The sequence below is a fragment of the Daphnia carinata genome, chromosome 3 (genome assembly GCF_022539665.2).
Source record: "Daphnia carinata strain CSIRO-1 chromosome 3, CSIRO_AGI_Dcar_HiC_V3, whole genome shotgun sequence".
Lineage (NCBI taxonomy): Eukaryota > Metazoa > Arthropoda > Branchiopoda > Diplostraca > Daphniidae > Daphnia > Daphnia carinata.
The window spans coordinates 9546366-10090098 of record NC_081333.1 but is presented as its reverse complement, the minus strand read 5'-3'; the positions used below and the strand labels follow the sequence as shown (position 1 = coordinate 10090098).

The following is a 543733-nucleotide window of genomic DNA, read 5'->3' as shown; positions in this document are numbered from 1 at the left end:
ATTCAAAAAATGTTTGCTCTTTAGCTTTTTATTTGTTAATTCACAAGATTCGGTGGGCAATTAAATGAAAAATCGGTTCCATGTAAAAATTTGTTTATTCATTCTATCTATTTGGGATTCTTGCATTCTAAAAGTGTCAAAATAACTCTTAAACGATAGTTTCATTTTTCTTTCGCAAATTAATTGGCCACATGTTTACAATTCGTACGCCAAGTTGATGTTGAGAGTTTTCTCAGCATGAGACACGTCGGTTTCCTTTCTTGAAGCGTAATCTTTCACCTAGAAACCAGACATAGGGTAGAGTTTCTCGATGTATGAATTATCTTCGCAAAAACATAGTACCTGATCTTTCGTGATTTTTCCAACGCCGAAGTAACGAGACTCGGGATGTGCAAAGTAAAGCCCAGATACTGAAGCAGCTGGTTCCATAGCCAAACTGTCGGTCAATTTGATTCCAGTTCTCGGTTCCGCTTGCAACAGTCTCCACATTGTCAATTTTTCCGTGTGATCGGGCTGACTCGGATAGCCGGGAGCCGGACGAATTCCCTGCATAGCAATACGGTCATCAAGTCAGTGACTGGGCCCACTTTGATAAAATATTTACCTTATACTTGATGCTGTGCAACTCGGATGGTGCCAGCCTTTCTTCAGAACAGTAGCCCCAGAGTTCAGTGCGGACGATCTCATGCAAAGCTTCCGCAAAAGCCTCGGCAAAACGATCGGCCAAAGCTTTTGTCATAATAACATTGTAGTCGTCGTTCTCTTTTTCAAATTTGGCGCACAGCTCATCGCACCTAATAAGATTACAATGGTTACACTAAACAGGAGGACGATTAATATCAGCGACGAAATTACCCGAATCCTGCTGACACGGCAAACATGCCTATGTAATCTCGAACTCTAGATGCAAGAGGAGCTACAAAATCTGAAATGCAAAGATATGGCTCTTCTCTATTCTCTTTTTCGGATTGCTGCCGTAAACCGCAAAGGCGAGCAAGAGGCTCATCGCGTGGCCAATCATCATCTTCATAAACCATGATATCATCACCACAGCTGTTGGCTGGGTAGAACGCCAATACCTGCATAAAAAGATGATAACGCAAATTGGTTACCACGAGCTGGGGAAATAAAATATGTCTTTCATCCGCACTCCTTTGGCATGAAGTAATTTCTCATCAATAATCCTCTTTAATAGCTTTTGAGCATCATCGAACACCTTTTTAGCTTCGGGTCCTGAAAAAATCAATCAATTAATCAATCAATCAATTCCATACAACAATCTTTTGGCAAAGTACATAACGAGCCACCAATCAAACTTACCAACTGCTTCATCCTTGAAAATTTTTGGATACCCTCGGTTAGGGTATTTCCCTCGTAGCTGCCAAACATCAAAGAAAGGTTTCCAATCAATGTAAGATACAAGGCTTTCGAGATCGTATTCCGAGAAAACTTTGATCCCCAAAAAGCTTGGGCGCACTAAAGCAGTTTGGGCACTTGGAGAATTATGGAACTGGCCAATATTTATTCATCGGAACTACCTGGCGTGAATTGGTTTGTAAAATCCAATTTTAATTGATGAGCTCTGGCTACCTCCAAACTGACATATTTGCGCTCACGCAAAGTCTCGTAGTGTAGCTGTCTAACGTCTTCGTAGTCTTCTTTTATTTCCTCCATGTATTCCTGTACAGCGTTTTTGTCTAATAGTGCAGAGCACTGCGCAATCATGAATTAGGTTGTGTTTTAATAGAAAACGAATTCTTTTTTTCAATTTTACCACAACGACACTACGAGACGCATCGAGAACGTGAACAACAGGATGTTCGTACGCCGGAGCAATTTTGACAGCAGTGTGAGCTTTGGAAGTGGTAGCGCCTCCAATCAGTAAAGGTACTTTCATTTTTAGGCGTTGCATTTCCTTGGCCACATGTATCATTTCATCCAAAGAAGGTGTAATGAGTCCAGAAAGACCGACGATATCTGACAAAATACATAATTATCATGAATTAGTTGCTTTCTTACGAACGACAATATATACATATATTTTTTACTAACCTGCTTTCTCTTGAATGGCTCGCTCCAAAATTTTATCGCAAGGGACCATGACCCCCATATCAATAACACGGAAATTGTTGCAGCCAAGAACGACTGCCACAATGTTTTTTCCAATATCATGGACATCGCCTTTGACGGTGGCTAGGACGACAGTGCCGGCAAACCGATCCTAGAGAATATAGTCAATACTTCATTTTGTCATTCTAGGTCCTCCCAACAACCACTTGTGTTACGTTCTCTGAGGCGATTTCACCCGATATGGCTAATGCTGCCTCGCGTTCTTTTTCCATAAAAGGAACCAAATGGCCGACAGCTTTCTTCATAACCCTAGCTGATTTGATTACCTAACACGAATACGCATTAATTGTTAGTATATTTTTAACATTATAGATAGAGATTTAATAGTCGATTTTACTTGAGGTAAAAACATTTTTCCAGCGCCAAACAGATCTCCAACAATTGACATCCCTTTCATCAACGGTCCTTCGATTATGTTAAGTGGACGTGGATACTTCTCCGTATTTAATCGTGCTTCCTCTGTGTCTTCAACAATATGTTTATCAATGCCCTATTAGAATGACAGTGCTGATTAAAAGACATTTTATCTCGATAAAGAAGATAAAAGTTACCTTCACAAGAGCATTTTCAATGCGTTCTTCGACAGCTTTCGACCTTGAGTCGTCGATTTCCACAGTCTTTTCTCCTTTGACAGCAGTTTGAGCAAATTCCAATAGTTTTTCAGTTCCCTTTTGTAAGGAATGTTTCGTCAGAGAGATGGTATGGAAAAAATTATAAACAAATGAGTTGTACATGAGGATCTTTGTTCCACAAAATGGCCTCACAGAGTTGCAGCAATTTGGCGTCAATGTTATCGTAGACTGGAAGATTGCCAGCATTTACTATACCCATATCTAAGCCGGCTTTAATGGCATGATACAGAAAAACGGAATGCATTGCTTCACGGATTTGTTCCATTCCACGGAAGGAGAAGGAAATATTAGACACACCACCGCTCACTCGACATCCGGCGCACTCTTTCTGTAAATAACAATACTCAATTAATAAGGTACATCTTGATGCAGTTCAGTTAAAAGCATTTTTACTTTGATTCTTCTGCAAGCTTCAATAAAGTCAATTCCATAAGTATTATGTTCTTCAATACCCGTAGCTATCGTTAAAATATTTGGATCGAAAATGATATCGTTGGGGTTAAATCCAACTTTATCAACCAACAGTTTGAAAGACCGAACACAAATTTCAACTTTACGATCAGCGTCTGCGGCCTATAATATACGAAACTGAGTTTAGGAAACATGCTTTCATTTTTAACCTTGTTAAAGAGGAATTACTTGACCAAGCTCATCGAATGCCATCACCACGACGGCAGCACCAAATTTCTTGACAATTTTGGCTTTGAGCATGAAATCTGCTTCACCCTCTTTTAACGAAATGGAATTGACGATACATTTTCCTTGGCAACACTTTAATCCCGCCTCAATCACTTTGAAATTAGAGGAATCAATACATAAAGGAACCTAATAAAAGAAATGGTTTGACGATAATCACGAACAACATTTCCTTGTATCTATTCTTACCTTGGATATATCAGGCTCTGAGGAAATCAAATTTAAAAAGCGAGTCATGGCCGCTATGCCATCTAACATACCCTCATCCATATTCTAAAAAATCGATGTTTCATTAGAATTTGGGAAAGGTGTATAGTACATAGCAACATCTACTTACAATATCAAGAATTTGAGCACCATTTTCTACTTGTTCTTTGGCGATTTGCAACGCTTCCTATAGAAATAATTAACGCTATAATCTCATTGAAAGTAAAAGCAACTCTTTAAACACGTATTGTTACGTCGTATTTGCCATCCTTGATCAACCGCAAAAATTTGCGCGAACCGGCGACGTTACAGCGTTCACCAATATTAACGAAATTGGTATTTTTTCCGATGCGGAAAGGTTCTAATCCCGAAAGCTGCATACAACTTTCATATGGATTAGGGTTTGGCTTGCGAGGTGGATATTCTCCAACGACTCTTTTTATTGCTCTGAAAATCGTAATTTTAGAATATTATACAAAAAGAAATACAGTCACACTAATTTATCATGTGTTACCTAATGTGATCGGGCGTAGTTCCACAGCAACCACCGATTATATTTACTAGACCGTCGCTAGCGAAATCTCGTAAACTTTCCGCGGTGATTTCGGGCGTTTCGTCATAACCACCAAACGTGTTCGGTAGACCTAAATAAAGCAAATCAAAGTCGTGATGACGTTGGCTTGGAAAAAAACAAACAATAGCAACCAATTACCAGCATTCGGGTAGCAAATAACGTACGCCGGTGTGCAACGTCCGATCGTTTCGATGAAGGGCCTCATCTCTCGGGCACCTAGTGCACAATTTAGACCTATACTGTATCTCACAAAAAATTTTGTTTTTTCAATGAATAGGGTATGTGGAAATGTGAATTACAAAAATTATTACCATAATGGATTAGAATGTGACACGCTGATGACGAAAGCCTCGCCAGTTTGTCCCGACAGAGTTCGTCCGCTTTTATCAACGATTGTTCCAGAGACCTATAGAATGAATTTTTTTTAGAAATCATTAGGATAACAACGATCCACTATTTAATAGGATTACCATAACAGGAACACGACTATATTCCTTTTCGAAAAGGTTTTCGATGGCGAAAAGTGCTGCTTTCGCATTTGCCGTGTCGAAAATGGTTTCAACTAGAAGAATATCTGCGCCACCATCCAGTAGTGCTCTGGCCTGAGTTGTATACGCGTCCACCAGCTCATCAAACGCTATGTAAACCAAGGTCATGTTACATAACAAAGATTCACAGTGGGGCAATGTTCGATTGCTAACATGGAAACGAGCTTAAATGTCAACAGAAAATGATATTTTCATACTAATATTTCGGAAATCTGGACGCTCGACTGATGGGGAGATGGACAAGGTGCGATTAGTTGGGCCAAGTGCTCCTGCGACCCAACATTGCTTGCCAGTCTTTTTTTCAAAATCGTACACTGCCCGAGCAGCCAACTTTGCGGATTCAAAATTTAGTCTATATGCCCACTCCTCCAGACCGTAGTCAGACTGGGCGATCCATGTACCGCTGAAAGTATTGGTTTCAATAATATCAGCCCCTGCTTCCAAATATGCCTTAAAATAAAAATAAATTTGTGTAGAATTAATTTTTTTCCTATAGCAGGCGATTTAAAATATTTACATAATGGATGTCGTAGATGATTTCCGGCCGAGTGATACTGAGCAAATCATTGTTCCCTTTCAGGTTTTTTTTGTTGTCATTTAACTCAGCATTCCGAAAATCTTCCTCTTCCAAGCGATGCCGCTGGATCATGGTACCCATAGCACCATCAATAATAAGAATACGCCGACCGAGTTCTTCCTCCAGACGGGCACTTTTCTCCGCTGTGAAACCAATTGAAGGAATTTTTAAATTTTTAATCTCGACAACGGGAAGGATGCGTCGAAGCAGTTTCGTGCATGGCAACACATTTTTATTATTATTATTTTTTTTGTTTACAAAATATTTGTTGACCTTCACAGCAGGAACTTCACTATGGTCAAAAAGTATAATGGAGAGGTAGGAGGCTAGCGATGATATCAAAGTGACTTGAAAAACAAACAGTTTCTACAGGGCCGATCGAGGTCGCTGAGGTAGCGTAAACAGCCAAGAGCTAAATTTACAGACGGCTGTGCAGACGTATTAAACAATCTTTACCATCATCAAATGAAGCCAAACAAACTGAAAAATCAATGTTACAATTACTTACACTTCCAGCTATTCGTCTGATTCGAGGAAATGGTCATTTTCGTGGTAGATGTTGGTCTTAAGCACGAAAATGGATTGTTGTTGGATGTACTACCGTGGACCCGGTCGACGTTGAAGTGAGACCGACTGTATACACTGTCACCGACTTTATGTTTTCATTCATTTCACGTGGAGCGAACATATCGCACCACCTATGAATGACATCGGGAAACAACTGATGCATCCAACAGGTGGCAGTAACATTTCTTCTGCTTTTTGCTTTTCTGTAAGGGTCCGGGAATTTCACCATCCCTTCGGCGAAACATTTACAATCCAGAAAATTTCTAGATGTCCAGTTGCTTAGATAAACAGCCCAAAGGGAGGCACGCCAGTCCCAAGAACTCGTGAGCAGAAGATAGTTGGTAGCCTTAGAGATCTTTGAGCCTTAACTCTTGTTTCGATCATGAGGCTGCGCGGTTCATACAATCACGTGACACATTGGCGGGACATTCCGCTGTTGAGATTTTGTGCCACGACATAAAGAAAGAGCAACCGGTTTCTTTATTGTACTGCCTCATCCCTTCACGTCGTCATCTCTCGCTCGAAAACCTGCGAGTGTGTGGTGTGTAAACAGCAACTAGAAGTAGGGAGAGAGTGCCCGACGGGGCACTAGCATCATTACATGCATTGAAAGAGTTCATTCTCTTGCCGTGTGCTACGTCATCGAGAAGGATAAAAACATTGCTCTTCCTGCAGATGAAAACGCTCACTTGGATTTTGAGGTGAACGACAGAGGTGAGTCAAACTTTTTTCACTCAGAATAGCTTTAAAGTGAACACATTAGAAAATTCTTGAATCGACAATCAGTCCACAAATAGAATTCTTTCACGGCCATTTCATCAACGCAAAATAGATATTGTGTAATGTTACCAACTGTAGAAAAGGCATTTGCTTCCTTTTCGTTATCTGTTGCAAGGAGGGCACAGTAGATTAAAACGTTAGGCAGGAACAGTAGATAAGAACGTTAGACAGGAAGAAAGAAGATCTGATAACGCAATCCTGTTTAGAATGTCGATCATTTGATCTCTGTGTACAACGTGGGCGGATTTGATCCCAGCCAAAACGCGAGTAAAAGAATGTGACCGCATTTGAACTTAACAACCACCACGAGGCAAGTGATATTGTTGTAGAATAGCGATTTTGTCCGAAAGATGGCTGGCAGTAGATCGATCATCACTTTGACGAATTCTGATATCGGCCTAGAAATTTTCTTTTTTTTTTAGTTTGTTAACCTTTGTTCTATTCATTCTTCTCTGTATCGTCCCAAAGAATCAATTTTTAGAAAACTAACTTCATTTTATCGCCTTTTTTGTTTTCATGATCTTGTACAACTTGAAGAGGAATGCTTTCAACTTTCAACAGATATGAAAGGGGGGTGACATAGATGAGGCTCATGTTTTTATGAAATCACTACAGTGGCACCTTAGTACTTTCATAGATAAACAGTATCTGGTCCACAGTTGGTGTACTTTCGCTACACATTCAGATGCAGCTTTTCCGCCAGCTGCCACATATTTTAATGCGCGATGGAAATTGCCACGTTCGAATGTTACAGCGCGACAGTGGTCATACCCAATTCGATTGCCCCCTCGAAAGGCTGAAAATTGAGACTAGTGTAATGAAACTGGTTTGTATGAAGACGAGTAAACAGGTTTTCACCGACCAGAATTCTTAAGGAAATGATGTCATACCAGCGCATTAATTTTTAAGGAAACCTCACCCACGGCGTTGTGTCTTTGTTTGGTGTTAAAGTGATGTAAAATAATACGGAAACCCTTTTGTATAGCAGGTGCTGATCAGCAGTTGCTGCCAAGCGTTACGGACCTTGATATTTTGCCGGGAGAAGGAGAAGAGCAGTTTCATCCGACTGATGGTTCTATAAAAGAACAGCAACATAAAGAACCTTGAAGTTTCATGCATGGGTCTATTTCGTCGTTTTAAAATGACACCTATGAGGCGATGCGGTCTGTGGATGGTGGCTATTCAGGTGAGCAATATCTTTAATTGTAGCTAATTTGATGAAACGTTGTCTTTTCTTAGTAGTGGCCTCTCATCGGCCCTATGTGAACTAAGTTTCCGATCGTGTCCTATGAGGTCATGAGATAAGCTATCTTGTTAGTTCACCTACGAAATCTTACGAAGTTCACTAACAGATAACAAATGTAGCTAAATATTTGTGTAACTTTATCCCGTTGTTAGCTTTTCACTTTTTGCGATGGAATCATGTCAGCTCATTGCGTGCTAAGGTCCGTTTGAAAGAATCGGTTCGATTGACCAATAACTATAAAACTTTTTACGTTCTTAAAGCTCGTGTGTACTTGAAAAACCAAACAACCAACAAAACAGGAAAACAGAAATACCCGAAAGTAAACAGAGCATGTATGCCATCTTGTGACGGGAATTTGAGTAAAGGAAAAATGTGGGATTCGGCCTGTCCGGAAGAGGACCTTTCCGATGTGGGAAAACGAAAGCCTTCGTGACTGATTAGTCGTCTATATTTATATGTGCGCTGTACGATAGACACTCGTGACCCAAGCTTACTTCACAACAGCGTGGATAAGTCAATGTGGTGGACGTGACATTGTTCTCATAGGCACATGGGCTGCTCGGATGATCAATAAATCATCGTAGCCTGTCGTTCCGAATTCAAAGTTGCCAAACCAACTTTCTATATATAACTTGGATGAAAAAGCAAAAACAATTGCACAAAAAAATATGTTTCTGAAGAAGAAAACTAGGACGTGAATGAACTTTAGGGAACCGTGGCTTTTCCGAATGTCTTTCATAGTTTCTCCCTATTTCTCACATTCTTTTCCTCCGCCTAGCTCCTGATTTTGTTATTATTGGAAAGCACTCGCTGACGGCTCTCTGAAGCGTGGAAAACAAACATGAAGCCTGTTTTTATTATTTCAGTCTAATTGCCCTTAACAAGCTGTAAGATGTCAAACGCATTACTAGCCTAAAGCACGGCTCAGTCACCACCCAACTGGAAAACGTTCCTGGAAGGCGATCGATAAATAATCATATTATTTTGTTTTCGCTAGGTTGTGATGATCATTGGGATCATGAGCGTCTATACTTTGCAGCCCGGATGGCCAGTTTTGACATCGTTATACGCATCCGGGGAAGACTCCTACACGGACGTCATGGATCCCATAATTTTACCTGCGCTTCCCGAAATCTACACGCTGGTGGATGACGATCGACCGTATTTCACGCTCCTACCCAATGGATTCAGTTGCTTTACTGCCGGCACTGATTTGATGAAAAGCAGCACTTCCAGTTCTAATAGTTGCAACTGTTTGGCGGGCTATTACGGACGTGATTGTGGCATACCGGAACCCGTCTGGTACGCTTGTCAAGCATTAAACAATTGTACTGATTTCAAACCCCGGAAGACGCCACGTCGAATCATTCACGGGCTAAACATCAATCACGAACTCGAGTTCTTTCAAGTCCGGTTGGAAGAAGTGGGCGACGTGTTGGATGTTATCATCGTTGGCGAATCTAATCTAACTGCTGGAGGCGATCCGAGCCCTTTGTACTTGCTGCCGGAACTGCGCAGAGGGTACATGGGCGGTTTCCAGCACAAAATTATCCACGTCTTCATCGATCATTTCCCACCTGAAGGATTGACAGATGGATGGTTCGCAGACACGTTTATACGTGATTACATGGGACAGGAAGGCCTTAAACGCATCAAAGGTTGCTTCCTGTTTTGTTGTTTTTCAATTCATTTAATCTTATACGGATTTCTTTTTAAATATTTCCACGCGTTTAGGTATTCGAGATGAAGATTTGTTCCTGTTGCTAGATGCCGATGAGATTCCAGACCGGAATGTTTTACTCTTTTTGAAACTATACGATGGTTATCCGGAACCCATTGCCTTGACATTACGTTGGTCCATTTACGGTTTTTTTTGGAAACGTTCCGTCAGTGGATCGCCATTCGTTGAAGACGTGACACATATCTTGGCCATTTCTACAATGCGGATGATTCGTGAAGTTTATGATAACAAAGTAATGAGCCTCCGCCGTAATTACCTGACGACAGAGCCACTCTTAAGCCGAGTGAAAGCCTATATTCTCAACGGCCATTCGGTCATGGAATGGAATATCGGTCGTGTTGGAGCCTATGCCGGTTTCCATTGTTCTTGGTGCTATAATGCGGAAGGAATCAGACTCAAACTGACGTCGGCTCAAAAAGACGATAAACCACGTTGGGGTGATTACCCCGAAAAATTAGATCTCGGATACATAAACGGATTGATTCGCGATGGACGTTGGTTCGACAACACGAAGCCATTTTTCCTAGCCAAACCGGAAGAGGATCGTCTTTATGCCCCATCCTATATTTTAAAGCATAAAAATCGGTTCGGTTACCTGTTGAATCTTCCATCAGCTGGTAACAAAACGATACCTTCCTAATTTATTTGACGATCGTTTTGGAAACGCCGAAACACATTGTTTTTTTGCTATTTTTGATTTCGAGTGTGATTTTTTACAATATTCCATTTGCCGACGAAGCAGAGAAAGAAAAAATAAGTGTACCTTTGATTGGAGCCATTAGTCGGCTCTCTTTGGCATATGCTTGATATATTGTTGTCTGTTATTATTTTTTTTTTTTCTCAATAAGATATAAACTATTACGTTTTTTTTTTCAAGCTGCCGGTTTCAGCTGTGTTTCATTATGTTCGCAATCTACACAGCAGTACAGGAACCTCCTCCTCAGCGTTGCCTTTGTTGTCCTTGAGATGTTGCCAGAAAATTATCTCCTGCATTTCCTTTATGCACTGCTGCGTTCGAATATTCAGCGTGAGTTCATCATGGCGCCTGTTCTTTTATAAATCACAGAGAGAGAGAGAGGGAGGAAAAGAGAATGAAGAAGAAGCTAGAAAAATTGTTGGATTTCGAAAATCATTGTGAAATCCAATCAGCCCCTACAGCGCACCGCGTCTGAATTCATAAAGGCCCACAAAATTCGAGCGAACATAGTTAGCATAACAATGTGACAGAATTACGGTAACACAAAGTTGGCGCTATTCAGTTGAAAATTGTGTTAAAGTTTAACTTTGCGCTGGGAGGGGAATAAGAAAAACAAATTTGACAGGTCAAGGCTAACCCGTAGATTGATCTGAGATGTAGAGAAACGATACACGAGATTCAAGTCCTTGGAGCCCACAGGTAGAAGAACTATTGTCAACAAGAAAAACCAGTTGCCATCTCCGCCACACGGACCAAAAGGGAAAGCTTCACGTTATTTTTCTTTCTTTCATTTAATTTTTACTTTCAAAAGTTTTTTTTTTCTTTTATTCTAATGTCACGATAGCATGAAAATCGAAAGCGACGTAAGCGCCTCTATCGGGAATTATTATGTAGCTTCCCTGCGGGGTTCAACACATGAATAGCCAACGTTGAAGCTTTCAAAGCAGGTAATCGAGTACACAAGAAGACACAAATTAAAATCGTTCTGTTACAGCCAATACTTTCAAATTGAACCCGACGAACTGTCTTAAAATGCCTATGTTTCTCAACGAACAGTAACTTGAGGATTCTAAATGCATCGCAAGTCTCTTAAAAAAAAACACAGCATGTTTCGGGAGCGGCACTTGAATGTTTGGCATACGAAACGAAGGGAAACCTGCCCGAGACTGATTAGCATTCTACCGCCCACTTTTGCAGCAGAAATGTTTTTTCGTATGCTAGATGGAAAGTTTTTTGTTTTGTTCTATCGTGAATAATAACAATATGCCGGTAAACAAAAATAGGGGAATTCCACTGCCGGAAAACAAAAGAGAACTCTGGTGGCAATCTGTGAAAACAAAACTATCGGTAGTTTTTTATTTTTTACGTTTGTCTATTCCAAAACCACACAGCCAACAAGAGAAAAAGATGTCGGCCATTTCCCATCGGCTGGGAAAAAAGGGAAAGACAATAAAAAATATGTATCTGTTCTAAAGAAAACGTACTGCTGGCCCATTATCCAACCCAGACACTACGCCCGCAGGGTTTTTTCTTTCTTTTACAAGCGTATTTCCCACCGCCTTCTTCTTTGCCTTCCACTGTTCAAGTTCAAGGCCAAGAACAGCAGCGCCACCGCCAAAATCACCAAACAGCCAGTGTGTGTACTGAGTATTTATAATCCTAGCGAAAACAGCTTTATTATACCCTACTACGATTACGAGATCCATTTTTGTGTGTCTGTATCCCCTTGTAGAAAATGCATCTCTCTATTGTACAGAGAATAAAACATGTTTCGATGCAGTCTAGAGAAAAAATGTCGGTCTATCTCGTATTCGTTCCTAAACGTATGGCTCCGTGTATGGAAGTCCATGGCAACATCTCAAAGAAACTTGTATTTTTGTGTGTGTTTCCCATATGATTGCCGCCATGTTTGTTGCCAAGTGCAACCAGAAAGGGAGAGTGAATAAAAAAGGTGAAAATAAAAAAGCAAAAGTGATGATGAAGTAGACGCCGAAGGCAAAAATGGCAAGAAATAAAAGAAAGAAAACACGTCAGACAGGGATTTGGAATTGTAGACGAAAACGCGCGAAGTTACTGGGGTTCTTTGGAGGCAATCTTCGTTTCTTTTTCTACGTTATTTACGAACACAACAACTGGGAAAGAATTATAAAACTATCTTTTAAAAAAGGAACTAAAAAACATTGGCATGGACACGGATGTGGTTTTACACTTTTTTAACACAGAACGAAGGACAGGGGAAATGAAAGAAAATGCGGAATAAAAATAGAGAATAATAACAAACGAAATGGATGAAAGAAAGATGAAAGAGAAGAAGGCCCGAGGCAGGAGCCACCGACCGAAACAAAAGAACATCTTGCGAATTTGTGGGAAACGAAACACGTCAAGCGCCGTGCTGAAAGTACACAGAATTCAGTTTGACTGGTGTTTTCTTTTTCATTAGACTCGAATTAAACGTAAAATCCAAGATGCTGGCAACAACAAAAAAGAATGTTCCTGAAAATAGGGATTAAAAAAAAAAAGAGTGGCACCAAAAATGTAAATATCTTGTCTGGTAGCGCATGCCCCGTTTGGTGGCAGCACTTGCACTAGAGGGAAGGGGAAGCTTGGATCACCCGGCTCCGCAGTTCGAGAGTGTGTTCGAGAGCGACAGTGGCCCCCCAAGCTCAGGCCAGACTTGGTCACAAGAAAACAAAAGAGTCAGTTGAAAGTGATCGTTTTTGTTTAATATTAAGCTAAAAATTCAAATGAAATCACAGTGTACTAAACAAACTCGATACCAAAAGTGTTGTCATTAGCAATTTTTAGAAATTAACACGTAAAACAAACTTGTAAAGTGCCTATCGAGTTTTTCTTGTGTCGTAGCAGCAGCAGCCAATAAAGAAACAAAAATTTACTAGATCGCTGAATTGAATATTCATCAACAACATAATACCTAATACGTGATTTTACCAACATTGTTTGACTAATTGCGTGGTGAGTAGAAACTGACAACTAAATGGCTGGCTTTGAGTGCTGTCCAGAAAATTGAAGTTGCCATTATTTTGACATAACAACCTGTTGCCAACTTGAAAACAATCACATTAAACACAAACAAAAAGGAGTAAAGAACCTATTTGAAAATTGAATGAGTGAAGTGTTGTTGTGTGCGCTTTGGACCGACATTGATAAGATTAAGGAGACGACGAAACAATAAAAACAATTTCAACGTTTCGTGTTTTCTGAAGCAACTAGAGATAGCGAGAAGCTTCCGACGAGAAATGGAAAGCTGGGCAGAAGCTTTGGTAAGTAACAACAATCGGTACCTTTTCGACTTTTATGACGAGGCTTAAAAAAAGGGAACCCGACCCTTTAGCTCTTGAATCAGATAAGAATTTTTCGGGGTGAAGGTAGTGGGTAACTTGGTGCTCTTTGTCTGTTGTGTGAAAAAGATGGCCGCGAAGATATTACGTTAGACAATTTACCGTCCTTAAGAATTTATCCCTCGCTGTTTCCACTCTAGAAATGGCCATCGATTACTACCGTGAACTTGAACCTGATACAGTTTTCTGCCAGGACTAGTCACGTGTTCAGTATCTATCATGCCCCCCTCGTTCTCTCCGATTATTGATTTGTTTCGTTTTGTTTTTTATTTCCTCCTTCCTTTTAGAAAAAGGACAAAGTTTTCTTCTTGAAACAGATAAAGTCTTCACTAACAAAAGTTAGAAAACGTGAACAATGACGTCTAGTTTTCACTCGTGTCATTAAATTTGATAAGTCTAATGTTACCCTTTTTTTTTGTCTGTTTGACTACGGGTTGTTTTTCGACATTGTCAGCGTAAATTGAATAGATCCAAACGTAAAGTAACGTGATAATGGTGTAACAAAAGATAGCGTAGATCCCCATACAGTTCTTTTTGTTTTTAAATCTTTTGAATAACCGTCTGATAATATATTTTACGAGGTCAACAGGTAAGGTGTGTGATGCGTTTTTCGCTAGCAAATAAAAAAAAAAAGAGAGAGAAAACGACTAGACCAAAAGTCCGTCGTGCCTTTTGGTTTCAATCCCGCAGGCTATACCTATCTTCCTTATTTTGTTTGGTAGCTTAACAATAAAGCCGGCCGAGTTCTTGAAAACAAATGTCGGTGTAGCTCTTCGTTTCGCCTCGAGCAGTTGCGGTGAGGAAGTCATCTTTAATAGGAAAAAACAACAACAAGAAAATCAAGGTTACGGGAGCCTGTTCCGCTCCCTTAATGTTGATAGTGAACGCTCCGCTAGATTTGCAAAAAGTGAAAATGTCGAGTAGTAGTGGTAACATCTGTCATCTAGCGATGAATAGAAATTGTGATCACCAACCGGATAATGTAATAAATAGCCGCCGTGCGTTCAAAATCGACAGGTAATCCTATTGTCGACTAGCCAGAAGCCATAGCGAAATAGTTGGGTGCGCTATGCAAAGGTTAATTTAATCTTTGAGACGAGACGAGAATGGTCTGCCGTTTATTTTCGGTTGATACATTCGAGACGGCGAAATATTTTGCAATCCATCTTATAATGTAGCAGTGTCTGTGTTGCAGTCCCAACAAAACAATGGGGAATTTTAGCGAAAAAAAAAATATCTATTGCCTAAGAGACATGGTTGTTATATTTGCATGTCTGTTCCCTGCCTTTCCGTGATATTACAGCCCGTTGACGTGATGTTTTGTGCGTTGCCAAACTTCTTTCCCACCCATCATTTTTTTTTGTTTACGAAATGCTATCACTACCAAATGAACCCAACGTGGTGTGTACGTGCCCCAACGTCCTATCTAGATTCTTTTAGTCGAATTGTTGGTGCAAAACATTTCTCCGACAGATTTTTGTGGCACGATAGGTATACGCTAGCGCCATTTTGATTATCTATACGCGTTGTTGGTGGCACAATGAGCGTACAAATTCTCATCATCTGCCAAGATGATGACTTGCCAAATTAAAAATGAACACACTTAAAAAAAACGTTGTTTACTTGACTTGCTAGTCTCGTGATTTTGTTGATCTGATTTTTTGTTTTCCCTGTCATCTTTTTTTTGTGTTGCCAACCGCGTACCTGACGAACTAGTCCTCATCACGTTTAGACATTTCTCTTGTTTTGTTTTTTTTCTGGCGTGGATGATCAAACGCGTTCAAATTTGGAGTATATATATATATATATATATGAAATTGTCATTCCATGTCAGAAATATCTCCGAAAGGCATCTGCATTTCTAAAACGAAGGCACTGGAACAGGAAAAAAAAGTTATCCGATTGCGAAGACAGATGAGGTTCGTGAACTACAAAAATATATATTTTTTTTGGCTTTCGTTCTTCTTTTTTTTTCACGAAAAATAGATGCCGAGTCATGCCACGTGCGTTAGATTATAAGAGCTCTTGCTACCATAGAAAATAGTTTACCTACTTAAATGTAAATGAATTCAGGTTGAATGAATTATTTGACGGCCTAGGGCAGCTTATCTATTCCTGTTTCCACTATCACGATGATGGATCGGAGTAGGTCTTCTGTGCTGATGCAACCAAGTCATGGGTTCCCCTCTTTGCTCAAATATTTTTAGACTACCCAAAATAATCGAGCAATTTCCCTTTTTTAAGCAGAAATGTTTATTGAAATTCTGCTTACTCCATTACGAAACGAGAGCCTGAAAAATGTGCTGACTGAGTGTCGCTCATTCAACGTTTCTCTTACCGTAGATATGATGCAACGACGCGTCGATCCCGTACAATGTGCTGGCACCTGACTTTATTTCCACCTCCCCCCCCCATCTCTTTTTTTTTTTTTTAGGTCTCTAGGTCGTCGGGTACGACCGACGTTAGATGTATACTGACTCTATGGGGATAAGGGAAATAGTGAAAGGAGGGGGGGGGGTTGAAGAGGGGAGGAATGAGTCGTCGGTATTCAAGGGCGGCGATTATTGATCGTCTGTGTCGTCGACGCGAGCAAATCGTTGGTGGGGCCCTAAGATTCGAAGAAAAACCATTTGCTCAGACTGGTGAGAACAGTAAGCGATTCATCAGGAGTGTGTGTGTGTGTTTTCGATTGGTTTTGTTCCTCGTCGTTAGGTGCTGTTGATTGAGGAGGAAAAAAAAGACGAACAAAGCAGCACACGGTTTTGATTAGTGTTGCCGAATATGTGTTTTCTTTTTCTTCTTCTTTTGTGTGCGTGTTAACTACGGAATCTCGTAATGACTTGATATCTTGTTCTTGTGTTACGTAGGCCATGATGACAACGACGGAGCCACTTTTGCTCCGCTCGGAAGTCAAGAAGGAGGAGTCGGACCTCCATCACCACCACCACATGTGCGGAATGGACGACTGTTCGCCGGCCGATAGCTCGCTCTACTCACCCACCACTACTGGACTACAACTGGAGGTAATTTATATCCATTGTTCATTGCCCTCATTTGTCTTGTTAACGCGCACAATGAAAAAAAAAAAAGAAAAATCGGGAATCTTTTTTCAGCTCGCGATTTTTAGTGTTTGGAATAAAAAAGAAAACTCGTGCGCCTTTCTTGTTTAATCCAATAGTAAAACTTGTGTGTGTATGTGTGTGTGTGGTAGGTTATATAGACGGGGGAGTAGGGGACACTTACTAGCAAAGCGCTCAAGAATCCCCGGATTTGTTTTCTCTGATGTTTGTAAGGGCCTCGGTTTATTTTTAATCCGACAGCTGAGAAAGTTATTCCGCTCTTCTCTTTAGATGGAATTTTTCTAAAATTTAACAGAAGATCTTTGGGTTTTCTTCTATTTTATTTTCCGCCGAAAACAAAATGCCGTATATTCTCGTGACCAAGCAACTGAAAATAGCCGGAGGAGAAAAACAAAAAACAAAACATTGTAGAGAAAGGCCTTAGAAAAAGTCAGTGTTCGTTGGCCTCATTTGAATCGGAAAGTGACGCCTCCTCGCTCACGTCTTCTTGTGTTAATGTTCTCCCTGTATCGTTGCCTAGCGTGACTACCCACAACAGGCTTATCACCCGATATATGGATTCCTCCCTTTTTGTTTTATCCTTTCTCTTTTTCTCTCTTGAAAAAAACAAACAAAAAAACAAAACAAACAAAAAACAAACTTGTGAATACAAGAGTTAAATGTCATTTTGTATTGCGATGAACTACGCAGCTGGAATTAAGCCAAGAAGATGAGGCAGCCAGCGGAGGATTGGGCATCGCATCGGCCTTGACTGCCAATCGTAACGGATCCTATCAGTCGACGACGTCGCCATCGATCGCCCGTTCCCTCTCCAGTCCCGACGAGCTCCTGGACAGTCCTCCTCCTCCTCCGTCCGATCACCGCCGTTCCTCCATTACCGGCAAGCAGCAGCAACATTTCATCTGCTCGTCGACGACCAATCGAGGCGCCGCTTCGGCACCCAACAATTTGGCCGCACGGTCCATCCACCGCATCCAGGTTAGACTCTAGGATCGATTCCTTTTTCTGGGGTTGAAAAGAAACAAAAACAAACAAAAAAAAATTACATGTCGTCTGCCATTTCTTGGGTGGTGGAGTGGAGAGGGACGGTTGTGAGCACGGATCGATGTCCGACGAGTAGAGAAGTTGGGATCTCTTTTTTTTTTTTTTTTTTCTCGTGCGTATTTTCTGCCTCTAGACTGATGTTGTCCTCCATTGCACGTAACAAATTCCTTATTGGGCCATCGCCAAGACACGTGGATGTCTACTCACGAAATATCAAGACAGATGACTTTGGGAAAATCAAACTTTTTTTTTCTTGAGAATAGAATGAGTCAATCGTCATCGTGACGAGCACATGTCTCCGGCTAAATGTAGTTTTTTTTTAAGGGGAAAGGGGGGGGGGTAGTCGGTTACGTGATCAATTAAAATCCATTTACAGTTAATCATTCAATTGTCAACAGGTTTGTTTTTTTGTTTTTGTTTTTTGTTTTTATACCTTCCAAGAAGTAGTAGTATCCGTACGAATACAAACACGGCATGTCTGTTTGTTGTTACGTTAGATCATCGATCCGGAAACGCGAACGCCATCTTGGGTGTAGGGGCTCTTGGCAAGTTGCAGCGTGAATAATGGGTTCACGCTAACGAAGAACAATGGGGAGTTTTTTTTTTCAGGGTGGACTGTTAAATGGTCATTGGTTGAAAGAAAACACTCGAGAGAAATGTTGCGTTGTTTTGTGTGGGCCAATTTACACATTTTTGACAAGAAAGTGTTTACTTGTTTTGTAAAAACAAAAACAAGAGACGTAATTGTTGTTGTTGTTGTTGTTTGGTGGTTTTAGGAACCAAATTTAGCAGCCGAAGAGACTGACATTTCAACCGACATATCGCCCTTGTCGAATGGACTGTGCCGTTCGATCTCCCGTTCCTATTCGAGTCCAGAGCCAGAAGATGGTGCCGATTTGGATGGTAAACAGTACGTCCAATGTTCTTCCACAACGGCACCAGTTGCCGATGAGTTCCCCAATCGCCACCGAACAGCTCAGGTATTTATATGTGAATAACTTTCTGTTTTGTTTATTTTCTGTTTTACTTGGCCCCATATTCTTTTCTGAAATGGCATCTTTTAAAAAAACAAAACAAAAAACAACTGAGATCCAAAGTTGGAGCCTTCCCTATCTATTGGGGAAGGTGGGGATAGAAAAATGGTGTTTTGAGCTGTTTCCATGCGCTCGCCTGCCCGTCTTCTTCCTATTTTTAGATGGCATAATGTGAACGATGTAGTTTATTTGCTTGTCCCTATTGAGGCGAAATTCCTTCTCTAATATTAGGTGATGTCTTCATTTTCGTCACGTTAAACCAATGACCTTTCACACTTCATGTGCTTGTTAGCGGGGTGCATTTGAATATGAGGGAGGGTGCATCTTTGGACCGGTGACAATCGCTAATTGGCATTGTCCCGCTTGTGGCAACAGCAGCGTTCTCTCTTCCCTCCTCCATGAGTTGGGCAATCTCAGTATTCACAGTTACGTGTACATTGGGGTTTTATTTTTTTGCACTTTGTTTTCTGTTTTCTTCTGTATAGTTGGGTGTTCTAGAAAAAAAAATGAAAATGCAGTAATAATAAAAATAGTTGGATGAGAACCAGGAACTGGCAGCTGGATGATCATAACACACTACTTTCGGGGGGTGGGTGGGGATGTTTTGCCGATCGCTAGGACCTATTGTTTATTTTTAAGCATCTCTCTCGTCTTCGTTGTTTTCTTCCTAATGGTTCCCGACTTGTCTAAATAACATATTTGATTTCACAAACGCAGAACGATAATTTTAAAGACGAAGACGCTCCTAAACGGCTGTGCCTCGTATGCGGCGATGTGGCGTCGGGTTTCCACTACGGAGTAGCCTCGTGCGAGGCGTGTAAAGCCTTTTTCAAACGAACCATCCAAGGTAATATTACCTCATTCTAGTCTTCACTTTTTTCGTGTGTCCATCACTCCCTCGTTAAAGCTCTGATTACGAGCCGAAGAGGATCATCTTTTATTTTCATCCGAGTAGCTTTTACTCGTCTTCGTTAGCTTTAAATACAGCAAACAAAAGCTGCGTGAGATGAGCTTCGATTGTTGCCGGAGACTATCCGCTCTGTTTTATGTATTCGAAGCGAGCAAATAGAATAAGTTTGTACAGTTCGATTTTCGATGAAGAAATTAAAAAAGAAATAGGAAAAATCTCATGATGAGTTTTTTTTGGGGGGGGTCCTCGTTTGCAGGGAACATCGAATACACGTGCCCGGCCTCGAACGATTGCGAGATCAATAAACGCCGGAGGAAGGCCTGCCAGGCCTGCCGTTTCCAGAAATGCATCCGGATGGGCATGCTGAAGGAGGGCGTCAGGCTGGATCGCGTTCGCGGTGGAAGGCAAAAGTACCGGCGCGTGACGCCGTACACAACAACCCCAACTTCGGCCAATTCTGGAACGCATGCCGGATCGACCGATACCAACAACGTCAATCCCCACCCCGTCAAGAAAGTATCGCTCGAAGGTATAAAGTCGATATTGCGATCAATGTTCCGTGAACAAGTTGTATTCACGATGCCCCTCGCGTTTTTTTTTCTTCTTCTCTTCATTTAATGCAATTCCAGATAATAAAATTCTGAGTACGTTGGGACAGTGTGAGCCCGAAATGTTGACGACGATCGACATGATATGGCCCGAAGGCGAGGCTTCCAGTATGGAACCTTCCTTGCGGATCCTTTGTACGTTGAGCGAATTGTACGACAGAGAATTGGTTGCTGCCATTGGCTGGGCTAAACAAATTCCAGGTGAAATATATTCAATATTTTTTTTCCTTGGGGGGGGGGGGGGGGGGCTTGCCTAGCGATTGACGTGTCCAGAATACTTGCAGCCTTCTGAATCCAATTTCGTTTTTTTTTTTTTTTTTCTAATGGAAAATTGTCTTCTCTGATAAAACACGGACAGGATTCCTGGAAATGCCTCTCAACGATCAGATGAGGCTGTTGCAGACGAGCTGGCCGGAAGTACTGAGCCTGTCGCTGGCCTTCCGCTCCATCCCGATGAACAGTACCAATCCGAAATTGCAATGGTCGGCTGACTTTAGCATGAACGAAAAGGAAGCACGCGAATGCGGCATGGAAGAGCTCTTTTTCCAGGTTAGTTTCCATCGCATGAAATCTCTTTTCCCAACGCACGCACCCTTAAAAGAAAAAGAATGAAAAAAATAATGTATATAATATATATTTTTGCTTTTCATTTCACGCAGTGCGTGCAAATAGCCCAGAGACTAGAACAGTTATCCGTGACCCGTGAAGAGTATTACCTCTTGAAGGCTCTAGTGCTGGTCAACTGTGACGTTCGAGTGGAGAGCATGACACACGTGAAGAAGTTGAGGGAAACCGTCCTAGCTGCCCTAGCCGATTGTTCGACTGCTTTACGGTATTGAACTTACGAAATTTGTTTTGATTTAGCATACGTAATTGATGTTTGGCATTGGCATTTTTGCAGACAAGGAAATGGAGCCAACCAGCAAATGCAGCATTTGCTGCTTTGCATGCCGTGCATACGGCAAGTTGATAGCTTGTTGCGACGATTCTGGGCACTTGTCCGGCGTGACGCACGAGTTCCAATGAACAAACTCTTTTTGGAAATGTTGGAATCACCCTTGAGATGAACGGATTTTGTCGGAGGTCCAAAACAAGTCGAAAGCATAAGAAAGAGGGAAATGAAAAAAAAACACCCACGATAACTTCCCTCTACATAATCATGGTGTTATCCTTTTTTCTAAACGAAAAAGGATAGAAAAGACAAAAAAAAAATGTATAGTTTATATATACACTTTCGCATGTTTACAGCAAGACATATACACACACATACACACAAATGTTGTTACCCCTTCCCCCCTGTTGTTGCTGTTTTGGGGAGCAATATCTTCATGAGTGTTGCACGCACAGATGCACTTGCTTCGTGCCGGTCTCTCACTTCATGTCTGTGTGTAAATACCTTTGAGCTCTGCGGCGCGTTCTCAAAAAAAAGTAAAAAAAAAAATTATTAATAATAATTACATGTGATGGTAAACAAACGTTGTTTAATCTGCAACAAATAATAATAGAAAAAAAAAATAATAATAAAAAAATCAACCCAGCATCTCCCTTGCATCGACAAATACTGAAACCAATCATCATGACACCACCCATATATCCCCCCACCACCTGAAATTGTTGGCGCTATACAATAATGAAGTTATTACCACGGGCTATGCAACAGTGACTGATCTGACTGATTTCCCCTTTTTCTATTTTTTACACTCGTGTATCTTGGTTGTTTCAAAAATCACCCTTTTCGACTCTCTTTATAATGCGTCTATTTATTTTATACCACATTTATGCAGTTGTGTGAGTGTATGTGTGTGTGTGTGTGGGTTTTATTTAAATACTGTCGTAGTCGAAATCGTTGCGCGTGCTTTAAACTTTCATTTTTTTTTCTCACCTTCATCTCATCATAATAAAAATGTGAAATATTCAAGGAAATAAGGAAAAAAATAAGGCGCCGTCCGTCTTCTCTCTCCCTGTCGTTTTGACTATTTGTTTGTGTTTCTTCTTGTTTTTATTTGGATTTAAAAAAAAAATTGATGTTGTGTGGATGAATTGAGAATTATTTGTGTTTCACAGCCTCGTCATTTGTTATTTTCCTTACAGAAAACTGCTGAAGCCTGAGGGAATCGTGAATTTCATTTGGGGTGGGCGGTCTGCCCGTTTTTTTTTTTTCATAATGTAGAGGTCGCCGTTTACTCGGAAAATCATCCAACCCGCTTGGATTGGATGGTAATGGCTCCAGGAAACTGACAACCTTGCCGCCAAAAGTAGAGGGAACCCGCCGAGAAAATCGCAAATAGGTGGCCAGTAGCTAGTCGTTTCCTGTCCGTTGACTTCCAGTAAAGTTTCCTCAAAGTACTCGAGTCGCTTTTATAGCCACTACTTTTTGTTCCAGACAACATTAAGCCATCACAAAATATGCTACTATTTTACGATGTACATGGAGTACCTGCAATATGATGACAAATATTTTACAAAAACAATTCAAAGACGACAAAATACATGCTGGCTGAGCAGGCACTAGGTGGCTGTCGTGCTGTCTCACGATAAAGATGGGCGTCTCGCCGATGTACTTTCAACGTCATGGCTGTTCCGTTTTGTTGTCTTCGTTTTCTCCCAGCATAAACGATATGCCTAAGGCAAATCGTAGTGGCCAATTGTGTGTCTGCGTGATCAGCAAAGATGGCTCTGTCGATAAATCAATACCGGCTTCTGCGCGACATCTAAGCCCCCTTGAGCAAAAGATTGTCGTGAGATGGGACGATACAACCAACGACGGGAGACATTTTCCTAACCAGAAAGGGTTGCTCATTAAAATTGCGTGTGTGGTTTCATGGATTTCCGTTTCAAATGCACTCGTCCTTTCTGTCAAGTTCGCCAACTATGTTGGCATGCTAGACGATGTCGAACCCCGCAGCAATCTTGTTCCTGGAACTGGCATACACGTGAGCAATATGAAACGTGTTACGAACCTAGATTGGGTAGTTTATTTATAGTTTTTTTCCCACTAAAGAAGAACAACAGCCTCTATTTTTGTCATCTAGTTTTCCGCTGTTGTCTTCTTTCGATGGCGGTATGATGATATATCGATGAGGAAACGGTTACTTGACAATTCAAAAATAGACGTTGCCAAGATACTGTTGTTTACGAAGATAGTAAATTCATTAGCCTTGCAGTTGTAGACACACAAAAAAAACAATGTTTTCTTTCGAGTTTCGAATTTCGATTTTGGAAATTTTGGAGCTTCGAACCCGTGGTTAGAATAGGCTTAATGTACAGCCCGTAGTCGTTTGCATAGCGTCTGCTTCAGTCCGGAAACTAAGTAAGGAAAGAATAGCCTTACAACGTGCTAGGAGTTAAACGTAGGGTTGACGCGGTTTTGTTTTAACCTAGTTGAACTATTTGGTTGACAGTTGTAACTTGCTGCGACTCCTCTTGTTGGACGCGATACCCTATACTATAGCATTTAGCCAGTATGGGAGTTCCAGCTTTTTTTAGATGGCTGACTCAGAAATATCCTTCTGTTATTTGCGATTGCATCGAAGACAAGGTAAACATCGTTCGCTGTTTTGTAACAATACATACCAACGCATATTAATAGCCTGTACAACTGTCGATCTTGATAGGTAAGAACAACGCAAGATGGAACACGATTACCAATTGATTCTTCAAAGCCAAACCCGAATGGTGTGGAATTTGATAATCTCTACCTTGACATGAATGGCATTATCCATCCTTGCACCCATCCTGAAGACAGGTTAATTCAGTGGTTTTCTGTAAGCATATTGGTTTGTTCAATTTATTCACCTATTACCTCCAGACCAGCTCCAAAAAATGAGGATGAGATGATGGTTGCCATTTTTGATTGCATCGACAGAATGTTCTCCATTGTTCGGCCAAGAAAGTTGCTATACATGGCCATTGACGGAGTTGTAAGTCTGCCTTTTCAAACAACTGAAAGTGTGATGGTTCGATCCGTTTTTTTTTGCTTAGGCACCCCGAGCTAAGATGAACCAACAGCGTTCCCGCCGATTCAGGGCATCCAAAGAAATTGCAGAGAAAGTTCTAACTATAGCCAACGTTCGCGAAAGTCTTCAGGCAAGAGGTGCATACGTTCCTTCAGAAAAAGACAAAGGGGAGCATTTTGACAGCAATTGTATTACACCGGTAAAATTCGATTTATTTGGTATTAATTATCTGACGTTTACTAGTTTAATGGGCTTTATAGGGCACACCGTTCATGCATCGACTGTCAGCGTGCCTCCACTATTACGTTCACGATAGGCTACGCAATGACCCAGGATGGAAAAATATTGGGGTCATTCTCTCAGACGCAAACGTACCTGGGGAAGGGGAGCACAAAATCATGGACTATATCAGAAGACAGAGAGCACAACCCAGCCATGATCCAAATACGAGGCATGTGTTATGTGGGGCCGATGCCGACCTTATCATGTTGGGTCTAGCGACACATGAAGCTAGTTTCACAATCATTCGGGAAGAATTCAAGCCAAACAAACCTAGACCTTGTGAAATCTGTAACCAATTAGGTATTTTTTTCCTTATTAGTTTTCATCCGTTGAATTCTCAAGTAAAATTGTTTAAAACTTGATTTCATCAAGGACACGACCTGACTGATTGCCAAGGGGCTGAGCGCGAAAAATCTGGAGAACACGATGAAATAGGTCCAAACATAGCGGCCGAACAGAATTACATTTTTGTTCGGCTCTACGTCCTTCGCGAATATCTGGAAAGGGAGCTGAGCATGCCTAACTTGCCGTTTGAGTACGACCTAGAGCGAGCCATTGACGATTGGGTCTTTATGTGTTTCTTCGTCGGCAATGACTTTTTACCTCATCTCCCATCATTAGAGATCCGCGAAGGGGCTATTGATCGGCTGGTTAACCTGTACAAGGATTGCGTGTACAAGACCAAGGTAAGTTCATGTTCAAAGCCACTTTGCTTCGCTTAAGAGATGAATTTGCTTATTTGTATCACAGGGATGGGTAACGGATAGTGGTTTTGTAAATTTGGAGCGGGTTCAAATTATCCTCGCACAACTTGGCCGCGCTGAAGATGAAATATTCAAAAAGCGGCAACAGGATGAACTTTCATTTAGGTATGGCATATAAAGCTAACATAGGCGAAAAAAAGTATTCTTAATTTGTGAACATTCATTTTACAGACAGCGTATGAGAAACAAAAACAGGAGATTTGGTGGGGGTGGGGGAAGTCGTCCAGCATTTTTACCTCAGGGCCAGTTTGCTCCCCGTCCGGTTGGCAGAGAATTCAACAACCCCAGCATCACCAACGCACACCAAGAAATTCAACAAGGTCGCCGAAATCAAGTGCAAAACACACAAGCTGCCATCGAGCTGAGAGCAATGTTGCGTTCATCGGTAGCTACATGATAATCTCTAGTTTTTAAACTTTGCAAATCTTAATTTCAAATCGTTACAGACGGAAGAAGTCGAAGTCGTAGAAAAGGTGGAAATTGTCCAAAAAACAGGTGCCTCTAATTTTGCTAACGGCCAAGGAGGTGGAGTCAAACGCAAAAGGGAGGATGACGACGAAGACGATTTTAGCCATGACGAAGTACGTCTATGGGAAGATGGTTTCAAAGAGCGATACTACGAGAGCAAGTTTGCTGTGTCGCCGACTGATGAAGAATTCCGTTCAAAAGTGGCTCTGGAGTACGTAAGAGGCCTCTGCTGGGTACTCCAGTACTACTATCAAGTAATTCAAATCTTTCAAGCAAACAAGAGAATGTCTTGACATATAATTTCTCCTCTTTAGGGTGTACCATCGTGGAAGTGGTACTTTCCGTACCATTATGCACCATTTGCATCTGACTTTCAGGACATATTGTCAGTGAAAACAGTTTTCAAAAAAGGAACAAAACCTGTAGGATAGGGATCATGTTTTTGAATCGTACTTTTCGGAAATTTACTAATAAGAAATTGTTATAGTTTCGTCCACTAGAACAACTGATGGGTGTCTTCCCTGCTGCTAGTCGTTCGCATGTTCCTCGGCCTTGGGCAGAACTGATGGTGGACCCCGTAAGTCTCTTTATCAATTTTGGTTTATAAAACAAATATTTTCGTCGCATTACCCCCTCTCATCATTCTGTTTTGTTCGTTTCCCTTTCCAGGAATCGCCAATCATCGATTTTTATCCGGAAGACTTCAAAATCGATTTAAATGGAAAGAAGTTTGCCTGGCAAGGTGTAGCTCTTCTTCCGTTCGTTGATGAAAAACGGCTTAAGAAAGCTGTGAAATCTCTTTTTGATGAGTTGACGGAAGACGAAAGTAAGTCGTATAAAAGAACGTTTTTTTATGTGGTTTTTTCATAACTCTTTGATTCGCTTAAAAGAGCGGAGGAATTGCCTTGGGGAGAACCAATTCTTCGTAGGAAAACATCACAAAGGCTACGATTTTTTGCGAGGTCTTGCTAGCGAGACTTCTTCCGGAGAAGAGTTGCAAATGTATCAGATGGAGCCGTCGTATTTCGGTGGCATTTCGGGCACAGTTCTTGTTTCCGATAAATGTGTTGGTGCTGGAGAGTAAGCTGTTGTTGAGTTTAAAAAAAAAAAACAGCATTTAACTAATTCTTTAATTTTTTTTTTTTTTTTTTCGTAGAGCTCTTGAATCTCCAGTACGAGGATTGGAGCCCATTTATGATTGCCATGTTGTTTGGTAAATTTCATTCTTCCTTTTTACGTGTTCTTGTGTTGAAATTACTAACAGGTATTCTTGACTCTTGAAAATAGCTTAGATTACCGCGATCCTATGCCAGACGATAGTGACTACAAATACCTTGCGTGTCGCCTAGCTGGTGCCAAGTGAGTAGCAATGAGAAATTTTCGAAAAAAAAAAACTAGTTCTAAATAAATTCCTAATTTCCGTAATAGAGCTCCTGCTCCATCGCTGAAACCGCAAGATTTTGATGAATCAAGTAATGGACCTTGGAGACCGCAAGTTGGTATGTCACGCTCAACTCAAAGAGGAAGTCTCCATACGGCTGGCCATCGAATGTTAGGGTAAGTTTTCACATTGACCTCTCCTTTGAGAGTCTAAAAAAGGGAGGTTTTCTGATTTTTAAAATTTATCTTATTGGATCAGACATCACAGTCGACCAAGACCCTATACTCCTTCACCATTTCCACCAAGAGGACCTCGTCCAATGGGAGGACCTATGGCTTCAGCGGCAGCGTATTTTGATTCTCCGGATCAACACCAGATGTCACGCGGAGACCATCGTGGAGGTAAAATAAAAAATTTTTTCGTTTTTCACCTTTTTTCTAAATCCCCTGGTTAAGAACAATTGTCAAATCATCGTGTGGACATCGAAATTGGCCCGTAGGTACAGCGTAGTTGACATGTAGGTTGCCGGAATATCTGCGAAGGATTGTGAGGTTCGTTGGAGGAAGGGGAAGGGCGAATTTCCAGGGAATTGTGGCTAACTACATGGGCGTGCATCACCCCTTCAATTGGTGTTTGCTGTAGGTCCCATACAACCCAAAGAATTTTTGTTATGTTTTACTTTTCCCAACCTTTTCACGAGTTAAGGTATGAAAAGGGAAGGCAGAGCTACCTACTAAAGTATGCCCACTTAAGGTCATCGCAGTTTGAGATGTGCTGATTTTTTTCCCCCATTCTTTTGTCGAGCCCTTCATGTTTTTGGTTAAACTCGTGTTCATTGGGTTTTTAAAAAACCGTACCGTGATTCTATTCAAACTCGATGAACGGAAGATAACTGTCAACCCTCCCTTTTAACCCGTCACAAGTCATAACACATCTTCGTCCAACCTTTTTTTTTCTTTTTTCAAACTCTTTTCTTTTTCCTTTTTCGAAATGTCGTCAATCGAGAGGGTCTATTCATGGCGTTGAGAAAAGGTGGACAAGAATCGAAGAATCACCTTGGAATGTGGGCCGGTTGTTTTTCTTTCAGATCTGACAAATCACGGATCGGGCCATTCCCATAGAACACTCATCAAAGAGCGTTCGACTAGGACAGTGGGGTTTTTTCTCTACGTTCTATAACTGAGATATTTCAAACGAAAGAATAGCGCCTAAGAGAAGGAACAAACGTGAAGGGAATGTTGTTTTTATAAGGGATGTGACGATAGTTGGGTAGGGACTTTTACTGCTGCGTGTGGACTAACTGTTTGATGTTGTGGCTAAGAGAAATGGGCATGACGCAGCAAGTTAGATAGTCCAAATAGAGAACAATCTCGATTTGTGAATGTTGGGGCTATCAAGCACGTTCATCTTCAACATCCCTTTTTTTAAAATAATATTCAATTCGTAGTTTGAGAAACTTGTGCAGTTTTTGGTCTAGTTGGCTATTTCTTTTTTTCCTTCCCGTATGTAGAAAGGGTGAAAAAAAAATGAAATCGATGTTTTTGTGTTGGTTGTTTTTTTGTCACCCAAGTCAATCGGCTATCCATTTGGGTTGGAGGGAGAGAGATAATTTGTCTATTGTGCACGCGACTCCCTTTACCACCTCCCCTTCTATTTTTTTCCTCCGCCGTTGTGTAGAGGCGGCGAGGATGCGCTGCTCTATTATGATGCGCAACGCCCCATTTAGCGTGCGTGGTGGCCGTCGCTTTTGAAAACGGGCATGATTGGCACTGATTGTTGTGTCGTTTGCCAAGTTACCACCACCACGTCACTTATACATGAACGACGAGCAATCGGGTTCTAAAATACGCGGGTTTATCAAATCAGTTTGCGGTTTTTTAAACATATACGCAGACGTTTCTGACGTTTCATTTCAAATCGTGAACAGCACGACCGCAATGCTGTTTCCGACATGTAGTGATGAAAAGCTGATTTTAAAAAATCGTTTTTTAAATGATAATTCACGTGGATAAATTGTACTACCTGCTCGAGAGGAATTGGAGAAGGAAATCAAAGTTTCATTTTTCAAGGCTCTTTGGACTGTTGGTTGCATTCGTATGTGTCAACACGGAACAAGGCGTAAGGCCAAAGAAAAGAGGAACCGGTTATGTACACTGCTCCCAACAAAGGCGACCGATAAGATTTTCTTTTTTGTGTGGAGCATTTCTGTGTGTGCGTGTCTCTAAAAAAGACAGAGGCAGACAGACAGACTCGGGAGGAGTAGCAGCAGCAGCAGCAATTGTGTACGGTTGAGGGAACTAAAGAAAGCGTCACGTTTCGCTTCTTGAAGCCAACGACGAGCAGCTCCTCTTCTAGGAGATGGAGGCTGGTATATATATGACGACGAAACTGCTGCTGCTGCTGCTGCTACTACCCTCTTTTTTTTCTTTTTCTCGAGGAGCGCGCTCACACGCACACAAGACCCCCAGAAGAGCCAAGCCCTCTTGAGAAAGGAGTAATTCAGGTGGCCTTTCTCTCTTCCCGTCCCCTCTGCGTCTCCCGCACGTTACCCGGGCAACGGGAGCACGTCGCGCACATCGTTTGTCGAAAGCACTCGCCACTCCAAGATCCACTCGTGCCTTCCTTCTTCTTTTTTATATGTGACGTCGATCCTTTTTTTATTTTTCGTTACCCGCCAACTAGACGAAGCGATAGAAAGGGCGAGTTTCGTTCATTTTGATTTTTTTTTTCTCTATCAGCCAGTCGTCTCATTTGCCGAGATATTCTCTCAGCTTCTTCTTGACTATCTCGGCTTTTTAATCATTCATCGATTGTCTCTTTTTCAATCCTTAAAACGCACTCGGTATTATCTGTTCCATTGACAGTCCTCGAATGTAGTTTTATCAATCACCATCTTGTTCACGAACACCAATCCACCAATCAGCTTGATAGTGTTTCGTGAGAGACACATCACTAATTGAAGCCTTTATTCGATTACGGCGATTTTAATTTTCAACGCCAAGAGATTATTTTGCCACAACTAGTTTTGAAGAAAATTTGTTGTATGCCAGTTAGTTATTGTAGTTCGTTCTTCACGCTGCTAAGTGTTGACTTGATTAATGATAGGCTTGTTGTATTATTTCGCGTAGCTGTCACAAACTTGTTCTGCTTTCTTCCTTATCCCTTGCCTTCATCATTTTTACGAATTCCGCCCGTTTTTTTTTTTTCGTGTTAGGGCGAACACAATTGCATTTATTTTATTCCGTTTTTTTTTACGGTGAAAAAATACGACAGCGTTCGTCGTCACCGTTGTTTGAAGTTGGGCCGCGTGTTTGAAGTAGTTTCTAAAGTAAAGTGTCGACGCATTTTTTATTTATCTGTTTATTTTTCTCGTATTTTTTTGGGTGATGTCGAGTGACTTGTCATCGCGTTAGAGGCCATATTCTCGCTCTTTTTCGATGATGATTGCTGAATGAGTCGCTCTGTACATACACCACTCCAGTTGTCACGGAACTTGTCACGTCCATACTGCGTCCCAGCTGCGCGAACGGTCTTAAACTTATGCGTTGGCGGTTTTTTTTTTTTTTTTTAGACGTCATTCGGATCGTATACTTGTAAATGTATAAAAGGGCGCGCAAACTGACAAGTTTACTGTTCGTGTGTAGGGAAAGGAAAAAAAATATAAGGACGAACAGTTGTGATGACGGAGACGAATTATTCAGGGCCGGAACCCCCCTTTCAGTCTTTCTCTGTATGCGTTTATGACAAGGGAGGATATCTTATGTTTAAGCATAGCAATGGGATAAGAATATATTGTACTATAAAGTTTTTCTTGATGCCATGACCATTTAAATCTTCCTACGTATCCTTCTGATGTGTCGGAATGGACAAAAGACGTCGTCGTACAGTGGCCTCTCTACTCGAGGATGTGAGAGAAAGAATAGAATAACGAGAAATATTGAATATTATTTTCCCCTCCTTTTCGTTGTCCACACACAGTTCTCGGGAATTGTTTGGTTGCAACTGTTAGAAGTGTCTTTGAGCTAACTGTATTATCCGACTGTGGAGGTCACTCGATGAACCTGTAACCTGAAGTTGCTTTTGCGCCAGAACCTGCGTAGGTACATGGGTGTGTGCTGAGAACTGACAATTACCACAGTTCCTCTTGTTGGCACACACACACACACACACACTGACAATTTTTTTTTTTTTGTAGTACAGTTAAGTCCACCTTCTTGTTAGTAAAAAAACCTATTGGTCGGGAGGGGTGCACCAATGCACAAGCAAAAGAAGAGAAAGGTGTCAGGTGATGGGTTGTGTGTACGCACCCTTGTGTTATGCACTGCTCTCTCTCTGAAGGACGGTTCGAGTGCCGTTTTTTTTTCTTCTCTCTTCAACATTGCCAATTTGTTTACTCAACCACTCTTATCTTTGCTCACGAGGTCTTGACAAAAACATGAAAGATGTAAAGAGGGCGAGGTTTTCTTTTATTCTCACCCATCCATTTCACTCAATGGGATTTTTTTTTGAGGATATGGAAAGGGATGACCTGTCTTTGAATGTTTGGTAGGAAAAAAAATAATAGAAAATTCATGTTTACGTTGACGATGGGAGCGAATATTCGAATGATGCGTGAAAAGACTGAGCCCATGAAAAAATCCTGGGAAATATTTTCGTCTGGGAACTGCGGGAAAACAAAAACCGGGGATCGATGAGAGAAATCGTGAAACATGTCGACTGTGATAGATTTTCGCAGTCTAATAACTTGCAGTTGTAGTGATTCGATATGTATCGCCATCGAGTGTGTGCAGGAATGATCGTTTGACTGGTTTCGAATGAGAATCTAGCCCACTGCACTATTTCATATAAAGGAATTTTACATTATGTAAAAAAGGGGGGAGTTCGAATGTGGGGGAATTGCGTTCACGAGTGGGGCCCCAAAAAGTGTGTGGTAATGAGGGTGGGAAAGCAAAAAAAAACGCAGGGGTTGGCTACTGTGGGGGAATGTATGAGGTCATCGTCAATAGCGAAAAATAAATTTGAATACGTGTGTGTGTGTGTGAGAGTGGTATATATGCTGTTACCTTCGGATCTCCAAATATGTTGGTTGGTTATTGAAGACTTTTCATTTCTTTTGTATGTCTTGAGTGTGTTGTCTCTCACGTCTGGAGAGAATTGAGTGGGGGCCCTTCGAGAGGAAGGGCTAGTTTTGATGGCTAACAATGGGTCAGTCGACCGGAGATGTTTTTTTTTTTTTTTTTTTTTAAGGAATGCCCTGGCCAGTGTGTGTACCCCGCCCAGTAGCGAATTCCACTGCTAGAGCTGCTGCTTTGCTACGAGTAGTAGCGCAAGTCACCTGAGTAAACGCTGTCTCTCTCTCTCTCTCTTCTTCCTTCCATTCGATCGTGCCCTCTTGTTCGCTTGTTGTGTTGACGAGGAACCTTTTCTTTTCCTATTTCCACCTTTGCTGTGTGTGTGTTGTTATTTATCCCGCACTCTTCGCCCCTCCTTTACGCCGTCCGTCCAGGGACGCGTTTGTTGTATATTTTTTTAAGGTGACCCTTTTCATCATTCCTCTATTGCTTTATATTCATCGAATAATGTCTTGATACCACAGCATAAAAAAAAATAGAGGGAAAAAGAAGTATCGGTCAGCTGAACCGCAGTGAAATATCTTTTTTTCAACAGCTGTTCTTTACTGTTGAATCGTTAGCATAATAGGACTTGCTTCTTCTTCGTTTTCTTAAGATTTTTTTTCCCTTCCGTTTTCGGCCCGAGTGGTGGACGTAAAAACGATGGGGTGAGAGAACAGAGGGGAGATATTCTCGTGTGGCTCTTTTGTTGATTCTATTTGTATATCTTCCTCTTCTTCGTGTGGCTCTAACCTCTTCTTTACCTATTTGTCGTCACATTCCACGCGTGCCTGTCAGCCGCTTAACAACAGCATTATAAGAAAGAAAGGGAGAGAAATAAAAAAAAAACGAACGAGAGAGAGTGAAAGAATTGTTAAATACTCTATCGGCTCTCAATCGGATGATCACTGTTCTCTTCACCTTTTTTCTAGCGTCCTAGCTTCTTTTTTTATTCTTACAATCTCCCATTTTGGGTTATCCTCCGTGACCGGGACGAACTTGTTCATCTCGTGGTCCCGCTGCATTCAAATTAGAAAATAATAATAATTGTTTGCTTCTTAACAGGAATGTCTTGAAGTGTGTGTTAATTGACCAATATTGAAGTGTCAGTTTTTTATGTTTTTTATTTATATTCCGTTTTTGTTTTCTTCAGTTAAATTTTTATTCTTTCTTTTGTTCAAGAGGTTTGCCTCTTAACTTGGCCTTCATCCTTTTCCTCTTTTTTTTCCTCTCAGTTTTTTGCTTCTAGTTCCCTCTTGAAATCGCGTTTGCGTCGTCAGCTCCGTGACTGTTACATCGGGTCACATCCGTATTACGCATAGGATCCACTCTGCTCTACTAATGCTTTTTTTTTCTTTATTTGTTTTGTTCCACGGGGGCTCTTCTTCCTCATTTATTGAAGTCAATCGACAAATTCCTTTCGCAATTTGATTCGATATAAGGACGGCCCCTTTTTTTCCTCCTGAAAACGAGAGCGTCATTTTCATTTCTCGTCCGTTCTTTTCCAATCTGTAAAAAAGTGACCCGTTTTGGGTGATCTCAATCCGTGGCGGTGTCTGTTTTCGACGATGGATACGTGAGCCAATGATTAGTTCATTGGAAACGGCTTAAGCCGTACGAACTCGCGACATCGGCTCGTCTGACGAATTCTTTATTCCTCATTTTTTACTCTTTTTCATTTCGATTATTCAGGGCGAGGTCGAGGTGGACACGATGATTGGAATCGATCAAACGATCAAGGTCGATCGGGTTGGGGTGCCGGTGGAGGAGGCGCAAGCTATCCTCCTCCAAACGACTACCATAGACAACAGCAGCATCACGGACGCGGCGGATACGGCTACGATCAACCAAACAGGTAGGCCATTGTCATCCTTTGTCCAATATATTTTCGATTGTCTCGCATCTCGCATCGCAAAGAGGAGGGAGAGCCGAGATGTGCTCACTTTTAATCTTGTTTGTAAAAAGAGAAGCCCCCGGCGGAAAATCTTGTCAAAAGATTAGAAGTTGCTGTAATTCAGTAGTACTTTTATTTTTGATGTCCGTGTGTGTTTTTTTTAATACTACATACGAGATGGTTGTGTGCACGTGTCGATGCGCCCGTCATCATCATTCCAGTCGGTGGAGGGTTTAAAAAAAAAAAAGATTGAGGAATGACAAAGGTTTCTGTTGTCCCCTCGTTGTAATGAACGTGATTTTCTGCATCTTTCAATTAATTCAAACCGCGCCTCCCTTTTATGATTGTGTGTTGTATACAATAATCACTGAGCTAATGGGCTTGCGGGGGGGGGGGGACGATTGAGACAGGGTACCGACACAAAAACTTCCCACAGTTTGACAGCGACATTTACAGTGCGTCTAAGGTAGTAGCAGAGAAAGATAGACAAAATGATTTGATGGGGGAGTCAAAAGAGAAAACATAAAAGCCAAAAAAGGGGGTAAAAAAAAAGATGGGCGACACGTTGCGCAGCGGGGGAGGAAACGCTGCTGTGATAAGTCACGTTCTAGTTTTGTTTTTTTAATCGATGGAAAAAAAATGCCGTCGTTTGTCACCCGAATTTGTTTTAGCGTTTTTCCTTTTCTGTGACTGGCGATGTGTGCGTTTCTCTGGAATAAAAAATTAGCGTCGGGCAATGACCAATTATAAAAGCTTAATTGAAATGGGAAGTTTTAGTTTAAAGATTTTTGACAAAATCGATCGAGCGGACGCTTGGGAACTGATGCGTTGACGAACCCGCATCCGATCCGGGAAGTTCTGTATTTTTCATCAAACGTGTCCTTCTTTCCCCCCCCCTTCCGTTCACCCTTTACACTAGAAAAAAAAAATACTTTTCTTTGGCTATTTGCTATCTCAAACGTAATCAAAGACACGCGTGAAAGCCTCCACTACTATTTTCGAATTTTCTTTTTTGTAGAACATTTCCGATTACGTTTTTTCCATTATTTCGTAATTTGCAAGATTTCCTTCCGTTTCCGTCGCTAGATTCAGTGGTCCACCTGCAACGAGTAACATCCGCGGCGGAGGCATCAGTAATCATTACGCTCCTCGTCCGCGCGGCGGCTTTCAGCAGGGACCTCCACAGCGACCTCCTGGTCCTCGGGTAAATGTTAATTTTTGTTTTACTTTTCTTTGTCTCGTCTTCCTCTTGTTTACAACACGACGAACGGTAGATAGTGCTTGTCGACTCCATCACACGTACTAGAAATAATGTCACGTACGTGTTTCACTTTTTCTTTCTCTCTTTTAAACGTTATTATCAAACCTCGTGAACTCCCACTTTGTTTGCGAATGGGTGAGTGACAGTATAAGCGCAGATTGTCATAATTTTCCCTCCATGTCTCGAGAGTCACTTCTGTCCAACTCTTTCTAATCATGATCTTTTTATGTTTTCTTTTGTGTGTGTAATGCACCGAACAGGGGAACGCTCCGTCATCAGCTGGATACGGTTACTACACTTCCGGTTATCAGGGGAAAAGATTTTAAAAAGTAAAGGTTAAAGCTAACTTCATCGCGTCGTTTGAATTTCATTGAATAAAAAAAAAAAGAATACAAAAAAAAAACAAAGAGAAATGACTTAACGCAATGACAGTGACAAAAATTTAAATTCGATGTAATGTTTAAATTCTGCGTAATAACATACACTTAATTTTCATACTCGTCGTTGATCGGATTAATGTTGATTGAATTATCCATTCCCCCCCCCCCCCGTGTTTTCCGAGCTGTTGCCGTGTCTTGCGTCAACAATAGTCCCGTGTCAACAGCGAAAGTCCTGATGGCTGTTTGGATTAATTCGAATAAAAATAACGACATTACTTGAATATTTTTTTCCTTTTTTCGCTACGCACTCAATTCAAGTGCGATATCTATCACGACTATGTACTGTATAGACTGTGAAACGCGTTGAATCACGGAAAGATCTCCGATTCGCTCGACTGAATCGTCGATTTGATATTGTGCCGCTTAACTTGAAAAAAAGAAGTTTCAATGTAGAGTAGGGACGGAGCTCTCAGAAGAACGGAAACAACATAAAGGCAAGTTTGAAAAATTGATTTAAAAAAAAAAGCCACCTTTTTTTTTTGCTCCCTTTTGTGATTACGTCAATACAAAGTATACACATCAATATCGATGGTTATACGCAGAAGGATATGCTAGTTGTCTAGCAATTTTTTCCACCAAGTAAACATTGTAGGGCAGCGGCAAAATCCCCATCCCCCCCGACCATCTCGCAGCGGGGCGGCCCTATATGTAGACGTACAGCGTAATTAAACATTTGATGGAACAAGAAGGGACGCATAGCGTCAAGTTATAGGCCGTCGGATGGCTGACTGTTGAAAGAAACCATGGCAGCGGATATAATCATTGGAGAACGATCTCCCACCCTGTACAATATATATATATATTTACTGTATGTGAGTGTGTACTAAACGGGATGTGTGTGTATACACGGAACGTATATAAGATATATATATATATATTTTTTCGTCCCCTTCTTTCTGCAGCGAGGGTGAAGAGTTTATCTAGTGTCCAGTCTTGTAGAAAAATAGATTTCGCAGTCCATCCGCCAAAGAAAATAGAATTTGTTGTGATGGGGAGAGAAGAGGGTGACTTGGAAGTCCATGAGAACCGAGATGATTAGCTGCACGATTTTTCGGTGCCGCGGGAATTCCAGGAAAACTTTTTCATCCATCGCCATTTGAAAAAGAAAAAGAATACGAATGAAATGAAAAAAAAAAGAAAGAGTCTCCCTTCACCTCTTGAAACGTAAAGAAAGTTTTTATCGAATGGTCGCATCTGTTTGTGCAGTGACCAAACGTGGGAAGCCACATACGTCCCCCTCCTCCTCCTCCGCCAGAAGAGATATCAGGCTTGCTGACGCACTTCTTTTTTTCTTTTACCCCCCGAATCTTCTTCATTTTCAAAGAATCGCCGTGGCCAGCGTACAGAAGATTCAATAAGATAAGATGACATCTTGCCACACACCCCCTTAGTCTATATAGGCCCTGTAAAAACGAAAGACTATCATGGCGTCGGATCTTTGCCTTCCACACATTGACATTTTTCATCCTCTTCAATTTTAGGCCTATTATCGAAAGACACGCGTCGTAGATGACACTGCGCAACTATTTTCTGTTGAAATGCAGATACCGACAATCATCCAGTTTCCAATTACGTCACCGCCCTACTGCCGAGTCAAGAGTCGACTAATGGCGTCCTCGAAATCAAGCGTAGCGTTAAAGCTATCGAAATAAAAAGGTTTCAGCTTATATCAAAATAGTTTAAAAATAATAATGGCTCATCGTTGTTTCGTCTGAAGAATCTGACGAGAAAAAACAAAATTTGTGTTGTAAATAGATAATAAATAAAATAATAAAAAGCAGAAAAAAAAATAGGTAGAGGCGAAATCCGCACGCGCGGATGTCTAGTGTTCGTTAACTGTGTCTTGTCAACTGTGAACGCACGCGCTCCCCAATCCCGTTCGCCTCCCAATGGGTACAATAACGATGATAAGCGAGCGTGCTGAACGACCCTCGGCCAGGTAGGGGGACTCTCTCGGCTCCTGTCTCATCGTGTCCTAATTTCATCTCTTTTGCTTTTTGACATCGATTTAGCTGTACACACACACATGTCCTGTTGTTGCGCGACACACTCGCCAGCTCGAGGCTGAGTATATACATTTAAGTACTTCATACGCCCAGATGCTGGTACTTGGACTTGCACAAATATGTGAAGGATGAATGCAAGAGTCTCCTTGCTAGGGTATGCTGCTGGAGAGCACTTGTCGGTGAAATGAGGCATTATGGGAATTTTTCTTTCTTTCTTACTCTATCCACTTTTCTTTTCGATAAAAAATTCTTCCTCTTTTCTACTTTGATCTGGCGACTGACGAATTCAACTTCTTCGAACGTCGATCTTTATCAAAGGGCGGATCCTGGGGATCCCGACGCCCTGTTTACGATGCCGCAGATGCTGCGGGTTCTTCGTCTTCGTCCATGGTCCAATCAAGTTTAAAATGATGGAGTGGCAAAATGTCCTCTATTGTGTTCAATCGAGTCGGCTGAGTTCAGAAGAGCTCTCTTCAACAGAGAAGCGTATAGGGGAGGAGTGTATATATTTAGAAAAAAAAAGAGAACGGATGAAAAAAAAAAGCTGTTAGATACAGGGTAGGACGAAACGTATGCGTATCCCATGGGTTAGTAGGTCTGCCAGCCAGTCAGATCTCTCTGTGTCTTCCTCCTCGATCCTTCGAGTGGCCACTTGAGCATCGACAAAAAAACTCGGAATTGGCAACTGCGACGACGAAACCGTTGGTGTACATGCTTCCCATCTGCCGGCCGCAATCCTGCCGATTATTTTCGTTACTAGTATATTTACTTACCATAACTTAATCTCCCTGAATTTGGTCGACATACTTGCTGCATCGATGGCCCTTAACGCCTTTTCTTTCTTTCCAGGACGATATCAAGTGGGTGGAAAGTCTATACATCGTCGTCGATGATATTGAAATTGTAAATACTTTTGAAGTCCTCTTGTGATTGCAACTGTGGGTGTAGGGAGCCTCACGTCACGGTGTAGAGTTGAGAAAATTAGTACAGGCACAACTTGATATCGAACAATAAACGACGGGAAGGCCATCTGGCTCGTATTTTTCGTTCGGGATGATTTTTCAATCGTAATTCTCACGGGGTGGAGGCACAAAAGACCGGGAAAATAAAAAAAATCGAATGCCAATGTTAAAGAAAACAACATTTTCGGGGATGTGTGGGAGGTGAGGGGTCGGATGGGGTAGGAAACGAGAGTGGCATAGATGTTGACTGTGTCAACACTGTCTCCTCCATCAGCAAGTAAACAACAGCAAGGAGAATACATTTCATTTTGAATGGCCTACTGTACATCCATCAGAGTTCATTCGCTTTTCCAGACGTCTTCCGACGTCACTTCTTTTTTCTAGACGGTAATGGAGGACGGGAGCTTGGTTAGTGTTTGAAATGGCAAATTTGATCGTGTATGATTTTGATTTCGAATAGAAACTACGTCTTGCGAAGGATTGAAGCTTATAGATCGTCAGAGAACAGGCACACACAAGAATAGAAAGGCTAAAAATGCGAAGAATAGATGAAGGTTTTAAAGGAGAAGAGGGGGGCGTCTATATAGACACAACGGATCGAGCCTGTTTAAGTCGACAGCAGTACGGCTCTCGCTAATCTGTTTAGACAGCTAAGTAGAACTGCTGCCGGATTGCTCGAGAATCGAAGACACTTGAGATAGATCGAGTCGTTTTTTTTTTCTATTCTCTCTTTAAAAAAAAATACTTTTTCCCTTTTTCATCGTTTCACTCCCTTCACTTTAGTTATATACCTCCTCTGTTGTGTGTAAGAATAATAACAATAATTTCGTATGTCATGCCTCTTTGTCCGGAACGGAACTGGTAACATACCATATACGGAGTACGCCTTTAGCTACTGTGTGCTGCTTGTAAATGTTTATTGATACGCCGACGAGTATAAGAAATCTTTTTGTGGCATGATCCAAGTTCTGTAACTGATGACCAGGACGTCGGCAGCAGGTCGATTATTACACCAACGAGTTCGTCCCTCTCGGCCAAAGGGAAAGAGAGGGACAGTTGTCGGCTCTTACGTTTGCGGTGACCCCTCCGCCTTGTTCCGCATAGCGTTTTCTATAGCAAACCCTTCAATACATAAAAATTAGAGGATAAGGCAGAAAGAAAAGGGTGCAGGGCTAGTGGTGGGTGTCACTTCAAGCTGACCGCGACGGACTTGATTTGTTTCGGATGGCCCCTAGCTATCGACACTGTATTTATTCCTTTCATATGGTAAATTTTTCTTTTTCTCCCCCCACTTTTTTTTTTATTGAGAGTCCAATAACGTGCCCTCCATCCTTTCGGGATATGGCGTCGGTCTGCTTGTGAATGGTCCTCAAACCAGTCATATCTGGCGATTTTCAACTTTGTGCTTCTGTAACTTGCCACGAAATACCTAAAAAGCCAACGGGCTTTTATATTTTTTATATTTCGTTTTTTTTTTATTGTAAACGTATTTGGTATGTTCCAGCAATATTCTTGAATGTTGGGAACGGTGTAATAGCCATTACAGCTACCTTTTGTCGCTCCTAATAATCTACAAATTGTCATCTTTTCTAGTACGATAAGAAAGCAGCTTACGATGTCATTTCAACATTTCTGACGCATAGTGATCCATAATAAATGTCGGGCCTGTCCGGAATCCGGAAGGAGGGCAAGGCATGATAAGCAACCGGATATTGCTTGTTCTCTAGCTCTCAGCCTCACTCTCATCCGTTCCGAGGGTTAATATAATATCGATATAACGCACCGGATAAGTGCTACTGGTAAACATCCGAGCGTCACGCCTGAGCCGAAGATCGACTGATGCATATATAGTTGAAGTTCTGCCTTTACCTCCCTCTTGCCCTTTACACGTAAGCAAAAATTCACACTGCATCAGCAACGCACGTGTCTATCACAGCAGCACCCCTTTCACCATTGCTTTTTTTTTTAACCCCCACTGCCTTAATTTACACAACGTTAGCGCTTATAATGATGATGATGAATTGACGATGCGCTGTTTGGACAATCACGCCCCCATCGTAGACGGCGGAAGGGATCAATGTTTTGTCATATTTCCGTTTTTATCGAGTCGTGTGAAACTAAGAATAGTTCGGTGGAGGTCTGAAAGAGATAGGGGGAGGTGGAGTGATAGACTAGACTAGATAGGCTTAGGCTGCCGAATAAAATGATGTGTGTATTTCAAAGTTAGCATATTTATGTGTAACATAGTGACGACGTGTTTGCCAACGGATTGGAAAAAGTGGGGAATGCACGAGAGATGAACGGATGAGGAGTTTGATGTTTTTTTTAAATAAAGCCATCGTGTACGGCAAACTTGGAGAGGGGAATAAGTTGAAACAACAGCAAACAGCTTATACCAACGAGTAAGCTACTGAAATATGTAAATAGAGTTAGAAGAAGATGAACAAGTATGACGATACGCAAAGAAGATAATTCGGACCATTGATTCCAAAATATTTGTAAAAAAAATATTACAACATGAATGAAAAGTAAATTCGAATAAAATGCCACACTAAATCGAATCGGATAAAACGGGATCAAATAGCAGGGAATGCGAGAGTGAGAAAGAGACCACTGGCTGAAATACAATCGAATAAAAATGAAAGCAAATGACGCCGCAGACACCGAATTATAACAACACTGGAATAAATCGGAATGAATAGTTCAAAGAAAAGAGGGGAATTTTTTTAAAGGTATTCATCAACGTAAATTGTATTTACCAACGAGCATTGTGTAGCGGCAGGTAAGCACTCAAACTGTTCTGCTGCTGTTGAGCTTGTTGCATTTGGGCGTGATGGTGATGATGCTGGTGATGATGATGGGGATGATAGGGATGCAGCGAGGAGGACTGAGTCTCCATCAATGCCTGGCGATGAAAGCCGAGCGAGCCAAGAGCCTGGCTGGTCAGATACATGGCCGAAGTGCTGGGGTGGTGCTCGGCGGCAGCGGCCGCGGCTGCGGCGTGGTGCAGACCCACTTGCGACTGGGACAGGTGAGCCGCCAGGTGGTGATGGGGGTGGTGGGGGTGATGAGTATGATGACCGGGAGCGACGCCCATCAGACCCGAGGAGGTCGGTCCGGGACTCGGCGTGCAATCGTCGTCGCGGCATCCAACGGACGACGGCGACGGCTGCGTTCCCAAAGTGGTGCTGCACGAGTTGTCGCCGCCGCCGGCCGACGAGGCGCCCAACGCTCCACCTCCGTTGTTGCTACTGCTGACCAAAGCCGATCCGTTTTCAGCTTTGCACTCTTTGTTGACCAACGACGGCACTGACACTCTCTTCGGAGAATTCTGAATTTTTCGTTAAAGATGGAAAATTAGACACCGCAAAATGTTTCACGCTAATTAAAACCAAATACAAAAAAACTAGTTCCATTTGAAATGAAACGATACGGTCGACTGCTTTCGTGGTTTAACTAGCGTTTAAACTACTTAAAGCTTTGACATAGCGATTGAACCCTTTCACGAACGGTAGCGTCGATGAATAGAGCCTGGTGTTTCACATTTAGTGGCATCGGTAGTCAACGATAATATATCTATTATGAAACGCTAATATGCCGTCAGGGATTCCCCCTACGTCGTATCGTTGAAAGATATGAGAAAATCTGCCCGTTTCCCATGAACCGACGGGACCCTTCCATTTGCATTCGGTCAAGCGGAATCCCCTCGCTCCCTCCATGTCAGGCCTATACGAGCGTACACAGCAGATACGTGCACATCACTTTGGGGGAGAATCAGATGGGGGTGGACTAAACAAGAGATTTTACAAATCTTTTTACATGTCCGGTGTGTTTTTCAATGAACTTTTTCGTCACTCCCCTTCCTTTGGTTGAACTTTTCAAGAAAAACTATTACAATTCAAAATATTGGGGTTTTTCGTGGGAAATCCGTTTGCTTTGCGGCGTATGCGATTGAAAAATAGATGAGATCGTAATGATTGGATTATCTGCGATTACCCCCTATAGGCCTTTACATTCTATTGAAATGAAATGTTGATTTACCTGTTGATGTTGAGATCCGATATCGGCCATGGCCTTCTCTTTGGCCTGTCGCTTGCATTTGTAGCGGTGATTCTGGAACCAGATTTTCACCTGTATGATTGTTTAGGAGGGAGGAAGAATGAAATGGTTAAATCTCGCCAGGTCACTAGCTGATAGAGAAATGTTTATGGTAGAAGAAAATATTACGTACCTGAGTAGGAGTCAAATGAATGAGCCCGGCCAGATGTTCTCGCTCAGGAGCTGATAAATATTTTTGCTGTTTGAAACGCCTTTCCAATTCGTAAACCTATTTTTTGAATTTTGAATTCACTCATTAGGATTCGATGTGGTTTCTTTGGAAAACACTTCACACGTAGACTCTTTCATGTCGTCACACTCGATTATGACTAGTCACGCTGTCACACACGGGAGCCAGTCACTAGGTAAAGATACACATAGCTGAGATGGCCTATCCTTATGATTAATTATTATAGTCACGTATCAATATTGGCTTTGCTGACATCGTTCGATATCTCCAAAGACAGTTCAACAAATGCAGCAGCGTCTTGATTCTACAGCAGCTGTCGTATAATTACTCAGCAACATCGCCCAAGTCTCTAAGTCATTCACCGTTTAGTTTACAGCCATTCATGCTCACTTAGTTGTTTGAAACTCAGGAAATGAACACTAGGCCTCAGGCGTAAGCCATGCAAATTGATAGGAAATGACTTGACCTGAGCTTGCGTGAAGAGAACTCGTCGCTTGCGTCTCTGCGCGTGAAGCGGGAATTGAACGCCGCACTGCTTAGGCTCGCTGCTCATTCCGCAGGCCGCGCCGATTCCGGACATTGACATGTTCATGTTCATGCCGGACATGTTCATGCCAGTCATGTTCATACCGGCCATATTCATATTGACGGATGGTGCGGTGGAGCTCATCAGACGACTCACTGCGTAGGTTTGCACAAACAAGCAAATATTTGAATATTGAAGATGTCAATAATTCTATTTCGTCTAAACATTTCGGAACTTACCGGTAGAAAGGGTGTAATCAGTAGCGAATCGCGGATCCCCGCTGCTAGTGCTGTACCAAGGTGCGGTCGGAGCACGGACGTCTCCTGACACTCCGTAGGCCGAAGCGGAGAATTCCGATGCTCCATTAGTGTACTGCGATCCGCTCGTTGTCGTAAAAGCCGACGTCGTTGCCGGAATGTGACCGCCGCCTGAATGCGGTGGTGGTGGATGAGAAGAATGCATTCCCAACTGATGCACGCCAAACGGAGTAGAGACTGGCACGCTCATTGACTTGTTGTTATTAGTGCTGTCCGTTAAATTGGTTATAGAATTTAACAACAGATAAGATTCTGTTCCAGTGCTGTTGGGTTGATGAAGTTGTTGCAGGTCCGAATTGGGGGTATCTTCACCGATGGAATATGGTTTTAATGGACGAGGAGGCAGAGCTACCGTTTCATCCAGTGGGCTCAAAATGTCAGTGACTGAGAAATTTGTTCGGTACTTGGGACTCACGGACATGACATTGGCGTTGGGATTTCAAAATTTGCTCCAGTGCGGTGCAATGTTGAGTTTACTGCTAAAAACACTTGTAACGGTAATGGAGTTTACGGAAATGCCACCAAACTATCGCGAATGTTAAAGTTGCGGCTCAATCGGCGGTGTAGATAACGATGCGAATGGATTGGGAAATGAAAACACTCTGGCGGGCGGAAGCGAGCAGGAGTGCGTGGCTAGCTATAACGCCGGAGTGGCTCTCTCGGCCAAAATCAAGGGCGATTAGGAGATGACTGATGATGAAGTCGAGAATCTCTCGACGTCGGTCAAGGATGTTTTCGCCAATCTTTCATCAATCGACACAGAGTCGTTCACCGACACACACGAACCTGATTACTAAGAGGTTCTTGAAATTTTTTTTGCCTCTCTTTGCTTCCTGACTTTTCCTTTTTTTTTTTTTACTTAATTCAAAGAGACACTCGACCGCAAAGTGTCGGGAGGGCTAGCTCTCAGGCCGGCCAGGGGAGAGAGAGAAAAAAAACAACACACGGTAGCGATGGGCGACGAGAGGCCGATGAAGAAGTCGCTCGAAGAGTTGAGGGCGCTAGAGAACCGGTCGCGAAGGTGGTCAAAAACGGTGCGAAGACGACGAGAGAGCGAGATGAGAGCGCGTGAGAGTCTGGAGAACGATGAAAGAGAGAGAGAGAGTCTTGCTTGCTTAATGTTGATCAACAAGCCTGAAGAGGATGATGGGATCACAGGTCAGTTCAATCACTTGTGTCGCACTCACCCAGCAGCAGCCACTTCCTCAAATGCCTCTCCAAGAGCTCCTCGGCAAATCTTTGAAGCATGGCACTTCACCCTATACCAAGCCCAAGACCCCGGCGACGACCAAGGGCGTATACTTCAACAGCCACTCCATTGGACCCTCTCCACGTCCAACCAATTCACGCGCAACCGGGCTCGATCCCCCCTCCAAAACGCAACCATTGGTTACTCGCTCAGTTGGAGGGGAGGAGCTAGATTCCGGCGGCGCCGCCAATCGCGCTCCTTTGCTTCCGCGCTGTCTCTTTCTCTCTGCTCTTTTACCCACCATGTATAATTCGTGTTTTTTGGCTCTAGCGACGATGCACGCAAGTTTTCGTGTAACAGCAACGTCGAATTCTTTTTTCTTTTTTCACATTTCCTCAAGATTACCAAATCAGTATTTTTGAAGAATGTCAATACTTTTCATCGATATCGCATTCATTCTCTGATCAGAGATTGCACTCGAAAACCTGACAACTCACCCAAAAATTCCATAGTGCCCATTTTTTGCACCAACAGTTCAACCGGCGGAATCCTTTTTTCTTCTGCATCCGAAAGAATCAATCGCAATGTAAGAACTTCGTTGTAGGAGAACTACCGTGCCACGAACATATTCACTCTTACTCGTACAGCCTAGTATTAGGCTACTGTTTTCAAATCAGTGAATCTCATACGAGGAAGGCTAGTGTGCGACTGGGTGTCCAAGAACCCATCTTTCTTCTAGGCGCTGTGTCCAGTAAAGAAACCAGTAGCACCCCGAATGAGAGGTTAAGAAGATCGCAGGGCTGGTTTTAATTAGCAAGCTGGCATTTGAACTCTTGGCCTTCTACTGACGGGAAACAAGCATAGTGAGAGAGAATGAGTGAGACTTGATGATGTTGACTCGCAAGCAACTCCAGTGACCGGTCGAGTAGAAGACGCCAACGCAGCTAATTGCTGCTATAGAACGAGCGAATAACATCGAACGAGACAGCTAGTGCAGAGGCTTCCAACTATGGTTGCTGCAAAACCTTGCTTGTTAGTTTAGTGGTTCTTAAACGAATGTTCCAGTGAAACTAAAAGTCGAAAAATCATTGAGTTTAGGACTACTAGACAGAAATTGTTGTGTAAACCGATTTACTACCGACTGGTACAAAATTAAGGCGTACGGTAAAGATTTCTGAAGTCAAACTTATGAATTTGTATTCAAAAAGTTGTCACTTCAAATGGTTGATTTTGAAAATAAGCCAGACAAAATAATAAGCCCGACTTTTCCAAAAATTTTTATTTTTACAAAATCTTCAATATCGTAATGAACAGATGTTCTTTAGATTGAAAATACATGAAAATCGTGAAAATAGACTTGTATTCTACATGAGATTATAAATTTCTGCAATAAACTGTAGCAAATGCTGGCGCGCTAGAACGATACAGCGCATTGATTCTACAGCCTCATCTTCTACATATTTAAGAAAACAACGGCATTCACGGGAAAACTAGTCATTTTTTGAAATCAGCGTTAAATTTTGAGTATAAAGTGAAATTTTTGGTGGAATTCCAAGGGGTATATTTTTTTACCAAATGGTTGGTCTTGAAAATAAGCCCGAAAAAATCAGCCCGACTTTTTTTGTTTTTTAGGTTTAATTCAAAAACTATACGGCCAATTGAAAAATAAACTTGATTTCCGTGACCAACATTCAATTTTCAATCGAAACCATTTATTTTATGCCAAATTTGAAATTTGGCCAAAAATGAAAAAGTGAGAAGGCTATAGCCTTCTCATTTTTGTCAAAATCGGCAAAAAACGACATCTCTTGGAATTCGATAAAAATCACATGGGATAGCCAAAATTGAACGCTGAGTTCAATTATGTAAGCGTTTTTCTCCTTAAACCAGCCGTTTAAAAAATATACTAAAAAAATGTACTGTTTTGGCATGTTGCAATACGCTGAATCGAAGACTTATAGCGCGCCAGTACGCTACAGCGCTAGCGTATATCAAAGTTCTTTACCAAACCATAATCTCTACGTAAAAACAAAGCTCATTTTAGAGTTCCCTGTTAAATTTTGAATTTTAGTTACGTATAGTTATTAAGATATAATGATATTATTTTGTATAGTAAAGAATTTTTAAGCCCGACAGCCCGAGAAAAATAAGCCAAATTTTTTGTTTTTAAAGTTTAATTCAAAAACTATAAAGCCAATTGAAAAATAAACTTCATTTTCATAATTAGCATTCAATTTTACATCGAAATCGTATATTAAAAGCGAAATTTGAAATTTGGCCAAAAATGAAAAAGTGAGAAGGCTATACCCTTCTCATTTTTGTCAAAATCGGCAAAAAACGACATCTCTTGGAATTCGATAAAAATCACATGGGATAGCCAAAATTGAACACTGAGTTCAATTATGTAAGCGTTTTTCTCCTTAAACCAGCCGTTTTCAAAATAAACTAAAAAAATGTACTGTTTTGGCATGTTGCAATACACTGAATCGAAGACTTATAGCGCGCCAGTACGCTACAGCGCTAGCGTATATCAAAGTTCTTTACCAAACAAAACCCCAATCTCTACGTAAAAACAAAGCTCATTTTAGTGTTCCTTGTTAAATTTTGAATTTTGTGTCATGTATAGTTATTAAGATATAATGCTATTATTTTTTATAGGAAAGAATTTTTAAGGCCGACATCCCGAGAAAATAAGGCCGACTTTTTTGTTTTTTAAGTTTAATTCAAAAATTATAAAGCCAATTGAAAAATTACCTTCATTTTCATGATTAGCATTCAATTTGACATCGAAATCGTATATTAAAAGCGAAATTTGAAATTTGGCCAAAAATGAAAAAGTGAGAAGGCTACAGCCTTCTCATTTTTGTCAAAATCGGCAAAAAACGACATCTCTTGGAATTCGATAAAAATCACATGGGATAGCCAAAATTGAACGCTGAGTTCAATTATGTAAGCGTTTTTCTCCTTAAACCAGCCGTTTAAAAAATATACTAAAAAAATGTACTGTTTTGGCATGTTGCAATACGCTGAATCGAAGACTTATAGCGCGCCAATACGCTACAGCGCTAGCGTATATCAAAGTTCTTTACCAAACCATAATCTCTATGTAAAAACAAAGCTCATTTTAGTGTTCCCTGTTAAATTTTGAATTTTAGTTACGTATAGTTATTAAGATATAATGCTATTATTTTTTATAGGAAAGAATTTTTAAGCCCGACAGCCCGAGAAAAATAAGCCCGACTTTTTTGTTTTTTAAGTTTAATTCAAAAATTATAAAGCCAATTGAAAAATTACCTTCACTTTCATGATTAGCATTCAATTTGACATCGAAATCGTATATTAAAAGCGAAATTTGAAATTTGGCCAAAAATGAAAAAGTGAGAAGGCTATAGCCTTCTCATTTTTGTCAAAATCGGCAAAAAACGACATCTCTTGGAATTCGATAAAAATCACATGGGATAGCCAAAATTGAACGCTGAGTTCAATTATGTAATCGTTTTTCTCCTAAACCAGCCGTTTTCAAAATAAACTAAAAAAATGTATTGTTTTGGCATGTTGCAATACACTGAATCGAAGACTTATAGCGCGCCAGTACGCTACAGCGCTAGCGCATATCAAAGTTCTTTACCAAACCATAACCTCTACGTAAAAAAAAAGTTCATATTTGTGTTCCTTGACAAATTTTGAATCTTATTCATACATAGTTGTCTAGATTTAATTGTATTCATTTTATAGGAAAACAATCGAAAAAACGGTAGCAAATGCTGGCGCACTAGTATATTGTAGCGCAATCTTGCTTCAGCCCAATATTTTAAATATAAAAAAAAACAGCGGCTTCCCCGAGAAAACTACTTACTTTTCTTGAATCAGCGTTAAATTTTGATTATAAAGTGAAATTTATTATTTAAAAATCATTGAGTTTAGGACTACTAGAAATAAATAGTTGTGTAAACCGATTTACTACCATCTGGAGCAAAATTAAGGCGTGCGGTAAAACTTTCTAAAGTCAAACTCATGAATTTGTATTCAAATCCGGGACACCCAAAATACATCCCACAACCAGGAATGACAAACAAAAAAGGAAGAACAACTCCATTAACAAGGCTAAGAGTTCACAAACGATAGATGGAAAAATAATGGAACGCTTGCTGTTTAGATTGCAACTGGAATGGAGGGAAATAATATGGTCAGTCGTCAGATGCGCATCACGGTACAAGTAGGTAGCAACAACTTTGGTGTGAAAGAAAAACCAGCACGCTTTAAAGTGAGTGAGACAAAAATTAAATTGTGTGATACAGAAATATTGCATTTTCAACACGCCATACATGAAGAAGGATGGCAAAGGCAGCAAAATTTGTTACAAGAACCAGACGTTTAGTAGCGCAACTACTTTGGTTGAATCTCCCGAAATTCCCATCGATGGTAATTGTTGGCAGCGTCACACGGAAGTAGCGTTAGGTGGTTGTTCTGGGGATGGACGGCCAAACATCGTTTTAGCACCTTGTGCAACAACGTTTTCGACGCCTAAAAATGACATTCCATTAAAATAAAAGAATCCTGCCTCTCTTCTAACGAATTCGACAAATCGATCGGAATGCTTACTTCGTCATATTCCCAGGGCCCATCAACACTTCCAAGCCGACAAACAACTAGTTTTACACCCTGGCTGTCGGCATTGACACAGCGCTCACCTACACCCAATTGCCCTGCTTTGTTCAGGCGGAATAGCTACCGTCATAATGAACATGATTAGAACATACCGGCCTTTCCATTTCTAATCTTCTATCGATTACCTGATTGTTGCCAAAGCCATGACAATGAGATATGCCCATCAGACTAGGCGGCTGGTGGCCCATAGTATCCAAACATTGACGAGCAGCTGTATTACGAAGCTAAATGACAAAAAATGGCTCTTTATACGTATTAACGCATTGAATGTGTGGGTGGGTAGCCTTAAAATTGTAAATGCATTATCACAAAATCGATAATTCGTTTTTTCCTAAATTACTGGAGTAAACGCCATCTGGCGATTAAATAAACAAAATAGAGGACGTGTTCGACCTACCTCACCCCAATGCACATTGGGAGGAAGTTCAGGGTATTTGTCTAGTACGTCGTATGCCACTTCTTCCATGAACCATGCAAAGCTCTTGCAATTGAGTCTTTTCTTCATTTCCAGCTGTTGGGTAATGTTACCCATGTCAAGGAAGCGAGCCATTGGTTCACGAGTGTAGAAGAATTCTTTGTACTTTTCGTCAAACCAAACTTCGATTACCCGCTTGTAATTCTGTAGAGAAAAACATTTCGTTGATGAACCGTAGAGTCATTTTAGAGTTAAAATATAACATAAGAATTACGATGGTGATGAGGGAGCCTTTTTTGTTCGCTGCTAGCTTTCCGAAAGTATAAGGCATAAAACCTCGATAAACATGTCCGACACGCGAACAAGGAACCCAGAGGATTTTACCTCCACACTGCCAAATCTAATAAGAATAAAATTTCATTGAAGTTAAGTTCAACTATCCTCTTTTTTCAATTAAACATTTTTTTTACCTTAAAGGAGAGCTCAAAATTTTCTCCTCCCCACACTAGGAGACCAGGATCGTAACCTCCAATCTCAAGGAAATATGATCGGTCAATAGCAAAAAGGCCTCCAGCGTGAGTTGGAGATCTTTTCGATAAAGGAATTTTTTTAAATTAAAGTTTATGACAACTGAAGAGGCATTGTATGACGTATTCAGTAAGCTGTACATTACTTGTAGGGTTCACTGTTATAGGTTCTTGTCTGGGCTTCTCTTTCAGGTACTTCATTTTCCTTGTACAACATGCCCCATTCAAAGATGCCGCGGAAATTTGTATCACCTTGATAAACTGGTCTATATTCGAAGTTCTCGTGATCGATTCCGTCAATTAGCGGGACAGTCATTGTAGTTCTATTATTTATACATATAGATAAATATTAATTATTTATGAGGCCATGTTTTTGTACTAATACCTGTCCAAATATATAGGGTAGAGTAGAGGGGGAAGCCAATTAAGCCCCACTTCACAGTGCGCATCAAGAAAGAGAACAACTTCTCCTCGAGCTTCTTCAGCTCCTCGTGTACGTGTTCGAATCAATCCTTCACGTTCCTTATTACGTATTAGTCGGACTTTTCCATTGTATCTCTCTATGAAATCCTCCAGTTTTCGTTTTAAATGAGCTAAAAGATAAGATGGTAATAAACAAAACCTACAATCTTTGTTACTCTAATCTCATGAAATACCTTTCTCACTGTAATCATCAACCAACAAAACTTCTTCAAGAAATTGAGGTGGGGAACGATCAATCACAGATTGTACTGTTCGAAGAAGGGTAGACCATCCTTCATTGTGGAAAACAATAACAACACTGGCTTTGGGCAAATCTTCTGGGTAACTCCAATGTTTGCATCTATGAAGAAATTTTATATTTGAACTAGTTAAGAGAATTTCTTTAAATAAATGTACTGAGGAGTTCTTGTATCACTAATTGTTCTAGAAAGGCTGATTTCATCTGAGACCACCATGTTCATGCCAAACTCAGAAATTGATTGACTGGCCTCATTTCTTTGATCAGGAAGCAGTACATGGGGTTTTCCTCCTTCCCCAGGGCCTGATTTTGGTTCTTCTACTGGTGGCTCAAAGTTCCCCAATTTGTCAGCTGTGAAGACAGATAGCTTCTTTGCCTGATGGGATGGTGCCTTTTTCACAGAGAGGATTACTCAATAAAATGTTTGTATTTTGTTCATACTTCTGTCCTGACTTACTTTCTGGTGATCATTCTGTGAGTTCACTGCATTTGCAACTGGGTTTCGATTAGCAAAAAACAGCACACATGCTACCAATAACAAAACAGTTAGAAGTCTCAGCAACCTGGAGCGTCTTAGTTGAATGATATTCATTATTTATGACACCTATAGAGGCAAAATTTTTCATTATTAAAGCACCAAGAGTACTGAAGCGCAGTTTAAACGTACATAGCACGCTACTGCTTTACAGAAAAATATTGACCAAAAACCAATCAAAAACCTTTTTGTTTAAAAGAATTTAAGGGTGCAATCGTGTATCTTGCAATGAATAGCAAGCTATTTAAATGAAGAATAAACCGTGTGGCTCCCTTCTCCACGTCACAAGGTTTTATTTCGAAGTAAAAAGGGGCAATGTTCCTAACAACCGGTGCTGCATCTGTGCCTTATAAACAATGCATTCACGTATGTCGAAAGGTGGGTACCTGACCAGGCGCTGTCAAACTCAAAACTATCTGTGGCTAAAAGAGACACCTATCCATGCGCACAGAAACTTCCATGGATGAAAATCGTAGCTCTAGTGGGGACTGCTTTTTAAAATTTTGTGTAAATTATTTAAACTCAAAGTTGTTGCGATAAAACCACCTTGATTCCTTTTACTCGAACATCGATAAGCTAATGGTAACACAATAGTTTATTGGAAAAAAAATCAAGCAAAAAAAGTCTGACTTAACGGAAAAAAGAGAGGGTTTTTTACATTTCCTTCCAAAACAACTGAAAAATAAACTTGATAACCGTGAACAGCATTAAATTTTCAATCGAAATCATTTATTATATGCCAAATTTGGAATTTGGCCAAAAATGAAAAAGTGAGAAGGCTATTTATATTTATACCCTTCTCACTTTTGTCAAAATCGGCAAAAAACGAAATCCCTTGAAATTCGATAAAAATCACACGGGAGAGCCAAAATTGAACGCTGAGTTCGATTATGTAAGTGTTTTTCTCCTTAAACCAGCCGTTTTCCAAATAAAATACAAAAATGTACTGTTTTGGCATGTTGCAATACACCGGATCGAAGAAGTTACTAGCGCGCCAGTACTCTCAATCGAAGTCGTGTATTTTATGCATTTCGATTTAGCTATTGGTTTTCTCCTTAAACCAGCCGTATTCATATATCATTCTATATACTTAAAGCTGAATGCTATTCCGAGAAAATTTAATTTATTTTTTTCATTAAATCAACCGTCTTGGAAGTGAACCGATTATTTGTGCTGCATCGCGCTTAACAATTTCTAACAACCAAACGGGAACAGAACACTTGCTAGGCTACTAAAGGGGTATCACGGAACGTATTGTAGAATGAACACATGCAAACATGTAAAGAAAATTGATCGCTGTTTGGGAATAATGGCATTAGGTGAACTATTGATAACCGGGCCATGATTTTACCCCCAAATTCTAGATAGTTTCTGGCCATCTAAATAAGAAAGGATTTTGATCTAACATCAATGATTTTATTTTGCGAATAAAGCAAGGTTTTGTAAGAATTGTTTCTGAACACTCACATATTAAGGGAAATCCCTGGATTGCATTGCATGCTCACATACTCATAGACACGATAGAGGTTTATCTCCCTAAAACAAAAAAAAAAACAAATGATTTTAGGGTTTTAAAGATAACTAAGTATAACTTTCAAACTTACTGGGTACTTGGAACAAACTTCTTTTAGAAGATTTTTCAAAATGTCCTTTTGATGTCCTTGATTTTTATCAAGAACAACTGTAGGAATAAATGTCACGGATGGGGTCAAATTGTGTGTTTCTTCTCCATAAGCTTTCAATAGCTCACTTCCTTCTTTACTCTTTGAACAATTTTCAATTTCACCCCAATTTGCATTCACATCATTTGCACACTGTTACAAAAATTCAAAAGCATCATATACATAAACCAAAATAAAAACTTACAGTATCAGTTCTGGAAAATTTTTATTACACTTTCCCCTGCAGACTGTGGGTTCCTGATATTATTGATTAGGCAAGAAGCAAACCTAAGTTGCCTTGATCTATTTGTTATGTATTTGATTCCACAAGCATGTATCTTGTTTCCCACACATTCTAGTTCAAAATGTTGACAGGTGAAAAAAATGCCTGTTGAGTTCTCTGTAGTCTGCAATTATGAATTTATTTAAATAACTTTTTTTACCGTTGACAAGAGATTACTTTATTACCTCTGCTTTTCCATAAGGAACCAATCTGAAATCAAAAACTTCAGGTATTTTTTCAAAAGCTGGGACTAGTTGATGCTTGATAAAATGTTTACTATCTGGGCACATAGACTCATAATACACTTCAACGAACACATGATCATGTTTTAATTCATCTTCCTGAAACAAAATATTAAGTTTAATTTTATAATATTTGAATCAAATGATTTGCAAAAATTTATATATACTCCACCTTTATGTCCACATTTGAGTTGTCTGAAATTACGGAAATCATCCGCCAAAGGCCAAAGATTGCGAGGCAAAATAACATCCCGCGAATGATAAAATAAACCACTCGACGTTGTGCCATGTTTTTCGGTCGGATATCCTGCATTTAAAATGAAAACGCGTTCGAACACTATGAAAGAGCAATCGTATCTCATCTATTATTGCTAACTTTATTGTAGCTGGGCAGTTGCGCTGCCCCAACACAAGTAAATTTTCTTTGGATGTCAGTTTACCATGATTTGGAAATTTGTCACAAAAAAGAACTATCAGCTGACAGAGGTAAGAATGACATCTAGTACGTAAAGTAGTCGACAAACTAGTAGCCATCTGTTACCGGGAAAAGTAACGAAAAGAAGCGTTCTATTACACATGGCAGTTTGGTTGGTGTTAAATCTTGCAATCTTGCATGCCGCATTGGGTTAACGCATTGAGTAAGAAAGATATCTTTTTTATTCAAGTAAAGAGGATAGTTCCAGATTCGTTCTTCTATTGGTAACCATTGTTGTGTGCCTGTGTTCTATTATTATTTGTTTTTGCCAAAAAAAAAAAAAGTTTTGAAGTTCAGTTTAATGGTACAGATACTTTTGGTGCCTAAGAAATGACGACCTTTACATGCATATCGTGTCATGTGGCTTTTAAAGAGCCGAATGTTCAGCGTGAGCATTATAAAACGGATTGGCATCGATATAATCTTAAAAGAAAAGTTGTGGACTTGCCGCCCGTGACTGCTGAAGGTACATAATTTCTTCCTGGTTCTGTAGATTTTCACCTGTTTAGCTTTATAGGAACAATTTTGTTTAGTATTTCAGCAACGTGTTTTGGAGCAAAGAGCACATGCAGATCAACAAGAGGCAACAAAAGGCCTTACTCTTTATTGTAATTACTGCAAGAAAAAGTTTGGTTCAGAAAAATCTTATGAAAATCATCTGTTATCAAAGAAGCACCAAGAAAATGTTCTTAGCGGAATAAAGCATGTTAATGTGAAGCCTGAGGCTGCTGGGGACAAAATAGATATTGAGGAAGATATTGAAGATGATTCAGACGAATGGGAAGATGATGATGAAGCAATTCCAATAACATGTTGCCTTTTCTGCAATCATAAAAGTGATACAATGGAAAGTAGCTTGAAGCACATGTCATCCCAACATTCCTTCTTCATACCAGACTTTGAATTTATTATTGATTTGGAGGCAATATTAACTTACCTTGGGGAAAGAGTTGGACAAGGTCACATTTGTATGTGGTGTGGCCATCTTGGGAGGCAATTTCCATCAACTGAAGCAGTACAGAAACACATGATAGATAAAGGGCACTGTAAAATGTTTCATGAAGGGGAAGTTCTGTTGGAATATTCAGATTTTTATGATTACTCCACTAGCTATCCAGAAGGTGGAGATCCAAATGAAGAAGTAGAACCTAATGTCATCAATGATTCAGGCTTTGAACTCGTTTTGCCGTCTGGAGCAACGATTGGACATAGATCCCTTAACCGTTATTACCGGTACGATGACCTAGCATTTTTCTTAATTGTCAGCCTGTTATTTGAACTTTTCTTTTAAAAATTTTAGTCAAAAGTTAAATCCTAACCCAAGACCAATCCCCACGCGTCCAGCCATTCAGCATGGAAATTACTTCAAAGCCCTTGGCTGGACGACATCCACCAAGGAAATTGTAGAAAAGAAAGCGAGAGACATAACATTTATGCGGAAAATGTTCTTGAAAAACCAGCTTGGCGTGAGCGTGAAGGCCAACAAACTTCAGAAACATTTTAGAAGACAGGTCGATATGTAGAGCGCTAGTTGGATGTGTCACTTCGTCGCTGTTGAAAATATATACGTTTGAGAAAAATTTTTATTCGTTTTGTTGAATACAAATTATTTGTTGACAACAAAAGTTGTGAAAGTGTTAAAGGATTGCTGAAGGAATTTCAATGCAAAAAAGGTCTTTTCCACGGGCTTCTTGCAGCTCCCATTTTACTAGTACTTTGATCTAAATTAGAAAAGCATTATGAGAAAATAGCTATGGCAGAAGACACATGGTTAATACTGTATGAAAGACAAGTTTAAAACTGGATACTTGAATTTACACAAATCCTCGGGAGATAGCTGTTAATCACTCTTAAAAGCTTACATGGGAAAAAAAACAATGTATCAATTACCTTAGGGTAGGCTGTGCTTATTGGAATGGTAGCTGTGTAAGTATAATTTTGCCCATTACTTAAGGGGCAATCTAGACCAGAATTTTGACAACTAACACCAAATAATCATAAAAAAGTAAATATATTAAGCATGGTGTAATTTAACTTTGTGGCTGACTTACGCATCAGTCTGTGGTAGAGGAAAAGGTAGAGGTACTAAAGAGTAAAACACTGTTATTACTAACATGTAAATGAACTATCTTGCAAACTTATTTACCTCCTCCAATTATTCCATGGACACTAGCCTTGGTTTTATCAGTGTCTTCCACTTGATATTAAAATAGACACTCTCATGAAATAAATCTTTTTGGATAAAGGCAAACATGGGACAACTTACATGCAGTGAAAACAACTGTCAAATTGGCATTTTGGCCTGACCTAAGTATGCATATATTGCTGTTTTCACATCCAGAAACTGCTACTGAGCGAACCTTTCCACACACAGATCCTGTTGTGGCAAAAATTTTAAAACTGTAGGCCAGATGGTAATTAATTGAGTATACCACAATCTTTGTAAATCAAGGCCTGTGTTGTGAGCACAGTGGAGACTAGAAATAGGAAGCTAAAGGATTTCACTGCAGTCATTGTTATCGAATGAGTGGTCGGAAAGCAATTGATGCTCGAGAAAATAATTTCTTCAAATGTGACTCAATATATAGCCTGATAGCGGACGTTGTGTACCAGTTTGCCTAACAATACAATGTGTACAATTACCAAGGCTTCAGCAGTCTAACATAAACGCTGCGTCGGCATTCATACTTACGCCGTCAACCAAACAATGAAACGCGTTGCCTTCGACGATGAAATCAAAAAACTAAATTTTCAGATTTTGTCCAAAAGGTCGTTTTGTAACAACTGTAGCAGAAGCTAACAACGACTAATGCCACATGCAATGCTACTGCTCTATTTCAGATTTAGGGTTTGCCTGGTTGCATTTTAAATACGATTAGATAACTAGGAACCACTACTTCCGCGAACGATAAAAATTTTTAAGCCATGACTAGTGAAAACAGAAAATTAGCATAGTATATATTTTTACTTTAGAGAGGGTGTTTTCAAGAATTAGTGGCCTCTGGCCTTTCCACAGCGTTGTCGATGATGAGTTGTTCGATGATGAATCTATCCTTGTCTTGCTAGAATCACTAGCATGCCCACGAAAGCGCCAGTGGGAGGTCGAAAATTATATAACGTTGACATTCAACGTTTAACTGTCATATGCCTTAAGATACCAGCCTTAAGATATTCGTCCTCCATGATTGAGGACGAAAGCAGACGAACTCGTTGTAATCTGGCCCAGGCCGTATCTAACCGACCGCTAACAATCACTTATCTCATTCTCGATGGTACCATTCAGTGGATCTCCAAGCTGTCAGTGCGCTGTAATAATTGTCTTAAAATCAGAAATGGACATCTATCGCAAGTAGAAATCTATCTATTAAATCATTAAGTCAGATAAACCAGGAGAAAGAACAGAATGTGCATCTCGTCTGGTATTGTTCATCGCGTATCTTCAGACTGCAGCGATTTCAGGCCAAATTGCATTTGTTGATTGTGCGAAAATTTTGCGATACGGTGGATCAAAAATACGTACTTTGATCGTAAGCTGACCTCATTCTTTAGCTGCAATTCTGCAGTCTACTGAATGAAATTGCATCCTGTCGTTGGCCACTTGAACATCCGACCCCAAAAGAACATACCACTCAAATGCATCGATCGACTATGTGGAACGGACTGTCCAACGCAATTTCTAGCAAAAATGTCGAGTCCAAAAAACATGTATTCGAATAGTTTTTGTTTTAAGGGGAGGGGAGATTTGAGATGGGGGAACAACAATGGATAATGGAGGTAAAGAGAAAATCAAGAGGAGCGTAAGAAATGCAAATAAGATGGTAGCAAAAATGTTGGTTACATATGATCCGCACACGATATAGCAAATGTTTTTGTCGAGAAAATGACATAGGGTGTATGTAAAAATAAAAAAAAAGAGAAACGTTCACACGTCAAATCGCGGCGGAAGCTCGATAGACCGTCATGATCAAAATCTGTACATTATACACGATTTTCCATTATGCTAAGACAGTTCCATTCACTTATTTTTCGAATATTTTTATGCTTTTTTTTCGTATTTTTTTTAATATGCGTGTGTCTAATTCCTTGAACGCGCCTATTGCGGCGTGCACGCTTCCGGAAACAACAGAAAAAAACCCTCGATAACGTCGTCAACAACAACAAAAAAGAAAAAAAAAGGCACTTATTATTGAAATTGGGCAAAAAGAACATAGACAGTTATATAAGAATTTTTACATTTAAAGTCCGAGAAAAAAAAAACATTTAATAAATGGTTGGTTCACGGGAAAGTTGAATAACTGATAATTAAAAAAAAATGTGCGCCGATTCCCCTCTTTTCGTTTTGTCCCCCCTCTTCCACCACAAAAAAAAAATTGGTTGAGGAAATTGTTTTCGGTGTTATTTCTTAAAAAGGACAAAACAAAAACAATCATTATCGCGTTTGAGGTACAGCGAATTCGAAAGACCATTACAATCGCGCCATCTGTTGAGGCAAAAAACGATCGTTTTTTTTTTGTATGAAATGAAGAATTTTAAAAATGCAATATTTGAAAATATCCTCTAAAAAAATATTTGTTTTGCCGGGCAACTTTGAAAAGAAAAATTATTATAATAACAAACTGAAAAAAAAAGGGGGGGAAATGAACAAGAATAAACCCAATTGAATTATTCTGATCCGTTTTGGTTTGGCAATAGATTGGCCACTGAACTCGGTATTGTTTTTAGTTAATTTTTTTTTAAAGGGGGTTTACGAGGCACAGGAAATAAACGGGCTGATACCACACAAACATTTTGATATCTTAATGCCACCTTATCGTTCATCACACGCACCGTCTTGCGACAGCGCGACGACACAAAAATGACATACGGGAGAGAGATAGAGGGAGGAAAGATTGAAAGAAAAAAAAAATGACACCAAGGCACTCGGTGGTGAATGGACCGCAAACGATATAAACATTTTTCAGGGATTTTGATATATATATATATAATATATATAAAAAGAAGGATCGCGAAGTCAATCGAAAATGAGAGGGAAAAAATTGGCTTTGGCATAATGCAAAATTCACATAGCCGTCAACTAAGGGTTTCAATGTTTTTTTTTTTTGTTTGTTTTTGTTTTTTGGTTGTTGTTTGACGGGTTTGTCAATCTAAAAAAAAAAAAAGACGTCACTTTATAAACTGGGTTGAAACGATCATAATGCCGCATTGTTTGATGAAAGGTAGCATTTGGTGTGTTTGTGTGTATGTAATCTCAGGGTGAATTTTTTACTCGTCATCCTTCTTGTCCGGTTTGAGATCGACCATGGCGTGCAGTTCCTCCGCTGTGTACCTATTTGATGCACGGGATAAAAATCACGTTTGAATGAAACTGCTTCATTTAACAATCAGCTAAGGTAATGAGACTCACCCTAAAAGATTCTGAAGATCGCAAACAAAACGGTAGACATATCGCTTGCCAGCCGTCTTGTGAATGATGTTCTTGTCGTAGTAGTAACGTAGACCACGCGACAATTTCTCATAATTCATTTTGGGCTTGTTCTTGCGGATGCCCCAGCGACGTGCCACTTCGTCCGGATCGGATAGCTTAAATTCCCAGCCGTCGCCCGTCCACGAAATAAAGCTCTGGCACGACTTGTCCGTCAACAACTCGAGCAAAAATTGCCACAACTGGATCGGTCCCGATCCAGTGAAACAAGGGCCGCTCCCTGGTGGTCCACCTGTCAGGCGAGATAAAAAAAAATAAGGAATTGAGTGATTTTGTTACATACAGAATCAAATCACATGTTGCTAAATACCTTGGTAGGCGGCCAACATGGAAGCTTGAATGACTGGCTTGGATTCCGGTGAGCCCATTGTCGGGCTGTGACTGCTGAGTTGGTGCATGTGCCCACCCAGGACCGGATCGTTGCCTCCCCTTTGGGGACCCATTCCGCTGTGGTTGTTCATGTACGCCGCCGGATGGTGCTACAAGTTTTCAAAAAACAATGCGAAAACAAAAACAAAACGAAACAAAATAAAAAAAAACTAGTTAGACACAACAGTTCGTTTCATTAAATGTTGGATGATGATGATGTATATACCTGTGCCTGCATGCCGTTGTGGTGACCACCGACGAGGTCGCCAGGCGGAACCCAAGGATCATTGGGACCGCCTCCTCCGCCAAGGTTAGGTACTGTCTGGAATGGGCTGTGTTCGCCGTATGTGGGATGTCCTCCACCGGGAGTAGAGGCTCCGTAAGGATCCGAGACGTAACCTCCATCGTGACCGGGATACCGTCCTACGAACAAAAGAAATCAATTTTATTTAAACGAGTGAAATCCGAATCGTTGCGGATGACGACACACGCGCACAAAAGAGTTTTTTTTTTAAAGAGAAAACCCACATCACTTCTTTTCCTAATAAATCCCACCCATAGTTTCCCTCGCTCTCTTTCTCCGAAAAGGAAAATTTTTGTGTACGACAGAGGCTAAAAAAAAAAAAAAAAATCTGACGTAGATTTCAATTCCTTTCGGTAGTTCTCAGAAAGAAAACTGCGTGTCCGGGGTAATCATCGTGATGGAAAACTCACCGTCAACAGGTGGCCCGCTGTTGATTCCCTTTATTTCTTTCTTTCTATCGCTCATCAGAAAGGGTCGGTGTAAAGCTTTCGATGCTGTCGGTTACGGCCGGTTGAACCGGCTAATAAAAAACAAAAAAAAAAAGGGAACCTTTTCCAACTGCCATTTTTCAAGTCTCTATTGTTCTTGGTGCGCACCCTTGTTAATGATCCACTCGGCGGGTGTAACAGCGAACCACCCGTTGTCGATTGCCACGTGGCAACGCTGCTAACTGATTATTATTTCATTTCGTTTTTTGTTTTGTTTTTTCAAAACAAATTTCTGTTTGTCTGTTTTTCGCTTTTCTTTGTTTTCAACAATCATCAAAAAGCAACTAAAAGAAGAGGAGGGAAAACATTGCTTTTATCGCTACGTCCACGCGAAGCGAATGGTTGGCAGACCCCTCATTTGGATAAAAACCCAGCGAGATTCGATAAGTCACTGAAAAAAAAAAGCATCTAATCGCGCATCCATTTCCGCCTGGCGTTTCAACTGACGCAACCGGGCAAACCACCGCGTGCACACACACACACACACACACAGACCAAGACAATTTTGAAACAAAGAAAAAAGGAAAAAAAATGTTTGTTTCCATCGACTGATGGACGAATGTTACCTCGTCCATATGGCTGTTGTTTCATGCTGCCGCTGTACGGCTGCTGTTGTTGCTGTTGCGGCTGGTTGTTGTGCGCCGGCTGCGGATAGAAATCGGGCGCGGGTTCCGGATGATGCAGGAAATGATGCTGATGATGGTGTTGCTGGTGTTGTTGTTGCTGGTGCTGTTGTTGCTGGTGTTGCTGATGATGATGATGGAGGTGGTGCTGCTGCTGTTGCTGGTGGTGTTGTTGCTGGTGGTGGCCGGCGTTGGTCACCGAGTCTAAATTCTGGTAATCACCTTCTCCGTCACCGAAAGCCACACCGACTCCAAAAGGCGAATCGACAACCTCTTGGTGCTGCTGGTGCGCATGGTGCTGCTGGACCACGGCGGCCGATCCGGACCCGGGAACCATTTCTCCCATTCCGGTCTGCATAGGGTCGCCCAACGAGCTGTACCCACCTGCACAAATCGGAAAAGAAAAAATTGCGTGAAATCGAAAATGTCTTAATCCAAGTCGATTTTTTTTTTAATGCAGTTATTTTCGGTAGTTAATTGACTGCATAAAATGAAATGATGAATCGCTTTTTTCTTATAGCCATACATGAAAATTTGATTGAAATCCCTTTCTGAAAAGGAAAAAAAAAAGGTTTTTTCAAGCGTCAAACTTTCGAATTCAAAAAGTATCAAATAAAAATGTAACAAACAAAAAAAAAAAGGAAGGTCGCGTTGAACGATGATAACATGAATGATAATATGAATGTATACAATAAAAAAGAATGGGAAAAATCAGTCGCCGGAAGAGGGAGGTTTTATATCGAAGAACACAATCTGAGGTCCACAAACACACACAGACACAAAGTCGAATGAATGGTGCGTGTACAGTGAGCTCGGGCCGACGATTATTGATCAATGAGCTCTACGTAGAATTGACACACGCACACCAACAACTGCGTCCCCCCCTCCCCCAATCGTCCCTAAAGAAGAAGAAAAAAAAAAAAACGAAATCCCTTCCATTCATGAGTCAAAGAATGACTTGATTCAAATGAGAGGAGGGAAAAAATGAGGTGCTCGGCAGCCGAAGCGAAGAAGGGCAGGCTAGAAGTTCTGTATGCCGCTCGATGGGAATCCGAATAACAACAATAGGCTAGGCATAATAAGGTTTGAATTCGGGCGGGACAATGGACCCAAAGAAGAAAAAAGATGGCAGACGACTAGACAGAGAACAGTAAGAAAGAGAACTTCCATCGTATTACAGTGAATGAATTCGATCGGAAATAGCGAAACACAATTAAATGCGGCACGATCCATCTCGGCTGCATTTTGATGGCCAATGCTACCGATGAATAATAATAATAAATAAAAGGAGGTTTCATTCTGTTTCACGACAAATTTGGGATTTCCTTTATGTGTGTGTACGTGTGGAAAACTTGTAATGATGTAGCCACGAAACAAACCAATGAAAAAAAAAACCAACAACAAGAAAATGGTCGGCACGCACATCAAGTACAACATCTTGGGTGTCGAGATAAAACGATTTTTTTCTTTCGGATGAGCATCGTCATCTCTTGAACAACAACAACAACAACAAAAAAAAAAGAGACCTGGCGCGCGTCTTGGGCCATTCTCACGATACAGTGACCCGTTTCACACCAAAGTTCTCGACCCGAAGAGCGACCCCTCTCACGCTCGTATCTTATTCGAAAATTAATATAAAAACAAAAAAAAAAAAAAATCCAGCAAGCAGCTTTCAACCGAAATGGATGATGTCGTTTTTTTTTTTTCGTAACGGACTTTTGAAATTTTATTCATTTTTTTTTTAAGTAAAAAAATAAAATCATCAATTTCTCACCGGTTCGAAAAATAAGAAAAACTTGAAGAAAAAAAAAAAAAAAAAGAAAAGTTAATGGCACCGCCAACAGAACAAGAATTCGTCTTATCCTTATCCAATTCAAACAAGACGCTTTAAAAACAAAAGACAAACAGTTCAAGTCAAATAAATCATTAAAAATTCAACCGAAAAAAAAAAAAATAAATAAAAAGCGGATCGCCGAATAGAAGACATTCCAGCACATGTCACCTGGCCGTTATCTGCTGGTTAGAAAACGTTTGAACAACGAGCCCACTCTCCGTGCAAACAAGTTAATATTGACAGAAACGTGCGCGCGCGCGTTCCGAGTGACAACCCTGTGGCATGTGGATGGAGTTAAGGTCATCGTGGTGGCTCAGTTATCTTTTGTGATGCAACAAACACACGGCCAAAAGAAAGGGATGAGAAGGGGAGAGACGGCCAGAAAACACATCTGGGTGCGATTTTCATTCACAAAGGTCTTGTCAGGATGGCCGTCATCACTGAGTTGACACACGAAAATAAATTTTGAAAATGAAAAAAATAGAACGTAAAAGAAAAGGAGGGTGGACGCAACAAGTGATCCAACTTGGATTGAATGATGAGTGTCGGGTGAGTGTGTGTGTGTGTGTGTTTTTTAATGTCGCCCTATTAAATATACATTTGATGCTTTCAAGGACACGAACGGAATGAATCCGATCCTGCCGCAAGTGACGGGCGAGTAGTGGCGGCGTCGGCGGCGGCACCGGAAACGGCTCATTCACATCCCGCCCCACCGTGAAACCCCTCAAACAATACACACACACACACACACACACACACATGTATACACGCAGAAAAAGAGAGAGAGAGAAACAAAAAAAAAAAAAAAAAAAAGAAAATATTAAAGAAAAAAAAAAGTTAAAATGCAAAGACAGAAAACCGATGTTACCGTTTTGATGAATCGAAAGCGATCGAATGTCAACACACACTCAATTACCGATTGACCTATCGAGAGTGTATCGGTTGTCTATCTCTTTTATCTCTGCCCTGCCAGATAGAGTACCATCCCCGAAAAAAAAAAAGAAGAATAAACCGAAGTAATTTAATCAAGCGCCCCTTCCAAAAAGATATTCGAAACTGATTTTGCTACACACAAAATAAAAAGGGCAGCACTGCGATCGCAATGACGGCGAGTACCACTACATTCTTATGAAAGAAACAATGTAAGAGAATTGTCTTTCTCATTTATGATTCTTCATTCAATCCCACATATCCGAATGTTAAAAAAAAAAAATCGAAATCAAATAAAGTTTAGCAAAATTTTGGGTGGGGTCGAAACAGCGTACGGCAACACACAACAACAAAAAAACCTATGATTACCGCACGAATCACGTTATGATTGTACATTCAATGAAATGATTATTGCCGTGTTGAGCGGCCGTCACAGAGCCCAGCGGAAATGGCTCTTTCTTTTTCTTTTCTTATTCTTTTCTAGTCAAATAAAGAAAAAAAGAAAATCTGGTGCATGCACACGGGCCTCTCTAGTTTGGTCTTTGGATTTAAACGCAAACGTCCGAGTCCCGATCTCCCCTTCCATTCACTTCCGGCCAGTTTTTTTTTTTTTGTTCTCTCTGTTTGTGGATGTCTATATACAAGCGAATGTAAAAATTTTATTTCATTTTCTAGTGTCTTTTTTTTTTCTTTCTTTCCTTTCTTTCGCTAGTTTGTGGAAGGTGCGTGTTGTGTGTATACCTGTCATGTCAGAGTGTGACCTGCACTTCCTGTCCGGATTTTTTTTTTTTTTCTTTTTAAAAATTTGATTTCCTCCCCCTTCTACTACCCCCTTCTCTTTTCTTGTTCTTCTTCTTTTTCCTCTTTATTTAAAAAAAAATTTTTTTTTGAAAAACAATATTCGTTGATTCTTTCTCATTTCTGGTTAAGAAGAAAGCGTTAAAGTGATCAACTCCAAAATGAAGCCACTTGTTGATTGAATGAAAACAGCGTTGCAAAAAAAAACGATCTACCTGCAAAACAATAGCGACGGCCTATTTTTTGTTCTTGTTGAACTGCAAATGAATAAATCCGTCGCACAATTCGCCCTTCCCCCGTTCGCACTATCCGAGTTTGTTTTTTTTCCCGCTGGCGTCGAAAAACAATTGCAATTGCTCCCAAAAATCGATTTCGTTCTTTTTTTTTTTTTTTTTTTCTTCTCTTTTCAATTCCAAAAAACTTGGAGGAGTAGACAACAAAAATGTTTTCGTTCACATTTCACAGGGGAATCGAGTGGAGGCCGATGTGCGTGTCACTATAGTTGGTGCGCCAGCGCGCTGCCCGACAACAACAACGACACTGATGCATGGCTCACGCACGTAACCGCGCAACAGTTCAGGGCCGAGCGCACGCCGAGTCTCAAATCGACTTGTTGCTTCGTTTTCTTTCTTTCTTCTTCTTATATGTACACACACACACACACACACACACACGTAAACCCGTACTCTATGTATATAATTTTTTTTTCTTCTTCTTCTTTACAACCCCAAGAAAAAAAAAGTATTTTTCTTTTTTTTTTTTTTACAGGGAAATAAAGAAAAAATAAAATAAAAAAAAAAGTCTCCCCCCCCCTCCTCCCGCTCGTTGAGAGCCTAGAACAATTCAACAACCTTCCGAGAAGGAGAGAAGCCCGAGGTTGCGAGCCCTCCAGCCAATGGGAATGAAGAACGAGTAGCGCCGCGACGCCTCGTCGTGTCGCAAACAACTAAGTTTCTCGGTCGGACGGCAAAAGGCACGCCGGATGGCGAGAGGAGCATAGAGGAAAAAAAAAAACAAACGCCATGCCCTTTTTGTGGGTGGGTGGGTTGAGCTCCGTAGTGGCAGCCGCCCACTTCTCTTTCACTGCCGAATTCAGCCCCAAGAGAGAGAGAGAGAGAGAGAGAGAGAGAGAGTAGACGCGGGCGTGCGGTCATACGGCGAGGCGGGTGCGCACGATCCCGAGAGTTCTTAGCGAAAGGGAACCTCCTTCTTATATACATTAGTCAATGGGGGCCAAGTGGGTGGTGGTGATAAGCAATAGACGTGAAAAGAAAAGAGGCGAAATGAAAAGGTTGCGTGTCTCTCTCTTTGGTCGTCGAATGGGACCGGCCGAACTGGAACTCACGGCCCATCTCTGATGATGGAAACAAGCACGCGCATCATGTCTTTCTTTTCGCTGTGATATTATTATCTAGACGGAAAATACATAAAAACATACAATTGGTTCGCTCTTCAACTCTCTCTCTCTCTCTCCCAACAACTCAATAGCCATGGCAATGCGCACGCAAATGGACTCGCTAGACTGGAACCAATCACCATACAGGCTACATGCGCATCTAGTGAATGATCAGTTGGAATTCAAAATAAAAAAAAAAAAGGAACACATCACAACGTAGATTTTTTTTTTTTAAGTTGAGGGATGGATGGGAGTCAAGTTTGTTGCATAATCCCACAGTAATATTTATAGACCTTTTTTTTTTGCTTTTGCCTTTTTCATTTGTGTGCTATTCCAGGTGGATGTCGTGTGTGCCTATGTGTAGGTCTTCCATCAACTTCACGGCCATATTCCCTCATTTACTTGTGACGCCAACCGGTGAACCCCTTCATTTTCTTTTTTCCATCTCTTTTTCCTTCTTATTAGCTCGCCTGTCCTCCATTGTATAGCACACATCAGGTATTTTTTTTTTTTGGCAAAAAAAGAGATGTTTGTTGGATTGCAACAAGTTTTTTATTTTTTATTCTTGTTCACGCCGCGTTGATTTTGAAGGGAAAACGAGACAAAGAAGAAGAGTCTTTCTCTTTTTGGAGAGGGGGGGGGGGGAGGCTATTATTTATATTCTGCATGCATCACGATGATTGAATCAAACATCTTTCTTTTCCACCCTTTCGTGTTGCTTTTGTTATCCATTTTTTTTTGTTTTTTTGTTTTTTTTTTCTTTTAAAATTTGATTTAGCGCATCCGAAAATATTAGACGCGCACATTCGATGGCTGCAGAGCACAAAACCCGACACACTCGGAAACTCTATAAACTTTTACGACCCAGTGTTGTTGTTTGTTGGCATGAAAAAAAAATCACTGCCAAAAAAAAAGAAAAAGAAAAAAAAAAGAAGAATACATACAGAGAGCTGACTTCCGGTCCGATCTCTCAATGTTAAAAGCTGACTGACGAGGAGGGGCGTCGGGGCGGGTCGTTTGCAAGGTATATACTACACACACACACACACACACACACACACACAAGGTTGATGAGGTGGTGTTGAATAGGGGTGGCTGGCAGGGTGGATTTAATGATGGCGACCGCAATAGCCGTGCACACACGCATCAAGGCTGGCGGGCAACGGTACTTGACGTCGCTCTATGCGCATCCACACACATTGTGCATTAAGCTCCCAGTGTGTGTATGACCGTGGCGAATTTTTTTTTTTTTTTTTTTTTTTTTTAGAAATCCGATGATTCATCAAGTACTACACTTGAGGAGGAGGATGGATTTTTTTTTCGGTTAGAATTATATTCAAATGAGAACAAGAAAAAAGAAATGAAAAAGAACATTTCTTTTGTGGAAAAAAATAATATTTCGTTTAAATTTTTTTCCCTCCAATTGTTGGCGCAATTTTTAATAAATATTTCCACTCTTGTGTTGTCATTCTTTTCATTTCATTAAGAGAAAAGAAAGAAAGAAAAAAAGAAACAGTCAAGTAAAGGACAACATAGAAAAAGAGAGGGGGGGACGGTTGGCGCTCTCTGCCCTGGCAAATGCCAACTTCCTGTTTCCGGCCCGCCTGCAATGGGACACTCTCCACGCCTGCTTTTGTTTCGACAATCTAACTACTCTCTCTTCTCCTTTTTTTTTTTTGCATGACTATAGAAGAGTCTCTTATTTTAATTTTAAACTCTAATATCCATTTTGACACTTCTCTCTTTCCTGAAAAAATTATAATAAAAAAGAAAAAAAAAAACCCTCTCCTTGTAACAACCAGTTGTTTGAGAACTGGGAGTTGTACTGTCTGAAAAGGAAGAAGAGCGTATGGGGTGGAGGGGGGATACGCATACAATGGCGGCGGCGAAAAAAAAAGAAGAAAACAAAAATGAGATAATGCGTAATACCGCTCTCTTTTTCTTTCCGAGGGTCTCTCTTATTTATTTCTGTCTCTTTGTGTGTGTGTGTGTGTGTCGCCCGTTTTTCGGGAATATCGTTCCGCCGTGCTGCATCGCTTCGTATTCAATTGTAACACACACACACACACACACCAGCCGCGTATAATTGCGATGAGTTATGCGACGAACGAACGACGGCCTCTTTTCAATTTCTTTTGTTTCATTTCAACTATTTCTTTTTTGTTTTTTCTTTTTGAAGTTAGAAAGAAAAAAAAAAGAGGGCACTGATTGATGGATTGATTGGGTCTTACCTTCTAGGTAGGATGTGACACCGTTGGAAGTGGATGAAACGGCCAATCTGGATGGATTCATCGACGACAGGACGTTGTTGAGTTGCTGTTGTTGTTGCTGTTGGGAGATGGGCGACATCATTTTGAGTGCCGGAGGCGTGGGCGGTGTAGGCGGAGACACTGGCTGGATGGACGAGCCGATCACTGAAAGTGGAGATGATCCAGTCACCTGCGCACCGGCCGATCCAGCAGGTGGCTGTGCCGTCGTCGAAGACGAACCGGCCGGCGTCGAGGCGTTGGACGGTGAATTTGAAACACCGCCGGACGACGACGAAACGGCCGGCGGTGGCGGAGGCGGCGGAGAGAATCCACCACCTCCTCCTCCCCCTCCTCCTCCGCTGTTGCTGCTGTTGTTGTTATTGTTGTTTTGGCTATTGCCGGTATTGTTATTAGCACTGCTACCGGCCAAAAAGTCTCTCAAATCCGGGACCGGTACGCAAATGGATTCATAAAAATTGGCCGGCACACTGCCCAGCGCTGCCCGTTCAACGTCTGCAAAAGAATAAGGACATCCATTTAACCAACAATTCCCTTTCTTTCCAAAAATGGACGTTTTAGAATATGAATGGATGTTACGGTAAACCACCATTTCGAAAAAAAGAATAAAATGAAGTAGGGAAAGGAGCAAAAGACAATGAAAAAAAAAAAAAATAGATGGGACGGAATGATTTTTCTTCCTTACAAGAACTGTGACGTTTTGAAACGGCTTGTTGCGCAAGAACAAGCGGCACGGTGACACGTCCAAATGATCGTGTCCCGCGTGCGCTTCACGTCCCACAAAAATTAAAAGAGACACACACACACACAGAGAAAGAAAGATAAAAAAAAAAAATAAAAATAGGGAAGCTTCATCGCAATCGGCGACAGAATTTAATGATGGTATAGTATAAAGCAGACTTGATTATATGGCCGTGATGTGTCATACTGTATAGCCCTACTATAAAAACGTCTGGCCATTCGGGAAGTTCTCTTTTTTTGTGTGTGTGTGTGTTTGTGTGTCTGTGTATTACGTGTCTCTTTTTTTTTTTTACCTCTCTGTTTCTTTGGAATTTTACAACTTCTTTTCCAAGTCCCGACCGATCGCGGTCGGGATTCCCGCGCGCTCCATTCCTTTTTTTTTTTTTTTTTTTTGATTACCTAACACACAGACACGCATTGACTTGTTGCCTATGCGGTTATATAGAATTTTTACTTTTCCCGACGTCTAGTCATCGGGAAAATAAAAAAGACAACAAGACAAAATGTCAATTCCGTGATTGAATCATTTCGACATTTCACGGAGAAAAAAAAAAAAAAAAAAAAAAGTCTTTCTTCCTACTATAGTCTATCGTGAATGTAATGAAGTGTCTAATGAGTGCGTTACCTTTTTGAAGAATCTCGAGATGCTCCCAGAGGATGTCGCCCATGAAAGGAGGCGTTCGGGCCAGAAAGTTCTCCTTGCCCATGGCGCACATGTCGCGGCCGCGCATGCGAAAGTGCTGCAGCACTACACCTTCCAGCGAGAACTCTTTGATGGCCCAGTTGAGCCAGCGCGAGACGTCGCTTTCCGACCACAATCGAGGATCTGTTTGTTACGAATTCAAACGTTTCACACAACAAGAAAAACAAGACAAGTCAGATATTGTTCCATGTGTGGTCCACCAAATGGGTTTAAGCAACCACCAGAATAGAAACACTGATAGCACTCCACGCACCCTCAACTTGATACACTAGATTCTTAAAAAATAAAAGAAACAAAAGATGACAACCACAACAACGACACACACAAACAACAAACTGGCGTTGGGATGTAATCAACAATAAAAAAAAAAAAGTACGTTGTGCTGTTGTTCGGTCCTCATCGACGACTGAATCAAAAGAGCAGCTGCCACTCGGGTTTTTATTGGACGATGCTAGCGCCGTATGCCCTCCTCCCCCGCTCCTCCTCCTTTCGCTTATTAACAAGGAGGGGATAGAGGAGGAGTAAGCCCAACAGAGAGACTAGGAGGAACGTTTTTTTTGTGTGTGTGTGTATGTGTGTGTATGTGTTTGTGCTATGTAGGTCATCCTACACACCAACCCGTTTAAAAAAAAATATATAAAAAAAAGAGGCAGCACCGGCTCACGACGCCGCCGCTACGCTAATCGTAGCGTCCAAGTACATTATGCATATACGGAGGGACTGGGCCGAGCAACAAGTCGACTACGTAAGTCTGTTAACTCTAACAAGAAGTTGTCACACAGAGGGAGAGAGAGAGAGAGAGAAAAGAGAGGCGGCCACCGGATGTGAATCGAAATGGCGACAAGTCACGAGATCGAGTCATTTCTCGATGGTTGACAAAAAAAATATTAAAATTGCAGTTTGTTAAAAGCAAAATAATTTTTTTTTTTTAAAGAAAATGCGAGGTCGATCTACGCGTTTGTGTGTGTGTCGTTTGTTGTCGCGAGTCGATTGTTTCCAATCAAGGCGGGACCATTAAATGAATAGTAAATTGAAGATGGGGCGTTGTTTTTTTTTTTTGTTTTGTTTTTTTTGTTACGAGATTTGAAATCCCCCAAAATTTTGTTTTAACAAACGAAAAATAGAAAATTGCGTGTTTTCTAAGTAAAAAAAAAACAAACAAGTGGATTCGCTCGGTTGCTTTTTCTAAGATACCATCAAAAATTATAAAGTTGGAATATTTTCATTCATGACACTATCTCATTCTTTCTCTCTCTCCCCCTCTTCTACTCTTGGTCCGCCGTGTTGTTCCACCTGGTTCGTTCCAGTTCGGTCTCCACCAGTTTGTTTTTTATTATTATTTTTTTAAGAAACATAAAACTCATTACTTGCCCTATTATAATGCCGTAAGGAAAAAAAAATAGACAGCCAACCCCCTAAGAAAAAAAAAAAAAACTATATACATTTACAAAATCCGATGCAATCGGCAGCAAGACCGGAGAGCCAAGGAGGAAAAAAAAAAAAGAAAAATAACAAAAATAAATAATGCCCAACTGATTGAAATCTATTATTCCAATAGAGAATGGTATGCCGACATGTAAACTTTCGGCTGCCGCTCGCGTTCGTACATCAGCTCCTGCAGCAGCCACACTAGCAAGTTAAAAAAAAATAAAAAAAAGGAGGGGGGGGGGGAATGTCGACGCACGTGAGCGTGACGGCTGAAAATGCCGGCGCCTCGGTGGCAACCGACGCGCCGGAATCCCTACCTTTTTTTTTTTTTTTATTTTTCTAGACTTCCCCCCCCCCCCTTTTTTTTTTTGTTTCTTTTTTGTTTGACCACTACATCGCAACATAACCTTAGGGCGGTATATATACAGAGAGAGAGAGAGAGAGAGAGAGAGAAATAAATAAACGTGTGACGTCACTGTTCGGCAGCGCAACGTAGACGAAACTATTCCAAACATTGAGCCAATGATTTTGTTGTTACTCGGTTCGGTTTAAGCCGGAGACCTTTGGAAGGCTGCGATTTAAAGGGTGCAATCAAACACGTACGATCACGAATTCTAATGACTCGGTGAGAGATACGAAAAAAAAGAAAAGGTGCGGTTTAGAGGAAGAAAAAAGAAAATTGAAAAATTGTACGAAAATGAATGTGTGGAAATATATCCGATTATCTTTTTCTATGAACATATATCCACCTCGACTGTGGTCAAGCGTGCCTTTAATTTTAAACAAGAATTGAAGGAACGTCCTCGCTTCTTTTTTTTTTTCTATTTCTAGTTCGATTTTGTTCCCCCCCCCCCTTATTTTCGTTGTTCAACTTCTCCCAATATTTTGGCTTGCGCTCGGCACACCTGAGGCGCCGACATCCCTCCCCCTCTCTTCTCCCTTTTCACCGGTCCTTCTACTATTTTTTTTTTTTTTCGCCCGTCATTATATTCGTCGGCAGGTGTCAGAGAAAGAGGCACGTCAACATGTAGACAGCTACCTTACTGTATGGCCACGTTGGCTCGAATTAAAAAAAAAATATATATATATAAGAAATAATTTAGCAATACATGTAGAATCCACTTTGGGAAACGATGTTACAATTCGAGAAAAAGGTGCTATATTAAATAATAATATATATCGAATCGACTGTACTCGAAAACGGGACGGGTCAAGTTCCCTTTTACGAGGATGATTGGATTTTTCGATGCTGACGGACTTGGCTGATTGAATATTGCCCGGAACCCCGTCAAATGTGATGAGAGCCCCATAGCTGCGTGGCTGATTAACTTTCCTACGCTCACCTGATGTCTCTTTTCTCTGTCCCTTCTTTCTTTTTTTTTTTTTTTTTTTCTCCTATCTGTCCTTCCCTTTCCCTTTCTTCATTATCTACACCTGAAAGCTTTTTTGGACATGATGCGGCATCCTTAATAATCGTGCGGACAAGTGCTCTCTACGGGTCAACCATTTCTCATTCTTCCCTTCCCTTTCTTTCTTTGACGAACTATAGAAAAAAAAAAAAAAAAAAAAAAAGATGAGAGACATTGATGAGATGTCGAGGTCCGGCCACTCGAATGAACGTGTCCAAGAGATTCAGTTCACGACACTGTGTGTCATTATATTAAAGGACAGCAAAGTAGCAGCCCCGTAGGCGCATTCTATTCTAATAAAAAGAAAATGAGGATAGATAAGATAAGATTTTGAAAAAAAAAAAAATAAAATAAGAGACGCGTTATCGCACCATCACCAACCCCCCCATTGCGTGTCATAAAAGGTTTAGAGATCATACGCGAGAAAAATACCCCCACCACGATAAGTTCTAGATTACCGCAGTTCCAAACATTTCTCCCCCCCCCCCGCTCTTTTCCTGACACCTAACAAAAGAGAACAACCCTGTAAAAAATTATTGAAGATGAAACCAAAGATATGATGATGGTGCGTAGGCGAAAAACGGCCCCCCTCAATGGAATACAAGACCAAATAGAGGGGCGGTTTGTGTTCACACCGCAAGCGGATGGACACAAGACGAATTCAGTTGTCATAGGTAAACTGCTAATGCCATATCTATCCCGTATGTATAGTACGACAGAAGAAGAAAAAAAAAAATGAAGGCGTTAAAGATAATAAGACGGCCGATAAATACAAAAGAAAAACCAACCTCCCTTTATCTTTTAAAAATATAAAAAAGAAAACTCTTCGCTCGGAGTTGAAACCAGCCGCTTGCCGCAACAACAGGTTTTTCACAGTACTTGGCAAAAGAGGGATCACCGATTTTTTTTTTTTTTTCGAAAAATAATCATAATAATAATAATAATAAATTGTGAAGTAGCGGCTACGTAGCGTGTCGTGTTTTCAAAAAAAAAAAGGAAAATGGAAGAAAAGAGCATAAACGTGTTATTACCTTTGGGGATGCCCAGACGCTCCTGTTCCTTCTCCCACGAAGCGAACGAGGCTTTCAGAGCCTCTGTCATCTTCTTGTTGGTGCCCGGCGTTAGCGGTGGCACCTGGGCCGGTATATCTATATAATAGAATGGTTGTTTTTTTTTTTTTTCCAAGAAAAAAGAGGGAAAAAAAAAGAAATTAGCATCATAATAACAACGTCTTTTTTTTCTTCTTGTTCTTCGGCTATCTTCAATAAGAAACAAAAAAAGACAGGTGATGTTTAAAACAAAACAAAAAAAAACTGGTCACAGCTGCTTTGTAGCACAAGCCACACGCTCTGACGTACTTTTAAAATTTGAATTCGAAACGTCTCTCTTTTTCAGAAAAGAAAAAAATAAAACAAAATATAAACGTTTTCCGAGGAGACAGAAGGGGTGATGATAATAATAATCACAAGTTTAGATGGGAGGTAATCAACAGTCGAGTTGTCGAGACAAGCAAAAGTTAATTGACGATTAAGAGAAGTGAGGGGAGAAAAGAAAAGTCCAACGGTCCATTACACGCCTGTTATGTATTCCCTTTTCTTTTAAGCCCATCTTTTTTTTTGTTTTGTTTTGCCTGCATTAAAGACTTAAGAATTGGATATCTCTCGTGGAACACGAAAAAAAAAAGCAATGGATAAGAGGGGAGGAAAAGTGGGTTTCAATGCTAAATGAGCTCAACCGTAAGTATTAACGAGATAGGCATAAGCGTCCAAAGCCACACACACAACACCCCATATAGCAGCCACAGCAGCAGGTTAGCGAACTATTTCCAAACTCCCCCCCCCTCCTTTTTTTTTTTTTTTTGGAACATATAGTACAAACCTTCTGGATCATTAGTTATTTTTTTTTCCCCATCTTTTTCTTGTTTAACCTTTTTTTTTTTTACCCTATGAAGAAAATGGGGGGGAGAGATGAAACCCCGTCATACACACCCCCCTCTTTCCCTTATACACACCCAAGTGTGTCGGAGGTGTACCGCTGCGCTGACCACCTGATATAATTTTCAGGAAAAAAAAAAACCCTCTCGTTTTTTTCTTTTTTTTTTTGGCTGCTGTTGCCCCTTTTATTTATTTTTTTTTTTTTTTTGAAGCTGGATTGTTTCCTAGGACTGCCAGCTGACTCTTTGTTAGACTACCCCACTCTATCCACAGTCCATTCTCGGGACAACTTGTGTGGTGTTGGCACCGCCACATGGTGGCCGGCGCCGCCACACCGACAGCTGAGAGAGGAGGGGGGTTCTCTTTTCTTTTTTGGCACATCATCAAAGCCATCACTCTTCATTTCGTTCTCAATTTGTTGCTGAAAAAACCTTGCTTTGCATTAAGTCGTTATCCGATAGTCAAACGAAAAAAAAAAAAAAAAAAGAAAAAGTGAGAGCGTGAGAGAAAAAAAAAAAATCAAAATGGGTTGCGTTCCCATTTCGATTTCATTTCACGTGTGTGTTACCTTTGCAACGGACGCCGTTGAGGGGCTTCATAGTTTTAATGCCCATCATAATCAACCTCGGGTGACAGTCGATGTACATAATCAGCCCGATCAACGTCGATGATGATGGCGGCCAAGACTTGAAAGAGAATCGTGTCGAAAGATGACGATCTTTTGATTGTTCGTTTCCCGTCAGTCGATTTGTTTTTGTTTTTTTCAAAAATAATAAACGGGGGATGAAAAATCAAAAAATGTGCGTTCGAGACGATCAAGAGGTACAGATGAGAGCACGCCACGTGATCGCGTAATCAACAGGTGCTCACGCGTAAGGCGTCGTTCGACGTCGGCTTCGCTTGACCAACAACGTCCTTGACGTCTAGTTGCGCGTTGACAACAAAAAAAAAAACTTGCAATTCACGCGAGCCACTAGCCACTCAAGGTAACAAGCCGAGAAGGATAACCTTCCCCTCGCAAAACAAAAATCAAACAAGTAGCACACACGTTAATGTTTCACACCGTACACATTTTTTTACGAATCAAACTCGTTGCACTCAAACACAAAAACAACAATCAATGAAAACAAAACAAAAATTTGCTTTGAAATGGGCAGCGAATTGTCGTTTGTCACTTGTTTTTTTTTTCTTTCTTCTAGTTCGCTTCTCGTCCGGACAATGACAAAGAGTCAAAACCAAAACAAAAACACACACGTTCTAATAAGAGAGAGAGAGAGAGAACTGAGCAAAAAGCGATGGTCTCTAACTGCGATGCGTTCAACTTTACGGTTGATGAATGACTGGGCTTCTCTCAAAGTTTACTAGAAAAGTAGAAAAAAAAGGGAGAGGGGGAAAGAAAAAAAAAAGATGAAAGAGAAAAATAGGAAAAAAAAAAAATATAAATAAAAAAAAAAAAAAAAACCTGCTTGGGCTTCTTTCAGTGGCGCACGGTGGGCGGGGTCTCCGTGGCGGAAGAAGGTGGTGGGTGGTGTAGGCGGTGCCCACCCCCATCGTCCAGCCGCGCAGTTTGTTATAGAACATATCCACAGAAACAGAGGGAACTCGGTCCCAAGGTTAAAGCCGCCGCTAGGTGGTGCGTCTCCCATTAAACCCCCCCCCCTCCCTTCCATTCAACCCACCTCCCTCCTACCCGAAATGACTATTTCATGGAAATCGGTCGTGTAGGTGTCTTTGGTACGTTTATTATTTTTATTTCGGTTATTTTGAGGGGAATTTTATTTTATTTTTTTTTGTTTTAAATGAAAAAAAAAAAAAAAAGAAACGACGGATTGATACGAAGGTTTCGCAACTCTTACCGCCAATTGATTTTAATTGACATCAAGGTGAATTTCGGTTTGATGCTGTCAGCGGCATAAAAGAAGAACGAAAATTCACTGACTACATCATCGACCTCCGAATTAGCGGCGAATGCTCAAAGGTAGAAACTCTACAACATTGTCCAAATGAATAAGATAAAAAAAAAAAAAAAAAAGAAATAAAATAAAACGAGAGAGACCGCCACGATCTTTTAAGAAGAAAATCCCCGTTTTATAGAGCTATTGTTGTATCTGTCAGTCGTGAAAGATTTTCATCATCGTCTACATAATCGTCACGCTGGACAGATTCTATTCATCCGCAACATCTTTCGCCCTGCCATTCATTCACAAAACGCCATCACGTGTCCATCTCTTCGTCCCTCTTTATTTATTCATTTTTCTTTTTCTTCTTCAATAGATCAATAGGTTCTCTTTGAATGAGAACGAAAAACTATAAGGACCAACCAGGAAATCTTTCATTTACATCCGTGCTCGCTGCCGCTTTGATTTCAGAAAAACGTCTATACATGCCAAGTGGTTAGTGCCATTGAACGACGCAAGAACGAGGGCATTTTTTTCCGAGCGGTTTTCTTTTATTTTTTTTAAAGCGCATTAGTGGATCCTGGATTCAAGTAACTCGCGCGATGTCTATCAAGTGGAATCAACTAAAGATTAAAACTGACAAAGACTGGCGAACACACACACACACACACACACACAAAATGTATAGGAAGCCGGAGGGAAGCAACGATTTAAATAGCCAGCGGGAATAGCATTCATTTTTTTTTTTTTTTGTGGACAAAAGAAGGTAAAAAGGATTTTTTTTTTAGCCCGGAGGCAGTCACGCGGGAGTCTGCTGGCTATATAAAAAAAAAAAAAAAAACTAGTAGTGCTATTTATTTTTTTTTTCTGCCACTTCTTCTTTCGTTTCCCTCTTCATCGGCGTCTTCGCATAGAACTCGATGACACACGCGCCGATTTTCTGCACTTAAAATCTATTTTTTTTAATAAATCGAATATTAGCGTAATCTACAGCTAATATATCGACTTGATTGGCCAAATACAAAATGAGATGCCCATCGCAAAACAAAAGACGTGCTTAGATGTTTCCCTCTCTATTATCGTTTGTGTTCCGAACAAAATGACGGATTGAATGTTGTTTGTTATGCGTGTAGATATGTGTGCGTGCGTTCTTTGTGTGACCGAGCGCAGTCTAGAAGGGGATATATAATATTCACTCGTCTATGTACACGCGTGTGTGTGTGTGTGTATATAGAAGGAGAGAGAGAACTCCGCCGCCGGAAGTTGGGTCACACAACTCAGTCGGGAGAGAGCTAGAGGGGGAGCTGGAGGCGACGACGTCCAGTTTTTCAGGACAACCCAAAAAAAAAAAAAAAAAAAAGTTCCTCTTCTTATATATGAGCCTTTGACCCTCCATTCAAGCGCGCCCCCTTCTCCTCTTCGAATTATACACCTACACCTTGGGCGGCTCTCCGGAGGGGGAAATAAATATATAAGAAAAAAAATAAAATAAAATGTACAAAAATATATATATATATATATAAAAAAGGGAGTCTTCTCCTGTTTTTATGAATGGTCGTAGTGGTTGGCCGTGTATAGTGCTGAAGAAGGGAGGAAGAAAAAAAAAAAAAAAGAGAGAACCCCTGAGGAGGAAGTTGTTGGGGTTTGGTTCATTCATTCCTCTCCTTTCCCCGTTTCTGTATAGACTCGGCATGTATACGACGCTTTGCTTTTTCGGGCTACTCTCTTCTTAGACATCTATACACACCCAACGTAGTAATAGTAGAGAGGCTATACCCATCCCTCGTTCAACATGTAGATGCCGCTTAATTTCTTCTTTTTTTTTTTTTTTTTCACGTCCGTCCCTCCTGTTTGGAAGATGGGGGGAAAGAGGGAATGTGTCTTGTTCCATTCATCCGCTTTTTTTTTTTTTGCCTTTCTCTCTTTAGAGATAGGGAGCTAACCTTATATTATTTATATACAGACACCCATAGGAAAAAAAAAGGGAGGCTCATTCATGATTCCGGACAATCAAATCCGGTCTACGAGTGCCTTCACAGAGATAAACGTAGTCACCGAGGGGGAAAGAATAAAAATAAAAATTGGAATCTTCCCCTTCGTACTCTACTTAAAAAATACAAAAATCTTTTGTTGTTGCAGTAACAAAAAAGTCGAGATCAATCTGTTATTAAATTGAAATTTGAAAAAAAAAAGGGCGCGGTCAACTTTCAGAATAAAAACTGAAGAGGGTCACGTGACCTACGGTCGTCCCCTATCTTTTATGTCGCTTTCAAAGTGAGGCCTTCTCAATCAAAATCCTCAAGAGGAACAACAAAATTGGAGCTTCAACACAAAAGAAGCGCAAAATAAAAAGGCGAGCGATGAAATTTGTGTTATCCTTAAAAAGAAAAAAAAAAAAAAAAAAAAAATAGCGGAGTGCGGGTCACGAAAAATGCCCCCCCCCCCTCGCATAGCCACTGGTTTGTGAATGCCCTTCTTATAAGACAAATAAATACAAATTAAGAAAAGGAGGACTCGACGATGATACGGGTCATACGTCAATGATCCCATTGAACTCTTTCAATCTTTTTAAGGAGGGGGGGGGGAGCCTTAATGAGAACGATATCGTTTTAAAAAGCCTTTTTGGAGAAACACACAAAATAAAAAGGAGGGGGGGGGGGTTCTAAGAAACTACCGTTTCAAAGAAAAATGTGTTGTTTTGGAGGAGAGACAAGAGATTACAAAGGCATCGTTGGCATTCTCTGTGTGTGTGTGTGTGCTTCTAGTTAAACAGATAAAAGAAGCAGTCATCATCGACGGTTTGCTGGCTCGAGAAAGCAATTGTGACGATGAAGCCAAAAAAAGAAGTCAGTTAACTCGAAAAGATTGGAGAGATGAGCGATGGCTGCAACACAAAAAATCAAAAAGACGGGAGCTGTGCCCTTAACAGCCACGGGTTTAGGATAAGAACCTCTTTCTCGACTGTCTCTCTCGCTGATGATCTCAATTGATGGTTCGTTCCCTCTCGAGTTCGCTGCTGTCTGACACACGAGCCTCTCATCCATTTAACTAATGGCGGGCGATGATGGTGGCCCGCCGCGAGATAACAAACTAGGAAAAAAAAAAAAGAAAACCCCATCGACATTGTGTGTTTGTTAACGTATGGATGAAAAGCTATAGCCTTTTTTTTTTTTCTTTCTGCTTTCATGTTCTTGATTTTTTTTTTATCATCATTTCCCAGCAACAGCAGCCCGACCGATGCGGGCCCCTTCTCCCTATTTTTGGTGTATTCAAACCCCCCCAGATAAATTCATTATCTTCTTTATTCTAGTTAAGCATTTTTTTTCTTCTTCTTTTAACTAGAGAACAAAAAAATTCTCCCTCCTCCGCATTTTTTTTTTATCGGCTCATCCATCAGTTCCAAATGAACTATGGAGTCGCCAAAATCGCCCCGACATGTGAGAAAGAAGGCGGAATGAAAACAAATCGGTACCCCCCCGCAAAAGATTTTTTTATTTATTATTATTTTTTTTTTTAAGTTATAAAAGAGTTGATACCTATCCGACAAATCGACTATTGAAATGCTAATGGATGTCACTTTCGGGAGGTTTTTCGTTGTTGATGTTTTCCGCTAAGGTAAAAGAGCCACGGCTATCGACTGTCGCTAATACGATGCGCGCGATGCCCAGGTGTCAAAAGACGTGCCACACCATCGCACCCTTTTTTTTTTTTTCAACGCTTGCCCTTTCTCTCTCTCTGTTTCTTTCAAAAGAAATATTGAATATATAACACGGTGGCGACAAGTTTCGTTCAAATATAACAGTTCGAAAACAAAAAAAAAAAAAAAAATGAGTAAGAGAAACATTCAAAAAATTGACAACAACAAAAGACAGGACGTCAAGATTTCCCCATTTTTTAAAAAACGAAAATAACAAAAAAAAAAAAAAGTGGAGATAATCATCGTCGCGATGCAAATCAGAACGGGAATAATAATAATAAAAAAAAAAGAACAATGGCGGCTGGCGACGCCTTCTCTTTTTTTTTTTTTTGTGTGTGTGTGACAAATGCATCCGTCAAGTTTTTGAAGCCGGGCGGGACAAAAAAAAGCTTTTCCGACAATAGGAATGAAAAAAAAAAAAGCCGCGCCCAGATTCAACCTGTTAGTTTTGTCTCCAATTCTTTATTTTTATTTGATTTTTTGAAGAGTTAAGTCACATTTAAATTTTAATAATAAAAGAGGAAAAAAAAAAAAAATCCCGTTCGTTAAGGGTGGATTCATGATCAAACCGAATGTTGGGGCTGTTAAAAAATAAATAAAAATAGCGGTGCACCTGACTGTAGACGATAATTCGGTGCACCTGCCTGACTAAAAAAAAACCCTCTTCGTTCTCCGGCTGCTTGTATAGTCATAATAATAAATGCAGAAACAATTAAAGCTATATTGTATTATATAGAAAAGAAAGAAAGAAAGAAAGAAAAAAAAAGGAGGAGGGATATGCGCGGAAAATCATTCGAGCGAGTCCATCCGTGACTCGGAAAATGCGGAACAAGAGAACGAAAGAGAGAAAGAGAGAGACGAGGTTCGTCCCAATTATATGATTTTCAGGTGGGGACGGAACAACGCCCGGCCAACCTACATGTTAGGAAATAAAGAAGGAAAACACTAAAATAAAAAGGGGAAGTTATTTTTCCAGTAATTCCAGTACACGACGCATATTTTCGGATGATGTATAGTCGGACGACAAAATGAACCATCGAAACACGATCCGTCTTGATTATTTACACGCGTCTAAAAATCCGCAGCGGTGACGGATTAGAACCGCACCGTTTTATGATTACCTCAAACAACATTCTTTTTGGGGATGTTATTAAAAAAATAATAATAATAATAATAATAAATAAAAGAGTATTAAGAAATATAAGCGCAACGATAGAGAAAGAAAAAAAAAAAGGAGGTCGAGGCCCGGGTCATGACAACAACAAAAAACAATAAAGTTTTCTCTTTATCAGAGAGAGAGTAAGAGAACGGAAGTGCTCCTTTTTTTCGATTCAAATCCCCCCCCCCCCTCGTCAGTAGCCAATAAGAGACTTGAGGGAAATGAGTTATTTGTCGAATACGTTTGCTAACAATTCGGCATTAATCCGCATCATAACATTCCCCCGTAACCCCCCCCCCCCCCCTCCCTGTCTAAAAAAACAAACAAAAAGATAAAAAAGAAATAACAAGAAAAGCCTACAATAAAAATGGTGACATATATCCAAATGATTGCAACACACGTATTATTTTGCTTTCCGCTTTCGTGACGTTTAAAAATTTCCCCGACAGTAGACGAGAGGGGGGGGGGAATTATGAATACTGTAGAAATTATACAAGATGTCTTTAAAAAAAAAAACGGGGGTTAAAAAAAAAAAGAAAGAAAATAAGAGCACACGGGGGTGGCATCCGGTTCTTATTGCGCCCTACTCTGTTCGCATGTGTGTGTTGTTATATAGACGAAGGAGACCGGTGTAGGCTACACGCGTACAACCCCTTGCCCCTATGTCTTTCGTTTCTCTTCTCTCTTCCTAGATGAAGTAACGTGGGAAAAAACCTTACAATGCGCCTTGAAAACTCATCCAGCAGAAAGCGACGGACTAGCCTCAGCAGCAAGCACCAAAGTCGCCACCCTAACCGAACGTCGTCTCCACCTGACCCGCTTCCGGCCGCCGTCTCCCTCCCCCCTCTTTCTCCCCCCTCTTTCTCCCCCCTTTTTTCTCTCTCTCTCTCTCTCTCTCTCTCTACTACTTGTGAAGAATATTTATAAAAATGAAAAGACACCCCCCCCTCCTCTCTTCTCTTTGCAGTCCTACCCCTCTTATTCTGAGCCTCTCTCCGGTGATTGTTATAGACGAACAGATCATGCTGTAATTAGAGATTATATATCCAGACGGGGGATGATGGAAAGGATCCTGTCACACCAGACAATGAAGTCCCCCCTGTCTTTTATTTTTCTGATGTCAGCAGTTAAAGGGAATCATCATCATAAAAAAAAAAAAAGACAGTCGGAAATGTAGTCTAATTCAATAGGCCAATTGCTGTAGGCCTACATTTCTCGAAAAAATCCGCTATTGCATTTAAGAGTATAAATTAAAAAAAAAAAAAAATGCAGTACCTTTTTAAAACGAAACGACAAGTGGTGAATCTCAATAAGATGGTAACTGGATGTCAACCGGTGAAAACCGAAAAGAGCCATACACGATTGGCACACGCAACTTAGGGGGGGGGGGGAAAATCAAGAGTGTGGGGACTGTATCGTTTTGAGAATGCAGCTCATCGAACACGGACGACACGGCGTGACTGAAGAAAGTCAAGCAAAAATCTGGCAGAAAAAAACAAGAAGAAATGTAACGAGCTCGAAAGCTCGGGCAGAGAGTTTCGAACGAGTTTTGGTTGGCGAGAAAAGAGCAGAGATGATCAACTCCCAATGGTGAAGCAGTTAGTTATCAGCATAGAACGGAAACCGCAGTTTTTCCACTAGTGGTGGTGGTTGTTGTTGGTAGCAAAGCGGTGACAAGAGAATGGGAGACCCACACACATCTCTACAATAACACTCGTTATTTTTCTTATTTTTCTTTCTTTTAGTTAGCAAACGTTCGCCTCCAAGATCGACGCAATCGCTAAAACATAAGAAACACTGCGGCTAGATCGAGTTGATCTCATTCCTATTTTTTTTTTCTTCTTCTGAAGTTGTTGTTGTTGCCCCTCGACGTGACGCTTTGTTTATTGGAAGATTTTGTTTTGTTTTGTTGTTGTTCTCACCAAGACCCCGAAATATTACTGGTCCACAGCGATAAGGTGGCCGTCTAACCACTACCAAACGAAAACTTCTTTTTCTTTTCGTTATTTTTTTTTTTTTTCTTTTAAAGATTGGAATGGGTTTTCAGTTTAGATTTAAGTTTGTGTGCAGCACAGTTTAAAGAAGCGTTTCAGCTGTAACGGTTTAAAACGGCCAGCAATTATTGGATGGAAAAAAAAATAAACAAATAACAGACGTTGGCACGTTTTCTGAACAAAGTCGAGGACATCATAACTTCGTGGGACGATGAGGAGAGGGCCACTTTTTTCAATCAGTCGACCATTTCAGTGACAGTCCCACCATTAACCAAACTGCATTCTGATTGAATGATTTACAAACCATATTGCCTAGCGCATAATAACGAGACTTGTAGGCCTAAATGGTTTTCTTTCTGTTACGAACTTAAATCAAACGAATGTCTCCCTCTTTTTTTTTTCTTTTTAAAACAACATGCCGAAAAAAAAAATGAGGAGAAAATGAAACAAAATGTGAAATCAAAGAAGACGCTTGTTCTTCAAGCGACGGGATGGAACATAACTTGATTGGGCGATCCAATTACAGTTGCCAATTGAGCGAGCCTCTTGATTCAATCAGCGCGCTGATTGAATAAAGGTGATGAGAGCCGTTGTGAATATTCAACAAAGGAGAAAGATTGAATCAAGCAAATAAAGAAAAAAAAAATTCAGTGGATGTCGCAAGAAAATGAAATCAAAAGCGAAAATGGAATTTGAAAAACATTCCAAATGCGGAAGGGCCCGTTTGAAAATTGCGACACAATTCTCTTCACATAAACAGCCATCTATTGCTAAACTTATTAACTATAAGAGTTGCGACGAAATGCAATCGTCGCGGATGAAAATATTCGGGCCAGCACGAAACTGAACGAACGAAAAAAAAAAAACGCTGGGCAGCAAGGTCGACGATGATGGTGATTCGGTCGATTGATTCAATTGGCCCTCAACGAGTCACTTCCTCATTTTCGGATTTTTTCTTTTTCCTACCATCTCTCTTCCCTATTTTTTTCTTTCTTTTTTTCGTTGAAGGCAAAATACACAAACAGAAGCTCGCGGGGTCGTCTCTTTTCTCCCCCCCCCCCACCCCCTCACTACGAGCCAAGGGCGCGCGGGCTTAACAACTTGTTGCTTTACGGCGGTACCGCCACTATGTAATTGGATCAACCTCCAGTCAGCCGGAAATAAATCTTTTTTTCTTTCTTCTTTCGACCTTTTTTAAAAAAAAAAACATATTTTCTCCGCTCTACACACTTCACGAGAATATGATCAAAACGATCAAAGATGGCGCCATATTCAAAATGACCGATTTTCAAAATGAAATCCAAACGTTCGAGACCAAAGACAAGAAAAATGAATGAAAATCACTTACCTAATGAGCTTTCCGGATCTGAGAGATCGGATAGAGATGGCACTTTCTGCATGGGTCCGGGTTGAGGAGGATTGTTGATGGCCGATCCGTTGACGGAATGACTGTTGTTGTTATTGCTGCTGTGGCCGTTGCCGGTGCTGCTGGATTTGCCGCAGAGCGGGACTAGCGCCTCGTCTTGCGACTCCTGCTTCACCCGTACCTCCATGGCGAACGTTATCTATATAATTAAAAGACAGCGAAAAAGAGGGACACATGGAATAAGAGAAACGTGAATAACAGGCAAACAGAGAGATGGCGATAGATAATCATTAAAAAAAAAAGAAGAAGAAGAAAGAAAGAAAAGATTGTTGATTGGATTTCAATCAACGGCATCGCATGGATTCGCGTTTCCGGGAGCCCTGATGGAATGATCCGTGTTCCAAACGACGTTCGTCATCTCGTCTTTTTTTTTAATTTTTTTTTTTCGGCTAACGTGCCTATCATTTCATCAAATAAAGAAAAGGGAGAGAGAGACGAGTGGGGGAGTTAGAAAGGTTGTTGCTCGGCGATTCCGGCGGGCGGCGCGAATCTCATATCCTATGACAGCCAACAGCCATTTTTTTTTTTTTCGATCTTCAAAACAGAGAAGATCGAAGAGAATATGGCAGACGAAGAAGAGCTTCATCTCCCCCATTCCCCATCGCCTTTCATAGTGCCTCGATTCGATTCAGATCTTTCCCGTCTTGAATTACTGAGCCCGGGCCCGTTTCATGTAAAAAAAGAAACTGCAGTCCATTGGCACGGGCATCTTCTTTTCTCTAAGACATTGGCTTTCTTTTCTTTCTATGTCTGCCTGTATTGGTTTGTGCGATCTACCGGACACGTAGTCTCTCTCGTCTCGATTTTTTTTTTTTCAATTCAACTCCCCCACCAACGTATCATCTATCGTTTTGTACTCCCTGAATCTTCCTTCTACTTTTGTTTCGCCCCGATTTTCTTTTTCTTTTGTTGTTTTTCTAATAAGGTTTCACTTCTTTTTATCGCCTCATTGAGCCCGATCTCCATCTTCTTGTTGACTACGATTTCATGCACATGTTCCGAACGCGCTCGTTGGAATGGGAAATGTGTGCATCGGTACAAATTTCATCATTTCGTATTTCTATATACCGTCGTTAGATGGCGTTCATCAAAACTTCATTGTTGACCGCTAGATGACTCTACTTTTTGTACAAATCATTCAACAATCCCGCGGCCACCCTCGGAAAAAAAAAGAAGTAAACGAGTAATACATACAACACGAACGAAATGTTTGTTGTAACCGCGCGCTTCTCTCTCTCTCTCTCTATAAACGCCCGTGTCGACTCGACACCTTTCTGGCCTCGTTCTCCCTCCCGCACTCCCCTCTCCCTTTTTTTTTTTTCGCACCCATTTTGTTATGATTTACTTTTTTTTTTTCCTCCCTCCTCCCCCGTCTTTTCTCTCTTCACTCTCTTTTTCGGTTCTACTTCTTCTTCTTCTCCGCTTCGTTCCAAGGACTTGTGCCTAAAAACATTCTCGAGTTGACGACACGATCCAATAAACATCAGCAAACGATCGCAATAGCGGACCCTATCAAGAGTTCAAGCGAACTTTTTCCCGATATTTTTGTTTTTAAACTTATTGCAAAGAGTTTTTCCCCTTTAGAATGGCAGCGATAGATTTTTTTACGTCATTTTTTAGGGGGTTTTGTTTGTCTTACCTTACGTCGTCGTGTTCCGACATTTTCATGGCCTTTACCGTTGGCGTTATTGCTCATGATGCTGCTTATGTTGTCGGAGGCGTGATAGAGGGACGCTTCCAGTTCCATTGTCGTCATCCGGAAAACTGGCCGCCAAACATAGCAAAGAAGAAAAAAAAAGACATGTTAAGTTATAGAAATGATCGTAAGAAATGTGTTGAGCAAAAACGAAACAGGAGGCGATTGAATTTGATTTGCAAACGATAGCGAAATGTGGAGTAAGCCGATTCAGCGAATCCATTCGAGTTGATTCAATCAATTTTTTTGTCAAGGTCAAGCACAAGTCATCGTCATTCAAACACAGTTTTTAAAGAGCAACAAAAAAAAAATTAAAGAAAATTGAAAAAAAAATGCTGAGTGAGTGTCGAAGATATCTGAGACGCGAACTTTTTTCTCTTATCAGACCATCTTCTATGACCAGTAAAATCGTAAAAAGAAACTCCGTTGTTTTTCCATATGCAAAATTTTTGAATTTCTCATTAAGGGATGAACCATCAGCTCCCATTTTTTTTTTCAAGCCAAAAAAAAAAAAAAAAAAGGGCGAGTCGTGGCAATGCGCGTCATAGACACCCAAGTCCGAAACGGAAAGCCATTCAAGCGACCCGCGCGCGTTTCGCCTGCGAAGGGGCGGCCCGCTCAAATCGGCTCGGAGCTTCTTATTCTATTTATAAAACGACCAAAGCCATGGAAGAAGAGTAAACTTCGCACTACCCAAACGCATCTCTCACGCTGGCCTCACCTCATGTTTCTTACACTTATGGCAGCCATTTCTCGCACTGCGCGTGTAAAACTGTGACTCACGTTCAGACTTTTCAGACTTGAACGCTGGGGGTGCGCTATTGTTCTCAAAAAGAGGAAAGCTAACGAACAATTTATGTAGATTAGAGGCCATAAGAAAAAAAAAAAAAAGAAAGAAAGGGGGGTCATCTCCTTTCATCCGGAAGTCGGATTGACACGGTAAACACACAGGGTCAATTACTCTGAAAGACGATTAGTCAAATGTTATCGATAATCCAATAATAATAAGTACAGAGTGGATGACCTCCCAGGGACTTGTGGGGGGTGAGCCTCTTTCTCACGTTGTCTTTTTTTTTTCTTTCTCTTTTGTGTGTGTGTGTGTGTGTGTGTGGGATGGGAACAACTTCACCCCCCTCATCTCCTTTCACTTGTTTAACTACCAACAGGTTCCGTGGGTAGTGGTGGTGGATAAACCCCCTGCAGCATGAACCAGAAGCAACAGATGGCCAGCGTATGGCTCTATGTGTGTGTGTACCGGGGTCAATTCTTAACACTATACGCTGCATCCCCCCCCCCCATATCAAATTAAATTTTAAGAAATAAGGTCACTCTCTTTTCTGTGTCATCTACTTTTTTTTGGTGCTTTTAGCTTTCCATTTTTTTTTTTTTTGCGTAGCAGTTGGCAAAAGTGCTTTTAAATGAGCGAATGTTAGAACTGTGATAATTAATTATTTATCAACGCATTAGGCGAAAGAAGTTGGCTCCAGTGCCGTGAATGTTTTAAACGATTAAAGGCAGACAGTTCACGTTATGGGGGGGGGGGGTACATAAAATTAACACCTGCAATTGGGAGGAGTTTTAAGTTAAGTGGACTGGTCCGTCTTATCGCATAAAAATGTAGACGGCCACACCTTTGAACCCTTTGATGATCTAAAGGTCATTACCTTTTTTTGAAAAAAAAAAAAGATTACGGCTCCGTCATTTCCGCTCTTGATTAAGATCAAAATGAGATGGAAGGAGAAACTACTGTTAAAGAGTAAATTTCGTTTTCTTTTCACATTTCAATCTGCATCTTTGAATAGGGGTGTAACACAATGAAACAAGACAAAGATCACGTGACTGGGCACGACGACAGGAGCCTCTCTCTGTTTCTCTCGTAGACTTTCAATTACATTCACAAAATAGCAACCGGAAGCCCTGGATTTTCAAACTGTTGACGGTTGTACATGACAAGGTAACGAGAATAATAGTCCACCCTCCGGTGGGGTCAACAAAAAAAAAAAGCTCAGAGAGAGAGAGAGAGAGAGAGAGAGAGAGAGTTCATTAATGTCCTAAATCGACCGCATCCGGTCATCTCGAGAGCAAAGGGCTTTAAATTTGAAAATTTTCCCTTTATTTTTTATTTTTTACGAGGAACCAAAAAAAAAAATAGAGATGAAATCATTTGCATAGTAAGCAGAAGGACCGTGAGAAGAAACTATTGCTCAATTACATTATAGGGTCGTATACATAAGCTTTTCACGTGTGCTCGCTCACACACATGGGGTTGTTTCATAACACTCACCTGAGGCACCTCTTCAGCTACCTGTTCTCCCCCCTCCTTTTGCGTCGTGCAATCATCCACCACCTTAACACACACACACACACACACACTGACCCCTTTGGCCGGAGAGCAAGAAAAAAAAAGTGAACAATCACGAGATGAATGGAGATGGGGGGCGACTCGAGGAGAGTCTCTTTCTCTATTCACAAAAAAAGAAAATAGTAAGAGGGGAGGGAGAGCTCCATTAAAAAGCAACGACAGTAACTTTTATAGAGATCCCATTTTTCGAAAAAAATAAATAAAAGTAACAAGACTTGAAGTAGAATTTACAACAGTAAAAAATAAAATTCGTTATAAATAAGAAGGAGATAGAAATCGGGTGAAGAAGAAAAGATGATTTTGCTCCGTGTTCAGAATATGTTAAGAGTTCTAGAGATGAGCAGCTCTTCTTTCTGGGAATGGATTTGATGAGACACTCTCACACACAAAAGATCTCTTTTTTCTCAACTGAAAGAGAGTGATATTTTTCGGTTATAACGTTGCCAATCTCAAATTACCCATCGTATTATATGGCACTCTACCAACCCCCCCCCTCCCCCTCTCTCTCCCTAAAAAAAGGTTTTTTTTTGGCACCCCCCTTTTGAAATTCGAGTCTCTTGGCCAGCAACTGAAAAGCGTTCAGACCGTTCAAAATGAAAAGAAGAGGCCCGACAACAATCAAAAAGGGGTGAATCTTGCAAGTATTAAAAAATTAAATAATAATAACAAGAAGAAGAAGAGCAAGTAGCTACATTGTTGTGTGTGTGTTCCCACCCTTGAATACACTTTTATTATTGTATTCTTTAATTCACCGGTGGCTCGGTGAGGGGGGAAAAAATAAGATTTTTTTACGTGTGTAAGGACCAAGGGCGCAGCCATTACAATAAAAAGCGACCAGCCTCGAGGCGTTACGAAAAATGAAACACTGATTTCCCACGACATCATAACCGCCCCCTCGAAACATAATAATAATGGCAACAGGAGAATTTGAAATAACCGCCGTATTTGTTTTTGAGTGGAACCTTTCGAACTCGTGACGAAATGCAACGTGTGCTATCAACATAAATACACAACGATAAGGTTTTCAAAAGGGTAACATGACGTCAAGAACAACGTGTCGTAATATTGTCACCCACACTTGTAGAAACCGGCCATGCTAATTGCAAAAAAAACAACGTGGCAATCAAGTGAGAGAGAGTCTTACCTGGTGAAAATGAAGTGCGTTCGACGAACGAGATAGTTGAAAACGATCAACAACACAAAAAAAAGAGTGGACACAAAAAAAACAAACAAAAACACAACGGCGATTTCTAGAGTGTCCACATGTGTGTCGATGACGGCGAGTGAATACACGTCCACTCAGGCAAGAGGAAATTTTAGTTTTGATCTGCTGTTCACGGGCTGGAACTGAGCACACACGCGGGGGGGAGGTTGACGTTTCGTCAGTACTGCTCGTGCATTTGCGTGGCCGTTGCCATGAGACTCCTCTCCACTGTATGACTATATGCCTCTTCTCAGTTGGCTGTAGCTCCTCCCATTTTCATTTCTTCCCTCTTCTTTTTTATGAATGAAACTGAAGGGGCTTTTTTTCTTCTTCTCGTCCGTTTACCCTCTTCCAATTTTCAACGACATCTAGCGAGTAGTTCTGGCAACTTAAAGGAGGATCGTATTTCACCCTAATGCCGGTTTTTTTTTCTTTTCAATCGCGAGGCCATTTGTCGGTCCCTCTCTCTGGTCCTCTTCCACATACTCGAGAACAACTTGTAGAAGTGATTTACTACGTGATAAATCCGTTGAATTAAAGATGCCGACAGTTACATAAGCATTAGTCGGCCTTGGTTTGAGACTTGAAACCTCTATTGCTGTTGATTCGAGGAGTGTCTCGAAACGGTTGGCTAACTGCCATCAATACCTTTCAAATGACATTGAAATCATGAGGCTTGTTTTATTTCTCAGAGCTATAATTAAAAATGCGGCATTTGTTTCCCCTTTTTTTATTATTATGTCGCCAATCGCAGGCGAAGTTTTTGTTTCAAATCCGGTAAAAGAATTAATAATACACAACATGGCGGCGAAAATGAGAAGATCGTCTGCATCGTTAAGACACATTTCTTCACGCTCGTGTTATTTGGGTTCACCACAACCCGCCATTCAAAGAGTTGGCTGTGAGTGGTCGTTCGTGAGTGGGTATCTGGTAACAAAAAATCTTTTGTTTTGTTTTTAACCCCTCGTTTTTTCCTTTTTTTTTCATCAAGTTCCAATCGTCGTTCGTAAACTTAAAATGGCGAGCCAGGCAGCCAGGCTACTGAGAAGCAAAGCAAAACCACAAGTTGTGACGGCAAGTACATCATCGTCAGCAGCAGCATCCGAAAATAATCCATCTGGTGCCGTTTCGCCCCTGCCCAGTCCTGTTTGCAACAACAACAACAACAACAACACGTTGGCGAGATGGCCCTTGTCCAAATATGCTAACTTGATCATCAGCAAAAAGCCGGGCGCTGGAACGTGGCACGAGAGAACGGCTGGAGACCCCCACGACATGTGGATTCAAATTACTCAAGTGAGATTTTATGGTGATCTTCCTATAGCCTTTTTTTAAATTCTTTTAATAACCATAACTTGTTTTTGTTTTTTAAATTTTCAATGCAACCATATTTGATTCTTTGGTATTCATTACAGCGCCATTACATTCAAATTGTCCACGATGATATGTTGCTCGAGTGCATCAACTTGACGGAAGCCCAAGGAACGTGGAGGGCAATTAAGTAACCAACTTTTCCAATCATTTGATCACTTTTAAATATTTCTGAAAAATTTGCATTCCATTTATTAAGACGTGGACCTAACATGCTGTTTTTCATTTCCAATACCAAGGTGAGTCTCGGGTTGTCAAATTTCCCAGCCCTTTTGTTTGTTTGTTTTTTTTCCTCGCTTTTGCTTGTTTTTAATAAATGATCATTGAATTCGGTCACGCACCAGGAAACTAGCCGCAAATTTCGTATTCGGTTTCTAGCCAACGACCAGGAAGAATCAACGGCTGTGGCTGACGCCTGCGCTTGTCACCTGTCCCGTTTTTTTACTTTACACGACGCCGATCGACAAGGTCAAAACGACGACCATCATGAACCTACATGCGCCATCTCGCTCCAACAATTGGCCGCAGCCGTTTTAGATCCTCAACATTCTAAATGGCCTTCAGGTAATTTGCATTCATCGATTATTGATTTCTAGCTAACTCAAAAACTGAACTTCTTTGACGCGTTAGATTATGCGGATATTGGTAATTCCCTTGAACTGGTACCGGACCTCGTCCGCAGCTGCCTAATGGATCCCAATTTCCCTAGTTTGGTGGAAGCCGTGGAACGGTCAATGAAGACGTTGATGAACTCTGACTGCGCTGCGGCCAAGGATGTAGAGTAAAAACCGTTTTATTTCACCATTCCATTTTTGAATTGAAATAAATTTTTGTTTTTTAATTTGTTTTAATGCGTTGATATATATAGAGAACGTGGAACACGAATTTTTTTTTCTTTTTTATATTTCTTCTCGTTTCTCTCCATGTGAACACCTGGCCATGTTTGCACGAAAATCAAAAATTAAAAAAAAAAAATATATAGATTTAATAAAAATTGAAGAAAAAATGGAAGGAGCGGGAGGATGCGGAGGTCATGAAAGTATTTGAACAAGGAAAGCAGCGTATGTATTTATTTAAATTAATCCAGGTTTCAGCTTTGTCCACGACAGCGAAACTATTGAAAGCAGAGAGGTGGAGGGGGGGAAAAAATAGCGCTTTTTCTTTTTTAGTAGGATATATCATTAGATATTATTAGAAGACTATAATATATCAGAAGAGAGAAAAAGAGAGTGGGAACGACCCGCCATTGTATTAACTGCAAATACCGATCTGCGTTAATGTTATCTCAATTATTATTTTCTTTTTAATTCTTTCTGAAAAAAAAAATCACACAGGAGGGTCACGTTGAGGTGACGAGTCTCAAAAGAATCATCAGGTTTAAAGCGCGGCAACTCCCCGAAAAAAAAAAAAAAATAGAAATAACAAGACATGGCTAAATATTTTCGGGGGTTAGGAGAAAGAGGACAAAGGACAAAAGATTTATTTCTTTTTTTTTTTTTGTTTGTTTGAAAGGTAAATCAGCAGCGTCAGGGGTTAGAACTAGACGAACAAAAAGACGACAAAAAAAGGTAAATGAATTTGTGTATAAAAATGAAAAAAAAAGCCACAAGTGACGTTTTTCCCTCGTAACGTCAAGACAAGTTCTAATACAATTGTCACGATGTTACTCCCCCACCCGATTGAAGAAGAACAAAAAGATTTCGGTGTGTGTGTGTGATAAACAGTTTGGCCACTTTTTTGCATCTCCTTTAAGTAAAATGTTTCCCTTTTTTTTTTTTAAATATTTGATTTTGCATGTTTTTCTTAAATGTGTGTGTGTGTGTATGTTTCTCTCCTTAGCAACGACTAGACTTTTGCCCTGGACGCGCTCACGCCCTTATTCTCTTCTAAAAAAGAAACTGGCCTACGTTTTAACCGCACGCAAACACAGCACACACACACACGAGGAGACAGAGCAGGGGGAAAAAAGAAGGAACCTAAAGTGAAGGTTAAGTCAATTAGGACACGGTACGTGTGTGTGTGTGCATTGGTGGGGGGTTGAAGAAGAAGGAGGGAGTTCCGGCGAGGGAGAGTCAACAGAAAAGAGGGAAATAAGAAGGAAAATAACAAAAGAAAAAAAAAAATTATAGAATAAATGGTTTTTAAGACTCAGAGCCAGTCGACGAAAGATATGTTAGCAGTAAAAAAAAAAAAAAAAAAAATAAAGTTAAAAAAAAAAACAAAGGCAGTGAGTTCTTTTTTCTCTTCTTTTCATTTTTTTTAAATATATGCATCGCCCTCGTATTTCTCTCTGTCGCTCGTTGTCTCCACACGCTAAACCGGTCGGCGATTGGTTCCTTCTGAATGTTTTTTGTTTTTAGTCTCGTAGGCTGAACAATGAAAAAAAAGTCTTTTTCCCGAGAGGACCCTATGACGTAGTTGGTAGGTATAATTATGGTAACACAAGAGTGGTGGTGGCGGCTGCGTTGTTGATATTCCGATTGCTAAACAAAGTTTGCCTCGTTGTTTCGTTTTTTCTCGTTCCGGTGGCTTCTAAATTCGTTTTCTCTTTTTCCTTCTTTCTTTTTTTTTAATTTCTTCTTCTTTTTTTCTTCTTTTTACAGATCAGATTCGCCGTAAAGCGCTGTGGAGAAGGACATGTAGTCCAACGCTCCAGGTGAACCGTCCGTGCCCTTGTACGGCTGCATGCGCTGGATGCAGTATTCGGCCTGGTCGGGTGGCAATTCACGACGCAACTCATCCGGCAAAATGAAAGGTTTGTCACCAGCCAAAATGCGGAACGAATCAATCACCTGTTGCAAAAAAAAAATGGCGGTCAATCACGAAAAGGAGGAAAATGAAATTTTGAGGTTGGAAACCTGTTCGGCCGTGTCCGAGTCGGTGGACTCTCGGGTCATAAAATCGAGGAAAGCGTCGAAAAGAACGTAGCCGCTGTTATTGGGATCAACGATGGCCATGATGCGTTGGAAGTCAATCTCGCCCTGCTTGTCCTTGCCCAGGGAATATCCCAAGCTGACCAGACATGACTTGTACTCATCGGGCTTCAGGTGACCGACGCGGTTCTTGTCAAAGTGGTTAAACGAGCTTCGGAATTCGTTCAACTGCTCCTGCGTGATACCTTAAAGCGAAAACATTGAAAAGGACTCGGGTCAGAACAAACTGGAACGAAGAAACATCGTATTCTACAACGCCCGCGTATTTAAAAAAGATTATGCAAGGGTTCAACGATCTTTTGCTTGTCTCGAGGTAAACATCCGCCCACACGAGTCAGCAATTTCTGCGACAATCCATTAAATTTATGGACTAAAAATGTTTTTTTTTTTTAAATACACACATTTTGGGTGATGAGCTGGTCAAAAGTTGGCGTTTCCGGCCGATAAAAAGGCGCAGAGTGCAACGTTTAGACTTTGATACCTTTAGAATCGCGCGTCAAAATCTGGTTTTCAACTTCGTTGATGTTGCGGTTGATGGAGGTGAGCAACTGCTCCCAGCCAACTCGCAGCGTCTCCATCGTGTATTGCGTGTAACGGTTTTCGAAGACCATCGATTCTTGGATGCCCTGGTTGAGCTTCTCCAACTCTTCCATGTGCGACTTGTAGGCGTAGACATTCTGCTCGTATTCCTTCAAACGCACCAACTGATCCTCCAAAGAGCCCTAGAAAAACATAAAATCAGTTAAGATCAAAGGCGAAGTCTTTCAAATGATGAACGACAGACCTGCATTCCCATAGCGATAGAGGCCACGGCGTCCATTTGACGCTCGATCCATGGTCCGACAGAGTTAGCCTTTTCGGCAAATTGGCGACGCATAAGCTCGTTGTTTTGCTGTTTACGCAACTCTTGTTGCAGAGTACCGTCCCTTTGCGGAACCAACTGACGGACTTCCGCCCACTTGGAAGTAATGTCCTATAAACGCACACCGCAAAATAAAGATTAAAATGAGAACAAAATCGAAATATAAGGAATAAAATAACTAAAAGGGGGAAAATTATAAGGAAGCAGAAGAACTAAGAGATGCACAAATAGCCACCCATAGGCCCTACACCAACAAGCAAAACACTTTTTTTTTTTTTTTTTTTTTTACCTTGGGTGATGATTCATCCTTTTTTTTAAATAACGGGGATTTGCAGCAAACAAAATAAGAGAATATTTGTTTCAAGAAAATTAGTTAGTTTGGGTCGCACACACACACACACACACAAAATGTTCAAATCAATTGACCCAGTTTAAAAAGCGTCATTTCAAGCGTTGGTAATAAAACAATAATTTCATGTTTTAACAAAGACATTAGAATTTGTTATCGATATACCGAATTGTCAGTTCATTTTTAATGAGGAGATTTTAAAAAAATATATATTTTGCTAGAAGGCCATTTTACCTTGGCCGTAAGACTGGTGTACGGGTTATCCAAGCCGCCGGGGATGCTGTGCTGCTTGGCAATCGATTCAACTTGTTGAACCAAACCAACAATTGATTGGTATTCTTTGTCGGCCTCACCAAGAGTGGCTTTGAACTGTTCATGGGCATCGAGCAAGCCCTGGATTTCTTCCATCGTGTGAACGATGAACATATCCACCAAATCCTCGCGTGCTCCATCCAACCAGTTGTTGAAAGGCTACCATCGCGAACATTGTTTTAAAATCAAACAAAAAAAGACATACGATAAGCTTTGACAAAGAAGAAGCCTTAAAATAAGGATGATTCTTTCTTTGTTTACCGCGGCCCTCTTGGCAAACTCCAAATGAAGTTGATCAATCTTTTCGAGCACTCGTTCGGCCTCCTCCAAAGCTTGGCGACGCGACTGGGTCAGCGATCCTAACCGATCCCACTGGTCGCAAATAAGCTGACAGCGGGCGTTAACCGTGGCCGTGTCGTGATAATCCAGCGCACTGAAACAAACAATAAAAAAACAAACGTTTTTTAACGAAAATTAATGGACCATCGAGGGGGATTGAAAATACTTGAGCTCTTGCGCGATGGCAGCAATTTGCTCGACGCGATCCTGGTGAGCAGCCAAGTCGCTTTCGAAGGCTTCGTGCTTCTTCTTCAGAGCCTTCAGTTCCGGCAAGCGGCACGAGCGGAAATCCTGTAACAAATGAAAACGAAAAGAATGGACTTGTAACGTAACATAAATCAATTCAATGTGAATGTTATACCTGAGAGGAAAGCATCTCTTCCTTGCCTTGAGTCCATCCCTGATGGATATCGGATTTGTGCTTGAACTTCTGGGCCAAATGGTCCAAACGTTCCAGTCTGAAAAAACGAAAAAAAAAAAATTTGAATTTTTTGTAGCCACAAAAGAAAAAGATAATTGGCAAATTCGAGAACTTCTGACAATTGAGCCGCACGTGACTGTGACGGTGCTAGGCCAGCGCACTTTGTCCGCGAGAAAGTTAGTTAGCTGGAGGGCACGTACGTCATAAGAGAGTCAAGCGGTTAGGTGTTTTTACCTCATCATTTCAGAGAGGAGCCACTCCTCAAATGATTTCTCGCATCCTTCCAAACCTTTCCAAGCATTGGCGATATCCTAAACACACACACACACAAAAAAAACTAACTGTTAAAATAGAGTTTCAATTTAAAAAGGTGTAAAGTTCCATGGCACAGAGTACCGCAAAGGCGTCACATTCGTGAGTGTGTACTTACCGAAACCATTTTGCCTTCGGTGGGCATGTAAGCAGGTCGATTGGACAAACGCAACTTGGTCTGCAGCGTGTTGAAGTTGGTCTCCAACTTGGCCTTCTGTTCAACACGGGGAGGCTTGTGCTTGCGGCGGTATTGTCGGTACTCGTCCAATTTCTTCTGCACGCCGGCCAACGAATTGTCCGTTTGACGGGACTCGAGCCACGGCAGAGTTCGTTTGATCCATTCCAGAAGCTACAAACAATAATTTAAATGAATTCATTTTCGCCCCACTGATAGAAATATAATCTAAACTTACGTCGCTGGCCAGACGCTCATATTCTTCCATGAGGCGCTCATTCTCCTGGTTAACCTTGAGCACTTTGCAGATGCGATTAGCTGCGGTTTCCGCCTGTCAAATAATAAGAGTATAAAGTGACATCGTTATTCCGTTAACGAGACCGTGCGCGAGGAAGGTCTCGGTGACGCACACTCTTTCTAGACACGAAGGGGAAAAAAATAAAAAAGAAGACGGCACATGTCATGCACAGTCGCTCGCACGGAACCGACGTGAACAACGCAAAAGCAAACAATAGATATAACCCATGCACTTTTTAACGGTATCATCTGGCCGAAAATTCCTCAAACTGAAAAATTGTCGTGTCCACATCAAGGACTTTTGTTCTTTAACATGTTTTTCTTCTAAACAAAATGCGCCGATAATTTTGTTGTGTGTTCAAAAATAAAATATAAAAATATGGACATCGGTTACGGTCAGTCGGGAATGGAGAGCCAAATTTACCTTAATTTTGCCGGCAAAGCAATGATAATAAGAAGACACGTAGGTCATGATGGCACGCTCGTCAGGCATTGCGGAATTGCACAGGTCTAGATTTGTCATTTGTTTAAAATTAACATCCCAATTTTTTTTTGTTTTGTTTTTTTGAGATTTGGGTTTGTTTTTAAACGGGTAAAGATGGTAGTTGGGTCAGTTTGGTATTAAATGTTTTGCGGGACGAACGGGCATGCGCACCAGGCATCAACAGTGAATACATAGAAAGGAGAGAAAAAACGATAAAGCATTCTGATTAGTATAGTCACCTTTCGTAATCCATCATCTCAGCTAAACGTTTGCATACGCACAAAATGGGAAATAAAAGTACGTAAAAAATGGTTATCAATTGTTTTAGTTCGAACTGTCGTTACATGTCATGCTGATGTTAATTCAAGACAACTGCTTTTAGTTCCAGTCAAAGCTCTCTTTATAAGGCCCGATTGGATCCAATAGTGTGAAAGAGAGAGAAATGTTAATTGAATTTTTCTTAAAAGCTCGTCTCTCTTTCTCCACATACGTTTGCGTCTATTTATGTCAGCCCAAAAAAAAAAAAGGGGGTGTTTTTCATGCCACGATCTGAGGTAGCATTTTTTTTTTTTTTGTTCCAGGTTCTAACCTGCTGGGCACCCTGGAAGGCGTGGTAGTAGCACGAAACGTACGTCATGATTGCACGCTCATCCGGCTTGGGGGTGTTGATCATATCTGTTTTTTTCATTCGAGAGACTTATGTTTTCGTATATATACTTTTTAAAGATAAGGAAAAAAAAACTATGTGCGCAAACATTGCGTTTCGTTGATATCCTAATCTCTCAGTACCAGAAAAATTCATAACTTCAACGATAATTCCAAACACCTTATTTTTTTTTTTTTTTTTTTTACTGGTCGTTATTGCATCAATTTTCAAACGGTTCCACGATTTTTAGAGTTTTATCTTTTTTTACCTTCAGGGTCCAACATGCGGGGGATGTCCAGATACTTCTCAGCCACATCAAAAGCCAAGTTAAGATTTTCCAAAGGATTATCCTAATAAAAAGAAAAAAATGTCGTCACTGACGAGACTAAAAATAGCTAGAAATACCACCAAATAAAAAAAGGGGGGGGGGGGGGGGGGGGCAATTAGAATTGACAAGGGCGTACCTTGGACAGCTGGTTATAGTTGGGTATTAGATCGGGACGGTGGCGGTGAATCAAGGCACAGAAGGCAAGGCCATCCTTGAAGCTGCATCATTTCCGACAACAACCGAAAATAAAAAAAGAAAGGGAAAAGAGCGGAAACGTTATGTCTTGAAACATAACGGTTCATTGAACAAAAACTCGTTAGACCAAACGCCGTTTCGTACGGTCCGTAGCCAATTCACGGTATAGTTGTGTTTTTAAAAAAAAAAAAGCTCGTTATGATGAACGAATACCTAAGGTGGAAGTTTTGGACGTTGACGTTCTTGTAGGGCGCCGTCTTGCGCTGGCACCAAAGCAAGAGGCCCTCTTTGGCCGTCATCTCCTCGACGGAAATGTCTTGGATGGCGAAACGCAAAATGATGGTCCAAATCATGCCCAAAGTCATCTTGGTGTTGCCGTCAACGATTTCTGTTAAATAAAAATTAAACATATGAGATGTCTGTGTGATATTTACGGATAAGCAAAACGTACCTTCAGCTCCGATGGAAACGAGCTTGACGCCTTTGCTGGCGATGAAATCCAGCGCCTTGTTGACGTTGGCGATCTTGTGGAAACGCATTTTGCCTCGGTCGGGTTTGGGCAACGTTTCACCGGAGATCACCTCCAGCAAGAGCATCAACTTGAGACCGTTGCGGAAATCATCTTCGATGTTTTCGATTCCAGTGCCGGCTTTACGAAGGTGAGAATTGCACCAAGCTGTAAATGTCTGAAAATAAAATTTAAAAAAAAAAAGCCAATCATTATTTATATTTTTATTTTGGGTGATGGTCCGTTCACGAGTCTCCGCTTATAGACTGTTCCAGTATACACAAGTGCAGTCGTTTAGAAAACACTATAAACAAAAGTAAACAAAATAATAATATAAAAAAAATATTCAAAAACACAACGAACATTTAAAAAAAAAAAAAAAGAGGCCTGTCAAAACAAACGTCTCACGAGTTGATCGTCGTAGAATAAAAAAAAAACGAGAACAAGAGAATATATTTTTTTTTTGTTTTTAGTCGCCGGCGAAACGTGACGGCCGTTGGAGAGCAATCAAGAAAAAAAAAAGCAACACAAGATTGTCTTTTTCGAAAGAGGAGGGAGAGCCTCGGGTTCTAAAAAACACAAAGCGTGAAGTTACCATCTGGCCGGTCTTCTACCACAGTCCCATCTCTGAAGTATAACGTATTTAAATGCGCTAAGCAAAGACGTAATCTCTTTTACCTTAGGCACTCTGTGCCACTAAAGTCTCGCCATTTGTTATATTCCGACGGTGTACGCACACATTTGGTTTTCTCTTTCTTGTTTAAATACAAACCTCGTTATGGATAAAAACATACGCACGCAGAAAATGAATTTTCTTATTCGTTGCTTTTCGTGATCATCTTTCCGGTCGAAACCGCATCTGAGAACCCGATACTTGGGGGCTTCATCTAAGAGCAAGATTCATTCATTCCTTCCAGACAAACCCCAACACGTTTTTTTTTGTTCGTTTTCTTTTGTGCTCATCGAAACCGCACACGGCCATATCTTTCTTTTTCTCATTAACAGATGATGGAGATTCCATCAGCCAGATACGTATTCTTTTGTTGTTTTGGAAAAGATAAATAAGTACAACAGAGTACGCGCTACTTGATGAGGAAAACGAGTCTCGTTCGAAAATAGAGTTACCGCTCCCGCACCACGTCTGCTCTGTGTAGAGGAAGAAGCTATTTTCGTGTAGTCCCGAAAATTTTCTCAGTCCACTCCCCGACCTGTGCGCAAAAGCATAAAAAGAAGGGCTCCTTCTTAAAAAAAAAAAAAAATAAAATCTTTTTCTTCTTGTTGTTACGAGTATATGGAGGAGAACGGAGAGCCATTTCTAAGAATAGTATTCGTGGGGTCCGAAACCGGAACACCATTTTCACGACAAATCTTTCGCCAGTTTGCCGCATCGTCCAGCGGTGACGTCATATACGCCTTTGTCTGACCCCCATTCTCATGTTATTATCCTATTATACGGCTATTGGCGAAAACGTTTGTCAAAAAATAATTCCATAAACTATATAACCATAATTTTTTTTTTATTCTTCAAATTGGATAGCGACCGTGTGGCCACCAGGTAACGACCCGATTCGAAACCGTCTTTTAAATTCAACATATGTGGGGAGGGATGCACGTGTTAAGGCCAAGGCAACAAGTATTTGAGACGTAATCATGGAAGGACTCACATCAGTGGAACGATTTTCTGTTCGTCACAGTCCGACGGATGTGAATCACCCCCACCCCCCCAATCTACGCAATCAAAAATTATTCTACTACTACTAGCCTTGATTCCGGCAAACCATCCCAAACTGAGTGTCACCAACTGGTTCTCGGCAATGAGGTCGACCACCATGAAAAAATACTACCTCTTTCAACCGGTATTTTTTTTTTTTACATTTTTCATTTATTCGTCATTGTCTTTTCGCTAGAGAGGCTATGGCGAAAGAATGGGAAATTGCTATCGACGTGATGAGCATGTTAAAAGCTTCTTTATAACTAGGACAGGTTTCATAAAAAAACGAGGAAGAAAAACTGCCCCCTATTGGTCAATAAAGCGACATATGGAGGAAAGCGGCCGATCCAGGAAGTGTTTTGTGACATACAAAATAAATAAAACATCTGTTTATATATCAATAAGAGAACAAATCAATCACCACATTCCTTTTTTTTTTGCTCTGTCTAGCCCTTGAAAAAAACCACAGTGGTACTGTTCGATCCGGTTAAGCAATGAATACAAGAAATCGATTAAAGAATGTGGGTGAAAACTGCCACTTGCAAAGAAGGAAATTAAGTATTCAAGGTCTAGAAAAAAGCGTCGCGAAATGTTATGACATTCATCGTTCGGGAGCGGCCGAAAGTAAATCGGGAGTAAGTAAAAAGCACAGGGAGCAAAAGAAGTGTCAGCAACCTGAGCTAAATCTGGGCTAAGTTTAAACACACTGTCCGTGAGAGAGCGCGCGCGCCAAGAGCGGGATTTTCTTGAGAGAGAGAGAGAGAGAGAGAGAGCAGGCGCTCCGGAAAACGGCGGCTCTAGCCCCTTCTTTGGGCACCGGTTCTTTTCTGATTTCAAAGGCGTCGGGAGGAGGGATTGGGGGTGGGGAGGGAAAAAAAAAGGGGTGCGGGTTGGCCTTTTAAACTGTCTGCTTTCGGACGGTTAAAATTCTGTGTAACACGAAACCGCTTCAATGATGCACGACCCGGAATTTTTGTATTATTTAATTGAATATCTAAAAAAAAAAAAAAAGGAACAAAAATCTGTAGGTGTTTGTCGGGAATGAACAAACACCGGAACTTGCAAGAAGAACGCCTACGAAACGAAAAACATCCTTGTTGAATCAGGTGAAAACGCTCACATGTTTTTTGTTGTTTTTTTTTTTCAAAAATATTCCCTTCCCCCTCTTTTTTTGTAAATTGTTTATCTTCTTAAATGAACTGGGTCAAACTGTATCGGAAGTGTTGACAAAATTCATAGGAAGTTGGAATTTGCCAGACTTGGATAGCAGGAAATGACGACCGTTGCACCATTGCGTCCAAATGGCAAGCCGAGTATGCGGGGAGAGTGTGTCGGTGGAAAAACAAACATCTATTTTTGTTCCATAGCCCGGCACGGAGGTATTATATGCTGGGAAATGTTGCACGATCATATTGAGTTGGTTCCTACCGTTGTATTTTGTTTTTCCTACCGTGTGTTGTCTATCCCCGTAAATGAAGCTCTAAAAAGACTCCACCACCATTTTCCCCTTGTTTTGTTTTTTATTTCCTCCCTTTTTTAACCTAACGGACAAATAACTTCTGGTCACATTGCCACAACTGGAGGGAATGCAACCAGGCAAACATTTATATGTCTGTGAAAAAATCTGGGGGAAAAAAAAGCTGGCGGTTTCATGATCGTAAACACACTATAGGACGAACGGTCGCAGTGTCATTGATACAAACAAAAAAACACAGCCATTTGCTATTATTCTAATGTAAAGCTATTGTCAAGAAAACTACAATAGAATATTTGAACGCTTTGTTTTGTTTGTTCTTTACCTTTCGTTGTTGTTTCTCCCAAGCCGGATCGAGTAATCCCTCTCTCTCCCATTCTTCCTCTTGCTCCATATAGTCGCCGTTGTTCATCATGGTCGTCATTTCGACCATCTTGCTCGAAACAGAACAGTAACTTTTTTCGTCTTCAATAAAGGGCTGGATGCCTCTCGAAAGATTGAGCTATTTCCAAATCACACGACGTTGGGCCCTCACTCCGTTTGGATGATGATGCTGAGACTTGAGAGTTGTTGGTGTCTCCCCTTTTTTGCAACGAAAAGTTTGGCGTCAGTATTCGTTAACAAACAACCAAACAAACGCTTTGCTTAAAGAAAAAAATGTGTAACAAGATGGATTGTGTGAGGCCTTACTAGGCGACTGTGAAGAGAGAATCGCTTTAACCAGATATTCGTTTTTTTCACCGGTGAGAACAAGATCGACGGCTGCAAACCGGGCCTCGACTGGCTTCCTCCTGCTTCTCCCCGTCTGCAACGATCGAGTTGTACATCGTTGCCACGCCAAATTCAGACGACGGACAATCTCGGCACTTACTACCGCCGCCTCATGTTAGGCAAGGCGCAGAATACCCCCAACCCATTTTAGTTTGAAATCTAATGCCAGCCATGTTTTTTTTTCGTTTTTTTGTTTTTTGTTTTGTTCTTTGTTTATTTTTTGTCTATTCGTTTATTATTTTCGTTTTTTTAATTCTTTGAATATTTCTCCATTTTTGTACTAGTGGAGGAGTGCTACCTCAATTCTCGTTATACATGTGGCCCACACAGCAGCAGACGTCGTTTAATCACCTTGACGTTTTCTTGTACCCTTCTTTTCTCGCTGGATATTTGGACTGCAGAGACGTCGCGACGAAGCAGCCTGTCCAACCGTATCGTTCGACTCTGGCCAGGCATTTTCTCGGGAAATGCTTCTGCTTGCCAATTTCAACTCTTCGTCGACTTATTTTCGTGCCACAGTACCGGTCGTATGGTAAACTGCATGCTCTTCCATGTTAATACATCGCCTACAGACGGTTTCATGTATCGTTGTGGGGCGGTCAAGGAACTAGAAACGGCACATCTATTCCCACGGATGATAATGCCCTTATGTTTCCGCCTTTTTGCTGCCATGGTTACTAACTTCTCTTTCTCGATTGCCATGTATCCAAAGCAATTACGTTATTTTATGCAATTATTTAAAATGTGTTCACTGTCATGAGCTTAAAGTGCAGCCCCTCGTGCCGTGGAATGCACGATAACCAGTAAACCAAATACAATTTTGGTGCAGCTTTATCAACCACAAAGTACAGATAAGAGAGGAACGTAGGATCCTCCGTCTGGGCCATTTAAGTAGCTTAAGCTTTTCAATCAAGATAGTAGAAGTTTATCGTTCTACGCTTAAGACGTCTTGCATAAATATTAAATTATAATTTGGTAATGCTTGCATGCCACACATACCTCCTCTAAATGAGAAAAGCTTTCATTAGTTCTACGCCAATTGAATTCGTTCGCGTTCCTCTTACTTCCTATCTATTCTAAATCGGGTGGGATGACTTCACCTCTGCACAACAACGCCCGTTTGTCCGGCAAGCTTCTGCCAAAACAGCTCCACCAGCAAAGGACAAAAAAGAAAGTGAAAATTGAATATTTTGACCTGGTTCGAAATCCTCCAAACGAAAACTCGGCACATACAACACACAGCTATGCTGATAAATTAGAACAAATAAAATTATCAATGCACGACGTGTTTAGTTTGTGATTCCGTCAGGTATTTTTGTGGTTGTTTACCTCCTCTCATTGTTGACTACACGAACGGGGGGGAAACGTTCTTTTTTATTGCAAGGCTTTTCTAGAAGTAAGTGACAACAAAACTGGAAAATAAGGAGAATTCTTGCTGGCCTTCTAAAAAATTTTTCAGCGAACAATCTTCATTAGTGGGAGACAAGATGTCGCTAGCCATTAGCTTCCAGTCGCCAACACACACCAACTAAAAGAATGGGGAGAGGCCTCGTCAGCTTTCTTGCGCCTAGTGCGTCTAAAAATAGATTTCTTTGGCGCTACTCTTCATTCGTTTCGGATGAAAATAAACGGGCCAACTATCACCATCTTTGCTATACATATCAAAGAGATACGTCCCACGGCGCCTGTCTCTTCATTCAGTGCCGTGTCGGTGGAGCTTTACGCGTCGCCCTTATTTCTCCGACCAACAATTACAGACGCCACACGAGGTAGAAGCACTGTAAATTATGGCTAAGGCGTTCCGTATCTGTTTCTTCACGCAGTACAATTCAAAAATTAGGTAAACACTGCAATCCTTCGTTCGCTTGCGACAATCGGTGCAACCGAAACAAGGAAAACTAGCATGGGAGGGGTGACTTTTGGATTCTTGCGTTAATAAACCATTTCTTTCCTTTACTAGCAATGCCGTTTACAATGCCGTTTCGGGTTTTCTATCAGTCCCCGACTTCCTCGTTAAAAGAAACGTAGACGAATCGAATCGTTGGCGTCCCCTAACAAATAGGATCTCCTTGCGCTGATACCGTATATCTGTCTTTATGTTACGAAAACGGATAAGCCGAATGTATAATGAACGACAGACTGGCGAATTTTGATTCCTCTCCACTCTTGATTTCAATGACCGACCGAGAACCTTGCTTATTTGGACGTATTTCAACAACCTATGCGCCTACCAGCCCGATAACCTCTGTAATTAAAAATGTATTTCCAACATTACAAAAACTCGATAAATACACATTAAAATGCTTTCTACTAAAAAAGGAAAAAAAATGTGAGAACGAGGTGAGAAAGATAAAAGCGGTTGTCTAGTAGGAGCTTTGTAATGGTTAAAACGGCAATTCATAACTTAGATAGAGACCCCATCTGTGTACGAGATCCCGAGTTCCTACCCGGGTCCGCAGTGGGTTTCAGCTCTAGAGCTTTTTCCTCTTTTAATGAATTTTTATCATTTGTACAAACATAAAATTCTTTTACGGAGAAGTAGAAATGCTGCACTTGGCTATTGGAGCAGAAATACAATATGTTATCCACTATGAGGGTAAAACAATGATCACTTTCTCCCCAGATGGATTGTGGTATGACCAAAATGGGAAGGAAATTAAGTCCAAGAGAAAGCCATTTAACTGTTTGTCGTTCAATGAATCTTTCGGAAAAGAAAAAGATCTCACCGGCAGTGGTTAAGGGGTTCATGAACATTTTTCTGGTTATGACTCGTTTAAATCCATTCTATTTCGGGTTTCACACAAGTCTGCGATAAAGTGTAAAATCCTCGGGACGAATTCGACAGTTCTCACTTTAACCTAGAGGCATAAAAGCGGGTTGATACAACATAACCACACAAAATGCAACCTATTTATAGTTTTTACTTTTCCAGTGGCATGTATTTCAAAGTCAGGTGTTCTGTATATGACCAATGGAACGGCGGCCAAGTTGAGACCGAGCGTTTGATACGTATGCCTCACCAGGACATCATGGAATTTCTTGACTTCATTCAGTTCTACAACTAGGCTGTCTTGGTCATGGATGCTGTGATAAGATAAGCTTGGAAATTAAAATTGTCGACGAAAGGTACAGAACATAAATGACTAACCATCTCCAAAGGTCTTTGATGAAATTCACAGAATACTGACATTGGATTGTGTCTGGCTTTGCCGGAAGGCCATATAGAAAGTTCACTTCTTTATTTTTTTGGGACTCATTTAGAAAGCCTGACCAAGCTGCAATCATCCACTGCATTTCTTCAGGAGGAAATGAAACTTCGTGAATGGCGGAAGAAAAAACTGCGGTTAGACATTCGTGAACCTTGTTTCGAACAGGTATGGGCCCTCTTGCCAAGAGAACTGGTAAATAAGCAGCTCCTTCAACTTTTGAGTCTACAGCTGCATGAGCTGAAAAAAGGATGCCTGCAGAGAAAATACTATGGTCAGTAGGTATTGATTGGAACATGGAGAAGTTAGAGAACTTCACCTTCATATACAAGCCGAGGGGTATTTAACTGTATGTCTTCAACTTTAATATGAACTGGTGGGTTTTCACCTTCAAAGCCTTTAAAATCAGGTTTTTCCAAAAATGTTGCCTGTAACGTGACAGGCTGAGTGAAGGAGTGAACTAGATGTCGAGATAAAATACGTCCATATCTTGGAAATGTGCCTGGCTTTTGGTAGTTGAAGTTGTTTAAGTCAGCAACACGATAAATGCTCCACATTTTTTGTTTCAGGTCTGCAAGATATTATGATAGATTAAAAGGTAAGTTAATGGGTGTGACAAGTTTTGTTTACCATCATACACTTCAAGGTTATTTTCATCCGAGCGTGTTTCCAACACTTCAACTTGGGTTCTTCTTCTTTTTGCAGGAGTCTTTCTACTTCGAACATGAGAAGCATTTTCGGTCTGATTGCCGGCTTTGCTCGCCGTGGTGTTGAAGGGTAGTAAAATACTGCTTTTCCGTCGACTCATGGTGTGCTCCAGGTTCAAAATAAAAGAAACTACATGCTCTGCACTGTTTAAAAGCACGAAATTAAACTAAAATGGCAAAATATGAAAATAAAATCTGACTGTGTTGACGCTGAAAAGCATTAGACACAAACACTAGCAGTCAAGTTTTTAAACCAAAAGGCGCTTGGTGCTTAGTTGTCGCTTTTAGACGCACCGGTTTTCTTCATTGGACCTCTGGTGGTGGTTTTTACCAACTTTTTTCTCATTTTGAATCTGAATTCAAGTGCAACTGCTTGTCACCTTCCTAAGATTAAAACAACTTTTCATCTCACGCAATATAATTTTTGACTAATAACTATTTGCCAGTTTCATGGAGTCAAAGTAAAGGAGTAAAAGAAAGTAAAATGATGTAACGTTCCGCGCAAACCAATGTTTTTTCCGCAACAAATTTACGTAACTTCAACACATATGTTCGTCTGCTAGAAATTACTGAAAGAAGTGGTCTTCAATCCTTTTGAAGAAAGGACGTTTAATCAGGAAGTCTGACAAATAAAATTGACTTTCGCATTAGTTTAGTTGTGAAATTCAGAAATAAAATAGTGCGATAAAATGGCCTATCGTCAAGCGAGTGCTTTTCGAAATTTAGAGCTATTGGTCCAAAATTGTTTCACCAGACGACAACTTAGCCGGACAATTGTATGCATTTCTATTAGTCTTGGCGAAGAAGATGATGTAATCGTATCAATTTATTCTTTAGATTGAACGCAATCTTCACCTTCTGAATGGGAACTCACCTTCACATAGCAAGCTACGAAGCATTCTCCAGGAATGGCATCTTCGTTTTAGTGAAAATCCTCCAAAAGGTTTTGAAAAATATTTCAAACCAGGAAACACACCCAAAAATGCTTCAAAAGAGACTCCCAAAGAGGCTCCAAAAGAAAGCCCAAAAGAAAATCCAAAAGAAACACCAAGGGAAGCAACAAAAGGTCCATTGAAGGATGGCCCTTTCAGCAGAGGGCCTGAACCAGAAAAAAGATTTTCTTTGAAGTATGACTTTAAATTTGAATCAGGGGGAAAGTAAATATGCCTTCCACTATTCACTGGATGCCATGTACGCCACATGTGGATATGCTTTCTGTGCCGTAGTGGTTTGGTAGCAAAAAAAATAAATTTTCTAAATGCATAGTGCAGCTTAGTATAACTTGAGATCCCATTTGCTTACTGTAGCAATGTTTTTTAAAAAGCAGGATAATCATGTTTTATCATATTTCATTTTTGCAGAGATGGTCGACCGGGTGGTGAAGGGGGCAAGGAAAGATATATGATCTATGCCGCAATCGGCACAGTGTGTGTACTGGGTGCCCTCACTTTCCTTGAATTAAATAGTAGGGAAATCACATGGAAAGAATTTATCAATAGGTAATTTATTCTTTGCATCCTATGTAATATGAGCGCTGGCACGTGAGACATTGTCGGTGGTGGAGTAGGAAATTATTTCAGTCTCACCCCGATCTTTAAAATGCTTGATAGGCCAGCGTTATGTGCTAATACCTCTTAGGATCAATATTTAAGATTCGATGTTAAAACAAATTCGCCGAAATGGCTACCTATTAATATTTTTCGTTTTCTTATAGCTATCTCTCTAAAGGAATGGTGGAAAAATTAGAAGTTGTCAATAAAAAATGGGTTCGAGTTCGACTACCATCAGGAAATAATGTAGCCGATGGAGTAATTTTAGCGTTTTGCATAATAGCAATTTAAAAAATACGACTTAACTCAAACTTTGTCAATATTAAACAAAATCTTCGTAGAGTACTCTGTGGTTCAACATTGGAAGCGTGGATTCATTTGAAAGAAATTTGGAGAATGCCCAAATTGAGTTGAATATAGAACCCCAAAATTTCGTACCAGTTATTTACAAGAGTGAAATGGACGGCAGTACCGTGAAGGATTTAATACCAACGTTGCTCATTATAGGTAAAACAACCTGTGTAATGCAACTGATAAATTTGTTTGCAACTTAAATCCCTGTGCAGGGTTTTTGATTTTCATGCTTAAACGTTCGAGTGAAATGATGGGCGGAGCAGCCGGTCGTGGTAAAGGCCGTGGCGGTGGCCTATTTGGAGGTGTGATGGAATCGACTGCCAAACTTATCAACCCCACCGACATCAAAATTCAGTTTAAGTAATTAAAAAAAATTACAGTTTTTTTTTTTTTTTATTTTTTACGTGTATAAGCAGAATATTATTTTCATTACAGGGATGTTGCCGGTTGCGAAGAAGCCAAGATCGAAATTATGGAATTTGTGAATTTTCTGAAAAATCCCCAGCAGTATCTGGATCTAGGGGCCAAAATCCCGAAAGGAGCAATCCTTACTGGTAAAATTACAGTTATTTCAACTTTGTTTCGGCAAGGAAGGAAAAAAACGCCCAATTGTCCTTAGGTCCTCCGGGAACTGGTAAAACGCTACTGGCGAAAGCGACGGCCGGCGAAGCAAATGTTCCGTTTATCACAGTATCAGGATCTGAGTTTTTAGAAATGTTCGTTGGTGTCGGACCATCAAGAGTAAGACGTGCCTTATGGTCCTTTTTATTACAGTTTATTGTATTTTTGCGCAAAACAATTCCTAGGTCAGAGATATGTTTGCCATGGCGCGTAAACATGCTCCTTGCATTCTCTTTATTGATGAAATTGATGCAGTTGGCCGTAAAAGAGGAGGTCGTAACTTTGGAGGTCATTCAGAGCAAGAAAATACGCTTAATCAACTACTGGTTGAAATGGATGGTATTTACTCGTTTCTCAGTGTAGTGAAGATCCATTGAAATTAACCATGGAAATTCTTTAGGCTTCAATACGACAACCAATGTCGTTGTTTTGGCGGCTACCAACCGTTTGGACATTCTGGACAATGCTTTACTGCGCCCGGGGAGATTTGATCGTCAAATTTATGTCCCAGCCCCAGACATTAAAGGTTTGATGCATTCGAAACTGAATGTCCATGATTATTTGTTCATCTTTTCGTCGTTGTGATAGGTCGAGCCTCAATTTTCAAAGTCCATTTGGGTCCACTAAAGAGCAACATCAATAAGGACGATCTGGCTCGTAAGATGGCGGCTTTGACTCCGGGATTCACAGGTGCCGACATTGCAAATGTCTGTAACGAAGCCGCATTGATTGCCGCGCGCGATCTAAACGAATTTATTGAACTACGTCATTTTGAGCAAGCCATCGAGCGTGTCGTTGCTGGTATGGAAAAAAAAAGCAACGTACTTCAGCCGGAAGAAAAGAAAACAGTTGCCTATCATGAGGCTGGACACGCTGTAGCCGGATGGTTCCTTGAACATGCCGATCCACTCTTAAAGGTATTTAACAGTCAAATGAAAGAGCAAACCACGAATAATGTTGACGCAATGCTTTCTCGTATCTGCTCTAGGTTTCCATCATCCCTCGTGGTAAAGGGTTGGGTTACGCACAGTATTTGCCCAAAGAACAATATTTGTACACGGCGGAACAGCTCTTTGACCGCATGTGCATGACACTGGGCGGTCGAGTGTCTGAACAGATATTCTTTGGTCGCATCACGACTGGTGCACAGGATGATTTGAAGAAAGTAACACAAAGCGCTTACGCCCAAGTTGTTCACTACGGTATGAACGCAAAGGTCGGCAATGTCAGCTTTGATATGCCACAACCAGGAGAGCAAGTATTGGAGAAACCTTATTCCGAAGAAACCGCACAAATGATTGACAGCGAAGTACGTGTCTTGATTGATCGAGCGTACAAGAGCACCCACGATCTCTTATCGTTACACAAGGAGAAAGTTTTGAAGGTAACTCTTTTTTTCCGATACATTTAATAGCATTTCGCCCAGTCAGCTAGTTGAATCTAAGGAATGATTCGTTGCATTATTCCGTTCTAACAACACAATTATTTAAATATCTTCTATCCCGATTCGCTAGGTTGCTGAGCGTCTATTGAAACAAGAAATTCTCAACAGAGAAGACATGATCGATTTACTCGGCCCTAGACCGTTCCCAGAAAAGTCGACGTATGAGCAGTTTGTTGAGGGCACGGGTTCGTTGGATGAAGACACATCTCTTCCTGAAGGGCTGAAAGGATGGAATAAGAAAAAAGAGGAAGAGAAGGCGGCCAAGAAATCCGAAGGACCATCGTCAGCCTAAACACAAACATCTTGCCTAACAACAACGCTGCACCAGGTGCTGACATGTCCCTTGCCAGAGCCTATGTTCACGTGCCAACGTCAACGTTGAATGCTCTTCTAATGGAAAATCCAGCACCGACCAGTCAAAGTTTGCTTTCATCGTTACTTTGCTGGAATTTCTCTAGTTTTTGGGAGTATCGTCCATCGTCGTTGTGTTGCATTATTAGATCCTTTTTTAGATCCAAAAACGGAATTTTGTACAGCAAACAAATCAAGACAATACAATGAGAATCTTAGGTTATTTTAATATTTTAGAAAACATTTCTTTTCGTATCGCTTAAATTGCTGTTTAAAATTTTTGTTTGTTTTGGCTTTTAGGTGATGATTGTTTCCACTTTTGAAGGCGGCAGAATCGTGCCAAAAACTGTCGTGGCTTCATTAGTGGTAATGTGCTAAACGCTTGGTTTCAGGGCACAATTACTGCGGAAACAATAAGAATCGCGTTTCGTTGCGGTTGTAACGTCGTAGTGGCTCGCCAGCACGCCGTTGCAACCCCACCTATACCGTGAGAATTGTTCGTAGGTATAATTAATGCGACATGCTAGCTTAGTGCTTCCTAGGAAATTTTTTCAGCTAATTTGATGAGACGCAAAGATTGGATTACTACAATCGCACAAGTGAAGAAGGTACAATCATGAAAGGTACACAAGAAAACACCGGAAAAGTCAAAGGAAATCCAATTAGATAACCAAAATTGAAGTTCCTCTTTTTTCTTTGCAAACTGAATGTTGATTAGCAAGTCTGCATGATTGTAGTATCCCGGCCGGCCCCGTTCAGTTGAAGAGAATAGGGTAGGTGTCGATCGACTTTGAAAGTATTCCCTATTGCTGAATGACGCATTTTGGCCTCAACCTTTCACATTTTTGTTGAATTGACGATGCCCAGCATTTTTGTCATGCGGCGCCGACATCCGGATTGAAAATGCAAAGGAAGAGAAACGTGACTAGAGAACCGGAAAAAAGGGGGAGCTGTCACTCAACTTTTCCAGACTACAAAAATTCCTCGTTAATGATTCGATCCACTTTCTTTGACTTCATCCTTCATTTAACCATTTTCTTCCTTTTGTTTTGCCTGTGAGCGATGACGGTCTTCCGCTTCTGCCTATCGTGCAAAGTTAGCCTATAAGAGCTGTGTCACAACGCCGAACTTTTTCAAATATGGTCCAGTGACGTCCAAAAGAGAGAAAAAAAACTTGGCAATCAATCGAGTGGATTACGACACCTATCCAAGGCTAGGCCAAGTTTCACTCTAAGGTTGCTAGTAGAGTGGATGCCAGGTCCTTTGGCCACCAAAAGCGAGAGTATTTCGGTGCTCTATGTTAATAATGGGGCCGATGCGAAGAAGAGGCAATGAGGTCGTGTGTGTGTGTTGTTGTCTGCAAACAGACCAGCTGGTAGCCCGTAATGCTCCCGCTGTCAAACTTTCAACAACCTTGCATGAGCTCGGTGGAATGACTTGTTTTTGTCGCTTGAGTAGACCGAGGTGCCTTTTAAAATCTGAGTGTAGTTTTCGATTCGTCTATGCCTCGCATATCGATCAAACCTGACAGTTGCGCCCAATCCTTCGGCGCCATATGTTACTGAGTTCTTTTTTTTTTTTTTGTATTATTATTTTCTTCGTTGTCTTTTATTTGGCGTTGCTTGTTTGCTTTTTTGTCAGCAAGGATAAGAATATGTCGGCCGTTGGCGATACATACATCAACATAAGCAGTATGGACAGCTTAAAAAAAAGACTGAGAATGGCTAAAGTTGAAAAAGGAGAGATGCTTCTGCAAATAGATATTCATTTTGGATCATAGAGGAAAGGAGCGCAAAAAATATTGAAAACTAAAACAAAATAAGCATCCAAAATAGAAGACAAGATGAAGAAGAATCTCGCCCAAAAGAGATGAAAAAAAATATTGATCTGATGCCAAAGAGCTTGTTTCCTCCGGTTTTTAAAAATGTATCTATCGTGAAATACCATAGAGGAAAAAAATAAGGAGTTTCACTTTGCAAAAAAAATAAAGCGTTTGATCGGGAACCACAAGAGAACCTTGGGAACCGTTAATCTCATTACGTACGGTACTTTCCTCAACCAGTTCTTCGCTTGGCATCAGTACCAATAACGAGATTCGTTTTTTAAAAAGCTGACCTTCGCCTCAAAGGTCAAAGCTGCACGTAGGCGGAAGGAAAATCACGATAGTTTAATCTCGTGCTGTTATAGGCGAATTGATTGCAGTCCGGTGTGGAAGATGGATCTTTCTTGCTCTATTTCGATGATTAGCACAAACAATAAAGAAATGAAACTCATCTTTCCCTTTCTGACGATTAAATAATAACTTTTGTTTTTTTACGCCCGCATATCCCGATCCAGCAAGCGTCAATGACGAGCCAACCAAGATATCACGCGCGCGCAATCACTCTCTGCTAGCCTTTTCGATAGTGAGAGGAAATAAGCGGAAGAGTGAGCTGTGGGCGGGAAAAATACTTCGCAAGTTCAACTCCCGAGTACAGTCGTATGGGAAATGACAGTCGGTGTTGTGCTGCCGTCTGTGTAGGACGACCCTTCCCTCTCTTAATCCCCTTCCCTCCCTCTGTACTTTCGTTCATTTTGGCTCGTGCGTGATCGGGATGTTTTCGCTCTTGCACGTGAGCGCCTTACAGTGCCACTTCGTTATAACAACACGGATGAAAAACGTGGCCAATCTGAAAATTGTCTTTCGTTTATTGTTGCCTTTCAAAAGTTCTGGTGTGTGTGCAAATAGATAGGAATCAACAAAGAGGAAATCACGGATAAAAGAAAAATTTTGGTAAGCAATTCCCATTGAACAACGCTGTCTATAGGATGCAGAAAGATGTGGATAAAAGATAAAGCGCTCTATAACGTGCAGTGGTGTCTACCCAACCGTGCGCCCCATCGCCTACTCCCCAAAGATTTTAAAATATGGGAGCAGAGCGGAATATAGAAGAGAACTTAAAAAGCATGAGGCATGTAAAATGGATTTGATGTTGCATAACGACCCAAAGTGTGTACGTATATAACATCGGAACAGCAGACAAGAGAGATTTTTCCCCGTCTAGACTTCAGAGTTATTCACGCCGCTTGATTGTCAATGACATGGGTCGTAAATAAGAACAAAGCATAAGAGGTGGAGGTCGATATTTGTTAACAGAAATCTGTTAGAAGATGAGCCTTTGTGAGTATCTAAAATAATCAACGGGCTAGATTCAAAATTCATGAGCGAGGAAATCTAACAATGGAAAAGGTTTTACTGGGTTTCCAACTTGTCTACTATCCAAATATAAATAAACATAAAACCGAGGAAGACGAGAATATATGCTTTATGCTTTTGAATAGCATTTTACTGCTTACTGCTCTGAAACATTGAGACAAAAGGGCTCTCCTTCTCCTAGTCGCGTTTCTCAGTCGTAATGAAAAGAAACAGGATAGAACTCAACAACATACACGTTACCAAATTTTGGGGTGGATCGATAAGCTTTCATAACCAACTTTTATCTTTTGCTGTAAACAAAAGTTCCACTGGATACAAAATGTGTCTGGTTGAGCGGCAAACCACCGTTTCCGCGCTAAAATAGCAATGGATTGTATATTTAAAAAAACGGCCTTTCTGAATGAGGTAATGTCATTAAAGGCATGACAGAATCCTTGGTTCCCCCACTCACATCTAAATAAGAAACTGTACCGATCTCACAAAATCAAAGCAATTTCCTTGTTCCCCTCTAAGTTGTTGTCTCCTTTTCTTTGTATTCTGCTTCGAGGAACTGTCATTTGTCTCCTTACTTACAAGATCTGCGTATCTCAAAGTTTTACTTAATAGTTGTTTTGGGAATAAAACCCAACTTGTAGTTGACTTGAAAGTAAAGGTCACCGAGATACAGAGTAGAAACAAGCGAATGATTTCATTTCTCTTAAGGAACAAACGATATTGAGACGATGGTAGAAAGACCGGGATTGGATGGTGTCGAGGGTAATATGGTCTCCGTCTTCGACATCGCTGGTGGCATCTTACAAACCTAATACTGTGCTCCGACGTTCCAAGGACAGAAAGGCAACATTCTATGTGGACTCTCTATTATTGGCAACTTCAAAAATAGCTAAAGCTACTCACGCAAGAACCGAAATAAAAATCGACTACAAAATAGAAAGACAACAAACACGAAATAGGAAAACAGCCTCATCCCGATGTGGAAGGTGACCTTTACAAACATTATTCAATGCTAGTCGAACTAGGCCGTGTAACTTTCTCCGTCTGGTAGGGAAGCGACGCAGGTCATTCAGAAGGCAATAACCGGGAACTAAATAAGTACAATGGTTTCGTGACTTGATTTTCACGTGTGCGAAGTGTGGTAAAATTATTAAAGTATGTATACTGGAAATCCGAGTCTTATCGTCTTCAACGAGAAAAATTGATTCAGACGGCACATCACGCAGTTGTACAGCTACACCGGAACAGACGCAATTTCATTAAAATGTCTTTCTTTGCACCAGAAACAAGTAAAAGGAGTGAAAGTGAATGCTCACAAGCTAGCCAGAAAATCTGTAGAAACATTTGGGCAGCCAGTGACGCCGTGAATGCAACGCCAAGTTAATTACGATAGAGTGCATGTTGGGATTGTTCCCAGGGTGATTACGTTTTGGCGTGATTGATCACGTACCGGGTAATAACGTGGGATGTGTTTTTCTTATAATACAAATTCAATGTTCATCACAACATTTTCTTCAACACTTTATTGCCCCCGTTACGATGGAGCAGTCAATCGAGCAAGAATGTTTTGTCGTAGGAAGTGAATATCAACAAAGTTCAACCTGTTTGTCACACTCTATGTCACCGTACACCGATAGAAGATGAATGAAACTGAATAGCAGGCGATATTGATTTCTATATTGATTAAAATGTTACACAAAGTTAGAGACAGAGGGGAAGAAGGTGCTGGGTACACATTTTATGGTGGTAGAAGACACACCTGATGTGGGAGTAAACATACTGCTGTTAACATCGACCCAATTCATTACAAATGTCATTATCATTGTTAAGTTGAGTCATCTTTTTATGTGGACATTCGCATAGGCTTGTCACTTTTCTTTACTGTTCCCTTTCGTTTCCGTTTCCCAATGCCACGTTTAGATTACCACTCGCTATGCCAACACACACTAGACATTCGAACCAAACCTTGGCTGGCTTTTGGACCACAATGTAATCCTTAAAGTATTTTATCAGTCAGCAAAACTCACAGTGTGGTTTTAAAAGCCACCTTACAGTTTTATGAAAACTATTGATAAGATTGTAGACTTCGCCCGACCAAATGCTTCAATGCAGCTACTATGAAGTTCAGTCGGTGCGTAAAGTGCATTAAGTTTTGTGCTCCAGAGTCCATACCTCAAATTGGAAGGGAAAACATTTGGGAACAAAGCCAAAACCCCAAAATCGATCCACTCTATGGTGTAGCCTAAGTGTAAGTGTAAACAAAACTGCCGGGACGCGAGTTTTCTATTTACGGTGCATTTAATCCACTCCAACTATTTACCCACCGAATATTTTGGCGTCTGCCAAAAGTTATGTTAGCTATTTATGCACCCAAACATTTCAAACATTTCCATCCTGACAAATCATTACACATTCTTTTCATTATGGAGTTCTAAGAGCATCCAAGTTAAATGGTGATTTATAATAATTTTTTTTTTAAATTGCAGGACAATGAGATCGACTTCTAACAGAACAATTTACCTATTACAACCCAACGTATTTTTCTCATTTGTGAGCTGGTTTTGAGAGCCATAACCGAGTGTAGACGTCGGTTACCATGGCGATTATGTTACTTCTGTTGTTGCTGCATGCAACGCTGAGCTCAGCTAGTGCAACAACGGAACGGAATCACCAGTTGTACGTCAATGGCGACCTGAAGCAGGTGTCTCAGCCACAACCATTCGTGGTTCAAACCACCAGCATCAGCAGTGGAGATAGTGAACGACAATTCTGGCACTGGTTGCACAAACAACAAAAGCAATCAGAGCTACGTCATCATAAAAGCAGACGATCCAGACGGTGGAAAGATGTGGCAAACGGCGAAGAAGACGAAATCAACCATCCAGCCATAGTGGAGAAAGATGAAATGAATCATTCCGCGCCACTGTTAGAAAATCGATCTACTCACGACGATGAAAGTCATGACGAAGAAGTACATAACGGTATCCATGTGGCCAGTTGGCGTTGGGACGAGATTGGGATCTACATCACGTTCACCACTTTCATCATCGTGGCCGGTTTGGCCAAAGTGGGTAATGAATCTTTTTTTCTAGCTTTCACTTCTTTGCGACCAATTGGTTACCGTATAGCACAAGGGTTTTTGTAATATCCGTATAGTGTTACAAAAAAGGGTAGATTTCTCCTAGTCGACAAAGCCAGTGAAATTGAAAGTGTTACTCTGAACCAATAATTCAATTCATCATTTTTTTCACCAGTTATGCAAATGGAAAAGGGATTGTAGTTGATGTTTTCAACGGCGAATCATTATTTTAATTGTGTAAAGATCACATATTATACATATTATGCAGTTTCTTCTGATTCAATGTAAGGTTGTCGTCTGCCCCGATTTTGGTAGCCCTTTTGTTTCATGCCACAGTCAGTCAATTCCTACTGGAAGGGAAAAAAGCAAATTAGCTTTTATGAGTACCAAAAGTATCAAAGTTGGGGATATACCTACATTTTATAGTTCACTGCAAACGTCAACGGAAATAACTGTTGCATGATAACGGCTCCGTTGGTACATTGTACTGTGTAGGAGTTTCATAACGAGTATCTTAGTGCATAGATAATAAAGAAGGACAGGATATGTATTTTTTAAATCCTTTTCTGACAATCATTTTTTTTTTACGTTTCAATTTCATGATTCGATGGTATCTTCATTCGGCACATGCTATTCGTCTCTTTTGTTACCAGCTTTCCATCACGCACACGTCATCTCGTCGAGAATTCCCGAGTCATGGTGAGTGGCCAGTACTGGTTTTACTTTGCTTTTCCTACTATTAACAGACTAATTGGGCGACGACTCGTCTGATGTTTCCAATTGAGTTCATGCCGTACGAAAAGAGACACGAATTGCAAAATGTTGCGATACTTATTGATCTTTGTCGTCATCGTGTAGAGATTTGCTGTCGCGGAATCTTACGTAATCCCTCTTATCGTGTATCAAAGTACATTTTATGTCTAATCTATTGTAATCAACGTTACTTCTATACATAAGAACTAAAAGCATTTTTTTTTTTCGACGTGATTTACATCTTCCATAGCCGTTTTTTCAAGGGTTCCAAATTTACAAAAAAAAGGAATTGACAAATCAGAAATTATTGCCTGATTGAAAAATAAAGATTGTGCTTTTTGATGGCTTTGAAGATACGCTTCAGCTGTACTGGCTCAGTTAGGGGGCCGTACTTAAAAAGTTTGCCATGAAATCGATTCATGTTCATCGATAAACTTGGGAAGGTCGTAAATATTTGATAAACGATGAACAAGACGTGCGGCACCGTCTTATTCCGTAGCGCAGAACACTGGACAGAGTGCGAACGGCGCTCTGTATAAATAAAAGGATCTTTGTTGATACTAGTACCCACAATTTGTTATTATGACAGCACGTCGCCAATGTCCATGTTTTTGTTACTCAATTCAGCGATGCGACTCTATTGACCGTTCGTTTGTCACGTTCTTTTCTTGCATTTCTCGTGTCCGTCTCGCTTCCTTCCTTTTTTTTTTCATTCAGATGCATCCACTGTTACATGTTTCTTATTGTGTTCCTTCCCGTTTTCTGCTTACAAGGCTAGACATAAAATATAATGTTTGGATCTACTTGCATGTAACGCGGGGATTTTCTACACAATTCGACCGAGCAGCTTGCTGATTCTTCTCGGGACCGCTGTCGGCGGAATTCTCTAGTAAGTCACATGCTGAGCTTTCATCCATCCATTCCTTTTCTCTTTTTTTTTTCTTATTTTACTGACCCTTTTCTTGGAAGAAAAGCTTTTTGTTGGGCTGCTGCTTGCAGTGCAATAACTTAACAAAAAAACTCGTCTCATTTGTCTGTCTCATTTTTCTTTTCTTTTTGCTATTCTACCAACCCTACGTCCATCCCGATTGGTGCAACTATGTCGTTTGACCCAACGCAACAACAAATGGCTTCCCGACGTACATAAAACTATGGCATAAATTACTGACAACGAAACAGTGCTGCCGGAGTTGGCTTATGTGAAGGAGTGAGGGGCGCAACACGAATCCCAGGCTGTAACCCAGTTTCCAATTCGGACAGCGACGAAGCTTTCAGATTCCCAACATTCACGCCGAAACTCTTCTTCTTGATTCTACTACCACCGTGAGTTTTCTTTTAATTTTTTTTTTTTCTTTGCGTTGTTGTTTATGTTGAGGCCGTGTAGCAAAACAAATAAGTGTATGACACGCCATGCAATCAATCCGGGAAAAGTGCAGACAGCTGCAGCAGAACTATATATGGAACACCCTCCACCACCATCCCCACCAAAACAAAAATGAAAAGCAGGCTCAGAACATGTATGAAACTATTCCCGATAATGTATCGTCGTTGGCAACGTGCCATCGAACTGAGTTCATCCATTGAATCGGATGATTGAGCCATTCCTTTTATGATTCATCATTATTGCTATTTTGATTTATTTTAGTTAGATCTGTTTAGGCTTTTGTCGCATTCACATATTTGTTTGATCTCTCGCACCAACATCCTACTCGTGTTATATATATACATATAGTATCATTCTGGAATCGTCCTATTCGCTGTACGACCGAGCCTTTGCTGATAATGTCGGGACAGTCCTCTTCTACGCAGTCATTGTGAGTTTGCCTTTTCCTTTTTGTTCTTGCTCTAAAAACTCGGTAGAAAGGATTTAAACATGAATAGAAAATCCGAATCAAATTTTTTTTTACTATTAGCTAGTCTTCTGTCCTCTTACCACCCAATAGTTCCCTATACGTCTTCGTCTTTCCCGTTTAGTAGTCCACTGTGTTTGTGTCTTGTGTGCAAGAAAATCTAGAGAGAGAGCGGCAGACACGCAATAGCGGGCACCAGTAGCGGTGAATATGAACAAGTAACAGTGACAGCCTATCGTATGTCGAAGAGAGTTGAAAGTACTGATGGAAACATGCCATCCAATTACACGATTCATGGCACAGAGACGGGGTAGATCAATTTACCCCCAACTCGATCTTGTGTCTTTTTTTTATCGACTTTCGGTGAGGTTCAAAAGGCCACACAGTTCTCGAAGCCGCTACTGGTGTTGGCTGTTGCGGTCGTGTTTCACGCACGACGTGCTGACAGGGGCGCCTATTAGCGTGTGATGATTTATCGTGATCTTCTTTTTTTTTTTGTTTGTTTCTCTTATCTGTTTCTTTTTCCCCTCTTACTATTTCTTCTTTGTTAAAATTATGTTTTTCCGTTTCATTTCATCCCCGACCGGATAACAGGGGACCATCTTCAATACCTTCCTAATTGGTGAGTGTTCCGTTTCAACTTCCTATTTCTTTGATTAGATCAAAATTTAAGCTTGAAAATTTTTACACAGGAGAAGTCAGATTTTTTAAAAGCCAATTCTTGTGTAGTGGGGCATAACGAACAACAATTTGAACACGATGTTGATGTAAAGTAGGCACGCGATAATCGTTGGCCTTTTCTTTATCACGCATGTCTTGTCTGTTTTATGTCAAATGTCTTTTCCCGCTGATCGATAGGGGTCTCTTAAAGAGCCAAACGTTTCGGCTTTCCTTTGCCAAAAAAGAGGGAAATAGAAATGAGCTAACCTTTCCACGTCAGGAGCTATACATAGCCGATTCATGGGGTCTTACACAGTTATTCGGTCGTCTTATCCTCTCTCTCTCTCACAGTATATGTCTCTATCCTCGAAATCTTTTTGTTGGTCTCTTTTTTTTTCGTTTGGTTCCGATCGGACGAAAGCCAGTAGAAGATAAAAAAACCTTGCAGTTGCTTCGAAATTGACAGCACACAATCCCAGACCTGCTGTTTCGTTATACACAGTGTAGTTTAGTAGGCACAAATTCCTTCGTGCAAGGGGAAAAAAAAAATAATATAGACCGTTAAAAAGACTTGGAGCTCCGCCGTGAGCAATCGTAAACGACTCCTTTCCTCGAGCGCACTTATTGACTTGTTTAGCATCGCGTTAAAAAACTTAACTTGAAATAAAGTAAGCTGGATCAAGTTAACCTGTACGTTAAAGTAGATTTCCCACAATTCATTTCATGAATACAGTTTAAGTACAAACATACCATTTTGAAACAAACAATCGTAGCTGATAGATAATAGAGTACATAGTGTCTCACTGTTCTTCACTATTTTCATGACGTATTATTTTCCCTAGATAGTGCTTTATTAGCGCAACGATTTAGTCACAAAGCGTCGTTTTAATGATGTTTTGTTCTTTGAATAAAAAAAAATTAAAGGATTCTCGTTACTCGGACTGGTGACAATTGGTTGGATCGGAGCTGTCCGCGTACCCGAAGAAAGCAATGTTGAGTGGTGGGCGGGCCCGTTTTACACTCTAAAGGCCACCGACTGCCTAGTCTTTTCGTCTCTCATCTCAGCCGTTGATCCCGTGGCTGTTCTGGCCATTTTTCAAGAAGTTGGCATCAATAAAGACCTTTACTTCCTCGTTTTTGGCGAGTCTTTGCTTAACGGTACGTACTAGCGCTTACCATCCAATTGAGCTCTTTTCCTTTTGCATGCCAACGGATCGAGTGAAATGACACGCAAGAGAATCGCCTTTTTTTCACTCTGTTTTTGTTTGCTACTTGGCCGTTGTCACGTCGTTTTGGATGAAAGCCCGGAAATCATTGATTCTGCAAGCAAGACGAAGGTTAATGATAAAAAGAAAGGTGCAACTCTCAAGTGTGAAGTGCCCGGAAGATGAAGGCATCAAAAGAAAAGAACTGTCTTTGTTCCTTTCCGGGTTATGTTCAATCATTTCCGTCAATAGGTGGTAGCAAACTATCGCGGGACCATGTCCCTGCGGAATGTTTCATTCCTTAGAAAGATAGATATGCCGACGTACTGGAAAGAGAAAACTCAACGAGATTATATTCGTCTAGAGAATTTTCTTGTTGAATGACTTGTTTGATTGTTCCCAATATTCAATTCTTCTTCATGTGAGCTGATGCAGTCTTTTTTCTCAAGCTATACCAGAATGTGTTGTACGTGTTTATTGATCTTGGCTGCTACATACTTCTATGCCGGGTTAGTCTGCCCATCCTAGCATGGCCAGAGTGATTATCGATCCCTTTCTTGACGCGTTCGAATCACGTGACCCAATACAGGGATCCGTCTGTGAAAACGCTACCGATATACCGTATGTACCTCGTTTTATTGCTAATTGTAGATGCTGTGACCGTTGTCCTCTATTCCATGATGGTCGTCTTTGCCCAAATGGAAGGCAATGTTGCTGGAGGACAGTATGCCCTAGGCATCGTCTCCTTCTTCACCATAAGTCTTGGCGGACTTGGTATCGGCATTCTCTGCGGACTGCTGACGGCGCTCATTACTCGTACCACGTCCGAAGTTCGGGGTATGCTCGACATTCGTGCTTGTTTCATCGCTACTCAATTTAACATACGTCTGTGTTAATTCTTATGTCTTCTCGTTTTTTTTTCCTGAATTTGTATGGCGTTAGTTGTTGAACCTTTGGCTGTACTAGGAATGGCTTATTTCTCTTACCTATGCGCAGAATTGTTCCATTTTTCGGGCATCATCAGGTAAGGTTATATTCTACCAATTTCTTATGGACTTTGAACATGTCTTGACATTAACGGGGTGGATTGTCTTGCTTAGCTGTATCGGATGTGGCCTTGTTCAAGCCCATTACGCCTTCGCGAATGTCTCGCACAAATCTTACACGACCGTCAAGTATTTCATCAAAATGCTCAGTTCTACCAGTGACGCCATCATCTTCCTGTTTTTGGGCATGGTGCTGGTCAATGACGTCCACGAATGGCACACTGGTTTCGTCCTATGGACTCTGCTTTTGTGCCTCGTTGTCCGATTCCTCGGTAATCATAGCATTTCTATGGCCTAAAAGTTGGATCATTTGGAATTAATCCTCGAAAATTACGTTTCCCGATTCGATCAATGTTCCTTTTTTGTCCTCCGTTTTTTAAGGCGTGTTTATCCTGACTGCCATTGCCAATCGATTCCGGCTCAAGCCAGTCAACTTGCAAGAGCAATTTATCATGGCTTATGGAGGATTGCGAGGAGCTGTCAGCTTCTCGTTGGTGGAGATGCTTCTGCCTAGCGTCATCCAACCCCGTCAGATGTTTGTCACAACCACGTTAGCTGTTATTCTCTTTACTGTCTTCGTACAAGTAAGCTTTTTTTATCCGATAAAATCTAAACTAAAGTAATCGATCCGATAACGAAAACCTAGGGTGGGACCATTAAGCTCTTCGTACGGCTTCTTCACATTCAAAAAGATAGCAAAACTGTCAAGTATCTAATGAACGAAATGAATGAAACGGTTTGTAATATCACTCCAATTTGAATGTGTTCGTTTTTATCCTAATTATTTACCATTCTATCTTTTAGATGTTTGATCACTTGTGTGCCGGAATTGAGGAGATCTGTGGTCATCGTGGCAATAATTTTTTCAGGGTAACGCACTATTTTTCAAAGCTTCGACATCTAAAATACTAATGTTTCGGTACTCTCGAGTTACCAGGAGAAAATTGAGCACATTGACGAATTATACCTGAGACCCATCTTTACGCGCAGCACGGACAAGAACAGCTTGCAGCGTTTGTTCGAAAAATTGACTCTATCGTAAGTTAGAATTCTTAATTTTCATCCAATCAGGCTAGGAAATCACTATTTTAAAATGTGTGCCATAGGGAACATGCGGCAAACATGTACGCTGGAACTGGTGAGCATACAGGCTTTACTCCAGTTGCCAGTACGGCCAAAATTGAGGAACGAGCACCGGAGGTTGCTCCGACGGCGAAAGAACCAACATCTCCTTTGCCAATTAGTGACGATGTAGAATTTTCGCCGTTACTGTTTCAGCCACCATTGCCTGGTCAAGTGGTGAACCAATTCAAAAAACCGATGAGAGGTAAATACCCGTTGGTGCGGCAAAGCAGCGCACCACCCGGCAGCATGATGCCAGCGCGGGCTTCCACTCCAGGGTCTTACAATCCGATGCGGCCTTACAACGAAAACGTGCCCGGACTGTCAGAGTTCCCTGATGTTCAGTTGCGCATTAAGGGCATTAAGGGAAGACAATCAAGACCGAACAGCGGTGAATCGACCAACAGCGGTTCCCTCGATCCAGATGCGACTGCTCACGCATTCCGCAAAGCTCTTCGCACCACTAGCAGCAATCAATACAAACGGGTACATTTTGCATATTTTCACAATTTCGTCAGGGAATTCTTACATAGAGAAATACCTCATTTTGTATTCAGGTCTACCAGAAACACAATCGAAATCTGATTGGAGATGATGATTTACCAGAAATCGAAATGGCACTTCGACGACGACTATCTAGCGTGTCAAGCCCTATGCCAACTGGAGGACGTTTCCCCCAGGCAGTTTCTTCCGTTTTCAATTCTCCGCTGTCCAGCCCAGAATCACCGAGTTCTCCGAAGTCGATAAGCAATGCCGGTGTTAACCCAACGTCCAGTTTCGACAGCGGAACCTGTTTTCCATTTTCAGGTAATTGAATTCTATGATAAAAACACGATATTTTTCGTTCATCGTGTGGTTGGCTCTCCGCCAGTGAGTGGAGAGACAACAGCACGGCCTCAAGGTGCTAAAAAGGAAAATCGACGATCCACATCCCCGACCAGAAATAGCCAACAACAGCCGTCTGAATATGCCATTGAAAACGAAAAGTCTTCAGTCAGTGGAGTGAGCAAGCGACCGAGATTAGAAAATCTGAGGCCTTCTGGCTTTGCTCCGTTGCGAGTCATCGCCGAGCGCGATGGAGAGCACAGTGCGTCCAGTTTGAAGATCCTAGACATCGAAAATGGTGAAGACGGACATCCTCTAGATACGAGCAAAAGTAGCCGTCCTGCTCGACCGGGTGCTAGCAGAGAAACTGGAGTGTAGGACTATAATTTGTCTTTCCAAATGGGATTTCACACGTTGAAAAATCAATAATATGATATATAATATCTACAAACTCTTCCTCATTGATACGCCATTTTATGAAGTGCATTTATTTTTTAGGTCTAGGTATTAGAACCGTCTACGCCAATAAAGAAATTTTACAGTGTATACAAGTATTTCACGGTACACCTGTATTGAGGTAATCTTCTCTTGTTCATTATATGGTTGACATTACTGCACTTTTTGGGCTGGTGGAATTGAAAAACACCGCCGATACAGCACACATTTGAAAGTTTGGTTATGCAAGATACTTATGGTTACGGTTTATTTTGTTATGTTTTTTTTTTATGAAACGGCGCCATACCAGGAACATGCCTCACCACCGTTATTTGATTTTCCTTAATTGCATTATGGTTGTTAATTCTTTTCTAGAGAATAAATAATACAGTGACATGACGTCAATAATAAACAGTCGTCATATCAGGATTTTTCTCGTTCTTGACTCATCAATTCACCACATTGTTTCCTTTTTTCGTATCACTCTTTGGGAGAAAGGAGGCTGGGTTCGATCCTTCCCTATACTACCATCTATTGGCACGTCTTTTGTGGGCGTATTTTATTTTTGTGGGGATGTTAGCATTCGAACATAAATCGCCCTGAGTCTTTTTTTCCAACGTCTACGTAACTGTCACTGTCCCATAGAAGGAGGAACTGAGAAAGGTTCCAACAGAAGTGCATTTAGGAACGAGTTGTGTTTCAGGACGTGTTGTGTTTGAAATAAAATGGATTGACGTTGCAAAGATAAGTACAAGAAAGCTAAGAAAGTAGCTTATAAAGGAAATACAAATAAATTTAGAACATGATATTATTCCAATTGTAAAATAAAGAAGAGGGGAAACCCCCGTTGGAAACACCACCTTTGTAAAAATGTAGGTTAACGTTCTGAATTGGAATCATTTCATGGTCTACTTAACCGCCGTGCTACCTTGTTGCATAATAATTTATTTTTAATCACTAAGACCATGTACGTCGACTAGTAATACCCTATTTTTTTCCTAAAAATTCTATAAGGGATTATGGGCATTAATTAGTTGTCATGATTTTTTTTTTCTCGGTGAAGGTTAGCCAAGGTTTGCTCGACGAAAGGGCGTGGTAACAACTTAACAAGGAAATGTACTGGTAAACTTTTACGACAAGTTTAAAATGCCAGGAGGGAAATTCAAAATCAACAGAAGGGAAAACTTTTATCCTTTATTTTTACTTTTTAATTAACAATAAAGGAAACAGCAAATGTCTAGGACATCAAATGTTTTACTCTCGTAGAAAATTTTTTTTGATTTTATGTCATTCACAATTTTAATCATTCTATTATGTGCTGACTTCAATACTGCACTTTCTAAACGTTATTTACATTTGCAACTCTTCTGGCAACTGTTGTTACCAATGGACTAATTTAGCCAGGGTGGTTTCATAAAGGGTGGTTAAAACCTTGTACGTTCATTATTCTGAGGCTTCTCCAAGGCGTCCAATGTCGTAGCAATGACAATCATCGTAGCTAAAATAGGAATTGTTCTTTGCTCTGTTAAAACAAAGGTTCTTCCATTTCATCTTGAAATTATGCTTCGAACGCATGACGTGCTAAATGTTGTCTGACTGGATTTGCAATACCAAGGTTCTTTTGCATTAACAAACTCCTCCTTCAAGTCTCTGTTAAAATCAAGATTGTTACTTACATGCACTTCAGTTTGGACCATTTGGGCGACAAGCTGAAAGTAATCAGCAGGTAGTTTTCGTCTGGCTCCCATTAGAGCTGCGTATCGCAGAAACGGCTGAAGCTAAAAAATTTTTTCAATAGTGGATTGTGTCTATAGATTGGACTCCTTAAAGAGACAGCAGCATACATTTGGTAAGCAAAGAACAATTTTTTTTTCAATAAATACGTCGGTCTGCAGGACCAATGTGTCAATAAGTACACTCTACTGCTTGAATAGTGATTGAATTGGACAATGTTAATGGCCTAGTAACGCAAGTCAAAATGATGTGCCTAGAATCCCGAATTTTTTCTGTTTCAAGCCAAAACAAACCATGGCATGTATTTGACGAAAGTAAGGGAACACAGGGAGGAAAACACCTAGACGCTTAGATTTTGTATGATAACTCTAACAAACAATAAGCTATACGTTCTGTGGTACCCTAACTGCTTGGCGAATAACCTCATCCCGACCTTGGGAGAATTTTGTATGCTGTGAAATAGCACGAGTGCAAACTGAAAAAAAAAAACTCATATGCTGTTCACGTAAAAGACTTAAAAAAAATTATGCGTAGGTGGAGGTGTTATATCAATGGCTGTGTAATATCCAGGCATTTTTTGTTTTACACTTTCCGGCAGTTCCCTGCGTTACTAGACGTTAACTGGTTGTGACTCAGTGAAACGTACTGAATGTGTTCATTTGCTTCCTGTATGATTTCTTTTTTTATTTTGCATACTGGAAGGTTATTATGTGAAAACGTTGGGAAACTTTTTCTTATGAGGAAGAAAAACAAAGGGATTTGGAAGGGGGAAAGTTTAGTTAGCTGCCATAGTGGGGTAAACGTCTAACAGCTTGAAAGAAATTAGAACCTTAAAAAGGAAGAAATTGATAGTATCCATACTTTAATCTCAAAGTTAGATCGAATAAACAAACTCGAAAGTTGTAAAACAAGTCCGCTGTTTCATTGCTACGTCTGTCACATTGCCTTTGCATTATGGTAATATTGATTGAGTCCCATACCCCCTTTTTTGTAGGTCGTCGTAGGCTGTCGGGTTCAAAGCTTTCGTGTAAAATCGTTCAACATTTAAATTACCACTACATTCTATAGGTATGAGGCCCTTTCCTGTCACTAGCGCGAAAATCGCAAGGACACATTGAACACTAAAAATAACTATGCATTTGTCTTTTTACTTAACCAACAGGCTTTAGAGTGAAGAACTAGGACTAGGCTCCGTAACAATGTCGAAACTGTTTCTGCTTTTATTACTCGGTGCCATGTTAGCGGCGCCCGCTGAAACGGCATTGAATCAATCAGATGATGAGCACGCTAACTATAATACGAGGCAGATGCTTGTGGTGCCGATCTTGGAAGATAAACCTGGCCACATCAATTTCATAGCTGAAACAAAGAGTCACCCGACGACTTACGCCGAAGGGAATCACGGTGAAGGGAAAAAACATCATGGAATTCACGTGGCTGATTTTCGCTGGGACGAAATTGGAATCTACATCACGTTCACTGCTTTCGTTATTGTGGCCGGTTTGGCCAAAGTGGGTAAGAGAATCATTCATTTTTTTCTTCTCTTCTGTTCGGCAAATTATTCATCATTGCTGGATAAAAGGAAAAGATTTATATTTTTCTAGCTTTTGCTGGCAGAAAAATATTTCTGTTTTCAATTGATCCTATTGAATTGCCAAGATTCAGTAAATCAAATGGTTTAAATTGAAGCCAGCGAAAATTTTAGTAAAACAAAAACCTATCACATTATTGTTCCAAAGATACCATAATATTTTATACATTCAGACCCTATATACTTTGAAATAGCCTTCTGTCATTCTGTTACAACATTCGCCATGCTTACAACATTCATTTTATTTTGCCCACAGCCTTCCATCACGCACACTTCATCTCGTCTAGGATACCCGAATCATGGTGAGTGACCATTCGAACTTGTTTCATTTTTTAAAGGTTTTTTATTTGGCACAAAGAGTGAATGATGTCTGGGTGTAGTCAGTGCTCATAAGGTAGGGTATTTAATAAAAGGAGGCAGATGTCGACCGCAGGGCCAGTGGGCTTTACTTTTCCAAAACTGTAAAATGTAGGGCAGACAATCATTTGTTACTTGTCGTCCTTAGCTTGTCCTTATTTCAATTTCCATTACCTTGATACGATGACTCTAATATTTAATCCGATGAGATGTTATTCCCTTCGTTGATGGTGGCATCCTTGACATTTACTTTCACTTTAGTCCCAAAGTCGAGAACACAACGAATAAAATGAAGATCAATCCCGAAAAGTGGCGTTTCATGTCATGATCATCCCACAAGTTCCTGAGGATGTGAGGTTAGAAAATCAGTGCCATGAAGTCGGGATAGTATGTCTTGAAAAGCTGGAACTCTAAATGAAAGCCAAGGCAAACCTTATTAGATCCCTTCCCTTCTTTATTCTATATTTATTATTTCATTACAAAGTTATGAGAAGTACGTGGAATCTAAAAGAACGTGATGATCGTCAGATGTAGTGCTTGGAATTTGTTGCGCAATATGATAGCACGGTAAATTCTATGAGCATAGTTTGAATACATTGTAGGCCCAACCATTCCATTTGGCCATCCAATTTTAAGGGGTGCTTTTACGTTTACTGCCTTCGTGCGTGCTCTTGTTGTTTGTGTCTGTTGTCGTGCATCTTCCTTGTTTTGTTCGAAGCTCACAACTGAGCATGAAGTCTTATATATGTTTTCACTTGCATGTAACGCGGGATCCCATACACACTCGACAAATAGCTTGCTGATTCTGCTCGGGACAGCTGTTGGCGGAATTCTTTAGTACGTTACATCCTTTTCCCTTTTTTCCTTTATGCTGTAGTCTTAGTGTTTTTCAGCCAGCTCTCTTTTGAGTTGAATGATGGCGCATTAAATGCCATTTTCTTTTATTATTATTTTTCGTTGTAATTCTGCTGACTCTATTCCTACTCTCACACTTTGTTTGTGTGCGGAATAGTAGAAAACATCAAAACTCAAAACTTTATGTGGATTTACTCATGAATTATTTAATCTAATATAGTGCGGCCGGATTTCAAGGCTCAAGTCAACAGGCTGGATTGACCGGCGAGGAAAGTTTCATGTTCCCCACGTTCACACCGAAACTGTTCTTTTTTTTTCTACTGCCTCCGTAAGTAATCTTCGGAATCGCTTAAATTTTTTGATCGTGAAACCTTATTCACTTCTGCTGCGCGCGTTATTCCAAGTGAACCTATGCTGACGCACTTAATTAACTTGTAAGTTTTGTTAATGGCACCCATCTTGTCGTGATTTTTAGCATCATTCTGGAAGCTTCTTATTCGCTGTATGACCGAGCGTTTGCCGATAATACTGGAACCGTCCTCTTCTATGCGGTCACTGTGCGTTGCTGTGGTTTTTATTTTTATTTATGTTCGATTTTTTCATGCTCATTCTTTCGTCGACCTTATTGATTTCAATCGGTTAATCGTCGCAACGATAGGGCACCATCTTCAACACGTTCGTAATAGGTATGTTTATTTTCTGCATTTTGTGCTTTCTACTTTAAAATCAACGTTTGTTAGGACTGTGTTTAATCGGTTTGGTGACAATCGGGTGGATCGGTGCTGTCCATATCTCCGAGGGAACCAGCATGGCATCCTTGACTGACCATCTCTATACGTTAAAGCCCACTGACTGCTTAGTGTTTTCTGCGCTCATCTCAGCTGTTGATCCTGTGGCAGTTCTTGCCATTTTTCAAGAAATCGGCATTAACAAAGACCTGTACTTCCTTGTCTTCGGAGAGTCTCTTCTTAATGGTAAGTACACATTTCTTCATTTTGCAAACATCGCAATGTCACTATAGATTGTCAGTTTTGAGTTGTCAACATACATCGCATAAACCTTAGTTACAAACTATAGAAAAAAGAGGACTAATAGTCTGAAAATTCTTTTTCGTCCTACTCAACGTTCCCTCGCATCGAACGTTACCCGCAAGATATTACGTATGTACGTATGTATCACGTCATGTAGTAAAACATCTTTGCGTTAATGAAATGATTTATTAAATCCGAGTCATTTCCTTAACAAACGCGTGGACTGTTCTTGTTAATTACAGACGCCGTGACCGTCGTTCTCTATGCGATGATGGTGGCCTTCGCTCAAATGGAAGGCAATGTCGGTGGAGAACAATATGTTCTTGGTTTCGTCTCATTTTTCACCATAAGCCTGGGTGGCTTCGGAATAGGAATCCTCTGCGGATTGCTGACAGCACTCATCACTCGCACCACGTCCGAAGTTCGCGGTATTCTAATTTACACTTACGTTTTGAATGTCGGTCGTATTCGCGAAGAATTTTCCATCCTAATCCAAACTTTTCATCCTCATCTGTTATTTATTTGATTACTTTTCTGTCAATTTCGATAGTTGTTGAACCGCTAGTTGTATTTGGAATGGCCTATTTCGCTTACATGGGCGCAGAGCTTTTTCATTTTTCTGGCATCATAAGGTATATAAAGCATGGCAACATAAAGAATTGCAGAGAGCCTGCCGTTCTAAAATGAATTGGATTTTGTTTTATTTACCCACGTCTAGTTGTATCGGTTGTGGCCTTGTTCAAGCCCATTATGCCTTTCCCAACATCTCGCGCAAGTCTCACACGACCGTGAAATACTTTATCAAAATGCTCAGTTCAACAAGTGACTGTATTATTTTCCTGTTTTTGGGTATGGTGCTCGTCAACGACGTCCATGAATGGCACACTGGTTTCGTCCTTTGGACCCTTTTGCTGTGCCTCGTTGTCCGGTTTCTTGGTAGGAACAGAGCCTGCTCTTCGTTGAATGGCCTACATCTATCAACCGTTTGTTTTGTTTTTTTCTTTATTTGGTAAGGTGTTGTTATGCTCACTACCATTGCCAATCGATTCCGGCTTAAACCAGTCAACTTGCGTGAGCAATTTATAATGGCTTATGGAGGATTGCGAGGCGCTGTCAGTTTTTCACTAGTAGAGATGCTTTTGCCGAGCGTAATTCTACCACGTCAAATGTTCGTTACGACCACTTTGGTTGTTGTTTTATTCACCGTCTTCATACAGGTAAACATAAACCATTTATAGAATCATTTCATTAGACACAAAACTAAGCGTGTTTTCTTCTTCTATTTTGTACAACTAGGGCGGGACCATCAAACTGTTTGTCCACCTCTTAGACATCAAGAAAGACAGTCAGTCCGTCAAATATCTTATTAACGAAATGAACGAAACGGTTCGTAATTGCATTGAACTATTCAAACTACTTTGTCTAATCATTCTGTATTAATTCAACAGTTGTTTGATCACTTGTCTGCCGGATTTGAGGGGATCTGCGGTCAGCGGGGAAATAACTTCCTCAGGGTAAAAAAATAAATAAATAAATAAAATTAGAAGTAGAATTTTTGAAATTTACCATTCTCGTTTTAACGATGGGGACAGGGGAAAATCGAACAGATTGACGAGAGGTACTTAAGGCCAATCTTTACGCGGCGCTCGGAGAAGGATCCTCTGCAACTTTTGTTCGAGAAACTGACTCTATCGTATGCTAAAAGTTATGAATCCTTTGAACTTGGTGCGCTAGTGTTGCTTTATTCATAGGGAGCATGAGGCGAACATGTATAACATAGGTGGTAAAACGCGTGATTTTGCCACCACTGAACTGCCCGGAACAGACGAATCGCTCATGATTTCTGAACTTATGAAAGAATCAACAACGTCTCTATCTTCTGCGGGCAGCGTTAGAATGTCATCCTTACTTCAAGGAGCATCAACATACCTGGGCCACATGAAACAGCAAGAGAGAAAATCCTTGAGAAGATTTGTCGATGCCGTTGGTATGTTGCGTCAGAAGAGTGCCCCGCCTGAGAACCTGATCCTTCCACAGGTTTCCAAATCCGCCTCACGGCGTTCCGTATCCCTGGATCCAGAGGTAACGGCGCATGTATTCCGTAAAGCTCTGCGGACCAACAGCAGCAATCAATCACGACGAGTACGAAAATTTTTTTAAAAATTATTGTCGAGAAATCAACCCATAATTTTGTACCGTCTTTCAGCTTTTTGAGAAGCGAAATCTCATCAAAGACGATGATTTGCCGGATCCATCCAAATGGATGTCTATTCGGCGAAGGGTATCGAAAACTTCCGACACCCTGCAGCCTGGTGATCGTTTCGCACAGACTGTTTTATCTGTCATGAATTCTGAGTTGCCCAAACCAAAAGGACGTTTTGCCCAAACTGTTGGCACTGTAATGAACACACAACGGTTCAAACCCGGAACATCAATTTCGCCATTAGCTACCTTTAATGTATCATCGTCGAATTTCGATAATGGAACCAATGGTCAACAGCAACTGGACACATGCTTTACTGAAAATGAATGTTCATCCACATTGGAGTCAAATAAACAATCTGGATTAGGGAATACCACGGGCCTTACAGCTCCGCTGGAAGTTATCATTGAGCGTGATAAAGAGCGCAGTAGGTCCAGTACTCATACGCAAGATTCAGAAAATGACGAAGAACAAGGGGCTCCACTAATCATGGCTAAAGCTGCTGCCAAGGGAGACACCGAAGTGTAATATTTTATAAATTATTTGCCCAGCAAACGTTGTGTAGAGCAATTCAAAAGGGACGTTTTAAAACTGAAATGATAACACTATACGAAATTTTCCCGTAAAATTACTTTAGAAGGATATTCAACTGACGGCTGCATGCCGCGTGAGTCGGCATTGACGGTGTTTATAAAAAGTTTTAGTTTGCCATATTTTGGTATTATTTATGTTTCTGTACATTAGAAGTTTTAGAATGCCGCATGTACTGCTTTTGTGAAACTTCTTAAACCTTATCATTATCCAATCTTATACAATATTATCAAATATACTTGAAAAATAAAGCGTGTGGGTTGTTAAACGCATAAAAAATATTTAAATAATATAACAATAACGATTCGAAACCGGAAAATCAGCATGGCAGCCGCGGACTATTCCGCAACGCCATAGTTAACTTAAATTAATATTCTACATGAACTGTCTACCTGAGAGGAGGGACACCCAAAGCAAAATTTGGTTGGGATGTGCGGTCCTGGCACCGTGGTTATCTTTGTATTCTGTCGGTCCCGGGTTCAAATCCCGCCACCTCCAATTTCCAAGCCCTCCCTTCCCTCCATGTTCTCCTCCGACCACCCTCTCCTCCCTCCCACCCCTCCATATCATCGTTGAAGATTCGCAAGATTCTTCGTCTCATCGGATTCCGCAAGATTCTTCTACATCCTCGGATTCGGACATCATCAATACCTTCAAGAAAAAAAAAAAAAAAGAGCCCTTGAAGAAAGAAGAGCCTACTATATAGGGGCTAAAAATGGCACACTAAAAAAAACACACATACACGTACAAAAACACGACACTATACAGACGTTTCATATCGATCTGTAGTACCGTTCACTACATGTTGAAGATCGACCCACAAACTGAAAGTAGAGAAGAGGTAATCGTAGCTTGTAGGTTGTTGGTAAGTCTCCCCATGGCCACTAGGCTTCATGGATGCAGGCAGCTAATCATAGAGCTATGTGACCCTCTTCCCGCACGTTTTTGTTAACTTACTGTACGCGGTTAGTAGGTAGGCAGGCTAGTGTTAGTTGTAATAGTGAACGGTAGATGTCGTGCTTTGTTTTCCTAAGAGAATAAAAGCAGAATACATAGGATTTCCGGTGTGGGCCATGTAGATGTAGCAGAGCTCTGCCAACTATTGGTCATCGACCAAATGTCAAATGTCAACAAATATAACTCTGTTCTATATTGGCTAAAATAGTAACTTTGTATTTCCCCAGATCTATTTAGCGTAGTCAAGGTTTATTTCTTTGGACGTGGAGATTATTGGTCGGGAAACTGTAAGGGCATGGAGGATATTCCATTGCGGGTCTCCATGGAGGATAGAACTTTCGATCATGACGAGAGTGACTATCTTTTAAGCGCTACAGAAGAAGCAAACGTAGCATTTCGAAGAGGACGCAGACGAAAAAGAAACACTGGAATGGAAAGGTAAAAATAGTTACCCCATAAAATTTCGCTTTTAAAAAAAGGTAGCCTGATACAGTGTTTATGATGGTTAACATACCCAGAGTGTAGATCTCTAACTAAATGGATATTAGCCTAGAGTAATTAGTTTTTAAATTAGCTTCAAAAAAGAGAGCTTCAATATAACTTATGCTTATCCATGTTTACTTTCAGTTACCTCAACAAGCTCTACCGTTGCTGCCACAGGGCAAAGGAGCTAAATTCACGAACAGTATGGATTGGCCACCATTCGCAGCAGGCTAAGGATACAGCAGAATACTACCCACCAAATGGAATTCGTAACCAAAAATATAACTTTTTCACTTTTCTTCCAATGGTACCATCTTTGTTTACTCAACATGCTTTTAGCACTGATCTATGTCAAAGAAGTTTAATCATGAATTTCTTTATAGGTCTTATTTCAGCAATTTAAATTTTTCCTCAACCTCTACTTTCTCATAATGGCTATTAGTCAATTTATTCCAGAAATTAGAATAGGATATTTATATACATATTGGGGTCCACTGGTAAACATACTTAGCAGTAAAATCAATTACTTCTGATGAAATGTTATGAAAGTATCACCTTACTGCTTTTCAGTGTTTTGTATTGTTGGTAACAACAATCAGAGAAGCCATTGATGATTTTCGCCGAGCTCAACGTGATAAAGAAATCAACTGTCGTCTGTATAAAAAACTAGTGTCGTCAGGTTTCGAACTTATTCCTAGTTCGAAAATTAAAGTTGGCGATCTTATTTTTGTTGATAAAGGTACGTGTAAAACTGTACACTAGATGTATTGTGCTATTATTCAAAAATATCTCAGCAAAACTAACTATCACACATGGTTCAAACCGACTAGATGAAAGAGTTCCTGCTGATATGGTTCTCTTAAGAACTACGGAAAAATCTGGATCATGTTTCATTCGAACGGATCAATTGGATGGCGAAACAGATTGGAAGTTGCGATTGGCCGTGGCAGACACCCAAAAGTTGGCGTTTGATACTGATTTGTTCCAGTTAAACGCGTCCGTTTTTGCTGAAAAGCCTCAAAGAGATATTCACACTTTTATTGGAACTTTCAAAAGGGTATGTTTGAACGTTCAGAGTATAATGACTGTATTTAATGTGCTTGATGTTTCTTGTTGCTTTCGGGGGATGTTTCATTTGAAATGTAATCAGAATGATGACCCACCCGTAGAAGACTCTTTGAACATTGAGAACACGTTATGGGCCAACACTGTTGTGGCGTCAGGAACAGCTCTAGGACTTGTTGTATATACCGGAAAGGAAACAAGAAGTTCCATGAACAATTCACAGCCCAGGAGTAAGGTTGGACTGTTAGATCTTGAAGTAAACCAATTAACTAAGGTATGCTGTATCTAGTTACTATCGTTATTAATATTAACAGCTAAAGTACAATCAAAGACTTACATTTTTTGTTCTTTAAGATTTTATTCCTTGCCGTTGTCGGACTTGCCTTGCTCATGATGTGCTTGAAAGGTTTCCAAGGCCCCTGGTATCGATACCTCTTCCGTTTCGTTTTACTTTTTTCCTACATTATTCCAATTAGGTAATTGAACTGTTTTATCTCCGATATTGTAATTCTAACCTTTTAGTGTTCTTAGCTTACGCGTAAATTTAGATATGGGTAAGGCGTTCTATTCATGGTCAATCATGAAGGACAAAGAAATTCCTGGAACCGTGGTACGCTCAACGACCATACCGGAGGAATTGGGACGAATTTCGTATCTTCTTTCAGACAAAACTGGAACTTTAACAGAAAATGAGATGGTATTTAGGAAATTACATTTGGGGACGACCGCGTATGGCACCGAAACGTTTGACGAAATTCGCACTCTTCTAGGCCAAGTAAAATCGAAAAATAAGCAATATTTTTTCTGAAGCCAATTCAGTGCAACTTTATTCGTCAGGCATTTAGCCATACCAATAGTTCTACGAGTATAACACCTGGGCAACCAAGCAGTGGGAAGATGCGCAGGACAGCGATAACGCGAATCGTCGAAGCGGCAAAAGCTATCGGGCTCTGTCATAATGTTACACCTATTGTCGACGGAAATCAATTGGTATGGGTTTTTAGATTTAGTTTTGATCATGTTTCCCTCTTCTCATATTCATTTACACTGCAGATTGACAGCAAAATTAACTATCAAGCCTCTAGCCCGGACGAAATAGCACTCGTATCGTGGACAGAAAGTGTGGGCCTTACGCTAATGGAACGCAACACGACGACCATGACACTGAGAAACCCACATGGTACACTAATGAACTTTACTGTATTGCAGGTAAGCTAAGTGATTATTTATGAATTCTTTGTCTTACTTTTCACTGTTTGCTAAGATATTTCCTTTCACGTCTGAGACGAAGCGCATGGGAATCATAATCAGAGACGACCAGACAGGCGAAATAGTATTTTACATGAAAGGAGCCGACACGGTGATGAATCGGATTGTGCTGTATAATGACTGGCTCGAAGAGGAATGTGGGAACATGGCCAGAGAAGGATTGAGGACGTTGGTGGTCGCCAAACGTCCGCTGACGGATGAGCAGTATTCTGAATTCGATTCTCGGTATCAGGCAGCTAAATTAGCATTAACAGATCGTGCTGCTCGCGTTGCAGCTGTGGTCGAAAGTTTAGAACGTGATATGGAGTTGTTAGCCGTAACTGGGGTCGAAGATCGTTTACAAGTAATATTTTTATCGCTTCCAGTAAAAGTATAACAGTAACTTACACATTTTTTCTAGCAAAATGTGAAGCCATCGCTTGAGCTTTTGCGAAATGCAGGAATTCGAATATGGATGCTGACTGGGGACAAACTGGAGACTGCCATTTGCATTGCACAGAGTTCGCGCCTTGTCCCTCGTTCCCAAAGTATTCATGTCTTTGGTAACGTAACGTCGCGTACAGACACTCATCAAGAATTGAATGCCTACCGTCGTAAAACCGATTCCGCTCTCATTATTCGAGGAGAATCGCTAGAGCTATGTTTACAAGTAAGTTCCTTCAGTTAAGCTCCCACAAGTGTGCACTCTCCAAATAATGGTTTTTGACAAAGTTTTACGAGCACGAATTCATGGAACTGGCTTGTGCTGCCCCAGCCGTTGTGTGTTGTCGTTGTACTCCGACTCAAAAGGCCTCAGTTGTGCGTTTAATTCAGGAACATACAGGGAAACGTACGGCTGCTGTAGGTGATGGTGGCAATGATGTCTCCATGATTCAAGCGGCTGACACCGGCATTGGAATTGTTGGGAAAGAGGGCAAACAGGTACGCACATATCGGCACAACCAATACATGTTTAATAATTTCCTAATGCGATTGATATAGGCATCTCTGGCTGCGGATTTCTCCATTCCACAATTCAGCCATATAGTTCGCCTATTGTTGGTTCATGGTAGAAGGTCCTACAAGCGATCGGCCGCTCTGGCTCAATTTGTTATCCATAGAGGATTAATCATCTCAACGATGCAGGCTGTCTTTTCTTCCGTGTTTTATTTTGCATCCGTCTCCCTCTACCAAGGCTTCTTGATGGTCGGTTATGCTACGGTTTATACCATGCTGCCCGTGTTCTCCCTAGTTTTGGATAAAGACGTCTCCTCTAAAATTGCCATGACATACCCAGAATTATACAAAGAACTCGCGAAAGGAAGATCTTTAACCTACAAGACTTTCTTTCTTTGGGTTCTGATATCTATCTATCAAGGTAATGACATAATCACAGCTTTGTACCATTTACAAATCGAAAGGTAAATCTTACCAACCCAAATCATAGGCGGTGTCATCATGTATGGAGCTCTGTTATTGTTCGACGATGAGTTCATTCATATTGTTGCCATCAGCTTTTCAGCGTTGATTCTCACTGAGCTCCTTATGGTTACCCTAACAGCAAGGAAATGGCATGTAATCATGATCCTTGGCGAACTTGTGTCACTTGCTCTCTACGTAGCTTCACTTGCGTTGTTCCACGAATTCTTCGGTAAGTTTAATCAATAAAACTCAGTTTTTAGATTACTAATGAAAATTCATAAAACTCTACATAGATTCGCAGTTTATCCAAACAGCCGATTTTGTGTGGAAAGTTTGTGTTATTACCGTGATATCCTGCTTGCCACTATATATCTTGAAGTGTCTACATAAGAAGTTCTCGCCGCCCAGCTATTCAAAATTAACCTAGTCAGATGCGGTGCCTTTTCTTTTTCAATCCTGCCTACTACCCTTGTATTGTCGTCCGCAAACGTTTTTTAAGAAGGGACATTCCAGGAAAAATACGTTGGAATGAATACAAATCCTATACCAGTCACTATCCACTTTAATGTTATGCCATGTCCAGATAGGCAATGGCTGTACTGGAAGGCTTCCCAAGTGTACATGTTCAATCTAATATAAGAATGAAACATATTAGGGGTGTCCATTGCGGATATCAAACTGAATTTCCCGACAGGGATTTTGTCTAGAAGACTATTGCAGTACACCCTCGACCCCCGGTTTTAAAGATATTTATCCAAAAAAATAGCGCTAGCGGTAATAGGAAAATATATTTGAAATAACGAAGAGAATTACCGTGGGAATTTTGCGCCAGTACGCTACAGCGCTAACGTGACACATACGAAACCATAAGCTCTACGTGAAAGCAAAGTTCATTTTCGTGTTCCTTGTTAAATTTTACATATAATCATATATAGTTATCTAGTTTTAGTGATATAATATTTAACTAGGGAAAGTCGGGCTTATTTTGTCGGGCTTAATATTTCTATTCCACCTACTTTTATATTTTACATTACTCAAAAACCATAAACTCTACGCAAAAATAAAGTTCATAATCGTGTTCCTTGACAAATTTTGAATTTTATTCATATATAGTTATTAAGATTAAATGATATTATTTCTTATAGCAAAAAATTTTTAAGCCCGAGAAAAACAAGCCCGACTTTTTTGTTTTTTAAGTTTAATTCAAAAACTGTAAAACCAATTGAAAAATTAACTTCATTTTCATAATTAGCATTCAATTTGACATCGAAATCGTATATTAAAAGCGAAATTTGAAATTTGGCCAAAAATGAAAAAGTGAGAAGGCTATAGCCTTCTCATTTTTGTCAAAATCGGCAAAAAACGACATCTCTTGGAATTCGATAAAAATCACATGGGATAGCCAAAATTGAACGCTGAGTTCAATTATGTAAGCGTTTTTCTCCTTAAACCAGCCGTTTTCAAAATAAACTGAAAAAATGTACTGTTTTGGCATGTTGCAATACACTGAATCGAAGACTTATAGCGCGCCAGTACGCTACAGCGCTAGCGTATATCAAAGTTCTTTACCAAACCATAATCTCTACGTAAAAACAGAGCTCATTTTAGTGTTCCTTGTTAAATTTTGAATTTTAGTCACGTATAGTTATTAAGATATAATGCTATTATTTTTTATAGGAAAGAATTTTTAAGCCCGACAGCTCGAGAAAAATAAGCCCGACTTTTTTGTTTTTTAAGTTTAATTCAAAAATTATAAAGCCAATTGAAAAATTACCTTCATTTTCATAATTAGCATTCAATTTTACATCGAAATCGTATATTAAAAGCGAAATTTGAAATTTGGCCAAAAATGAAAAAGTGAGAAGGCTATACCCTTCTCACTTTTGTCAAAATCGGCAAAAAACGACATCTCTTGGAATTCGGTAAAAATCACATGGGATAGCCAAAATTGAATGCTGAGTACGATTATGTAAGTGTTTTTCTCCTTAAACCAGCCGCTTTCAAAATAAACTAAAAAAATGTACTGTTTTGGCATGTTGCAATACAATACATCGTAGACTTATAGCGCGCCAGTACGCTACAGCGCTAGCGTATATCAAAGTTCTTTACCAAACCATAATCTCTACGTAAAAACAAAGCTCATTCTAGTGTTCCTCGTTGAATTTTGAATTTTTGTCATGTATAGTTATTAAGATTCTAATGATATTATTTTGTATAGTAAAGAATTTTTAAGCCCGACAGCCCGAGAAAAATAAGCCAAATTTTTTGTTTTTTAAGTTTAATTCAAAAACTATAAGGCCAATTGAAAAATAAACTTCATTTTCATAATTAGCATTCAATTTTACATCGAAATCGTATATTAAAAGCGAAATTTGAAATTTGGCCAAAAATGAAAAAGTGAGAAGGCTATACCCTTCTCACTTTTGTCAAAATCGGCAAAAAACGACCTCTCTTGGAATTCGGTAAAAATCACATGGGGTAGCCAAAATTGAATGCTGAGTACGACTATGTAAGTGTTTTTCTCCTTAAACCAGCCGCTTTCAAAATAAACTAAAAAAATGTACTGTTTTGGCATGTTGCAATACAATACATCGTAGACTTATAGCGCGCCAGTACGCAACAGGGCTAGCGTATATCAAAGTTCTTTACCAAACCATACTCTCTACGTAAAAACAAAGATCATTTTAGGGTTCCTTGTTGAATTTTGAATTTTTGTCATGTATAGTTTTTAAGATTCTAATGATATTATTTTGTATAGTAAAGAATTTTTAAGCCCGACAGCCCGAGAAAAATAAGCCAAATTTTTTGTTTTTTAAGTTTAATTCAAAAACTATAAGGCCAATTGAAAAATAAACTTCATTTTCATAATTAGCATTCAATTTTACATCGAAATCGTATATTAAAAGCGAAATTTGAAATTTGGCCAAAAATGAAAAAGTGAGAAGGCTATACCCTTCTCACTTTTGTCAAAATCGGCAAAAAACGACATCTCTTGGAATTCGGTAAAAATCACATGGGATAGCCAAAATTGAATGCTGAGTACGATTATGTAAGGGTTTTTCTCCTTAAACCAGCCGCTTTCAAAATAAACTAAAAAAATGTACTGTTTTGGCATGTTGCAATACAATACATCGTAGACTTATAGCGCGCCAGTACGCTACAGGGCTAGCGTATATCAAAGTTCTTTACCAAACCATAATCTCTACGTAAAAACAAAGCTCATTTTAGTGTCCCTTGTTGAATTTTGAATTTTTGTCATGTATAGTTTTTAAGATTCTAATGATATTATTTTGTATAGTAAAGAATTTTTAAGCCCGACAAAGGCTTTCGGGCTTAAAAAAGCCCGAGAAAAATAAGCCAAATTTTTTGTTTTTTAAGTTTAATTCAAAAACTATAAGGCCAATTGAAAAATAAACTTCATTTTCATAATTAGCGTTCAATTTTACATCGGAATCGTATATTAAAAGCGAAATTTGAAATTTGGCCAAAAATGAAAAAGTGAGAAGGCTATAGCCTTCTTATTTTTGTCAAAATCGGCAAAAAACGACATCTCTTGGAATTCGGTAAAAATCACATGGGATAGCTAAAATTGAACGCTGAGTTCGATTACGTAAGCGTTTTTCTCCTTAAACCAGCCGTTCTCAAAATAAAAATAAATTTTGGAAAATTTACGTAAAAACAAAGTTCATTTTCGTGTTCCTGGTTAAATTTTGAATCTTAGTCATATATAGTTATCTATGATAATATATAGCTATCTAATGATATTATTTTTTTAAACAGGAAAATAAATAGAAATTTTAAGCCCGACAAAATAAGCCCGACTTCACTAATTTTCTCTTTTTAGAATATTTTCGCAATAAACAGATTCTTAGATTGGAAATAAAAGAAAAATCTTGAAAGCTGACTTTGTATTTTGCATGATACCGTAAATTTCTGAGTTAAACGGAAAAACGGTAGGAAATGCTGGCGCGCTAGTACGATACAGCGCAATGATTCCACATCCCAATATTATAAATATTTAAAAAATCAACTACTTTTCCGAGAAAACTAGTAACTTCTATGAAATCAGCGTGAAAGTGTGTGTATAAATAAAATACGAGCATTTATTTTCGATCCCTTTCCTTTATTTGAAAACAGACTTTTTTGTTTTTTTTTTGTTTTTACACACGTGCTGCTATAACGAAAAAAAATTCCAAAGCCATATTGAACTGCGGAAGCATGTACAATCAGATCGCGATCTAGTCATAGAGGGTAGTAGTTTCACATACAGTTATAAGGTTATGGGGGAGAGGGAGGATAAGGTTTTATAGTATAAATAGATTCATGAAGGAAAAAGGGGGAGAAATTTTTCCAGACGAGTAAAACATCCGCCAAACGTAGAACCGTCAATGCATCCAAAATAAGATACAGACCAGAAACATCATTACTAAACAGCAGTCACATGAAAATTTAGTTGGTACGGTTTGAATCTTTTCTAATAACGAGTGCGCTTTTTGCCATTGAATTAAGCATAATGATAACCACAGTTCAAGCATCGTTTTATCCCGTTGAGATAATACGTCTTGTAAGCAACATGAAAATACATTTATTGAATGACTCAGCAAGAGTGAGTCCATGACTAGATTGCACTCACCCAGCCCAAGGGATTGCCCTTCTCTTTTCAAATCACCCATTTTGTTCTGACACAAAACGGGAACAATAAGATACACAGAAGGACAAGCCTGGCACAACTTATTTACTAAGTTATATGGTAAACTGTCATAACTGGAGATCCGAGAAGCATTTAAAGTACATGCACAGAATAATTTATACATTAATAACGCGAAGAACGCATTGCGTTACCGCTTTTGAATTATTGACAGGTTACAGAGGTACAAACACTTAAAACATTATGAAATTAGGTCAAAGATGGCACTAGCGCACGGGGTCCCTCAAGCTCACCATAACGGCAAGCTTTACGGCAAGTATTCTCTCATATTTATATTTTGCTCTGTAAAGTGTTTTTTAAAAATGTAAAAAAATGAAAGAAGGATTTGGATGAAAAAAAATGTAAGTTGCTCATGAAAAAAACCATTGGAATTACACTTGTCTTTGGCTGATAGCTGTATAGTCGTCCTTTACGGTCGATAAAATGGAACACAACGCACACACAAATATTACTGACCCTTGATTCTACTGGATTATGTCAGCGAGCCAGCAATCCGATTTTGCTCCAAGAACTGGATGTCACGCACGACGTACAAGGAAATAAACACAAATGTCAATATCATAAGTTATTACAGATGATGTGATATGCTGAATCTAAGAAGGAAAGGGTATAAGTACGATTTCAAAGAACAACAGAAAATGAAATCATTTTTCGCATTGAATAAATACATATGCTAGCCCTTAATATCGTAATAGGGAATGCTGGGGGCAGTCCACCACACTTTCAAAACTTGAATCTTGATTTAAGAAAAAAAAAACAGACAAAGGAATAATGGGAATGTGGAGATCACACGTCGTTCACGACCTACCAAGCTGCGTTATTGACGGGAAAGGAAATAATTCAGCATAATGTTTGAATATAGACGAATGGTTGACATTTTAAGTTGGTTTAGAGAAAACACTCGAAGTTCTTGAACACAAAACGATGAACAACATTCAAAAACAAAACAGCTGTCTGCTCCGCTTGAGGTGGTACACGAGACTGTTCAGAGCGGCATCTTAACAGAATGGTTCAAAGTAGGTATTACCTGTTGACCATCTGGCGGTAAAATAGAAATGAGATCGCACAATTAGAAACACGTAAGGGCCTCGTTGGTCCAATGAAACGAGAACTTTCAGAAAGTCATGAACGCTATTTAGATTAAGAAGGTGAGATTATCTCAAACGAGCTACTCTGTAAAAAATCATTCTGGACATGAGTTACATAGAGTACGATCTAGGATACTTGCTACCACGATGACGACGATTAAGCGGCAGAGCCATCAACAGCAAGAAAAATAGACAGCTTAATCCGAATCACTGTCGGAATCTTCGGGTTGTTCAGCGGCTGGTGGCAACTGCTGACCAATGCTATCAGTGGCGGTAGCTGCTACGTAAGCCGCTGGTCCAGGCCCACTAGTGTGATCAATCTCCACCACATATTCATGCCTAGCTAAATAGCGCACATATTTTTCTGGTGGATCACCCGTGCTAACTGCCAAGGAGCGAAGGGTAGTATGGGAAACGTTAGTGGCCGGCATAGTGAACTCGACGAAGCAGTGGCGAGCCAGAGTTTCCGGCATTTGGTCGTAGGACGTTAAGTTGAGACGACAAACAAAACTGTGCGTAGTGTAGGATCCTTCGTGCAAAAAAAAATTAATAAAACATTACATAATGTATACAGCAGCCGAGAATTATGGTTCGATATATAAATGAACCGTTACTATTTTTTATTGTATGAGAGAGCAATTAGACTGAAAGCCTACCTTGTCCTTCCTTGGGGAGACGAGGCATTCGCCAGACAATAGCCCGGTGGTGATGCTCGTATTTGGCCGAGCCGGAGGTGACTTCAATGAGAGTTGGCTCTAAGGTATCTACGGCGCCCAAGAAGCGTTCGATGCCCTTGATCTTGCCCATGCGTCGATGAGAGGACTTGACCGATCCGTAGCGGAAGTGCTTTTCCACCCGGAACATGTAGATCCAGGATTCGGGGAGTGGGAAGCGGATGGCGACGTCTTCGCAGGGGATTTGGCCGTACTTGCGGCTAATATAGCCGGGCACCAAGACGTCCGATTTCAGTTCCACTTTGTTGCCGGAGACGCTGAAAGTGGTGCGCACTTGGAGTGGAAGCTCGCGGTTCTTTGGTGGCCGTACGCGGAAGCGCAACAGTTCGATATAGCACGCATCCGGAGGCCGGAATCTGATAAAATGACACATCAAGGAGGTTCAATCAAACGAAACAGATAGGTTTTGCTTTGGGTGGGCTTTTACTTGACAGTCCGAGTGTTTTCAAATTCAGCTTGATCAACGCAATTGTGGAATTCCACATCTTCCAGCCGGATCCACTCTTCTGTGATGACTGGAATAATATCGTGACGTCCGACTACTTCTTTGCCTTGTCTGGGCAGGTCGTTGACACCCAATTCCACATCGGGCAATCCTTACGAAGCAAATGCAGAGTTTACATAAATTCTTAAGTTAAAAAGAACAATGAGGAGCATACCCGAGAGGAAAGACAGGACGAAGACGCGAACTCGAGCTATCTGTCGCAACACTCGGCCCATTTTATCTTGTTCCACGTAGAATTCGTCTACTGCTGTCATCTGAACTTCATCCGTTTTGTATCCCACCTGAGATTTCTCTCGCGGCACTGTCAATTTGAACAGAGCTTCCTCTATGGCAGAGCTGAACTCTTTTAGTTCTTCATAATTGGTTGTTCCGAGCTTCAGCAGTTCAGATATCTGTACTTAGAAGAAAGCGAATGAAATAATCAGAGCCGCATCAGATATGTAATTTCGACTTACGTGTGGAGCGTGCTCGACGGGAATGCCCAATTTGCGGAGATCGCTACCGAATTCCTTGACGCCGTTGTAGTCGCCTTGGATGGCATAGGCGGCAAATTGTTGCAATCGACTAGTAAGTCGCTCGGCCTTGGTTACCTGGCCCGGTCGAATACCTGGCCGTTCCTTGTAAAACACGTACTGTACTTTGACGGTGAAGATTTTCCCGTAATGATCAAACTGCTGTGCACCTGTAAATCAATCAATCGCTAGTTACGTATTGGTTTATAACTCTAGTTACGTTGCGTTTACTAATATCGGAGACGGAATAGCAGGGTTGGAGCTGAAGTTCCTGGAAAGGTTCTTTGTCGTCCTTATTGCTGTAGAGTTGTATCACGGGCAGATCGTTATGAACTCCCAATTTGACGAAAACCTTCTTCCAGAACCTGTTTTGGTATTCATTCGAAAAAAAAAAAAAATGAATAAAATTCTGAAAAAGAAAACTTTACTCGGTACATGTGCACTAATTTACCTCTGACTGGTGATCTTTTTCTTATTCGGCTGTCGCAATTGCATCTCCCATACTTGACCTTTGTACTCGATACGCGGAAATACTTCCAAAGGTACCGACTGATCTTCGTCAAAGAGTGGTGTTACGGGGGAATCTTCAGAGTCTCTACGTGGTGCCGTTGATTTCCTCTCAGGAGGCAGATAGGGTTCGTCTGTTGAATGGAAAACTCCATTTGCATTTAATGAATTTTGCACAGTAATAACAAAAAACAAACTCACATGATGTTGGTACGGGCACCTGCTCGGGAATCAGGAATGGATTAAGACTTTTTGGAGGAGAATAATCATCACTGCTTGCAGTCTGGATTGGAATTCTCGGTGGCGGAGCTAAAGCAGGGGCTAAAGCTAATCCTATTTTACCATCCATAAAGCCTTCGCTGCGTGGCCTATCAGAAAAGAAGCAAAATAATTTATACGTGTCTTTTTTTTTCAAATGAAATGTCGACGTATTATACTTACTTAATAGAGAGAGCAAATTCTGGTTGTTCTTCATCGGAATCGTGTGAAAGTTCACGATGAGATGATGGAAAACGTGGGCTTCCGTGTGGAGGTGGTGGAGGCTCCGTTAGAGCCAAAAACGGATCAAAACCTTCACTCGCTCCGAAACCTAATAAGCTGCTGGATTCCGGTGTTCCAGTTGCAGTACCCCAAACTAAATGAAGAGAATAAAAGTTATGTTAAACTCCTTTCAAAGCCCACACTTTCCAGTGAACCGATGATTGTTATAGATGAATGTAACTCACCAGAACTGCCTTTGGCGCTGCCACCAGCCGAGAATGGATCGAATGGATCGCTTTCCACCATTAGCGTGTCTTCTCGTCCGACACTCTCGAAACGAGATGAGAATGCGTCGAACTCTTCGGGTTGATCGATGCATTCTCCACGCATGGGGATCGTGATTGGCTCCGACTGAATAGGGCTTTTAATGTCTGAGTACACCAATGACGGTGCTTCTTGCGGCTGTTGATAATGCTTTGACAACGAGTCCTGTTCGGTAGTTTGCACTGGCTCGGTCGGCTCGATCACTAATTCTTCCTGGAAGAATGATGGTTGACTTGTAGCCGGAGCCATAACAAACGGTGATTCCGGAGCAATGGGGCAGGGTGGAGCCTGATGATCAAGATCAACGAGAAAGGTACTTTCAAAGACGTCACCGGCCAGCAAATCTTTCTCTTGATCCACCTTCTTCTCGAATAGTTTCAAAATATCATTATTTGTGCGTGTCCTAGGCTTCGGAAGTCCTAGCAAATCAATCTCTTCCGCAGGAACAGCTTCCGTTGTCACTTGTTGTGAACTTGCTGGTGTCGGTGAAAATGCCAGCGCTTCCAATTCAGATGTGGGAGACGGCTCTCCAAAAATACTAGCAAAACCTTTGTCAGCTGATGGTGGCGGTTGTGCCGTTGAGGCGCTGTTCGGAGCAACGGGCCTTGGAGGCGGTCCGGAGGGTGCTGGCCTAGATGGAACTTGCTGTGGTCTCTGCGGAACAGCCGGAGAAGAAGGTCGTGATGTCGGACGTGGTGGAGGAACAGCTGGATGATCACCCAAATGATCATAATGTAGAAGATCCACTTCTGCGTTTTGCGTAGGACTTGGGCACGGCGATGGTGAAGGAGATGGTGAATGTGAATGTATCATGTTTGGATTGTATCCCGGTACTGGACTCGGAGCGGTGGCTCTCAGACGGTCCAATAAATGTTCGGAAGTGGCTTGCATTGCTCCCGTAACAGACAATATCAGCTGTTGAGTTTCGTGTGGAGGAGATGGTCTTGACGGTGGTCTAGGTGGCGGAGCTGGTCTGGCAGGTTTCGCACTGCCGAGGCTCTCTGGTATAGGAGATGCTCCAGGTGACGGCGTAGCTACTTCCAAGATGTCGCTGACCAATTCTTCAGGAAGTGGCTCATCGGCTTCCAGCAAATCGTCCATCAAGGGGGAGTGATGCGACATAGACGACGTATCTGGCAGATCGTACGGACTAGCCATATTGCTTTGCGTTTGCATGGCACCGCCAGAACTCAGCCACGCGAGACTGTCAACGTGTTCATTGACCGCTGTATCAGATTCTGTGATGGATGATGCGAAAGGGTTGTACACCGAACTAGCGCTGGGTTGTTGCGGGACATCATCCATCAAAAATGGATTGCTAACAGCGCTTACATTGGCCGGAGCCATGTCGAAAAATGGATTCAAAACTGCTGAAGAGGCTGGAGTTGCTGTTGATGTCGCAAAGGGATTTATGTAACCAGATCCCAACTGGGGGGCCGGATTGATATCATCCATCATAAACGGATTGGCTGCCATTTTTGCTTAATTGAGACAGGGATTTGAAAAGCTTTCAACAGTTTAGTTTAAGATTTTCTCAACTGCTGAAGTGTCAAACGGATCGATTTCGTCGTTAACTGGCGAATCGTCAACAATCACGAATGATGTCACCTGTAACTGGGTTGCAGCCGGAAGCACCGATGGCAGATTGGCAACTAAACTGCCAGGAGCGGAAATGTCAAATGAGCCGACAGCCGAAGTGTCAAATGGGTCGATGGCAGAGGTATCGAACGGATCGATGGCAGATGTGCCGAATGAATCGATAGCGGACGTGTCGAAAGGATCAGCACCAGAAACCTGTGAAGGACTGTCAAGCTTGGGCACCGTCAGCTTCTCCTTCTCGGTTGGACTCTCGTCAAGAAAGAGCGCGTCAAACGAGTCTTGAGCTTGAAGACTTGGCACTGTCGGATTGGTTGGGACTGGTGGGCGAGCCGGAGCACTAGACGACCGATCGATTGCAGCAGCTATAGCTGCAATAGCCGCCACCGAAGGGGGAGGTGGAGGACGCGTAGGAGGAGCAGCAGGCCTCGATGGAGGTGGTTTCCTAGAAGGAGTACGGGTTACGACTGGATCCTTGTTCAACACTTTCTCGATGGCACTAGTGTCGAAGGGGTCGTCCTCCTCTTCTTCTTCTTGCGGAAGTGGTTGCTTGGCCAATGACTCGTAAGCTAGGGCTTCGAATTCGAAATCCTCTTCGTCGATAAGTTCTGGCTTTTTCTGCTGGACAACTGGACTTGGCTTGGGAGGCTTCACAAAGTCGTTGTCAATCGGATCGGAGCTATCTGGAATAACGTCGAATTCAGCGAGGATGTCCTTCAAGCCGGCTTCGCCACTTGCAGGAGGTACTTGAATGTGCGGTGTTTGTTGCGCACTGCTTGAACTCCCAGTATGATTAGCCAATGGCGTTGCTGTTGCAGAATTTACGGTCTGATTCTGATCGTATTCGTTATCGTCGAAACAACAAAGTAACTGGATCTCAGTGGGAGGTTGAGCGACTCGTTGTCGGTTGGCAGTAGACAATTGATGATGTTGTTTTTGTTGTTGATCAGCAGCGTTGGCAGCGGTCAGGATCTCAACAGCGGCTCCGATGCTCACAAGGGCCTTCTTCTTTTTGATGACGGGAAGTGGACCGACGATCTTCTCGACGACGGAAGTATCGAACGGATCGTCGCCTGGAACTTCGAGCGTCGGACTGTCGGGGACGTAGGCGAGTTTCAATTCGCCACTGGTGACGACGTCGACGTACTCGGTGTTGAAAATGTCCTCCTCGTCGTCCTCTTCGTTCTGTTCTTCAAACTCTTGTCCAAGTTCCTCGAGCTGGGGATCGACAACTTCTTCAGCTACAGCTGATGACTGTGCCGCTGCGACAGAACGGGTTTGATCAGCTTCAGCTTCTTCAGCGTTTAGATCTTTGAATTTGTTGCCCTCCTCAAAGCCAATCCATTTAGTTTTGAAACCAGTCGGTTCACTATTATTAGCGCTGGGGCTTTTACCGGCTGCTGTTGCTACGATTGCCTTGGCTTCTTCAACAGGAGTCGGTGTCTCGGGTTTCTTGTTCCTCTGGTAATAGCTGGTTTTCTTAATCCGTCCCAAATCCTCTTGTGTCTTCTGTAGGATCGTATCAACACCTGTCGGAAATAATGAGTCTGTCAGTTTGCAAATTGCACCTCTTTGGGCTGTCTTTCGTCTACGATGACGTCTACGATATGGTACAATTACCCCCAACAAACTCTTCGTGATACGCACTGAATAATCTGTCAATCTTTATTTGGCTTTTAAAATTGCTTTAATAGATGAAAACAAAGAGCTGTTGTTACCTGATGTGAGAAGTTTGAATTTTTGCCACTCTTCGCTATCTTTCTTGTCAGCACCAGGCTCTGTGGATGAGGTAGCTTCGTTCGCTGCTGTGGGCGAACCGTTTTCTTCAGCTGATGGATCGCAATCTTCTCCAGAAGCGGCGGCTTTGGCGGCGGCTGCGGCGGCGGCGGCGGCCTTGTCTCGACGGTACTGTTCAAGGATAGCCGGATCAAACAAATCGTCCTCTTTTTCTTTGCCTTTCTTGCCTTTGATCTTCTTCTTCAAGCCCTTGCTTAGTTTGTGCATATTCTCCTAGGGTCAATGCGGGAGCTAGATACAAAAGAAACGCAAAGAAGAAGACATTGTAATCAGTACACTATTGGAAGGCAATCCATTAATTTTTCGCAGCTACTTAGTGTAATCTCTTAATGCACATAACGGTAAATGGAGGAACAGGGACAGCATTGGGGCCAACGCAGAAAATCTGACTGTACAATCCGCGCTCAAAATCCAATTGATAAAATTCTTGTATTCATCGGGGTTGACAATGGTGGAATATCGAGCATGTCTTTTTTCCCTAGCTTTATCGATTATTTGATTTACTCTTTGAGTTTCAAGGAAGAAGGGATATTGACTTTTATTCGACAACTGCAATAAATGTTTCCTACAAAAAGTTGACGAAATGCTCGCCAAGATTTCGGACACGACGACTCCACAGCGAGCTAGTCTTGGTATTGATCGTATGCAACCCTTTCACCCATTCGTCCTGAAATTCAGGCTGTTGTCACGTGAAGCTGCCTTTGAAGAAGAAAACCGACTTCAAATAGTTTTCCCACTCTAGTATAGCTCAGAAAAAATACCAATAAAAATTTACATTTTGTGACGCATCCGCTGCATCCATGAAATATTAACCAATCGCTTGTTGACGTGGACTTCTACGTGATCTCTTAGCTTACTGCAAGCTAAAACTGAATTCGATTTCTTTTTTTCGCAATTTACTGCTTGATTGGTACGTGACTTTATTTCTTTGCCATTTGGGTGTCGGACCCTTTTGACCGAAGGAAACGAGTAAATCCTGCACGAGCTCGGATAAATTTCGACGCGGACAAAGAGCGTTGTCTGTTCAATTCCTAAATGCACCCACATCTGTTGTAAATGGCAGCTGGTGACCAAGAAGAGCCCTCATTTTCTACTTACAGATTTGTCAGTTCCTCAACATCAAGAGTCTCGTTTTAGAAAGAGAGGGAGAGAAAAGGACGAACAAGAGAAACTTGGACCGAAACTTTAGTCCCGGATGTTTCCTTGTTAGGATTAACGCAACACGAGTTACGTTTAGACCAAGGATAAAACAAAGCAAACAAAAAAAGAGAAAAATCAAACACGAATCAAATTAAGAAGAACGCTTTTAAGTTTGAACGAAAAGAAGGCAAGGCCCTGAGGCGAGGAAACAACAGAACGAATTGTGGGATTGGAAATAGACGGAAATAGGCACGCGCCGTGAAATGTTATGGCATCTCCCACATCCTGGAAATCAAGCTTCGTAGGAACTGCTAGTTCTTGTAACGGAGGGGAACGTCAACTCCCGCAAAGATTGTTCCAACCACGAGACACCTGCACAAGTGTTGGGTTTCTTTCGGAAGCGACATCCAAACAAACGAATCCGGCGCAGCAGGGTGAAATGCCCGTTCACGAGGGGAGGGTAGTCGGTCGCTTGTCACGAGCTGGCAAGCTTGAAACTGCTGTGGGTTTAAAAAATGGAAGGAATAACAAGTAAATAGAGGACCCCTCCTGCCTCCCCTCCCCAAAAAAACTACGGAAACTGAAACAGATGCGGCAACACATGTCGTATCGCGAATAAAGAACGCTTCACTGCCGACATATACCTAAATATACAGGCTACGGGCCGCATAGGAAACTGGAATGAACTATTGCTATTTACTCAGATTGGTCACATATTTAATCGATTCGCAATTTGAGAAAGAACGGTGGCATGTTGTAACGCACTTTTAAACCTGCCTGTCTTCACGGCGATAGGGAAAAATGTCGTCGGAAATGCTGGAACAGTTAGTCTCCTTTTCCAATCGATAAGCTTATCGGCGACAGCAGGCCCTATGACGCCGGTCGAAATGAAGCCCCTGTTATTTTGGGGGAAAGGCCTGGGGTAGCTTTAGCTCTACTATAGGCTTCTTCTTTCGACTGTTCTGGCACCCAGTCTACCTACTCATCAGAGACTAGAAGTGCCCCATCGACCGCTTTCTAGATAGATCCGGCGGCATGGTTGCAGGAAGAGAGAGATCCCCCCCCCCCCCCCCCCCATTCCCTGGATCAATACTACGGCACCGGTTTTGCGCAACCGCGTTCCAACAACGTCATGCCGCTCGTGAAGTTGATTTCCGTCTATGGCTGACATGACATTTTGCGAAAGCAGTGAACCATCGATAATTAAAGCGAGAACTTAAGATTCTTTTTGTACTGATTTTCGAGGGATCATGAATATTTGGATGCGTGTTGGTACTCCCAAGGGATGCTCATTGATGAGTCATCATTTGGTACACAACGTTGGATTTTATTCCTGAACTTACTTTATAAGATGTAAAATAAATACCTAGAGCTCCTGTGACCATGTTCAACCTTCTTGTAGCTTATGATCAATCAGTCATGATCGGATGGTGCTGTTGGTGATGGTCATCAGTGTTCACTACGACGAATGACGACGTGCAGTGCAACAATGGATTTTATTTCAGTCTTAGTGTTTTTTTAGATAAAAGTATTTATAAAGCAGAAACACACAACTGGTAATAACAGATGAAATGGCAGTACACAAACTTTCTTCTTTTTTGTTAGGAGTACGGATCGTGCGTGTTACGACGATCGCTGACACGCGAAGACTCGGAACTGACAGATCAGGAACATCCCGATCGGCTTCGTTCGAGTTTCCGCCGCCAGGAGGAGTCTAGGCACAAGGACGATTTTCCACGTACTAAAGAGCTGCCACTCCGACGAGAAGCTCCTCCTTTCGACGCCCACGTCGGACGTAGGGTGACGTCCTAGACTACGCGAGGGTAATTTTTCTATGAAACTGTTCGTGTCTCCATGCCAACCAAGTGTTACAGATAACCATGGTTTCAATACTCGTTGCATTTATCAATACATAACTGTTTTTTGGGTTACCCCGACAATCGACAAAGCGATCGTAAAATCCGTGTTGAGTGCAGAATAGCCTCATAAATTAGTATGGGTCGGTTGTTGATGACGAGTCGCCAAGATAGTAATTCCTTCTGCGTGGCTGTAGGCGAATAGATGTGTTTCTTACTCGAATTTCTTGTAAACAGTAAGTTTAATGAATGACCATTCAATTTGATTGTTGCAACAGTCGATGAAGAAGAACGCTTACTGTTTCGACCATCAAATGTCACGTTACGCTTTAACACGAAAAAGATCTCGCCTGCACTGTAGCAATGCCTTCTAGCGAAAAGCTTGGTAATTTCCAAAAAATGTCGTGATGTATTCCCGTTAGATCGCGCATGTACTTGACTGATTTCTCCTAGAACAGGTAAAGAAAAAAAAAGTTAAGCCCGAAAAAATAAGCCCAACAAAATAAGCCCAACTTTTGCGTGATCTGGCAACGATCGAAACATCCAAAATCATCGTAAATGGCACTCTTGCACTTAACAAGAAATTAAAGAGACCCTGGACAAGATAGATTTAATGATGCTGTATCTTCAATAAACTGTGAGGGAGAAGTGTTGGACAAGCCTCGGAGTTCGTCGAGAGAACTACATCTTGACCGTGGTAGAGGGTCAATTATTATGTCTTAATCTAAATGACATCATTGCAGGCTTCTATCTTGTCTTGTATTTGATCAACCTCCACTGCCATCTGATAGAGCATCAAACGAGTATTATCGGATTCATTTGATCTCGGATCCATTATCCGTTTTCTAACCCAACTGTCTTGTCTCCATCGTGAACTGATCTCGTTTCTCTTTCCATGCTCTTATGGTCATGGCCCAGCCCGGCCTTGGTCTTACCACTTTTACCAACCGCTCTACTGCCGCTGTAGTTGAATTCATTTCAGTCTCGCCAAGAAAGTTCAGAGAATCATAAAGAGGTACACGAATTTGAACATCAAGTAACATCCGTTTATGACGTGATTTCCATACTGGAGGTATATATGATAAGATAAGTATGTATTTCTCATTTAACTTTTTTTTTTTCTAGTTAATTTTATCAGCACAGCGCATCTACCTATGTTTTCACACAGGTATAAAGGATGAAAACAAGAATAAAAATAAAACGAAGAAGCAACTGGAGAACACCATATAACACACTGATAAGAGAAAACAGCAATAGATTAGGGTTATGAAAAGGTTTTTATTTTTAAAGAGCAAGGGAATGTAACGAATAAATGTCAAATTATGCTATACGTAAAAAGAGAAAGAAAGAGGGGGAAAATATTGCCGTGATTTTGATAACGGGATAAAGAGATAAAACACAAGAAATAAGAAACAAAAGTTGCGGTTTGTTGAGCGAACCGGTGCGCTAGGATCTCCACTATCTCACAAACAACTCACATGCAACTGGAAGTAATGCAGGACGACGAGAAGGGAGGCGGGCTTCATGAAGAAAGACGAAGGTGAATAAAAGAAGATTCTCCATACAATTATCTGAAGAATCAAACTGTAAGACAATGTAGATCACTAGAAGAGAAGGGACAAATACCGTTGTATAGGGATTAAATGTAAAAACACGAAACCTGAACTGGGTTAAACAAAGAGATGCAACACGCTACTAATCTGATTGTTATTACCATTACGAATACCACAATTATTACTATGAGATCAATGGAATTGCAGCGATGCATTCCTTTTTCATATTCACAACAACTCTGCGTACTTATAGCTTGATTAGGTTACAGGGAGGGTAAAAGGGAGAAACTGCATGGAAACACACAATGAAGAGATCAACTTGATATATGGTATATGTCAATACAAACACAAATTACTTTCCTAAGTTTGTTCACGTTGGCAGTTATCAACTGTCGAACTATTGTCCTCTCCAAGAGAAAAACCTAGATTGATGGGTTACAGCTACACAGCGTCATTTTCGGGAGACGTTTCTCCCTTCCTGTGAATATCTGTTGTCCGAAAAGACAGCGCAGTGTAGGCAGAGAAGCACAAACAGAAAGGAAGAAACACATGGCGAACATATAACGCCATTTTTTTTTTTGGCAGCTGAGGCTATTGAATATCGACAACTAATTCCAAGGAAATCCAAACGATGTCCAAGCTAGTAATAGATGAAGCACTTAATGATGCGAAAATAACACGAGCTTCAGTTTGATGTCTTCTCCTTTGTATTGGTTATCACTAGATCTACTGCGTTGATATGGGTAATTCTTCCTCGTCCTCCGGGCTGCTACTGGCTATTTCTTCGCTCTGTAAAGATAGTTGGGAAAACGTTAAATTATATTGGGACCACAGTTTTGAACAGAAATAGCTTGCGATTAATCATACCGGCGCTACCACAGAGCTCCGGTTACTGTGGACGTCTAAATCCATGCCAAATGGTGCGACGGAAAGCAAATTGGAATTGGCCAATTCTGTGGCTTCCACGTCGTCGAGGTTGCTATCCAATTCAGCCAGAGAACTAAACATAAAAAGAAAAATGTGTGTAATGCATCACATTGCTAGCAACGAAATGCCGTGTCTGATGTTTGTTTTGCGTGTTACATTTAGTCGATGGTGTGTAACACGAGAACACCGAAGGAGAATAGAAAGGCTACAGTTGAACAGAAAAAACAACAGAAAAAGTGCGACGATTGCGAACAGACTAAGGCAAACATGAACGGTGGAAGTCGTGAAGGATTGGATGTGTAGAGAAATAGGATTTTGGGGGCATAGCGAGTGAAAGCAGAACTATCGCGAAAAAAAGAAGATCAATACTCCACCAATGCAAGTCTACGTTTCTGGATGAGGAGAGAGTGAGTATATGTAATCAAAATTGTAAATTAATTTGCACCGGCCTTTGGTACTCTTGGCTTCGGCTTGCTAACGAAATAACTTTTCTTTGAAGTATTTTTAGTCTAAAAATTTTGGCATTTATGGAAGTTTCTTTCGTCATTCCATGTTTTTATTAAATATCTGGCGAAGACCCAATATCACATCAATATACCCTTCCTCCTCCCTCTCTAAGGGCAACAGCCAGCGATATACACGCTTGTACACAGCCAACGGAATCGATTGCGTAGAATGCCTACTGCCAACTGGCCTTTGGCATACAAAAAGATCGAGAGGGATTGGGCAAAACAGAACAACCTTCGTGAGAACATTAAACAACAGGGAGATGGTCACGACACAGACTTCGATTGCCCAGGCAACATCTTAATGCTGCTATATTCATGCGCATCACATTATAATCTTACATCGGTTATGGCTCTGAGCAGCTTTGTACCGGTCGACGAGCGGCTGCGTTCGACGGCAGACGATTAGTTTTAATGAAAACAATCGATAATTGATTGCGTGTACACTGTCTCACAGACGCTTTCTCGTAGTTGCATCCAAGCATTTCAGCGTTTTTTAGTTCTAAAAATGAGCGTTGAATAACAGTAAATGCTAACCATAAGTCAACAGTGGATCGTTAGGATTTCCTTCATCTCCGCCGTTTTAAAGAGTGGAGGGGAAAGCCTCACCAAGTCGGATAGGACACTGCAACCAATCAATATCGTGCAAGGGTAGATATGCGCATTTCTTTTCTTTCTTCTTCGTAGAAGAGAAGAGCGAAACGGAGAAGGTCTGGCCATAAAAACATTGAATCCAAAAGTCAATCTCTGGTGAGGCCTACGGAAACACACCCGATCTACCGACGATTGAAGACTACGCTGCTCCTCGCGGAACGTACACGAATGTACTTTTTTCCCCCTTCTTTAATGACCGCAAGTGCATCTGTATCTTACGTAATGATACCGGATTGATGGTAAAGCCTAACGCACTAACATCGGAAGACAAGACTAGGGGACGATAACAACGAGCGATCGACGACGTGATAAATTAATAACAAAGCCATTTCTGGCTGCTTGGCTCCGCAAAAAAGCAAGAAAAAGATAACGAAAAATACGAGTTGGCTGGAGAAAAGTGGTGGAGGGACTGAAGCAGGAAAAGGTGTAGACTGCATCGAAACGTTTTTGGTGAATATTGAAAGACGTGCGCAATCACCTCGACTGCGAATGTCTTTGACAAATCGAAACAGATGCCTCGTCATCGTCGGCGGGAGGAGATCGATCCTCTTCCAACTCAGCTTCTTCGATCTCCCTTAACAGCGCCGTCTCACTGCTAACGGAGTCCTTACGAACCGGAAGGCCCAAATGTTTGTCTACATCATCCTCGTCGGGCGTTCTTTCGCCTATCCTCGTCCCAGACGCATCCTCCGTCGCTTGAACCTTCACAGTTTGCAGAGTGTGTTCCTTTATTGCGCTGGTCTTGATTACTTTAATGGCTTTAGCTTCTTTAACAGGTTCGGGAAGCTCTTCCACGTTGACCCATTGGCTGGATTTGGGAATCGCTGGCTGTGTAGGCTTTGTTTCGCAAGGTGTAGATAGCTCAGTTCCATTCTTTTCCAACACTTCCTCACTCTCTTGTCGGAGTCGCTTTCGTGAGTTCTGCATAAAGACCTGTTCCGAGAATGCTTCCCAATTGCTGCAAACGCTGCCCACTGTCACTTTAACAGCAGGAACATTTGATGCTAAATCATCAACAGATTCTTCTCGTTCCGGTTTCGGTAGCGATACGATGATTTTCGGCGTTGTGGGAGGTCCTGACGGATCTTCCGCAACAACACTATCCGCTCTGGCGATTTTGACGTAATCACCAATGGAACTCGGACCGAAAGAGATGGAACAACGAGGTCGTTGAATGGGCGTGGTCTTGACTTCACTCGTTCGCATCCGGACGGGAGTTATGACCGGAGCGATAGGCCGTTCGATTGGCAACGTTGTCGGAACGAAAGGCAATTCTTCTTCTATTGAATCTTGATGAAGAAAGCTTATGTCTTCTTTTGGGGAATCACTAGATATTGGAGCTAAACCTGGCACGGCATCCAATTCCGATTCTACTAGGTTGTCGCCTGATTCGTTACCCGCATCTAAGACGTGATGTTGGAACCCATCGGCCTCGTCCAAATCGTCCCCGCTTTGACCGGAATCTCCCAAAGATCGGCCAGGTGAAGAATCGCGAGATGGCAACGGAAGGCTAAGCATCCGACTTGCCGATTCTTGTTGCTGGCCGTTTTGATTGCTGGTCATCATTGATTTTTCGTCGACAGCTTCAAGATCTTGGTCCTTTAACTTGCTCCTCCCACCACGCTTTCCAAAGAGGACGGAAAGAACGCTCCGTCCTTTATGGCCGTCCTTCCTGTCCATTTTTTCCGGTTGCGAATGATGCGGACTCTCATCTGATAAGTCTCCGCCTTTCATTATTTTCGCATTAAATTCACGGGCTGGTTGATCCGTCGCTTGAACATCTTCGGCTCCTTGATTTGATCTCAGACTACTACCTAGCGATGTCCGCCGGCTCGGGAACGGAGATGAAGGAGACGGTGAAGCGGATTCGAAACGTCTGGATAGAGCCGGAGAAGCTAGCGGAGAACTCTGAGCTGACGAGTCGGATTGAGGAAGAAAGCTCTGAGGAGGCTTAGGGCACGGCACAGGCTTGGGCATTTGACGTCCTGATCGTATCGGAATTGGCGAAGCGGTTACAGTAGAAGCCTTTGAAGGCATCGATACGATATGTCCGTTGCTACGCTGTGACGGCGGGCTGGCCGTGTCCTCTGAGGACGATCTAGATTTCTTTTCTGGGGACAATTCGAACGTCGACATATGAAGGATAGGCCAAGTAGCTGCAAACTCAGAGACAGGTTGGTCTGGCCAATTGGTCGGAAACTCAGCTACCTCCTGCTTCTCATCGTAGGCCATTGCGCTCGACGATGGGCTATTACTCTGTATTGTTTGTTCGTTAAAATGGTTCCGTACGATGGGCAATTCAAACACGGAACCAGAGGAGTTGGATAAATCGTCTGCTTCTTCTTGATCCCGTCCCTGTAATCGACTACAAACCGATTGGACAACTTCGATTATTTCGCTTTCTTGACGTGTCATCTGTTTGGGCCCGCAAAACGATGTTTCAACTAGCATTCGATGTGGCGAAGGCGAACGATGTCGTCGATCGGGTACTGGAGTGGTGTGGTTGCTCAGTAAACGCAAGCCCGGGCTGCTTGGTCGTGACCGGGGTTCCGTTGCATATTTGACCGGGATGGTTGACTGCTGACGGGCCGGCTCTCCAGCATTCACAACCTTTTGATAATTAACGGGAATATCATCATTCTTGACGGATGATTTATTGCCGCAGAATGATGTTTCAACCATCATCGGAGAAGGAGATCGCATGGTTCGAGTTTCCGGATCCGGAGTCGGACAATTACGACTCAACATATTGCTGGGACTAACCGGACGAGATCTCGGTTCGGTTGCGTACTTGACCGGAAGGGCATGTATTGAAACTTCTGTAACGTTAGGCTCATTTTCCTTGGTAAGTTGATCATCTGGTTTCGCTCCGGCCACGGATTCCTGGTGGATTTGCTTGGGTCCGCAGAATGATGTCTCTACTCGCATTCGGTGCGGTGAGGGTGATCTAGCTGTTCTGTTGATTAAAATAGGCGAATCCGTTCGGCAAACAGATGCTGAGATTACAATAGCGTGCTGGGCATTCGGTACTGGACTTGCTGGTCTAGAACGTGGCTCTGTCGCATATTTGATAGGCCGCAAACTTGTTGTCGCTTCTTGGCCGCCGGTTTCTGACGGCTTCATCGAGAAACTACTAGGAGCTCTTGGAGCTTCACCTAGACTGGGAAGATCCTCTTTACTATCTTTTCTCACTAGATGTCTCGGGCCGCAAAAGGAGGTCTCGATCATTGGTGATGGACAACGACCACCTGGTAAAACCAGAGAATTACGGCGGGAATCTGTCGGAACGGGAGTTAGGCTGAGATAGCTTTTGCTCGCCGTCGGACTTGCCGGCCGAGAACGAGGTTCCGTGGCATATTTGACGGGCTGTGACTGGATGGACAAAAGCGAGCCAGTACTAGGCATAGGGCTGGGCCCTCTGGGCGCCACTTCATCATCAGGCACTTTCATTTGCATATGGCCGCAGAAGGAAGTCTCTACCAATGTCCTATGAGGAGACGAGGAACGTCTTTGGCATCTGGGGGAGGCTAGCCATCGCGAAGAACCCGGGAACTCACCGGCGATGGTCAGACTCGTCCCCGGCGACGGAGCTGCTGAATTCCAACCCATAGGACTAGTAGGACGTGATCGAGGCTCCGTGACGTACTTAAACATGCTAGCACGCATAAAGCCTGGGGATGACGGAGTACCAACAGGCGAGGCGCATCTGCTTGATCCATGTCCTAACCACGTAGAGGGATTGAGAAGTGATGGACGTCTGGAAGCATCAAAATCTTGAAGCTCTTCGTCCTCTGCAGTCTCTCTTGCCGCAGCGGAGGCCAGCGTTTTCGGCCCACAAAACGATGTTTCCAATTGCATTCGATGCGGAGATGGGGATCGACGGCCGGAGAAAGCCGACAGGAACGACATGCCGGAGGTGGCCGAAACGTTAGATGAGATGGAAGACAACCGTGTTTCTCGACATGGAAATGTGAAGGGATCCGTAGCGTTGTTGCCGTTGTTTCTCCCCATGGATCCTCTTCGTTCCAGTGGGTTGCCGGGATGTTGAGCTTCGCCGACTTGTTGTTGCCCAGTATCCCTCCTGCTGGCTGGAGTCGACTTCCCCGTTGCTAGAGAGATGAATTCCTCGAAAGTCTTTCCTTGCTGCAATCCGACGAGTAAGGGATGCCCATCTCTTCGGCCGACGATCGAAGATCGACGTCGGCCGCTCCTTCCAGGAAAGCCGACGTCAAATTATCAGCGGCCATTCCATCCAGGCCGAAAAGTTCCCTCTCGGGTGTCGAATCACCACTTTCCGCCTGCGACGGACTGCTGGCCTGCTCGACGTCGATCCTCGGCGTTGTCGGCGTTTGTGCGGTGGACGTGGACGCCGAGGCGTCGTTGGTGTTGTCCGTCTGCTGATTGCGTTCTTCACAAATTTCCGGCATCGGCTGATAGCCTTTAGATTCCGGGCTGGAGAGATCCTCAAATGAATCTTCAAACGATGCAAACGGAGCCGGTCCTAACTTTTTCTGCCGTACTGTCTTGTTGGCCATAATGCTCGTTTAAAATATTGTTCAAATACGAGGTCAAACGGTTAAGCACTTAAAATTCACAATCACTCTAACATCCCCCACGTAAAAGTCGATGTCATAATGAACGATACACTACGCGATGAATATTGTTTCGACACGTTGTCCTGAAGTCTTCAGAGCTGAATATATATCCGTATGTCGAGTCATGGCAAAAAGACGAATGAACAGTGGTTGACGGGTTTCGAAGACTCGTGTCACACTACCGACATATCGATCGATTGCCCATGGCCCTATCACCTATTTAGTTGTCCTTCAGCTTTTTCTACCCATTCTGTCGTACGTTCCCTTATGTTGACGCTGAAAATCGACCTAGGCTTTGGGGAGCCATCGCTAAAAGTGGCGTCGTCCTCGTTCAGGCACACTGTCCTTTCTACTGCACTCGGTCACTGGCCTGTTACCGTAGAAACGCGGACATACAGACACTTTCTGCACAATACGATTCTGCTTGAAACTGATAAACGAGCAGAAATGCCGGTCTCTGTTTTTTAAGGCAAATTAAAGTACGAAGTCGACAAAATGGTGGCGAACGATGCAACACGAAAAAGACGATGAAGAAGAAGAAAAAAGAAAAAAATAAGGAGCGGGGGGAGGGGACCCGTCGTTGATTTCCGGGCTACAGAGCTTTCGCCTCCACACAGCACGCCTTACGCCAACACTGAGGCAGATTTGCAGGTCGTGGCATTGATCGCCGCATCGTCCAACCCCCTTCCTTGCTCCTCGAGTCCCCGCCATGACAGAAGACATCGCACATCCTCTCTTGCGCAGCTCTTCCATCAGACGGCTTTGTGTACAAGGGAAACTAAAAATCGGGGAAAAAAACAATACGACACAAACAGTTATCTTGCTTTTTCAAAGCCAAATACAATTCTATACATAATTTAACCTTTTTGCGTTCGCCTCGTTTTGGTGATCAATCAGTTAGCTTTTCTTTGTTTTGGTAGCCATTTTGGACAGCGTACAACCGTTGCATGTTTGATGCCATTTTCCATTTCCAACATTTACTGCTGTGTTCACCAATCTAAATACAATAGAAAAAGCGAAGGATCAATCTGCAAATAATCTTTCAGCATATTTTGTGTGGTTGCCAGTAAAAAGGGGAAGACAAGAAGGAAATAGAATCGATTCCCAGAAAATGTGTATGATACAGTAGCAAAAAGAGAAGGAAAGGGCGCATACACAAAAAAATTGCAACAGCAAAGTCCCACGCGTTACCTCAGGTGCATAGTTTGGGAGACTCGAACAAGGAGATAAGTGAAGGATAAACAAGGAAATAACAAAGGAAGAGAAGTCACGACATATGCAATTTCAGTGATAGGCAACGGTAAAAGAAGGGGATTCGAGAAACAGTTTTTTGAGGCGGGAGGATAACGAATGAAAAGAGGCAGCAGCCCACATACGAGCTGTAATTCGTGGAGTAAGAAGTAACGAACAATTTGACCGTTTCGTAGGGTTACGCAGGAAGGAAATTGAAGGGAGAAGGACGCCCTACTATAACCGAAGGAAACAAAGAACAAGCAGTCTCCCATTTTATTAAGTGTTCACTGGGTGGGTTTCGAAGAAGATCGCAAAATAACAATAAAAAAGGACAAAAAAAAAACAACAAAATCTTCAATAATTAATAAGGTCAACAAGGGGTTGGGGACCAGGAGAGAAAGACGGAGCTATTTACTACTACTGGGTAACTTCTATTAAAAAACGACCGATTTCCTTGACGTAGTTAGAAATGTCCCCTTCCCCTCTTCTTCAACGGAAATGTCTTCACTCTTACTGGTATAACTACTTGGTAGGTCCGAAGGTTGATTGACTTCATGCTATCGAAGGTCAGCTGCACCGGAGTTTATCGGAAGGGATTGACATAAAATAAAGAAAACCGTGTGGCGACTGTCTCTGAGCTAGCCCATGAAATCCTGTTTCAACTAAATGCTTTTATTTGTCTGGCAAACGACCGGTGTCTACTCTAGTGAAGAGACAACATATGTGGCTCTCTTTACACCGGCTTCAATAGTCGGCACTGGCAGGGCGAGTGTGCTCTTTGCGATGCACACCTAACTGGGCTCTGTAGTTTGTTATCGAAGAATTCGAGAAGATGCGAAACGGAAATTAACCGAGCGCTGTATGCGTCAACGAGGTGTTTGAACCCAAAGTGGAGCTAACTTCCGGGCAGTAGGAAAATTTTTCGAAATAGCAAGGCGGCTCTACTTCCTCGCTGATGCTATGTAGAGGCCCCGGATCTGGCGGTGTCAATTCCACAGATTCGCCTGTGAATTCTGATTCGAAGTATCGGGTGTCTGTTTCACTCACCACTTGCGGCTTGAACGGTGGTGGAATCTGCGTATAGGAGGCATGGTAAAATCGAAACATTCAAATACAAATTGCACGTCCAGGTACCTTCCGTTGAACTAGATCTGTCCAAGAAATCGGTAGGAAAAATGGATGTTGAGTGATTTCTTTATAGTCTTCCGGGCCACCTCCTAATCTTTTATGTGGATCCTTAGCTAGAAGACCGCCAAGAAGATCTTTCGCTTCCTGCGACAGTGTTCGGGGGAATCTAACTTCTTCCAAAAGAATGCGTTCAAACAGAACGTCGTGATCCCGGTCGTAAAACGGGAGGCGACCGCACATGAGCTCATACATCACGACACCCAAGCCCCACCAATCTACTGCCCTCCCGTAGTCGTTGTCTTCAAGCACTTCGGGGGCAAGGTACTCGGGTGTTCCACAAAAGGTTTTGGTAGTCCGTCCGTAAGTGATATCTTCTTTACAAAGTCCAAAGTCAGCTATTTTGATGTGTCCATCTTTATCGAGTAAAAGGTTTTCCAGCTGGTAACAAAAAATTATTTCGTAAATTAAACTCCAAGAAACAAAACAATTTTTCTATCAGATTCTTACCTTAAGATCCCTGTAAATAATGCCCTGTTCGTGGAGGTAGCCCAACGCGGAAACTATTTCCGCTCCGTAAAACCGCGTCCGATCTTCAGAAAAGATTCGCTCGCGCGAAAGATGGAAGAACAGTTCACCGCCATTGACGTATTCCATTACGAAACATAAACGTTCCGCCGTCTGAAAGGAATATTTCAACGCCTGTTTTGAATTTTAAATGAATATGAATGAGAAAGGGTGAAATATTATTGAATGAAAAATGTTTTACAATCAAAAAAGGATGGTTGGTGGTTTGAAGCACGCGGTTTTCGGTGAGCGTGTGCGCCACTTCGTCTTTCGCAATAATGACTTCCTTTTTCAAGATTTTTATGGCAAACAAGTGCCCAGTGCCTTTTTCTCGGCAAAGAATCACTTTTCCGAAAGTGCCTTTACCCAGCATTTTGATAAATTCAAAATTTTCCAAAGTCTATTTGAAACAAATATTGGGGGTTAAAAAAAAGTATAACAGTAGAAATAGAAATAGTTAAAAATGGTTAAACCATCCTCACTATTAATACACCACACATTTTTCTGTCTTCAAATACGTACCACTTTCTTTTTCCCTGAATGATGAGGACGATTAGACGTTCCAGTTACAAGAAATTTCATTTGAAATTCATCATTCCCTGCATCGATAGGTGAAGAAACCAGTTTGTTGGACAGCGATAACGGTGATGAGGAGCCCTTTAGATCGTTTTCTTCAGAAACGGCGGACATATCCACATCATTGCTATCAGGGTCTGTATGAAGCCGTTCAGCAACATGCTCAATAGCAGCCATCCATTCTTCCCTAGAGTCCAGTAACAAAGTTATTCCACCATTATTGTTAGTTCATGTACAAAAAAACCGCCATCTATGTACATATATTTTTAAGATTAGGTTTTGACCCTTCACATACCTTTCTTTTTCAGACTCAACATGAAAAGTCCTTTCAATTACAGTCGTCCATTGCAGACCTCGAATCAGAAAGGTGAATGGTTTTGGGCGATCCTTTGGTATCATACAAAAACAAAGTAATGATATTTTATAAGCTATTGGTTAGTAAAATGTTTTACTGCTTTCATAATTTGGCATCCTTTTACTGTGAAATTGTTCAAGGGTTCAGCAAGACTGATGCTTGGCTCAGGCTTGTGTTTGAATCCTAATAATGACCCATCATCTAGCAGCACAAAGTATCTTTGACGCCAGTTTTTAATGTGTTCTCCTACGAAAACACAATGAAAGTTAAATGTGAATGAGAATGCAAATTATATGCCACATCAAGAATCTGTGTGAAAGCTGTGCGTAAGTTTCTGTAGCAGAGTTTTCTCAATTTACCTCTTTTAAGCAGCCAGCCCTCCTTTATGGTAGAAGGAGTCTTTGCTGGTGCCACAGACTCAGCCATTATTTCAATATCTAGAATAGAAGTAAAAAGCCTTTGCAAGTTTAACTGTAATAGGATCACAACAACTGGACTAGTGAAAACAACAATATGGACATTGTTGTGTGTCGAAACGATTATTGGGAGTAATGGAGCGTAACTTTTATGGAATGGCAGTACGAAATGCTAAGTATGAAATTCAGTTACCGCAACTTTTACGTGTTTAACCATCAAAATATTATTAATGTCCCCAAATAAGAAATTTTCCAGTTGTTTTCACAAGTGCGTGATTTCCCTCGTTGGACAAGTTGCAAGAATGCGAAAGACCGAGCAGTGCCAATTTATACAGCGGCATTCCCATGAACTACTGAAACAAAAGAATGTCGCACATTGGCGCCAAGCTCGAATGGCCTGTTTTTATCAGAACTTTAAAATACAGCATAAAAAGCATTTCCTCTTAACAGTTTGCGTTTTAGGACATGAAAACAGACAATGTTACTGTCTAAGTTTGTTTTACGTTGGGTCTTTAAATCACATTTAATTATTAAAATATTGAATCCGCATTCAGCCTTCGTCTACCACAAATTTTTTAAATTTAAAAGTATGATGTTTATTGTGGTAGTAATAATTAGGTTTCCTTGTACCATGAAATTCTTTTAACTGACTTGCTATTACTATTCAGTATGATACGTAGTCGCTTTTATTTTAAAGAATTACTGTGCGAATAATCTAGAAATGATTATGTACGCTAAATGAATGGTTCGAATCCTGGCAAGTACAGAAACAATTTACCAGTGTAATTTATGTTTTGATGGCCTGTACGATTTTTCGTATGTTAGGAATCGTAATTATAGGCTTATTAGATTTTTCGTGGCTTATAAGCAAACCTAAAACAGAGTCGACAGAACCATGTTGTTTTTCTTTTAAACCTTCGGAACGTGAACGTGAGATGTCTGTTATTGGCATAAAATTCCACGAAAATATGAAGGATATTTCCTGTCCCTTTCCAACAACTAGTTCGAACAGGTTAACTCCAATGATCCAGCTTCCGACCCGAATCCCAAACTCCCCCGTCCCAATCCTATGTCCTTCTCATGTTCTACCGTTATTGATATGGCAACTTTCTCTGCGTTTCGACATTTAAGCTATAATTTTCGTCTGCTTTGAACACGTGTGTACTGATTTTTCGTCAACATAGTTGGTTTGCCAGGTGAATTAAAATATTATGTGTTGTTAATTATAGCTGTGTGATATAATATCACTCCTATACGAGCCATAGTTGATACAAAATGCAACTGTAACTGGTAGGAGTCTAGTTTTTAATGAAATACGCTCGCCGTAGAAACAAGAAATATCGTTGCCAAACAGTGGTTTACGCATTTGTTTTCTTTTTCCCAAATACAATTAAATTTATTATTGTTTGTGTTTTTGGTTTTCAGCAGCAATGGGAGAAAACAATACCCCTCCTGTTTCACCACGTGAACAAGGGCCTAATGAATCTGACGAAGAAGGCATTGGAACACAGAATGAAGACGATGACTTTGAAGTGATTGAAGTGTATGAAGGAAATGAAGATGAAGAAGATGTGACAGATGGGGAGTGGAGGGAAGAGGGTGAAGGAGAAATGGATGAAGCTGATGTACCTGATGATGCAGTAATAACATTTAAACAGCACTCTGGTAAGTCTTATCACATGTGGTTTGTAGCTTTCACGAAGTCAATTTTTTTTCTTTTTAGGTTCTGTATTTTGTTGTTCAATTGAACCAAAAGAAAGTAAACTTGTTGTGTCTGGTGGTGAAGACGACAAAGCTTTTGTGTGGAATATTTCAGATGGGGAGGTTGCATTTGAGTGTGGCAATCATCAAGACTCTGTTACCTGTGCCCTGTTTAGTCATGATGGCTGCTATGTTGCCACAGCTGATATGGGTGGTTTCATCCAAGTATGGAAGGTGGCAACTAAATCTGTGGTTTGGACATTTGAAACAGGAGACCTAAATGTAAAAATTAGCTTTTCTATAAAAAATAAGCACCCTTAAACATGCTACATAATTTTGTATAGTGGCTAGACTGGCATCCAGCATCCCATATTCTATTTGCTGGCACTGTTGCAGGTGAAACTTGGTTGTGGAAAATACCATCTGGAGATTGTAAAACGCTACCCGGCCATGGAGAGCGAAATGAATGTGGCAAGATTCTTCCAGACGGTGACAAAAAGACCTAATAAGCTATTTTCTATGGTAACTAATTAAATTTATTAAGCAGGTAGGCGTATAGCTGTGGGTTACGTTGACGGTTCCGTGAAAGTATTTGATTTGAAAACCTTGGCTGTTCTTCAACATTTAAGTGGAGGACAAATGCACACTAATGCTGTCTCCTCAATCGATTGCCACCGAGACAATAACTTGATGGTTTCTGGATCTCTCGATTCGACAGCAAAACTTTATAACACTCAAACTGGCAAGGTATTTATAAGTGCCGCTATTATTCTTCTTAAATGAACTTAGATTCACCTAAAACATGCATGCCTCTGCAGCTTCTCTGCACCCTGTCCTGCCAGGGCGTTGGCAGTTCCGAAGAAGAGAGTTCAGTGGAAGCAGTTTCGTTTTGCCCGGAAACATCTGTTAGCCTTGTCGTCACAGGCACGCTCAACGGGAAAATCAGTTTTTGGGATATACCAACTCAAATCGAAAGGCAGTCGTACGATCAGGCGGCCGGAGTGGTGAAACTTGTGTGGCATCCCAAACAGTCACATCTGCTTTTCTCCGCCGGCTTAGACGGAGTGGTTCGATTGATTGATTCGAGAAGTGGCACTCTGGTTCGTGAGTATACCGGCCACACCGCCAACATCTTAGACATCGCCATTTCATTGTGAGTCAGTGTAATCTGTAATTGCTTTTCCATTATTTTAACGTTGCAATTGTTTCTCGTTCAGCGATGGATATCACTTGGTTACATCCTCGGACGACCAAACTTGCCGGGTTTTCGAGGTGAACGTTGACCAATAAGTTGTGCCTTTGAACCATAGCCAAATTCTTCCTCATCGATCGTGGCCGAAGATTCGTGGCTGACAGTTACTCTACCCGTGCCCTTTTGGTATTCAAGGTTGTTTGTGTGTTTCCCAAGCTCTCGGGCTTCTTATGTAATTATCGAAAGAAAAGCCGGAGAGGAAGAAATCCATCTCACTTGAAACATTTTTGTGTTGTCCTTTGAGTAAAACTTCGGATGTTCAGCCAAAACAGGTAGCGTACCAGGGGCCAATAGGCTCCTACCGAATTGACCAGTGTATTTTTGTCGCACAAAATGCCTGATACACTGGCTTAAAATGGGGCGACGATGACAGAGATTGATGAAGATACTTGCGAAACGTATTGTATACAAGATATGGATTAAGACATATGGGCTATAACAGGAGCAGATATAGTGAGAGGAGCTTGTCTGGAGCAGTTTTCTTGGAGAGCGGAAAGGATTGCAGAGTCAAAAGCGAACGGTTAATGAATGTTTTCAATTATGTCGTTACGTGAGTGGGAATTACAGGCGATAATAACCACAGCGTATATCGTATATATATAATATGTATAAATAACATGGCGGAGACATAAGGTACACGTGTGTATAGTCAAATCACAAACGGACTGTCTGCACTTCGCGTACCATATCGATTTGTCCTCAAATCCTGATAGCATTTGTAGCCGTTTTCAGGGCTAGAAAAACAGTATGTTCAACTGGCAGGCGACGGTTCACAGCCAAGTTACTGTACGTGTCATTCTTAGTCCTCGTTCTTCATTTGTTCTACATTAAAATTATGACCACTTAACAGTCATACCCGTCATTCTAATCTCGAGCCTTGCAAAAGGGTGGCTTTAAAAATTAGAAAATATCGTTCCGGGGCAGTGAGATGGAGAAGAAAAGGTGCACTCGTTCTCCCTTTTCTTCCTCTATCTAGCTATATAGTATAATTTATTTCCTTTTTTTTTTTTTTTTTTTAGATTTTTTAGTTTTTATTCTTCCATTCAATGGGCAGATTTCCTTGGTTTTCGTCTCTACACTTTGATGCGGCCGAGCTGCGTGTAGATTTTGCCGGTGCATTCACACGTTGCCCGACAGTGTCTCTTTCGGTCGAGTCCTTCCTTGGAATTGTTGTGACAAAGCCACTGGTTCCACGTTGTGTTTAGCTCGCGACAGTTGACCCACAAGTCGGCGTATGAGCAGGAATTGGTGCAAAGTTTGCGCAACTTGCAGGATCCCTTGCAGCGGCCGCAGGACGGGCCTTTCTTGTATGGACGGCCCAGACGTTCCATATAATTCCCTCTGTGTACAAATAAATTGATGTTAATCAATTACACCAGTAATTCGAAAAATCTCTAGCAAAGTGGAAAAGGCTAAAGAAAACTCACATCGGGCAATAATTACAAACATAGTTGTAAAAGTATTTCGGATGTTTGATCGACGACCTTCCGCCAGATCTTTTGGTCGTCCTCGACCGTTTGTCAGGTCTGTATGGACATTTGGTGAAACCGCAACCGACTTTGTGCGTTGCCGCCCACACCATCTGAGTGTAGTGGCCCACCTCGAACAGATTGTTCTGCGGCGAGCCGTACGTAAAGTTGTGTTTCTCCAGGAACCACGTTTTAGTGGCGAACATCCTAAAACCAAAGGTGAGCCACATTCAGTGATCATTTTTTGTACTCCATCAATCAAGTCGGTTAAAAAATAAAATGAAATAAAATAAAAAGGGAATCCACCGAGCATGTACCATTACTTACCATGGAACTTGATGAGTCGATACGAATATGTTCTGGCCACAAGATCCGAAGTCGTCAACCCATCGGCCGGTGACATTGTCGTGGATCAGGAATTGGCACTGGTCCGCCCAGCGTTGTGCATCTCTTGCGGCTTCAGCGTGCCAAGTCTTCCTCGGTTACAAGAGCCGCCATCAATGGGGGAACATCAAATCCATCGTTTTGTTTCATTTGCCAATGGTTGGGTTAGCACATTTTCCCGCCACAGCCGAACGTGATGTGCCATTTGTAAACGACGACATTGTAAAAAAAAAAAAATGAAAAAAGAAAAAGAACGTGATCAGATAGTTAGTCACTCGTGTGTCGCGCCCTTCCATTCATACACAGGTGTCTCCTTTATGCAACAATAGCAAACCTTGAATTTGAGCTAGACAAATTCGCTTGACCTGCCCTCTCCCTTTTTCGCTTCGGATGGTATAAAAAAGAACAAAACGAGTTCTTTCTTTTTTGTTTTTTGCCGATCAGTGCAACAAGCAAAAAAAAAAAAAGATATCCCAACCAAAATGGCAAATCATTGGGGCGGGCAAATCAAATGATGCTGATCGTTGTTGACGCGTTCCTGAAAATCGAGGCCGTCTAATCGCGGCTGAGTCAGATGTAACCAGCGTGTGGTTCGCGTTAATGATAGTGTTTTCTTTGATCTTGTTATACAATTGTACATGAAGGAGGCTACATGAATTAGCGTACGAAAGCCAATAAAAACCAGCTTACCATGGCCAACATGTCAGCAGCTGGAGGATGGACCCGTGATCGGAAGAAATTGTGATACATCACGATCTTCTTCTGCGTACTTTGGTGTACTGGGTTCAGCATTTTCACCGGCACTTTATCGCCAAAAAATTTGGGTCCTAAAAATGGGAAAAACTGTTAAGTCATTGACCAAATTCTGAATGGCTGACAAATGTTAAGGAGAGCTGGTCTTGCATTAAGACCGTGCATCAATAGTCTAACGATTCCTGCTTTTCCATCTGTTTATTGGTCTGTTCTCTTTACGTTGCTCACTAAGGTGATGTGACTGATTGCAGGAACCGATAGGAAACGCCAAACCTGTTCGTCTTTTAAAAGCAAACAGCCATCAGGCTTGGCATCTGCTTGATATTCCAATTTGTTTTGTTTCCATTTTGTTCTTCTTGTTGTTGGCTGTCGACAAGCTCACCGATAAGCTTTTCTTGCTCGTGTTTGTCGTTTTGTTTTGATCGACGTATAAAACGTGTAGCAAAGCTCTGCCATGTATAGGTGTTGCGTCACCCCATTTTTTTACGTGAGCGAACCCAACAGGTGCTCCCAGTGTCAAAAAGATAGAAGAAAAATGAAGAATATAAAGTGAGAAATAAGAAAAGGACGACATAATACTAAAAGTCGTACAATCTCATTTTGCATCTTTAAGGTGTGTGCATGTTTTTTTTTCGTTTTCTTTTTCGAGTGGGAGCCATTGGTTTTCCGCGGGTCACGTTTGTAATTCAACAGCTGATGTGTTTTAGCGTGACTCGTCGTTTGCAATCGACTTTTCCGCCTTCGTGTCTTTCGATCTCTTTTTCACGCTCGACTAATCGAGTAGTGTGTGTTGGCGAGGCCAAACACACGACCATGTTGTTGATACAGTTCCGCTAATTAATACAACGAGACTGGCCCCTTGAGCGACGGAAATAAAGCGAAACGCAGTCAAAAAGAGAGAGGGTGGACCGCAAGAGGCCAGCAAAAAAGACGTGGGAGTGAGAAACAAACTAGATCTCCTTATTGACCCAATTGGATGCAAATGGAAGGTGGCCAAGTCGAGATGTGACTAACGAGCACAGGACACACCATGTGGCTTCCCAAGTCCGGCAGTCCAGCCGGCCGCCCTTCCCGTTTTCCTTTTTGGCAGAGTTTCGCCAGCTTCGGGGGGAGATGTTTCATTTTGTCTAACGCCAGACTGGATTGATTTCAGCCGCGTGAATCATGAAGTATTTCCCATCGTGTGGGGCTCGTTTCCCCTCTTCTTCTTTACATTCCATCTCCAATGGCCGACTGCCTGGCCGCTTTTATTCACTTTCTGACAACTTGAGCAGCCAAAACGTTGTACGTATGATAAATCTCGTTTTTTTTTCAGCGACCAAACACGTTTTACTTTTAGAAGACTTTTTCAAGTAAAAAAAAAAAAATGGCAAACAACTCTAAGCGGCCGCAATAAATTCACGTATGGCAGAGAGACAGAGAAAGGATGGCATCGTTACGAGCCCCCAATATACTGTTTTACTGCATTCCGTTTCGCCATGACTAGACATGCGCTAAACTACAAAAAACGCCAAAAGAAAAAGAAACAAAACTGCGTGATCAGCAGTTGGGGTTTCTTGTTTGGTCACCGCAACGCGTAGCTCACGTCGCGGGCGAATGGTCAAATGACAATATCATCAGCGGGGCTGATGCGTCCTCTTTTTCGCAGCCAGTTGGGGTCAGTGGCTAATCGTCACTTGGTAGCAGCGCGTGATTGGAAAAGCGGTCTCCACTAGTTGCGCTTGTGCCAATGAAAGTGGGGCAAGTTCGTGAGCGTCGATGCTATAACAACAATAACAAGAGCAGCAAGTGGCCATCTCACTGACGCAATGTTGCCATAACCTTCATCATCATCGTTCTGCCTCATTCACATTAAACACCTATTTCTTTTCATTATTTTTCTTCAAATTAAAGGCGTTGATTGCGTGACCGACACTCTTGATAATACTCATTTTTTTTGTTATATAGGTCATCGTCAATCTGCGGTGGCTCGTTCCACTTTTTCTTTCTTTTTGAATTTTTTTTTTGTACAACACCAGCGAGCAAACGTGCGCGGGGGTTCGTTGCGGAATCCCGCGCGTTAGGGTGGTGGCAAATGAACGTGGAATTTGAGACCACCCGAGACTCGCGTGCCCGTTCAGGTCTGTCGCATATGAAATGATGCGACAGCAACGGCTGCTCCCGATGGATCGGGTCCAGGAATGCGATGTCAAATCACCAAGACACGCCTGTCATTCTTTTTTTCTTTTCTCTCGCTGCAATTCGCAACATATCATTTAAATGTGCTACTCCTCCCTTTCCCAAAGGAGGCAACGCGCACAAAAAAAAAAAAGAAAAGAAACAAATAACTAAATTCTTGAGAATTTCAAACGAGAAGACCTTTGGTGGTGGTTTACTCTTTTTGTGTGTGTGTTGCCTATTTTGCTGCGGTTGTTTCGTGTTTCTTGCTGTCCTTTTTCAAATTCGCTAAACCGGGACGTGAGCCAACCTAAACCTGACCTAGTTTCGTTATCTCACACTAGACGTTTAGTAGACCAAAGAAAACGAAAATGGCAAAACGGAGAAGGAAAAAAAAAATGGCAGCTATTTTGCATTATTTTTATTATTCTTTCTTCCCTTATCTTTTTTTCAAGTCGACTAAATCTATTATGGCTGGTTTCGCCCAGTGCGAAATATAGCTGGCCAAATCAAGGTCGAGCAAACCGCCTCTGTTTTGGCCGGCAGTGCCGAATTTTAAAGAAAAATGTTTTCGCGTTCTATTGACTTGCCATTGCGACTGCGGACGAAAAGAGTCTCAGATTGAATTCTAATATTCTGTCGGCGTGAACGCGTGTTAAATGTAGGACGTGATGACGTAAAACTGTGGCCATGCCAATATCTTTCTAAATGACTCTAGAAAATGTCTAATGTGACGGAACGCCACCGTGCTAGTTTTCCTTTCATTCTAACCAACGTAATCCCGTATCGATTCGTGGATTATGTCAACATCCGCTTCGACTCTTAATATTCAAAGTCATCCCTATTCAATTTCCAGTTAAGACCGGGACGGTATACAAGCGCATACAATCGCCACGCACGGTGACACATGCTCGATTGCTATATAGTGGACGTGTAAATATAGTCCACGTATAGTATATACTGGAGGAAAAGCGGTAGGTTGGGGGTGTATCCCTCTGGGTTATAGTTTCGGATAGAATTAGCAGCTAACGAGATAGTAAAAAGAAAAAAAAAAAGAAAAAGTGTCGCGAAAAAGGAAGTAGGGAAAAAAAAAAGAATGTGCCAACAAGATGTTTGAAAAGATCTCCTTTTTTTCTATTTTATTTTTGTTGTTGTTGTTACTGTTGTTGGTAGCCTTTTTCGACTTGTTTCTTTCATGCGTCGTGACGTTATTGGCCAACAGGGGCAGCTGGGTGCCAGACGAAGCATTTGAAATGAAAAAAAAAGCCCCGTATGCGTGACCTAACCAAATAACATAATTCGAAAAAGAAAAGGCGAAAACGAAAATGCAAATTTAACTGGTGTTGTCACTCTATCAAACGAAAGAGAAGCGGCATAGGCGTGAAAAAAAATACATATATTATTTAGTTTCACGCTCTCGGGACGCAACCCGTTCTATTTCAGTGTGCCTCGAAATGCTTGTTTTGCCATCTGCCTCAACTGTGTCGAGTAAAACAAAAAGAAACGAAAAAAAAGGAGGTTGAAAAATGCGTGGATATAAAGTTGTATCGAGTGATTCAGAAGCCAAAAAAGAACGGGTCGCAAGTTATTGGAATCTCAGGTTTTGTTAGAAGAAAAAACGACCCGTTACTAACACACAACACACACACCTTTTTTTTTTTTTTACACACTATGACCGTGTCAGACGGCTCGTGGGCGGGGTAGTCCAATCGTCTGCGCAATCAAAGTATATAATCTCGTAGAGAAAGTCTTCAATTTGAATGGTTTTTTGACTGACGTGACGTCTGAAAGAGTAGCCCAAAACGTAACCCACTGGCAAGTGGCGCAAGGCGATCAAATGTATACCGTCTCTGCGCGCGCAATGACACGGCCATGCGTTTCCTTTTCTTTTCTTTTTTTCTTCTTCTCTTACTAAAAAGAAGAAGGGAGCTTTCTACTGTCTTCTGGGGTCTTTTGGTTTTTTAAGAGCTAGCCAAAAAGATTTACGGTCGTACGAAATGCAAGGCGAAAGTTATCGGGGAGAGGCGAAAAAAGAAAAAAGGACAGCGAGAGCGCTACTCTCGATGTACACGTCTCAATATACTAAGACGCATACAAGACAAACAGACATGGAGGCAACAAAAAAAGAAAAACGAGGCAAAGAATAAATCAGAAATTCGAATTGTTGATGAGCGTGTGTGTCGTGTGTAATATTTGAAAATTGTATAATTCGTGTGCGCCCCCGTGGAAAGGAGGCTCGTTTCAACGGGAGCCAAGTCGAGACAAGAAGGCGGTAGCCAATAAAGTAGCAAAAAAGTTTCCCTTTTTTTTTTTCCTTTTAAAAATTTTAAATCACACGTGCAGTGGAAACTTACTGCGGTCGTTGCGCCAAGCGTTGGCCGAATGCATGGCCGACAGCGAGACGTAGACGAGAAGTAGCGCGACGTAGGCGGCCGTTCGGCTCGTCACTTTATCCGTTGTCGCCCGCATCGTCGTCGTCATCATCATCAACATCGTATCGTCGTCGCCGGTCGTTAAAAGTTCATGACTTCTTCGCCGTCGTTTCTTCTCGTGTTCTGTGGCGACGCTCAAGTTGATGGGCAGCGGCAAACCGGTCCACCATCCGGAGTCAACGTTCCTCGATGAAACGTGTGTTAAACTGCTAAGCTTCTTTTTTTCTTTTCTGTCCTTTCTTAGCTCGTCTTTTTTTTTGGGGGGGGGAGATAAGACTCACGACACACGATCAACTACACACAGCCACAAAGACACACACGAAAAAAGGGGTGCGGTTTAGTTTTTTTTATACACAGGCGGCAGAGACAATTCAAAGTCGTTGGCAATTTATTTTTCGACGCACGAGACTGTTAGGCCTAATGACCTAATGGGGAGCCGACAGTCCAATGTGTCTCCGTTTCAGCTATTAGCAGGTCGTCGAACTTGAATATCTATCTTGTTTACGTTTGTTTTATTTTGGATCTTCGTTTTTTTTTTTCTTTTCGGTTGAAATTTCTTTTTCGGGCCTTTTTCCTTTAATTTCTTCAGTCTATTGCGCCCACCCGGCTTTTGTCCACCGATAACACGCACACTCGCTATAACACAGCTCGACGATGAAACAGAGAAATTTAAAATGTAAAAAAGAAAAAATGGAGGTGTTTAAACCCAAGGCTAGCGCACGTTTCGTTCAGAAATTGAATTCAACTTGTGAATGAATTTGTGTGTGAGAGAGGAATGGTTATACAAAGATTTTTGTTGTTTTTTTTTTTTAGATAAATAGAATCACACACGAGAGTTTCAACGTAGACAGGACAAAAAGGGAGTCCTATCGTTCGTGATGAACCAAATCGAGAGAAGAAAAAACGGAACCGGTCGCCGTCAATGAACGAACCGGAGAATTTCAAAGCGGTTGTTTTTTTTTTTTTCTTTAGATTTTCTTTCTTTCTCGTAGCTAGAGCTGATGCCGGTGACGAAGAAGACAACGGAATGGACAACGAAGGGGAAAAGGAAGAAGAAAAAGGAGGGAAATCCGTGAAGTGATGCTCGTGGTTGCTCTCTCTTGATCACGAGAGAGCTTTGGCAACTGATCCGCGAAGAGCTTTAGCGCGCCGTTTAAAAACCCCTCGCCTCTCTCTCTCTCTCTTTCTCTACACTCCTCCCCTCTGCTCCCTTCCCCTCTCTTGTACACACACACATGCACAGACACACACACACACACACGCACACACACACTACGGCTCCTTGTGTCTCGCAGTTTCCCGGTGCAGACCCGGCGACGGCTATACGGCTTCGGGTCACGTTCATCCATCCCGCCGTGATTCTTTTCCCGAAAAACCACCTCTCTCTCGCAAGCAGAAGCATCTCGTCATCAGCTTTTTTTGCAACACCCTTCCTCCCCCTCTCAATGCTTACATGTAATGTGTGTGTGTGTGTGTGTGTGTGTGTGTGTGTGTGTGTGCCTATACTTGCTAGTTTGCGTTATACAATCAGGAACAATGCCATCTCGTGAGTTCGGCCAAACGTTACTGCACATTTGAAAAATGCCATCCAATCACGCGGAAATAAAAACGTGCAATCGAAATTGGGATCTCCGTGAAAAATGTGTTCCTTTTGTTTTCAATTTTATTATTTTTTTCCAAAGCCCAATCTAATTTGAATCCCCACAAAGATTATTTTGCTTGATTTCTTGTTCTTTTTCCTTTCCTCTCGCTGATGATTGGGCAGATTGCCATGACCTCGACAGTATATAAGTTCTTATGAGACACAGTCAATGTCTTATTGGTGAATGCAAAAAGAAAAAAAAAAGAAAAGAAAGACAAGAAAACACAAAAATTCGGGGCGAGAAAAAGAAAAGAAACAAAACCAAACAAAACAGCATGAAAGCCAAATCCATCCCGACAGTCCCGCACGTTCGCATTCGGTTAGATGGGAAGGCGTTTGATGCGTGGCCGGGTGGCCGGGTGGCATCTTCGGCCATATAGTAGCTACAAGAACAGACGCAGTATATTAAGCGTTGTCTTCGCTCCACGTTTGTATGAATTTGGGAATGAATCAGCTGATTGTCACCAAAATAACGAATGAGTGAACGAACCCGATAACCTGTTGTCTCTGCGCATCGCCAACTCGGGTAGGATCTCCCAGCTGCCTCTCTCTCTTGTTTTCTTATTCCCCATTTCTTTGTGTGAGCGTGTTTCTTTTTCACATCTTTCGTATTCGGAATGAAAGATTTGTAAGAAAAAAAAAAGAAATCCGGCCATAAAAAGCGTTCAGCAGGCCCAACCCGGAATAGCAGTGCATGTCCTATTGTACGTAACCAAACTGTTGTTACAAAGGATGGTTACATAGTATACGTGCTATCGTTGCGAGAGCCAGTTGGAGCTGATCAAAAACGTATGTTGAACAAAAAGATGCCGATTCACGCCACTGTTTGAACACAACTATGCATCATGTAAGTTTGTAGGCCTATATGGCCAGCGTATGGCCTGGACGCGGTTGGGGCCCATCCAACCCGCAGCATCATCGCCAGCACGGTCCACGTATATGGTCCGATTCCATTAAGTTTTCCCTATTTAAGGTGCGCTAACTCAGCAGTGTATATATACATGTCTAGCGGGCATTCGCTCGCATTCGCCTCTATCACCCCCCGTATGTGTCTACCTTGAATGGGCCTTTCGTTCGCTCTATGTCGATTTGAATGTTGGCTATCACATTTTTTTTCCCCTGTTGTACGCGTTTACGTCAGATGTGGCTCAGTTTGTACGGGCGATCGCCATGTCCATTTTGCGTGCATTTCGTAATATAATATATCCAACGTACAATGTTTATGCATTTGTATGAGTCGCCTTTGAACCTTGAGTGCCTTACAATGTATCACATATCAGGATTTGAGGAAAAAAACGAATGAAATGACTCATATTATTATAATTTTTTTTATTCTTTTTTAAAATATTTATTATTTATAATTCCCACTGTGTGTATATAGATTCCTCCTTTTTTTTGTGTGAAAAAGAGACGCAGGGATCTGGTCCGACTGCGATGACTCGTTCGCGAGTCGCGTCTCAGTATATACGCCACCAAAAGATTCCCTTATTAGTCCACTCTTCATCATTCTTCTCCTTTTTTTTTTTACTCTTTCATCTTCTCCTTGATTTAATATTCATTTAAAAAACCACAGTGGGCACGCCTATCGAATAAATCCCCGAATGTGTAGTATCCTTAACTGGCCCTATTGATGTTAGTTACACGGGTAGTATTGTTTTTTTGAAAAATGCCCGTGAATGCCCGAATGGACCACCGGGCATTCGCCATTAAACAGAGCGGGCGTTTCAAATATACTTTTAAAAATTTTAAATGAATGAAAAGAACTACAAATTAGAGTCTGGACTCATTTAGAGCAGTTTCTCTTCAGCACTTTTGTCTTCCTACGGACCCTGTAATTGACCAGAATATGCGTATTCCTCTTACACAATGACGCCATCGTTGAGGAAAACAATAATAATAATTGACCGTGAATCGGTGCCAACGCGGCGACTTTATTTGTTGTTGTCTTTGTGTGTCCTTTTTTTTATCGCAGCTTGTTGGTTTTTTTTGTGTTTGTTTTGAATTCTAACAGACGCTTTCGGCAACGACAGACAGGCAGGCTCCGAAATCTGCGGCGCGTATCACATTCTAGCAGCATTGTTGTCCTTTTGGTCTATACGCACAGATTATCTATAGGTAATAGCGTTACGTGGCCGAGGTTGTTTTTTTTTGCCTTTTCTTTCTATAGACTGCACCGACGGGGCGGCAAAACAACGAGCCATAGACGGCCATTACGACCGCTGTTGCACGATCGGCGCGGCACGGCTTCTTCTTCAGCGGGATCCAGAGATGTTTCATTCAAACAAATTGCTCTTTGTTCGCATTTTCGGTAACGTCTTTTTCTTTTTTCTTTTTTCTGCTTCGTGTTATTCCTCCACTTTCGTTTTGACGTTTCAAAAGAAGACTCGTATCGTCCGTTTGAAAACTGTCGTATAGGACAGCGCCATTGTCATCGCTGTTTTCTCCCTTTTTCTGTCTTGTAACATTTTAAACGATTATCGTCTGTCTAGCGGGTAATTTTATTCACATGCTGTATTAAGACCCTAGAAAATGTAAAACAGTCGAGAAAGTCGGACGTTCGAAATCCTTCCTTTGCCCACTTGCATTTTTTTTTGTGGAGTGTTCCCACATTTTGAAGAGCGGAAGAACATATCTCGGCCTATTAGCTAGAGCATCTTCTTACCGTTTTTTTTTTAATTGCCAACTTGACATTGCGCCTGTTGTGGTAGATGCCAGCCACTTGGAAGAGAGAGTGAGACGAGTCCTTGGAGTCATGGTAACAAACGTCTTATCATCTCTCTTCCCGAAATGTAAAAGAGTGTCAAGTATAAACGCCAACAAAAGCACGGAATGAATTTTTTGCCTTCTCCCCGCGCTTTTCCATTCAAGTTCTTTCGGATGTTAGATTACCAGCAACAATTCGGCTATAGAGACAACAGACGAGCCCGTCGGGATAATGAACACATCAAGTTATTTCTTTTGACCTTATCGCACAAAAAAAAAAAAAAGAAGAGACATAAACCAAAACGACTGCAGCAATCGCGCATTATATAAGGAGCTGGATAGATGGATACTCTTTTGCATCACTACGTGTCGCTTATTGTGTGCACGTACGCAACACGGGCAAAAAAGACTATCGGGAGTATATATATATATATAATCCATTAGGCAAACGTAAACGGCTGTGGACGCAGACTATAATGCCAATCGACGACAAGCTAAACAGCGCACCACCTAAACGGCTCGCCATTGGACATCTTCCCTTTTTTTTTTTTCATTATACGACCGAGATAGTGGCAGAATGAGTCGCGGCATCGGCGAACCAAAGACACTCCGCCTCGTGTTATACGGCGCCATCATCGGGATTTCTTTCCTCCGAAAAGAGAATAAGAAATTACACATTTCAAACTCCCCCTGTTTGAAAACTCGATATACTGGTATGTAGCCATTTCGTGTTTGAACGTTTGTTGATGCCAGTAGAACAAACAAGCATTGTGAGTACTATAGAAAATCGAATAGCCTTTGGGGCAAGGCGCGATACGGTTCTTTATTTTTTTGCGGGAGCACGTCTGACGTGCGAAATGAGGTCGCGTTTAGAACGCCGAAAGTGACCGCGAAAATGAACAGTTGCCGATAGAAAGGACAACAAAGCAAATGTGGTTTTCTTTTTTTTTTTTCTTGGCACCAATGTTTTGTTTTGAACGGAATAATGAAAAGGAGAAAGGGGCGCAGTCATTTGATTACGCGCAAACACGTCATCAATTGAGCGTCGCCTCGTTTTCTCGAAGATTGGTGGCTGTCGTTCGCTCGTCAAACCCAACTCGTTTCATTTTCGTGACGGACGCCCGGTGACAGAGACGGATCACTTCCATCTGAATCGTTCACTATAAGGCAGTCCCTCCGTTGCGCTTATTACATAATAAAGCGTACTCAGAGAGGCGGTGGCAAAGCAATTCTTTCGGTAACAAGGTACGCGCACGCAAGGCAAATCTTTTTCTGATGCCCTCCATCAGTCCACTTTGATTGTTTGACTTCCCCAGAGCTTGAATAGCTTTGGGGAAGAAACAATTCAGCTCTCTTAACAGCAAAACACGTTCGTTCAATTCGAACTAATGTCCGATATATTCCAAGAACTGAAAATGAGACATTAAAAAAAAGTTATTAGCAAACGAAAAAGGATAACACCTGTGTACACGTATATATACATCTGATATGTATAAATGTGTTGGTACACATGTTGGAACGGTGGTCCCCAGATGCGCTCACGCAACAACAGTCGCTTTAAGATTTATTTGCAATCAGTCTCCCAATTCACGCGACACCTACGGGAGTCCGCTTCGGGAGTCAGCACCTGTCACGTGCGTTTGCTCCGGCTGAAGTTAGCCTCTTATGTCGATGCAGACTGTACCATAAAGCTTTACCCTGTGTGACGTAAAAGGCGATACGAGCAGTCGATCGAATGATGTCAGGAAAAAACCAAAACACGCAGCCAAAATAAAACGGATAACAAATCGAAAATCGATCGCATCTGTCCTGAAAAAAACTCGTTTATGTTGTTCAAATCACGATACCATCCGAACGAGAAACAAATGAATCATTCGTTTATATCTATCGAGTTTTTCCAAGTACGCTGTTATAAGCTAATGAAATTAATTCTTTGCAATCCCGTCAATGACCAAAACGAAGCTGATGGGAAAAGAAGGAGTCATCGGCCAGTAATTCAATCTTCTCGTGTAATCAATTCCAAAACCGTGCTGCTGAATAAGAAAGTATTACATCTTGTGACTGTGCGCTGGGAGAGAGTTCAGTCCCGTTGGTCATCACCTGAAAATGCACCAAGGCGAGTTTTCTCGGGTTCATTGAATGCTGATGAAAATGCTCAGCGTGAAGATGGCGGCTGCTGATGAAGCTGAACGCAGGGGTATATATATGTGTAAGAAAAGAACGCAGCCAAGTAAGACGACGAGAAGTATGTAACGAAAAGAAGAAGATATAGTGGCCACTAGAAAACGTTGCAGCTTCTCCCTTATTGGCGGTTTTTTTTTTTTTTCGGTTGTCAAGGTGTGTGTTCCAAAACGGCACAGAGCAACGCATAACAGGCAAGCATTGGCTATATGTAGACTGTATAAAGAAGAAGCAAAAAGCCCTTCCCAGGTCGTTTCTGCCAGCCCATAAAAAAAAAAACCAAAAAGGTTACCTTAGGTTGCGTCTTTCTTTCCTTCTTTTTTAAAAACTTTAAACTCGTGTTTCTTTTTTTTCCCGTTGGCCAACTGTTGTATTTCTATCTCATTCACCTTCTCGATTTCAGGGCTCGTCTCCTACGAGCTCCGTGGCCCGCTGATATAACCAAAAAGCTGCAAATATTCATCACGCCATCGTTCCCCAAAAGAATAAGCAAACGATACGCTATATAATAACAGATGGATGTAGGATTGTAGGTTGCACATCGTTTACCCAGGAAGGAGTACCTATCGTCGATATTATACAAGGTAAAAAATATAAGCTTTTGCAATGAAAACGAAGGTTGGTCCAGACATCGCTTTATTTTATTTATTTTTTTTTTTTTCGCTTACTTGATGCCGGTGCACAACAAAAACAATTTCCAAATGTGGATTTTCTGCTGGTCCTCATTCACCTTCCACAAATCACTCGAGTTGCATAACAAGACGACGTGTGTGTGTTGCGTCTATTTTTTTGTTTCTTTTTTATCTTATGTTGCACTGTCTTGATCTTCGCTATTGTGGCTGCTCCTTATTTCTTTTTTTTTGTCGTTTAAATTCCGCTCCATCTTTCATCCGCTCCCAGCTTCACTTCTACCGCCCATCCTTATATTCTATAAACGCTCACACACATTCATAATAACTTGTAGGTACACGTACCTGGATTTATATTTATATAGACTCCATTGATGCATTCGTTGATTTGGGTGCGGATATTTTTCCGCGCCTTTTCTTTTCTCCACAGTTGCTACCTGGACACGGGCCATTCATTCATAACATTTTTTTTTTTTTCAGATCCCCACTATATAGCGTGTAGTAGTATTCAACAACCGGCTATAAGAGTGTTTAGCTCTCTTTAGTGTGCCTCTGTGTGTGTGTGTGGGTCTCAATGAAGGTGTAAATGTCTTTTATCTGCACGATTGCCAGGTGAACTTAGAGTCTTAAAAGATCTCCGTGTTTCTCTTAAAAAAAAACAAAAACAAAATGTGTTTTTTGGTGCCGTTCGTGATGAGTCATCGTCGTTGGCGAGCCAATAGAAAACAAAAAATGAAGTCTGGAGAAAAAAAAATGTTTGGAATATATTTTGAGTTATTTGTCCTGTTTTCTTCCTTTGCTCCGATCTTCGAACGCCTACTCCTTTTATAATCGTAATCGTTTGATCGTAACGGGACTCTCTCTTGCCATCCTTCCTTCCATCCGTTCTTATGTGTTGCACAGTTGTATATTTCTAGAATGTCCATTTTATAAATAAAAATATTAAAATCCCCTTCCATCTGTATATATGGTATGCAATACTTTTCTCGAAGTATTTATGAGCATATAGCCTTTCACGCTGCCGGCTTCGTTGACTCCCTAGCTAAGGTGTACAGATTTTATTTTTTGAATCGTAAAAAAAAAAAAAAAAAATAGAAGAGAAAAGCGCAAATAAATAAATAAATCAATAACAATGGCCAAGAAAAAGAGTTCCCATCTCTTTTTGGAATCAATATCGATATATGCGTCATGATATACCCTGCTCTCTTTGTTTATTCCTTCCGATGTATATTCTCAGATAAGCGGCGGTTGCCAATCAACTGTTAACCCTTAAACATAATTTTTCAGGTTAATCAGGTAAAAAAAAAAAAATTATATTCATAAAAAGGCATAATAAAAAAATAAATTCAGAAAAATCAGAGGATCATAAACAGATATGCTTACATGGAAATACTCGTTTTTCTTTTTCTTTCTCCTTCAATAACTTTTGTGTGTGTGTGTGCTCGATTGTGGGCCCAGGTGGTGTATTGAGTGTCCAATCGGTCGCTTACGCGTTTAGTTTCGGATCCCGCTAACGGCGGCGGCTCTTGGTGCATTTCAAATGGCAGCGGCGATGGTTTGTGCGCATCAGATGATGATACATCGTGGACTCTCCCCTTTCTTGTCGTGTCTCGTTGCAAATAAATCACGCGCAACTGATGTGCTTTATTTACAACGTCAGCCCGTATAGATCGCGAATATCAAAAGCAAGTCTGTGTGTGTGTGTGTGTGTGTGTCGCTCCCTTTTGCTGTGTGATTATCAGCATTCCCCCCACCAACCATCCAGCAGCCATCATCATCCATTTCAAATGCGCCGGAAGGATGTATTCTTGTCTCGTGACCGTTTACTTCTCTGTAGTGTCACTCCCATTTCTTTAGTTATTTTTTTTCCCCTTCCTTTATTTTCCTTGTTTTCTTTTTTTTATTACACGAGGATAAGTTTTGATGCAGTGACAGGTCACGTTGTGTGTGTGTCTATTCCCGGCCGTTCATTCATCTTTCGGTCCAGACAGCCAGACGAGAATATGTCGCAAAGCGGGAGGCCATTCACCCGGGCCTTTCATTCATCGTGTTTTAGAAACATAATATCATAACAACATGTTGTTTCCTTTTTTAAATATATTTATAGTCTTTTGCTATTTAGTTGCTGCTGAATAAACACGAAAAGAATATTGAGCAATAACCTGCCATTCAGCAGGAAAGAAACTTGTCCATCCAACATTTTTTGTTTTTCATTTGTCTTTTTTTATATATCGTGCGGGCCCACAAATAATAACACTAATAAAAAAAAAGGCTCGTGGTCCGCTTTGTTTGCTATACGTAATAGCCTCATTACACTCTGTGCGTGCAAAAGTTATCGTCTCCAACATTGGTCGTCTGGTCGGCGTCTCAAGGGCAACGGTTTTCTCTTGTCCCACCTTTCGGGAGTTTGCGGACGGCGTTTTTCTTTTCACGACGAGGAAGCAAAAGAAAGAGAAAAAAACGAAAGAAATTTATACGCACGCACGCACGTGAATAAAGAAAAGAAAAAGATTCAGCAAAAGGTTGGGCATCGTCAAAAAGTCTACGTTTCTTGTGTTCATCCTTATATGATCGTAAGAGGGAGAGGGCGAATAAGGGAAAAAAAAAACAAGAGACAGGTTTGAGGAAAGGCCAAGAGCAGCTCGCAAAAGCAACAAGCAAAAGGCAAAAACAACGTCCCTTTTTTTCCCGAACGCGCCTAAATAGTCTTATCATTTTTTTTTTGTTTGTTTGTTTGTTTCCTTCTATTTTCAAACAATTTACACAGCCGAAGATTGTAGGATGCCGAACGGCATAGCGGAAAATAGCCGGAGAAAGATAAGCGAACTTCCCACTGATAAAAATGAATAGAACGTTAGAGAATCTCGATTTGTTTTTAAGAAAAGAATTCTTATCGTCCCCCGCGAACATCTCATTGTTATAACTCTTTTGTCTTTCCCCGAAATAGAAGAGATTCTCAACGAAAATAGAAGATCGAATCAAAACAATTACTAGGAATTGTGGCGAGGGAATAGGAATTCTTTCGCATATGATGAAAAAAAAAAATGAAAACGATGTCGAGTTCTTATTGAAAAAGAAAAGAACCCAGGTCGGTTGTAGTCATCGCTGTTCATTTAGTTATTCTTCAACTTTTATAGATTTGTGTGTTAAACTGTGCGTGAGATGGAGGGGTGCGGCCAGAAAAAGAAAAAAAAAAGGGTCTATTTTTCTTTTCGGCGTAATTCCGGTAGTTTTGATTTTTAAGAGGCTAGACCAATGTGCGAAACATTGTCGTAGGGTCATATTATTTTATGTCAATAGGCGGAAACACAAATTCACAGTCGAACACCAGGAGAGCTAAGAAAAATAAAAAAGAACGCGTGAGAAACTGCCTTTTCATTCGCACTCAGCACACGCATTTGAATCCACACCAGACTTTAGGGCAAGAAAAAACAAGGAGACTCTAATGTGCTATTAATGCCCTATTAAAAACGTATATAGACGAGCGTTCGTAAAAATCAACGCGGTACACAGATATTCGTGTGTGGAACCGAGAGAAACGAAAATGGCTACTCGCTGGCCTTTTTCAAGTGCTGATTGATGTTTGCCAAATGAAAATGTTACTTTCAGATGATTTATGAAGCAATATCGAGCTCTTTATTCCTGTTTTTCTTTCGAATCTAAAACTGATGGATGTGCGGATATGCCCAGGGACTTTTTTTTTTTTGACGGCTGTTTTCTTCATTGCCACATCCGTTTGTTTGACTTTTGATTTACGTCCCTTTTTTAATGATTATTTTCTGAGTTTTCACACGTTTTTTTTTATATTTCTTGAGTTAACAGAAAGAGAGAGAGAGAGAGAGAGGCAGGGTTTGGCTGTAGCAGGTCATCTTTAACTGAAAAGCCATTGGTATACCAGAATGGTCACGCACCGACTAGTCCTGGTTCCCTTCCCCCTTTTTTTCTGAATGAAACACGACGGCTCTTTAAAAAAAAAAATAAGAAAAAAGGTCTTTTCCTGCTTCGGCTGTTCTTTTCTACGAATGAAACTAAAAAGAAAAAAAAAGATATTCATGAATCCTCCATTTTTGGTCCCATTTCATCCCGTTTTGTTTTATTTCAGACAGTTCGGGGAAACACCGTCCCAATTAGGTAAAAAAATAGGAAATTCTGAGAAACGCGACGTAAGCAAAAACTAATTTCTTATTTAGATTGGCAATGGAGGTGGTGTTAAATGATTAGACACGGATGATGTGCTTATGCGTTCATCGGCAAATAGTTGCTGCGCATCGTCATTGCGGAATCTAATTTTATGTAAACACCTGGACCGGTCGTCATCATCTTTAGTAACGGAAGCATTGACGAATCGAGATGGGCTAGTGTGAGGAGGACCTTTTGTGTTTTTCCTACATCGTGTCCATGACCCTGGTGACTCGTACGCCGCGTGTTTTTTTTTTCTTTCTTTTTGGCCGTGTCGTGATGGTTCATTCATTCGAGTCGCTCCTCCCGTAACACGAACACCTGACTATGTCTCCCATCTGTCTGGCGGTCCTCTAATGCCATATTTGCATACAGGCCATTCATTTTTTTTTTCGTTTACTTTTCTTTCTCTTTTACCCCCTTTTTTCCCACCTTCGCCCCTCTTGGCAAACCCTCAAACACCATTTAAAAACAAAAAGAAAATAACGGACTTTTAAATCAATCGAGGATGGCCAACTGATTTGAATATCGACTCGGCATTTTCCCATTGCTGGTCTCAATTACAACAATAACATTATCCGTTCATTTTTGCCAAGCGTGTTCTTGTTGACTGGCGGAATTTATCGCATGTGACACGTTTCTGCGTACATGCAGTTCATTTCTTGTTTTCATCTAACGGAATGCAGTTACTAACTGCAGGTATGCACACACACACACACACACAGTTGTATTCGTCCTGCTGAGTCAATGGTACGGGGGGTATGCATTTTTAAAAGAAAAAAAAAAAGGGGGCAGCTCTCCATAAACGCTTGTAAAATAGCGATCCGCTTGACACGTTCGTCAAACTGTTGGGTATTTTTCGTTTGCATTGACGGATTGGCGAGAAAATGAGACGCGCATATTTTTGCTTCCCCTACGGTGCTTTTTGGCAACGCTTCAAACCACGGGCCGGAAGGTGAAATAAAAAGAAAAAAAAATCTATAACCAAAATAAAAATAAATAAATAAATAAAAGAAGAAGAAGGTGATGCCCGCGCCGTGAATTCCAAACAGCCGTACCAAATAAAGAAACATTTGACGGGTCGAAAGAGAGTGATGCCATCGCCAATGTAATTATTCGCACGTATAGACACAACGCCCGCCATGTCTTCTCGACCTTTTTGGCACATCCCACGCAGGAGGGGTCGTGTTTCAATTCAAACGTAAAGAGTCAACCCCCAAGAAGAAAAGAAAGGAGACGTACGTATATACTGTTAACATCTACCAGTATAAATAAACGCAATATAATATCAGCCGGTGCACCAGACACCGCGTGTGTGACTGTTTAAAAAGGAAGAAAACTATATACACGCGCAGTTATATAAATAAATGTGTCTGCCGGAAGATGTTTCATTCAATCTTTTTTTTTCTTCTTTTCTCCCCGGCGAGGGAGTCCACACACACCAAAAAGAAGAAAATAGCACGCCCAGGTGATTATCGTATGCAACAGGTGCGTCGTACCCAGCGCTAGGGCACACCGAAGACACGGTTCCGTAATTTTCTGTGTCGTGTTGCTGACTCAAAAGAGCAAAAGAAAGAGGAAGAAGAAGAAAAAAAAAAAAAAAAAGAGGCTGGAACGACATGGAGTGAAATAAAGGTGGCGGCAAAAGGACGCAAAAACAGTCGGTTGGACACATGATGGATGAGCGAGTTCTTTGGCTAATGTTACGTTACCTGTGAAGCCCCTTCTCTCTCTCTGTGGCTGTCTTGTCGTTTTCTTTCTTTTCTTTTATGATTATCGATTTGACCTTAAAGTTTTGGCAACAAAATGTGGGGGATGGCCGTTATTCGCCCTGTATTTTTGTGCAGCTTGACAGTAAACGAGGAAGGTTATACCTTCCGGTCAAGTATAGATATAGATATACGCGAAAACTTGAAACGATGGCCTCCGTCTTATCTTTTTATTTGGCCTTTATTTTTTTGAATAATTTTTTTTTTTTTGGTTTTAATTTTCTTGTTGTCAAATGTTAAATGTCACTCAAACGGTTTTATTTGGAGAGACAGCCAGTGGTGGGCCCCACCTTTTTATCTCCTTAAAAAGAAGAGTAGAACAAACCTATGAAACATATAGTCTAATGAATTTGGACTGTTTAACCTCTTTTTCTTTTCCTCTTTTTATCTGATTACCATTTTTTAAATTGAGTCTGCCACGGTACCAATCAAGGCATTAGTTTTTTTTTATTTTCCCCCGTCTGCGCTGCCAAACGTTATTCTTTCCATTTTCTTTGCTTATCGATGTATCGAATCTGTTTGGTGTGAAGCCACACAAATCAAGAGCGAAATATGCAAACACGTTTTCGCGTCTCTACGAATTAGAATAATAAGCCAACGCGCTTTTGTTATGTGTTCTTTCTCCCTCTCCGATAACGTTATCACAGCTAGCCAAATTGAGTTTGAAACGCGCGCGCAAGGGCTCATGGACGCGTAGCAGATCTTTACCGTGCTCCATGCATATTCATCGAGCCCGCAAATACAAAATGGAGCCCCGAGACAGAAAGAAACAGCGCGACGGATGATTGAAGTTAAAGGCGAACGAAATGGACAATTGATGATCAAGTTCCCCGCTGATCACGACACACCTGCTTCACAAAAACTCACACAATAATTTTAATTCACCTTCTCTTTTATAAGGTCTACATATCCTCATTCATAAGGTCTGTCGCTACGCAAAAGAGAAAAAAAAACCGGCTTCGATCTTATCAAAACAAGGACAACCGAATAATAACGACGACGGAATGGCTGTGTATTTCCGACGTACGGGCCCTTCACGAACCGGCACGTATTTTTAACGTTTAAAAAAAAAACCTATTCTTTGGGTGTTTTTTTCGTTAGTCTTTTATGGCCGTCGTCGATTCATCATGTGCACAGCAACAAGCACCACCCTCCAGTTATCATCAACGAAGCGGCACCGTCTATATTACGTTATTCGGCAGATTTGAACTCCTTTCATTGCATTCCTCGCCCAGAAATGTTCCATTGTCCTTTCTTCTCTCCTATCAGAAGGTGAGGGATGTTTCTTTCGGCTCTTAATCGCTCGTTACATCTCGAACGTCGATAAGTATACAGAGAAGCGGGATAAGGAAGTCCTTTTCACTATTTTGAAATGCGCGCCCGACTACTCGATCATCATCTGCTGATGTTTTGCAGCACCGTCGTCGGCGCGATGAAGCAGCAGAACAGGAAGGTCTGCAATGTTTGTAACGGTGGCTTTCCTAAAGATGAGAACTGACCCCGATTTAACGCCCACTCACGCGGCCCAGCTTGTCCGATACGCACTAGGCATCACTCGACTATAAATACCTAAATCTTACGGTCGTGATGAATAATAGCCGTGGTCCCGCATTTTACCGACCGTCTGTGTGGTCGAACGTTGGGCTGGCCCCGACCAGTTGTCAGTTAATAATTCGCGAGCTGCTACTGTCAGCCGGCCGGCTGATGGACGCATTTTTTTTTCTCTCGTTCTGGCCGTGACAGTTTTCGCACAGATATTTCGGTCAAGGTCTCTAGATATTACAAAAAAAAAAGATCTCTTTCTCTTTTTGCTGTCCTTCTTTTTATTCGAACGACGAGTCAAGGTTGGCAAATCGCGTGCGAGAGATCACATTCAGAAAAGATTGCGCGTCGTACTCTTATCTATACGAGAAACCAATGTCTGTTGAAGCGCGCGATGTGTCCAGACGAAGTGAAAGTCATTTGTTTCATTGCACGCTCGTTTTTCATCCAAAAGTCGAAAAGAACAAACAGAGAAAAAAGCAGTTCACGGAAAACAATAACTGAACACGCGGCACGTACATAACTTGCGTCCGAAAAAAAAAATGAATCCATAAATCAAGCGATCGATGACGCTTTTATGCGCCCATAAATTCATTGACTCCATTTAACCCAACGGGACATTCTTGGCATCGTCATCTAACAAAAAAATCACCGCAAGACCACCGTTCAAAATAAGAAAACTTGTTATTTTCACATATAGACACGTTGTGAAAATGCGTTCGTTCCGTTTCTCTTGATTGAGGTAGAAAGCAAAGGGGGGGACTTGGTGTTGAGTCATCGAAATCAGCTTGATGAATTTCATATGAAATGGATGCGGCATTGCTTTTCACGAAGAGGAAAAAGAAGAAGCATAGAGGGAGAGAGAGAGACAGAGAGAGAGAGAGAGAGTCATCAGCGAATGAGGGTAAATGGCCAAGATAAAAGATCGCCATGACGGATATTCGAATTCTTGTAATGGTGCGGCTGGCCAGCTTTTACCGGACATTTTAGTCATCCCTGGCGCTTATCTTTCGTTGCCGGCCGACCGGACGGCTGGAATGTAATTAGATCAGGCAGCAGCAGGAGCAACGGGTTGATACTGTTGCTGTTTTCGTGAATCATCATGCTCCCGCCGGCGTCGCGTTCTTCACCTTCGGCCGTTCGTTCGGTGAGTCATTGGTGTGTGCGGCCTCGACGCAACCACAGCACCGAAGTAGGAGAGAGTGCCTGGGTTTGCAATATTTCTAAGAGAGAGTAATGTATTCCTCTTTTTTCGGAGGGGCGTCATAAATCTATAGTCGTGTGTCATTTTCCTTCGGCAGAAATCAACGCTTCATGAAATTTAATTGACCTAAAGTGTTAACATCCGTATGCCTCGCAGTTGCCAATACACTTTTTTTGGGGGAGATGATGGCGTAGTTATGCTCCTCTACGTGAAATCGCCTTTCTTTTTCTTTTCCTAGAATTTTGTTTTATTAGATCCGTGGCAAAACAATAGCAAAGTTGTGTAAGAATAGGATCATTTGTCTAAGGCAAGGTTCTTATTGTTTCATATATGTTTCACATAGAGAAATAAGCAGTAGAACATTTAATGTACGCCCCGTTCTTTTCGATAATTCAGAAGTACAAATGTCATCGAAAGAAGTCAATACGAACTACAAGCGTTTAAATATCACGAATTTCAGCTAGAGAGTGTTTATACTTACCTTGTTTGGCCGTTCATACTTGTGATCAATCAAAGAATCAAAACAATTAAACCTGTCATTTGGTAAACTACATGTAGCGCGTTATCTACCTGTTATACGAATGATTATACAATATTGCGCATAATGAGAAGAAATATTCATCCCATACAGTTAAAGCCTCTACTTGAGCTGGCTACAAATTTGGTAGTGTTGTTCAGTTCTACAAAAGGAATCCAAGAGAAAGGTTTTTTTTTTCTATAGTTGATTATACAATAGCAGAAGAAAAACACAATAGAGGAAACTGAAAATTCATCGAGCTGTATGACCCCTACATTTCCTTTACGGGAAGAGAACAAATGGTTCCAAATTCGAACTGCCACAATCAACCTACACACTGCGACCTGTACATGTCCTGCTTCGTCGTATAATTTACGTAATTTACTTTGTCTACTGCGTCCCTGTTTGCTCTAATTAACCTTGGCACTTCGAAATCCATTCATCGTTTATCCTTTTCGCCATTTTTTTTTTCCAGCGTTAAGAAAAACTTTTAAATTGATCTTCACGAAACCAAACAAACGTTTTTCGTGGAAAGAGAGACTGCAAGGCCGCTAGCGATATATTCTTGATAGACTCATCATCGATTTAGGTTTTTTGTTTTTCAGGAGGCACGTTTAACCTCCTTCTCTCCCCTTCTGAAATCATTCACCATTGGTCTGTTATACCTTCATAGAGTGATAAAAGAAAATAAAGGCAGTAAGGAGGAAAAGTTTCGAATATATATTGCCGTGAATGAAGGACCACCGCGAACAAAAAGCTGCGAACAAAAAAAAAAAAAAAAAAAATGGGCTGCTGCTATATACGCGTATATGCTGAATGGCTGTGTATATATGCTGACGCCGATCTCTGGAAATAGCGAAAGGCGGTTGCACGCAAGCGCTTATTATCCGCTGAGTTATAGCCTGGCTTGAAGGTGTGACCCAGACCGGTCAGCGATGAACCTTGGAAGACCAAACTAATAATAATGGCAATAATAATAAAAGAAAACGCGAAAAAAGGGGGGAATAAATAAAGCAAACTAAGTAAATAAAATTTTTTTTAAAAATGCGAATTTTTCAGAAGTCAAAGAAAGCATTGGCAACTGTGATTGCTGGACGCGATGTTGCGTGCAATCGTGTGGGCACGTATGAGATGCGAGCGCTTGTGCGTGCGTCTCTTGTGTGGTCCATCTACTCACATGCTGGGCGAAAAGGAGTATTGGGAACGCGTCTCGGATTAGATGTGCTGGATTTCATTCAGCATCACTTGCTGATCGTAAAACAAGCCCCCCGGCAGAGGGAAACCCCTTCCCTAAAGAAGAAGAAAAAAAAAGAACACGGACATTTTAGGTTGGGATTTGAAGAAACAGGAACGAAAATAAAATAAGAGAAACAGAAAGGAGAAATAAAACAGATGTACGCAAAAGATTAGAAGAGAAATGACAGAAAAACCAAGACCAGTGGAAATAGCCATTCATGAATCGTTTTGCTAAAAATCTCCGCCGAACAGCTTTTGTTTCGTCTATTGACGATTAATGATGGCCGTCGTGCTGTAGCCCCTGCACGGCGTGCGTGCTTTGATTAAGCACATGCAGAAGTCTGCGTTCAAAAACCGATCGAAGCAGTTGGGCTGCCCCCATCATCAACTAAGAAAAGCAAAATTAAATTAAAAGAAAAGGATAACATAAAAATAGAAAAGAAGAAAGGTCTCTATACAAATCTGGATGTGTTACCTGTTTCTCACCTGTTTGCCATGCTGGCTCGGCTTGATTCGCCGACCGATTCGTGTCGACCTGTCATTCTTCACAGTCACAGACCCTTATTTATATTATCATTATTATTTTGGTCGCTTGTCTTTTCCTCCCGCCTTCACGATTCTTGACGATAGGGCTCCATCAAGTGTTATCTACAAGATATACATACATACAGCAGGAGAACCTGTATTAAAAAAAAAAAAACAATTCTCACTCTTGCTCAACGCTCTGGCTTTCCAGTTTTCTGGCGCTATATAGCTGTTAAATATTTGTCTGTTTTTGGTCACCTCCTGGGCGACTGCAGCTCTCCATGCGTATGACAAGTCTGGTTTCCTTTTTTTGGCCTTCTATAGGCTACGGCACAATGCCACATGTGACTCACGCTGAAAACAAAGCCAAATCAAAACAACCAAAGAAGAAGAAAAACAGAGCAAAACAACCAACAAAATCAAGGTTGCGCAGGCAGAATATGTAGCAGCAGAAGCAGCAGCTGCTAATAGGTATTCCCTGCTCTCCTTTTTCACACACTCACACACACACACAAAATCTGTTTATGGTGCGAATGCGTGAGCTTCAGTTGTCTCGTGAATGCTTTTATATATATCAGCACGTTTCCCCTCTCGGCACTAAATTTATCAAGTTGATTATATACGCCGACGGGCACGCATCAAGTAGCTGGCTTGTGTGCAATGACTGTCAAGCTGCAAAATCCTTAGCAGGTCTTCACCTGTTGAAATGCTCGGCAAGTTTACTTCTCCTTTCATTTTGATTGCTGGTGTGTGTGTGTGTTCTGGTTTTTCCCGCAAAAGAATATAATGAGTCGCAACTAGCCCCGTGCATTGGTGTGATGATGTTGGCTTTTTTAGATCGCTATAGTACATCCCAAAAAAGGTCCATTTTGGCTGCTGGCCTTCGTCTTGCCCGTCAAGTCATATCCGCGAATCCTTGCGATGCAATCCACTGGTCGTAAAAAATCAACCGGATTCGTCAGCCAGCCAACGGGCCAATGTTCCTATCGTCTTCATCTCGACTCGGACCGTCTCTTGAAACCGGACACGAGCCACACACATACCCACAAAAAAAAAGGGGGGGGGGGGGGAGGGTTCTGTCTGTGTTGTTGTCTAGTCTAATTATCAGAGAATGGCGATCTAAATGTTCTCCTTCTCTGAAAGCTCGTTGACTGTCGAGTCTTATTACTATTATTTATTATTCTTTTTCTCTTCTTTTCCGTACAATTTAAACTACCTCTCTCGTCTTTTAGTTCTTTTTATTATCTAGCCGGTTGTCCAATTTCAAATATGGGTTGATGGGTGGAGCCGCCGGATGGGAAATCGGTTCCATTCGGGCGGTCGTAAAAAGAATCGAACAGCGGCCGACTTGCCTTTCGAGAAAATAATGGAATGCAAAATCTAAGACGAGGGCCAGTTTGCTTTAGTGGACAGCAGCTTTCAACCTATAGAAATGGACATAATACTATAAAAATAGGTTCGACAATTTTTTTTCTAATTCAAGACAAGGTGATGGGAGCGACCAATGGAATAAAAAATGCCAAAGGAAAAAAAAATCAAAAGGTATCTAAAAAGAAAAAAAAAGGATATACACAGCGGTATAAGCACAATCACACACCTGGCGGAGCTGTTGGCCGCGAAGGTGTGGCCACCATCGCCAGACTCAATTGGCCTAATGAGCACGCGCGCCCTATAGCTCTGCGTCTTTTAGTTTCCATCCCCTTTTACGTCCTGTGTAGATGAAAGCCTTAATGTGAAACACATTCAACAGGGCCCTGACATGCGGGATAGCGAAGGCACGTGTGCGACGAGCCCCGTGCTAATCTGTCGATGACACCCTCTTCCAAATACGTTCGAACGCTAATATCCATCGCCTGCCGGCCAAAGAACGTTCATTTTCTCTCCTTGTTTGTTTGTCGTTCTCACATCCGCGTCTCATCATGTTGGTCGGGAGTCGAGAAAGAAACCAACAAGTTTCTGGTGTCGACTCGATGACTCACCCGTGTCGTATTTAGTCGGACCAACGGCTACGTCACGAGAAACATAAATTGGCTCGGTTTCGTCTAATGTGCGGCATGCAAATTCAGATACGCCGCTCCAGTCCGATCGTCGTGATAAACATGTCAGCCATTCATTGGAAGATGCTTCTCAAACTAAACATTGTTGTGCTATACTCGTACGCGCTGAAACTATGTAGACTCGAAGAGGTGGACGTTTATTGCATTTTGGCAGACCATCTATAACCCTTAGTATTAACGAATGCGCATGAGCATAAATTGTCTTATTATTCTTGATCTAGCCTAAACAATTTCCGGAGGGATAAGAAATTGAGGATGGAGGGGATTTTCAGCTATCTCTGTTAGTAGCCTTTATTTGCTTAGCGGATGAATGTAATTTCTTGGCGTTTTTTGCGTTTCAAGCGTTCTGCCACCTAGTGAAGAATAGAAACAATTTTTTTTCCATGAAAAATTTTTACAAATATTCACAGAAATCTTGCTAGGCTGCTGCGACGTCTTATTAAGGTATTCGCTGATTTGAATTCAACCGATTCTTAGTTTGCTTGATAGCCTTTGCCTTAAACACATTGGCACCTTGTTTTTAACTGGTTAATCATTTTACACCTCTTTATCTGGTATGGCATCCAAGCATCGTCTGCTTCCTGTAGTCAAAACTGAAATCAAAACTAGAATCTTGCATATTAAATTGTATTCCGTCATTGCTGCTTTCTTAAGTAAAAGAAATAACGATTGAACAATGGCTGCCATAGAGTCCACAAATAGACTTATACACTTTCAAAGTAAAGGATGCTTCAATTTACATATTATCCTCAACTTAACCTCTTGATATTCATTAAGGCCTATTAAAACCCTGGTTACCGACTGCCACGGCAATAAGGTGGAGAACAAGAAAACCGAATATTCAAGTGCGATTAAACAATATTTAAGTATACCTACCATTTAACTAAATTTTTCTTTTCACAACCCAGAGACCTATTCCAGATCATTACGTTAAGGCCCGGTATAAGGCTGCTCTTGAACCTATCTACCCAGATCCTTTAACTAGCGTGCCATGGTTTCAAGTTTGTGGCAACATTTTAGCCAAAAAAGAGGATGAAGAGGTTACAACACCATTTATGTTGTTAAAGGGGTTTTCTGCAGTATGATTTGTTATGTTATTGAACACAGGTCGGCAAATATGAAGAACTTTTAGCTAAGCTGTTTCACTCAAGATTTGCTGACTCACAGTTGATTGCCATTTTTCATGAAAATTCTACTAAAGCACATGAAATTATTAAGGTAGAAGTTTGTTTGCCTTTTTGTGTTGCTCTATATTAATCCTTTTTTTTTTTTTAGATCAAGCAAATGCTGCATGGTCATAACATGAAAATGGTCTTTGGAAGCAGAAAAATTGCTACCATGGCCTTAGCAAACACGGAATTTGAGCCTGTTCTGAGGTTACATGTTGGCAAAACTGCTTACCTATGTAGCAAAGACCTGCAAGTCTCTAAGCTTTTAAAATTTACAAAGAAAATGGCTAGCTTTGTTCTGCTGGGTATATTAAATGTGAACTATGTTTTATACTGTTTTTATGACATTGTCATATGTTTTCTTTTTAGGTGGCGTAGTCCAAGGAAGACTACTTACGCGTAATGAGCTGCTATGGTGTTCTACCTTACCAGACATAAATATGCTCCGTGCCGAACTTTGTTCCATCCTGACGTCTTCTACGAGTCAATTAAGCCAATCCTTGACATACCAACAGCAGCAGTTGGCACGGTCACTTGAACAACATATCAAGCAAAACGGTGAAACTTCTTACGATGGAGAAAGTTAAAAATGTGTATTGCAGGAATGTTAGAGAAATTAAACAGTGTAAGAAACCTTATTACTTATGATTATAGCAGAAGTCTGTGTTAAATACTGATTTTATTCTTGCTCGCAGCACTTGATAAGGAAAAATCAATCGTTTAGGGCATTGCGTACGTCCCCAACTATACCAATAAGTACTAAAGAAAAACGGGTCCTGATTATTTCGTTATAACCAGTCATGGTTCTAATATTCTACTCTGATTTCTCCCCAATTGAATAAGTTGAATAAAAAGTTTTTATATTCTAATGCCCCTAAAATCGACAAAGTGCAATACTAAGATTATAGCCAGTAATAATGTGATTAAATTTTGATATGCGAATTTAAACTGCTATATCTATAAAGTAGGAACGACGAACGAAAGTATAGATCAAGTAAGTAAATATTGACCTGAAAACATGTTTTTCTATTAGTAAAGCTGTGGCTGAATAATTTCGGCGAAGCCTAATGATTGTGCAAATCTCACCCTTGAAATATCAAACCCTTTGTAACGGGTAATATCGAGATATTTAGTTGGTTAAAACATCCGAAGCTTTATCTTATCGATATCTATATGTTGTGAGCGGTCGCATTTACAGTTTTAAGCGGGAAACCTCGTATCGAATAAAAATTATTACTAAGAATGACTGCTGCAGAACTCTAGGCAACACATGCAAGACAAGACGGTGAAGAAATAAAATCAGCTACTTATTTATTTTTTGTTTTAGTGTCTAACAAGCATCAAAGAGCTCTAGAAACTGCATCAGTTCTGACGATCGTATAGCAATAATATTGCGTTCGAATAATTCAGCAAATTGTGTGCCGAAAACTTTTTAAATTTCAGACTGCAGTTTGGGATAAAGACTTAAATCTCTTTGGCATTTTACGTTTCAAAATTAACTTATTTTGAAGATTATTTAGTAGATTTCGCAATGCTGCGTTCGTCCTTCTTCCCACCCTCCAGGCAAAAAGCTTTGAGGCCTTGGACTGTTTATAATAAAGTGGCATCGCTGTGTCTTCGATGCAGGGACCCCGGATGTATATGGCGTCTGACGATTGGAAAAACTTAAACTTAAACTTCCAGATTCGTTTCGTTGAAAGAAAGGGCTGATTCAGCTCTGTTATATCTAATCTCCTGTAGATCATTGCATTGATGGTAATGCATGCTAGGAAACTACCAAGACTGGATGATGGGTAAGATTTTTTTTTGTGTACATGTTACTACTCCCCTAATAACATAAAATTCGTGACAGTTGATTCCGCCATATTTGTTGGAATTTATTTTTATTTATTGATGTGTTTTTCTTTCGTTACAGGTATTTCGATAAACATCAGTCCCATCCCTACCAGGTAATATTAGTAATGAAAGTATACTATTCATAAGACAAAAGAAAATTCGTAAACATACAGTTGGGTTAGGTCAACAGTACAGTTAATGGTAGTAAAACTTGAGGTTTCTTTGGTTTCCTTTTTTAAAACTTATGAAATACCCAGTTTCTACTATTAGTTTGAGCTAAAGAATTTCTAGTCAAAATTTTTTCACAAAAAAACAAACAATGAGGACAATTTTGTTGACAGTGTTCTCAGTATCATTTGGTAAACATTAGCTGTCTATTCTTATTTTTTCTCTTTTCACTCCATTAGCTTTTGATTTTTGGTGTTTTTCAAAGGCCTGTATTCTCAGGAAGGCATTAATTGATTTCAATTCAATTGGTTAGCAATGTTTTCCCATGTAAACAAAGAGTTTAAGCAAGTGACAGCTCTACATACAATGGAGTATCCAATAGCATAATAGTGAATCTTACTTGGTAGCAGTTAAGTTTGGTTGTATGTCTGTGCTTGTCCTCCTATTATTTTTTTATTATTGATTTATTTTTATATTACTTCAAAGCTTTGTTACTTATAATTTGTTTTCATTCATTGACAGGCCAGTACCAAATACGGTAATTCCAAAGGAAACTATGATCGATACAATGATCGAACACGGGACTCGCCCAACGGTACGGGACTACGATCTGACAGCCCGAACTCCTTTGGTGACAGTCCCAGAGACAGAAGCTATGTGCACAAAGGCTCTTATGCGCAACGGATACGGGACAAAGAAAGAGACAGAGACAATCGGTCTCCTCGTGAACGGGAACGACCACGGGACTCGGATAGACGCAATAACCACGATCGGGGATCTACAGAGGAAAAGCCTCTACGAGTTGGTGACTGGACAGAGCACGTCAGTTCTTCGGGAAAGAAATATTACTACAATTGCAAAACCGAAGTCTCTCAATGGGAGAAGCCTCGCGACTGGGTCGATTGGGAAAAGGACAAGGAACATGAGCGTGACCGGGAACGTTACAGACGTGATAGGGATCGTGATCGTGAAAGAAAGTACGACCGACCTTCTTACTCGTCGTCTCGAAACAGTAGCAGCGGTCCGTCGGATAGACATTCCAATTTTAGTCGTTCTGGTACTATGTCGAATAGTAACAACAACAGTGGCAGTAGCAGCAATATGACATCTTCTCGTTCAGAAAGCAGAGATAATCATAGAACTCACCAACCTCAGCCCTCGATGCCGGAGCAGCCGCAATCCAGAAGACACAGCTATGGTACGCCTAACTTTGATCTTATTTTACTAATATAGGCCTATTGCTTGCAAAATCAGTCGATTTCCGAAAAAGTGGATCCGCTTATTTTTCATCAGGCAATGGAATTCGTCCAGCATGTGTCACGTTAAATATGATTCCTCTTTAGAGCGACCTAGCCAAGATATGGACATTTCCCCGGCGGATAGTACGCCAACTTCGGAGGCCTCCGGGCCGAAAGTTGCCACTCCATACACGCCGGATCCACGATTAACACCCACTACAACTGTATCTGCTGCGCCCGTCTCATTAGCAACTGCTCTGCCACGTCTCTTGTCTCATCCGCCGACCAGCACTCCCGTACAACTCACAAGACCTTCCTCCCAAACTCCAAATGCCTCAACCAGGTAACTGCTGCATGCTTTGCCCTATCAATGTGACTACCTCCCCAATTCCTTTTTTTGTTTTGGAACTTCTCTTAAGATGTCTTGTTGAAGTCTCATAGTGGAAATGAACTGATGGATTCTGTTTGTTTATCCTTTGAAACCCAGTCGGGCTCCTAGTTTGATGTCGCCGTTACAAACGGGTTCTTCGATGCCGACGACGGCGGCAACAGCTACAACGACCAGTCTCTCATCCCTCCAGCAGCTTTTAACCCAGTTAACACGATCATCCGTTTCAGGATCTGCCATTCAGATCAATCCTGCGATACAATCTATGCTTGCGTCGACCTTAGGACGAATGGGGAATATCACTGCTCTAGGTAAATTAGAAGGTTGACGCATCTGTTGAACGGTGATTGATATGACAAAATTTGTTTTCCAGGTTCGTTACAAAATTTGGAACATATGGAGCTACCTGCACACGAGGTCTTGCAGTCGTTGCAGACATTGCTTTCCTCGTCGCAGATCGCTGTTCCCGCCTCGAATGTGGCGACACTACCAAAGAATATGAACTCGCTCGGAGCATCGTCTTCACACCTGCAGGATGGCTGCCACGCTCTGTCGACGCCGATGCCATTAGAAGGCGATCCTGCTAACGGTCCTCCCACGCCTACTCATTCAGAAAGACTCGAAGCTGACTTTCGTCGAGGTAATGCCCGTCTGACTCAAATTCATTTTTAAAAATTCAATTTTCGATTTTTACTCTCTTGTTTTATTGTGCCGTAAATGGAGAATTTAGGTGCATATTAATCATACTTAAACCAAATAGTTCTCATATTGACGCAGTGCTAACTTAGGACATATTTGTCATTTAGGGAGTCCGGCAACGAGTTTGAGTTCTCTGTCAGCGGCAGCGGCCAGTTTACGGCCATCCGCTGCATCCAGTCATGCGTTGACACCTTCACTAGCATCCCATTATCGACCAGATTTAATTTCTCACGTGACCGGATGGCCGGCGGAGCTATTAGAGAAACAGGTGGGTGACTCTTATGATAGTGTCCCGATTCGCTTTGTTGATTATTTATACTCTTTTCTTTTGAAGGCGACGAAAGTGAGCGAAGATTTGCATACTATTGGCAATCTTCATGTAACTAAAGTCTCGGCCGAGCTGAAGATGGCTCGTTCTTTGGTTCGGGTGGCTGATATTCAAGCCACTCTGCAGGAACAACGGTACGCTTCGAATAGATGTCTGTAAGCAAGAATATACATTAAACAATTTTTTTCCCATTGTTTTAAGTAGGATCCTCTTCTTAAGGCAACAGATGAAAGAGCTGGAGGAGTTGAAGCCGCCCAATCATTTTATGTCAGACTGAATTTTTTCTCACCGGGAGGAAAAATCATCTTCGCTCGTCTTCTTTCGTCTTTAAACCACCAGAATTCTTTTTTTTTTCTTTTTTTTTATACATATATATACTCTCGCGAAACCGTTCTGTATTTCCTCGGTGAAATCTTTTTCCTTCTATGGTTTTTTGTTCTCCCCTCTTCGTCGGAGCGAAGCAACACGTCAAAAGACGGCCGTTGCAGGTACGTTGAATGCATTGCGACTCAGAAAGATGGTGGTATCTCTCATCAGTAAGATAACAAAAAGACGAGCCTGTCAGTGACAGAAGCTGTATTTATTCTCATGTAAAACTGTAGTTTCTACTGATCGGGTTCGAAAACAACAAAAAAAGATTATTTGATTGCCAATTTTTTCATTCGCTCCGAGTTAGTTCTTTTTTTTCTTGGCCTTTTCCCTCGTTTGTGTTGTTTCCCATCCGATTTCTTTTTTTGTCCGTGACGCAGTTATCATTTTCCTCCCTCTTTCTGTATAAAATTTTCGCCCTACTTGAGAAAAAAAAATATTTCGTCCGCTTATTTCTACGTTGAAGTGTGATGTGTGTGTCGCCCTTTTTGGGTGTTTGAAAAAGACGGAAAACAAGACGATCGGCTCTTAAAACGAAGTTGATTTTTCGTATCAATTTTCTTTCAGGGCTTGTTTTCGTGCCCAAATGATTTTGTTTTAAAGCGATACTGCCAGCCATGGGCTATCGTTCTCTTGATTGCAATTTCAATTCTGCATTCTCTCAATGGTTTCTCTTTGTGTGTTTTGTCTGAATTATCACTCGACATTACTCCCTTTACAAGTCCAATGACTCGTATCATGCCAAGAATACAGAGCACCGAGAAACTGTTCACCTCTTCTGCCGGCTCCTACCCCACCACAAGAACAATAGAGGAGGATCTATGATTGGTTGTGCTATTCCTTACAACTCTCTCTCAGATCTTTCCTATTTGGCCCTCTACCTCCGACCTCTTTGGATGTTCCTGCAAAAGCTGATCCCCCTTTTTTTAAGGTTTGGGATGTTTAAACCATCGCCGCCGTCTTGCTGTAACAATCTCGAAAGCAGAAGAAAGCCCATTCTGGCCGTGATTAAAGGAGAACCAGCACTACGTGCAATGTAACGTTGATCTGTTAGCGAATAATTTTTCATTATTATCTATAATTTTCTAAAAAATTTTATTTACTATAATTTTGATAACGATCATTTAAAAAAATATGGGTTAGCATGAGCCATTACGAACTCTCGTCTTGTTGAAAATGGGCACTGTCCTCTTGTCCTTCGTTTTCCTTTTGTCGGGAGAGTGGGTTTTGTTAACGTTAGTCGTTTCTGAGCGGAAGAGAACGTTATTTCTTTTTATACTCGAATGACAATACAGAAGCCCTTACAGAAAAGCAAATGATGGCAACATGGTTAGTCATTCCTTACCAATACTTTCTGTGGATGCCACTAACATGGACGGTGAAATCTACTAGGTCGTAAAAGGAATGCAACAAGTTTCATGGTTGCCTCGAAACCACAACTCCAATCAACGAATGCTTCAAATGCCGGTGTTTCAGTTTCCACTCACTTTTGGTAAGGGAAAAATGATAACATTCTCGCATTATCAAGATATTGATCAACAATGATTTTTAAATCAAATGCTGGAAAACTAGGCTTGGGATGACAATATTTAAAATGGTGACAAGTTTTTCTGATATTTTGCATCCTTTCTTTCGTGTGACGAGTGATGAGATCCAAACTGGAAAGGCGTTACTTGGACTTAAGATAATTTGTTTTTTAATGATACTGCAGGTATAGAAACACTGTTTCGATGCCTCAAATGGATAGACATTCGAATCTAATTTAAGGGATTCAAAAACTTTGTAAAACAATATACTAATCCATAAATTACACTCTACTTGACAAGAACTATTTTGTGGTGGCAGTTAATTAATCAAGATTAATCTTTTCCAAATACGTTAATCGTCTGGTAAGCTAGTCAAACACGTTAATGACGATTTGTTCAATAAAAGTATATTTTAACAGGAATGGACACATTACTTTTTTTTTTTTATTCTTAGAAAAAATAGAAATCAATTGTGTGATGTATTTTTTTTTTTTAGATTTTTTTGTTGCAGTTATCTTTTGAGTTGCCAAATTGCGCGAAAACTTCCCGCCAAAAAACGACGCAAAACCCTTTTTGTCTGAGAGTCGGACTTGCCACACGTACCAGTGACTTGGAGGAGACAAGGTCGATGTAGTGCGCAGAGACAATAGTTCGCAGTAGAGCGTAGAACAGATTAGTTCTGTAACATTGAGAATTTGCTCTGTAATTTTTTTACTGACCCTGCAACCCATTTTCGAGTGATGAAACAAACTGTGTGCCCAACAATCAATAACAGTCCAGTATTGTTGCAATTTTCTGTGTCGCCAAAACCCAAAAACACTAACTGTGGATGTGCGGGTTCCTGCATGCTGGTTTGCCCGCCATGATCAGATTGCCACAAATAGTACCTTGAAACCATCAACTCGAATCCGTTGCATCGTTCTCAATCATGTTTGCTACTAACGTCAGATCACCTCGAAAACGAGAGCACTACATTATGCAACGAGTTTTTCATACCTTCATGAAACGTGGCTGGGACCAATTCGCCGTCATTTCCCCTGTGCCGCTGCTGCATTCAGCCATTTTGGGTAATCCATTTCAATATTATTGTTAGTTTATCAGAGTTGCAGTTTTTGTCACGTGTTCTTGCCTTGGTTTCGAATTGTTGGTAACTCGTACTCCCATTTGCTAGTCAAAGTAATTGTATTTTCTATTCCAATTCATGTCGTGGTTTTTCATTTCAATTGAAATGCCGTAGACTATAATTTCTTTTGTGTCCGTTGCTAGAATTCTGAGATTAAGGGGCTTATTCTTAAACCTAAGTTAATGCAAGGCAATCGAACTGCCCTCCATTACAGTGAACCCATGTTTTTCTACCACGCCACAAAGTTAAAAAAAAAAATCAATATACCCCGAGATTGTAAGTTGGAGAAAGTTTCTTGAGGATTTTTTTTTTGACTGCCAATTCGTGGTTTAGGGAGTTCAAGTTTTTTTTGTACCCCTTCCCCCCAAACAAACAACAAAAAAAATAAGGAAAGGAGAAAGTGAAATTGTTTGTGGTCTTTCTGTCGTATCTGATAGCCGTTTGTCCTGAATTTGCAAGCCGCACTGGTGTACTGGAATTAGTCGCAGGTTAGAAAAATCGGTACGATGTTTTACGGTAAAGAAAGTCATTTTTTAAAAAGGGGGGGAGGAATAAACGTCCATGGTCGGCTTTTTAAAGCAACACTTTGATTTTTACTAGATTTATTCGTTCAAGGTTGGCAGAGCGCTCGATCGAGCGGTTTTTCACATTCTTCGTGGCGTGGCTAATATCAAAAGCATTCGTGAGAACAATTCACTGATGAGGGGAAGGCAGGATCTTGTACGACTGCACGCCGTTGCGAGCAGACAAATTGTGGGAGAAAAACAAGGCGCGATTATTACTCTATTTCTTCCGTCACTGTCATCCAACTGTGCGCTCAACATGTACACAAATCAGTCCAGAAAGATAGGCAATTGCTTGGGCACATCTGTTTACATTGTCGACCATTCTTGGCTGGTCCTGAAACAAAGAACTTTGCCGACGTTGGGATACTCGTATGTGAGAATTTGATGGCCATCAAAAAGAGGGGGGAAAGACAACAAGCGAAACGTAACGTAAGAAGTTGTTCTCGAACTTGAAAGCGATGGGCCTCTCTATTATAAGCGGTAGATGAGCCTTAGAGGCTATCTACGTTTCGTGGGTTATTGAGCTTAGACTCGCCGTCATCTTACGTTGAACACAGCGACCATCGCACCGTTATCACGTCTCGTTCAGTTAAATCGGCTCCGTGTTGGATTCGAAAATTTTCTGTTCTCTAAGGCAGTCAAGTAAGTCTTAACCATCTAACTTTCCAACGTGCAAAGAGTTTGGCACGATTCACCCCTTGCTGGTTTCGCTTTTCGTATACGAACTGGTATCGCTAAGCCGGAGTTCAGGCCATTGACTGTTTAACATAATATTCACGGAGAAAATGAAATGAATATTTTTCACTTTTCAATTTTTTGTTTTCCTTATTTTGTTGTTGTATTCAATGACTTGTTCATCCAGTTATGTTGAATGCCTTGAAGAGAGAAAGGCACTAGCAGCGATTACTGGTGCCCTCTAAAAAAATTTTGAATCCGCGTCTTCTGTACCTGCCCACTAGCGTTCGGGAGGCTTGGTCTGTGGGCGACAGGAATTCGATAGATCTCTCAGTTAGCTTTTGGATTTAGTGGGTAGTGGTAGCTGCAGCAGACCTCGCTCTTATCCGGTTTTGCACCCTCCTGGCTATTACGTATTCCATTCCTTAGATTGGTGCATTAGAAGGGGAACATACGAATATTTGAGTTTCAGAAATCTTAGTTACAGCAATAACTGAAATTTCTGCAATAACTGTTGTTCGTGAGAGAAAGTAATTTTTTTTCTTCATCGTTTGTTTCTGTTTCAAACGCGTGAATTGCTTCAGCTTCCAGCGTGTTTATCTAGTGTCGTTAGTGCCGTGCTTTCGAAAAACAACTCAATAAATCGAAATATTGCGTGATTGGAACCTTTCCTTTCTGTGTACGTGCACGACCCCAACATTTTCTTATTGGATCTGTTTGAAGAGCTTAGAAGGGCTCATCGTCCTGGCGGCCCGTCTTCGCCTTAAAGCATAACAACCTTGAAGGTACTTACGTTTGCCATGCAGTACGTTCGTTATTCTTCCCGTATACAAACTCGATTTTCCACGATAGACCAATTGGCAACGCACCATCACTCTCGTGTTTTTATTTTCATTTTTTTTTTCATCACCACTTATTACCAGCACTCGCCAATAACGAACCGTAAAGACATTGGGCTATGTGGCGTTATAGCTTTAACTCACTGACCGCACAATCTTGCTGCTATGCATCGTCGAGCGTTAATTGTTTTCCATAAAAGCATCCGTGTCTTGATCAATTCCGTTGTGTGTGTGTGTGTCTGTTCAATATTATCGCACCCCGAATCCGTACCCACGTTTAGAATCGAAAGAAAGTTAATAGCTGAAGAAGCAGTGAAAAGATGCGAGGCAAGACGTAAGGTGTTGCTAGGGAATGCGGTCTCACCTTCGCGGTTTTTAAAAAGCCCTTGATCATGACGCGATCCGTTTTTCATTAAACTGATGTAGCGGGGACCGCGGAGGAAACAGAAAGTGAAACGAAGCGAAGTATTTTGCGATGACATTCGGGGGTTTATTGGTGGGTCGCAGGCTCGGAGCGCACGCCTCGCCCGCTCGGCTTAATTGCGTTTTACTGCTTCACGGCTTATTAAATTTCTGTCGCAGTGAAACAAATGCTGCCGTGAGTCGTCATGTTAAATATGCCAGGAACGCTTGCTTGTATTTTTATTACTACCTTAAAATTATTTTTTGTAATTATGGGCTTTTTCATCACATTTCGCGATGTCGTGAAAAAGGTTTGGCAATTCGGAAACAAAGAAAACAACTTTTTTTTTTGCTTAAAAAACAGACCAGGTGTCTCAACTGTTTCGTTTATGCATAATGAACACCACTATGGTCTTTGTTGCGGGGAAGATGGCACTAACTGCTAGGAATTTTTTTTTTGTCTTGTAGAAACCACCGTATTGTTGCCTGTAAATCTTTCCATCGATAACGAGAAAATCACAGTTAAAACAGGTTCTCATTAACGAATCGGAGAACATCCCGTAGAAAGAAAATAACGGAGGACGTAACGATCAGCCGACAGATGAGAAGTTTTTTTTTTCCGATACCGTGAATGCTCTTGCCGTCGAAAACAATTGCCCTGGAAATGTAATTTGGAAAGTTCAAAGCTGTTCATTCTACGTCACATGCTCGGTAGCATTAAACCACCTTGGCACCGTTGGTGTTTCGTAAGTTTGAGTTATTCGACTGGATTGTTAATTGAAAATTAGATCACGCAACAATTTGTGTCACAAGAGCAGCGAGCATATCAAAACAGTAGCTAGTGCTTAGACCAGACTTTGTTTTCAACATGATGCAACGCAATTTCAAAATGCATGCGAGCTATGCCCATGATCAAATAGTTAAATCAGCCGCTCTCTATAACGACCGTATCTCGGCATCTCGAACAGAAGGAAACTACGAAAAGCCATCGATGTGGTATGCGCACAATAGCTTTTGCTTTCTTTTGTTCGTCTATACCGAATTGATGTGATAAAGACATTCTACGAATTTCTGTTTTCCGAACTTGGAGACCTGCGCTTATTATGGCAGCTAGTTCGAGGCCTGTTGAGAATTGATTGACCTTGTCGACGTAGACAATTTGGAAGCCATTATTTTGAAACCCACGGCTGATATCATAATTCGTGATGGTGGAAAAGAAAAAAAAGTGCCGTTCTAATTGGAATTTGCAAAGATTTTTTTTTTAACTTGAAAGAAAAGTTGCTAGTTTTGTTTTGTTTTTTTAATTTTTCTTTGACTGAAAAAAAAAACTGGCCAGGGACAAAACAAGATCGCGGCATTTGGGCAAGGGACAGGTCACATTACAAGCTCGGAGAAATAACGGGATAGAAGTTGACGAGTAGCCAGAATTTTTTAATAATTCAATTTAAAATGTTTTCATCTGCTATGGGAACAAGAAGTTCCGATCGGCCTACCCTCGTTGACCTTTTTCTCTTCTTTTTGGGTTCATTGTTCTAAATCCATTGCAACGGTTCTGCTTCTGGCTTTTCGTGTCCGCTCGTCCCCTTAAGCATTCCCCATGGTTTTCCCTGTCGATGACTTCGGTCCAGCCTGTTCTTTCCTTTCCACACCAAAAGTCAAACTTGTCTGCCCGGCAGCATGGTGTCTCTTGCATATTTTTGTTTACGACAAGTGTGCAACTATCCAATTTTGTTATCTCGTTACCAATATGGCATTTTCTTTGCGGTAACAGTTTTGCATAAAAAGCGGGGATTAACAAAATTGGATGGGTGTGATTACTTCTTCGCGTCGATAATGATAACGTACCGTATACCACCAGAAATAGCCCACTGTTCTCCCAACAAAGATTTCAGCGGTTAACGGCCACTCTTCTTTGCCTTGTCTTTTTCGTATGTGTGTGTGTGTGTCTGTAAGTGGGTCTGTGTGAAAATTGGCAGGTTCTTTTTACGGAGATTCGACCTTAACCCAACGGACCAGCAAATCAAAAATGATTGGTTGTTCAAGGTGATGATGCGAAACGACGTAGCAAAAGCACCGCTACATTGACGATGCTAGTGATTGTGTTTGTTTTTTTTAGCTAAGAAAATGTAGTGTTAGATGCAGAGGAATGTCGCGCTATTAATCGAGATTTTCAACCTACTACGTTGTTGAATTTTTTCGCGGCATGGGTCTCTCTTTGGCTGGCCAGCGAATTGATTGCGTTGATCATCGTTAAAACACTAGTCATCGCCAAAGGGTGTAAATACGATCATTTGATCGTTGCTTGATCTCGTTTGATTACATGTTTTGTTGTACGCGTTTCATCTTCAGTTTTTTTTATGCAATGTCATGTTGATTTCCACGGCAGACGCGACCGAATTATTCGTATTTTCCTAGCGAATAAAAAAAAAAAAGCGCGAGAGGTGAATGAAATGTGATGTCTTTTTTTTCCCTGGCATTTTCACGATTTTTCTTCTTTACCGCACGAGCGCGCGTCCCATGTCTTACGGTCTGCCATCCCCACGCCTAGATGGATACGTCTCTTTGGTTGAAGACCTTTAGCCGTGAAACGTGCGTTTCACGCAATGTCGAACTGGCAAGTGTCTGTTCATCTTTATTTGCTGGCCGCAAGAAATTCGTACGTTAAATATTTGTGTTATTCATCGATGAAGCCCACTTGTATGTTGCCTGTCTGCCAAAAGCTAAGTCATCCGTCTTGGGTCTTTGACTTCAGGCGTAAGTTTTTTTTTTCTTTCCCGCCGTTGAATCACATTCCAGCCATAAAATCCGATTCCGGTTTGGATGCGGAATAAAATGTTGGTTTTAGTTCCGGCTCACGTCACCACATGAATAGCCCCCCCCCCCTTTTTTTTTTTTTTAACTCGAGATACTCTTAGTTGTTGTACGGTAATTTTTCCCCCGGGCTATCACTTCTCTAGAATGTTTGGTTTACTTTCAAATGTTCTTTCCCGTCGTTTCCTTTCATCATGACTCGTCAAGTGTAGTGGGCTCCCTTTCTTGGGCGCGTGCAAAATGAAGGCATGCAGCCCAACTTTGTCGACAACGCTTTTATCATTTTCGTTTATTGTCTTCGCATTAAATGGGTTAAATGGCAAAACAGCGCATTTAACACGAGAACTAGATTCGTAAAGAACACAAGGCGTGGCCGGAGCTCTTTCAAATTTTTAAATGCCCTGATGCGATAAAAATTTTGAAAGTGTTGACTGTTCTTCTGAATGATAAAGTGCGCCGTTTACAATAATACATGTATCATAAATCAAACGTTGAATATCGTTCATTACAGCTATTGTTTTCCCTTTTTTTTTTCTTATTGCTTCTAGGGAAAGGATGAAGGAAGACCGTAATTGGTTTAAGCCCTGGGTTGCGCGGGCAGATCAACAACCGACACCTACGTGCAACGCCGGTTTACCGCCGTCGCGAGCGCAGAAATTAGAGCAGTTGAATTACTACCAGCAACAGCCGCTAGATTACGCCACGAGACGGCACGGGAGCGCAAGTAGTAAGTTGCCTCATTTTTTTCAATTCTTTCTTCGCTCGTGACCGTTAGATGGCGTTTGGCTAGCGTGCGGGTAAATTTTGCGCGTTCCCTTCGGCATTTCACGAAATACGCCCGACTTATTTTTCTGCATTTCGTTTGCCGCTTCTTCTTTTCTTATTTTTTGTTATGAAATCGCGTCTATGACATGGAGAAGGATTGCAACCTTCTCTGTCGAGCAGCGCGTCTTGTTCTGCAAAGACGGATGAGTTTACGTGCGAAACAATCCACCCACCGCCGTGGATGGGAGTAAATATCAAGAAGCATAAAATAAAGCAAAATGGAAAGGTCACCGCTGGAGAGGGGCAAAAGAGAGAGAGAGTATGCGTATATGTATATATATATGTATGTATATATATATATGTATATTCGTGACTCACGTGAACTACTCCATGACCCAGTCGGTTTTTTCGTGGATGTAGAGGAATTGGACAGCGCGGGTATGAAACATAACGAGAGATCATCGCTCATCTCGCATGTAACAAGGCGTGGTGCTATTCATTCATTACGCAACTAATCAGTGTTCCGGCTGCTTGCACGACCTAGCTTTATCCACAGGCTTGATGTGCGCTTCAAGCTCTCAGCCGTACTTTATTTTCATTTGTTGTTTTCTTTTTTTTATTTTTGGAAATTTTTTTCTCTTGTTCGTTCTTGTTGTTGTTGCTTGTTCGTTTGTTGCTTCGCCTTTTCTCCGTATTTTCTATGCGGTTGGCCAGTGGATAGGCGCACAGCGGGTAGAGGGCGCGCTCGTTACGTTACCTGTCGACGGGATGAAAAACAACTCGTCAGGCGAATAACTTGTAGCCTAACTCTCCCTTCTTTTTTTTCTTTCTTATTCTTCATTTCTTGACCGTAAACTGAACGTCTCTAAAATGGGGTTAGTTTACGATACCCCCCACGATTTTAACTGACTTTTTTTGTATGATCTCTCTCACAGCGTGCGAAAACTGTGGATCACCATTATGCACGTGAACGCGTTTCCTTGTTTTGAATTCCGGTTACGTTTTGGATTCGAATTGTTCGACAGCCGGATCTTGTTGAAACACGATCGTCTGTACATATTAGAGACGTAGCTAAATTTAGACTTGATCCCTCTATCCCACCTTCCCTTTTTGTGTGAGTGTTGCGATGTGGAGAAGCCAATGCACCGAGAAGCCAACATCCGCCAAGCGTCCCACGTCAGTCGGAACGATGGCCATGGCGTTACGTAGTGGTAGAACCCGGTAGCTTCACGCGTCAACCGCAAAGTGGAGCTCGTGCCAGCGCAGGTAGATAATTATCGAACATGTCGTTTCCACGTTTACAACGTTCATCCTCAGCTGGATCCACAGTGGGCAGAGTAGACGGTGCGAGACGGAACCATGGAAAAAAAAATTTGAAAAAAAAAATTGAGGAGTAACGGAATTATTTGTGCGCCGATCAACAAGTCGAAGAAAGGAAGCTCCCACACAAATCTCGTGATTGTTCATGACTAACAAAGACTTTATTGCAGCATTCGACGTGATAGGTCATGTGAAGGTGTAATTCATTTTTAGGTTACTTGTGATCTAGTGAATTTTTTCCTCCCGTTTTAGCGGATTTGAATGCGCGATACGTAATTACTGATACTGGTAAATACTCCCTCTGTTTATGAGGGAGTATTTCTTCGTACTGGTTAAACTTATTCCCTTTGATTTTTTTTTTTTTTTTTTTTTTTTTTCCGTTTTGCTTACGAAAACAATAGATGTGCAAGTCAATGGGCATTCATCTCGTATGTCTGGATTCACTACCCAATCGGCTGGCGTTTTGGCCTCGCGTGACCAGCCTCGTATTTTTTTGTTTCATAATATCGATTCATCTCTTTCTGAATGCGATGGCAGCCACATTACTGCTGCCATTGCAACGCCACACTCTTTTCATCCCGAACAATAAGACGGAAGAATCAGTAGGAGCGGGTGCTAGAAATAACAGACAAAATTTAAAAAAAAAAAAGGGATTTCACGCTTGTTGTTTTTCATTTCTTCTTTTGTTTTGAAATCTTCACTTCTTTTGGTCTGCTGACCGTCTACTTGCCATGAAATTACTAACCGGGGTCGTTGTGGGTTGTTTTTCAATAGGGACAACGGAAACAAAGCGGCGTCGGCCTGCGTGTTTCTTTGGCGTGCAATCGAGAAAAGCGATCCATTGATATCGACAAGCTAAAATTTTTTTTTTTTTTTTTTTTAAATTTATCTTCATTCGTGGAAGAAGGATAAAAAGCGTAAAACAATAGCTTGGCCGATCTTTTTCATTTACTTAACTTATCTTGGTTGTTTTCAAAAGCAACTACATTGGAATTCAATTGAAATGCCTGCTCCGTGTCGACCTCGTTCAAATCGTTCTCTATAATCTTGCTGGCCTTTTTTTTCCCCGGCTAGATTGCTATCTCTGTGTCTGGGCTCGATTGGACCGTGTAAACATGCATGTGTACGTACGCGGAATGTAGGGAACTGAAAAAAAAAGACAAAACAGGTGCGGAATTTAAACCGTCATTGAGCCGCGTCAAACTGACACTTCTCATTATATTCAACCGTTCGGCGGTTCGGCGTGGACTTAAAGGAATTGAGGAGGGACAAGAAAAAATAAAGGGGGAACAAAAAAAATTATCATATCATGACTTTCAAAGTTTCTTTCTTTCTTTTCTTTTTTTTTTTGAGACTCTCTGGTGGGATGGTATGTGGCGATGCCTCATCTTTGGCCTTTGCAGTGTTCCGGTTTTTCATTTTTCTTTATATTTTAATTTTAATTTTTAATTTTGAATTGTTCAATGTGTAAGAAAAGAATCGGGCAATGCACAAGAATCAGGGTGGTCCAGATGGTCAGCTTTATCAAAGAGTTTTGATGTATTATTGAAAAAAAAAAAAAAAAGGTAGAAAAGAATAGAAAATACGCGGGATACCAGCTACCAGAGATTTATGACATGAAGAGGGTCTATAAAGAAGAAGAAAAAAGCAACAGCGTCCATCTCTCGTAAACGAAAATACAATTAAAGGAACGTGTACTCGCGGGGTAGCAATCATTTTTATGCCTGACACAAAGTATTAAAACTCTAAAACGAAAATGTGAGAATAAAGTATTATGCCACTCTGTGGATATACGCAACCCCCACGCCCCTAATATATAGAGGCCGAGATGTAATCAAAAGATGAGCGTGCACCGTCTTACAAAGAAAAAGGAGAGTGGAAAAAAATGGGGGGAGTAAACGTGCCAAGCGTTCATAAGGTTGAGCGACTCGGTACGTTTTCATTTGTTCACATCCGTTTTCGTTCGTCTCTTCTCGGAATCAAATTGCTGACGTCAGAACGTTAAAAGAGCACAATGGCGGTACGACTTTTTTTTTTTTTTTTTTCGGTTGCGCGTTTTTTTTTTTTTTTTTTTTTTTTTGCTGAAATATTTTAATGTGTTCACGACCATTTTAACCGGATGTCCATTAAAAAAAAACTGATTTGATGGGCAGCACGTAAGAAAGACGCCGCCATTTTTTCTCTTTTTATTTGATCTGCACCAGGTTGGATTGGCAAAAATGTATGTTCAGACGGCCGATGATGGATCCAGCAGGTGAGCGTTCCATCATGGCGGTAACTGAAAAGTAGGCAAAAAGAATTTGTCCACATTCCGTGGAACAATGGCGTGAATTTGGTGGTATCCGATTTCACTATACGAAATCGCTATTTTCTCTCGTCACTCACCTGTTGCGCATCAGATTTCCTATGAGACAAACGGAAACGAGTCGGGGCTAATTGGAGAAAAGAAAATCAGGCCGTTGCGGGACAAACAGGCTGCGCACGTAAAAGTGTCTTTTCTTATGCGTTCTTTCCAGTGATTAGATGAAAGTCGGCCGTTCCATTCATTGTGATGTGCTGTTAGTTGAACCAAGCAAAGTCAGCTGTCTTTTTTTTATGAGGTTCTGTAGGTATGTTGATGCTCAACTCGTTTGCCGCCATATCTAAAAATACACATGGACGAAAAAAAAAGTAGGAGAAAAAAAAAAAAAAAATTAAATAAATACGGCGAAATACCGATCCCGCTGGTCGGTCTCTAAGTCATCGTCAAGTATCACGCCGCCAACCGTTTTGGCGTGGCGGCATAATCAGCCCGTTTTTTTTTTATATGTATATACACGAACGAACAGACACCTTCGAACCGAGCGTATAGCCGCCAGCGGGATGATGATATACAGCTACTGTCGTGAAAGTGAAAATCTAAAAATCGTTTTTTTTTTTTTTCTTTTCTTTTTTCTCTTTAATTCTTTTATCTTTTCTCATGAATGCTATCTAAACGAAGAAAAAAAAAAAAAAACAACAAATTGCGCCCATTGCTGTGTGGGAAAAAGGGAAGCACCTTGGTGTGTTTGAAGAGTTGTGGTTCATCGGATGGGTGGGGGGTGCCGAATGGTTACGGAAAGAAGTTGAAAGAAAATGTTTCTCTTCATTTGCCGATGAGCTGGGGACAGCCGTATATTCCTCCCCGCGGCGCGTTCATTTCACCTATTTGAAAATGCACACATTTCACACAGTAAACGCGTACACCTTCGCATCGGCCGTAACGAAGCCGCAATCTAACGATACGAGGAAAAAAAAATAAATTCACGTCTTTTTCTTTTAATTTTGTTTGTTCTTTTTCGTTTTGGCCTTCTGGCTCCTTGTGGGCAGAAAACAAGGGGGGAGGTCGTTGCGGGTCAGTTTAAAAAAAAAGACGACCGTCTTGTGTTGTGGATTTTTGTTCGTTATTTAATGAACCGACTTCCGTGTTTTGTCTCCACTTGGGTTATTAAAAAATGGGAGGTAAAATCGAAAGAAATGCGGCACGACGATGTGTGTAATCACACGGGCACAAAGACGCAGCCATTGGTGAAGGGTTGGTATAGAGTTGGTAGGAGGGAAAAACGAACGACGGCCTCGCATCGACTCATTATTAGACTCTCGTTTGTTTTTCTTTTTTTTCTCTAGAATTCGCCCGCGTCATAGCTGGCGGCTGGCTATTGAAAAAAAGAAAAAAAAAACAGGTTCGTAAGTTGTAACAATCAAGGGTTGAACGATTTCGTTCCACCATTCTGTTAGCGAAAAAAAAGCCAAATGAAATCGACTCTGTTAGAAGAAGAAGAAAAAAAAAGGCTTGTAAAAGGCAATTTGGGGGCCCATGTTTTGGATTTCATTTTGACGAGGGTAGGGGTCTGGCGGGACAAAGTAATCAAAACACCGTGAAAAAGAAAAAAAAAAAACCTGCGGTGAGGAAGAAGGGGCAGAACGATGATGATGAGGAAGAAGGGAGACGACCTGCACAAATTGAGACGGCTATATTCCAAGAGGCAATCGTTTTAGTTTTTCCTTTATTTTATTTTTTTTTTTTTGGTTTAAAGATCAACAGCCACAAACTTTTATAGGGAAAAGAGCGAATAAAAAAACAAAGCAAAAGAGGGTTTGCTGACCTGCTATAGTACGACAAGACACGGGAAATGAGATGAATGTTTTGGTTTTTGTAATTTTTTTCTCCCCGTCCAGAATGAGAAGTTATTATGAGTAAACAGTTTAACAGCTGCCGGATCGTAGGTCGCAGAACGTTCAAGTATAAGTCAACCTTTCAAATAAAAAACGAGAGCTATTTGGTGTATTTTTTTGTTGTTGTTTCAGGTAGGGAGTAGCACAACATGTTTATACTGTACAAGGGTCGACTCTCTTATCTCCGGCGTGAATTTATTTTATTTTCTTGCTTCTATCGTGGAAGAGGATGAAAAAACAAAAATGTGTACACCAGGGGGGTCTCTCGGTTGTGTGAGCAACTATTCCTTTTGTCTATTGCATTCTTTATTATCTAGTTTTTCTTTTGAGAGGTTTATACCACATCAAATATCTATTGATTCCCATTCCCTCTGCTTTTCAGGTCCAAACTCTTTTTATTTTTAGACGTCATTTTTTGATCTCTTTTTAAAACGAAAGTAAGGGGAAAAAAAGGAACAAAGCTCATACAAAAATCAGGAGTTCGTAACTGATCGTGCGTGACGTGTGAACGTCAAGTGGTTTAGCTGCGGTATGTGGCTAAGTCTTGTTTTCTTTTCATTTTTATTTATTTATTTATTTATTTTTTTCAATTTTCGCCTTGTATTCGTGAGTTAATATTTCTCTCTGCTGGTTGCCACAAAAAAAAATTATTATTATTTTTTATTTATGACTTCATACCGTCAGAGTTTCAAAACAAAAAAAAAAAAATGGTTCCACTGTATATTTCACAGTCCCCCCCATATTTGAAAGAAAATCAAATAATAAATAAAATAAAAATTTGCGTTCTCCAATTCGGTCGAGGGCGGAATAGGCTCGGACGCGTGAAAGCCTTGAGTCGATAAACGACAACAACAAAAAAAAAAGAGAAAGAGAGGTGCTTTGATGATTAAGCGTAAAAGGATGGCTGGGTCACTATCGCGTTCATCGATGCCTATTGCTATCAAATTCCTTCCTTTTTTTTTTTTTTTTTTTAAATTCACTTTTGGGCATTTAACTAGGCGGTGTGAATTGAAAAGAATAGCGCCGAAAATAGTGAAGTTTAAAAACTCTCTCTTTCAACTTTCCTTGCGACTCTTTTCTTTTCGGCGTGGGAAATAGGCAAATGTCTGTGGGAGCGGGCGCGTCAAGTTACAAGTGTAATCCTCTGCTTTGCGCCGCCCGAACTTGGCACGGTCCCTGCGTTGATCTCATTAGACATTCACCTCCGACGCTTCGTGAACACCAAAGAACCAAAGCGATCATAGATTTCCAGTCAATGCTGAACGCTTTCGATGCGCTTCGAAAAGGCATTTCTCTTGCCGTGGAATCGATTGATGCGGAAGAAAAATCCTCTGCGGCAATTTTTTTTTTTTATCTCGATTCTCGTGAGAGATTCGATTCATGTTCCGAATATAGAAAAAACAAGAAATCGCTATAGCTCGTTGGGTGGCAGCAGCTGAAGGCCTGAGAGCGTACAGCCATGGGGCGCTATATAGAAAAATGCAACTGTGTGTGTGTGTGTGTGTGAGAGAGAGAGAAACGCAATAGAATGAACGCGTAGAAAAAGGTGAAAGAGCAATTTTTTGTTTAGCTTTAACGAAATTAAAGAGATGGGAATCTTGATGACATCACTCACGCACTGTACACTTTCGCGACTCCGCCCTTTTTTTCCCCGAAGAAGTAGGCACACATTTTTGCTTCTGGGCCGTGGCACAGTTCGGTGGGCTGTTATCGCGATCGTGGGATCTGACCTGAAGATTTATTGCCACTTATTTCAGTGCTTGTCTCATTTTCTTCTCGAAAATATGTATTGATGGCTGTCGCCACATCCAAGGACAATGTTTGAAGGCCCTCCCACGTTTCGTCCCTTTAACCATAGCAGCTCGTGCTTCACACACCTCCGATGCATTCGCGAGATACCAACCGATGAGATCCTTCATGAAATTGGCGGACAAGAGAAAAAAAAAAAAAAAAAGGTGCAGAACTCTTTCGTTTCACGGCTGCTGGCCGCGTTCGTGTTTAGGGACTCTAGCATCTCTTTCATTTTTTTTTGTTTTCCTTTTCTTTTTTTTTTTTTTCTTTTTTTTTTTACTCCCATCATTTTTCGTTTTTTAGTTGGTTGCTTTCTTCATTTTCAGACGAGCGGGCATCATTAAAATATCACGCGCGCGCGAGTTAGACGTCAGCTCTGCCTCTCTCTTCCCTCGTCCCTCTGTCCGTCCTTGTCTCGTTTATCTACTCGGATGACGATGATGATGATGATACGTCGTCGTTGTCTTCTCATTTCTCTCTCCGTTTTTTTTTTTTTATCTTTTAATATTCGTATGTTTTGCCTGTACATTTTTTTTTTCGCTTTGAACACGAAGGGAGGCTGCTCGATGAAGTTCCATCACTTTCTATTCAAGTTCCATGATTTATATCATGACTTTTGGCATGGCGAGGTTGTTGTGTGTGTGGGATTGAAAGGAAGGGGCAACCAGCAGCTTATAGCTCCTTGATGCCAGGCCACTAGATGCTCCTTCCCCTACGATTTTTTTTTTATACCTCTCCGTATGGGATGAGGGTAGCCAAGCAGGGCACGGCAGCCGCCGGCTGCACAAGTTTAGTAACCGCTGCTCGCATCCAGCGCTGCTTTGATGATACGACTTTCTCCCACGCAAGAACGCAAACAAGACAGCCCTTCTAAAGATCTTTTCTTTTTCTTGTTGCGATCGCTATTATTCAATTTTTTTTTTTGCTTGGCTAGTTTAACTTGTATTTTCAAATGGACAAGTTTTGATGGATGAGTTAAACTAGCTATTCAAATATCGACGTAAGAAATAGGCTGTACAATGAAAACAAGAAAAAAAAAAAATTGGGAAATATGATATACGAAAAACATGTTTCGGGTAAAACCCTCAAATTTTGTCCATAATAGGCAATGCTGGAAACAGTTATTGACCCGAGTCTTCAATGTTAAGCACAAAAAACAACGGGATTTCAATCTTAATTTCCATGTCAATGGACATGACGAACGTTTCCAAAACCGGCCATTCAAGACGGAATAGCCCAGATTTTTCCGGAGTACATACAAGTGCAACAGACTATTAAAAAAAAAAAAAAAAAAATGGAACGGTCATTTTTTTTTTTTTGACTCATAAAAAGAATTGATGATCATCCCATCATTAATTTCAAAAAAAAAAAATTTCCGTCGTCGCCCTTGGTCAGTTTTTTTTTAGTGACTCGTTTCAATTGCCGACAGTTCACATATTACATCGTTCGTCGTTGTTAGAGCGTTCAACATTGTGGGAACTAGCCGTCGACAGCACATACTCCTTACACCGACAAAATGGACGGATCTTAACAGTTGAACGGTAGATTCCGCTCGTGCTGTGGTTATGTCCATTGCTCCCCACCGTCCGGCGCATCAATTTCCCCAACGGAGCCGCTTTTATCGATACCGTGGGCTTCCGTAACGCGGTTCAGTCCACACAAAACAGATTACACGTCGATGGGGGGAACGAAAAAAAAAAGACACACTCATCGTTGGTGTTGTTTAAATAAGTCTTTCGATGATTGCAGTGTGTTCGTAAAGTGTGTGTCTGTCGATGGTAGGCGGAGCTGGTCATCACGTGCGATGGAAGTCGAGATGGAAAGAAAGAAAAAGATATGACCAGTGAGACAAAAGGAAACCGCGCTGTAACTCAGTCATTTCCACCAGCTCCCCCTCTGGGTTAAGAGAAACATATTTTCCCTTTTATTGGAACATTTTCAAATTCCATGTGCCGGTAGAAAAGTGAAACAAAAAAGAGAAACGAGTTGTAAAATTGTTTGTCTGTTTTTTTTTTTCTAGTGAATAAAAAGGAAATCAAATAAACTGGAAAACGAAGAGAAGAAGAATGAGGAAAGGGCGAGAGAGTAGGGGGCTATCGTGCACATTGGGTGTAGGAACGACGATGAGAGCGACTGCAATTGTAGGTGAACCGCAAGCGAACAACACATGCCTTTTTCAACGCCCTGCCCATTTCTTTCAATTTCATAATGTTTTTCTTTTCTTTTTTCGATAGCATCGCCATTAGGTTATGTCCATCACATCCATAATACTTATTTTTTTTTTTTTTTTTTAGCGTACGCCGCTTATGTGTAGTACCACTATATGTACATAGCTGTACGACACCGTTTATTTCCATTCTTTATTTATTTATTTTTGTGTGTGTGTGTGTGTTTAAGCTGGCCCCGCCCCGCTCATCTTCTTGCCGTTTAAGAAATCTACTAACATGTTATCGTCGAGCGGGGTCCATGATGAGCGCATACCGGCAACCGAAACGTAATATGTTAATGAGTTTTCCAGGTGGAAATATCGGACTTGTTCACCAGCGACTAATGAGTCGAAAGCTTTGGGCTCTTTTTTTTTTTTTTGGGCTCGTCTCTTTGACTAAAGCGCAAAAGAAAAAAAAAAGGAAAACAAGAACGAAATGACGAGCAATAGCCAAGAGATAAAATAAAAAGATGGAGACAATAAAAAAAAAGTCTTCACGTTACGTGTATTTACTTTGGACTTTAAGTGGTTAGCTAGTTGGCGTTAAGGAAAGAAGAAAAAAAAAAAACAGTTATTCTATACGTTTGTACCGATCCAAATCCAGCGGCAAGCCTCACCCGCCGCCATCCCAACCACCACCGCGAGAGAGAAAAAAAAACCCTCCCAAAAGCCGGCGGCCTCCGAGTCGCCGTCTTTAGTCGTTTACTTGGAGCCAAGTGTGGCGGTTGTGTGGAGCGCTCTTGATTTCTCGATTCAAACCAGTTGGATTTTTTCTTTGCGACCCACGCGTGTTGCTCCGCGTACCCATAGAAATGGCAGAGAACAGTTGAATCAAGTTTTTTTTTTTTTTTTTTAAAACGATCGTTAATTGATCGCTATTTGTTTAAAATATCGTGCGTGTTTGTTGCGACGATGACGAATGGCTGCGACGATTGCCAATTATTTTGAAGGAATTATTCAAAGCGTAGTGACGAGTTTCGTGGAGGAAGCGAACAGGAAGAAATTGGCATCAAGAAATTTCTTGACGACTCAATCTGACGCCATTGTCGACTTTTATTTGATGTGAAATTTTTTGATTTGTGTGTGTGAGCAAGCGTGGTCGTCCCTCCTCCCTTGTCCTCGGCTTTTTTATTTTATTAAGATTTATTTTTTTATATATATATATATATTTTGTTTTCCTTTTGGACCGTGTGTTTCGTTATCTATTGGGCGGCAGTTCCAGCCGTTCGGGAACAAAAAAAATGCGTCCAGCTAGAGATGCCGTGCGATAACTACCGACGATCGTAAATCAAATACGAGAGTCTTTCAACCATCTTTTAAAATTTTTTATTTCCCGCCCGTCTCTAATCGTGAGCTCTTCTTCTCACTGCCGTTGTGGGCTACCTGGTCGTTGTCTTGTGATGGCCTAAACTTAATGACCGTCAAGAAAAGACCATGTCATCCAGCTTTCCAGTGAGACAAATGACTTCAAGACGACACGTATGAGAAAAAGAGACAACCTAAAACAGTGGACGACTTCCCTCCCCCTTACCGTAACATTCTCGAAATTTATCGGCAATTATCTACTTTCCTCCCAAACGGAAATTTCGTGCTTGTGTTTGAGCTTTTTAATTTTTTTTTTTTTTTTTTGGTGAGGAAGAAATGGGACATGTAGACCAAAAGAATGGGCCTGTGTGAAAAGGCGATCGTTGGCAGTGCGTGACAGCGTGTCTTATTTCTCTCGTCTTGCCCTCTGTCTGTAGAGGGACGAAAGAAAAGTGGCCAAGTTCGTTCACTTTACTGTCGTTCGTCGCGTTGAAGTTGAGTGATTTGAGGGAAAGAACGACCGCATAACCCGGATCTGTCGCTATACTCTTTGCCACTGCGCTTGTGTATACGAAAAACGTAGCACAAAAGCCGATCAAAGGGACTAAACAACAATTCCAAAGTTGACAAGAAGAAGAAGAAGAAAGGGTCCATCGAGCAGCTGGTGGATAATGTCAGTTTTATTTTTTTTCATTCCATGGACTTCGGCTAGAAGGATTCAAAATCAGAAGAGGACGCAATGATCAAGAGACACAAAAGAGAAGAAGAAAAAAAGAAAACGCCTCGCACGACAGGCAAAGACATGGATGTCTATTAAACTACTGGCTGCATCTTTTTAGCCCTCACGGATTTCACTAGAGGGCTGAAATAGAAGGGAGAGAGAGAGAGAGAGAGTGAAAGAAGCGCCTAACATTCCATAAAAAGCAAACAATCATCGTGAAGTGGAAGTCAGCGTATATAACGCCAGCCATCAAGACGGAGTCCCTATCTTGTCTCTTTCTGATTCCACTATCATTTGGGCTCCTATTGTAACGGTTGCCTGACTTAAAAGATCGTGAAAAAGAAAGAAAGGATAGGAAAAAAAAAAAAAAAAAAAAAAGAAGAACAAGACAATCGAATTGTGACTATTTCTACTTCGGTCGACAGGGGGTTTGGCCGGCTGTACTCTGGAAGGTGTTGCTCGTCAAGTCGTGCGTTACCCCGGTGTTGAAGGAGATAAAGAAGAACTGAAAGGGAAAAAAAATATATAAAATAAAATACAACAAGAAGTTCGGACCCAGGTTGAGGGAACCGCAGACCATTTGGCACACTCGATGACTTTTTGAGTCATTCATGTCTTTGCTTGTTATCTGGGCGTCCGATAACGGCCCAACAACGTGCTGCAGCACAAGACACAGTGTGTGTAACGCTTTTTTTTTCTTTTGGTTGTAGCTGATGACCGATGACGAGTGGTCATAACAGCCAATCGGCAAGCAGAAGGACAAACACAAATAACTATCAAAGAAAAAACCCTGCGGCCGACTGTTGTTTTTTTTTTTTTTTTTTATTTCTTTCATCGTTCAACATTCCGATCATCCGCTTCCGTGCGTTTCCTTCACAGTGCCTTCGGATTATATTTGCCCGTTGCAGCCGGAAGTGATTCGACAGACTATATAGTTTGACTGTACACACTGTGCGTTATACAATTGTGATAACCTTTACAAATAGAAAGAGAAAAAAAGGGTAAATCAAAGGAAGAAGAAGAAGAAGAAGAAGAAAAGCAATTCGTTCACTTGCGTGACTATTAAACATGCCGCACCGTCCTTCCTGCCTTGCTACGTGGAACGTGACCAACAATCTTCTTTTAACTCGTCAACATTGTGATTAGACGTGGCCCCATTTTTTTTTTTTTCTTCTTTACTTGATCGTTGGTCAGTTGTGTCTCGAATATTCTCTACGTTGTGTGCAAAAAGAAGAAACAAACAATTCGTCTTTCTTCGAACGGAGGAAGTTTGTGTCGGTTGGTTAAATCCACCATGGCATCGTTGGCGTCCTTCTCTGAAGACATGTTCATCATTCATCCCGTCACTGCCCGACGAGTCCTACGCAAGCGCAAACGCCAGTGCACTGGATGTAAGCCTCTTTTTTTTTTTCTGAAATTTTTTACTTTCCCTGGAACGACGTTACGTTTTTTTTTTTCATGGCTGCCTAACTATAGACTACCTTATCTTTCTTGTTAGTCTTCCCCCGTATTGAAGATACAAAACAAGCCTCAGCGTGTTTACATAATATCGTTTTCTTATACGGCCTTCTACTTTTGCTCTGGACGACAGCGTTAACATAATAGCGCCAGGAAAAAATGGCGACGTTTACCCCCCACTTGCGTTTGGAATTTTTTTTTTTTTTTTTTTTTTTCATCTTCGTATCGGTGATATATCGGGAGACCCTCTTATTCAAAATAGCTCTCGCACGCCTTTCGTCTGCTAGCGTACAAGCTGATGCGCACGTCAAGATAAGATGCAGTTTGTGTGTGTGTGTGTCCGCATATACCAGTGACGCTTGGTGTAGTGTGTCTTGTTATCCGTACAAAGATAGCACTACGCGAGTTAGTGCTGCGTTTGTGATGTAAAGAACAACTTGTTAGTCGATAAGTTAGGCGGCTACCCCCCGGATCGCTGTCTGAATTTTATTTTTTTTTTTCTTCTTCTTCTTCCTGGATTTCCAAGTGGACTGGTCACATCAAATGTGATACGCTGCTTTCGCTTGGATGTTGAGATTTGTTTTGATGTGTTGCACTCTTCGTGGAAAAGAAGCCCCCACCAGAGTGATTTCACGCCGAGAGATGCATTGAAATCACGGCGCTCACGCTCAATGTTGGGTTTCTTTTTGCCTCCCTCCGCTTTTGTTTTTCGCTTTTTTCGGTTACTTTTTTTGCGAGCATTGTGGGCTCATTTCCATCGGTCGACCTTCGCTCGCTCCCTTTTTATTTGGTTTTTTTTTTCTTCTTCATGGAACTAGAGACATTCTTTTGTTTTGACAGGAGAACAAGTTCTCCTTATGTTTTCCTTTTTGATTTTATTATGTTTATTATTTCGGGGTTTCCACCTCCAAGCTTTTTATTATCCAAATTGTTTTGTTTGCTTCGTTTATCGGCAATTTTTTGGAGATATTCGATAGGTTTCTTAAAAGGTCTCTCTCTCTCTCTCTCTTGTGGAGCAAAATAAAAATTTAAATAGATGAGGATGAAGAGGTTTAATATAGGATTTTTCTCTTCCGCATCCGCATCGTTTTTAACTTTTCCATGTTATATGTAGGCTTATAAGGCTTACGAACTGTTGGTTAAGTGCTGTTTCCTTCTTGAGCATCAGTTCATTACCGATTCATCTCCTGTTTTGTATTTTTTTTTTTTTTTTTTTTTTTTTTTTTTTGCTTTGAATTTTTATGCGCCGTAGAAAAATTGTTTTTCGACACTTTTGTCCCGGTCATCCGACGATGTCCCGGAATACGATCCAAAGAGAAAAACAAAAGGTGAGGCTCAACATGTAAACAGGAAAAGAAAAAGCCGCTTTTTCGTGTCCGGCTATAGGGAATCGTTTCTCAAGTTATTATGTTTCGTATTTTTTTTTTCTTTCTTGGAATGTCTAATGATACGCAGCTGAACTTGCATTTGCATATGACCAATCAGCCACTCAGACGATCAGCCGTACCCCCAGCGGAATTCTTTAGTAACAAAAAAAAAAAAAAAAAAAAAAAAAAAAAATCTTCAAGAGAAACATCAAACGAACGTCTTCTCCCGAAAAACGGGACACACATGAATTTTTCTTTTGTGGACGAAATAACCTCCTCTCGCCTTATTCGGTAGTCATCCAATCAAAAACACTTGACCCTGTCATCGAAATATCACACCGTTTGACCGCTCCCCTTTCGCTCCCACCTCTTCCATCACCAAGTGCGCCCACCTTCTTCTTTCAGAAAAAAAAAAAACGAAAGAAAATTGCACGGTGAATTGCAATTATAAAGTCAGGGGCTTCCAACTTTTGAGAACTAAAAATGGATCGACGATGCTCTTTCGTTTTACTGTTATAGTGTTAGTAGCACGGCCACATAAAACAACGACGTAAGGCTTATATCTACGGTTCATTTCTGCATTAGGAAGTTCCGTATTCTTTTCGATATGGCATACGTTTTCGAGTCGCTATCGACGAAAATTTTTCAATTGAAAATCAACAACGAGAAATTTTTTTTTCATGGCCCTCTTGTTTTTGGTTTTTTTTTTTTTACGAGCCCGTACCCAGCGTCCGAACTTTGTTAATTGCTTGAAAATTTATTCTGCCACGGTGCAAAGAAAATGCCATTGTCGAAGGTTGTCGACATTAGGTTGCCTTTTTGATTTTGAATAAAGAACAAGGCGAATTCATCGAGATGTAAGTCAACAAACGACAAGCTTGACCAAAAAACCGGAACGATTTGTCTCTAACAACACTCCCTGCCGAGCTCGTCGAGCTAATCTGGCGCTCGTAGAACAGCAAACAAATCGTCTCTCTGTTTTCATGTTGTTAGATTTGCCCTTTCATCCTTCTACTCTATCGCGTCTACCTTTTGCCTGCCATTCTTCTCGTTTCACACTTGTTTCAATCTCGTCTTATTTCGTTGCCCGAATGAACCGAGGCGCTCACAGCTGACACCGAACATTCAACAACAATTAAAAAACAAAATAAACACGAACAAAAAAAAAATTGTATCTACAAAGAATGGAGCGGGAAAGTTGTCACTACCAGTTTCTTGAGTTGTTCGTTTATTATTCTCGTTGTCAATGAGGGACGTTCCCCCTTTTTTTTTTGCCCTCTCTAAAAGATGATAATCACGAGAAGAAGAAAGAAAAAAAAAAAAACGAAATGAAACAAGCTAATCTTTTTACATGATCCTTTTGCATAGTTAAGTATATAGAGACGAGATATTTCTGGAAGGATGCACACGCGACGTGCGTTTCATTCTCCACGGGCTGATGGCACGAATGAGAAGAACGTTGTGCAACGGCGTTTTCTTGTCACTGTCTTTTCTTTTAAAAATTTGTTATCTTGCCATTTGTTTTTTTGTTTTTTTTCCCTTTCCACCACGGTTGACAAGCTGTATCAGGTGTCGATGGGAATGTGACTTGTAAAACCGAAAAGCTTTTTTTTTTTTGCCGCCGGGCTGGTATGCGTGTTATTCGCATGTAAGATGAGCGCCCCCAAAAATGGGACTAAAAATAATCCAAACTCTGCATTTTTTTTTTTTTTTTTTTTTTTTTTTCCAAAGTTGGCACGTAAAACAGGCTTAAAGGTTAAGAAGATGAAACAAACGCCTGGGCGGGAAGAAAAAAAAAAAATCTTGTGTAAGTACAAGACTTTTAAGAGAGGAGCCGAACAAGCGGAGAGAGAGAGAGAGAAATGCGATGAACATTACCATTATAAAGCTATTAAGGTCTTTCGGAACAGGCCCACGAAAAAAAAAAAGAAAAAAAAAAAACGAACTGGTAAACAGGTCTGCTAAAGAATTAATGTGTTTTCCCGAAAAACGGGTTGCGTGTGTCTTGTAGCAGTGTCAGCGTAATAGCCAACACGCAATCGCTATGTGCCGAATAAGTCAAACAGCGATTCTATGAATGTCAAAATAAAAGAGGGAGTTAGCAATCTTGCGCTCCGGCAAGGGAGGATAAAGGCCGAATGTTTGTGTTGTTGCGAGGATTTAAAAAACAAAAAAAAAAAAACAAAAAAAAAAAAATAAATTTTTTTTTAACGCGCCCACGGAAAGTGTGAAGTGTAAAACGTTTCAATAGTTCAAGAGAAAGAAGTGCTGAGGACGACATCCCTCACCTTTCACTCTTGAATTCTCATTGCCGCTTTCTTACAGCACACCGTTAGATCACAATTATTTCGATTCGAGTCGGCTGCTTGCCTGTAAGACTCGCTTGGATTGCCCTCACACCATTCACAAGTTCCGGTTGCTAATTTTTGTTTTGTTTTTCTTTCTTTCTTTTTTTTTTTTTTTTTTTTTTTATTACGTTACGATTATTATTATTGTTGTTGTTGTTATTGTTGTCGTACTTCGTATGTACGTTAATGTTTTTTCTTTGTTTTCTTTGTTGAGAAAACAAAAGGTAAAACGATGATTGAAATGGTTTACGAGCGGCTGACGCTTGAACTCTTGAGCAACTCACGGCTGAACGCAACTCATTTCATTGGCTTGTGGGTTTCGATTAGAAAGTTAGCACCGGTGAAAATTGCCGTCAAGAAGCCTCCATTGAAAATTGAAATCTAAAAGGAAAGAGAGATAGAAAACAAAATGCATACGTGTGTAGTAAATCTTTTCTTAAAAAAGAAGTGGAAAAAGGGCGGCAATGACGTCGCGGCAATTGATGGCCGAAATTTGCCGTTTTGGCTTCTCTGCCTTTCACGTGAGACTCTGCTCGAGTCGGACTTTGGTACTTTAAACAGAACCAAAATTAGACGAAATCCAGCACCAACAAGAAGAAGAATAAGAGAATTAAAAGCGAAACTAAAAAAAAAAAACAAAAAAATAAAACAAGACTGACCTTCCCTTCTCTTTTTCTTTATTCTCTTCGTTCGTCGTTGATCTTGATTACAATAGTCCGTCTGCGACCCTTAAAGATTAGAAAATATTGGAACATACTGAGAACGGTGACGATGCATCACTCGTGGCCTTTGCGGTTGCTTGTCTCGTTGTTTGTTTGTTTTCCTACCACACCATTGTGTTTTTTTTTTTTTTTGCTATTGCTTTTCACTTTTTTTTTGTTGTTTACTTTCGTTTCTGAATGGTGTTTATTTTTCGGCAAAACAAATGAATTCGAGAAGAACGGCTGAAATGCATACGCATAGTGTGTAGGTAGACGCTCGGATTTGTAAGGATTTATGGGTTGGCTTTACAATAGGCCCAACCAAGTCCGTCTCTTGCCCAATCTAGAAGGCATTGAATAATCATCATTCCGGCTAAAGGGATCTCTCTGCGTTTTGTGTCACTGCGCGCAGGCCATTCATAGGGATAAGAAAAAAAAATGGCCAACGATGGCACCGTGGCCATCTTTCTTTTTTGTTTGGGGGGGGGGGGCTAGAAGGGAACGTGTGGAAAAGTGTCGGGTGATGGATGATGCGATGGCGTGACCAAATCAGTGTCGTTTCCATTTTTTGCTTCTATTGTTTCTTTTCTTAGCGCGTCTTTGTTTTCCCTTTTGTTTTCATATTTTATTTTTTTTTTTATTTTTTTTTATTTTTGCTCCGTGCGGTACCGTGTTCTTCTTTTTTTGGGAGGAATGAATCCTTGACGTACTTCAATTTTCACCGTGATCAGTGCGAAATTACTCACCTGTGATTTTTCTTTCTTTTTTCTGTGTGCTCAGGTCACGATGGGATTCGACGGTACTGCATCGGTCGGCCGCCCGTGCCCCAAAGGCCCCTGGTGCGTAGCTCTGATCATCAGCGGACGCGGTCTTGTGGTAAGTCAAAAATTGACGTTATCCTTTTTATTTTTATTTTTAAGAGTATAAATGATGGTGTGTCTGTGATTACCTACGCTCCATTTTGCAAACGAGAAAATGAAACAATTAAATGGAGTTTAAGAAAAAAAAAAAAAAAAAAAAAAGAAGCTTGTAGGCTGTGTGTTAGGTACATGTGCGCGATGATCTAATTAAGAACGAAATGATAGGTGTCTAACGATGCGTAGTCCTGCGAAGAAGAAAATCGAAATAGAGTAAGTTAAAGGTGGTCGTAACGCCGCACCGACTGGGAAAAACGTTTGGCTCTCGTGAGAAGCTGGAGGCTTTCGTGCATTTCAATGACGCGAAAGGGTCTGCTTTAGTTTAATTGAGCCACCCAAGAAAAGCCGAGAAAAATGAGAGAGCTCCATTTTTCCCACCGTTTTGAACGCACCATCTGCTGGTGTTGCGCGCTTCTCTTCTCTTTTTTTTTTTTTTTTTTTTTTTTTTTTTTTTTTTTATTTTCTCCGTGTTTGTTGTGTATAGATAGATTACGTATTAGACTTCTTTTTTTTTTTATCGTGTTTTCGGATGAAATGGGGGGCTAATAATAGAGCTCAAATGAGGCAAGCAAAAAAGGCTAAATGGACCGAATCGGCGTGTCGGCCCATCTGGCGATTTTTTTTTTTTCTTTTCTTTTTTTTTTTTTTCACCCGTTGGGGAAACTTACAGTTTCTCCACGTTGAACAAAGTCCGCCCTAATGATTGGCTCGCTTAAGTGCGATATTCATACCCGCAACATGACGAACGAATTTTTGTATTTTTCTTCGTCTTCTTTTCTTTTTGACTTCTCCTACTTTATTTCCATATTGTTATGGATGCAGCCGTGCCTGTTGTACGCGCGACTCGCCTCATCTTCACCTACACGTCTCCGAGAAGTATAACTGTCCGTCTATTTTTCTTTAAAAAAAAAAACAAAAACGAACGGAATATGCGATGAAAAATGTAAATCTTTTTTGAATTGCATATTCCCGAGTTCCATAAAGCATGAAGTAAGGAGGAAAGAGAGAGAAAAACAAATCCCTTGAAGTGGGTTAATGGTTACGGATTTGAAGATATTATGTCGAGTGCGACTGCGTGGGTCGTCCGTTGGAGAATGATAGTCGCACGCTTCGCCAACTCCGCCCTCTATTTGCGTACATTTCGGGCTATTGAAAAACGCATTCGAGCGTATCCAGTTGAAACAACAAAAGAAAATAAACTAATTTGATTCATTGTCGTCCTCTAACGGGAAAATAATGCAACGAATGCAAAGCAAGAATGGAGAGGGGGGAGGGAGAGAGAGAGAAAAAGTCACGAAGCTACTAAAATGGTAATAGATGAATCGTATTTTGAAACGACGCTTGTTGCCGCCTAGTTACGCCGTGGCAAAAGGCATTATTGTCATTTTCATATTTCATGCTCCGCCAGATGACAAAACGGTTACAAACTCGGAGCGTGATAGAATCTTTTCTTGTCCTTTTTTCTTCTTTCTACTTGTTTACAAAATATATCTCCCGAAATGGCGTGCGTTTTTCGAGATTTTAAGTTCCTGCCTTTTAGTTCATATTCCCGCCGCTAGATGGCGTTTGACACAAGACTTGTAGACTGACAACACTGGCGCGAAAAAAAAATTGAGGAAAGAATTTTTTTCAAAAAATCGAAAGTTTTTCGATTGTCTGTATCACGCACACACATGCACACACACGCACACACACGCACACCTTCCGTAAATCTTTTTTATGGCGCATTGTATATCTAAAAAAGCTGTTTGGTTTTTTGTTTTTACGATTCAGTATTTTAGCACGGATTATTTTAATGAAGACGGGATCACAAAGAATTGACCGTGAAGATGAGGAGGTTTCTTTTCTCTAGACAAAGAAACACTACCCGTGTAGCGTTTTTGGCCTTTTTTTTTCCTTTGGTAATAGCAGGGATATGTTTTTCTTTTTAAAGTAAACTCTCGTCTCCCGCCCTCAGCGGAGTGAAAGGAAAAACGAAATCCGTAACTGAAAGAAAAGTGGCCATCAGACGTGATATGTCATTTCAACGCGTTTCACGCGTTATAAAAAAAATGCCTAATGGTAATAACGGGTAGTCGTGAAATTCTTCTCATTTGCCACCACTCCTCCCACTTTAATTTGAATTTTGTTTTTTGTTTTTTTTTGTTTTGTTTCGCATTTATTTATGTGTTTTCGTTGTTGTTGTCGACTTTTCTTTCGTCCGTCAACTCGTTTAACGGCCGTTCACCTGAGAAATGGCATTGTTGCCGCACTTGTATAATGGCTGTAATGAAGGTAGTCTGCACGGATGGACAACTGCGATAACGACTCGAGTCCCATCTTTATCGCATTACAACCGTCATCATTTTTCAATTTAAAGGGAACGAAACGAAACTGAAAAAAACCAAAACAAAAGAACTAACGTTACTCGAAAATTATTAAAGGAGGTCTTTTTTTTTTGTAACCATTTTTTTTTTTTTACAACATCGCCGATGTAAAGAAATAAACACGAAACAAACAGAAACAAAAATGAGACAAGGACGAAACAAGTCGACTGAAAATGAGAGGGAAAGTGCACTTCGTAAGAACGTAAATGATCCGAGCAGTTAAAGATACATCTTACCCACACGCACGCAAACCAACCTTCCCTTTTCAAAGAAAAAAAAAAAAATACATCAACCAAATGAATTTTGAATCTTATAAAGAAAAATCGATCAGATAGTCACAACATTTTTTTCATTTGAACTGACTTTCATCGAAGCCATTTGCTGATTGTTTGGGTTTGAATTCGTATTCTTTCTTTTTTTTTTAATGTTGAATCGTGAAAACTAGCCACAACAACAATAACGTGCCAGGTTCAAGACAAAACGTTATTTTGAAGTTTTTTGGTTTAGACTCTGCGTAAAGTAAAAGGATAGGCCGCCGTCTATGGGGATGATGCAAGGGAAATCACGCGGAACAATGGCGATATCGAGTTACCTTAACTTCTGCACTGAAACCACGAAACGCTTGCGATGTTGTTGGCCCCCCTTCGGACCAATCCCGCGCTCCTTCGGTCCCGCGTAATGATGTGCTACGTGCGTTGTGTATCGTTCATCTCAACTTCCCGAAATACTTTGGTCAATACGCTGCCCTAGTTGGTTTCGAAATTCCTTGCGCTATAACTTACAATAATAGCGACGCACCTTTTTTTTTTTTTCTTTCTTATCTTTTTCTTTTGCATTCAAGCACGAAATTGCAACTCGACTCCCTCCGACGGCTAAATGGGGAGGTGGGGGGGGGGGGGGAGTCCACGTTCCTGACTGGGTGGTCGGTGATTGTGATACGCCATTGGCGTGGGATGGAATCAAATCAAAGAAATTACCTTGAGCCATTTCCTTGAAAGTTTGCCATTTGTTTTGAGACCTGTACGTACGTCTGTGTGCGTGCGCGTGTGTGTGTGCTTGGGTTTGTTTGCATTCTTTTGTTGGCTTGATTGTGCGCATTAGATGCGACCCTGTTTTTTTGTTTATGATTTCGAAGAAACAAATAACCGGATGCCATGGGCTGTCGGCCGCTTCTTGACTCAAATCAATTGCCTATTTCTTTTTTTTTTCTTATTTTTTTTTTTTTGTTGCTATCTTTTGTTTGTCTCCTTTGACTTCTTTGACGAAGCGAATTTCGAGAACAAACACAGCGGGGTTGATTTCCGCCCTTTAGAGACGACAGTAACACACTAACGTGGGACGAAGGTAACATTTTGAAAACCAAGCAATGGGGCAATGTGGTTATCGTACGACCTTGCCCAAATATAGAATTCCATGACTTGTCAAAATTCGTGTCACGCAAAGCGTCTGTTTGTCTTGTACTTATCTTATTTGAAAACAAAATAGCATCCCATCTGTACGGGCTTTGATGCGCAATACAACACGAAGCCCTTCCCCTATTCACGTCTCCTATTTTTGTCTTCTCGGAACAGCTCCCGGTTTTTCTCAACGTGAGGGAACGGCCTCCAAATCGCCAATGGCCCACGGGTTTTCAGGCGCGAATTTTTGTTGTTATTTTCACTTCCATTTTTGTATTTACTTTTCATTTCTTTCGGCCCACTCTTTTATTTTTTCTAAAAAAAAAAAAAAAAAAAAAAAAGTTCATTTCCAACCGGACGTTTTTCGCTGGAACAAGTGAAAATGAAAAACCATAAGAGGGTTCATTTTTCTCATTGTAGTTTGGCTCTTTTTCCTTTCCTTTTGCCCGTCTCATCGTCATTCTAGCAAAGATATGCGTGGCCACTGAGAAAAGCTAAAAAAAAATCCCGTCTCGTCTAAGAGAGAACCTCTGCGGTTTGGTCATTGTACGTCGACGGCTGTTTGTGCGGTAATGTTGATGATAGGGCGGTCGGAGGAATCTGCTCACTTTGGTTCCTCTTTTTTTTTTTTTTTTTTTGTAAAATCCCACCCCATTTGAGGTGTTCTTTTTTGTAGCTTCTTGACTACTCCTTTCCTCCTCGTTTTCCGTGGACATTCTGGCTGAAATTCAAGCCATAAGGAACGTGTGAGAAAAAAAAAACAACAAACTCAAAACTCGTTGCTGCATTGCAAGATCAAGGGCTTTTTGCGGTCACGGAGCTCGGTCGAGCCGAGAATTCCGGAAAACCTTCCTTGTCCCCCCTCCGATTTTGTGTGTGTATGTGTGTGTATGGCTCAATGTTTCTTCACCTGTTCTTATTCTAACTTTTCTTTACAAGTTCCTCGTGATTCTCTAGTTCACAAGTTTCCGGATACGTTTCTCGGAAGGAACTCGTTTGTTTATTTATTTCTCTTCCGTTGCCATCCCAGTTTACCGAACTCGTTAGAATCCAGATCGTTGCAATCGGGGACGCGATCGATAACTGACGACGGATCCCAGAACTAAAAAAAAAAAAAAAAAAAAAACAAACACGGCGTTTAAATGTAATTTTATTTTGGTTTTTAATCTTTTTTTTTTTTTTTTTTTTTTTTAACAAAGGGGGGCAATCGAGTAGATAAAAAATTTCGTGGGAATTTTGTGAACATTTTTTTTTTGTATTGTTGACGGGTTTTTGAGGGGAAAAAATGCCGCCGTTTATCGCGTGAACGGAATGTTCTCAGAAAATTTGAAGCAAAACCTGACAAATAAGAAAAGCGGGTGGTGACGCACGTCGCATTGAATATCACCCAGGTAAGTCGCAAACGTTTCGCTCCTTTTGTGAGTCATTGGTTCTAGCCAGATGAAAGAGCCGAGGACACGTTTGCGTCAAAATATGTACACGTACCGGCACGAATCTGTCTACCACATTTTCACTACAACTTTACCGTACGGAACAGAGAGAGAAAAAAAAAAAAAAATGGGAGACCTGCACTTGTGGCATTGAGGCAAAAACCCCGAAAAACAACATGCAAACGTACAGTAATAAAATAGAAAAAAAAAAAAAAATAAAAAATAAAAGCAGCTGTCGTGTTTACGCACCTGCGTTTTAAAATGGCGCAAGTGTAAAGGTGGTTTTTTTTTGGGGGGGGGGAATAAAAATAAAAAAAAAAAAATAAAATACTAACGTTGCTAAACAAATAGCGTAGTTTATCATTGACATGTCCGCAGTGAGTTGGTGGGCCTTGCCTTTCGTCAGTTATCGAGACTTTTGCAACAAGTATTTTAGTACGTTTTTTTTTTTTTCTTTTCTTCTTTATTTACTCTAAGATTTTAGTCCCCTCCAAATAAAGCACTCAATATTTTTATTTCGTGCACGACGTGAACAGCACTCGGCGACAGCCTCCGGGGGGGGGGGGGGGGGGGTAAGGCTGTAACAGGCTATAGGGAGATTGATCGCATTTTCTTTCTTTTCTTTTCTTTTTTTCTTTGAAGAAAGAAAGAAAATAATAGTAAGCTAACAAGGTTGCTTCGCTTTTTATCTTACCTGCCCCAATCTTTTTTCGTTTTCCTTCCGCTTTTTACGGAAGACAAACGAAAAATGGTTGGATCCGGGCGCTCCGCAGCCAATCGAATAGCAGAAACGAGTAAAGTGAATAAGCATTAGGCTATAACTTTTTACGCTGTATAACTTTTTTTTTTTTTTTTTTTTTTTTTTTTTTTAAACCGTTAGCTACTTGGTTGCCATGGTAAAAAATAAATAAATAAATACACACGCGTCTAGAAAGGAATTGCTGCTCGGGCGGTTAGACGAGAATACACACATGTAGCTAACGTCTACGTGTGTGTATACATTAGATTTAGGTGTCCGAAGGCCACCTGGATCTTAAAATGTATTAATGCCGGACGGCCAGTCATCTCCATTTTTTTTTTTTTTTTTTTTTTTTCTCTTTTATTAAAATTTTTATTTTTCTATTTTTTTTTTTTTTTTCTCTCTCCTCCTTTCTATATCAGATTGTAAAACAGGTGGGCAAGAAAGGTCTTAGCTACCGTTTTTACTTCTATTTATTTTGATGAGGAGAAGGAAAGAGGGAAGGGAAAGGGGAGCGCGAAAGGTTTGAAACTGTTGGCCGCCGGATGAGCGCGTGAATGCTCGGCAGGTGTCGTCCAGCTGCGAGACTCGAGGGCAAACCGTTCATGTAGCAGCTCTCTCTTTCTTTCTCTTTCTCCCTTCTTCTTTTCTTTTTCTTTTTTTTTTATATTTTATTTTTATTCCTCTCTATATAAATATATTTATATGCATTTCACCTTTTGAATGAACTCATCAAACCGTTTACGATGGGATTTAAGGGAACGAAAACACCAAGCCGACAGGGTCCAGCATTTTGGGAATTTTTTCTTGTTGTTGTTGTTGTTGTTGTTGTGTGTTCGTACGTTTCTTTTAAAAGAAGGAAAATGTCGATGTGGACGAATATGGCAAACTAAGCGCAGCTTGGCAACAAACGCCGAAAGGCAATGCAATTTTTACCTTTAGTGATGATGTTATTGATTTGAAGACGCTCTTTTGTTTTGTTTTTTTTTTTCTTCCGGCGCTTTGGTCGCCATGTTGTTGGTGTAGCTGCTAAACAACGCGCACACTCTTCTCTTTTTTTTTTTTTTTTTTTTTTGGTCTTCTTCTTCTTCTTTTTCTTCGACGTGTTCCAATCTCGTTGCTTCATTCCTAGCCATTTAGTGTGTGTTCCCTATGTTTTATTCTTTCCTCAAAGAATTACGTATAGTTTTTTTTTTTTTCTTTTTGTTTTTGTTTACTAAAGCCCGGTCAAAGCTCTCTCTCGTCTCTTAGCCCAGCTGCCCAGCCGTGCCGAGAAGGGAGGAAAAAGAAATATATAGACTTAATCTATACGTTGTGGAACAAGTTTGAAGGCACTGGCGGTTAGCCGGCGTGTGAACGTGCGTGAAATAAGACAGGAACTCTATCAGTGAGCGTTTTTGCGTTCTCTTTTCCTCTTTTATTTTTTACATTTTTTTAGTTTTTTTTTTTGTTCAAAGACAACAAAAACGGAAACGTATAAGAAACAGGCAAATAAACGTGAGCGTCCACAGTAGCCAGCCATAATTTCTGGCGCAATTTACCCCCAAGTGGAATAACGACAGAAAAGGGCACTTTAACGTATTACAAGCGAAAGGATGTGAAGAAGACCTTTGAGAATGTCCACAGTCCTGGGAAAAAAAAAAAAAAAACTAAATAAAAGGACAAGAAAAAAGAGAACGAAATCGACGTGTAAGAGATCGTTTTTACACGCCGTTTATTACAACATATTCCCAGCAGGCAATCGTTCTTCCGTTCCTCTTCTTCTTTTTTTTTTTTTTTTTCTTCTGTACTTGTACACCTTATCTTAATCATCTCTCCTTTCCCTTCTTTTTCTTTTTTTTACCATTTTAATTGCTTGAATAAGGACAGTCTTTAAAAAAAAAAAGATTTTTCCGGTTCATTTTTGTTTTTTGTTTAAAAAAAAAAAAAAAAATTCTGTCGTACAGCCAACAGCTTCGCAACGTGCAATTCGTTTTTTTTGTTGTTGTTGTTGTTTTCCTTTTACCTGTGTGTGAGGAACGCTTGCGAGTCAAAGGCGTGTATTGCCACCAGCGGTTGCGACCTGTGCGCCACAGGTCTTATTCGACCATAGTGTGTAGTTTTACACACTGATATTCAGACCTATATATTTTTACCTGTGCCCGTTGGTATGTTTTTTTCTTTTTTTTTTTAAAGGGAAGAGAGAAAGGTGGTTACACCTGACTTTGGCGTGTGTGTGTGTGTGTGTGTATGTGTTAGTGTTTGTTCCCTCGGGAAAGATAGAACTCTCGGAGAAGCAAACCAAAAAAAGAGAGAAGCAAAGAGAAGGGGGAGATGGTGATTGGGGAAGGAAGAAAAAAAAAAAAATAAAGAGGATGGTAAGAATGGGCTAGATCGCATACGGAAAGGAAGGAAAAGAGCCCGAGAAAAAAAAAAAAAAACCATAACCGAAGAAGGAGGAAGGAAAAAAAAAAAAGAATCAACCTGGCCTAGCCCTCCTCTTCTAAAGTCCTGTCTTTTCTACCGTAGCTTCAAACAGCAGTGCAATAGTAGGTAGTGCCGAGCTATGGCCCGGCCCGCCCAGCTTTTTTTTTTTTTTTTTGAAGAAAAAAAAGGAGAGTGAGAGAAAGAAAGTCCACGCGACTCCGGCGAGCACACGCAGTCAGTCGGTCGCTGGCGTCGCGTATGCCAAGTTGTGGTTGCGGGAGACGCTATTAGTTGAAGCGAAATTAACCAACACAAAATCTATTCAGACAAAAAAAAAAAAAAAAATAGGACAATTCTTTTTGAGTTTTGGCGATTCGTTTCGTGTATTCGTTCTGTTTTTTTTTTTTTTTTTTTTGGTCTTCTTTGCACTTCTATTCGTTCGATTGTGTGCGCAACTTGTAGTGGGTGCTCTTGTGTTTGTTTACTTTGGTGCCAGTAATAGCCGGAAATTTCCGAGTCGCTATCAAAATAAAAAAACGAGAAACGACATGTTGGCGAAATGATGGTAGCCATAGTCATCAAAGGATCATGAAAACGGTGATTCGGGATTGCTTTCATCCGCCTTGAGATTTTTGGCCTTTTTGTTTTATCGTCGTCTGTGGAGTGTAGTGGCGCGTCGTGTGGCGTTTCTAGTTGCGTTTGGGTCACGAAAGGTCGCAGTGGTTTGTGACACCTTTCCTACTTGCAAGATCTCTTTCGCCGATGGACGTGCGCACAAATTTCTCATTTTTTTTTTTTTTTTTTCGTCTTTGAAAATTGCTGGCCCTTTTTTTTGTTGTTGTTGTTGATGTTGCTGTTTCCTACTACAACACTTGGGCTGGAATGTTTCTAGGTTTTCGGGACTTTTCCGTGATATCCGTGCAACAACGTAGCAATTTCGTGATTCCGATCCGGGTGTCAGATTGTGTCAAGACGGCCTTCTTCGTCCGGTTTTGACAGATATTGTATTAAGCAAAGAAGAAAAAAAAAGGACCTAGAAAAAAAAAAATCGAAAAGACAAGCTTAAAGAAGCGGGGTCGTTGGATAACTGTGCAGTGACGACTGGTTTCTTCAATCTATCTTTTTATTTCTTATCTTTGTCTCATTTTTCCTCTTGTCATCCATCATCGTGTGTTTTTTTTTCTTCTTCTTCTTCACGTTATTATTATTATTATTCTTTTGTCCTCCATATTCCTCATCTTGGCTGTCTTTTTTTCTTTCTTTCTTTCTGTATTCATCCAACAAGTTTAAATACCCGCTGGCATTGAGTCGGACATTATCAATCGGCGTATGATTGTCGTGTTTTTTGGGGGAGGAAGAAAAGCCGTGAGCGAAGGCAAAATCGAGAGATTCGAATAGATAAAAAAAAAAAAAAAAGATTTCAGAAAAACAAAAACAACACAAGGTAAACAAAAAGAGACAAAAAAAAAAAAATGGAGAAGACACTGACCCGTTTGAAAAGCAATTTAAAATCGCGGCGCAAGTTGTCGCTACCGATGCTTGTCGGACAGTTTCATCAACACTGGAACGGAACGAACAGCTCCGAGTCGCAACAACTGGCGGCCAACGGTCCGAAATCGGCCGAGTCTGAAGAACTTCTGTCCGAGTCGGCTGACGTCATCGCGCCGGCTTGCGGATCCAGCCCAGAAGACGTCGACTGTAGCGACGATGAATCAGCACTCGGCGATCTCTCGGCCCGTTCGCCCATGGGCAAAGCCTGGCTGAGTTTCGGGCGATCGCGACGGGTCAAGAGTCGCAACAAGCCGAGACGGTGGCCGTCCACGCCGGCTTTTATGCCCACGAGCTCGCGTAGTGGCACCACCTTAGGCTCGACAGGCGAATTAGCCGAGCCGGTGGTGGCCATCCAGCAACCGTTGCCTTCGTTGCCGACCCCGCTGTCGGCGACAGTGAACGGCCACGGTGGCAGTAGTCAGAATTTGACCACAAGGGCACCAACATTCCGACCGCAACCTTACATCCAGGGCTATCATCTCACTCTCCCTAGTTTTTTGAGCAACAGAGGCCGTCAGTTGCAACAACAACAGCAGCAACAACAGCAGTTGAATGGCAATCATTCGCAGAGAAATCGACAGCTGCAACAAGTATTTTTTTTTTCCTCGTGTTATTTTTCTTTGAATCTCCACCGATCAGAGTCCGCTCGTTTTTATTTTTTTTTTTTCTGGCGACGCCGTGGGTTGCGGCGGCCGCTGTGGTTGTGTGCCTTTTGCAAGAGCCAATAGCGGCTAAACAATTGCCCTTGTTGCCTCCGTATATAGAACGGTTGCGCTTTCCTTTTCGTTTTGTTGTTTTTGTTGTTGGTCTAATGTGTCCAGTCCGTTCTCAATCGAACCTGAAATTGCGAGAGAAAAAAGAATGAAAAATGGTCGAAAACCAAAAAGGACGATTTGAACCCAGTTGCTTATCGTGTCGCAATCCGAAAATTTCAATTCCACTTCACCAACTCCTTTTATTTTTTTAAATTTACCGTTTTGTTCGTAAATTCATTTGCTTTCCAGTTTGCCATTCTCGGATTGCAATGAGTAGACACTTGGAGCGTTCCAAGAAGTACAAACTAGTACAAACGCACAGTTTTTCTTTGGTGATCACGTTCGCAGAACCAAAAACAAATGCCTGTTCGAATGGAGGTCAATTTCTTTAGAAAACAAATCCCATTTGACAAAACATGGAAGTTACACTAGGTGGAATGGCGTCAGCATTTTGTTCCTTGTCTTCGTTTGACGTACATTGTAATTGAATTCATTCGTAAGAAATTCAGCTTTTGGTGAAATTCAGAATCCGCGTTGTGTGTTGTGAGCGCGCTTACACATGCGATTAGAAATTGGAATAGTTTGACGCGTCGTACCAAACTCTTTTCTCTTTGGGTGCTTAGCCGAAACGAAGGTTAAAAAGAAGCAGACCACACCTTGCTGATGAGATTGAGACAGCGCAATAATCGAGCGTGGATGTCTTTTTGCCGTCATTGAATCATGAGAAGTCGGGACGTTTTCTATTTTTTTTTTTTTTTTTTTTTTTCGTTCGAGATGGGCAGCGTACAGACCACCAACAAAACAACAAGACGAGAGAAAAAAAAAAAAAAAAAAAAAAAAAAAAAATAGAAAATTTTCTAATGAGCAAGACGAATTTGAATCGATTGTCAACCGCTGTGTCATGGGAGAATAGCCGTCCGCTGGATTGTATCCAATCCGTTAAGTGTGTGGCGCAGGTTTTTTTTTTTCTTTTTCTTTTTTGAATACATTTTCAATTGAAAATCATCTCCATGACTGTCGGTGTGACGAAACGGTACACTCTGTTGCATATCCTTCATTCTATTTCTGCTCTGACGTTTCACTCTCTCTCTCTCTCTCTTCTCTCTCTCTTTCTCTCTACTTTTCCAATCTCTTTTTCTCTCGCGTTCTAACGTACTGTCAGTTGTCTCTCTCGCTCGCTATAAGCGCGAACGCGTGCGGTTGGCGGGCCATTGTTGCGCTCTGCTTAACTTCGCTGCGAGATTGTTTTGGCGTCGAACGCAAGATGGAAAGTAAATTGCATACGAGAAGGACAATAACAACAATAAAAATCTTTCAGAGGAATTTTTAAAAATTTAGACAAACACAGCCTTCGGCCTAGTTGGCTAAACGCAGATTGCCAACACGAGAGAGAATCGCGTGGCTTTAGTAATAAAACTGGATGCGATCGTTTCAAATCGTTAACGATAATGAATTTTTCCGATAATCGGAGAAACAAATGATGGCGTGCGAATTCCCTTTTTTTTTTTTTTTTTATTTTGTCTCTCTTTTCAATCGATTTTGTTCACTGTTAATTTCGTTGCGTTCAACTGTTTCATAAACTAATGGGTGTACCGTACTTGTTGTTAACAAAACCATCAGACAACTGTTGATTCTAGTTAGGCCCTCTCTTTTTTTTTTTTCCACAACCGTTTAACGAGTCAACCGTATCCTCCTTTCCAAACTTGTGGAACGCACCGCGAAACCGGTTGGCCTCAGCCCTTTCCAGCATTCATTAGCTATTCGTTTGGGGGGGGGGGGGGGGGGAGCTGGATGGCGTTATTCCGGCGTCTGACAGGGTTGCCTTATGCCGCCGCTGGGTGTTGCGTGTGAGAAAAAAAGAGAAAAGAAACGCGCAACGTAGTCACTCACAGTCAAAAACAGCGACCTAACGGTTTAAAGAAAAAAAAAAAAAAAAAAAAAAAAAAAAAAAAAAACAAAAACAAGAGACAATACGTAATCTGATGGATTAGCTCCCGCTGCTGCCATGCATCCGTTCGCCTTCTGGCTTTGTTACTTTGGCGTTTGTCGCGTTTGCTGATGTTGCACTTGTTGTTTTCCTCAGGGAAGAAACGCCATGTTGATCACCTGTTCTGCAGAGCTCTTTCTTTCATTGGTCCTTCTAGTTTTTCTTTCTGTTCAATGTATCTTTACGGTGCCATCGCGTTCACCAGCGTGAGAGACGAACAGGCAATCCGACCGTGACGTATAAACAAAAGGGCGCATACAATTGCGTATGCGGAAAAGAGAGACACACGTGCGTGTGTGAGAGGGGGCGAAATAGAAAGCGAGAGAAAACAAACAAACGGAGAGACTTGTGTTCTTCCTCTTGTGTTCTCTATTCTTTTCTTTTTTTTTTTTCCCCTGACATTTTTGTTGTTGTGCGCGATTGTTTAATTTTTGTAAATGGCGGGCTGTGTGTCGAAGGAGATGGCGTCAGGCCGACAAAACGACGTCTACCATCGAGTCATCGAGAGTGACGACGATGATAGCGCCGACGGAGACGCAAATCTGGCGACGAGTTTGACGACGGTCGTAGTGGCGACGCCACAGGTGCCGTCCGCAACATCAGCCAAACGGACGATATCGTCGCCATTACCGACGGACGTCCCAGCGGCACGTTCTAGAGAAGGTATTTACTTCATGTTTGTTTTTGGTTTTTTTTTTTTTTTTTTTTTTGGAAGAAAGAAACAGAAGATTTACGCAAACAAAATGGAAAATCAAGAAACCAGAACCTATAGGATCGATCGTTTGGCATTAGATAAATAGCTGCTCGTTGATTTTTTACCGGCGAACGTGCGAAATGTCTTTTTTTTTTTTTTTTTTTTTCGTAGACCCCCATAGTTTGTGTGGGAGAAGATTGTCTTTCACGGAAAATGGGCACATTACCATATAGAAGATTTTGATAGTCTTTAAAAGGCAATAAGATGTTTGATTTTATTCTAGCCGCAAACGATTTTTTTTTTGTTTTGTTTCAATATTGAATACGTGTTTCGCCGATGAAATACGGCAGCAATTCACCTTTCGACGATCTATCGCCTTCGAAGTATTGCCAAAGGCTATTACAGCCGGGCCTTCGTCGAATAAGTCAATTGCTTTTTTTTTTTTTCGGATTAAACGGAAGACGGGCAAAATTTGAAATTGCCCGCCTTTATTATTTGTTTGTCATTTGTTTTTGTTTTTTTTATCGGTGAGCTTCATAGTTCAACAGTCAACTATTTTTAGAACACTATTATTATAAATTTTTAAAACATTGTCGAATAAGAATGACCAGTGGAGTGGCAACTTATTTCTACCCCCCCCCCCCCCCCCCCCCCCCCCCCCCCCCCCCCCCCCCCTGAAAAGAGGTGACGGCCTGGAAGAAAAAAAAAAAAAGTGAACTTAATGGGCTTGACGTAACAAAAATACATTTATTTTTTTTGCCACCCATAGCGGTGCACGGTTTTTTTTTTTGTGCTGGCTGGCTGGTCTTCCGGTGGGCAGCACCTAGTCGGAACGGATAAACGATACGTAGAGAGAGAGAGAGAGAGAGAGAGAGAGAGAGTGCATTGCACCAACTGTTTATGCGACAAGGTATCACAACTCAAAAACTAGTGGTTTATGGTACAAGAATGAATAGAAAATTAAAAAAATAAAGAACCTGCCGTATGGTGACCAAATCGCATGTGGCCAGCGTGTGAGAACGAGGAGGATCGAACCAGAATATCCTCCCATTTTCGCAGCCACCACACCACTGGTTGTCTCAGCGATGGGCGAAAAAAATGTAATGAGATAATAAACAGGCAGTTGGAGAAGGAGAAACCAAAGTTAGTTACTCCTAACTTTCGGTCTGAGATGGTTCGGATGGGAAATGGGCAATCGTTCTCCCATATTTTTTTGTTTTTACAATCCACCACCAAATGAACCGATTGGACAGTCATTAAAATTTTGCCAGAACATCCTGGATTGTGTAACGCTAATTATGGCTCTGGTGCGGACAAAAATTTATTAGGACGCGAATACACCGATGACGAGATCCGGAAATCAGTGGCCGTTTCGGAATAGTTTTCTCGGGCTTTTTGCGATTTTGTGGACCGTTAAAAACAAACACACTTAGGAACCAAGTGTTGACTATGTTTGTGTGGGCTTTATTTGAAGCGAGATGTTGACGTCAAGTTCGTTGGTCTGCATCGCGTGGAAAAGAAGCTGATGGTTGGTCCTGATTTACAGTGTCGTTAACTCGTTTTAAGAGAACTCCCGTCTTTGCGTCCTGTTTGTTGCGTCAGTTTCTCGTTTGTCAAATGCGGTAACGTTGGTGGTCAAGACAACCAAAATAAAGAAGAATCAGTCAGATCGAGCTGACCATCAATTCAAAATAACAGAGCAGTTATGAAATATTGTTATGTACGAAACGCTTGTTGACATGTCACTACATCAAACATTTCGTGTGAATTTGGACGACCGCTCCATAGATGGCACCAGCTCCACAAACGGAGGACACCACCGGCACGCACCGCCGCCGCCGCCGTCTCCGTCGCCGCCACCGCTGCCGCCCCATCGGAACCATCCACATCTGAATGATTCGTCTCTGCTGCACAACAAACAGGTAGGAACCAATCGCATTGTTTGTTTATTTGTTTTTTTTTTTGTTGTTTTTTTTTTTGTTGGCCTGTCGGTGTCGTCAATTGTAAGGAAACCTGTCGCGGTTTCCTTTCTTTCTTTTTTTCGTGTGTGTGTGCGTGGGGCAAACACGTCGTCAATTATTCTACAAATAGAATCGTAGAAAGGAATCATCGGCACGAGGGCAATACAAACTGCGCAGCTGAAATTATATTATGCATACTGCGTATGTGCGGAGAAAAGAACGAGAAAAAAAAAATTGTAATAGAATGTAAAAGAGCATAAAAAAAGAAGCTCGTACTCGCGGTAAGTGCGGTGAACTTGTCTTGGGCAGACGCCGTCGCTACGGATCGGCTATCCTTTTTTTCTTCTTTTTTTTTTTTTTCTTGGCGGGCCGTTTCCGCCGTGTACAGAGAAGAAGAAGGGAATATATATATATATATATATATGGTCCCGTGATCAATTAGCGTCGATAGGACAACAAAAGATATCCGAGACATAGAATGTGTACGTGCATAGAATTCGTGAAAAAGAAAGACGATTTTTAATGCAGAACATGAAGCTAAAAAGAAAAGAAGATAAGCGGAGAAATCAAGAGAGAAATCGATAAAATTCACGCTCAGAATGATCCCATTTTTAAAAGCAAACAGTACCCTAGTTCTCGTTTAGTTATTTTCATTGCCTTCCTTTTCTGGACGTTTCTTTTTTTTTTTTTTTTTTTTTCCCCTCTGTGTTTGACAAGGTTGCGTTTCACTTTTTTTTTTCGCAACTGATATAAGTAGAACATCCAGCGGAGTTCAATTTCGTATCTCTTGTTTGTTTGTTGGTTTTATGTCTGTCGGTTTTTTTTTTTTTTTTTTTTTTCCTATCCTCCTTTCAATGTACCGGTTAGTGTTTTTTTTTTATTTCGTTCGATCACTCGCTTTCCCTCGCCACTTGAACCACTAATCTAAAGGACACAGATTGGCCCTTTGCTTGCATTTTCATCAACAATATCCCGGGCGTTCCTCCTGTGATCGACTCCCTTTCACTTTCAAGCAACTACGCAACCCCAATTCAGATTCGCAGACTCTTTTTTCTCGATGAGGGCGCAACGGAAATCTTTAGTCTGTGCAGCAAGCCAAGAAACGTGACGTCAAAAGAAGAAGGTAAAAAAAAAAAAAAAAAAAAAAAAATTGAAAAGACCTTGACGTCATTCATCATTCCGACGATGATATTTGAACGCAGGTATACAAATACTGTAATGGCCGAAATCGATGATTATTACATCACGTTGCCCCTTTTTTTTTTCACATCTACTGTCCTTGTCTGAAAAAAAAAAAGGTCCACGCCTAAAAGGGTTGTGTAACGATCGCTAGATCGACGTGATGGTGAAAGTCATAATGTAGACAACCGATGGCCAAACGATGTGGATCGAATCTTTCGATTCCGATTGGATTCCCCAACACCTCTAGGACTTTTGAGTCGTCCAGAGAGACTCCCGAGAGTCGGCATCCATGGGTTTAATTGCTACACGGACGACGTAATTCAATCGTTTCACCCCCCCTATAAAACGTCGTATAACTTTCCCCCATTTCTTTTTCTCTTACGCAATCGAGTTTGGTTGACAACAAAGGGCGAAACGGTTTGACATAACCCAACAGTCTGATGGCAAAGGGATGGGCTGATGGGTTCCCGTTAAGTTGCTCGGGGAAGAAAAAAAAATAAGGGAATGGTTGTTACAAAAGCACCATCAATCAATTGACCTCGGCAAGAAACACCCCCCTAAAAAAAATTTGAACAAGAACATCAATAAAGGAAAAAAAAATCGTAATTCGGTAATAAAGTAAAAACAAGAGGAAAAGACGACATTAGATGAAAGATTTTCTTTTTAAGGGACGCATCACAGTTTGCATGTCTCCGTTGTTTTCCTGAGGAATGCACGTCGATTCTCAAACCGGATCATTGAAGTTAAGAAAGAAGAAGAAAAAAAAAAGCTAGAGTTGAAATAGCGATGAAATGAAAGGATTTTCCATAGATTTCGCTTTGTGTAAATGTCATTGCACGGCTCATTAAATGTTTCCACAGTTGCACATTGTAACTAAGATAAGGTAGCTGTATACGGTCACCGTTTAACGAGAGTCTTCGCTTCTCCACCCTCCACTTTTTTTTTATCATTTTCTCTTTTTTTTTTTTTTTTAGTTTTATTTCCCCTTCCGCCGTGGCGTCCGGATGCGAAAACGTATCCTTCTACTCGATTGAACTCAAAAAGACGTGAACGAATATTAGGAAGGGGGGGGGGGGAAGGGAAAGGGAAAGGGAAAGGAGTCAAAGAGGAATTGAAAGCACGGTCAGAAATCGAAAGGACGAAAGTATTACGCGTATTGGGTATGTTCGGTTTCTCCCGACTTTCATCTTTTTTTTAAAGCGATGGAATGATCATTGCAGCCATATCGAGGACACGACCGAAAACCTGGCGAAATAGAAGACCTGTCACATGACTAAGGTATATAGGGGTTGGCCATTGACTGGGATAGGGAAATTCATTATATGTGGACATAAACTAACTTGAAAAGTGGGAATTTTTCACGAGAATCGGGATCAATTTTGGCTTTCGTATTCGTACAGCGATCCAAGGGGCTGTCTATAATTTTTGTTCATACAAAACCGGCGAAATTCAAGTGAAACCGGTATTGATTTATGATTTGTTACGCTTGAATCTCCTCCGTTTAATTTCTTTGAAATCACCGTGCGTATCATCTACCTTTTCTAGCCAAACTGGAAAGACACAGGTACCACACACGCCCGTCTGTGCATGTTAAATGTGGTGCGTCGGTTGTATCTGCAAAGTTCACATCTCGATCGAGTGTCATTAAATAATCAATAAAATAATTTAAGAATGGGCAAGCGAAAAATTGGACGGCCGGTAACGTTGGCCTTTTGTTGATTCGATAAGCAAGAAAAATCGAAAATGTCTGACGTTACAAACATCGTCCACTGTCGTCAATAATTTTCAGATAAGGTGGATTTCTATTCGAATTTTAATGCGAAGTTTTGCTGTCTCTTTCATTTGTTCGAGCGAAAAACAACATCAAGCGTGACGTAGTACACTCAACTAGAAAGCGTTTTTGAATGTAGCAAACAACTGTTTATGTATTGATTACTCATAATCCTATACGTGAAAGTTTCTCATCATTTGGAGTTATTACCCCGGGATTTCTTGCAACAATCCTTCGCTACTGTTAAACCACCCTACCTTCTAGAACTTTGTGCGCATTATTAAGCAAACGCGGGAAAATCGGACTGTATACACGTAAAAGTAGATACGAGTGTGTTCGTCAAATGAGCGTGTCGTGTAACCTTGAACACTTGGCTTTTATCCCGTAAGTTAATCTCAGAGTCTTTGTTCTTTACCATGCCATCCTCCATCGTTCTCGTTCGTCATTACCAAACAGAAAGACGGGTGGGTAAAAGAAAACGGAAGAGCAACGAAGGAGAGATTACCATAATAACATCCTGTTAGTGTTAGGTTTACATTTTCAGCCTTGCAAAACGAAAAGAGGACAAGATTTATTTTTTATTATACGCCCGGCAGTTGTTTGACTAAACAACAACAACAACAAACAAACAAAAAAATATATATATACAACCTTATTATTCAATTCATGCCCCGTATGTTTCTAGACGAAAATGAATCTTTCCCGCACGTTTTGCCGCTTTTATTCTTTATTTTGCCCGCTACTTGAATTAATGCATCTCTCCCTCCCTCCCTTTAGCGTTTCCCACCCAACCGATTTCTGCTGTTCCCGATAATCTGATCAATTTCAACACGTAGTATACTTGTCGGTGGAAAAGAAAAGGAGAGAGACGGTTGAGGTGCCAAGAATCGGACGGAAAAGCGAAGGAAACAATGCCAAGAAAAAAAGAAGAAAATGATAGAAGAGATCCTCTTTTTTTTTTTTTTTTCTTGTTTTATGTTCTAGAGACTGCGGGGCGTCGAGTGTCTTGCGTGTAGGCCAGCAGTGCATTATGAGGGCTATGTAGCGTCCAGACAAGGGGAAGGTGAGGGTGGCAAAAAGCTAGTTGAGTGGGTGGCACCGCGGGCTGGTGGCGGCGCCGTAGTCGTCGAGATGTTGGTGGCGTTTGCGCTCTCCCTCTTCAAGTTTGGGGAGTTGTAAGTGCCCGTCGACCGTGACGTTGGTCCTCTCTCTTTCACAGGGTCGAGTCTTTGGCGCTCACTTGCAGACACGGGAAGTGTCGGTTTAGCCCTGAAAAACCTGCCACCCCGATCTGCGTTTCCATTCTCTTTTTATTATTGTTATTTTTATTATTTTTTTTTAAACTGAGGGTGGCGTCGATCCGTTTTCATTTGCAACCGAACGTCTGCGTAGCGCGTACGCGCAATAGCGCGAAAACAACAGCAACTGCCTTGGCTTGTTTTTTTTTTTGCGGATTTTTCGTTTCGTTTCCCCAAATTTTGTCAATTGCATTTCGTTGTTTTGTCATCAAAAAGATTCAACGATGTCTTTGGATTTTGTTTTATCTTTGCTTCCTTTGTGATCCGGCGTGATTTGTTTGTGTGGCAGTGCGCTAGTGCATGCGTGAATTGACCGTTTAGCAGGGAATTGAACCGTATGAAACTGTTTGGTTTGTTCGGTTTTGGTGTCCGGCATTTTGAAAATCGTGGTACCTTAGTGTGATTTGTGTTCATCAATTTGAGCAACGAGAAAGCCGAATTCACGGCAGCTGGAAAACAGGATTGTATCACGTGTCAGCGTGCGTCGAAACGTCCGGAGATCATTCCGCATCAAGGTAGGGTCCATGAATGAAGGAAAACGGCGCTCGCGATTCAGAATTTTTGTTGGGGAGTAGGTTTCACCAGTGGAGCGAGATGGCGTATAGTTTATAAATGATTCAATCGTGACTGACTGGAGTCAATTTTTACTTGCGTCTTTTAACACCGAGGCCGTCAACAAATGCGACTGTCATTTTCCCTCTCTCTCTCTCTCTATCTCCGTGTCTGTCTTATCGGGTCGATCGCGAAAAGCGCTAGTTCATTTGAACCGTCATGTTTATTATGTTTTTTCTTTTTTTTTTTTTTTCTTGAAATACTTGCTATGAGATTTCGCGGCTAGTTTCTTTTTGGCTATACTTTATGTCTCAGTATCAAATCCCGTGCCTTACTTTTTTTTTTTTTTCCCCGCTTCGTTTTCGTCTTGGGTTCGCACTTCTCACATACTTTCACGACTATAAATAACCGGACCGACGCAACCTTGTTTCCTGTTCTTTTCGTTCACTTCTTTCTTCTTCGTATTTTATTTATTTACTTCTTTTTTGAGACCCGTGTTGTCGTCGTCGTTGTTTGTACCCATTTGTTTTTGTTAGAAAACACACGTAGAGGCGGAGCAGCCCGCACCTTACCCGCATCACGCGCTTCAAAATAGGCTGCTGGTAACCCGGTTGTAACTGAAGTGGGTGACTGGGCCTTTTGGATATGAGCTAGCCCTTGCACTGTTTGCTTAGAAATAATTTTTTTTTTCCTGTAATAGTGTTACCGTACTATCCTACGGGGAACTTCATAATCGAATCCCAATTGCCAAGATTGAATTAAAAGATGAAAAGCGGGAAGCCATTAGAATACAAGATAAAATCTCGCGTCCCTGTCATTGGTTGATGGAATCATTGACAATCGAAAAAAAGAAAAGCGAAGAAAGAATTCCATTTTGTAATTCACCTTCACGTTTTTTTTTTTGTTTTGTTTTGTTTTGTTTTTTTGAGGAATTGGAATATGAAAGGAAAGAGGTAGAGGTTACCAATTAGTCACGTTCGCTAATGTATTCACTTAAATTGAAAAGAGAAAAAGGGTTAAAAGGAAATTGAATTGAACGTATAAACGTGCCTGCAAAGGACATTGTTTTGCCTCTGGTTTGTCTCTTTTGAATTTTTCTTTTTTATGCGTCCATTTGCATACACAATGCAGCAATCGAATTCACTCTACACTCCGGTTCGATCTGTTCTTTTGTCACCAGTTCGAAAAGGACACGGCTGTTGATGGTTCGTTCGACGACCGACCGCGTATAAAACTTCATTACCATCTAAAGTCGTGCAGAAGACAGCTTAAGTGCTCTGTCGGTGAAAAAATTTGAAATGTTGCAAACGAAACGAGAGAACCTTCATTTTGCGGCGTGAAAGTGACGTTCTCTGTTTATTTTGCGTGCAGATTTGAGAGTTCACATTTCTATTGAATATCAGAAGGCCGAAAAGCAAAGCTGTCAATGAAAACGTCAGAACCCTCTTTCTCTCTCTGAAAAATATGATTTTCTTTTATTTCCCCATACGGCAAAAGCAATTCACCATCTCTGCCTTGTTGTCTGTTATCTATGACGTGCCATCGTTCTTAATAAAAACGAGTATTGTCGGTTTTGTTGCCAGTTCCGGCTTCAATCTTTTGAGACGCTTGCATCCTGTAAACAGGTCTGACTTGCTAAGATACACAAGCGGGTAAACCTTAGACAATAGCCCTGACAGCGTTGCCAAGGTTTTGTGTTAACACACTCACACAACTTTGTAAATGGGACACGTTTTTTTTTTTTATCCAGAAGAATAGCGGTCGTCCTCTCGCAGGGACGTACGACGTAATCAACGTAACCAGTTCCCCCCTCCCCAAGTGTTAGCTGATCGCTCGTTTGATATTGAATAGATATTTTTATTTCCTCCTTCTTCATTTGCAACGAACAAAACGAGAAAAAAACAAAAACAAAACAACAATAAACCGCTTTTCTTGTGATTGCGTACTGGGCGTTTTTTTGTTGTTAAACCGCAACCAGAGCAACAACCTGATTTCTACTGCCTCAACCCTCCTCCGCTCAATGTCTTGCATTATTTCTATTGAAAAACATTACAATTTTTTTCTCTCTTCACAATGTCAAAGAATAGTATCTTCCCTAATTCTTTTTTCTTTCATTAGAGTTTTTTTTTTCTCATTTTCTCATCCTTGGGTTTCAACCCACTCGTTGTCCTCTTTTTATTTCTTCTTTTAATCGTTGACCGGTGCATCCGCGTTTCCGTCCGCAGCCGTGAACGTCGTGTCGTCGCGTTGACAAAAGGGAAGTGAAACTCGCACCCCTCCCATCCATGCCCTTTTGTTGGCATTCTTTTGATTGTACGTCTATTTAAAAAAAAAAAAAGGAGATCTGCTCGAACTGGGAAGCAGTAAAATAAAAACAAGAAAGGAAATGTTCTTGTACAATATTCTGGGAAAGAAAAAAGGGAAAAAAAAAGGAAGATTCTTTGGTTAGTCATACACAAAGATTTGAGACGAAGAGAGTGACGACCGACGAGCAGCTTTTTTTTTTTTTTTTTTGCGTGACGGATGAGCAAGGCGATGGTCGTTGTCCGTCGACGGTTATCGCCATTGTCAACAATGACGAGTTATAAGTGTCGACAAGTAGCGAACCATCAATCACCAATTTTATCTGAAATCTCTGTGACGACATGGCTCATTGCTCAGGTATTTTCTTTGGCTCTTTTTTTTTTTTTTTTTTTTTTTTTTTTGGTCTCCACCATCTGGCCAACCGATTCCATCATGCCTGAAGGACTATGCAAATTTTTTGAATGATCGTTTTTTTAAAATTATTTTTATTTATTGATATTTGATTTAACGCAAAGAAGATGGCAAGCTTTCGTCGTCCAAGTGAATAAATTCACGCAGACGAAAACGTACAGGCAATCGCAATTTTTTTTATGCCTTTGAAACATGTCGCAATGCACCCCATTTTTTTATATTTTTCTTTCACCTCTCCTTGTGATTTATAGCCACTATTCGTTGTTTATGGCAGTCTTCCCTAGCTTTCGCAAACACGACGGAGGTATTGCGTAGCGTAAAGATTCAAAAAAGTTCCCCGTATTACGAATCCATTTGGCGTGTCCAGCACGGCCACGGTTGGTTTTTATTGCGACGCGTTTCACTAGGCGACGGTTTGCTGCAGATAATCATCGCTTGACGACATTGGCGTGAAATAAATGAAGAACTGTCCGAGTCTTTGACACGACAGCCCTTATTGGCTGGCTGTATACATACGGTCGCTTTCGTCGTTGGATCGAAATTCAGCCGACGATGTTCGATTTTTGTGTTAACTTCCTAGAGTTCCAACGGGAGCCTTTTTTGTTGTCCTTGCAGCTGATTCGTGTTTCCCTTCTATTTATTTATTTTTTTTTTTTTTTTACTATTTGCTGTACACGGATGTCGTTCCAGTTGAACTGAGGGAGAAGAGCCTTTTTTTTCCCCAAGTCCCAGTGACTGGTACCGCCCTATACCTTGGGGCTGTTATTAGAACCAACTATATAGTTTTTTTTTTTCCACTTATTTTCTGAGGTCTTTGTTGCATTGATCCGACCGGATCGAATGATGGCATTCAAGAATTTCTTTTTTATTTATTTATATTCTATTTATCCACGAACGTCACGATGTTGACATCGTTCATCATGATATACCTACGCTTTGCTGTCGTTTCTGTCTACTAAGCGAGCCAGTTTTCTTTTTGATGTCGATCCTTTTGTGTGTGTGTCCCCTTAAAGAATAAAAAAAAAAAAAGGAGGATACCCCACACAAAAAAACTGGGGCTTCCAGGACAATGCACGACGCCTGCAATACTTGCATCGAATATGTGTACGTACAAAACCCTCGTCGTGTTTTGGTTCTTCGAGGATCTGTGGACGCAGCCAGGAAGCGGTTACTATGACGATTGAGTGACATGGCCACACCAATAGGGGGGGGGGGGGGGGGGGCGTCAACGCAAAATGAGGATGGCCACTAATAATGTGCTAATGATTCTTTATTATTTTCCTTTTTTTTTTTTTTTTTGTTCTTCTTTTGTCACATTTTTGTTCCCGTTGATTGAGCCTGAAACCCTGTTCGTCAGCACCGTATATCCTGTCACGCAAAAGGTGATAGGGAACTCAGTCAATTAAGGCCATTTTGGAAGCAGCGCGTTTTCTGAGCAACCGAACCCCTAGCTTTTGTGTTTATTTTTATCAACTGCTTGTGTCGCATAAGAGAAAAAATTGATTCCATTTTTAGGTGGGGGAAATCAATTTTTCCAAAACTGTTTCTGCTATCCCACCTAATGGGTTCGCTCAGATCGATAGGCCTCGTCATTCACGGAGAACGGGCGATCCCTATTTCCGTTTTACTACGCAACGTTTACCGACGATGACGTCGCTCGCGAACCATAGGTAATCCTAGTGAAGAGGGCTGTTTTGCTAAAGGAACCAGTAATATTGATTGACAATCCCTTAAAAGTTTTGATCATAGTCGCCGTCACGAAGGTTTAAACAAAAGGAAAGAAAAAAGGGTGAAAAAAATAAAAATATTCATTGTAATTTGTCAAGTAGGATCGTTTTACCTAACGCCGTATACAGCGGCCCAAAATGAAAGCTTAAAAAATCATGTAAGTCTTGAAGAATTAAAAAAAAAATAATAATAAAGGGTGGGTGCAGATGGTGATCGCTTCCATGTACGGCGTCCCGCGTTATCGATTTCTGATGTATGACGAGGGCAAACGACGCTCATTGAAAGTGCTGCTGGATATATAAAGCCGACATTTGCCAACCGCCTTAGGAAACTCATTTTTTGTGTATGAATAGAATTGCTTTGCCCTGTCTTCGTCGATTTCACTGTACGCACACACACACACACACACCTTTGCAATTTCGTAGATGTATATTTATGGACACGTGTTATACCAAGTTTCTTTGCCATTCGAAATTATTCTTATTTCGAATTATTGTTATTTTCACAGAGAGGTTGGAAAAAAAAAGTTCTTCGGATGCGCTACTCTTTTTTTTTCTTTTCGTGCCGATGGAATCGTCTTTCATCGCCCTTCTTTTGTTGATCGACTCCGGCTCCATAAAAGTTGTCCTAATCGAACTTTCTCTTGTCAGCAATTCTTCTTGTGTGCATTTTTTTATTTCGATCCATGTCCGCTGGCTCCCTTGAGGTACCGGGCCGAGCAGTGGCGAGGTTTGTTGTTCCCCTTTGGCAATTGCAGTCGTCCAGCCATCCACGGGGTCCCAACAGCCCAGCGCTCATCGCGACCCACTGTTTCGGCATGCTGCACAACAATAGCAACGATGTGTCGTGACTTAATCAAAGTAAAAACACAGCGGACCGTGATCTCTGCTTCGGCAGCGTACACATTATATAGCTGCCAATTGAGTATAGGAGAGGGAAAAAAAAAAAAATAAAATTAGGGCAAGGATAGCAAAGGAAACAAATGAAAATGACGGCAAATAGATACGGAGGTATTGTCGCGGTGCACTAGGGATCTTCATAGAGGCGAGAGCGCTGACTAGTTCGAGAGCCTACAACAAAGCTAATGGAGTGTGCGTTCAGCGTGCGTGACCTAAGTATTTCTCTGATGGCTCGCGCTCTTTGCAACGTTCAGTTCCCTAGTGGGCTAATTTAGCTCGATATGTGACAACTCATAAACTAGAGAGGTCTCCTGACTCGCTCTCCTGCACGCCCCGTCTCTTTCCAGAGCATTCGGCAATCGGAATCTATTCACAAAAATTGGGCGAGAAGGAGAAATTTCAATTTCAAAATAGTTTGTCATCTTCGCATGGCGAACTTGTGTCCGTAGTTCACTCCATCGTTTCTTCCCTTCATATATTCTTTTCTTTCCTTCTTTTTTTATTTTTTAAATGCGTGTGTAGAACAGGGAGGGAGGAGAGGAAATAGGATCAATCAATAGAATTTAATTTAAAGGAATCAAGAGCTTGTCGCTTCGCGGCAGGGCCTCTCGCATAACTGTCGTAATCTGTGTATAGACGCGCCAGACGCGTGCACACGTACACTGTCGTCGTAAAAGACACAGAAACGCAGCGAGCCAGTGAGCGCCGACAGGGTGAAGGCGTCTATTGGGGCTCCCCCATTGTTAGCTGGAAACGAACGATCCTTTTCTGAACAAACACGGGACGGGCAAGATGGTACATAGAGGCAAAGGTAGGGCGTGCCGTTCTTCAACGGCTACCGTCGTGTTCTCAACTTATCGTCTAGTTTTCTTTTTATTTCCTGTTTTCATTGCTAACTGTCAACATACTTTTGAATAATGTAACATAAATAGCCAAAAAGGGAAGGAGCCCCCGTTTGCGTTCGTCGGTGAAAATGACCACCTGCCCCATGCGCGAGTATTTGAATCAATTTACCCTGCCACCATGTATCCGTTTGAGTAATGTCGCGAGCGCCATTTTCGTGTACGTCGAAATTCCCGTATTAGAATGCAGATCAAAAAGATACCAAACCTGAGTAATAAAAACATGCGCAGCATATTCTCTATATGTCGAATTATTTTCTTTTTTCCTCTAAAGAATGGCTGACTAATCTCAGTCTGAGCAATTCCATATGAAGCGGGCTATGTTTGGTAGCTACGGTGCTCGAATCGACGTCGGATAACTTCGTCAGTATTAATTATCATGGTCGTCGTCCCGCATGAAAAAAAAATATATATCCTACTAAGAAAAGAAAAGAAACACGCCGTAGCTCAAAGTTATTGTTCCTTTGATATAGTTCCTCCCTCTACACACAATATTGGGTTGTCATGTAAGTTCTATGTTTTCCCTGTTCTATTTATTCCCCTGCCCGTATAGTTCTGTAGTCTACGGAACCGAACTAACCAACAGCATCCCAATTATGACAATGAGGCCTTCGGACAGTGCCGATATTGCTGGCCTCAATTCGCTCTTGGCTCGTTATCGGCCGGCGTGATTAGGTTTCCCGAGAGAAATGATGTGGAAAAATAGGAACACGAGAGATACGCATCAGAAAAAAAAAAATTATTTAAAAATGAAAAGATTGGGACTTGCGCCTATCACGAGTTTGGGCTTTGAAGATTCTTCATGTTGAATTTTTTTTTCCCAAACGTTGCATTTTTGTGCTTGGCTGTGCATGGCTGGATCACTGTACGCGGGTTTAAGTGATAGACAGTAAGGTTCTTTGGATTTTTCGTCCCTCTTCTCTGCATTCATCGTGATCCCTTTTGCCATATAATATTTTTATTTTGGGTTTCCAATCATTCACGATTAATTTTAGATTGCCCAGAAATCAAATATAGAAAAAATGAATATTTTAGAATCATATCTTCAAAGACAACTTTTTTTCGTTTTACACTCAGACTGAGAGGCACTGCTATGCGACGTTCATCAGATTTTTAGAAAACTTGTTAGTCGTCTTTCTATTTTTTCCCGTAAGATTTCACGCAAACTGTCAGCTTTTAAACTGGAATCTTTAGATTCAAGTGAATCCTCCATTGATCCTTGACTGCAAAGGACTTCCTACAATTGCATAAGATTTTTAATTTGGTCTTAAACATTTATTTTTTTTTTTTTTTTTAAATGAAGGGTACAGCTCCGAGAGGAAATCTAGTACTATGTTCACAAGGGAATGCTCAGACTCTTGATTAAAGAATATTCCAAAACTTGTTGGTACAAACGACCGCGAAATGATCCTTATATAACCCTCAAACACTGTGGAGTGGCAAGGTGGCTCTATTGATGATAATCAAACAATCCACAGCCACGATGATAACTTTTTTCTTTCACAAAGAATATCAGCATCCACTTTAGCGAAACGACAGAACACCGAAGTGATCAAAGGGGAAGAGTAAATGGGAAAAGCTCACACGAAAAAACAAAAGACGAACATAGTTTTTTGTGTGTGCTTACAACTCGTCGAGATTTCCCCTTAGATCTGTGCACGTAGTGAAGACCTAATAACAACTCTGAACTTTTATCTCTAGTCTTAGTTAATGCACATTGATTGCCGGTGGCCGTATACCACCCAATCTAGTAGATAAAACGTCTTGTAGAGGGGCTCAGCTTTGCCAATCGAAGCAGAAGACGGATGAGATAACATGCCTATACATTTTGGTCCTGCCGCCAAACTGGGATGTTTCTCTTTTATCTTTCGATCTTTATCTTATTCAAAGTCTTTTCTCGCTTGGCTGGCCTCACGTATGTTACATTATTACCGCCAGTGTCTGTTAGATTTGCGATCGTGTTTATATGCTTGAAATCTGCCCCGGCCATCTCTTTCCGAGATTCTGTTTGTTTTTGCTCTCTCTCTTATTTGAAAATGGCGGTTGAAAATCCGTCATTTCCGTCACATCCAAACGTCTTCCGGTTGTGGGAGCCTGCCTGATTCCAATCTCTTTAATGATTTGGCATTCTCCCTCTCTCTCTCTCTCTCTCTCTCTGTTTCTCCTGTTTCCCTGCTTTTTTTTTTTCTCTTTCTCTCTCTCTTTCTTATTACGCTTCAAGTCTCCGGTAATTGTGCGCGAGTGCGTACCTTAGTCTACGCCAATCCCCGCCCATCTCTTCTTGTAGTCGTCTCTCTTATCCGTCCGTGCCACACATTTTCTAGGAGCCTTCTCTCCAAAGTCGTGTAATCGGATGAGTTGAGTCATCATCAGGCAGAAGATGGAACGAAGAACGGAAGGACGCAGTGGAAAGTAATTAAAGAGACGAACTTTGGTAGATGTTATAGAAGTTTCTACAGCTTACAGGAAAAAAAAACTAGACTAGTTTTGTGAAAATCATGACGACAACCGCTATGCTCCCTCAAACCGCAAAACTATTGAAAAGCAAAAAAGTATATGAATTTGTTTCGGGGTTGAATGTTAGCTAGGGCGATCGGCAATTTGGAAACTTGTCCCTCGTTCGTGTTTTTTTTTTTTTTAGAACTTGCGCACTTCAATGGCATTAGATGATCGAGTGAAGAAGACTGGGGCCGTACAGACCAAAATGGTTAGAATCTGGGAGTTTGTTTTATACTAACTTGCTATCTTGCACACGGCAATAGTCGACAGCGCTGTTAGCTTTCGACGTGAATTCTAAGTAGCCTCTTTGTTTTCACTCTCTCTCCTCTCCATTTTCACTTCACTGTTGCTTTCACTTTGACAGTAGCAGACAGTTTCAAAAATTTGATGAAGGCAAAAAAAAAAAGAAAGTTGTTTTTCCCTTAAAACCCGAGCTGATGCTGTTCATTCGCAGAGAAACCGTCCATCTCGTTTTTTTTTTCACTTTCCATTTTTTAATCAACGGTAGATCCACGATAGCTGCCGGCAATCCGGATGACCTACTGAAAGGCCTTGTGTAATCGAATCATGAATTTTTTTTTTAACGCTCCATGTTGTCGTAGATAAAAAAAAAATCTGGGAGCCGAAAAAGCCCATCAGTCAATTGTATTTGAGATGGGAACGCCATCAAATCTTAATGTTATCATAATCAGCCGCATCCTTCGGCTGTTTTTTCTTCATCCACCACGCTCAGTTGGGTGAAATTTGCGAGTTTGATATCATGACGCACAGGCTTTATTATTTTTCTCCCATCTTTTTTTTTCGCTTAGATTTTTCTTGCGATGACGTCAAAAGATTTACTGCTTAGTGAAATACAAAATAGAAACCGGGAGGAAACAGCTGCGGCTAGTGCCAAGGTGGGGGCGTTGGTGAAGGAATGACGAAGTAAACAGACTGGGCAGATATAAAGGGCCGACCGGTCACGCCGGAGACAAGTGAGAAAATACAGATGAAGAGTAGGAAACGCCAAACACCTTAGGAAACCGGATGAATGACAAAGGAAATCTTGGCACGTCACTTTGGCGTCTAACCGTGTAGAAAAAGAGCATGTGACTGCTTGTCCAAGCAAAGTAAATAGCGCAACAAAAAAAAAAAAAAAATGGCGAATGATTTACTGTTTAGAAAACATTTTCTGGAGGGAAATTGTTAAATTTCTGGATGCGATGCGTCCGATAAATTTTACCTGGACACACGAAATTCAATAAGAAGCAATCATCGTTTCTTAAACTCCAATATGGAATCTTTGGCACTATGCCAGATAGTTCCATCGTTATTCGTATCAAGTCTACAATCGATGAAATCACACAGTTGTTGTCCATTACAAGTTTTTCTTCATAAACAACCGATGAAAATTGGAAGCTCTCATTCATCCGACGGACATGTATACTTTACTAGTGTACGATTTTCGCACCCTGGTGGACCTTTGTGATTCGTTGCTCGTCTGCGTTCATCACCGAACGGTCATCGATCTAGTACTCAAGTCGTGAAGCGTATCGATGCGTTCCGCAGCACTTTAGGCCAATAGGTTCAGCGACAACGGTTCGTCTGACGTAATGCGTTCGAACCCATTTTTTTTTCTTTCCACGAGCCAACTTTTTATAGCATATTCCCATTAGAGACGGGCATAAGCGTTTTGAACCTGATTCTCTCTTTGATGACGTCCTTTATATCGATTTGGTGGCCTGTGCCAAACCAGGCAACAAAAACGAACAGAAGAGGGATATGGTAGAATAGACCATCACTGGGTTGGTCGCCTTCCTTTTTTTTTTCCCCAGGTGTCGATTACGGGATGGCAGAAAAGGGTGTGTGTGTGCCCTAGGAAGGGAACAGGTTCTTCTTGACGGGTGCCACCCTTTTGTCGTTCTTGTTATGTATACGGCACGGAACCACGACATCGACAAAGCAATTCACGAGCCGCGCAATGACGTCATTCCCCTTATTTTATTTTATCTTATTTTTTTTTTGCTCGTGGCTCGTAACGTAACTCAAATCAAATCAAAAGGGGAAATTGACAACGCGACCCTCGCACCGAGGCACCCGTTTGGGAGCTATGTCCTTTGAGGCAGAAACAGATTGATTGCCGCCCTTATTAAAGAAAAAAAAAGGAAAAAATAGGCGAAAAATTTAAAATATTAGGTTGTGTTGGAGAGCTAGGATAATGGCGTGCACATACCGGCATTGATCGTATGCAAATGCAAAATATGGGTGCGATTTTAGCCTATTTTTTATTTTCTAATTATAGAGGCATTACGATAATATCGTGATTGTAGTCATCAACACAGTGGATGCATTTCTTTGGAAATGATAGACCAAGTCGGTAGATGTCTTGCCCGAAGGAAAGCGAACCCAAGGAACCCACCCCCAGTGTCACGACTTGTCACTAGAGTCCCGGGAGTAGCGCAAAAGAGCGAGAAAGAAAGAGCGAAGCAGAGTGACAGATCTACGGATAGAGAAAGTTGTTAGAGCAATAAGAATGTTTATAACTATACGAATAAAAATGTACACGTATTATTAGCCTATTTTTCTTCCATTTTTTGTTTATAACAATGTTGCTTTACTTTCACGCAGACAAGCGGGTACAGCTCCAGGCTCAAGGCCGATCCGTACTCTCTTGTCTACATACAGACAAAAGCGCCAGCTAGTCGCGTGATGAGCGTTGCCGGTTTCGACCTAAAGACACGCCTTGATGTGAAGAAAATAAATGAGAACGAAGGGGCTTAACCCTATTCCATCAACATGAGTACAATACGTAGTCTTCCATATTGCTTGAATTTCAACAAACAATGAAACAAAAAGTACAAAAATGACTGACATCCAAGTGAAACAATTTTGACGTTTCCCGCTATTTGCTTTTATGGAAAGAAGATTCATTTATCATAGCAGTGTCTTGAAAAACAATTTTTTTTTCTTGCAAAATGGGGGTAAAAAAAAAAAAGGTAATAAGCAAATGAAATGATGACGGTGGGTGCACCTTGTCCTACATTGAAAAGCGATTCCGTCATCGTCTTATTTCATTTCCTTTGTTAAGAAAAAGGAGGAGTAAGAGAAAACTGACGGTTTCAAGCAAGAAGAATCGAATCGAATAGTAAAAAGGTTTCAAAATGCTTTTAATGATATGCGCAATGGCGAGACCGTGACCTTTGCAGTTCAGTTCTTCAACAGCTCGTTCACGACTCAAAAAGCAGGTTGACGTGTCACGAAAATCCACTTCATCTTTGGCCAACTTATTATTTTTTTTTTCTTTTCCTTTGGAGATCCTACTGTGCTATAGAAAACGCAGAACTCCCGCTGACCAAGTCATTGGCAATGGCCCTAATTCGCTCTGTCCGCCTACGTTCGCTTATTAGAATAAGTTTACGATGGCTAACTGGCCAGCAAAAATAAATACAATTGAAATGCCAAAAAAATGTAGAAGAAAACAAGCGAAGAAAAACAAAACAGTCGCGTAACGGAATTAATTCTTATTACCGCAAGAGCCTTGAATCCGGTCCCTCCGCTTTCCCGTTAACTTGAACAGTTTCGAAATTTTTGCGTTATGTAAAAAAACAAAAAAAAAAAAGATACATGAAATCTACGCGAGAAATGGCTGCGATGTGGGCACGTCTTAATCGGGCCTCTCAACTTTCAATCAAGCGTCGAAGAAATGGGCGAGAAAAAGAGAAAAACATTGCGCCCTGTCGATTATCATGTCGGGGCGCCATTCTCGACTCGAATCTGATTACAATCGACAGCCTCAATTTATTATTATTTTCGTGGCCGTTTCACAGCAGTCATTATGTCTCAGAGCCTGCCACTTTCCCGCCTCTCTTTGCGGCCTACAGCAACTATCCTGAACTAGTGAACTGCCTCCCTACTTATTTGTATGGTCTTTTTTTTCTTTTCGGAATGCAGCGCACAATAAGTAAGGAGAACGACAATAGCCTTTTTTTTTTTTTTTGGTTTAAAGAAAAGAAATGTGGAGCGCGGATGAAGTGGTTGATGTACGTACAACGCGAGCACTCCGGATGCCGGCATGTTTTTGTTTTGCTTTTTTCTTTTCTCTCTCTCTTTCTCTTTGCTTCTTTTATTCTTTTGCTATCTCCCTCTCTCCGGAGTAGCACGCACGCGAATAGATGGTACAGCAATCGTGACTGGAACTGGGCAAAAATTGTGTGTGTGCGGGGCCACGGGGCCAGCCTTGAGGCGGTTTTACAGCGTAAACGCGACCAACGGACATGAAACAAAAAAAAAATGGAATCAAAAGAGGTGGAGGAAGAATGGGAAGACGAAGAAGAAGCCAAAGAAATGGTGGGAAATAAAAAAGAATGTGAATACAACCAAGAATCAGTTGTTGTCCGACAGTGTAAGGAATAAGAAGGACAGAAAACGAAACACGTTAGCGAAAATTTTTACAGTTGTGTGTCGTTAGTTTGTTCAGGTCGTTCTTCAACTTGTCTGTCCACCTGTACTCTCCAGTTGGGACTCGGGTGCATTAACTTCTTTGTCTTAGCCTTTTTCTTGGTAACGGGCGTGAGTGAACAAAGTGAATTGATGATCTACTATCAGTCGGCATCACAAAAGACAGCACTATTCACCACATTCCGTCACATCATCGCGTTATCTTTTCCGAAAAACTGATTCGCGGCTTGTATGAATTGGTGATTTCCATAATAAATCGTGAGGATAACATGTTCCCGGGAATCGCTAGAGCGCGCTGGCTAATCAACACGACCATACCGCACATTTTTGTTCTCGACTGCGCCGATGACGACGATCAGGTCCGCCTCCAACCCTCCGATTTCTCATTCTTCCTTGTTTCATTCATAGACTTTCGAAAATTCTAATTTACCCAGCCGCTTAATGATGTGACCTTCGTGCTTTTAAAATGATTGAAAGTCTTAGGCGGCAAGAAAAGGAAAGTTCTTTATCTCTGCTTTCTTTCTTCCCTTCTATCGTGGAATCTCTCGATTGTGCTCGCTCGCCATGCCATCGCACGTCCGATCGTCAGATATATTTATAATAATAAATCCCCGTACCGTGTTATTTGAACACACCACTTGTGGCAGCTTAGAGTTCGCCTAAGTGTTCTCCTTGTGTTGAAATAGATTAGCTTTAACACGGAAAAATGATTTGCATCTTATCTCTTGAAGGAATTTGTCGCTGACTACGGTCTTCTAAACGTTTCCAGTCGTTATACCTTTTTTAAAATTTATTGTTGGAAAGAATGGACGGGGCAACTTGTACACGTGGGATTTTCCAAGTTCCCATTGAATTCATCGATGAAAGGCAAGGAAAGGGTGAGGACACGCTTTCCGACCGGATTAGGCGGAAGCATTGGCCATCAAAAGAACAGATTCGTGATATGAAAAAATAAAACGTTAACGAAAAAAGCAAGTGGGTTGAGATTGCGCCATGTCAGCACTGCGAAACCCACGAGAGACAATTTTCTTCTTTTTTTTTTCAAATTTGGCGAGCGCGTTCACGCTTAAAAAAAACGAATAAAAGAAAAGCTTTGTCACGTTTCTCCGTGCTCGTCCTTTCGATCACCACTACCGACGGAGAGATCGCCAAGATGGTAAACTCATCAGTTGTGCGCGTCAGTCATTTGTTTGCCTACTTTGTTTCTGTAGAAAAATGAAAATATGAAAGTCAAAGTTGAGGGAGACGAAAGCGGCGGCTTTAGTTTGCCGTATGACTATAGCCTCGTAAAGGCTGCTGGCAAATCGCAAGTGTCTGCGTGATGCTCTACCGTCCTTTATTCTCCTTCTCACGCTGCTTTCCACATAATTCAATTGTTTTTCTACCTTTGTCGCTCGCTTTTACCCTGTTCGTTTCCACCGTTTCAGTTTCACTTTCTTCCATCTTTCTCTAGCTATCCACGGGATGCCCCGTGATTTCGTTAGGCCGTTAATTGCTCTAATATCTTTAGGTGGTTAATAAAGATAATTCGTGAGCTCTGAATGCATACGTTTTCCTCGTTTTTTCCAGTCCTTTCTTGACATGTTTATGATGCACCTCGCCCTATCCTGTTGTGCGCACTTTTTTGCCGGCAGTCCGGGCGTCGCCGTCGTCGACGAGATAAGTTGCCGAGCGGCGACGATAAGAGGTGCTCGCCTTGCTAGTTTCGTCGTAGTAGTTATGCGGATAATGAAATGTTGAAAAATTCTTAAACGTGATGGTTTGCATGTCATGTTCATCCACTCGACAGTTTGCGCGATAACGCCAACGGCACCTGATACAGAAACCCGTGTCCGCGTGAATTTCGCGAAAAAAAGGTGTGGCAAAAAGGATGGACAGCGTAATCGATAGAGGTTTCCTCGAAAAAAAAAACAACAGATGCAACAGTGTTGAGAAAGAAAGGGAATTTTTCATGATAACCCTGAGCGGTGCCTACTATCGAAAGCGTTTTTAGCTATTGTTTATTTGGCCATTCACTGCAGCGTCTTCTTCAGTAGTTATTTGCGGCGTGAAGATGAAACTAGCGGACGTGTTTGTTCCTACTCTGCTGGATACGCGAGCAAAAAGCGATCAGACATGGAAACGGTTGTCGAAACCCAGTGGACAAAAGAGTCTTTTTGGTCATCGTGTCTGTGATGTGCGGCCCGTCTTGCTCAGGCATTATCGTTCTTGCGCTGCTGTAATTTTTTTAATTCTCCTGTTTTTTTTTGTTTTTTTTTTCGTCTTTCTCTTGTTGCAGAGCTTCACAATGAAATGCTAATGAAATTGTTTCCCATTTTTTCTTTAAATGCAGGAATTCCCGATTGTTCCAGAGGACCAAGTGCCCAGAGTCAATCCACCGCCACACAAGACACACCCTGACGGTAAGTGGTCATCAGTGCAGTTCTTACGCTCGCCTTAATAACAGTGACCATGTAGCCTACTAGCCTATAGACAGGCGGAAACGGTTAACTAAGAAATAGAGCCAAGTTTACTGAGAAGACAACCAACGTTCAATACCAAAACGAAAGAAAAACAAAGAGAGAACTATCTTTACTTTATCTAGCAAAAAAAAAAAAAAAAAAGAATAGCTGTTCCTTTTATAGGTGAAATGCCCAGCTATAAAAAAAAAGCCGGGACTGATTGGACTTTTTTGGTGCAAAGTAGAACGAGGGTGGGCGGGCGAGGTCGACAACGACACGAAGACCCAGCGGTACCCTGTTGGCACATAGCTGTTTGATTACATACCTCAACGACTGATTGCTCTGGTGCCGTGCGTTCGTTTGCTCACGATCGGCTATCGCTAGTTCTCATTAGCTGCGCAGACACCGAACGGGAGAGAAAAAAAAAAAAGACAAGAGGAAAACGAAGAGTGCATCCACGATTTATCAAGTCAAGTTTCAAAATTAAGACTAAATAATCCACACTGGAATTCGGTCGTTATCCGCTTGGGTTTAGGCCGTTGTTGAGCTCCCATCTTCCTGCCATTTCTGAATCTCTGCTTTAGCATTTAATGCCGTTGTGTCTTTCATGATATTCCGTTAACGATTACTAGGCCGCCTAGAGAAATTGGGTCGAGCTCACTACTGTACTTCGCCATTGTCTCTTGGGGGAGGGGGGTTCACTGTCTGCTCTCTTTTAATCAACGGGATAGTGAAGGACTAGAGACATTACGCACCCAATTTACATTACGTGCTCGTTTAGGTTTTTCCGTCGTTCGCTTTTTCCAGTTTTGCAGACGCGTTCTTTCTTCTGTCTTTATCCTATCGGTAAAGTAGCTGGAAATTTTGTCGTTTAACTATTCCGGTCTCGTAGCATCTTTTTTTTGCGTGTGTATGTGTCCTTACTTTTCGTGATTATGATAACTCCTTTGGGTACGTTGGGTACTACACGTTGTGACGTGGCTGGATGGCCTACTGAACCTGTTGCACAGCTTCAAGAGGGAGGAGAACAAAGTGGTTGTGGCCTGAAATACACTTGCCACAGTCATCAGGCTTCTTACAGCATCAGCGAAGACGACGTCGTTGTTATTCGGTTTATATTTAGCACCGTCGCGCTTTCTTCATTTTTGTCGGCGCATGAAGATGAACAAAACGAGTTTACGCCCTGGAAGGATCAAAAGAGAAAAGCAGCATTAAAAAAAGGGGAAAAAAAAAAGAATACTAAGCAGTTTGCGTTTTTAGTGCGTCGCGTAATGGGTATTCTCAGGGCTCGGTGCGTACTGTTTGCCTTAGTGGGAAAGAAAAATTCAAATGAGCTTTGTCTTCTGCACGGACAGAATAAAACGGGGAAGAGAAGGAAACAAAAACAAAACGTGAGACGCTATTATTTTGTTTCTTTTGTCTTATCTTTTCACCTCCTTATTATTCGTTGCAGTTGTTGATTTATTCTCTGCTTTAAAACAAAAGGAGACGGCAAGAGCCGCTGTGAGCTAAATCTTATCAGGATGCAACACCATTTTGTTAGCGTATCCCCGAAACGCGGAAAATTCATTAAAAGAAGACCTAAGCTCTCGTTAGGAGGGACGCTATTATCTAGAACGGTCAACGAGATTTCGCCTTTTTCCGGCCGTTCTAGACGGGTGGCGTTATAGGCTTGACTGCGCCACCGTTCAAACCTCGTGGTGCTGTTTACTGTTGTGCAATGTTTTCAGGGCTGGGGATCGTGCGTGGGAACGTGATTCGGTGCAGAAGGCACCGTTTAGCAGGTCTGTCGAACCTGATCTAGAAAACGGCGCACGTCTCGTCCTTATCGTTTGGTTGCGACCTTTTGTCACGCCTATTCCATTAATTGACGTCTCTTTCAACCGTGCTAAGCTGTTTTAAAAACCAAGAAAAAAATACGGTCACACGCCAGTTCGTCATCGTTGCATTCGGCATGTCAACCGCAATCCAGGAAAAATGGTGTTTTTTTTTTGTTTTTTTTTTCTTCGACTTCTAACCCTCACGATTTAAACAGAAAAACCCGAATGTTTTTGTTTCCTCATGACGCATTTTGTGAATTCGTGTGTCGCAAGCAAATAAATATATTCATTCTCTCTCATTTAAATACGCAGGTATTGGACACCAGGCGATAAGCAAAGGTTCCTTGGCGTTGGCCGTCAGCTTACCATCCATAAATAATTTCCACTCCGATGCCGAGATCGAGGAACTGAGACCCAGCGAGGAAGATATTAGTGGCCTCACAAGGTAATTTTCAGCCTGCCATGTCTGTTGTTTTCTGGAAAACTAATTTAAAGAAAAACATTCCCAGAACTGTGAAAACATTTGCGGCAAAGTCGAATTTCCATTTTATAATCCATCAACATAATAACGATCATTAGCATAAGCTCAATTTGAGTGGGTAACCTTTTTTTTTTTTTTTTGGTTTCTTGCTGACCCTCTTGTAATCACAAGACCTACAAAAAACCCTTAGCACAGTTTGAAGGATAAAAGAAGGAAAATGTATATATTTTTTTTAACTATAAAAAGTGACAAATAGGCTGATGCAAATTGGGGAGACTGGGAAAAAAAGGCTAGTGGATTACGTATTTGCACACGATTATCTACAAAACCTATCACAAGAAAAACACCTTGAATGAGTTGCCTTTAATAGCCCGTCCGTTCTCTTTTGACGCGAAAGTTTCAACCACTTTTTAATAAGTGGGCGTGAAAAGACCATCCATTTTCATCAAGGATCTTGAAGCCGCGGCTGTCAGCGAAAAAAAAGGGGGGGGGGGGGAGAAAAATTGAACACTCATCAAAATTATTGACGCCGTGATCTTTTGCATTGGCCCGGATTTACAAGTTTCATTAGGTCCGTTGCGTATCAGGACAAGTGGCCTTATAACTTTATACCCGAAATTTGCTGCGTGAAGACGCGACATTAAAAAAATGATTGGATGGCCTCTCGGGAAGCGTTCTCTCTCTTTTTTTTTATTTATTTTTGTTTTTATTGTGGGTGAATTTTGTTTGTTGACTTTGCCTTTTCAATCCCAGTGCCGGCCATCGCCGCCATTAATCTTCTTTCATCCTTTGGCGTCACGCCGTTCTCGTTGTGTTATGATGTGAATAACGATAGTGCATTTTCGTGTTGTTGTTTGACGCACTGTTAACTTCGCTGTTCGATATACTTACGTTTTTTTTCTCTCTTCTTTGTTTTTTTCTTGTGTTTTTTTTTACAAATGTGTTTTGCCTTTTCAGTGACAGTCCGAAACGACCGGAGCAGCGACGAGTCACCAAACTCAAACGGAGGAAAGCTTATTACCGCCACAAGAAAGATGTAAGTCGCACAAATTCACTTTGTTATTGTCCTTATTTAGTTACGTTTTGTCGAATGGGGAAACGCCTTTTGCACGTCGCAGGGTTCTGCGGTGACAGGACAACGAAATAACAGAAAGATGATTTGCTCATTTGCTTGCTGTTCTCTTAAATTTATGTATTTGCGAGAAGTGTCTGGTTTTTAAGTAAAGCGGGAATGGTTGCGTGGATGGCAGGCCAGATGAATGAATGTACCGACCTCATTATCATACTTGGCGTAGTATTGAACTGACGCCGAGGCGGCTTTAATTTTAATGAGCTGTTTTACCTTGGACAAAGGGAAGGTGGGTATTCCTACAAGCGGCGCTTCTGTCGGCAGACGACGGAGAGAAACAAGTCATTAGTGCCCTCCTTCTCATTTCTCCTTTCGGCTGGTCGTTTTGACTTTGCAATCTACACGGCAGAAAATTTACGTTTACAAATATTTTAAAATAGCCGAGATTGAAAATTTTGCTCGTGCAGCTGGCCGCTAGATGGCTTTCTGTGGATACTAGCAAACGAAGGTTGTAAGTTCCTCGCCACCAATATCGACGGCGGCTACAAGATCCATTTCTTTAGTACAAGTTACGAGGAAATAAAAAAATCGGATGATGGCAGAAGTAACGTTATGTAAGACTGAACCCCGTGACCCAAAGTTACGGTACAATATTGTGGCATCGTTCAATTACCGGTCGGGTCGACCTAACCCCAAACAGTAGATGCGCCAAAATTCATTTTTTAACGACGTTAAACTTAAAAATACGACTAATGAATGCTTTTAATAGCTGCTATTCCCTTGGTTTTTGAATTGCGACGTTCCGTTCTCGAACATATCGTCATCCTCTTTTAGTTTACGCCTACGAGAAAGAACATAACAATTCGCTTCAACTGATGTAGGCTACATCTTCCGACCTATTTTCACTTCTGGTCGTGTTATTTGGTTTTGGTTTCATTGTTCTACTTCATCATCTCAAGGGCTCGTCTGGTCTCTACGTCTATAGTCAACAAGTCAGTCGTGATGGGCCCATTGGCGCCGAGTTGCGCTTCGTCCGCCCTGTTTTGCGTTGGTTGCCGAATTGACGGCCTTGTTTTTTCGGTTTGCCGCCACCCTCGTCAGTGTCTAAATCAAGTCGCGTGCGAAGGAGTATGTTTTTTCAGACAAACACTTCGATAGACACTGCTGGAAAGCGACAAACGCGGCCCAACACAACCAGCAGGAAAACAGTGGGCGACGTCAACTCTGTGCGTCATAGTGTTAATGGAAGCGAAAACATTGTATGCCATCTTTCAAACTGCACAGTCTGGTTTCGACGTCACAAGGAAATGGCTTTAAAAAGTGCGAAAAAAACAAAACAACAACGTAAAAAACAAGAGGACCGATTTGATAGATTTATTCATACGTACCATTTAACCCACATCTCAGTACGTTCTTCTTCTCAGTTGAAAATTGAGTTCGTGAAGATAAAGGAAAAGCAGATGGTGGAGCTTACGTTCTATATGGTCCTCCAGGCTAGTCATGCGCCCTTTTTTTTTTTTTTTTGATCCCGTCCATGTCAGGCAGTCACGCAGTCCCCGTTCGATATAGGCCGTCATGGATAGAGTTCTTTTTTTTTTTTTTTTTTATTACATTCTTCGTTTTCTCTTTTAACTTTTGCCGTTGTATTTTAAATCCTGCTTGCCGCTCTACAGGAGTCACAGAAAGAAAAAAATAAATTTTAGTCGCCAAGAAAGAAAGAGATACCACTCGTCTGGGGAGACAAAATAAAAAACAAAAGGGCCAACTTAAAAAAATTGGCGTCGATGTGAATCCAACATACTCCTCCTCCGCCGCCGTCCGGAATGTGAACCCACTTATTTGAGGCGCTTTCTGGTTGATTGTGTTATTTTTGGAGTTTCTTGTGGATTATTTCCCCCCGAGCTACATACCCTTAGCTCAATTCCACTTTCATTAGTAGTACATAGCGACCGCGCTGCGATTCTTTAATAGAATAGGTAGACCGCAGAGCTGATCAGACAAGCTTTTAATACCTTCGACTGCTTAAGAAAATGCATTATAAAAAAACTTTCAGTGCGGGAAATATTTTCGTTCTTTTTTTTTTTCTTTCTTTTTAATTTGTCGTCTTCACATCGCCAACATAGCGGCATTTTATGACGTTCGCACCGCGTAAAGTGTTGCCAACATTTTTTCATTTTGTTTCTAATTGGCAGCTACTGCCAAAAGATAAAAGCAATGGCTTACACAACGTCGTCACAGACTAGGCAACCGCAAGTAGAAAAGGGAACAACCTGCGGATAATAACAAAAACTGTTCGGATAGAGTAAGAGATATGCAAATTGATTATTGGTGACGATGATGACATTCAACACGTTTGTACATGAAGGGTTAAAAGAGGGCGACAAATAAACCGGAACAAATAGATCCAAACGAATGTGAAATTTGTGCATCTTTGAAAGGCAGAGTGTTATTGATTTTTATCAAGAAAAGATACGTAAATGAAATACGTAAAAAACTTGTCGCGGCGACTCGGTCGTGTTTAAAGCGATTCAATCATGCGCGTCTTTCCAACATGTTACAAATCAAATGAAATGTAAATAAACCAAGTTCAAATAGAATTTGGGACAAGGAGAATGACGTTTCGTTTTGGCGCTCGTCCGACCATAGTGATGGAAGCAAACCCGCCGACGGAAGGAAACATGGCCAGCCAGGAAAGTAACGTAATATTGCCAGGCCAAAGAGTATAGAACTACTGTATATCTATTACCCGTCAGATTTTGTCAACTTTTCAAAGAGGTTTAGTGGGTCAACTCTTCGGCGCCGGCGCACGGGTAGCATTGGGAACGAAAATTCTTTGTCCGACAGTTCTCTGTTGTTTGCGTCCACTTCCAGCAAATGCGGATAAGATGAGTATAACCTTACTGTCAACTACTGATCACATCAACCGTTCGCAAGTGGGGAAAAAAAGAGAGGTTCAAAAGGAGAGCGGTTTCGACAGAAACCACGTCTGGCATCTCAGTAAAAAGCAGTTAGATTGCTGAGTAAGGCAGAAAGAGGGGTGGTAGGTTAGCGCAAGAGGTTCAGTGGGTCGCGCTTCGAGCCATACCGTCCCGTTGCCTTGCGTTTTTTTTTATCGTTCACGACCTCAACCAATTTGGTGCGCTCAGTACTGAGCGGCAGTTCTACTAGAACGGACGTGCTACTCTCTGTCAGTTATCTAGCGCTACTCTCTTTCGTTTTACTTCGAGTAGAACATTGATAGAATAATGGCCTACAGCAGCAGAGTGGGCGACGCAGTTGTCTTTGAGTGTGCGGCAGCAATTTTGTGATTAAAAATCAGTGCTGGGTACCATTTTATTCAAAGTGTATTTGCTCGCCCTTTTGCGTGTTCTCCTTCATCACCTGCGTGGATTTGTGTTACTTATTCATCTAAATCGTGAACCCTTTTCGTTCCATTCTTCGTAAAAAGATTGGCTCCAAAATCTTAGAGAGAATGTACTATTTATATCCGATAATTTGCCGATACTTTGCCAAGATTAGTGGAGAAGAGACCTTTGATAAACGACGAGTATAGCCTTTTTAATGAAAGAGAAAAGAAGCTGGTAACTGTAGAGCCCGTTAGTCTCTTCGCCGCCCTGCGGGATGAGCTTTAAAGAAAAACATTTTCCGGTCGATTCGTGGATCGGGTTAAAAGCAAGTCAGCGGCGGTCGTGTTGTTTTTTCTTTCCCGGTCCTCATCATCTCCGTCACTTGTTGTAGCCAATCGAAGTCGGCCGTTTTAGGGCATAACATCGACCAATATCCTTTCCTCCTTTTTTTTCGGAATTCAAGTCCTTCTGAACGTCGACCATGTTTTTTCTTCACTTTTTATTTTTGCTTCATCTTACCGACCCTTCAGTTCCACGAGCACTCGCCCTACTACTTCTCCGGTCGCGCTCGCTTTAGTGTTTAGTTCCCGGTGACGACGACGCCTTTTATTCCGTCACTTCGACGTCAATTGAAAGAAGAAGAAGAAGAAGAAGAAAAAAAGACATCGAAGGGCAGGAAGGCAGTAGAAGAAAGAAAGAAGCCCTTCTTAATGGGACATGGAATGGATTGGATAGAATCGCATGGGCCGAACGGATGTTGGCGACAGTGTTAATCACGGGCATCGGTCCAGACTGTGAACTGTGGCGTGCCAATGAAGAACCATAGTTGACGTTCATCTGCCATTTTCTGCAAATGACTGCGCTTGCATTCTGCCACATTTCGAGCGACTTAATGGGAACGAAAGCGAGAAAATCAGCTTTATTGTGCATCGCGGCGTACAGTTCGACGGTCCGTTCGTGCGTGATTGTCCGTTGATGAGACACGGTCTGTGAGCAGATCAATCCCCGTCGAGCATTGGCGGGTGTAAGTGTTGAAAAGTAGCCACGGTGGCGTCTTGTGCAGGCGGTCATGCACTCATCATCAGCAGCAAGTTGGCGAGTAAATCTGGCAACGAAAAGGGTAAAGTGATTGGAGCGGAAAAGGCGAAACAGAAAGCTAAAAGAGAACCTGGAATAAAGTAGGCCGTGGGCCAGTGCTAGGACCTTCTAACGCAATACAAAGATATCGCTGGAACGATCGATTGAAACAGTATCGATCCCAGTCGCCTTCTGCCGTGTTTTATTCCAGCTCGCCCATTTTTCACTCTGCTTTTATTTCCATTTTATTTGATTCTTGAAGTCGTATCGAGTGTGTCGGGGAGGCGGAGAAGTTGTTAACTGGGGCAAAGTGGAGTGTGGGTCTTTTTTTTTCTTTCTTATTGCCCCCATCATGGGCAGCGAAAAGATGCGCACCGACACCAAATTGACGATCGGTTTACGTAGACTGACACCCGAACTCTTGCTACCGACGGATGCGTCTCCTGTGCCGAACTTGGTGACCACTCGATCGGTTAGCCAACCTAAACTGCACGAGCCACAGCAACAGCAAAAAGCGCACCAGACGCAGCATCACACGGACGATTTCCTACACTCGACCATGAAGTTGTTCCTACTGGTCACGCCTCCGGCCGCTCGGATGCAGGTAGCGTGTCCATTATTGGCGTTCCCCACAATCAATGCATCCGTCTGCGCTCCAGTAGTTCGTGGAAGAACGCGATTAATATCTGCCAATTGTCATTTTGTTTTTAGAGATATCGTCATCAGCTGACCATCCAAATAATGAAAGATAAAGGAGAAATCGTAAAAGGGGAAACACTTCGAATTAGACGTGAATTAGAATGGGAGCTTGAAAATCAATGAAAAATGCAGGAATGACTCGAATATCATTAACATGTAGCCAATGCGTGAATTCTTTTTTTCCCTCCGGGGAAGTTTCCTTATGAACATAGCCAAACTACGACCGGTAAGGCCTTGCATATGTTAATGCGGTGACATTTCCGCTTCATTGCAAAGCAGACGATTGCTTCTGTTGCAACCGTCCTGCCTCCAGTCTCGCTTTTTGACTTCTTATTTCTCAGCTGTCTCTGTTTTCATCATTCATTGCCCATCACTCCCTTATCCGCCTCCATCGTTCCTATCTTTTCGAAATGGATGGCAAGCCTCTCCGGTCGAAACTCGTTCACATCGAGTGTTTATCAAATGCGGAGATATCCCGTTTCTTTGCATTACTCTCGTCGGAAGGAGGATTTTCTGTCTTTTCTCTTAATGTCATATTTCCAAATAAAGAATCCTGATATACGGGTACGTACATACCTTGTTATGTTCTTAGTCCATGGGGTTATGCGAACAGCCGTCACGTAGGAGCTTCTGACTGTATTACATGCCGGCTGAGTAATATGCATTTAGGTAATTTGGCTAGCTTTTGGAAGGAAATCTGTCGATCTTATTGGCAATGAGCCCACAAATTTAGGGTTCTCTGTTAGCAGGATTATCGAAGTTGGGTCGAGGCTATTCTACCGCAATGTTCTTTCCACGTTCACTCATTTGTAGAGAATCGCGCGTGACTGGTGGTGAATGTAACGAAATGATCAGAGAGAACAAAAAAAGAAAGCCAAACTCAGATAGATGAGGAACACAAAAAAAAAATGGAAACTAAATGAGATACCAACTGGAACTAGTAGCATGCGCGCAATTCTATCCAAGTACATGGTCACTAATGAAGATGAATCGGCAAACCGAGGCTACCAGCAAAACTACAAGGGTGGTGACATACCTTCATGGCATGTTCCAAGATGATTCCCTATCTAAGCGCATCATCTTTCTGAATTTTTTTTTTTGCCTCATCGGAGCGGCTAATGACAAACCATCCTTCTGTTTTTTTGGCCTTAATTCCTTCTCTTCTTCTCCCAATGCGTGAATCTCCATTGAAGATTATATCCCGTTCTGCTGACGGCCATCTACATGAGCGTTTTGCACGTCTCAAATGATTAGGAAAAAAAGGGATGTGGGATTCTCGAATGAATTGGCTAATAAAAAAAAAACACTAACTCTGACGATCTATAACTGACGTTAAAGTTATGCAATCCATCCCGTATGTTGTTCGGGTATGTTTGCTGAGAAACTGATACGTGTAAATGTTGAAAATGTAAAAAAAAAAAAACTTCTAATGTAGTATGACTATCGAAAAAAGCCTCAATAGTGAGCTCGTTAGGATTCTCAGTAGCATCACATTGGCGAGTTAGAAAAAGGAAACTAAAAAGCAAAGAAAACAAAAATGAGGCAGCTTGAATCTTTTTTGTTTCTCCAGACTTTTGCGACGTAGTGGACGGAAATGGAGAAGGCTGTGACAGCAAATGTTTTTGGTTTATCAAAATATGTATTGCATGTACCAAATATTAGCTTTGTGAAGAGCACATCTATCATGCGTATCCATTGAATGTATTCAAAAAGGCTGTAGGGAGAACAACGACAACGAACGACCGCAAAGGCAAAACGGACGATCCGTTTGCTTATCGAGCCACTCTGTTTTTGCATTCTCGTACGATGTCAAACGTAACAACCGCCCGTCTGGTCAGCCACTCTTTTCCATGCGACAGCATCCATTTTGATTTGAATTATTGTAAGGCACAGTACTTGACATATGCAAGTGACAGCGATGGAATATTGCATTTTGGAGAGCATATACCAGAGCTACAATGTTGAATCCCATTACCACCATTACACATTTGTACCATTTCTACTGAATCGAAGGTCCCGTCCATGCTCGTCCTTCTTGTTAATGAGACACAGAATAGACCGAAGCCAGCGGCAAGGCTTCCAGTTGGTTATAGAACGCACTGCCTGTTTGGGTGTTTGATACTTAGCAGGATAAAAAAAAAAGAAGGTGTCGGGGAGAGAAAGGGAGGGGGGCTTAAATTACTACCATTATTATCCAAAGAGAAAATATGGCGTCGATATTGGCCAAGAACATTGTTAGCGTCCTGATGAAGACCTTTTCATACATGGACAGCCTTTATTTCAATGCCAGCAGGGCTCCAAGCCGGTAAATGAAATAGCAAAAGTTAAAGAATTCGAGGACAGGGTGAGAAGGAGGTTGAAGCTATATTGGGCGTTGAAGTAGGAAACGGAAGTTTGTCTAATCTAGAGTTGCATTCTAACGGTGCTTCGCTGTTTCTGTCACATCCACTAAATGAAAAGCGTGAATTTAAAAACATGAAAATTGATTTTCTTTTCTTTTTTTCTTTTCTTTTTTTTAATGTAATGCTACAATTCTTGCCTCACCGCGTTTTAAAATACCCTTTCCAGCCTTGATTTTCTTCTCGTTTTTAGTAATTAAATTTGTTATCTTATTGGAATCTAATGCGAGTGGATTCTGTTCTAATCTTGGCCAGTACGCCATAATTACGATTATCAGTATTTTAGTTATCTGTAACATTTCCTCACCCGTTTCCGCCCATCTTTTGTGCGAAAGCAAAAAGCGCCTATCAGACCATTCCGCGAATTCCGCCGGCCCTTTTGTCGTACATTGAAGCACAAAGACGGCCACTCTAGAATAGATGAACCCTGGAAACTAGCGAGCATTTAATATACATTCTCACCATTATTGACTGTTTGACACTCGACAGTAAGTTGAGTACAAAAATGCAGATAAATTTCAGAATAAGTTGACCTGACAGCCTCTAACTTTCGCTGCCATTATTGATCACTGTTTTAGTAAGTATTGCGCTTACGTGCACGTACTAAGGCTATAACCCTATTTCCTACTTCTCCGAACTGGTACCCCACCTTCTCCGTTTCCACGTTAGGCCATTTGAAACACGGATTCTATACCCTGAAATCCCAACCATGACGTACTAGTAAATGCAACCCAAGAGCGGACTTCTTTTGTTGCGAATCAATGCAAACAGATATGAGGAAGATAATGGGCCAATGACGTATTTTACGTGGAGAATCATCAGTAGTGACTGCGTTGTTGTTTTCAGTTTGACCGTTGTCTCTCGCTGCCATGACCTCCAGACACAAGTTCCATCAATTCGGGGACGCCAAAGGATTTGCCAGTTTCCCAAGAGAACCAACTGCAGAGAACGGCGCAAACTGTTTATCGCAATATTGGTAAATCACGCGGCAGACAAGCTAAAGAGCTTTGCTCCTTCGCTTTGTGTGTTCGCATAAATGCGCATAAATCCACGGTGAATATGGAACAATTGTCCTGGCCTTTACGTCAATGTTGGCTAGGAAAAAAGATTGTGGAAGGCGATCCAGCGCCGACCATCCGTCTGTTTGCGTAGTAACGGGTTGTTTGTTGTCTGTTCGCGGAGGTAATGTGTATTTGTAAAAGGAGTGTTCGGATGATGATGGACGATTGGGCGCTAGAAAAAGGCTGCTCTTGTCTGTATGGACATCCACTCTAATCCAATATCTTTTGCCGTCGATGAGATTTTATGGTGGGCGCAGAAGTTAGACAAGTAGGCGTGATCGTCATGATGCTTTGGCGCCTGTTCGTCTTCCTTATTTGATTGTTTCGTGACGTACCTGGGTATAGTGCGCCAATCGAGTTTTGATCTATCGAGTTATCCCTCCCCTACTCGTAAAGTTTGTTCTACGTTTGTATCCATATCTGTTTGTAAACAAAGTCTAGTTCACGGGACAAGCCAAAATACCGTCGAATGGGTTTAAACTATACTTTCACAGTTCTCCCCTCTTTTTTTCACGGGTTACGCAATTTTGTGATATTTATAGCAGCGTAACATTTGTCTCTCTTTCGCTGATGGCTGATGGTTTCTTCTTCCACCTACTTAAAAAAAAAAATAAATGTTTAAACGTCGGTTATACGCATCATCAGACCGAACGAATTAACAATCAATTCACATTCGTGTAGATTTATCTCTGATTTGACTAGGGAAAAGGGAAAGAGACAGTCTAGATTTGGTTTCCTCGTCCCCCTAGTTCTGCATCCGTGTTCGCTATCTTTACCTACGTCAATGTCTACTGTTGTTTCCGTTTCTTTGAGCCAACAGAGGGAGACAAAAGTTTAAAAAAAGAGAAAAGGAACGAGAATAGAAACGAGTAGCTCCCTGAAATGTCGATACAATAATGGAAGCGGATTTCCCCTTTTCATGTATTTAATTCACTTTCCATAGATTTTTCCGCTTTGCACCGCATTCGACCGGTGATCTACTTTTTCTACCATTTTCTCGGCTTTATCGATTGACGGACGCAAGAGCCAATAGAATCTCGTAGCGGAAGGAATCGTCTTTTCTTTTTGATTTCTTTTTCTCATTTTTGTTTCGCTTGTCTTCTTCTCTTACTCCTTTCTGCCTGCTTCGTTTTCATTTGTTCACTAATAGCTCGACCGGAATGAATTGGACATGGTTTCAAGATCTTCCTTTTAGCTCTACCCTATTACTATTTGGCTACCATTTCCAATCGATTTTAATGTAATGATTGTTCGAATCCCAGCTATATAGTTACTGTAGCTTTGCCATGCTTTTTTCTACTTCACCATCAACATTTTTAACGAACAGCGTTTTTCTATTTTTTTTTTTTTTTTTTTTTTTGATGGAATACATGCAGGGCCGTTCGAAGAGTTTGACACACATAGACACCTTGGATCCGGGCATGTTGGTGTCGCGAGAAAACTCCGGGGACTGCCGCTCTGAGCCGGATTCGACGATGCAATTGGCCGGCGGCTCGCAGGACAGATTGGCCGTGCCGGCGATGGCGGCTCCGATTCTCTCCAGTCCCATCACCACCTCCGTTGTGGCGTTGACTAGCCCCACACCTATCAGCTCTTCTGCATCAACTACAGAGGAACACAGCTCTTCCGATCCAGCCGTGAGACGGAGGCGATTGTCTAATCTTTACAAAGTAACTTCATCCACCCCTTTCATTGTTTATTTTATTCAAATCCTTGTATAATGTGCCTTCTTTAGAGAGTTTCATAAGTTGTATTCGTTACAAGAGCCACTCCAGCCCGTGTCGCTTTTCTTATTTCGTTTTTCCCTTTTTGTTTGTTTCCCGTTTTACAAAACAGATCACGAGTTCCGAGTACTTCAGCGTCAGTTTTGACTGTTTGGAAGAACCCGGACAGGAGGAATTCGTAGCCGCCTCCAAAGGAACGAGTTTAAGGTAGGTTGACGCCAGACGTTCAAAAAAAATTCAAAAGAGTTCTATTAATATCGATTTAAAATGCAATTTTCCCATTCCGTTTGTTTCTACCTGCATTGTCAATGAACAAACAGGGAGGCGCTCGCCGCCGTCTGCATGCGTCGCGGAGTTGATCTGTCAAACGTCAACGTCTATCTGGACTCGTCCAAAACACCACTGTCCTTGATAACGACCGAGACTTTCTGGCTGGGTGGTAAACACCTCAGGATCAAAGGTATCAAGTGAAAGCGGCTCCCGCAAGAATTTGAGATTAGGTTGCCTGTTCAACCATTGGGCTTTCCCATTCGATCAATAGACCAAAAGCCGGCGATAGTATTCCTAATTTTGATTTCCTGGATCCCTTTGACATAACTGTGTCACCGCCTATCTTTCGAGCACCCCTATTCATTCATTCGTCCTTCCTGAATCCATTCCCCAGTCTGAGCAAATGCGATTGTCTGAAAACAAGGCAACTCAAAGCTTACTTATTCACGTCTTTTTCTCTTTTACCGCGGTACCATTGCACTTTTAGCTAAAGATGGCGTCAAAAGTCCTGTGCGGAATGTGGTCTCCAAGCCTCTCTTACAACATCAATCTTCAAGGAAAAGTTCAGGAGTAAGTTCATTTTTCACCTCGCCACACTTGTCATTCTTTTCAGTTCAATTGATTGTTTCGGAGTTTACGCTTTGTGCCAAGTGTTTTTACATTGCGTAATGTTAGTGTGCTAGTATAGTAATCATTTGAATCGATCTGCAGAGCAATCGAAGTGGGAAGACGAGTCGGGCGCTTAGCGGAGCAACTAGTACCGAAGATCCGACGGCGATCGGAGCCGATTGTCCAACCCATCCTGTTTCCGGAAACCTGCCCATCAGCATGGCCAATCTAGCTAGTAGTGGCTCTCACGAGGGATCGCTCAAGGGCAAAGGCGCTAAAGCCACCACGCGATGGAGTGGTCTCTTCGGCTCGACATACAAGGTGGGAGGACATAAACAAGACTGTTATTTCTGGCTATTCCTGTTGCATTTCCATTATCATGTCCACATAGGGAACTTGAGTGTTATCATAATTGAACGTACGATCATGAATATATCTTTCAGGACACGAAAATGGACCTGCTGGCCGAACAGTTGAATGATTACAGCCGGCACGGCATACCGCGGTTACCTCATCTTCTTTCTTTCGAAGCCGACGAGGACACGGAAGAGGCGCTCTACAGGTAAGGGAAATTGTGCTAACATAACGTGATCAAATAAAAACGATGATAGTAGCTGAATTGATATTAATCATGACCTACTGCTTACGTCCTTGTGACATTCGTAGTTTGGAGGAAGACTGGAAGTTGATCGTCATGGACTGGACATCGCTGCCCGAACGACAGCGTCAGCAGCAGAACGCCATTTGGGAGCTCGTTCAGACGGAAGTGGCTTATCTGCGAACCCTCAAAGTCATCACTGACGTAAGTCTTATGCGATCTATGTAGCTCACTCTCTTTCGGTTTACGAGCCCTTCGCTTATTCTGATGATGTGAGAATAGTGATGGCTCTGTCCTTTTTGGACTCGTTCCTTTATACAACCTCTATCAAGAGCAAGGCTGGCTTTCGTTATTGATTCATTGTCATTTTGTGGGCGAGTGAATGGTTTATGTACATAACACGTTACATCTGGCTTTCTTTCTTCAGTTGTTCATGGCCTGCCTCTGCAACCTCCAAGCGGCCCAGATCCTTAACGAGATCGACACGGAGCGACTCTTCTCAAATTTGCCAGAGATTTACGTGGCAAATAGGCAATTTTGGGCCGAGCACGTGTTCCCAATGCTCAAGAATGCTCGAAGTGCCAGAGCTCCGCTCGATCCTACTTCCCTTCAAGATGGATTCCTAAAGGTAAAAAAACCAAACGAAAACGCAGCCATGCAAAACGACCCGTCATTGTATTTGACATGTAGCTGTGAAACAATTTGGGAAGCCGATTTCAAACTAATTGACAAATCATTTTGGCAGTTTGACGAATTGTTCCACCCGTACACCAAGTACTGCCTGGACCAGAGTCAATGTCAGCAATACTGCAAAGAGAAAGACCACGACAACGAACTCTTCAAAGCCTATTTAGCGGTAAGTTTAGCCCCGTGATTACAGAAAAAGATCAACGTTGTTCTGACGTGCATTCTGCTTTTATTTTGGATGCACCTAACAGTGGTGCGAGACGCAGCGCGATTGTAACCGCCTTAGACTGATGGACATCCTGGTCAAACCCATGCAGCGACTCACCAAATATTCCCTCCTACTCAAGGCCGTCCACAAGAAGACGGACGCCGAAGAACACAAGCCCATTCTCATCGAAATGGTCAGTTTGTCTTTATTAGATTCGCTCTTAAAGAACTATATCTTTCTAAACTGATTGTTTCCTTATTTCCTTCGTTTTTCTGGCGGAAATGACACATACGCGCACACAAAAAAAACTATCAAATAACAGATCCAAAGTGTCGAGTCTTTTGTCGGTCAAGTTAACTCGGCTCTGCGGCAGCGACACGAACAAGAACGCCTACGCGAGATCCTCTCCCGCATCGAATCTTACGACGCTGTCGAGACCAAGGACGAAGAGGTGGAACGTCTTGTCAAGTCTCATTGCGATTTGGATCTTACCAAGCCGATGCCCTACTGTTCCGAGAACCAAAGGCGTTATCTGCTTATTGAGGGTGACTTGAAACTTCGCGACCAGGTATTTTTAAATTTAGATTTCATGAGTAAAAAGTATGACAAGAATGGAAACGCTAACTACATCTATTTAACTGAAAAGGGAACCTCAAAAATGGACGTCCATTGTTTTCTTTTCACTGACGTTCTGCTGATCTGCAAACCAGTAGCACGCAAAGCGGAAAGAGTCAAAGTAATTAGGCCGCCTTGTTTGGTTGATCGGTTGGTTGTCATTGAACTGACTCGCGATCCAGCTGGGCTTGGCCTCGTTTACCTGAACGAGCTAGGCACAGCGTCGGCTGCCTTTTCTCTACATGCCTCAGAACCGAAACAAAGCAAAGTGTGGTTGGAACATCTCCGCAAATCGCAAGAGCTTTATCGTGAGGCTAAAGCGACAGCAGCTGCTGCGGCCGCCCATCCTGATCCTTCGCTTTACTATGACGAGGATGACGATCTTGATTATCCCCATTCTGCATTGCTGGTGGCGCGTAGTCCTAGAGGCTCAAGCAGAGGAAGCCGTGGTTCTTCGTTAATTCATTCACACAGGTTAGAAGCTTAGTTTCAACACTTATAAGGACTATACGACACGCGTAGATTATCCATTGTTTTGCTTGTACTTTTCTCAGTTCGTGCCAACTATTCTTTGATGTTTTCAAAACCAAAGTTTTATATTTCTTTATTTTGGCATGCAATTCGGTCGTTTCGCGTGATCGCACGTATACTTATACTGCACAGGATCAGCCCTTCGCTCCCGTTCTTGCCTGCTGAAAATGACGAGTTGAATGTTGCTCTGTAAGTGCACGTTTTTGAGTTTTCGTTAGACCTCGTGATTTGCCTCTTTATTTTCTCCCTGTTAACAAAGCTCTTATGCTACCAAGTAATAAGCCAATTACTTAATATTCCGTTTCTCTTCATTTACAGTGGCTCCGTCGATATGAATGATCTAGCGAATGCTAATCGAGGCAACTTGGTAGACTCGTTGGAAATCAAACGAACTTCGAGTGCGTCGTCCGAAGAAAGTGGACCGCATGCGCCTTCCACAGCGGTCAAACAAATCCCATCTCCACGTACTGACAGGTACATTGACAAAATCATAAAGTAGTCCGTAGATTTTCAGATAAAGTGTCACTACTGTATTTAATCTTTATTGGGTTTGTGGTTTTCTCTAGACGTTCCATAGTAGGTCGATCGCTCCATCATTCCATGTCACCTGTTCCCACGCCGAACACGCTGACGGTACAGGTTCCGCACGTCAAAGCCGTTTCCAATCAAGGCCAGTCGTTGCCTAATCTTTTATCGATCGCTGTGCCGGTTCCGGTCACTCCAGCCTCAGGAACTACTTCGGGAATGGGTAAATACATCATTCTTTTCGTCTTCCTTTTCTTCTACTTCAGGGTTTCTGCTTCACTGCTTTCCGAGCACGAAGATATGATAGTGTACTACAATCTTCAATCCTAGAAGTAACCTTTGCGATTTAAATTTTCTCTCGACGAAACTTCCTGCTTATTGGTTTACTGGTTCTTCTGAGGAATCAAAGCAAATCAACCAGTTTCTAATAATCTCTTCTTCGGAGTCTATATTTGCTGGTTTTCTTTTTGGCATATTTTCTTACGCTGTGACCTGGCTTTTGCTTCGGTGTTATTAGGGTCGTCGCTTAGTGTATCCGGGCGCGTCCAATCGGCTTCCGCTTTAAATCAGAGAGGCGTTTCGTACCCTCCGCCTTCGCCACGAGGTTTGACCCGAGCCCAGCCCGTCCCGCAGTCTCGCAATCCTCCCCTCGTTAAAACCCGCCGTCTAGCCTCCGTAGCCGGGCTCATTAACGTCAACGTCACCGATCCTTCGAACCAACATTCAGCTACGTGTGAAGCCATAAATCCTAATGTGGATTTAAGAACTTTGACAAGTACGGTGACTGGCCTTCCGATGCTTTTTACTTTTTTCTCCTGTGGTTATTGCAGATGATTCGGCTTTTGTTTTCCCTCTTCTATTGACTATTAGTTTAGTTAAATTTCGGCTTGTGCAAATCTTAGACGGCGTAGCTGCGACCACCCCTGAAATTGTAACCGAATCGTTCGATTTGAACGAAGTTGGGGCTGAGTTGGAGGATGAACTAGTTGATCCTGAATACGACGATCATCGCCAAGTTTTAAACGCGGCGCTGGCAAAGCGCTTATCGAGAAACGAGCGTTTAGACCACCGAAGGTATCATACGGCTGGAGCCATCGAAGACATCAAGGTAAATTTCGTTATCTGCTATAGTTATTTCTAATGCATTCAAAGCCATTAATCCAATCTCATTTCCGGAATCCTGCAGAAACAAGATGCCAAAAACAACAGCATCCATAAGCGCCTTTCTTGGAATTACGGACAGCAAGCAAATCAAACAGTTTCCCCCAGTTCTAGTTTGTCAACGAGTAGACTTCTTCGTTCGGGTTTAATGGGTACGACATTACATTTCATCTCCGGAAAAGAAAAAAAAATTCATTTATTTCCTTTTTGTTTCTTGTTGTATTTTAGGAAGTGCTACCAATTCTGATTCTATGCTCAGCTTCAGCTCTAGCGGTGTTAGTAGTACCGGATCTTTACATCTGAGTACAGCCTCAGAGGTGGAAGACGTCTTGGAACTTGAACCGGACGTAAACTATAAAATGCACATCTCATCGACGTATATATGCAACTCGGAACTTCCCAACACTGAAGGAACTCACGTACAGGTGCGACCTTTCCAGGATAAACAATCTCACAACATTCTGGTAAATCGGACGCTACGTCGCTAAAATGTCATACCTTAATCTGTTGTTTACATTTTTATTACTTCAACAATAGCATTCTTCGCGAGCTGCCCCACCACCGCCACCTCCCCGAAGTCTCCCTGTACCAGCATCTTTACCTTTGCCTGGAGATCTTCGACTGGATGTTTCAGAAGTAATAATCGAAATAGTTTAACACGATTTTTGAAAATTATTTTTTAAAATGTATAGAGTAAATAGCTTTACGGTCTCATAAAATTTTGATTGATTAGGTTTGCGACGGAATTTCTTCCGTGCAGATTACCGTATCAGGCGCTGAATGTTGCTCATCCCCCAATGCAACTTCACCAACGGTCAACGGTAAGCCATCGCGAGCAGACTTAATACGTATGAAAGATCTTATTATGGGAGATACATCAATGGAAGCTTCGTAAGTGTTTGAGTTCAGATTCTCCGAATGGTTATTTATTAAACGAATTTTTTTTTCAATCAGGGAAGTATAACGCAAATATTAGGAAAAACTTTCCACTTGTATTCCAAAGAACAAAAAACTCCCAACTGTATCCCTCAACAAATTCTGTGTTGGTTGTAAGCCCAAAGCGCATTTGGTGAAACGACGCTTGAACGACTCCGAAGTCCAACTTGTTGGGGGTCATACTTATTTAAATTTTTGTCATAAACTGCGTCAAGAGGCAAAGGATTGACACCTATGTAATTGCAACTGGATTTTAATGTTATTTCTTAAATGATTGTGATGACGCATAAGAATTTCCATTTACATACTTGTTTTAATATTTGTGGCGTCACGCAAATAATTGTCTACCTACGTTTTGTATCTATATTGGCTTTTGGTGCTGCAAAATCATGTTTCTTTCTTCATCTTCTCAATTTTGTCTCGGTCGTGCACATTGTAATTGATGTCTTCTGACTAGTCAGCTACTATTATTTCATTTAAACATCTTGACTGCTCCCTTTTAGCATTTGAGGGAGGTCACTTTCCTATGCATATCGCATTATCAATGCGTTACTATTTTGCTTTGTATTATTCAATTATTCCGTATCTAAAAGTTTAATATTCCTCGTTTCTCCAGGACTTCTGAAATTGGACGAATAAACCACATTTTGCATCTCAATTTCGTACTTTCTTAGTAGTATGTAGTTGAATTTGACAAACTTAGCGATTATGACCGGAGCGTCAAAGCAAAATTTATTTTCGTTTTCCTTGTAAAATTTTAAATCGAAATCATATATAGTTATCTAGATTTTTGTGATATAATATTTAAATAGGAAAAATTGGGCTTATTTTCTGAGGCTTATTTTGTTGGGCTTAGTATTTCTATCGCACCTACTTTTATATTTTAAATTACCCAAAAACCATAAAATCTACGTAAAAATAAAGTTCATATTTGTGTTCCCGGACAAATCTTGAATCTTATTCATCTGTAGTTATCTAGATGTAATAATATTTATGGCAATCCGTTTTACACAAAAAGAAAAAAAAAAATTTCGCAAAAAAAAAAAAAAATCACACTTTTTTCTTTTTTTCCGACACGTAGCCATCTACCGCTCAGACTCGCTATTACTGGCATAGACAATTTCAGTCCATTGGATGCCATTCGCAGTTAGTTCAGTAGCGTGGATGGAGAATAACGCGTGGCTGGAGGAACAATTGAAAAATGGATAAGATAATACAACAAAAGGATGGTAAGTATAAACATTATTATATTGGTTTTCAATTATTAATTATTGTTTATTAGATCAAATTATGAAGCTGCAGGCCCAATTATTGGAACAACACAAAATATTAGAGAACAGCAAAACTAAGGATGGTAAGGCCTAATACGTAATAATTCTATTTATTTGCTTTTATTCATTTGTGTTTTGTGGCTCAAATTTTGAGTCTACAAGCTCAGCTAGGGGAAAAGAACAAATTGGAATGGAACAGTTTCCAAACAGTGAAGGAGGTTTTTCCAAACTCATCCCTAACTGAACATGAGGATGAATTGGCATTAGGCGAACACAGTCAGGTACATAAACTTTTCAAATAAGAATGCAAATTAAGTATAGAATTTTAACAAACAATTATTTCTTGTTTAGTTATTCAGTCTACCACCTGACAGTGTGTTAAAGTTAAATTCTGTTAGTGCTGCACTAAAAGAATTGTTAGTAATAAGTCCATGCAGCGAAGGAAGTGAACAATTGTGGGACCGTATTTGGGCTGAAAATGGGTGTGGTACTGAAACCTAGAAATAGCATGAGTTCAACATAAAACATCAATTAGGTACTTTTCGGTTTTTTGTCTATCGAAAAAGTATTTTTAATGCTATTATTTTGCATTCACAGAATTTTAGTGGGGGATCAAGTCAAGTCTAGAAGTGTTACAGGATGGAAGAGTGAGCCTACAGTTGAAAAACACTGAGAGTGCATTACCATTAAGGTATGAGGTAAAGTAATAGAGTATGCAAATTGTCTAATGAGAAGTACCATCTTGTGTGAATGAATCCTGTGTAACAGCAATCCTTTATAGTTCTGTCACAGCTAGAAGCCTCAAATAATTCTGCTTCTCTTGCTAAAGAACAACTTGTCCTTTACGTTCAGAGTGTTGGTGAAGCTGGGTACTTAAATGGCCCTAAAGATGTTTCATTTGGTTGGCATTGCAGCGATGAACATCATACATGGACTTTTTAGGTATGAAAGGAATTTTCTTTAAAAATTTTTGAATTTATGACGAAGCATTTCTCCTCCTTTTTGCCACCCATGTCTAATCTAAAAAAAAAAAATTTTATCCAATAGGAAAGGATTTTCAGCATACTGGGAACACAACTATAAACAATGCAACATTCTATGGGTGCTATTTTATCATTCAAGAGCCTTATACAATGATTTTCATCTGCAATTTGTATGTCCTTCCCCAAGCTTCCACCAGAAGTTGAATCTATGAGTCATGTAAGTTACATGATCAACAGTTGATATGTTTAACGGTGTTGTTTTTCTTTTCTCAATATAGGTTAATAGTAACATTGGATCTGAAAAAATTCTTGGTTGGGGCAAGACACTGAATAAATTGTATTGATTGGATGGATGACATGACATTTCTATACTTAATTCGGATTCCCCAGACGGTATTTGATATTAAAAAAATTGAAGTGCATATCTGGGCTCCCTTCTTTTCTGAAGCCCCGTTTCCCCTTGACTCGTAATAAGCCCGTAGGGGGTCATGCCCCTACTGTACGGTATATATAAAAACAACATATACCGAGGTTTGGAGGGCTCTGGCCGGAAAGGGGACGTGGGGTGCCGCTTAGTCCGATGATGTGTTCACGGAGGGCGATGTGGCTACCCACAAATCCGAACTAAAGGTTAATCGCTCCTGTAAAAATGTTCCAAATCTTCAGCTCTTCTTCCGGCTTCTCTTAGCCAATCACCGGGTAATCTCCCCGGTGGGTCAACAAGGCAGTGTCTCCCCCTGCCTGGGTTGACGGCAACTTTTGAAAGGGCTATTGTGCCTTTTTAAAGTTGCAAAAATAATTGTAATGTGCAGAGAATTGTCAATAAATTTTTTTATATAAAATTTTTTTGCAAAATTTGTTGCCTTCATTGTCTGTGTTCACACATTACATTTATCAATTTTTTTTTATTCAGCTTGCGCAATTCAATTTTATTGTTTTTGCCACCGTTGTATCGTTTATCTGTAAGTATTCAATTATTATTTATTACACTTTTTGAATTGATGAACTTAGACAAGGAACAACGTGTAATACCTTGATATTTTCTGAAGTAATTTTGTATTTGTATATTGTTTTACTGGCATGGGAATCGATCCTCAGACATTCAGCGTGCAACGCCGATGCTCTAACATTGAGCCACGAGATACATCTGAATTTTTTATTATCGCATATCATATGTTATCGTCTAGGATGTTTATGCAGTCTTTCACAACTATATGTTTATCTTTGTATTGCTTTTATGATGTCCATAGCTCTGTGGTAGAGCATTCAGCTGCGATAACTGTTACCCTGGGTTCAAACCTTACTAGATGTATAAAAATCTACATCTAAATGGAGAAAATAATATTGCAGTATTGCATTTCAGTTTTATTCAAAGTGTAAATACAAGTCCGCAAGTGACTAGAAAAAAGCCAACTTGACATCATATGATTCATGGCTCATTGGTAAAGCATCGGCGCGGAATGCCGAACATCAAGGGTTCGATCCCTGGATAATAATTGCATGCTTACAGATAAACTATGCTTACAGGAAACCATGCTTACAATTAAACGAGGCATAAACAATAAACGAGAATTGAGAAAGCTAAATAAAAAAAAGATTATAAATGTAATGTGTGAAAACAGAAAGTGAAAGAAACAAAATTTGCAAAAAAATTTTATAAAAAAAAATTTATTGACAATTCTCTGCACATTACAATTATTTTTGCAACTTTAAAAAGGCACAATAGCCCTTCAAAAGTTGCCGTCAACCCAGGCAGGGGGAGACACTGCCTTGTTGACCCACCGGGGAGATTACCCGGTGATTGGCTAAGAGAAGCCGGAAGAAGAGCTGAAGATTTGGAACATTTTTACAGGAGCGATTAACCTTTAGTTCGGATTTGTGGGTAGCCACATCGCCCTCCGTGAACACATCATCGAACTAAGCGGCACCCCACGTCCCCTTTCCGGCCAGAGCCCTCCAAACCTCGGTATATGTTGTTTTTATATATACCGTACAGTAGGGGCATGACCCCCTACGGGCTTATTACGAGTCAAGGGGAAACGGGGCTACGGAAAGGAAGGGAGCCCAGATATGCACTTCAATTTTTTTAATATAAAATACCGTCTCGGGAATCCGAATTAAGTATAGAAATGTCATGTCATCCATTCAATCATTACAATTTATTCAGTGTCTTGCCCCAACCAAGAATTTTTTCAGATCCAATGTTACTATTAACCTATATTGAGAAAAGAAAAACAACACCGTTAAACATATCAACTGTTGATCATGTAACTTACATGACTCATAGATTCAACTTCTGGTGGAAGCTTGGGGAAGGACATACAAATTGCAGATGAAAATCATTGTATAAGGCTCTTGAATGATAAAATAGCACCCATAGAATGTTGCATTGTTTATAGTTGTGTTCCCAGTATGCTGAAAATCCTTTCCTATTGGATAAAATTTTTTTTTTTTAGATTAGACATGGGTGGCAAAAAGGAGGAGAAATGCTTTGTCATAAATTCAAAAAATTTTCAAGAAAATTCCTTTCATACCTAAAAAGTCCATGTATGATGTTCATCGCTGCAATGCCAACAAAATGAAACATCTTTAGGGCCATTTAAGTACCCAGCTTCACCAACACTCTGAACGTAAAGGACAAGTTGTTCTTTAGCAAGAGAAGCAGAATTATTTGAGGCTTCTAGCTGTGACAGAACTATAAAGGATTGCTGTTACACAGGATTCATTCACACAAGATGGTACTTCTCATTAGACAATTTGCATACTCTATTACTTTACCTCATACCTTAATGGTAATGCACTCTCAGTGTTTTTCAACTGTAGGCTCACTCTTCCATCCTGTAACACTTCTAGACTTGACTTGATCCCCCACTAAAATTCTGTGAATGCAAAATAATAGCATTAAAAATACTTTTTCGATAGACAAAAAACCGAAAAGTACCTAATTGATGTTTTATGTTGAACTCATGCTATTTCTAGGTTTCAGTACCACACCCATTTTCAGCCCAAATACGGTCCCACAATTGTTCACTTCCTTCGCTGCATGGACTTATTACTAACAATTCTTTTAGTGCAGCACTAACAGAATTTAACTTTAACACACTGTCAGGTGGTAGACTGAATAACTAAACAATAAATAATTGTTTGTTAAAATTCTATACTTATTTTGCAAGGGTACCTGACTGTGTTCGCCTAATACCAACTCATCCTCATGTTCAGTTAGGGATGAGTTTGGAAAAACCTCATTCACTGTTTGGAAACTGTTCTGTTCCAATTTGTTCTTTTCCCCTAGCTGAGCTTGTAGACTCAAAATTTGAGCTACAAAACACAAATGAATAAAAGCAAATAAATAGAATCATTACGTATTAGGCCTTACCATCCTTAGCTTTGCTGTTATCTAATATTTTGTGTTGTTCCAATAATTGGGCCTGCAGCTTCATAATTTGATTTAATAAACAATAATTAATAATTGAAAACCAATATAATAATGTTTATACTTACCATTTTTTTGTTTTATTATCTTATCCATTTTTTCAATTGCTCCTCCAGCCACGCGTTGTTCTCCAGCCACGCTACTCAATTAACTGCTAATGGGATACAATTAACTCAAATTGCTTACATGCCTGTAATAACGAAACCGACTGATAGATGGCTACGGGTAGAAAAAAGAGAAAAAAGTGCGATTTTTTTTTTTTTTTCCGCCATTTTTTTTTTTTATGTAAAACGGATTGCCATATAAAACGGATTGCCATAAATATTATGTTTTATAGCAAAAAATATTTCAGCCCGACTTTTTAAGCCCGACTTTTTTAGCTGAGAAAAATAAGCCCGACGTTTTTGTTTTTTAAGTTTAATTCAAAAACTATAAGGCCAATTGAAAAATAAACTTCATTTTCATAATTAGCATTCAATTTTACATCGAAATCGTATATTAAAAGCGAAATTTGAAATTTGGCCAAAAATGAAAAAGTGAGAAGGCTTATAGCCTTTTCATTTTGTCAAAATCGGCAAAAAACGAAATCCCTTGGAATTCGGTAAAAATCACACGGGATAGCCAAAATTGAACGCTGAGTTCGATTATGTAAGAGTTTTTCTCCTTAAACCAGCCGTTTTCAAAATAAACTAAAAAAATATACTTTTTTTTGGCATGTTGCAAATTGCAATACACTGAATCGAAGACTTATAGCGCGCCAGTACGCTACAGCGCTGCGTACTACAATTTTACATCGAAATCATATATTATCATATAAAAAAACAATAAAGCCAAAAAATGTAAAAGACGTGCAGTCATTTGGAATTACTTTTGGAATTTTATTTTGCAATTGGCCCTATAGTTTTCGAGCCAATAGTAAAGGGGTTAAGGGGGTGGTGTGAGGTGAGGGTGCGTCATAAAGTTCCGAATCGATTTCATGATGTCGTTTAAAAAAGCCATGGTCCAAAAAGTAGAAATCGTCTTTATCCGTATATTTCCAGAAAGCAATTTAAATTATTTCACTCCAGAAAGTGGACAAAAGTCTTTTTATTCAATATCATCAATGCTTTCTTCACCATCTTTTTCATCTTCTAACATCATTTTACGTAATGCACGTACTTTATTTTGATGTTTTTTGCTGCGATCATGGCTTTCACGTCTAGTGACAATTAAATTATTTAATTGGTATTGAGGAAATATGTCGAAAACAGGTCTGCTACTTACGATTTTATTGTTTTAAAATTCTTTTTACAAGCTGGACAATAGAAATCCAGTAAATCCTCGTCAGAATTTTCACTATCAGTAGTAATATTCTCCAGTGTTTGTTCTTTTGAAACACGCTCTTCACTCCTATTTTTCTCAAGGTTTTCATTTGTTTGGTAAGCGGTATCTGCATGTTCTTTCGGCGTACCGTCTTCGTTGTCGTCAACGTCACTCTCGGCGTCACTGTCACAATCCGAAGTTTCCACCGATGAAGCATATTGAGCTTCAATATCCTAAAATCCACCACCCAATGTTTTTTTTGACAAACTGATTTTAAATTTTGCGCTGAAAATATATTTACTCTTAGTTGTTTTTCCAAATCAGACATTTGAGTGAAACCAAAACCGGTCGTGCTAGTTGTTTCGTTTAAAAGTTGTCGCCGTTTCTCTCGATGGCGCTCTTGTTGAAGCTTTGTTTTTAATGCATTTTGTGCTGTCTTCTCTTCAAGCAATTTCTGCCCAACGATGATCTTTAAGACTTTACTTTACAATGAAAAATGGCTGTACTTACTATGTAGGCCTTCACACGTGGATCTCGTTTACGAACGAAATTAACCAGGGCTCTAACTTCTTCATTCCTTTGCTTACGACCCACATCTCTAAGCTTTTTATTGTCTTTCTCCATCAGCCGCTGTACTCTGTTATTAAAAAAAGATGACGTAGTCAAACACAAAAATATCAACATTTAAAACGACAAAAAAACCTGCGAGGTACTTCTTTCAGAGTATCAATATTATACTTGTCTAACCAAGAGTATGGTCGTAACGTGCAATACGCACTCCAATAGGCATAAAATGGGCGAACAACCTAAAAAAAACATTATAAAATTAATTTACAATTAAGAAACTTTCTGCTTTTATTTACCTCACTGTAGTCGCTGGTGGAATTACCAAAATCCGGGATTTCAAAGTCACTATCTTGATCTTGTGAAAATTCCATGTCTTCAGCAGCAATCCTGCTAAATAACTCCCTATTGCAAAATGAAAACAAATTGAAAGGCAACATAATCCAAAATCAATCAATATGTACAAAATACATACCTATAAACACCATAAAAAGATTCCTCATCATCTCCAAACCCAGAGTAACAAGCAGATGTGAAGTATTCAAACAAATTTACTGCATTTTCTTGATATTCTGCTCCTTTTGCTGAAAAAATATAATTATAATCATACTGTCCAAGAACATGGAACATGAATTATTACAACCTCCAAGTAGGATTGCATCCCGGTGCTTATCATACCATGCTCTCTCTTGGGGATCACTTAATACTTCATAGGCTGCTTGAATAAACTGAAATTCTTTTTTGGCCTGATCTGAGTTTTCTAGATTTTTGTCGGGATGCCATTTGAGAGCAAGTTTTCTGTAGGACTTTTTCAGGTCATCTTCTGATGCATTCAAAGGGACACCAAGAACTTCGTAATGGCATTTCATATTATTTACTGCTGACACAATAACGGAAAAACTGTTGTAACAGGGAATAATAAAAATGATTTGAAGGCAAAGATGTATACTTTAGTTTAAAATTGTTCGAATTTCCACCGTTGCACTTGGCACTTTGGCAGTTTTTACACTGTTAATGTTCGTCTGCTGATTTAGGAAAATAGACATCTTGTAGAAACCTTTCGTACTATGTGCTGTTGGTAACGGTAGTCGTTTTTCAGCTGTGGTAAACAGTAAAAATGGCGAAGTACATTACTGGAGCTCTCGATAAAGTTAAAGTAACCTTCGATATTTTGAAACAGAATGGTGGAATAAGGGGTAAAAACGAACACGTTTAAAAACTAAATCTCGAATAACTTATTAATTTTTGGAATCTTAGGTTCTCTCTACCAACTTTTTCGGACTGATGAATTAAAGAATGGGAATGTAGTCGGCACTGATAAATACGGAAACACGTATTACGAAAATAATCGCTATTTCGTCGGACGAAATAGATGGGTCATTTATAATGACAAAGTTTTTTTGGACTATGATGGTTCGCAAGTGCCTGCCGAGTGGTATGGTTGGTTGCATTACAAAACTGACTTACCTCCAACAGTGGCAAGTTTCTATTTTTTTTCTTATGATGACAACTTCAAATATACAAAACTACAAATAAAAACTTATTGTTAATTTTTTATTTTTCAGAAACCACCTGTCAAGTACAAGTGGATGGTTGACCATACTGAAAACAAAAGTGGAACACCAGAGGCATACATGCCATTTTCTACAACAAAATCCAAAATTCAGGCTTGGGATCCAAATGCCACAAAAGAATAGGGTTCCCTATTTGTACAGTTTGATATAGTGTTTCACAACTCAAATAAATAAAAGATAGGCTAAAGAGAAATCCAACTTGTATTGTTCTGATTAACACTTTTGTAGCTTATTATCAAGTTAAATGGATAGTACATAGCTTTCAGTTGCTTATTTCGAGCATTTAGAAATAGGTCATTGGCATGGCTCTAAATCTATCTGTATATAGGGACTTGAAGACAAACTATCAGGAGGATGTTCCCTTTGTATCACTATGCTTCCTGTAAGAAAGTGGAGATTTAGGATTTTTTTCTTTGTTTTTTTATGTTCGTTTTTTACTTTTAATATGCATAGTTTTTCAACATACCCGTGTCAACGATTCTCCCATGACAGTGTGACAAAAAGATAGCTTCAAGTCTTGCGTAGACGAAACCAAGCAAGGGGCGTTGATTTGGGTCTTTGGCCCAACAATCTTCCATGAGCGTCCAACAAGCATCGTCAAAGCAAGGCAATCTTTCCGGACGAGTCCCTACCACCATAATACAACATCAAGCTAACTCGAGGCATAACTTTTTAAATTAAATTATTTATGGTTATTCCAAGAAAGCTATTAATAGAAGTATAAACGGTAAACTACATTATTGATAACTGTCTATTGAAACCAAATAACGTCTTACCTCTGCGGACACACTGCCACAACTGGTCTTTATTCTGACACTGTTCAAAAGCATATGGAAGTTTCGTGTGGCCAGCACAGATGTACCAGAATAAGATGCCAAACGCGTAGACATCAACGCTGGAATCGTAGTGCCCAGTAAACAATTCTGGAGCCATGTGAATCGGGGTTCCAACGATGGATCCTGCTATTCCAACAAAACTGAAGAATTCCTATCACAAATTTACCATTTAATCTGCCCAATACCTGACATCATCGCTTCAGGTTTGCAAAATCCGAGGTCAGTAATTTTGGCACGATCTTCTGGATCTAACAAGACATTCTTTAGTTTGATGTCTCGATGAACTAAACCCTGAGTGGCCAATCAAAAATACAGTTTGTTGATTTTTTTAGCACCAATTGCATAATAACAATGTAGTTTTTGTACCTGAGAATGAAGAAAACGGATCCCCTCAACGACATCAATTGAAACTCGAAGCCTTTTCGGCCAAGTTAAACTCATCTTCAAAGCGGTATGGAGGTCTCTATTCATTCTGCAAACAATCATAAATAAGCCAACCTAGTTCACACCAATACAGGCGTACTAACAAGAACCATTAAGGTATTACCTTTCCATTATAAGAAGTACTGCTGGTGACGCTCCCCCTCCGTAAGAATGATCAATGACCGACCCGATCAAACTAACGATGCGGTCATGAGGCGGAACCATGCTTTACGTGTAAGAAACAATACGTTTATAAGAACACTTGACACAATTTCAACTTGAAATACCGAGAGTAATGGAATTCCATTGCGAGATCATTCCAATGTTTGTCATCTGGAGGAACAACTGATTTGACGGCGCACCTGATTCCTCGCTCAGCGACAGGTCCCCAACTATCACAGGAGTATACTACTCCGTACTGACCGCGACCAAGTTCTCGACCGAGTTGTGGCATACCTATAATCAGAAAGCAGACTTGTCATTCCAATGTACCTGGCACCACAGAATTCTTCCCAGAGCTAAAAATTTCTTGGGTTTGAATTTTGGAAGAAATCGTTTTACCAAAGAGAATCATGTCTTTAAGTGATGTAGATTCCAAAGCCAATCTGGCTACACGAGGAACGAGAATTTTTCGCAACCGCAAAAATAGTTCTTCATTCTTTTCGAGGCGACCAGTGTGAACCGATTCTAATTCTCTCAGGGAATCCAGAAAAGCAACATGTGCTTGTCGTAGTCGGTCTCGAAACTGCAGAAGAATGGCATGAATAAATGGGAATCAAACAATAATCTTTCGTTAATGGTAAGTCCTCAATTAACCATTATCGCTGCTTTGTAACTAAATACCGAACCTGGGAACAAATTACACGCGCCAGTCGGTTATCACTAAGCGAATCTAAAAGATCAACGGCGACCTGAGTTTTCCATTCCGTAGGTGTCATAGGGCTTTGGTCTGAAGACGTGCTCCACGATCCGGATCCAGAACTCGTTGCAGATAAGGTATCTGCCTTTGGCAGAGTAAGAGAGCGCAAGAACTGATGGAGTCGTTCCCACAATGAATGCACAAACGAGGCAGATGATTTAACATTCAACTGAACCTGGTAAGCTGCATTGATTATCTACGATCAAGGGCGAAAAAAAAAAAATAAAACATGGGGGTATTAGTAAGGCAAACATTTTCCAAGCATCACAAATACCTGTTTTAGAGATTCACTTGCTCTTTGTGTGTCTGAGTAGCTATCTTGCTCTGACATTCTATCAGCATCATGAGTATCATGCTGATGAGCCTTCTCCAGTGAACTAAGACATCTAAATGAAAATGGCATCAACATTTACAATACAATGAAGGAGATTTTTCAAAGGCATCACAAACCGTTGAAGTGTGCCGAGATAGGTTTCTCTTAAACTCAAAACTGAGCTCGTGAGTTTCTCTGCAATTGTCTTGTTCAACAGGGCTAGTACAAGATTTTGAATTTCTTCTGTAGATTTCCGAAGTTGATGGTGGTCAACGCTTGAACAATCTTCACCTATATAATAAACATTTTTAAAGCCACATATGAGTTGGGTGACTATCTGTACGTTAGCCTAATGAAGATTTTTAAGCAACACTTACGAAATATATCGTAATCGATAGCTGCACGGATAAGTTCGTCTCTCATTTCAACCATAGTTTGGGAAATCAGCAAGCGTATTTCTTCTTGTTTCTTATTGGCGAACGCCAACAGTCTGTTAAACAATTCACCTTCCTTTTGCTTCACATATTCTAATCTTAGAGGTGTTACTTGAACTTGGCGAGCCCAATCGAACGCCGACAAAATGAAATTACTTAGCATTTGGTTGTGACACTTTAGACGTAAAAACCAAGCAAAGGATTTGTTAATGTTACTGTTTGTCGTACATATTACCTCCAAGAAATTACCTCATTGAGGATTTTAGCTGACTGTAGAAGCTGATTCTGTAGAACGCTCCTCACAAATGGTAGACAGGAAGTAACTCCACAGGTCAATTCATCAACAGTACTCTGGATTCCACCATCTACAAAGCCTACCAATGAGGCAAACGTTAAGCCATTATTAGCACATCTCTCTAGTGGCTGAACATTGCATCTGTGAAAATGTTATAGTTCAGCTGAATTACCGCATTCTCTAGTAGAAAATCCTATTTCGCTGATTGGTTCGTACGCAAATACGATATGATCAGTAGAAGGATTTTCTTTCGTGTAAGCTTCGCTAACAGGAAAATTGGTTGGAGAACCGACTACCCTGTCAGGATGAATACTTGTATGCCTTCTGTGTCGTCCTCCTGTGCCAATGTTGGGCCGCGTTATGACTAACGAACTAGTTGAATTTTGTTGCTTCTTTCGAAATTCAAATAAAAAGAATTACATCGTGAAACAGACGCTTAACATGAAAGTAAGAAAATATCTTTACCGGGATTGTACCAGAGTTCAAAACGAAATGAATTACAGTTGAAGAAGGGAGAAGTTGTTTGAATAGTTTCAATTGAGATTTTTCTTCCTCATTTAACTGTGTTCCATGGACAGCATATAAAAATACTGGTGTGGTACACTGGTTCACCAGTGATAGAAAATCACTTGGGCTGAAGGAGCACCAATTTCCATTAAACCTGTTTTCTAACATATTAAAAAAGTACAGGGTATAGAAGGGCATATAATAGTTAACACCAAATTATATCATGAATTTTTGGTCTTACCTGCAGGGTGAAAGGACGGTGCAACCCAAACTTGGGTACCATCACGAAATAGAAAATGTTTTATATTGACATCCATCATGCTAAGATCACAGTAAATATCCTTCAAACCAACACTGGGTTACGATTTAAGGAAATACAAGATAACAACAATATTTACCTTGGCTTGAGGAGAGTTGCAATCAATAACCAAATTGTCATATGATATTATAGATTGGGAAAAAGGTAATGTTGTTGGGCCCAAAGTAGTGCTCAGTCCTTATGAATGAAAACACAAATTATCAAGTTGGCTCACACAACTTCCAAATGAAACAATTTTTGATTATTACCCACAAGACAAAAGGAAGTGTGCCTAATTTTGACACCTTTCCAATGGCATTGCCGTGTAGTGTCTTCATTCTTGCTATCTACATTTGTTTCTATCTAAAAATGGCTCATTCAATAATTTAAACATACCTTATTATGTAAAGAGGTTGCTATTTACCACAGGAAATAATGATTTGCCACCAACTAATTCATTTGTTAAAATTGCTCTTGCTTTGTTTGAATAACCTAGTACGACTAGGGCAACTGATTTGTCAACCAGTTCATTGATTACATGTAGCTTATCAGGGTTTACTTGTAGACTGGGAAGCTCATCTAAGATTCAAAATTCTGGAAAATTCCCAATTAAAAAAATAATATCCACATCGTTATAAAAACCTTGTGTCAAATAGTCCGCTGTGTTGATCTCGTTGATGATAATTTTAGTATCGCGAAGTATATTACATAGCAATTTACAGTTTTTAGAATATCGATTCAGTTCAGCTGGCAAACTAGTAGCTCTTGCCAAGTTCTTCGTCATACCCTCTTTTCGAGTTGAGGACGCTGAATTCATCTTAATTTTTCCACTTGAAATCGTAACTGCTCCGTAAGAGCGCCAGTTTCACTTTCACGGTCACCAATATCTTTCGTCGACAGTCCGAAAATTCAATTTGTCGTAAACAAACACTTGCGTGCCACCTAGCGTCAATATTGGGTGTAACACCCCGCCTACGTTTCAAAACGGAAATCTGCAATAGACGATGAGAGATTTTTCTACAGCCTAGGTCCAAAGAAATCTACAAAAATTTATTTACATTTCGGGAAGTTTTTGATACGGTTTACGAGTTTTTTAAAAGCCAGCTGGAAGACAAAAAGGTTTGTTGACGTAGAAGTTGACAAGATTAGATGGCACAGCCTACAGAAGCCATACGGCTATTTATCGTTCCGCACAGGACCAAATGGTCAAGCTTTAAGTTATGCCCGCACTGTGCTGGCGGGGCACGAGGACCGGATAAAGCCCAGCAAGTGCGATCAAAGTCGACATCGACGGTGTTTTCCAGTTTTGGAACACGCGTATCGTCGAAGCGCGCGCAGCCATGTAGGGAGAAACACCTTTTTTTAAAAAGACGTTTATTTCCCAAGTAAATTGAAGACAGTCGTACGATCAGGATTAAAAGAAGAAAAATCTCCGCGAGATGCTCCTACAAAGCTGGTTTCACAATTGGCAGTGATACGATGGTTATGAATTAAAAACAATGTGGATAGGAGAAACGGGAAAACAGACACGAGGAGAGGACACAAACTCCGGGAAAAACACATATAGAAATAAGGATCTTTCCAGAGGATTTCTAAAAAGAAAAATAATAATAAAAGAAACGAACTGAATTTTGAAGGTCAAACCACCGGAATAGCGTCATTTTAAAGCGATTATTGGTAATCGCTACATTTTTAGGTGGTAAGACTGCAAGAAATTGGGTGGCGTTTAAAACACTAACGAAACAGCATTAACTGATTATTTCCAAAACAGTGAAACTTAAAACATTCTCCATAGATAAGCCAAGCTCAGGAAGATATCATTTCTAAATTTTCCTTTTTCGTAAAGGAAGAGAGAATTAAAATTAACTTTAGTTAGGAACCGAGTGGTTTGATCTTTTGTGTTTTTAAGTAGTGAAAGTAGCTGCTTAGGCCGATGCGGTACAGGCTTCTCTCAGACATAAACGGCTGGAATTCAAAGTTGTACGAGAAGATTCCAGCATCCGGTGCAGCCCTTTTTATGATACGGATCTTATCCGTCGACTTCGTCGCCTCCTTCTTGTGGGTGTGCAGTTTTATTCTTAGCAGATTATCTCTACGAGTTTGTAAATAAGCTCTGACTCGACAGCCAAAAAAACAAAGAGACGATGGGTACGTGACATTGAGGAAAAAACATAAATCAATTCATACGAAAGAGGATTGAAACACGTAGGAACATTTGGAGTTTGCATTCATGGTTAATTATTTTGGAAAAAATTAAGATAGGAGAAATGCATTATTGGGGAAAACGATTAGGAACTTTTTGTTAATTGAAGTCACGAACATGGTTTTACGTAAATCGATGACACACGCCGTAACATACGTGTCAACATTTAAACACGGTGGGGTAGAAATTTCGTTTGGTTTTCACCATTTGGGACATGAACAGTTTTGACCCGCATTTGAAAGGTTAAAAATGAGGATAGGCATGTCACAAAAACTATTTCATCTAAAAAAAAAAATGAATCCCGAAAACTGCAACCAAGTTGCAGTTACTATTCCTGAGAGGATAATTGGCTCAACAAGACCCACATCACTTTTGAACGTAAAAAAAAAAAAAGAAAACTGGGCTACTTGCACCCTCTACATTTAGTTGTAAACAACTACCCGAAACTACCGACAAGAGACAAGAAAAAAGCACGAAAGAGAAACGTTAAAAACACACTGGTTGTACGAATGTGAAGAACAACTGATTCTTCGGGTGATACCACGAGAGAGGTAGTTTTGCTTATCGTGAGGAACTGCCGTTGCATCGAAGGAGAATTCGATTAACAAAAAAAAAACATAAAACATTCGAAAGAGGACATGCTAAAAATGTAAAACAAACGAAACAACAAATGCGCTTGCGAAAAGGTGCAAACATCCTGGTTTAGTTAGAAGGACCAAAAAAAATCGAATGAGGTAGATCCGTGGAAATGGTTAAATTTTTTAAAAAGAATATTGTCTTTCTTTCTATCTTTTTTTTTTTACTTTTTGAAAAGGAACGAAAACAGCACCAAACCTTCATAAGGAACCACAATAGCTTGCGCTCACTGAACTTGCGCGCGCGCGTCACAATTGCTTTTGGAAACACTTGTTAGGCAAGCAAAATCGTCGTAAAAATTATTTTTAATTTTTTCTCGCAATCTTATTTTTTTTTTTTCAAAAGTAAAATGAGCAGATAGAAACAAATGCTAATCAGTTAAACTGGTACGTGTGCTGTTGTTGTTTTCGCCAATATTTTCAAGTTTTACGTGGGGAGGTTGGATAAGCAAATTGAACGAGAAAATATACGTATTTATCCCTGTCTTCATCACAATCGATTTTACGTATGAAACAAAACGAATAAAAGAAGCGACCTCTTTTTCACTCGTGTGAAATGACGTTATTACGTACATGATAATTTTTTTTTTGCACTGCTTCATTTTAATTGTAAATTGGTCATCGTACTGAAATTCGGGTTGATTTTCGTAACGTAGAGCTATACGTATCTGTATATCATTAATGGGATTCCTTCACGCATTCAAATCTTTCTCGAGTCTACGACATAATTCTTTTTAAAAATTCTCCGCCGAGAAAACGGGCAGGTATCAAAAACAAAAAATAAAATAAAACATTCGCACACCCTGAGAGCTGCCCCGATATCGAAGGCCATCTGCAGTGCGAAAGTTTTTCAAAAACTGGGACAAGTCCTGTAGTGCTTCCCTGAGACAGGCGAAACGATTGAGAAGACAAATGAATTTTTTTTTCTTTCACGGAAGAAAAAATTTTTTTAATTAGAATAAATTTCATAGTAAACGAAGTAGTAGGGGATAGTCGACGGTTTCAACATGATCGACAAATAAAAAGGGAGAAAAAAAAAATCTATCTGAATGTAAAACTTTAGTTCTTTTTTTGCGTTTGAAAATGCTTTTGTACTTTCAAGAGGAATTCGCGTTTAGGTTTCTAAAATCTCTCGCGCCTATATAATATATTTTTATCCACAAGGGCTGCGTAACCTCTCCCTCTTTTTTTTTTCTTTTTTTACCGTTTCCTAGGGAAGTTGGGAGGGAGGATAGGTCGTTTTCTACTATTTCGTTTTTGTTCTGTTCGGCGAGATTACTATGCAGGAACATTCGTGGTGGCAAGCGAAAGTAGCTCTCCCTTCTGACAACAACAAAAAAAGGGGGTCAATCGCTGGGGGGTAGAAAAGAATGAAAAGAGGAAATGTATAAGAACATATCTTATATCATAGAGAAAGAGAGAAGGGTGGGATATATTGTCGAGGGGCGCCGAGTTTAGAAGATCTGCACTCGGTTGTTACCAAAGTCTACGATGATGATGTAGCCTTCAGGTGAAATGCAGACGCCGCTTGGTCGATCCATCTGACCTGGTCCCGCTCCGTGAGTACCGAATTTCGTCAAAAAGTTGCCGTTCGGTTGGAAGATTTGAACGCGATGGTTACGCGAATCGGCCACTTTTTATCAACGGATACAATAATTAAAAATTCCTATAAAATTGTTCCACACAACTCCAACTTACCGATAATGTGTCCTTCGGAGTCGACAGCGACGCCTTGGGGGCGCAAGAATTGGCCGTTGCCCGAGCCTTCCGTACCCAAGAAGCGAGCCGACTGGAAATCGGGATTGATGACTAACAACCTATGGTTGTTGAAGTCGGTCACGACTATATGTCCCTCGTGATTGAAACACACACCTCGCGGAGAGTCAAAGTGTTTCCAAAGCGTTCCCTCGAAGCCGTACTTGTTGATGAACGTGCCGTCTGCTGCGAAGAGCTGGATGCGGTGGTTTCGGGTGTCGGACACCAAGATCTGGCCTTCAGAGTTGACTGCCAGATCCCATGGATAGTTGAACTGGCCGTTTTTCGTTCCCTTCTCACCAAACTTGAAGAGGAACGTGCCGTCGAACGTGAAGACTTGGATGCGGTGGTTATCCTTATCAGCAACTAATAACGAAATTAAAACACAAAATGAAATGCTGGTTCCCTAGTCAGAAGTACTAATATATACTAACCAATAATGCGACCCAGATGATCTGAAGCGACACCAGCCGGCCGATCGAATTGGCCGGGGCGAGTTCCAGGCGAACCGAAACGATGATGGAAGACTCCGGCCGAGTTGAAAATCTGAACGCGATTGTTACTGCGATCTGCGATGATGATGTAGCCATCCTTGTCACAAGCGACGCCCCACGGGCGACACAATTCTCCTTCACTCTCACCCTCCTTACCGAACGCTAATAAAGGCTGACCAACAGTCGAATAATCTCGTCCACTACGAACTTTGACGGTGAATGGTGATCCGTTAATGTGCCGGCCTCGAATCAACACGGTGATAATGTGCCGGCCTTCCACTTGAGGTCGATAAGTCATGACGTACGTACCGTTCTGACGATCTTCCACGTCAGCCCGGTAAGAGACACCATTCGGCCCTTCGACGATGGCAACGATAGGATCACCTCCAACAAGACGTGGATCTCCTTGATGATCTTTGACGTGGACCGTCATACAAGCGACATGGTTACACAGAGCGCGTTTGATTCCATCGCCAAAGGCTACAGATGTCGGACCAAATCCGGAACTGGATATGAGACCCAGGGAGCAAATGGCCTGGAGTAGAGCGCCATCAGGCGGGTTGAATTGGATGATATCGTCTTCTTGTGGTTGCAAACTGCTACGTATTTGTCTTAAATGCTGAAATTCGATTAATGCTTTGTCTTTTGTGTGAAGAATCTCGACGTCGGAGCCGGATTCGAGGGCTGTTTTGAGTAATTCGGCTGTGGATCCGAGACGTAGCAAGGCCATTCGCAATTCATCCAACTGTAAATGAAGCGATTTGCCTTTAACTTGACGAATCTTCTCGACGCGTTGCAAAAGTTCGCGTTCCCGTTCTTCCAGTGCTGCCATGTGACGGCGTGTGGCCGTTCGTATTTCTGTGGCGATAGCTTGAGCTCGAAGTTCGATTCTTTCTGCCATTTTACTAGTCATCTCCATGCTTTCTTCGACGGCTCGCATTCCGGCTTTGGCATCGGCCAGCAATTTAAGGCTAATGGTCTTTGAATTCTCCACGGCATCTTTGAGATAAATGAATGAATGTCCTCGATGGTCTCTGAGTGTGCATTCGGAGCAAATGGCAACGGAGCACATGTCGCAAAAGAGACGCAAGACTTCAGCCGGATGGATATCGCAGTACGAGAAAGAAGGGCTGGAGAAAAGTGAGAGGCCTACAGGCAAGCCGACAGTTTTCGACAAGTCTTCGGTGAAACGGACGATGTAATGATCTTTGGTCAGACGGACCCGCTGATGAGCCCTAACGCAGCTGTCGCACAGCACTTCGTTACAGTCTCGACAACGAGAGGATGCCACGGCTCCTTCGTCGCAGTTGGAGCAAATGTAGGCCCGGCTGGGCACTTTGGCGGCCCCGACTGCGGTCTCATAACCGCTTCCGCTGCCGCCACTGCCGCGATCCAGGACGGAAGGCGAATCATATTCTGGAACATCGCTGACCACTTTGAGGATGTCTCCGATGAAGGAATTGGTGGGCAACGTATCGATAGTTCCACCTTCGCCTAAATAGACTTCTTCCCGACAGGACGGACACGGAAAACGAAGACGGCCGGCTACGTGAGCATCTAGGCAGCGTCGGCAGTATGTGTGGAAGCAAGGCAAAACACGTGGATCGTCGTAACGGTTGAGGCAGATGGGGCAGTGTTGTGTCTCTGTTGGAGCGTCTGGATCAGGGAAGACGGAAGCCATTCTGCGTTGATCAATGCGATTAGCATTTCGCCCGTGGAAATCTGGCCTACACAACACAATAATCCTCTTTATTCGAAATATATCAGGCCGGGTCCTAGGCCCATTGTCACAGTGCTGTAACGTCTAACGACAGTCCACCCATTTGTCTCTGGACCCCCCTTCCTTTCTTCCTCGATAAAATATTCTTTGAAGGTATGACGACACAGAGGCCGTGGCCCTTGTGTCTATCAATTGTCATCATCGTAAAAGAAAAAAAGAGAAAGACTATAGGTTCTGTGTGTATGTGTGCCAAAGAAGACGGAAAAAAAAGAGGGTTTCTGGTTTTTAGAGATGGGGGGTTCATGTTGTTTGTTTCCACGGTTCCGTGACCCTCCGATCTCCCCCTATATCCAAGGGCGTTCTCCCTCGAAAAGTTGTTTACCAAAAAGGAGAAAGACTAGAGAATGTATGTGTGTGTCTAGATTCTTACCCGAGTAAGAGCGCAGCATCGGGCGAAGATGGCGAGGAAGAAGACACCATCACTCCACCCAGGAGGTCGCCTGGAGAGGCTGCTGCTGGAAGAAGAAGGGGGCTAAAGTAGGCCTAAACACGAAGAAGCAGAATACATTAAATGATTTCTAGGATAGCAGACATAAAAAAAAACTAGTTTTTAGTTTCGCTAGGCCTTTTTCTTTCCCTCTCCTTCGTACATAAATACACTGAAAATGTCGGTAGGGAGTGTGGGAAAGAAATGGGTAGGGTATAGAAAAAAAGGGGGTTGATATTTAGGGGACCTATGGTCGGAGGGGGTTCCGTACACGTAGGCCCGTGAGAAGAAGGAAACCCTTCAGAACAATAATAACATATACTTACATCAACTTAGAAACTGCAATAAACTGTACTGTTTGATTGTTGTTATCGATCCTACGAACTCTACATGTGTAAACTTGTTTACCTTGGTACGTTGCATGGCATTCGCCGAGAAGACCGGACGCGGTGTTCTTGGTTGTAAATCTATGAATCTGACCAACAGTCCACAGGACTGCACTTGTTCGGGCGTTTGATTACTGACCGGAAATGACCAACTGCTGCTGCGAGAGAAACCTTTCCGTTCACACTTAGCACACGACACACGACTTCATCGATGTCCCAATGTTTTTGCTCTTTCTTTTGTTTAACTAAAGATTCAGCTAATAATTCGGTCAAGTTATTTTCGTAACAGCGGAACAACCACAAAAACCACACAACGACGAACTGCAAATTAAGAAGGGAAAAAAGGAAAGAAGAAGAGGGGGAAAAAAGGAGAGAGAGAGCCAACGTTTTTAGGCCTCCATTGCTTTCGAGAAGAAGTGGCGAACTAGGGGGGCCTTCAGTCCAAACAGCAGAACTTACCCACCCAACTTACCCGTAAGCCCCCTCCGGCTAAATCATCTCTCCCTTCTTCATCCCCTATTCGAAGAGAATAGGCCCACCCCTCTTTTCTGGGCCCCCCTTCCATCAGTGTTTCGCGATAGCTGCCGACCGCAACCCGGCCTACTGCCTATCTCATGGCTCTATGTTAAAAAAAAAGGCCTGATTTCACTTTCCCTTCCAAGTTTCAAGTTGACGGTCGTCTAGCAGAGACACCATGCGGAAAATTCGAAATCAGCAGGGATAAACTAACATGGTAATGCAACTCTTTGTTGAATCGCCGCTAGATGGTAGTAGTAAAGGGAGCCCATGTCCCCCTGCAGTCTTGGTGCACGTCAAATTGACCTTCAACCAACAGCGACGGGATACGTGACCAGCCTTCAGCTATTTATGTAACTTTCGGGCAAAAACGGCACGTGGAGCAAGTCCTCCCTGACGATCCGAACAAACAAAATTCTTCTCCCTCCACTTGCTCCTCCCATGCGTGCAGAGCGGCCTAGGGTGACATAGATGGAGTGCAGTCGGAAAATAAAAGAAAGCGAAAGGGGGAGAGAGAGTCTCGTGAGAAAAGATGAGGCTCCGTGCTGCGAGTTCTTACCCTCCTACTTTCGATAACTCGGAAACGGACTAACAAATGAGTTACAGAGGGAGCGGAATGACGCAACGAGAGGGTGAGGGAAGCAGCTACACGTGCCGAATATGTTTCTCGTGCGTGAGCACTCGTGCACGGGTCCAGAGCTGACCTCATCAAACCCAAGTCTCACCCCCTTCAGTCCTGTTGAGTGAGAGTGGAATCTCGTTTTAGGATTATGCTGGACGTCAACAGAAGAATTTGACCGTAAATAAAAACTTTCCATAGCACCTATGTTGCATCTGTACTGTTTGGCTTTAACAGCCAGATGTATTATAAACATGGGTCATGTAAAGAGTGTCCCACATGAACGGACAAAATTTAAAAAAATCTGTTATTCATTCATGTTAATATTAAACGGCATCACAAAGACATCGAGGAAGAGTATACCATCACTGATTTCACTGTTGATTAGTGAAAAGACTAATTAAACTCCATAAAGAGGCCGACGTTTCTGTGTTCCAATTCTATCGTTTCGTGTCAATTCATTTCGAGTTTACGTTCATCGATATTGTGGGCAATGCTGTTTAATTATATTTCGAGCAACTTCTGTTCGTCCTGGATAAGCAACACATTGGTCAGTACTAATTCACTGAAAACAATAATTCAACAAATCGACTCACCTAATTGCAACTCGATGTACAAGGCCAGTGTGACAACTTGGATAGGGACGTCAATACCATGACTTTTGCTGGCGTTCCATAACTGTAGATGACATTTAAAATTAAGAACAACATCCAAACACTTCAAAAATGTAATAACATACCTGACGGACCAATTCTCCTGCCTTTTCGTATTCCCCTCTTAAGGCGTACACGGTGCTCAGATTATATTGTAGTACTACTTTGGCTGTTTGTGTGGATGTCGGGAACCAATCTATTACCAAAGGATTTTAAGACGTTAAATGCATTCAATCTATTGAAAATGCAGTATGTTGCTTACCTGATGTATGAGGCAAAAATTGTGAAGTTTCATTTTCAGTGGAGGAAAAATTCGAAAGCTTCGTCACGTTTTCTGGGTGTAGGTGAGGTACCGCTTCATTTATTCGATTCAAAAGAACTAGGGATTCAGCTGCATAGAGGTGACCCAACAATCTGAAACATCAAGAAAGTTTCAAGACATTATTTTAGCTTGCCGAACAGAAAAGAAAAATAGATTTATACTTGTGATTGCCGGATAGATGTGGCTGTGTTAGCAGTTCTTCCGCTTTGTAGAGAGAAGTGAGGTAATCACCCAAACAGAGGGCGGCGTAAGAACTATCGGCGATTATTGTGTTCTTCAAATTACGGTAGAATTCTGGCTTGCGTAATTTGGATAAGGTGCTCACTTCGCTCAGTGTTACATTTAAATCCGGTTTTCCTTTCGAATCAGACTCTTCCTTACCACTGGTATCTAAAAACAGGAAAAAAAACAACGTCTAGTTTTTTAGAATTCACTCAGTATCATTAATAACGTATGCATACCTTCAACACCTTTTGGTATTATCAATTTATTGAGTAATAGTTCCGCATTCCGCAGGGCTAAGATGCTGAATTCTAATGTAGGCACCGGAATGGCTGCATTCTCGGAACTGTCAACGATTACAAACGTCTCACATTAGTAGCCAATAAGACCACGAATACTGTTTGGTTGCAGACCTTTTGCAGTCGTCGTTAGATATCCTAGAAGACAACACAACTTTTCTGTGAGATGCGAATCCAGCGGTTGCCTTAACAATTTCTCGCTGACGCTCGGTCAATCGAAAATCTTTTCTATTTTCCTGCACAAAGTTTCAAACGAGCTGTAAAATAAGGCAGTTACCCTCATAATGATAGCAAATATTTATTACAGGTTTGTGGACTTGGATACAACACTCGGCTAGCCGTAACCAGATCAACGGATCTCTGTGGTGAAGCTGTACAGCTTCTATGAGACAATCAAAGGCATCGGCTGGCTTGCGGGCGTATAATAGACTGACCCCCATATTGTACAGAAGTTCATACTTGTAGTTACTTCCAATGGTGACCAAAGGTCGATTGGAAATTGGGTCTCCTAGTGTTTGTAAAATAAATTTGTAAAACTGAAATGGCTTAACAAGACGCAACAATTGTTAGTATACCTGTCGACGGTTTCGGAAACTCGGCAAAAAGTTCACTGCTTTTGTTAAGCGATTTTTGAAAATGAAGACACGCTAAGTGGTACTTGCCCATTGCGTGATAGATACAACCGGTATTGTTGTGATACATTACGACATCAGATTCACCTCGTTCTTTAAAGCGGCCATCGTCTTTCGGTAATGTCAGCTGTTTCAATGATTCGACGTAATTGCCTTTGAAGAAAAGGGTTTTGCTCTTTAGACATAGTGTGGCAGCGTTCTCGGGATCAATCTCGGTTAACAGAGCCAATTCCCTTTCGGCTTCTTCTATCTGGGAGAGACAAAGATTTGCCCGAATTTTCAAACGCTGCAATCGAATCCGCACACCAGGTGGAATGAGCAACTCATCCCCAAAACTGTTTTTGAGGTCTTCCTTCCCATCACAGTCTTTTTCTTTATCCCGCTCCCTCTCTAGAGGCAGTGTAGACTTGAGCTTTGCACCATGACTCAACAAGCTTGTTTCCATGAAGTGTACCATCTTCAGAGTTTTGATTGGAAAATTCAGACGCAGGTAGACTTCTGCTAGGAGGAAACAAACCTGGCGGGCTAAGCTCTCATCCAACTGCTCAACCAAAGAGAATATTTTGATCAAAATTTGCAGGGATTTTGGATACTGTCTAAGACAATAAAGCAAAACAGCTTCATTGTAGAACACATAACATTGATCTACATCCACCAAGGTTTTGGGTTCTTCAAGATTGCACTGCAGTTGTCTGGCGATTGATGTTAGAGCTTTCCGAAGCTGAACAATGTTTGTCAAACCAGCTTTAAAACAATTCACTATGGCTTTGTTATGTATAACTTTTGGATCCTGTGGTCGAGAGGATTCCAGTTTTGAAAGAAGCTGGATGGCGGATTCATAATTTGTCTTTTCAAAGTCGAGTTGGGCGCTCAAAGCCAAGGCTTTTTCATGTTCGGAAGCCTGAGATGAATTTTCAGAAACCATATCGTAATTTTCCAAATCTGCCATTATTTGCGTGATTCAGAAAAACAAATGCAATTTCGTTAAATATTACTACGGCGACCAGCCAAAGCTTTAAGATGAATCAACTAATAGCAACTGTAGCTAATTTTCACACCACTACAATTAAAGTTAGTCTGCAATAAAAGCAAGTCGTTCCTAGTATAAAATGTAATCGCTAGATGACTCTTTGAAGCGGGAATTAAAATTTTTTTTTAGTGTTAACCGACTTTTGAAACGCAGGCCAGTATGTATGTATGGCAATCCGTTTTCCCCGAAAAAAAAAAAAAAAATTTCGTCAAAAAAACAAAAAAAAAACACTCTTTTCTTTTTTTCCGACACGTAGCCATCTACCGCTCAGACCCGTTATTACTGGCGTAGGCAATTTCAGTCCATTGGATGCAGCCATTCCACTTCTAGGGATATTACCCTATTTAGGGGGATTTAAGGAAAATTTTTGGAATCTAGGGTGCAGTTATGGAAATCTAGGGTTTCCGGGATTATCTAGGGCCTATTTAATTTTCTGTGGATTTCTCGGGATTTTGAGATTTTTGGCCAAACCGCTGTTGCTTTTGGCGCTTCTATGCAACTTCAAAAGTAAAATGTTCCTCAATAAGAGCCACCAAGCGGACAATGGTGAACGGTACGCTTTTCAGAAAGTAACACTGACTAGGATACACCACGAACTCCATTTGATCCTCCAAACGTCTGTGCCAAACATATCGCACGCCGAATTTTTTAAGACTCAAGTCTCCGACTGAATTTTTGACAAGCACTTGACCCAATTGCAAAAGCTGGGGAGAGTTCCTTGAATATATACGTAGGAATTACGAATCTATTTTGTTCAACCATGATGAACAATTTGTTGTTGAGACATGATGAACCCGAGGCCTCTCACACAATTTTGTTATCTAGGTGAGCAATACACTGTTCATTGGGAAACGCTGTGATTCTCTTGAGGCTTTATAACGTTGAAAGTTCGATGACAATTATTTTTGGAAAAAACCATATCTTTATTGCTTAACTAAACAAATATGATGGGGCAATCCGATGGTTTTTATTTCCATAGCCAATTTAAATTTTTCTGGTAACTTGTTTGGCTTTGACGGGCACTGGTTAATTGCTTTTAAAATGTGTTCGATTTAATACTGTTCTAAAATAAATAAAATGGGTTATTTTATTTTTTTGATTTACATTTATAAAAATAATAAAAATTTTTTTGAAGCAATGGCGTCTATAAGAACCGAACACGGACAGTCGACGTATGATCTCAGTGCTATACCACAGCGCCCTACCACAGCGCGACACTACCATTAGTCACATATTATATAGCTCCGGTATTAGAACGAAGGTCGATGAAAAATAAATTAGTTTGAAATGTGCGGTCCTGGCACAGTGGTTACCACCTTCGCTTCGCATTCTGAAGGCCCCGGGTTCAAGTCCCGACACCGCCAATTTCCCCCCCTCCCTTTCCCTCCAAATCTTCATTCAAGATACGCAAGATTCATCGGATTACGCAAGCTTCTACAACAGATCAAGACGCAAGATTCTACGCCATCAAGAAAGAAAAAAAGAAGAGAGAAAACAAGAAGAAAGAAAAAAGAGAGAGAAAAAAAAGAAAGAACCAAGAAGAGAGAAAAGGAAGAGCTAAATGCACTACTATAAAAAGGCTAAATGGCACTAAAAATGGCAAAAAAAGCCTTGCCAGGCTAAAAATGGCAAAAAAAGCCTTGCCAGGCTAAAAATCGATCTGTAGTACTGTTCACTACCTTGAAGATCGAACCACAAACTGAAAGGTAGAGAAGAGGTGATCGTTGAACGTAGGCTGTTCGTTAGCCTCCCCACGGCCTGAAAGACGGCTCGTGGATGCAGGCAGCTTATCATCGGGATATGTGACCCAATTCGCTACCCGTAAGTTTTTGTTGTTCCTTCCTATATATAGCGTGCGTGTAAGTAGAGAATGGGAATATTATTAGAGAATTTGGTAATATTATTTATTACCAGAGGCAGAGAACAAGCTATATAACAATATAACATATTAATACATATATATAAGCTATATATATAATATATATATAAGCTGGAGAGTCTGGCAACAGGCTAAATGACTATAGACAACAACTCTGGTAACAGGGATTTTTCTGGGGATTTCATTTTTTTTTAATAGGGATCCAGAGACCAGTCTGGCAACGTTCTAGGGATACCACTTTGCGGAAAGTGGAAACACTGATTGGATGCCATTCGCAGTTAGTTCAGTAGCGTGGATGGAGAATAACGCGTGGCTGGGGGAACAACTGAAAAATGGATAAGATAATACAACAAAAGGATGGTAAGTGTAAACATTATTATATTGGTTTTCAGTTATTAATTATTGTTTATTAGATCAAATTATGAAGCTGCAGGCCCAATTATTGGAACAACACAAAATATTATCTAGGGATACCACTTTGCGGAAAGGGGAAACACTGATTGGATGCCATTCGCAGTTAGTTCAGTAGCGTGGATGGAGAATAACGCGTGGCTGGGGGAACAACTGAAAAATGGATAAGATAATACAACAAAAGGATGGTAAGTGTAAACATTATTATATTGGTTTTCAGTTATTAATTATTGTTTATTAGATCAAATTATGAAGCTGCAGGCCCAATTATTGGAACAACACAAAATATTAGATAACAGCAAAGCTAAGGATGGTAAGGCCTAATACGTAATGATTCTATTTATTTGCTTTTATTCATTTGTGTTTTGTAGCTCAAATTTTGAGTCTACAAGCTCAGCTAGGGGAAAAGAACAAATTGGAACGGAACAGTTTCCAAACAGTGAAGGAGGTTTTTCCAAACTCATCCCTAAATGAACATGAGGATGAATTGGCATTAGGCATTAGGCTGAACACAGTCAGGTACCTAAACTTTTCAAATAAGAATTCAAAATGAGCATAGAATTTTAACAAACAATTATTTATTGTTTAGTTATTCAGTCTACCACCTGACAGTGTGTTAAAGTTAAATTCTGTTAGTGCTGCACTAAAAGAATTGTTAGTAATAAGTCCATGCAGCGAAGGAAGTGAACAATTGTGGGATCGTATTTGGGCTGAAAATGGGTGTGGTAAGGAAACACAGAAATAGCATGAGTTCAACATAAAACATGAATTAGGTACTTTTCGGTTTTTTGTCTATCGAAAAAGTATTTTTAATGCTATTATTTTGCATTCACAGAATTTTAGTGGGGGATCAAGTCAAGTCTGGAAGTGTTACAGGATGGAAGAGTGAGCCTGCAGTTGAAAAACACTGAAAGTGCATTACCATTAAGGTATGAGGTAAAGTAATAGAGTATGCAAATTGTCTAATGAGAAGTACCATCTTGTGTGAATGAATCCTGTGTAACAGCAATCCTTTATAGTTCTGTCACAGCTAGAAGCCTCAAATAATTTTGCTTCTCTTGCTAAAGAACAACTTGTCCTTTACGTTCAGAGTGTTGGTGAAGCTGGGTACTTAAATGGCCCTAAAGATGTTTCATTTCTTTGGCATTGCAGCGGTGAACATCATACATGGACTTTTTAGGTATGAAAGGAATTTTCTTGAAAATTTTTTTAATTTATGACAAAGCATTTCTCCTGCTATTTGCCAACCATGTCTAATCTAAAAAAAAATTTTTATCCAATTGGAAAGGATTTTCATGTACTGGGAACACAACTATCAACAATGCAACATTCTAGGGGTGCTATTTTATCATTCTAGATCCTTATACAATGATTTTCATCTGCAATTTGTATGTCCTTTCCCAAGCTTCTGCCAGAAGTTGAATCTATGAGTCATGTAAGTCACATGAGCAACAATTGAGATGCTTAATGGTGTTGTTTTTCTTTTCTCATCATAGGTTAATAGTAACATTGGATCTGAAAAGATTCTTGGTTGGGGCAAGACACTGAATAAATTGTAATGATTGAATGGATGACATGACATTTCTATACTTAATTCGGATTCCCGAGACGGTATTTTATATTAAAAAAATTGAAGTGCATATCTGGGCTCCCTTCCTTTCTGAAGCCCCGTTTCCCCTTGACTCATAATAAGCCCGTAGGGGGTCATGCCCCTACTGTACGGTATATATAAAAACAACATATACCGAGGTTTGGAGGGCTCTGGCCGGAAAACGTGGGGAGTCCGGTGATGTGTTCACGGAGGGCGACGTGGGGGTCCGCTTAGTCCGATGATGTGTTCACGGAGGGCGACGTGGCTACCGACAAATCCGAACTAAAGGTTAATCGCTCCTGTAAAAATGTTCCAAATCTTCAGCTCTTCTTCCGGCTTCTCTTAGCCAATCACCGGGTAATCTCCCCGGTGGGTCAACAAGGCAGTGTCTCCCCCTGCTTGGGTTGACGGCAACTTTTGAAAGGGCTATTGTGCCTTTTTAAAGTTGCAAAAATAATTGTAATGTGCAGAGAATTGTCAATAAAATTTTTTTTATAAAATATTTTTTGCAAATTTCGTTTCTTTCATTGTCTGTGTTCACACATTACATATATCAACTTTTTTTCTTTTGCTTTGTTTTATTTGTTTTTGTCACCTTTGATGGTACGCATTGTTTCCATTGGTTTATCGTTTATCTGTAAGCATTCTATTATTATCCAGGGATCGAACCCTTGATGTCCGGCATACCGCGCCGATGCTCTACCAATGAGCCATGAATCATATGATTTCGAGTTGGCTTTTTTCTAGTCACTTGTGGACTTGCATTTACACTTAGAATAAAACTGAAAAGCAATTCTGCAATATACTCTTCTACATTTATTCTACTTCATTTTTACACATCTACTGAGGTTTGAACCCAGGGTAACAGGTATCGCAGCTAAAGGCTATACTACAGAGCTATGAAACTAATGAACGCAAAAGAAAGATAAACATATATTTGTGAAAGACTGCATAAACATCCTAGACGATAACATATGATATGCGATAATAAAATGTTTAGATATATCTCGTGGCTCAATGTTAGAGCATCGGCGTTGCACGCTGAATGTCTGGGTATCGGTTCCTATACGAGTAAAACAAAATAAAAAATTACTTCAAAAAATATCCAGATATTACACGTTGTTCCGTTTATTTTCTTTTTTTGGCGAAATTTTTTTTTTTTTTGTGTAAAATATGGCAATCCGTTTTACATAAAAAAAAAAAAAAAAAAATGGCGGAAAAAAAAAAAATCGCACTTTTTTCTTTTTTTCCGACACGTAGCCATCTACCGCTCAGACTCGTTATTACTGGCGTAGGCAATTTCAGTCCATTGGATGCCATTCGCAGTTATTTCAGTAGCGTGGATGGAGAATAACGCGTGGTTGGAGGAACAATTGAAAAATGGATAAGATAATACAACAAAAGGATGGTAAGTATAAACATTATTATATTGGTTTTCAATTATTAATTATTGTTTATTAGATCAAATTATGAAGCTGCAGGCCCAATTATTGGAACAACACAAAATATTAGATAACAGCAAAGCTAAGGATGGTAAGGCCTAATACGTAATGATTCTATTTATTTGCTTTTATTCATTTGTGTTTTGTAGCTCAAATTTCGAGTCTACAAGCTCAGCTAGGGGAAAAGAACAAATTGGAATGGAACAGTTTCCAAACAGTGAAGGAGGTTTTTCCAAACTCATCCCTAACTGAACATGAGGATGAATTGGCATTAGGCGAACAGTCAGGTACCTAAACTTTTCAAATAAGAATTCAAAATAAGTATAGAATTTTAAAAAACAATTATTTATTGTTTAGTTATTAGTCTACCACCTGACAGTGTGTTAAAGTTAAATTCTGTTAGTGCTGCACTAAAAGAATGGTTAGTAATAAGTCCATGCAGCGAAGGAAGTGAACAATTGTGGGACCGTATTTGGGCTGAAAATGGGTGTGGTACGGAAACCCAGAAATAGCACGAGTTCAACATAAAACATGAATTAGGTACTTTTCGGTTTTTTGTCTGTCGGAAAAGTATTTTTAATGCTATTATTTTGCATTCACAGATTTTAACGGGGGATCAAGTCAAGTCTGGAAGTGTTACAGGATGGAAGAGTGAGCCTACAGATGAAAAAACACTGAGAGTGCATTACCGTAAGGTGTGAGGTAAATTAATTGAGTAATGCAAATTGTCTAATGAGAAGTACCATCTTGTGTTAATGAATCCAGTACAACAGCAATCCTTTATAGTTCTGTCACAGCTAGAAGCCTCAAATAATTCTGCTTCTCTGTCTAAAGAACAACTTGTCCTTTACGTTCAGAGTGTTGGGGAAACTGGGTACTTAAATGGCCCTAAAGATGTTTTAATTTTGCTGCTATTGCCGAGATGAACATCATATATGGACTCTTTAGGTATGAAAGGATTTTTCTTCAAATAATTTTGAATTTATGACGAAGAATTTCTCCTCCTTTTTGCCAACCAGGTCTTATCTACCAAAAAAAATTTTATCCAATAGGAAAGGATTTTCATGTACTGGGAACACAACTATCAACAATGCAACATTCTACAGGTGCTAGTTTATCATTTAAGAGCCTTATACAATGAAGTTAATCTGCAATTTGTATGTCCTTTCCCAAGCTTCTGCCAGAAGTTGAATCTATGAGTCATGTAAGTTCCATGATCAACAATTGATGTGTTTAACGGTGTTGTTTTTCTTTTCTCAATATAGGTTAATAGTAACATTGGATCTGAAAAGATTCTTGGTTGGGGCAAGACACTGAATAAATTGTATTGATTGGATGGATGACATGACATTGCTATACTTAATTCGGATTCCCCAGACGGTATTTGATATTAAAAAAATTGAAGTGCATATCTGGGCTCCCTTCTTTTCTGAAGCCCCGTTTCCCCTTGACTCATAATAAGCCCGTAGGGGGTCATGCCCCTACTGTACGGTATATATAAAAACAACATATACCGAGGTTTGGAGGGCTCTGGCCGGAAAGGGGACGTGGGGTGCCGCTTCGTCCGATGATGTGTTCACGGAGGGTGACGTGGCTGCCCACAAATCCGAACTAAAGGTTAATCGCTCCTGTAAAAATGTTCCAAATCTTCAGCTCTTCTTCCGGCTTCTCTTAGCCAATCACCGGGTAATCTCCCCGGTGGGTCAACAAGGCAGTGTCTCCCCCTGTCTGGGTTGACGGCAACTTTTGAAAGGGCTATTGTGCCTTTTTAAAGTTGCAAAAATAATTGTAATGTGCAGAGAATTGTCAATAAAATTTTTTTAATAAAATATTTTTTGCAAAATTCGTTTCTTTCATTGTCTGTGTTAGCTTTGTTCACACATTGCATTTATCAATTTTTTTTTTGGCTTTGTTTTATTTGTTTTTGTCACATTAGATGGTAAGGTGACGGGTATTGGTTTATCGTTTATCTGTAAGCATTCTATAATTATCCAGGGATCGAACCCTAGATGTTCGGCATACCTCGCCGATGATCTACCAATGAGCCACGAATCATATGATTTTAAGTTGGCTTTTTTTTCTAGTCACTTGTGGACTTGCATTTACACTTAGAATAAAACTGAAATGCAATTCTGCAATATACTCTTCTACATTATTCTACTTCATTTTTACACATCTACTGAGGTTTGAACCCAGGGTAACAGGTATCGCAGATAAAAGCTCTACCACAGAGCTAAGAACCTTATGGAAGCAATAGAAAGATAAACATATAGTTGTGAAAGACTGCATAAACATCCTAGACGATAACATATGATATGCGATAATAAAATATTTAGATATATCTCGTGGCTCAATGTTAGAGCATCGGCGTTGCACGCTGAATGTCTGGGGATCGGTTCCCATACGAGTAAAACATAATACAAAATTACTTCATAAAATATCCAGATTGTTACTTAAATCTAAGTTGAAGAATTCAAAGAGTGTAATATATAATACTTACAGATAAACGATAAACCAATGGAAACAATGCTTACCATCAAAGGTGACAAAAACAATAAAGGTGAATTAAGCAAGCTAAATATAAAAAGTGTAACGTGTGAACACAGCGAATACAGACAATGAAAGAAACGAATTTTGCAAAAAATATTTTATAAAAAAAATTTTATTGACAATTCTCTGCACATTACAATTATTTTTGCAACTTTAAAAAGGCACAATAGCCCTTTCAAAAGTTGCCGTCAACCCAGGCAGGGGGAGACACTGCCTTGTTGACCCACCGGGGAGATTACCCGGTGATTGGCTAAGAGAAGCCGGAAGAAGAGCCGAAGATATGGAACATTTTTACTGGAGCGATTAACCTTTAGTTCGGATTTGTGGATAGCCACGTCGCCCTCCGTGAACACATCATCGGACTAAGCGGACCCCCACGTCCCCTTTCCGGCCAGAGCCCTCCAAACCTCGGTATATGTTATTTTTATATATACCGTACAGTAGGGGCATGACCCCCTACGGGCTTATTACGAGTCAAGGGGAAACGGGGCTACGGAAAGGAAGGGAGCCCAGATATGCACTTCAATTTTTTTAATATCAAATACCGTCTCGGGAATCCGAATGAAGTATAGAAATATCATGTCATCCATCCAATCATTACAATTTATTCAGTGTCATGCCCCAACCAAGAATTTTTTCAGATCCAATGTTACTATTAACCTACACTGAGAAAAGAAAAACAACACCATTAAGCATCTCAATTGTTGCTCATGTGACTTACATGACTCATAGATTCAACTTCTGGCAGAAGCTCGGGAAAGGCCATACAAATTGTAGATGAAAATCATTGTATAAGGCTCTTGAAGGATAAAATAACACCCCTAGAATGTTGCATTGTTGATAGTTGTGTTCCCAGTATGCTGAAAATCCTTTCCTATTGGATAAATTTTTTTTTTGTAGATTAGACATGGTTGGCAAAAAGGAAGAGAAAAGCTTCATCATAAATTCAAAAATTTTTCAAGAAAATTCCTTTCATACCTAAAAAGTCCATGTATGATGTTCACCGCTGCAATGCCAAAGAAATGAAACATCTTTAGGGCCATTTAAGTACCCAGCTTCACCAACACTCTGAGTGTAAAGGACAAGTTGTTCTTTAGCAAGAGAAGCAGAATTATTTGAGGCTTCTAGCTATAACAGAACTATAAAGGATTGCTGTTACACAGGATTCATTCACACAAGATGGTACTTCTCATTAGACAATTTGCATACTCTATTACTTTACCTCATACCTTAATGGTAATGCACTTTCAGTGTTTTTCAACTGTAGGCTCACTCTTCCATCCTGTAACACTTCTAGACTTGACTTGATCCCCCACTAGAATTCTGTGAATGCAAAATAATAGCATTAAAAATACTGTTTCGATAGACAAAAAACCGAAAAGTACCTAATTCATGTTTTATGTTGAACTCGTGCTATTTCTGGGTTTCCGTACCACACCCATTTTCAGCCCAAATACGGTCCCACAATTGTTCAATTCCTTCGCTGCATGGACTTATTACTAACAATTCTTTTAGTGCAGCACTAACAGAATTTAACTTTAACACACTGTCAGGTGGTAGATTGAATAACTAAGCAATAAATAATTGTTTGTTAAAATTCTATACTTATTTTGAATTCTTATTTGAAAAGTTTAGGTACCTGACTGTGTTCGCCTAATGCCAATTCATCCTCATGTTCAGTTAGGGATGAGTTTGGAAAAACCTCCTTCACTGTTTGGAAACTGTTCCATTCCAATTTGTTCTTTTCCCCTAGCTGAGCTTGTAGACTCAAAATTTGAGCTACAAAACACAAATGAATAAAAGCAAATAAATAGAATCATTACGTATAAGCCCTTACCATCCTTTTGTTGTATTATCTTATCCATTTTTCAATTGTTCCTCCAGCCACGCGTTATTCTCTCCATCCACGCTACTTAACTAACTGCGAATGGCATCCAATGGACTGAAATTGCCTACGCCAGTAATAACGAGTCTGAGCGGTAGATGGCTACGTGTCGGAAAAAAAGAAAAAAGTGTGATTTTTTTTTTTTTTTTTTGGCGAAATTTTTTTTTTTTTTTGTGTAAAACGGATTGCCATAGTAAAACGGATTGCCATATAAAACGGATTGCCATAATTGCCATACTTCTCTACCTGAGTTTGTGGGTCGATCTTGTATCTCAATGTAGTGAACGGTACTACAGATCGCTTTTTTTAGTGCCATTTTAGCCCCTTTATAGTAGGCATGGCTCTCCTTTTTTCTTCTTTCTTGAAGTTATCCTTTGGTATAGATGATGAGGATGTAGGATCTTGTGTAATCCGACGAGACGAAGCATCTTGCGAATCCGTTGTAATGAAGATGCTGAATGTTGCGTAATCTGATGATGAAGAATCTTGTGAATCTTGAATGATGATATGGAGGGGTGGGAGGGAGGAGAGGGTGGTGGGAGTAGAGCATGGAGGGAAGGGAGGGCTTGGAAATTGGAGGTGGCGGGATTTGAACCCGGGACGGACAGAAGATGATGATAACCATTGTGCCAGGATCGCACACCCCAAATAAATTTTGCTTTCAGCAAATTTTGCTCATTCAAATAGGCAGCTTATACATGTAGTAAATGAGTGAATTATGGCGCTGTGGCATAGTTTGCGACTGCCATGCTGATGTCACGAGTTCGAATCTTTGTTGTTATCCTATTTAAATGTTGTTTTTTAAAAAAGATATTTAGTCTATTATTTTGCAAAGCACCCGCTATCCCTGCCCGTCGACTTATGTGCTGTCGCCCACCCGTTATAAGCAATGCTCGTGGACGAACATTCCCAATGGTAGCATAAAAGATTCCTGATGGTAGATAATTGTCCACGATTACTCAGTTTCGTTTCAAGAGAAAATCGAAGGAAAACGGTTCAGGGGAAAGTTTTCTATACGATGGGGCATATTTTTCCTGTGTGTTTTTTTTGGTTTGTTTTGTTTTTATTTATCTTGTTGATTGGGGAAGAAAGAATATTCTATCGTCAGCGAAAAACAAGTGAAATGGACATTGTCCCAACCAATTACAAGGTTAACAGAGCGATAGAAGAAAATAAAGCAACCTTCAGAAAATTCCAGTAACTTGGTGGATATCTAACCACAGGATGATTTTGGAGGTTAGAGGGCTTAATTGCGACTACCTGCGCTCTATCGATGCCTTTATAAGAGGAGAAAAAAAGCACTTTTCAGCCAGTCTTCTCCACTGTCTTCCCCAAGTGCCAAATTCGTTGGTCGCTCCCTTGTAATTTAAACGAACCTAATACATTAAAACCACAAAATGAAAATAGTTACGGAGTTTTTTGCTTGTACAATTTTCTTGACAGTGTTGACTGTATCCTGCCAGGCAAAAGAACGTAACGCCCAAGCATACATGTTCGGAAATTCGTCTGTTACAGGTGTTGTCAATTTCACCGAATCGGCGTCTACAGGTGGCGTAAGGGTTTTCGGTCGAATCACAGGATTGACGCCAGGCAAACACGGTTTTCACGTCCATCAGTATGGAGACATCTTCACCAAGGGATGTGACTCTGCAGGGCCTCATTTCAATCCTACCAATGCACTTCATGGTGCACCGGAGGACAGCCCCCATCATCGGCATGCTGGCGATTTGGGCAACGTAATCGCCAACGATGATGGTATTGCAAACATTGACATATTAGACAATGTTTTGAAGCTTCGCGGCCCTGATTCCATTGTGGGACGATCCATCGTCGTCCATGCCTATGAGGATGATCTCGGCCGCCAAGACACTGAAGAAAGCAAAACGACAGGCAGTTCTGGACCCCGTCTTGCTTGTGGCATCATCGCCATTGTTCCCTGAATTTTAGAACACAGTATATTTATTTGAATTAGTGGGTCTTATACGGTTAGCTGAAGTTAGTTTAATTTTAACATTTGTTGGTTATATCATAAACGATGGACACATTTATTTCTATGTTAACACGGAGTGCTAGATTTGGACGCATAGATATCATAAGCACCATGCATAGTAAACAACGTGAATTGAGAATAGAGACAAATGATCCTAGCAGGTGAAAGAGGCAATTTTCTCGTTCCAAAGTATTTGTTGTGAAAAAAATTTTCGATCGATTCACAGCATCAAAACCATCGAACATGGGAAAATACACAATTTAAATTCTACTTTTGAGCAATAAGAATTTGATGTTTTTTGGGACACAGGACACTTTGCCCCTCAACTGACTTAAATATCAGAAAACGGCTGAAGAAACATACTTTCTACGACGGAACAACCTCAGTTTCGTTTCTAACTTTTGTCCACATTGACGCCATACCTGTTTACGTGAAATCATCTTGAAAATAAATACTTTTGACATCACAAACGTAGTGACACTTGTGACAATCGTCAACTGTTGAGCAACGTACAGTACATGTTATGACTGGCGTCTGCTACGATGGTGAGAGGCTTTGCTTTTGCATGCCAAGCAGTTTTCAGATGTTTCTTGTTCAAGTTACCAATGCGAAGCAGCTATGCTCCCTGATGTATTTGGCTGCCAATTTTCTCCATTTTCTTTTAATGTTTTAATGTCTTCAATACGACCTTGAAGACGAGCTTGTAGTTCCGAAGAAACGACGATTAGGGGTGCTCGGCGGCGATTAGAAGTTGTCATCTAATAAAGGTGCAAATATGGTATAGTGTAATAATTTCGTCTAATAGGTAAACGTTGAGGTCCTACGGCAGAACGACTTTCGTTTTTGACAATCTTTCAGGTTGATTCGAATAAATTTTGTTCAAAACATATCAAACTCAAAAATCATTTTAAACAAAATTGATTCGGCAGATCTCTGGTGCAAACATCTTCCTTTACTGAAACCCAGAAGCAAAGATTCAACCGTCTTACATACAACAAAAGTAAAATCACGATTTTAAATAAAAATTTGGTCTATTTATCGTTTGGTTGGAACTACAGCATGATAGAAGGTCGTTACGACTATACTTTGTTGACTCATTGGTTACATGTTGGAAAAGACGATATTAAACACAAGTGCTCGACGATGGCCACAAATAAGCAAACAAATCACCATTGGAACGAAGGAAACAACACTGAAAGTAAGGTTCATCCTCGGTCTACCCATGGGTTACTCGTGACCAGCTTGATACCGAAATGTACTGGCATGACACACGTTAAATGTGTTTTTCCGGCTTCGCGCCAGTAGGCTGGTCACAGTTAACGAATGGGTAGACAGGTCGAAGCCCTAACCGAAAGAATGAGCACTTGTGAAGACCCTCTTATCCTGATGCCAAATGATCAACGTGTTGGGCGATACAGACAAATTCCGCCAAACAGTAGCCATTTAAGACATACAAGTTTAACTGTTTATTGTAACACGCAAGTTCAATTATTTTGTAAACATACAACCCTATTGTTTTTCTTCTTTCTTGTCGCTACTCCCTGTGCTGTCACCACTGTTGCTACTTCCACCGCTGCTTTCGCGATCTGCAGCCATTTTCTTGTATGCCATCTCGAAAAGTTTTAAAGATGCTTGTTGGAGGTCATTTGTCGTCTTCTTGATCTCTTCAGGTGTTTTTGAATCTTTGTTTACCAACATATCTCTAACTGCCGAAATTTGCTCGCGGAGCTTCGAGCATTCTTCTGCCGGGAGTTGTTCTTTAAATTCTTCCATCTTGGACTCTGTGTCGTGAACGATACCTTCGGCATGATTCACAGCTTCGACGCGATCGCGTTTGATCTGATCTTCCTTGGCGAATTGTTCGGCGTTGCGTACCATATTTTCGATTTCATCTTTCGACAAACCGCCGCTTGATTGAATAACAATTTGCTGCTCTTTGCCGGTACCTTTGTCACGCGCTGAAACGTGGACGATACCGTTCGCGTCAATATCGAATGTGACTTCGATTTGAGGGACACCACGAGGAGCGGGAGGGATTCCAATGAGAGAAAACTGTCCGAGAATCTTGTTGTCCGCTGCCATCTCACGTTCACCTTGATGAACCTTGATTTCCACTTGAGTCTGTCCGTCGGCAGCTGTGCTAAAAACTTGAGATTTTTTTGTGGGAATGGTCGTGTTACGTTGAATAAGTTTCGTGAAAACTCCTCCCAACGTCTCAATGCCTAAACTCAATGGGGTAACGTCAAGGAGAAGGATGTCGGTAACGCCACCAGCAAGTACTCCGCCTTGGATTGCTGCGCCAACAGCGACGGCTTCGTCTGGGTTGACTGCTTTGCTCGGAACACGGCCGAAGATATCTGTTACAGACACGATAAAAAAAAACAACAATGAAAATCAATAAACAAACGGAAGATTTTTCAGCATAAAGCGAACAAGTAAAATGCGTTTACCTTTGACGGTTTCTTGAACTTTTGGCATACGAGACATGCCTCCGACAAGAAGAACATCACCAATTTCGTTTTTGCTGACTTCAGCGTCTTTCAACGCTTTCTGACATGGGCCGACGGTACGTTTGATCAAGTCCCCAACCAAGCTCTCCAGTTTGGAACGCGACATCTTCAGGTTCATATGCTTAGGTCCGGATGCGTCCATAGTTAGGTACGGCAAATTGATATCGGTTTGCGAGGACGATGACAACTCAATTTTGGCTTTTTCGGCTGCCTCTTTTACTCGTTGCATTGCCATGGGATCTTTGGTGATATCGAGTCCCTGATCACGCTTGAACTCGCTAACAAGGAAATTCACAAGTGCATTGTCGAAGTCTTCTCCACCCAAGAAAGTGTCTCCATTTGTTGACTTTACTTCAAACACACCTTTCTGAATTTCCAAAATGGAAATATCGAAAGTTCCTCCACCCAAGTCATACACGGCAATGATTTTATCTTCTGACTTGTCCATGCCATAAGCTAAAGCAGCAGCAGTTGGCTCGTTGATGACACGCAAAACGTTGAGGCCAGAGATTTGCCCAGCATCTTTTGTTGCCTAAATAAACGGTTGGAATAAAAACATGAAAAGTTGGCTCAAGAAACACCAAGTATCGTCTAACCTGTCGTTGGGAATCATTGAAATAGGCTGGAACGGTAACGACTGCATTCTTGACGGGTGTACCTAAGTAAGCTTCTGCGGTTTCTTTCATCTTTGTAAGGACGAAGGCTCCGATTTGGGAAGGGGAGTATAGTTTTCCTTGAGCCTCTACCCACGCGTCGCCGTTGGAAGCACGGACAATTTTGTACGAAACAGTTTTCCTGTATACAAATAGACATACATCTTAAATTTACTGACTTTCACTAAACAACCTAACAGGTTATTACTCATTAACCTATGAATAAAAAAAAAAGAAAGAAATGAAGAAATCAAAAATTGGGCTTACATGTCTTTCTTCACTTCAGGATCTTCAAATTTACGACCAATCAGACGTTTAGTGGCATATAGAGTGTTTTGAGCATTGGTAACAGCTTGTCTCTTTGCAGGCATTCCAGCTAGGCGTTCACCATCTATCATAATGATTACAATATTAAGGCATCTGAGGAGTACCGCCAGTGAGATGATGTAACACACCTTTTGTGAAAGCAATGACAGATGGTGTGGTTCTTGAGCCTTCAGCATTTTCAATCACTTTAGGAGTCTTGCCTTCCATTATTGCAACACAAGAATTTGTTGTTCCCAAATCTATTCCAATTACAGGGCCTTTAACTCCATCTGATTTAAACCTTCTCTGCAACTCCCACAGGGAACGTGAATTGTTCTACAAATAAGAAATTGTGATAAAAATAACAATTTAGAAAATTGAAAAACAATGTGAATGTTATCAACTATTTCATCTAAGCCACACAGAACACAGAAAAATCTTTATATTAATACAACACTTATTTCATTAAGGTTAAGGGTTTGCCGCTTACCTTTTGACAAAAATGTGTAATTCCACGCCTTTGAAATACATCGGATGCGAGAACTGTACAATCCTTAAGAGGACGGGTACACAATCTTGCGGCTTGTAGCATTTTGTCGATGAAAATTTAACGTTCGAATACGCAGAGATCCCGGCTTACTGTCCGACAAAACACGTGGTGATGTAACTGAGAGAGAACGTTAGGAAAAGGTACAGAAGACTATTCCAGAAACAGTTGCCAGTACTACGAAAAGCCGCTGCTATAAAACTGCCGACCGTAGCCCTCTGGAGGCCAATCATACTTTTTAGTTTTGTTACTTCCTCCTGGCTTCATCGCTCTCGGAGTTCCGGGTAAAATACTTCCAATTGTTCATTTTCGTAGTTTGCTTTCAGATCTTTTCCCCCTATTTCTTAAATGGGTAAAAGAGATTCGATGAAAAAAGTTATTGAAAACAAGAAAAAATGTATTGCATAATTCTGTGTTTACAAACGAACTATATCTTGGCTTGACAAAATGAACGTCATTTATAAGAAATCAGATCCGGCGAAATACGCTTTTGACTTATGACACGTGAGAATGGTGACAAGTAGTGGCATCGTGATAAAGACATGTGAAAGAAGTAGATTTGTTGCGAACGCTCCCAGCCACGTTTGGCAGATTACTTCAAACACGAAAGTTGAAAAATTAACGGAAAGATAGAGAGTACCAAATGGAACTTATCCGAGTATTTATTAATTGGTATTAAGGATAGCCATGGCTCGCACTTGATGCATTGGCTATGCACATGGAAGTATTGCCTTAAAACCTAGCACATAAGAAAAAACCACAATTAATACATAGCGCAAATGGCGAACGCATGCATACGCTCCATTACTGTAGAAAGCAAGAAACACTTACGAGATTTATTTTTCAGAGATGCATCTTGGTAATCACTCATGGCCCCTAATATCCCGTTCACAAAGGGTTCAAATTCATCGATTTCTCTTAGGCTGTGGATTACTTGCAATATAGCCGTCGAAAGCGCTAGATCTTTGGCGACCAAATTAGGGCTGAACCCGTTGACGGGCATTTTTGCAACAACTTTGTGAAAATCTTAAGAAAAGGTCTAATGTTATGCGAATTGGAAAGAGGAACAGTGATTTATCCTACTGACCTATTGCAAAATTTATGGAGCGCCAAATATCATCTGCGGTAACTTCAAAGAAATCTTCTTCTTCTTCTTTTGTATAATCCACTTGCACAAAGCACTCAGCGAGAAAAAGGAGTAGTTCCGGATCGTTTATGGAATCTTCACAAGATAGTTCAAAGAGGCGCACCATCTTTACAAATTGTTTTACATTTTCACGTTGAGTTATTTTTTCATCTTCGTCACTGGTATTGAAGATTTCCATAGAGTGAACGAGAACGAAATAACTGAGATCCGATAATGCTTGTTGGTGTCGATGTTCGAGTGTTGTAGCACCACCTGAATACCCAAAATAAGCTAATAGAGTCAAAACGAAAACAAAAAATCAGCTCTGAATGATGTAAACAATTGCCACTTCCAGTACCATTTTCGCACGCACGCCTTATAATGTGGATGAAAATATCCCCCGGGGATAATTTTTGGTTTTCTTCGGGCGAATATAAAGGATTTGTTTTCATTATACGCACGAGATTTGTGAGCATCTGGCAGCTCTTTCTTCCAGAATAGTACTGCAGAAACAATCTAGTGACGGCATCGAAATTGCTTTTCTTGAACTCTGCCAACAGTTCATCTTCTGTTCCATAAGAAGGCTCAACAACGACATTGGGCCCTTCTTCTGGCTCACTATCTTCGGTGAAAACAGGCTCTACTTCGGGCGACTCCGGTTCGAACAGATTAAGAGCAAGCGACTGGGATGGTTTCGGCACTTCTAATGGAATGAACGGTGGAGCTTGCTTTCTGCAAGCGGAAAATCAAACAATCCAGTAGTTTGTTAAGAAGTAATAAAGTTATTGGGGTATTACGTTTCAGGCAATGGAACGGCACGAGTCGGTGATAGGGGGATGGAAGGCACGTGTGATCCCGATGGCGTTGCAGCAGTCCAGTTAGATGTTGGCCTGTGTAAAGTTTCCGGGTGATTTCGTACAGCATACGCAGCAGGTGCTGATGGATGAGGTGCGTTGACAACAGGGTGGCCTACCCGAATTGGCCGAGGCTGTTGCTGATACAACCCTACAGGTGGTATGCTAGGAGGCGGAGCTCGATGTACGACCGCCGGTTGCACGGCAAGACTTGAAGGTCGATGATGCCCTGTTGGTGGCAAATTCGGTATCTGTGGCCGATCAGTATGTAAAAGTGGCCTGGATGGAGGCTGAAACGGAGTCGTTTGAGGCATCGAAGGCTGAGCCCTGTGCAGTGGTAGCGTAGGATCGTGGGAAGACTGGTTGATCAATCCGTTAGGCGCATATTGTGGCGCAACAAACTGTGAATGCCTATAATTGATAAAACGAAAATGTCATAGATTGCCCGATTTACAGTAAGCATTCGTAATAAAAAGACGTAATCAAAGTAATTTTTACATTTCATTGCCTATCGGACGGCGTACAATCCCACTGTATCTATCGTACCAGTCCACTAAGCCAAAATCTCTGAGCCTATTGAGCACTTCGTCACGTCGTTGTGGTCCTAATGTTACAAGGGCCTGTGACCCAATATCCCTAAATAAATGACACACTCGTTCAAGTTTTGCCTGGTCGAGTGCCGCAGAAAATAAGAAGTCCAACACCTAGAGGGATATTCAAATCATGCAATTTAAAATGATGTAATTTAAGAAATATTTCAAGAATACTTCATTCGTAGGATGGTAAGATTGCGGGTAATGCATCATTGCAAATTCAACCACTCTGCATAGAAAATCCCATCCTCTCATTTTGTAATACACCAGCATCGCAATGATTTTATTGAAGGAATGGAGCGAAATCTGGATAGAGAGGAAAACCGGCAAAATTAATATTTTTTTTTTTTATTGAACGGTAAAAAAAATTTTTATTATGAAAGAAAATACCTTTACGTTGTTGAACTCACAGCGGTCGTACAGAGTTAATAGTTTTTTCGCAATGGGCAGCGGAGAAATCTGTATTTGTTTGATGATTTGGTCTATGAATTCTGTAACTAATGGCAGTTTGGGGTCGTTCAGCATTTCCAAAGCAAAAGGTAGTTGTTCTGGGCGATTTTCCTTTGTCATAAAATCAGAAAATTGAAGTCAAAAGGTTTTATGCAACTGAAGAGGCTCTTACCTTCAAGAAGGCGTGAATAACGGTGTTGACAATTTGCGATCCGACAGGTTCGAATAGACATTTGTTTAGAGGTGATTCAACATTTGTCATTGCAAAAACCAATCTGGAAGCCGTTTGAATAAAATTTCCTTTTTTGTTGCACAAATATTGGATATGATCCAAAATGGAATCTAAACAATGGTTGTAATCACATTTTTTTTTTGCATGATCGCTTACTGCACACTTCCCTGTGCGAATAAATGAGTAACATAATCCGCGGCTGTTCGGTTGCTCATCTAAAAATGCTAAAGCGTGAGTTTTTAAAATCCAAAGTAAGGGGCCATTTTCTTAGTTTACCTCGAGGAGGTAGGGGGTGCGACGTTGTAGGTGGAGTGCTTGTGAGAATTGCTGAAGGTTTTACTTCAACTGCAGGTACGTTCGTTCTGTTCGATGTTGTCGCAGTGTTCGGCGATGTTGGTTGAACATCTTTTTTACATAGTATCCCGGTCGACTTATTGATAATTTTATTGGCAGGGAGTTTTAAAGGTGGCGGTTCGTGTAACTGCTCATCTTCATTGTAGCCGTAATCAAAAATTTCTTCATCGTCAAGTCCAAGGTCCAGTACATCCCCATCTTCGGAGTCATCTTCTTCTGAATCTTGTGCTTTTAGATAATGTAAAAAAATAATAATAAAAATAAATAAATAAATAAAATAAATTGTAGAAGAATTTCTTACCATCCACTCTTTTGGGAGGAGTTGAAACATGCGGGACTGGTTCCGGAGTGGGGCGCCGTGGAGACGGAGAATCCTCCAAAGATGAAAGATGTGACCTTTCCGGACTCTTGATTTGTGCATTCTCTTCAGATTCTGATGCACGGCTAATATTTCTCGTTGTATCCTCTGTTTCAATCAGACCATTTGTTCTTAGTGCGCGTTGAGCTTTGGTACTCAGAGTATCTGATGCAATAGATCCAGTGGTCGACAAACATGCTCGTTCAATAGTTTCCTGTCCAATGTAACTCATACCAAGGACACTCCCATTTTGTTGGATAGCAGAAGTGCCGTTGCTTATTGGTTGGTTCTCCATGGGGCATATTGTAGCAGTTAACGCGGAAGTTTGGCTCGTTGATTTCTCATAGTAGAAAATAGATTCATTTTCCTCTTTTGATTCGTCTTCTGACGACTCGGTATCAGATGAATTGCTCGAACTTGAACTTGAGTAGATAAACCGCCTTCCTCCTCGCTCTTGAGGAAGCGATTTATGCTTTTCGTCGTCGATCTTGCGTACAGGTGGATGGCTATGACGACAAAGAGTAAAAAGAAATAATAGAAAATTATTAGCGGAAATAAAATTTGCATAATATCTTGTATAAAAAAATGGAAATTTACAATGGCCTAATTCCTTTGACGGGCTCCCTCGGGGACGATTTCGGAACGTAATGAAGATCTTGAAGTATAGTGGGAATGTAGTTTTCACGGGACGAATCATCAGGAACTTGCTCATGATCGTGTAACTGAGTACGCGGGCTTATACTTCGAATTGTCGCAAGCTGCTCGGAAAAATTTACGGATTTGTTATTCCGATTTTTCGGCACAATACAGAGAATTGGAGGAGCTACTTTGCCAGTCAGTTCAAAGGAGGAAGTTGATACGAGGGGTTCAATGGTATTTTCTATGTTAGATGTAACCTGAGGAAGCTCGTTCGATTTCACAACTGAGTTCTTGACGGGTTCTGGTTCTGGCGTAAGAGACGACATCCCTTCTTCCAATAACGATGATGTGGGAGTTTTTAATGCTAGATCAAGATTCTTTTGCAATAAAGATGGCAAACCGACGGTTGCTGGAGCTGTTAATTTGGGGATTCGGAACTTGTTCGAGTTCACTATAGCCGTTTGATTTTTTTGAGATTTGGTTGTTTCCTTTTGCCCTTTTTCCTTTAACGCTTTCGAAGGTTTAGGAATGCCACTAGTTTTTGATTTTTGGTTTTCTTTTTTCTTCCGCTCCTTCTCCTTGCGTTTATCCTTTTCGGAGTTTTTCTCTTTTTTTTCGCCTTTTGAAGACTTATCATGACGATCCATTTCGCTGGTCTTTTCACGTTTATTCATTTGTTGGCTTTCATCATTGCAATTTTTGCTTGGTGGTGATTCCTTATCTTCGTCATCGTAATCAAGTCCGTCGAAATCAAATGGCTGTGACTTATTTGTTCCTACATCATCTTTCGATGCAGGAATATCTTCTTCGCTGTCATTACCAAACAACTCAAACACTTTTTTAGTTCCACCATTTTTTTTATCTGACTTCCTGAAGGAACGATGCTCAGCATCAACTGAATTTAGACGAGGTCGTTTCTTTGGTCGTGGCTCTTCCGTAGGCGATACCGATGAATTTCGATTGATGCCGTAATGTTTTAAAACATCGTTTGTCAGGCGATTAACCAAAACACACGGTGACTTTACAGGGGTTTCATTCCTTGTGTTTGAACCGGAATCGGAATTCGGTGGGGTTGACAATGTCATTGTTGGATCAATGGAACTTCTAAGACAGTGGAAATAAACGGAACGTTAAAATTAATTTTTGCATAATTAAACAATAAAAGCAAATTATCATTGGTACTTTTCTGGCGCAAGTGCACCAAGCGGCGAAGGCGTAAGACATGAACGGGATGCTGCGATGATCAATTCAAGCTCGGTAATTCGACGTTGAAGGCACTCGATCTCAGGTAATGGTTCAGTCTGTGAGGCTTTGTCGACAACCGTTCGCTCAGACGAATCGCCATTGATCTTGGCATCAGATTTTGATCCTTGACCAGCTGCAAAATTATTTCGATCTACTGGAAACTTGGTTTTTACTTGATGGTTCTTTCTTGGAAACGCAGACTTTTCCCTGTTAGTTGAGCAAGATTCGATGTAATGAGAAGCTTCAACATGAGATTCAGCATCTGCATCATGGCGTTCCATTCCAAGACGAAGAATTAATCGTGTGTCACTAACATTTCTTACGCTGTAATCTGGAGAATCACGATCTTTACTTGCTTTTTGTTTGTGTAATTTCCCATGATTTCCTTGACTTGAAATCCTTGCATTTGCAAAGATTTCCTCGTTTCTTGTAAGGCTGCCACTTCTCGAGCGTTTTTTCCCTTTCCGTTTCTCTTGTTCTTTTTTGCTCTTCTGCACGATTGACGATAAATCCCGAATCCTCACATAGCAGTTTCCAAGCACCTGTAACTTGGCCTTTGCTTGCAGGTTTTCAGGGAGGAGACTCAAATCAATATGTATTGTTGTCTGTGGTGCTGTATCACAGTGTTCGGTCCATTCAATGACTGGTAACTTGGACCTGTATCCAAACATGCTAGGCCCTGTTGTGAAGTTAGGCAACAAAGCTTGGGATGATGGTAATTCAAGTGATTTCTTTCCATTAACAACCAAAGACTCCACATTTACATTGTTGTTGTTCTTGCTTGAAGATTTGTTAACACACCAAGAACATGGTATTGTGCTAATGTTACAGGTGCATTTTATTTTTGTTAGTACACGGCAACAGCTGCATTGAGGATTTTTATCATTAATAATTGTTCTACATCCACATGAAAGACATTGTCTTTGTCCACATCTATACTTGGTTGTTTCCAAAAATTTTTTTAAACGGCAGGAATTGCAAGATAACAGCATTCCTACCATCTCACAGTTGTTAGAACAAATGTTCTTGTTGTCTTTGTGAAAATATTCATCACAATTAAACAAAAACCATTTCCAACAGCGGGGACACGAGTTCTCTTTAAAATCACTTCGAGAAGAATATTTTCCACATACAGCGCACTGACGAATGCCAGAGTGTCCAGGCTCATTCTCCATCGTTAAAATTTTTTTGATTTCGACAACCTATACTTTTGTTTTCTGTTTTTCACATTGTCGATAGAAGCTTCAACGCGAATGAAACCTGAAAGATCTATTAAGAAGTATCTTCCAGTAATTTATAAAAAACCTGTCATAAAAACATCCTACACTATACATGTGGCAGACGCTTTTTAAAATCGTTTACTAGTACCCCCTAGCGGCTTGGAACGTGTGACTACTTGTTGCAGGTAGAGAGCTTCGCCCCGGTTTGCTATACGTGGTGTAACCCGTAAGCCTTCACAAAAAGTATTCGATTTCGGACGATTTGGGTATATTTTACAAGCTAGGTACAAAGTAAGTGTTGCTGGGTAAACCGGGTATAAGCACCATCATCTCAAAAGGCGGCGTCTTCGATGGCGCCAAGTTTTAAAAAAAGGGAACAACTACCGAAAAGTAGTTTACTATAAAAAACAAATAAGGAAGGACTGCTGATGCACACTGGAAATCCGGGTCAGTAGTGAGACAGCAAAAACTAAAAAAAAACAGATGAACCAAGTATTTTTTATTTATGCGACAGAACCTGGAACGAACCTAAGTTTTTCGATTTTGTGAACCTTGTATTGCACAGTTTGCTCATTTTAATAATGGATGAAAAAGATGGAAATGGATGGTAAATCCAGGCATTCGTAATTAGTTGAGCTTTTTGTGTAAGTAAACATTTAAAAAGCAAGTAAAATTCAAAAACACGATTAGGTTTTGCTATGTTAAACAGCGCGGAAATGTTTGTGAATGTTAACCATGTATAAGATGGATAGAGAATGTTCCAGTTTCAGAAGTTTGTTTTGTGCCGATCCAATTGTAGGATACTTTGGGGATCAAAATCAAAATCAATATAAAGTATTGATATGCTAATCATGTTTGATTCATTCAATCAATTCGACATAATTGGCTGGGAACAGCCCGTAGGTTCCGTCTGGACCGATTCCTTGCCACCATCCTACACCGTACAATGGCTTTAATTATGAAATACAAATTTAAAACCTTGAAGAGCATTTACCTTCGTCAATTTGATCAATATTAGTTATGATATCTCCAGGATCAAAAGATATTTCTCCTGGTTCACCTAGTCATAAGGAGGAATGCGGGTGGCTAAGGTAAATAAAAAAAGGACATATAATTTATCACGGAATTACCTGCTTGATAATCATAAAGTGCGCGTGCTCTAATACCAAAACTACTAATTTCAGTCTCGACCACATTGTCCATTTGGGTTTCCCTCACGTCCTCTATTGGTTGCGTTTCCCAATTTTGTTCCTCTTCATAGTTTACATCCTCATAGTCTTGTTCGTTGGCATCGTTAGGCATAGCTGCAACAGGTGAAAGGGTAGTTTCTAGTTGTTCGGTTGGCGGAGGTGATGAGGGTAACTCGGGAGGTGGATCAGCGAATTCAGGGGCAGGTGGAACAATCGCAGCTGGGGTGGGGGAGTCAGGAATCCAATCGCTTTTCATTGGCGGTGGCGACGATACAGAAGAGGAGTGCCCATTGGAAGAATTGTTCGCATAAAAGTTGGTTTGAATCGAAGTTTGCCGAACAACGGTAGGGATCGGCGATGCTTGAGTTGGAGATGCAGGAGACGGCGATACAGAGCTCGGAGACGGTGGCCATTTAGCACCAACTTTGCTCGGGGCACTCGGGGTGGGACTTGGGGAGGACATGTTTGAACTGCTGCTTCTCCTTGATATTGACAGTTGACCAGCTGAAGTATTTTGTTCAAAAATGGCTTTTGCATCGATGCTACGTTGCTTAATGAGTGACTGGGCTTCGTTATTTCTTTGCCGACGAAGTATCTCACTACGCATCCGTCGCTCCTCGTCATCTTTATCGTCATCCTGCTTTTGTTTGGCCCATTTAGCTTTCTCAGCTTCTGCCGAAGTAATATTAGCTTTTTCTTCTGCTTGACGAAGCTCGGAAATGCTTCGCATTCTTGCCAACACCTGATTTTCCCTGGCACGGCTACCCTCCATCTAGAATGTGAATTACTTAGATGTGAAATTTAGAAACAAAAACTGAAGGATGTTCAACCTCTCTTTTCTTTAATTCTTCCTCGCGACGCTTAGATTCCTCTTCTTTACGTCGCTGCTCTTCCATTTGACGTTTCTTCTCTTCTTCTTCTTCTTGCGCCCAAAAACTATCTCTGGCTTTTGCGTCTATCTCTTGAGTGGGATTGACCCTCTTGTAAATAGTACCCTAAACAAAATCAAATAAATTCGTCGGGTTTCATTAAACAAAGAGAATTGCGGTAAACTTACAACAGGGCCAGTTGGTTCATCCTCCCGGGATTCCAAACGACTAAAATTGTAAATAGACCCCGTAGATTTGGCCACTTTATCTGTTATAGCTTCTTCATCGACCTCGTCTTCCGTTCGTGCGTTTACCGTTACGTGAATTCCTTTGAAAAACTTTTGAATTGCTCCCAAATGATTGGTGCAAGTTCCCTTGCGAATACCAGGTGCACTCTCACCTTGCTTAAAAATAGGCAGTTTAGAATGGTGATTGTTATACACGGTGATTGAAAAGGAATTACCCAGTTGATAAGGACATATTTTGGAAGACTGGTTTTAGGGTCTTTGACCCTGCAGAATGCATACATTATTTTACAACTGTTTAAGTCCTCAGCAAGTTCTGTAATCCCTCCATCTACATACAGTTATAATAGAATAATGAAAAATTAAGTTTACATGGTAATAATGGAACATGCATCTAGTCTATCAATAACGGATCAAAAGATGAATGCAAAAAAATAAATAAAATAAAGTAAATAATATTACCTCCTTTACTGGCAAGCTTCAAATCGTAGGACTGTCCATCATAACTAAATAGGGCCCAATCTGTTGGATTTTTGTCGTCAACAACTTCTTTCCAGGCTTTAAGCATTTCATCCTTGTACTTGACTAGGTTTACAGCCATTTCCAATGAACAGGATTATTTGTTGTCTTGCACTTGTAAAAGAAATATCACTGGAATATTTAAAGAAAAAAGTGTTGTAATTTCACTGTTTAATATGTAAAACCAGAAACACCACTATTAAGTTTAATGTAAAATGAAAGAATATTCCTAGCCACCCAAGCCAAAAACTTACAAAGGAATGTTCACTTGCTAACGGAAGAAAGAGCCGGCCTTATATGCATCACCATAAAACTACGAGCTAATCGCAGTTCGTGACGATAGCTTACGGATAACCAATGACGTGCTCTGAACAAAATTACCAAAACACTACTCACATTTTTCTTTGTTAAGGCCTTCTAATCCGGAAAAATATGGCCACTCTAGAAAAATTTTTATCACAAAATGTTGGCTAATTTTCACCTGCTGGAAGAAATCACAGGACTCCCTTCCCTTTCTTCCTTTGGATTTGACGTTAATACGAATAATGGTTCGACAGCGAACACTCTTCTCATCAGGCGAGAAGCCGAAGTGTAAGATGGTTTGGCAGTTTTCACTATTCACAAAAAAGAATCTATCATGCAAGAAGGAGACTGCTGGGTCTGCTGATTTTCGGGAAATTCCAGTTTTACAACACAGCGCGCAAGCATCCTTCAATAGTCAGATTCTTTTCCTTTTTAAGGTTTAGACTACGGAGAAGAAAAGGGGAACGGTTTTTTGAAGGGTTCAATAGCTTTTTAGGATTGTTGCGCCGCTTCATAAAGTTTATCTCTGAGCTAAATGTGTCCAACGGTATAACAAGATGCTTTCTAAGGCGCATAACACTTGACATTAATCCTCTAACAAACTGATGATTCATCACGACAAGGGGAAACGCAGTCTAAACTTTAATTTCATATATTTTGGCCATATTCCATGGATTCATGAATCAAATTTTACTTGAAATTGTAGAATATTTGATACATAGCCATTCTGAACGACCGGGGCTATCGAATTTGTAATTTACGAGAGGGACAAAAGAAACTGTCGAAACAATTGCGTGAACTCGATTCACCTCTCATAGGAAGAACAAAGGGAAAAGGCTATTGCACGTGAACGTCGCCATAGTAAAACATTTTGAAACGGTTTTTAAATATTTTGTCTCTTTCTTTTTAACGAAATTGAACGTTACTTAGAAAACATCTATTTCATTGTAGTTGGCTTTACGAAAAAAACCCAAAAGAAATAAGACAAAATGGCTATGGGTCAGTCATGGACGGAAAAAGAATTTAAAACTTGCACGCATAAGAGAAAATATCAAAACACATTATTTTTCCTTACTTTCAATGCAAATACAAATTCCTTGCACGGAGATCTTTCTTGTACATATTACATTTTTTTATGTTTCCTATGCAATTAATGCTTTAACGAATCATTCAGCTTGGCAGTTTGTGCGGCAAACTTGTCGGGGTCTAAGTGGATTCTTTAGTATAAAATCTATGACAGCCTCATAAAGTTAGTTTGGGAGGAATGCGTCCCAACTCGCGATGCGATTACATTCTATGTCACCTGGGATTTTAAGAGATAAGATAGGACATCGATGAGGGTCCAAGTATAGATTAGTCAAGAATGAAATGTACTGCTCCCACGAAGTTTCTTTTGGAGAGATTCATGTAGGACGGTGATTTATTTCGAAGAAAAAATCACAAGGGCCATGTCAAATCCACTGATATAATTGATCATACTGTAAGCAAGACACCACAGTTAGTAATTACTAAGAACAAACACGAGTATGGCTGATAGCTGATACACGATAACAAATAACCTACGTCTTAGATTAACTTGATGACAAACCGAAGTGAGTACATAACTTCAAATGCATGCAGGCGAAATTTTCCACGACATCTATCCTAAGATTTTTGTCCCTAGATGGCAGTACAAAGCCGACGTTAGTAATAGAGGAGGGGAAATTCGCAACCAAATTGAAATTTAGTAGCCACATTCTGTAGAATGTCAATTCCCACTTATTAATCATAAACAAACGTGTCTTAGTGACAACTGTAACCAAACAATCTCCGTTGAATTGAAAGTTTGTTTTTTATTTTTGTAAAGATGCTAGAAAGCCCATAAAGCAAATTATCCGGAAGCTGTAAGTTTTGCCTAATCTGTCCCGAAAGCATTTAAATATAACAGATGTAAAAAAAATAAAATTGATTTACCATTACAGTTAGTTTCACATTCTATTAATAATAGTTTGCAGAAGTAAATTTAAAAAGGGATAAAAATTCACTTTATTATGGTTGAGTTATGGGGTCGTAAATAAGCAAACATACGATAGAATTTTGAAAATGAAAAAGAGAAGCAGCAGTTTTCGAGTCTACAACCATCTGTTCAGTACTTCAATATGGTTTTGATTTGGCTTTAAATTTTCATTAACTATTGCTATAGATGGGTGACCACAACACAAATCAGCAGCCTTCATATCCATTTAATAATGGATATCACTACAGTCAGCCCAACCATTTCCTTCCTACCATGCACTATAATTTTCCTCCACCTTCTTTCCATGAAATGAATATCCCACCTCCATCTCTGCCGTTAGGATGTGAATTCCAGCAGCCACCACCTTTTGCACTTGCCCCACACGCACTACAGTCAAGTTATCCACCAATGCCTGATTCCTTTACTCCAAGCTATTCTCAAGTCAACCACTATCCAACTGGTCAATATCTTCCACTACAGCAACATGTACCAGCTTGGAACCCTGGGCAGAGTCATGCTACACAACCATTGATTTCGAGACACCAAGGACCATATTCAGGCCACAAGCCAGTGTCAAAAAGGCCACCGTCCAGTAGAGCAAGTGAAAAGCCAGCAGTACCGCGATCGAGTTCTTTGGCTACTGGAAGGTCTGAGCATAGAAAGACGTCTCAATATTCTACTTACGAAGAGGAACATATCACTGAGCCAGATCAGTATTCTAGCATAACTCCTGAAGAAATCATGGAAAATGAGAGAAAAATATGGACTAGATGTGCACCTGCCGATCTCTACTACACCCGCGATGTGGCGAACCCTCGGTTGATGCATGGCACTGATAAATTGAAGATTACCATTAATCAGTTTAATAATGACCTTCTTAAACGTGGAGACGAAGCGCGGACGATGCAACCCAAATTTGACTATCCTTCTCGCAAGACTAGGAAACACGGTTCACACTGCGGTGGGCCTTGTAAAGAGAAAGCCAAAATGACTTGTGAGTCTGATTCAAGTACCTCCGATTCATCGTCAGAAGAAGAGGATGAAGTCGATTTGGTTCTCCAAGAGTTGGAAAGAAAAAAACAGCATCCGGCTCGACTTCATCCTGAGCTGTGGTATAATGACCCTGGTGAAATGAATGACGGTCCGCTATGTCGCTGCAGGTAAAGAAAAATTAAGAATAGTTTAGTTTCAGCTTTATCTTTTCTTGTAAAAGACTAAACACAATCTCCATTTAGCTTTAAAGCACGTCGAACTGGCATCCGACATGGAATTTACGCAGGAGAATCGTCAGCCATGATTTGTGACCGTAACTCGAATAATGGGAACATTTTACATCACTATCGAGTTACAATTTCCCCACCAACGAATTTCCTCTTAAAACGACCGACGGTTATTCATCACGATGGACACGAGTTTATTTTTGAAGGTTTCTCGCTTTTGTCCCATTATCCACTTAACAAAGTACCTACCTGCAAAGTCATTCGTTTTAACATCGAGTATACGTAATGTCGTAATTCTAACATAAATATTCGTACCTAAAATTGACATTTTATACATTATTACAGGATTGTCTACATCAAAGAAAAAGTCCCGGATAATTTTACAATTGAGGAACTGGAGTTATTTAGTCAATATTTGTTTCACGAGTTACTTGAATTAGTCGATTTTAACCTTCACGCAGCCGGGGATGTCAATGGTTGTCCACAGTTTCACATCCTTCCTCGTTTTGTAAGAGACTTGCCCGATCATGGCAAGGAGATGTTGTCGATGAACCAAGTACTAATGTATCTGTTTCAACAAAACGTACCTGTGGTAGATGACACGGAGTTGGGTTACCAGCTCAAATTACCTCAGGTGCAATTTTAAAAATGATTTCCTTACCGAACCATATAAGCTGACTCACTGTGACCTAAATTATTCGTTTTACGTGTTTTAAAATTCTAAATTCTATTCCTAGCATGAATGGCAAAATATGGCAGATTTTACAAAAGGAATGATTGTCACGAAACCAGGAGCCAAACCTTGTTCATTAAGAGTAGACCAACTTGATCGCGACCAACTACGAGCTGATGTCATTAGCTACCCGGAGATCGTTCATTTTGGTATACGGCCGCCTCAGTTGAGTTACGCTGGTAATCCCGAGTATCAAAAGGCATGGCGGGACTACGTAAAATTTAGACACCTGTTGGCTAATATGCCAAAGCCCTCGTTTGAAGACAAGCGTAAATTGGAAGCAAAAGAAAACAGGCTTCAGGAAATGCGACTTCAAAATAATATGAAACGTGATGTAACGGTGGCCGTCTCTAGTCAGGGATTCTATCGTACTGGAATTATGTGCGACGTTGTTCAACACGGGTAACTTTTCGTGCCTAGAATATTAGAAAAAAATAACCACTTAAAAAATGGCCTTTCTTTTGGTGACGTTGTTTTTTCCCCAGAATGTTGCTTCCAGTTCTAGTTTGTCACTTGCGCTTCCACAAGTCACTAGATGTGCTTGAAGAAAGGATTAAATATCGTTTTAAGAACCGATATTTGCTACAGCTTGCTCTTACTCATCCCTCATACCGAGAGAACTTTGGCACCAATCCGGATCATGCTCGCAACTCATTGACCAATTGTGGCATCCGTCAGCCAGAATATGGTGACAGACGTATTCATTACATGAACACTCGAAAACGTGGAATCAATACTTTGATCAACATCATGTCCCGATTTGAAATTAGTTAAAACTTACATTTGATTGTTGTTACCTGGAAGCCTTGGTTCGAAACAGTCTTGGCAAAAAACAGGAGACGGAGTCTAGCATCACTCACAATGAAAGATTAGAATTCCTCGGAGATGCTGTGGTCGAATTCTTAGCTTCCATTCACCTTTATCACATGTTTCCTGACTTAGAAGAGGGAGGTTTGGCAACCTATCGAGCAGCCATTGTCCAGAACCAACACCTTGCTCAGTTAGCCAAAGAACCTTCAGCTGGATCAATTTATGCTGTATGCCCATGGCTCGGACCTGTGCCACGACTTGGAACTGAGGCACGCAATGGCCAATTGTTTCGAAGCACTCATGGGAGCACTTTTCCTTGATGGTGGAATTTCAGTGGCTGACAAAGTATTTTCCAACACGCTCTTCATGGATGAAAAAGACCTTTTGGACGTTTGGGTTAACTATCCACCTCACCCATTACAAGAGCAAGAATTAGGAGGTGATCGTAAATGGATATCTTCCTTTCCACTATTACAAAAGATGGTTGAATTTGAGGAGTCAATTGGAACAGAGTTCACTCATATTCGACTTCTTGCACGCGCGTTCACCGACCGCAGCATTGGTTTCAACAACCTCACCCTAGGATCTAACCAGCGATTGGAGTTTCTAGGCGACACCGTCCTCCAATTGATTGCATCAGAATATCTTTATAAATTCTTCCCGGAACATCACGAGGGACATTTATCTTTGCTACGAAGTTCTCTTGTTAATAATCGAACACAAGCAGTTGTTTGTGACGATTTAGGGATGACCAATTATGCCCTCTATTCAAGTCCAAAAGCGGAACTTAAAACAAAAGACAGGGCCGATCTACTGGAAGCCTTTTTGGGTGCACTATATGTGGACAAAGGATTGGAATATTGTCAAACCTTTTGTCAGGTCTGCTTTTTTCCTCGTTTACAAGATTTCATTCTTCATCAAGACTGGAATGACCCTAAATCAAAACTTCAACAATGCTGTCTAACGTTGCGCACAATGGATGGCGGTGAGCCGGACATTCCAGTCTACAAAGTGATTGAATGCAAGGGTCCCACCAATACGCGGGTCTATTCCGTTGCTGTTTATTTTCGGGGAGTTCGATTGGCGAGTGCATCCGGGCATAGCATCCAACAAGCGGAAATGAATGCAGCTAAAGAAGCTCTTGAAAAATCAAAAGATCTCTTCCCGCAATTGAATCATCAGAAGAAAGTTATCGGCAACACTACCAGTGTACCTAGCCGCAAAACTGGTTCTAGTTACGCTTATGCAGACGAAGAAGGAGAGATAACTCCCTAACGAAATGCTATATGCAAAACTGGCAAATATTCTCTTTTTGATTTACACACGAAGTAATAAAACTTATTACTTCAAGAGAATGTTTGTCATCTAATTGCTTCTTAATTTTAAAAAGAGTTTTTGGGAGATTCATCAGTAATCCAAGAAAATGTTTAACAGTTTAAGTTCTGTATCAAAGCCATCGCAAATGTTCCACCGATGACATTCTTTTTCTTACACATTTTTCGCAATTGGAAAAATACAGGGGGCCCAGAACGTTCGGTTAAACATTCTGTCTGATAGTCTAATTGCCCTTTTTATCCAACGTGCTGCTTTCCAACACTAGGCTAAACCGAATCAAATGGTTCCCACGAAAATCCAAACTTATTCGTAGTGCGACAATACTACACAGACCTATGCAAAGTGCTAATATGGAAAACTTGCCGATGATCATTGGCTCGGTGATGCTACGAAATAAGAGGAAATTGCATACCTTTGAATGAAACAACACGCGTAAATGTATTGGAAATGTCGGCATCGGACACATCTCTCGTAACAACTTGGGATAACTATGAAATGTTATGTATGGGCTCCTTGGCAGGACTTTGAGAATCTGGCGTCCTAAAACGAGGACAAGCGAAAATTAGGTATAACTGAATGGCAAGACAGGATATTCACACGAACTTCTCTCTCTCTCCTGACACAGATTCCGGTCGCTTTAGCAGCATAGCAGAAAGAAGAATAGATATATGTTCTGGTGAAGGAGCTGCAATTAGTCCTCGTTCTTCCTCACTGTAATGGGTTACCAGGATTTGGTGCAGTTGTTGAAAGCTAGCAACTATCAAGTTCTTGACAGGTCTGAAACATGAGACGTCAGGGCACGGGGCATTTTTGCGTGACGCACGTAATTTATGCTTAACTTGTATTTTACCTGAACAGAATGAATTCGGTTTCACGATTGGCCAAGTAAAGCTGCAAGCTGCGTTGAACGACAGGCAGACGAGTCCTGAGATATTTTTGCGATTCGCTAGAATAGTTTTGCACAACATCAGGTTGAGCAAATGTTTGTTGCTTCAATCCAGTCAAGTCCGTGTTGTTCTTCAAATAACTCGTCATCTATTACCCCAAAAGTTTAAGAAAAATGTAGAAAAAGTAAAAAAAAATTAACTACAAAAATTTAATAAGTTATCACCTTGGCTAGGTAAACGCGAATAGGTCCGATCAAAAAGTCACCGCAATAATCTATGAATGCTTCACAAGTTGATTTGAGTTGGCGGTCAGCCAAACGCCTGGAATCTATGGGCGAAAATGACAGATTTTTTTTTAAGGGTACATCTTATGCAAATCGCGTACCCTTCAAATGTTCCCTGACTTGCGGGGCTCCTTCAAGAAGGAATTCTAGTAGCGCATTGCTAGCTGAGAGCGAAAATAGCCGCCCTTTTTTCTGGAACAACCCCAATGCTACAAGAAAGCATAAACAAATGTGTGCTAATTCTTAGTTGCTCTCATTTTTTCGCAAGGTAAAAAAAAATCTTACCGGCATGCTTCACAGAACTGAAATCTAGGCTCATTTCTTTGACGGCAAAATCAACTTGGAAAGGGGCAATCTATCAATCAAAGAGAATTTGTGAATGGGACAAGATAACTCTCAACAAGGAAGTGCATTACCTGTTCGCGCAGAATAAGAAGGTGCTTGATGTGAAACAAATGGGCGTCTAGGGTCGTTTTGTTACTCATAATCTGGGACGAGGCATTTGCCAAGGCCGCACATGCCGCCGCCAAAACTTCCTTTTATCACGTAGTCAACGATAAATTTTAGATTTTCTTTTTTAAATTACCTTTTATCTCTACCTGAGAAAGTCCTTGGAATGTGGAACGATCGACCGAACGGTACAGCTTCGATAAACACAGCAGGGCTCTTCTCAATGGTGGATACCACATCCCGTGGAGATCGGCAGGCGAATCTAAGAAGGAGCAAACGAAAATGGATCAAAATAAAATTTGTGATTCCAATTAAATTGTTTTTTTTTTGTATCCTATACAAAAAAAAAAAGCTATTGATCTTGAGGTGTCGATGAGATCATAAAGGCGTGCGCAAGGTGAAACCACAAAAAAAAAAAGAACACCTGAAACCGACAGTCTAGACCGAAGCCGTGAAAATCGGCCAAGGCCAACTAGGAGGCTAGAGGTATCATCACACTTTGCCACGAAAGAGCCTCAGGTAAGGCAGAAAAAAAATATTGCGTGAATAATTTATCCACGTCAATGAGGTTGTCACGTGGCGTAAATAACGGTTCATATAGTATTACTTCCAGTATGGGACCGAACGGTATCGGGCGATGAGACAGAGGAGACAGAAACGGAACGCGCGAGCGTTTGCGTAGCCTGGTTTTGAAGCCCTTCCGCGATACTCTACAATATGAAAAAGGATAAAATAGAAAATATGGAGGACTCGGATTGCAACCTCCACATGGTTCATTCATTACCTCCATCATTTCCAATTTTTCCGGGTATGCCAAATCGCCGGAAACGGGCTTGTATCCAACAATGTCATTTTGAACATAAATGTGGGCACGATAAACCAGCCTTTCTTGCACATCAGACAGCAGCTGCAAAACGACACGGTGAAAGGCGCTGAGCTGTTCCGCTAGAGAATTCGAACAGAACCATAAATGAAAATCAGTTAAGGATTACTTCATTTTTAATCCTTTTGTGTTTACGGTTATTATTGATGTGCTCGTCAATCATTTCAACGCGAAGAATAAAGCAGAGTTCGGCCAAAGTTTCCAAATGATTCGAATGAATAATGTGCGGCCGGAGAAGATCGTACAATAAACCACAAAGTTGATCCATATAATCTCTGGAAAACAGGTTAAAGAAAAAAATGATATTTGAAGGAAAGAGAAAAACATCACGCTTTGTTTGTTAACTAATTTAAGGAAGACTCACTCAAGTAATTCGGATTTCATGCCGAAAAACTGGTGATAAAGTTGCCATTCGTCATGGCAGATGCGCAGAAGAAACGTGCACGAACAGCGGGAAAGGGCACAATGGTCGCGAACGTAGGTAGTTGAAAGGTCCGTTAGAGAAGCTACGACACTTGGTCGCAACAGCAACAGACGTTGACTGAAGTACGCTGCATGACAATCGGCCAACAATTGTTCGTACCTTAAACGATGAAATGAAAATAAAGAATGCTCCAGAAAGCCCATTCTCAAGTTTCTGTAATAAAACCTACTCGGGTCCTTTTTCATGACGTTGTTCGATGTCGGTCATGAGCTGTTTCATTTTATCGGCATGCAGCCGAAATTTACCGTACAAAAGCGTAAACGCGTAACTTTCACCTGCAAAGACAAAGGGCGTTGAGTAAGTGCAACATGGTTTTAAATGTTCTTTGGACCTGTTGTTGGTGTGCTGCCGTCAGGCTTTTTGGCTTGTTGGACGCATTGCTCTAGAGCTTGCAAGACCCAGCTACGTACAGATGACAATGCAGTATTGAGACACACCCGATATTTTGTTACATAGGTGGACGTTTCCCTGTACTGAGGCTGTAACAAACGTAATGGCTATAATTGACCAAGACAGCAGACGGAATGATATTTACGTGTGATTGCATGTAGTCTATGCATTTATCGAGGCGATCCAGGATATTGCGGAAAAGTTCTCCATGGACAGAAAGAGTAGGTGAGCTAAGTTGTGATTGAATTTTTTCATACTCGAGGAAATACGAAATCTTGTTTTCCAGTTCATCAGCCAAGTTTGAAAGCTTTGTCTGGTCTATTAGCATTTGCTCGCAAGCTTCATGCAGAGAAGTTGTTTTGTTTGAAACAAAACCATATTGGCTGTTGAGTTTGGATAGTTTATCTAAAGTTCCTGTCACCTGCTGCAACATTTCTTGGCAGTCTCCTTGATGCTTTTCCAACTGGGCTAAGTATGCTCGGTATTCGGCATCCTCTTCTTGTAGCATTTCCCACTCTAATTCAGAGTACCATTGATAAAACTGAAAATAGAGGAAGGTTTATACCAAGATTTTCCTTCATTTCAACAATTTTGTTTTACAACAGACCTGTTGTGATGATTCAATTGTCTTTTCACCACTCATCAAAGAAGCAAAGCTATCCAATATCGTAGTATCAGCATTTCTCTTAGCATTGTTCTGTGACAAGGTATTGGTTTTTGGTTCTGTAGGGTCCTACATTGCAATTGATGAAGTGACATTGGTACAAAATACAGAATTACGAATTTGATACTTACATCTTCAACAGACAATTTTTGATCACATATGGCAGCTAACTCAAGAATAGTTATTTGTTGTTCTTCGGTTAGCGGTGCAAGGGGATCTTCCAAATTGTCCCATTCGGCTAGATTTTCCCAAACTTCACGCTCTTCCGTCTCCATTACTAGTTTTAATTGTTTGTTCTCGTGTCAAATTCTTTTGCAGACGTCAACATTATTCAGAGGGGGGCGTTCGTAAACTCACGCGGCGAAAAGACGTGCCGGTGAAGACGACTGAGCCGTGGGCCGGTGGGCGACTCTTAGACTGGGTCTGGGTGACTGGGATGAGGTGTCAAAGTTATTAACAGTCGGAAATCGTGGGTTTGGTTACTGACGTAAGCGAAACCCTTTTATGTCTCTTGCCTCATCCCTTCTCTTACTTCATTGCGATGAAATAAACAAATAATATAATGCGTTGAAAACATCCGCTTTGAACGTGCGCCGGACGGCATTCTTTCCCTCTCGTTCGGCTTATCCATATAGATCCAATCTTTGTGGCTCACTGTATCCTAGCGATACGAACATCAATTTTTAGTTTCCGCATTCTTTTTTTTTTTTACTTGATATCCTAATTTTATGATTGTTCTTGACGAAATAAATAGAGCGCGCACACACGGCGAATGTCCATTCAATGACGAAAACAAAATTATTTTTTTTCTTTGGCGGCCATTATAAATGTTCATACATCCTTCGGATGTGTTATTTTTTATTTTCTTGCAAAAAGGTTTCGCTTTCGTTAGTTCACTTCCTGTCTTAATCTATTCATAGATTCTCGATTCCGGTAACAACATCGAATACCCGTTCAGGGACGAACCGCTTGAATGCAATATCTTCTCTTTGAGCAGAAAATTGATTCTGCAACTCAACGGATGTGATGGCGTCCAGTGGATGTTTTGAGCGACGGCGAGTCGCGCGTGTTACGACATCCGAACTAACGGTGGGGAATGAAGACTTGAACGGTTTCAAATATACTTACCGGAGCCAATCCAAGACTCTGCGGTTCTTGCACACGATAACGAGGACGTTATCTGAAACCTAATTAAATGAAGGTGAAATGGGAAAAAAAAATTGCAAAGAAAAAGGACTTTGTTTTCAACCTTTGTAATGTTTCGCACATGGAAGGCACCCGACACGCGGCCATATACACAAGTAGAATATATCCAAAAGAATCCAAAAAACAGATGCGGGGGGGAAGGAACAAAAACATGAGCACAAATTAAAAAGGAGCCGAATTGATTATTATAGAATCAAATAGCGTGAAACTGTCTAATGAGACAAGTGGGTATAGGCAAGAATCCATTGAAAGAAGTCAAGTGTATGTGTGCGGGCGCGAAAGAGTTAAAGGAACGAATGAAAATTTCAACATGGCCAATGGCAAACGCAGCCGTCCTACTTCCCAATCTCTTTCCTCGCCCCTATCACTCTTCTCCCTCCCCATTCAAATCGTAGTTTTGAAATGTTTCCACAGTTGACAGTTGGCATTCATCATAAACCGGAAATGGCTACGTGACTTGCCAATGAGGAAATAACACAGAAAAAAAAGGACGCAGATGTCCATTGGCAAGGCAAGGTCTAAGGTGTACGAAAGAGAAAACAAAACAGAAAAACAAATCAATAATTAACCAACTGCTTGTGTCCGATACGGATGACTTGTAAATGGCAGGCGAGGCCTCTATGAAATTTCAAATACGAATCGCAGTCTTGGATGTTAATTGGGAGGGAAAATTTAAAAATGAGTAGTGGGCGAATGACTTGAATACCTCGCTTCTTTCATGTATCAACTTTGACAAGTCTGTATTTTCCCGTGGCTTCGTTATATAAGGCTGTCGACCGGTGAACAACAAGACCAAAGAAGAAGTAAAGAAAAAAAAATAATAATAAAAAAATAAACAAACAAATAAACAAACACAAGACATGATTCGCCCAGTAAAAGGCGATACATATTTTCAAAATCCTCATTTAATATGTGGTAGTAGTGGGGACGAGGATTAAAGTAGTGTGTAGTCACATATGTGTGGTATGTACATAAACATAATGGTCGACGCGTCGATCCACTTCATTCCGCGTTGGCTTTCTCGCTGTCATATCATCATCACAGGTGAAAAAGATGCACAAAAATGGTGAAAAGAAAAATAGAGGATAGAAGAGATTATCATCATAGCACCCCGCACGACTTCCCTCCCTCTCTCTTTCTGTCATTCTTCTGCGGAGAGTTCACACACGAAGAAAGAAAAGACTTATAAAACATTTTGTAAATAATAATGATAATCCCCCCCAAAAAAAAATGAAAGAAAAAAAAACATGAAGGACTGAGAGGGTATAGAATAAAGAGGGAGGAAGAAATTATAGGTAGACTAGTTTTCCTATGAAAGTGAGCTTCTCACGAGCCTTGAACATGACAAAAATAAGCTGAGACACGTCACTCCCGCACCAATTTTACACTTTTGCAAAGACAAAAGGTATCCCTTTCTCCCTCTCTCTGCTCTGTTCTATACAAAATGAATACACGTCTCGTTGTTTGCTTTTTTGCGTTTGTTTTCTTTTTTTTTTATACAGATTTTGGTGTCAAAAAGACAAAATCTTTCGGGTAACCCCATCCGTGAATTCGTCTTCATTTTTTTTTTCGCATCGTCTTATTATTTTACCCTTTCACCCAAGTAATCCCGATCCGTCGGGAGTGATCGTCGACCCAAAAAGTGACACAAAATGACAAGGAAAACGATTGGAAACCAACAGAGGAAAAAAATATAATATTAAACAGTGGAGGTTGCAGTCTAGGGAAAGTGTGGGAGAAGAAGCGAGAGCAGAAAAATACATTCGTTTCCGATGGGAACACACCAAGCATAGTGCTAAGGAGCCGGTGATGTTCCGTTCGGGATTTGAGAGGAAGTGCAAGAGGTGGTCGTCGATGTAGTCGTCGTCGTCGAAGTGATTGTGTTGTTGACAATAGCTCCGATGGAGGAGGCTACGCCAACGACCGATACCGAGCTCCCGCCGCTATTATCGGTCCCGCTACCCGGGAATGTGGCCTCCAACTGTGCAATCTGCGCCAAGGTCTCCTGTTTTTTTGAGTAATCGATAAAAATACAAGACAACGGTAAATATTTAATGGGCGAGCTATGAAGGAAAGGCGAGGGGAGTGGCTGAGTCAATTGCAAACCTGAGTGGCAGCTGATCTGAGAATTTGATTCTCCGATTCGAGGTAGGCGATTCGTTCCATGAGGACGTCGATGCGCTCCTTGAGGACTTCCACCTCCTCCCGGACGGCGAACATCAAATGACTCTTGACCAGATCCATGGCCTGCTCGATTTTGTTATCGATGGCCACCGTACTGCTACCCGAGGCACTGTTAAAAATCAAACACAATCAGAATTCTGTTAACTAAGAGATCAGAATTAAACCACCCAAAAATCGACAAAGTTGCGTAAACCATATCGACATAAAGTTAGCCGCGTAGATAATAGCAAGCCCACACCATGCACGCATCGTGAAGAAACGAAATTTTTGACGCAATGCAACTATTGTGCATTTTTGTTCCACCAAGGTTACGATGATTCCTGCTGGTGATGGATGTGCCCGAATGACAGGAGCACGATGCGATGTGTCAAAAAAACAATACCGGATTCGAGACGATTCAAAAATGAATGTAAAACAGCTTAGGGGAGGCATTTAGCCAATAAACCTTCGGATTGACGTCATCGACCAACGGGACCGTCGTCCATAAAAGGGAAATTCAAATTATAACTGCGTAGTGCCAATCAAGAAACAAAAAAAGGGCTGACATTTTGGCAAGCATTGATTTTTCTTTTCCCCCCGGTTGGCAGAATGCACGCGATAGACGACCACCGCCAATATTTCCATAACTTGTAAAAGCAAAAAGCGCAGCGACAAGCATCGCATTTGCCGAGGTCGAGAAGTTTGTAAAAAGTTACATAACGTTCGCATCGACCGATGATTCTCGATAGGTCATAAAGTTGTTACCCGCTACGTTTGACGATAGTACCATGGCCTGCAGACGGTCGATTAGAACAAAGTCCCAGACGGGTCAATTTCAAATGGAGTAAAACCGATGCGGAGAGGCGAACTCCGTCCTCTTGACGAATTTCCGTCCACGGGACGGCTGCCACCGAATCGTTCGTGTTGTTGGGCGCCATGTTGATAGTCTCGCAATTCGAAAATACACTCTTTTCGATCTTGGAACTGGCACTAGACTACTACACTTTTGACTTGTGTGTGTGCGTGAGAGAAAGAGAGAATGGAATAGTTTCGCCTTGTTCGTTCAGCTGCCGGCGGTGGAATGGGATGACAATCACCAATAGCGCCGGATGTTGGCCTGCGCGCACTGGGCATGATAAATCCAGATCGCCTTGACCTAAATGAGACAACAGCATCCAAATCGCACAATAACTCGGCGTTCGTGAGCCGTGCCCGACTCAAGGACAACTACCTCTTGTTTTTTTAACAAGAAAACAGCCTCTTTTTTGCTTATTTGTCGATTTTTATTTCCTCCCTCTAGTCTACTACAAGCGCAGAATATAGAACTTCCACGCCACAAACAAAAACTATTTCCGCATACAGAAATGCTCACCTTCTTAAATACAAGTTTTTTTTCCATTCATTCACGATTCTTTTTCTCTCTTTCCGGAAGATATATCGCCCTGCAGATAGGATGCATTTTACATCAAGTCTATTAGGGAAATGTAGACGGTGAACCGGGTCCACAAACAAAAAACTGGTTCGAACCAGATTTTTTTTTTTTTCGTGAATAAAAATTCCAGACGTACAATAAAAAAAAATGGAAAAACAAAACAAAATAGAGCCTCGAGGATTTGAAACTTCACATCACGCTATGTGTACGTATAAATACTCAACCAGGCTGCACCGGTATTGACATTTCTCAATACCCTTTAGGCGGGGATAGGAGCTCTCTCTTTAGTATTTCCAAATGGCTTAGAAAAAATATTGATACGATTCTAAATTTCTTCAATTAGACCTTTGTTTTTTGAAGAGAACGGGATCAAAAGACATTCAAATCACGACCGAGTTCGTGATCAGACACGACTTACATGTGACTTCATCGACACGTGACGAGATGAGTCAGTTGAGCCCCCCAAAAAAGCAGAACTCAAAAAGGGTGTGGAAGAAAATTCATTTTCGAAGTAAAAGGAAAAAAAAAAATTAGGGCGGATAAAATGTCAAGGGTGAACAGTCAAAGGTTTCTAATATCTATTTCTTATCAGCTAAATCGACAAGAGACCATGAACATGAACTTGCATGAACATCCCAAAATCAACTAAGCCTATCATCGTCAAGTCGCAAAGATAACCAAGTAAACAAACGAGAGGAAAATGACCTCGCTAATGTCAACAAAGATTCCCATCGTGCCTTGTACATCCGCCCACCTTTCTTTAGCCTAACTTTAAAGAATACGAAAAAAAAAAAAAAAAAAAATAACGGGAAATTCAAGAGAAGTGTTTACCAGACAAAATTTTTGACGAAACAAAAGACGGCGGACGTGACAGTCTGCGAATCGCCGTTTATGAGATCGAGCGGACGCTTATCAAAAGGGTAGCGCCCAGCCTGGTCATCTGTGAACGCCATACAATTGACCAGACACGAAGGTAAAGGAGAGTCGTCCACATCAAAATCGAGCATCATCATGTCTTCATCTTCGACGCTTGTGCTGACGGACAAAGAAGACGACGACGAGGTGCTCTCGCAGGCCGATGAGGTCAAAAGAAGCGCTTCGGCCAGTTCGGCCGCAGAACTGGCCGTTGCTGTGTAGTATGTCGTCATCGACATGGTTTGAGGTTGATGGGTTGTTGCACTTTTCTCTTTTTACTGTCTGTTTTTAGAGTTTTTGGCTGAATATCACACGAGTTCACTGGTGTCGCTAACTTGGCGTCGATCACAAAAATAGAAAGCCTTCATAGCTTATCATTGTAACTCGTTTTTATTTCTAAGTGTCGAAAAATAGCTTTAAAAAAAGAGATCCCGTCACAATGACGTCGTAGCACGAAAACACATACACATCCGTCTGAGGGCGGTCGGAACTGAAAAAATGTCTCACGCGAGTCCCACAAGTCTCCCGACTCCGCCAGGAGGCGCTTGGGAGCTCAATCAGTCTTTCTTTTTCGTCCTTCTCTCTTTTTTTTCACGCGTGAATTTTCAAAGTGTTTTCAATAATGGGAGACAGTCAGACGCCCAAGTAGAGAAAAATGACGTACACAAATAGGATGGACCACGGAAAGATGATGCAAGCTATTGCGACCATTGTCGAAGTTGGCAAAACTTGTGTTGTTTTCCCCTTCGAGGGTAGAGAATGGTTGCGGTTGAGGGGGGAGGGGAGAACGTAAAAACGAAAGGGAGAACAAAAGACGAAGGCTAGTAGCGTACACTGCGGTCGGCGTCGTACTGACTGGCTCAAGTCGTTCGACCGTTCAGGTGGTGCGTTCTTTAACGGTGCCAGCGAATAGGCGGAGCCATGACGTCAAATCACGCCAATGGCAGCGCCAGATTTCGACAAGACATTAAAATACATAAAGAAAAAAAGATATCGCCTGACTCTCGAATCGAGATGTCTTTGTTTTTGTGCTGGTTTTTTTTTTCTTCAGGCCGTATGAACAGAGGCAAAACCCCGACTACAATTTGATTTCATCAGGTCGAAAATTTGCCTAGTTTTTTGTTTGTTCTCTTGGAAACTGATGTTACTGGAAACGATACAAGAGAACCCTCTCGAAACGAATAGAGGTCACGGGATCCCCGGTAGGCTCAAACTCATTATCCGCTGTACTACACCGTGGAAGTCATCAACAGGTGAGCTCCTCCCACTATTTTCTAAGTCTTCTTTTTTTTTGTTCTCCCTGCCTTTACATCATTTCGTAAAAAGTGCCTTTAGACATGGGAAAAACCCCCCTCAAGCATCGTTATATTAAAGTAATTACCGTCAACCTAATGATCGGGTAGTAACAAAAAAAAAAGGGGGTCCAAAAAAATCGGAAAAGGGAAATGAATTATTCGGGCTCTTAAATTTGAAATTAAAATACAATGTCTCATGCTACATGGAAAAAAAATTTAAGGCCAATGATAATTAGTTAGGGTTTTGGTTTTCCTCCAAAAATAAAATATACGGAGGGGTTGCCCTCTCTAGTTCTTTTAGCGTAACAAATACTATGTGGCTGTTTGTGCTATTTAAACTGGCTCGGCATTGATCAGAGAAACAAACATAGCCACAGGCAATTGAAACGCGCTTTAGCAATCACGTTCACAAAACAGGTTCATCACGCTGCGATCGAATGATCACGTCAATTCTGAAAGTCGCCGGCCGTTTTGTGACGCGAAGCAGAGAGAACTCGGCGTAGTGAGATCACTATGGCCGTGCTGTTGGATAATCAGCCGGAACTCTGGCCAGAAAAAGCGTCATGGCTCTTACGTATATGAACATAAGCAAAATTTACATGCGAATTGGGAGCGGCACGTAGTCCTCAAAAAACAGCATCAACAAAAAACATCAACAACAAACAAAAACAACCATATTTGACTGAGAAAAAATGACCACTTGGCTCACATTTCGTTTTCTTTTAAGAGGGCGCGTTCAATCACCTGTGAACGGACCTGCCCATTACACGGTGTTGGCCCGATTTGCGGAACACACATACTGTCAAAGTTGCTATAAAAGGAGAATAAACAAACGAAGCAAACGCTGTTGGACAGCCGTACTCTATAACTTTTCTGCTGCATTCTAATTGTTGGATGTGTTTTGTTTTAGGCTGATTAGTATTCTAATCACGTGATAGAACATCGTGAAACATAAATTCACATCTCCTAGACTGCGTTTTTCCCCGTAGATAAAAAAAAAATAGCGAATTGACAGACCTTGTGTCAGTTTTTGATGATTAGATTTGAAACGATTCCACCTCCCAAGCTTATGTCATGCATTTAAGCAAATAAAAATGATATTTAAAAATAAAACGAGAAATCAAGAGTGCCCCCAATTCATCATGGCCATACTTTGATTCTAAAGTAGTATTAGTCATAAAAATTATAAAATGATTTGACAGCCTTCAACGCCGAAGGGGTCTTTCGCTATGATTCACGGCAACTGTCGGTGACGTCATGTCGTACTCAACAAAGGGGGAAAAAACAATCAAAACGTAAACGATCGCGGGCTCACGCTACTGTGCTTTCCCACAATGCCTTTCTCTTTCGCTCGGAATGAAAATGAAATCGGAGAGAAAGTTTAAAGGAAGAGTGTGAGCAAGGGAAAAGTACAAGAATCCCACGGAAGAGACACACCAAGAGAGCAGAGGGAGACGCGATAACCAGATCGGAACAAAATATTTAAAAAACAAACAAACAAACGAATGCTTAAACTCGTGAACCAAAGACGAAAAAAATTTCAAAGGTAACAAAATGCATCTGGCTCGCGTGTTGCTAGGCGGCCATCTACAAAAATGGCCTAGATATTCCCCCCCCCCCCCCAAGTTACATATTGATAACGGCATTTGTCTAGCGTTGATTGCAATTGACATTTTCGTGTAAGATCAAAAGATCCTCTCTCTTTCTCAGAGAAAATTTTCGCACACCATGGGCTTCCCGATATTTAACGGCTAGCTCCCCAAAATAGATTTTTTGGCATAGATCTTATTCGCTTGGAACAAACAAACACACAGCGCGGGGATGCAACTCTGTTTTTCGCCTTGGTGCTGCTGCTGTCTTGGTCACGAGACTCACGACCGCAACGCAAAAATGAGGGCGCCAAGCAGTCTCCGTGAAAAAGAGATTAGCTTTGTGCTTTCGTCTGATGCAAGGAAGAAATCGCCTTAAGGATTTATCGATGGAATGAAAGGAAGAAAGACAAAAGGGAAACACACATTCACAATGAGAAAAAGAAGAGGAGGACAACAAGTGAAAAGAGAAATTCCTCGGTGATCTTGTTTTTCTCGAACGCTTGCAAACCAGTTTCAACCGAATTGAACGCTATCCGTCGAATAGAGCAAAGAAAAAATTACCAACATGAAAAATGTCGACATTCAACGGCCAAACAATTCAGATTATTAACGCGGTGAAATGTTTTCGAAAAAGAAATTTTTTTTCGTGAACATTTTTTGGATCAAATATTGAAACCTGGGCACCAGATCAATTGAACATCCTGTAATGGGAGCCCAGTAGGACTGGATGACATCATCCGAGAGCCGTGTTTGTGATAGTGCATTTGGGACCCCGATCTTTTTTTAAGGGTGGCTCACGCGTTCATCCCACACGACCCTCAACCAAGAAGGATCTTTCTACACACAGTTAGCCTGGCAATATGGGTCGGGCGAATCGGACAACAACAACAAACCTGATAATGAACTATGTGTTGTGATCGTGCCCTATTGGACCCCGCTTTATCGGGAGACCAAAGCAGCTCGTTTAATCAAACAATTTTCATTTTTATGTATGCACGCAAGTACGCAGCAATAGAAGATAACTTCTTGCTTGGGATTGGATGCAAATGACGTGAATTTCGCTTATCGTTTTCACTAACTGCGAGTACGAAAACAAAGTCAACGAAAGCAAGAAACGGACAAGTGCCGCATCTTCGATTCGGGAATTTTAGTTTCCTCGTAAAGACGTTTGGTTCGCTGTTACCAGGGCGCACCTCTCTCTCTTTCCCGCCTTTAAAAATGACACCCTATTTTGTCAGAGTGAGTTTACTTAGGATGGTTCAACGATACTTTGATTGCGTGACTTGAAAAAATGCTGATCTCTCTTCAACCGAAAGAGTTAACCAACCCCACGGTGGTACAGCGAAATGACCTCATACGCGCTACGTAACGCGATCGAATAAGGGAGTGGTGGGTAATCGCATTGTAAGCCTTGCATCAAAAAAGAAGTTGTTTTAAAGAAAGAAATCAATGCAATTTCAAGATTTTCCAGTTGTTTTAGGGCAGCGAGCCGGAGGACAGCGGTAGTGCCAAAAAGTCTGCTACTGCGTAACGGGTTGTCGCGGCCTTCAATGAAATACGGCCGCGCCAGACAAGCCGGCGCCTTTCTCTCCCCTAGATCTTGCGGTGCGGCGTGCGAAATAATAATGAAAAAGAAGACAACAAAATAACCTTCTTGTCCACCCACCACCTTCTCCCCCTATTCTTCGTAACAAGCGGCACGTACCGACGGTAAGATGGATGATAAATTTAAAGGAGAGGAGGTACGCAAATATGGCCGACCGCAGAAATCCGACGTTGACCTACTTTCAGGGACCGTAAACCGACGGGGAAATAGAGAACGCTCGTGAAAAATACTCTGTCCTAGCAACAAAAACAAAAAAAAAGAGAAGTGGTGTCTCGCAAGCTGGGTGGTGGCGTACGTGTATGTGCGATACAGAGAGAACGTGAGGGCATTGCCTGCTTTCGAACGATCACGTGGCTTGAACACCAAACTGGCGTCAAGAATATGATCGTGCGCCCCTATTTTTCCCGGCCGTTTTGCCACCACAGAGTTTCATACGACATCTAACGGAAAAGTCGACGATTAAACGACATCTAGTGGTATTTCAACGCCGGTAACATCTACTACCACCTAGTAGTCACATTTAAGACCATCTAGTTGCTCGCCATCTAGTAGTGAGTCCTACTACCATCTTCTAGTTGATACCAAGCATCACCATCTAGTGGTGACTCTCACACTCTACGTGATTTACATTCTACAGCCATCTAGTGGTCAGTAGTACCCACCACGTTGCCTGTCCACAACCAAAACATTTTCTAGCAAAGTGCTCACCTGGCATGATCGTCGGTTGAACCACCGGCGTGGCTGTCATCTGCCACGCTCTGCGATTTGTTGAGCACTGGGGGGCCGTGTGGCAAAGCCGCCATTGCCGACTCCATTCCTGCATTGCTCGCAATGGCGGTTGTCAAGGTGGATGGCGCTGCCATAATAAGTTGGACTTGTGGCTGAATGCTGGTCGCAACGGACATAACTGCTACTGGGATGGTTTGATTGTTGCTACTGCCGCCATACATGGCATGTGGAGTCGCTGTTTGTTGGACCAACGCGGGTTGTTGCTGTGACGGCTGCATAAGTATCGAGCCGGACTGCTGGATATGTGTTTGTTGCATCGATTGCATTTGCTGGACAGACTGCTGTTGCATAACCACTTCAGATTGTTGTAAAGTGGAAGTTGGAGGAACACCAACAGTTTGAATGGCTTGTACGGACGATGCCGGCTGCGTGGCATGCTGTTGAAGGTGTTGTGTGTTAGGTAAGGGCTGTGCCGGAGCGTTGGCAACTATTTCTGCGAAAGTCGGTTGGCCTTGATTTCCAGGTTGCTGCTGCGATTGAAGCCCTAAGGGAGGATGTTGGTGCTGAGGAATCAGTCCGGGAGGTGGACCATGAATCGGTACCACCGGAGTTGGCTGCGATTGCTGTTGCAATGAAGTAGATGAAGGTAATAGCACAACCGGATGCATAGAATTTTGGTTGGCTTGCGTCGGAATAGTACTGGATGGTTGGATAAGGTTCGCCGTTGAAGGGTGGGGCGATGGCGCTACGATATTGTTGTTACTGCTCGGTTGCACAGGAATCAAGTTTTGTTGGGCCATTACTGGAATCTGGGCGACAACGGGCTGTTGGGTCGGCTGTTGGGACGGCAAATGTGGCGCTGTTAATCCGGGCTGGATGCCAGACGCCGGTGTTACATATTGTTGCTGTTGTTGTTGTTGCGGAGCCACCGCTGAAGCTGTATAAGCAGGTTGGCTAGCCATAGATTGCTGCTGCTGTAGAAGGCCTAAATATTGAAATATTTGGAACCTTTACTATTGTGATCCCGTTGTATTCATAGCTTATAATTTAATTCAAATGACCTGGCGGGACGGGTTGCTGAACAAATGGCTGCGCAACATTGGAAGAAAGACTGGGCAAAGTAGCACCAGCAGTAACCGAAGACGTGGGTTGCGTCGTTATTAGTGGGATGGCGAGACTTGCAGGATTGGACGTGGTGGCTATTGTCGCTGCGCTTGGTTGCAGAATGGTTGTGACGGAAGCTACTGGATAGACTAATGGAACTGGAGATTGTGTCTGATAGATTGGCTGCTGAAGCAGCTGCTGTTGGGTTTGGGGATAACTGACGGAAGCCGCACTGGCGGGCAAGGAATGTGGTACTATTTGAATACTACTGCTGGGCTGAGCCTGCTGGTTGCAAGAATTCAAGACTGCTCCAGTGTTGATATTCTATGAAATGAATAATATAACAAATTATCTCCATTCATTGCTTAGACTGAAACTATACACAAAAAAAAAGGAACCTGAAGGGTTTGATTCGGTTGCTGCAAGTATGGTGCATGATGTTGCCCATCATCTGTCGAAATATGATCAGACAAGCTGCCTGAGCTTGATGTTGCAGAACCAGGCTCTTCCTTAGACAGTATGGGCTGGACAGATGGTTGGTCCAGAAAATCCATGCAGAGCCATCTTCCTCGTTTGAAAGGTTCAGCACTCTCAATCTTGACAACTCTGAATCTACGTTGCAATCCATGATCTTTGTCCTCGAGCTTGAGGGCACCTCCTTCATTGACTTGTTGTTGAGCTAGTGATACTGGCACATTACTGACAAACATGATTGGTGGATCATCTCCACCAGTGTCTAAATCTCCATCCACATCAATATGGTTGTGGCTCCCCACTTCAGACGGTTCAGTCTGTGAGTCATCCACCTCACCACAAGAGTCATCCTCCCCATCATTGCTGATGCTGGAGGAGACCCTGACACTAGTTATTTGGAACGAACTTGTTTTCTTGATGTCCACTGTCTGTCCTGTGGACGATGGTCCCGTCTGATTGGGATGAAGCTGGTCTGTCAGCCTCAGAGTTTCACTGGTGGTTTTGTGTATAAAGTTGCCACCCGGTTGACGGGCCGCGGTCGGTTCCAGGGGTAGCGTGAACTCTACCACTGTCGGTACTCGCTGCCTGCTGGGATTGTTGAAATGTTCAGCAGCCGAATATTCCGCCATGTTGCGCCGTGACCCTTGAAAGAAATCAACGAACTATCGGCTCGTTTCATCAATGGGCTGCTACTACTGCTGGAATTCGTCAGAGACTCTGCTAAACAGGTATGTCCATAATCCATAGCCTTTATCATCAGAGTCTAAGGATCTCCGCCGAGATCCTTGCGAATTACGAAAACAGATACATAAGACTTCACGACGACATACGACACACACGGAAAAAACTTCAGACTGTACTAGACAATCGATTCATTGATTGCAAACTATCAACTACAAAACCACTATCGATCAGGAAATGCGACGTTGCCAGATGGCGAATGAAGAATTGTTGTTTTCACTCGGTGCTGCTAGAGGAGCAGAGTCACATAGATTGGATGGTTTACCTACTGCTGTGCAAACCTTGGTCAAATTCACAAGCCTTATTCCCTCCGATTGACCTGCACCAAGCGGATGTTTGACTGGAAGAGGACGTTTTGCGTTGTAGTGCATCAGATTTGGGCATATATCTCCGCAGATAGTCCTGTTATTGTAAACTACATTCAGCTTCAAAAGAACAATTTTCATTGTGCGTTGATGAGGAAAACTCATTAAATAAGTTTAAACAAACTTTATGTATTGAATGAGATTTGGGAAACAAAAACTCTAGATTATGCGAAAAACCTCAACAACAAAATATTAAAAGCGGCCTGGAACAGATCATAGATCAGGGTTCAGGATGGGTGCGTACCGACATTAGGAAAACAAAAACAAATCGTCACCAAAAATAGTGGCCCATGGGCCAACCGGTAGATTATTTTGCAAGTACGGAAGGCTGGGCAAATCCGGTCTAACACCGCCATATTGAAAAATGGCAGCTTGAATAGCGCCTACCAAAAATAGTTTTCCAGCGGCATCCATCTTGTGACTGACACAACTGGGTAAAACCAGGTTAGTGTTTGCCGTGAAAATCGGGGTAGAAAGCGGTGCCAACGGTGTTTGAAACATGGTTAATGCCACCGGTCTCGCTTTTAACATCCATTTGAAGTCCGGATAAGTAGTGGGCACAAAAATGAAAGAATTGTTACCCACCACATCCAATTATTGAGAAAAGAATACCTACCCGTACGGCTCAAATACCTACCCATTGGACACAGGGCACTACGTCTCCTTTGCCCGTGGGCAGGTGGACTTCGTGCGCATAAATTTCACCATGACGCTGTTGCGAGGCTTGCTACTGCGCAGTTTCCAATACTATTTTGTATTTTAAGATTCCAACATTCTTTGCATTTACAGCAAATTCAAGGCGTGAATACCAAATTGAGTGAATCCTCTCCACCAACACGGCGAAGCGGTTGTCGGCTATGGAATATCGAATTTTGATCCTGAGCCATTGAAATTTACAATAATTAATTTTTATACGCTAAAATTTGATATAGATAAAAGTTACACGTGAATTTTCTTCCTGACATCGCTGTGCAACTTCGCGTAATAATGCTTTCCCATCTGCAAGCGTCTATACAGGGCCAAAAACAAAAAAGAACATTTAATACTTCCTTTATTAAGAAACAGATAAGACATTTCTGTACCGATGGATATTCCACGCATTTTTGGGCGTACTCGCGGGCCAGGTCAAGGAACTGGGGACCTTTGGACAGACTATGAAAATAAACAAAAGTTATTTTTTCGTAATAAGGGACTACAAATGGGACGCGACGGGAAAATATTAATAATAGCTAGCTAGATAGAGGTACGCTTGGCCATGATGTTCATCTCCTTCTCCAGATCCTTGTTTTTCGCTATCGCGTAAATAATCGCAATAGGCGGCTGCAGCATGATCCGTCTCTTTGAGCTTGTCATAGGTCCTTAAATAGTCAGTCAGGCCAGCGATTAGAAAAATCCTAGTAGCAATTCTCAAAATTTTGATTACTTGGCAAGACGTAGCAGAGCGATGCATTCCAAATCGCCCACACAGTGAGCCTTCCAATAACATTTTTTGGCGTCATGCAATCTTTCAAGCTTGTCGTAGGCATCCCCTAGAGCTACTAACATGCGAGAATCATCTGGCTTCAGCGATTGAGCCATTCGATAATAATACAAACTGTACAGAGGCATTTTCAAAATTTCATAAGCTTGTCCCAATCCGTACCAGGCACGGAAATCGCGTATGTTCATTTCTGCGACAGATAATGAAGAAATGATTAATAAGTAAACGTCATGGGTAAACCCTGACAACCATGTTACAATGCGTCAAAAGAATTTCTACCTGTAGCCTTTCTGTAGCAAGCGATAGCAGCATTTGAGTTCTTCATCTCAATATTTTCGTGACCCATAATTGTCCATGCTGCATTATAATAAATTTTACTTTAAGAAACTAAGCATAAAAAATTGTAATACCATAAGAGTAGTGCGGATTTAGTTTCAATGCGCGCTGAAGATACAGCACGGCTTTCTCATGTTGACCGCGCAACCCGTAATAATTTCCTGCAAATGTAAAGTGTCCTCAGATAAATGATAAATAATGTTTTCGGACACATTTGGACTCTCACCAACGATGCAACAAGTTTCTACCCGATACTTGTCTACTGCAAAGGCCTGATGAGCCAGTTGTGCCAGTTCAGGTTGGTTGTTTTGAACGTAGAGAACATTTGAGTAGACATCCATAGCGTCAAGGCAATACGGATCTTCTTCACGAATTTCGCTGAACTTCGTTGCTGCCTGGATTCCATCTATTAGGGACCAGATGCAAATAATTAATTGTTCTAGCCATTTTTCGCTACTTTGTGCATGAAACCTCTTAAACTGTAGTAAATTTTCGCAATTTGGCTTTTGACATATAGACTGTGTTCAAACACTCCTTGGTGAAGCTTTTCATATAGACTAAGTGCTGCTTCATCTAAATGAAGTTCACCTAAAATATGCCCCATGAAAAGATATTTCATCCAGCAGTTGGGTAATTTCAGCTGACTTAGCTAGAGCACAAATGCAAAAAGCAGAATACTAGATTTGAATAAAACAGAAAGCTCCATAATGACACACTGAGCCACTTTTACCATTTCACTGTTTTTTATCAAGTTAGCTAGTTCAAGCCAAGCGGCCCAATTAAGTGGAGTTAAATTAACAGCATCTTGAAGAACTTGTAGGGCATGCGGAAGATCCATTTTTCTTAAGACTAAACCGTGTAAATAGCAAAGATATCCATCCCATTGTGCAGTATTCCTTAATCTACCCAGATCTTGGTGTAGGAGTTTCAAGTGAGCTATCTTTGTTTCACCTGGAAATGTGGGAAATATTCAATTAAAGGTATCTTTTTTGTCTAAATTGCTTAGTCTTACTTGATTTGTCACTTTCGTCTTCAACAAGTTTCTTCTCTCCAGCCATGTATCTTGAATAGAAATGCAAGAACATGCTGACTTGGTCTTGGCAATCTTGGGTGTAATGGGCACATCTAAAAATGTATACAACTTCTGTTTCAGCCTCCAGCTGTCGATAGTAAATCACAATTCAATTTTCAAACCTGCTGTATTCTTTAACATCAAAATACTTTTTAGCCAAAATATATCTTGCCCTGCCTTTCCTCTTAGGCTGCTGGTATTCGAGGCTGTTAGCTACCTCTGGATCTAGTTTTTGTGTTACAGCAAAATCCATCTCAGCAAGCCTGTCATCAATGATACAAAGTAAAAGGTAAAAAAAAAATTGGCAAGCTCAAATGAAAAATATAGTTACTAGGTGCAAATTATAATACCATTTCGCCGTAAAATTTAGGCCTCTTTGGGTGCATTCTTCACCGGCATTTAAAAGATCTTGGGCTATTACAACGGTTTCAAAATTGAAATCGTCCAGTACAACCGCCATATTTTGATAGTTTTAAGTACTACACAGCTAGAGAGGTGATGATAAACAGCAATACCACTAGAACAGAGAATAAACGGTAGGCTGTACTCATCTACGCAATATGCATTCTAAAAATTTCGATTGTGAAGCCGCCAATGCTTCTTGATTAATTCCACCAGTTATTAGGCATAAGCAAATAATCTATTTTAAAAAACATACTTGGCATATATTTTTGAGATTGGCTAAGGTTTCAAAACTGGCAGCTATATTTTCACGACCAGGACAGTGATTATGTGGACAGAAGTAACAACAAAATCTGATTTCATGGTAAGATTTCCCTGAAAACTATCAGAACTGAAGTTTCTTGTTAAACTGCAGTTAAATAATTAAAAGGATCATTCTCGTGACCAGAAGATGATTCAAGGGCGAGGGCTCCCAAAATCTTTGGCATATGACTTTCTCTTTTTCTTTCTCATGCATTCCTGCTTCCAGGTGTTCCGTGTGTAAAGCATGCAAACGAATTATTCCACGTGACAACTGCCTTACCTAGTGGAACGGGTTTCTTATCAATTTTTTTAGGATCTACGATTTTATCTCCTATGGAATTGTTCCAAATGACTGTATACGGAAATGATTCAAGGAAAAACAACGAAAAAGGAAGAAATATACGTTATTTAATGTTTTCGTTATGAAAACGGGTTGCAGTGTATTCTGATTGTTATAATGCTTTCCTACCAATGAAAAAATGTTATTAATGTAATGTGCACGGAACAAACAGGTGATTCGGCATAATTCTTTTATCGATTGCCATAAAAAGAGTATGCACTAACGGTTACATAACGATACGGACGCTCCGAGCGAAGACAATTGGGCACAATAACGTTTGACAAAGATCGTTCGCAGCGCTAAAAGAAACATGCGAGCTGCTTGTTTACCAATATAAAAGTCAATCAAATAAGAACGATTTTCCACTTGTTAATGGGTGTAAAAGGAGTAAACAACTGGATGGCTCTTGTGTGTTCATGGAGAAATGATACCGTCATGCAATTGAGTAAAAGATCGCAAAAAAGAGCCACCTTGAGGGACGCAAATAAAAAGGCATGTTTTTGTTCTTCATCGTGTTGAAGAGAAAAGACGTCATTAAAAATTAAAATTGCCGATTGCCTTTCATAGCTGGCTATTTACATTTTGTTTGTTAAAGACGCCAAGACGAGAGGGGTCGGGAAAACTGAGCACGAGATGAGACGCACTAGACAGAACAATTAGGCAGGGTGATTGCAACCTCCAGACGTGAGTGTCTTTGTCGGAGGAGTAATTACAAGAAATTCAGCGTTTTTGTTTTAGACGTAAACTCCTGTGGGTTCCGGCTTTAACCAGAAAAGACGACGGTAGAAGTTGGTCCACGTAGCTAATGTTTTGGAGGACATAACCCAAAAGCCTGAGCTGATTCCGACAATCAGCATCATCAGATACCTGGGTGAAAGACCATAACGAGTTAGATTACAGAAAGACCGGTAAAATTACTTCCTGGAAGTCAATCAACGTACTTGATCATAAAAACAGCAAATTCCGGTTTTGGGTAAGTTGGAGCCGTGGGGTAACCGCCAGCGCCTTTGGCATAAGCCAAACTTTGTGATGGACACGCAAATACAAATTTAATCCACTGCGGGTCACGACACTTGTCTTCTTGCCATCGCAACATCCACGAATCGAAGAAAGCCTGAAGAAATCAAGTTATATTTGCCGAGTTATGGAAGATCACAATGTCAAAAGATAAACATACCTGTTCATGTAGAAGGCATGCAATAACAATGATGGCCGGTACTGTGTATAAAAACGAATAGATGCCAATACGCAGCATGAACTTTTCGAGTTTATCTGTCTTGGTGCCTCCACTCTTCATCAATGTTCTCACCTGCAGAATGCACAGAGGGAATAATAACTTTATAGAAGAACTAAAGTAAAAATAGCAGTGTCAGTCTCACCCTAAAAAGGGAGATGAAGCCGCCCAGTAAGAAAATGGTGCCGACGATAAGAAAAAGGAATAGAGGGGCCAATACAAAGAGCCGTAAGGCGGACATATCCCAAACGCCAACCGAACAAACGCCACTCAGTACGTCGCCTAAGGGAATGATACCAGTGAAACAGCATTGAAAAAAAAAAAAGACCAACGAGACAATTTGTAAGCAACGCACGCACCTTCAACTTTGCCCATGGCTAAGATGGCGATGGTAAGAGCAGCCGGCAAAGCCCACGTCACCAGATGAAAGTAATGAGACTTTGCTTCGATTGGTTCATGACCCCACTTGAGACCAGCTGCCAGGAACCAGGTGAGCGTCAAGACGACCCACCAGAGATTAGCTGCCATCTCAAAGTAATAGAGCAACATGAAGAGGATGGTACAAGACTCGCGTTTAGTTCCCTATCAAAAATGCAAGCAAAATTTGAGAGTGAGATAACTCCAACTACGATTTTTCATGCGACTTTATATACTTGGGTTATGGTTTCTACCATGTCAGCTTTATCGACCGAGAAATCTGGCGGTGGATCAAACGGTGCGTTACATGATACATTGTCTCCCATGGCGTATCCGATGACGTAGGCCAATGCCACCATAAAATAGCACACAGAAAGGAAGACGACGGGCCGTTCGGGATAGCGGAATCGGCGCACATCCAGCAAGAAAGTCAACACCTGATGTTGAAAGAAAAATCATGGAGTTATCTATCTGTAGACAGAAGTTTTATAAATAGTTGCTTTAATACCGTGAAGAGACAAGATGCCATACAAATAGCACCCCAAACAACGATCCAAACTCGGGAGAAACGGACTTCACTCTCATTGAAAAACATGCCCTTACAGGGAGCACCACAATCAGGATAGATTTTTCCGCCGACGCGAACGACATAATCAAGTCCTTTTGGCACTCGGAATTGGGCAGGACAAATGAACCCATGATCGCGTGAGTAGTTACTATTGACTGATGTGAAACCGGATCGGATACCACTTGGTCCACCATACCAACTGGAACCTGAACCATAACCGGTGGGACTACCACCCACAACAGGCCCACCTGGACCACCTGGATATACACCAGGATAGTTACCCAATTCATTTAAGGGATTTCTTGGGTAATTGGGAACACCCCCAAGCCCGCCTACAAGATAAAGATAGTTTAAACAATTGAATTGTAAACAAGAAAATAACAATAATTACCAGAAACTTTGTATGGAGGCCTGTAGCCATCATTACCACCATGGCTAGTTCCTGAGCTGGTATTATTTTCCCCTACGCAAAGTTCTCCTCCAGCACCTGCTTCAGGATACCTGCTGCACTCTAAGCTTTCTGGCCATTGGAACCCAAACTTGTTCATGAGACCCTCACAACCATTTCGTGCAGACAGACAGAGAGAACGGCAAGGAGGGATGGGTTTGTCTAGAACTGTGCAAACTGGAGCATAGACAGAGCAAAGAAAGATTTGCAAGTCTGGACTGCACTTAACCTTCACCAATGGATAGAACTGGTGGACTTCAAGACCAGCATCTTCTTGTTTTTGGTGATTGAGCAGGTTTGGGAAGATAGTCTCATTATAGAGAATATCTTTACACAGGGGGATAGTGATGGCTTCACACCTGCCATGGTGGGGTAAACTGTCTCGATCAGAAATGGTGGAACTCACTGAAATAACAGTCAGTAACAACGCCAACAAAGAGGCAAAGATGCAGACACTTTTGTTAGAAGACATTTTCTCATGAGATTTCGGACGGAGCTACAAGTAACTTGATTTGTTAGTCAAATGCTGGTTTTGGCTGGCCAGCGGGTTCCTTGTAGGGAAAGACGACTTTTTAACCGCCTCGGGCAACAGACGCACTTTTTTCTTTTCGAAGGGGCCAACCAAGATGACTGACCTCTTCTTAAGAGAACTTTCTCAGCAACAAATAACCACTACACTTTTCTCATTTTGTCCTAAACACTCCACAGTTCTGCAAAATTTGTGTCTACGAAACAGAATCCGACCGCTTTATTCGATCGAATTGTCTGTTCAACATGCCCACTGCTACGCAAATTCCCGTCAAATGTCTCTCGGCACTCCACCATGAACACTGGAAAGCCACACCACAGTGCTTCAGACAAAAAGCTTCTTAAGCAGTTGCTCTTTTATCCACCAGAGCACTTCCCCCCTTTTTCTCGTCTTTTGTCCTCTTGTCTGTTAAAGCCATCAGGTTTCGTATGTGCCAGAGGGTATTTTGGAGGGTCACTCGTGTCAGTTCTTTTTTTTTAAACAGATGTGAAGAGTTGGTAATCGCGTTACGTATCACTTAAGGTTAAATCTCAATTATACAAAAGACTAATAAAAAGAAGATCTCTCACATGTTCGGTGAATGTTGGTAAACAAAATATTGAATAAGTTTTTTTAAACAAATGAAACTTTTTCATTAAAAAGAAAAAAACATAACTTCTTGTAAAAACTAAGCCTAGACATAAATCAATGTCTTTATTGAACTTAAAAAAAAATCTCAGAAAGATAGAAAGAACGGGAAAAGAAATTTAGTAATACATAGAAAATCAAGTCGTGTGCAGTCGAGATTGAGAATCATTCGAGCAAGAGGTTATCTCGATTCGTTCACGGTACAATGCATAAGAAAAATAACTGGATAGGACAACCATACAATTAAATTCTAGTATATCTAAGAATGTGCTTCGTTCGTCGATGGCATTGCAGATTTGGCTTTTTCCTTCATTAGCAGCAAAGCATTTCGAATTTTAATGGCAGGTCCTAATTTGACGCTAAGCAAGTCCGTTAGGTCACTTTGAGACAAATAAAGGAGCGCTTCGCCATCAATTTCCTGTCAAAAATTTCATATCAGATCAAACTGGAATGTATGCGATGAATGCATGTCTTTGTCAAACCTCTTGCTTGAATTTTTCTAGTAACGGCTTACTAATACCGAATTTGGCTAAAAATTCCAGAACCTGATCGCAGGACCATCGAGCCACTTGATAAGACGTGTTGACTCCGACAAGATCACCGAGAAGCGTAGCATGCTTGGACCAACACATTGGCGTTGTCAGATTGGAATTGGTAGGGAAATCCATCATCGAATAGCCTGGTTGCATTGATTTTTGCGCTTCCACTGAGCAGCTCACTGAGGTGTCAAATTGGTCATTTTGACCCGCTAGAGAATTCCGGTTTGGCTCATCTTTCCGCCTGCGTTCTGCGGCCGGAAGGCTCTGATCGTGGGGCACATCACCATTCGTTTTATCCCGCTCTTCAAGAACAGCAGATTTCCGCCTTACGTTGTCACTAGCTGCCGTTTTGCCGGTAAAGTAGGAAAGCCTTCTAAAACATGAGAAAGTGAGAAGCACGTTAATATATCTACATTAATATTCTTGTTCTACTATTTTAATTTCTAATTACATTTTCTTAGGAGGTGGCGTAAGGGCTTCCAATGAGTCGTATTGTTGTTCTGTAGATGGACTTTCAGGTCTGAGATCGACTTGGATAAGTCTGTTATTTAGCTCAGCCTCAGATTCGCTCTTGACTGGTAGGTCGATAATTTCTGAAACTTTCGATTTTCGCTGTTCTTCCACTTTCTTAACGCTTGTGGTAGACGAAGACTGGGGAGGTGGTGACGACCTTTCCGTAGTTGGGGCACTGCCACTACGCTCTCCAGTTTCTATTTCAATTTTAATTAAGGTTGCTTTGGTTTTGTTGCCTACACCAGGTTCCTCTTTGACATGCTCTTCCTCTGCTATACTTGCTACAACTTCAGGTGAGGGAGGTCGCTGTACAACTGGATCGATTTCTTCACCTGTTAACCGGTCGGGAAATGCTGGATTTTCACGGTGTAAATTGCTACTAGAATATGGGCAATGATCAGCTGTAGTGTGTGTGGCATATCGTGCACCCTCCACGTGCCCAGCACCCGTACAGCCTGGTGTAGAACATTCGCTTTCAGTCGCCGAGGAACAGCTGGACGTCACAAATGGAGGTTGCAGAGGATGACCTGTTTTCAAGCACCATCCTGGTGGATGCAGGTCCGGCCAATCGTCATCAGTCCAGAAATCATAGTCAGAAGACCAGCCGTCAAAATGGATTTTTAGCCGATATCCCTATAAAGATTTGATAGATCAAGGAGCCTTTTTCTATAATAACAGAGAGTATTGTATACCTTTACAGCTGCCACGGTGGCGACGCGAATGAGTTGCGGGTTGCGTGGATCAACGCATTCAAGTTTCATGCCTGTTTTGAATCCAACGGGTGAACGAGGTTTGAAAGCCCGTGGAGGAACAGCCGTCGACCCTGTCTTGGCAAGGTAGTGATCCCAAACAAAGTCACCAGCTTCAGCGTCATAATCTTTCAAATTTCAAAGCAACACATGAGGGGCCGCATCGTTCAGAACGTTTATGATTAACAGAAAAAAAAGAGTTTACCACAAGGTGGTGTAAGTGTTGTGTTGTGTTCCTGTGCCCATCCGACCGGATGAACATAAGGGCATGTGGGATCAGCCCAATAATCGTAGATACTATCCCATCCGTCAAAATGGACCAGGAAGCGCGAACCAATCACGTTTGCAACCGTAGCAACACAAAGTGTGTGCGACGAATGGCGTCGATCTACTGCTTCTAATTTCATTTTAATACGAAAAGCGCTGGGCACTGGTGACTAAAAATTAGACAGGAAATTGAATAATTACGAATCCACATAGTGTGTGCTAATATATATACAGTCGTACCTCATTTTGCGCAGAGATAAACAGGTGACGAGGGGCTGCTACGCTACTTGTAAACTTCAAGTACTGAGGCCAGCTGAAGGTACGTCCATGTGTGGTGGGCTGGACAGTTGTTTGATTGTGAGGTGGAAGGGGCGATGATGTGGACTGCGCACTTGGCAATTCATAATGTTTTGGTGGTCGCAATTTTTGGCCATTCTTCTCACACCATCCACAATGGAACAGATTTTCAGAATCAGCATTTAGCCAGAAATCGTGTGAGTCGGAATAGCCATCAAAATGCAACCGCAGTCGGTATCCTTCAAATTTATAATTTTTTTTTTACATAAAGAAGTTGATTTCTATAAGGTCAACAGAAAATGAACAATAATGAAATACCTTGAATTTCTGCAACAGTCATAACGCAGAAAAGAGATTGATGCTCGGGATCGATGCCCTCCAGCTTCATTCCTGATCGAAAGCCATGTTTACCATAAGGAAAGGGGTCTGAAAATAGTCGTTCAGGAGCGGCTTGTGCTCGTCTTCTTTCTAAATACTTTGACCACGACCAAGCCGACGATGATTTAATTGGCTAAAAATATTAGTCATACAGTTAAATTTATAGCAAGTGAAAGGGGATATGAAATAATTTCTAACTAGCCTTCAGGTCGCCATCTTTGTTCGTTTGCTCGTTACAAGGTTCAAGCGACGATTCGACAATGGCATTGTTGGCCGCGTCACCTGCCTGAGAAGACGAGTTAGACGAGGTGGACTTGCGTTTGACTGCCACTTTACCAGCAGCTGCACCGCCTTCTCGATTTTTCGATTTTGTCGGTTGGGCAACACTAAGTTTGCGGCATTTTTCCGAACAGAAGTATTGATCAACAAATTCGTCTGCAATTCCATAACCTTAAACATTCAAATTAATAAAAAGATTTTCAAATTTGGCGTTCAGATTAATAACATATCAAGCTGCTGTTACAATATACCGTCACATTGTTTGCAGCAGACGATGTCAACTTTTTCTTTGGTATTCGATGGAAACCTTTGTTTCCACCGCTCTCGATCTCCGTTGTTGCTACTGCCACTACCATTGCCATTGTTATGGCTTAAACTTACAGGAGCCATTTCTGTTATTGTCACTTCATGAAACAAAGGGCACGTTAGCAAAATGAACGGTGGAAAATGTTAAGTAAAAAGGCTAACCTGGTTTTGTCGGTTGAGGAATGGAATCAGCGTCTGTTGACGGAGGTGCCACTTTTGCTTCTGGGACTAATTCTTTCTCTGCAGATACAACTTCGGTTGCCGGAATGGTATCATTCAGTTTCTCCGCCGTCGATTCCTCCCCGGGAACCAATTCGTATATCCCGAATTCGTTCACACGGAGCTGCTGGTTGCAGACGACGACAAAAAGTTATTTTCTCAAAATATTTTACTTGTATTCAAATATAAATAACTTGCATTTAATTTGGGATATTTGCTGCTAATATTCGTTACATTCGGTATCGTTTCAGCTAAATCCGATTCTTCCTCCACTGTACTGGTAATGCTGCTGCTCGGTGGTGCCGTAGTTGTTTCCGTAAGATTAACGATCACGGTGGTTTCACCAGACAACGGTGTGTTCTCGGTCGCTGGTGCAATCGGCGCATCTATTGTAGGAGAAGTTGAATCTGGAGTTTCCGTTTCGGAATTCATTTTCCTTTTTGGGGTTCTAAACGATCACGTAAAACATGTAAACCAGCAAAAAAACGTTAATTCCCCGTGCGCACTTGGGGAACCGTCTCGTCTGGCTACTGTACTCAAAGCCTTCTTCAGATAACGATGCGGGTTTCCTGTTGTTTCTCAAAATTGAGACAAACATAAACAACTAATGATGTTGGCGGAACAGGCACGAAAATCAACTGTAAATTCCAAGCCAGGTAAACTGCCAGAAGTTCTGAAGTTTATGTCACACAAACAAATTCTATACTGGCTCGTTTCAAATACTTTCGACGGACATCTTTAACTCGACCGCTATGATAGCAAGGGGAAGGGAATGAATTAGATAGTGACCCCTGGTGGCAGTAACATAACCTTGCATGGAATCATATTTAAAAATTCAATTTGAAACGCAAAATTTCTTTTAAAAAATAATACTAAGACTAACAAATATTTGAATAATGAAGCATTTTTTGCATTTTTTTGTAATTGAAATACCTAAAAACAATACTTGTGCAGGAGGTAAACAACCGATGACAGGTAGATGGCTGCACTATGCATCCAAAGTTCTATTTATTTTGTAATTTCCCTGAAATGCTATTTCCTCAATAAAATTAATCCATTTGAAGAATTAATTGAGTGAACAGGTAAAGTTGCTCGGGTGCCAAACGATCAAACATGGAATTCCGAAATATAGCTTCTACAGAGGCACACTTTTTGGACAAAGATACACAAGAGGTCATGAGTAAATACCAACCAGTTTTTATGGAGTATTCAATTTTAGCTGAATAGTAAGTCAAGTTTCTTTGTAACCTGAAAGTGCCTTTCAGTAAATCCATGTTAAATAACAGCAATGCTCTGAGAGACCAATCCAAAATTTTGCAAGATGTATATGTGATGCCTTCTTCAAAAGATCCTTTGCGTAAGAGCGCAACAAATAAAAAAATCAAAGCTTTAACGAAATTATTGAATTCTTTGTCCTTTTTTTCAGATTGGTTTGGCCTTATCTTTCTGAGAAGTGGTTGCTACGCAGGAGCAGTATTTCGCTTTAACATTTTTATAGGCAAAAATTTTCCCCAAACTGACATTCCTGTGAGACAACTATGGCCTACTTAGGGCATTTCAGATATCTGTATTTATAAATCTTAATACTGTTTGTATTCCACAGAATATTGTTTTTGCGCCCCCAATATTCCACCCTAAAGTGGACCCTGTTTCAGGTTACATGGAGACCCGATCGTCCTTCGGAAAGTGGCAAGTTGGTGTCCACCATGTATGGCACTTGCTACTGTACATAAAGAAATCTTTACTTGTGATTGATAATCGCGATTCAGTGAACCAAGTCGCCGCTGATTTGTATGCTACATAATTAACTAAGTAACATAAACGAACATCTAAAACTGTTACGTCTAATAGGTTCACGCACGATCGGTCCGAGTTTCAGGCGAGAGCTACCGAATGCATTATGGAATGCAAAGAACGTCTAAATGATTCCAATCAATACTCAAGTGATCCACATTATTTGAGATTTTCGCCATATAATCCCAACATTCATGGAACTTTCCGCAAAGCTGTTCTTGCGAATGCCAAATCAAGTGGCTCAACCACTGCGGGGAAATCCCTTTCTTGGGTAAAACCCGGCTCGCTGCAACCCTGTTCTAGTCAGGATTGACGGCTTTATTTTTGTGTTTGCCAGTTCTCTCGAGAGGTAATGATTTTTAAACTTCTATAAGACCTTTTATAAGTTCTTAATAAATGGATCTTCGTGATATGTAGCTGATAGAACATTGATTTATCATCTATGCTGGAGTGTAATATAATTTTGAAGTGCATACACCAGGCAATGGTCAAGACGAGGAGTTGATGAATTTGAAAATTGACTTGCACGCTAGGTTATACTAGGCACGCGGATGGGCATACGACATTGACTATTTGTCCTCCACACATAAACGAACAACGCCAGTTTATGCCCATCTTGTTCCTCGCCTACACATGGCGCCTACATACTTCAAGATCTTGATAACTAAGCTAAGTTACGCATTATGAATGCCTTTACATCCCTCATTTCCTGCAAAGCCAAGAAATAAATGAGTATTTGTTACTATTTGATCTGCCTTTTTCATTATGACAATGACGTACCTCATCGGAAGACGAATGGGCCAAGTTTCTGTACGTACGAAATTCAACCGATTTGTTGAATTTCTTAAAAAGCGCTGCACTCTGCTCACCCCACCGATGAGGAACGATAGGATCTGAATCCCCGTGACACATAAGAATAGGGGTTTCCGTGTTGCCAGCAATTTTCTAGCACCCCATCATCAATGGATATAATGAATTTCAAAATTGCTAATTAGTTCAATGAAACGTCACTTACAGCCGGGAAACTGTCACGTAACGGAAGCCAGCACGACAGAGCCACAACACCACCTAGCGTGTGCTGGCTGACTAGGGAAGAATACAGAGATAGGGCACCTCCTTGGGAGAAGCCACCAATAATGATGCGGTTGGATGGAATACCACCCTTGATCTCATCCTCGATCAGACTTTGCACTGTGGCAGCAGCTCTTTGGATACCCTCTGTATCCTCACCTGCACTCAGATCAAGGCCCTTGAGATCAAACCTATCATTCAAATTTCAGGTTACACAAAATTGGCAACATTTATTGTTTAGATTTCATACCATGCTGGCATCCTAAACCCAGAATTCAATGTGACTGGAATCGTTGGCCTATAAAAAATTCAGATTAGAGAAATTGCTTGAATTGGTGAGCTAATATTAGATGCATCTTACGCAGTTGGGCAGACCAACTTAACGAATGCTGGTTTGATTTCAGCCTTTTTTGTTCATGTTAGAATTAATTGAGGAAGAAAGTTCATTAACAAAGTTGTGGTGGGTAAGATGGTGAGGGCAGTCAGAATCTACTTACCAAAGAGCTAGCCCAACCATGACTGAAATGTCAACAATAATAAAGGTTAAATAATTTAGCGATATATTTTAAGATATTAGGCGTTTATGTATTACCCCGTGTCTCCAAGTCCGTGAAAGAATATGACCTAGCGACAAATGTGTTGAATGAAATTGCCACAACATAATTTTTACATGGAACGAATGTTATTACCGTTGCAGTATGTTTCGCGGAAGCCTCGATGATAACTTTGCCAGCCATGACAATAATTACTGATCGGAGTTAGCAACAATAATGCGATAATGGGTAAGGACAGTAGACGACACTGGCGTTCTTAATTGTGTAGGTGCTGTCAAAATACCAAGCTCTCGTTTCTAAACAGCAACCTGCAATGGCTACTGTAATTCCATTATTTCTTTTATAAACACGGCAAAATAATGTCACAGATTCACAGACTCACAAATCACAATGCAATATTACACATTTCATTTGCCAAATTTTCGCGTATATTATCTTGAACACAGCAGAACTTATACCGAATAACTGTTTGTCAAAATGGTTTAAAACATATGATGAACTTTATCAACCAAATCCTTTAACGGGGTAGTGAAATTAAGGCTATTGACAAGTTTCATTTTATTGCACCACTTGATATTTCCTCATACATAAATAAAATTGTGCTATAATTGGCAAGGGGAACAATCTTATCAAGGCACATTTCAAAGATAAACGCTTGTATGTTTGGTAAGCAGTATGTCTGGCTAAGTGGCAGATAATAAAGTGAAAGTAATATTCGTATACCATACAAGCTTCGAGCATATTGCACATCTTTCACTTTAACACGAAATGTCATCTCGAACATTAATAAAACGAAATGTCCCGACATTTATGAGCCAGTAAAGTATCCTGCGAAAGCGTCCAATTAATTTTCCCATTATTATTATATTTTGTAGGATTATACGATGTCGATCACAGTCACAGTCAGTCTGTTCCTATCACAGATTAATAGAGGACGATTTTGCCTCTGCCAATCAAAGTTGTTCACTCGACAGCAAACGCGGGATCGTGTTGCTAGTTTCAAATTAGATTTACAATTCCCGCGTGAATAGTGCTGCAAATAATTCAGCAATGACGTTTTTCACATTATACGAGGAAGAAAGCCAGGAGAGGGACCGCAATCAACATGCAGATGTGCTCAGATAGAAGAGATAGCAAGATATATGTCTGAGTGGTGGACTAAAAATGATGGAGGCCTCAGAAGGAAATGTCGCTCATCAGCATTTCAAATACCAGGCAATCTGAATGTAAATTTCAGCTGATACGAGGACTAGAATCGCGTAGGTATATCAACTCCTAAAAATACTTGCCAGCAGAGGACATGTCTCTTCTGCATATCTTTTAAATTTACATTGTTTATCGAAAGGACGAACGTGGCTGCTGCCTGTTGTTCTTGTTCTTTTTCAAATGGCTAGTGAACGTTTCGACTGATGATCACTATAAAGCGGACGCCCACATTTGCCCGAACTGAGCACGCAGAAGGGCTCTTATAGTCGTGACAAATCCCATGTAACGGCCTAAGCAAACCCGTCTCGAGAAGACGTGTCACCATGCCACCAGCTTCTACAGCGGTACCCATCGCCCCCCCCAAAAAAATGCTTTAAAGTAAAGAAGAAGATTTCCCGTATAGATATTACTTGCAATATAAAGTCGTTGCGAACATCACCGATACCAAGTATAGAGCACGCACGCGTATAAATATAACTCGTTCATCCTTTTTGAATCCTTTCTTTTTCTTTCCTTCATTTTGCACAAATGATGCAAAAAAAGGGGATAAAAATCTCATCAGGGTGTGAATGTTTCCCCGTAAAGGCAGCCCATTCAGCAGCTTCATTTTTTCTCTCTCTTTCTACTAAATGCAAAAAGAAAAAGCGATACGTAATAACACACAGGAAGACCTATGAATGAGATAGCGAGCAATCGCACATTACTCATTCGACTAAAAAATGTAAGCCAATAGTCTCTCTATATGCGCAGCGACAGACGTTCTATATACAAATTCTTTCATTACCTAAAGACGTCTAATGCGTATGGCCACTGCTAAAATCGACAGAAGGTCAGGAATAACAATCGATTAATCCGGGAACTAATCTCATTGACACAATCACCATTACGTTCACACGTACAACTCCGCGTTTTCTACTCGTACGTACGTGATGTGTATACAGTAAGGGACGGGAGCTTTTAATCTAAATAGATGCTGTGCAACGTGGTACAGTAGTATGCGCAGACATATAAAGATATTCATTTTAAGCGAATGCAACCGTCAGCCTGGTGCATATAGACAGCACATGCGCCTTCCAATAGCAAATCTATGCTGCGTGAAGAGGCTAAACAGCCACACGGATAATACGCGCAGAGTTTCACAACATGAAAGATGAAGAATTGTTTGCATCAAAGACCAGTCGTGTCTCCCTGACTGTTGCGTGCTGACACCGCCTAGATCTTAAGGCAACAGATTATTTTCGGACAACGTTTTGTCTCTTGTGGATAGTGTTCAGAACTGCAAACGTTTTTTCCCCACAAACATTTGCAAAAGGTTATTTTTTTCCTGCCAGATTTGTTTTATATGTAGCCGCTAATATCGCTCCGTGTCATCCAGTCAACTTGAATCACGCGATATCCATCGACGGAACACGACATCCCATTGATTGGTTTTTCGTCAAGTCTGTCACGTCCACCGGCCGAGCCGAGGTATAATTTGGATGCAAGTATTGCCTGCTGTTCACTTTTAATAGCTAAATAGACATGTCCCCCATTTATTTAGTATATACAGTCCATATATTGTCTATGCGCGCTAAGATGGATTTCGGTTTATGTAGAGCGACGTTCTATACAGTTCAACGTCAAGTTTATATGTGTAAAGAGTTGGCATAGCATGGCATGGCAAAAAGAAACTGAAAAATATGCCAACTAAATTCAATTTATTATAGAGAAATTCTTGTGTGGGCTGGAGTTGACAGTCGTTTTTAGATCGTAAATATTTATAAGTGGGCATTGTTTATTCGATTTGTATAGACGCCGCCAAAAAAAGTATATCAGCTGCCAAAAGGAAGTCTTGGTTTGACTGAACTTTAACTTTATCTTCTCGCTTTTTTTTTTATTATTATATTCTTTATTACGCTTCTTTTGATGCTGGAATAAAGTTGAACTGGCATCACTAATCTTCGTTGCAATTTCCCAATAGAATCACGCGAGAGACTTATCGATAATTCTGTGGCTCCTTTTCATTAAAGTATGGCGATCAATATAATTTTATCCATATAATAATAATGGCGTAATTTAAAATAGTTGGAAGCATTAATGGTGCAACACGAATGTCGAAGTTATAGGCGTGTGTATCTCTGTCTTTGTAACTGATGAGTGAATAACTCCGGATATACTTGAACGACAAAAGGATGAAAGATGAATGAAACACGTCCAACAGCCGGTCGTTTTCTTGGTCTTTCCCCACGTGCCTACACGACACTTTGCTATATATGGCCAACTTTTGCAGTAGGAAATCTATTGAACTGCTCATTTTTCCTTGTCATATTTTTGTGATAATATTATAGATGTTATTTGATACGCTAGCACTTCCTTCAGTTTATTCAAAAAGTAGATTACAAGATGAACAATAAAATTGCAGGTATATCAGCTTACATATCTATACGTTCTGTTTATATCTACCTCGTCTTATACAATTGAAAAGACGGACTCGCGAAATGTTCCCAACGCATACATAAAATGCGCTTGGGAGATCTCTTCGATCGAGACTTTACATTTTAATCTCGTGTACGAAACTTTTCACTTTCTTTTTTAGTATAAAAACACGGAACTGGTTTTACAATAAGAAAAGGGGCAAGAGGATCTGTATGGCTGCTGTGCGAAACTAGACATGAAAGAAAAGGATTTCACACTTCTTGGCTTGTGCATATCGATTTTTCTTTCTAGGCAATATAGCATCTATCAGAGAGCGTAGATCCGCATACGTGCAAATACAAGAAAGCAAAAAAAAATATATATATATATCGTTTTCGATGTTCGCCTTTTTTTTAGCCGGACTAGAATAAATCAGTTTCTTTATAGTGCGATTATCTTCAATATGTTGGCACATGTGGCAGACTGTCAGCACAACAAAAATAAAGAAGAACGATACGATATAACTGTTTGGCAACATGTATAGGAACCAAGAAGCTAACAGAGACTTTTAAACAAATAACAGAATGTAATATATAAAACGTAAATATGATGATTTATGCACATTGGCTTTTGCGATTTGTACAGTAGCTCACAGAAATTAGTAGTGCTATATTCTTTTGTTTTCTTGCTCCGTCTATAAATTTCCAACCCAACGACGCCCTATCGATAGAGATCGGGACAGACTCACATACGTCGAGGTGCTATAACGCAAATTTATACGCACCAGGATAACATGCATGCGTATGAGAAATTTATGCAAAGATGATTTGAGAGCTTTCGGTTCGTCGAGAATAGGAGCTATATAGGCCTACACACACGATCCAATATGTTCTTTCAACAGGAGATGACGAGCTGCTGTCGACTCTAAATTCTTTCAATCGTGAACCAGTTTTCTATATACATTCACGCAGACCAGTCAGCAGGATAGCACCATCTTGTTGTTCGGAGAAATCCTTTGTAATTTTTTTTTTGCTGTAATATAAAGAGAGAGAGAAAAAAAAATTGGTTGGCTATGTACGCTTTGTATTTTCTGCTGCTCGTTCATTTCCTTCGTGCGCCGTGCGTCTCTCCGAAATCAGCCAACTGTAAATAGAAAAAAGATCAATTCCGGTTGGTAAATATATATATAAACATGACGAGGATTGAAGAGTTGGTCATCGATGGATCCTTTTTCCCACTATATCCAACGTAACTTCTCTTCCACTGTTTGTTTCATTTATAGAAAATATAGGGGCGGTGAACACACGCACACCAAGTGCACTGTTATCTTTTTTATATCTATATATTGACAGACGATAGTGCTATGAAAACAAAGGAGAAAATATTTGTTTCGTTTGATTTGTTTTTGACGCGTTTCTGCCGCTGGATCGAAGAGAAACCGGTGAATCATCGGGATGACTTTTATCTTGATATTTGTTCGATCCGTCTTCTCAGCAGCCATCTGTGTGTTCCTTCAGTGGAGCTTTGATTAAAACTGTTATATTCAACAAAGCGATCAGCTAACGATTCTTCGTCCGGGACTTTGGTCGGCAAGATTTTCGGGACTTGTTTCACATCTACACGAGTAAGCGAGCTAACGTTATTAGAAGTTGAGTTCCTGAAAATCTATAATGTATGAGACACATGAATAGTTCAGTTGATTGCATCGCTATGTGTTGGAGTTTAAATGTTTTCCTGTCAAGGGCCCATCCACTCATTTCTTACATGTGAACTTTTTTATATTGTGTTGGCTGAAAGTTATTGCTGCATGGGTTTACCGAAAACGCTGCCGCTAGCTAAAAATTGGGTAGACAAACACGTCATAATACAAATATGTCTCTTGCACATTCTTTCCCCGCATCTGTATGCTGACGCTGTTCAACTTTTCGCTGATATTTTACATCCTGCTTGATCTTGTCGCAAGGAATCCTTCTTTATAACTCAGAAGCTCTCTGCGTTTTGACAATAACATCAGCTCTATTCATTCGTAGTAATGATATTGTTGAAATTTGTGTTAGCTTCCATGCCTAATGTACAGCACCATAGTTTCGCCGCGCTTATCCAACCAAATACCAAAAACTCGTGGAGAAAATGGATGGGTTATCGAAGACTCCCTTTGATTCGTAGCTCTGTCTAATCTCCTGGATACCCATCAGTTGAATTGAATTAATTAAGGAAGCCTCGCCTTCTTTTCCTGCATTATATGGGGGAGTAAATACCGTCTAGTCACTACAGCTAAAGGCTTCGCGCATCATACATAGATCTTACTACCATACACGTTCCATGGTATTCTCGAATAATTGCCTCGGCTAAAAGCTTCTGTATCAGACACGTAAACCGCACGTCTAAAATGACGGGTAATGCTACCAGAGGGACTACCGCTAATAATATCATTTTGATACTTTGTAGCCTATATATTCACGGAGCAGTAAGATGCCTAGGCTGCATCCATACAGCCTCATTTAATTAAATAATTTTTTTTGTCTAAATGAGCTGCCTACTGAGTATAAGCTATAAGGAGGCGGGCAAAAGCCATACATGTCTGTCTATTATATGGTGGAACAAATACTGGTCTTTGTTAGCTACTCGCAATCATCATCGCTGCTTAATGATTCCTTTAATTGGTCAACCCAATTATACCAACCTAACTGTTTTGTAGGCATAAAGGTTTTTAAGTAACAGTTATTTAGAAACATTTGCAACTTGTTTTTTACTTAAGTGCAGTTCAATTGGATGTGGCACATAAATCTTGGAAGCTTATCGTTTGGATGCATTCACCGTCCATTGGATGACGATGCTTTCTCTATTATTTTTAAAGGCTCTACCCATGGATGGTGTGATCCCATTTCTCATAGTCTTTTTCATATCCTAACAGCTGGAGATATTTCACGTTTGCCTTGCCATACAACATGTAGGCCATCTTTTTTTTTCGTTTATATAGCACCTCGAAAAAAGAGATAAATTTTTTTTCCCCACTCGGTAAGTAATGGTAAAGTCAGTGGCGGGTTGTTCGAGATATTTCAATCGAAAAAAAAAAATTGAACGTTAAAAAGAAGTTTATATGCTGATATATGTACGTGTGATAAGAAGCAAGAAAAAAAATGATGCGTTCTACCCACCATCGCTTTTATATTCAATGATCCTTGGCTCCTCTCTCTTATATAATACCCAAAAGAAAGTTATTCGATTTAACGGCCCATTTGAAAAGAACACCCAACTAATATACATTCCGTATATACATAAAGACCTAAAGGCTTTTTTCAGCAACCACTCGACATTGAACATCGATCGATACGTCTACACGTATACATCTATATACTGTAGGTTAAAACATTACAAAAGAAATACATTCATTATGCTATCGTCAAAGAGCGCCCCTTATCCGAAATGCTAAGAAAACGGGCCTCGTATATACAAAGCTGCAGTTTCGTATGAAAACAGACTTCTTTCCTTGGTTGTACGTCTATTATTTCAGGATAGGGTACGGCAAACGAGAGATTCAAACAAGAAAATCTCTTAGACCAATTTGCCATGTCCGATCGTTTTCGAAGCCAGTCTTATTATTTTCTCCCGTCAATCGAAAACAACCAAACAAGGATAAGCTCCACTATGAAACAAAAACGAATCATTTCTTTTTTTTTGTCGATAACATTGTTACAAGTTGATTGTTGCGGAAGAATATAGAGTATAAAAAACAATATAATTTTGTAGGACGAAATTTCCTGTACGAATTACACGTCCCCTATACATCAGACGATCAAAGTAGAGCAATCAGTGCCCCTCGGACGGAGGGCATAGTTTCCAACGATTATTTTTTTTTTTTTGTCAAAAATAAAATAAATAAATGTGTTCAACTTGAGGCATTTCAAAACAATCATTTTTCAATTAAACGTGTTGTATATTTTTGTGAATATCAGCGTATAGGCACTCGACCGAGTGGATGAAATTATGGCAATGGACGGCGAGAACCGGATCGTGCTGAACGTGGGCGGAATCCGATTCGAGACGTACAAGACGACTTTGAAAAAGATCCCGGCCACAAGATTGTCGAGGCTGACCGAAGCCCTCGTCAACTATGACCCGATCCTTAACGAATACTTTTTCGACCGGCATCCGGGCGTCTTCTCGCAGATCCTCAACTATTACCGCACCGGCAAGCTCCACTACCCGTCGCATGTTTGCGGGCCACTCTTCGAGGAGGAGCTCGAATTTTGGGGACTCGACTCCAATCAAGTCGAGCCCTGTTGCTGGATGACTTACACCGTCCACCGCGACACGCAGGTATCCTTTTTTCTTTCTTAGAATATGAAATCGACATCGAATGCCAACATAGAAATAAATTCAAAGTGCGTCGAACTCGTAACACGACAAATCAGTAGACATACACAGAAAACGTGACTTCCATGCAGCATTCAATTATACGAAGGCCGAGCAACGATGCGTTATATAATGTTCAAAGAAAGCAAAAAGTTAGACAGTTGGTCGGAGGTTATTCGACTGGAAAGGGAAAACAATTTTCTGTATTCATCTTCGGCGCGGGAAATTCAAAATAGTTCGCAACTTTTTGTGACAATCGATGAATTATAGCTTTATTTCTTTCTGTCCGTTTCTATAAACGTTTTGTATCGATCGTCTTTCTTTAGAATCTACAAAAAAACTCTCTAAATTCGAGCAGGAATGATTCATATGTTAACACGTAGTCATCGGAGAGTTTCAGTCAGGCGTCTATCCACGCGATAATAGTTTTTGTGTTGTTCACCATCTGTTATCGTGTGATTGGCTAGATCGTTAACATTACGAATGACTTATAGCAGCATATCTTCAATGAAAATATCCAGTCCATTTTGCTGAGCTTCTATTCCCTGCGTACCAAACCAATCAGGCATTGGCGAAACTCAACCGACCAGACCATTATTCGACAATAGATTGGCTTCGTTTTTGATTCACGGCACTAACTTGTAGCCACTACACACAAGCTATTAACGCCCAGCAAGGAACACGGTACACATAGAAACTCGTGGGCTGTTGGGTTTGCTATCTTGTAATAATCATGCCAAAACCAAGCGAAATGAAATTGATCCATCCGAGCGGATGATGGGGAACAAAAGATGCCGCACTAGACTAGGGAATATTCCACGCCAGATTTAATTAAATCTATGCATAGAAATACGGAAGTCCACTGAGTGACATGTGATACACGTCGTTCCCTGACTTCTGAAACACCTAACAATAGACTTGCATCTTTTTGGCATAACGATGACGTCATGGCTGACATTATCCACAAATTAGACGAAACCTCGGTGTATTTTTATTTGTTTAAAATAGCTTTTACCGGACGGGCTTTTTAGTTGATTCTTATGATGGAGTTAGGAGTAATAAGAGGCTGAGGGGAAAAATGACTAAACGCAGGGAGTGCGAGAACTTTGAAATGGGCAAGTTAACAAGATCGAGAGTTGATTGCTAAACAGGAAGACGTGCTGCCCAACATTTCTCTTTTTAGTTTTCTTTATTGATTTCTCCACATCCTTGATGTTCTCTCAATATCCAAAAACTCCAAAATGAGAGCGGCTGCTTCGATTCAACTTCCCGAGGCCCAGGGCAAATGTTTCGTTATCACGAAAACTTTCTTCCCTAGGACGGAGTGTGCACAGCAAATAGGGTGGTGATATTGACAAGTAAAATGTACACATATTACATGGGATCGCGTTTCCAACACTTTGGCCTTCCTTCATCACGTCCCCATGATGAATCCTCTCAGACGCCTTCAAATCAAACAATAAATAGATCGGTATAGCCGTCCCTTTAACTCTATAAGAACAGCCGAGTCCAGCAGTAATAAATAAGATGGTCGCGGTTGTCTAGTGTGCAACTGAGAAGAGAAACTAGACGGAACGGGATTTCCCGTTTTCTAGTTGGATAATTTTCCGGGGGGCGATTTATTTTCAATTGAGCAGAGGGGAAACGACAAGCCAAGTGATATGAATCGATCGTGAAGAACCGTCGTGAGCTAAAGTGATAGAAAAAACATTATTTCGATCAAGTTCACCAGCACCGCATTTTTCATAAAAAAAAGGGAAGTGAAAATGTCACGAGTTTGATTTTTAATCAAACGGGAGTGGGGTCGAATGCGTCCACTATTGGATTATTTAAATTTATTCTTTTTTTCTTGCTATAATAGCAAACACTGGCCATTTTGGACAAACTGGACATCGAAACGGAGAAGCCAACGGAAGAGGAGATTGCCAGAAAATTCGGCTACGAAGAAGATTACCTGGCCGGACGCCTTAGTAAGAAAGAAGAAAGGAAACCTTTTATTGCTACATATTAAAATTACTACCAATATATATATATTTTTCTCTACTAAAAAAGGTTTATGGCAGCGATTCAAGCCAGCCACATGGTCGCTGTTTGACGAGCCCTACTCATCTCTCCCGGCCAAGGTAAAAACACATCACTACAAATGTCTTCGTCCCACGTTTTTGTACGTACCCCTTTTCATTTCGATGCACTGGTGGGCTACGTCTATAATGGTGGACAATCAATAAACCGACCAATTTCTAACCGCCGGCGCACACCCCGTAGTGCGAATAAAGCGGGTAGAGTGGCTATCAAGTTAAAAAGAAAGGGTGGCATCCAACAACTTGCTTTTTTTTATGGAATGTCGTTTGACTGGCTTTTTAAAATAAATAACCTCTGTTTTCAGGTTAACCATTCGTATCAGCAAATTCAGGGAGATGCTGCGCTACCGTCTAATGGCCACTTAGAAATTGCACTTCAAACCCCACATAAACAAAATTGAACTTTTCAAACGAAAAGTTCTGAAATTACGAGTCATACGTAAAAATGAAGTAGATATCGTAATATACGTTTAATTCAGTATCGTAATGCTGCATAATTTGCCATATTTATTTTTAGCGAAAAAAAAAATAAGCCCGACTTTTTAAGCCCGACTTTTAGTACAAAAGTTTGGCTTGCAATTTTTGACCAGAAATTCGATTAAACCTAATCTATGATAACCAATATTAAACGCAGATTACCAAATAGTTGCATGTACAGTTTGATTTTGAGAAATTTTCGTCTACGAGACTTCAAAGGCAGCTGTCGTGATTTGCTCATTCTATCGCATATGAAAAAAGCAATTAAAATAAGTTGTTGTTTGTTCGTTCCATCATCCTTTCGTCTGTAAACGACGTTCTTTTTTTTTTTTTACTAAGTGCAGGAATTAATATGGAAGGATATTTCCGATAGACGTGTAGCGTTGACAGTGACGAAGAGGATTTTGGTGGTAACTTTGAGGACAAATCGTTTTACTGACACTCGCCTCATTAGCGATTGCAAGTGATGCGATGCAATTTTTTACCAGACAGAGAGCACGCAATATGCCAAGAGAGATCGAAAATACTACGATAATAGATAGAGGATAGAAGAAAAAAGCCTAATGCCTAGCCCTTGCATTTAAGCGATTTATTTTCCTCTTTGCGTTGCATGGACGCAAAAGTTACGAAAAGCTAATTATCGACCATTAGTACAGGGATAATCCAGAGACATTTCACGTTTCATTATCTTTCCTTTTCTTCACATAAATTTGAAAATCCCTTTTATTTTAATCTTTCGTTTTGCTTGACGCCTACGTAATTTCGTCTCACCATTTTCGGGATTTTGAATGCCAAACTTTTAAATCATGAAACAGAAAAAGGGAAACAAAGACATGGACGATATTTCAGTGAATCAGATGCAGCGTGTACCAAAGACGATGAAAAATACAATTTTTTAAAGTATGAAAGACAATGAAAAAAATGTCGTGGTTTGCTCGAGTACTGTTCATGTAGAGATTGTCAAACGAAGGGCGGCGGACTTTGTCGAGCGTGAATAACCAAACTGCATAATGTCTGTTTATATTGTTTTTATTCTCCAACACATATGAAATGGACTAGTCTTTTGTATTGGTTTTTTCTCCTTCCTCCTTTATTCTATAGAATACGAGGCAAATTCAAGATCAGATTGGTTGTAAAAGGACGAACGGCATCAAAAGTTTGGGTCGAGAGGGGGCGGTTAGATGCGCTGAAGAGCCAGATGGCAGTGAAGCTTTTCTCGAAAAATACGGCCGAATAAACAAGAATTATAGAATATACAAGATCGGACAGAGCCAGAGAAAAGAGAGCTTTTCCTAACGTTTATAGACTGGCAAAATGGGCGTTACAATACGTAATATATACTCCCTTTCGCGGCACAGGATCGTGAATGATTGGAAGCCTCCTCTTTTGGAAGGCCAGCATACAATCCAGGATTTTATTTTATAGATTTTCATTCGTTCCATTCTGTGGAAGAATTTCAAGGAATAAGGAAACTTACGTTTTTGTATTGGACTTCATCTTTCCCATACAGTCCCAGCGATACCAATACGATCTTCTTATTTTGGTTTCCCGTGCACTTAAGGCCGATGTCATAGAGTTTCTCCCTTTTATGTGCAGCAGCACAAGAGCAAGATGAAAAACCACTAGTGACGATCAAAACAGTAAACAGAGTTGACAAACTTCGACCCAAAAACTTTTCTTTTTTTTTTATGTACTTTTCTCCAATAAAGTCAGCACGATACCGACAGATTTTTCGTATTAGTGGGCGTAAAAGAAAAACCATGGCCAAAATGCAAAGGGAACACCCAAGTGACTTGGGAGTAAATATCCCCGTTGCGTTCACAGAGCACGAAGTCTCGTTTTCCCAATACCTGAAATTCCAAGTTTTACGCACAGGTACTTCTCTCTAACCCTATACAAGAGTTTTGAAAATCAATGATTGAAATGGCTAAAGTGCAAAACGAGGCGTCGCATTACCCCTGAATTCCCAAACGCACATAAAAATCTAATAATGCCTATGGCTGCCTACGGAAGCATGACATTCAGTATGTAAATCAGTAGATGGATGCAACATTGTACGACCCACATACGTCAGCTAAAACTTAACTACGACGAACACATCCTTCCCTTTCGCAATGTCGTGAATTTATTTATTATACATACATTTACGTATAATGGTTAAAATAGGTGTACTTGTAACTACCATCATTAAATTAAAAAAAAAATCCATTTCAAGGGGGTGGCAGTCATTTCCGTCTTCTTCATCTGTGTCTCGGTCCTCTCGTTTTGTCTGAAAACACATCCGAGCATGCGAGTGCCCTTTCTCCGCAATATTACCGTCAGCGGACCGGGCAATTCATCCTATTTCTTGCTGGACAAGGTTAAGACTGGTAAATATTCAATGGCTTAATGTCCTTCGCCAAACAATAAATCTAATAACGTGATTTCTCTCTGATTATTGGAGAACCGCACGAGGCTTTCTTCTACGTTGAACTGGTATACGTGTTTTTCCTTGTTCTGTTTGCGCAACAACACAAAGTATTGACTCGGCGGGGTTTTAATTGCAGGTCTGCAATATCTGGTTCACGCTGGAGATTTCCATTCGGTTCGTTGTCAGGTATGGTGTTTACCTGTTCACCTTCGTTAATGAAGATGCATGCGGGATTGCGTTATGCATACACTATAATCTACATACAGCATACGTACAAAACCAGGAGGTTACCTGCTGTACATTGTTTCATTTATATTAATTCAGGGAATGGTTGACCTATTAATTTGTTGTCTCACTGTCTTATATGCACGTTCTTGTCTGAAATTTCAGTCCGGACAAGTGTGAGTTCCTGCAGTCGCCCGTCAACGTCATCGATCTAGTGGCCACTCTGTCCTTCTACACCGACATGCTCTTACAGGCGAAATTAGATGTGACGATTCATTATTTGCATAGTAATCACTCTGATAACCTATGAACAAAATCGGATTTTTCAAACGAAAAAATTCTGAAATTACGAGTCATACGTAAAAATGAAGTAGATTTTCGTAATTTACGTTTAAATTAGTATCGTAATGCCGCATAATTTGACATATTTATTTTTAGCAAAAAAAAAAAAAAATAAAAAAAAAATAAGCCCGACTTTTTAAGCCCGACTTTTTAAACCCGTACAAAAGTTTGACTTGCAATTTTTGACCAGAAATTCGATTAACTCTAATCTATTATAATCAATATTAAACGCAAATTACCAAATAGTTGCATGTACAGTTTTATTTTGAGAAATTTTTCGTTTATGATACTTGACTGAGAATAATCACTCTGATACACATAATCAAGTAGCAATGCTAGGCGGTTGACTTACTCTCACTTTGTGTTTTGATGTGCGGGCGTACAGGAACTGGCCCATCATGTCGACAATGCGGACATCCTCGAATTTTTCTCAATCATCCGCATTTTGCGTTTGTTTAAACTGACCCGACATTCTCCAGGTCTCAAAATCCTCGTAAGTGTCAAAGATAAAACTGACCAACACTTACATTTAAATAATCTTTGTTGTATTCTATTTCAACACGAGATTCACACGTTCAAAGCGTCTGCTAAAGAATTGACGCTACTCGTCTTTTTCTTGATGTTGGGCATCGTCATCTTCGCCAGCCTCGTCTACTATGGCGAACGACTTCAGGCCAATCCACACAACGACTTCAAAGTAAACAATTCACAGCAATAATAAATGATTTGGATTGACTTGTTTTTTTTTTTTTTGCTTCGATGGTCTAATGTAGAGCATCCCCGAAGGTCTTTGGTGGGCTATCGTAACTATGACTACCGTCGGTTATGGAGATATGGCACCCAAAACATGTAGGAGCAAATCATAATAACGTAAAATCAAATGCGAATATCGTTCACGTTTCTTGCAGATGCTGGGATGTTTGTTGGCGCCTTGTGCGCTCTGGCTGGCGTGCTCACCATCTCGCTGCCCGTGCCCGTCATCGTTTCCAACTTCTCAATGTTTTACAGCCACACGCAGGCTAGGTCGAAATTACCAAAGCGGAGACGAAGGGTGTTGCCCGTCGAGCAGCCACGAAATAGGAAGCAGAGAATACCCGACCGTACCAGCAATAATCAGCAAAGCAGGGCGGATGGAATCGGGCGTCGCTTTGCTGCTGGCACTACGAAATTGACGCAACCTTTCATTAATCGACTCGGTTTGTTCTTCTTCTTTTATTTCAATGATTACATTATTAAGTAATGATAATCATATCTAAAAAAAAAAGGTTACCTGAATGGCTCAACTTCTGAGAGTCCAGCAGTTGTGGTTGCTCCACTTGGCGGTGTAACATCCAAAATCCCTGGACCACTACTACGGGTAAACACTGGAGGAGGAGATTCCAAGACTCTTCACGGTACGTACATTAAGTTCTGCGTGAAAGGAAGCTACCTAAATTATTGCTATGAACGACCTCAACAGTGCCAGTGATTGTGGCCAGCAGTCCGCCTCCGGCCCATCAGGACATTGTCAGCTTCAGAAGTCAAGATTGTTGTGTATCTTCTGGCAATGGCAAATCTGGACAAACCTATGCTTTATAAATACGATTCGTTTTCGTCGTTCTTTGACTGTTTGCTTTCTTGGTTGAACGTGTTCTTATTAACTTTTTTCGTAACTAAAGTAATACAATACACGGAAGCATTGCATGACTTTAACAACTCGAAGTGTATTCTTCTTTATACTTTATGTAAATAGACAAATGATTGATATAATATATAGCTGTCTGCTACAAGAGTCAAGAAGAGAGATGAGCGTACGCACACAATAGGATGGATGAAATGGTTCGCGTTCCTAACAACACTTGATATACATAGAGAATTAGACAACACCAAACCGGGCGACGAAAAGTATTGTTTAAATTCATTTTCTTTTAAATAAGACGAAAAACAATTTTCCAGTGGACGTGGAAAATGGACATGGTGAAATGGAAAGCGTAAAACACGAAACATCTTTTTGCTCCTCAGACAGCTAATGTCCTAGACTAATTTTAATCTAATAATATTTAACATTAAAAACGAAATCAAATTGATAGCGGAAGGGCTAGGAGAAAAACAAATGGCGCAGGCATCGGCGAGGAATAACTGATAGAATCATAAATAAGATTCTTCTGGACTACGTGCCGCTCCTCCTCCTGTCCGAAACAAGAAAGAGATCAATCAACCATGAATAGAAAAAAAATCTATTGAAAGAAGAAAGAAAAGGTCGTTACTTTGGAACATGGGACTATCCGTGATTTTCTCAATCAATTCAACACCAGCCACGCATTCTTCCTCGTATTCTTCCTGATCATCTCCACTACCATCCACGACTTGCTCGTTGAACACCAACGTCGTAGGCGTGGCTGACGAAGCCGTATCCGTCACGATTGTTTCCGTACAATGTATCTTCATTATCCCGACTCCCACTCGCGTCTTGTTAGGTAGCATTTCCATGGAGGAGGTAGAAAATCTAACCTCACTAAATAACATTGATAAAAAAGACAAAACAAGTTATAGTGAAAAAGAAAGAAAAAATAAGCCCTTTTGTTTCTTAATTCAATAATCAACCTATTTTTCTTGGCTGGAGGAAGATGGATAGTTGTAGTTCGCGTTGATCCACTCATGGGCGGAGTGGAGACGGTTGTGTTGTTCGCGGTGCTAACGATGGGACTTGGCGTGACTCCATTGACATTGACGGACGCGTTCCGCTCAAGCAGTCGCTGATTGAGCAGCTTGAGCTTGTGTTCACGGGATGCAATCAGCTGCTGAAGCTGTTCATTTTCTTGCTGCAGTTTTCGGTAGCGTTCTTCCTCCTCCTTGGAAACTGTTTGATCCGTCTCGTCATCGCCGTCTCCCGGTCTGTCCGGATTCCGCACCACTTCGACCACCTGATGAAAATGTGGTATTAGATTTCAAACCAAAGCAAATGGTGTCAATGAAGTACTTTGGGTACGAAGATGAGTGCCATTGAAATGAAGCAACAGAACGCCAATGCAGCTGTTACAAACGCGAAACTAGCGTCCGCCTGCGAGGAAATAACCAGACTAACCGGAGCCGTAATCAAGCAGAGGACGACGACGTTGTAAATCGACATGCCGACGTAGCGAGAATCATTAATGGAGCGGACTGGAAAAATAATTACAACAATAAGACGGCTGATCATGTTTTGCTATTTACAGCCTGATTTTTTACCTTTCATGCTACGTGTTTCATAGGCGAGAAATAAACCAAAAATAAGCAATAGCCCTTTGTACCCGTAGACGACACCTGATGGGAAATATTTTCACAGCAAATTATGTTGGCTGATGTTTCATTTTATATTTATTACAAATACCTAGCCAAATGTTTTGATGTTTGCTTTCACAATGTTCCATACTGGGTCGTATTTTGATGTCTTCTTCCGTGTCGGTGGGATTCTCTAATTGGAAATTCTCCAGCGTACGGATCTGAGGGTCGACTATAGCCCAGATAGTCAGAATCAGGACATCAATGAAGCCTAATCCAACCAACACCCAATCGACCTACATAGACTTCGTATGATCAAGATGGACCGTCGTTTTTCATAAATAAGAAGGCACACCTTTGATTTAGCGGACTGAGTTCGACTTTTCTTTTCCTTCATTTTACTTGTTTCTTCTTTTGATTTAGTGGATTGCCTGATGGAGATGCAAATTCAATAAATGCGTTTTTGAGGGTAACTCAGTAAAATAAATCATCATACCGGTGAACGCGCCAGACTTTAGAGAACATTGCGCCAAAAGCCAAAGTAAATCCAAGACAAAGAAGCCAAGCTCTTAATTGGCAAACGATGGGGAAGTGTACGACTGGCACCGAATCACCATCCATTCCAAGCAGAATGACGCTGCTCAGCAACAGCACGATGCCAACTAACATAACGTTATTGCATGCCGGCTGAGATAGCTCGATCAATCTGTTTTTAAATTAGCCAAAGGTAGAAATTAGTTAACTCTTGTTCTGGAAGAAAAAATCTTAAGTAAAAGTCCTATACTTTTGTTCCCGATAAACTAGGTTAAAAATGATGAGACCAATGGCGGCAGCAATGCCAACGCTGGAGACGAGACTCATGGTAACAAATAGACCAAACGACACCGTCCTTAGTTTGTCTATTAAAAAATAATTTTTATGTTTTAATTGTAAGTTTAGTTTAAAGAAAAAAAAACAACGAGCTATACTACCAATAATAATTGTCCGATCCTGTGGGATTTTTCCAGCAATCCAACGCGCTTCAGCTAACCAAGTCAAGTTGTCCGTTTGGGTATCGTAATATCCCACTTTATTGTATTGGCCGTTGATCATTTGTTCAATCAAGGTCCAGGCAATACGGTCACCTTTTGAACTGAAAGCCACCGTTCCCTGTGTTAAGTAGAAGATACGTATCTTTAGCGTTATTGAAAGGACCCAACAGAAAGAAAACTACAGTACCGACACTCCGAGGAACTGTGTAGCGTTCATGGCCGAATAAATTTCACCAGCGCTAACGGCATCATTGTACGTAAAATCGTCGAGTGATCGGCCTCTTTCAGCCAAACGATGCATTGTTCGGTTGAGTGCTAGCAGAGTGAACCGTACACGTTAAATTAACGATTATACGACCAAACGTAAACAGAAAAGTTTAGGGAAAACTTAACCTGTTTAACTTTCATGCGGGAGGGGACAGGGGATTTTTGCAGACACTGGTGCAGTCCGGAAAGGCAGTGAAAGCCAAAACTTAGAAAAATTTAACGCCAGTGATAAAACGAAAACTGAAAAATGTTTCCGGATAAAAAGGAAATGAAATATAACTGAAATTAAAGAAATAACAATCACGGGTACACACCCAGAGCAACGGCCCAAACCGCATCATAAGCAAGCGGTGCTTCTTGATATCCATCTGGGAAACGGACCGTAACATCGTGGCCGTTTTTTAGTAGCTCAGCGTTCAGGCGTTTGCGATAATCTTCTACTGTCTTAGTTACCAAATAATGCCATGGAATTAAAGGAAGTTTTTCAACTAAGCGATTAGATAGCAATACCATTCCAGAAATGGTCCTTTGATTATCTTGATTCCAGTTCAGTGCTTCGGTAGTCAAGTGGCCTTCGGCCGCCTCTTTCATTTGTTCGCGCGTGCATTCGATTTTCTCTTGGGCAAGATTGGCTTCGTACCAATTGTCTTCGTACCAACCAATGAAAAACCAAACGTAGCTAGATCCATACAATCCTTGTTTGTACATTTCGCACAGTACTCGGCGAGCAGCTACCACGTAAAATAAGCCCACGATGATTCGAGCGTCCTGAGAACGACAAGGAAACGGCTTATTAGCAAATGTGGTATTTCCTAGATGGAAAAATGTGTTGTTTGCCTGGCGACGGAGGTTACGGACGGACTCGCTAGGATCATTCAGAAAACTCTGCCGAGTTACTATCTCGATTCCCGATTCCCTGCATCGGGTTTCCAGGTCCTCCACAGTCTAACGATAAGTAATACTTGTAACAGGTAATCAAAGTATAACAACCGAGGCAACATGGGACAGTCTTACCGAAATGAAAACCTCTTCGGCCTGCTGCAGAATCGCTATCCGTGACCAGCCAAAATTTTGAAGAATTTTTACACGAGTTGGGTTGTGAACAGTGGCTGAAGGATGAGTCCGAAACAGTGTAGGAAACCGTTGTCGATTAGAAAGCGCTGGCGAGCTGGCACCATAAGATAGCTTTAAACAAATAAATAAATAAAAATAAATAATAAATGATTCAAAAAGGATGACTGGTCAGGAAGTGAGTATGATACCACAACAAGGTTCCACATTTTGGCTGCCTCGGCTACAGTTGTGCAAACTGTGGAACATCCAGCTAAAAGCATAAGTTTCTGCGGAGGTTTATACAGAAGATCATACATGACCAATGCTCCTAGTCCTGGCTCGCACTGCACAATGAGAAAACATAAATTTTGGAAGTTTTATTTCGTAGTTACATGCTAATATGAAAATAACAAATTCATACTTCACTGTCATTCCAATGTAATTTGAGTTTATATCCTGGCAGAAGATCAAATCTGGAATTTACATCCTCCAAAGCCATCATAGCTGAAGGTTGGCAAGCCTTTACAAGTTACAGTTTACATACAAAAATGAAATACAAATATCATTAGAACAAACTTCATACCATGCCTCCTTGCCATCCTTCAGTTCCATTTATTGGGAAAATGCCACCAATATGAAGCACTTTGTTTTTGGGAGGCCATTTGTGGCAATCGGCAACCGTAGTAATAACAATGACCACGAAAATAATAAAGCGGAATTCTGACATATTTGTAAGTAAGGTAAACAAACGGGAGACGAAATGTCACAACCGAGACACTGCTTGTGGCTACTGAGGAAAATCAGAATTTGTTTCTTAAATGTTAATCCCACGCTTAGATACAATTTCTTTGTTGGAAAGAGATCAAAGGTGCAATATTTGTAACCATATGCGACAACCAATTCATCATGTATTCGATGGCTAACACCTGGACGCATAAATGGTATGTTATGAACTACCGATTCACCGAGAACTAAAACTTTGGGGAACGGAAAAGGTTTTATTGATTGGAAGCAAACTAACTTAACAAGTTAAGGCCCAGCATCGGCGCGACGCCCTAGTGTCCTAAACAAAGAGGTCTCTGCATACCATTTGTCAGATGTGTCGTGGCCTGGCCTTGTTGAGTTACTTTGGGATGAAAACAAATTTGCGGGATCAAAACAAAACGTTGAATCAGAGTCCCCAACTGTATTCGTGGAGGATTTAGTGAAATTACTATTATGTATTACATTTTTTTAGCTAAAGCTAATTCTTTTTCCATTACTACTTAACGGTATTTTTTAAAAGATTTATGACGAAACTGCAATCCTTTTGAGGATTTCGTCATGGCTGGCAGCTTTCCTTTGAAAAGACAAACACTGAGCCTTTACAAAAAAATATTGCAAGTAGGTCGATCGTGGAATGCCGTCAACCCGAATAATACTGAAGAAGAAAGAAAATATATTTTGAACGAGACTAAACATTGGTTTCTCGTAAACAGAAATGTGCAAGAGCCTCAAGCCATCAAAGATCATCTTCAAGAAGCAGAAGCAAGACTTGAAATGGGTAATGTCCTTTTATCATTCAAGGAAATATATTGTATCTAAAGGCTTGATTTTTACAGCCCTGCACTACAGAAACCCTTATCCACGGCCAGTTAATTTGCCACCAAAAACGGTCACTGTTCGACCTGGGAAAAAACAAGGAATTGCACAAGAAAGACTAAGAGAACAATCAAGGCCTGTTTATGTAAAATCTATAGATCGTGAATCTGGGATAAAAAATATGCCTTAAACTTTCTTTCGCTGAATTGTGATGTAAAATAGTAAGCAAATAAAAAGAATTTTGCGTTCCGCCCATGTATTTCACATTAGAAAAGTCGGCATACAGATGTTGGGATTTCAATCAGCCGAAACACTTTCTATTGTGTACCAACGGAAGATTTCGATGCAGATCGGGAACGACGACGTTTAACCTCCTCAGCTCGCTTAACCTTGGCCTCTTTAGTACGAACGGCCAAAAGACGAGCATAGTCGGCAGCCTGTTCGCGTCTGTTGACAGCGCGCTTCTTCTTCAGGGCAATGCGATGACGTTTGCGCTGCAGGGAAAAGAAAAAACTTGACATGAAACAATGCAGCATAGCACCTTCACATAGAGGACAAAGAAATCTGACAAACTCAACCTGACACCCTCATACCACCTCAGAACCCCAACAATACCACATGTAGTGGTACTAGAAAAACCAATAATAAAGGACATGAAATTTCACTTACCTGAAGAACAACTGGGGTAACCAAACGCTGGATCTTGGGTGAGCGGAAACGCGGCTTCTTGCCTTCCTTGACGGGCAATGGTCGTTTGATGACATACTGCCTGACATCATCTTCCTTGGAAAGGTTGAAGAGTTTGCGGATCTTAGAAGCACGCTTAGGTCCCAAACGCTTGGGTACAGTGACATCAGTCAAGCCGGGGATTTCCTGGGGAATATTTGGTTTAGTATACGGAATTTCGAATTCAAACCCATGCGATATAAGATACCTGTTCACCCTTCTTCACAACAACAACGGCCAAAACAGAAAGATTAGCATCAACGATGCAACCCCTGACTGACTTACGCCTCCTTTCACCAGTTCGTCTCTCACGGAAGCAGGAATGCCCTTTAGAGAACAGGAGTCGAACACGACCTGAAAGATTGAAACATAAGTATTAGACTCCAATATTAATGGTGTCACTGATATGTGACTACACGATACAATGTATCATCCGTACACTGAGGAAATATCACTGAACTCAAAGTCCCCAAATTAAAGATGAATTCATTCTACCACCCTTTCTTACTTCCAAACACAGCATTTAGATCCGTGTCTGTAATGGGAGAGTGGGCAAGGACCAGAAATGCAAAAAAAAATGCCAATACCTGTGGTGAGGATACCCTGTTTCATGGGGAATCCTTGTTTGTCGTTGCCACCAGCAATCCTGAACACATATCCTTTCCATTCATCTCCAAGACCATCAGCCTCAACTTCGGCACCCATGCGTTTCTCATAGAAGATTCGAACTTTGCGTTCATCTTCAATGTCGACCAATTTCTGTGCCCCGGTGGCGGGGTAGCTGATGTTCAACTAGAAGAAATAAACAGAAAATTTTTATTTAACCTGGTTTTTTTACGAGAACGCTCGTTCTTTCAAAAACTTCCATGCACTACACTAAGAAAACTAAATACATGGAAACATTGACAAGCATGAAACTGTCATTAAATTCCATGGATACGTGTGTTCTGCCCCGGCTCGACACATCGCTTTAAATCTACAACATCCATCACAAGAAAGTTCTCAAACTCACAAAGCACAGAAGTTTGAAATTTAGCAATCGAAACTAATCTAGAGATAAGAATACAAATCAATGGGAATATGTTCACTGGAACATTACAATACCTTCATGGTTGCAGCAAGGGCACCATAAACCAAAAGAAAAGATATACAGTACTGTATACTTTACTTGCCTTGCCTTCCGCTTGGACTTGGTGGCGCTGGCTCTTCTGCAGCGTTGCCTAGCTTAAAGTAAATTTTATCTTTTAAAAATAATCAATTAGTCAGTTAATCAACTATTCACCCCGATTCACTGCTAACGATCAATTTATAATGATTGTTTAGAAAGGAGGAATGCATCATCTGACATTCTAAAAATAAATAAAAAATAAATAAATATAAATATCCCAATTAATGTATTTCAGGCCCTCCGCAATTTTTTTTACTGGATTTAAATGTCATTGGAAGCCTATTTGGATTAAACAACAAGTCACTTCTGAAATCTTACTGCAAATTCTTATTGCTATACTTTATGGTGTTGAATGAATAAAAATTAGGCGTTCAGAAATGTTATCGTAAGCCATGTAATGGGACATTTCGCAACGTCTAAACAATTTCTATCAAATGTAGAATTTGTCGCTCTAGAAGCAGAAAAAGATCTCCTTTCCTTGTGCGAGTTTTCCAAAAAAGTATTATTTTTAATCAATAAATTAATAAAGAAAAGTATACCACTTTTTGGTATTTCGTTTTCGAACATTAAGGTCATTGAACAATAAAATATTTTACTATGATAACATATCAAAGAAAAAGCGTTTTCAATCCCAGTAACATTTTTGGTTTATTATATAAAACTGTTCTCTTAGAAACACCATCACGGGGGGGAAATACGAAATATGTGATTTTAGGGTCAAACACAATATAATAGATACCAAATAGCTCATTATCTGGCTAGTTTTGTGTAAAAATATTGGAAAGGTGACAACAAACGGACAAAAAAAAATGAACGCAAGGATTAGACAGAACCCAACATCTTTGGGTAGTTATGAGATACGACAGCAAACGTTAAGGTAATTTTAAAGTCAACTCAAGTTGCTCTGCACAACTTACAAAAAAAAAAGGGTTGCATTGATGCGAGGATACAACAAACAGGAAGTTCACTTGACCCTAATTTCTTTTTTCCCCTGATTCGTTCAAGTGCTAAGATTCTTAATGTTCACCAAAGACGGAGAGAGGGTGAAAACAACACAAACGGGAAAAAGAGGTAACATACCTAATCAGTCTAACTCTACAAATGGAGAGGAGCTGACGCTGGAAATTGTTTTTCGAACGACAGAATTGCACACGGAAATACCCACCGCCAACTAAAAGCCAGTAATGGAATTGGCCACACTAAATTCAGAAAAAAAGAAGGAAAGGGAACAATAGATTCGAAATAAAGGGCTGAGGTTGTTGCATCTCTAGCATCTACTTAAACCAGCACCAAATAAATGATTTGACATGGGAATGGGTCCAGTGCGAGCAGGCTGAGATAGATCGGATGATGCAGGAGAAGAAGGAAGAAGGCAACACCGAGGATCACAAGCATCTCGACGTTAAAGGAACAACGACGAGTATCATTTCCATTTAAGTCTTCAAAGCTCTTCTGACGAGATACGGACGACGATGTTTTGTCCGCGTGCAAGCTCAGCAAGTTCGTCATAAAGCTGAGATTGATTTAAGTCCTTTGTGGCGCCAGAATACACATTTGATATGGGAGAAGGAGGCACGATGGTCTCAACTTCTTCCCAAATCTCTTTGAAGCGTGCACGCTTGGCAGTGGGATCAGCTGAATGGTAGTCATGTTCTAGTAAGAAAGCCGGAACGCTTCTTTTCGGATTGGCCGGATATTGCTTGCCAAACTTCTGACCCCATTGGCTTTTAAGAACATCATTCTTGCCTCCAGGCATTGCTAGTGGGCCAAGAGGCAGAGGGACGTATAGTTCGCTCTCATCTTCTTCGTCTTCTTCCCCAATAACCACCTCTCCCCCCAATGCAATTTCGAGGAGCTCAATGTCTGTCATGTCAGAGTCAGCATCCAAAGCCAATGTATCTTGTAACAATGCTCTGGAACGACCTATGTACGCAATCCAAAATAACAAATAAAAAAAAATGCGGAAATCCTTTTGATATAGATTTGTTTATCGAACAAGCTTTCTTACCGGCGAATGGTGGCATTTTCATCATCGATTGTGCCATTTGAGAGGCTGCTGAGTTTGTCCGGCCATCTGTAAGACTCTTATTGGAGTCTGGTCTTAGGTTCGGCAAGAGGAAAAGCGCAAATGAGAGCATCAGCACCAGAAGGCAGGTGGCTGGTTGCGCCGTGTTGCTAGTTGTCGAAAGCCCCTCTTTGCTGTTGGTGTTGGTATTAGTTCCTGCCGTGGTAGAGGCCGCTGTTATCGCTGCAACTGTAGGCGATGCTTGATTTCCACCCTGACCTGTCAGAATGTTTTGAAGCCTTTTCAGTTGCGATAACAGCGATTTATTCTCCGTTTCGAGCAAACGGATGCGCTTTTGAAGCGACATATTCTCATCAGAGCACAGCTTAACTCGATCTTCTAGACCGTCCATGTAGACGCGCTTCCTTTTCCTAGAATCCTGTGCCGAAATTTTGTTGCGGATTTTGCGGCGGATACGTTTAAGTTCTCGCTCTTCGTGTTTGGTGAGAGGGTAATGGCTTGGCAGTTCAACACCTTCCTTAGCTAAAAGACGACGTTCTTCTTCTGAAATCCATTAGAAAATGATAATATCGTGTATTTTATTTTATGGTAATTTACTTTAAAATATTTATTTACTTAGTTTGTGCAGCCTACCTGAAAGCACGATTGGAGGATATGAACTTTTCGTTGACGACGATGTTGGAACTGAAGAAACAGGAAGCTGAACTGGTCCCAATAATTTCTTGATTGCGTCAGGAACTTGGGCCGATGTGGATTTGATTCCACCTAAGACGGCCGAGGCGGCGCTTGATACCAAAGTGGAGCCATTGCGAATGATTTTCACCGCTTTAATTTCGCGAAGATTCAAATCTTTTAGAGAGACGGGGAAGACCAGAGGAGGACTCGTGGATTTTGGGGGTATCGCAGGTGAGGATATGGATTTGGAAGAATTGATTTCGATATCGTTAGCATCGTCGATCAAATGTATGTCGGAGCATGGTGATGAGGGGCATAAGGTATCCGGACTGCTGACACTGTCTACGTCAACGCTACTACAGATTGAGCTGCCACCACCACCACCGGTAGGAGATCCAGTCGGTGTAGAACGATCCATTTCATTGGCTGGAAGTTACGTTTAGTTCATTAGAGTTCAAATTTTCTTGAAAGCTTAAGTGAGGTTTTAACACATACATGGAGAGAGCTGTTGGTCATAGTGGAAATCACTAGAAAGGCCACTGTCAGAACTGTTGGATGCCGGAACCAGGGTATCAGCCTTTTCTTTCTGATCCCAATTGATCCATTCTAGATAGTTAGTTGGTTGTGTGATGTCATCGAATTTCAGTTCCCCAGCAAGAGGTGAATTGAGGAGTTCATAGTCATTTGACTCCCAGACTTCCATCTAAAGAAGCATATAATTAATATGAATGGACTAAACAACCAAATATACACAAGAAACATGTACCATATTCTCCTTCATGGCTTGTTCCAACACATTGGCAGCTGGATCTTCAATCAAATCTTCGAGAAACACATTTCCGTCAACAGAGGTATCCAGCAGGTTGTCAAACAAAATTTCTTCGGTATTCATGTTGAAGTCAATATCCAAGAAGAAGTCCAGGTATCAGGTAAAGTCAATGAAGTTCAATCTTTGTAATTGAGAAGAAAAGCACAACTTAGACGGTTGTGTAATTTCACCACACTTCTGAGAGAGCTTCCATGCTCTAATCCATATGTTAGTTGACTGAGAAGAAGAGGCAAAAGGAGGTGATGCAACATACATGGTGCAAAAGTCAAAACACATAAGTAGTTTGCTCAGTCAAGAAAAATATTAGCAATTTTCTTAATTTTCATTCTATTACTCTCTTATTATTATTTTTTTCTAAAGATTGGAAGCTGAAGTCATTGACCGAGGTCAATGGCTTGCTTCAGAACACTGACGGTTCCCGTAAATATGAAGCGATACTTTAACATATCAGATCTTGATACTCTATTTGCGTTAACTCGAATGCGTAAAATAAAAATTCGTTACCATCACCAGGCTAAGAAAAAATTCGTAAAGTACAAGTACTTCCACGTCAGTCGATCCCGTCTCCAATCTGTGACGTAAAAGAAGGGATGGGGAACTTGGTCTGGCGTGCAGGGATTGGTCAACGCCTAAATTTCGTCCAATATGCGGGGAATAGAAAGCCTGGGGGCGAGTTCATAGCGGCCGGCTAGTCGGCCTCCTTTTCCGCGCACTTGAGTAAAAGGACCTTGCAAGTTGCAAGGCAAAAGGGAAGGGAAGTGGCATTCTGCGCAGCTTCTTTTTATTCTATTTCCGTCAACAATGCCTCGACGGAAACAAAAATTCTGAAACGTAGTCTGCTACTCCGTCGTCTACTAAAATCATTCTTTGCAACAAAAGGAATCCAATTTGTAAGTTTTTTTCTCTCTTGTTCCTAGTGGCAGTGAAATGGCCCAAGCATAATGAGTGGAAAGGAAGATTCTGAACTTCTTCGTATTGAAACACTTCGAGAAAGAATTTTCTTCGCTGCGAGAGATGGCCTAGCAATTACTCTGTATGCGCTCCTCTCTGAGCTCAACCAGTCCCAGCAGTCTGAATTACTGAGCCAGGTAGGTTGTAAAATTATTTCTCTATTTTTTCCCTAGGAATTGGTTAGTTAATTGAAAATTTTTAAAATAGGCATATTAAATGTTTCAGGACATCCCCGTGTTTCTGATATTACGTTCCATTTTGACATGTCAAGTAATTATTGTGATGGTGTTACTGTTCTGTTATTGGTTAATATTCAAAAACCATATACAGGATGACTCTTACTTAGAAAATAATCTATTCTATATGCTAAACATCCTTTCACAAGTTGACTTGTTTTCTTTTTTTTTTTTTACCATTTCTGATTGCTGGAATAGATAACAGAAGAGCAAGGTCAGAGATGTACACCACTACTGATAGCAGCACGCAATGGCAAGGAAAGTGTGGTCAAAATGCTTTTGAGTCAGTTCAAACCAAACATTGAACAAGAGGGAGATGTAAAGTTTGATGGGTATTTGATTGAAGGTGCTAGTCCTCTTTGGTGTGCAGCAGGTAAGAAAGTTAATTTGTTGAGTTTCAGCATCAATACAATGAGAAATTTTCTTTCAGGGGCTGGTCATCTGAAGGTTGTTAAGGCCTTGGTTAAAGCAGGGGCCGATGTCAACCACCCAACGAAGACATTTTCAACCCCTCTTCGGGCGGCATCGTTCGATGGACGTTTAGACATTGTTAAATATTTGATAGAACACAAAGCCGATATTCACCTGGCCAATAAGTACAATAATACCTGCCTGATGATTGCTGCATTCAAAGGGCACTTGGAAGTTGTAAAATGTTTGCTGGAACAAGGAGCAGATCCAAATCAGAAGGCGCATTGCGGTGCGACAGCTTTGCATTTTTCTGCCGAATGCGGACATGTTGCGATTGTGCGTGAATTAATCGAGTATGGCAGTAAAATAACGCTTAACGAACAAGGGATGTCCCCGTTACTGTGTGCCGCCGAAAGAACGAAATCGGGAGTAGTTGACTATCTCATGACGCGACCTGAATTTAGTCGGCGGGAAAGAATAGAAGCATTAGAGCTTCTTGGAGCTTCCTTTGCTAACGATAAAGATAGCTACAACATCGATCTGGCTTATGATTATTTGCATCGCGCCATGGAGGTAATTCAGAAGTAACAACAAATGTTTTAGCTAGTCGTTCGTTAAACGCGTTGTGCTTAGATGCGGTTTGAAGATCCTCAACAGATCGTGCCTAAGCAACCCGTTGATCCAATTGAAGCCTACGAAAACTGGAGAGAAGTGCAAACTTTAGCTGAGCTGGAATCCATTCGCCACAATCCCAACGCCATTCATATGGAGAGTCTAGTCATTCGCGAGCGCATACTGAGTATAAACAATCCGGAACTTCCTCATCCAATCGTGTTTCGGGGTGCTGTGTTTGCTGATGATGCCCGCTTTGATCGCTGTATCTCCCTTTGGCTTCATGCACTGCGCCTTCGCCAGCGGATGCAACTCACTGTTTCTAAAGATCTTCTTCGATTCGCCCAAGTCTTTTCCCAGGTTTGATAAAAACAAACTGAATGCTTTGATTACATAAAAAAAAATTTATTTTAAATCTCGAAAGGTATTACACGTTGGGTTGGAATTACCTTTTAATGTGCTGGAAGAGGTCTTAGCGTCAACAGCACTTGAACTTGAGCGAAATCAAACAAAAATTTCCAATCCTGGCCCTAAAGACGACGTTGAAGTAATTGCGGTACGTCATTTATTCTGTCTTATTTTTTTTCTTGCTCCTTTACGTCAATGTAGTGCATTCTGTTGTTTAATTTGATATTCTATAACAGGAGGAAATGGATTGCAATGTCACGACAGCACTTTATTTGGTAACCATCACTACCAAACTACTGTCTAAGGCTAGTTCACAGCAAGAACACACTATTTACCGACACGTTTTCAAATTAAACCGACTCAACGTCCGTTCCAAAGAAGGGTCATCTTTATTACATTTAGCCGCCAGTGCTGATACCCCTGTTGACGAGTTTCATACTGTCGATATCTGCAGGTAAAACATAGTTCACATTTATTTAATATTATATATTTTTCTTCGGGTTTAAAGTATCGGGAAAGACATTTCTGCTAGGTTTCCGTGCGCTTCTACATGCAAATTGCTGATTCAGTGTGGATTCGACGTGAACGCAATGGATCATCGACGAAATACGTAGGGCAAAACAGTTCTGTGGTACAATGTTATTGTTTATCAGTCATAAAACTGTTGATGTTTATTTATAGGCCTTTGCATCTGATAGTTGGATATCCGAAACCGATCAGTGATTTTGTAACCCTACACTCTATCATAATGACGTATAGTACTTCAATAGTTTTCTTATTCAGTTTAGTAAAGCTAATCACACTTCTATCAGATTAATTGAAGCTGGCGCGCATATGGATGCCGTTAATTCTTACGGTGAAACTCCGTTTGATGCAGCAACAACAGGTTCGTTTTATTGGATGCATGTTTACACATCTTTATTGTTATTTAACATCAGCTGTACGTTTTCTAGGCGTAGCTGAAATTATATTACGGACTCAAAGTAAATTGAGCCTCAAATGCATTGCCGCAAAAGCCATTAAACGGTACGCTCTGAACTACGAGGGTCTGGTACCCACTCCACTTGTGAGTTTCATTGAACTTCACGGATCTGGAACAGCGCTTCGTTAGTCGCATTGCCTGCGCTTGCGGAATTTTTGAAAGCCCGCTTGCCAGATTTCGTTGTTTTCCCTAGAAATAATTTGACGTTAAGGGGCAGACAACCAGCGATGAGAGTGCTCTCTTTTCTCTGTTGCAATGGAATCTCGTGATTCGAATTGATCCCATATTTGCGTCTACCACTAGGGACTAAGACTGACAGTACGTCACCGTGATTTTCTCTTCCGCTCACTGATATTTTATGAAATGCATATTTTCGTTCTAATTCATAACATAGTGGGAATGTATTAACACACACATTTTCTGTACAGACTGAGAAACAGCTCTTGCTGATGGTGTTTGAAACTTGTAAATGAAGACGCGAAGAAGAATGAGTATTCCGTAATTGTCTACGTATCTGTATGTTGAGACGCTATGGATTCCATGAAATCTGGCCCGCTGATAGTAGACGTAGTTGCTACCACTATCTGACGACCAAGTTGGCGAGACAGAAGGTCGAGTGAAGCGACTTCAGCTAACGTAACACCACCGATGAAGCAGACCAAAACCTTTCCGCGAGCGCTCGACTGAGGATGACTACAGTCTCCGATTCGCAAATTGTTACCAAAACAGCGAACGTAGTCACCCAAAGACGGCTCTTTCTCTCTGACACATTTTTCAACCAAATGGTAAACAAGAGGTGTGTAAACTCCACCGAAAACATAACTCGGATGTTGACCACTCTTGGCACATGGGTTGGCTTGAGATGACTCGTCAACCGGCAATAAATTTAAACGTTGGCAGATTTTCCGAAACGGTATGTGTTCTGATCGAAGAGAGGCCGCTCGTGCGAACCTATCAGGCAGTAAAGGTTCCAAGCTAATCATTTTAGAATCACGTTGGTTAAACAACCCCAACCGCTGGAGGTAATGCAAAGTTGCTAAGTGTCTATATCCGTACGCTTGCAATAATTGTCTCTGAAGTAACTGATATTCCTTTTCAGGTAGACCGTCTTCCATGATCGAATAAAGGCAGCATAACCTTAGAATGGTGGCCAAATCAAATTGCCGAGCTACGGAATCCTCCAGAAAAGCCAGGTATTCTTTCATTTTAGTGCCAGACATTGCGTCTTCTTGCAACTCGAGTAGCTCTTCCAGTATTCCTGCTTGTCGTTTCATTACAATCTATAAATTGGGTGAATAGTCATAAAATCAGAAATATCAACATTTTCTTACAGGAGGCAGAAATATGGTACCTCGCAGGCGCTGATATGTAGTGCCAAAGATTTTTGCTGAGATTGGATCTTTTTCAAATCATGTGAAACAAAGTTCTTCATTTCTTCTATTGAATCGGTATTTTTTATATCTCGTTTCTGTTGCAACTCCTTGGCTTTTTTGCTTAAATGTTGAAACACGGCGGATATGTGTTTTCCTTTAATCTTGTGTGAAGTGCATAAATCGAGATTTAAGGGAAAGGCATATATCACAAAACAAAATTGAAACATACTTCGCCATAAATTTCATCTGAAGTTGCATTTAACATTAGTCTTTGAGGCCCTTCAACTCCATCAGCATCCAGATAAACAAAACCAGACTTGACTTTAAGGTTTTCATCCAACACTCCTTCATAGGTTAATTGAGTCAAAAGAAGCGACACAAAGTCAATATTACGATCTAACATAATAAGGTGGGTAAATTCCGTTTCTACTGGAAAATTTGGCTGAATTTCTTTTTTCCAAGCATTCATTAGGTTGTGGACTCTTTGAGACTTTTCACCCAACATCATCACACAGGAAAACTTTCCCAAAAGGCATTCAAAACTCATAAGTGCTTTGGCAACAGATGTCAATAAAGAATTTTCTTCTTTCAAAAATGAAGCCTTGAAAAGATGATGAAGTTCAAGTGACAGCAAGTTGGAGTCAAGTGGAATGAAATCCCAGGAATAACTATGTAGTGTTACAAAATCCAAAACTCCCAGTGATTCAAAAAAAGAATGGATTACTGTTAATACTTTAGGTACAACAATGATGTGATATGAAACTGTCTTTTCCACTTCATGTCTTTTCAGCTGCTGCGCAACATTTTCAGCCACAGCATAGACAGAAGGAATGAAGTACAGTCTAATATAATTTTTCCAAGGAGGAGCTACAGAAGCAAGCTTAAACATTTTGTCAACACCTTGCTCTCTAAAAAAAATATTATAGTAAATAAATAAATAAAACAAATAATAATTCAGAGCGGGTTTATAAACTTACATACCGAAGTAAACGTGCTCCCGAGACCAAATCTATTGGTTTCATCAAATCTTCATGAATAACTAAATCTTTTAGAACATCGTTTGGAGCTATTTTTGTTAATAAACTTAAAAGACGAAATTGGGAGGATTGTCGCAAATTGCCTAGATCCATTTGTTTGTTCGGCTACGTTTCTTAGGTGTAACCGTCATAAGAAAGCAATAAAATTATAATTCTCGAATGGATTTACAAACTTACAGATGACAATCCGTTTTACCCAAAAATAATAATAATAATAATATAGTTTTTTTCTGTTTTCTGCTATCGCCATCTACCGGTCAGATTTCTAGCTAATTCTCTGCATACAACGAATATTTCAGCTGCATAGCGCTAGCGCTGTAGCGTACTGGCGCTTGGGCTTATTTATTCGGACTTAAAATTTTTTTCGGCAAAAACTGGTACTCATCGGAATTGGTTGAATATCAAAGGATATATTCAAAATTGAATGCTGATTCCGGGAAAATTGCTATTTTCTTCATTAAATTAATCGTTTTTGAAATAGACCGAAAATTTGACGCAATGCTAGCGCGCCAGTACGCTACAGCGCGATGCAGCAGAAAGTCGGGCTTATTTATTAGTCGGGCTTAAAATTTTCTTCGGCAAGACTGACACTCACCGGAATTGGTTGAATATAATTAATGAGAATTTAATTTATGGCGTGTGCCAAATACCGGAAGGTATTTTCAAGGTTCATCTGATTCCGTAAATTCATACCAGTAGCTTCCAAAATCATAGGACGGAGTTCCATCAGGCTATTGCAACGCAGTCCATGGTTTTTATGTGTCAGGTTAGAGCAAACCCACCAGGACAACAATGATGAAGTTGGCACATGGGACGACGACAAAAAGAATTGGAGGTGATTTAAGCGTAAGTGGTGTATTAAAGTACACGTCTTAGAAGTATAAGTCATAAGCGCACGTTCTATGAGCCCACTTGGTAGAAATCATAATTAAGTGTAAGAACAGGATTCATAACTTAATGTCCACATCGACTGTCACGTCGTTGCGAATAAAGAAAGAAATACATTAGACAAGTATAATTTTATAGCCCCACCATCTTAAAAGCAAAGCAAAGATAAATAGAACGGACATAAGGGATTCCGATACAAAGTTTTCCTTTCGTTCGCAAACAGATGTCAAAGAAAAGTGAATGGAATGTAAGGCATTACAATATATGTTGAAATGAGCATATACAAACAAATGGAAAGTCCTTTGTGGGGTGATAGCATTTCTGATATCTATGGGAATCATGTTTTCATGAAGGCACTATACATAATCACTGGATCATAAATAAAATACAATGAAAAGTTTACAGCTCTCCTTGATCAAGAGCACTATGCATATCTGAAATGATTTTGGTCATTATCTCGGTATAATCGGAATTTTTCTTGAAAACGGTGTCCAAAAAGGCAGGATTCGAGAAAAATCCAAATACCAAATCAATCCTTCCTAAACTTTTATCTGTTAGATGTGGTTGAACAATTTGCTTCAAAAGGTTTTTGCATTCAGTCAAAAGCTGTAAAGCAACAATGAGAAAGATTAATTCAATCAACAGACATCATGAAATATTACAAACTGAAGTACTTGAGTCAAAAATTTTTGGTCATAGCTGAAATCCACCTCGAAAAATGATATCACTGTTTTTGCGGCTTTGTGGAATTTGCCTTGGAATTCTGATGCAATGACCAACTCATCTGGGCTGAATTGTTCATTTCTGGCTAATAAGCCTATTTTGGTCACTATTTTTATGATATTCTTCACAATCTTTTCAGCTTCTTTTTTATTTTGAGTCTAAAAGAAAATAATTAATATAATTCTACATGGTTACAATAAATTCAGTGATACTTACATAGGTTTTGCAGAGCCTATAAACATTATCCAATAGAGAACCCATTTTATCATCAACAAAGACTTTCGCTACACCTTTACTAGACATTCGACTGAGAATCTTTTTTTGTGCTTTCAGAGCAATATCTCGGGCTCTAAAATTATCTGACATATTTACAGGCTTGTGTTTTAACAGTACAAGACTTAAAGGGGTAAAGCTTCAAGAGAACTTCAATAAGGAGAATAACAAATCTTTCTCCCACTTTGTTTGATGATGTGATGTTATGTAAACATTCAGTATACAAAAATAGATGAAAACTAACTATTAAATTTTATATCACAGATATTTTCCCCTTTAACCTACTAGTACACAAATTCGAGATTTCTTACGGCAAAGGCAATCAACTGTTTCTAGACCAAACGAAAGTGGCCGCTATCTGTCTGTGTACAATCTACACTACGGATCTACCCTCCATAAGGGTGCCGTGCCGTGACGTTTGTGTGCTACAAATGTCTGGCAAGCACAGTACTGTACGTCACTATCAAACGGTCCAAACCAACGGTTCTGCCATTAGGGCTCGGCCCGGTCGCCATGAAATCGGGGACAATGCATGGCCTTCCAAAAAAAATAGAAAGAACGGGGAAGCTCGGTGTGGGGATTTCTTATATGGTGCGCGTAAGCAACACCATTCTCTAGAACTGCGGCTCAGTTGGCGCCAAAACAAAAACAAGAAGTATAATGTAAAATAAGGATAATGTATTAGTAAAATATACTGCATGTTTAAGTTTCACCAATAAAAAGAAAAAGAAATAATCTCTCATTTGTAAAAACAAACAAAGCAAATTTCGTTGTAAAAATAGGGAAGAAATAAGGATGGAAAGGGGAGAAAAAAGGGCGTAACGTGTAATACGTTTTAATAAATGGTTATAGAGACTGGCTTTTCATTGAATTCGGGGTGGCAACGCGCACCACAAAAAAATCCTCGCACCGGTTCTACATGGGGTCGAGCCCTATCCACCATAGCGGGATTTTTTTTTTTCTGGCAACGCCAGGAACCAACACAAAAATAAAGCGGCAATTCCCTAACATCGCCCTCCGAGCCGGTCCGTATTGTCCGTAGTTGCCTGCCTGTGTTCGATTGTTTCTAACTATAGCAATATGTCTTCCAAAACGATTGATAGCATATCCAGACGAAGATAATAGAATTTCAGATTGACTGTCGTTAGAAAATTATTTGTTGTTATTGAGATTGACGCCATCGAAGTAAAGAGGTGTTTTTGAAATATAGGCCCATAATATTGTTTGTTAGATGGTATTTCGTTTAATTTTTGGCTGGGAGGTACTCAATATTAAGGACTTGTGTCTAAAATTCGTCTACAGGAAGAAAACCAAATCCGTTTCAAGTTTTAATACTCACAATACAATATAATTTTTCATAAAATTAGCTGAAGTTATTATAATGGCACTAAAGGGAATAAAAGTGATTGAAATTGCAGGATTGGCTCCTGGTCCTTTTTGTGGCAAGTGTTGTTTGACATTTTCTATGATTCTTTAAATGATTTGAACCAACTAAACTATTTTTACATTTAGGAATGATTCTAAGTGATTTTGGTGCAGATGTCATTAGGGTAGATAAGGTAAATTGTAAAAGAATTCTTGATTTCTATATTAATCTGAATCCATATCACCACATGCTAATGTGAGCTTGGTGTGCTATAAATATTTTAAACTGTATGTAATTTTTTTGTCCTATTGATGTTTGGCTTTACCTGGAGCCGTAAACTTTAAGATTCCATCAATTGAGGCCTTAAAGAATTTCTGTGTTCCATCCAACTGGTATTCTTCCATAAATGTTGCAGCTATCAATGAATTAAGGTCCATCTGTCTAATTGTATTACAAAGACTTTACTTTCACGATAGGCCAATGCACCGCCACTAGATCGGCAAGCAAGAGGAAAGCGGTCTATTGCATTGAATCTTAAATCCCCTGATGGAATTGCCATCCTCCATAGGCTATGCTCAAAAGCCGATGTCCTTATTGAGCCGTTCAGACCAGGCATAATATTTCAGTTCTCAAGTTATAGCTATTTCCGACTTATATTTTTCCTCTAAAGGGGTTATGGAAAAACTTGGTCTTGGCCCGTCAACTTTACTTAGCCAAAATCCACGTTTGATATATGCCCGACTTACTGGTGAGCACGGATAACAGCGTCAAGGTTCCGATTATTTCACGATTTTCACTCTTTATTTTTCTTTCCCATTGTTGGGAAAATTAGGATTTGGGCAGAGTGGACCGTATTCTCTTATGGCAGGGCATGACATAAATTACGTTGCTCTGACCGGTATTCTATTGTCAACTACAACGTTTTGTTTTTGCTTTTCAGTTTCTTACTTTGGTTTTCCGTTACATTTACTAGGACTGCTTTCGCTTCTCGGAAGACATGGCAGTAATCCGATTCCGCCACAGAACTTGTTAGCTGATTTTGCTGGAGGCGGATTACTTTGTGCGATGGGTATAGCCATGGCGTTATTTGAAAGAGAGAGGTCCAATATGGGCCAAATAATTGATGCATCCATGGTTGAAGGAGCAGCCTATGTTGGGTCTTGGATCTTCAAGTCGCAAGATATGCCTGTATGGAGTGGGGTTCGCGGAAAGAGTTGGTAAAGACTATTTTACTATATTACACCGAGAAAAGGACTTACCTATTTCTGCATCGTATGGTAGGTTCGATGGAGGCGTTCATTACTACGAAACATATAAAACAAAAGATGGTAAATACATGACTGTTGGAGCTTTGGAACCTCAGTTCTATCAAGAGTTGGTCAACCAATTGGCTAATGCTGGAGTCGAAAATGTCCCCGACCAGTTTCCTGATGACCCAGAAGTGGCGAAAAACCAAATGGCCGACATTTTCTTACAGAAGACTCGGGCGGAATGGCAAGCCATCTTTGATCAAACTGACGCATGCGTTACACCGGTATTGGATCTAGGTGAGGCCCCTCTTCATCAGCATAATGCATTTCGAGGCAGTTTCATTCGCAACGCGAAAGGCCAGTGTGATCCGGCACCGGCGCCTCGTCTTAGTCGTACACCGGCTCTTGATCTAGGTAGTATAGAAGAGCCATCAATTGGCGAGAATACTAGGGAAGTACTCACAGAAATCGGTTACAAAACAGATGAAATAAAGCAACTGATTCAAGATAAAGTGGTTCATCAAGTTAACAGCAGTGCCAAGTTGTAAACAAAGTAAACGCTAATTTCCATGGATTTATTACAGAAAAGAAAATATATTTGTACGCAAAAATTTTGCGTGTCGTATTTTATCCTCGATTAAACGTTATTGAATAGCAAGAAAATTTAATGAGAATGACAAAATCTGACGAGGTCGTATGCCTGAGACACAAACATAAGCCTAGTCAAAACATGCCAAAATAGGTCCTACGTTGAGCTTGAAGTTTAGCCAGGATGGAGCGACGTAGCAGACCTGTTTAGCTGGATCGAACCCATCGCCGATCACGACTGGGCTTGTTGTTGCTGTACCTCCCTGCGGAGTAACGGGCTTTTGTACTTTGTCTGCAAAATTAAGAGAACTCATGATGGAATGATATATATCTAAAAATGTTTTTTTTTTCTTTTTTTTTGTTTACAGTTTCACATGGTTTTTAAAATTAAAAATCTTAACACTGTGTATTTACCCGTGAATAACTGGCGACGGGACGGATGTTTAGTTTTTTTAATGCTAAGTCCTTGGAGTGTATTGGTAGAAGTTGATGAAGACGAGTGTGCGGCTGACTTAGAAAGTCGTTGATAAAGCTGTTCGGTATTTGCACTCAAAGGAATTTTGCTAGTATCATCTTCCTGCAGATATAAAAAAAGAAAGGGCAGAAAATTATGTTTAGCAAACGGAGAATTAGAAAAAAAAGTAGTTTTCCCTGAAGAGAAAACGAACGCTCACTGAATTTGGTTTGGAGTGTCTTTGAAGAATACCGGTTATGGACTGCTCTTCTAGCGATTTGCGCCTCTGTTTTGCCTTTCGACTGTTGCCATTTCCAGGCTGTTGCTGCTTGTAAGTCATTCGACAAGATACCCAGTTTCGTATCAGTCTGGTAGATCGCACGCAGCATGAGAAAGAAGGACATCCCCATCATAGAAGAATAAATCAATGCCTAAACAACGCATGAAGGCATACCTTACAAATGGGAAGACCATAAAGAAAGAGGCAGAACCGATTCCTAATCGAACTTTAGTCATAGCGTCCTTTTTGCTGTTAGGGAGATCGGCGATTGGAAACCACTGTAAGGCTCTTATCTCATTCCTGGTTCTGGGTATGAATTTCGTTTCTTGGGGCACACCGGGTATGATATAAAGTCGAGTTAATTGGTCGTTCACGGTTGTTTCTAAAAATTCTTTGACAGAAATCAGATGCGATATGTCGAATCCCGTCTCTTCTAAAACTTCGCGCACTGCGCAGCGGGCTGGATCCTCTCCTTCATTGACTTTACCTTTAGGAAAACCCCATGAGCTCTTGGACCAAAATCCTTGAACCAACAGAACCTGTTAATTAAATTTAAATAATTAATTGTCATGCTAAACTTTTTATGTAATCACATTCATAGTTCACTATACATGGGTAAGTTCTTCATTCAGTAGGATGGCACCAAAGGTTGGAACTGCTTGTTTATATTCACGAAATTGTTCTAGATGCCTTTCAAAATTTTGTATATATTTATGAAGAAACGATAAATGCTGAAAAAACAAAACAAAAAACAAAACATAAAAATGAATATTTTCAGCAATGTTAAAGCAGTGAACACCTACAGTCTAAGGTAAAAAATCTAAAAGTAAAATTGCCTTGAATATGTTTGCAGAAAATTCTTTGAAGTTGCATTGTTTCCGAGTGGAATTTTCTTCTGAACAGTAGAAGTCTATATAAAACCAGTGTGCCAACTCAATCTGAAAGAAGAGTCTCACCAAGTCTTTTCTTTCCTCTTCCGGAACATTTACAATAAACCGACTATAACAAGGGAATAAAACAGTTTGTTTTTGAAATTTTGTTCTAACCAATTATTTTATTCTAACCGCGTCACAGATGAAAATCTGAGAACGTATGAAAACGTAAACCTGAAACTAGAGGGTTTTGGTTTTTAACTGACCTGCATAAGTCATCCAGAATATCGGGTGGAATTTTGTACATCTGGGCCCAGTTCCATTGCTCCACACTTTTTGAAGGAGTTTGTGTAGGCACATTCATGTCTTTCAAATGAAAAAAAAGCCGGATAAAAAACAACAACGTACAGATAGAAGTGAAAAGGTGAAACAAACGTTGGTTTGTTTATCTTCGTCTGAAGTGGCTATAGTTCTCACCTATCTTGCCATTGTTTGTCCGTATCTAAAGGAGAGGCCGAGCTATGGCCCAAGACGGGGCGTTTGCCAGAGACTTCTAGCGGACTGTGATCGCGTCTCTTAAGCTATTGTAGAACCAGTAAACCAACAAACAAAATCATTTAATTGTTGTTGTGTTAAACTGCTTTAAATAAGCCTTTGTAGCGTTTATTTTTTGGTACCGTTGTGAAGGAAATTAGTTGCTTTCGGAAAATAAATTTCTTGTTATTTATACAACTGCGTAATTTAGATTTTAAAAATTTATACCATGTAAAAAAAACAAGGAAGAACGGGGCTGAACCGATGGGTAGGCAGGGGCCAAATTCTACCCCCGAATGTTGTTCCGCTTGACTACGTCGTCTGCTAGCACTGGTATTAATCATATAATTTATTACAGTAGCCCATGGGTAGATGTAATATGTAATCGAAGTTACCGGTTGGACTGTCGATCACCCCTTCATTATTGGTCCATTATATATTCCAAATAAAAGCATGGCGCGAAAAATTTGCGATCCGAGTGAAAACGAAAATTCTTTATCGACGGAACAAGGAGCCGAACCAATTGCTGATTTACAGACCCAAAGCCGAGAGCTATATGCTAATTTTGTACGTGAAGAAATTCAGTTGCAAGGATTACCAGTTCCGCATGTCCCATCGTTGGTTTTCTTTACACTGCATGATTTTTTGCGATGTTAATTCGGCCACATTCCATACAGGCTCGATGACATTCAGTTTAGCAATCCTTTGTGGGTTTGCAATGCTTCAAGTTTGCGACAACTAGCCAATGAATTTTCCCTTTCACCACTCAGAAATGAAGTTCGTTACAGAGCCCAAAATGTGGATTTGACTACTTTAAATGCCCAGAACTTCAGTGAAATGATACAGGAGGTGTTCAGTGTATGCTAATTCAAAACTCTTTAGTAAATCTTGTGTTGTTTTTATAACTTAAAATTACTTAAGCTTTTGTTATGTAAACTTCTTGTTGCCTTTTCTAGGGAGGAAATTTAACAAAAGAACGCATACTTGTGGTCTTTTTCTTTTGTTCAGATGTTGCTCTGTTTGCATTGCAAAACCACACTTTGAATCTTTTCTCCAAGCTCATACAATGGAGTACAGATTATATATCTGGGAGATTCTCAAACTTTATCCACAGCCAAGGAGGATGGGTAATTCATTAATGTAGCCCCTAAATATTCTACAGTTTCTGATGCAACATAACTTCTAGACAGCTGTTTTGAACAGTTCTATGAACACACTGCTGAAAATGTCTGCAACTGCAGCTTGCTGTGTAGCAGTAATAGCCATGCTGGTATTTATTAAGAATAATTGGAAATAAACAAGCAATGAAATAAACTATCTTTACAACTAGTTGGTGTAAAGCAACTATTTTGGTATATTACTATTTAAGAACAAACACATTTCAACTAGTTACATCACTTATTGTATGCCAAGCTTCTAATACAAGAACCGATTGCGTTACGGAATTACTCTGCCGCTATTTTCTGGCAGATTTCATCCGTATATTCGGAACATTTCCCGTTACCTCCTAAATCAGCCGTTAAATACTTTCCTTCCTATGAAGACAAAGCAAATGCAAAAAGCAGGCAAGTGTTTTAGCAAACTATTAAGAAAAATTCGAAAGTAAAAATTACCTTAATAGTAGAGTAACAAGCTCTTTCGATTTTTGCAGCATGGTCTGGGAGATTCATATAACGCAACATCATCACGGCCGATAACAGAAGAGCCGTTGGGTTGGCTTTATCTTGACCAGCAATGTCGGGTGCAGTGCCGTGTACGGACTCGAAAATTGCTCCCTGTGTTCCAATGTTTCCCGATGGTGTGAGACCTAGCCCTCCAACGAGACCAGCGCAAAGATCGGAGAGAATATCTCCGTACAAATTTGGCATAACTAGCACGTCGTACATGCCAGGATCTTGAACCATATTGAGGCAGACTGTATCAAGGTACCGTTCCTCAAATCGGATGTCAGGATTTTTTTCAGCGGCTTCACGACAACAGCGTAGGAACAGACCATCCGACATACGCCTAGAAAAGTAAAGGATTGGCAATTTATTTATGGAATCAATTTTTTTGTTTGCTATGAATCAGTATTACATAATGTTGGCTTTGTGAACGGCTGTGACTTTTTGCCTTCCATTGCTACGAGCATAGTTGAAAGCAAATTCCGCAACACGCCGGGAAGCGCCTTCAGTGATCAGCTTGATGCTCTGAACCACACCGTCAACAATTTCGTGCTCAATTCCGGAATACTCGCCCTCTGTGTTCTCGCGAATAGTTACTACATCTACATCGTCATAGAGAGTTTTGTAGCCTTCAATTGATTTACACGGCCTAACATTAGCATACAAATTGAATTCCCTGTAACAAAAAAAAAAGTACATTATTTTAAAAATAGCTTTGTTAAATATGTTACATAATTGTGTTTTTTTTTTACTTCCTAAGTGCCAAATTTAGAGATCTATGCCCTTTTCCAACTGGTGTCATCAAAGGACCTTTAAGTCCAATAGTGTTTTTGTTCACTGAGTCTATGGCAGCCTGAGGAATACCAAATTTTCCATCTGGGCCTCTCACTGGGGTTACATCAACAACTTCCCACTCTATAGGCACCTAAGTTTTAAAAGAATGATTAGAAATGTTAATCACTGGGAAATTATATTTGTACTGAAATATTTGAAGTTTAAGTTAAACCTTTGCAACTGCAAAAATTTTCTGAACAGCTGCCGAAATTTCAGGACCAATACCATCTCCAGGTATTAGAGTTACTGTGCGTACTCCTTTTGAGTAAGATCTCAGCTGAGAACCTACAACAGATTTCAGCAATGCTGTTGTCTGTATTTGAAGGTTGGTCAAACAGAAAGGTTAGTTTTTATTTTCTCCATTACTGCCAACCTTGATCGCTACTACTGGTTATATAAATAATAATAAATTTCGAATGTAAAATTTCCAACGGCTTTAATGGGCAAAGCTTACTTGTCCTAAAATACTTGCTAAATACCAAATTCTAGTAGCGGTAATTTCTATTGTAAAGAATTAAGTTCTACTTACCCGGCGGGAGGCGGCCATGATTTCTTCAAAACGACTGATACTGATCACCTGATGGAAATGCGGCGCGGTGCAGCCGACGTTTTGTCTTTCCTGTGGTTGGTAAAGCAAATGCTTTAGCATTGGTTTGTCTTACACATGGTTTTACAGCACACTACAGCATGCTCATAAAGAAATTTGAGTTTTCTTCCTGTATATTATTGAATTGCACCATTATGGAAATTTTTCTATCGTACAAATTTGACGTAAAATCAACGTCCCTTTATTGGCTAACAGATTTTTCGAAAAAGGTCAATTCAGCTACGGCCCAAACCAATTAAGTTGCTTGCTTTTTATTAGTAAGTTTTCGAAGTTTTGGAGCTTACATATGTACGTACCTACCGATTTACCAGAAAAACGCACAGGAAAACCGTAAGGATTTTTGAGCGTGACGTAAAAACCGTAAAGAAAAATGTTCGTGTGCTAGCATGTTTAACGTCTTCCTTAGGCATGGGCCGGAGCGTCAATCAGTACCTTTGATTTTTTTTCGCAAAAAATGGTTGCCGTATACTAATACGTAGAAGTATAAGTTTGAGCATGTGCGTTAAGGACTCATATTCAAACACCAACTTAAAATTTCACATTGAACCAAATCAACAGCAATTTTTGTGTAAATTTTTAAAGTAGGCAGAAATTTATAATTTTATTATTGAACAAATGAAATATCACTATGAACAAACTTCTAGGATATCAATCATTTACAAAAGGAACACTTTTCACTGAAAAGTCTCTAATCAAGCATAATCAAATGCTTCTCATCACTATCATTCTCCTGCTTAGCAACCACAAGTCTTAGAGTTGGTCGATAACAAGAACTCTTCGTACTCGTATACGATTCAAGTTCAAGACGTATCTCGAGATTGATAAAAGAGGATATAACCAGTTTCCGAGGCCTTTTGTACATCAGACGTTAGACCATAGAAATCCTCCAACGCAGATGGGTCGATTTTCTGTACATAAAAATAATTGAATAAAAATAATATTAAATAAGAAGAACATGATAACCATGAATTTCCCATACGTCAACTATATCATCGTCAAATAATAACCAAAAGTCATGGCTTTTGACAATCGAAATGTAGTGACCGCGGTTAGGTCCACTTCCACAATGGACAACCACAGCAACCAGATCATACAGTCTGTCAGGACACTCTTCAGACTGGCAATTAAAAACATATGATTTAAAATAAAAATCTTATCTTGTCATAAAAATTCATACGGTGTTGAAGAGTCGAAGTTCAAGCGGGAAAACTACGCGATGTGATACTTTTATATGACGATTGTATTGCTCGACGTATTTGAACCGCTTGAGATGCAATGCAAGAATCAGGGGAAGTTTCTTCACCCTCATACATTTCTGGGCTTCCTGTTTCAGTAAAGAAAGTATAAAATTAATTTTAAAAATGTTAACGTTTTCCGCAAATCTTACTTGATAAGAGCTGCAGACATCACATTTGAATTTGTTGTCGGTGCACAGGGTTTCAGTGGATGAGAACGTTCTTAAACAATGGGTAATACTAGTGTTTTGGTCAACGTCAACCTGTAGATCGAAGAAATCTTCTTCTTTGTTGCTGACCTGTATTTAGCGAAATGAATGAATGAAGAAGAAAAAACAGAAAATAACTGTAGTCATTGGAATTTAACAAAATAGGGTTTCTCTACGACAATAATATAAAAACTAAAATCTCAATGCATACGGTTTCACAGTTCAAACAGCGTGTTTCACTGGTGAGAATTCCTTGAAATATTTCATGAACCCATGTTGATTCATGGTTTCCAGTTGAAGTCATTGATCCATTGCTGCCATCAAACTTTAAAGACGTCGAACCGTTATAGGGTTCTTTAGAAGTTGTCACCTTTCCATTAGTTGTCGGAGTCGCAGAATTATTTAATTGGTGTCGTTCAGCTATTATGGGAAGAACAACATACTCAATGTATACAAAGTGTAAAAAAATGCACATAACACATCTATTCTAACACACCTGTTATAATTTCACTTATATGGTTGATCAAGAAGTTAAGAAATTCATGGGCATCTTGTTGCATATAATTGTCAAATTCTTCTAAATATGTTTAGACCACAAATGTAGGTTTTAAACATTGAATATATTAGAATTTGTTGCCTTTTTCTTTCTTCAGCCTTGCAATGAACTTTTTGGGAGCTATGGTTCCAACCTTTTTTTTCTGTGTGGTAATGTTGTGAAAGAGATCAGCTAGACAAGTCAGCAAGGTTTCCTTTGATCTTTTGTTCTTCATCTTGTATTCCAAAACTTTCTCACGAAATGGTTTGCAGAAGTACAATGCTTGAAGTACGGAATTGGAATAGCAAGTATTCCCAAACTATAAAAAAAGAATACTATTATTGTATATAGTTTTCAACACCCTGTTCGTTTCATTCTTTCACAATACATTGACAAGTCCAAAGTAATGTTCATTTGTCGGGAATTGCTCAGATCCAATCTCTTTTTCAAGCTGCGACGCGTTTGCTCCCTTCAATAAATGTTTGTTAACGGAGCCCTATTTATATGCATCATACGAGCTTACCATAATAAAGTGTCAAATTCAGCGCTGATAATTCACAAACTGTTTTAAATTTGGAACTAAATATATTTAAAAAATACACCAATTCCGATAGCTGGTTACACTCAATATTTTGGTTTTTCTTGACTTCTTGTAATTTTTATCTACTAATCTTAAGTGTCGAGTATCGGAAAGTATAAATATTATCACGTAAGATATCGATCAAAAAGTATCGGTATGGCCAAATCTATAACTTTACTGATTTTAGCGGTGGCTTTTCTGACCTTTTGTCTAAGCTCACATGATAGTAAATAAAGATTTGGATTCTTTAAAACTTTCGATTATGAAAAGCCTACAGTGATTACAACTTACAATATTAATTATTTTTAATGATATTCTCGGCGGGACGCGGAAGCCGGGAAAAAGGATCTTCGTAAAATCGGTAAAACGTAGGCCGCGCGAAGCCGTTCTTGTTCCCCTTTCCTAGGTTTTGCTGTGTCATATAGCGCCAATACCATGATTTCTCACTAAAAAAGAATAGAGTCGTTATAATAAAATATTTTAGCAACGCTCAGTGCTTAAATTAAGCATATTTTTACTGTATAGGAGATCAATGTGAATTTACGTTTGAATTTGAATAACGGATAATAGTAACCTCTGTTTGACTCTTGTTCGACTTCTGTCAGCCTGGCCTGTATTTGCAGCAGGCAATGCTCAACTGTTTAATTTCTTACAAACAGTTCGAATTTGCTTCGAAAGTCGTCAGTGTTACTACAAAACGTAATCAATCAATGTGAGAAAAAATGGCGAAGGATGAAAAGCTTGGTAAATGGGTAGAGGCAATGACACCACGACATGCAATTGAAAACTTCTTTGATCATGCAACATTAGTTGATTCGCCCGATCCTGAAGAGCTGTACAAGTCTTCCCTGGTATTCAACTCTATGCTTTGGTGTTTCTCGCATATTTTTCGTAAATAAACAGGTTTTTTTATGTTTTAGAGTTCCGGTCTCATAAAAATTCCAGAATCAACACCTTTGGCTAAAAGCCCCCAAAGCAGCCAGAGAAGTGGTTGGAAAAGAAAGTCTGACCATGAAGAGCAATATGATGGAAATGGTTCTAAAAGAAATAATGTTGAAGAGATCGATATGTCTTCAAGTGATTCTGTTTCGGACACACTAGTATTTCCCTCCAATCTAGAAAGTCCTCATCTGGTTATTCCACAAAAAACCGAATTAAAAATCAAGAAAAGGATGTCAGTTAGTGCATTCACAAAAGCAATACATAGTCAAGAGCCACAAGAGAGCAGTGTTACTATGAATGAATCCAGTATTGCTTCCACATTAGGAAGCCCAGATGAGGCACTTTCTCGCCGCCCAAGGAGATTAAAGAATAATACATCTGTATCTGATTTTGCAGAAACTCTAGGAAAGAAAGTTGAGAAAAAAATTATTAAAGATGATTCGTCAAACATGGAAAATACTAGCGTATTGTCCCATCTAGACAGCCTTGAGCATATCAGCTATGAAAAGCGCGGAACTGGCGTAGAAAAGAAACGGGCCTCTTCTACTGGCTTCAAAAGCATTTTGAATAAACGTTCCTTTCAAATTGGTGAACTCTCGGAAGATGAATCAACGGATCATTCAACTACACCATCGGCAATGCTTACGGAACAGTATGCACATTCGAAAAACTCACGATTGTCCCCGGCCTTTGAATCGATGCTTTCTATCCCCGTAGAAGCCCACTCGCAGATAGAGAAAACGTCCTCTAAAATTGGGTCTGATGCCCCTTCATCTAACAACAGTGATTCTGAATTGTATGAAGGCATGCCAGACTTGGAATCTCCAGATGATTTCTCATCTCCTGGTTCAACTATCCAGGTCATTAACAGAAATTCGTCAGGGCTGCCCGAAGTTTCAAAACATTTACAGAATTCAATAAGAGAAAAAAACGAAACAATCCCACCCGATCCGTTTGTTTCGCAAAATGGAAAAAATTTGGCGTCAGCCAGCGTTAGCAATTCAACTTATGATGTCCCTTCAGTGTTGGGCAGTCCACAGGAATATCAAGAATATTACCGACCCGGACATATGCCCTCGAAGAAAAAAGTTTCTGTTACTGGATTCTTGGCCACCCTCAGCCAGACTGTTGATCTCCAGTCGCGAAAGTCTTCAAATAGATCGTCTACATCGAAGACTTCCAAACGGACATCAATAGGTTTGCCATATTCCCAAATACTTTTGTTTTCCTTTGTGCATCAGAAACTTGTTTTCTTAACTATGTTTTGTCGAAAATACCTCAGAAGCAACCGGCGAACTTCTGCGTCAAAACACACCTTCGCCTATGCCCGAGCAATTAAGAAGGGTTACACGTAGCTCTAGCCAAGCCTTCGATAAAACGATTATTTCTCCAAAAACAACCCCCAGGAAAACCCCTACTCTAGAATCGAGTTAGTTAAAAAAAAAAGAATTTATGTTGAATTTTTTAAAATAACATCTTGATTTATATGTCTGTATTTTCTCCGTACAGAACATAGTGGCTCAGACGAATCTGCGCGTCAGTTCGTGAACAAAAGTTCTACCGATTTAGTCATGCAAACTGATGAAATGCCGCAAAATCCAAGTCAGATTCCCTCGGTTGAAGATGATTTTTCATCCTCTCGTTCAACGATCCAAGTCACCAACAGAAAATCGTCAGAGTTGCTAGGTATTGCAAAGCACTCTCTGATTTCAACAAAAGAAAAACACGAAACCATCGAGTCCGGTCCATTTGTTTCGCAAAATGTAGAAAGTTTGGCCGCAGACAGCGTTAGCAATTCAACTTCTGATGTCCCTTCAGTATTGGGAAGTCCACAGGAATATCAAGAGTATTACCGACCTGGGCATATGCAAAGAACAAGATCCCAGAAAAAAGTTTCTGTTACTGGGTTCCTGGCTACACTCAGCCAGACTGTTCAGTCGCAAAAATCCCCTAATAGATCGTCGACGTCGAAGGCTTCCATACGGACATCAATAGGTTTGTTATATTCTCAAATACTTTTGTTTTCCTATGTGCATAGGACTCTTGTTTTATAATTATGCTATGCAGGAAATGTCTCAGAAGAAACTGGTGAACTTCTGCGTCAGAACACCCCTTCGCCTCTGCCCGAGCAACTAAGAAGGGTTACACGTAGCTCTAGCCAAGCCATCGATAAAACGTTTGTTTCTCCAAAAACAAACCCCAGGAAATCCCCTACCCTAAAATTGAGTTAGTTAAACAAATTTTTGGTGGTGAATTTTTTATTAACATTTCGATTGATATGTCTGTATTTCCTCTTGTACAGAACACAGTGAATCCGATGAATCTGCGCATCAGTTGGTGAACAGAAGTCTTACGGCATTAGTCACGGAAATGGATGTCATTCCACAAAATTCAAGACAAATGTCTAAGAGATCATCGATGGCAGATTATAGGATAATCGAACATACAGAAGCAGGTTTGTATTAAGGTAATACATAATTTAGCCCCTGATTTTAATATTAGTTATGCTGGGTAGAAGGAAGCCATTCGGACAAAGCAGTTGGTATCCCGTTGAACGTAACTCCATCGAAACTTACCCATGAAAAGCGCGAAGCATCGCGCAGTTCTAGCCGAATCACCAACAGATCATCGGTAACATCAAAACCTAACCCGAAGAGTATCCTACATCCAGAACTGGGTGAGTTACAGATAAAACAAGTCGTTGTAGTCTACGTTTTAAACATTTTTAGCAATTTTGGATAGATGGCCAAGTAACAAAGGATTCTGAAGACATCTTGCCAATGCAGATGAAAACATCATTGTCCGTGACGGAGATTGCCTCGCCTATTTTGGCACCAATCGAAGCTAGAGCCTCTTCTGTTTTGTTATCTCCCAAAAGACAAATACGAAAATCTCTTAATTTTAGTACTCCAATTATTAAAGACAGTTCCGCAGCAACCACGCCGGCTACAGAAGATGGTCTACCTCCCATCGACGAAGTGGTAAGTTTTATTTTTTCATGTATCGTAATCTCATCTGAAGGTTTGCTGTCTCTTATGTAACGTGGTAGGAGATTGAAGAAACCCCTCCGACTGATGTTGATTCAATGGAAGAAGACAAGGTTTTCGAAGATGACCCTGCTATTGAGGGAATAGAAAAGCAAGCTGAAGCAGAAGACGACCATTTGTCCCCGAAAACAGCGACGCGTTCTTCCCATGAACTTAATCAGTTCACTCGTAAGTCCAGCAGCATGCAAATGACTTCGGCTAATCGATACCCGGCCTTGAAGAATTCCACTATAGTAGCAGGAGGGAGTGCGTTTGCTGGAGTTACACTTAGCATGTCGCCTATTGTACCAGATAAACAAGGTGCCCCTTTGCGTGTACCCTCTTCTCCAAAACTTACCACACCAGAGTCGCCTAAAACAGTGGCACAGTTTAGTGAAACTAAAGAGAAATCAACTCCACCAAAGAATCTTCATAGAACCCCATCGCATCCGTCAACTCCTGCCCCTTTTGGTAGAAAACGAACACGCTCCCTGACACAGAGTCCAATGTTTATGAATGTCATGAAGTCGACCGTGCAAAAGGCCGTCAGCAAGACCGTTAAAGATCAACAGCAATCGGTTCCTATTGTTGCGTCTCCAGGCAAAAATGCCACTACTCCCAAACAAGTCCCATCCGTCAAGGGACTGAGCCTTTCGAATACCAAAAAAGGGAAATCTATAGCTTTGTCGGCGTTTGATGAAATGCAGGATTCTTCAGATACAGAATGGGAAGACATGGAAGACAATCTAAAGCCCAAACCAGCCTGCATCAAAATTGCTTTCGAGGTAATTTCTGTTTAAAGGTTCATCGAACTATCCTATATTAATGGTATATTCGTGTTTGTGTATTTTCATGAGTAGGAGATACCAGATAGATCCAAGGATTTCGTACCATTTGAAGAACGACTGATGGCAGATCCAATCTTTCAAGCAAAGATGAGTCTACAACAGGCGAAATTGGCCTCTCAAAAAGCGGCTGAGGAGGCAGCAGCAGCAGCAAAAAAAGCGACCACAAAGAGAAAACCACGTATTATCAAAAAGAAAGAAGAAGATAACATAGCGAGTGTGGCAACCAACAAAGGCAACTTCCGCTTCTATGCACGTACTAAGGTGACTAAGGATGCCTTGGAAGTTGTCCACGGATTGGTTGGTGAATGGTTCGACTTCACACTTCGTCAAGTAGAAAAGTATTGCATTGATGAAGGTAAAGCATCCTTGGACACTTGGGAAGACTGCTACAAGGTTCTAAAAAGGCAAGGCCTGGTTAGTGATTATGTAGAATACTCTGGTCTGTGCCATGACTTACTTTTGAACGATGAATGCGACCAACTTCTCCCTACCCGCCCCCCACCTGAATATGCCGAATGGAGACGCGAAGCACAAAAACGAGAAAAATGAGTTGGTCACTGGTTTTTTTTTTATATTCATCTTTCATCCAAACCGTTTTGTTTTCTTTGTTACTATTCCTTAACGATCAGGAAAACAGTTTGCCGTTTGGTATATAGATCCGTTCGTATTTTTAAGCTACATTCATCGTTCAGGTATTTCTTTTCCAAAATTCAAGTCTAATTTTGATAGAGAGCTCTAGGTGAGGGAGCTTTCTTGTTCCGAGCGTTTATTTTATTACTATTATTTTTTTTTAGCTGAACACAGAAATACAAAATTAGGAAACGATTTCAGCGTTTTTACGGCAAAAATTTTGAAAAGAAAATGTGTTGCTATCGCTGAACAGTCGCAAGTTGGAATTCTTGGCATTGTTTCAGACAGCTAAAACTAGGCAGAATGCGGCTGTCAAAGCAAATCTGAGGAACCTGGACTATTCAAAGACACTTGCTTCATCGCAGGTATAATATTGTAACGATACACTGGGTTTCATTTCATGGTAATGTAGTAGTGGTAATTAATTACTAATTATTGATGCACCTGCATGCGTGTTTATTTCACTGTTTCTTATGTTTTTCTCCTTATCAATCTTGTGAACTTTGAAGAAATGACGAAACTAGACTAGATAATGTTTTCTCGCAGTACCCAGCATTAAACTAATAGTTGCGGGCTTGCTTGGTAAGTCACGTCTGACCGCTGCTGCGCCTGAATATCCACTACAAGTTTGTTTACAGAGTTATCTATTTAAAGCGAGAACGGGATAACGAACTCCAAGGACGTGACTTTGTGCACGGGCAACGTGAATGGCTAATGCAAGGTGACCCATTCCGCTTACTTGTGTAGTCTAGCTTCTTGTTGCCAGAGCCGCTTTGACTTTGCGTTCGCGCCAGGGTCGCGCAGCATTCTCCAGATGTAACGTCTCAACGGAATGAATGAATTTTTTTCTATCTCCGTCACGACGCATTTAACAATGCACCTAATAACTAAAGACATGTTAAATGGCAAAAGCCAACAACTACAAATTAACTGACAGTTATTGAGCTACCTTCCTCTTTCGTAAGAGTGCTGTTGACGTTCATTATCTTTAAATCTTCTGATATCAGTAGTACCTCTATGTTTTGGTTTCCGAATGTATCTGATTCCAGTAGTGCTATCAAATTATTTTTCCAGACTTCAATCGTCGTCTATGGTTACGACTTCACGCTGACTGAAAGCGTAGACGCCTTTCTTTCTTTCTATTCGGCGAGAATGAGTGTCACACCCACTATCACTTGAAACCTTCAACTTTCCCTGAAGGAGACTCGGGAAAAAATATACAGTAAGTATGGTGGTTGGTCTAGGAATTAATTTGATTTATATGGCAGATACCTTATACGTGCTATTCACCTTTAGGTTGGAAGTTAACTTCTTTTATGCAGTCTCCACGGAGAACCTAAATTACGTAGAGGAATTCACCTGGAAATAAAATAATATGATTTCAGCAGGCACCATTATCACCCTCTCAATTTTTCACAAAGCCATCACTAACCTTTATTATATGGATTTCTTTTAACGTCAATTATTGTTAATAACAAAACACGGTCACCCATATAAATGTCAAGGCATCAGTATAAAGGTACTGAATGTCTATCCAGACAAAAAGGAAAAACGGGCCGAGACGTTTCAAAGTGGGGTTCCCCTACCAAATCTTTTCTTCCAATGATCTCCTATCTTCTCTTTCATTTTCGTAACAAGAGCTCTGAGTTGTGTTTTAGCCAATGAACAAAGACGGCCTTTCGTCTGTCAGCATGCACATATAAGGCCTTGGACAACACACAGCAGTTTCATTTCTGGAAGTTGATGTTTTTGGGATACTTCGTCTTTCAGACACTGTACCTCCAGTGAAAGAAGTGCTCTAAGGTAATTTGTGGTTGCCTGTGTACCTCAAAAGTTATTGCTATTATATTTAAAATAATATCCTAGATGAGACATTTGTATGTGGTTGCACTCCTTCTTCTCTGTGTCTTACCTGTTTTCTTGTGGCCTATGGAAGAGTCCTGGCATCCACTCCCAGTAGCGTTAGGTAAACGTACTAAAACCAGAGAAAAAAATTATGTGCCTTCGTATGTAACGTTTTTCATTATCAATTTCAGTGGAGGAAGGATTCGAAGTGGCCGGTCGACATCGGAGGGCAATTCACTCGTCCCCAACTACCGAAGCTACCAACAGGCGGACGACCTCAAGCAAAAGTTCAGCTCCGGCACACCGTAAAGGTTCTACTATCCCTCACCAAACTGCTAAAACGCCAACTCCTGCCCACCACTCGCAACCCGAGAACAGGAGAGGGGCGAAGGAAAACCGCCCGACGAAGCCGGGAAAGAAATTGGTCCTTCAACATCATCAGCAAAAAAACCATAGGAAATCTACTGAAACCAAAGTGCACTAATCAGGAAAACCACCTCTGCTTCGTCAGTAAAGTCATCTAAACTAATTCGTTCAAGGCTTTTTTATATATTTGATACTGACCTGTTGCCTATTTGAAGATTCATAAGCCACAGAAACCTGGCACACGCTTTGCTGCCTCAATAAACGAGAAATAATTAGGGAAAAGCATTCTTTCTATCCCCCGAAAAATTTCTTCTCCATTGTCCAAACTTTGAGTAACTATTGCGTTTCACCCTTTCTTGTACATCTTCGTAAAACATGAATGTGCATATTTCTTCTACCTTTCAATACAAAACAGAGTCTTTTGAATTGATTTTCATTATTATATTCCATTTTCACTGATATAACTTCTAAAGTAAATACTAACTTATTTGTTACGTCGCGCAGAGTATCTGTTTTTATAGCTCCCGCCTGAATCTTTTTCATCCTCTGAATTATCTCCATCGGTGTGATCGTTTGAATCCATTTCATCTTCATCACTTATGTGATCTTCTTCGCTCGTCATCAAGGAATCAAAAACGACATAGTCTTCAATAGTAAAGCCTTTGAAAAGAGTGAGGAATATCTCGTCTGAACAAAAGAATAGGTCAGGGATACTTGGATTATTTATCAATCCCTCTTTGTTCTTCGGGTCGATTTTCTTATATAAGCCTGAACGGTATGCGAACATGTGCCGAGTTTTAATCAAGCTGTAAGAACACTGAAGGATTCTTGATTTGGCTATTTTTGGTTTGTTCATCATCATCTCCATGATGCAATAGTCAATTTTCTGGTTAGTAATGAAACTATTGTCAATCAGAGTATTGGGGGCACCAATGGCTGCAATTCTTCCTTGATGATCACCCATTTGTCTCAACAGGTTTGAATGATTCCTCTTAAGTACTTGAAAGTCACGGTCAAAAATTTTTGGTTCACGGGCAAGCACATCTCTAATTTCTTCTGTTTTAAACCCAATTGAGCTAAGTACTTCAAAATGGTGGCATAGACGTTCGGCTGGGTAACTTGACAGTGCAGGATTATTGAAGAGCATACTGGTACTTTGTTTTAATGAGAAACCTAAATCTTGAAACTTTTTAATAGAGGCATTCCATACTTGTTGACCAAGAGTGTTCTGCATATCTTCTATATTATCTGACTTAGTGCTCAGGAAGGCAGGTAGAAAGTTACGCCATTTACTTTTTGACTGTTTGCCAAGCCCTAGCACTCCAGTCAATGATCTGTGTAGCATCATGGATTCAAAGGCAGCAAACCTAATGTTGTTTTAAACAATCCAATTTTGTGTGAATTCAAATTTTTACCCTGTACGACAATGCTAAGAAATGTGAAGAGCAGCGTACCACGGGTACAATAAAACAGATATTTACAAGGCGTACATAAATTCTATAGACTTCCGATTTCTGGCTAATATAATGTCTTCGAAAAGAAACTTGTACCTGGTAAACAAACCATGCGGGTATTTGTTTTAAAGAAAATCGACGGTTGAAAGCGATATAATAGAAATTCGCTAGATGGCGTTGAATTTTTATCAGCTGAAAGGAAGTTCTATCGAAACATACTATACATGACTTTTGATTTTGCATTTAACTTTTTACTGAATTTAATTTGAATAACTAAGTCGTGTGTTTTCGCCTAGCAGTGCTTTATATCGCAAAAAAAAAAATGAAAAGTGACCCCGTGTACAATCGCCCCGCATCCTGCCCACCAATTTCTGGGCCAAATGTCCATTCAAATCCCCGCACATAAGTCCGCAATTTATCAGCCTGCATCAAAATCCCGTGTTTTAACGCAATCCCGTTCATATCGGATTGTTACAGATTTACTTTAGACGTTTCTGTTGGAGAAACAAGACTTCACTCGTTCTCAGATCGAGGCGAAAGTCAGTGCTCCTCTTGCCGACTCTCCATTCTTCAAGTTTTGACTCAGATATATCGTTTGTACTTAAATTTGATCCAGCCAAAGTTTGAAGTAATTATTCGCCAACATGTCGGTCCAAAGTGATGCCGATAAGCGAAAGCAGATTTCGGTTCGAGGTATTGCCCAGGTGGAGAACGTGGCCAACGTCAAGAAGTCGTTCAATCGACATTTGCATTACACTTTGGTCAAGGATCGTAACGTGGCCACGGTTCGCGATTATTTTTTCGCTCTTGCCCATACCGTGAAGGATCACCTTGTATCGCGTTGGATCCGTACTCAACAGTACTACTATGAAAAAGACCCCAAGGTAATTAGTTTTCAGAATCAACTAAATGACATAAGTGCTTGTTGTGTATGTTGCTATGCTGGTGGTATACCAATATTTCCAATTTGTAAGACGATAAAAAGGCCTGGGGGGAAATGTCTGACGACAGTATTACTTTGATTATTTTGTTTTTTATTTTGCTACGAAAAACTGTGTCGAAACTGTACGACTTCCTTACATTGTTTTACTAGAAACGCTTTTTATCTGTTTATAAATTAGTATACCGCGTATTGTGGTTAATGAACATGCTAAGGACATTGCATTAATTTTCACACAATCGATGCCAAGGGCTTTAGCGAATTTTGTTTGTGTGCAGTCGATTCTGTCTCAGTGGTGGGTCGCTTGAAGGTGACTTTGGTTGAGGTCGGCGCCGAGCGCAGTCGCTACTAACATGCGAGTTGTCCCAAGCCGTTGGTATGGATCTTATTTTAGCATGCCCGAGCCTCGCTATTGGGGCATGCCTATCACGTGATGGGATCGCTCCCGCTACTACACTCTTCTATAGGATCTTTCTACTCATAAACTTTCTCCTCGTGTTGGACATTACTTTCTAACACAGAAAAGGAATCGAATTCGCTTAAGTGGCTCAAAAAAATAATTATAACCTACTTTCTCTAACTGCTTTTACCTCTTCTCCGAATTCCCTTATCTGGGAAAAAAATAAAGCATCAGGCTGGCCAAATTGACGCTATTTTTTTTTAGATAACTCGTTCAAGGGCAGTTTTTCGATCTGTAGAGGTCAGTGCCCCAATTTTATATTGCCACTTTGGTGGCTTGGTACAGGGTGACATCAAGAACTGGAGTAATGCGCTGGCAGCGTTTTGCGGGAAATCCATGCTCTTGTTTACCAACGAATCGCCAAATATTACCTTACCTTCGTGTTTCTGTCCATTTTCAGCGCGTCTACTATCTCTCCCTGGAGTTCTACATGGGTCGGACCTTGACGAACACAACTGTCAACTTGGGCATCCAAAGCGCATGCGATGAGGCCATGTACCAAGTAAGTGGATCAGTTAAGAAATGTCCAATTCGAATTGTTACTCATGAGCTTTTTTGCTCCATTTTAGTTGGGTTTGGATATTGAAGAATTGGAAGAGATGGAAGAAGATGCCGGATTAGGTAATGGAGGTCTGGGCCGCCTGGCAGCATGCTTTTTGGACTCCATGGCAACCCTTGGATTGGCTGCTTATGGTTACGGCATCCGTTATGAATATGGCATTTTTGCGCAACGCATCAGGAACGGAGAACAGGTAATTTTAACCTACTTTAATAATCATTGACATTTCAGGGATTTCATTTGTCTGCCAATTTCACCTGGTCGTGTCCTTTAATGAAATCCATTTGAACATTGCTGTAATGAATGATGCCAACGATGAACTTCCTGCAAGTTAGAAGAACCTGATGATTGGTTGCGGTTTGGCAACCCATGGGAGCGTTCACGACCAGAGTACTCGATTCCGGTACACTTTGGAGGGCGTGTCGTCACCAGTGATGACGGATACCATAAGTGGATCGACACTAAGGTTCCTTTAAATTGTAGCGACTCATCTAGTTGCACCGGGTTATTAGAATTAGATCACGGGATTCATGATCAAAATGGTGGTTGGCGATGCTCATGAAGATTTTGTCTTCACTGGTATAGTGAAATAGTGGAAATTGTTAACATCCCCATTTTTCTTTACATCCATTTTTTTTTTACAGGACGCATATAGTAGATTTCTCCAAATGTTCAATTTGTTTTGTTTTTGTACATCTTTCTCCTAATTTGTAGGGGTTCTACTACCTTATTAATGTTTTGGGTATTCCAATTGTGGTTGTTATATTAGCTTGAAGAACCCGATGATTGGTTGAGATTTGGCAATCCCTGGGAAAAGGCTCGTCCGGAGTTCACTCTTCCTGTTAACTTCTACGGACACGTGGAGGACACACCCGAGGGCAAGAAGTGGGTCAACACGCAGGTTTGATGAACTTGGAATTATTTGTTGCTGTTGAACCGCCCTGCAATCTGCTTGATGCCGACCGCTGTAATGTTTCCTCTTCGACGCTCTGCAGTGATTGTTGCTAGATCTTCGATGTTCACAATCGATTAATGCTTAAAACACAAACCTCAAGTAATGCTATGAAACATTCACGGAACTGTTCTGGCACCTAAAATAATTCAGTTGAATAATCGTAGTTTTTTTCCGTAAAATTTTATTGCTATTTGCTAGCATTAACTGTTGCCACAGTGGGCAGATGGGGTTATTTTGTGCATGGTAGTTGATTGCCTAGACTAGTTTGGTACCCTTCTTCTTTTAAAAAAATTAATATTATCATTTTTGTTAAACTAACAAGAGGGTTTTGGATTATCTTAGTTATTCGAGTTTCCTTTTGTTAAATTTTCCATCTAATTTTGATTTTATAACGCAAAGGTTGTCTTTGCCTTCCCGTACGACAACCCAATTCCCGGCTTCAAGAACAACGTCGTCAATTCGATGCGTTTATGGTCGGCCAAGTCGCCACAAGACTTCGATTTGCGCTTCTGTAATATCACTTCATCATTCATGACAAAGTTTATTTTATTTCATCCGTAATCTATATTACATATTTTTAGTCAATGACGGCGATTACATTCAAGCCGTTTTGGATCGTAACACGGCCGAGAACATCTCTCGTGTTTTGTACCCCAACGATAACTTCTTCGAAGGCAAAGAGTTGCGTCTGAAACAAGAATATTTTATGGTGGCTGCCACTCTACAGGTAATAAAAAAGAAATCGCACAATATCTTAACTCATTTATATCGTCAAAAAACGTAAAAATGCGGAAAATAATAAACTATTCTTCTTGTAGGATATTATCCGGCGCTTCAAGTCGTCCAAGTTTGGTTCACGCGAAGCCGTACGCACATCCTTTGACTCGTTCCCAGACAAAGTAGCCATTCAGTTGAACGACACTCATCCGTCACTTGCTATTCCGGAACTGATGAGAATTCTTGTTGACATTGAAGGTCTTTCATGGGAAAAGGTAACTGGCTACCACCGTTTTCTTTGTTTCGTGCTACAATTAACACGATTAACGGCAATAATTATAGGCTTGGGATATTACCACACGTACATGTGCGTACACCAACCATACTGTTTTGCCCGAAGCCCTTGAAAGATGGCCTGTCAGTATGTTGAACTCAATCCTTCCTCGTCATCTGCAGATCATTTATGAAATCAACCATCGTCATCTTGAGGTTTGTATCTACCTTCCAATTGAGAACAAATGGGTAGTTCATGTTTCAATTTTTCTGATTTGTAATCCAGAATGTAGCTAAGCTTTTCCCTGGTGACGTTGACCGCTTGCGCCGGATGTCCATGATTGAGGAAGAAGGAGAAAAGCGTGTTAACATGGCTTACCTTGCCATTGTTGGATCGCATGCTGTCAATGGTGTTGCCCAGATTCACTCCGACATCCTGAAACGTGATCTGTAAGATACTTATTTTCTACACCGTTAATCAACTCGTTTGATTGAGAACTAATCAGTTGTTTTATAGGTTCCATGATTTCTATGAAATGAACCCAGAGAAATTCTTGAACAAAACCAACGGAATTACTCCTCGCCGTTGGTTGTTGTTGTGCAACTCGTCTCTTGCTGATGTCATTGCCGAGGTAAATATACTCCTGCATTCAAATGGTGTAATCGCAATTAATAAATTGTGATTTTAATAGCGTATTGGTGAAGATTGGATTTCTCATTTGGAGCAGTTGGCTCAGCTGAAGCCATTAGCTGAAGATCCAGCTTTTCAACGCGCTGTCCAGACAGTTAAACAGGAAAATAAGATGAAAGTTGCTCAGTACCTCCAAAAGGAGTACGGAGTGAACGTCAATCCAGCTTCCCTGTTTGACATTCAGGTGCGGTACTGTTTTGCAAAATACTTGAGTATGTTAATCTAACAATATTGTTGATTCTTAGGTTAAGCGAATTCACGAGTACAAACGTCAGCTCATGAACTGTCTCCATATTATTACCTTGTACAACCGCATCAAAGCTAATCCCAGGGCTCAAATCGTTCCCAGGACTATTATGATTGGTGGAAAGGTATAGAATCAAGGATGAAAAATCAAAGCAAAACGTACGTTGAATGTCTGATATCTTGTTTCTAGGCGGCTCCTGGTTATCATATGGCTAAGAAAATCATCAAGCTTATTTGCTCTGTTGGCCAAGTCATCAACAGCGACCCAATTGTTGGCGATAAGCTGAAGGTGATCTACTTGGAAAATTACCGCGTAACGTTGGCAGAAAAGATTATTCCAGCTGCTGATCTGAGTGAACAAATCTCTACGGCTGGAACTGAAGCATCAGGAACCGGAAACATGAAGTTCATGGTGATGATGCAGTTTTGGAATCGTTTGAATTTTAAACTAATTGTCGTTTGTTTTAATGCAATGAAAATAGTTGAACGGTGCTCTAACCATCGGTACCCTCGACGGAGCCAATGTTGAGATGGCTGAAGAGATGGGACTGGACAATATTTTCATTTTCGGTATGAAGGAAAACGAAGTAGAGGATCTTAAGAAGCGAGGTTACAATGCTTTCGACTACTACAATGCCAACGCCGAACTCAAGCAGGTCGGTTTCAGTTTTACAAATTCCAAGACCTACCAGAACAATTGCTAACGCAAAAGATTTTGTAGGTAATTGACCAGATTGCCTCTGGATTCTTTAGCCCCAACAACCCCGAAGAGTTCCGTGACATTTACAACAACCTTATGTATCACGATCGTTTCTTCTGCTTGGCTGATTACGACGATTACATTGCCGCCCAAGAACGAGTCAATGAGGCTTACAAGGTAACAACTTAGTTTTTATTTCAGGTTGACTGTTCGAGTTTAGTTATGTAATGTGTGGTTTTCCATTTGAAAATACAGAATCAGAGCGTCTGGATGAAGATGAGCATTCACAACATCGCTTCATCTGGTAAATTCTCAAGCGATCGAACAATCGCTGAATACGCCCGCGAAATTTGGGGCGTTGAGCCTTCCTGGGATAAGTTGCCCGCTCCTCATGAGCCTGTTGAAGAAACAAAATGAATGTCAAAAGAATAACCTTTGTCACATTTACATACTGAAGAAGGAAAGTTGCAATTCGTGTTCGAAGTAAACATCACACCAATCACGCTACAGCTGAGTAGCGTTTATAAGCGGAAAAGGTTCGTATTTCCCCGTTTAGATTTTGTTTCATGGTGTAGTTCGGTTGAAATGTGTGGGAAAAGAACAATCTTGTAAATCTTTTAAAGCTGTTTCTCCAGACTGCTGTAGCCACGATGTCGTTATTGTTCATGTTTGCTATTTTTTCTTAAATTCTAGTGTCGATGTTCTTGTTCTGTTACAGAAAGGACTTTAATGTGAGTTTCCACTTCTTCTCCACCATTTTTTTTTATTTTTTATCATCATTTCCAAAATCCCACCTTGTTTTTCTTTCTTGGTAGTCAAATACACTGAAAGTGAAGAAATTTAGAAATAAATCCGCGGCACCTGTACCTTTTAAATCCCAGATACTTTGTTTTTAGATTATGTATTTTTCATATTCTTACAACTTAAAGTTGCTCTTTTCAACTGTCCCGCACTTGTGTCTTGCAAAAGCGTGTGTGTGATAACTGGGACTGAACAAATTGAAGTAAACATAGAAAGAAGAAAGGCAGAAAGAAGAAATGGACAGCTCGATGAGCAGATCGAATCAAAAGTCGAGGGATTTTAGAATGCCAAACCTGTTGAGATCATGGATGTTGGCATTCTTTTTTTGTTGTAAAGTTTTGTATAAGATTTGAAAAAGAATTCACGTTGAAAACCAATTGTGCTCTTCTATCACAATTTGGTGAGAAAAGTAACACATCCTGATTGATTGTCGCGGATTAACGACGTCGCCGAATAGACATCGATAGACATAAAATCTGCTGGCCCTTCATCAAATAAATAATTATTTCTTTATCCGATTTTTAAAAAAGGTGAAATACGACACCGAATAAGCAAGCTTCTTATTAGCCTCAATGACAGGAATCGCCATAAAAAAAACCTGTAACAAAGCTTAGCGTACTGGCGCGCTAGAAATAGTTTCGATTCGCACCTAATTTTATATTTTAGATTACTCAAAAACCATAAACTCTACGTAAGAACATATTCCATTTTCTTGTTCCGTGATTAATTTTGAATCAGGATCGTATATAGTTATCTCGATTAAATGATATTATTTTTAAATAGGAAAAAATTTTAAGCCCGGCAAAATATGCCCGAAAAAATAAGCCCGACTTTCTGTTTTTTTTTGTTTAATTCAAAAACTATAAGGCCAATTAAAAAATAAACTTTATATTCGTGATTAGCATTTCATTCTGCATCCAAATCATGTATTTTAAGCCACATTTGAAATTTGGCCAAAAATGAAAAAGTAGGAAGGCTATAGCCTTCTCACTTTTTCAATTTTCGTCAAATTCTAGATTTGATTAAAAATACATTATTTTGATTCGAAATTGATCGCTGGTCGCGAAAATCAGGTATATTTTCATATTGGGCCTGTAGATTTTGAATTAACCGTAAAAAACAGAAGGCCGGGCTTATTTTGTCGGGCTTAAAATTTTGTCCTATTAAAAAATAATATCATTAAATCTAGATAAACTATGTATAATTCTGATTCAAAATTTAACAAAGAACACGATAATGAAATTTGTTTTTACGTAGAGTTTATAGTTTTTGAATAATCAAAGAAGTTTGATGTCACGCTAGCGCTGTAGCATACTGGCGCGCTAGTAATGGTTTCGATTCGCCCCTATATTTTAGATTGCTCAAAAACTATAAACTCTAAATAAAAACAACTTCCATTTTCGTGTTTCTTGGTTAATTTTGAATCAGAATCATGTACAGTTATCTAGACTTAATGATATTATTTTTTAATAGGACAAAATTTTAAGCCCGACAAAATAAGCCCGGCCTTCTGTTTTTTTTGTTTAATTCAAAAACTATAAGGCCAATTAAAAAATAAACTTTATATTCGTGATTAACATTTCATTCTGCATCCAAATCATGTATTTTAAGCCACATTTGAAATTTGGCCAAAAATGAAAAAGTAGGAAGGCTATAGCCTTCTCACTTTTCAATTTTCGTCAAATTCTAGATTTGGTTAAAAATACATTATTTTGATTCGAAATTGATCGCTGGTCGCGAAAATCAGGTATATTTTCATATTGGGCCTATAGATTTTGAATTAACCGTAAAAAACAGAAGGCCGGGCTTATTTTGTCGGGCTTAAAATTGTGTCCTATTAAAAAATAATGTCATTAAATCTAGATAAACTATATATGATTCTGATTCAAAATTTAACAAAGAACACGATAATGAAATTTGTTTTTACGTAGAGTTTATAGTTTTTGAATAATCAAAGAAGTTTGATGTGTCATGCTAGCGCTGTAGCGTACTGGCGCGCTAGAAAATGGTTTCGATTCGCAATTTATTTAATTCAATTTACAACCTCATGTATCACGATCGTTTCTTTTGCTCGGCTGATTACGACGATTATATAGCCGCCCACGAGAAAGTCAATGCGGCTTACAAGGAAACAACTTAGTTTTTATTTTCATCTGGACTGTTCGAGTTTAGTTATGTAATGTGTGGTTTTCTATTTGAAAATACAGGACCAGAGCGTCTGGATGAAGATTTGTATTCACAACATTGCTTCATTTGGCAAATTTTCTAGTGATCGGACAATCGCAGAATACGCCCGTGAAATCTGGGGTGTTGAGCTTAGTTGGAAAAAGTTGCCTACACTCCTCGAGCCCGTTGAAGAGACAAAATGAATGTCAAAAGAATAACCTTTGTCACATTTACATACTAAAGAAGGAAAGAAGGAAAGGTTGCAATTCGTGTTCAAAGTAAACATCACACCAATCACGCTACAGCTGCGTAGCGTTTATAAGCGGAAAAGGTTCGTATTTCCCCGTTTAGATTTTGTTTCAAGGTGTAGCTCGGTTGAAATGTGTGGGAAAAAGAACAATCTTGTAAATCTTTTAAAGCTGTTTCTCCAGACTGCTGTAGCCACGATGTCGTTATTGTTCATGTTTGCTATTTTTCTTAAATTCCAGTATCGATGTTATTGTTCTGTTACAGAAAGGACTTTAAGTGAGTGTCCACTTCTTCTCCACCATGTTTTTTTCAATTTTTTATCATTTCCAAAATCCCACCTTGTTTTTCTTTCTTGGTAGTCAAATACACTGAAAGTGAAGAAATTTAGAAATAAATCCGCGGCACCTGTACCTTTTAAATCCCAGGTACTTTGTTTTTAGATTATGTATTTTTCATATCTTTCCAACTTAAAGTTGCACTTTTCAACTGGCCCTCGTGGAAACATTTACGGAAACCAAAGAAGAGAAAGTAGAACGAAGACAACATTGTGAATAGGTTATACACATCTAGTTAAATGTCCATTCCAACAAATCAATTTTCCAAACTTGCCATCAAATAGACACACCGAGGTATCCAAATAACCCTTTTAAAATTTAGTTTTTTTACGATTAAACGATTAGTTCTAGAGAACAATTTCTTCCTGTGTTCAAACGGAGAGAGATCACGCTCGACCTGGTTCAGAAACGAGGCGAAAAGCATCAGAGGATGAAATTAAGGTTATCAAATTGATGCTGAGGGCGAGTTGTGCAGCATTTCAATTGGACAGAATGGCGAGAGGAAGACACTGAAACCACTGATAGTTTTTTGACCTTTTGGGGATTAAGTATACCCGTGAAAACAATAAGAAGAATAGAGAGGAAGGGGAAATAAAGGTTTAAAAAAAATGAACGAAATGATTGTAATGCACTTATGTCTTCTTGCAAAAGCGTGTGTGATAACTGAGGCTGAACAAATTGAAGTAAACATAGAAAGAAGAAAGGCGGAAAGAAGAAATGAACAGCTCAAGGAGCAGGTCGAATCAAAACGAGGGATTGTAGAATGCCAAATCTGTTGAGATCATGGATATTGGCATTTTTTGTAGTAAGGTTTTTATACGAATTTGAGAAGAATTCACGTTGAAAACCAATTGTGCTCTTCTATCACAATTTGGTGAGAAAAGTAACACATCCTGATTGATTGTCGCGGATTAACGACGTCGCCGAATAGACATACCAATAGACATAACGCCTTCTGGCTCTTCATCAAATAAATATTTTTTTCTTTATCCGGATTTTTAAAAAAGGGGAAATACGACATCGAACAAGCAAGCTTCTGATTAGCCTCAATGACAGGAATCGCCAAAAAAAAAAAAACCTGTTTTTGTGATCTTGCAGACATCACCCGTCTAGCACAGTTCCTTGTCCTCTCTCCCCCTTCCTCCTCAAAAAAGTTCCCATAACCTACGAAAGGTTCTTACGGTTCCAACTGTTTAAACTTAACAAAGCCAACAATCTCGAAATGCCTGATCTGCGAGCTAAGCTGCAGTTGATTCCAACGGGACGTCCTAGCTTCTGAATTCCCTTTTTTCTTAATTTTTTGTTTACCAAATATATACATGCAACATCAAAGCCATTCAACAGAAAGGAAAGTTTTTTTCTTAAAATTTCCGTAGTCGCGACTGATCAAAACTAAAATGTCTGCATTTTAAGTCCGCGTAAGAGCTGAACCAGAAGCAAAAACCTGCGAAATGATCACCTCGCCGAAATCTGATCCCACAACCCACAATTCGAAACAGTGAAAATGAAGTATAAAGATGATAAAAGAAACATTGCCTAGCTTGTGGATTTGGAACGCTTACGCTTCCAGCAATCGGGAAACAATCGACGATATTCTTCCGCTCTCAAATGTGCCTCTGCAGTATAAACTTCTTTCTCTCCCGGATTTAAACGCTTCCAAGCATCGCCAAGCATTACACTGATGGCCCTGTAGCAATGACACAGGACAAGAGTTATGCAGCAATCTAAACCATCTGGGCCATTTAATTATAGTTCTTACCTATTATCACGTCCTGGGAACTGTTGGATGAGCTGGAGGCGATATTTTTGAGCGAAAAGCATGAATCCATTCATTGGGCGTTTGGCAGGCGAAGGGGCCAAACTAGTGGCCGCCTCCTCACTAGTGACCTGATAACGTTTTTCATTACTCTTGGATACTGCCGGTGGCATGACGAAGTCGAACCTAGTAAAAGAAATGAATCGTCCAGTTTATCAAAACGCAAATCAAGAAACACCCTACCGCTGCAGGCGTTCGCATAGCTCGGACGTTCCTGGTTGAGGCTCGCTGTGTACGTAGTCCTCTCGTGAAACGGTTCCTCCATGAAATGTATCCGATTCCTCTCTGCTGGCAGCAACATTATCAGATGTTTCTTCCTCCATTTCATTTTCCTGAGACGGGAACGCCATTTCATAATCTATTTAGCAACAGTAAAGTTCAAACACATCCGAAAGGAATGCTGTACCTCCAGTTTCCAAGGACGACACTGGGCTAATTCTTCTTGACTGCTGCTGTGCAAAGAAGGGGCGGGACTGAGCAATGTTCCTGACCAGGAGTATGAAGAAAGTTTTGGATGAAAATGTGGTGGGAAAAAAGTTGACGTGGGAGGGAAGTTCATAGGAGATAGTGGGCTGGGTGTGGCAGGAGTGGGAAAGGCAGGACTTTGGGGAGCAGGATAATTAATCACTTTCTTTGCTTCAGAATATACACAAGGTTTTCCTTTGGAAGATTTTCCAATTGCTACACTTTCTTGGTCTTCTTTTCCTTCCACATTTGAGCTCAAGTAGTCACCAAATACATCAGGCTGATCGATTGATTCTTGTTTAATGACAGACAATCGGCTTATATGTGGGCTAGTGGGTATGAACCCATAATATGTGCTTCTCTGCATAATCGCTGATGATGGACCAGGACTAAGAGAATTGCAACCAGCTTCATCATGAAATGTAGTCCAACTAAATGCTCTGCAATAAAAATACAGTTATTCAAATGTTCTTAAGCACAGTTTCATAGCAAAATTAGAAGAAAACTTTGATATCAAACCTTTTGCGAAATGGCAAGTGCTTTTGATTTGAGCTGGCAGGGCTTCTCGGGCTGGCAGAAAAGCTGGCACATTCACTAACACTTTCTGAGCTGGTTAAATCAAGTGGTCCCCTTTTGCTTAAATCTAGTGGAGGCGGGATGGGCTTTATTTTTCTGATGGGCTGCTTAATACAATGGTTGGTTATCACGGGGGTGGGGGTTGGGGTTTCATCGGGATCGCATCTCGATACCCTCCCATCGACAGCCCCCTTATCGGTTTGGGCAGCCATTTTCTGTTAGATGTTTACACATAAAATAATTTGTTAGAAAATGAAAAAAATCACATCTCGATGCAACCAATTAGGATCATTTACTTTGCTTGCCCTGATGTTACTCTTCTAGACAAAGCTTCACACCCAATCGTGAGCAGCCATTGTTTATAATAAAATAATATTGATGGTGACCGCTAGATGGCGAAAATAATAAAGTAAAAAAGTGGGTTCGATCATTTTTTAAATTCAATTTTTTCGCCATCTAGCGTCCATTTGCTTGTCGCATTTAAGTCTTTTCGGTCCGATCAACCAAAGATTGATCGGGTCGCCCATCAACATAAAAAATTGATCGGAGCGACAACTCTAGTAGGTTTCTACTTTGGTGCGATTTCTATTCAAATTTATCCGCCGCCATTAACTTTGACTGCTAGAAAGTGACTCTGCTGGCACTAGCTTAGAAAGTGAGTCAAAACGACAACAAATGATATTTCATACATATTTAATGTTCCTTTACCTACCCCGAGGTCTAAGACAAATTTCTGAATAGCTTTGTTTAGTCCCCTTAAATTATATGCGAAATTTGTCAAACACTTAACATATATTTCTGATTACCATTTTATGACGACTAAAAACTGATTTTTCGGCCTCCTCTAAATCACATATAGCGGCCGGTCGGTCCAAAACTGTCAAATACCGGAGCATACTGGCGATTTGAAACGGAAGGATCGCAACACCATCTATGGAGCTTAACACGCGTAACTCAAGTGGTTTTGCAAACGTTACTAATCCTAGTATACTTTATGGCGATAGTAAATAGCTTTTTATTGTGTTAACACTTTAAATCTTTTCAACGTAAGAATTTCTCTATAATCACTTGTTTAAACCAAGTCTGGCTAAATTGAACGTGATCCCCTTCAACTTTCAGGAAATGAAGTTTACCTTGACCATCCATGGTTCGTAAGCCTAGGCGATCCTTGCAAAGGTGGCAACAAAAGAGGAAAATTTGAAAATAACGGTGGTCAACTAATTAGGTGATGGTACCTTACCTCAATATAGAGCGGTGACTCCTGAAGAGTATAAGTTGAATTCAAATCATTTTCGCGATAAAAACCAAACCATTCTGCAATTTAAAGGATTACAATAAAGTAAGAAAAAAATATATACATGAATAACATACCAACAGTTGCCGATTTGAAATTTACCTGTTTCTATTGGTTGTACAACTGTATCTTTTGTAAACTTTACCATGACAAAGTTTTTCAGCTGTTGTAAATTAGTTTTATAAGTTTCATTGATTGTCTGTAATGAGAAAAAGCAAAATTTGTAAGACTATCATCCAAGATTGAAGACATCATGTTTACATTGAGCTATGCCATTACCCTCTCATTATTTATATCAGCAAGAAATACGCTTGCTTTTTTGTATGTCTCCTCATCCAATGGGTCATGCCAATACTCTGCCGGGGCGACGAAATTTTGAATCCATCTAGACCGAATGCTGATAATTTAAAAAATCTGAAGACAAGTATAGGTCTGAGTACTCACTTTTTGTAGGCTCCGCGGTTCAACAACGTCCGAATGTAGTTACAAAACTTGACATCATCACCCGAGCACCGAGGGAGTCCATACACACCTTGATGTTGAGAGCCTAGAGTGATCAGATTAGCCATTGGAGGATTAGTGCATCGTTGAGCTACAGCTCTCCTATCAGACATCAAAGAACAAGTGTAACTAACACACTTTTATTCTATAAACGTAGTAAAGAAATTACAAGAATTGCCCTCCTTGGGAGATACCAAGACCATGATATCCTAGAGCTAATTTTGAATCATTTCTGATGAAGTCACAGACGAATTTGACTTGATCGTTTGCATTTTTTATGTATGCATTCTCAAAATCCTTAAATATAAAGTTATGTCTTGTTCTAGAAAAAAACATTACTAAGTACAAGCACCTCTTTGGTGGTTTTCCCAATCTTTAATGAAATAACATAAACATCAGGAATTTCTTGTTGTATAAACTTTTGTAAACCACCAATGCTCAAGGGGTTACAGCATACATCTCCTAGAGAAGTAATCACGGAATATCAACGTATTTTTAGTCAATGAACCAAAATCTTTGTATAGCTGGATTACCTAAGCCATGCCAGATTACAATCGGTAAAACCGACAAACAAACCTGGAAATTAATTAAGACAAGAAACGCCAGAGGAGCAAATTTCATCCTCAAAGTGAAAAGTGCGTTGCAGTGCAAACCCGACTTGATTTGTAGGTTTTCAAGCACTCAATGCACTTGTTAATGGCGTCTCGCACATTTGACATTTGACAATTCAGAATTCCCTCACCCCCCAACCATTATGTATTTTTATTATTGTTGTAAACGTAGTGCATCCATCCCCCTGAAGATGGCTACAAGAATTTTCATTTTTAAAATAACCAAACTATGGCAATTCGTTTATTGTAAGTTTTTAAGCCCGACTTAAGAATAAGAAAAGTCGACTCGGGTTCGACTTAAGAATAAGAAAGTCGGGCTTATTTAGTCAGGCTTAAAAGTTTTTTTCTGCAAAAACAGTCAAGTCAGCTCATCACTTAATGTCCCCTTAACCCCCCTTGAAAGATTTGCCAATAAAGTGTTGCTCGAAGAAATGCCATAATGATTTTGGAGGTTTATATATTGGTATATGATGATGGATACAACTATGATTATGGATACAAATTGTGAACAAATCGAACACCTCTTCAGCCTGCAACACCTACGCTGACACCGTTAACGCCATAGCCAATACCGTATGTTCCGGTTCCTACGAGACCTAATAAAAACAGGGATGGTACTTTATTTTGGAGCAAAACAGTAACAGCATTAACAATGAATAGCGATCTGTGAAGGAATTCGGGTTGGTTTTTATTATTTCTCTTTTTTTTTTACCGTATCCGCCGTAGCCGATATTGTAACCGGGACCATAAGCGCCTTGGCCACCGTAACCACCTAAAGTAGGTAATAAAATCTGTTCATTCTACTTGCGTAAAAGCTTAAATGTGTTTAGCTAAAAGTTGCCCTTACCATAGCCATTGTATCCATAGCCATTTCCATAATCTAATTACACATTTGGATAAAGGAAGTAAAATTAGATTCGTTTTTACATAACATTAAGATTATTCCTCGTACTATTTATGGGCGGATAGTAACCATATCCATTGTAATTATAGCCGAAATTATTTCCACCGCCACCGTAGCTTCCTCCGGGATACGGCGGATATACCGGAGGAATAGAGCTACCTCCGCCTCCGTATCCTCCACCGTACCCACCACCGTAGCCTCCGCCGTAACCCCCTCCGTAGCCTCCTCCGTAGCCCCCTCCGTAACCTCCACCATAGTGCGGAATTGCTAATGCCTACGGAAGCGTTAGAGGAAAGAGATTGTTCGCGTTAAAATGAGTTCCGATAAATTTTTAAGTTAAAACAGTTACGGTTTTTTTGGATAATCTTGGATCGGCCGATAGCGATTGGCTTTTTGCTTCTGGATCATTTTCAGCGGACGAAATTTGTGCTGATGCCGAATACGCCATAACTGCCAGGAAAAGCAAGCACAACACGGCGGATGTCTGCTATAAAGAGAAGACAAAAGAACATTGTATTGATAGAATTTCTTATGTTTCAGGCGGGATTCCTTTGTTTACATTAGAATGGAAAATGATATACAAAAGTTGGAAGTGGCAAAAAGCAAGTTGTAAATAGTTATTTCCTGTTGTCAGCCAAAAAAAAAAACTAGAAAACAGGAAGGTGGGTTTTATTATTTTCGGGGTTTTATTTATCGATCTATTAACATGAAATCTACATCATAAGGAAAGGGATTTCACCACGAAAGATGTAACGAAATATTCACTTTATCACACAGAAGTTCAGTTCTTGCGTAGCATCAAACGAAAAAAAATTTGCAAATATTTTGTCAACCCATCGATAATCCCGACACATGTCAACCTTGTCAAAAACCATTTATTAAACATCCTATTCTAAGGAAAAATCTACATAATCTTGCTTAGTCAACTTGTTCATTCTATGAGCACATAAACTATTTTCAATCCTTGTGTTGTTTGTTTTCCTAACGCTAAAACGTACCATTAAGTCATAAAACAGTCCAATCGAACAACAGTTCGCCACGAGCTAAAAACAGATTTGATCATAGGACTTACCAAAGACCGCATGTTCGGTGTTCGTGATATTGGAAGTCCGTCGAATGCCAATCTTTACACCAAACTATAACCTCATCAGTGGAGTGTTGCCTATTTTATACCTCATCAAAGTGGGACAAGAGATTTCCGGTCTCACGTCTGACAGGAGGAGGCTTAGTAAAACAACACAGAAAGTAAAAAAAAAAAAGGTTATTCGCTTTCTCTTTTTCAGTAAACAACTAGCACAGGCATGGTTTTAAATCCACGCCTAGTGTTGGCGACTTTTTACGGTCGTTAGTTTGTTCCTGATCAACTCACTTACGTGTTCCCCCCATGAAAAAAAACAAACAAACAATAAAAGGCACTGAATATTTTGCTAACAAGCCAATCGCCTTCTAACAACCAACTGCAAGGTTATGTAATCATCACAGAACCTGGTGTCAACTTTATGACTTCACTTAACTTGTGTTGATCAACTTTCGCTTTAGTGTTGCGGCATCGCAAGTTGCCTTTCGAGTCGCTTTCATTTGACCTCAGACGGCTAAGCAAATAGAGATGCAGGTTTGAACAAGGACACACACGCATTCTGCGGAGAAAGTGGAATAGAAAAATAGCTAAACAAGGGGCTAAGAGGGGCGTATTTTCCTTGTTTGAAGAAGACCGACTCCCGCAGGTAAAGCCTTGAATCATTGGAACTATGCCATTATTGCATTTTCAATGTCAATGCTACGTTATTTCGTCTAGAAACGAGATTAGTTACGATCTTGGTGAATTACACAACCAATCTTCTTTCTCCGCAAGGGATTTAATATTTTTCACAAACAACTTCTCGGCAGACAAATGATAAACTTACTACGTACTTTACCCGTCCTGGTCTGAAAGGCACAAGGTGTCTTTCAAGAGACCTTCTTTAATTATTTTTCTGCCAATATCTTGTAGTTTTTCAGCCACAAAAAAAGATGTTCTTCCTTGATTTTGTAATAAACACCGATCAAGCCAAACTGCGACCTAAATCAATTATTTCCAGGAGATCTATGTCGCTCTATTATCGTTCATCGCAACTTGAAAGGGACTATACTGTTGTGATGTGAGACATGAACTTGAACCTTTTTTTCGTTTTAATTCAATCGCCCAAGGTTGAAAGGACATTTCTCGGAAGCAATTTATTGGATGGGGGTGTAGTGTAGATGGGCGTGAGCGCACGTTTTGGCGCGTGTAAACCAAAGGGTATTTTGCGTCCTTCGCACCTTTTTCAATGTCAATGCTACGCATCCTACGTGATTCGAGGGCCAATGTTGCGGCCACGTATGCGTACGTGAGCCAAGATTGATGCAATCTTACGGAAAGATCCTGTTCTGATCTAGCGGCAAAATTTACCGCGCGCATGTTAATTTTATAGCGATTCAATGCCAAGGACAAAACGGAATTGATCGAACATTGGCATCTGAATCAAATTTAAAGGTGACTCAAACCTACATTGACTTAAGTTAACCTTATAACATTTTATGTGTCATAGTTGGTGAAAGTACGAATTTCTATGTGTACAAGTTCTTCTAATTCAGAGCTTTATTTGCCAACGATACAAACTTCTTTTTTCTCCGGCATCTTCAGCTCAAGTAAGAAGCTGGTAGAAGCCTTCAACTTGGGCTGCGAGTCCATTGTCAAGGCTACTAGCAAAACGCAACAGGACGAACATGGTAGGACCCGAGAATATGTGCGACACATCTTCAGCGTCTACCTATAAACGATTCGGGGAACCACACGTTCAGTATGGATAGTCTGGTACTTATTGTCTGATAAGCATTTCGCAATTCCGAAGTTTGAATATCAGTCGAACGACGAAACAATGGGGCGTATTGTAACATTTCTAGCATTATGGTGAAATCTGCGCTAATATAAATAGAGGACATACAACAGCTTAGCGTCAACACTCACCAAGTCCAGCTCTCCGGATCAATTTCTATATTTATTCGGGAGATCCCACTTGCTCCGTTTCACAATGAATCGTCTCCTGGTAATGTTTAGACATTTATTATTTCTCACACTATTCTTTACATAAATGTTTTATACGTATCACTTATTGATATCCATGTCGTCGACGTGAATAGTTTTTCTTCGTCTTGTTGGTTCTTGCGTACGCCGTTTTGTCCGTTCCATTGCAATTCCAACCGTGGCGCAATTACCGAATTCTTAGCGACGTGGCGACACGAAGGCAGCAGTCACGCCAGAGCAGCACAGGTCATCTGGGTTTTGGTGGAATCATCTTCGGCTGACCGAGTTCGATGCAACTGTTACCACACATAAAATGTTTTCTGTTTCAAAAACAAATATTGGTGACGCAATGTCATGTTTAATTTAATATTAATTTCTATAATAAATCATTACCCTTCTACTTGGGTTTTTGTTTTTTAAGAAGTTGATGGCGCAAAATATTATTTCTACTGGGTTCTTATGGCAACGAGATCGAGTGATAATTAAAATGTTGAAAGATATTTTTACTATAGAACAATACCGCAAAAAGGTCTGTTTTTGTCTTTGAATAAACATTAAGTGAACAATATCAGTCACAGTCAAATTTTACTGCAATATAACATTTTTAAAGGACAACACAGTTATATTTCATGGCACTAACTTGTTTGAACGTTCAGAAAAATATCGGGAAAATGGTGCAATAAAATCTAAATAAATATAAATACATTATCACATCATTTAAGGAACACAAGTTGGAAGTTAAAAAAAGGTTAGGTTACTCAAGGACTTTTGCTGTTTTGAATGACGCACCAAATTTGGTGCGGATTTTTTGTTAAAGGCCAAAATCCAATTGATTCATGGAACACAAGTTGGAAGAGGTCATTACGCACCTTTGTACGTTAAAGTGGATGGTACGAGTGGAAAAGTAATACCGCGTCTTTCTTTTGATATTTTGCGCGACACCAAAGTCAAGGTGCCAATGTCAAGGCCATTGTACCGAAGAAATTAGGTATGCATGGTGCGCTTTAAGCAAAGTGAAGAAAAGTCATGTACATCTGATTACTAAAACTGCCAGTCGGTTCTTTTTGAGACTTCGTATATCACGAAGAAACAAGTCCATCGCTAAAAGAACAAAGCTTTGGCAGAAAAGACGCCGACTATAAAACCGAGGTGCCGATCCTGAAAATGCCAAGAGTTCCAGTAACAGCCAGCAAGGAGAATGTCGCGCTCTTGGGTAACGTACCTTTGACTAGTTACTTTTACGTTATGCTCCCCATTTCATTTTTATGCTTTTAAATTAAATCGAAAAAAACACACACGTAGTTAGTTATCTGCCTCGTCGCGTTGGTGATCGTCTCCATGGCTGAAGGGACCTTTCTTTTCATGATTCCTAAAATGAATCGCCAATATTTTCACGACAAAAATATGGGCTTTGTACGAACAAGTTCGTCTCAGCCTGGAAGAACAGATCCAGCCCGAAAAGAAATTTCTTGGATGTCGTCCCGACGTAGTTATTATTACCCAACGGGTCCATCTGGTCCATTGCCACCGTTCCAGTACTCGGAGAATTTCGAAAGACCGCGTGTCAATATTCAGAATCCACAATACGGAGCAGCAGCTCCAGGATTTGGAGGCATTTTATTTGGTTAATGCGTATTTTTAATAGAATGACTTTAATTTGACTGTTTGATAAACTATTAGTGATTTTTGGCATAATTTTAAAGTATATGTAGTGTTTTATATGTGGGATTTAATGTTGGTTCAGGTGTGTTAGAGGGATAGCTAAACGCAATGAAAAGTAATACACTTATTGGGGCCTATCTCTGATTGTGTAAGTAGTTCAGTGCAGTCCGTATTTATCACTTTATATCACAAACCATATTTAAGGAAAGAAGTACGTTTATTCACCTGATTCGTATTCCATGTATACCTTAGCTGTCGTGCGCCCATAGCGTTCGGGATTTATTCGTCTGACGTACGTGGTGACCTTCCTCTCGTTCTCAAACAGAATCCTAGCCTGTTTTTGCACTCGCAATGAAATTGATAAAATGTGCTTGCATCACGTTCCTTATTGCCGAAATGTCAAACAAATTCTTGCGTCATCATTTATAGTTCAGTAAGAAAACAAAAAACAATCGGAGTCCTGAACCTCCTTCCATCCAAAAACAGAGATTTAAATGCCATCTTCTGGACATTGAATCACGCAGGCAAAATCATCAGTCACGCATGCACTCACGATGATGAGTAAATATGCATACGTCTCGAATGGGAAAGGATGCCCAAGTAAATTCCATATTCATTGTTTCTTGAAACCGTTAATTTCTACTATGCTGACAAGAATGGTATAAAAGGCCAAGGCCTCTTGTTTAAAGGTATAGTTGTCAGCATCACTCGCCAACAGGTTCGATAAAGACTGACTCCTATTAAAACTGTAAAAGAAAAAGGCAACCCGATCATGAAGCGTGTTCAGGTAAGAATTTTTAATACGATCTCAATTATGATGCAAGCTTTATCTTTTTGAATCTTCTTTTGAAATGCATTTTTCGCGAAGCTGTTCAAGTTGATGATACTAGTGAGTTTCTTAACTGTCTGTGCATTGGCGAAGACTACTGACGATGAAACGAATGCATACTCCATCTATCCAGATGTATCGTATTCATCGCCCAACATTGATGGATTGAAAACCAATTTTGATTTAACCGAACTGACTCGGCACGCTAGACATCGGCCATTTCTCGCTGGAGCAGCTGTTGGAGCGGTTGTGGCTAATAACAGGCATCCAACTTACTATGCGCCGAGTTACTATTATCCACCTACTTATTACCCTTCATCCTACAACAACGACTGTAACTGCAACGGCTAACATGAAGTTATAAGAATATTATCGTACAGAGTTTCGCAAATGTGACTGAACTGACCTTTTTACAAATATTTGTTCGTCATTAACTCAACCAGAAATGTATTGAATTATACGGTCTGAAATTTGAACAATGTACCTTTTTTCATAGCTAAAAAAAAATAAGCCCGACACATAAGTCTGACAAATAAGCCTCGACGTTTTCTAAATTGTTTTGAACTTAGATGTTCCACCAAAAATTACACGATTTATATTCGAAATTTAACGACGATGTCGAAAATTCGGAATGAGTTTTATGTTTTATCAGTTATTCAAAGTCAACGTGGTTGCGATAAAACCACTTTGATTCCGTTTTATTCAAAATCCGTTTCATTGACTGAAAAACTGATATTTATTCGGAATCTCCATTAAATTTTGGTTATAGCGTGTTATTTCAAGTTAAAAAATTCAAGCCTAAATTTTTATACAAAAAGTCGGGCTTATTTAGTTTTTTTCCACAAATCTAAAAACAGTACATGATTTTGAGTCAACAGTAAACGAGGATCACGGATACTGATTTCCTTTTTACGGAATAGTTATCGTTTTTTAAGTTATTTGAATTCAAAGTTATTACACACTTGTTTTACCGAATATGGGCGGAAATGCTCTAGGAATGATTTTTATCCATCTTAAGGACAATTCAAACATTACGTTCTATATTTCAAGGTCCGTGTTTAAGAAATAATGTCCAACAGAAAATATAGCTGCAAATAGGAAAAATCGTAGTCATGCTGACGCTCTGAAACTATTCAAGTCGGTTTAAGAAATAAATTGGTAAAACCTTTTGCGCAATATTTACTTTGCTAAAAATGTTAGAGGTATATAAATGGCGTAGGAAAAGACAAAAGGCCAGTTAAATTTCAATCAACTTTTGAAAGAAACCTGTCAAAGACCTCTCATTTTTGTCTTCTGCACCCACCAACAACACAGGACATCATGAAAGCTTCCCAGGTAATTTTTGTTTTTGAAATGTTTTTAAATCATTATCCGAGCTATTCTCGCAATTCACTTTCTAAAATATTATCTTTTGACAAAGCTGATAGTGATCGTTTTAATGAGCCTCTTGGCATTCGGCGCTTTTACTGACGGTAGGCCAACTGATGATGAAACCAATACGGATTCCATCAATCAAGAAGTGTCGCCCTATTCGTCAGACACCGATTTAAGTGATTCGTACTACACTTCAGCCCGATTACGTCGCTCTGATGGCCGACACCATCATCACGGGTTTATCGCTGGAGCCGCAACTGGAGCGGTAGTGGCTAATCATCATCAACCGAACTATTACGCACCGACCTATTACTATCCGCCTACTTATTACGCTCCACCCAATTATTACGATAATTATTATTACTAAACCATGTTCACCTACATGTGTAGCCGCAGTCTTGTAGCATCCGTTTGTCGATTCTCAGAACGGTTCATCCTCTATATGCATAAGTTCAATTATTAAATAAACAAGAAAATTTTGCATTAGATTCTCAAAACTTCTTACATCTATTAACTAAGATCATACTTAATACTTAGCTATTCTTCTGTTATTGAAGACCATTGAAATGAATGCCTAAAATGACTGACCCCGTGACGTTGAAAGAAAAGCAACACCGTATCAGTTTGAGAGCCAAAATGTCATAAGGTTTATTGCCGATGGTTTTAAGCAGGTTCCTTAACAGAAGGTAACAAATAGATAACAACGAAATAACAACAAAAAATCGAGAATTGGCGATGTGCAGTCAATGCAAGGTAACAACTTGTGGATCAGGGTTCTTTGCGAAGAAATGTTAGGTGTCACGTTTACTTGCCGTAACCTGCAATCAACCGCACTATTATACTAGGTACATCTACCAGTAATAAATTCAAGTTTAATTACCATGGTGATGGTGATGATGGTGTCCATGTCCGTGTCCATATCCACCATATCCACCATATCCACCGTAATTTCCATAACCTCCGTAATTTCCATAGCCTCCATAACCACCATAACCGCCGTATCCTAATTTAGAAATGATTGAAGAGTTAAGACCAGAAATCAACTTTCTTCTAGCAACATTCCCTTACCATAGCTTGGTCTGTAATAGCCGCCGTATCCTGTATAACATTAATTAAGCCAAACCAGAATTAACTGAAATAGAATAGAGTAAATCCTAAAACATTATTAGACAAAGACAACATCACAGACGGTTTGAATGTTATGACTCGACAAGAATATTGCATAGAAAACTAAATATTTGCCTCCGTGATGTTCAGCAGTCAAAAGGTCGTCAACAACCTGGACTTCGGCACTGTTTTCACCTCCAGCCAATTCATCTTCAACAGGGAAGCTTAGGGCGCAATGAACGACCATGAGGCAAACCAACAGCAACTGTGCAACGGAAGACTTATTATTTAATCCGTAATTACTAAACAGCTAAACAATAATGGAAGTGAAATGTTACCTTATAGCTGAACATTTTTCTCGAGTTAGGTAATACTAGAAGAGCTGAGCCTCTGTCTTGTTTGCTTCTCGGTTTGAGAGTGTTTTGGTCTAAACTGGCGTGTGGTTTATATACACATGGTGGACCAAGTGCGTTCATGCCTGCACGCATTTGTTATTGTTATTGAATTTTATGCATGTTGTTGCCATCGGGGAAAAGAATTGGCCTCTAGTGGAAATTTTTCGATCCGCATGAGGTGCCAGGTACATGCTCATGGTTTTCCCCTGGCAACCAGTGAAAACCAGTTTGTTGACATCGTTATTCTTTGCTCTTTATGCAAGGGGGCTTCCCTCACACCCGGCCCTAGGCAAAAGCTGACACGTATTTTGGCTCATCCTCCCGGAACTTTTAATATGAATCCCGTTAAGAAAAAAATTTTTATGGTTCAAGCCAAGTAAATCCCCTGTAAGACGGTTGTCACGACCGAAAGAAAACGACGTTTTGTCTAGCTAGGTTGCCTTCTCTGCTGCTCAAGAGAAAAGAAAACATTGCGCTTGAATCCCTTCCGCACTTTCAGTTGAATCTGCTTGATCATTTTTCTTTGCTTTTTGGTCGATCATGGTGATCATTCTTCTGACTTGAACTGGACATACGTAAGTCGTGAAAATAAATAAGAGTTCAATGGCCGCAAAATTGAAACGCCCAATCACGTGAATTTATTTCATCTTCGTATTCATCATATTGAAGTTTAAATTTTATTAAAATCCCTTTGGCTGGAAACTAAGTGAAAAACCAACAGGAAAACATTTCTTGTACTAATAGAACTGTGCGGCCATCCGCAGTTTGTCCATCAAGAAATGTTCCGTATTGTTGTCTCGCGCTGCTGAATTTTCCACCTAGCGCCATTCTATAATGAACTAGCTATTGTTGCAACCAAAAATCCATCGCCGGAGCAATAACCGCAGCAGGGGTTCGCTGCTGGTGCAGGGAATGAATGTCATCCGCTTCTTATTACCCCGTGATCATGATTGGCCACATCAAGACACTGTTTTATTCCATTGGCATTAGTTTTATCTAATGCTTCATAAACTTCCTGTGCGGAAATGATTCGGTTTTAGAAATACGCAAGGACAAGGTCCTTTGCGGTTTCTATCAAACTTGGGCGGATCGCATTTTGACATTGCGGCCGAACTTTTTCTTTGTTTGTCTTTTGTGTAGGAGTTGTAACTATTGGTCCTTTTCCTACGGTCGGAATATTATCTTCTTTGCTAGAAAAACGAACTAATTTATTTAGAGATTTGAAACGGGGATCCTCTTGCCTGTTGTTCTCTGCTTCTTGTAGCTGGCGACAAAACAAAAAACTCTTTTTTCACTGAAAAATAAAACATCACGTGAATATGCAAGGCTTTTCATTTTTACCACTTTTGTGGCTTTAGTGAACGGGTAAAACCAACTTCCAAATACGGAGTGGACTAACCGAAAGAGTTTTTCTTTTATGGACATCATCCATCCGTTTTATCTTTATCGTCAGATAGTAAGGCAACGCTGCCTACCCCTTAGTGCCGTCAATATCCGCTGGTAGCTAAAAACGGATGTAACAGGTGCAAGCGATTGAGGGGGTTTTAACAATCCAGGTACCCAATATCATGTGACGTAAACTGTTAATGGCAGTCCTTCACTTTAAGAAACTTTCAATCTCCTTGATGATTGATAGCTTGTGCTGTGGCTATTCCCAATGACGTTGCTACGAACAAGGAAGGCATAAGCTGTAAAACCGCTTACGTCAATAAGGAGCGAATTCGCTGAATCAAATTTTCGCTCTTAACAAAGAAAACCCTCAGCTTATTTCGCAAACTCAGCAAAATCATACCAGTCAACGCCCTTTGGTAGAATAAAAATAGTCACCATATTGCAATTTCTGCATAACACGCGGTAGTTATTATCCGCCCAGCAGCTGGCCCCTCTGGTACAGCCCTGCCGACCATTTCAAGGCTTCAACCAAATCGGCAAAGACAAATTGCAGAAATAATGTATTATCTTTTCGAAGAGAAGGCAGTTGCCAATGTTTCGAAGCAAATGACGAACACGGCCAATGCATCGCAAAGTTTATTGCTAGTGGTTTTGGATTTAAATTATAAATAAGGAATACATAACAAAGAGACAGAGAAAGGAATCGATAACTGAAGGCTTGCAATGCAATGCACAGAACAGCTTGCTGATCTTGGATGTTCGGAACGAAGTTAAGCATCCAGTTTACTAGTCGTCATAACCTATGTCCAATATGTTACGGTGCTAAGTAACTCAGATTAATCGAAAACCAACTTTGGGATGGATTACCTCCGTGGTGATGGTGGTGATGGTGATGTCCATGTCCGTGTCCCTCGTATCCACCATATCCTCCGTAATAGCCTCCGTAGCCTCCGTAGCCGCCGTGGCCATAATAGTGACCGTGTCCTAATTGCGCAATTATTAAAGATAAGAGTTAGGATTTATACCATTTATTTTTCTTGATTAAGCGTTTACCGTAGTTTGGATAGTAATAGTCGCCATATCCTGCACAATATTAATAAAATCAAATGAGAATTCATTTTAAACACGAATCCAATAGTCTCAGACATTTGAGATATTAGCCCAGGTAACCTTGTAGCCGCCTGGTTTTGCTATGATTTGACGATAGTGGCATAGTAAACTGAATATTTACCACCGTGATGCTCGGCGGTCATAAGGTCTTCAACAACCTGGTCTTCGCCTTCAGCTTCAGCAGAAACGACTTCGTATCCAGGACCCATTTGGTATTCGACAGGTATACTTAGGACGCAATGAACGGCCATAAAGCAAACTAAAATCAACTGGAAATCGGACGACTATTATTTAGCCTCCAACATGAAATAGCGAAAACATTATCACAACTGCAATGTTACCTTATGATTGAACATTTCCTGAAATTTGGTCGCCACTAGATGAGCTGAATCTCTTTCTTGTTTTGTCTCTCGACTGAGAAGGTTTAGGACGAAGTTGGGGCCTGGTTTATATACCGGTCAAAGATAGGGCAACCAGTGAAATCAGTTTGTTTGTACCGATGCTTAAATGGAGATGCTCCTGTCTTTTAGCCTGCAGTAGTATTCTCCGAATTCATGTAGAGCTGTGGGGAAACAAACTGGTCTCTAGAATAAAAGTTTTTGATACATTACTATTTTATTTGGCTTTGCTGAACTGGAAAAATCTGGTGAACACCTACAGCACGTCCACCATCATTCCCTGTAATTTCTTTGGCTGTATAAATGATACGAAGAAAATACGAAGGGCCTGAATAGGAGGACCAAGTGTCCTCTGCAGAACGTTTAAGTTAACGAATCATAAACTGGTTTACTGCCTGTCTGATGTGTCATCCCATCATTACGCCTCATACCTCATCAGCTGCGAGCGTTGCCTTAAGAAAAACAGTTGCCTTATTTATTAAACGAAAACATTAATGCTAAAAAGAACAACGTACCGTGAAGCGGTCCAATTCAAAGAGCTCGAACACTTATAGCGTGAGCCAACATTAAATCGTAAAAAAATCGATTTCTTTACGAAGCTCGTAAGTGCATTTAATAACCAGTGCAGGCGACCAATCGTTTTTTGAAAAATTAAACATTTTCTCTCAAATTTCTCTCTGTAGTGGAATTTAATCTACTTATCTGTCATCTAGTATAGAAGTGTAGTCTTTGCCAATGAAATCAATCGGTTTGTGTGGAAGTCAAAACTAGATCCTCCTGATTTTTTTTTTTTTTTTTTTTTTACCTATAATTTTGTTCTTACGGAGACACAAGCTGGCCTGCACGGGAACATTACACGCATCGCTTAAATATGAAGGCTTTTCTTTTTATGTTCCCAACTATTATAGCTTGAGTGACTTGGAAAAACTAACTCTAAACACAGCGTGAAAGTTTTTCTTACGGAGTTCATCAACCTGTTTTTGTCTCGTCGGATAGCGAGGAGATTCTTTAAACACTTTATCGTAGATATCTGTGGCAGCTAGAAATGGATAGGATTACCACGATAGGAACGGCCAAAGAAATGCAGGTAGCACATGCCACTCTATTAACGCAGAAGTTAATGTCGAAAACTATCCATTAAGTGCACGAAGCCGACTGATTCTTCATTAAACTCTTACATATTATATTATTATACCTGCAATTCATCATTGGCAAGATTGAAAAATATGAAGAAACATCCCAAGAAGTTAAATGTTTGAAGCTTATTTGCATTCGTGTGTAGCAGAGCGCTTAACGTCTGTTTTCTTCTACGACAAGTTCCGCTGCCAAACGTCCTGGAGTCCCCATCACGCCGCCACCAGGATGAGCTCCACTTCCGCAGATGTAGAGTCCTTTGATTGGCGTCCGAGGTAACGATGGATAATGATCTCTTTGGTTATGCGCTTTCCAGGAAGAAAACGGACGAGATAGATACAGTTGATCCAAGCTAATGGCTCCGTGGAAAATATTCTATTTTCAATAATAACATTAAGTAGTACAAATAAGACTTGATTGAAACAAGGAGGAAATAAATGAATGGCATTTACTCCTCCAGTTAGCCCAAAGATGCGCTCCAGATCGGGGGGTGTAAGCACTTCATAGCCGACGATGCTCTGCTGAAATCCTGGGGCATATTCTTCAATTTGTTGGAATATCTAAATTACATTTATTTTTCTTCATGTAATTAGTCTAGAGATGACGTAACAAAATAATGTAACTCACTCTCTGGGCATAAACCTCCCTCCAATGGTCATCCCATTGGACCCCATTCTGCAATTCGTAGGGCCTTTTGGAACATGAAATCAAAGTTTCCTTTTACACAGGCCTCACGAACTTGGTGCATAATCCTACTTACGTGTATCTAAGATTCAGATTCAACAATCAGTACTACCAAACTTCCATTTTATCATGATGAAGTTGTACATACTGTGTGAAGAGCAGAGCTACGTGACAGCCTTTCGGTGAGATGGTCGGGTCTAATGAAGATGGTATAGTCATTTCAATCATTGGCCTAATTGATACATGGGATAATCAATAGCATTTGACAAAAAACTAAAAACATAATGTGAATAGAAATGCAGGTATACCTGTCGGGAATCAACCCTTGTTGGCCTTGCTGGAACGCTTTATTGAGCATATGGCTCTCTTCGCAATTCAAATGTATAGTGCAACGATGATGCGGAGCCGCTCTCCCTATCCCCGATGTTTGATGTGGATCGGCAAGGAAGTTTGGCAATGCGTTAAGTGCAACTAAACCCAGAAACGAAGTTAAACAAAGCGAAACCCAACGGAATTGAAACTATCACAACCATTAATCTTTGTCACTGGCGATGTGTAATCAACCGATTTCACTTTATTGAGGTACGATTCAGGAAGCGCTCCGGAAGGCAACAGATTAACGAATGTGACGTGAGGTGTAGCGTTGGAAAGAACAACCTTGGAGAAGATTTCCGTTTCATCGGCCAAGCGAACACCTGCAACACTTCCATCATCATCCACCATAATTTCTTTTACTGTCTAAAAAATAAAACAGACATAGAAAACAAAACAAAAGACGTGAATTGGGAACCCAATGCCCTTTCCTGAATGTCAAAGTCGAATAATTGTAAACAGGATTTTTCTACTTACCTGGTCTGTGAATATCGTCGCTCCTTTCTCAACTGCCGATTTCGCCATGGCACTGGACACAGCCCCCATTCCTAAATGGTTATTTAATAATCAACGACGACGCAAATTTCAGAGCCATTTTAGCTGGCAACATTGAATTCAAATTCATCTTAAAATCTATTCCTGTAAACAATCAGTACCTCCTTCCGGGTAGGCCCAAGCTCCTTGTTTCCCCTCAACTCCTCCCATGACGTGATGCAGTAAAACGTAACCACTTCCGATCGAGTGTCTATGCAAAAATGTAAGTGTTAACAATGCGACCGTAATCGTGTGAAATTCATCTTACGGTCCCATCATTGCGCCTATCACTGCATCAGTTGCGAGGGTTGCCTTATGGAAGCGAACAGTTATTTTATTTGTAAAGCGAAAAAACACTTTTGAAAGAATGGCGTACCTTGAGGGGTTCTGATTCAAAAAATTGGTCGAGCAGTTTGCTAGCCGGAGCTGTCATTAAATCGTAAAACGATCCGATTTCTTTGCGAAGTTTGTATGCACTTTTGCCCACGGCCAAAAGACTCTTGGCATTCGAATAAAAAGAACCGGGAAAATTCAAATCGATGGCTTTCGAATCAATGAGAGGGTCGATGGCAGCCACTAATCGCGACAGCCATTGTTCGTAGTTTTCATAGGCCTATGGAGTTTATAGCCATCCAATTGATGTTAACAAGAAACTGGCAGAACAATTGAACTGAATACCTCGGCGTCACGTTTGGAGAATTTCGATATTTGCTTTCGGTTGAATTCAATGTCACTAGATAGTGTTAACGAACGAGCTCCGCCTGTTTTCCAGTGATTGGTAGAAAGCGGAGTGTAAGAACTTGGGTCCCGCAGATGAAGCTTCAATCCGTGTTTCTAAAGTCATGTTCAGTATAATTAATTCGCTTCAGTTGACAGATTCTTATGTTACCTTGAGCTCCAAATCGTTGATAATGGATGGACGCAATAAACTGAGTAAATAGGATGCACGCGAAAAATGAAACCCTGGGATTATCTCCTCCGTCACTTAATTGGACAACATGGTATTATTCAGTGCCATGACATAACGTAATGTAAAACTGTATGCATAGTTCAATTGCAATTTACCGGCAGCACCACCTTTATTCAAAAATGCGTTGGTATTATATAAAACCTTTAAAAAAATAATTCTCAATTTACTCTTTACCTACGACATGCCTGCGTTCAAGGACGCAGACTTTTTTAAAGCCTGCTAACTGGAGATACGCAGCAGCAACCAGACCATTATGTCCTTAAAAAGTTATAAATAAACACATTATCAGGCCCTATGGAGTGTAGATTAAAGCTATAACAGTCTGAAATGTAACTAGATCTTTAGTGAATGAAAATATCGTTAGCATAAGAAACAATCACAAGTTAATGTGCATGGCATCACCTCCTCCAATTATAATTGCTTCATATGAACTTGAATGTTTTGGTTTTCCTGGATAACTCAAACAGCTAGATGGTGATTGCTTGTTGCTTGTAGATCTCACAGAACTAATCGCAGCAGCCGGGCTAACCAATGGTTTCGACGGGAAACGATAGAAACGAAGCAAAGAGCTCAAAGACATGACGCGAAAAACTGAAAGTATTCGGGAGTCGTTATACGAAAATTGGCCACTCGTGTTATTGAAGACTGGCCAGAAAATCAGTATCCTATAACTATTCAGTTGACTACAGATAACACAACCGACTAGGCACTCTCATCACTTTCAGCCAAGATAGTCTAAACAACATTTACGTTGGCACCACAACGATAAAGTAAACACACCCCATTGGTATTGAGGTCGTAGTAGAGACAGTACTACACCTATCCCGTCTATGGGGCAACCAAATAACTGTGGCCAGGGTACACCAAAATTGTGTCGCTTTCTTCATTGTTACAAGAAAGGCAATGAATTTAGAGTTCTAGATGCGAAATGGCTTAGGAAATCTACGTGGCTTACCGTAAGTTTCAAGAACGAACTTTCTCTGGAACCGAGCGACCACGAATTGTTAATGAATGCGTTTGGTACATGCGACGTTTTGTTACTAAGGAGAAATCCCAACCTTTTTTTTTCTCTTCTCTTAGCCCAAGGTGTCACACCCCCTAAAAATCAAAGGGAAAAAGCAAAAAGAAAGAAAGCAATTTTTCAGAAGGTCTCCCTTTCCTACTAGAAAGAAGCTCTGAGGTGGAAGGGTTAGGTAACAAAACATCTTCCCATATTAGCGTAGAACCCAAAAATCTTGTGATCTTTCAAGATGTGCCAATTGTTTTTTTATTTGTATCGAATAATAGTTTATGTCATCAAATTCCTTTGCCACATAACGAGTTAACCATGGGATGAACGGGTGTTTACAAGCTTTTTACTTTTTCAAGTATCAAATCTTTCGTGTGTAATGTTTACATTACGCTACGTAAGAAAAGCTGTACGACATCCTTGTGTTCACCAGATAACACCCGCTTAAGCCAATTCAAACTTCTTAGGCGGAGCGGCTTATCCGGAAAGAGGCTCCGGACAAAAATTAACTTTAGTTATGGGTCATTACTCGATGTTCACCATGAAACTTTCTGTAGGTGCTTAGGTCTTTAGTTCGGTCGAAAACATGTCTTCATTGTGATGGCTTAATTTGTAGTTGCTTCTTGCTACACCTTAAATTTACAAAATAACGTTAACTTAAGGCTTCACGTTCTACGGTGCAAATATGGTTCGTTTTCACCTTATCATGACTTGGTAGTGAAGAAGAGTTAAAATGTTTTCAATAGAAAAGTGATTGTACTGCGTTCTATGTCGGTGCACAAATATCTGAAATCCATAGTATATCAACCTTTGCCCCACATGCCTGCATACGACAGGGGCCCCAACATACGAAAGACGTTGCAATCAAGGGCTTACGAATCTTATCTTATCCCTGCTTAAATAAACGGACTCAAAATTACGATTTATTTCAAACTCATTTATTTTAGAATAAATCCTTCACGTACTGTAATTGTCCCTAAACGTCTTTTCCGCAAACAAGCTCTGCAAAGAAATGCAAGCAACGAATCACTTCTACTACAAATCGGTTGATAATAAGTTCCTTGAACTAAAAAAAAAGAGGAAAAGAACAAAACAACGTGCGCAAGTTAAATTTGAAATCATTTCATTTGGTTTCTGAAGTGCAAGTCGATCAGAGAAAAAAAAATAGCGAAAGAGGGAGCGGTACAATCACACACTTTGTGGAAATCAGCTAATCCCCAAGTTGTAACGAAATTAAAGGTGTGTTGAAATAGAATTTTTTTAAAATCTTCCCCTTAAAACGATGTTTCAAAAAAGCCTTGTGGGCGATTTCTTTTAAAAATTAGTGGGGGTCCATGAGGAAAGAGGAAACTCAAGAGATTTTTTTTTTTTTTTTTTTAGCTATTTAGGTGTTAGACCTTGGCTTTAGACCGCGGCCAAAGAAAAAACATCTCTCGACGAGATGAAAGAAAATGTTTCTAGCTTTTTGCCTGTTTGATTTGATTAGAACTAAAGTTAGGGACGAACCCAGTAAAGCATCAAGGGACTCTGAACATATTGCCAAAGAGCGCATTCGGCGCAGGAAACCGAAAGATGGGAGGGCAAGAGAAGAAAAAGAACAAAACAAAGCGCAACTAAAGAACACAGCACGTTAACGAAAGAATTGAGTGGACATTAAAAGATTTGTTTTTTTTTTCGTTCTCTCCCACGTGATTCACTTTCAATCAATCCAAAGATATATTCGGCAACGGCGTGGACCAAAGAGGCCAACATCTATCGGCCAGCAGGGGGAAAAAAAGTCACTTCTTCAAAGGCCGTTCTTTTAGTCGCTTAGTAGGAGGATGCGTAAAGCGCGCTGTGCTTTCTCCTGGTTTTGTGCCGTGTTTTTTAATAAATGGTTCCTAGAGTCGTCTTTTTCGTTAAGCATCGCCATCTTCATCTTCATCAGACTCGGCTTGTTCAAGCCACATGAGCCAGTTATTTACCTAAACAAAAAGATAGTTATAATCCTTTGCTGAAGAATATGAAATTGTTATCAACCAAATTTACCTGAAAGAGAGCTTTGCCTTTGCCTGGCGTAACGTCAGTAAGATCCTCCTTCCACTTGAGGAAGGCGTCTTCTTCAACAATCTCAAGATCGTAGAGAAGGACGAACCAGCGTAGAAGCATACCCTTGGGGAAGTTAAGTCCATGACAGAAGGCCTGCAGAGAATGCAGGACGGTGACTTGAAGTGAGACATGATCGTGGAGGAAGGCCTGCAACACGGGTCGATAGCGCTCCATAAGCTCCTTCTCCTTCTCTTGGGTCACCTTGTCCGTGGTGGTAAGGGAACCGTTTTCCGTCGTTCCATTGGTAGGAGGTGCGTCGCCGGGAGCCGCTTCTTGAGCGATATATTTGAGGAGGACGGCAAACAGGGCCGAGATAAAGCCCGGCATCGTGTAGCAGGACGGATCGACATTCTCTTTGATCCACTTGTAGAACTGAGCGGGAGTCGGATCGGCTTGAATCTGTTTCCACAGATCAGACTGAATACGTAGCAGAGGGAAGAGGAAGCCGAGTCCACGGTCGTCCAAAATTTGCCCCAGCCTATCTTTGTTGCGATCCAGTTCCGGAAGCATATTCATCAGCTGAACTTTAGACTCGTTAAACAACTTGATCAGGACGGCCCTTTCAGTGGCCTGAATCTTGTGCAGCTGTTGAAGTGTCAGGAGGAACAAGGGGTACTGGTGGCCACCTTCCAGCGGTCGAGCTAAATCGGCAAGAGTGGAAAGTTCGTCCATCACGGCGCGAGCAGCCAAGCCAGCAACAAAAGATTTGGCTCGAGGCACATCGTTCTCTATTTCAGGCAGCTGAGAGACCAATTCTTTGTAGCCGTCAAAAAATTGAGACGGGGTTATGAGCGAATCCTTCTTCAGCTGGACCATCAATTGACTGACCAGCTCGCGATCCGAGTCTGATTTGTCTAGAACTTTGGCCATGAGACGAGCCAAGACGGGGGTCCAAAACCGTTCAATGGATTTGATCTCCTTTAGGGCAGTGACACTGTCCTCCACTTTCTGATGATTCAGTAAGTCTTCCAATACAGTTTCCGCTTGCTTAACTATGTCTTCCTTTGTGGGACCTTGGTCTTTTCGTGGAGATCTCAATTTATCGGCAGCAGTAGAACCTACAGTTTTGCCCCCAACGGGCTTCATATCTTGCAAGTTTATACCGATACCAGAGGTCTTGGATGAATTGGATAATGCCGCCGAATTAGTGAGAGGGAGGGCGGCATCCAACAGAGGACCCAAAGGTCCGGTTATATGGTTGTTTGCAGAAGAAACGTTGGTCGTGACGGACTTCGATAAGATTACAGTCGGTGGTTTGGGTTTGTGAACCATCGAGTTGGCCGGCGGACGGAGACTAACTTCTTCCGTGCTGCCTTGGCTTCTCTGCTGTGTCATCATCATCTTCTTGAAACGTGGTGGCAGATCATTTTTGGCATTATTGGCTTGGTTCATGTTCTGTTGGTGGTGATTTTGAGCCGAGAACTGCTTGTTGTTGCCACCGCCATTAAAGTTGCCGACGCCATTGCTAGACGATCGGTTAGAGTAACTGCCTCCTCCGCCGCCGCCACCACCTCCACTTCCACCACTACCTGTGCTTCCGTAAGACGGGCGTCCACGGTACATATTCGGGTTGTGTCCGTGGCTGTTGTGAGTTGAGTCGCTGTCGTATCCGTAGCCATCCTAATATTGAAAACGGGTAGATTAGATTTGCCAAAAGCGAAAATTATTTCACAGACAAACAATGCTTGAATGATTTTTTCTAACCTGCATAGATGGAATGACTCCGGGTCCGGTACCAATGCTTACGGCTCCCAGAGGAAGGGAACCAAAGACGTCTTCGAGTCCAATGCCGATAGGCCCTTTAAGACCCGAACGTGAAACGGGGAATAGCCCGGAAGGCGGACTGATTCCCATGCCAGGACCGGAAGCTCCACCGCCCATGCCACCGCGATGCATTCCCTGCATGAGGTGGGATCCGGGAGGAGGTAGGTAGACACCACTGTCTCGGGCGGCTTCTTCTCGAATCTGTTGAATGGTTCGTGGCCCGTCGGTCGAGGCGATTTTGCGGGGCTGCCAATGATTAGCACGCAGGTCGATGGAATCCTGCAGCATGAATCGAATCCGCGAAGGCAGCTCCTGGTTGACGGCATAAGCAGCCATCCGGTCAAAATATTGATCCATCAAGGATTTAGCCTTGTCGATGTCGAGAATCCTGCCGCAGGTTCTCATGATCTGGCATAAACATTCCAAATCTTCGGCCATCTCACGGATGCCGCCCCGGCGCTTCCTCTCCAAGAGCTGCTGGATACACATGTGGAGGATGGCACCCTGCAGCATACCCAACTTGCCCAATTCACCGATAAACTTAATGTTGCCAAGCATTTTACGCTTGGCCGTCTGACGCTGCTCTTCTTCGTCGGCTGTAAGAGAGCCATCGCGGCTTTCGAAGACCTCTTGAGCGGCCGAACGATTTTCAAACTCGACACGGCACTTGGCAAGCAACAGCTGGCGGAAGGTAGAGATGCTGGGAGCGCTGCCGTTGGCGTTCGTTGGCGGTTCAAAGTTGGGGGCTTCTTCAGATAGACGCCTGCACAGCTGTGCGTACATAGAACTGTACTTGGGTTCATCTAAAGCCTTCTCGAAGATGAGTAAAATCACTCCCTTCAAGATGGTCGGAGAGTCCAACCCTATGCACAGCAAATCATCGCTCAACTTCTCAAACTTTTCCGGAGTTAGTTTGTTTAGGATACCGCGAACCTAGGAAAATGAAACATCAAACAGTTAAAAAAAAAAAATACAGATCAGATAGCATAAGAAACTTCTCATAATTAAAAAAAAAAAAAAGCTTAACTCGCAACTGAAAACCTCAAACAAACTTGGTTTCAGTACACACATGTTTACCTTGCGAAAGACGATGTCATTCTTGTTTTCATGGGAAAGTGCATCTCGTTTGTAAGTACTGGGAGGAATCCATCTGCGATTGCCTGTGGACACTTGGGAGCGTGGATCGTCCCTGAAAAAGAGAAAACTGATCAGAAAAGGAGAATAGTCTTCAAGCAACACAAAAAGCAGGACACCGAGAAATAGTTTGACACCATTCCTACCTTCCATATATGGGAACAGAATAACAAGTTATGCATGGCAATGAACTGAAAAGGGACAAGGATGAAATGTAATATTTATCTGTTACCTTCCTCCTAGGCTACGAGAAGCACCCCCGTGTCCTCGCTGCCCGTCCGTTTTGCTTTGAATTGGGCCCGCCAAGGTGAAAAATTACGAGGAGACACGTCCAGTCGCGTTCTTTTCACAAATAAGTGAAGCTGGAAAAAAATAAAATGGTGACAGAGATGAGACAATTGATGTTGCACTGGCTAAATATCAAAATATACTGCGTAGAGTAGCAGTAAGACGACGACATGTATTTGACGCAAACGAGTTTCGCAACACACTTTAGACTAAGAGCCCTCTACTGTCGAACTTGGAACGTGGGACTAATGGGGAGAGGGAGGTAATACATGAAGGAGAATTCTTTGTCAGTGACCTAAATTTTCTTTCCTTTTTCTAATTCGCAATATGCCCAAGGCCGACGGTTTTCCTATTTCTCAAGGGCTCCATTTCCTCAAATACTGTACTTATTACGATGACGTGGGCGAGAATTCTCGAAAAAGAAGTTTCTCTTGCACGTAGAACGATAACCTAGACATGTTACGTCAACATTATACTCCGTTCCATGAAAAAAGCAACGCACGCGCAGAGGAAAACCCTCGAAAAGTGGGAGGGTACATTCCCCAACCCTGCAGATGACGCAAGGGATAGAAACAAGACTGCTACGATACACAACCGTGCGGGCTAACAGCACTAAATAGGAACGAAGGGCGCACGCAACCAAAATCAATATTACGCACCGGATGAGGGTGGTAGCTGCAGTCCTCTTTTCTCTTTGGCCGTCCTACCGAGCTAGATTCTACTTCACGAATCGCATCCGATGTCTAAATATTGATCGACTTCTCGGGGTTGGCACCTACGGTTACTTCGGTGTAAGTCGGCTTGCTCACTACATACAAGTTCACACAATCTTCGCTAAGTGCATAATAACTCGAAGGCTATGGACGCCCATTTCCGAAATAAGTTCAATGGCTCCTACACACCGACATCAAGGTCTCCACAGCTACACACACATTTCCCTGCTGCATAGACACACGCACTTGGACCGAGACACATTCCAAAAAGCCCTAGCTAGCCCGAGGGCCTGAAGGGACGCACCAAAACGGAGTCTCTCCCCGAAAAAAAAAGATGGCTTCCCAAAAAGAATGTCTTGTTTCGAAAGCGGAAATATACAATTCTCACAACGGCGCAGACGAAGCTTTCGGGTTCAAGATTTACTTGCATCGTTCATTTTTTTTGAGAAAAAAAAAATAAAGAAATATGAAATGGACAGAGAGGTAAACGACCTTTAGCGTCTCGAGAGGGCGCCATGTGAAGGCTTGTGGGATGTTTTTACATCCATTTCGTAACACATTTTATCTGCCAAACCCTAATTAGATGAAGCTATGAAAGTAAAGACTGCCTTTCTTGCTATCAGATTACCTGCAACAGGGTATTTTTTATTACACTAAAACAAGCATTGATTCGCATACCCCTTCAATTGGCGAGGCTACTAATTGGATGCTAAGCAGACAGACAAATCCCTTTGTTCTAGTGAATTCTTCAAGCGATTCGTCACTTGTTTCACAGTTCACTGTCGCGATGCCTGTCCAGCGGCGTCGGATATTACCCGATTTGTTTCCCAGACAAAGAAAAACATGGCGGAAAGACATGATAAATGGCTCAAGTTCTAATTCGAAAGAAGAAAAAACAAACTTGGAAATGTACTTACAACGCTCGAATTCTGAGTGATTGGAGCCTAAACTTTTTCAGTGGAGGCAAGGCTGATGACTTCCGCCCTACCTGGGTTGCCAAACGGGACTATGGAAAAGAGTCGGCAACGGGGAGGCTTCTCTACAATTCTCCTCCTACCCTTCCCCTGTGGTAGGTACTATATTTTAACCGATACTTGCGAAGTTGATTAATAGATGGCGTAGTTGGTTTCCATTTCCCGGCGGCACCTAGCGGTTGTGCAAGGAGATTTTAACACCGATAGAGACCTTCACGCTATCCGGCACAATGGGCCTGTGGCGTGAAAATTTGCAATTTGGCGGATGGCCAACTAAGATAAAAAAATTTTTTTTTGAAGCTTAAAATATGCTATTCCATAAAATGCAGTTTTAATGTCAACTGTATAGATAATAAAATGCAAAAGGAAAGCCTAGCATGTTGAACGAAAACCCACGTTAGTTCGTCATTTATTTTATCTTTTCTCTAATATCTGTTAGAATACCCTTGCAATTTAACAAGCGAACACCAGGCTTAAGCTACGTGATCGGTGAATAGACTTTTTCAAGGTTTTGTTTTAGCTACTTTCTCGCCGGTCCCGCGGTCGAGCATACAAAGCCATTTTGAGAGTCAAGTACGCGACGCGTGATTCACAGGTCTTGGATCGGCCTTGAAGAGACTAAGGTATTGGAATATTAAATATCGATCGAGGGTGCCTTTCTGCATTGGCAATGGCAACATAACTTTGACGACCTCCTTATGGAATTAATAAGTAGCACTAAAACTTTTGCAGAATAAAATTTTTTCCATTACAATTTCAGAATTATTATTTCTATCAATAATGAAAATTAGTTACAGGAAGCTAATACGTTTTCAATGGGTAGTTTTTTGGCCATCATGATTGGATCATAGATCCAAACAGGCCGTTTCGATTGCCCTTTGCCCTTGCAAAGCTATCGATTTGCACAATGGTGGTGCCCAGAATTTGAGATACGAATTCAGATATTGAAGAAATGCTGCCACCGGACACATGAATAGCGCCTCCAGTTCCTGCTGGAACTATCATTTTGCGACAAGAATCGACAACTCTTTCCAACGTTATTACTTTTTCATTTTTTTATAGTAACGTTCATGCGCACAATTATATGCATCTGAACGTATGAATAGAAACTGGTTGGAAAAGCACAAGGCGACAAGGCTGGGTAAGATCAATATAACATTTCCCATGAGGGAAAAAAGGGAAATTCATACGTGAGTTGGGAACGGGACGAAATGGCGGATAGGTGTTGCTGCTGCCTGAATCATATCCTATCCAAGTTAAATTTAGAAATGAGTAAATAAAAAATAAACAGGCATCGTCAACAACAGTCAATTATATTTCCCTTCAAAGGAATTAGATTTCACTTCGTCGAACTGATAAACGAGACTAGAAAATGCGCGCATTAAAGACTAAGGAGCCGTAAACTGGTTCAATCATCGGCATGTCTGGTTCCAACTGATGTATAACCAAGTGAAAAAAAAAGTTTATCAGACAGTTTGACAGCTTTAATGGCCTTGCCGTACGCGAAATTCCGTAATGGTTTCCAATTTTTTTAAGTCAGAGCCTTTCATCCACTTCGTGACCGAGGTCCTAAACAATCATTCAAAGATAGTACAGTATCGATATAAAAGATACGATAATTATAGTGGGATTACTTGTCTTTTTGGTGAGCCCAAAAAAGGTTGGTAAAAAAAAAGGACCTCAATAAGTAATTCTGGATTGGTCGATTTTTACTCAGGGCATCAACTTTTATGCAGACTTCATGCCTTCCTGTCATCTTCCTATTCCCGTTTTAGTGGGGAGCATTTGAATCACTAGACAGTCGAGTTTTATTATCTGTTTGTTTATTAAAATAAACAAATCATATGACGATAGGTTTAACTATTTTTTTTTATGTCAGTCAATCATCATTCCGGTGACGTGACGACCGTGAACCGTACCTTTACGCAAGTATTTTTCCCGAAGCCGCATGACTCCCGCTTACCGAACCCTTGTAATCAAATGGCTTTCTTTGCTCTTTCACGCCTGACGACATCTCAGTCAGCTGACTGCTTCAGTTTGTATGTTTTTTATAGTGACGATAGCTTATTTCTCACATGCTTTAATGACCGCAATCCATAAAGGACGATAGAGGTGTGGCCGAGGCACGTGAGGGACAAAAATCACATGATTTGATGCCAATGTCCATAACTTCTTCTTTACTGTCTTTGCAATCTACAAAAAAAGAGAAGGTATTCTGCAGGGTGCATTAGGTCTTCCCAGTTTGTTATAGTGATAGTCTTAGTCGTGAAGGATCTTGTTCTTTTCCCGTCATGGATTAGTCGGAGTATCAATTGTGATCGACCAGCGACCGTACAAATATTCTTTTGAATTTTCCTTTCCTTCGGTTTCTAGTCCCATCTTTCATCTCGAGAGAGGAACCAGCTGCTTATATTCCATAACAAAAAACCCAATCAAGTCGATTAGCAGCCCAGGCTGCTTCGGAATTTCAAACAGAGATGACTTCTCGTGTCCGGTAAGTATTTAAAAAATAGTTAACAAGCGTTAAAAGTTGGGCAAAAAATTAAAATCTAAATTGTGATTACATTTTTTATTGACTGAAAGTTGGGAAGGAGTGGACGAAGTTAGCCAATCGAAGAATGGTGTGTTATGCGTATCTCCATCCGAAATAGATGGAGTTGTCAAGCATCCAAGGAAGAAAACATCTATCGAATTTATTTGTACAGCAGTCAGAAATTTGTCCCATCACTCAACATCGTCCCATCCAAAACCGATTGAGGTCAGACCCCAAACAACGAAAACCTGCGTTTGCAATATGAACGCGGATGAGGTGGGTCCGGAGAAACATCCAGTCACGCCCGAATCACAAGACAGGTATGCAATACTCTTGTAATCGGAAACACCTTTGCATGAAGTTTTCATTATGTGAATGATTCCCTTCAAGTGGAATTTCGGTGGAAAACAGCGCACCTCTAGCTGAAGAGGTGGCAAAAATGGAACAAGAATCACTTTTAAAAACCGTCAAAGGGAAACAGCTCCAAGACGGCGCAAAGAAACACGGTCGGAATGAAATTACGTTGGCCCACCCGCTACCAGCTATCAATGATCGAACGTCTTTGCCGAGCTTTAATGGACCACACACACCAACGCACCAACGAAATCATTCGGATAAGATGGTCAAAATATGGAAACAACATGGCAAGTAAGTTCATTGAAGCCCTTTTTTAGTTTAAACAGATGAAGGGGGAACAGAATAAAATCGATGGGTCGTTAAAAGGCAAGCTACCGTGGACATACTGAGCGCGCTTTACGGTATTATGTTGGTGGTAATGGGGGTGGCCTTTCCTACTTCACAAGTCATTTCAAGTAAAATCCCATCACACTATTACGAGGTACGAAAAACCGATGTGACGTATTGAAAAGTGACCACAACATTGGACCCTTACACCCTTCTTTATTGGCACAGGGCTTCTACGCTTACCTCTATTTTGTTGCCATTGGTTTCTTTGGCTACATTTACATCCTCTTGAAAACTCAGTTCAACTTTTCGTTGACGTGGAAAAAACGTAAGTTGATTTCGAAGTGTCGCTACTGGGCTCTCACGTTAAACGATACTCTCGTCCAGGTTGGTTTCAAATAGTGCAGCGTCTCAAAGCCAAGAAATGTGCGAAAATGGAGGCTGGCAATGACGATGCCTTCCAAGGCGATGGGTTGACTATGGAGGACATTATGACTACCAGACTACGGGTGACTCTTGGCAAAGAACTCGATCCCAGAAGAAGCGCCAATCACGGATCATTCTACCTTCGAATGGGAGCTGTCGGTATGGTCCAATTGACACTTGAAGAACTGTCTAGTGCTAGAAAAGCAACTTTACTATTTCCTTTGTAAAATGAAATCCGTTCTACATTTGGAACGGAGTAGTATTTGGTGTAGGGTCGATGATCTACTCGGGTTTGGAATTTGCCCAGTATTTCGAAATGTCTTCTAATCCGCTATGCGACGATATCATGATGGCAGTTCAGCCTGCCTCTCGTATGCTCTTTACATTTTTTCAAATGTATTTTGTTTTCCTCAACGCAAAGGTATTTGCAACTTTTATCTTTACAAAAATAAACAAGCATTTTTACATCCTGTATTGCTATTCATTCAGATCCAGATCATCAAGAACAGCAACGTCATTGTAGCTCGATTCGGAATGATGCACATCATAGCGACAAATCTCTGTGTATGGCTGAACGTCATTATCCAGGAAACGAAGCACGAGATCCTCCACTTCAAGCAGCACGGTGGTGACCATGAAATCGACCAGCATCTCGTGCCCGGACATGGCGAAGAGGCCGTTCAAATAGCAGGTTTTTGACAGATTGGGTTATAGAAAAAGGTAGCTTTGAATACGATTGAAAAGCATGAAATAATTGGCTGGTAACATCCCGCAGCGGAAGACCACAGCCCGTACGCTTCGGCCGTGATCGGGCATTGGTTGAACAAGACAGTCGGTGCCGTTTTGCTAGACGGGCAAAATGAGATCCAACAGCATCGGTTGGTTAAGCGAACACTGTCGGACGAATGTCATCGTTCAGACTTGATGGTCAGCCGTCTTCTCCCCCCTCCCCCTTCCATTATTTCAAAATTAACATGTTATTTGTGTTAATATTAAAGGGCACCTTGACGCAGAACGCAAGTCCGTTTCTATTTCCATGCGCCATTGAGTATTCGCTCATCTGCGCCGCCATTATGTACGAGATATGGAAACATACCGGAGAAATGGACCATCATCACTGGCCGGTCCGCTCGAGGACTGACTCTCCTGCAGGTGCTCGAACCCCACGGACACCCAGTGGAAGCATCTATCCGTATTCCCAACGCCGTTCACCGCATCATTATTCCGTCGATTGCACAAATGCCAACAAAGGCCTCTTCTTTGGAATATTTGTTCTGGTTCTGAGTATTTTATCCATGATCCTTTTCTTTGTTCTTATCCATCGGGAGGACTACAAAAGCACAGCCATCACCATCGTCCACTTGGCCGAGCTCATTCTTTACATCATGACGTTGATTGCCGTCCTCATTGGAATCATACAGGTATGTTCTGCGGGCAAAAAACGGACAGCAATTGTTATTTGAATAGTTTAACAATTTAATCCCAGGTGAGCCAGTTGCAATTCGACGCTTCTCATCCGCTCGATCTGGACAATATTCTACTTATTGTCGCTCTAACTGGTGTCATCTCCTACAACGTTTTTACCATAATTGGTACGCAGTTTAGTGACCATTCGGATAGAATGTTGGTGCTCATCAATGCCCTGACGGCTGTCGTGCAGGCCGTTGCTCAAACTGTTTTTGTGTTGGGGTCGTCCAAGCGACACCTGTACACTAGACGTCAGGAGCTGCGCAAACCTGGCCGTGAGGTTGTGACTTTCTTGATGGTCACCAACTTTGCAATGGTATATTTTATTGCAGCTCTATATCTCATTTTAAAAATGTAATGATTATCATTTTGGGGAATGAAACAGTGGGCAATCATAACGCTGGAAAAGAGCAGATTCGACGCCCACCCGGTCCAGTCCCAGTTCTTCGGGCAGTGGCCATGGACTATTATAACTAATATTAGCTCGCCGCTCGCCATCTTCTATCGCTACCATTCGACTGTTTGCTTATGTGAAATATGGAAACGGTGCTACAAAGTCTCCGAGAGATTCAACCATATGCCGTTACAGCAGCACGCGAGCGTGTAGTTCCCACTTTATTCATTCCCATTAGGACAGACAGTCTCTTCTACATACGAAAGGAGTTTGGCAATGTTATACTAAGCAGTCTGTACGTTCAACATATACAGTACAGTATTGCCCTTACTATTTGTCACTAGTTATTGCAGAGCTCATCTATAATCAACAACCAACTAAACAGAATAAAACCTACAGAGAGCTCTACCTTGCGTGATGTTAATATACGATAACACTGTGATTATATAATACAAGTGTGGATGTGACCGGACGACCTGTGCCATTAATAACTACGAGGACGTAAATGAAAGTTAGGGGATTTTTTTTTTATGCAGATTTATTGGCTTGTACGATGGCCAGCTATGACAGGCGCTGACGTAATCATTCTTTGAAGTAGTGCAATATCGATTGATATGTTACGCAATGCAGTGGTCTTTTCTCGTTTTGGGGGAGAATCGCAAACCAGCTATAGCAAGCATTTTGATAGGATACTTTTTCCTTATAATAAAACACAATTTCCATAAAATATGAGAATTCGTTTGGTCGGTAAGATTCGGACGGGTATAAGGAACTGGATAAGTTTAAGAAAAAAACGAATATGGATTAGTATGGGCGAAAAACGTGTCTTGAAACTTAAATTAGCCAAGATATTTCCTAACGTTACGCCATTGTGTTTTCCACCAGTGCAATATCCTAAAAAAAGGTAGCGATTGAGCGGATCATGAATTGAATTATGTAAAAGAGACTTACAGCTTAACTTCTTTGACACAGGAGAGCACCAAACACCTTGTTCTAATTATCAACCACCTTATTGTTTTGTTTTAATTTGAAAATAAATGAAAATGGTCTTATTAGAAACTCTTTCAAGGTAGGCGTGTTAAAACTTATGTTTGACTATTCTAGAAGAGTTTCGATTTTCCTGTAACAAAAATTTTAAAAACAAAATCTGTACGTGCAAGTGGCATCGGTCCATTACACTTGTTTTGGATTTCCCACTGTTCATTTGGTGACTTCATTTTTTGAGGAAACATTCTTGGGTAACAAACGTCGCTTTCCAAAGAGCGTTTTTTTTTCATCGGAATAAAAATAAATATTCATGAAGAATTAAACACACCGTTGAATGAAAGTGCATATGGGACACAGCTTTGTTTGCAAGCTTGTTTGAACTACTGCAACAAGGACGTTTGAAGAAGACTTGAGTAGTTATTTTCAAATGATGGGGCAAACTATTCGTATTCCCTTCGAGCAACGAAGGGAACGTCAATGACGGCATACAGAATAGGTCCACAAAAACAAACTGTTCTTCTAAATGTGAAAAAAACATTTCTTAATCGCTATTTGAAGTTAGTTAGCGTCCGTTCGTTGAAGGTTCATCACTTCAAGTTTCAACTAGCCGTTATTAAAAGAAAAACTGAGGCCTGAGCGACAAGGATCGGTACGGTACATAACCAAAGACTTTATCATGTCTGCAGTTTCGTTCTGTAGTCTTCGTGGTGGATTGTGATGGTTCGTGACGATTTTGTTTTCTTGTCTTTGCATTAGCTGGTTTTCCTCTGTAAGTCATTTGCTAATGAATAGTAAGTTCCTTTCGTGAAGCAGGAGGTTGAAGATAGTAATAGTGAGAAATTCGGAGGGAGGTGACAAACAAGGACATGCACACCCGACGTATCCGATAAATAAAAGCAGCAACCACAAATTGGCAAAACGGCACACTAAGTTAGTTGGTCGAGTTGAAAGGCAAGTGGTTGTCCCGTCAACAGGCGTAGTAGCGTATCGCTGACAGTCACGAATTTTCTAGCCCGCATTAAATACCTTGAATTAATTGTGCCATTTACGATTTCCTGTTTAAAATCTTAGCGATTGCAGCAGCAATTTGGCTTGATTTAGTGGGTTAATATTGCGTTACACACGCCTAATAAAAGTTCTAAACATCGTCTCGCAGTCTTTAAACTACAGTGTTTGAACACAACCCAATTTAGAACTGTTTTTTGAATAGTGGTGATATGCTCCGACAAGAAAAGAAGCAAAGCAGCCCTGCTTTATTTTGTCATCAGCAATCCGTAAACGGTGAAGCCTGGAGAACAGCTCTAATTAACATGTCACAGCCATGTCTCTCGTACGTATTGATGTCTCGTTTTCAAACCGTCCCTATTTCTTAAACAAACACCGCTCAGAGAGTTATGATTACAACCCAAAAGCAATTCCATTCTGGGACGTTCAATAATAGAACGCTTAAAATAAATATAGAATGCTGAGTGTACTATACCTTATTATAATTCTCAGTCAAAATACTGGCAGACAATATTAACCATAAATATAAATTTACGCAAAACAAATTGTTCACTACAACTTTATCGATAAAACATTTGTGGTTGCAGCGAAGCCCTATTGCCCATGCAGGATTGTGCTGTATGTTGGACGATTAATAATAGTCCTTCCTAACACACCTTCCGAGAATTCAGCGTATATCGTGCAGAAGTCTAACGTACACGGTTTCGAATTGAAATTGATCGGGGATTACAAAAATCTAGTGTATATTTATGCACAGGCTTATAGTTTTTGAAAAAAAACGTAGAAAACAGAAGAAAAAGGTTGTTGCGCCTGTACGGAATTTGATATGCTATTTATGTACACTTTTCTGGTTTAACAGTTTATTTCGATAATTTGATTTAAAAAAATTATTTTAAACATCAGTTTTAATTTATAAATAAAAATCAAAGTAGAAATTTAAAGCCCGACCTTTTCGCGAAAAAATCAGTCTTAAAAAATAAGCCCGACAATATAAGCCCGACGAAATAAGCTCGACTTTTTTTCATTTCTGGCTTAATGCTCAAATAGAGTGGAAAATATATTAATTCGATTCAGAATAGAACGAGGATCACCAATATCGATTTTACTTTTACGTAGAACTTACGGTTATGTAAATAATTGTAAAAAACGGGTTAAAAAAATTGTTGCGCTAGCACGTTCTGGCCCTAGAGTGCTACATTACATTTAGTAAGAATATTTCGAAAGCAGTTGATTTCACGAAAAAATGAATCGTTTTTTGGGAATCATCATTGAATTTTGAGTATATAGTGTAGTTTTTAACGCATTCCAAGAGATTTCGATTTTTTGCAGATTTTGGAAAAAGTGAAAAGGCTATAGCCTTCTCACTTTTCCATTTTTGGCCAAATTTCAAATTTGGCTTAAAATATATGATTTCGATTGAAAATTGAATGCTGATCACGGAAATCCAGTTTATTTTTCAATTGACCTTATAGTTTTTTAATTAAATCTAAAAAACCAAAAAAAGTCGGGCTTATTTTGTCAGGCTGTCCGACAAAATAAGCCCGACTTTTTCTGTTATTATAAATATTACATTATATCGTTTGGAATCTACGATTTCGATACGAAATTGAACGGGAATCACAAATATCGAGTTTATTTTTAAGTGGAATTTTTGTTTTTTTTCAATAAAAGCAAAAAACGGGTTAACACAGTTGGTGCGATAGCTCGTTTTTTGTAGAAAAAACGTCACAAAGTTTAAACCCTTTAATCAAAATTATGCCAAATGGTTGCCGATCAATTTACTAATTTTATGTACACACTCAGGAATCTACCTTCGTGGCAAACAGAACGCCGTTCCATGCATGAAGACGATGACATGGTGGTCGAAGTCCAGCCAACAGAGACCATGCAGCTTAACTCCGACTGCGAAACGATTGGCGATTTCGGAATCTTGGGTCGAAAGGGTTCAGGCATTGGCGTTCCGACTGGACCTGAACAGCAATCAGAGCCGATTACACCAATAGATGAATACTGCTCACCTGATTGTGACTTAGGTTTTCCTAATCGTAACTGGATGCCAGTGGAATTGAAACCTTTGACAGCGCCTTCTTCAGCCAAACTGACAATCGTGATGGCAGATAATATGGCGTCATCCGGTTGGATGGATCAGATTGAAGCTAGTGACGTGATCAAACTGAAAAGAGATCAAGCCTTAAAATCCCGTACCTCACCTGGTTTTAAGACAACGTTTTTCCATCTACCCAAGCATTGTGAAAGGTGAGATCTATATCCGACAGTCTCCTATAAAAAAATTCATATCAAAAAACGTTTTTCTTCACATGGATAAAGGCGTGCAACGACGAGAGAAGGAACTCCTTCGGCAATGTCCACCTGTACCGCCGTGAATGTGGCTGCCGTGCCGGATACGCTGTCTAAGCGATGGAAGAAACGCGGCGAGTGAGTTGCAATTATTTGTCAATCAGTGGCCATCGAACCGGGAAACCACATTTTTTTTTTCAAATCTATTTTACTTTCGGCTCTTTCTCAATTATTTTTTGTTTTTACAGCGACGCTGTTTTAGCTGTAATTAGCGCTATGTACGCCAAGTTTCTCATTGTGCTGGGACTGGCTTTCCCAATGACAGAAGTAATTTCCAATCATGTGACGTCCTCTTCATACTTGGTAAAAGAAAAGTTATTTCTTAGAAAAGGAATTTGTCTACTATTTGAATCCCGTTTTTGTTTTGTTTCTCTTAAAGGGTTTCTATTTGTATCTCTACTTTGGTTGCATCGCTTATTTCCTTTACGTTTTCATCACGATGATCCGCAACAAAGCCAGCAAGAATCGGCATTCATGTAAGACTTTTATTGCAAAATGCATACAGTTCTATAGGTTTAACACTTCAAAGTTCGGTGTACGCTTGGACGAGTTTCCGGTTTGAACTGACTACAATCAACACACATTAGCCTATATATCCCTGCCTTTCAGTAAGCTCACCACGTTCGAAGGGCTGGTGAGTATAAGCCACTTTTGCGCATACGAGATATGTGCATACCTGCTGCTGAACGCACTGCTTCATTCCCGATAAGCCAGAAGCAGTTTTTTTTATCTCCAACATCTGAAATCGAATGAAGAATTCATAACACGCAAACGGCGCAACCAACCGCCCATTGGTTGTTTTTGTATGCTGGCCAATGCATTGTTGATTCTAGTTACGTTTCCCTACGATTCTTAAAAAACCAGATTTCTGCATAATTGCAGATCCGGATTTCTGAATTGGTACTACTTTCTATACATTATTACTGTTGTTTTACGCTTCATCAGTTTGCGGGACGAAACAATCGATGGTGGAATTTAAAGAGCCCCATGATTTCCTTGATGAAGTGGCTCATCACCCACGATCCTATAGCGATCCGACATGGAATAAGCCAACTCATCACGGTTCCTTTTATCTGCGAATCGGAGCCGTCTGTAATGAACGATTGATTACACTTTATACCAGATACCCGAAACTAAATGATGCCATCATTTTCTTAGCATTCGGCGTGGGTTCAATGATCTACTCTGGATTGGAATTTGCGCAATACTTTGAGATCGATGCCGGCAGTTACTGTGACAACATTCTGATGGCCGTCACACCCGCCACACGTATGGTATTCACGTTCATCCAGATGTACTTCATTTTCTTAAACGCAAAGGCACGTACTAGTCAGATTTATTTATCAAAAAAGATCGTGACGAAACAGATTTCATTTTTGTCAACAGATGGGCGTTTGTAAACCCAAAGCCATTGCTTACTTTGGCCTGATGCATATGGTAGCAACGAACCTCTGCGTTTGGCTGAACGTCATTATTGAGGAAACCAAACACGAAATCCTCCAGTTTCATCACAACGTATCAAGCCGTGAGTATCTTTATTATCTCTTTCAGTTAAAAAAAGAAAATGCTTTAATTAGCGATGATATCTTATCGGACTAGACGGCCACAGACAAGAGGTTAAAACTACAACAGCTAAGTATATCGCGACCGAGGATGCTCACGCTGAAGCTTTGGTTGATGCCAGAGAAATTTTGCAAAGCAATCAAGCGATTTTCAGTCGTTCATTGCTCGATGAATGCAAGAGGAGTGAGGTCATGGGCCACTTGGTTCAGGACGCCAGTCCGCTCCTATTTCCTTGTGCCATAGAGTACTCGTTGATCTGCGCCGCTATCCTCTACGTTATGTGGAAGAACGTTTCAGCAGGAGGGCTCGAAGAAGACCGACGATATTCATCAAACTCATCGGCCAGTGGTCGCCGATCCCGTCATCATTATTCGGTCGACTGCGCCAAGGCTAATAAAGGTCTTTTTGCGGGCATCTTCGTTCTGGTTCTCACCATCATCAGTTTGATACTTTTCTTCGCGCTCATCAATAATCCCGAGTACAGAGCAATGGCAATTATGGAAGTCGGGGCAGCTCGTTTTGTCCTTTTTTGTATGGCGTTCGTGGCAACAATCATCGGCATCGTGCAAGTAATGTTAGCTCTCCAGACGATTCAAAGATTAAGACTAACGGGCTCATTGAACTCGGGCAGGTGCGCGAATTGCGTTACGATTCCTCTCGCCATTTTGATCTGGACGATGTGCTCCTCATTTTCGGTCAAATCGGTTTGATGGCCTATAATATATTCACAGTCATAGCAGGTTATTATACAATGAACGAGGACGAGGATGGCGCTCTCGTGCTTCTCAGTGCTTTAGCTGCTCTGTTCCAGGTACGTATCCTTAAGTAACCTTCCATCTTGAATGGTGACGTGTACTGATATGCTTTATATTTAATTACATTTTCCAGGCTGTGACACAAACTCTGTTCATTTTGGATGCCTCCCGTCGTAATACGTATTCGGTTGACCAGCAGACACGCAAACCCGGTCGTGAAGTTGTCACTTTCCTTTTGGTGGGCAGAAATCCATTGAAATCATTCAACAGCCGACTAATCTTTACCTATTGGATCTCTGTGCGTAGGTCTGTAATTTTGCCATGTGGACTGTGAACACCCTGGAGAAATCGCGAGCGGACGTCAACCCTGTCCAGCTTCAGTTCTACGGCCTTTGGCCTTGGATAATTATCATGAACGTGTGCATGCCTTTGGCCATTTTCTATCGTTTCCACTCGACTGTCGTCCTCTGCGAGATATGGAAGCGATGCTACAAGGCTAAACCAGACTACACGTGAATCCACATGTAGTCTGGTCATAAGTTTCAATCATGTGCGTCAGTGGAATCGTTAAAGTATTTCGTTTCTTTTGGTTTTTTTTACAGACATCGTAGCATTTGATCTAAGTGGCCTTTTCGCTAGAAAAAGATAATTTTCTTTGCGCCCCATGGCTTTATGTGCGTCATTCAAAAGTGGATTTGGCATTTGCTGTCTAATCCATGTTTACATATGCAATTCTCCGTATTCGCTGTGGGGTTTTTTATTTGTTCAATCCCAAAGTTCTGAAAGGTCGAACTGAATGTTTTCTCTCGTATTCATTCTCTTTCTTTTTCTCTTTTGCAACAAGATTTTTTTGGCAACCAATACACACACGTTAGTTCGTTCGTTTTGGGATTTGAAGCAAGAGCAAACAAGAGGGAATGTATCTTTTTTTTTCTTTTTCTCTTCTTTTCGTTCAGTCAAAATAGATATATGAGAAGAGGACGTCGAGCCTTTTGGATTGAGGAAACAGGAGACGATCACGATATTGATTATATAAAGGAGAACTGACGGGCCAATGGGGACCATGGACAAAGAAAGAAAAGGACGATCAATACATACAAGAGCGGAACAGAGGCATCATAGTTACTGTACATCTCGTACACATCGCCCATAGTAAACGGAACAGCGTTTAAATCATTTCTCTCGGTTGGTTCAGATCGAAAAACAGTCAAGGAAAACAATGAAGAGTAGTAGTTTTGTTGTTTTTTAAGCGGTCGATGAAACGGCAGAACAACTAGTCGATAAAAGATTAAAACCCCGTTTTTCCACTTGAAAGTAGAATGAAAGGAATACGTCAGAGAAAAGATCAAAGGTGGTACAATTTTTTAAATGTCTAAAATTCGTGTCGGAAATTATTCAACAGTCACGCGATGTTAAAGGGGAGAGTGCAAATGTGCACTACTACAACAACTTACACTCTTTTTCAAAAACGTTTCAAATTTCAAACAGTCGGAAAGATTTGATTCTAGCCGCGCTGTGACTACGTTAAAACAAAGAATAATTTTACTAAACAGAGAAAGACGATCACCCCGGGATGAATATTTTTCCCTATCGGTTTTTTGGCTCTTTTTGTTTTTCGTTAGTTTGTGTTCGCTGCATCTGGGTCTTCGCTGTCCATTTGCTTCATGTGCCGTAAAACGTCCTTTTTCGTTATGATGCCGAGCAATCGCCTATAGGGAGAAAAACAAAGAAAGAAAAAGTTAGCAGATCCTTGTTGACGCATTCACCATGTTTGGTAAACAACCCAGACGTCGCTAGAATGACCCACTTTCCTACAACGCGTTAAAGAGATCAAGAACAGATAAACCTTGACCCAACTTAGTCAACTAAACAAATGTTAAATTCTGCAACATGGTACGAACGCAAACGTGGTACGAATGTATGGTACGAAGAGCCAAAAACTAACTCTAAACAGGATTTGATAGCTAGTTTCCTATATCTTCAAATCTAAATAAAACTATTATCATCCCATCAATTAACTTCTATCCCACCACATAAATTGTGAAATCTCTTACCCGTTATGGGTAACGAGGACTTGTCGTAAACCGAGTTTTCGGAACATGTCAATGACAGTTTCCATGGGAGTGTGATCCGTCACAGTAATTGGTGCAAGATCTAAGATGCGTCGCAACTTTAACGGCGGTGACCCGTGCCAAGGTGATGGTATGTTAGGGGTGAATAAGACTAGAGAATCGTCCCTCAGCCCTTCCAACGTTCGTTTGGCATTTGCTAGGAGAATACAAGAGCAGCAATGAACATGCAATATTAGCAAGACGATGATCTCTAACGAACACCAGTTGACGTTTGAACAGGACTTACCGACGGCGAGGGAAAGATCGCGGCGCAGGACAAATCCGACAAGGAATTGCGACTCCCTCGACACAACGACAGGAAAGCCGTTGTGGTCCGTTTCTTTGAGCAACGTTTCGACTGCCTCCAAACTTGTCGTGTCTTGAGTAAGGACTGTCAGTGGCTTGTTTGCTCTATATAAAAGGAAAAAATTAGAAAGATTAACAAATCACGCTTTAATAGACTTTACTTTGGCTGCATGACATCCGCGGCTAACGTAGTGTGACCGAATTCTTCCTTGTTGTCCAAAAAGGGATACCCATTAAGTACAATGTGAGCGTCTGGTGCATTGGATTGCAAACAAAATTAATGGTTAAGATAACACGGAAAAGTGAATCGAACAATGAATAAACTCAATTACCATAAATGCCGTCTTTGCCAAAAGCATCTCCTACCCATTTGCTTGCCATTACGGCGGCCATGAGCGGCACAATGTACCGTACACCACCCGTAAGCTCGAACATGATAACCACCAACGCAACTATCATTCAAAAACAAAAATGTTATTCATCGAGACAGGTTAGAAAAAATTATGTTCATTAGGTACCTGTCATCCGCGTGATACCCCCAAGGACAGCTGCCGCTCCTACCATGGCATAGAGACCGGGTGTAATGCAATCTTCGCCTCCAGCGGAGCATTCGCCGTGAAATATCCAACTATGGGGATTATGACTGCGTGAGAGAAGAGAACGGCAGCAATCAGGACTCGTTGGAACGTGACATCCCATTATTGAAATATTGTGTAATACGTACTATGCCAAGTTGTTCCATTCCGATGCCAACGATGCGTCCCATAATGGCGCCCATACAAAGCGATGGGATATACAAGCCAGCTGGTACTTTGATGCCAATCGTGAAAACGGTGATCACACACTTGAAGATGAGGGCCAAGGCCAACATCCATAGTGCCCGGTAGACGCCAGGGCCGGTTTCCGAAAACTCCACAGCTGAGCTAACATCCGTGATGTTTCGGTTGTAATCACTAAAGCAAATACCTATCAGTAAGTCACGTTCTACGAGGTAATTGTAAATTAGTGGGGAGGATTCCTTACCATAGGTCGTCGGTGTTGGCCACGCCACATTGACTAAACAGCAAATATATCAAACGCGTCGAGCTCATTCGAGTGTAAGGATTGGGGTACGCCAAGATTCCGTTGATGAGAGTAATGCCCAGCACTTCCAGCACTGGATATTGACCGAGACGAGAACCTTTGCGATAACGCGACCACCACACATTCGCTCGAATGAACAAGGTACCAATCAGTCCCTGTAACAAGCAATCAAAGGTTGATGGAAGGAAACAGAGGAGATAATTAGCAATAAGCTCACCCCTAAGATTCCGAGAGCCGTGAAGGGTATCAGCTCGTAGAAGATCCAGGGTTTGTTGTATTCCACATAAAAGAGAACCGAATGCTCATTGCCGTATGGATTGATAGTGCGAACGATGAATGCGGCAATCAAGGCGCAGAAAAACGAACGCCATAGAGTTTTCATCGGGAAATAATAGCTGACCTGTTTCCAATAATTCCCAAAACATCTTTAAGTCATTCTTAATTAAGGATTTATGCTTGACTGCACCGCTACACTGACTTCTTCCAAACTGAAGAGGACACCTCCGATGGGTGCACCGAATGCCACAGATACACCGGCAGCTGCTGCGGCTGATAAAATCTCACGTTTCTTGGCCTCATTCCGACCATATTTAGGAAATAGATAAGAAAATATGTTGCCTGTTTCGGAAATCCAGCACACACACAAAAAAAAAGGGCGATTGAAACAAATGCATCAGGAGTAAGAATTGTTTGAAACGTACCAAGACAGATGGCAATGTGAACCATGGGACCCTCTTTTCCCAAACTTAAACCGGCAGCGACGGCTAGCATTATGCCTATGGATTTTATTAAAAGTGTCCACTTGCCGAGGAAGCCACGAATAATAAAACCACTTAAAATAGTCTTGATCTACAAGCGCAAAGATAATTAGAATAACAGCAACACAGTCGACCACGGGGTGAATTACCTCTGGAATACCTCCACCGGAAGCGTAAGGTGCAAACATTCTCACAAGAATGGCGGCAAGAGCACCAAACGAAACGGCCCACAGAACGTAAAACAGATAGGCTAGAATATATCCACCGGCTGAATCGTCAGATGCGCCAAACAACTGTGGCCAAGTTAGCCACTGCGACAAAAAGGAGCAAATAAGCGTTGACGTACGTGTCAACCTTCATATGACATTTCAGCGTGTACCTGAGAACAATTATCACTGAACGATGTTTGGTTTGACGACCAGCAACATTGCTCTCTGTCAAACCAAAATGCATCAGGACATATTCCATACTTCAGATCCGTCATCCAGGTAGTTCCGATGTCAATAAACGATGCCACGGCACCGACGGCTACACCGACTGTCATATACAGAATATTAGAAGGTCGTTTTTGGAAAGACGGTTGGAATGTTTGTAAAAATCTGTACCCGACAAAACGCAAACCCAACCGGACCAAGCATCGTGAGCAGCTTTAACAGCAGACAAAATCGATTCTTCTTTATGTTTCGTGATGTAGCGATGGTGCATCCGATCACGGGCTAGATCACGTTGCCAATCAATAGTCTGAAAATCATCGTACTGCCCGATCCCTGGAATATCTTCGGCTGTTATCTCTCCTAGCCCAGCAGGTGAGGCGATGCTGCGAGATTCGTTATCAAAGGAGGTTTGTTCCTGGTAGGTGGTGGGGAATGAGCCAACGTTCTAAACTGGTCAGAATCTGGAAATTGAAAATGACTGCTACCTGGGTTGTTCCAGTTGTTGTGATGTCTAGCATGTCTTCATCTGAACTTATAGACGATGTCATCATGGCGACAGAATGTGATGGTCCGGGATAAGAAGAGCTAATACTGGCCACCCGCTGCCCGCCTTCCCGGTTTTCCTGTAAAAAAATGACCAGTAGGAGTTTAGTTATTTTAGGGCACAGAATTTCACCGAGAATTGTATGCCGCATGGATTTAAAAAAGATATACTAGTTCTACAAAATTGAAGGTATATGGCCTTCTGCTTTAAAATTGGCTAAAATATCTTTGTAAAACAGCTTGTGCTTATGCATCGGATGTCATTGACATCTAACTTTTCTACATTTTGATATTATAACCAACCAGAAAAAAAAGCAACAAAAACCTTTTCAATGACCGATTGATAGCCTGGTGCAGCGGGAAATGATCCAAATGTGGCAGCAGGTGTCTTAAAAGGTGCTCGCTCCATCATAGGGATTTGATGTGAGTCAACCTCACTGGCTGTTAGTCGAAATGAATGGGACATAAGCAATCTAATACCCCACCACCTACAATGGGCTTGAAGCAGAGGAAAAATTTCAATCAGATGTCAGGAATGATAACCAGTAAAAACCACTCCAGTAGGTAAGGAAGAGTGGTTTAGTAAACTTAGATCAACCAAAAAAAAACCTTCCCAACCAAGGCATTGGGCTTATCTTTCGTGAATCGTAAATTCACTTGACGAAGGGACTTTATAAGTTGATCACGTTAATCCATAGCATACCTGCGCTACTGAGCAATAGCTATCTGATTCGTTGCATAAACATGCAAGTGCTCAACAAAACTCGTTTGGATGGGGGCGGGTCGTCGGCGTTATACCTTACCATAGCGTTAGGTGAAATCCGTGTTATTGGGACAGGCAAGACGGTTTGGCGATTTGGCAGTCACGTTACTAGCTTCTTCGTGAAGTTGACTTAGACTTTTAGGCTAATTGAAGGCGAATTTCACGAACGAGACAAACTGCTTCAGTCGGGTTTACAAACCTAGTCCACAACAACGTAGGACTCGGGTTTTTTCACCAACAATGAAATGACAGTAGCAGCAGAAATTGGTTGCCAACACCATCTGGTGTTCAAACAATCAACTACCCAATAGTTTTTATTTGAGTAATGGGATTCGATTTTTATGTAAAAAACACGTTATAATAGGTTTTCTGAACGTTTATTAATAAAAAAATCACACACACATATGTCTGATGAACGATAGGCGTTAGATATTCAACATTTCAATAACAATATAACAAAGGACTTTTTCGTCTGGAAAATAAGACTGTGGGCGTGAAAATTGATTCACAAAGCACAAGGAATGAGGAGGAAATGTCTAAGAAGTGCAAGCGTGGGTCCCTTCACCATTCCACAGTAGTTTTTACCATAAACTCACAACCCAATGGTAAAAATGTCACAATTTTTCATCGTTGTTCATGACACTTTCAAAATAAATAATGCACAGTGAGTCTTTTTTAACATCCGCAGCTTCATTATGCCGACCGGTCACGAAGATATTGCATTGCAAAGTCAAATAATCGGACATCTTTTACGGCATCCTTTAATTTACCAAACGATAAAAATTAATTGAAGGAAAAGTTCCAAATGATTTTAAAATAAAATGATTAACATTACCTCGTGACCAAACGATACCCGATCACGATGCCGGTCACCATTCTCTTCATTTTCCTCTTCAGGTCGGGGATGGTTGTCGGCCGTCTTCGGCGGCCAGGCGTTTTCTGGTACCCAAACAGGCTCCGATAACCACGGATGAACTAGACCTCTGGTTGGGACCATTTCAAGCCGATGCGTCTTTTTCTTTTGGAACTCTGTTTCGAAAATTCACCAAACACATTGCGGTTATGAATCCAAAATTAAGTTCTAATGCAATGCAATACGAACCTTCATAAGTGTCTTTGGCCTTGACAGGAGTCGCTACTGTAGTTTTATCAGTGAAATGATTTTTGTTCAAATCGTGAAGGATACTATCTTCCGGGTAGTGAACTGCTGGCTTCTTGGTTGACGGCAATGGTTCCTCTACGTTCTCTTCTTCCTCTTCTTCCTCCTCTTCTTCCTCCTCATCAACATCATACTCCTCATCCTCCTCTTCATCCAAATGAAGATCCTTTTCTGTCGTACTCGAGTAAACTCCGCGAACAATGTCGCTGAGCTCGAGATCGTCCGTGCCCGAGAACCGGCTGGGTTTGCCCCACGGTTTCAAACTGTCCGTTCCGCTGCTGGAGGCTGCACCAGACATTCCATTTCGATCCACTTGCAACGAAGTCCCGATCAGGGTGGACGTGGTCTGTTCTTCCTCGCCCAATTCTATCGAGTGCTGGCCCCAGAGTCCATAGTCCGGGTTGCTGGTGTCACTTTGGTCGCTTTCACGGTCCCAATCCGTCGAAGGGGAGGTTTTCTTGGTGGCCGTCGTTGATGTTGTCGTAGTACGCAAGCCAACCGGTTCGGCCGGGTTAGGTACTTTGGCATTGGGAGATGGAACCGTTCGCAACGAGGAGGAAACTGGTCGCATTGTGCTCTCGAAGGTGGTCGTTGAAGGCGTGGGCGTGAAGGCGAAGAAATCGAGAGGTGGGCGGACTTTGACGGGCGGCTGTCCGATACTTGGCAAGTTCAACGAGTCGTCATGTAATGGGGTCACGGTCCATTGAGGGCGTCCGGGATTAGCGCAACGAGGGTAGAGACTCACGCATTGCTTGCCTATCCAACCAGCACGAACGGCCATCAAAATGTGCGAAAGATTCGGAGTAGTAGACCGATTCAGCAACCAACCCATAGCGATACTATAAAACAGCGAGTAATGAAAACAACGAAGAAAAATGAGAAATGAATGTTTTAACACACGTAAGATGAATTATTAATATTTTCTGTTTTTAAACACAACGTACATGTTAGAAATAAAAAAAAGGGGTGGATCAGGAAGTGTACGTGAACTGGCCAAGGCAGTGCATGGGCGACCAGCCCTGTAACATTTTACCGTACATCCCACGAAAAACAGATGGTCAAAATGAAGGGATTTGATGTCATTGAAACTTGTAATAGATATTCACGAAAGACTGTTATTAACAGCTTCGGGTATCCCCTTTCGGTGTTTAACGCTTTTTCTTTTCCTATATGGGGTAGCATCAGGTAATCCACAACGGTCTCGGTAATTACTTTACTCGTTTCTTCTACTTTTTGCCAAGAGTGAAGACAGGAAAAGAAGACTAGCGAGTATCGCTATCTATTATGAATTGCCGATTTTCATTTTGATTTGCATTTTCTATGTTGTAACCAATCCTAAACATCATATCTCCAGCGCACAAGTTGATTCAGCGGTACCTAATTTTTTCCAATCTTTCTCTTTACGCATTTGAATACCCTGTTATTCCCCGTTGGTTTTTTTCTTTTATGGCTTGCTTCCAGTACTTGAAAAAAATAGAAATTAAACATTTTTAGGGAAAAAAAAAAAAAGACGAGATGTTTGCCTGACGGCATTAAGACAAAATTTTTGTGTTCCATTGACCGCTGTTTGGCCCATTTTTTGTTTCTTTGCTCGCACACGGTTACGTTGCCAAAAGAAGTGGACCGATTCCAAGATTTTTCTTCCCTTTTGTTTGTTCCACGCATAATTTTTCATTTGAAATTCTACGACATTCTTGCCATTTGGCGCTGACTTGACAGCCGTGCACTTGACGGCCGAGGAGTTCTCAGTGACCGCGTTATCCTTTCCACTCGTTCCCAAAATTATTTCTAATTAATTATTATCAAAGATGGCGTACACAGTCATTGCGTCATCGCCAGCATCGTACACAATCACTTCAGCAAGGGTCGGGCGGGTCTAAGAAATAAAATTAGAGACAAAGTTCCGTTAGCGAGATTGTGGCCGTGGTTGGCGATAGCGGCCCGGGGATTACTCGTTGGATAACACAGTGCGTGACGCCCGCTCCCGCCGAGAGTCCTTCGATCCGTGCAAGCATTTTCCCCAAGTCAAGATTGCCAACACGTGTGTCGTGTTAGTCGTGCCCGATTAATCAAAAGGTTTCTCGCGGGATGGCAAGGGGTAGACGTGGTGTAGACGGTGACAGCCGTGAAATGGAGAAAGGAAGAAGGAAAAAAAAAATAAATAAAAGGAGGAAACGTGCACGCAGACTCATTTGCATACAATGTTTTTCTGCAACAAAGTAGATGTTTATAGTAATTTCACGAATCGATGAAATCTTGACCTGACAAACCGTTAAAGGCCATTACGATGACCAACATAAGTTTTTGGCTTCTAGGTTTACGTAAATAAAAATAGCCGGATGGCCGAGTCATCCTCCAATCTGTTCCGCACGACCAGAACGCCATGACGGTAGATGCTGAAGCGTTTTTCGCATGTACTGTTGTTTCATCCCAGTCCCGAAATAAGAAAAAAAAAAAAAAAAAAAAAAAAAAGAGGAAAGACTGAGCTAAAGCGAATCACGAAAGGACTGTCGCTTCACACGAGAAAATCACGCAGATGTTACGCTACGAAAAATACCTGCTGGTGGTTGGTAATAAAGCCAGCATGAAATGTCGGCCAGGACGACCAGAGTAAATCGGTCACATCTTCAAGGGCGAATAGAATAAATGCGAAAAATAAATCAAAATGAGATGATGACGAAAGGGACGGAACTGAACGTGAAAAGAAAAAAGGACGCTCGACTTAACGGTTGTTAAAATGTCGACTAGAGCGAGTCGGTCAAGACGTCATTCTCTACAGTCGACATAAATTGATGATAAGTAGCAGTCGGAATGATATTCTTTTCTTTTTTTTTTTTCCTTCATGATTCCATTGTCCACTTTTCTTGTGTGACTTGCTCATCGTTTAAATCATTTCGAATTTTTTTCGCACCCGGAGAAAGAAATAAAAGGGAGAGGAAGAAGAATAAATAATAACGTTTCTTTTTGTTTTTTTGTTTTTCACACGCATTTTGTTCCAACGAAAAAGCTTTATAGATTACCGCAAAACATTTCCCCGTGTGTCATTTTTTTTTTTTTCTCGATCTTGTTAACAGGTCGTTCTATTTTCATTTTCACCGCGCCCGTTATGTTTACGCGATTGCCGATAAAAAAAACAAAAACAGACGAGAATCATCGCCCTCATTGTGAACGGAAAGGGAAAAGCAAAGGGGGTCTCTCACCACCAAAGAGCTTCTCATCAAACTAATCACTTCCTGATAGTCGAGAGAAATTACGAGCAGTGTCCTCTCCCCGTCCATTTCTAGTATACGGGAAAGTTATGGCCACTGGAAAAGAAAAAAAAGGAGAGGGGAAATGATTACGTGCAGAGCGAAAGAAAAAGTGGGAAACGGCATAAAAACAGATGGCCGTTGTGGGTTTTTTTTTCTTTCGGCAATGCTGTGAAAATAAAATTTCAAAAATCCTTCGTTTCAAAAGCTTTGATGACCAAAGAAAAAAAAAAAAAAAAAGGACAATTCCTTCTATTTTTAAGGAAACGATGGTGAAGCGATGTGGCGAGAATTTGATCCGTTATGTTCACCCTTGTCTGTAGACTTCCACCCTCTGTCTATGCCAATCTTTCCCGTACCGCTGTGATGTCAACATGCGTCGTTAAAGACCATCTGTTGTTCGTTGCTTCCATTCACGCGAGGATGTGGACACGCAACACACACAAAAAGTAGCAAGAAAAGGACAAAAACTAAATGACTAGTTGTGTGCTAAAAAGAAAAAAAAAAAAAAAGAGTTACTGCTTCTTGCGTTGTGCAGTACTTTTGGGGGCGACGGTTTCGGGTGTCCTTCTTTTTCGACATGTGTTTACCTTTCGATGCATCCGCTTATCCATAAAGACATGCGTTCATTCCTTTCGCTCGTTTGATAACTCGGCAAAGAGCAGGAAACGGAAGAACAGACGAAAGAAGTCAAAGAACGAAATCATAAGCCGGAAACGGTACACCATGGAAAGATGATTTCTTTTGATGTTCATCTTTCCGATATTTATGTCAATGAAACGAACGGGGGGAAAACAATCGAGTAGTTTGCTAAAATAATTAGATTTAAAATTGGGGATTTACCTGAGGAATGGGGCCATGGCTGCTGGAACGGAACCTCTGGTCTTCCAGTCCTGATTGAGCTGACACAAGAGCCGTTCAAGGCATTTAGGCTCCGTTGATTGGGTCCCCTGTTGACCAACGGACCTCGACTTGTAGACGTCTAACACGTCCATGGCCAGCGGGGTTGTTTGCTGGATCAAATGCATCAGTCGGACGATGAGACTCTCCTCTTCGGCCGGTTCAGCGATCGATTCCGAGTCTTCGAGATCATACGGCGACTCCAATTGTTCGGCCGGATGCCTGTTATACATTTGCTGACGAAATTCGGAAGGAATATGCCTCGGCTCAGATTGCGGTTTGGGCTCCGGAGTCGGCACTGCTTCCTCCTTCGATTTTTCTTCCGGTTTCTCCGTCGGTCCGTTTTCGATTCGCATACCACTGCGGCTGCTACTGGACCGATCGCTCTTCGAATGGCTGCTACCGGCGCCTCTCTCCCTAACGGTCTCGTGTGGGAAAAGTGTGTGGACAGGAAGAACGGGAACGTCTTGGTGGGCTGGATGAGGCACGTCCGGTTCACTGGAAGAACTGGCCACGGCAACGGCAGCTTGCGCAGCCGCCAGGACTCGGCCATCTGCTTCCGCACCAGTTGCGGCCGCAACCAGCCGTTTCATCTGCGGTCGGCGTAGCTGAGACATTGCCTCCTGATTCAATGTCCACTCCGGATGCGGTTCGGCAGTTGTTGACGTTTTCGCAACAGCGCGAGTCACCGGTTTCAACGTCGATGGCGCTGATGTTGACGGCCTGCCAATGCGTTTCCTGATGGACCACCGACGGTGTCCAGCCGTCGTGTTGCGTCGATACCTGTTCGGGAATGACATCAGCGTGTGACGTTTCGTCCGGCTGAGGAAAGGGATCGGAGTTGACTGGACCAAAAATGACAGCCACTCTTGAATCATTTTCTTGGCTTCTCGTTGCAAGTAGTTGTCGTAATCATCCGACGATCGTCTGGACGAGAATTGCGAGACAGCCGGAGGCTCTTTTTCACTGTAAATCAAAGATTCCGGCAGGTCGAAAATCGTGAAAAGACTACGGATGGATGATGAGTCGGAAGATCGAGGTCGGAAGTTCGAGTCTCGTTTTGAGGCCAGGTCTTGGGTCCTTTCCAAAGAGCTGCGATAGTAGGTGGTCGTGTGAACATGGAGGACAAGCTCGTCGAGGATCGTCTGGATCTTTTTCATGACAAAGTGGTTCTCATCCAGGGCGGAAGAGCCGCGCCGATCGGGTTTGAAGAGTTGCGAGTAAACGGCGTAGCACAATACCGTGCCTAGATTGAGCAAACCGAGTACAAAGACGAGTGAATCTTCTCGAGTCGTGCCCATGGAACGGAAACCGGTAGTGGCCACTTCAGCCACATCTTCCAGCGAGACACTCTTGGTGACTTCCCTGATCTGCCCCAATTGAGATGGATTCAAAAAGCTGGCAAGTATTTCCATTTTGTTTGTTTTTTTGTTGTTTTTTTTTGGATCCGTCTCTTCAAGTCGAATTGACAGGTAAGTGACGCACAGCGATGGACACGAGCGGACCCAATGTCCTGATTTTTTTTTTTTTTACTAGTTATCGCGAAGCACGCGGATTGATGATGGACAAGGACGAAATTGAATGAATAATTTGAAGATGAACAGAAGAATTCACAGCAAACAGAAACACTAGGAGAACTGAAAGTTCGAGTGTTTTTGAATCAGTAGCTGTTCTACCTTGGAGGAATTGAACGGGCCGGCATCTGATGTATAACTGACGGCCAACAGCAGCTTGTAGTGATATTTGAAAGCGGGCCCAGTCCCGAACGAAAAAATACCAGCAGAGTACCCATCCAACCGTGCCAACAACAGAAGGGTCCGTCCCCTTAACCGCTATATGTAGCCTACACATAAAGCCGTAAGACTCTTCTCGTGCCGCACCTCCTCTCTCTCTCTCTCTTGGAAGGAACGGGCGGCTTCCTCCGCCTCGACAACAGCAACCCGGCATGTTGTGTTTCTTGTCCCGAAGAAAATACCCTGCAGCCAACGGTTGCTACTTTGCAAACTCACTCGAAAACGCAAAAGAACTCGGCCAGTAAAGGGGAGGAAAAAAAAAAAGAAAAAAACATACGCTAAATCTTCACATCTTTCTTGGAAAAACCGAGAGGGGCAAAAATGTACGTAAACAGGAAGCAGTTCGTTTAATCAAATGACGCGATAAAATGAGCGAATATTTTTTTTTTTTGGAATTTATACTTTTAGCTTCTTTTAAATGAAAATTGTTGCTATTAAAGTTAGAAATGATTTGGATTTTATTTGCAGCGCCTATACGTATCGCACAAATGGCTCTACATTTCCTTGTCTCCTTCATTGCTGAGGAATCCCGTTGGTGGTTCGGCTTATCTTCTTTAATTGTGTTGTCTTTTTTTTTTTTTTTTTAGTTTTCCTTCCTCCAGTATTTTCTGAGCTGCGCCAGATTTTCTTTTTCATGAATCACGCGGTATAGAAAAAAAAAAAAAAAAAAGATGAGAATATTTGTTTCCACTATTTAATAGTTTAAGCAATAAAAAATATTTGAAAAAAAAAAAAGACGGCGGTTGTAATAATTGGTAGCGTTCTTCTATGCCAAGGCTGTACAGTTAGACGGCACGATCACATCGCCCACCAGTGCAACAACAGCCGAGCTGTGTTTTATACGCTGTGAAATCATATGAATAAAAACAAAGACGCCATAATTGAAGGAAGAAAAACAGCGTAGAGATGATAGAAAATTTCGAAAACCGTATAAAGCAACGAGGACGAAATAGACACGAAAACATTTAAAGGCACGATGATGCGGCATGGGGAATGACCAAGTGGCCTGAAGGGAGTTTGAGTCATTTGAACAAAATCTTTTATTCTTTTGTGTTTTTCATTTTTCTTCAGTGGTCTTTGAACTGTAGGTTACATAATGAGCCTAAGGTTTTTCTTTTATTCTTTTCCCCCATTTAGCGTCTGTTTCATTTTTCTGCTTGGCTGGCCGGACAGGAATGAGGGATTCATCAAATTTCAATCATCGTCAACAACATCAGGCATTATTATATTTTAAAACGTGCATCGAAACAGAACCTGATGAACGAAGCGAAATGAAAAATCACGGCACCCTGCCATTGCTTCAGGTCAATCTCGCTTTAACGATGGCTACTAACACACATAAGTTCAGTTAATAAGAAGCCAGTCTCTCTTTCTCCCTTAACTCTTATAGACACACACACACGCACACGCAGATACACACCAATTCGGACAATTTCGCCGTATGGATGGAGGCAGTTAAATTTCGTTAGAAGACCAAAGACGATGATAGTAACAGCTGTCAGCAGGTGAGTCTACGGTCTAAAGAAGGTAGAGGTACAAGGGCGGGCACTAGGCCAGGGACTCACGGAGGTGGTATCCTCCCGTTTTGCAAAAAAAAAAAAAAAAAAAAAAAAAAAAATGAGCCAGATTGATGAGGACGACCGGCGACTGGTGAGTACGCGAGCTAAAATGGTTCGTTCTTACAAGACATAAACAACCAGAAAAAATAAAAACTGGGAGAAAGAAAGAAAGAAAAAAAAAACAGTGCGGACGACAGATGGTCGGGACAGATGTCGACGCCCGGGAGAGGGAGATGAAACGCTTCACAGGCTAAGGCGAAGATTACACGGAGATTGTGAGGCAAGAGGCACTCACACGTTACATGTGTGTATGATGCCGCTAGTGAAAAAGAAAACTGTGCTTGTAGATCAGTCCGTTAGGTTGTCGTTCCACAAGAAGAGAGCCGTCCGTTCATTTCGTAGATTTCTCGCTATGCTGCAGCAGGGTGCGTTCCTTTTTGAATTCACGTTCGTGTTACTATATAATACGCACTCGCCTCGCGTCTGGTGACTTCTTTCACCATCCAGCACATAAGGCTCTTCCTTTTTTTTTTTTCTCCGGATATGAGGGCGGATTGTCCAGCCATCCTGGGACTCGCCGGCTGTTCTTTGGAATATTGTAACTCTAGTTAATTAGCTGTAAATAGCGTACGTACTTATCATCGCTAAAGTCTCGTTGCAAAGGCAAAAGAAAAAGGGAATTTAAAAAAAAAAAAAAAAAAACAAAGAGCGTGTGAATCTAGCAGAATGACATCAAGGAATAATAATTCATAAAAGAAAACGCCAAGTGTTTGATGGATGTGTTTTCTTTTTGGCCTTGCCCGGAGGTTTTTTATGATCGATTTTCTTTCCATTCCTGCATTTGAGATCGCCTTTTTACTTTGATTCGAAATTGCAGAAAGAGGAGAACTCGTAAAAAAAAAAAAAACACAGGCAAAGACGGACTGGAACACACGTTCAACGAGCACCTGCTATCTTTACGTAGCGCGGCAGATGACGCCGTACGACAAGCCAAAGGGTTTCACAATGTTTCATTTTCTTTATTTTTTTCCCCCCTTCTCTTCGTGAGTTCCAACTGGGATTTGCGGTATGCGGCAGTATGATCAAATCTCAACCGTCAATAATACAGTAATTTTATTTTTTTGTTTTGTTTTCTCCGTTCCCTCATTGTTAAGCGAATGGGAACGAATTCTTATCTGTGATTTAAAAAAACAAGACAGAACAACAATAAATAAAAAGGACGTAGCATTGTTGAGGATGCAAGAAAAACCTCCCGTCCTTTTGTGGTTATGCATCACGCATTCCACAACAGAAATAGAAAATACATAAGTTACAACGCATAATGAGCTGAAATAAAAACGAAAGAAAACTGCCGGATGTCGATTTTTTGTATGCAAATGGCAGCGGTTCCGTTCGGAAATGCCAACTATTGTTTCTAAATCATAGACAAACATTTCATTTGAGTTTCTCGAGGGCATCATTAAGGCCGGCCAAATGTTATTCTTTCCTTTAAATAAAAAAAATAAATAAGTTGGGCTACCTTATAAATAAGACGAACTGCTGTTCGCATTTTGAAGCCGTTCCCAATTTGAAGTCCATTTTTATATTAACTCTCCTTCTCTGCCGTTCGCCTTATGTGGCCTGCAGAAAAGGTGAGAAATATTTTTCGAGACAATCACAGAGTTTTTCGGAGCTACGTAGTGTCCATCAGTGAGATTACACACCACTTCGATCTCGACCTCGCTCTTACCTGGTATGGTATAATAATAGCGATAGCAAAGACCTGATAATGGTGTTGACGCCATGTCGGCAATCATCTTATATGCAAATAGCCCATAGCAACTATAGTATATAGCATCATTGGGCTATATAATTAGGTAGAGCACACGCCATAAGTGCATTTTCTTTTTCTTTTTTTGTGGCTCCTAGACGATTTGAATTTTGGTTAGTAATTTGGCTATACCAAAAGCAAAACAGCATTTCTTCTGGGGCAACAGCAAGGGTTTGACTGTCCGCTATTTTCTTACAACTATTTTTACTCGAGTCAGTAAATTAGGCGCGTATTTAAGAAAAACGAGTCGCTCGTCTTGTTATTCCATTTCCTGCTGTTTTGTTTTTTTCGTTCTAGATCTAATATAAATAAAGAACTTTGATTATACGCGCTAGCCGCTCTTATTTTAGCCATCCAATTGGGCGAAGCCCCATACAGTCGAGACAACTCACGACCAAAGTCAATTAGCTTTCGCTGTTCAACGGCGTGCGGCAAATGAACTGTCTAGTAAGAAATAGAAGGAAAAAAAAAAGATTTGTTGGCTCTCGACTAGCAGACGGCGCACGATGGAAAGAGGAGCCGAGATTTATTGACAAAGTCCACGCATGTTGTGTCCATTGGACTAACGTAAGCGGAAGAAGAATTTTTTTTTTTTTTTTAACGGCCTAACGCACAAGTCCCGAAACGAACTACCGCTTCGGTGCAACATAGCTGGCTGACGGGAAAATCAGTCATCCACGAAAAACTCGTTAGCACATGATGAGTAACAAGAAAAAAAGGGGGGATAAAAAAAAAATTCCGTCCGCTATTCCGTGTAATATCCAGCAAAGATCGTCGTTTGCAATAAAAATTTAATTGAGAAAAGCAAGTAGAAAATAAGCGGTCGAAGAAGTCGGCTGGACAGCAAACGAGCTTTTAAGTTCTTCTTGAAAAAAAAAAACAAAAAAAAAAAAACAAATATATAAGATGAGCAAGTTTATTGTTTCCGGACGACAGGTTCCGATTACACGGCCGCTGGTCGGAATTTGGAGTAGATTGTTTAGATCGGTAATGGATGCTCCTCGTCCGCCCCATCATTCTATCCCTCCTTTTCACGCCTTTTTCCATTGTGAGCGTGAATAACGTCCATTAACGGATGAAAGAAACCGAGCGGCCCTTCAAAATAGGGGAGTAGCAAGTCGTCGGGTTCGCCCGTCGTTTGCCTTTCTTTTTTCTCTTCTTCTCCTTCTTTCGATTACTACTAATAGCGCTTCCGCATACATAGCGGTCAACGACGCAAGGCTGTGTTTCTTATCTATTTGTAACAAAAACAAAAAAAAAATGATGTAATAATAATCTGTTTAGTGGTTGCCGTTTTCTTTCTGCATCCAAGCCGGACTTTGCTTAGCTCTTTCGCATTTTGTTGTATAGAGCTGGGAAAAAACAAAAAACAAACAAAAACAAAAGAAGAACTAGACGCACAGCACCGTTGCGGTGAAATTCAGCATATGAAAAGTATAGCGTGCGTATACAGGAAGGAACATTATCGTCCATTCAACTTATATTCTCAGACGGGCAAGAGTATAAAGTGAATAATTGCATTCGGATGTAAACTCTACGCGCACATGTTGTGCGTCCGACCGTTAGCCGTAATTTCTGTTGACGCTTTCATCACAGCTACTTATTTTACGTCCGTCTTGATGGCACGTGCATATTCAAATCGTTTCTCATGTACGCACATGGGGGTGCGTTGGAAATGCAAAGCAAGAACAAAAAAAAAAAAGAGGGGGCTATGTAGATGGAGAAGGGGACTTCGCTGATTTGGTTTTCAAAAGACCAAAAACCAGGCAGAAAAAAAATTGAAAATTCTGATGCAATAAAGTAGTGCCAAATAGTTTCACCCTGGCTGTTTATATCATTTTCCTAAAAGCATCTCTCCCTTTTTGGCTGAAGCGTACCTCGCTCTGTTCTCAATGCAGCTATGATGATTCTCTTTTGCTTTGCTTCTTTTATTATACCTCTTGCTTCCTCTTCGCTCTTTGTGCACTAGAATAATTGAATGGAGTACTCTTCTTTTTTGTTTTTTTTTCGTCCGTATTGCCAGAGAAAAGCGAGTACTGCTTTCAACCAGCAGCAAAGTTTTCTCCTTTTGTTGTAGATTACAATCGTCTATCGCACTATTCATCGCAGGCCGCAATGAAAAAGTACTAACTGCTGGTTCATTGATTTTTTTTTTCGTCTCGTTCCTTCGGCGCCAGCCACGTACATACAAAACCAAACTGAACATTTAATAACCAGTTGGGCGCAAAAACGAGCGGAGGCGACTAGTTCTGGTACGTAGCCAGTTGACGCACTTTCGATGTATCGTTCAAAAATATTTAACGTTCATTCTTTTGCGGGACGCCAAACTGAGACGAAACTATCCTAATGTTTTTACTGTTCTTTTCAGACACTAATCTGACGTAGAGAATGAGGAAAATGAGGCGAGTTTTTATGCAAAATGCGCTTTCGGATGCAGCAAAATGTATTGCAGTCAGATTGTAGCGCAGTTCAAATGGCGACTGTGTCCTGTTTTCTTTTTTTTTTATTCTCTTAGTCGGCGACCTTTTCAGACGGTGATGCATTCGACGCGGTTGTGGCATTAGCATAGACGCGGCGACATGACGAACCCACGCGCGAGATTAGATTCTAGTGTTATGCAGCAGCACAGTCTTTTGGCATGCGGGACTGGCGCTCTATTAAGGCGGTCACATGCACTTAACAAAAAAAAAAAAGAAAAAGAGGGTAAACTCTTCGGAGCGTGTCCGATCGCGGAAATGATTTCAAAAAGAAAATTGGGTAATGACTGCAGGCGAAAATATTCCGCGATCTTTTTGTCTCTTTTGTTGCCGCATATCTGCGCACTTACGACTCATAAATTTTTAAATGCCAGTTGAAACATGAACGGGGAAAGCTACACGGTTTCATCAGCGTTAAAGGAAGTAGCTTAGTCGAGCCAAAAATCTAATCAGCCATAGCACAGCCAGCATGACAATCAAGTGCTTCCCCTCTTTCGTTGATTACTTTCCCGTTTAATTTAGTCTCTTCTTTTTTTTTTCTTTTTTGTTGGCTGAATTCTCTTCTCAGCGACTGTGTTTAATGAACTCAAATGTCACGGAGACACACCCTTAATTCATTTGCGTGTCGTTCGTGTGAACGATATTTCGAGGGTCCATTAAAAATGCGTCCAAACAACTCAACTCGCATAGACATGGCAATTTGCTTATTTCTCATTGTGCAGTCATAGAGTTGTAAAAACATGAATGGATTACAAAGGATACACGTACACAGGAGACAATTCAGTTAAAAGATATTTTATATCTTAGGTTAATGAAATTTTGTCGGATGACACGAAAAGTTTGTAATTATTTCAATTTGGCCTGGCGATCTGTCGGTGGATCGATTTGTTTTGCACTATATAATATCAACGTTTAATCAAATTGAGTCAAATCGTATGAAATATAGTAAAGAATTACCGTTGCTTGTTAATGTTTTCTTACATTTTATCCATTGTTATGTTAAGTAGAAAGAAAAATAGTCAAAAAAAAAAAAAAAAATGAAAAGACCCTTAGTTTTTCTGGAGAGATATTCGTTTTTTTTTTTTTTAAATGACATTCGACTGGAGTCACTGACGCACGTCTCGCTGTCCAAGCAACACAGAAATAATTGGATGACCTTCCTTTTAAAAAAAAAAAAATTTTTTGAGACAAAGGGAATATGACTTTTGTTTTTAGCTAGAATTTTGTTGCAAGATCTAGCAGAAAACTTCGGTTGAAAATGGCCATCGAAACGACGAAGTTGCAGTTTAAATGAAAAAATTCTTTTGATCATGACAATGTACAGGAAAGGAAACTAAAAACGCCCACAATGCTTCGTGCCTCGTTGCTCGCATAAGGACTTTGACAAAAAACGAAGTGTTAATAGATAATAGCATTTCACTTGGTTGGGACGAGAGCAAGAAATTGGATGGATGAGGTCAAGTTGAGTTTGGAAATGTTATTGATTATGAGGTTTGAATCAGAACAATAGGCGGGGTTAGAATAAAAACGGCAGCAGCTTTACACACACCTTTATCGTCGAGTATTTTGTCGTAATCAGATGGAAGTGCGTGCGGCTGATTTAGCCGCGGCGAATAGCGGATGCTGGTGCTTGACATCGCTGTTTAATCGACCGCTGCCGCTTGAGGCTCCAGGTTTCGGATGCCATCGGACTGGGCTCTTGTTAAGCAAACCGTATTTGGCTTTCAGCTCGTGATGGATGACGTCGAACAGCCTTCGATTGCGATCCATTTGATTTTTCCTCCACGCCGGCCGTCGCTGTTTCATTTGCATGCCCCAATGGATAGTGAAAATGGGACTGAGCACGTGAAAGCTCCAACCAGATAACGCCATTTCATACACCTGTCGCAACCAAAAACTTCAATTATTGAAGCAAACTTGCGTAACAGATTAAAAAAAAAAAAAAAGAAGGAGGACAGACGGGCAACAGGAAACAATGTGTGCAAATTCAAACATTTGATTTAAGCGTGCGGCTTGGGTTAGTGGGCGAGAACGAGATGCACGATCACATGGAAACCAAACCCTCGTTTTTTTTTTTTTTTGGTACATCGCGAACAGAGAGTCTAATAGAAGAAGCATGCCGTTTCGCTGCTATCTATTATGCATACACATACACCCACATATCGGTAACTTTACGGATCGCTCTGATGAATATTTGAACGATTCGGGCCGCCATCATCTCGCCAACGAGCGACTTTGGTGGGCTCTTTGGCTTGCCAATTAATAATAGTCAAACATAACAGCAAAAAGGAGAACCACTCATACTTTTCTGCTCCATATTTATAGCATCTCTTTTTTTTTATGAGTTGTATGTAGCATATAGATAAGCCATGCGTTTACCTGAGTATTTCTCGTAAAGCCGTACCTGTAAAAGACAAACATAAAATTTCAAGTGGGGTGTTATAAAGCTGATTAAATTCTATCCCGTATTCTTTTTTTTTTTTTTTTGTACATAGTTGTTTTGTCCTTCCTTATAGCAGTCTGAGGCTTAGTGAGTTAGGAAAGGTCACCCATAAAGTAATAGGAATTGAACTAGGGGACATAAAGGACGTCCCTTTATTGGAATTGATCCGGCTGGAAATAAACAAAATTGGACTCTCGACGCTCGTGTTTCACTGTCACTGCAGTCTGCGAGAGCCAAAGGCTTTCCAGCGATTGGTGGGTTGTACATCATTGCGTTCGCTAGCTTTATTGTCGTATCTTTTAAACGGTGGTGTGCCAAGTTCGTTTACTGTAAACAACAATAAATGAATTGATCTTCAATTTCTTACCCTAAAAAGCGTTCGTCGTGAGGCGGAGCTTCGTCTCGGGCGATGTAGAATGGCTCGTAAAAGAATTCGTAGTTGGTTACGTTGTGGCTCACAACCACTTGGTCCGTTTCAGAAGTCTGGCGCCATCTGCGCATTTCACAAGTTAACAGGGAACGTTAGAAAAACAACTCGTACGAATAGAAGAAGATAATTTTTCGGCCTTCCAAAAACGGGAATGTGACTTTCAAGTCACGTTCCAGCATGTGAGAATGCTTCTGTCTCACCTTTATTTTTTTAACGTCAACTAATATAGGCCAACAACAACACTTTACGGTGATTAGACTACATTCTAATTGGAACTGCACGAAAAACGAAAAAATGGCGGCGACTTATCGTCGGCTACCTCGTCAGATTGCTGGCAAACTGGTTGTAGCGGAAGGCCTTGTGATGGAATGGTTGAGCACGGCCCTGCGTCTCCAACGCCAGGAGTTGCGACTTGTTCTGAGGGAAATCGGCCGAATAGTCCAGCTCGTAAGTCGGGACGACAAACGCGCACTTTGGGCAGTGAGCGGCCACTGTCGGCCGGTCAAGGAACTCAACCAACGACTCGGCCATGTTGTACGATGGGATGACGTCGACGTCCAGGAGCAGAACATAAGTGCTGGGACAGCCTTTGCGGGCCACGTTACGCATCAAGTTCTGCGGGTACGGACGGCCAGATTCCCACTTGGCGCTGAGAGACGGCCGTTCTTTCAGCAACCAGGTGAGAGCCTCCGCTGGACCGGTACAGTTGGCTGTTGAACCGAAACTGCTATCTTCACCATCTTCCGTTTCCGTCCAGAATTTGCTGCCGGAAGATGAAGATAGAGTAGCGGAAAAGGCGGCCGGAAGGGCCGTAGATTGGCCAGGAGATGAAATGACGTGAAATGCGATGTTGGCCAGCAGATCGGGATGACACCGTCGCATGTGTGTTAATACTTTGTTGAAAATGCTGACCTCTTCGTCGTCCAAGTAAATAGCAAACGAAATGGCACCTCTCCAATGATCTGCCGACTCGCCCAGCCAATGTAGTCGGTCAAGGGACGACTGTGTCGCCAAACAAACGTTGTGGCTCACGGCCGTACTGTGGAACTGATGTCCAGTCACGGCGAAATCCCTAATGACGAACCTACGACTATCGTCCCAACGACCCAGCTGCAAATCCAGCGTGGAACTATCCAACATCACGTCCGGCTCTTTTAACCAGGATTTGTCATTATCATTTCCCCACGAACTTCTAACGTGATTCTTGACTCCCGCAGGAGGATGTTGTTGTTGATGTATCTTCGCCCGGCGCTCCGCCAGTTGAAGGGTCTTCCAAATGCCTTTCACTTGCACGTCCAATTGAGAACGGCTGTGACCGTGCTGGCCCGGATACCATCCGAAAATGCCGCTGGAAGAGGATTCTGCAAGGCTCGTTCGATTGTGATCGTTACCCTTTTCAGCGCAATGAAGCAGTTTGACGAGCAAATAAAAATTGATTCCGGTGAGGAAGACAACCGTCATGCAGTGAATCTTCCACATGGGGCGCCTCATCTGTACGGAGAAGGAGCAAAGGAGTCATACGTATTTGTTCCAGTTGCCAATAACAAAAGGGAACGAAGAAGAAAATACAAAAGGAAATTACACACATGTACTCTGTCACCTCTGGATAGATCAACTTTTTCTTTTGTTTGGCCAAAATAAATCATCCGCCACCCTGCCAGGAATGTCACATGATTTTTTCACGTAGGAAAAGCGCAACAACAACAAACGACAGCGGTGGGAAACGAACGAAAGGATCAGGAAGAAATGATGAAGAAGCAGAGAGAAAGAGAGAGAGAGAGAGAGAGAGAGAGTCAAATCAAACAAAAGAAGAGGGAGAGACGTCGGAAATTGGCTCTTTTTCTCCCTTTTCATATATATATACGAAAACGCTACGAACTTTTAATGGTCTAATGGCGCGGACGTGTTACGTGTTCTGAGAGGCAGCCAAGTGCAACCGACAGCCTAAACCGAAAGCTCTCGGCAGATGAACGGGTTTGAAACAACCGCGTTAAAAAACAAACCGCCCACCTCGAAACGTTCTAGCGAAATTCTTCGTGAAGATGCAGGGTGCTATTTTATGATAGAGGGAAAAAAAAAAAAGAAAAGAACGTGAAACAACGAGACGTGAAAATTCCAGAAGGAAAACTCATTATCGAATTCATGACCGAATAAACGCGACCCGCTAGTATGTGACACCTTAAAAGCTCATCGGAATCCAACTGGGAGTACAGCAGACGATGAAAAGCGGTAAAAATGAGTAGGAAGATGAAATCTAACTATCAACCGTTAAAAAAGAATCTTAATAGTCAATTTGGAATCTTGGAAAAATAACGGTGGAGGAAAGCTACGGTCTAAAGTACCATCTCAAACAGAAGCTCAATAGGATGGAACAAGGGAGGGGGTTAGTTTAAACATCACGTACTTTTCGCATATAATCTTATTAATTTTATTGGGTTGCCCTTTTTGGTGACATTGGCCGAATATAATTTCTTTCCTTCTGTTTTCTTTCTCACGGTGCTTTTCTTCAACGTTAACTCTCAATCTTTTCACATTCGGTTGAAGTATCGCAACTGATTTCCAGAGATATATAACTTTCAAAAAACGTCATACACTTCCCAAGGTTCCCCACGGTCTTCATGGCATTTTCGGTTCTTACTCTGCCGCTTTGTGAACAGTTCCCAACCTAAGTGCATTCCTTATTGAATTTTACTCGTTTTTTTTTTTCAAGTACACTTTTCAATGCGTAAACGAATTAACGGAATCCAAGTCCACTAAACATATACCTCTATAAGACAGATACACGTAATGGCGTCGGTGTTAATAGAATCATCATTTTCTACTATCTGGATATGCCTATCGTAAATAGAAACGTTGTTTGTGCGTCTACATCAAAGATTATTGGATACTACCCCGTGTGGCGTGCCGGTTATAAACTTCCTTCCAAACCCCTTTGTTTATTTTTTACTTTTCTTGTACAACCAACAAGTTAAACTGATAGCCAAGAAGAGAAGGAAACGTGACACGAGTGAGACAGATAGACAGAAAGTGGCTAACTCACTTACCGTAGAAACATCCGTTAAAGAAAGACAGAAGATGTTTCGCTCTTGTTGGTTCTTCGCAGTCAATCAGATGAATCGTCTTCCAAACCAGCGCGCAGCCTCCACATATAGGATATAGCCTGTAGGATGTTGACGTGGACTTCTGTAATCAGTTGCCACTCCTCAATCTCTCGAGAGCTACAAAAAAGAAGAGCTAGGAGGATTTTCAAGTGTGTCAACTAGATCAAGCTAATCAACCCCCAAGCAGAAAGAGTCAAATAAAAACCCTTTCAAAAAAAAAAAAAAAAAGAAACAAACAAAAACATAAAACAAAACCAAAACAAAAGAAAAAGTTCAAACAAAAAAAAAATAAAATAGGGAAATGCTGGTCGGATCGAAAACAAAAAAAAAGTGTATCAGATTCAAGCTACATCTAATAACATGACAAGAGGCTATGGATCGACGACGACGGACGACGGCGTCTGTGTTGGCGGAGCCGTGTTCGGTTCGCGACTGTGTTATAGGTAGCAAAACTAGTTGATGTAGTATACGCCCTCATCCTTCGTCCTCATTCTTTTTCTTTTTCTCCTACCCTTTTGCCCCGTCTTCTTCTCCTGTCTGTCTGCGTATAACATAGGGCAATAGAGCCAAGTGAAAAGGGAGGGAAGCGGATGACGACGTAGTCGACGCCGGAGAGCGCCCAACCAACGAGATGAGAGAAACCTCCTCCCGAAAAGTATTGATTGTTGCGCCCGGCAGATTCAACTTTCACAACCGGCCGGAATGGGATGGGTGGTTGGAGACGACGACAACGGAAGAATCGGGGAAGAAGCAAAGAATGTGGGTTGACACTATAGGCTCTTTTATTCAACGGATTTTCCGGACAGATCGCATCATCCTGACAAAAAGAAAACGGCCACGGACAAAAAAAACAAACAAAACAAAACAAAACAAAACAAACAAACAAGAAATGACCAACTTCTATCTAAAAAGAAATTGGCCTGCATTATTGTCATGAAACGCAACGTTGCATTATTATTTGAAACACATTTTCTTTCCGTAGGGTTTCGTGATGTGTATACCATAATATAGGGATGTTGTGTTGCTGCAATCATGTGTCCGTACGAGCTGGAAATACTGTACGGCCATATCCCCACTGTTTTAGCGGCGCCCACTCAAACGCCCGATGCCAAACCCACCCACCACCTGCGCCCCAAAGATTTCTGAGTACTACGTACGTACATAGCTGCTGTCTTGTTTTCTTTACGGTAACGAACGGCGACGGCAGAGCAGAGTCGACATGTTAGGCGGAGAGAACGAGCAGAGACGTGTGTAACTCCAGCGGTTCTTTAATGGCTATGTTGCCGCCCGCCTCTTGACTGCTCCTGCTCGTCCCTCGCCGGTGCTGCATCCATTCACTCTAGCCAGCGACGACATGCATTACGTGTATAGAGAAAGTGCCTTACCATGCGTGTCGTACAATCTCCTGGGTATTCAAGAGTTTTCTCTGCTGTATATATACTGTACATACACACAGACACACACACACACGGTCGCACTCTCTTCTATTCGTACCTTTGCTTTCTTGCTCTCCTGTTTCTCCCTACTCCTCGCTCACTAGCTAGGCTTTGATCAATAAAACGCACGCAAACCGAATACAAACCGTGTTTTGCTGTGTCCACTTAAAATGGATGGTTGGACGTTCGTGTAGCCTCCTCTCCCCTGCATGTCATATTATACTGTTACACACTTTCAAGTATACATCTCTATGGTTACTATCCGCCCTTAAAAGATGGAAATGATGGACGGTATATAACGAAAGACGAGTAGATCGTAAAGAAGAACAACTTCGTCGTAACGTTCTCATGTGATTGCAATTTGGACGTCCGAGCTTACGTGGTTTCAATTTAATTGAGTTGTGCAAGCGCGTCTTACGTTTGAAATGAAAACAAAAACAATGGAAGGCAAATGAAATCGACTGAATCCACTTTTGTCGTTTTGTATAATTTTCTTTTTTCAAATTGAACGTCACATTATTATTTATAAGTTATTCGGTAACAGTAAATCATGCCGTGCAATGAACAAATTGCGCACGGCATCGTTTAAGTATTTTACACGACAAACCGAAATCGGTAGTCAAAGTCAGCAGCAAAACGAGCACATGGCCGAAGCGAAAAGGGACAAAAGAGAAGAATTCAATTTTGAAAAAAAATGAACGAAAACGATGCCAATTTAGGATAATGAACCACAATAGGTCTTTGTGTTGTGTGTATCTGTGTGGATGTGTGTCTTTTAGGTGCTGGGTAAAGTAACATTGGAATAAATACATTTTGCAGTTATACGGTTAAAGGGGGTATCGGGACAAGAACAATAATGACCTCTCTCGGGATTTATCGATTTGAATATCACTCTCTCGCACAGACAAGACAACACACACGCACGTAACATACTGGCAAAATTGCATCAAGAGAGAGAGAGAGAGATGAAATCAATGAAATTGAGGGCGAAGAAAATGGAGGGGAGAAAAAAAAACTTGTCTTCTCGCGTCTGACGTTAGATGAATGTATGCCAGTTTTTGCTTCCAATATTTTACTGTCTCCAATGTTGCGTGTACGTGTTAGGTGGATGAAAGACGATCTACTTCCATATGCATTTCGATCCTGTTGAGACTGTCGTAAACGGAGGCGCGGCAAATGTTTTTGTTTTGTTTGAAAAAACGCCGACATCATCGTCAGCGTTTTCTTGCTGGAATGACACTAGTTGTGCGGGCGATGCTAGAGAGACGTATTTTTTTCCCCCCCTTTATTCCGTGAGATTCTATGATGAGCGCAGCACAGTTTTCAATTGGACGATATACGTCGTAGGTTCTGGACAAAATTTGTTGTGTCTCCAGAAGAATTGGAGTCAAATTTAGGTCCTTCTTTGGGCGTTGTCGTTGTATATGGTTATGTCGTGCTACAGATTTCTTCTGCCAAGCTGCTCGATATATAATGGAAAATCATTGAAATAGAATAGGAAAAAGAAAAGAGATAGGCAGAGATGATAGACAAGACAAAACGAATGAAGATTATGACAGGCAGATCAACGGGGGGTTGATAACAAAAGGAGGTTTGACAAACAGAATGATTGTAGAATAGTTTAAAGTGAGAAGAAAAGAGAGAGAAAAGAAAGAGACAGTTAGAGTGAACGGGGAGAATGAAATCGATGGAGCCAACACAAATAATAAAATATGATCGACCGTGACAAGGACAAGAAGACAAATGACGAATGAATTGGTATAGAAAATGTTTTTTTTTTTTTTTGCTTTTCTGTTCTAGTTTTTCTTTTGTTTGTTTTATTTTTCACTTTTTTTTCTGTTTGTTTTCTTTCAATTATTTATTTGGTCGTCCTCGTTCACCACAAAATTTGACTAGTACACGTCGGCCACCCGGTAAATGGACCAGTAGCCGCAGAGACGGGCGCGCAGGGCCGGTGCGATGTAAGCCGCCTCTTGCAAATGGTCCATGAAGCTCGAACACTCGCACATCAGCGTGTAGAGTTTGTCGCCGGCAGAGACGGACTTGTGCAACGTGATCCGGCGCAATCCCACGCAGCGCGGCACGCATTGATAAAGAATCCGGGCTCCTGTAACCATCCGAAAATAGAAATTCCATCTCGTTAATTGCAATCCAGTTCACACAAGTAATCAATCATATAGCTACAGTTGTGCTAATTTTAGCTTCTGTGTCAAAAGCCAGCTAGTGTCTGTCACTCTTCCCGAATTAATTTAAGCTTTGCAAAACACGCCACAGATGGCCATCCGCCGTGACTCCCGCAACTCATCGTGACACGATGCACGATGCCTCCGCAAGAGGGGACTGTTGTGATGGCATCAAGAGAGCTCCACACACACAAAAAAAAAACAAAAAAACAATCGTGACACGCCCCGTGTTCCTGTTGATATGTCCTCTAAACGCTTTGACAACTTGTCGTCTATTTTTTGAAGAAGAAAACTTCAAACGTAACGAGAGTTAAGAAGATAACGACGCCGAACGGCGTAGGGAAGGAATATCATTAAGAGAGTCGGGTGGAATTGTTCAACGTGATTGGGTGTAGTTCGATTTACCATCGGCCGAGATTGAATGTGAGAACATGTCCCCGTTTTTTTTTTTATACGGCCATAGTTTCTAATTAACGTGGCCGACGTCACCGATACTTTCTCGTTTGTCGAGAGCATCGAGTTTTTTAAGCCAAAAAGAAAAAAAGGAGGTAAACATGGGATATAAGGGACACGCCTACGTGGGCAATAGGAGACGATGAAACAAATTGGATTCCGATTCCATGATGCTCCATTCTTTTGGCTCCATTCTGCAAAAGAAGTGTAATGAACCGAGACAAACTCTTTCCGGGGGGGAGTTGAATTGTGGATTTTTATGTCTTTTCTCTCCTACAGTACATTAAGCTACCATGTCTTCTTGTCTTAAGCTTTACGCTCGTCTCGGTCGCACATACAAAAGAAGAGACTAATGCCGCCAAATCTTTTATGATGTGGCCGAGGTTATAAAAGTTAACAATAATCCGAACAAAGTCTCGTTTTTTTGGAACAAAGTTTCGTTTTTTTGGCGCAATCACAACCTGTGCAACGACGGCCTGTTACAGCCACGAGTAAGCCAACAAAGAAGAAAATCCCTGCCAAACAATGTCATCATCAAGTATCCTAAAATCCTACATTACAAGCGTCCTACGTGGGCCAACTTTTAGTTGCCAGCCAGGATCGTTCCATCCTTCCGAAAAAGAAATGCCAGTTATGATTGGCAACGTTTGCTATAACCAATGTAAGACCTTCCCATCTCATTTCAGCTCGAGCTTGGCCTTCATTGCGTTGACGGCCTAAAAAATCCTTTTTTTTTCATTAAGACCTGGGCCTTAGCTATTCATCAGCGTCACAGCTGATTGACCCGAGTCGTTTGTTATCGTTTGTTATGATAGGGCGAATAATGAACCCCCTTCATTTCCCATTTTCCATTTCCCATTTTTATTTTATTTTATTTTTTACAATCGATTCGCTTAGTGACGAAAGTGAAATCGAAAATTCTGACCTGTCCAGTAGAGCCAGTTGCGCTCAAACTTTTCTCCGTCGTCTCCGTCAAAGACCTTGTAGACGCAGACGATGTAGCCCGTCTTATTGGAAAGAGGCCGGCGGCAGGCGGGTTGGAGCGGCGGCCGGGCGATCGTGGCCGCTTCCTCGTAGACGTCGACCAAGTGGTCGCTGAAATAGCGCAAATTTTGCGGCTCGAACCGTTCAAGCGACGCCAACCTGGCCGTCTGTTGCCACTCTTCTCCATTGGTCTGTTGCCTGTCGGGCGCTCCGTAATTGATGTATGGGTAGTCCACTGTTCCACGGTTGCAGGAAATCAAAAATAAAGAGAGAGAGAGAGAGAGAGGGAATAAATGTTTAAACGCACGAAATGATACACACAGGCAGACACGAAAAAATTTGTAATTTGTTTCTTGTCCCGTTATGCGGATACCGACCATGCCACTGCAATGCCGCAAAGGATCCCCGTTGCATCGTACATCATCCTCATCGCTAAATCACCGTCAAAGATCTCAAGCAATGATTTACTTTTGCCCGAAAAAAAAGAAGGCGTTATGGCCACTTGAATTGGCCCCAGATGAGATTGCATTGTGTGGGCACGCAATCTACCGGGGAAGACCCACATGGCACTGCACACTTCCTAACGTTCGTACTGCCATTTTTTGAGGCTTTCCCTATGATTGTCAGCGTCATTATTTTCCTGTGCACCGCCAAGTTAACGAATAGATAAAAAACTTTCCAATATCTTCAAAGTTTCAAAATCCTATTGTCAAAAAAAAGGGGTGGGGGGGCTTACCAGCCAACAAGAGAAGAGTGCACCACTGTCTATGCCTATATCGTGATTGGTAGGGTTCTGAGTCAATACACGATCATATACGCGGCTATATATTCATTATAAAACGAACTGAGTAGAACACGGAGCGAAATGCGTTACCCAGGGTGATTGCAGTGACTACAAACAAAACTTTTAGGGGAGACAGTTATGTAAATAAAATATGAGTGAAAAAAGAGGGATGATGATGAAGCTGATGGATCTATATAGACGCTGTATCTACAGTCTCTTTTGTCAGCTGGAGTGGGGGGTACCTGTCAGGCGAGCGGCAGGTATCGATTGCCTTTGCCGTCTCTTTCAGTTGTCCTGGAGACGGGTATCGAGAAAAACATGAAGCATAACCAAACATGACAGCCGTTAGTCATCACAAACGAGAAACATGAATGGTCTGAGAATTGTGCAAAGCGCAACGGCCTGAACAGCGTTCGTTTCCGATCTTCTTTTTTGTCGGCACCGGGGGTCCAGGAAACCGAGCCTCTTGCCGCGTTCTATCTGGACGTTTTCTTTGTTACGTTGACAACAACGAGGCAATAAACGAAATGTTATCAAGAGCTAAAGTCACAACTGGTACACAAGGGCCGTAAAAGTTAAGAAATTCCTCTCATACAACGAGTGAGAAAACTCGCCAAGTCCCACTGAAACGGCCTGCATCAGTAAACGTATCAAAATCCCTTTCAAATTAATTACGAATTCGTAGAAGAAAAAAAAACGAGGATAGCGGAAAAACAATTAATTAGTTCGATACTAGGAAGGTCGACATTGACGCTGTTGGATACAGGAATTAGCGTACGGCAACATATCAAAACGATTCCATCATAACGTAATAACAATATGAGTTTCCTTAGCAGCGCTAGTTGCATTCACAAGGCGTCCTCTCCTTCTTTTTTTCTTCCACAATCATAACTAGATTTCCGCGCATGGAGCGAATGAATTGTTCTCGGCATCCGTCATAGCAATGGTATAATGAATACGCCAGCTCCGCCTTCTCGTGATTCGGATAGAGGGGAAAACAAAAACATATCCTCGTTGACACTGTTCAATCCATTTGACGTATGCTGTACAACCTCGCTTCCGGCACCTCCTCCCTCACTTCTTTGGGCTTCTGTGTGGATATGGACTGAAATAGCCAAAAACAACGACCACGATTTTTGCGCATGCATTCACTTCTATCGGTTCAATTTCTTTTTCTTTTTTTTTTAAGTTTGTTGGCGACTTCCTTCGTCCGGCATCCGTCCAACCAGTCGACCATAAGAAACTACCATCAGCTATTGTGTGAAATGGCGCTGTTTCGCTCCGTCTGAATGACGTCATCCGTTAAGAGAACATAATAAAGAGACAAAATAAAACGTCAAAATGCGACGCGAAACCCTACGTCAAGGCTGCCACCCTTCACTGTGAAAGAAATAATAATAAAATAGAAAAAAGAAACGGCCGGACGAAATAGAAGAGAAATGGACGAAAAGCGAAATCATTTGAAGAAACAAAAACAAATCGTAAAAAAACTAAAAACAAAAAACGCAAAGCCTCAAAAAGATGAAAGTAAAGAGAATAAACGAAACGAAATAAGAAGAAAAAAGATATATATATATATATACATATATATGTATACAGTATATGTATAGAAAAACGGTCTGAAAGCGCATCAATCTGTTGAATAAAACATGAGCGTACAAAAGTATTTGGGCGGAGAAGAGAAACGGGAAGGACGGGTGGGACTTGAGCGTGACCGGAATGGGGAGATGACGACTAGCGAAAAGCAATCATAAATTCATGCAAGTACATAACATCGCGATACGTAATGTCTCACATCCCTATATCATGGACGGACTACACGACAGCAGCGTCCATTTCTCTGCTTCAAATCTCCTCGTTCCTTCGTTATTTTGTAGGTTATTTAGGCCTATGCATATTCCATCGACGACTAAGTCCATATCAGTATAGGTTTCTACAGAAAAAACGGGGTAAATGACGTCACAGTAGGGTCTATTTCTAGTAATGTGAAGGACAACAACGACAGAAAGGAAAAAAAAAGACGTAGACTAGAGAGGGGGGGGGGCGAGTGTAGTTGAGACGCGAATTGGAAAGAGAGTGTAGAAGCTATACAGCTTTCCGGAATGGTTGGAAGAAGTAATAGCGGGGGCTCATATATGAGGACGGCCTATCTTTTTCTTTTTAGTAGTAAAAAGCCGGTCGTTTCTGCGACTCCCTTCCAACGGGAAATCATGAATTATCGCAGCTATTTCTCGGCCAATTTTTTTTTCTCGAATAAATACTTTGACGATGATACGTGTTCTTCTTCATTAGATTTCGACTGGCGAGAAAAAGAGGAGCAAACGACCATCAACTCTTTCATTTCTGCCTACATATCTCCTCTTGAATTTCTTTTTTCTTGCTTTGTACCCTCTTTTTTCGTCGTGTTTAGCTTGTAATAGTAATAAGGTCATTGTGCGACTAGACTTGATGATCTCCACCGCGCCAGCGTCTAATGGTCCACCGGACACACACACAAACGGGATATGCAAACATCTATAATATCGATCAGTCAATAGAAATAGAACAAGCAAACGACTTCTTGCTCGTATAGCTCCAGATGCGATTGCTTTACATTTATCTCTTACTGCAATCCTATTAAACCAAGCACATTGACGCGAAACGTTCAACCCCATACAATTACAGGCTTCTGTTTCAAGTGTTTGACGTTTGCATATTGCGAGAATTCTCGGCATCGTAACGATGTGCATATCACGGCATTGAAATAACAGGATGTCGCTTTTGGCCGAACCCAATTCGTTTTCGCGTCCGCACTCCTCCGCGTCGCTAAGAGCGAGCGTTTGTTGACGTGATACATGTGCTACGCGACTACTCAACGTAAACGAGTTGCGAAGTGAAGAACTAGAGCGAGCATAATGCATCAGGCACCTCAAGTCGGAAAAGAAAACGAAGTAAGCGACATAACAGCAAAGTTTCTTATATTGATCTACCCAACGCCACACCTTTTCTCGTTCGTCCCTTTGACTTTCCTTTTTATTTTTCCAACGTGGAGCTCTTATCTCCATTCGCCCGAGCCATTGCAACGTGCGAGCATGCATAGCGTGAGTGCACGGTCAGCGCAATAGTCTGATACAGCCTAACTGCCGTATTAGATCGTAGGTCTTGAATAGCGTACGAGTCGTGCAAACGTACGCAACAGCAACAGCAAGGGCGGTATATAAAACTGCACGTCGTAAAATCTATTCGTCACGCATGCGAACGACATGAAAAAGCAGGGCAATACCGGCCCGTAAGAACACAAGGGGGAGTTGAAAGAGAGCGGAGTGACAGCGTGACGAGCATTTCGCTTAATCAATAATGGCGATTGAAACTCAAGGAAAGAGGGGGGGGGGGGGGAGTCGCCAGTAAGAAAAGAAAAGGAAAAAGAACAAATCCAGCCCACACACACACATATTGCAAGCATAATTCACTTATACGCAATCCTCTCTAACGCGGCTCTTATGTGGTGTGCTCCGTTATTTATGCTGTACCCATCCGTTCTTGATCTCTCGGTGGCTTTAGGAGATTCTGCTTTTTCCTCAAACAAGTTGGTGGAAGGTGCGCAATTGAAAGCGGTTGAGAAAGACAACGAGATTGTCAACATTGAATATGCGTATTGTATAATTTTTTCTCTCCAACGATCTATTGTACATTTACCCCTTAATTTCTTATGTTTGCATTTTGGTATTGTCACATGCGAACTATGCCGTGACAAAACGTTAAATTGGCATTTCATTTTAGCCAATCAAAGCTTTTTCTGGAGTGGCCTTGCTGTTAACATTCGCTTAATGAATTCCGGCAGTGACTTCCCGAGGAGAAAAGGAAATGACGGCTTGTTCTTGTAAAGGTAGACCAGGAAGGATATTATTGACGTACGCGGAACGTAAATTGTGCATCTTGTGTTACCGCTAGGCGTTGCAACTACTGCGCAATTCAATAGGAGTTTCAATCATTTTGGTGCAGAGGAATGCCCTCTATTTGCTTCTAAGTGCTCCAGCCTGTGCGGTCAATAAGCTTGACTATGCAACGAGAAGAAAGTACGAACCAAGCAGCCAGACAGACTAATGGTAAGCCTTCTATCACCATGACAACGATTATGCATAATACACTAGAAGGAACCAGTAGGATGGTTGAGTCTCAACACTTATGAGAGTGCATATCTAGTTGCTTGAAAGACATTTAGACACATATATTGTAATAACAGAGTGACAGAGATGGTCTAGCTTTTCTTTTTAAGAGTGATGATCCAACTTAGGTGATGGACCATCCACGGACTCTGGAGCGATATTTTAATGGGTAGCAGCCAAGAAAGTTCAACTGGAACACGGGCCAAACCAACATCGCCCCTTACATATGATGTTGAAGGCGTAGAAAAGTTACAAACTATGAAGATATAAATTGATGAGGCTTACCGTCCTGCTCTATGCTGACGAGCAGCATGCCGTGGGCACCGGGTCGATCGCGCAGTAGGTCGATGAGCAGTTGCGAGGCCATGCTGCCTTGCAGTGAAGCCGGCCGGGCCAGCGGAGACTCGAAAACGGGCTGGATGGACATGAACGGCGTCATAAAGTGTAGCAGGATGATGAGCTGTGGATCATCGACTTCCACGACGCTCATCGACGCCCGACCCGTTTGAGGCAGCTACGAAGATTCAAATTCAAGTAGAATACCATCATTGGCCGGCCAACAACAGGGGCAATCCCGCGAGGGTGATGCGAACCGAAAAAAAAGTAGAAACAGAAAGACAAAAAAGAAAATGAGAAAAAGAAAAAGAAACATGTCATTGGATAACCGATTTGTAATGTTACGACACGTGATTTTGACGCTGTGGCATGTCATTATATTTTACTTTTGGAACTAGAAAAAGAGAACACTCTGAATAACTCAACGGCTCTAAAGTTGTGGGAATTTAAAAAAAAAAAGTCAGGGGTCGAAAAAAGACGTGAAGAAAAAAAATCAGTTCTTCCGTGGTTCGAAAATAGCCACAGTCGTTCACGCAGCCATCGGCAAAAAGAACAAATGGACTCGACACATTTTGGCCTGTTCTGTTTTTTTAGGTTCTCTATTGCGGAACGCCCTTTAACCGACGTTTTTACAGTCATCCTGTAGTTCTCTGGCTTTACAAGATAAATTTTGATAATATCATAGACATCCTGCACCGCAACCCAATGACAATCTACCTGCCAACACTTATGGCACGACCTATTTGAACTGAACTTTAAGTGCAACCACTTTGAATTTGAATAACTCAAAAACTATTAGCTCTACGTCAAAACAAAGTTGATTTCCATATTTCTCGTTACATTTAAATCTAAACCATGTATTTTCATTGCTATATCTAGGGTTTTTAAGAATTTTGGTTTTTTATGAAAAAGTCGGGCTTAATTTGTCGGGCTTATTTTGCAAGTCCGAAAAAAAAATTTTACTTGAAATTCGATCTAAGTTTATGTTTTCATGACTGAAATTCAACGCTGGTTTCAAATAAAATATTAGTTTTCCCGTTGATTGTGTAGTTTTTGAATTAAACGGAATCCAAACACGTAGGACAACCCCTCCGAAATCGAATAGCTCCCAAATGGGTGGTGCGTTAATCACTAGAAGGCGGTGCAGGATCATCATAAAGTTGCCCAATAAATGATAAACAGAAGAACAGGAGTTCCCTATAAAAAAAAAAAGTGGGTCAGACGGCGTTCCGCATTCAATTATACTAACCCTCAACGCCACAAGTAAAAAAGAGGAGTTGATTGTCGACGATGTCGGTAAAACATCCAACACTTTCTAAAAAAAAAAAAATCTTTTAACGCTATTTTTTGTTGTTGCATGGAACAAAAAGGGGAAAGGCTATTTATGTTTCCACAATTACTTGGTTCCAAAAATAAAACGGGGAGTGTTAAGTCATTTATCAGAGGATGCCAATTATCTGCAAATTGACCTGAAACGATTCGTACGACCTTTACTAAAATAAACCTTTTCGCACTTGCTTAGCTTCCGGTTTCTTTTTTAAAATTCTTTTCTTCTGCACGCGTTGCACGGTGGTAGAATTATTAGACGATCGATAGTATACGGCGAGCCATTCTTTCTGTTCCATACCCCTACAACGCAAAAGGGAATTGCCATAGGCTAAAGTCCTTGTAGAAAGAAAAAAGAAAATGATCCATACACTTGCCGTAATAAATCCTTCAATTTTCAATTGTGGAATGGAAAAAGAGTTTTGAACAGGAAACCGGTCGGTTGTTGGTCCTGTTCAGTTTGTAAGCATACCACAAGAATATTTTTCCTAGAAACAGTTGCTAATAATATGGTCCGCTATCCATTGCACCGGAATCAGCAGAGTTAAGAACAGGCAGTTGCATGTTCTATTTACATGTCAGTCCCATTTTTTTTTTTTTTTGTTTTCTGGTTTCCTAATTTTCTTTATTTTTCTTTTTTTTTCTCTTGACGTTGAAATATTTATTTTTGTATTCAAGGGTTTCGTCAAGCGTACGTACTCCTCCATCGGTTGGACCTCGACTACTCTTGGCCCGCCCGGAATCAAAACAAGGAGGGGGGAACATGGAAAGCCAAAAGCGTCTCCTCCCGTAGACACAGAGAGAGAGAGAGAGAGAAAGTGAGAGAACTTTGGAAGAGACAAGAAATAAGGGTTTATTTATACGCCAACCAAGCGACAAGCGCACCCACCGTGATACCAAACTAATACATCTACTTACCCGGACGCCCTAGAGATCGCTACATCTCGCTAAAAGTATTTATGCACAAAGATATACTGGCTCTCTTTTAGCCACAATAAAATTATATAGCCTAGTGAACGTGTAACACTATGTCTGCAAACACTTCGTGATAATCCAAGCGATCGCAAAAAATAAGATGGTGCAGCTGCGCGTTCACTGAAGCCAAGATGTTCGAGCCTATACGCAACGACAAAGTCTTTTAGGGTCATCGTGAACTGCAAACCTACTGACAACGAATATGCTTCTATTTGCCAAGATTTCAGCATAAAAGAAAAGGAAATCCTGACGACCGGAGTTAGAAATGAAGGGAAAAAAGAACTTTATCCTATTGGGAAATAGCTTGTATACCTATCCAGTTCTAACTCAACGAGACCCTATGTATTCCAATGGATGCTATTGTGTGTTCCAATCAAAGCATTCGTGCCTAATCACAACTGTATAACCATTGCCAAGAAAAATGCTATTCGCAGAGTATCGAGATGGAAAATTGACTACTCTAAAAAGAGTTAAAGACCATCACGTGTCATCACTGGAATGTAGTTATACATGATCACCATGTGCAATGGGCATTCCAGCCAATCTTTACTTATTCTTTTCATCCGCGTTGTTCGAAATTGAAAAGCCGTCCGTTCTTAGTGCCAAAGAGACAAACCGTTGAAAAGCAATAGAGGAATAACGCTATTCGTTCGAAAGAGGCTCCTGACCAGCGATAGAGATATTCATTCGTTCTGGCCGGAATCCATATTATCTGAGCGGATCGCGATGCGATCTTCTTGATATGGAAGTCGTCGCTTCATATAGACATAACAAATATTTTTCTATATTTAATACCTGCACGTACAGGAGCACCGGGCTTGCACGTGACTGGATTTTCGGCGGCCTTTTCTTTCCTGTTGGCTGGAATCGATCGAATCAACTTGATAAATTTGTCATTCTAACATAAATGTAATAATAAAAAAAAAACCGGAAACAAAAACAAGAACAAAACATGGGGCCGCTAAATTGGATTTGACTGGCAAGCGAAAACAAGGAGCGACATTGAAAGACGACGTGATGCGAATGTGAATGCGGTTGACGCTACATTACGACTTTCCTGACTGTCGGATGAATATCCAAATGATTAGACGAAAAGGATCATTGTACACGTCTACGTTCTCCGAATCTCTCTTCTTCCTTTACCACCTCAACAGCAGGAAAACGCAAAAACTGGATGGTTAAAAAACAAACAGCATAAAATACGAGTCTCTTCTCCACCAATTTCCGAGAGTGGCCTCTTTGCCGTCTCGCCTTTCATGACGTGATCCCGCAACAATGTTTCTACTGGCGGATGCTAAGGAAAATAGTTCAAATGATTATACATGCGTGCAAGTGGGCGTGATTGTCTTGTATGTTTTATCTCGTTTGATCGTTTCCATGCCAGCAGCCGAGAGGCGATAAGAAGTTAAACATTGTTTTCAAAATCCAGACCGACTGTGTATATTAAATATGTGCCCCTCGGGCCAAGTGTAACTCTGAATAATAAATTGGTTCAAACTTGTCAATAGAATAAACACAATTCTAGCATAATAATGAAAAGAGCAGACTGCAAAAGAAGTTGCTTTAAAATGAAGACGTGGGAAGAAAAGATCACGTGCAACTGAATTCACGACAAACGGGTGTCAAAGTGGGAAATCAATAATATTCACGTGTGGAATAAGCAGATCGGCTTTATCACGTCAGTGAATGGATTGCGTTGGGAGTATGCCGGGCAACAAACAACAACGATCGTAACGAGTAAGGATTCACGCTGTCGGTAAACACTGCAATGCCAAAAGTTTGATCCTCTCGTTTTTTTTGCCCGCTCCCGCACACGTTATTCCATAGTTTCTACACGTTTCAGCGTCAGCCAAGAATTATTTCGCTTGACCACTCATGTTTCATGAAACAGTTTTCTACGTGGAGAAAAAAATAGCGGAACAGTCAAAACCTCTGACCGAAATTGGGCAAACAAAAAACATTGGAATCGAAACAAATTGACGCAGCAAGCATCTTTCGAGTGGCAAAAACAACAGACGATATTGTACGTTATAACTTTCCGTTAAACATTTATCACACCATGTAAGGCAAGCTCGGTATGTCGCAGCAGTTTTAGAGCCGATGGCATGATCAATAGCACGTCCTAGTTTCGAGAGCAAGCGGATCAGTGTGCATTTGACGACAAAAAGAATGATAGAAATATATACGCAGTGTTGTATGTACGTAGAGAGAAAAGCACCGAAGTGGCCTAGAATGTTTTGAAACATATCAGCAGCAGCGACGCGCAGCAAAAGCAAAGACTCGATGAAAATGGAAAATGGCTTTCCCTGCTTTCGATGGTGTTTTGTTTTCTTTGACGTGAAACAAAAGACGTAAGAACTAAAACCCACGTAAAGTGCATCAAAGACTAGAGGGTAAAGAGATAACAAAAAAATACGTTGAAGGATTTAGCCGCAAAACGCCTTTTTCGTCCTAAAGTCACGTGACGTAAAACGAAAAAAACAAACATTGAAATCCAGCACATGGAACAGCTGGTGAAAGCATAGTATCTGTTCGTGACGCACTTGCGACGGACTTGACTGAAGCGATTCCCAAGATGGTAAAAGATGAGAAAATAAGCGCAAAGAGTCAGAGATGCATGTTCAGTAATCACGAGAGCGCAAAATGAAAATGGTCACACTCGTCATCCGGACAGGCGTCGTTATTATTTTATCAGGGCCCTGTTCCGACACTGTGAAAGCACAGATGTATCTTGTACTCCGTATCGTGTCAGGATGGATGTAATCGCACTAACGTTTAGACGCAAGTGTAACGCGTCGCCAGGGAAATGAATTGGAATGTCCACCAGCGTTCAGCAGGAACGAATTCTAAATACAAGCAGAAGACTAGAATCTCGGCCCAGTTTGGAGAAGAGTGTGGTGGATATAATTGACAATGTCCCTCCGTTCAATCTCTTTGACATATCCCTTGGGGTGTTACCAAAACGGAGAAAAAGAGTGGCATCATCAATCATTCTTTGTGCGTTACACGGGTTTTGTCACAGCTGATTGTGCTCTGCACGGTGTGTGTTGTTCATGCTATACTACGACTACTACTACAGGAGCATGGAGAAAAAAAGAGGGTTGAGTTATTAGCTAAGATGATTCTCGACACGTCGAATTGTTTCGCGGATGCGTGCGCAACGAACGTGTGCGCGAAAATGTTAAGTAAAATGATTAAGAAGAAAGCGTATAAAAATGAAAGCATCTGGGTCGTTTCTGCAGTTCGTTTATCCGTCCAGTAACTCTTTTTTTTATTCGTTATAAAGAAATGAAGTCGACTGACTAAAAGAGTTGCTGTAGAAATTGCTTGAGAAAGTGGGTGCGAGCGGCAGACGGCCCCTGAGGCCGTAAAGAAAACAAAAACGAAACAAAGAACAGGCATGTAGACCTTGTTAAGAAGCAAAGGCCGTAGATTGTAGTGGTTGTTCGCAAACTAGTTCTATCGCTAGTAGAAGAAGATGAAGAAAATATATAAGAAGAAACCTCCCTCCCCCCACCCTCCCCCCAAAAAACAAATGAGACTTATATACAGAAAAATAGAAGTATAGAGGCTCGATCGCCCCTATCATACACAGGGAGCTGGAGGATATAGCGCTCAAGAAATCCACTCGGCTAATTTAGTGATTCGTGAGTGTGTTCCCCCTCGATCAAAAAAAAAAAAGAAAGAAAGCCAACGGAACGCTATATAGACTGCACGGCTACTGAATAGCGGTGGGTGACTAGAGATCGTTATCCGGGGCAAGTCCCGCCAACGTCTTGAATCCACCCAATTTCGCCAAAACGGACGATATAGTGGCGTTGCTTATGGCTACCGCCAAACTGGGTCTTCCCGTCATAAAACACAGCGCTAAACAAACTGATGGGGGACACAAAAAAGCATTTTTTTATTCGCTGTGAAATAGAATCAAGAAGTAGGCCAAGAATGAGGAAGGTAGGAATGAGGAACTGAAATACCAGCGAGCGTGTTTTTGGGTGGTCTGTTTGGCATGAAACAAGGACCGGCCAACTTTTATATCAAACTTTGAATTGACAACAACAAAAGAGAGCCTATCGTCCAAAGATAAAAAAGAAATGTAACACGAATCGATACGGCTTGTCATGCAGATATGGTATGCTACATCTAGTACGAACAAGCGCACCTCAAATATATAGTTCAATGATTTCTCTCCCTCTTTCGCACAACTACACAAACTAGGACGCAGTAATAAAAAATAAAACGCAACGCAGTACAAGGCCGATCAGTTCGATTTTATGTAGCTAAAAATAAAAGCGAATGACGTCACGACAACAAGAAAATGTGATTCAATTTGTAACTTACCGTGACTCCGAGAGGTAGGAAACGATTGACCAGATGGACGGGGATGATGAAGCAGTCGCGCGCAATCTCGTTCAAGTTGAGGTCCTTGGGATCGATCAATTCGTCGAATGTCGGATCGTTGTTGGAACAGATTCGATTATTGACATCACGACCATCAACACCTCGCCGACTCGATCCAGCACCGCCACTGCCTCCTCGACCGTGACCGAGTCCTCGGCTATCCGGTAATGTTAAACTTGTTTCGGCAGTCAAAATGGTGGAATTCGGTCGTCGTCTTCGGCCGTCAGCCGAGTCGTCGCGGGAGGAAGGCCGCCCTCGATCGGAGGCTAAAATTCGTTCGGGACTGGATCTTTTGCTGGCCACAATGGACGAACGAGGAAAAGTGGAACGACTGCTGTTCTCACTGTTTTCTTTATTGGACGAAATGCCACTGCCGATGACTGGTCCCGCACCGCCAGCTCCTGCAGAGCCGCGTAATCGTTTGTCTGACTCACGCGATCGTTCTCGCTCCATTGTTCCAGCACTGCTGCCACTGCCACTAACGTCGGGACTGTGACGGCCGAAACTGACTTGTTTGCCCGTCCTGCCACTGACGTGTACAGTACCCCTGGCGTTGCCGCTTCCGCTCAATCCGGAAACACTTAAACACACCTCGCCGGTGAACTGATGCTCTCCGGCGTACAATCCACTTCGGACGGAGCGCGACCCGCCAGGGACACCACCACTGGTATCGACTGCTGCACTGTCCACCATTCTCTGTCGGTCGACACGAGTGTAACGGTAGTCGGGTCGACTATTTCCAGCGCTTCCACTTCCGCCTCCAATAATTGGATCAAGTCGGTCCAAGCCGCCGTGACTCCAGCGGTTGTTGGCCGAAGAAGCGGCTGCCGACGGGCCGCCCGAGGCCAACGCCGAATTTCGCGAAGCACCCGATACTCCTCGATCAGTATCTTCGAAACCGCCGCCGCCGTTGCCGTCGGCCGCGTGTCTCGGCAGGTCGAACAGACCGAGCGGATGAGTGCGTAAGTGATGCATCTCTGTGTTGAGGCCGCTGCCGCCCGCTCCCGTAGAACCGCCAGTGCCTACTCCCGCACCTGTGGCTGAAGCACCACAAGCAGCTGTGCCGAGGGAAGACGCTAGTCCGCTGCCTGGACCCGAAGCTCGAGCCAGTGATGACACGCCCCCTACCCCACCGCCAGTCACTCCGGCATTGAACCAGGAGCGTGAATTGGCTCCGCCTCCTGCGCTGAGACCTCTGACGCCGCCGTAACTAGGACCTCCGCTGCTGACACCGCCACCGTCTATGCCAGCCGTTCGTCTCGTGTTGCTTAGCAACCCAGTCGTCCCTCCGTCCCTGTCGCCCCGCAAATTCTTAAAGTACATCAAATTCATGGCGATGCTTTATTGTGCCGCCTCGGTGTGATTTGATACGCACTCGCCGACCTTGGTCTCACGTATGAAATTCTAAGAAGATTTCACCTAACCACGGTGTTTTATAAGACGCCGGTTCGTTCGTTGTTGAAGCCTGAAAGACGCAATCCAGGGATCCAGGAACCATATTTTAACAAGAAAATGACAATAAACAAAGAGACAAAACAAAAAGGATTAGCCAAAAGAAGAGATCAATCAATTTGTGGGAGCAACAGTTTGGACAAGAGACAAAAAGACTACCGCTCGACAAGGAAACAAGAGAAGCATAGGAACTGGGAAAGCAAAAAGAAAAGAAAGAAAAAAAAGGGGAAGACAACGAAGACATGGAAAAGGAGGCCAGGGTTACGTAAAGGGGAAACGTGGATAAAAAGGCAAGCGTCACTGAAGGAGCGAATGAATGACGACGAAAGAAGGTGCCAGATACCTGTCAACGTGAGTAAAAGCAAAGAATACGACGCCGTAAAAAAGAAATTAAAAGAAAAGAAAAATAAATAAAACACATAAAAAGAATGGCAAAACGTATACGGAGACAACTGACGTGCTTCCCAGTTAAAGCAGGTGCATTTTCATCCACTATTTTCCCCGACCGGCAATTCTTAAATTCAATCCGCACTTCAGTTATGCAGCCGGAATGACGAAAAAAATCCAAATGAAACGAACGAAACCATGAAAATGAGTGCAAAGCATTCCAGTAGCATGCCTATTTGTATCAGAGGGTGTTCAGTGAACAAAGCAAATGGACTGTTAGCTCAAATGACGGCCTGATTAGAAAACGACTTCCCAATAGCCTAATAATAAACATGCATTACAGTCTAACGTAATTAAAATCGCATTATCGTATGCGTGCTTTGAGTGCATATCAACACGAACAGACACACCTTTTGTATAACTTTGGCCGTATATGTGTGTGAAGTAGTACGACGAGTAGTCTTTCTATCGTGTGCAGGCAGTTGCGTAAAACGGCTTCTTTCGTTGATGTGTTTTGGATTTTTGGTAGCCAACGTATTGCTAACCCTGTAAAATGGATTGCAAAGCCTGTTCACCCTGTTGGATGCAGGAGATCATCCGGTACCTCCGCTTCCTCCGTCTCCGGCGATACTGGTCCTACGGGTCTGGTTGCGATGGCCGAACTGGTCTGATTCAACTGTCCAAACAATCCCGTGCTGTCCCATCGAGCCGGAGGTTCGTGTTATCTAGTGGCGCTGCAGGCTGTTGGCTGGCGGGGCATCAGCTGGCCTTTCAGTTTAGATTTTTCTCTCGTTCACGTGTGAGAATTCCGAAAGGCAAGACAACTACGTTCAATCCGCAAATGAAAACACAAAAGAAAACACTGGTATGAATGAATCGAGAAACAGAAACAAAAAGGAAAATCTTTAACAAGTTTTGTGTACGGCTAATATTCGGCCCAGTACAAATCGGTTCACAGGAGAGCCACTCGTGTAATCAAGAATCACGTCGCAGGGTCTTGACACGATTTCGGGAAAATACAGTCACGCTCAATTCAGATAATACAAACTGCCTCTCTTGGTGGCCCCGGAATTCCCTTTTCCCTTCTATTTCCTCATCACAAAATTTAAAGGAAAAAAAAAGTATAAGCGCATTTCCTTCCATCTAAAAGAGAAGGAGAGGCGGGTTACATCATCATCGATCGTTACAATCAAACGGTTCCCTCCTTTTTGATTTCGTGGCGTGACACGTTTCTCCTTGTTGAAGCGAGTGTATTTGTCAGACCAAACGATAATGAAAACGTCAAAGTAAAAACGAAATTAGAGTCGACCAAAAGGAAATAATGCTAGGCTACATTCATCTTGTCATTGATTTTCCACGAATTGTCACGCAGAGGTGGAACAACCGACAGCAACGAACAGTTGAAAAAGGGGAATAAGAATCTACCGTTTAGGAGCCCTTCCAAGCGATCAAAGGCAAAGAGTGTAAAGGCGAAGAAATTTACGATGGGATTTCCATCTCGACAAACGATCGTCTGATTATTTGAATAGCCAAAGTTAAAGCCCTTGTTTCTCTAGCAACAACTTGTGTCTGAAAAAGGAAAAAGAAACGTTTGCAAGGCACGCGCAACTTGTGCAAATAGGAAACTTTCGAGCGTGTCGCTGAAACTCAGATCCAGCCAATTCATCTAACTTCCATCCGCCGTCCTGGGCCCACGTACACTTGGATAACATTTGCAAAAGGGGAAGAAGACGGCCATCAGCCAAAATGCAGAGGCTTCCGCCAAAAGTGCTTTGAATCCTTGTCGTGGGCGATTTCGATTCTGTGTGTATACTGTGTTGTGTAGACTTGTGATGGTCGATTTTATGAGGAAAAGAAACTTTTCTTCTTTCACGACCGCCATTGATTTCCGTCTCTTGGCAGAGTTGGATGAAAACAACTTGGCCTATTCACCACTTTGTATGGCTTTAAAATAAATAAAAGATCCAGTAGTTCTGCCTTTTTTTTCTTCATTTGCTATCATCAAAAATGAAATGGTCATCTTCCGGAATTTTGACTATCTATCAATAAGTCGTCCGTGAAGCGCTATCTTTCACGATGCACTTGAGAGCCCAGCTCGTTCATCTTAAGTTTACTTCTTTTCTCTTTCAAACTTTTAGTTTTTATGCTTTGGAGGTTTCTTTATCATCCCTCACGCGATTTAAAAATCTGAGTTGTCTATCCAATAAATATCTTTCATCGACGATGGGTTCTCGACAAAGACAGTAGATGTCCTCCGCTCGTACCTGCGGGAAACAAATCTTTACATCGTGATTTTAGCCGTGAGTTCTGCGCATGACCGACTCAATGCCCTGGACGTCTGCTACGTTTTCAGTTGTTGTACTCCGTCAGCTAATGCTCTCTGTTGGAATCAGTTGAAACAGCAAGATGCAAACGCGTGCATCCACGGTAAAATTAAAATTGCAAACTCAACAAAAATGCTAATGCATCTTTAGTAGCTACTGGGCATATGACGTAACATAAAAGAGAAACGTCCATTGAACTGTGAATAATAACAGAAATTTGACAATGAGATTGTGATGCAAAAAATCGTTTCACGCTCAAACGGATGAAATTGATATGCATTGCAAAATAGGAGAGCCTTATTTCCTGGGGAAAATTAGAGAGAAAGATGTTTGATCTTTGATAAGAATCATACGGGAAATCCTTGTCATTTTTCTGGCAAAGAAAAGATATTTGCATATGTATAAAAGCCGTTTGCTCGTCGCTGTCACCAGCCCATCCCAACCCATCGAAGGCAAAAGGGAGACGAAGAAGAATGACGCAATGGCGCAAGTACCGCAATATCATCCAGAACGGAGCGGGGCATTTCTCTGTGACAATGGAAGATATGGCACAGTGGGGAAACAATTTCCATACGGATACGTCACGTAAAATCGGAAAAGAATCTTTCGTTCTCGGAAACTGACGGCAAAGGAATTGGATCGTAGCATCGAAAGCCGCGACGTTTCCCGCCCTCTCCGAGCATGAAATGCCCGTCTGCCCTGAATGCCAGAGCGACGGGCAGCAATAAAAAAGACAAATCTTGAAATACAAAATCAAAACAAAATAAAAAAATTATTAAATGGCCCTGTAATTCCCTTAGATGTTCTTAAAGATTTACAATATTTAGGTGTTAGTTCAATTAGATTCCATTTACAAAATCACCAATGTTCCTTTTTTAAAACATACCCTACATGAAACTTTGAAGAAATAGGCTCACATGTAATACTCGTTGAACACTTTGTCGTGATTTCAAACGAAAAACGTAAGCCTCTCGAAAGCTTTCTCGAGAATAATTGCTGAATGACCCACCCCCAAACGGTCGTTCCGGGACGTCCCAGCTAATGTTACCGGGCTTTTGTGTTCAATGGTAGTACCTCGATCGATCGACTTCATCAATGCGTCAATCCGACTCACTCCTGTCGTCTCCGGTTGGTTTGAAACGCTCCTCATCAGAAAACTTGCCTTCTACTCGAATCGATTTCAGAGTGGTATAACAGATCCACATGCTCTTGGGGAGGGTATATAGATGACATTGAATGAATCGGTCGTCCATTGATTGGCCGGGCGTGACGAATGAAGACGGACAGCGTCGATAAGGGCTGAACGATGTTTCTAGAGTGACGATAAAAGTGGCCGACAAGATGACTCATGATTGTGCAGTGAGCCCGCTTATTAGTTGTGTCCAGCCGGTTTGAAACGTCCCTATCCAAACCAGATGGTCACAAAAAGAAGACCGATAGGAAAAAGAGCCGGGATTGAGTAAGTGAGTTTTTGCTGTCGTGCCAGAACATTAGGAAAGAGTAATAAAAAGAAGAGGAAAGACAGATGCCGAAAACTCTGGGTGCGAAGAGTCCACTGCAACTGGCTAGCGAATGATTCCGCTCCCGCACGAATGAGCTCTTCAGGGCTAGTGCATGTCGAGTGATCCGCGACCCTTTGACCGGTTCGACTTTTGCCAGGACTCGCGTAACTCTAATGGAACCGCTGGGATCCATTAATTGAATTTCCCATGAGAGCCGACAAATGTCTGGATAGAGAGAAGGAAGGCAGAAACGTGATGGAGACAGAGAGAGATAGATGGCTCACTCACGCAGACTGCTAAAATCCTCGCAGACATTCTGCCCGTTTTCGCAACACTCTTTAACACCCATCAGGCATCAAATACAGATCGGTAGGAAGGGCAAACGATGAAATAAGACAAATTCCAACAGTGAAGTGCTTGTGACAATCACTAGAAAAAAAAATAAAATAAAATAAGAAGAGGCACATTGTTTGATCGAAGTGGACGGCCTGTTCAATGGCCTATGTTACATTGGTCAGTCGAGCGTAGAGAAAGAAGCCCGTCGCAAACACGCTACTTAAAAATAGTCGAAGAATAGAAATCCCCTATGCGACATATACAACCAAATGAAATATAGGGAGCTTGGTGAACGAGGAGCTCCTCCCTCCTGCGTGAGACTCGGAAGCCACACGCAAAAAAAGGGAGATAGTAGACGCGGAAGTCAAACGCGCACGTCAACAAAAGAAAAATAGGTTCATCCTTTTCTGTTTTCTTCTTTATTTTCATTCGTATTAGGGAACGATTGTTGCGATTTATAGAACGAAATATGAAGAAAAATGGAAAACACAGACCTTCAAGTTTGCCAGTTTGGACTTCTAAAAAGCGCCTATTTGGCCGTTTCCTTCCTTTCAAAAGTGTTGCTGCATCTTGAACGATATAAGGATAGTCATTTGTCACCGCTGCGTTTCAAATGTCTCTTATTCTTTTTAGTTGACATAATACCACCACATACGCACGCACACAAACAGACCCGAGCCCGTCCGCGCCTAACCATGTCTGACGATGTTGGGGGTGCTTATTATTATGCTGTTTTTATTTTTATTTTTACAGATTCTACCAATTTCATCTATCTCTCCTTCTCTTGCTTTTCGCGATAGACTGCCGCCGCCTGCGCAATAACGTCCCTACGGCGAAGAGACTGGGCTCTAACACGCTAAAGAGGTAGAGGCTCTTTTGTTCCGGGAACGGCCCAAAAAGGCCACCTCTGCCAAACTTCTCTGTTTGAATTCACTAACATCGATCGATTTGTTATTAGTGAAAAAAAAAGTATTAAAGGCAGTTCAAACATCCGCTTTGAATTCGGAACGAAACAGAAAGGAAATCTCGTTTAAAATGTAGGAACGTATATCTTTTGACACAGGGACATTGTTTTCAGTTAGCAGTGGTACCTCCTACAGTGTCCAGGCCTGGCTAGGTAAACGGACGTTGCAATATTGACCTCCCCCACAGTCCGTGTTATATCGACCACGGACATTTGGCCCCATGGGCGTACAGAGGCAGATAGTTAAGTAGTCCAGCAACTATAAGGGCGTGTGTAGGCATGAGGAATGGGTAAAAACAACAACAAAAAAGCTTATCTTCAATGTTCACGAGAAAGAAAAATTGGTATAAATTGTTTAGCGATTTTTTTCACGTTCTCATTCCGTTCGAGGCTTTAGTCAAGGTAGCGTGACTAGTTTGCTGCACCTTTCTCCCGGCGACAAAGAGAGAAACAGAAAAAAGGATAACGGATAGATTTGAAGAAAAGAGGAAGAGGCAAAAGAGAAAATGATCCTTTCCTAAGCCTTTAATCCGTGGTTTCTTTGTACTTTTATGCAATCTACCATGAAAGTCGTTTCCGACTTTTTCGATACTTTTATCGAACGAACAAATTTGTTTCCTCCTTCTATTTTCAATTGTTTTCTCTTTTTTTATATAGGGAAAGCGAATGCAAGGTTTCAGAAGAAATTAACGTATTTTTCTTTTCTTTCGCCGATGTAGCTCAAACAGAGTCAAAGGAAGGACGTAGTTCTTTTTTTATGATTCGGGAGCTTATAGCTTCGTACACGTAAATAATCGATTTCGTTGCAGTTATGCGTTCAATATGAGTGCCGTAATGACTTTCCGTCATTCGTCATTATTTTTCGTCTTGAAAAAGTAAAGACGAGAATCAACAAAGATCGGTTTTGGTTCAACAAAGGTCACTCTTGTGTTTATTCGCAAGGATTATTACTTGGTATATTTCGTTTTTTTGTCTTTAGGTCTTTTGATGGCACGCATTACTGGCTCACATCGTTGCTATTGGAATTACCGACTTCTACCATCCGATGCTAAAAGTATCCACTAAATTATATACGCTAAAAATGTTTAATTTTCATGCTACACTCTGTTCGATCTCACTGCATGCTAGTTCTTAAAATCAGATTGAAATCAGTTATAGATGGGGCTGGTTGTGCGTCACAGAAGCCGAACACTCGAGCTAAAATTGCCGATCAATGATTTGTTGACTTTTCGTGGATTTATTTATTTTTTGAAAGTTGGTTTAGGAAAGGAAGGGGGAGAGTGTTTGAGTTGATATTGCCGTCAGCGTCAACTCGGTTTTTGGAAGAACAAAGAAAACGCGTTTTTGTACGTTCGATCGCTGCACGGCGCGTGTCAATACTTATATACATGCAGTAGGCAATGTGATAAAGCGCCAGTGCATTGTCAACAAATTGCAGCTGAACAGCAAAGTCTTTCAGATGGTATAAAAATTATTACCTTCTCCCTTTGCAATTTTCCTAAGTAATTTGAGCTTCGTGCATGTGGCATAGGTTTGAATATCTCTTCACGCCGTTCAGCCAAGATTTTCGTGATTCGTATACACACAAGAAAAACGTTTAAAAGTGAGTTAGACAGAAGGGGGGGGGGGGAAGGGCAAGACAAATAACATAATAATTTTGACAAAACTGATAAGGGTATAGCCTTCCACATTTTCAGTTCTGGCCAAATTTCAAATTTGGCTTAAAATACATGATTTCGATGCAAAATAAAATGCTGAACACGAAAATCATTTCCAATTTGCCCAACCGTTTTTGATTTAGAACTAAAAAAAAAAAAAAAAAAGTCGGGCTTATTTTGCCGGGCTCAAAATTTTTATTTATTTTTCTATTTGAAAAATAATATCATTAAATCTAAATAGCTATATATGATTTACATTCAAAATTTAACAAGGAACACGAAAATGAATTTTGTTTTTACATAGAGTTTATGGTTTGGTAAGAACTTTGATGTCATGTTAGCGCTGTAGCGTACTAGCGCGCTAGTACGCTAGTCGGTTTGGTGTGTTGCAAGATGCCAAAACAACACGTTTTTTAAGTTTATTTTGAAAAAAACCGGGTTTAAAGAGAAATCTAATAGCTGAGTCGAAATGAGCATTTAATTTTGGCTATGCCGTGTGGTTTTTATCGAGTTCCAAGAGATTTCGATTTTTGGCTGGTTTTGACAAAAGTGAGAAGGGTATAGCCTTCTCACTTTTTCATTTTTGGCCAAATTTCAAATTTGGCTTAAAATACATGATTTCGATGCGAAATTGACTGATGATCCCGAAAATCGAGTTCATTTTTCAACTGGACTTATAGTTCTTTATTTAAACCTAAAAAACAAAAAAGGCGGGCTTATTTTGCCGGGCTTAAAATTTTGATTTATTCTTCTATTAAAAAAATAATATCATTAAATCTAAATAGCTATATATGAATAAAATTCAAAATTTAACAAGGAACACGAAAATGAACTTTTTTTTTTAATGCAGAGTTTATGGTTTTATATAAGCCCGACTTTTCCTATTTAACTTAAATAATCAATTCGTAAAATTGAATATTTTAAATTTATTTTATCACCCGTTTTCCATTTTTACAGTAAAACGGTTTTACTAAACGGTGCTATCGTAACAGGAGCTTTCGGCTTTGTCAGGCAACTTAGAGACACGAAATAGCTGGGAAAAACATCGCAATCGATTCATCAAAACTTTTAGAGTTCCATCTATCTTGCCATTTTTTCTTTCAACATGTGAGTGAGGCTCCACCATACCAAGCCACCCACCTTCGTGCTGACTAAGGATCCCAAAAAACCCACGGGCGGAAAGGTCCGGCCATGTGGAAAGTTTTAGGCAGGCCATAATCATCTATTCTGAAAGAGGCCTTGGGGGAACTTTTTACCTTGTGACCCTGTACCTCTCGTCTTCAATTGTGTTACTTTCCTCCTTTTGACCCGGCACAATTTTGTTAATAAAATGTCATAATTATCGGTTGCGACAGTCGAGTTCGTATAGAGTCGATGCGCTCTCCGTAGCAGCAGAAGGAGGTCGCTGACAAAAGAAAAAACGGAAAGCAATCGATTTCAGATGAGAACTACATCGTCAGCAAGAGGTGGTAGAAAAGGAAAGAAATATAACGTAAGAAGAAAGAAAACGGGAGGAGCCAAACGCGGCCGACGAATCCCGATAATCGACCACAATCCCCGTCCCGTTGGGCTCCCCTCCGTTGCAGGATGCATCCAATTTCTACTAGTCGCTGCTCGACTATACTGGGCGCTTTACCTTCAGCTTGCTTAAAAGCCTTCCAAATCCGTGTGGTAATGGACATAATTGTTCCTTCCTTTTAGATTCTGTATAGCCTCAACAAGCTCAGCGCACCCCCGTCTACAGACTCTCGTCGAACCTTGCCGAACAAAAGCATAGGCGAAATGAAGATGGATAGTGGATTAAAAGTCGGTCGCTGTTGCTCTCTGTGTCTCTCGCGCCCAGCCCCGTTAACTTGTAATCATTTGGTCCGCATTTTAGAGTTAATTAACGTGCCCTGAAATTTGCGAAATGCTTATTGAGCCATAGCAACTTTGGGCACATTTTCGGGTAAATGCATCGCTATGACAATTCATCGTTGAGCTGCTTGGTTGTTTAACGTCTAGCTGGTCTTACATTCTGTCAGTGGGAAAATGAAGAGTATTCGGTTGGATTGAAATGTGCGGGAGCTCGGCAGAGAGATACAGTCAACACAACACGCCATACGTAAACACACGCAAGTATATGGTATACATACACGCGGACAAAGAGGAAGATCAATACGCAAGAAGGCCAAAAAGGAGGTTGTCTACATACAGTGTATATATATGGCATATATGTCTGGATTGAGGGGAACGCGAGTGCGAAAACGGGCGCAGAGGGGACGACGGACAGGCGCAACGGAGAAGAAAAAATGAAGACGGACGCGGCCTGGGCGGAGGCATCAAGAGCCCCGTCCGATTATGTGGCCAAGAGGCGGAAGAATATGAGGAACAGAATGAGGGTCATCGCGTGAAGATTTTCTTTTTCTATTTTTTTTCTTTATTTTCCTTTCATAACAAACGGTTCGACGTCGGACGTAACGGAGGACGACATTCTTTTCTAATAATTTTTCCCTTTCTTTTTACATCATTCTTTGCTTCACCTCGGGGTTTCTTGTGGCAGGTAATCGATCACTCTTGTTTTATCAGCCATTTGCCGTGGTCGTTTGTCTTAACCAATATATGTCCGCATTGTCGCCAATCGCGACTCAGAAGAAACAGAACTAGAGTGTCGAAAAATGCGAGAAAATAGCCGAACTCGAATCCGCGATACCGAGAGGGGAATAACGCCATAATTCTTTCGCTAGAAACAATTCGTTCGTTACTGGGATTTGACTGATGACGATCCAGCGAGAGAATGTGCACGTCGTGAACCAGGTTCCCTTGTAAAAGAATTTGCTGATGCGTTGAAATGAAACTCGAATGCTGGCTTTCCGTTTTTTATGACGAAAACGACGAAAGAACTCGTTGATTGCTGTGTATGTGTTGGTGCTAGGCACGAAGTGGAGTTTATTTTTCAGCATGGCGGAAGTCAAAGGGGAAATTAAAAGACTTTGCTGAGTTGTATATAAGCCGATAGTAGAAGCGAGCCATTCCTTTTCAGATTCAATAAATCAACACACTCGGTTACCAATCCGAAACTTTTTCTTTCCAGCCATACAGATTTCAGCTATATTTACAGTCTATCCAATTCGATTAAAAAAAAATATTTTTGTTGTAAATATAATATGATTTTGAATGCCTAAAGGTAATCCAAACAGGGCGCAGCGCTTCTTCTTTTTTTTCCAATAAAAAAAAGTTTATTTTAGTAGTCCGACCGCAAACCAATTCCCAGCCTGCATAAGGCGCACCGGACCAAAACTTGAGGCGAGCCATTGATTTGCCCAGGTTTCCGGACGTTCTACAGATCTTTCCCGTCACGTGGCAGCAAAAAAAAAAAAATAATAACGACCTGTTCTCCCGTTCTCACTTTTTCTTGGAATTAGGAGGTTGTTCAAAAAAAGAAACCTGTACCTCTAGGACATCTATTATAAATCAGCCTACAAAATCAATGATTCACGTAGTCTAAACTTACTTTTTGCCCTCAAGGGAGAAAGAAAAAACAAAAAAATAATATGGGAAAAGGTAAAAAAAAGTGGAGGGAAAGAGAAAAGTTTAGAACCTGTCCTGGCATCCTTAAAAAAACATGTTCCCAGGTTAATATTGTACCTGCTTCGAGCCCGCCACACATGGATAACGATCAATCGCAACCATCGCCTTACTCCCTACTTCCCTTCTACAAAAGCAGCTCGTCTATACAGCCCCTAGCGTTGAGTGGATTTGGAAACGATCGAAGCTGAGCTACGACGGATCGGTTCGAGTAGTAGTATGCGAGCTGCCACGAGTGTGTCCAGTGCCATAGCCAGAGAAGGATCTATGTGCAGTTGGATGCGCACGGGGCCTAGTGTGTATAAAAGCTACTTTGTTTCCTTATAACGCCATAATGTCTCCCACGACTGGGAGGAAGGGCACAAACAATAAGAAACTCTAGAAGGAGGAAAAGGAAGAGGAAAAGAGAAAAAACAAAGCAGAGGACTATAGTCTTGGGAGAGCAAACAAAGGAATAGAGGAATGATCCAATAGTTCCAGGATTGACGAAGCTATTGCTAGCAGAGAAACGTTACTCCCGCGGACTGCATCTCGGGTGGCCAAGCGAGTCACGATCCAATCGTAATCATGTTATTCTATCCACATTATGAACAGCGTCATTACTGAATGGGTCGCGTAGGCAAGATTGTATGGGGAATATGGCCCACAATTAGTGCTGTGACGTTGTAGTACCGTTTGACAGGTCAATTTTGTTGACTTATTAAATAGAAAAAGAAATTTTAGGAAGCTTATGCATAGGCTTAAGAATGATTTACAGTGTGTGTGTGTGCTTTAAGCTGGAAAGCAAAATTGTAAAAACAGGTTTGAGCCGGATGAAGAGAAGTGGACGAGGCTTGCTCGGTTCTGGTATGCAAATACATACAAAAACATGTGACTATGCCACAGGCGGTTTTGACATCGTTTTCCGCTTTTCTTTCTTTTTTCTCGTCTTATTTTGCTTCCTTCCGTAACTCATCGCCTTGCTCTGAGGAAATAACTAGCATTATAATAGGACCCCTGGCAACGCCCAGATTTGGCCCGAAAAAATGTTGAATGACGGGCGTTGTCCGCAAAATAAGCAAAAAAACCAAACATATATGCGTCCCCCAAAAATTACGATAGCAACGCGGACATAATGCCAAGATAGAGTTAGCTATGGAATATTTCGCGGAAACGCTCCATCATCCCTTGTCATTTTTGTGTTTCGTTGTTATTGAGCCGAGTGCTCTTTCTTTCAATCAGTTTTTTTTTTCTACGAGAAAAATGGGGGGGGATCCCACGTTTATTATTTCTCATGAAGCCATGACACACAATCTTTGGAATAGTTTAGAATAATAACTGGACGAAAAGTATTGCTCAAGTACAATCGTACCGGATGAAAATCGGTTGAACGTGAAAAGAACAGCCAGAAGACAACAAAATAAATGAAACAATTTTTGCACGAAAATAGAAGGGAAACAGCGGTCCATCATAAGCATTATCTCAAACTCGTGGCAGTCCATATTTTAACGAATAGTTTCGCGTTTTTTTAACGAAACGGCACTATCAGCCAGTGTATAGTAAAAGCTAGACGAATGATGGAACGGGATTTTCTGGCTAACCTTGTCGCGCCCGATCAAGCTGTCTCTGACACGTTCCAGCAGTCGCACTTGGGTGTCTAGCTCCTTCCTTCGCCATTGTCGAGCATCGCAAGTGAGAGAAAAAGTGGGATAAGAAAGAAAAAAAAAAGATATGGGAAAGACGAGGACGACAGCTGCAAACAACAACGTGGATGATTTCAGTCTCGCCAGCTGCGTGGAATCGCAAATGAAAACGACACAAACGTTACGCAGTTTGCGGAGCATATTCTCTCGTCGTTTTATTCTGTCGCAATTCGTCTCTGCCGTCCTTGAATGATGGCATACATCCCGCAGTCTGTCCGTCTACGGCCTTACAGTATATAATCCCCATTCTATTATTTTTCTTTCTCTCTGTCTCGTTTGTTTATTCCTGTTACGGAGAAAAGATCAACAACAGCTGCACACACACAACGACCCAACACTACAAGAAGTTGAGGAATACAAGACGGGACGAAAAAAATAGACCAAATTTTCAGTGTCATGGTCTTCTAGTTAGAATAATTACACGCCACTGCGATGAGAGCTGTACCCTGTATAAATGTTTCAAAGTGTGACTTTTTTTTAAACTTTCTTTAGCTCGAATTGGGGGGGGGAATAGCATTACGTCAAGCATGGAGATAAGAAACAGGACAAATACAAAACGAACTAAAAACAAACAAGACAATGGAGTCAGCTACGGAGAAGAAGAAACTGATTCCCCATGTCGTTATCCTGCCGTCTCCCTGGGCGACCGTAGTCGTCGAAGTGGAACGGCAGGCAATCATTTGAAAGGCAAAAAGAATGGCATGGAAGGAGAGACAATAAAAAGAAAACACAGACACAGTCGAAGAAAAAATAGAAACAAAACAAAGAATAGCGAGTGAAATCTCCTTCACGTCTCTGCTTCAACTTGTTGGCTGCTAATTCCGCCCAAAAAAAGAGTACAGATAGAAACGATTGTTCACGTGCCAACGCCTTTTTATCACACTAGGACGGCAAAAGGCTAAAGTTTCTTCCCCCCCCCCTTTATTTTGTTATTTTCTCATTGTTTTTAAATCACTTTAACCGGCAATAGATGTAAAAGTTCACTGTTCAAGCAACTCAGACTCTCTATTGCTACAAATATTTGTTGTTACCCGTTTTTTCTATATACAAAGAGCTCCTGAACGTATAATATACATACATGCATCCACGAAAGAGGCTTCTAAAAGGTTGCAGAGAGCTGTCCGGAGAAGCTGTAACAGATCGACTGTACAGACAGACAGTCAGAGAGACAGATTGAGAAAGCGAGAGGGGTTGTTTTTAATGGGATGGAACAGGCTTTTGCAATTTTTTTTCCTGAAAGGAAAACGTGGTACGTCGACAGGGAGACATGTCGACTTGGAGGAATCAATATGCCAGTGGCGGTCGGTAGCGAAGGAGCCTTTCTCGCGTCTGAAACATCTTTTCGCCCTGTAGTGATCCGCACACGCTGCACTATCCGCCGCTGCCTACATGAGAGGTAAGATGAACCTCAAAGGGTGGGGGACTGGTGACAACAACAAAACTATCGCAGTATCAGTACAGGCCCTCTTCACACCCGTTTCTCTTTCTTCAATCCCGCAAGTCTTTTCGTGTACATATCTAGCCTGCTTTACTTGCTGAACATCCTATAGTAATGCGGGACACGTATTTAATTCTGCCTTTGATTCAATCGCACTGAAAAATCCTTATCCATCGAGGGAATATAGGAAACGTGATCTGTTGCCGACGCCCATCTCTTCTATGCTCGCGTCTATTGAAACCAACTTTTCTCATCGGTCGCTGCTTTGCCATGAAAACTGCATCGCACTGGCTGTTTAACTATTCAGACGGTGTACCTCTACAGCGCGAGTGCGAAGACTTCATTAAGTTAAATAGTCCAGTAGCGAGACTAGAAAGTGAGGGACTAAAACTGATATAGAGAATAAAAGAAAGTGGTGGACGGACGCATACAAGATTCACGGGGCAGTTGGGAGCGTATCTAACGTTCGGCTTTTCGTATACGTCACTCTTTGTGGGCTCTCGTTGCACTTGTGCTGCTTCCGCCCACACATTTCTAATCCCGCGTGAACCATATACACGCCTGTTTGTGCAATAGCAGAGCCAAGAGAGGAACTGATGTATAGCGATAGTTGTTGAGGATGCTGTGCTTAACTTGTTGTGGTACCGTATCAAGTAAACCGCCAGTATGCCATTGGTCGAGAAATGCAATTAACGGCAAGTCCTTCGCCTTGCCAAATCAAAACAAAACACACACCGAATTTCTGGCCGCCTTTCTACGACGGCGGTAGTTATTTTTCATCAGTTAAAGTGACATTGTGTAAGAAAAATGCAAACGAATCGAAATGTTTCACAGTATAAACTCACGCTGATGACGAGGTGATCTGCGCCGAACTGCACTTTTATTTCACAACACCTACAGACGTAACGGAATTAGAATTTCCAGTCTTTCTTTGTTCTTCCTCTTGCCGCTTTTTACTTTTATTTGCGAGTTGCGTCTATCTTGTTTAAAACAAAAATTGTTTTATTGCTGCGCACAGACGTCTCGTCGGCTTCTCATTAGCATCTCCTTTTGATGAAACGAAAATCAAAATGTGATGCAAAACGCGGCGGAAGCCAAGCGCTGGCGTGACTGATGAAGTGCGACAGCAGACAGCAGCGGGCGTCGGTATAAAAAAAAACGAATCTTAAGTCTGACAACGACGAAAATGTGAAGTTGTGGGCTGAACTGTCGGTGATGATTCTCTCATTTCTCCGCAAAATTCCGCCGACGATACGAAACATCCATCACACACACACACACACACACACAAGAACGTCTCAGCGGGCAACGACTTTGAGCTGGTTAACACTGGCGTCAACTCATTTGAAAACAACTGCAAAAAAAAAGATGCGCTTCACTTTGCTCTGCCGCAGCGATAACGAATCAGACCCGTTAACACTCGTTTTCCTATTTTCCCCTCTTCCATCTCCCTCTCTCTTTTCCCCTCTCTACGCTCTTTTCAGTTTCTCTGCTGGTAATCTCTTTCTTCACGACCATCCCTTAAGTAATTGCCCGACGTATTCGCACACGAGAGCGAGAGAGAGAGAGAGAGAGAGAGAAAAAAAAGAGACAGACAGACGGAGAAATGACTGCACACACAAAAACACGCACAATAAAAAAAGTGGAGAGGGAGAGAGTGGTACAGAGAGAGAACCGAGTACTGCCTTTTTTTTATTCCCCTTTCACTGGACACTCGTGACCAAAAGAAGGGGAACACAAACAAAAAAAATTGCACGGTCTCGGCTAAAAACTGAGCGAACGTCACGGAAGACGGCCGCCGACTGAGTAAACGCCGGGACTGGCTCGAGCGCCGTTACTGATCGCATATGCACACACACACACACGAGCCCTTACACTCCTCCCACCTCTTCATTTCTCCCAGGAAAAGGAGTGAAACAGAGAGACACGCAGGATCGCGACGCAATGGACACATGGACATAAAAAGAGGGATGCTATATTTTATAAGCGCGCAAAGTAAGACCAACTACGACCACACCATCCGATTGTTACTGCTAGTCATAATCATCATCATTACCAGAGCGACGTCAACGGTTGTAAGCGTCGGTTTAGAGAGCCAACGCTGTGTTGTTGGGTTTTTTATTTTAGTGGACAAGAAACTGTACAATCAGCTCAATAACGAGACTATGCTGAATTTTCTATTGCCCTAATGGGATTTAACGAAATACGTGTAGGCTATTTTTGAACATGAAATGCATTAAGGCCCTGTCAACTTTCCGTTGGGTGAAATATTGAATTGAACGTTGGGTAATGTGAAGAAGACTTTGGTCGCGAAAACACTTTTAGCAAACTTTTTCTTCCTTTCACGTTTACGTTGCCGTAAAAAAATCGCGTAAAGTCTCGTCCGTCCAACTCTTGTTTGTATTTCTGTCCAAATCCCCAACAGGCGACTGCCGCAACACGCGTTGGCGGTGAGTGGGCATTGAAGAATATTAAACAGCGCGGACGGACAGAAGTTGGGCAATTGGGAGCAAAGCGAAAACAAACCAGGCAAATGGTTCTACTGTCCGTCGGCTAAGCTACACAACGACCGCGTGCAACAACATCTTGCAACACAATCAAAAAAGATTAAAAGCAGACGATAGATGTTTGAATTTATTCCCTATTCGAATATTGGGGAGCATATGAAAGAAATAAAAAGGAAGCAGGGAATATATTTGCAATCTTGCATGTTATTTTGGGAAGGCTGTACAACTGTGAAAGATTCACAGCCGCTGCGGCTTGCATCTACAGCTGTGCCGTGTGTGTTGTGTCCATGTCGCTCAAATGAATGACCCCCTACACGCAACGAATGAGATGCCATGTGCAATCGGGTGTAACACATTTCATTTGGGGTACAGCCAGTAGAGACGCAAATTAACAATATGGAAGAGAGAAAAAAACGACCATCAAGCGGCCGTAAAAAACCAACCAAGGTAAACGGGACTACGTATAGCAATGGGAGAATACGAGGTAGGAAACGGCCAGAACTGAAAATAGAATCTCTGCCGCTGGTTACGTCGTCAAGGCTCGCAGCAACGACACACACGCCAGCACATGGGCCGCATCACAAGACAAAAAGCCAAACGAGTTGGGACTTTTGTCCGCTTTCTCTTCGCAGTTCTATTCATCTCTATCTCTCCTCGTTCTGCGCAATTTCAATCGGTAGAGACGTCTCTCGCATCGTTTATCTCTCGTCCGCCGGCTGCTACTACTTTTGTACCATGTATACGTAATTCTCCATGTCCGCATAGTGCGGAGAGCAAAAAAACAAAAAAAAAAAAAAAAAATAAAAAGAATAGGAAATGCGAGAGAAAAGAATTCTTGGCAATGAATTCCTAGTTCTTTTAGGTGTTGGCGCTATTGGTGTTAGTTTCTTATTGTCTTTTTATTTGGACGTTTTTCTAATTCAATTTTTGCATGGTGTCAATAATAAAATTGGAATCAACGAAATTTGAGATCTGTGTTGTTTGTTCCTTTTTCTTAGACATGTCGCAAGATAAAATTGACACTAAACTGTTGGCTGGCGGTTCAGAGTGTTGCCGAGGAGCTGCTGGAAGATTGAGTTTCTAAAGACCAATCTCTTTGTTGATAGAAACCGCCTAGATGGAAACAAACAAAAGGGCGAGGATAATAAATACGTCCCGACAACGGCTAAAGCGAAGATGATACATGCGCTTTGATCCCTCAGAGATTGTGACGGATGAAGGAGACGAGAAAGAAAAGAAACAAACAACAAACGGATATGTTTGGACGAAACAAACAGCACAAAGAGCCAGAAAGAAACAAGAAAACGGATGAGATATGATGGATGCAGCTCGAGAACCGATGAGGGCTAACCGGTGATACATATAAGGACAAAGCATTACATATGTCTCCAGTGGCCGGTATGATTGGCGAGTAGGCGATATCACGAAACAATTCCAACTCGCCCGTTAGGAGCGAGGGCATAGTACACATAATGCAAAAGGGAGCATCGGCAAAGTGGGCTTACGAGTATCAGCTAGTATTTTCAATCATGATAAAGAACGATAAAGATGTACAAACGGTTCGTTTGTTGTTATCCAGCTGACGTAGAAACAAAGTCTAGAAACAGAATAAAGGAAGAGATACAAAAAATATATGCAACTGGAGGATATCTTTCGTGCAGTTACATGACAGCAATGATGTAATGATGTGGCCATTAGCATCGGCAACCTAGCCTGCATCGTGAACAGCAGGGAAAAATAACAGTGCCCTTACATCCGCCTACCCGTAACGAGTTCCCTGAAACCCAAAAGTCCATAGGGAGTGCACATAACGCAGGCCCATGTTCCCAAGCAACACAAATTGCTGAACTATTTTTTCGTGGGGATAAGGCAAAGGGAACAGCCCTGTACAGAACGAACGAGAAATGATGGGGGGATGTTCGTGGTTTAAGCGGTGGTAGGAAGAAAGATGGAACACAAAAGCGAAAGGAGAGTTCCGGATTACAAAGCATCCGCAAAACAGCCGACGGCAGCCTGTAAACCAAATCCTGACACCCTTGCTGCTTATACAAGTTAGCAGCCTGCCATTACGGCAGCAGGCAAGCAGATGTTTCTAATACTACAACTATTATCGCGACTATTACAGATGCGCTATTTAAGCGGCCATAAATGGAATCGATTCCCTGTGAGATGAGATTTACGTGCCTCAGATAATGCAAACAAACAACGGACACAGGATCAACTTTTACGCGCATGGAACCTAATATTTCATTGGATTAAACTTCGATTCATTTCTTTTATGAATCCAGATCGACTAACGGTTGGTGATAGAGTTAACAGGGTTGGAAAACTAATTCGTTGTAAACTCGCCGCGGGCTGCAGTTAGATAGCGGACTAAATGATAGAGAAGGTGTCAAAGTTTTACTTTAACCATAAGCTCTACATAAAAACAAAGTTCATTTTCGTGTTCCTTGTGAAATTTTGAATCTTAGTCATACATAGTTAACTAGATTGAAGGATGTTATTTTTTAAATAGGAAAATAAATAAAAATTTTAAGCCCGACAAAATAAGCCCGAACTCTTGGTTTTTAAGGTCTAATTCTAAAACTATAAGGCTAATTGAAAAATAAACTAGATTTTCGTGATCAGCATTCAATTCTGCATCAAAATCGTATATTTTAAGCCAAATCTGAAATTTGGCCAAAAATGAAAAAGTAA

The 543733-nt window shown here is 41.0% G+C and overlaps 73 protein-coding genes and 4 long non-coding RNA genes across 138 annotated transcripts; 31 read left to right on the top strand and 46 right to left on the bottom strand.

Annotated features, from left to right (window-relative positions):
* Nucleotides 1-76: 76 nt before the first annotated feature.
* Nucleotides 77-6023, bottom strand: LOC130685437 (methionine synthase-like). The gene is made up of 25 exons (XM_057508734.2): nt 5873-6023; nt 5305-5507; nt 4985-5237; nt 4710-4876; nt 4551-4645; nt 4378-4478; nt 4180-4309; nt 3920-4112; nt 3796-3852; nt 3648-3731; nt 3402-3587; nt 3156-3335; nt 2863-3090; nt 2682-2798; nt 2468-2620; nt 2286-2396; nt 2053-2221; nt 1775-1977; nt 1539-1713; nt 1321-1476; nt 1151-1233; nt 856-1079; nt 605-794; nt 343-546; nt 77-279 (listed from the first exon to the last, which is right to left on the bottom strand). The coding sequence occupies exons 1-25, from the start codon at nt 5907-5909 to the stop codon at nt 196-198; spliced, it is 3783 nt and encodes a 1260-aa protein (XP_057364717.1). The 5' UTR covers nt 5910-6023; the 3' UTR covers nt 77-195.
* Nucleotides 6024-6496: 473 nt separating this feature from the next.
* LOC130685432 (beta-1,4-mannosyl-glycoprotein 4-beta-N-acetylglucosaminyltransferase-like) lies at nt 6497-10776 on the top strand. Of its 2 annotated transcripts, none has more exons than XM_057508728.2 (4): nt 6497-6645; nt 7697-7897; nt 8955-9615; nt 9692-10776. In XM_057508728.2, exons 2-4 carry the CDS (start codon nt 7829-7831, stop codon nt 10336-10338), a joined length of 1377 nt encoding a protein of 458 aa, XP_057364711.1. In that variant the 5' UTR covers nt 6497-6645; nt 7697-7828; the 3' UTR covers nt 10339-10776. The 2 variants fall into 2 exon arrangements, with proteins under 2 accessions (XP_057364711.1, XP_057364712.1); XM_057508729.2 differs by having other exon boundaries at nt 6508-6645; nt 7700-7897.
* A 2251-nt stretch (nt 10777-13027) lies between these two features.
* Nucleotides 13028-22362, top strand: LOC130685406 (steroid hormone receptor ERR1-like). Of its 2 annotated transcripts, XM_057508699.2 has the most exons (10): nt 13028-13676; nt 16622-16777; nt 17525-17812; nt 18655-18858; nt 19630-19759; nt 20079-20351; nt 20452-20631; nt 20789-20979; nt 21090-21262; nt 21332-22362. In XM_057508699.2, exons 1-10 carry the CDS (start codon nt 13653-13655, stop codon nt 21495-21497), a joined length of 1785 nt encoding a protein of 594 aa, XP_057364682.1. In that variant the 5' UTR covers nt 13028-13652; the 3' UTR covers nt 21498-22362. The 2 variants fall into 2 exon arrangements, with proteins under 2 accessions (XP_057364682.1, XP_057364683.1); XM_057508700.2 differs by lacking the exon at nt 17525-17812 and having other exon boundaries at nt 13029-13676.
* Nucleotides 22363-23734: 1372 nt separating this feature from the next.
* LOC130685217 (5'-3' exoribonuclease 2 homolog) lies at nt 23735-36050 on the top strand. 2 transcript variants are annotated; one of them, XM_057508470.2, is made up of 20 exons: nt 23735-23968; nt 24045-24175; nt 24239-24350; nt 24412-24585; nt 24647-24968; nt 25041-25354; nt 25419-25537; nt 25604-25817; nt 25879-26154; nt 26215-26322; nt 26388-26477; nt 26570-26726; nt 26791-26980; nt 27057-27113; nt 27188-27259; nt 27329-27457; nt 27540-27682; nt 34085-34247; nt 35373-35490; nt 35808-36050. In XM_057508470.2, the coding sequence occupies exons 1-20, from the start codon at nt 23894-23896 to the stop codon at nt 35871-35873; spliced, it is 3030 nt and encodes a 1009-aa protein (XP_057364453.1). In that variant the 5' UTR covers nt 23735-23893; the 3' UTR covers nt 35874-36050. The 2 variants fall into 2 exon arrangements, with proteins under 2 accessions (XP_057364453.1, XP_057364451.1); XM_057508468.2 differs by having other exon boundaries at nt 35349-35490.
* Nucleotides 36051-41147: 5097 nt separating this feature from the next.
* LOC130685253 (homeobox protein Nkx-2.4-like) lies at nt 41148-44762 on the bottom strand. The gene is made up of 5 exons (XM_057508523.2): nt 44009-44762; nt 43710-43924; nt 43187-43282; nt 42997-43086; nt 41148-42286 (listed from the first exon to the last, which is right to left on the bottom strand). Exons 1-5 carry the CDS (start codon nt 44505-44507, stop codon nt 41711-41713), a joined length of 1476 nt encoding a protein of 491 aa, XP_057364506.1. The 5' UTR covers nt 44508-44762; the 3' UTR covers nt 41148-41710.
* A 4510-nt stretch (nt 44763-49272) lies between these two features.
* LOC130685251 (N-acetylgalactosaminyltransferase 7-like) lies at nt 49273-52552 on the bottom strand. Of its 2 annotated transcripts, none has more exons than XM_057508519.2 (12): nt 52274-52552; nt 52064-52210; nt 51765-51997; nt 51542-51708; nt 51271-51478; nt 51032-51208; nt 50829-50946; nt 50633-50758; nt 50341-50562; nt 50069-50167; nt 49878-50003; nt 49273-49799 (listed from the first exon to the last, which is right to left on the bottom strand). In XM_057508519.2, the coding sequence occupies exons 2-12, from the start codon at nt 52196-52198 to the stop codon at nt 49662-49664; spliced, it is 1749 nt and encodes a 582-aa protein (XP_057364502.1). In that variant the 5' UTR covers nt 52199-52210; nt 52274-52552; the 3' UTR covers nt 49273-49661. The 2 variants fall into 2 exon arrangements, with proteins under 2 accessions (XP_057364502.1, XP_057364501.1); XM_057508518.2 differs by having other exon boundaries at nt 52326-52552.
* A 695-nt stretch (nt 52553-53247) lies between these two features.
* On the bottom strand, nt 53248-54819 carry LOC130685275 (GILT-like protein 1). Of its 3 annotated transcripts, XM_057508557.2 has the most exons (7): nt 54704-54819; nt 54500-54634; nt 54271-54426; nt 54036-54209; nt 53746-53955; nt 53609-53677; nt 53248-53520 (listed from the first exon to the last, which is right to left on the bottom strand). In XM_057508557.2, the coding sequence occupies exons 2-6, from the start codon at nt 54614-54616 to the stop codon at nt 53651-53653; spliced, it is 684 nt and encodes a 227-aa protein (XP_057364540.1). In that variant the 5' UTR covers nt 54617-54634; nt 54704-54819; the 3' UTR covers nt 53248-53520; nt 53609-53650. The 3 variants fall into 3 exon arrangements, with proteins under 3 accessions (XP_057364540.1, XP_057364539.1, XP_057364538.1); XM_057508556.2 differs by having other exon boundaries at nt 53248-53542; nt 54500-54805; XM_057508555.2 differs by having other exon boundaries at nt 54500-54805.
* Nucleotides 54820-54905: 86 nt separating this feature from the next.
* On the top strand, nt 54906-56382 carry LOC130685263 (cytoplasmic 60S subunit biogenesis factor ZNF622-like). The gene is made up of 4 exons (XM_057508537.1): nt 54906-55026; nt 55113-55268; nt 55336-56035; nt 56103-56382. The coding sequence occupies exons 2-4, from the start codon at nt 55133-55135 to the stop codon at nt 56323-56325; spliced, it is 1059 nt and encodes a 352-aa protein (XP_057364520.1). The 5' UTR covers nt 54906-55026; nt 55113-55132; the 3' UTR covers nt 56326-56382.
* Nucleotides 56368-57623, bottom strand: LOC130685283 (NPC intracellular cholesterol transporter 2 homolog a-like). Its single transcript, XM_057508569.2, has 7 exons — nt 57495-57623; nt 57235-57420; nt 57069-57179; nt 56949-56999; nt 56854-56887; nt 56693-56783; nt 56368-56523 (listed from the first exon to the last, which is right to left on the bottom strand). Exons 2-7 carry the CDS (start codon nt 57314-57316, stop codon nt 56440-56442), a joined length of 453 nt encoding a protein of 150 aa, XP_057364552.1. The 5' UTR covers nt 57317-57420; nt 57495-57623; the 3' UTR covers nt 56368-56439.
* Nucleotides 57624-60058: 2435 nt separating this feature from the next.
* LOC130685233 (ETS-like protein pointed) lies at nt 60059-91126 on the bottom strand. Its single transcript, XM_057508496.2, has 11 exons — nt 90885-91126; nt 87322-87446; nt 85605-85821; nt 74606-74722; nt 70660-70860; nt 69258-69788; nt 62012-62452; nt 60880-61076; nt 60595-60763; nt 60207-60516; nt 60059-60128 (listed from the first exon to the last, which is right to left on the bottom strand). Exons 2-11 carry the CDS (start codon nt 87436-87438, stop codon nt 60065-60067), a joined length of 2364 nt encoding a protein of 787 aa, XP_057364479.1. The 5' UTR covers nt 87439-87446; nt 90885-91126; the 3' UTR covers nt 60059-60064.
* Nucleotides 91127-91361: 235 nt separating this feature from the next.
* On the top strand, nt 91362-93100 carry LOC130685206 (uncharacterized). The gene is made up of 5 exons (XM_059494796.1): nt 91362-92240; nt 92360-92445; nt 92515-92554; nt 92660-92879; nt 92946-93100. The coding sequence occupies exons 1-5, from the start codon at nt 91962-91964 to the stop codon at nt 93098-93100; spliced, it is 780 nt and encodes a 259-aa protein (XP_059350779.1). The 5' UTR covers nt 91362-91961.
* Nucleotides 93101-94909: 1809 nt separating this feature from the next.
* On the bottom strand, nt 94910-104107 carry LOC130685223 (alpha-actinin, sarcomeric). 4 transcript variants are annotated; one of them, XM_057508479.2, is made up of 18 exons: nt 103987-104107; nt 100420-100654; nt 100182-100356; nt 99910-99991; nt 99714-99795; nt 99389-99474; nt 98257-98349; nt 97962-98192; nt 97766-97842; nt 97472-97568; nt 97277-97401; nt 97033-97204; nt 96694-96930; nt 96400-96417; nt 96033-96221; nt 95730-95970; nt 95174-95433; nt 94910-95107 (listed from the first exon to the last, which is right to left on the bottom strand). In XM_057508479.2, the coding sequence occupies exons 1-18, from the start codon at nt 104092-104094 to the stop codon at nt 94913-94915; spliced, it is 2703 nt and encodes a 900-aa protein (XP_057364462.1). In that variant the 5' UTR covers nt 104095-104107; the 3' UTR covers nt 94910-94912. The 4 variants fall into 4 exon arrangements, with proteins under 4 accessions (XP_057364462.1, XP_059350410.1, XP_057364463.1 ...); XM_059494427.1 differs by lacking the exon at nt 99389-99474 and adding an exon at nt 98740-98825; XM_057508480.2 differs by lacking the exon at nt 96400-96417.
* A 2645-nt stretch (nt 104108-106752) lies between these two features.
* Nucleotides 106753-108692, bottom strand: LOC130685265 (centromere protein L-like). The gene is made up of 6 exons (XM_057508539.2): nt 108555-108692; nt 108269-108489; nt 107958-108209; nt 107581-107893; nt 107357-107516; nt 106753-107290 (listed from the first exon to the last, which is right to left on the bottom strand). The coding sequence occupies exons 2-6, from the start codon at nt 108444-108446 to the stop codon at nt 107195-107197; spliced, it is 999 nt and encodes a 332-aa protein (XP_057364522.1). The 5' UTR covers nt 108447-108489; nt 108555-108692; the 3' UTR covers nt 106753-107194.
* Nucleotides 108693-108936: 244 nt separating this feature from the next.
* On the top strand, nt 108937-112888 carry LOC130685230 (AFG3-like protein 2). Its single transcript, XM_057508490.2, has 13 exons — nt 108937-109121; nt 109183-109472; nt 109707-109844; nt 110060-110153; nt 110237-110402; nt 110462-110609; nt 110685-110803; nt 110869-110990; nt 111056-111209; nt 111271-111396; nt 111459-111787; nt 111859-112254; nt 112385-112888. Exons 1-13 carry the CDS (start codon nt 109035-109037, stop codon nt 112604-112606), a joined length of 2391 nt encoding a protein of 796 aa, XP_057364473.1. The 5' UTR covers nt 108937-109034; the 3' UTR covers nt 112607-112888.
* Nucleotides 112889-115156: 2268 nt separating this feature from the next.
* On the top strand, nt 115157-127259 carry LOC130685216 (uncharacterized). Of its 3 annotated transcripts, none has more exons than XM_057508466.2 (18): nt 115157-115438; nt 118342-118926; nt 119588-119633; nt 120535-120576; nt 120867-121010; nt 121420-121501; nt 122132-122159; nt 123122-123355; nt 124054-124239; nt 124345-124426; nt 124503-124720; nt 124830-125032; nt 125095-125184; nt 125253-125318; nt 125386-125486; nt 125555-126056; nt 126128-126377; nt 126442-127259. In XM_057508466.2, the coding sequence occupies exons 2-18, from the start codon at nt 118452-118454 to the stop codon at nt 126771-126773; spliced, it is 3081 nt and encodes a 1026-aa protein (XP_057364449.1). In that variant the 5' UTR covers nt 115157-115438; nt 118342-118451; the 3' UTR covers nt 126774-127259. The 3 variants fall into 3 exon arrangements, with proteins under 3 accessions (XP_057364449.1, XP_057364450.1, XP_059350406.1); XM_057508467.2 differs by lacking the exon at nt 115157-115438 and adding an exon at nt 117989-118103; XM_059494423.1 differs by lacking the exon at nt 115157-115438 and adding an exon at nt 118001-118109.
* Nucleotides 127260-128114: 855 nt separating this feature from the next.
* LOC130685221 (Na(+)/H(+) exchanger protein 7-like) lies at nt 128115-135443 on the top strand. Of its 4 annotated transcripts, XM_057508477.2 has the most exons (20): nt 128337-128445; nt 128518-128556; nt 128629-128679; nt 129559-129632; nt 129727-130079; nt 130412-130457; nt 131308-131349; nt 131588-131695; nt 131843-131924; nt 132026-132053; nt 132108-132341; nt 132641-132826; nt 132949-133030; nt 133117-133334; nt 133413-133615; nt 133695-133784; nt 133847-133912; nt 133991-134091; nt 134150-134540; nt 134605-135443. In XM_057508477.2, exons 5-20 carry the CDS (start codon nt 129764-129766, stop codon nt 135127-135129), a joined length of 2718 nt encoding a protein of 905 aa, XP_057364460.1. In that variant the 5' UTR covers nt 128337-128445; nt 128518-128556; nt 128629-128679; nt 129559-129632; nt 129727-129763; the 3' UTR covers nt 135130-135443. The 4 variants fall into 4 exon arrangements, with proteins under 4 accessions (XP_059350408.1, XP_057364461.1, XP_059350409.1 ...); XM_059494425.1 differs by having other exon boundaries at nt 128115-128445; nt 128518-128679; XM_057508478.2 differs by lacking the exon at nt 129559-129632 and having other exon boundaries at nt 128115-128445; nt 128518-128679.
* An 829-nt stretch (nt 135444-136272) lies between these two features.
* Nucleotides 136273-140920, top strand: LOC130685213 (probable phospholipid-transporting ATPase IIB). 2 transcript variants are annotated; one of them, XM_057508461.2, is made up of 15 exons: nt 136273-136587; nt 136777-136939; nt 137016-137129; nt 137203-137371; nt 137463-137971; nt 138052-138173; nt 138229-138472; nt 138535-138687; nt 138751-138906; nt 138962-139309; nt 139367-139615; nt 139678-139887; nt 139948-140323; nt 140393-140596; nt 140661-140920. In XM_057508461.2, exons 1-15 carry the CDS (start codon nt 136445-136447, stop codon nt 140792-140794), a joined length of 3294 nt encoding a protein of 1097 aa, XP_057364444.1. In that variant the 5' UTR covers nt 136273-136444; the 3' UTR covers nt 140795-140920. The 2 variants fall into 2 exon arrangements, with proteins under 2 accessions (XP_057364444.1, XP_057364445.1); XM_057508462.2 differs by having other exon boundaries at nt 136274-136587; nt 137463-137689; nt 137783-137971; nt 138535-138906.
* A 4016-nt stretch (nt 140921-144936) lies between these two features.
* On the bottom strand, nt 144937-150701 carry LOC130685292 (protein stoned-B-like). The gene is made up of 10 exons (XM_057508578.1): nt 149147-150701; nt 148863-149055; nt 148623-148789; nt 148366-148555; nt 148146-148279; nt 147858-148084; nt 147557-147794; nt 147325-147493; nt 146820-147253; nt 144937-146692 (listed from the first exon to the last, which is right to left on the bottom strand). Exons 1-10 carry the CDS (start codon nt 150699-150701, stop codon nt 146361-146363), a joined length of 3639 nt encoding a protein of 1212 aa, XP_057364561.1. The 3' UTR covers nt 144937-146360.
* Nucleotides 150702-150743: 42 nt separating this feature from the next.
* LOC130685245 (protein stoned-A-like) lies at nt 150744-155277 on the bottom strand. Its single transcript, XM_057508511.1, has 3 exons — nt 155125-155277; nt 152540-152849; nt 150744-152350 (listed from the first exon to the last, which is right to left on the bottom strand). The coding sequence occupies exons 2-3, from the start codon at nt 152823-152825 to the stop codon at nt 150744-150746; spliced, it is 1893 nt and encodes a 630-aa protein (XP_057364494.1). The 5' UTR covers nt 152826-152849; nt 155125-155277.
* Nucleotides 155278-156743: 1466 nt separating this feature from the next.
* Nucleotides 156744-164459, bottom strand: LOC130685210 (mucin-4-like). Its single transcript, XM_057508458.2, is given in 4 exon segments — nt 156744-157956; nt 158035-158167; nt 159733-163369; nt 163372-164459. Coding segments are annotated over 4 exon segments (4251 nt in total). The 5' UTR covers nt 163790-164459; the 3' UTR covers nt 156744-157893.
* Nucleotides 164460-164950: 491 nt separating this feature from the next.
* On the bottom strand, nt 164951-236965 carry LOC130685252 (RAC serine/threonine-protein kinase-like). Of its 2 annotated transcripts, none has more exons than XM_057508522.1 (9): nt 236961-236965; nt 168065-168142; nt 167803-167951; nt 167646-167737; nt 167297-167537; nt 166977-167174; nt 166718-166909; nt 166217-166648; nt 164951-166156 (listed from the first exon to the last, which is right to left on the bottom strand). In XM_057508522.1, exons 2-9 carry the CDS (start codon nt 168129-168131, stop codon nt 165929-165931), a joined length of 1599 nt encoding a protein of 532 aa, XP_057364505.1. In that variant the 5' UTR covers nt 168132-168142; nt 236961-236965; the 3' UTR covers nt 164951-165928. The 2 variants fall into 2 exon arrangements, with proteins under 2 accessions (XP_057364505.1, XP_057364503.1); XM_057508520.2 differs by lacking the exon at nt 236961-236965 and adding an exon at nt 168315-168432.
* Nucleotides 169203-171300, top strand: LOC130685256 (angio-associated migratory cell protein-like). Of its 2 annotated transcripts, none has more exons than XM_057508527.2 (7): nt 169203-169317; nt 169550-169786; nt 169845-170104; nt 170167-170311; nt 170370-170569; nt 170641-170975; nt 171040-171300. In XM_057508527.2, the coding sequence occupies exons 2-7, from the start codon at nt 169552-169554 to the stop codon at nt 171110-171112; spliced, it is 1248 nt and encodes a 415-aa protein (XP_057364510.1). In that variant the 5' UTR covers nt 169203-169317; nt 169550-169551; the 3' UTR covers nt 171113-171300. The 2 variants fall into 2 exon arrangements, with proteins under 2 accessions (XP_057364510.1, XP_057364509.1); XM_057508526.1 differs by having other exon boundaries at nt 169547-169786.
* Nucleotides 171333-179381, bottom strand: LOC130685268 (serotriflin-like). Its single transcript, XM_057508541.2, has 5 exons — nt 178192-179381; nt 173618-173754; nt 172871-173016; nt 172502-172750; nt 171333-172415 (listed from the first exon to the last, which is right to left on the bottom strand). The coding sequence occupies exons 1-5, from the start codon at nt 178328-178330 to the stop codon at nt 172148-172150; spliced, it is 939 nt and encodes a 312-aa protein (XP_057364524.1). The 5' UTR covers nt 178331-179381; the 3' UTR covers nt 171333-172147.
* Nucleotides 199015-200260, top strand: LOC130685272 (large ribosomal subunit protein uL10m-like). Its single transcript, XM_057508550.2, has 6 exons — nt 199015-199172; nt 199231-199298; nt 199362-199493; nt 199561-199671; nt 199729-199927; nt 199992-200260. Exons 1-6 carry the CDS (start codon nt 199130-199132, stop codon nt 200207-200209), a joined length of 771 nt encoding a protein of 256 aa, XP_057364533.1. The 5' UTR covers nt 199015-199129; the 3' UTR covers nt 200210-200260.
* LOC130685247 (WW domain-containing adapter protein with coiled-coil-like) lies at nt 201228-204830 on the top strand. The gene is made up of 9 exons (XM_057508515.2): nt 201228-201415; nt 201538-201571; nt 202149-202824; nt 202970-203207; nt 203352-203563; nt 203626-203892; nt 204059-204219; nt 204286-204413; nt 204484-204830. The coding sequence occupies exons 1-9, from the start codon at nt 201375-201377 to the stop codon at nt 204554-204556; spliced, it is 1830 nt and encodes a 609-aa protein (XP_057364498.1). The 5' UTR covers nt 201228-201374; the 3' UTR covers nt 204557-204830.
* LOC130685458 (pleckstrin homology domain-containing family G member 5-like) lies at nt 207069-330617 on the top strand. Of its 8 annotated transcripts, XM_059494415.1 has the most exons (28): nt 207069-207241; nt 213139-213317; nt 231547-231642; nt 267285-267354; nt 269526-269658; nt 270652-270730; nt 280723-281016; nt 281183-281277; nt 281391-281530; nt 281828-281910; nt 282052-282270; nt 282393-282511; nt 282616-282751; nt 282975-283175; nt 283293-283403; nt 283486-283635; nt 283765-284010; nt 284089-284531; nt 284721-284777; nt 284907-285062; nt 285155-285336; nt 285631-285888; nt 286016-286221; nt 286300-286426; nt 286503-286738; nt 286812-286910; nt 287008-287165; nt 287229-287868. In XM_059494415.1, the coding sequence occupies exons 3-28, from the start codon at nt 231553-231555 to the stop codon at nt 287236-287238; spliced, it is 4098 nt and encodes a 1365-aa protein (XP_059350398.1). In that variant the 5' UTR covers nt 207069-207241; nt 213139-213317; nt 231547-231552; the 3' UTR covers nt 287239-287868. The 8 variants fall into 8 exon arrangements, with proteins under 8 accessions (XP_059350398.1, XP_059350400.1, XP_059350401.1 ...); XM_059494417.1 differs by lacking the exons at nt 207069-207241; nt 213139-213317 and adding an exon at nt 226126-226283; XM_059494418.1 differs by lacking the exons at nt 207069-207241; nt 213139-213317; nt 231547-231642; nt 287229-287868 and adding exons at nt 241457-242162; nt 244773-244977; nt 246797-246930 and having other exon boundaries at nt 270658-270730; nt 287008-287169.
* Nucleotides 288630-290015, top strand: LOC130685315 (uncharacterized). Its single transcript, XR_008999572.2, has 4 exons — nt 288630-288762; nt 288833-289016; nt 289079-289423; nt 289529-290015. It is a non-coding gene; the product is annotated as an uncharacterized LOC130685315 (long non-coding RNA).
* Nucleotides 293938-295816, bottom strand: LOC130685259 (dnaJ homolog subfamily C member 21-like). Of its 3 annotated transcripts, none has more exons than XM_057508529.2 (9): nt 295713-295816; nt 295407-295643; nt 295239-295347; nt 295063-295168; nt 294902-295005; nt 294710-294836; nt 294501-294653; nt 294161-294432; nt 293938-294095 (listed from the first exon to the last, which is right to left on the bottom strand). In XM_057508529.2, exons 2-9 carry the CDS (start codon nt 295630-295632, stop codon nt 293984-293986), a joined length of 1209 nt encoding a protein of 402 aa, XP_057364512.1. In that variant the 5' UTR covers nt 295633-295643; nt 295713-295816; the 3' UTR covers nt 293938-293983. The 3 variants fall into 3 exon arrangements, with proteins under 3 accessions (XP_057364512.1, XP_057364513.1, XP_059350427.1); XM_057508530.2 differs by having other exon boundaries at nt 295407-295640; nt 295713-295765; XM_059494444.1 differs by having other exon boundaries at nt 295407-295767.
* On the top strand, nt 295804-296530 carry LOC130685284 (probable NADH dehydrogenase [ubiquinone] 1 alpha subcomplex subunit 12). The gene is made up of 3 exons (XM_057508570.1): nt 295804-295959; nt 296021-296241; nt 296329-296530. The coding sequence occupies exons 1-3, from the start codon at nt 295881-295883 to the stop codon at nt 296458-296460; spliced, it is 432 nt and encodes a 143-aa protein (XP_057364553.1). The 5' UTR covers nt 295804-295880; the 3' UTR covers nt 296461-296530.
* On the bottom strand, nt 296533-301275 carry LOC130685218 (dual serine/threonine and tyrosine protein kinase-like). Of its 3 annotated transcripts, none has more exons than XM_057508472.2 (20): nt 301005-301275; nt 300787-300941; nt 300632-300725; nt 300463-300560; nt 300306-300405; nt 300023-300225; nt 299730-299946; nt 299512-299636; nt 299206-299437; nt 298966-299119; nt 298790-298901; nt 298445-298711; nt 298158-298341; nt 297884-298052; nt 297721-297822; nt 297540-297645; nt 297359-297464; nt 297114-297296; nt 296804-296965; nt 296533-296717 (listed from the first exon to the last, which is right to left on the bottom strand). In XM_057508472.2, exons 1-20 carry the CDS (start codon nt 301177-301179, stop codon nt 296632-296634), a joined length of 3030 nt encoding a protein of 1009 aa, XP_057364455.1. In that variant the 5' UTR covers nt 301180-301275; the 3' UTR covers nt 296533-296631. The 3 variants fall into 3 exon arrangements, with proteins under 3 accessions (XP_057364455.1, XP_057364454.1, XP_057364456.1); XM_057508471.2 differs by having other exon boundaries at nt 299730-299949; nt 301005-301274; XM_057508473.2 differs by lacking the exon at nt 301005-301275 and having other exon boundaries at nt 299730-299949; nt 300632-300721; nt 300787-300894.
* Nucleotides 304655-308415, bottom strand: LOC130685226 (E3 ubiquitin-protein ligase TRIM71-like). 2 transcript variants are annotated; one of them, XM_057508485.1, is made up of 5 exons: nt 308065-308415; nt 307600-307712; nt 305390-307176; nt 304899-305321; nt 304655-304833 (listed from the first exon to the last, which is right to left on the bottom strand). In XM_057508485.1, the coding sequence occupies exons 1-5, from the start codon at nt 308077-308079 to the stop codon at nt 304655-304657; spliced, it is 2517 nt and encodes an 838-aa protein (XP_057364468.1). In that variant the 5' UTR covers nt 308080-308415. The 2 variants fall into 2 exon arrangements, with proteins under 2 accessions (XP_057364468.1, XP_057364469.1); XM_057508486.1 differs by lacking the exon at nt 307600-307712.
* LOC130685240 (CCR4-NOT transcription complex subunit 10-like) lies at nt 309387-312337 on the bottom strand. The gene is made up of 9 exons (XM_057508504.2): nt 311249-312337; nt 310979-311181; nt 310788-310909; nt 310614-310720; nt 310314-310542; nt 310093-310244; nt 309917-310026; nt 309774-309855; nt 309387-309708 (listed from the first exon to the last, which is right to left on the bottom strand). The coding sequence occupies exons 1-9, from the start codon at nt 312252-312254 to the stop codon at nt 309653-309655; spliced, it is 2067 nt and encodes a 688-aa protein (XP_057364487.1). The 5' UTR covers nt 312255-312337; the 3' UTR covers nt 309387-309652.
* LOC130685317 (uncharacterized) lies at nt 314445-315124 on the top strand. The gene is made up of 4 exons (XR_008999574.2): nt 314445-314574; nt 314628-314813; nt 314867-314938; nt 314997-315124. It is a non-coding gene; the product is annotated as an uncharacterized LOC130685317 (long non-coding RNA).
* On the top strand, nt 317562-318180 carry LOC130685285 (uncharacterized). The gene is made up of 4 exons (XM_057508571.2): nt 317562-317624; nt 317678-317749; nt 317808-317945; nt 318016-318180. The coding sequence occupies exons 1-4, from the start codon at nt 317597-317599 to the stop codon at nt 318168-318170; spliced, it is 393 nt and encodes a 130-aa protein (XP_057364554.1). The 5' UTR covers nt 317562-317596; the 3' UTR covers nt 318171-318180.
* On the bottom strand, nt 321252-321988 carry LOC130685316 (uncharacterized). The gene is made up of 3 exons (XR_008999573.2): nt 321848-321988; nt 321594-321777; nt 321252-321531 (listed from the first exon to the last, which is right to left on the bottom strand). It is a non-coding gene; the product is annotated as an uncharacterized LOC130685316 (long non-coding RNA).
* On the top strand, nt 323491-324088 carry LOC130685281 (uncharacterized). Its single transcript, XM_057508565.2, has one exon. The coding sequence runs from the start codon at nt 323491-323493 to the stop codon at nt 324031-324033; it is 543 nt and encodes a 180-aa protein (XP_057364548.1). The 3' UTR covers nt 324034-324088.
* LOC130685241 (stress-70 protein, mitochondrial-like) lies at nt 325537-328252 on the bottom strand. The gene is made up of 6 exons (XM_057508505.2): nt 328043-328252; nt 327702-327888; nt 327514-327637; nt 327190-327388; nt 326534-327125; nt 325537-326440 (listed from the first exon to the last, which is right to left on the bottom strand). The coding sequence occupies exons 1-6, from the start codon at nt 328142-328144 to the stop codon at nt 325593-325595; spliced, it is 2052 nt and encodes a 683-aa protein (XP_057364488.1). The 5' UTR covers nt 328145-328252; the 3' UTR covers nt 325537-325592.
* Nucleotides 328475-335292, bottom strand: LOC130685209 (uncharacterized). Of its 4 annotated transcripts, XM_059494410.1 has the most exons (14): nt 333888-335292; nt 332894-333809; nt 332664-332824; nt 332010-332572; nt 331631-331936; nt 331295-331578; nt 331063-331233; nt 330847-330978; nt 330578-330783; nt 330023-330490; nt 329584-329957; nt 329187-329516; nt 328931-329125; nt 328475-328838 (listed from the first exon to the last, which is right to left on the bottom strand). In XM_059494410.1, the coding sequence occupies exons 1-14, from the start codon at nt 335123-335125 to the stop codon at nt 328810-328812; spliced, it is 5373 nt and encodes a 1790-aa protein (XP_059350393.1). In that variant the 5' UTR covers nt 335126-335292; the 3' UTR covers nt 328475-328809. The 4 variants fall into 4 exon arrangements, with proteins under 4 accessions (XP_059350393.1, XP_057364437.1, XP_057364439.1 ...); XM_057508454.2 differs by having other exon boundaries at nt 332664-333809; XM_057508456.2 differs by having other exon boundaries at nt 329187-329498; nt 332664-333809.
* Nucleotides 335293-335719: 427 nt separating this feature from the next.
* LOC130685303 (drebrin-like protein B) lies at nt 335720-338549 on the bottom strand. 4 transcript variants are annotated; one of them, XM_059494324.1, is made up of 9 exons: nt 338475-338491; nt 338248-338360; nt 337937-338125; nt 337693-337805; nt 337418-337633; nt 337191-337355; nt 336301-337132; nt 336165-336230; nt 335720-336104 (listed from the first exon to the last, which is right to left on the bottom strand). In XM_059494324.1, exons 3-9 carry the CDS (start codon nt 338073-338075, stop codon nt 336031-336033), a joined length of 1605 nt encoding a protein of 534 aa, XP_059350307.1. In that variant the 5' UTR covers nt 338076-338125; nt 338248-338360; nt 338475-338491; the 3' UTR covers nt 335720-336030. The 4 variants fall into 4 exon arrangements, with proteins under 4 accessions (XP_059350307.1, XP_057364572.1, XP_059350308.1 ...); XM_057508589.2 differs by lacking the exon at nt 338248-338360 and having other exon boundaries at nt 338390-338549; XM_059494325.1 differs by lacking the exon at nt 338248-338360.
* A 1488-nt stretch (nt 338550-340037) lies between these two features.
* On the top strand, nt 340038-344585 carry LOC130685212 (ribonuclease 3-like). Its single transcript, XM_059494422.1, is given in 8 exon segments — nt 340038-340179; nt 340479-341452; nt 341528-341794; nt 341858-342146; nt 342250-342647; nt 342731-343003; nt 343066-343258; nt 343260-344585. Coding segments are annotated over 7 exon segments (3465 nt in total). The 5' UTR covers nt 340038-340179; the 3' UTR covers nt 344331-344585.
* Nucleotides 344586-344809: 224 nt separating this feature from the next.
* LOC130685293 (conserved oligomeric Golgi complex subunit 3-like) lies at nt 344810-348772 on the bottom strand. Its single transcript, XM_057508579.2, has 17 exons — nt 348564-348772; nt 348376-348501; nt 347914-348309; nt 347710-347857; nt 347548-347653; nt 347259-347477; nt 347030-347169; nt 346796-346956; nt 346619-346721; nt 346161-346273; nt 345978-346097; nt 345847-345916; nt 345663-345770; nt 345502-345605; nt 345241-345425; nt 344994-345167; nt 344810-344930 (listed from the first exon to the last, which is right to left on the bottom strand). The coding sequence occupies exons 1-17, from the start codon at nt 348705-348707 to the stop codon at nt 344879-344881; spliced, it is 2469 nt and encodes an 822-aa protein (XP_057364562.1). The 5' UTR covers nt 348708-348772; the 3' UTR covers nt 344810-344878.
* A 2422-nt stretch (nt 348773-351194) lies between these two features.
* LOC130685304 (uncharacterized) lies at nt 351195-365476 on the bottom strand. Its single transcript, XM_059494449.1, is given in 17 exon segments — nt 351195-351643; nt 351745-351931; nt 359350-360355; nt 360432-360798; nt 360873-361470; nt 362996-363063; nt 363137-363206; nt 363260-363412; nt 363478-363724; nt 363814-363891; nt 363945-364031; nt 364097-364276; nt 364342-364519; nt 364601-364821; nt 364883-364995; nt 365065-365205; nt 365293-365476. Coding segments are annotated over 17 exon segments (4014 nt in total). The 5' UTR covers nt 365403-365476; the 3' UTR covers nt 351195-351433.
* Nucleotides 365477-366061: 585 nt separating this feature from the next.
* On the bottom strand, nt 366062-369513 carry LOC130685300 (frizzled-1-like). The gene is made up of 8 exons (XM_057508585.2): nt 368598-369513; nt 368147-368538; nt 367875-368075; nt 367581-367803; nt 367367-367503; nt 367165-367296; nt 366929-367101; nt 366062-366854 (listed from the first exon to the last, which is right to left on the bottom strand). The coding sequence occupies exons 1-8, from the start codon at nt 369124-369126 to the stop codon at nt 366722-366724; spliced, it is 1920 nt and encodes a 639-aa protein (XP_057364568.1). The 5' UTR covers nt 369127-369513; the 3' UTR covers nt 366062-366721.
* Nucleotides 369514-369861: 348 nt separating this feature from the next.
* Nucleotides 369862-374119, bottom strand: LOC130685219 (lethal(3)malignant brain tumor-like protein 3). 2 transcript variants are annotated; one of them, XM_057508474.1, is made up of 11 exons: nt 373556-374119; nt 373301-373484; nt 373084-373236; nt 372756-373003; nt 372494-372686; nt 372119-372414; nt 371817-372048; nt 371555-371739; nt 370801-371495; nt 370293-370722; nt 369862-370228 (listed from the first exon to the last, which is right to left on the bottom strand). In XM_057508474.1, exons 1-11 carry the CDS (start codon nt 373787-373789, stop codon nt 370070-370072), a joined length of 3009 nt encoding a protein of 1002 aa, XP_057364457.1. In that variant the 5' UTR covers nt 373790-374119; the 3' UTR covers nt 369862-370069. The 2 variants fall into 2 exon arrangements, with proteins under 2 accessions (XP_057364457.1, XP_057364458.1); XM_057508475.1 differs by having other exon boundaries at nt 373301-373481.
* A 220-nt stretch (nt 374120-374339) lies between these two features.
* Nucleotides 374340-375896, top strand: LOC130685274 (AKT-interacting protein-like). Of its 2 annotated transcripts, none has more exons than XM_057508554.1 (6): nt 374340-374583; nt 374644-374714; nt 374784-374884; nt 374961-375148; nt 375209-375500; nt 375685-375896. In XM_057508554.1, the coding sequence occupies exons 1-5, from the start codon at nt 374471-374473 to the stop codon at nt 375462-375464; spliced, it is 729 nt and encodes a 242-aa protein (XP_057364537.1). In that variant the 5' UTR covers nt 374340-374470; the 3' UTR covers nt 375465-375500; nt 375685-375896. The 2 variants fall into 2 exon arrangements, with proteins under 2 accessions (XP_057364537.1, XP_057364535.1); XM_057508552.1 differs by lacking the exon at nt 375685-375896 and adding an exon at nt 375569-375643.
* LOC130685276 (acyl-protein thioesterase 1-like) lies at nt 375584-377068 on the bottom strand. The gene is made up of 8 exons (XM_057508558.2): nt 376912-377068; nt 376815-376846; nt 376720-376741; nt 376584-376627; nt 376473-376520; nt 376167-376413; nt 375932-376096; nt 375584-375860 (listed from the first exon to the last, which is right to left on the bottom strand). Exons 1-8 carry the CDS (start codon nt 376957-376959, stop codon nt 375816-375818), a joined length of 651 nt encoding a protein of 216 aa, XP_057364541.1. The 5' UTR covers nt 376960-377068; the 3' UTR covers nt 375584-375815.
* A 2120-nt stretch (nt 377069-379188) lies between these two features.
* On the top strand, nt 379189-391962 carry LOC130685302 (potassium voltage-gated channel protein Shaw-like). Its single transcript, XM_057508587.2, has 14 exons — nt 379189-379449; nt 384333-384696; nt 386594-386702; nt 386785-386855; nt 389506-389659; nt 389734-389765; nt 389837-389886; nt 390091-390178; nt 390653-390760; nt 390833-390964; nt 391041-391116; nt 391176-391463; nt 391533-391661; nt 391727-391962. Exons 2-14 carry the CDS (start codon nt 384364-384366, stop codon nt 391843-391845), a joined length of 1689 nt encoding a protein of 562 aa, XP_057364570.1. The 5' UTR covers nt 379189-379449; nt 384333-384363; the 3' UTR covers nt 391846-391962.
* On the bottom strand, nt 391951-396832 carry LOC130685220 (gamma-aminobutyric acid type B receptor subunit 1-like). Its single transcript, XM_057508476.2, has 18 exons — nt 396442-396832; nt 396280-396378; nt 396068-396202; nt 395820-395990; nt 395643-395750; nt 395316-395573; nt 395120-395249; nt 394726-394853; nt 394479-394656; nt 394292-394406; nt 394004-394213; nt 393863-393938; nt 393617-393803; nt 393475-393549; nt 393227-393408; nt 392851-393170; nt 392514-392761; nt 391951-392435 (listed from the first exon to the last, which is right to left on the bottom strand). Exons 1-18 carry the CDS (start codon nt 396583-396585, stop codon nt 392395-392397), a joined length of 2805 nt encoding a protein of 934 aa, XP_057364459.1. The 5' UTR covers nt 396586-396832; the 3' UTR covers nt 391951-392394.
* A 202-nt stretch (nt 396833-397034) lies between these two features.
* Nucleotides 397035-397528, top strand: LOC130685314 (uncharacterized). The gene is made up of 4 exons (XR_008999571.2): nt 397035-397078; nt 397144-397241; nt 397337-397401; nt 397460-397528. It is a non-coding gene; the product is annotated as an uncharacterized LOC130685314 (long non-coding RNA).
* Nucleotides 397529-397678: 150 nt separating this feature from the next.
* Nucleotides 397679-399389, bottom strand: LOC130685273 (small ribosomal subunit protein eS6-like). Its single transcript, XM_057508551.1, has 5 exons — nt 399270-399389; nt 398753-398957; nt 398374-398519; nt 398109-398312; nt 397679-397933 (listed from the first exon to the last, which is right to left on the bottom strand). Exons 1-5 carry the CDS (start codon nt 399273-399275, stop codon nt 397757-397759), a joined length of 738 nt encoding a protein of 245 aa, XP_057364534.1. The 5' UTR covers nt 399276-399389; the 3' UTR covers nt 397679-397756.
* A 1172-nt stretch (nt 399390-400561) lies between these two features.
* LOC130685246 (cyclic AMP-responsive element-binding protein 3-like protein 4) lies at nt 400562-403527 on the bottom strand. Of its 3 annotated transcripts, none has more exons than XM_057508513.2 (6): nt 403407-403527; nt 402801-402984; nt 402530-402737; nt 401975-402460; nt 401342-401902; nt 400562-401256 (listed from the first exon to the last, which is right to left on the bottom strand). In XM_057508513.2, exons 2-6 carry the CDS (start codon nt 402924-402926, stop codon nt 400775-400777), a joined length of 1863 nt encoding a protein of 620 aa, XP_057364496.1. In that variant the 5' UTR covers nt 402927-402984; nt 403407-403527; the 3' UTR covers nt 400562-400774. The 3 variants fall into 3 exon arrangements, with proteins under 3 accessions (XP_057364496.1, XP_057364495.1, XP_057364497.1); XM_057508512.2 differs by having other exon boundaries at nt 403368-403526; XM_057508514.2 differs by having other exon boundaries at nt 400563-401256; nt 401993-402460; nt 403368-403526.
* Nucleotides 403528-403607: 80 nt separating this feature from the next.
* LOC130685242 (protein fem-1 homolog B-like) lies at nt 403608-406941 on the top strand. 3 transcript variants are annotated; one of them, XM_057508506.2, is made up of 10 exons: nt 403609-403951; nt 404249-404423; nt 404481-405034; nt 405095-405433; nt 405498-405629; nt 405718-405935; nt 406014-406091; nt 406163-406234; nt 406294-406367; nt 406435-406941. In XM_057508506.2, the coding sequence occupies exons 1-10, from the start codon at nt 403805-403807 to the stop codon at nt 406590-406592; spliced, it is 1947 nt and encodes a 648-aa protein (XP_057364489.1). In that variant the 5' UTR covers nt 403609-403804; the 3' UTR covers nt 406593-406941. The 3 variants fall into 3 exon arrangements, with proteins under 3 accessions (XP_057364491.1, XP_057364489.1, XP_057364490.1); XM_057508507.1 differs by lacking the exon at nt 403609-403951 and adding an exon at nt 404021-404084; XM_057508508.2 differs by lacking the exons at nt 406163-406234; nt 406294-406367; nt 406435-406941 and having other exon boundaries at nt 403608-403951; nt 406001-406090.
* LOC130685248 (vacuolar protein sorting-associated protein 33B-like) lies at nt 406846-409045 on the bottom strand. Its single transcript, XM_057508516.2, has 4 exons — nt 408818-409045; nt 408066-408744; nt 407815-407997; nt 406846-407743 (listed from the first exon to the last, which is right to left on the bottom strand). Exons 1-4 carry the CDS (start codon nt 408964-408966, stop codon nt 406970-406972), a joined length of 1785 nt encoding a protein of 594 aa, XP_057364499.1. The 5' UTR covers nt 408967-409045; the 3' UTR covers nt 406846-406969.
* An 828-nt stretch (nt 409046-409873) lies between these two features.
* Nucleotides 409874-411201, bottom strand: LOC130685278 (tumor necrosis factor alpha-induced protein 8-like protein). Its single transcript, XM_057508562.2, has 3 exons — nt 410701-411201; nt 410436-410642; nt 409874-410367 (listed from the first exon to the last, which is right to left on the bottom strand). The coding sequence occupies exons 1-3, from the start codon at nt 410848-410850 to the stop codon at nt 410161-410163; spliced, it is 564 nt and encodes a 187-aa protein (XP_057364545.1). The 5' UTR covers nt 410851-411201; the 3' UTR covers nt 409874-410160.
* Nucleotides 411202-411845: 644 nt separating this feature from the next.
* Nucleotides 411846-413984, top strand: LOC130685261 (alpha-methylacyl-CoA racemase-like). 2 transcript variants are annotated; one of them, XM_057508535.2, is made up of 8 exons: nt 411856-411991; nt 412060-412199; nt 412270-412316; nt 412600-412735; nt 412794-412871; nt 412956-413021; nt 413097-413340; nt 413405-413984. In XM_057508535.2, the coding sequence occupies exons 2-8, from the start codon at nt 412139-412141 to the stop codon at nt 413919-413921; spliced, it is 1149 nt and encodes a 382-aa protein (XP_057364518.1). In that variant the 5' UTR covers nt 411856-411991; nt 412060-412138; the 3' UTR covers nt 413922-413984. The 2 variants fall into 2 exon arrangements, with proteins under 2 accessions (XP_057364517.1, XP_057364518.1); XM_057508534.2 differs by having other exon boundaries at nt 411846-412199.
* Nucleotides 413935-416078, bottom strand: LOC130685257 (m7GpppN-mRNA hydrolase-like). The gene is made up of 7 exons (XM_057508528.2): nt 415834-416078; nt 415532-415694; nt 415307-415426; nt 414870-415234; nt 414636-414783; nt 414376-414538; nt 413935-414253 (listed from the first exon to the last, which is right to left on the bottom strand). The coding sequence occupies exons 1-7, from the start codon at nt 415929-415931 to the stop codon at nt 414093-414095; spliced, it is 1218 nt and encodes a 405-aa protein (XP_057364511.1). The 5' UTR covers nt 415932-416078; the 3' UTR covers nt 413935-414092.
* A 376-nt stretch (nt 416079-416454) lies between these two features.
* Nucleotides 416455-417430, top strand: LOC130685277 (uncharacterized). Its single transcript, XM_057508559.2, has 4 exons — nt 416455-416718; nt 416779-416959; nt 417058-417228; nt 417288-417430. The coding sequence occupies exons 1-4, from the start codon at nt 416555-416557 to the stop codon at nt 417396-417398; spliced, it is 627 nt and encodes a 208-aa protein (XP_057364542.1). The 5' UTR covers nt 416455-416554; the 3' UTR covers nt 417399-417430.
* A 7-nt stretch (nt 417431-417437) lies between these two features.
* Nucleotides 417438-419222, bottom strand: LOC130685262 (probable isocitrate dehydrogenase [NAD] subunit alpha, mitochondrial). Its single transcript, XM_057508536.1, has 6 exons — nt 419129-419222; nt 418772-418912; nt 418518-418690; nt 418178-418441; nt 417715-418108; nt 417438-417636 (listed from the first exon to the last, which is right to left on the bottom strand). Exons 1-6 carry the CDS (start codon nt 419144-419146, stop codon nt 417547-417549), a joined length of 1080 nt encoding a protein of 359 aa, XP_057364519.1. The 5' UTR covers nt 419147-419222; the 3' UTR covers nt 417438-417546.
* Nucleotides 419223-419794: 572 nt separating this feature from the next.
* On the bottom strand, nt 419795-421862 carry LOC130685308 (ubiquitin carboxyl-terminal hydrolase 46-like). Its single transcript, XM_057508594.2, has 9 exons — nt 421709-421862; nt 421574-421654; nt 421288-421504; nt 421147-421227; nt 420862-421070; nt 420594-420740; nt 420384-420530; nt 420186-420323; nt 419795-420114 (listed from the first exon to the last, which is right to left on the bottom strand). Exons 1-9 carry the CDS (start codon nt 421709-421711, stop codon nt 420007-420009), a joined length of 1131 nt encoding a protein of 376 aa, XP_057364577.1. The 5' UTR covers nt 421712-421862; the 3' UTR covers nt 419795-420006.
* Nucleotides 421863-422410: 548 nt separating this feature from the next.
* On the top strand, nt 422411-427406 carry LOC130685211 (mucin-2-like). Of its 3 annotated transcripts, XM_057508459.2 has the most exons (11): nt 422411-422616; nt 422686-423904; nt 423990-424136; nt 424217-424393; nt 424475-424702; nt 424775-424933; nt 425010-425162; nt 425223-425384; nt 425450-425688; nt 425757-426518; nt 426594-427406. In XM_057508459.2, the coding sequence occupies exons 1-11, from the start codon at nt 422488-422490 to the stop codon at nt 427128-427130; spliced, it is 3912 nt and encodes a 1303-aa protein (XP_057364442.1). In that variant the 5' UTR covers nt 422411-422487; the 3' UTR covers nt 427131-427406. The 3 variants fall into 3 exon arrangements, with proteins under 3 accessions (XP_057364442.1, XP_059350402.1, XP_059350403.1); XM_059494419.1 differs by having other exon boundaries at nt 424217-424702; XM_059494420.1 differs by lacking the exons at nt 423990-424136; nt 424217-424393; nt 424475-424702.
* Nucleotides 427407-427746: 340 nt separating this feature from the next.
* LOC130685271 (transcription termination factor 4, mitochondrial-like) lies at nt 427747-430973 on the bottom strand. Of its 5 annotated transcripts, none has more exons than XM_057508549.2 (8): nt 429907-430973; nt 429621-429820; nt 429124-429517; nt 428644-429029; nt 428484-428570; nt 428161-428415; nt 427951-428098; nt 427747-427855 (listed from the first exon to the last, which is right to left on the bottom strand). In XM_057508549.2, exon 1 carries the CDS (start codon nt 430768-430770, stop codon nt 429907-429909), a length of 864 nt encoding a protein of 287 aa, XP_057364532.1. In that variant the 5' UTR covers nt 430771-430973; the 3' UTR covers nt 427747-427855; nt 427951-428098; nt 428161-428415; nt 428484-428570; nt 428644-429029; nt 429124-429517; nt 429621-429820. The 5 variants fall into 5 exon arrangements, with proteins under 5 accessions (XP_057364532.1, XP_059350429.1, XP_057364529.1 ...); XM_059494446.1 differs by having other exon boundaries at nt 427747-428098; nt 429907-430789; nt 430877-430891; XM_057508546.2 differs by having other exon boundaries at nt 427747-428098; nt 429621-429840.
* A 400-nt stretch (nt 430974-431373) lies between these two features.
* LOC130685295 (glycogen phosphorylase-like) lies at nt 431374-439928 on the top strand. Of its 5 annotated transcripts, none has more exons than XM_059494431.1 (16): nt 431374-431760; nt 432677-432778; nt 432846-433028; nt 433167-433301; nt 434190-434301; nt 434372-434517; nt 434609-434782; nt 434850-434996; nt 435067-435230; nt 435298-435412; nt 435473-435655; nt 435717-435842; nt 435908-436129; nt 436200-436373; nt 436439-436510; nt 439263-439397. In XM_059494431.1, exons 1-16 carry the CDS (start codon nt 431521-431523, stop codon nt 439356-439358), a joined length of 2391 nt encoding a protein of 796 aa, XP_059350414.1. In that variant the 5' UTR covers nt 431374-431520; the 3' UTR covers nt 439359-439397. The 5 variants fall into 5 exon arrangements, with proteins under 5 accessions (XP_059350414.1, XP_059350412.1, XP_059350411.1 ...); XM_059494429.1 differs by lacking the exon at nt 439263-439397 and adding an exon at nt 439426-439928 and having other exon boundaries at nt 431375-431760; nt 436439-436594; XM_059494428.1 differs by lacking the exon at nt 439263-439397 and adding an exon at nt 436673-437268 and having other exon boundaries at nt 431375-431760; nt 436439-436594.
* Nucleotides 439929-440785: 857 nt separating this feature from the next.
* On the bottom strand, nt 440786-443206 carry LOC130685307 (transcription factor SOX-13-like). Its single transcript, XM_059494313.1, has 6 exons — nt 443122-443206; nt 442769-443040; nt 442191-442689; nt 441968-442116; nt 441728-441910; nt 440786-441655 (listed from the first exon to the last, which is right to left on the bottom strand). Exons 2-6 carry the CDS (start codon nt 443035-443037, stop codon nt 441505-441507), a joined length of 1251 nt encoding a protein of 416 aa, XP_059350296.1. The 5' UTR covers nt 443038-443040; nt 443122-443206; the 3' UTR covers nt 440786-441504.
* Nucleotides 443207-443824: 618 nt separating this feature from the next.
* LOC130685269 (palmitoyl-protein thioesterase 1-like) lies at nt 443825-445378 on the bottom strand. Of its 2 annotated transcripts, XM_057508542.2 has the most exons (8): nt 445154-445378; nt 444973-445082; nt 444790-444917; nt 444564-444722; nt 444399-444504; nt 444222-444318; nt 444066-444139; nt 443825-443992 (listed from the first exon to the last, which is right to left on the bottom strand). In XM_057508542.2, the coding sequence occupies exons 1-8, from the start codon at nt 445239-445241 to the stop codon at nt 443867-443869; spliced, it is 888 nt and encodes a 295-aa protein (XP_057364525.1). In that variant the 5' UTR covers nt 445242-445378; the 3' UTR covers nt 443825-443866. The 2 variants fall into 2 exon arrangements, with proteins under 2 accessions (XP_057364525.1, XP_059350299.1); XM_059494316.1 differs by lacking the exon at nt 443825-443992 and having other exon boundaries at nt 444197-444318.
* Nucleotides 445379-445671: 293 nt separating this feature from the next.
* LOC130685282 (keratin-associated protein 6-2-like) lies at nt 445672-447495 on the bottom strand. Of its 2 annotated transcripts, none has more exons than XM_057508568.2 (6): nt 447208-447495; nt 446485-446619; nt 446184-446409; nt 446079-446111; nt 445944-446003; nt 445672-445827 (listed from the first exon to the last, which is right to left on the bottom strand). In XM_057508568.2, the coding sequence occupies exons 1-6, from the start codon at nt 447217-447219 to the stop codon at nt 445757-445759; spliced, it is 537 nt and encodes a 178-aa protein (XP_057364551.1). In that variant the 5' UTR covers nt 447220-447495; the 3' UTR covers nt 445672-445756. The 2 variants fall into 2 exon arrangements, with proteins under 2 accessions (XP_057364551.1, XP_057364550.1); XM_057508567.2 differs by having other exon boundaries at nt 446485-446622; nt 447208-447408.
* A 4047-nt stretch (nt 447496-451542) lies between these two features.
* LOC130685287 (uncharacterized) lies at nt 451543-452086 on the top strand. The gene is made up of 2 exons (XM_057508573.2): nt 451543-451627; nt 451709-452086. The coding sequence occupies exons 1-2, from the start codon at nt 451613-451615 to the stop codon at nt 452018-452020; spliced, it is 327 nt and encodes a 108-aa protein (XP_057364556.1). The 5' UTR covers nt 451543-451612; the 3' UTR covers nt 452021-452086.
* Nucleotides 452087-452870: 784 nt separating this feature from the next.
* LOC130685286 (uncharacterized) lies at nt 452871-453523 on the top strand. The gene is made up of 2 exons (XM_057508572.2): nt 452871-453004; nt 453090-453523. Exons 1-2 carry the CDS (start codon nt 452990-452992, stop codon nt 453408-453410), a joined length of 336 nt encoding a protein of 111 aa, XP_057364555.1. The 5' UTR covers nt 452871-452989; the 3' UTR covers nt 453411-453523.
* A 143-nt stretch (nt 453524-453666) lies between these two features.
* Nucleotides 453667-454618, bottom strand: LOC130685290 (neuropeptide-like protein 30). Of its 2 annotated transcripts, none has more exons than XR_009420623.1 (4): nt 454489-454618; nt 454112-454415; nt 453924-454046; nt 453667-453861 (listed from the first exon to the last, which is right to left on the bottom strand). XR_009420623.1 is itself a non-coding variant. In XM_059494378.1 (4 exons), the coding sequence occupies exons 1-4, from the start codon at nt 454501-454503 to the stop codon at nt 453848-453850; spliced, it is 282 nt and encodes a 93-aa protein (XP_059350361.1). In that variant the 5' UTR covers nt 454504-454618; the 3' UTR covers nt 453667-453847. The 2 variants fall into 2 exon arrangements, 1 of the variants encoding a protein (XP_059350361.1); XM_059494378.1 differs by having other exon boundaries at nt 454286-454415.
* Nucleotides 454619-456628: 2010 nt separating this feature from the next.
* On the bottom strand, nt 456629-457474 carry LOC130685289 (spore coat protein YeeK-like). The gene is made up of 5 exons (XM_057508574.2): nt 457389-457474; nt 457169-457316; nt 456991-457020; nt 456805-456921; nt 456629-456737 (listed from the first exon to the last, which is right to left on the bottom strand). The coding sequence occupies exons 1-5, from the start codon at nt 457401-457403 to the stop codon at nt 456724-456726; spliced, it is 324 nt and encodes a 107-aa protein (XP_057364557.1). The 5' UTR covers nt 457404-457474; the 3' UTR covers nt 456629-456723.
* A 1130-nt stretch (nt 457475-458604) lies between these two features.
* On the bottom strand, nt 458605-461817 carry LOC130685301 (pyridine nucleotide-disulfide oxidoreductase domain-containing protein 2-like). Its single transcript, XM_057508586.2, has 16 exons — nt 461542-461817; nt 461314-461397; nt 461235-461246; nt 461059-461153; nt 460848-461003; nt 460546-460782; nt 460438-460481; nt 460292-460380; nt 460113-460183; nt 459794-460001; nt 459572-459734; nt 459412-459495; nt 459340-459345; nt 459207-459270; nt 459032-459139; nt 458605-458954 (listed from the first exon to the last, which is right to left on the bottom strand). The coding sequence occupies exons 1-16, from the start codon at nt 461717-461719 to the stop codon at nt 458736-458738; spliced, it is 1818 nt and encodes a 605-aa protein (XP_057364569.1). The 5' UTR covers nt 461720-461817; the 3' UTR covers nt 458605-458735.
* A 2208-nt stretch (nt 461818-464025) lies between these two features.
* Nucleotides 464026-467398, bottom strand: LOC130685234 (eukaryotic translation initiation factor 4 gamma 2-like). Its single transcript, XM_057508497.2, has 5 exons — nt 467367-467398; nt 467078-467189; nt 465941-466933; nt 464177-465856; nt 464026-464112 (listed from the first exon to the last, which is right to left on the bottom strand). The coding sequence occupies exons 3-5, from the start codon at nt 466781-466783 to the stop codon at nt 464047-464049; spliced, it is 2589 nt and encodes an 862-aa protein (XP_057364480.1). The 5' UTR covers nt 466784-466933; nt 467078-467189; nt 467367-467398; the 3' UTR covers nt 464026-464046.
* Nucleotides 467399-471313: 3915 nt separating this feature from the next.
* Nucleotides 471314-475080, top strand: LOC130685229 (proton channel OtopLc-like). The gene is made up of 12 exons (XM_057508489.2): nt 471314-471603; nt 471693-471962; nt 472033-472290; nt 472366-472480; nt 472555-472654; nt 472714-472911; nt 473013-473173; nt 473242-473443; nt 473528-473679; nt 473751-474173; nt 474239-474535; nt 474605-475080. The coding sequence occupies exons 1-12, from the start codon at nt 471587-471589 to the stop codon at nt 474824-474826; spliced, it is 2415 nt and encodes an 804-aa protein (XP_057364472.1). The 5' UTR covers nt 471314-471586; the 3' UTR covers nt 474827-475080.
* Nucleotides 475081-476142: 1062 nt separating this feature from the next.
* LOC130685232 (proton channel OtopLc-like) lies at nt 476143-482162 on the top strand. Of its 3 annotated transcripts, none has more exons than XM_057508491.2 (13): nt 476143-476249; nt 476811-476930; nt 478409-478861; nt 478934-479041; nt 479152-479266; nt 479343-479439; nt 479909-480055; nt 480122-480282; nt 480350-480488; nt 480563-481095; nt 481158-481337; nt 481415-481519; nt 481588-482162. In XM_057508491.2, the coding sequence occupies exons 2-13, from the start codon at nt 476818-476820 to the stop codon at nt 481795-481797; spliced, it is 2361 nt and encodes a 786-aa protein (XP_057364474.1). In that variant the 5' UTR covers nt 476143-476249; nt 476811-476817; the 3' UTR covers nt 481798-482162. The 3 variants fall into 3 exon arrangements, with proteins under 3 accessions (XP_057364474.1, XP_057364476.1, XP_059350416.1); XM_059494433.1 differs by having other exon boundaries at nt 476235-476254; XM_057508493.2 differs by lacking the exon at nt 476811-476930 and having other exon boundaries at nt 476229-476249.
* On the bottom strand, nt 482075-487537 carry LOC130685296 (H(+)/Cl(-) exchange transporter 4-like). The gene is given in 18 exon segments (XM_057508582.2): nt 482075-482990; nt 483336-483549; nt 483640-483803; nt 483860-483950; nt 484031-484150; nt 484217-484341; nt 484423-484430; nt 484432-484651; nt 484722-484936; nt 484999-485181; nt 485260-485399; nt 485483-485630; nt 485689-485850; nt 485919-486076; nt 486145-486388; nt 486459-486596; nt 486842-487014; nt 487320-487537. Coding segments are annotated over 17 exon segments (2562 nt in total). The 5' UTR covers nt 486983-487014; nt 487320-487537; the 3' UTR covers nt 482075-482899.
* Nucleotides 487538-487669: 132 nt separating this feature from the next.
* Nucleotides 487670-494043, bottom strand: LOC130685225 (uncharacterized). The gene is made up of 4 exons (XM_057508484.2): nt 492530-494043; nt 488382-489277; nt 488115-488308; nt 487670-488038 (listed from the first exon to the last, which is right to left on the bottom strand). Exons 1-4 carry the CDS (start codon nt 493999-494001, stop codon nt 487973-487975), a joined length of 2628 nt encoding a protein of 875 aa, XP_057364467.1. The 5' UTR covers nt 494002-494043; the 3' UTR covers nt 487670-487972.
* Nucleotides 494044-500907: 6864 nt separating this feature from the next.
* LOC130685306 (beta-1,4-glucuronyltransferase 1-like) lies at nt 500908-506662 on the bottom strand. 5 transcript variants are annotated; one of them, XR_009420672.1, is made up of 6 exons: nt 506143-506662; nt 503418-504589; nt 503036-503161; nt 502605-502629; nt 501183-502106; nt 500908-501120 (listed from the first exon to the last, which is right to left on the bottom strand). XR_009420672.1 is itself a non-coding variant. In XM_059494531.1 (6 exons), exons 2-5 carry the CDS (start codon nt 504587-504589, stop codon nt 501801-501803), a joined length of 1629 nt encoding a protein of 542 aa, XP_059350514.1. In that variant the 5' UTR covers nt 506143-506662; the 3' UTR covers nt 500908-501385; nt 501775-501800. The 5 variants fall into 5 exon arrangements, 4 of the variants coding, with proteins under 4 accessions (XP_059350514.1, XP_059350515.1, XP_057364575.1 ...); XM_059494531.1 differs by having other exon boundaries at nt 500908-501385; nt 501775-502106; XM_059494532.1 differs by having other exon boundaries at nt 500908-502106; nt 503418-504584; nt 506139-506662.
* Nucleotides 506663-509463: 2801 nt separating this feature from the next.
* On the bottom strand, nt 509464-540321 carry LOC130685239 (WAG22 antigen-like). Its single transcript, XM_059494440.1, has 6 exons — nt 539375-540321; nt 525469-525882; nt 523160-524684; nt 516470-516698; nt 511197-511490; nt 509464-509742 (listed from the first exon to the last, which is right to left on the bottom strand). Exons 3-6 carry the CDS (start codon nt 524549-524551, stop codon nt 509528-509530), a joined length of 2130 nt encoding a protein of 709 aa, XP_059350423.1. The 5' UTR covers nt 524552-524684; nt 525469-525882; nt 539375-540321; the 3' UTR covers nt 509464-509527.
* Nucleotides 540322-543733: the final 3412 nt, after the last annotated feature.

Coding starts and splice junctions, on each gene's coding strand:
- LOC130685256 (XM_057508527.2), top strand. CDS start 169,552: ATGGGAGAAAACAATACCCCTCCTGTTTCACCACGTGAACAAGGGCCT. Junction 170,105..170,166: donor TTGAAACAGGAGACCTAAAT/GTAAAAATTAGC, acceptor AATTTTGTATAG/TGGCTAGACTGGCATCCAGC. Junction 170,312..170,369: donor TGGCAAGATTCTTCCAGACG/GTGACAAAAAGA, acceptor TTTATTAAGCAG/GTAGGCGTATAGCTGTGGGT.
- LOC130685246 (XM_057508513.2), bottom strand. CDS start 402,926: ATGAATACCGAAGAAATTTTGTTTGACAACCTGCTGGATACCTCTGTT. Junction 401,903..401,974: donor AGGTAGGCTGCACAAACTAA/GTAAATAAATAT, acceptor AATGGATTTCAG/AAGAAGAACGTCGTCTTTTA. Junction 401,257..401,341: donor GAAAATGCCACCATTCGCCG/GTAAGAAAGCTT, acceptor TTGCGTACATAG/GTCGTTCCAGAGCATTGTTA.
- LOC130685233 (XM_057508496.2), bottom strand. CDS start 87,438: ATGACGACAATGGAACTGGAAGCGTCCCTCTATCACGCCTCCGACAAC. Junction 70,861..74,605: donor GCGTCTGGGCATCCCCAAAG/GTAATAACACGT, acceptor CGTAACAAACAG/ATCCTCGATTGTGGTCGGAA. Junction 69,789..70,659: donor TCTCGAGATTCTTCAAAAAG/GTAACGCACTCA, acceptor ATTCTTTTGCAG/ACGTTGAACGGGCAGCGCTG.
- LOC130685230 (XM_057508490.2), top strand. CDS start 109,035: ATGGCCTATCGTCAAGCGAGTGCTTTTCGAAATTTAGAGCTATTGGTC. Junction 110,154..110,236: donor GAAATAATGTAGCCGATGGA/GTAATTTTAGCG, acceptor AAATCTTCGTAG/AGTACTCTGTGGTTCAACAT. Junction 111,397..111,458: donor CCCAGCCCCAGACATTAAAG/GTTTGATGCATT, acceptor TCGTTGTGATAG/GTCGAGCCTCAATTTTCAAA.
- LOC130685226 (XM_057508485.1), bottom strand. Junction 305,322..305,389: donor TCATCTGGGTCGCATTATTG/GTTAGTATATAT, acceptor TTTCGTTATTAG/TTGCTGATAAGGATAACCAC. Junction 304,834..304,898: donor CTCCGAAGGACACATTATCG/GTAAGTTGGAGT, acceptor GTTGATAAAAAG/TGGCCGATTCGCGTAACCAT.
- LOC130685240 (XM_057508504.2), bottom strand. CDS start 312,254: ATGGCAGATTTGGAAAATTACGATATGGTTTCTGAAAATTCATCTCAG. Junction 310,027..310,092: donor ATTTTTGCCTCATACATCAG/GTAAGCAACATA, acceptor CTTTGGTAATAG/ATTGGTTCCCGACATCCACA. Junction 309,856..309,916: donor CAGGAGAATTGGTCCGTCAG/GTATGTTATTAC, acceptor TGTCATCTACAG/TTATGGAACGCCAGCAAAAG.
- LOC130685432 (XM_057508728.2), top strand. CDS start 7,829: ATGGGTCTATTTCGTCGTTTTAAAATGACACCTATGAGGCGATGCGGT. Junction 7,898..8,954: donor TGTGGATGGTGGCTATTCAG/GTGAGCAATATC, acceptor TGTTTTCGCTAG/GTTGTGATGATCATTGGGAT. Junction 9,616..9,691: donor AGGCCTTAAACGCATCAAAG/GTTGCTTCCTGT, acceptor CCACGCGTTTAG/GTATTCGAGATGAAGATTTG.
- LOC130685283 (XM_057508569.2), bottom strand. CDS start 57,316: ATGACTGCAGTGAAATCCTTTAGCTTCCTATTTCTAGTCTCCACTGTG. Junction 56,888..56,948: donor CCATGGAATAATTGGAGGAG/GTAAATAAGTTT, acceptor TTTACTCTTTAG/TACCTCTACCTTTTCCTCTA. Junction 56,524..56,692: donor TAAGCACAGCCTACCCTAAG/GTAATTGATACA, acceptor TTTCTAATTTAG/ATCAAAGTACTAGTAAAATG.
- LOC130685242 (XM_057508506.2), top strand. CDS start 403,805: ATGAGTGGAAAGGAAGATTCTGAACTTCTTCGTATTGAAACACTTCGA. Junction 403,952..404,248: donor AGTCTGAATTACTGAGCCAG/GTAGGTTGTAAA, acceptor TTGCTGGAATAG/ATAACAGAAGAGCAAGGTCA. Junction 405,630..405,717: donor ACGACGTTGAAGTAATTGCG/GTACGTCATTTA, acceptor ATTCTATAACAG/GAGGAAATGGATTGCAATGT.
- LOC130685259 (XM_057508529.2), bottom strand. CDS start 295,632: ATGAAATGCCATTACGAAGTTCTTGGTGTCCCTTTGAATGCATCAGAA. Junction 295,348..295,406: donor GGATGCAATCCTACTTGGAG/GTTGTAATAATT, acceptor ATATTTTTTCAG/CAAAAGGAGCAGAATATCAA. Junction 294,837..294,901: donor CTGAAAGAAGTACCTCGCAG/GTTTTTTTGTCG, acceptor TTTTAATAACAG/AGTACAGCGGCTGATGGAGA.
- LOC130685276 (XM_057508558.2), bottom strand. CDS start 376,959: ATGGCTGGCAAAGTTATCATCGAGGCTTCCGCGAAACATACTGCAACG. Junction 376,628..376,719: donor ATGGTTGGGCTAGCTCTTTG/GTAAGTAGATTC, acceptor TGAACAAAAAAG/GCTGAAATCAAACCAGCATT. Junction 376,097..376,166: donor TACGTGACAGTTTCCCGGCT/GTAAGTGACGTT, acceptor ATGGGGTGCTAG/AAAATTGCTGGCAACACGGA.
- LOC130685265 (XM_057508539.2), bottom strand. CDS start 108,446: ATGAGTCGACGGAAAAGCAGTATTTTACTACCCTTCAACACCACGGCG. Junction 108,210..108,268: donor TAACCTTGAAGTGTATGATG/GTAAACAAAACT, acceptor AATATCTTGCAG/ACCTGAAACAAAAAATGTGG. Junction 107,517..107,580: donor ATCAAAGACCTTTGGAGATG/GTTAGTCATTTA, acceptor ATCTTATCACAG/CATCCATGACCAAGACAGCC.
- LOC130685303 (XM_057508589.2), bottom strand. CDS start 338,075: ATGGCTGTAAACCTAGTCAAGTACAAGGATGAAATGCTTAAAGCCTGG. Junction 337,634..337,692: donor AATATGTCCTTATCAACTGG/GTAATTCCTTTT, acceptor CCTATTTTTAAG/CAAGGTGAGAGTGCACCTGG. Junction 337,356..337,417: donor ATGAACCAACTGGCCCTGTT/GTAAGTTTACCG, acceptor GATTTTGTTTAG/GGTACTATTTACAAGAGGGT.
- LOC130685219 (XM_057508474.1), bottom strand. CDS start 373,789: ATGAATTCCGAAACGGAAACTCCAGATTCAACTTCTCCTACAATAGAT. Junction 373,485..373,555: donor GCAAATATCCCAAATTAAAT/GCAAGTTATTTA, acceptor GTCTGCAACCAG/CAGCTCCGTGTGAACGAATT. Junction 371,740..371,816: donor AACACTTACACCACCTTGTG/GTAAACTCTTTT, acceptor GAAATTTGAAAG/ATTATGACGCTGAAGCTGGT.
- LOC130685273 (XM_057508551.1), bottom strand. Junction 398,520..398,752: donor ACAGGGTATCCTCACCACAG/GTATTGGCATTT, acceptor TCAATCTTTCAG/GTCGTGTTCGACTCCTGTTC. Junction 397,934..398,108: donor TTACCCCAGTTGTTCTTCAG/GTAAGTGAAATT, acceptor TTTTCCCTGCAG/CGCAAACGTCATCGCATTGC.
- LOC130685241 (XM_057508505.2), bottom strand. CDS start 328,144: ATGCTACAAGCCGCAAGATTGTGTACCCGTCCTCTTAAGGATTGTACA. Junction 327,889..328,042: donor TTACACATTTTTGTCAAAAG/GTAAGCGGCAAA, acceptor TCTTATTTGTAG/AACAATTCACGTTCCCTGTG. Junction 327,389..327,513: donor CCTGAAGTGAAGAAAGACAT/GTAAGCCCAATT, acceptor ATTTGTATACAG/GAAAACTGTTTCGTACAAAA.
- LOC130685225 (XM_057508484.2), bottom strand. CDS start 494,001: ATGGAAATACTTGCCAGCTTTTTGAATCCATCTCAATTGGGGCAGATC. Junction 488,309..488,381: donor GGCCAAAGACACTTATGAAG/GTTCGTATTGCA, acceptor TTTTCGAAACAG/AGTTCCAAAAGAAAAAGACG. Junction 488,039..488,114: donor GGGTATCGTTTGGTCACGAG/GTAATGTTAATC, acceptor GGTAAATTAAAG/GATGCCGTAAAAGATGTCCG.
- LOC130685437 (XM_057508734.2), bottom strand. CDS start 5,909: ATGACCATTTCCTCGAATCAGACGAATAGCTGGAAGT. Junction 2,799..2,862: donor TGTGGAACAAAGATCCTCAT/GTACAACTCATT, acceptor TCCTTACAAAAG/GGAACTGAAAAACTATTGGA. Junction 1,080..1,150: donor AATTACTTCATGCCAAAGGA/GTGCGGATGAAA, acceptor CTTTTTATGCAG/GTATTGGCGTTCTACCCAGC.
- LOC130685289 (XM_057508574.2), bottom strand. Junction 457,021..457,168: donor GACCGCCGAGCATCACGGTG/GTAAATATTCAG, acceptor AATATTGTGCAG/GATATGGCGACTATTACTAT. Junction 456,922..456,990: donor CTATTACTATCCAAACTACG/GTAAACGCTTAA, acceptor TTGCGCAATTAG/GACACGGTCACTATTATGGC.
- LOC130685272 (XM_057508550.2), top strand. CDS start 199,130: ATGGCTGCCATAGAGTCCACAAATAGACTTATACACTTTCAAA. Junction 199,173..199,230: donor TAGACTTATACACTTTCAAA/GTAAAGGATGCT, acceptor ATATTCATTAAG/GCCTATTAAAACCCTGGTTA. Junction 199,672..199,728: donor AAGCACATGAAATTATTAAG/GTAGAAGTTTGT, acceptor TTTTTTTTTTAG/ATCAAGCAAATGCTGCATGG.
- LOC130685458 (XM_059494418.1), top strand. CDS start 241,494: ATGGAGAAGACACTGACCCGTTTGAAAAGCAATTTAAAATCGCGGCGC. Junction 270,731..280,722: donor ATTACCGCCACAAGAAAGAT/GTAAGTCGCACA, acceptor GAATACATGCAG/GGCCGTTCGAAGAGTTTGAC. Junction 285,063..285,154: donor CCATCTCCACGTACTGACAG/GTACATTGACAA, acceptor GGTTTTCTCTAG/ACGTTCCATAGTAGGTCGAT.
- LOC130685252 (XM_057508522.1), bottom strand. CDS start 168,131: ATGGCTGAGTCTGTGGCACCAGCAAAGACTCCTTCTACCATAAAGGAG. Junction 167,538..167,645: donor GTTGAGTCTGAAAAAGAAAG/GTATGTGAAGGG, acceptor ACTGGACTCTAG/GGAAGAATGGATGGCTGCTA. Junction 166,157..166,216: donor CAGATCTAGTTCAACGGAAG/GTACCTGGACGT, acceptor TCCTATACGCAG/ATTCCACCACCGTTCAAGCC.
- LOC130685269 (XM_057508542.2), bottom strand. CDS start 445,241: ATGAAATTTGCTCCTCTGGCGTTTCTTGTCTTAATTAATTTCCAGGTT. Junction 444,723..444,789: donor TCCCAAGGAGGGCAATTCTT/GTAATTTCTTTA, acceptor GATGTCTGATAG/GAGAGCTGTAGCTCAACGAT. Junction 444,319..444,398: donor CTGATATAAATAATGAGAGG/GTAATGGCATAG, acceptor TTCTCATTACAG/ACAATCAATGAAACTTATAA.
- LOC130685209 (XM_057508454.2), bottom strand. CDS start 335,125: ATGGAGAATGAGCCTGGACACTCTGGCATTCGTCAGTGCGCTGTATGT. Junction 333,810..333,887: donor GGTGCACTTGCGCCAGAAAA/GTACCAATGATA, acceptor CCACTGTCTTAG/AAGTTCCATTGATCCAACAA. Junction 328,839..328,930: donor ATCTCTGAAAAATAAATCTC/GTAAGTGTTTCT, acceptor CTTATGTGCTAG/GTTTTAAGGCAATACTTCCA.
- LOC130685290 (XM_059494378.1), bottom strand. Junction 454,047..454,285: donor GACTGCTGAACATCACGGAG/GCAAATATTTAG, acceptor TTTCTAAATTAG/GATACGGCGGTTATGGTGGT.
- LOC130685281 (XM_057508565.2), top strand. CDS start 323,491: ATGAAAATAGTTACGGAGTTTTTTGCTTGTACAATTTTCTTGACAGTG.
- LOC130685292 (XM_057508578.1), bottom strand. CDS start 150,701: ATGGCAGCCAATCCGTTTATGATGGATGATATCAATCCGGCCCCCCAG. Junction 149,056..149,146: donor CAGCGCCAAAGGCAGTTCTG/GTGAGTTACATT, acceptor CTCTTCATTTAG/TTTGGGGTACTGCAACTGGA. Junction 147,254..147,324: donor GAAAACACTCGGACTGTCAA/GTAAAAGCCCAC, acceptor TCATTTTATCAG/ATTCCGGCCTCCGGATGCGT.
- LOC130685268 (XM_057508541.2), bottom strand. CDS start 178,330: ATGTTGATGATGATGACGACGACGATGCGGGCGACAACGGATAAAGTG. Junction 173,755..178,191: donor CGCTTGGCGCAACGACCGCA/GTAAGTTTCCAC, acceptor TCCCATTTTTAG/GACCCAAATTTTTTGGCGAT. Junction 172,416..172,501: donor GTTTGTAATTATTGCCCGAT/GTGAGTTTTCTT, acceptor ATTTGTACACAG/AGGGAATTATATGGAACGTC.
- LOC130685217 (XM_057508468.2), top strand. CDS start 23,894: ATGGGAGTTCCAGCTTTTTTTAGATGGCTGACTCAGAAATATCCTTCT. Junction 24,969..25,040: donor TGAAATCTGTAACCAATTAG/GTATTTTTTTCC, acceptor GATTTCATCAAG/GACACGACCTGACTGATTGC. Junction 26,727..26,790: donor TGAGTTGACGGAAGACGAAA/GTAAGTCGTATA, acceptor TTCGCTTAAAAG/AGCGGAGGAATTGCCTTGGG.
- LOC130685277 (XM_057508559.2), top strand. CDS start 416,555: ATGGCGCGAAAAATTTGCGATCCGAGTGAAAACGAAAATTCTTTATCG. Junction 416,719..416,778: donor CCAGTTCCGCATGTCCCATC/GTTGGTTTTCTT, acceptor CATTCCATACAG/GCTCGATGACATTCAGTTTA. Junction 416,960..417,057: donor TGATACAGGAGGTGTTCAGT/GTATGCTAATTC, acceptor TGCCTTTTCTAG/GGAGGAAATTTAACAAAAGA.
- LOC130685295 (XM_059494429.1), top strand. CDS start 431,521: ATGTCGGTCCAAAGTGATGCCGATAAGCGAAAGCAGATTTCGGTTCGA. Junction 434,302..434,371: donor AGACTTCGATTTGCGCTTCT/GTAATATCACTT, acceptor ACATATTTTTAG/TCAATGACGGCGATTACATT. Junction 435,413..435,472: donor TTGCTGATGTCATTGCCGAG/GTAAATATACTC, acceptor TGATTTTAATAG/CGTATTGGTGAAGATTGGAT.
- LOC130685248 (XM_057508516.2), bottom strand. CDS start 408,966: ATGGATCTAGGCAATTTGCGACAATCCTCCCAATTTCGTCTTTTAAGT. Junction 408,745..408,817: donor TCGGGAGCACGTTTACTTCG/GTATGTAAGTTT, acceptor TATTTTTTTTAG/AGAGCAAGGTGTTGACAAAA. Junction 407,998..408,065: donor CAGATGAAATTTATGGCGAA/GTATGTTTCAAT, acceptor ACTTCACACAAG/ATTAAAGGAAAACACATATC.
- LOC130685278 (XM_057508562.2), bottom strand. CDS start 410,850: ATGTCAGATAATTTTAGAGCCCGAGATATTGCTCTGAAAGCACAAAAA. Junction 410,643..410,700: donor ATAGGCTCTGCAAAACCTAT/GTAAGTATCACT, acceptor ATTTTCTTTTAG/ACTCAAAATAAAAAAGAAGC. Junction 410,368..410,435: donor ACCAAAAATTTTTGACTCAA/GTACTTCAGTTT, acceptor GTTGCTTTACAG/CTTTTGACTGAATGCAAAAA.
- LOC130685229 (XM_057508489.2), top strand. Junction 473,174..473,241: donor TTGTTTTCCTCAACGCAAAG/GTATTTGCAACT, acceptor CTATTCATTCAG/ATCCAGATCATCAAGAACAG. Junction 474,536..474,604: donor TGGTCACCAACTTTGCAATG/GTATATTTTATT, acceptor GGAATGAAACAG/TGGGCAATCATAACGCTGGA.
- LOC130685271 (XM_057508546.2), bottom strand. CDS start 430,770: ATGATGCTACACAGATCATTGACTGGAGTGCTAGGGCTTGGCAAACAG.
- LOC130685262 (XM_057508536.1), bottom strand. Junction 418,691..418,771: donor AAATTTTTGCAGTTGCAAAG/GTTTAACTTAAA, acceptor TTTAAAACTTAG/GTGCCTATAGAGTGGGAAGT. Junction 418,442..418,517: donor CTAAATTTGGCACTTAGGAA/GTAAAAAAAAAA, acceptor TTTTTGTTACAG/GGAATTCAATTTGTATGCTA.
- LOC130685282 (XM_057508567.2), bottom strand. Junction 446,410..446,484: donor CAAGATTATCCAAAAAAACC/GTAACTGTTTTA, acceptor ACGCTTCCGTAG/GCATTAGCAATTCCGCACTA. Junction 445,828..445,943: donor TATCGGCTACGGCGGATACG/GTAAAAAAAAAA, acceptor TGTTTTTATTAG/GTCTCGTAGGAACCGGAACA.
- LOC130685253 (XM_057508523.2), bottom strand. CDS start 44,507: ATGTCCGTGAGTCCCAAGTACCGAACAAATTTCTCAGTCACTGACATT. Junction 43,925..44,008: donor TGATTACACCCTTTCTACCG/GTAAGTTCCGAA, acceptor AAACCTACGCAG/TGAGTCGTCTGATGAGCTCC. Junction 43,283..43,709: donor TTCTCTTCACGCAAGCTCAG/GTCAAGTCATTT, acceptor TTCAAAAAATAG/GTTTACGAATTGGAAAGGCG.
- LOC130685221 (XM_057508478.2), top strand. CDS start 129,764: ATGTCGAAACTGTTTCTGCTTTTATTACTCGGTGCCATGTTAGCGGCG. Junction 132,054..132,107: donor CTTCAACACGTTCGTAATAG/GTATGTTTATTT, acceptor AACGTTTGTTAG/GACTGTGTTTAATCGGTTTG. Junction 133,913..133,990: donor GGGGAAATAACTTCCTCAGG/GTAAAAAAATAA, acceptor CGATGGGGACAG/GGGAAAATCGAACAGATTGA.
- LOC130685213 (XM_057508461.2), top strand. CDS start 136,445: ATGGAGGATATTCCATTGCGGGTCTCCATGGAGGATAGAACTTTCGAT. Junction 136,588..136,776: donor AGAAACACTGGAATGGAAAG/GTAAAAATAGTT, acceptor GTTTACTTTCAG/TTACCTCAACAAGCTCTACC. Junction 138,174..138,228: donor TCCTACATTATTCCAATTAG/GTAATTGAACTG, acceptor TAGTGTTCTTAG/CTTACGCGTAAATTTAGATA.
- LOC130685220 (XM_057508476.2), bottom strand. CDS start 396,585: ATGTCAGAATTCCGCTTTATTATTTTCGTGGTCATTGTTATTACTACG. Junction 396,379..396,441: donor AAGGATGGCAAGGAGGCATG/GTATGAAGTTTG, acceptor TAACTTGTAAAG/GCTTGCCAACCTTCAGCTAT. Junction 394,657..394,725: donor CACAGTTCCTCGGAGTGTCG/GTACTGTAGTTT, acceptor TACTTAACACAG/GGAACGGTGGCTTTCAGTTC.
- LOC130685284 (XM_057508570.1), top strand. CDS start 295,881: ATGGCGAAGTACATTACTGGAGCTCTCGATAAAGTTAAAGTAACCTTC. Junction 295,960..296,020: donor ACAGAATGGTGGAATAAGGG/GTAAAAACGAAC, acceptor TTGGAATCTTAG/GTTCTCTCTACCAACTTTTT. Junction 296,242..296,328: donor CTGACTTACCTCCAACAGTG/GCAAGTTTCTAT, acceptor TTTATTTTTCAG/AAACCACCTGTCAAGTACAA.
- LOC130685301 (XM_057508586.2), bottom strand. CDS start 461,719: ATGTCTTTGAGCTCTTTGCTTCGTTTCTATCGTTTCCCGTCGAAACCA. Junction 460,482..460,545: donor TTGAATCAGAACCCCTCAAG/GTACGCCATTCT, acceptor CGCTTCCATAAG/GCAACCCTCGCAACTGATGC. Junction 459,735..459,793: donor GCCAGTGACAAAGATTAATG/GTTGTGATAGTT, acceptor TTCTGGGTTTAG/TTGCACTTAACGCATTGCCA.
- LOC130685275 (XM_057508556.2), bottom strand. CDS start 54,640: ATGCAGGATATCCGACCGAAAAACATGGCACAACGTCGAGTGGTTTAT. Junction 54,210..54,270: donor TTCCTTATGGAAAAGCAGAG/GTAATAAAGTAA, acceptor TCATAATTGCAG/ACTACAGAGAACTCAACAGG. Junction 53,956..54,035: donor CACAGTCTGCAGGGGAAAGT/GTAATAAAAATT, acceptor TTTTTGTAACAG/TGTGCAAATGATGTGAATGC.
- LOC130685285 (XM_057508571.2), top strand. CDS start 317,597: ATGGATAAGATAATACAACAAAAGGATG. Junction 317,750..317,807: donor TAACAGCAAAGCTAAGGATG/GTAAGGCCTAAT, acceptor TGTGTTTTGTAG/CTCAAATTTCGAGTCTACAA. Junction 317,946..318,015: donor GGCATTAGGCGAACAGTCAG/GTACCTAAACTT, acceptor TTTATTGTTTAG/TTATTAGTCTACCACCTGAC.
- LOC130685263 (XM_057508537.1), top strand. CDS start 55,133: ATGACGACCTTTACATGCATATCGTGTCATGTGGCTTTTAAAGAGCCG. Junction 55,269..55,335: donor GCCGCCCGTGACTGCTGAAG/GTACATAATTTC, acceptor AATTTTGTTTAG/TATTTCAGCAACGTGTTTTG. Junction 56,036..56,102: donor TCCCTTAACCGTTATTACCG/GTACGATGACCT, acceptor TAAAAATTTTAG/TCAAAAGTTAAATCCTAACC.
- LOC130685251 (XM_057508519.2), bottom strand. CDS start 52,198: ATGAATATCATTCAACTAAGACGCTCCAGGTTGCTGAGACTTCTAACT. Junction 51,709..51,764: donor AGTGATACAAGAACTCCTCA/GTACATTTATTT, acceptor ATTTCTTCATAG/ATGCAAACATTGGAGTTACC. Junction 50,759..50,828: donor ATTTTGAGCTCTCCTTTAAG/GTAAAAAAAATG, acceptor TATTCTTATTAG/ATTTGGCAGTGTGGAGGTAA.
- LOC130685245 (XM_057508511.1), bottom strand. CDS start 152,825: ATGCACAAACTAAGCAAGGGCTTGAAGAAGAAGATCAAAGGCAAGAAA. Junction 152,351..152,539: donor ATTCAAACTTCTCACATCAG/GTAACAACAGCT, acceptor TATTTCCGACAG/GTGTTGATACGATCCTACAG.
- LOC130685406 (XM_057508699.2), top strand. CDS start 13,653: ATGGAAAGCTGGGCAGAAGCTTTG. Junction 19,760..20,078: donor TTTCAAACGAACCATCCAAG/GTAATATTACCT, acceptor CCTCGTTTGCAG/GGAACATCGAATACACGTGC. Junction 20,632..20,788: donor CTGGGCTAAACAAATTCCAG/GTGAAATATATT, acceptor AAACACGGACAG/GATTCCTGGAAATGCCTCTC.
- LOC130685218 (XM_057508471.2), bottom strand. CDS start 301,179: ATGAATTCAGCGTCCTCAACTCGAAAAGAGGGTATGACGAAGAACTTG. Junction 300,726..300,786: donor GCAAATCATTATTTCCTGTG/GTAAATAGCAAC, acceptor AGCCATTTTTAG/ATAGAAACAAATGTAGATAG. Junction 299,438..299,511: donor CAGCTAAAATCCTCAATGAG/GTAATTTCTTGG, acceptor TTACGTCTAAAG/TGTCACAACCAAATGCTAAG.
- LOC130685306 (XM_057508592.2), bottom strand. CDS start 504,589: ATGAGGCGCCCCATGTGGAAGATTCACTGCATGACGGTTGTCTTCCTC. Junction 503,162..503,417: donor TTTGCCAGCAATCTGACGAG/GTAGCCGACGAT, acceptor TGAAATGCGCAG/ATGGCGCCAGACTTCTGAAA. Junction 502,630..503,035: donor CACGACGAACGCTTTTTAGG/GTAAGAAATTGA, acceptor TGTCTTTTACAG/GTACGGCTTTACGAGAAATA.
- LOC130685234 (XM_057508497.2), bottom strand. CDS start 466,783: ATGTACGCACAGCTGTGCAGGCGTCTATCTGAAGAAGCCCCCAACTTT. Junction 465,857..465,940: donor GAGTCATTCCATCTATGCAG/GTTAGAAAAAAT, acceptor TTTCAATATTAG/GATGGCTACGGATACGACAG. Junction 464,113..464,176: donor AAGGCAAAGCTCTCTTTCAG/GTAAATTTGGTT, acceptor CTTTTTGTTTAG/GTAAATAACTGGCTCATGTG.
- LOC130685307 (XM_059494313.1), bottom strand. CDS start 443,037: ATGGCTGCCCAAACCGATAAGGGGGCTGTCGATGGGAGGGTATCGAGA. Junction 442,690..442,768: donor CACTTGCCATTTCGCAAAAG/GTTTGATATCAA, acceptor TTTTTATTGCAG/AGCATTTAGTTGGACTACAT. Junction 441,656..441,727: donor TTCCCAGGACGTGATAATAG/GTAAGAACTATA, acceptor TCATTGCTACAG/GGCCATCAGTGTAATGCTTG.
- LOC130685293 (XM_057508579.2), bottom strand. CDS start 348,707: ATGGAGACGGAAGAGCGTGAAGTTTGGGAAAATCTAGCCGAATGGGAC. Junction 346,098..346,160: donor CATTCCAAGGACTTTCTCAG/GTAGAGATAAAA, acceptor ACGTGATAAAAG/GAAGTTTTGGCGGCGGCATG. Junction 345,168..345,240: donor ACCGAATTCATTCTGTTCAG/GTAAAATACAAG, acceptor CTCATGTTTCAG/ACCTGTCAAGAACTTGATAG.
- LOC130685247 (XM_057508515.2), top strand. CDS start 201,375: ATGGTAATGCATGCTAGGAAACTACCAAGACTGGATGATGG. Junction 202,825..202,969: donor ATCCAGAAGACACAGCTATG/GTACGCCTAACT, acceptor ATTCCTCTTTAG/AGCGACCTAGCCAAGATATG. Junction 203,208..203,351: donor ACTCCAAATGCCTCAACCAG/GTAACTGCTGCA, acceptor TTTGAAACCCAG/TCGGGCTCCTAGTTTGATGT.
- LOC130685206 (XM_059494796.1), top strand. CDS start 91,962: ATGGCGAGCCAGGCAGCCAGGCTACTGAGAAGCAAAGCAAAACCACAA. Junction 92,241..92,359: donor TGTGGATTCAAATTACTCAA/GTGAGATTTTAT, acceptor TATTCATTACAG/CGCCATTACATTCAAATTGT. Junction 92,880..92,945: donor ACATTCTAAATGGCCTTCAG/GTAATTTGCATT, acceptor TTGACGCGTTAG/ATTATGCGGATATTGGTAAT.
- LOC130685274 (XM_057508554.1), top strand. CDS start 374,471: ATGGAATTCCGAAATATAGCTTCTACAGAGGCACACTTTTTGGACAAA. Junction 374,885..374,960: donor TTCCCCAAACTGACATTCCT/GTGAGACAACTA, acceptor TGTATTCCACAG/AATATTGTTTTTGCGCCCCC. Junction 375,149..375,208: donor AACCAAGTCGCCGCTGATTT/GTATGCTACATA, acceptor TACGTCTAATAG/GTTCACGCACGATCGGTCCG.
- LOC130685223 (XM_057508479.2), bottom strand. CDS start 104,094: ATGGTCGAAATGACGACCATGATGAACAACGGCGACTATATGGAGCAA. Junction 99,796..99,909: donor ACTATAACCAGCTGTCCAAG/GTACGCCCTTGT, acceptor TCTTTTTATTAG/GATAATCCTTTGGAAAATCT. Junction 97,205..97,276: donor GCCATCGCGCAAGAGCTCAA/GTATTTTCAATC, acceptor TGTTTGTTTCAG/TGCGCTGGATTATCACGACA.
- LOC130685216 (XM_057508466.2), top strand. CDS start 118,452: ATGGCGATTATGTTACTTCTGTTGTTGCTGCATGCAACGCTGAGCTCA. Junction 119,634..120,534: donor TCGAGAATTCCCGAGTCATG/GTGAGTGGCCAG, acceptor TCGACCGAGCAG/CTTGCTGATTCTTCTCGGGA. Junction 125,033..125,094: donor TCTTTACTGTCTTCGTACAA/GTAAGCTTTTTT, acceptor ACGAAAACCTAG/GGTGGGACCATTAAGCTCTT.
- LOC130685261 (XM_057508534.2), top strand. CDS start 412,139: ATGGCACTAAAGGGAATAAAAGTGATTGAAATTGCAGGATTGGCTCCT. Junction 412,200..412,269: donor GGCTCCTGGTCCTTTTTGTG/GCAAGTGTTGTT, acceptor TTTTACATTTAG/GAATGATTCTAAGTGATTTT. Junction 413,022..413,096: donor AAATTACGTTGCTCTGACCG/GTATTCTATTGT, acceptor TACATTTACTAG/GACTGCTTTCGCTTCTCGGA.
- LOC130685239 (XM_059494440.1), bottom strand. CDS start 524,551: ATGAATTTGATGTACTTTAAGAATTTGCGGGGCGACAGGGACGGAGGG. Junction 511,491..516,469: donor CGTCAGCATAGAGCAGGACG/GTAAGCCTCATC, acceptor ACCGTGGAACAG/TGGACTACCCATACATCAAT. Junction 509,743..511,196: donor CAACTGGCTCTACTGGACAG/GTCAGAATTTTC, acceptor GGATGGTTACAG/GAGCCCGGATTCTTTATCAA.
- LOC130685257 (XM_057508528.2), bottom strand. CDS start 415,931: ATGAATGTGCCTACACAAACTCCTTCAAAAAGTGTGGAGCAATGGAAC. Junction 415,695..415,833: donor ATTCTGGATGACTTATGCAG/GTCAGTTAAAAA, acceptor CCCTTGTTATAG/TCGGTTTATTGTAAATGTTC. Junction 415,427..415,531: donor TTTCTGCAAACATATTCAAG/GCAATTTTACTT, acceptor TTGTTTTTTCAG/CATTTATCGTTTCTTCATAA.
- LOC130685211 (XM_059494419.1), top strand. CDS start 422,488: ATGGCGAAGGATGAAAAGCTTGGTAAATGGGTAGAGGCAATGACACCA. Junction 425,689..425,756: donor TACCTCCCATCGACGAAGTG/GTAAGTTTTATT, acceptor GTAACGTGGTAG/GAGATTGAAGAAACCCCTCC. Junction 426,519..426,593: donor GCATCAAAATTGCTTTCGAG/GTAATTTCTGTT, acceptor TTTCATGAGTAG/GAGATACCAGATAGATCCAA.
- LOC130685300 (XM_057508585.2), bottom strand. CDS start 369,126: ATGTCTTCTAACAAAAGTGTCTGCATCTTTGCCTCTTTGTTGGCGTTG. Junction 368,076..368,146: donor TGGCATCTTGTCTCTTCACG/GTATTAAAGCAA, acceptor TTTCAACATCAG/GTGTTGACTTTCTTGCTGGA. Junction 367,504..367,580: donor AGCCATGGGCAAAGTTGAAG/GTGCGTGCGTTG, acceptor TCATTCCCTTAG/GCGACGTACTGAGTGGCGTT.
- LOC130685232 (XM_057508491.2), top strand. CDS start 476,818: ATGCTCCGACAAGAAAAGAAGCAAAGCAGCCCTGCTTTATTTTGTCAT. Junction 476,931..478,408: donor ATGTCACAGCCATGTCTCTC/GTACGTATTGAT, acceptor GTACACACTCAG/GAATCTACCTTCGTGGCAAA. Junction 480,489..480,562: donor TCATCACAACGTATCAAGCC/GTGAGTATCTTT, acceptor TTATCGGACTAG/ACGGCCACAGACAAGAGGTT.
- LOC130685302 (XM_057508587.2), top strand. CDS start 384,364: ATGGCAATGGACGGCGAGAACCGGATCGTGCTGAACGTGGGCGGAATC. Junction 390,965..391,040: donor ATCCACACAACGACTTCAAA/GTAAACAATTCA, acceptor GGTCTAATGTAG/AGCATCCCCGAAGGTCTTTG. Junction 391,662..391,726: donor AGATTCCAAGACTCTTCACG/GTACGTACATTA, acceptor CGACCTCAACAG/TGCCAGTGATTGTGGCCAGC.
- LOC130685308 (XM_057508594.2), bottom strand. Junction 421,228..421,287: donor AAGGCTGAAGAAAGAAAAAG/GCAACAAATTCT, acceptor AAACATATTTAG/AAGAATTTGACAATTATATG. Junction 420,324..420,383: donor AACTTCGACTCTTCAACACC/GTATGAATTTTT, acceptor TTTAATTGCCAG/TCTGAAGAGTGTCCTGACAG.